At 39.4% G+C, this 576716-nt stretch overlaps 1 long non-coding RNA gene and 1 pseudogene across 1 annotated transcript; both read right to left on the bottom strand.

The window, feature by feature from the left end:
* Positions 1–457312: 457312 nt before the first annotated feature.
* Positions 457313–459410, bottom strand: LOC104673898. The gene is made up of 3 exons (XR_749573.2): positions 459205–459410; positions 458932–459000; positions 457313–457817 (listed from the first exon to the last, which is right to left on the bottom strand). It is a non-coding gene; the product is annotated as an uncharacterized LOC104673898 (long non-coding RNA).
* Positions 459411–546337: 86927 nt separating this feature from the next.
* On the bottom strand, positions 546338–553879 carry LOC104673899 (annotated as a pseudogene).
* Positions 553880–576716: the final 22837 nt, after the last annotated feature.

The raw sequence follows: 576716 nt of genomic DNA, 5'->3' as shown, positions 1-576716 counted from the left end.
TTTTAACTCCTTTCTTAGCCTATTTCTTGAATTTTTTAGTGACGGCCTTAGAGTTTCCAACATGCATTTTTAAGTAGTCTAAATCCAACTTAAAATAACACTATTCCTCTTCATGTGTAGTTCAGCTGTCTATAATAGAGTGTTCCCAGTTCCTCTCTCTCATTTCTTATGACATTGCTGTCATTTATTTCACTTATCCATACGCTATAATCACCCAATTTACTGTTATTATCATTACTTAAGAATGGAATAAACTGCAGACTTCTATTCCTATAAAACTAATATATTGGTCAGATGCCTTTTACAAGTACGGATTCACACACAAAAATTCCTGGAGCTGTGACAAATCCATTTTATCAGAAATAAAAATGCTATTTACTTTTCCAAGAAATCATCTCAAGATGCTAATATAGCATCCTTTATAGACTGATTTTTGGCCCTTCTTTGGGTAGAATTTCCTTTTATGAATCCAAAGACAACTATTTGCCAAGCACCCAGCTATCACACCCATGGAGTCAAGAGCATGAGAGGTAAAAACAAAAAAAGACAGTGTGGACTGAAAATAAGTCACTGGGATGTCCACTGAATCTCACAGCAGGCACAGCACAAAGACAAATGATGATAGACCTAGAGGATTTTGTAACCCACCCTTTCTGGCGCATTCCTCAACATCAGAGACACCCCCCTGCCATCTCTCCAAATGCTTCCTTAATGCCGCCAAAGAAATAGGAGCCTGTCTAGGAGCCTCCATCCAGTTCCTCATGCACCCACCATATGCTGGGCCTTCCAAATAAACAAGAAGTTAAGAAGTTCCAAGTTCATTAGGAAGTCATCATTGCATTGATAATCACATGAAGAGTTCAGTGGTGCAGAAGCAATGCCACATATAGTACAAGTGATCTCTTCTATTAGAAATGAACCCCCAGGTTCTCTTTCGTTATGATCCAGTAACAGAAAAGAAAATGATGTAAAGAAACAGCTTCCCTCTTACTGTTCATGTGTACTCCTTGTTACATAAACAGTATTTATGTTATGTTGTGGGGGTGAGAGAGAGAGGGGGAGGAGTTGAAATAGTATTATGCGGAAGGCCACATCCTTGTGTGCAGGTACTAAGTCAATTGGAATATTGATCATCTGAAAAATCAAGGATGCCTTTTAGACAAAAATGTCCAGGCATTAAAACAAAGCTGTTTTCCTAATTTTTCAGCTCCTAAACTGGCTGCGCATCATCTGGAGAGTTGCATAAAAGCCCTCATTCTAGAGGTTCAGGATTTAGTGAACAAATCTTTTACATTATCCTCATCTACATTATTAATGAAACTGTAAGTTCCACACATTTCAGTCCTGTTCCTGTGAACTTTATTCTCTTGCACATGAAAAAATCTCAACCACCAAGTGTCTGTTTGGTTCATTCTGCTACATACTAGTTTCCCAGGGTTTGAAAACAGAAGACCTGCTCCTTATTTCCCTTTGATTGTGTAATTAATCTGCAATAAATGAAGCCTCCAAGTGTTCTATGGCGCTTCAATTTCCCATTCCCCTCTGACATTTGGAGGGAAAATGGAACACACAGCAAGACCTTTGAACAAGAAGTAATGGCCGTTAAATTGAAACACGATGCAAGGTTTTCTTAACCATGAGTTCATAATACGTGTGTTCATGGACAATGATGTGCTTGTTGCCTGCAGCAAAACCAGATGCTCTGTTTTCAGTTGATCAGTGTTGCTAGGAGGTAGTAATACAGTGACTGAATTCAAGAAAGAGAATTAAAGGAGCAGTGTCATAATTCTATTTCCAGATGTCCCACGATAAGGATGATGAGTTAAAATGCAGTGTGCTTTAGACTCCATTCAGTGGAATCTAGCATAAAGTTATCAAAAGAATAATCATATTTGAAAAGTGAAACTTGGGATCGGATCCCAACTTTGCTACTTCCCAGCTATGTGTCCTTAGGCAAGAAGAGTAACAATCACTGTGACCCTTAAAACACTTAAAAGTATAGGGACACTGCCCAGTACCTGCTCAATAGACATTGTTTATTGAAGGAACATGTAAAGTGGACATCATACTATTATATTTAAATCATATTTATGTTTATTTATATTTAAATATCATATTTATGTTCTGTATATAGAGGTTGTATTCATTTCCCAAGGTTTCCATAGCAAAATACCAGACTGGGTAGCTAAGCTTCAGAAATTTATTTCTCACAGTTTCAGTGTCTGGAAGTCCGAGATCAAGGGGCCAGCAGGGTTTGGTTTCTCCTGAGACCTCTTTCCCTTGCTTGTAGATGGCTGTCTTCTTGCTGTATCCTCAAATGGCCTTTCCTCTATGGACAAACATCCCCGGTGTCTCTCTCTCCCTTTATAAGGACACCAATCATACTGAAATTGGATTACAGTCCTGCCCGTATGACCTCCTTTAACCTTAATTACACCCTTAAAGGCCTTATCTCCAAATATGATCACACTGAGGGTTAAAGCTACAATATATGAAAGTTGGGAGTACATATACAGTCCATAACAGCGGTATTATAAATAGTATTTCATATACTATTACAAATACCACTTCAAAATGTAAAAACTAAAATACTTTTTATATCTTTCTGAGAAAGTCACTGGAAAATATCAAATCTAGTATGTCTTTGAATAATAGTAAATCATTGTTCTCTCCCACCCAATCTCTATGTCTACAAAGTAAATATCATTTTAAGGTCCTAAGATATGTAGATATTAGCTTCTCTGATTAGCTGTGACCGAGACCTGTTCTAGAAATAGGTACATTGACTAGATATCTTTTCCTTGGAGCTAGGGTCCTAATTATTCCCTTTTTAAATGTCTTTCCACTAAAGTAAGAATTGAAGGGAAGAAAAATAACCCATGATAAATTCAGATATTGGGAAAATGTTCACAGGACTTTTAAAAACAACTTTTATAGTGACTCTTGTGATGTGGCGATTCTTCTATGTCTCATTCACTGCTAAAATTAACTGTCCCATACTCCACAAATGGGGAGGATAACTGTGCTACCTACAACAGGTGTATAATTAACATGAAGTTGTTTCTGATATAGATAGAAATATCCACATAACCCCATTCTCTCCCCTATCTAGTCAACTGCTTTTATATTTGCTGAAGTAAGCATCCTCCAGTATCATTTGTATCATTCCGTTCCTTCTTACAAAAAAAAAAAAAAAAAAAAAAATGTAAGAACCTCTTATGGTTCCCTCTTATTTTTACTACTCATTTTTTTCACAAATTCCTCAGAATGGCCTTTGAAATGTTTCCCCAAACGTTTCCACCCAGATCATCAGCATCATTTTTTATTCTCCGCCCCCACCCTGCCAAAACCTCCCACTACTAGGAGAGGGTAGATTTTCAGGCATTCTTTGCAAAGCACAAAGCCGTGGGTGCAAACGTGCATTAGGACAGAGTCCTGCTTGCTCAGAGACTTTGTCTTTTCACCTTTGATTTCCTCAGTGTACCCAGGACAGGGCCTACTAAACAAAAGATAAGTAATAAAGAGATGTATGCCTCCTTGTTTCTTTCCACCTACTTAAAATCTGATTTTAAGTTTTCCCCTTCTAGATCTTTGAAAACAAACACCCTTGACTCTGATTACCCTTTGATTATGTGTTCCTATACTTTAGTTAGACCGCAGTAGCAAGCATATACTGATAAGTTGCTTTGAGGATGTATTTCATTAAAATGCGATTTAATAGGATTGCCCCATGTCACCAGAAGGTAGAATAAGGCTTTATGCATAGTTCATTCAATGTGTTTTTCATCAACAAAGCTAAATCAGTATTTCACTCATTTTACAGCCCATATCACCTCTTATTTGTGAATATACAAACAGAGCTAGTAGATGCAGCAATTTCTCATTAAACAATGTTTTTCAGTGCTTACTTTGTGGCAGGAATTGAGTTGAAGACCATACATACATGATTTTCCATAATCCCCATAAAAACGTTTGAAGGAAATTGAGGTTAAACCAGCTCACCCACTAACCCAAGGTCACACAGTAAGTCACGAAATCAGGATTCAAATGCATCCCAGAGTCGCACATTAATTCCCCTATGCTTTGGCATCTTTAAAATTAGATTGTCTACTTATTCCTATGCCAAGGGAAAGATCTTGCAAGATGTTTCTCCTTCACACACACTACAAGGAAAGAAATAGATACACAGAGATACACTTACATTCTTTCTCCCTAAACACAGATAACTTTGAAGGAGAAAGAAAATCCTATTTAATTAAGTCAACTTGGTTGGGTCTAAATTGGAAGAGATGCAAAGAGGTCATGTAGGTAAGTCTCCTGGTTAACAAATAAAAACATACCTTAAACATCCAAGATTAATTACTGATCATCTTTATACCATCAGGAGAGCCACTGAAATACTGACAAACAGAGCTTCATATCCTTTAATGGGTCAGTATGGAACTGCCATGGGATTTTAGCAATTTTTCCAGAATTCTCTAGCATTTCTTCAATTAAAGAAAACATGTAGGTATGTGGAGCTTTTTACTGTTTGGGTCTCTTTATTAAATCCACCTAAATATTTTTCAAGACATTAATTACAGATTGCTTCAGTCTTTGCCCTGGTGAGAGGAAAAGATTAAAAACTGCAAGAGGAGATAATTTCAAAAAGACACAAAGTTTATTCTTCAAGAAGATTCAGAGAATGAAAGGAAATGTTTTTTAAATACATCTGAAACTAAGAGGCTTTCATATGCCTGAGTTTTGATTGAAGTCTGGTTGGATGTGATTACAGGGAACACTTGATTCCACAGATGAGTTTTAATCCTGTTGGCAGAGGGAGAAAGGGGCATCTATTTGCTAGCTGATTTTGTATGTAGATCATCTCACTGTGTTTTGATTCAAAGGATACAGCATAAAATATTTCCTGTTTTGAATGAGTTGAAGTTGGAGAGAAAGAGAATATATTCTGAGTTTTGAGACCCTTTAGCTCCAGGAGATACCTAGCTGCTGAAAAACCGAAATTGTATTGCAAGGAGTAGAAATAACTCTTTACAGATTGTGTGTGTGTGTTGGTTTTATTGAATTTTTGTCTGTGTGAGGGTTGACTACAAAAGTCTCCATTGTCCAGGCGTGGTGGCTCACGCCTGTAATCCCAGCACTTTGGGAGGCCAAGGCAGGGAGGATCACGAGGTCAGGAGATCGAGACCATCCTGGCTAACAGGGTGAAACCCTGTCTCTACTAAAAATACAAAAAAAAAAAAAATAGCCAAGTGTGGTGGTGGGCACCTGTAGTCCCAGCTACTTGGGAGGCCGAGGCAGGAGAAAGGCATGAACCCGGGATGCGGAGCTTGCAGTGAGCCAAGATCGCACCACTGTACTCCAGCCTGGGTGACTTAGCAAGACTCCGTCTCAGAAAAAAAAACAAAAAACAAAAAAAAAGTCTCCATCAGGCCACATCCAAAGATCAGGACTATAGTTGAGGAAAATTTGGCACACAAAGCTCAGGCAAGAGGTGCTACAAGGGTAGGAGAAATTGGTATGTCCATTCTCCACAAAATGCCAACTCAACGCTTTGGGTAGTACAAGTTTGGAAAGGAAAATTAAAAAATCAGGGATAAACAAAAAAGATATCAGTGACTTCTGCCACGTGACTTTGCAGTCCCTCCCACTTAATGCTGCACTGAACCTCCTCATTCCTTGTCTTTGGGATTTGCCTGTGACTTGCTTTGGCCAATGGAATGTCAGCAGTGGTACACAAGCAGAAGCTGGAAATGTTCTTGCTGGGCTGGGTTTTCACTCTTGTACTTCTGCTCCCACCACAAAAACAACATACCTCAAGTGGCTTACTAGACCCAGAAGGATGAGTGACACAGGAGCAGATCTGACCCGAATCCATGTCCTGGAGCAGAGTCCAGCCAAGACCAGTGGAGATCAGCAGAATTACTCACTGTACACAAGCGTTTGAGTGAGAATAAATGAGGGTGGTTTAAGCCACTGACTTTTGGAGTGATTTGCTACACAGAATTTTGCGGGATAATGAACCAATACAGGCTTTTAACCTGTTTTTGTTCAAAGACTTCTTTGAGAATATGATAAAAGCTGTGGACTTGGTTCTTAGTAAAATCATATGCATAAATTTAAGATTTTGTATGCAATGTCAGAGGATTCCTTGACCCCCTACATTATCCATGGAGACCTGATTATTAAGAACACTTGCTTTTTCATATGTCTAATTAGTGTTGCCTGAGCAAACTGGTAGTTAAACTTAGAATAATATACAAAGGAGAAAAATAAATGTGTCTGTTTTTTTTGCAAATGATATCTAACCATTTCTTTCAGCATGTTCTCTTTTCTTTCAGCACCCATATTCAATCTATGAGCAAATATTATTAGTAACACTTCTAAAGCATATTTTTTTTTTTTTTTTTTTTGAGACAGAGTCTTGCTCTGTCACCCAGGCTGGAGTGCAGTTGCCGGATCTCAGCTTACTGCAAGCTCCTCCTCCCGGGTTTACGCCATTCTCCTGCCTCAGCCTCCCGAGTAGCTGGGACTACAGGCGCCCGCCACCTCGCCCGGCTAATTTTTTTGTATTTTTTAGTAGAGACGGGGTTTCACCGTGTTAGCCAGGATGGTCTCGATCTCCTGACCTCGTGATCCGCCCGTCTCGGCCTCCCAAAGTGCTGGGATTACAGGCTTGAGCCACCACGCTGGGCCTCTAAAGCATATTTTTAAACTGTCCACTTCTCTCACTCCCAGCATTACCACTCTAGTCTAAACAACCACTATCTCTCGCCAGGATGATTGCAGTACCTTTCTAACTGGTCTCTTTCCCTCCTCTATGACCCCTCTGCAAAATATTCTTCATCCAACAGTCAAAGTTGTTTTCAAAAATTTCCTTTGGCAAGATATTGTTACTCCAAATTAAAGGACAGTATGTGCCTAGGTCAAGAAATCACCTTAAAACTTAGTTAAGAGATGAACTTATATTAAGCTCAGCACATGCAATGGAGAAAAAGGGCATGATGCTCTTGAAATAGGCAACCATCTCTTCATTCACATACCTAGAATAGTTTATATAAAAAAGGAGATATTTAGTTAGTAAAGCATCTTATAGGATGGTAAGCAGAATGATTAATGAATCCACTTATGTGCATAAGCAAAAAAAAAAAATTAACATTACAAATCAAGAGGAAATTCAGAATAATTTTGTCAAATGGATGTGGAACCTAATATTAATTAGGCAAAACCACTGATGTGTTTCTAGTTGAGCAAACACAAACAAGACATGACACATATCTGGGGTTCTCACCAAATTTTCAAGGCTTGTTTACTGGGAAAAAAATTAGAAAATAAGTTTTATAGCATATTTATGTATGTTTCTGATTACTGAGGCTATATCCATGGGCATGGTTCACAAAATACTGCCAGGAGTGGCGGCTCACACCTGTAATCCCAGCACTTTGGGAGGCCAAGGCAGGTGAATCATGAGGTCAGGAGTTCGAGACCAGCCTGACCAACATGGTGAAACCCTGTCTCTACTAAAAATACAAAAATTAGCTGCGCATGGTGACGCGCACCTGTAACCCCAGGTACTCAGGAGGCTGAGGCAGGAGAATTGCTTGGACCCAGGAGACTGAGGTTGCAGTGAGCCGAGACTGTGCCACTCCACTCCAGCCTGGGTGACAGAGCGAGATGCTATCTCAGAAAGAAAAAAAATAAAAATAAAAATAAATATGAAAGCAATAAAAAATAAATTAGCCTGACACCTGCAAGTCTCATTCTCTTAGGAGGGGAGCCCTAATAAGAGTTCCTTTTTCTGTTGGCTTTTCCATCTTTTGCAAATTACAGGAGGCAACAAGACCATCTGGACTGAACTGTGGAAAAAGTATTGGTAATATGAAAATCACAGGAATTTGGGGACATAGTGGGTCACCATGAAATTTTGGAAGTTAAATCATTCAACCAATAAACAAATGAAAGATAATGATATTATCAGATACTTAATATAGACTTTAGAATAGCAAATTTTATATATATATATATTCCTAGGGTCAGAAACTCTCAAGAAGAAAATCACTCATAAAGATGAAAGAATGTGTCAAATGAACATCTGGCACACAGTTCTTATGGGTACATAGGGAACTTTCTGATTATCCCAGATCTAGATAAATAGTACTTCTAGTGATAACCAAAGTAAGTACCACTCATACAAATCAGAAAATATCATGAATTTTCCTTGAGTCTTTCACTTTTCTCCTCATAGCATATTCAGTCTTTCTCATATTCTTATAGCTTTATGCCAATCTTTTTCACACCATTAATAATGAGACCAGCCTATCATCTTTTACAAAGCTTTCAAATATATGAGTTTATTTAAAATGCTATAAGATAGTTAATACTTCTAACTCATATTTATTTTATACTTGTATTTATTTATTTATTTTAAATTTACATAAAGAATGTAAGAAAGAAGTACTGATTATCTACTTGAGGAAGATAGTGTAATGATAGCAGACAATATTTTTAAAATTCAACAAATGCTCATTATACACCACTTTGTGTCAAGCACGTTGTTAGGCCTTGGGGATATAGCAGTTACAGAAACAATTGCAGTGTGTCACTATATAGTAAGAGAGTTATTTTGATTTTGGTGGTCAAGGCAGACTTTTCTGGAAAGTGATGTTTAAATTACTGCCTTAAAGGAAAGAGAAACAAATCCCATGATCAAAAAAAAAGTATGATTGGCAAGTCTAAAGCCTATGGAAGTAGACTTGGACATGCTTCAGAAAGAGTTTAAGACCACAGAGAGTTTAAGACCATAGCTGGAACATAATGAGTAAGAAGTAGAAATTAATGAAATGAAGTCAGAGAGGTAGGCAGGGCTGGTTCCTACAGAATTGTCTAGGGTAAGAAATTTGGATTTGATTTCCAGGGCAATAGGAAGTCACTAGGTGATATAGTTTGGATGTTTATCCTCCCCAAATTGCACATTGAAATGTGATCTATAATGGTGGAGATGAGGCCTGGTGGGAGGTATCTGGGTCATAAAGACAGATCCCTCATGGATGGCTTGGTGCCTTTCTCATGATAATAGGTGAGTTCTCACTCTGTTAGTTCATGCAAGAGCTGGTTGGTTAAAGGAGCCTGTCACCTCCTCCCTACTCTCTCTTGCTCCCTCCTGCCATGTGATATACTGGCTCCCTCTTTGCTTTCCATCATGATGTTAAGCTTCCTAAGACTTCACCAGTAGCCAAGCAGACGCAGGTGCCATGCTTGAACAGCCTGCAGAACCATGAGCCAAATGAACCTCTTTTCTTTGTAAATTACTCAGTCTCAGGTATTCATTTATATCAATACAAAACAGACTAGCAAAGTAGGTAGATTTTAGGCAAGGACATAAGTGACATACATCATTTGCATTTTGGAAAGATCACTTTTCTGCTGTGAAAAATTGGTGATAGAAAGGCAAAAAGGGTGGGGCAAGGAGACCCATAATGAGATCACTAAAATAAATCAGAAGAAAGATGAAGATGGATTAAATTATCTTGGAAGCAATAACAATGAGGGATGTCAACAGATTTTCAGGATGAATTCAATTTTGGGATGTGAGAGAAAGAAAAAACTTAAGAATGATGCCAACATTTTTGGTTGAGAACCTGAGAGGACGATGGCACCAGTGACATTCAAAATGGATCCTTTCCTTTCTTCCTTCCCTCCTTCCATCATAGGTCTCTATGTTGGGGAGCAGTGGTAGTGATGGTAGCAAGGAGGTAGGAACTCAGAAGAGGCTATCAGAAGCCATTCACCTGGACGGGAATAGGGTGAGGAGGCCATCCATTTGGGCAGGGGTAGAGAATAGTAACAGTCTGACCCACAATGTCAAAGACTGAGCAAGATGATGAGCCCAAAGAGACTGTAAATGGTGTCCACCTAAGAGTGAGCAAACCATCACTCAGTGTAGCGTATAGGAGCTCAAGTGACTTGGGAAGGGTATCTAAAGAAAAGGACAGAAGCAGTGATGAGAGATTGATTACACAGAGGGGATTGATGCGATAAGTAAATATACTGAAGTTAATATGAGGAAGGTTTATTACTTTCAGAGAAGAGAGTTGCAAGTAAGGAAAGAAGAAAACTAGAATGAATCATGTGATATTATATTACAATTGAAGGTACAGGTATAAATTCATGGTTTCAATATAGATAGATATAAACAGATATAAATGTGTACATATGAAATGTATATGTGAACATATGTACACACGTATATGTGAACATATATACATATAAATATATGTATATATTTATAAATAATATATGTATACATTATAAATATATTTGTATATGCAAATATACATACACACATACATGTATATGTATATACCTACATAGGATATGAAATGTGTGTGTTTATACTCTTTAGTTCTGTTTGCCAAGAAGGCTGGCACCAGTGTTAACCCAATAGCCATGAGCACCACTAGTGCTCACATCCTGGTTTCTAAATACCTTCCTCCACTAAATGCAAACAGAACTCCATGGAGAAATGGATGAGCTCAAAGCTAAAGAAACGAAAGAAAAAGATAAGCCTGGAGCGTCTTGTGTCAGAAAGTAAGGAAATACTGAATAATGATGGGTATATGTCAAAAGGACATGTCAAAAGGACACAGAAGTCAACAAAAAGGAGCCCAAACTGGTCAGACTTGGGACTATTAAAGTATCAGAATGAATAATAATAATCTTAAATGATAACCAATTAAATATAATGGGAACCCATAGGTTCAACCTGATATAAATAAGTAAGTTAACCAATGGAAAGAAGAGTAATAATTTATTTACAACAGGGTACCAACTAATAAATGTTGAAGGAGTAAGAATTATAAAATTGTCATCTGGCAACCATTATAGTAATTAATAATTTAGACAAAAAACATCAATAGATGTCATGACTTGTGGGTGAAATTTGAATGCAGATGAAATAGCTATATAGCCATACCCTACCTTCTAAAAATACTTTCTAATACAATGGAAAATGAGACACTTTAGAGTAGAGGAAACTGGAAAATGACACCTTAATTAAGTAATCAAAGTTAACATCACTAGTAACTAGACAAATTAAAACTAAGTGCCACCTGATATAATGGAATAAAAAGGTCACACTGATACTTATGCCAGAATTGCACATCAATGTAATTACAAGAAAGCATAAGAAAACTCTAAATCAAGAAACATAGAAAGTAACTGGCTTGTAATCTATAAAAACATCAATAAACATACGTGTGCATGTGTCTTTGTAGTAGAATAATTTATAATCCTTTGGGTATATACCCAGTAGTGGGATGGCTGGGTCATATGGTACATCTAGTTCTAGATCCTTGAGGAATCGCCATACTGTTTTCCATAATGGTTGAACTAGTTTACAATCCCACCAACAGTGTAAAAGTGTTCCTATTTCTCCACATCCTGTCCAACAACTGTTGTTTCCTGATTTTTTAATGATTGCCATTCTAACTGGTGTGAGATGGTATCTCATTGTGGTTTTGATTTGCATTTCTCTGATGGTGAGTGATGATGAGCATTTTTTCATGTGTCTGTTGGCTGTATGAATGTCTTCTTTTGAGAAATGTCTGTTCATATCCTTTGCCCACTTTTTGATGGGGTTGTTTGTTTTTTTCTTGTATATTTGTTTGAGTTCTTTGTAGATTATGGATATTAGCCTTTTGTCAGATGAGTAGACAATAGCAAAGACTTGGAATCAACCCAAATGTCCATCTGTGACAGACTGGATTAAGAAAATGTGGCACATATACAACATGGAATACTATGCAGCCATAAAAAAGGATGAGTTTGCGTCCTTTGTAGGGACATGGATGCAGCTGGAAACCATCATTCTTAGCAAACTATCACAAGAAGAGAAAACCAAACACCGCATGTTCTCACTCATAGGTGGGAACTGAACAATGAGATCACTTGGACTTGGGAAGGGGAACATCACACACTGGGGCCTATCATGGGGAGGGGGGAGGGGGGAAGGATTGCATTGGGGAGTTATACATGATATAAATGATGAATTGATGGGTGCTGACGAGTTGATGGGTGCAGCACACCAACATGGCACAAATATACATATGTAACAAACCTGCACGTTATGCACATGTACCCTAGAACTTAAAGTATAATAAAAAAGGCCGGGCGCGGTGGCTCAAGCCTGTAATCCCAGCACTTTGGGAGGCCGAGACGGGTGGATCGCGAGGTCAGGAGATCGAGACCAACCTAGCTAACACGGCGAAACCCCGTCTCTACTAAAAAATACAAAAAACTAGCCGGGCGAGTTGGCGGGCGCCTGTAGTCCCAGCTACTTGGGAGGCTGAGGCAGGAGAATGGCGTAAACCCGGGAGGCGGAGCTTGCAGTGAGCTGAGATCCGGCCACTGCACTCCAGCCTGGGTCACAGAGCGAGACTCCGTCTCAAAAAAAAAAAAAAAAAAAAAAAAAAAAAAAAAAAAGTATAATAAAAAAATGAAAAAATAAAAATAAAATAAATAAAATAAAATGGATCAGCAAATAAGTTAAAAAAAAAATGATTGCATCATGCTTCTCTTCATAGAGTTTCTCTTCATTCTAGACTATGCAGTGGGCTAGGATATTTATATGAAAATCCACTATCAAAGCTCTGGATTCACTGAGTGGCATGTCTGTCATCATAATATCCTGTCTATAATGCATGTATCTATCAGACTTCTTCCCTGATTGATATTACCAATTGTTCTTTCCCATTAAAAACTGGGACTTCGATTTTCAAAAAAAAAAAAAAAAAAAAACATCAAGATTGTAAAAGCCAATGAAAAACTTAAAAAATTTTTCACATTGAAAGATGTTGATGAACTATGACAAATAAATTTAACACATGACTTTGGATTGGACCCTTTTGCTATAAAGGATAATATTGATAATAATTCTTCTTTAAATGTTTGGTAGAATGGACCAGTGAAGCCATCTGGTCCTAGGCTTTGATGGGAGATATTTTTGATTGCTGAATCAATAAACTTACTTGTAATTGGTCTGTTCAGATTTTCTATTTCTTCATGACTTGCTCTTGGTAAGTTGTATGTTTTTAGGAATTTATACATTTCTTGTAGGTTATCCAATTTATATGTATATAATTGTTAATAATAGTCTCTTATGATTCTTTGTGTAGTTAAATCAGGTGTAGTGTTTCCTCTTTCACTTCTAAATTTGAATGTTCTCTCTTTTTTCAATCTAACATCACTTTTGTTTATCTTTTCAAAAAACAAGCTCATAGTTTTGTTGATTTTTATTGTTTTTCTAATATCTATTTCATTTATTTTTTATCTGATCTTTGTTATTTCCTTTCTTCTGACTACTTTTGGGTTTAGTTTGTTCTTGTTTCTCTAGTTTCTTCAGGTATAAATTCATGTTATATATTTGAGTATTTTTTCTTTTTATAGGCATTTATTGCTGTAAATTTCCATCTTAGAACTGCTTTGTTGCATCCCATAAGTTTTTGTATGTTGTATTTCCATTTTTGCTTGTCTCAAGGTATTTTTTATTTTGCTTTTGATTTTTTTCTGTGACTCAGTTGTTCAGGAGAATCTTGTTTAATTTTTACATATTTATGAATTTTTTTTAGTTAACCTCCTGCTATTGATTTCTGGTTTTATACTACTGTTTACAGAAAAGATACTTGATACCAATCCTTATCAAACTTTTTCAAAGAATTGAAGATAAGGACACACTTCCAAACTCATTTTATGAAGCTAGCATTACCCTAATACTGAAGTCAAATAAGGGCACTAAAGAAAAAGAAAATTACAGACCAATAGCCCCTATAAATGCAGATGAACATGGAATTTCCTCAGCAAAATACTATCAAACCAAATTCAAAGCACATGAAAAGAATTATATACTATAATCAAGTAGGATTTATACCTGGAATACAAGGAGAGTTCAGTAAACAAAAGTCTATAAAATACACCACATATACACAATGAAGGGTACAAATCATATGATCATCTCAATAGATGCAGAAAAAAATATATTTGATAAAACGTGACATCCTTTTATGATAAAAACTCTCAACAAATTGGGTATAGAATGAATGTACCTCAATGTAATAAAGGCCACATATGACAAGCCCACAGCCAATATCACACTCAACAGTGAAAAGCTGAAAGCATTACCTGTAAGATCAGAATGTAGACAAGGATGTTCACTCTTGCCACTTCTATACAACTTCTATTCAGCCCAAGCCACAGCAATTAGACAAGAGGAAGAAATAAAAGGCATCTGAGTCAGAAATGATGATGTTAAAGTGTTTCCACAGATAACAACCTTATATATTGAAAACTCTAAAGATTCTACCAAAAAACTGTTAGAACTAAAAGAATTCAATAAAGTTGCAGAACACAAAATCAGCATACAAAATCAGTGGCATTTCCATACTCTAACAACAAATTATTCAAAAAAGAAATTAAGAAAACAATCCCATTTACAATAGCATCAAAAAGAGTAAAATATTCAGGAATAAATTTAACCAAGGAGGTAAAAGATTGATATGCTGAAAAACATAACATATTGATGAAAGAAATGAAAGGACACACAAATAAATGAAATGGACTGGATGGGAAGAATAGTTAAAATGTCCATATTACACAACAGCAACAGATTCAATGCAATCATTATCAAAATTCCAAAAACACTTTTTACAGAAATAGAAAACACAATTCTAAAATTTACATGGAACCATAGAAGACCCCAAATGATCAGCACAATCTTGGGCAAAAAGAACAAAGCTGGAAGCATCACACTTTTAATTTCACATTATAAAAACCTATTGTAATCAAAACAGCATGGTACTGAAATAAAAACAGATATATAGACCACTGGAATAGAATAGAGACCCCATAAATTAATCCACACATATGGTCTACTAATGTTCTATAAAGTTACCAAGAATACACAATGGAGAAAGGATAGGCTCTTCAATAAGTGATGCTGGGAAAACTTGACATCTACATGAAACAATAATAAAATTGAGTCCTTATCTCACACTATACATATAAATCAACTTAAAATAGATTAAAGCCTTAAATATAAGGCTTGAAGCTATAAAATATTTAGAAGAAAAACATAGGAAAAGCCCTTGACATTGGTGTTTGCAATGATTTTTTTGGGTGTGATCTCAAAAGCACAGGCAACAAAAGAAAAATACACAAGTAGGACCACATCAAGTTGAAAAGCTTCTGCATATCAAAGGAACAAATTCAAAAAAATGAAAAGGCAATCTATGAAATGTATTAACCCCAATAGGGGTTAATATTCAAAACATATAAGGAACACCTACTCCATATACATACATACATAAACTAGAAAATGGTCTAAGAAACTAGTCATTTCTCAAAAGAAAACATACAAATGGCCAATAGATATAAGAATGTACTCAACATCACTAGTCATCAGGGAAATGAAAAATCAAAACCACATTATATATTACTTCACACCTGTTAGAATGGCTATTACCAAAAAGACAAAAAGATAAGAGGTGTTGGTGAGGATGTGGAGAAAAGGTAACCCTGTTGGTGAGCATGTAAACTGGCATAGCCATTGATTTGGTTTGGCTGTGTCCCCACCCAAATCTCATCTTGAATTGTAATTCCCACAATTCCCATGTGTCATGAAAGGAACCTGGTGGGAGGTCATTGAATCATGGTGGTCAGTCTTTCTCATGCTATTCTTACAATAGTGAATATGTCTTATGAGATCTGATGGTCTTAAAAAGAGGAGTTTCCCTGCACAAGCTCTCTTTTTGCCTGCCACCATCCATGTAAGATGTTACTTGCTCCTCCTTGCCTTCCGCCATGATTGTGAGGCCTACTCAGCCATGTGGAACTGTAAGTCCATTAAACCTCTTTTTCTTCCCAGTCCTGGGTATGTCTTTATCAGCAGCATATAAAAGGATTACTACAGCCATTATGGAGAACAGCATGGAGGATACTAAAAAAATTAAAACAGAACTACTATATGATGCAGTAATCCTACTTCTAGGTATATATTCAAAGGAAATGAAATTAGTGTCTCAAAGAGATACCTATGGTCTCATGTTGACTGCATTATTCAAATAGCAAAGATATGGAAACAAACTAAGTGCCCATCTACAGATGAATGCATAAAGAAAACATACATTGGAGAAAGGGCGCCCTACGCAATAAATGGTGTTGGAAAAACTGGATAGCCACATGCAAAAGAGTGAAACTTGATATCTATCTCTCATCATCTACAAAAATCAACTCAAGATGGATGAGACTTAAATCTAAGACTCAAAATCATAAAAATTCTAGAAGAAAACCTAGGAAAACCAGTTCTGGACATTGGCTTAGGCAAAGAATTTATGGCTAAGACCCCAAAAGCAAATGTAACAAAGACAAAAATAAATAACCAGGACTTAATTAAACTAATAAACCTTCCACACAGCAAAACAAATAATCATCAGGGTAAACAGACAACACACAGATCGAGAGAAAATATTTGCAAACTATGCATCTGACAAAGGACAAACATCCAGAATTTACCAGGAAGTTAAAAAAAAAAAGAGCAAGGAAAAAAAATCCCATCAAAAAGTGGGCAAGAAAGGATGTTTCTCAAAAGAAGATATACAAATGGCCAATAAATATATGAAAAAATGCTCAACATCTCTAAGCATCACAGAAATTCACATTAAAACCACAATGAGATACCACCTTACCCCAGCCAGAATGGCCATTATTAAAAAGTCAAAAAACAATAGCTATTGGCATGGATTTGGTAGAAAGGGAATGCTTATACACTGCTGGTCAGAATGTAAATTAGTACAACTCTATAGAAACCAGTATATTAGATGTCTCGAATAAAAGTAGATCTACCATTCAATCCACCAATCCCGCTACTGGGTATCTACCCAAAAGAAAAGAAGTTATTACATTAAAAAACACCTACAAACATGTTTATCCCAGCACAATTCACAATTACAAATTACAAAGTGAGTGGATAAAGAAAATGTGGCACATATACACTATGAAATACCTAGCTGTAAAAAAGAATGAAATAATATCTTCTGCAGTGATCTGGATGGAGCTGGAGGCTATTCTAAGTAACTCGGGAATGGAAAACTAAATACCGTATAAATTCACTTATAAGTGGGTGCTAAGCTATGGGTATGCAAAGACATACAGAGTGGTATAATAGATGCTGGAGACTCAGAAGAGGGGAGGGTGGGAGATAAGGGCTGAAAAAGTATATTCTAGGTACAACATACACTACTCGGGTGATGGGTGCACTGAAATCTTAGACTTTACCACTATGCGATTCATCTATGTAATCAAAAACCACTTGTACCCCAAAAGTTATTGAAATAAAAAAGATTAAGAAAGTAGGCAAAATGCATGATGAATTATTCATAAAACAAGAAATTCATATGGCTGATAAATATAGATTAGCCATAATGGGTCACACACACATGCATACACACACATGCATACACACACACACACATGCACACACTGTGATACTCAAACACATGAGTAATCAGTGAAATAAAAATCAAGAGCACAAAAAGGAAATGTAGAATATATATGTGCAATGAAACATTAGTCAGTCTTAGAAAAGGAGATCCTGTCATTTGCAACAACATGAATGAACCTAGAGGAAATTAAGTTAAACAAATAAGACATACAGAGAAAGAGAAATACCATATGATCTCATTCATACATGGGATGTAAAAAAGTTGAACTAATCAAAACAGAGAGTAAAATATTGTCTACCAGGATCTTGGGGATAGGAAAATTGGTGAGACGTTGGTCGAAGGGTAAAAACTTCCAGTTATAAAATGAGTAAGTTCTGGATATCTAATGTATAGCATGGTGACTATAGTTAATAAAAATGTATTTATACTTAAAATTTGCTGAGAGTAGATTGTAAGTGTTCTCACCACAGGGGAAATAAGGGTAACTATGTGAGGTGATGGGTATGTTAATTAGCTTGATTGGGGTAATCATTTCACAATGTATACATATTTCAAATCATTACTTTGTACACTTTAAATATATACAGTTTTTCTTGTCAATCATACCTTAATAATCCTGGGGCAGGGGGGGAAAACATTATTTGGATAATTGGAAAAACTTTAATCAGGTCTGTGGATTTGGTGCTACTAATTATCCATGTTAGTTTCCTGATTTTGATAATTTCATTGGTGTTACATTAACAATGTCTTTGCTAGTAAGGATTACACATTAAAGTGTACAAGGGTGTTGAGGCATCATGGGAGCAACTTCCTTTCAAATGGTTCAGTAAAAAAATTTCTTTGAACTATTCTTGAAACCTTCATGAAGGTTTCAAACTATTTTTAAAAGCAGCAGAATTATTGTAATTTTATTATTATTTCCATTTTGTTAGGTTTTTTAAAATAGTTTATTTGTTTTCTGGTAAAGACGCTGGTCTGTCTTTAAACTGAATTGAGAAATAGAAGCTAAAATAGATTAAATGGTAGTAAAATTCACTGTGCCAGAATAAATTAGACAATCGAATGCTGATAAAAACATACATTTGCAGTCACTCTCTGAAATCTCTGGAAATTCACAGAGAATTGGAGAGACGCCAGAAAATTATAGGTGGGGAGGTCTCCTTCCCCCCATTCCATGCCCTGTACAAATTTGACAACTACCAACCTATAAGCTTGATATTTATCTCAAGCAATGTTTTGGAACAGGTTTTTAAGGATCCTGGCTGAGGCATTTAGAAATGACTGTAGTGCCACTTGAACTAACTAAAAATAAGTCACGCTTCCCTTTCCTCTTTTCTTCTCTAGGCAGGTGGTTTTAGGTTGACAGATCATGGTACCGTTACAGTTTTTATACTCATCAAGGACATGAATTATGTCTTATCATGTACTGTCAGATTAATACTCTTCAAAGATATGGGGGTGCTCGACAACAATTATTAAGAGGAGGAGAGGGAGAACAGAAAGGAGGTAAGGAAGGAAAGAAGGAAGGAGGCAGAGAAAGAAAGAAGGAAGGGAGGAAGTTAAAAAGGAAGGGAGGGAGGGAGGTGGCAAGGAAGGAAAAAAGGAAGGAAGGATTAAAGGAAAGAAGAAAGGAGGCAAGGAAGGAAGGAAGAAAAAAGGAAGTAGGCAAGGAACAAAAGAAGGAAAGACGAGAGAGGGTGAGAGGAAAGAAAAAAGGAGAAAGGAAAGGAAGCTAAGAAGGAAGCAAGGAAGTAAAGGAAAAAGGGAGGGAGGAAGCAAGGAAGGAAAGAAGGAATGAATGAAAAAGGAAATGAAGGAAGGAGGCAGGCAGGTAGGCATGGGATATGTGGATTTTTTTTTAAGTATTTGGTAGTCTCTTTAGCTGAATCAATAAATGACCATACAGCCATACTTAAAACCCTTCATTCAGGAAGTAACACCATCCTGTTCAAAAGTTAGCATTTGTGTCATCCATTTCCTTCAAGGTCCTTTCGTTAGTCCAATTCTCCTGTAAGCTACCATATCTTCTCTATCAAATATGTTCAAATCATAGTCTACTGCCCACTTCTACTAACCCTTCCACTAGTACTCTTTAGTATATGGGACTCTGCCATGAGCTTCATTCCTCTACAAAAATTGCTCTCTCACTGGACACCAATAACACTCTAATTTCCAAATGCAAAAGCATTCTTTGAACCCAATCCCATTTTACAAAATGATAAAACACCCTTCCAAGATAATTTCTAACTAAACTGCTATGATTTTTAGCTCTTTCCATTGTATGTATGCTCATATTTAAGGTAGATTTCTTTATAGCATGGAGAAGCTATTATTAATAGTGTTTGTGCCAATTTTTAAACTCAGAGCAATTTAGCTTTTGAAAGAGATTTTAAAATACATTCTGCATGTGGCATATGATTTAAAAGACTCTCAAAAGGGGAATAATAAAAGGCGATGAGATAAAGATATATGAAATAATGAAAATGATATATAAAAACTAATAGTGTGATCCGATTAACCTTGTCCTGTAATACAAGACTATGACAGCATTTGGATCAAAGGAAAATGATCTTTACATAATGTAAAATTAATCTATGGAACTCTGAAACAAGAGATATTATTGAGGTAAATTGTTCAGCAAGTTTAAAGTGGGAGTGAGTCACCTTTTAGATAGGAAGAAATTGCTGAGTCCATTCCAGAGGCTGAGATTTTTTAAATAGTCTCAGTTCCCATGATGGAAGGTAGAGATAATCACCATCTAATGGTGTTGTAATCTACTATAGCTAGAGCTCTCAGCATACAAAATAAAAATTCTTTGTTCAGATACAGTCCAATTGGGTGTCCATATGTCTGTGAATATGCATGTACAGTAAAACAAAAACACAACAGGACCCTATTGAGAAGAAACAAAAAATTAAAAGTAAACCTGAAATGACTAAAATGATATTATCTAATATTTTATTGAAGGAAATGTGCCTGATCATTTGAATCACATCCTTTCTATAAAACTATGTTGAATAAAATATCAGTATAATGCAGTTCTAACTCTTTTTTAATGATTAATTACATAATACTTGCTATCACTAGAGTTATTTAGTAGGAAATATCTTATTAATTAGATTACCACCTTGGAAAAGTCTAGAGTCTAAGCACCCAGTTTAAGCTGTGTTTTTAATTACTTATAAGACTTCAGGCACTGGATAAAATGGAAATAATAATAACTTTGAGCCCAGACAGACTTGAGTTTGAATTGCCAGACTAGAGTATCTCCACCAGTTGTATAACTATTAATATTTATTTAAATTATGACCCTTCTTTTTGTACCTATAAAAGGGGGAATTCACATGAATGTGATAGGGACTAAACACTTAGTTTACATTGTGGCATGCAATAAATATAATTTCTTCTTTCTTCATTAACTAGCCAAGAGTTTTAGTTTCCATGACTATAAAATGAAGATAATTATTGGCCAACCAAGATTGCATATATGGAAACATTTCACAAACTGAAAATTAATCACAAAAATCATGGTATTATGCTGTCTTTATTACTCATTATTGACCCTTGTACAGAGATGTTAATGGTAGATGAATAGATAAGACCCCAAGGACTAAATAAAGCATTTGTAATTTTCTTTCTTATTGATCTATTTATAAATCTCTTATTTATGAGGACTATATCTGTAGGATGAACAAAATGTTAAATGCATTGCCATTTATTAGTCATATGACATTATAGCAGGTCACTTGAAGGACACATTTGTCTTAGGCAACATGCTAGGTGTGTTATAAATATTTCATTTAAATCTCATAACAATTCAAATATGCATTATTGCTTATTTAGCCTCATTCTTCCTGGGTCATTGTAAGAATCAGAGCTAATGTACATAAATCACTGAACACAATACATGATAAGCATTCTATAAACCCTATGGTTATTATTAGTATTATGGCACCATGGAGAAAAGTGATTCATTACTTTTAGAGATGTGAAAGCTAGAACCCAAAGAGGTTGAACATTTGTATGTAGTGACAAGACCAGTTAGGCTCATATGCTGTCTAATGGCCCTTTTAGAATCAGATCATATATATTATTTAGTTGTTTGGAAACCATCCCCAAAGACTAGCAAACCTGATTCTGCCTGAAGATTAATCAATACCTGTTAAAACTTTTTCTTTTTATCATTATCTACAACCATGAGACCTTAGGAAAAAGAAAAAAAAAAAGTCAAGTTCTAGAGTAGACTCCAGGACTGGATTTTCCTTTAGCATTTCTGGTTTAAAACGATGTGTCGGCCGGGCGCCGTGGCTCAAGCCTGTAATCCCCGCACTTTGGGAGGCCGAGACGGGCGGATCACGAGGTCAGGAGATCGAGACCTCGTGGTTAACACGGTGAAACCCCGTCTCTACTAAAAATACAAAAACTAGCCGGGCGAGGTGGCGGGCGCCTGTAGTCCCAGCTACTCGGGAGGCTGAGGCAGGAGAATGGCGGGAACCCGGGAGGCGGAGCTTGCAGTGCGCCGAGATCACGCCACAGCACTCCAGCCTGGGCGACACAGCGAGACTCCGTCTCAAAAAAAAAAAAAAAAAAAACAAAAAAAAAAACGATGTGTCCAGAGAAACCTCCGGAATGGAAGCAAGAGATAGCCTTACTGTGTTCCACGATGTGTTGCCAATTTATCAGCACCACCATTACTCCAGGGCATTTCCCAGAATCCCCTTCCTATATGCTTTTATGTCAAAGTTTGCCAGTAAGAGGAACAGGAGGTTTGGAAAGCAGAAATGGAGCAGAAGCCATTAATCTGAGGTCATGAGGGTCAGTCTGGTTGCCTTCCCTAGACTTGGCAGCGGACTGGGCCTCCCCAGAAGCTCCCCATTTTGCAGTCACAGCAGCTTAGCAGAACTTGCCATGTGCTCCCTCTTTGTAGTAGACTCAAATTGTTTCTCAAGCTTCCTTGAAAGTTCCCCTGATGCCACCTATGCCAATACTTTGGGGTGAAGTGGTTAGTGACAGTTTCTTCATTCTTCTAGTTATAGTCTTCATGCCTAGCTTCTCCCACATTTGCATATGTGTTTATGCCAATATTAAACTTTGATTTATACGACATTTGCAGTGGCTCTGTTTTCCTCACCAAACCAGACTGCTTCAGGCTATCCTTTAGGAGCACATTTTTAATTAAGCCACTTTAGCTTCTCTTTCTGTCCTCATCATTCCTATAGTGATATGTCACTCTGTTCTTTCAAAATATGAAGGGACTTCTGTCCTTTTCATAAGTAAATTATATATTACTTCATACATCAGTTATTCAGAGTCAGCTATAAGTAAGAGACTTTCATTCATTCAATAAATATCTACTAAGCTGCTACTCTTTACCAAGGATTGGAAAAAACTATGATGAAATATGGCCCTACTCTCATGGAACTTAAAGTTCAGCAGAAAAAAAAATTGATATGAATTAAATATTTAGGCAAGAAAATGTAAAATTTCCACTCTGACAAATGCTAGGAAGAAATTCGCTGTGCTCTGTCAGTCTATACAGGAAGTTTCTACTCACTCAGGGACTCCGGGGATTTTACTAAGTGTATGATGCAAATGGAAGGGTAAGAAGTCCTTAGCTAGACAATAGAGGAGGAAAGGGTATTTCTTGAGGAGAGTACAGAAAGAGTAATGTACTTGAAAGGAGAGTCAGGAGGGTAAGAATGTTAACTGGGAAGAACTGAAAAGCATGAGGCTAGAGTGAGCAAGCTGAATGCTGTGAGGTAGGGTGCACCCATACTACGCAGGTCAGTGTAAGCCATGTTCACTTTTTTTACATCCTAAAAGCAATGAAAAGTCACTGACCATTTTTAGAGAGGATATTTACATATTTTAAAAATCCTTTAACAAATAATAAGGACTGGATTGGAGAAGGGCAGCATAAAGGGAGAGGGAACTTTAGGAAACTATTGTAATAGCTAAGTATAAGGAAATAATCATTCCTTTTACAGTGGGAAGACTCAGAAATAATGAGTAGCTAGAGTGATAGTCGCTCATGCAGTTAAAATGAAGCAAAGATGATGAAATCAACAGGCATGCAGGAGGTGAAATCCACATGATATGATACTGTCTTGAGTAAGGGAGAGAAAGGGGCTAAAGATTCACCCCAGGTTTCTGGATTGTACAACTGGATAGACAGTGGTGCCATTCACTAAATAAGGCATAGCAGTAGAGGACCAGGTTTCAAGGGCAACCACAGACTCATTGTGGATATTTCAAGTTTGAAGTACCTTTGAGATATCCAAGGAAAGTCAAATTTGACAAGTGGATATCTGTGCAATGGGGCTGAAAAATGCATACTATGTAAATCAGAGGTACCCAATTTGTATTTCATTTTTCTAAAATATCTCATCAAGTGTTTAGTCTCAATTCCAACTGGCCAGATCACAGATTAATTGAACGTCTTGATCATCTGATATGTGAAGTAAAAGGGGAAGTCACTCATGATAAGATTCAACCTGATGGTCTCATGCAAAAAGTTATTATAATCCAGAATATTTTTTCTGAAAATAATGGGACTACCAGCAAAATCTTAAACCCCAAAGTTGTCAAAATAAACAAATAATAGGCAAGAGGCAAGTGTCACCTCAGGAGACAGTGAATTATGTGGTTAGCAAATCTCTGATAGCATGGGATTTCACCCGGTTCCCCAGACCAGGAAATAGGAAGACCACCTTGGAGTCAGATCCTGAGGGAGGGCATAGGACAGGATGAGAACTTCATCAGGGGAGAAGGTGAGATGAGATTCTTATTCCTAGACTCTTATTTCTAGTCTAGTTTCTAGGATTCTAGTCTCAAGGGCTAGAAGAGACAAATATATAAGAAAGTGCCAGAGCATGTTGACTATACTCACTGAAAATAAAGAAAACTTGGAAAGAAAGTAGTGAAAAGTTGTCTCAAAAAATTAGTTGATTTTAAAAGCTTCTGCAAATATTTATTTTTAGATGAGATGTGAATTTTATTTATCTGCACTGGTATATGTTGCTCAAGAAAGATATTTTTTGAAGGACTGAAACAGACATGTATTTGTTCTCCAGAATATAAGTATGATCTCACCTAGGTAGGAATTATGTCATGGGATATGTAGTTGAAATTCTGAATTCTTTTCACATAAGACCTTTTCAATGGGACTTACTTGATATTTAAATTTTATTTTATTTTATTTTATTTTATTTTATTTTATTTTATTTATTTATTTTTGAGATGGAGTCTAGCTCTGTCGCCCAGGCTGGAGTGCAGTGGCGTGATCTCGGCTCACTGCAAGCTCCGCCTCCCGGGTTTACGCCATTCTCCTGCCTCAGCCTCCCGAGTAGCTGGGACTACAGGCGCCCGCCATCTCGCCCGGCTAGTTTTTTGAAATTTTTTTTAGTAGAGACGGGGTTTCACCGTGTAGACCAGGATGGTCTCGATCCCTTGACCTCGTGATCCAACCGTCTCGGCCTCCCAAAGTGCTGGAATTACAGGCTTGAGCCACCGTGCCCGGCCGATATTTAAATTTTAAAGCAGGGTCGATGAAAAGCAGTAATAACAATGGACTCTCCATCTTCCATGGAAAATTATCCATCCATTTTTCTAATCCCCTCTTTACCTCCACAACAAAACAGCAAATACACACATGCCACCACCACTCTCTCAGGATGATACTGGGTCAAGTTTTAATTCAATTGGTCATTATCAACAAAGGATATTGTTTGGCTCTGTCCATACACTTATAACGAATAGATAAATATTTTGACTCAATGCATCTTCACTTTAAAAGTCAAATTAAAAACTTCAATATATCATATGTTTCTGTTTCTCAGAGTATTCTCAGTTTGACTGGAGCCAGAGAGAATGATATGAGATTGAATTTAGATGTGCTATTGTTTATTTATTCATTCACTCTGTTTTTGCTGATAGTCTATTATGTTCCTGGTGTGGAATAAGCAATTTGGAGAGGAAAGGGAAGATGGGGAGGGGAATACAGAACTTCCTCCTTATTCTAATCACAAGTTCAAAAGGAAAAAGAAGACAAACAGGATATACTTTTAACAAGTGTTTCATAGCCTCTAATTTATATGCTAAAGTAACAATGAGTTTAAAAGGAATAGAATAATTTAAGCTCTCCCTTGACACATCAAGTTCTTCAAAACGGCCACCTTAAGTGAACGGATGCATATATGTAAGGAAATCATTTTTGTTTTTCTCATCAGCCTTATAAGGAAATTACATTATTCAATGTTTGACTTAAAATCACAGTTTCCCAGAACCTATTGACAATTTTAAATGTCAATAGAACTTACTGTAGAGACAAAAAACTATGAGTCCATTAGAGGGTGAACTCATGCTAGTTGTGGAGTGTGGATGTAGGCTTCCTGAAGGGACACTGAAAGGTAAGTAGGCAGTGAGAGAGGCACCACAAACAATGTAAGAAGACAAGGAAAGGCAGTGAGGTACAACAAAGAGGATGTGTAGAGAAAGTCCTTTGAAATGAAGTTAAAAAACTCTCACCTAATCCAGTAAATACTTAAGTCACTTCAAGTTTAATCAGTAAGAGAGAAGATGTTGTTCCTGTCTTTTGTTCACTTATCCCAAACCTGGTTCTTTGGAGCACAAATTAACAGTTGGACTATTTTCTTTCTTCTCTCCTTCCTTCCTTCCTTCCTTCCTTCCTTCCTTCCTTCCTTCCTTCCTTCCTTCCTTCCTTCCTTCCTTCCTTCCTTCCTTCCTCCCTCCCTCCCTCCCTCTCTCCCTCCTTTCTTTCTTTCTTTCTTTTCTTTCTTTCTTTCTTTCTTTCTTTGTTTTTTTGAGATGGAGTCTCGCTCTGTCATCCAGGTTGGAGTATAGTGGCGTGATCGTGGCTTACTGCAACCTCTGCCTCAACCCTCTGCTATTTCTTACTCTCACCTCTAGGTCTTTGCACATTGTACTCTTCCCCTTTTTGCATAGCCACATTCTATTAATTTATCCCTCTCTTGAACACAACTCTGGGGAACCAGCCCTAACTCTAAACTAGATTAAGTTTCTCTCTTTTGTCCTGTCCCTCCCCAGTCATGAAACAACCTACATTCTATTCTAATTGCTCATCAACTTGTTGGTGTTCCCCACTAGGTTACGGATGGTTTAAGAACAAGGACTCTGTAGTAGGCTGAATAATTACCTTTACCCATCTGTGTCCTCATCCTTGGAACCTATGAATATGTTACCTTACATATTAAAAGAAACTTGAAGGTGAGATTATGTTAAGGATATTGAGATTGGAAGATGATCCTGGAATCTTGTAAGTGCAATATAACTAAAGGAGTAAATAAGAGGGGGCCAAGATGATCATAGTTAAAGAGAGAAGATGTAATGATGAAAGCAGAAGTATAGAGGAGAGGAGATGCTAAGCTCCTAGTTTTGTAAATGGAGGAAAAGGTCATGAGTCAAAGAATGCAGGCAACCTCTAGAAGTTGGAAAAGGCAAACAGACTCTCCCTTAGGGCCTCCATAAGGAAGGAACACAGTCCTGGCAACACCTTGATTTTAGCCCAGGGAAACTTACTTTGAACTTCTGACCTCCAGAACTATCAAATAATAATTTTTTTTTATTGCTTTAACCCATCAAGTTTATGGTAATTTGTTACTGCAGCAATACAAAGAATATTTCTTGTTGTACCATCATTGATAGTTTGCATAAGATTTCTTTCTTGTATTATTCTTTTTCATTTATCCCAAATGTCTATTCTAATATAGTTGATGTTTACACTTTTATTTGTATGGGTTCTTGTAAAAACATTTATTAATGTTTTCTCTGCATGCATTTTTTACATAGTGTTATGCTATAAATCTTAGTTTGCGTCTTACTTTTTAAGTAAGTAAAGATGATACTTTACTTTTAAAGTATAGTACAGCATTTTTAAGATATACCTGTGTTGCTACACAAGCCTGTTCTGTTGCTTCTGAATGATACGTAGTGCTTCTTGATGGAACCTACTCAATTGCACCTATTTATTTCTCAGGTGACAAATAACCAACTCACTCGGATTGCTTCCAAATCCTTGCAAACAATGCTGCAATAAATAATCCCCATGCATGTTCCCTTACCAGTCTTATAAGAATGTGTTTGAATGTATACCCAGAAGATGATTTGCTGGATCATAAAGCACAATGTATACATAATCACACCAAATACTGCTAAGCTTCTACCCCGAAAACCTATCAACATCAGCTCTCACTTCCATCAGCTATCTATCAGGGTGGCTATAGCTCCACAGGATAGAGGTGGGACCAAGGAGTAAATGACTCAGGTGTGCAATAGCAGAGGTAGCAATTGGGACTTCTGTCATTAAGACCTAATCATACCCCTAAAACTAAGGGTTTCCTGGCTAGATGAGAGCTCCATTCCCCCAAAGGGAATCTGTGACAAAAATAAATAAACACAAAGGAGCAAGTAAAAAACTACCTAACACAAAAAAGATGGTTTCACTTTTTTTTGCTCCCTGAATTTACAGTTTCTGCCTTCACTCTCTCCTTCCTCTGTCAGGAGCAAAAGAGTCTCAGGTGCCCAGGTGAGGGGTAGGAAGGAGGAGTGAAAGGGAGAAACCCATAGAGAGCGCTCTGTCCACTCTGGTCTTCTCTACCCTCAAATGATGCTTCTCTGAGCACCTCCTGGTCCCTTTGGCAGCCTGGGATAGTGTTTGGGTTTTGAAAGTATCCTCCCCCAAGGCAGAACTCAATCTGTAGGACTGAAAGCAACATGGAGTCCCTCTCATGCTGTGATGTCTGTTTATTCCAGCACCATACTGGGAAGGTCGAAAAATTGCTTACTACTTCTAGGCCTCCTTGGAAGCAAGAGGCTGGGGCTACCCTTCCGGATGTGCCTTCATGAGAGCTACATCAGATGGCATGCATCTTGAAAGATTTCAAAACTCAAAGCCAGGGAGTCCCGATGCAAAGGACCTGCCACAGTGAGATCCACGTGAAGGCCAGGAGCATTGGTCACCAACAGCTCACTCAAAATTGCCATCCTGAGCTTATAACCCACCACTTTCCTTAATGTGACAACAAAAGGGTTGCAGGGCATGGAGAGAGAGCTATTAGGTCATTCACAGGGGAATTCCTGGACTGAATTCCACTGTTAGTGCCTAAATCATGCAGAACTTGTAGAAAAATGGTGTTGCAGGCCAGGGAAGCATCTTGTGCTCTCCTGTCTCAGAGGAATGTTGAAAGAAACTTGGGGAGGTCCTTCTGGCACAAACTCCATGCCACCCACCTCATCGTCTTCTCTATGTGAAGAGAGATGCAGACAGAGGTACAGATCCTGCCAGGAAAAAGTTCCCAAGTAGGCAAGTGGGCCAAGCCATATAGTATCTTCTCTAGAAAGCTCTACCTCTCTTCTCCTCTATGAGACCTGTGATGATGATAATGATGATGACGATGATAAAAATAATAACATCTAGCATCTGTATCCTTCACCACAGAATTATCCCCCCTGCAACATAATTAAATAGGACCCCCCAAATTTGTCACTTTTCTAACCTACTGCTTGCAGCAGAGCCAAGATTTGAACCCACAACTCTTTGACCCTGGAAATTGCTCTCTTAACAAGTATTAGACTACCCTCTCTCCTATATACTCTTATAGTGTTATTCTTTGCTCTGAATTGTTTTTATTTATTTATATTAGTCTGAGAGCAGGGATGATGTTTTACTCATTTTTGCATCCCTCCCAAGTCCCACAGTGCCAAACACAAAATCATATCAAATGCTTATAGATGACTTATGATATTCCAGTAACTATTCAAAGAAATTCACATGGATTAAATCATCCAGTTCGCTCAATGATTCTATGATGTAGGCACTAAAATTTGTCCCATTTTGTGAATAAGAAAATTGGGACACACAAAAGTTAATCAACTGGTGCAGGTAGTTTAATAATAAGTGGTGGTCCTGGGAACTCTGGGTTCAGAATTTTTCCTTTTAAACCATATATTAATCTGCAGAGGCAAGCAAATTATTTCACCAAAATTTAGATTATTTGATAATTATTAAAGAAGGGTTTTTTTTTTTTTTTTAGGAAAAATCCTGATTTCTACACTTGTCAAATGATTACCCTCCCTCTAGATCAACCCTCCTTCAATACATCATAACTCATCATAAACTTAGTTTTCTGAAATGAAAAGTCATGATATTTTCCTTTCATAAAATCCTTTAATGGTTCCTCACTGCATTTTGTCTAAAAATCCATACTTTTTTTTTTTTTTTTTTTTTGAGACGGAGTCTTGCTTTGTCGCCCAGGCTGGAGTGCAGTGGTGTGATCTTGGCTCACTGCAACCTCCACCTCCCGGGTTCATGCCATTCTCCTGCCTCAGCCTCCCGAGCAGCTGGGACTACAGATGCCCACCACCACGCCTGGCTAATTTATTTTTGTATTTTTAGTAGAGATGGGGTTTCACTGCGTTAGCCAAGATGGTCTCGATCTCCTGACCTCGTGATCCATCTGCCTCGGCCTCCCAAAGTGCTGGGATTACAGGCATGAGCCACCATGCCCGGCCAAATCCATACTTCTTAGCTTTGCATGCAAAGTCTTTCATCTAATGGTCTACAACTTTTCCACTTTATAAGGACTTCAATTTGGTGCTACTCTGTTACTGAGCCTGCCTCTCCAGCAGTTACCAAACTGCTTGCAGTTCCCCAGGTCAAACTACATTTTTATACCTCTACTCTTTCTCACAAGTGGACTTTATGCCTAGACACAACCCTAGTCCTCTCAGCTCCTGCCCAGAATCAGTCCCAACATTTCTATTCCAGGAAGCCTTATTTGACCATGCCCCAAGGCCTGAGGTTCAGCTTATTTGTTCTCCTTGCATACTGAGTGAGTCTGTCACCCACACATCACATGTCTAATTCACCTCCATGTCCTCATAAGCTAGCACAGCATTGTGTGGCACATAGCAAGGGCTCAGTACAAGTGTAGGTGGAGGATCCTGCTTCACAAATGGTGTGGAAACAATGGCCGCTAACTGTGGCTTCAACTCATGCCCCTGCATACGCAGAGAAGCAAAAAATCTCATCTCTCCCAAGGCAGCATTCCTCTCCCTTTAGTGTCCCAGATTATCCCATCTTAAAAAGACCAATTAAGTTTTCTTTTGCCTGCCTTACAGAGCCACAGCTCAGCGGTACCTCCTTGTGACTAGCATGTCCCACAACTACAGAAAATTGCTTGGGAAAGAGCCATTATCTTATCACTCTGAGCTGCCTGTCTCATCTGAAGCAATGAAATTGAGGCCATATCTCCCACCTTAGACCCTGCTACTTATCTACCTCTCCACCAAGAACGCAGATTTTCTTCAAAGTATGAGAAAAAAACGTCCTCCCTTGTGATACTCAGGCAAGTCTGATCCACACCAAAACTGGCCCAGTTTCTAGTATCCCGACTCTTGAACTGTCTTCTCTATCCATGTCTTAAGAGCACAAATTTGCCATTAAAAGGTGAAGAAAGAGGCCCGGCACAGTGGCTCATGCCTGTAATCCCAGCACTTTGGGAGACCAAGGCAGGTGGATCACTTGAGGTCAGGAGTTAGAGACCAGCCTGGCCAACATGGTGAAACCTGCCTCTACAGGGGGGGAATTAACTGGGTATGGTGTTGTGCACCTGTAATCCCAGCTACTTGGGAGGCTCAGGCAGGAGAATTGCTTGAACCTGAAAGTCGGATGTTGCAGTGAGCCGAGATTGCGCCACTGCACTCCAGGCTGGGTGACAGAGGAAGACATCTGTCTCAAAAAAACAAAAACAAACAAAACGAACAACAACAACAGAGGCAGCTTTACACAGATCACTCCTCAGAAGCTGAACAGCTTAACACAATTGTCTTCCATTAGTCAACCTCAAATGCCTGACTCAAGTATTAATGCTATGCTAGATTTGGGAGACCTGGAACATAGAATCCTGAAAGTGTGCATATAGTAAGAACATTTAAGATCTATTCCCTTGGCCAGGAATGGTGCTCATGCCTGCAGTCCCAGCACTTTGGGAGGCTGAGGTGTATGGATCACTTGAGATGAGGAGTTCAAGACCAGCCTGCCCAACATGGTGAAACCTCACCTCTACTAAAATTACAGAACGAATAAGCTGGGTGTGGTGGCACATGCTTGTAATCCCAGCTACTCAGGAGGCAGAGGTGGGAGGATTGTTTGATCCTGGGAGGCAGAGGTTGCAGTGAGTGGAGATCACACCACTGCTCTCCAGCCTGGCTGACAGAGTGAGTAAGATTCCGCTAAAAAAAAAAAGCAAACAAAGATAGGGAAGACCAGGAGTATGATTTTGTCAAAGACATGGACTTACTCTTCCCACTTCTCTGTCAATAGATTCAGTGCAGGAGCCCCTTTATTTGCCTACTTGCCCCCACGCATTCATCTTGTATCACGATTTTATAATAGAAGACTTGGGGCCAATTCCTGTCCCAGATATTTGGTCCTCCCCAAGAGGTTCCAGTAACTTCTCATCTTAAAGATTTAAGATCTCCATTCTTTCTCTTAACTCCTTATGCAGATGGGTTCATATATCTTAAATAACCTTCACCACATAGCAATAGTTTTTCTCCCTCACACACAAATATATTTTTTTAAGTAAGGGAAAAATCCAACAGATCCTAGCAACAAACCCTACAGAAAAAGGGAGCCAGATGGACAGAAAGAACACCAATTAAAACCTCCCCAACCACTCATGTACCCACTGCACATCCAAGAAAGGCTTCTTTGCCCAATTCTATGATTTGAATGTTCCTTACAACACTCATACTGCAACTTAATCCCCAATATGACAGGACTGACAGGTGGAGCCTTTAAGAGGTAATTGGATCATGAGGACTTTGCCCTCAGGAATTTATTAATCCATTCATGGATTGATGGATTTATGCATAATCATGAGAGGAGAACTGGTGGCCTTATGGGAAGAGGAGGAGACCTGAGCTAGCACAGTAACAGGGTCAACCTCCCTCACCATGTGATACCCAGTGCCACCTTGGGACTCTGCAGAGAGTCCTCACCAGCAAGGAGGCTCTCACCAAATGCAGCCCCTAAACCAGAGACTTCTCAGCCTAAAAAAACTGTATGAAATAAATTCCCTTTTTAAAATAAATTACTCAGTTTCAGATATTCTATCATAAGCAACAGAAAATGGACTAAGACACTCCATAGCCAAATCTGAGCAGGAGAATTAAGAGTTGATCCAGGCTTCCATCCTCTGCATCCAGCCAGCCTTAACAGTATTGAGCTAAAGGTGTTCTCTCTAGGTTCTCATAGCCCATTTATTGTTTCATTTTAGCGACTCATTGACATTTCTATTTCTTATTAATCAGCTTTAACATATTTAACAAATTGTCCTGGTAGCAAAATTGCCAATCCTCTGGATTTATAGAACTCATCTCACTTCCTAAATATCACATTTGGCAGAACATGTGTCATTTTCTATAAATATTGAATAATCAATAATTGCTGCCAGAAATCCTGTATTTGTTCAAATCCCAGGCAAGATAAATGATGAATAGAAATACTATTCTCTTTTTAAATTCAGAAATAAGGCAGATCTGATTGCTTATTCTTTTGATGTTTCTACAATGTGCCTTGCTTCAATAATCACAGACTCAGGCTTCCTCCTTTACTCTTCCTTCTGCTACATTTTTATTATTTTACATCTATCTCTAAGTGAACATTTGGACTTAGCACACCATCCTCATCATGCAGAGGTGAGAGACACAAGCCTACATAGAATTGAGTTGGGAAAAAGAGTGGAGTCAAGTGATACAGTTCTCTTACAGTGATGCCTTCACAAAATTTTAACGTAATAGATAGTGTGACAATTTTCAGTCTGGTAGTCTCTAATTTTTTAACATGGACTAACAAGAGTACAAAATTTTGAGCTTCTCTCTCTCTTCTGTGTGTCTGTTTGTGTGTGTGTGTGTATTTTATATATGTTACATGCAGTCACTAAATACCCTCATGATGTACAGTAAATATTATAAAAGTTTATTCTCAAAATATTGTATAAAGAAAATTAGAAATAATACAAGCCAAAATATATTTTTCTGTTTTCTCGTTTGCTTTTCTTGCAAACTACTTGCCGAACAAGACACTTTGAGGACTATTATTTTAAATCTTCTTTTGTAAAAAGCGAGAAACATTTTCTGTAAATGGCCAGATCATAAGGCTTTTAGATTTGCAGGCTATATAGTCTTTATCATATGTAATCAACTCTCCCATTGTAACATGAAAGCACAGACAGTACATAAATGAGCAAGTCTGATGGTGTTCCAATAAAACTTTACACACAAAAAACAGGAAGCAGGCCAGATATGACTGCTGGCTGGCCAGAGTTTGCAGAGCCCTGATTTAGAAGATGATGAAAAGATGCTCAAATAAGTAGTACAAAGGCAATCCCATGAGAGATGTAGAAAAACTAGTTAAAGCTGCCATTTTTTTCTGTGTTTATTCTCCCCAAAATGAACCTTAAAATGCCCTTTTCTTTCTCAAATCCTAAACCTGTTGCCCCAGATTTAGAATTTGGATCTGAAAAAGAGAGAATGAGACCAGCGCATATCCACACAAACAGCAGAAAAAGGATCCTAACATCATTTGAGTGCCTGAATTCAGCTATCTCTAGAATCAATAAAATTATTGATTTGTTTTCTAAAGCCCCTACATTCACTCTTAGTTTTTGTTAGTTTTGGTTAAATTTTTGTCACTTGTAGCCAATAATGAGGATATATCCTGATTAAAAATGCATTATTTTATTTAATCCTAACACAACTCTATGAGAGAAATTCTTTTTCATTTTAGTGTGCAGAGAAGCAAGTTGCCAAAGTGCATACTTCTTGGAGGCAGTAGGGCCCGGTTGTGAGTTCCGATGGGACTGACCCCAGATATGCAGTAAGTTCAGCTGGCCCTCTGATACTTGACAGTTTCTCCTGCAAACCCATAACTCTGGGTACAGCCCTCACCAAAGAATAAATACACAGAATCAGTTCCAGAAGCTACCACTTGTGTCACTGAGTTAAATTCCTATTTAACTAAGAGAAAATGGGTATCGACCACAGTTGGCTTGATTGCAAATGTCAGGCTCTTTGAATTATTAGGAACAGCAATGAAAAACTGATTATATTTAAAACATCCTGTGAAAAGTTTTACAATTGCACATTAAGAAATGGTGTTAAGTAAATAAGAACTAATTGTTCTCAGCTGCACTGGTAATAGCCCTGTCTACCTTCCCAGTACAATGCATGTTCATTTCATTTGAACAGGAAAAGTAAATAAAAAGTCCCAGGTCTCATTCACATTCAATCACTATAATTCTAAGCCTAAGGTTATCCTCCCAAGGGAGGAAACCAAGGCAACAATGAATGCTTTCCCCATTAGTTCAAACTGTCCAGAAATCTCTACCAGACTATTACTATGCTTACATTTAAAAAAAAAAAAAAAAAAAAAAAAAAATCACAGGGAAAGAATACCACACACCATGCAATAGATGTGCATCCAAAAGTTTGAGGATGAATTTGAAGGGGGAATTGAACTACTGTAAGATCCTAACCCTATTTTAAGAGTTGGAAAACAAACCAAAGAATGTCAAAGTAAATACACCCTCTGCCTTTACCTGCCTTCAGCATCAATTGGCACCAATTTGACTCAGAGCACTGTTCAGAACAAAAGTTAACCTAATCCTATCAGCCTCCCCACCTCACATTTCGTAAGGAGTCAGAATAGGATGTGCTGGTCAGCTCCCCACATCTGCTCTCCTCTTCATACTGTGATTCCTCTCCTCTTGTATCAGTCAAAATAGGCTAGATTATGCTGCAGTGATGAACCATGACAAATGTTTAGTAGCTTAGAAACACAAAGATTTCTTTTTCATTCAGGCACAATGTCCATCATGGGGTCTACATGTAGGATGAGTAACTTTGCCTTGAACTTTCCCAGTTTTTGCATGGTAAGCCTCAGCAACCTAGGACAGTTGTTCACGTTATCCATCAGAGCACTGTGTCCCACACTGTACCACATCATTGGGCAGCATATGTTTAGTTGGACCTTTACTTTAAGTCAACCCAATCTACATGGGTATGATTCCCATAGTCTTATTTGATTCTTGCCCCAATACTGAGTTTTAATTGTTCATTTCTGTTCCCATTTTCTCAATCATGCGTTTCTCTATTTGCAGATGGGAAGTAGTATACTCTTCCAACCTTGAAGTACTTTATATTTTGTAATTTCATTTCCTTTCATTCCTGCTTTCAGGCCTGCCTTTTGCTCCTAAATATAGCCATCTGCATCCAACACAAAAACACCAATACTTGGTTTTCTGATTTTTTACCTTAGACCTACACACTCATCAGTACATGGTCTGCCTCCCAAGCCACCTCACATGACAATTCTATTGAATACTTTAGCACAGAATAACATAGATTGTTATTTTTCCAGCCTTTGAGGCAGTTTCTTACTACTTGCCACACAGTCTCTAAGCAAATGCCACATATTTTATATCTTTTTATGGCAGCACAATTTCAAGGCACTAATTTCTATATCATTTAGGACAAGCCAAGTTATGCTGAAGTAACAAGTAAGCCCAAACCTTCTGTGGCCTAAAGAAAAATAAAGGTTTTATGTCTGCTCCCATTTCATGCCTATTATAGGTCAGCAGAGGGGCCCTGGTCTAGGACCTCAGGTTGATGTTCATTATTTAAAATGTTACTAGTTACCAAAATAAAAGAAAAATAAGTAGGGCAAATTATGTATTTTTTTTTTTTTTTTTTTTTTTGAGACACAGTTTCACTCTGTTGTCCAGGCTAGAGTGCAGTAGCATCATCTTGGCTCACTGCACACTCCACCACTTGGGCTCATAGGATCCTACCACCTCAGCCTGCTAAGTAGCTGGAACTACAGGTGCACGCCACCATGCCCGGCTACTGTTTTGTATTATTAGTAGAGATGAGGTTTCACCATGTTTCTCAGATTGGTCTTTAACTCCTGGACTCAAGCGATTCATCTGCCTCCCAAAATGCTAGTTCAGTGGCTACAGGCGTGAGTCACCACATGTGGCCTCCCAGCTACAGGCATCAGCCACTGCACCTGGCCACTGAATTAACGTATAAAGCATCCATCTAGAACTGACAGATATCATCACTTCTGTTCACTTTCATATTGGTCAGAGCAAGCCACATGGCCCCCTTAAATCCCAGGAACATGAAGGTACAGTCATGTCCTGTGTCCTGGAGGAGAGGGAGCTGGAATGTTTATGGGCAGTCCTAACGACTACCAGCTCCATTCCATCGCAAGCTCAGTATCCATTCTGACATTCCTAATGCACCCTCTAAAACTCTTTTTCAATTGTTAAGAAACATATCTTACCCCAGAATATCCTCTCCACTCTCTACTTCCTGACTTAACTAATATCTCTTTCTCTCTCCTAGATAGTGAACCTCTGCAAACTTTCCCTTTCCATTCCTTTTTACCCTTTTTTTTTTTTTTTTTTTTTTTGAGATGGAGTTGCACTCTATCACCCAGGGTGGAGTGCAGTGGCACAATCTCAGTTCACTGCAGCCACTGCCCCCTAGCTTCATGTGATTCTCGTGCCTCAGCCTCCCAAGTAGCTGGGACTACAGGTGCCTGCCACCACGCTCGGCTAATTTTTGTATTTTAGTACAGACAGGATTTCACTATGTTGGCTAGGCTGGTCTTGAACTCCTGGCCTCAAGTGATCTACCTCCTTCGGCCTCCCAAAGTGCTGGGATTACAGGCTTGAGCCACCAAGCCTGGCCCCTCCTTTCTTTTTTACACACACACTCACTTATTTCTCTTCTCAGGGTCAGCAGGTAGAGTCAGAATATTTTTTGTTCCATGATATCTTACCTGCAGACCATTACTCTTCCATTCTTGTGTTAGAAAAAAAAAGTCTTAATTTGAGGTTCTTAAATGTTGTCATATTCCTCTTGGTCACTGCTCTTTATTCCTAGCTTCTCTGTTCACTGAATTTCTTAACTCTAGTGACCTTCATCTAGTTTCTAATTCAACCCCACGGCTGCACTCTAGTCCTTATATTCACCTGAAAACTGTGCTCTTTACCTTTGAAATCTTAAGCTTCTACTTTCTGGCACCAACCTCTTGTTCTTTCATTTCTGATTGAGACCACCAGTATTGTCACTCTCAGTTCCTTTTCCACTCAGTTGTTAGAGTAATTCGAATGCAAAATTGACTATCTCTCTCTTCAATAGCTTACTTGCTGATATGGTTTGGCTGTGTCCCCACCCAAATCTCAAATTGAAGCTCCCCAAATTCCCACATGTCCTAGGAGGGACCAGGTGGAAGGTAACTGAATCATGAGGGTGGGTCTTCCCCCATACTGTTCTCAAGGTAGTGAATAAGTCTAACAAGATCTGATGATTTTATAAGGGGTTTCCTCTTTCACTTGGTTCTCATTATCTCTTGTCTGCCACCATGTAAGATGTGCCTTTTGCCTTCTGCCATGATTGTGAGGCCTCCCAAGCCATGTGGAACTGTGAGACCATTAAGCTTATTTTTCTTTATAAATTACCCAGTCTCCAGTATGTCTTTATCGGCAGCATGAAAATAGCCTGATACACTTGCCTGAAAGCCTTCAGAGGTTTTCTATAGCACAGTGGCTCTAAAACTTGGCTATGCATTAGAGTAACTTGAGGAACTTTTAAAAAATTCTGGTGCCAGGCCACATCTCAGATCAATTAATAAGAATTTTTTTTTTTTTGAGTGTCAAGCACCAGTATTTTTTAAAGCTTCTAAGTGATTCCAATAGGCAGTCAAGGATGAGATACATCAACCTAAAAGATAAAGTCCAACCATGAAAGGTAAGGTAATTCATAAATTCGTAGGGTTTTTTTTTTCTCCAAATGTCTTCTAACCATTTGTAGTAGAGTAATCAATGTTTCTTGTTTTCCTGAGCTTCACCCTAGGATGTTGGATTATAGTGTCTCTAAGTACATTCAAAAAATCTGATTTTAACTAACTCTCCAGGGTGATTCTGTAGCACCCTGAAAGTTGACAATCACTTTCTGACTTGCACATTACCTTGGTTGCAAAGAAATATCACTTTTGATATGTCCCGATGAATATAAATTATGGTTAGATAAACTCATCAGAAAGAAGTTTGACCCATCGAGAGTGTGGGAAAAATGAAGGAAGCTAGTAGACAGATACCATGAGAGATCAAGAAGATCAAGATAAAAGAGATCAGCAAAGCCATTCCAGATTCTGGTGTCTCAAATACCGGATGTCCCTCCATGAACCCTCCCTTTTCTTAAAATAGCCAATGTGTCTATGTTAATGTTGCAACAACAAAATACCCATGATTGAGTAATGTCTATAGAACAGAAATTTATTTCTGACAGTCCTGGATGCTGAGAAGTCCAGGATCAAATTGCTAGCAGGTTCAGTGTCTAGTGAGGGCTGCTTCACTGATGTCATTTTCTTCCCGTGGCATCTCACATGGCTGAAGGTGGAGGTACTGGACTTAGTACCTGGGTGACAAAATAATCTGTACAACAAACCCCAATGACATGAGTTTACCTATAAAACAAACTTGCACATGTACCCTTGCACCTAAAATAAAAGTTTAAAAAAAACACAAAAATCAGTATTATTTCTATATGCTGACAGGGAACAATCTGAAAAAGAAATCAAGAAAGTAATACCATTTATAATAGCTACAAACACAATACCTAAGAATTAACTTAACCAAAGAGGTGAAATCTTTCTACAATGAAAGCTAAAGCATTGTTGAAAGAAATTGAAAAGGACACAAAACAATGGAAAGATATTCCATGTTCATGGATTGGAAGAATCTAATTGTTAAAATGTCCATACTACCCAAAACACTCTACAGGCTCAGTGCAATGTCTATCAAAATACCAATGACTTTCTTTACAGAAATAGAAAAATAATCCTAACATTTATATGGAACAAAAAAAGAACTAGTATAGACAAAGCTATCCTAAGCAAAAAGAACAAAACTGGAGGAATCACATTATCTAACTTCAAATTATACAACAGAGCTATAGTAACCAAATCAGCAAGGTTTTGGCATGAAAACAGACATATAGACCTGCAGAACACGATAGAGAACCCAGAAACAAACCCATACATCTATAGTGAACTCATTTTTGACAAAGGTGCCAGAAACATACATTGGAAAAAGGACAGCCTCTTCAATACATGGTCCTGGGGAAACTGGATATCCACAGAAGAATAAAACTAGATCCCCTATATCTTACCATATACAAAAAACAAATCAAAATGGATTAAAAACTTAAATCTAAGACCTCAACCTATGACACTACTACATGAAAACATTGGGCAAAATCTCCAGGACATTGGAGTGTACAAAGGTTTCTTGAGTAATACCCCACAAACACAAGCAACCAAAGCAAAAATGGACAAATGAGAGCATATCAAGTTAAAAGCCTTCTGCACAGCAAAGAAAACAATCAACAGAGTGAAGAGACAACCCACAGAATGAAAGAAAATATTTGCAACCTATCCATCTGAAAAAGGATTAATAACCAGATATGTAAGGAGCTCAAACAACTCTATAGAAAAAAAGTCTAATAATCCAAAAAAAAAAAAGGACAAAAGATCTGAACAGACATTTCTCAAAAGAAGACACACAAATAGAAATCAGGCACATGAAAATGTGCTCAACATCACTGATCATCAGAAAAATGCAAATCAAAACGACAATAAAATATCACATCATCCAAGTTAAAATGGCTTATGTCCAAAAGACAGGCAATGACAATTACTGAGAGGAGGTGGAGAAAAGGGAACCCTCATACACTGTGGGTGGGAATGTAAATTAGTACAACCACTATGGAGAACAGTTTGGAGATTCCTTTATAAACCAAAAATAGAGCTACCATATGATCCAGCAATCCCATTGCTAGGGATATACTCAAAAGAAAGGAAATCGGTATGTCAAAGAGATATCTGCACTCCCACGTTTGTTGCAGGACCATTCACAATAGCCAAGATTTGGAAGCAACTTAAATGTCCATCAACAGATGAACGGATACAGAAAATGTGGTCACATACACAATGGAGTACTATTCAGCCATGAAAAAAAGAATGAGATCCTGTCATTTGCAACAACATTCATGGAACTGGAGGTTATTCTGTTAAGTGAAATAAACCAGGCACAGAAAGACAAACTTTGCATGTTCTCACTTATTTGTGGGAGCTAAAAATTAAAACAATTGAACTCATGGAACTAGAGAAAAAAATGATGGTTACTGGAGGCTGAGAAGGGCAGTGGGGAGATAGACAGGAAGGAGAGATGGTTAATGGGTACAAAAAAAATGGAAAGAATGAGTAATATCAGTATTTGAAAGCCTGAAAGGGTGACTATAGTAAAAAATAATTTAATTGTACATTTTAATGTAGCTAAAAGTATATTTGGATTGTTTATAACAGAAAACGCAAAAGCTTGAGGTGATGAGTACCTCATTTACCCTGATACGACTATCATGCATTATATGCTCTGTAACTAGTCATGTACCCCATAAATATAGACCCACAAAATTTAAAAATACATTTAAGATCTGAACTCTGTGTCCTCACATGGCAGAAGAGCGTAAGAGAGCGAACCAGTCCCACAAGTTCTTTTTACAAAGGCCTTAATGCATTCATGAGGATGGAACCCTCATAATTTAGTCACCTCTCACAAAAGCCCACCTCTGAACACCACAATAATGGGGATTAAGTTTCAACATGAATTTTGGAGGGGCCACCATCATTCAAACCATAGCTGTAAATCTATTCCTCGAGTCACAGATCACAAATTGCCAAATGAATACATTCTCCATTTTTATTACTTTTTTACCTGTAACGCTCTGTCTACCTAAAATGAACATTTATTCGTTGAATGAATCATTTAATTATGGTGCCCCAAAATTCTCAGTGAAACAATTTCTGGATACCTCTGTATCACTAAGATAATCATTATATCAGTGTCATATTCTTCAACTTAGCACAAACCTGAAGTCTCCATTTATCCCTGCTAGAAGTGTTCTGCTGTCTTTTCACTCTCAAAATATCCTCCATGTGCCAACCAAATACTAATGGGTACCACATATCTTGCTCAACGAAGTCAAATCACTTCTCACCCAGTAGTGCCTACAACCCAGTTAATAAAAGCCAGTTGTTAAATATTCAGAAATTTTGCAAACGTGTTATCAAACAATTGTTAACTTGAAATCAGCCACTGTAGGAGTATTTATATCATTGAAGTTGGTAAATGCCACAAATCAAGGTCTTTTGAGGGGCTGGAGAGAATAAAACCAGCTTATCAGTAAAAACACTGCCCCCACATAAATTATTATTTATGTAGTCATTTAGAGCTTACTTAGTCATTTAGATTTCATAATGTTATTAGGAATTCAAATGTAATAATGAAGTCTTTCAAGTTCATTATTACGTCTGAATTCCTAATAACATTACGAAGTATTGTTTTTACCATTTTACATAATGAAAACTGAACCTTAAAGTGTAAACCTTGACTATTGTAACTGAGATTCTTAAAAAAAGATGTACAAAAAACTAGCCGGGCGAGGTGGCGGGCGCCTGTAGTCCCAGCTACTCGGGAGGCTGAGGCAGGAGAATGGTGTAAACCCAGGAGGCGGAGCTTGCAGTGAGCCGAGATCCGGCCACTGCACTCCAGCCTGGGCGGCAGAGGGAGACTCCGTCTCAAAAAAAAAAAAAAAAAAAAAAAAAAAAGATGTGACTTCTAGTCCATGCCTCTTTCCAAAGCAGTATCTTATTTAATAAGGTTAATAAATTCTAAATCTAAGGCAAAAAGTATAAATTATTTGCCTGATTCATTTATTCTTGTCTTTTATTCATCAGAAAATACTTATTAAGTGATTAGTGTTTGAGAATCCATGCCAGGCACTAGGAGGATTACAAAGATAAATAAGACAGTTTCTGTCCTCAAGGACCTCCTGGTCTATTGAGAAAGACAGACATCCTAACAGAAAAATCACAATACAGAGTGATATAAAGAGCCCTGGGTCCCAGGTCCACATATATTCATTGTGGCTTGGAAAGAAGTCATATGTCAGCAAATGAATCATGATCCTGACAGTAATAAAGTTTTTTTTCATTTTAGGACAACAAGGAATAAAACTTTTAAAACTTCACAGCCTCATTCATCTCCATATATGTAGCTGATGATATGACAATTCTGCAAAACATATTCTTACCTAAATAAAGTGCCCAAAGATCACAGACAGGAAAAGAACACACATTTCCCCATCTCAGATATACATCCAAGCAATGCAAACATATTATCATCAGTTTCCTTACATCTGCCAGGAGGCAATATGTCAAATAAATAATTTAGACCAGCTGAGGCACCACAAGAAAACAAGGCCATCAATCATCTCGGCTGCATTATTGATTGCCAATACCAAGATACTTGCTAAGACAAACGACTCAGCTATTATACTAGTGAGGTTTTAGCCTACCCTGACTACATAAATCAAATGAACTGTTTGTTGTTTTAAGATGTACAAATGTATGTATAATTATTTCTCCTCATTTGTGTAATCTATCTAAGGTGGCTCCTCATATGCAAAATCTAGATACATTATTTGCCCACTTACACAATTTTTCCCTTTCTCTTTAGGTGTTACACATATCTGTTGCATCCATCTAATGGAGAACTACCTCTGCTTATGCCTATTCCTGTAAGACATAGCTATTGGTTTAGACTTAAAAGAGAAAAATACAATAGCTTTAATCAAATTAATTTATTTCAGGTAAATCAAGTTGTACTAGAATAAACACAAAGCAACTGGAATCAGAAGGCATACGTTCAAAGGTACCCTATTAATTGAGTGAATGTGAACTTCAATTTTCTTATCTGAGTCTTGATTTCCTTTATAAAGTGGGGATAACATTACCTGACCTGCCTACTTCATGAGGTTGTTGTGAGAATAACAAAAATAATGAAAATTTGAAAACTGGAGAGAGATATAAAGAATCTGTTTTAACATAAACATGTTCTTTCATGAATTAATTTGAAGGGTAGATGCATTTATTTGAAATTCCAAGTAGAAATAAATAGAACACTCAATTTAGGATAATTCCAGTGACGTTAATTTACCAAGGAACTAATGACAAAGGTGTGGGTGGAAACAGAGAAACCATAAGGGATAGTGCAGGAACCTGAGGCTATCAGCATTATGACTGTGAGTAACCTATGCCTGAAAACATGCAAATTGGAGGAGATAAACTAAAGAACCCAAATGGCAGAATCACAAAGATCAGACTACCTTGGGAAGAGCAATGACCTTCATTCACAGAGACAGCCAATCATACATGACCTCGAAGTAAGAATTAGAGGTATGTATTCTGATTTCTCCCTGTTGGTCATACTCTACCAGCAACCAGGAGACACAGGAGCTTGTCTTTGTAACTCACACAGGCCAGGCTCCTGGGGCAAGAGTGAGGTGACAAGGGAAGAGAGTGCATCTGGAGGGATGAGGGAAGATATTCAGCACAGAGAAAACAATCTTCTACTGCTCAGGATATCAACCCCAAAGCCATATTATATTTTTCCTTTCTAAAGCTACACTTCAACTTATGAAATCATGTCAACTTTCCCTCTACTGCTTCTCTCAGATTTATCTCCTATATGCCAATCCATTGCCTTTGTTCATGAACATATTAGGCAAGAATCTTTTGGGAGCAAGTGGCAGAGACCAGCTCAAACTGGCTTAAGCAATACAATGAATTTACTAGCTCATAAACTGAAAACTCCATGGAAATTATGTCTCCAGCCATGATTGGATTCAGGAGTTGAATCTTTTCATTAAAATTATGTCTTTCTCTCCTCTCTGTGTTGTCTTCTTTCTCAGCTATGCTTTCCTCTGCTAGTGTCCTTCTTGGGAAGTCTCTCTTCCCATGTGGGATTCAAGTTGCTCTAATACAAAAAATACGTTTGAAGCTAAAAAAAAAAAAAAGGCACAGAAGAAAGTATCTCTTTTTCAGCAAAAGTTCCAAGGTTGAGTCTCATTAAACTGATCTAGATCACCTCTTTGAGTCAACTACTATGACCAAAAAGATGAAATTGTTGAGCAGACCTGGGGCAAGAATCTTCCCTAAGGACCAGTAGGAGAGGTATCAGACGTACCCAAGTCAAAGGAAAATTGATTGCTACTATGGCATTCTCATTTCTATATCAGACCTTCTTTCTTCACATCTGTCTCTGAGCTTCAGCAGCATTAGAGGCTACTGTGTCTTGAAACATTTTGACTCTGACAAACTCAACTACTCTGGTTGACACACACACACACACACACACACACACACACACACACACGCATAGTAAAATATGCCCAGTATTTCTTTCAAAAGATAAATGAGAGGTTATGAGGTATTTGTGGAACAATGCATGCCACTTTAACAGGTACTTGAAGGAACCTCAAAAATTTTTTGTACTAATCCTGACTATCCCAGACATAACTCACTTTCTGTCTTCTTGCAACCCACTCCAACCTTTAAGAGAAAAATAATAGAATTTTCCCCTGCATCTCATGTACAGAAATGACTGTCCAGTCCCTATCTCAGCTTTGATTCCAGCAGGCACTTAGAGCATTGAAGACGGGATGGAAGCTGGAGAGCAGATGTGAAGAGATGTCTTGCCATCTAGATCACTTTTCAAAGTATTCTTGCAAACCAAGGCAATGCTCTTTCCATGAGAAATTCTAGGAATAAAACAGCTGAGAAATCATGTCAACTTTATTTCTGCCATGCTTCTCATACCCTTCTCCTAAAACCCATGTTCACTGCCTTTGTTCATGCCTGGAATAATTTCTAAGGAGAAATAAAAAATTGGCATGCTTTTGTGAGTTGACCATTACTAAGTAGATACTTTTTTCTAAGTACTATTCTTTCTACATAGGACAAAAGGGAAGGAAATAGAATTCTCTTTCCCAAAATTATAATAGACAAAATAAACTGTTTTCATCACTCTAGGGCAGTGTTTACCAAATTTCAAATACATCCATTCTTCCAATTTTTTACATATTTGCATAACACTTCTAATTTTTATGTAATGTATTAATAGATTTATTTTTATATTTAAATGTGTACTTTGGTCTTGCGTTAAATGAAGTCTGTGAATAGACCCCGAAATTAATTTTCTTCTAACACATTAAAATAACCACTTTGATTAAAATGTTGTCCATGTACCACCTTAGTTTTCTTTTTAGTATACATCCTACTCCTTGGAAAAGATTTTTCTAAGTCAGTGGATAATGGGTAAAGCTGTCATTACTGAGGTATATAGATGTTTAAACTTCTATAAGCCATCTACACTACCTATAAACAAATGTATACAAGAGTAGACGGATGCAGAAACCAACATACTTCCCGGGAATTAAAATGGGAGCCAAGAATAAAACTGTAAGTCTACTTGGCTTTAAATGGAATCACACTATTTGTAACCATCCAGGGTCAGAGAACAGATGTAAGAAGAACCCAAGTTCTCTTTTTTTCTGATTTTATTTTGTTTCATTTTTACAGTAAAGAGGAAACAGAATGAGCTTTAGACTTAGACCAGCCTGACTTTGAATCCCACTTACTGTCTTTATGATTTTGAGCAAGTTGCTTTACTTCTCTGATCCTTGGTTTCTACTTAGAAAAAAAAAAATGAGAATAATGCCAATGATCTCTGGATTGTTGTGCGGTATGCAAAGTTTACGGGACAAAGTCAATGCATAGTATTACCAATCACCGGATGGCTTTAGCAATTATGAGCTTAGTCTTCTACTATGGAAAACTGAGCCCAGGAGCAGCAGCAAGAGCCTCTTTATTCCTATTACATAAGATTTTCCTTTTCTTTCACAGAGTCTTGAGATCCAAAGATAGGTGATGGAATCACAAAGCAGCTCATGGTAAACTAATCACTCAGAATGAACGATTCTTTAGAAATGGCAAAAATCGGACATCTACTCCAGGCGTCACAAATTGGCTGATAGATTCATGTTAAATAGGTAATGCTTCTTTCCTACTCCTGTTTAGTTTGTTTGTTTCCACATAAAGAGGAAATTTGACCATGAAAAAACTCCTGGCATCAATCTATGTCTGAATCAGTCTTCTCTAGAAGTAAAGCCACTTAATCTGATTAATGAGTTGGGGAAAAGTATCTGGACACATATAAACTTTCATCTTCCTCTTCTCCGTGACATCAAGTGTCACCCATCCGAAGCAGAATGTCAATGTTTTTGCTAGTTTCACAGGGTCCATCTCTACCTGTGACTAGGTCAGATATCTGAGTGATTCTGTAATTCAGTATTAGGAAGTTCACTTGTCTCTCACCCACACACTGCATAACAGTATTTCAGTCAATGGCAGACCACACATACAAGCAGTGTCCCCATAAGATTATGCCATATTTATACTGTGCCCTTTGTATGTTTAAATATACAAATATTTACCATTGTGTTAAAATTGCCTACAGTATTCAGTGCAGTAACATGCTGTACAGGTTTGTAGCTTAGGAGCAATAGGCTGTACCATATGACCTAGGTGTGTAGTAGACTGTACCATGCAGGTTTGTATAAGTACACTCTATGATGTTCACACAATGATGCAACCACCTACTGATGCATTTCTCAGAGTGTTTCCCTGTTGTTAAGCAGCACATGACTGTAGTTATTAACCACTCTCCATTATCAGTGTTATGAATAATACAGGTGATAATTTAAGGCAGTTTCTCATCTGCCTTACTCTTTTGTTTTAATTCTCAACTGATATAGACTAGAAAAAGGGATGTTATTTTGAGAACATTCTCAAACTTCAACAAAATGTTTTCACAAACAGGACTTCATTATCACAATACTTACTGCATCAAAGCTATTTCTGAGTTCCTAATTAGAGTGATTCTCCCAAAACAGGCACCACAGTTTTTGAACAGAATAACTCAGTGCCTGCCACATTTATGAGGGTATTTACCATGGCAGCTATGCTGAGTTCAGCTAACTAAGTCCAAGATCCAGAAGCATGTGGTTGGTTTCATTTCTGATCTCTAAGGAATCGAAAATATCTTCTATTTCAACAGAACTCCTGACCTCCAAACCTCTTGTATTTCCTGGGGTGGAATACAAATGTATAATTTTTGTATCAAAAATATATTAAAGATTGTGAATGCCTTATTTCCATAAGGCATTCCAAAAGTTCCATTTTTAAACTTTTGTTTAAAAAATACTTTTACATTTATGTTCATTTTGCTTTCAATTTACTTTCAACTTTTTATCTCTTTCTTATCTTTATTATATTCTGCAAGGTTATCTTAAATGAAAAAAATACACATGAAAGAGGCAGTCTTGAAAAAGGTCATATAGACCACAGCACACTTAAAACTGAAATTCAGTTTACCCAATTCCCTGCCTTCAAGTTGCTCCTAACTTACTAACAGAGACAAAAAGGTAAACAAAATGACCCAAATTGTGACACCTACCTCATAATGGCCACCTTGGGAGTCTACATAGAGGGACTGGTGATCCTCTCTTAGGAAGCTAGAGGAGACTTGCTGGAGGGGAGTGAAGAGATAGACTTTAAGGCATGAATATTTCAAGCACAGAAACAGCATGTTTCAAGAGGGAAGAGAACACGATTGTTCAGGGAACTGCAAATTGTTCAGAATGGCTGGGGTGCAAATTGCTAGCATAGAGCAGGAAGAGATAAGCCTGGGAAAGGAAGCAAAGACCAAACAAGGCAGGCTTTGCAGAGTCTGACAATATGGTCTTCACTAAGAAAATAATGCAACAATCCCATCTGTCATCAAACCAAACCAAGTAAGACAGGTCAATGCCTCTTTACCTCTTAAACCCAAAACACAAGGAAAGACAACTCAAATACAGTCCCAAAACAGTCAAGGCTGTAGCACCATGACAAGGTTACCTCCAGTTTACCTGGAAAGGGCATTTCAGTTTAAATGATAATTCCCATAAACCTAAAAAGATTTTCCCAAGACCATTCAGTGTTCATAGAACTGCTTTTCCAAGCAATCTACACACTCATATTGGTCACTGTCTCTCAAGACTGACTGATAAATGGCTTTGTGCTTTCAGCTAGCTGTGCTTGTATGTTCTAGTGGAATCTGACTGTCAGATAATTTGGTATTCAGGACAACTTAAAAGTTTTCCTTTTTCTTCCAGGAGACAATCAACTTGTCATAAAGCATTACATTTTTCAATGTATGCACATTTCATTCTCGCAAACATACATTTGGAGCTAGGTGCCTCCCTTCACCAACACACACACACACACACACCATTGTTAAGTGGATACATATATCAGAATGGCACATCCAGAATATGCAACAGTAATAATTCCTTATATTTTCATAGTTGCCTTTTATTTATAATTCATACACAGCTGCACCCAAAAAGAATGTGAGACAGCTATAGCACTCTATAATTTATAAAGCATTCCATCTTATGAAAATCTCATGGGGTAGGAAGAATGAGGATTAATATTTGTGTCAGGAAAAAAAAGGAAACTCAGGCTGTAAAAGATAAGGTGACTTCCTAAAGCCCATATCCAGATCTCTGAAAGCCTTAAGCTATGCCTTTCAATTGCATTAGACCATCTCCTCTAACAACCTGTATACCCACCAGCTCTCTTTAAGGACATACTGAGAAATAAATAAGCAAAAAATAATCACAAGTATGAGAACATGCCTCAACCACTCTGCACTCACTCTCCACATCACCACTCAGACTTTCAACTCTGCACTCACTCTCCACATCAACACTCAGACTTTCAAGTGTTAAGAATCATTGCTAATATTTATTGAGTACCTAGGACATGCATAACTCTATTATAAGTGGTTTACCTTTGTTACCCCACAAGAGGCCTCTGAGGTAGCTAATATTATTTCCATTCTAATGATGAGAAAGGTGGGGTACAGAAATGTTAAATAATTTTCCCCCAAAGACATGGCAAGTTGGCTTTGGAGTCAGGGTTCATACTCAGACAGTCTTAATCAAGGGGTCACATGTTTAACTACTATACTATTCTTGTTCTTTGTACCAGAAACTTCTTCAGAGTAGATGTATCACAAGCAATGGGTTTTGTCCTAAAAGACTTATTGTGTGTGTATATGTGTGTGTGTGTGTATTGTGTTGTGTCTTCCTCTTTTCCCATATGCCTCAAGGAACCAATGATTCTTTCATCCAGATGATCCAGGCAGTCTTCTCAGGGTGTATATAAACACCCTAAGATCTACACGCAAGTAGAGTTCCTAAAGAAGTTCTCATTTCCCCGAATGCAAACTTCTGTCCCTGCCATGACCATTCAGACTGGTGCCACTACCTAGAGGGGACAATTTGACTTGGCCCATAAGTTATTTTACAAAATGAGAACATGTCTGAAAATTTGCTACTCAGGTACAAAGGTCACCTATATAATAGTCCAAAAATGTATTGCCAGAGATATAATGAATCATCATGCTACTTCGCATTGGTATATCTGTACTATGATCGCCACTACCAAGGCAGCGTACTGATGTACCCCCGAAATCCTTAGTTTTTACCCATCACCATCAGGCACATGTGCTATTATCTATACCTGAATCATCACTGTACCTTACAACATTTCTGATTCTTCTAAACTGGAACCTCTGGCAACTGTTACCCAACTTTATCCAAGGGTTCCCAACTAGGTGAGGGATTGAGTAGTCAGTAGAGCTGCCAGTGAGAGGAAAGATTATGAGAGTAGAATAGAAAGAAAAGGGCTGAGGTTCTTGGACACTAATTGATAGTTAAAAAGAATTCAGGGAGAGAAAAAAGTTCTATTTTAATAATATTTATATTTGTATATTATTTATATCAGATAATCATAATCACTAACAAACAAATCAAAACTAACCATCACTAAACTGTTTTGTAGAATGATTAAAGTTTTGTTTTGTTTCATTTTGTTTTTATAATTGACTAAATATGGTGGAGATTGCCAGTTACCTACCCGAATCCATTCTCTCGTCTCCCTGACTGACTGAACCCAAATTTTGTCAGGAGTCTAGATAGATTTAAAAGGGGGTGGGGGGAAAGAAGAAGAAACTACATTTCCCAGACTGTCTTGCAGATAGCAATGGCCATGTGACAGAATTCTGGCCAATAAGATACAAGCAGAGGTTGTTGGGGAGATTTTTAAACTCTTCAAAACATGTCCAGCTGCCTTAGTGAGTGTCTATTTCCAGTGCCCGAAACCTTTTTCTTATGTGAAATTCAGATATAAAACCAGCACAAATCATCTATCTTGAGACTGAAGGGACAGATAAGAGACAGTACTCTGAGGACAGACAGGAACTGCCATAACACTAATGAGTACCAAACCTATTTTATGCTAGACAAATAAAATTCCTAGTATTTCAAATCATTATTTTTCAAGTCCACTGCTCACAGTTGAATGAAATTCATAACTGATGTACCATGCTATGCTAACCTGTGCAAATGTCAACATAAGTACACAAATTCATTCCAGAGGGAGATCAAAAACCCCAACAGGGATTTTGTTGAGATAAATGTCATCATTATTTGAGCTATGCCAGATCCCTTGTAGGATTTACCACTTTTATTTTCTATTTTGATTAAAATATTATGATTTTTATCACATTGTCAGAGAACAAATACAACCATGAATAATAATTTATAAAATAGCCATGCATTGCTTAATGATGGGGATACATTCTGATAAACGACCATTAGGCAATTTTGTTGCTGCGTCAACATCACAGAAATGTACTTACACAAACCTAGATGGTATAGCCTATTGCTCTTAGATTACAAACCTGTATAGCATGTTACTATATTGAATATTGTAGGCAATTACAAAACAATGGTAAATATTTCTGTATATAAACATATCTAAACATGAAAAAGGTACAGTAAAAATATATTACATGTCTGGCATGGTGGTGTGTGCCTGTAGTCCCTGCTATTGGGGAGTCTGAGGCAGAAGGCTTGTTTGAGTCCAGGAGTTAGAGAACAGCCTGGGCAACAAACCAGTTTGGACCCTGTATCCAAAAAGGAAAAAAATATATATTTTTAAAAGAAAATACAGTATAAAAGATTAAAAAATATGCATCTTTATAGGGCACTTACAATGAATGAAGCTTGCAGGACGGAAGTTGCTCTGGGTGAGTCAGTGAGTGAATAGTGAGTGAATGTGAAGGCCTAGGGCATTAGTGTACACTATTAGATACTTTATAAACACTGTTCATTTAGGATACACTGAACTTATTAAAAATATTTTTCTTCAATAATAAATTAACCTTAGCTTATGGGTAACATTTTTACTGTGTAAACTGTTTAATTTTTTGAAACTTTTTAACAGCTTTATAATAACATTTAGCTTTAAACAAGAATATATTGTGTGGTTGTACCAAAATATTTTTGTTCTTTACATTCTTATTCTATCAACTTTTTTCTAGTTTTAAAATTATTTATTTTTACTTTTTAGAATTTTTGTTAAAAACTAAGACGCAAATACACATATTAGCCTAGATCTACACATGGTCAGGATCATCAATATCGTTATCTTCCACCCCTACAGCTTTTCACTAGGCAATAAGAGTTTTCAGCTCCATTCTAATTTTATGGGACCACTTTATCATCAATGTGGTCTGTTATTGACAGCAATGTCACTATGTGACACATGACTATATATATCCATAATGGTTCCCAGATATTTTTTAAAATTCTAGCATGTGTTGGGTAGTCATAATTTCTTCCTCTAGACACACAAGGTTGTAGACTAGAGAGGCACATGCACTTTTGTCTCTCTTTCCCAAGCCACATGCTCCACTGAGACTACATTTATACCCCATGGATAATCTGTGGGTCTAAGCAATCAAGTCCCTACGTGGTTTGAATATCTCCATGGGATCAGCCAACCAAGACAGAGACCTTCTACAGATAAGCCATCTTGGTACTAATTACTTTCCCTGAGACATAGCCAAGTGATAGGAATCAAATATCACCAATTCACAGCCTATTCCCTGATTCCTACATATAATGTTCTATTTAGGTTAAAACAAGAACACATTGGTCAGTCAAGATAGCTTAGTCTTATAGCAAGGATATATGATGGCTATGGGTTCAGATTATCAATGTCAGATTCAATCTCATGACTTTTTTGTTAAAAAGAAATTCCTTTCTACTTGCATGGAGCATATCCTCATTTAACTGGCACAAAAGTACTCAAAACATGAATTGATATTTAGAAATGTTAGTGCTTACACAACAAACCCAAACCATGTACCTAATGCATTTTTCATGTAATACCTAGAGAGAAAGACAAGAGTAATTAAAGAAAACTGGAAGAATCAGACGGTTCTCTAGAAGATATTAATAATAAAATAAAATACAAGTTTTTATATTTAAATATTTAGAAACCACTGACAGTATTTTAAACAATATTGAAAGTTCACCAAGTATCAGGCATTGTGCTAAGTGATTTGTGTATACCATCTCATTTATTTTTTTTCTATTTATGAGGAAGGTAATATTTTAGAACTTCTCCTATTTTAAAGACAAAGTGCTTGAAGCTCAGAAAAGTAATTTGTTCAAAGTCACACAACTGTTAAATGGTAGAGCAAAAATTCTAGCCAACTTAGGCTTTCTGATCCCTCAGTGAGATTAAGTATTCCACTCTATTGCCTCTCAGGAAGCAAAAGGAAATTAGAAAATAAGGTAAATGCTGGTTACTTAAAAAAAAAAAAACTGATTTTAATAACAAACATAAGCTAAAATTTCAGCTACCTGCAATATAAATTTAGGCTGAGTGCAGAATAGTGGAAAGAAGTAAAAGTAGGCTACTTTTTGCCTTATTTGCTACAACTATATATAAATAAACTGTAAACTTCATTAGCAAAATATAAGCTTACAGGTAGATAAAATATACATGAATGTAAATTAAAATTTAAAAGCAATCATTGGTAGGCTAAAATAATTAATAACTTTGAAGCCAGTAATACAGGAAAATCAAACAAAGCAAATCGTATCAATTTAACAAGTTTTTTTTTTTAGTAAAATCATAAACCAGATGTGGTAGATTGTATTTTCCAAAGGTAATCACACTTTTATATAAACTTCCTATATGTTCTTCTTAAACTGTGTTGTTGACACATTTAAATTGAGGGATGAGGTCTATGTTCCCTGACTCTGAACCTGCACAGAACTATACAAATGCCTCAACTAATAGCATTTGGTTGATATCGTGTACATGACTTCTGAGTCCAGGTTATAAAACAAAAATAGTTTCTACTTGGCTCTCCTCTTAGTATGCTGGTCCTTTGAACGCAGTCACCGTATTGTAAGGAATCCCAAGCCACACAGAGAGACCATGTGGAGACCATGATTGAGACAAACAGCCCCAGCTAGATCCTTAGTCAACATTAGCGTCGGCTACCTGACTAATGAGTGAATGAGCTTTCTTTTTTTTTAATTTTTATTTTTATTATACTTTATGTTCAAGGGTACATGTGCACAACTGATTCCAGCTTTCGGCCTTTGGGTCTTCCGGCTGAGAACTAAAACATCATAGAACAAAGAAAAGCTTTTCTCTGCCCAATCTGAACTCCTGATATATAGAAAATATGAGACACAGTCAAGGGAATATTGTTGTTCTAAACCACCAAGTTTGGAAGTAATTAGATATACAGCAACAGTTTATTAATAAAGCAGAGAAAATTGAAAAATAAAAAATTAGATGACAAAAACAAATCCAAACATATCAGGAATCACGATGAAATTAAAAGGATTAAAATCACCTATTAAGAGGATTTTAAAAACGATCGGTGCAGGAATTTTGAAATGAAGGGATCGCAAACATAAAAAAATGTTAAAACAGGTAATTAACTACCCCCCAAATACTTCTTTAGCAATACAAATAGGAGTCAACATTGAATTAAGGCAAAAAAAGTATTAAAAGATGCACAGAGAAATATTTCATATTAATAAAAGAACAATTATACAAGTTATGAGGCATAAATATGTATTGTACCAATGCAGTTTTGAAAAGTATAAAATGAAATTTTACATGTAAAATCATAGATAAAATCTGGATATCTACAAACCAGTCATAATTGTGGTTATGTTTGTGACAAAGAGCAGGGGACTAGGTTTGATTATATCAAGTAAGTCTAAATGAGTCATGCTCTGCACCCACCCACCCACCCACCCACACACACACACACACACACACACACACACACATGCACAACTGTGATGACAGGTAGAAATGCAAACAAGTTGCAATACATCACATTGGAAAACCTCATATCCCTACTTCAGTAAATTGTTAACTAAGTATATAAAAATACTTTGAGTTAACTGACCTGTACTTCTAGTATTACTTTTATTCCAGCAATATTCCAACAAGATAATTTCAAAATAAATACAAAGAAGAATATACTGACACAGAGGAATACACTGACATAATACTAAAAGATATGTTGTCCTTGCATGACAAGCAATTAGGTATTCAAAAAATACTTAGAATTATACCACGTGCCAAGCACTGTATTAGGTACTAAGGTTACAAAAGTGAATCCGACAGATGACTTCTACCCTCGGCTTACTGTTTAGTAGAAGAGATAGACTGTGAACAGAGAAGCCCATAATGACTACAAACTTTCAAATTATGTGAGGACTGTGAAGGAAAATAGCAAAATATTTTTTAGACATTAAACCTGAGGCAGCACAGGAAAGTGATCCCTGAGAGGGGGAAATAAATAAGTTTATTGCCAGCTTATTGCCTTGAGAGAGTTTTCAGGCCTCAAGGGGAAAACCAGGTAAGGGCCCCGTGATTCTACTGAGATGAGGATAGAGAGTTGGGAGATTGAAGAGGCCAAAAAAGCTAGAGTTCATGGAGCAGAGCACCAGGGAGGAGAGAACTGCACATGGAGAGAGCTTCAGAGACTTGCAGAAGGCTCCCCTCAAGTCTTCATCTGAGCACTAACCAGCACATACATTTGAGGAAGTTACTCAGGGCCAGCTAAAGAAACACCCAAACAGAACTAAAGACATGATTATCTCAATACATGTAGAAAAAGCTTTTGATAAAATTCAACATCCATTCATGTTAAAAATTCTCAATAAATTAGATATTGAAGGAACATGCCTTAAAATAATAAGAGCCATATATGACATCCCCCACAGGCAACATCGTACTGAATGGACAAAAGTTGGAATCATTCCCCTTGAAATCCAGCACAAGGCAAGAATCTCCTCTCTCACCAGTTCTATTCAGCATAGTACTGGAAGTCCTGACCAGGGCAACAGGCAAAAGAAAGAAAGAAAGGGCATCCAAATAGCAAGAGAGGAAGTCAAACTATTCCTGTTTGCTGACAACATAATCCTATAGCTAGAAAACCCATCATCAGAGTCCAAAACCTTCTTAAGCTGATAAACAACTTAGCAAAGTCTCAGGATACAAAATCATTGTGCAAAATCAGTAACATTCCTGTACACCAACAACTGAGAGCTGAAAGCCAAATCAGGAATATACTCCCATTCACAGTTGTACAAAAAAGAATAAAATACATGGGAATACAGCTAACTACGGAGGTGAAAGATCTCTACAAGGAGAACTACAAAACACTGCTCAAAGAAATCACAGATGATACAAATGGAAAAGCATTCCATGCTCGTGAATAGGAAGAATCAATATTGTTAAAATGACCATACGGCGCAAAGGAATTTATAGAGTCAATGTTATTCCTATCAAACTACCAATGACATCTTCCCAGAATTAGAAAAACCTATATTAAAATTCACATGGAACCAAAAAAAGAGCCTGAATGGCCATGACAATTTTAAGGAAAAAGAAGAAACCTGGAGGCATCACGCTACCTGACTCAAAACTATACTGGCTCCAGTAACCAAAATAGCATGGTACTGGTACAAAAACAGACACATGGACCAGTGGAACAGAATAGAGAACCCAGAAATAAGACCACACACCTACAACTATCTGATCTTCGACAAACCTGACAAAAACAAGTAATGAGAGATGATTCTCTACTCAATAAATGGTGCTGGGATAACTGGCTAGCCATATGCAGAAGACTGAAACTGGACCCCATCCTTATACCACATGCAAACATTAACAAAAGATAGATTAAAGATTTAAATGTAAAACACAAAACCTATAAAAACCCTGAAAGATAACCTACCGAGGCAATACCATCTAGGACACAGGCACAGAGAGATTTCATAACAAAGAGACCAAAAGCAACTGTAACAAAAGCAAAAATTGACAAATGAGATCTAATTAAACTAAAGAACTTCTTCACAGCAAAAGAAACCATCAGCAAAGGAAACAGACAATCTACAGAATGGGAGAAAATTTTTCAAACTATACATCTGACAAAGGTCTATATCCAGCATCTACAAAAAACTTAAACAAATTTACAGGAAGAGAAAAGCAAACAACCCTATTAAAAAGTGGGCAAAGGACATGAGCAAATGCTTTTCAAAAGAACACATACATGTGTCCAACAATCATATGAAAAAACCCTCAATATCAGTGATTATTAGAGAAATGCGAATCAAAGCCACAATGAGTTACCATCTCATACCAGTCAAAATGGCTATTACTAAAAGGTCAAAAAACAACAGATGCTGGTGAGGTTGTAGGGAAAAAGGATCACTTATACACTGCTGGTGAAAGACAATGTGGTCATTCATGAAAGTCCTAAGGACAGAAATACAGTTCAACCCAGCAATCCCATTACTGGATTCATGCCCAAAGGAATATAAATCATTCTATTATAAAGACACATGCACACATGTGTTCATTGCAGCACTACTCACAATAGCAAAGACATGGAATCAACCTAAATGCTCATCAATGATAGACTGAATAAAGAAAACATGGTACATATATACCACAGAATGCTATGCAGCCATAAAAAGGAACTAGATCATGTCCTTTGCAGGGACATGGATGGAGCTGGAGGCCATTATTCTTAGCAAACTAACACAGGAACAGAAAATCAAATACCACATATTCTCATAAATGGGAGATAAATGATGAGAACACATGAACACAAAGATGGGAACAGACACTCTGGGGCTTTTCGGAGGGATGAGAGAACAAGGAGGGAGAGGATCAGGAAAAATAACTAATGGATAGTAGGCTTAATACCTGGGTGATGAAATAATTTGTATAACAAACTCCCATGACACAAGTTTACCTATGTAACAAACCTGCACTTGTACCCCTGAACTTAAAATAAAAGTTAAAAATATGTATATAACAGAAGAAATATTTCAATAAAAATTCTGCCTCAAAAAAAGAAACACCTAAAAGAGGCAGAGGCTGCCAACTCTACAGGACACACAGATCCAGAAATACTTTTAGTTCTCATAAGCCATAAAGTTAAAAAAAACAATTGTAACCAACCAGGCATGGAGTAGAGTATTCAAAAGGGTATTAGCTCAGTAATGAAACAAAATTAGCTCTAGAACAAAGGCTGCACTGCTCTGGTCCTGCCTCGCAAAACTTAACAGAAAGTCTTCAAGGGACCAAACTATTTTATGGTCAATTAACTACACCTCAGAACAAAATTCAGGAATATTTGTATGAATACAAAAGTATCCAGCACTTAACAAGGTAATATTCACTATGCCCATCATCCAATCAAAAAAATTAACAGGCATACAAACGAGCAGGAAAATATAGCCCATAATTAGAGAGCAAAACAGCACCTTTACATTACTATAATTTTTTTTAAAAACCTGTACATTATTCCCCCAAAAAAATGTTTCATAAATGATAGAAAAATAAAAATAATTTATAGATATGAAAGCTAAAAAGTCCATCACCAGGAGACCTGTACTATAAAAATATGATTTTTAAAGTCCTGAAGCAGAAAGAAAATGTCACCAAAAACCTATGTCAAATGAAGGCTTGAAGAGCACTGAAACTGGTAAAAATGTGGTTAAATATTAACAAAATTTTTTATATATATAAAAGCTCTATAAATTACCAAATTAAAGGAAAATAATAATGTATAAAGGGTTTATAACATATGTAGATATAAAATGCATGACAAATGTCACACAAAGACTGGGAGGAAGAAATGAAAGTACAGTTTATAAGGTTCTTATGGTATATATAAATTGCTATATTACTTGAAAGTACATTGTGGTAAGTTAAAGATATATATCATAAACTCAAAAGCAACACCTAAATAAACTAACAAAGGATAAAATGGGTAATACAAAATTTAATTAATTCAAAAGAAAGCAGAAAAATAATGGAAAAAAAGAACAAAGAACAGATGGGGGAAATAAAAGCAAATAAGTAATACAGTGACTTAAGTTCAACCATATCAATAATCACATTAAATGTAAGTGGTCTAAACATCTTAATTAAAGAATAGAGATTGTCAGATTAGATTTTTTTAAGAAAGAGCAAACTATGCTTTCTGCAAGGAACAAACATGTTAGAAGAAAAAAGGTGGAAAAAGATAAACCATGCTAATACTAATAAAAAGAATATAATCAAATATAAAGAGTTTCATTTCATAATGATAAAGAGGCCAATTCATTGAGAAGACATAGCAATCCTAAAGGTTTATGCCTCTGATAACAGAGCTTCAACGTTCATGATGCAAAAACAGATAGAACTCTAAGGAGAAACAGTCAAATCCATAATTATAGTGGGAGATTTCAATACTCTTCTCAATTATTGATAGAATATGTAGGCAGCAAATCATTAAAGATGCAAAAGATTTGAATAATACTATCAAACAACTTGACCTAACTGGCATTTACAGAACACTCTAACAACTAAAAACACATAATTTTCGATGCACACATAACATTTACCATGATCAACTGTATTCTGAATTGTAAAATAAGTCAATCTGAAATAATTTAAATCATACAAAGTATGTTCTTGAACTATATAGTACAATTAAATTAAAAATCTGAAACAAAAATACATTTAGAAAACTCCAATTTTTATAAACAAAAGAGCAGATTTCTAAATAACCCACCAAGGATACATCAAAAGGGATTCTATACTAGAGGGAGTATGCTAGCATCTACATATGCTTTTTGATTGCATTTCTATAATGACAAATGATACTGACCATCTTTTCATGTTCTTGTTTGCCACCTGTATATCTTCTTTGATGAATTCTAGATATAACTCCTACAACAGACATATGTTTACAGATATTAAAAACTTTGCTCTTCAAAATATGTTGTTCCAAAAATGAAAAGGACTGGTACATAAAATATGAAAAATTCTTACAACTCAATAAGAAGAAGCTATTGAACATATACTTTGTCAAAGTGATTAGTGCAAAAATACCATTCCAGGTCAGGGAATTATCGTGTGCCAATACCATGAGATAAGAAAGATCTTGATATATGTACCACATTTTCATTATCCAGTCTATCATTGATGGGCATTTTCGTTGGTTCCAAGTCTTTGCTATTGTGAGGAGTGCCGCAATAAACATATGTGTGCGTGTGTCTTTCGATTAGAATGCCTAGTAATGGGATCACTGGGTCACGTGGTATTTTTGGTTCTAGATCCTTGAGGAATCGCCACACTGTCTTCCACAATGGTTGAACTAATTTACACTCCCAACAGTGTAAAAGTGTTTCCATTTCTCCACATCCTCTCCAGCATCTGTTGTTTGTTGACTTTTTAATGATTGCCATTCTAACTGGCATGAGATGGTATCTCATTGCACTTTTGATTTGCATTTCTCCAATGACCAGTGATGATGAGCTTTTTTTCATACTATGGAATACTATGCAGCCATAAAAAGGATGAGTTCATGTCCTTTGCAGGGGCATAGATGAAGCTGGAAACCATCATTCTCAGCAAACTAACACAGGAACAGAAAACCAAACACTGCATGTTCTCACTCATAAGTGGAAGCTGAACAATGAGAACACATGGACACAGGGAGGGGAACATCATGCAGTGGGGCCTGTTACGGGGTGAGGGCCCAGGGGAGGGATAGCATTAGGAGAAATAGCTAATGTAGGTGACAGGTTGATGGGTACAGCAACTCACCATGACATGTGTATACCTGTGTAACAAAACTGCACGTTCTGCACATGTACCCCCAGAACTTAAAGTATAATTAAAAAAAAAAAAAAAAAAGAGCTTGGCCAGGTGCAATGGCTCATGCCTGTAATCCCAACACTTTGGGAGGCCGAGGTGGGTGGACCACGAGGTCAAGAGATCGAGAACATCCTGGCTAACATGGTGAAACCCCATCTGTACTGAAAATACAAAAAATTAGCTGGGCATGGTGGTGGGTGCCTGTAGTCCCAGCTACTTGGGAGGCTGAAGCAGGAGAATGGCATGAACCCAGGAGGCAGAGCTTGCAGTGAACTGAGATGGGGCCACTGCACTCCAGCCTGGGCGACAGAGCGAGACTCCGTCTCAGGAAAAAAAAAAAAAAAATAAATAAATAAAGCTTGATATGTTTCTGGAACTGAAAAAGGCTTGTGTCACTGGAGCGTTTATACAGGAGGTAGGTGACATGATATTAAGTTGAGGTAGGCAGAGGACAGGATCATACAAGACCTTGAAACCACTGTAAGGGGTCTGCTAGCTGTACAAACTTGGGCAACTTTCTTAAATTCTTTGTGTCTTTATTTTCAAAGACTAATAACACTACCAAACAACTTGGCTGAACTGGCATTTACAGAACACTCCATCTAACAACTGAAAACATAAAATGAGAATGTAGAAATAGAATATGATTTAATTCATAAGGTAGTTGGGAGGAATAAAATGAGTTAGGAAATGTAAAGTGTTTACGGCAGTCCCTGGCACATATTAAAGGATTTCCTCTATTACTCCCACTGCAATATATAATACCCTATATCGCCTATGATATAATGGGCCGAAGTTTAGATACCTAAGCATTGTTACAAATTAAATTATCTTTTTCTATTATTAATGACACTAAACTCTTAGCTATCTCTGTAAAATGCTAACAGCAGCAACCAAATCATCCAATGAAGCAGAGAGAAAAATAACAGTCATGGCATTGTTTTTCCTTCCCCATAAGACATGAAGAGTCCTGTCTGTGCTTTGGGGCATTTCCAGTTGTCATATAGATTATTTTTGTCATTCTAAAAAAATTATATACATACAGATTATTGTCATTATAAAAAAATTTTATACATATATCTTGGACATCTACTTTTCCATTACGAGATTCCTGAACCATTTTTGTAGCCCATTACATTGCTTTTTAAAATATTATTTAATTTTAATTATTAAAATTATTTATTAAAATTATTCTAAAATGTTATAAAATAACTATTATTAGGATATATTAGGAAAATAAAAATTACTTTAATGTAGTAATATCAGCATAATCACAATTATGCTGATTATGATTTAAAAATCTAGATTTTTAAGAATAGAAATTTATAAAATAAAGCTCCTGTGCACCCTTGCCTGGTTTCATTCTTCTCTTCCCCAGGTCCCATTGTCAACCATTATTGTGAATTTCGCCTTTATTCCAAGTAATGTTCTGTTGTTTCTCCTGTATAGGTATGCATCCACAAACAACACTTAGAACTATATCGTGGGTTTTAACTTTGTACAATCAGCGTTGTTCCATAGGTCTTTGTGGTGGCCATGGGGTCACTGGCTCTAGTGAGCATAATTGTCTGTCTGACATAGTTGCTATTCTCTGGCTTCACCCCTGCCTTGTGCTATGATTCTCCCAGGCTGCTCCTAGTCGATAACTAAGGACAAAAGGTTACTAAAGAAGGCCCATCCTACAACATATAGGATTCCTTTCATGAGTAAATTTGGTTCCGGAACTATCAGTCTGGCTTCCCCACAGAGGTTAGCCCTGCATCATATTCTGCGAGATCTCCTCACCTTCTCTTCTCTTCCCCTCACAGGCATTTCATTGCCCCCGCCCCCCAATAAATCTCTTGCACATCTACTCTTGTCTTGGTGCCTGCATTATAGAAGACCAGAACTAACACAGTATTTCTTTTTTCTTTTTGCAATTTGCTTTTTTCACTTAGCTTTATGTTTTTGTGATTTGTTTATACGGATATATTTATCTCTAGTTCATTAATTTTAGCTACTCTAAAGGATTCTGTTGTATGAATATACTGGAATTGATTTATCCTTTCTCCTTTTAATGGACATTTATGTTATCTCCAATGTTTTCACCATTACAAGCCATGCTTCAATGAACACTTTAATACACAGGTCACAGGGCAGGCATGCCTTTACCAGCTATTGTCAATTGCTCTCCCAAGTCATTGTATCAAATCACACTTCTCCCAGCCCTGTATGAGAATGCCCATGGTTCCACTTCCTTGCAACACTTGAAACTATTAAATTTCATTTTGTCTGTCTCACTGGTACTAAATAATACCTCATTGTAGTTATAATTTGCATTTTCCTGATTATTATTGATATTAAGCATTTTTCATTCTGGCTGGTCTCTTAAGTGTTCTCTTCAGTGATGTGCCTGATCATATTCTTTGCTGTAAACTGTATTGTTTGTATTTATCCTCTTGTTTTAAGGAGTTCTCTGGGTATGCTACACAATAACCTAATATCTTCTTTTGTTTCAAAACTCTTCTCTCATTCTATGACACATACTTTCTAACTCTCTTAGTGGTATCTTTTGATGCAAAGAGATTTAAACATTTACTGTAGTTTATTAATAATTTCATTTATAGCATTGGTTTTCATTTGCTAAAGAAATACTTCTGTATACCAAAGTCATGCTGATATTATGCAATATTGTCTTTTAAAAACAGTTTTGTTTTGTTTTTTATGTAGATTTTTTAAAAATTTTAAGTTCTGGGGTACATGTGCAGGATGTGCAGGTTTTTGTAGAGGTAAACGTGTGCCATGGTGGTTTGCTGCACCTATGAACCCATGACTTAGATCTTAAGCCCGGCATGCATTCATTATTTTAATCCAAATAGAATTGATCATAGAACACATCATAGGAAATGGTTCCAGTTTCACTTTTTTTCATCAGGGTGACTAATTGTTCCCAAACCATTTCTTCAGTAATCCCTCCTTTCGCCTTTGATCTGCACCATTACGTCTTTAATATGTCCAGTTTCCATATGTATATGTCTTTGTACAAGCTTCTTACTGTACAGTTGTGTTCTATATTTTTATCTCTGTATTAATAACACATTCTTAAATATAAAAACATAATGAATCTTGATATCTCATAAGTGAGGTCGCCCATTTTGATTTTCTTTTTCAAAATTGACCTGGCCATTCTTGGTCACTTGTTCTTCCCTATAAACCTTAGAATCAGCTTGTCAAGATCCTATTGAGACCTTAAATGAAAATTATATGAATTTGTTGATTGATTTTTAGAAAATGAGGATATTTATGGTTTTAAATTTCCATTATAATCATACCTTTTTTATTACAATTAGTCTCTTCTTTTAGTTTTTAGTAAAGATTTATAATTTTCTCCATAAAATATAATACAATTTTATTTAGAGGTTGTTGTAAATAACTTTTATATTATGTTTGCTGTTTGTGGCTAATATAAAAAGTATTAAAGATTTTTTCATACTCATCTTATATCCAGTCACTGTATTGAACTCTTATTAATCCTATTACCTCTTCCTCAGCTTCTCTTGCATTTTATAAGAAACAACAATAGAATATGAAAAATCATAACAATTTTGTTTCTTTTCATCAATACTTACAGCTTTTATAGCATTTTTGTGTCTTATTATACAGATTGGAGCCTAACATACCAAAAAATAAATTTTGATAGATACAACATTGGTTTATCCCAGTCTTTAGAAGAAACACATCTAACATTTTCCCATTAAGCATCATATTTGCTCTCTGTTTCTGTTACATGTCTTCAGTTTAGGAAGTTCCTGTTACTGGCCGGGCGCGGTGGCTCAAGCCTGTAATCCCAGCACTTTGGGAGGCCGAGAGGGGCGGATCACGAGGTCAGGAGATCAAGACCATCCTGGCTAACACGGTGAAACCCCGTCTCTACTAAAAATACAAAAACTAGCCGGGTGAGGTGGCGGGCGCCTGTAGTCCCAGCTACTCGGGAGGCTGAGGCAGGAGAATGGCATAAACCCGGGAGGTGGAGCTTGCAGTGAGCTGAGATCCGGCCACCGTACTCCAGCCCGGGTGACAGAGCGAGACTCGGCCTCAAAAAAAAAAAAAAAAAAGAAAGAAAAGAAAAAGGAAGTTCCTGTTACTATTGCTAGTTTTCTAGGAGGTTTAGGGTCATTTTTATTGTTTGACTTGTTTGTCTACATCTAATATGTTTTGTCTCTGTTATCTATTAATGTGATAAATTGCATTAACAAATTTTCTAATACATTCTTGAAATAAACCCAAATGGTTTATACTGCATACTTTTCTTAAACATGTCTAGGTTCAGCTTGCTTTTTTAAAAAAGACTATTCAATCCTGACTTATTAGTGAGATTGATCTCGAATTTTTTTTCTCCTATCTGATTTAAATACCAAGACTATACTTGATGGTTAAAACAAACTGGAAGATCTTCTTTTTTCTGTTCTCCAGAATAGTTTGCATAAAGTTGGAATTAGCTGTTTTTGAAATATTTTCTGAAATGTTTTATACAACTCCACCTGTAAAAAGCCATCTGGGGGCCGGGCGCGGTGGCTCACGCCTGTAATCCCAGCACTTTGGGAGGCTGAGGCAGGCAGATCACAAGGTCAGAAGATCGAGACCATCCTGGCTAACATGGTGAAACCCTGTCTCTACTAGAAATGCAAAAAATTAGCCGGGCGTGGTGGCGGGCGCCTGTAGTCCCAGTTACTCGGGAGGCTGAGGCAGGAGAATGGCGTGAACCTGGGGGACGGAGCTTGCAGTGAGCCGAGATCGCGCCACTGCACTCCAGCCTGGGCCACAGAGCAAGACTCCATCTCAAAAAAATAAAAAAATTTAAAAAAGCCATCTGGGCAATATTATTTTGCCCTTTTTATTTTTAGACAGCCTTTTAACCATTCTTTTAATTTATTATGTGTGTGTGTGTGTGTGTGTGTGTGTGTGTGTGTGTGTATCTCCAAGTTTTCTATTTCTTTTTGAGCATTAGCAAGGTATAGCTTTCCAGGAAATTGTTCATTTGCTTACATTCAAATGTATTGTTATAGTTTTTTAATAGACTGTTATTTTTCAATCAGTGCTACATCTGTAGTATGTCCAATTTTTTGTTTCTAATATTTTTATGTGAGCTTTCTCCCTTTTGTTCTCCATAATCTTGTCTAAAATGTATCTATTTTATTATACTTTTCAAATAACCCAATTTTGGCCTTGATTTTCTCTGTTGTGCACTGTTTCCTTAGTCACTAATATCTGCTATTGTATTCATTACTCCCTTCCACACTATTTTTTTTTTCTTTTTTTCTCTTTTTTTTTTTTTTTTTTTTTTTGGTTTTTTGTTTTTTTGTTTTTTGATTTTTTTTAAGACAGAGTCTCACTCTATTGCCCAGGCTGGAGGGCAATAGCACAGTCTCGGCTCACTGCAACCTCTGCCTCCCAGATTCACACGATTCTCCTGCCCCAACCTCCCAAGTAGCTGGGTTTACAGGCACCCGCCACCATGCCCACTCCCAGACGGCTAATTTTTTGTATTTTTAGTAGAGACCGGTTTTCACTATGTTGGCCAGGCTGGTCTCAAACTCCTGACTTCGTGATCCGCCCACCTTGGCCTCCCAAAGTGTTGGGATTACAGGCGTGAGCCACCGCACCTGGCCTATTTTTCTTTTTCTAACTTTGAGTTGTAAACTTAGCTTTGTAATTTTTGGTCTTTGTTGTTTCCCAATATAATCAATCACTGAAGACTTACTGTATTGATATAGCTGTTTGATTTGTGTTATTTTCATTTATAGTCAAATTTTATGTATTTTCTGATGTCCATATGCTGTATTCCCTGATCCATGAACTGTTTACAGTAATTAAGTTTTTAAACCTATATTTATAATATGTATATGTATATATAACATATATGTATATACATATTGTTAAGAACATATACATCCTTTTGATTAATATTTGGTGTGTCTTTTTTCCACTCTTTCATTTCCAAATTTTTCCCATTTTAATACTAATATTTGGGGTCTGTCTCTTATAAGCCACAAATTGTTCCATTTTGGTTTTAATTCAACACAGCAAACTGCATTAACTGGAAGCTTTGGACCATTTACAATTATTTTCTCTATATTTTGATTTATTTCTATCATTGGATTTTGTATTTCTTATTTATCTTTTGTTTTCTGCAATTAGTTTTACCTTCTTTCCCATTTTGTCATTTTTATTTATCATCTGGTTATACTCCAATAGTTAAAATGATGCTGTGGCTTCGGAAAGAGTGAAATAGGAAGTTATTGTTCAATGGGCATAAAGCTTCAGATATGCCAGAAGAACAAGTTCCACAGATCTGCTATACAATGTAGTGCCTATAGTTAACTATACTGTATTATACAACGAAAATTTTTGCTGCAAGGTCAGATCTCACATTACATGTTCTTACCACAAAAGAGGGGAGGGCACAAGGAAACTTTTGAAGGTGATGGATATGTTTATTAATTGTTGTAATGTTTCATAGATATATATAATATATGTCCAAACTCATCAAATTGTATACAGTATGTGAAGTTTTGTATATCAATTACACCTCAATAAAGCTTTTTTCCTCAAAAAAAAAAAAAAAAAAAAAAAAGATGCTGTAGAAATTTTCTCCTAGCATTTCACATTTTTTAAACAGGAATTTTTTAAAACGTTTAAAGAACTACACATACCCCTTTCCCTTATATTCTGATGTATTCCCAGGAAGCATTTTCACTCTGGGGGATCATTGTTTTAAAACATACAAAGTTCAACCCATCTCAATTTTTTTTCTTTACTTTTATCCTACACCTTCTTTTCCAGAATCCAATGCACCTAACATTTGTGCAGTGACTCCTAAGGACCAGGACATAATGCATTATCTCCATTAACCATGTATCACTTGTGAGAAACCGGCGCAGGCAGCTTCAGTAGCTTGCCCAAGTTCAAGCAGATATTAAGGGTTGTAACTAGGATTTGGAGCCACATCTGTCTAAGCTAATCCTAATTGACACCCTTGTATTTCTGCTTTCTCTATAATTCTCAAAAATAAATATGGGTAGAGCAAGTCCTGTTATGAACTTACCTCAATGTTTGCAATATCATCGAGAGAGCTGCATAGGCAGAAAGGAGAAGAAAAATCAGCACAATCAGAAAATTGATGAGATGCTGCATAAGCCCTTCAAAACAAAAAAACAAATCTGAGCTGATCATTGGAGAATGTATAGATATTAGATTTGCCCTTTTGCTACTTTTAAACAAGACTGAGGAACTCAATGATGAGACACACCCAGACTTTAAGGAAGGCAACAATAAGTTTGAAATGGAGACTGACGCAAACTATTCTAGATGCTGAGCAGCTGTGCTCACTAATCAGGGTATTATTGTGCCCAGATTTCACCAGTGCCATCTCATTGCAAATTCTCCATATGGGTTTGGTCCCCTATTAGCCCCATTGTCCTGAATGCAATGTGTTGACCTGCATATGTTCTATTATGTTTGATTTCATTTTTTCCTTGGTTATGTGAAATCCAATTAGAGCTACATTTCATGGCATGGACAAAATGCTAGAGAGTAGAAATATAAAACATTTTCAAAGCCCCTAGTTTACTATTTCCTCTATGTCAGTCAGAGCAACCACTGCCAACAACCATTTTACTCCACTTCATCATACCTACTGCATCATCCTATGGGGGACTCACTTCCATAATTCAGGCTATGCAAGTCCTATATCCTCAATACCAGGGCTTGGGGACATTAGCCCTGACTCTCAGGTCTGGATGTGGTTGTAGATTTTCCCTGGATATGCTCTTCGAGTGTCTGCTAGATAATTAGCAGTTCAAAAAGGTGCACAGTTGGCCAGACACAGTGGCTCATGCCTGTAATCCCAGCACTTTGGGAGGCCAAGGCGGGCAGATCATGAGCTCAGGAGATCAAGACCAGCCTGGCCAACATGGTGAAAACCCCGTCTCTACTAAAAATACAAAAATTAGCTGGGTGTGGTGGCGCGTGCCTATAATCCCAGCTACTCAGGAGGCTGAGGCACGAGAATCACTTGAACCCCAGGGGGCAGAGGTTGCAGTGAGCCGAGATCATGCCACAGCCCTCCAGTCTGGCTACAGAGTGAGACTCTACCTCCAAAAAAAAGTGCGCAGTCTCAGCTTTCCCTGCTACCCCTTTTAGCATTAAGTGCTGGAAGATGGGTCAATGGGTCTACTAAGGGGCAAGACCAGAGGTACCTCTCTGCTCAGAAAAATACCCACAGAAGAAGAAATGATGTTAATGCATGGGAAAAGATAAAATGGCAATATTGGGAAAAAGAAAACTAAAGTTGGTTGGTTGGTTTTCCCTCCTTCCTTCGAGAAATCATCGTACGACTACATTATTGAACCCAGATGAGTCTTCAAATTTTGTATCAAGACAGATTGAAGTGGTGAGGTCTGAACATAATGCTGCAATTTTCCAGGCTTCATGAGCATGAGGAAGAGGACATAAAGTCTGGTAAATTCCCAATATCCACTTTCAATGACAGCAACTTGCTCAATGCTCTACATTCTGCTATTAATCAAAATCTGTACGGCAAAATTTCATGCTGTAAGACTTGTAGCAACTCGACCATAGTAGATGAAACAACTTTAAATATTTATCTAGGGCTTTGTGGTGGTCACACACACAAAAAATTTAACCAAGGGTCCCATATCATAATATTTTCAGTGCTTTTTGGCATACAGAAACATGGACAGAAGACACAGAAACAACCCTTAAGGAACTAATACTTAGCTGTAGCCATGCAATACAAAATTATACTCTCTGTCATCAACATACAAGTGATCTCTTTACAAATTTTTTCTCATTCAAGTTGTACACATTGTTGAGAAATGTAATTAAAAGTGAAATTTTCTCCAACCCAGTAAAACTCTATACCAAGTAGGGAAAGGAAAACAAATTCTTTCTGAATAAGCTTAAACTAGAATGTGATACCCATCACAGGAAATTGGCTGAAAGATTGCAAAAACAGGAAATCTCACCCCTTTATATAGTCAAGTAGGTATAACCCATTAAATACCTGTTCTTGAGATAAGTAATCACTAGTCCTCAGGTAAGACTTGACAATACCACCTGTCACACACAGTTATCTTACATTCACTTGGTAGTTAGAATGACCATCTGCATTAGCTAATTGGCTTTGTCAAAAGGAAATATAAACGTCTCATAGGTTTGTAACAAGAGGTAGTTTTGAAACTTGAAGTGAGGCATCAGCTAAAGTTAGGCTCCTACCCTTCCACAGAAACTTGGAGATAGGGGAACTACCTTCCTTGATGATTACATTTTGAAGAGATGGATCCTGGGGCCTTGAGAAAGACATTCCCGGGTTGTAAGCTTGGAGGAGAGGCTTATTTAACTTTTTTAAAGATTGCCATACGTTTCAAAAAGAAGGAAAAAGAATTTAAGGTTACAAATTTTCTAAAGTAATTATAAAAGGCCAGTGAGTGAGTCTCTTCCCCTTTTTTCAACAGGGGAAATTCTTAATTTGCATTTGCCCACAGGTATATATCCAGTACTGCTGTTGTGACAACCTCAGCGAGAGCCCGCGTGAGCTCTCACAAAGGAAGGCAATGTCAAGGTTTCCACTAGGCTAGTGTTCTTGGTGTCTGTCTGTGGTCTGGGTACTCTGAATTCTTCATGCTCTCGAAATACTGTGTCTCAGCAAGAATTCAGTGTTTTATTTCAGTTTATTCTGTTTTTAAAAAATTCTGCAGATGCAGCTCCTATACTCTAAGAATGCTCTGGCCAGTTTGTTCTAATTTGCAGTTTCTAATCAACTAGCAAGATAACAAGAACTGCTATTACAGCTCTGAAAAGCTTCATCTACTTCAGAGAAGTTTATATTTTGTGAGCATAATGACAAATCTAACATTTACCTACCATATATAATTAAGCATGCATGCATATTATGGATAATGCCAGCTTAATATTGAACATAGTTTTCATTAATAAAACACAACAGTACTTACATTAATTATAATGGTAATCTAAAGATCACTAATAAGAACTTTCCACCTGTAAGTGTGTGTACATGTGAAGAGGGGGTATTTGAAACTGATTATATTTGTAGATTACAATAGAAAGAACACAATAGGATTGAAAAGGTAAGATGATCTTGCTAACAAAGTGCAGATTTGAGGGGGTACATCTTTACGTTTTAGTCCCAGCTTGACCACAGATTAGCTATGGTATCTTACCTAGGTCATTTACATACCCACACCCCAAATGCATACACACACGTGTTCCATGAGGCTTGGTTTCTTTTTTTGTCAAAGGCGAAAAAAAAAAAAACAAAAAACAAAAAACAAAAAAAAAAAACACTCTACCTGTTTGATAAGTTTACTAAAAGATAAAATAAACTCAAAATTACAACATTGTTTAGGAAAAAAATAAAAGTACTACACAGTGTAATTATTTGCTATCATTATATAATGAACTATTATGAACAAGTGCTCAATTTTATAGGATTTCATAGCTAGTATTTAGCTGGGATTTGGTAAAAGGGGTGATCAGGGCAGGCACCAAGATGGGTACCAAGTACCACATGTATTGATAAGACTAAAATATTGAGGGACAGCATTATGATTTAGGTGACCCTACTTGAACATTGCAAGATAATTTGCCTCCAGGTAGATAGAGAATAGAAAGAAAAAGAAGTTCCCCAGTGGCAAGACAGCAAGTGCTAAAGAGAAGATCATTTGTGTGGTTTGTAGAGAAAGGAACTTAAGGACCAGCTATCGTTGAGTATCACCCAAGTCTCAAAAATGCAAATGATCTTCTGGGCACAAGTAGCCCTTGACAGGACTTGGCTACTTGTGATCACCAATGATCTGGGTGACTGGATTACAGCTCCAAGCCTGAGTATCCAGAGGCCTAGTTGTCTAAACTCCAGGAGCAGAAATAAAACTAAAGAGCAGAAGGCCAATATGGGCCTTCAAGTAATAAAACAGGGAATTCGAAATTACTGACCAGAAGTCAGGACTCTGTGTATCATGTCATATTCCTAAATCCATGTTACTTTACCACATGTGTTTTTCTTGCCTCCTTCCAAGGATCATTAGTAAATCATTTAAAAGAAAATCGTATCTTTGGAGAAGCAAGAAAGAGGCTCTATGATGTCTAAGTCTGTCTACAGTCAGGCTTGCAGAAGAGAAGCCCAAGGAAGACAGGAGGGGAGGGGAGCAAAGATGATTGTTGAGGGTTTGTGACAAGATTTAAAAAGGAAAAGCATAGAAGCCATCCCAGAACTGAGAAATGGCCAAGGAAGCTTAATAGTGGAGGGCCTTGGTGATATCTGTGCTAGTAGAGGGGGCAGAGTGTCAATGAATCAAGTATGGAAGCTATGTGTAAACATTACCCTCCTTTAATGATTCCTAGACCCACATTCTATCTGGAGAGAAGTTAATACATATAGTTACTAAACTCATTGTGAACCAGTACCTGGTCTTCTATATTCATTACCACTCTTCTTTACAACAACCCTAAAAAGCAGTTATTATCCCTAATTTACAGATGAGGGCAATTGGAAAACCAAAGATTCAAAGCAACTAATGCAGTATAAATTTATATCCTATGCCTGGTACTTTTTCGAATGCTTTACTTGCACAACTCACTTCTTGCTCACAATGAGCCTGTGAAGGAGGTTTTATTATTCTTATTGTTTATATAAGGAAACTGAGGCACAAAGTTTTTAAGTCAAAGCTGGTATTCCAAAGAAGATATGCCTGCATCCCTTTTCCCATATGACACTACCACTAAAAGAAAACAAATTAATGCTAATCGACATGAATAAAAGTTCCTAATTCTAGAAACTAGACTATAATTGATAAGTTCTACCTATAAGAAAACTTGCAAATTCCCTCTGCACTCTATGTGTCTACCCTTCTCTCCCATGATGCTGCCCCTACCCCCTGCCACGCACCCACCCACATGCCCATCCACATACACCCGGTACACCAGGGCTGAGACTTGGTCCCCTCTCACAATGTGTCATTATCATGGCTGTCATGAAAGTTGATAATTTTTCACTGAATCCTGATGAAAGTTCCACTCTTATCCTAATTGTGCAATCTTCAGTTTTTGACAGGAACCGAAAATGGTCCATAATGAATCTGTTCAAATGACAAAGATTATAATGGAAATAGACAGTGGCACAAAATTAATTTGTTCCTGTAACAGAGACAATGACAGCAACAAAGCTGGATGCAGAGCTATTTGGCTCTCACTGAAGAAACTACAGTCATCCCTCTATTCATGAGGCATATGTTCCAAAACCCCCAGTGGTTACCTGAAACTGCCAATAGTACTAAACTCTATGAATGCTATGTATTTTTCGATAAGTCAGACCTTGTTTTACTGTTCTTTATGCTATTGCACTTCACAGATAATACATTTTTTTACAAATTGAAGTTTTGTGGTAACCCTGCATCCAGCAAGTCTATTGGCACCATTTTTCCAACAGCATGTATTCACTTCATATCTCTGTCTCACATTTTAGAAATACTTGTAATATTTCTAACTTTTTCATCATTATTGTATCTGTCATGGTACTCTGTGATCAATGATCTTTGATGTTGCAATATAGGGGGGGCACCATAAACTACTCACATATAAGATTATGAAATTAATTGATAAACAGTGTGTGTGTTCTGACTGTTCCACTAATAAGCTCTTTCCCAGTCTCTCTCCCTCTCTTCAGGCCTTCCTTAACTCCTGAAACACAAAATATTGAAATTAGGCCAATTAATAGTCCACAATGGCCTCTAAGAGACCAAGTAAAAGGAAAAGTTACACGTCTCTCACATTAAATCCAAAGTTAAAAATAATGAAGCTTAGTGAGGAAGGCATGTTGAAAGCTGAGATAGGCTGAAGGCCAGGCCTCTTGTGCCAAATGGTAACCAAGTTGTGAATGCAAAGAAAAGGTTCTTGAAAGAAATTAAAAGTGCTACTCCAGTGAATACATGAATGATAAGAAAGTGAAACAGTCTTATTGCTGAGATGGAGAAAGTTCTAGTAATCTGGATAGAAGATCAAAGAAGCCACAACATTCCCTTCAGCAAAATCCTAATCCAGAGCAAGGCCCTAACTCTCTTCAGTTCTATGAGGGCTGAGAGGTGAGGAAGCTGCAGAAGAAAAGTGTGATGCCAGCAGAAATTGTTTCATGAAGTCAAAGGAAAGAAGTTGTCTGTGTAACATAAAAGTGTCAGGTGAAACAGCAAGTGTTGATGTAGAACCTGCAGAAAATTGTTCAGAAGATCTAGCTAAGATTATTAATGAAGGTGGCTATACTAAACAACAGATTTTGTTTGTTTTCTTAAGTTCCAGAGTACATGTGCAGAAAGTGCGGGTTTGTTACATAAGTAAATGTGCACCACGGTGGTTTGCTGCACCTATCAACTCATCACCTAGGTGTTAAGCCCTGCACGCATTAGCTATTTTTTCTGATGCTCTTCCTCCCCACACCCCCCAACAGGTGTGTGTTGTTCCCCTCCCTGTGTCCATGTGTTCTCACTGTTCAGCTCCCACTTATGAGTGAGAACATGCGGTGTTTGGTTTTCAGTTCCTGTGTTAGTTTGCTGAGGATGATGGTTCCCAGCTTCATCCATGTCCCTGAATGATCTCATTCATTTTTATGATCTCATTCATTTTTATGGCTACATAGTATTGTACCACATTTTCTTTATCCAGTCTATTATTGATAGGCACTTGAGTTGATTCCATGTCTTTGCTATTGTGAATAGTGTTGCAGTAAACACATGTGTGCATGTATCTTCAAAACAGAATGATTTATATTCCCTTGGGTATATACCCGGTAATAGGGTTGCTGGGTCAAATGGTATTTCTGATTCTAGACGCTTGAGGAATCACCACACTGCCTTCCACAATGGTTGAACTAATTTACATTCCCACCAACAGTGTAAAAGTGTTTCTATTTCTCCACAGCATTGCCACCATCTGTTGTTTCTTGACTTTTTAACAATCACCATTCTGACTGGCATGAGATGGTATCTCATTGTGGTTCCGATTTGCATTTCTCTAATGATCAGTGATGTCGAGCTTTTTTTCATGTTTGTTGTCTGCATAAATATCTTCTTCTGAGAAGTATCTGTTCATGTCCTTTGCCCAGTTTTTGATGGGGCTGTTTTTGTCCTGTAAATTTGGTTAAGTTTCTTGTAAATTCTGGATGGTAGATCTTTCTCAGATGGGCAGACTGTAAAATTTTTCTCCCATTCTGTAGGTTTCTTGTTCACTCTAATGATAGTTTCTTTTGCTGTGCAGAAACTCCTTCGTTTAATTAGATACCATTTGTCAATTTTTGCTTTTGTTGCAGGTGCTTTTGTCAATTTCATCATAAAATCTTTGCCCATGCCTATGTCCTGAATGGTATTGCCTAGAGTTTCTTCCAGGGATTTTATGGTTTTAGGTTTTACATTTAAGTTTTTTAATCTAGCTTGAGTTAATTTTCGCATAAGGTGTAAGGAAGGGGTCCAGTTTCTGTTTTCTGCATATGGCTAACCAGTTTTCCCAGCACTATTTATTAAATAGGAAATCCTTTCCCCTTCCTTGTTTTTGTCAGGTTTGTCAAAGATCAGATGGTTGTAGTTGTGTGGCCTTATTTCTGAGATCTCTATTCTGTTCCATTGGTCTACTTGTCTGTTCTGATACCGGTACCATGCTGTTTTGGTTACTGTAGCTTTGTAGTATAGTTTGAAGATAGGTAGTGTGATGCCTCCAGCTTTGTTCTTTTTGGTTAGGATTTTCTTGGCTATATGGGCTCTTTTTTGGTTCCATATGAATTTTAAAGTAGTTTTTTTTTTTTCTAATTTTGTGAAGAATGCCAATGGTAGTTTAACGAGAATAGCATTGAACCTATAAATTACTTTTAGCAGTATGGCCATTTTCACAATATTGATTCTTCCTATCCATGATGATAAAATGTTTTGCCATTTGTTTGTGTCCTCTCTGATTTCCTTGAGCAGTGGTTTATAGTTCTCCTTGAAGAAGTCCCACACATCCCTTCTTAGCTGTATGCCTAGGCATTTTATTCTCTTTGCAGCAATTGTGAATGGAAGTTCATTCATGATTTGGCTCTCTCCTTGTCTATTATTGGTGTATAGGAACGCTTGTGATTTTTGCACATCAATTTTGTATCTGAGGGAGCTTTCAGGCTGAGACGATGGGGTTTTCTAGATATAGGATTATGTTGTCTGCAAAAAGAGACAGTGTGACTTCCTCTCTTCCTATTTGAGTACCCTTTATTTCTTTCTCTTACCTGATTGCTCTGGCCAGAACTTCCAATACTATGTTGAACAGGAGTGGTGAGAGAGGGCATCCTTGTCTTATGCCAGTTTTTCAAAGGGAATACTTCCAGTTTCTGCCCAGTCAGTATGATATTGTTTGTCCATTTGTCATAAATGACTCTTATTATTTTGAGATATGTTCTATCAATACCTAGTTTACTGAGAGCTTTTAACATGAAGGGATGTTAAATTTTATCAAAAGACTTTTCTGCATCTATTAATTATGTGGTTTTTGTCATTAGTTCTGTTTATGTGATGGATTATGTTTATTGATTTCTGTTATGTTGAACCAGCCTTGCATCCCAGGGATGAAGCTGATGTGACTGTGGTGGATAAGCTTTTTGATGTGCTGCTGGATTCGGTTTGCCAGTATTTTATTGAGTTTAACATCAATGTTAATTAGGGATATTGGTCTGAAGTTTTCTTTTTTGCTTAAACAACAGATTTTTAATGGAAACGAAGCACTCCTATTGGAAGAAGATGCCATCTAAGACTTTCATAGCCAGAGAGGAGAAGTCAATCCCTGTCTTCAAAGATTCAGAGGATAGTCTAACTCTCTCATCAGATGTCAGTGCAGCTTGTGACTCTAAGTTGAAGCCAGTGCTCATTTACCATTCTGAAAATCCTAAGACCTTTAAGAATTATGCTAAATCCACTCTGTGATCTATAGATAGGGCAACAAAGCCTGAATGACAGCACATTGCTTACAGCACAGTTTATTGAATATTTTAAGCCCAATATTGAATCATTACTGCTCATTGGCAATGCACCTAGTCACCTAAGAGCTCTGATGAAGATGTACAAGGAGATTAATGTTGTTCTCATGCCTGTTAACACAGCATCTATTCTGCAAATCATGGATCAAAGAGTATTTCAAATTTTATGTCTTATTATTTAATAAACACATTTCCTAAGGCTACACCTGCCATAAGTAGTGATTCCTCTGATAAATCTGAGCAAAGTAAATTGGAAGCCTTCTGAAAAAGATTAACCATTTTAGATGCCATTAAGAACATTTGTGATTCATGGGAAAAGGTCAAAATACTAATATTAACAGTAGCTTGGAAGATGTTAATTCCAACCCTCATGGGTTATTTTGAGGGGATCAAGACTACAGTGAAGGAAGTCACTGCAGATGTGGTGAAATAGCAAGATAACTAGAATTAGAAGTGAACCCTGAAGATATGACTGAATTGCTGCAATCTCATGATAAAATTTGAATGAATGAGGGCTTGTTTCTTATGGGTGAGCAAAGAAAGTGCTTTCTTGAGAGGGAATTTACTCCTGGTGACGATGCTGTGAACAGTGTTAGAATGACAACAAAATATTTAAAACTTAACATAACTTAGTTGCTAAAGCAGTGGCAGAGTTTGAAAGGATTGACTCTAATTTTGAAACAAGTTCTTCTGTGGATAAAATGCTATCAAACAGCACTACATGCTACAGAGAAATCTTCTGTGAAAGGAAGTTTTCTGTGGCAAAATTCACTGTTGTCTTATTTTAAGAAATTGCCACAGCCATATCATCCTTCAGCAAACAGCACCCCGGTCAGGCAGCAGTCATCAAGATGGAGGAAAGCCCCTCCAGCAGCCAAAAGACAGGACTTGCTGAAGGCTCAGATGATGGTTAGCATTTTTAGCAAAAAAAATCTTTTTAATTAAAGTATCCCCTTTTAAAATGTAATGCTACTGCACACTTAATAAAGTATATGGCAAACATAACTTTTACATGCATTGGGAAACCAAAGAAAAAATCTGTGAGTGGTTTTATTGCAATATTCACTTTATTGCAGTGATTAGGAACAGAACTGGCAATATCTGCAAGGTATGTTTGCACATACATACCTATGATATAGTTTGATTTATAAATTAGCTATAGGAAGAGATTAACAACAACAACAATAAAATAGAACAGTTATAATAATATACTGTAATAAAAGTTATGTGAATATGGCCGGGCGCGGTGGCTCAAGCCTGTAATCCCAGCACTTTGGGAGGCCGAGGCGGGCGGATCACGAGGTCAGGAGATCGAGACCATCCTGGCTAACATGGTGAAACCTCGTCTCTACTAAAAAATACAAAAAACTAGCCGGGCGCGTTGGTGGGCGCCTGTAGTCCCAGCTACTTGGGAGGCTGAGGCAGGAGAATGGCGTGAACCCGGGAGGCGGAGCTTGCAGTGAGCTGAGATCCGGCCACTGCACTCCAGCCTGGGTGACAGAGCGAGACTCCGTCTCAAAAAAAAAAAAAAAAAAAAAAAAAAAAAAGTTATGTGAATATGGTCTTTCTCTCTCAAAATACCTTATTGTACTGCACAGTACCCATGCTTCTTCTTGAGATAATATGAGATGATAAAATGCCTACGTGATGAGATGAAATGATGTGAATGACGCAAGCATCATGACATAGCATTGGGCTACTACTGACCTTCTGATGGCACATCAAGAGAAGGAGCATCTCCTTCAGGTGATCCTGGATCCTGGAGTCATAACAATGTCAATGATTGGATGTCACGAGCAGTGACAATGACTAATGAATGGATAGCATCTACAGCATGGAGATGCTAGACGAGGGGATGATTCAGGTCCTCGGTGGGACAGAGCAGGATGGGGAGAGATTTCATCTCGCTGCTCAAAATGGCATACACAATTTAAAACTCATGAATTGTTTATTTTTGGAATTTTCTATTTAATATTTTCTGACTGCAATTGATGGCAGGTAACTGAAACCTCAGAAAGGGAAACCACAGATAAGAGGGAGACTACAGCAAACACAGGTGTTTTGGAAAAGAGAGGTCTACTCTTACAGTGACACAATACCCTTCCTTTATCCAACAAATCTTGGGGATATAGGTGGAACCATCAACAAAGTCCAATGTGAAAGATGACAAATATACAAGCAAAGTTTGGATATAATTACACAGTGAAGGAAAGAAGCTGGACTCTTATTCAACCTGCCTCTTAAGAGAGTTATTCTGAAGGTTCATTTGCTGTCACAGGGTCACAGAAACCAGGTCTTATCTTCTCAGAATAAGAGCACATCAGCTGGGAGCGGTGGCTCACGCCTGTAAGCCCAACACTTTGGGAGGCTGAGGCGGGTGGATCACAAGGTCAGAAGTTCAAGACCAGCCTGGCCAAGATGGTGAAATGCCATCTCTACTAAAAATACAAAAAAATTAGCTGGGCATGGTGGTGGGCCCCTGTAATCCCAGCTACTTGGGAGGCTGAGGCAGAGAATGACTTGAACCCGGGAGGCAGAGGTTGCAGTGAGCAGAGATCGTGCCACTGCACTTCAGCTGGGACACAGAGCAAGACTCTGTCTCAAAAAAAAAAAAAAAAAAGAACACATCACTCATTCAGATAAAGACCATATTCCTGGTAACTTTCTCATCCTAGGCTTATTAGAGCAATTGCTTTATCCTAGATGAGACAGCATTTTAATAATGATTGAATTAATTTTATATAGAATGGGCAAGTATTGTTCCAAAAGGAAAGGAGAAAGCAAATTTCAGTTTCCAAATGTTGACACAAAGGACAGTCATGTCTCCCATTTAATTAAACTTTTAAACAGATACTTAAAATATTCTGACCAGCAACTCCAGCATCTTTGCATTCTGCTATCAGCGGGTATATTTTCACAGTTGCCCTGCCTAAGCTTTGATTCAGGCTGAAGATTTCTAGTGTTCTGTTTTCTTGTCATTTAATGTTTGCTTTACTAACTACATTGTCTTCTTCAGCATCCTGTTATTTGCTGAGCTCTTAAACCTACTTTGTCTTAAATTAACCCCCAACCATCTGAGAAAACATAGCATGTCCTTAAAATGCAAAGCCACGGCCGAGGCAGGCGGATCACGAGGTCAGGAGATTGAGACCATCTTGGCTTACACGGTGAAACCCCGTCTCTGCTACAAACACAAAAAAATCAGCCGGGCGTGGTGGCAGGCACCTGTAGTCCCAGCTACTTGGGAGGCTGAGGCAGGAGAATGACGTGAACCCTGGAGGCAGAGCTTGCAGCGAGCCGAGATCGCACCACTGCACTCTAGTCTGGGCTACAGAGCAAGACTCAGTCTCAAAAAAAAAAAAAAAAAAAAAAAATTGCTAAGCCACAGTAAAGAGTGCAGCAGTTCTGATGGTAGGCAGGTGGCTGGGAAAGCCAGCAATGACAAAGAATAGGAAAACCAGTTTGGATAAAAATAAGAGAAAGTAACACCTAAGCCCTTTACCTAATCATCAGACTCACTGCAACATCTCCTAGGGGCTGTTTATTCTGTTCTGTCAGTTCCCTTGTTCTTTTCTGAAACATCCTGACTTTCTTCTGAAGTTTACAACCAGCTTACAATGTCAGTAGTGTCCCCATCTTACACGGGAGAAATCAGGCTCAGGAAAGCAGCTTTTCCAGGTCATACAGTCAGTGAAGGGAATGATCTAGGGTTTCAGCCCAGGATAGATGATCCTAAAGAGGCAGGTCTGTTTTACTCCACCACACCCTAAAGATGCAGGTCTGTTTTACTCTACCAAACTGCCTCCCAAATTAAAATAAAAAATCTAATATTTCTTCAAGTGATGGAAGATGTTCAACTCCATGATCAAGACGTTTTGTGGCAAAAGGTCACTTTTGGTACTAAACCAGCAAGAATGAAAGCCCCAGCTAAGTCCATCTGGATTATCTCATTCTGTCTATGCTAGTTCCTTCTCTTTGAGATAAATACAGATAAATAAATATATGGATTCAGATATAGATATGGATATACAGACAGAGCCATACAATGTATTAGAGAATATTAAATTTCAGCTTTTTTTCCTTTTAAACCGTCTTTAGTAACTTATCTTTGATATAATGGATAAAAGCAGAAATGACATATTTGTCAATATCCTCTAAAAGAATTATTATGGGGAAAACACACAGCTTTTGTTTACAAAGAAGTGAAGTATGAGCAGTAATCTCCTGTCCCTCTGAACCCAGGCAATTAACGTTTCATGGACTTTTACCTGATTGATTCTAAGCAAAGCAGTTCCCATAACTCTAGAATTACTTTGCAAAATCGCTCCCTGTGACCTCAGTGCTATTGTCAGTCACCCACAAATTCTTCCTCCAGTATCTCTCCTTTTGACTCTCCACATCACAAAGCCTTGAAATTGTTTTAATGTTCAGCTGTCATTGTGACTTTGGAAACCAAGTTATTTCCTTTGTATAAATGAAAGTCAAATGTATCTGAAATAGACAAGATGATAATAGTGTGTAGCTTCAAACTATATGTATTGTGTGATGAGAAGTAAAGCTTTGATTTTTATCTGGGCTGTAACAGTAAGGAACGGAGAGTGTTCACACTATGAATGAAGCAACACCTATTTAGACTTCATTTCTATTAAAAAAAATTAAGATATCTTCTGTAGGCCACACATTAGTGTGTGTGTAATAGTCAAGCAAGTTACCAAGCTGCTGTCACAGAAATGACATGCCAGAGTGGGCACAAGAAGTAATCATGGAGTGATGGTATGTGGTTAGCACTAAGAAGAAACTTTGTTAGTCCCTAGATTTCTTTCCACTGGCCAAAAGCCAAGACAGTCTGCCATGATATAATCCTCCCCTCTTTACCTTCTTTCTACTCACCATTTGCCCTTACAGTCCCAGACCTTCCAAAGCAGCTGTAGCAAGAAGGCTCAATGAACTAGAGGAAGGTTGTACCCTTTGAGGTCCAGTATCACATAGGATGGGAAAAGAAGCAAGTAGGGCTAGTTAATAAATAATTCATACTTTTAAAATTCAAACTTTGAATAATTACACAGAGACAAAGAACCATCTGCAACCAGATTAACTACCCTATTAGAAAGAAAATGATCAAGTCCAGTGAGAATTGTCACTAACCAACAGTAAGATGCAAAACAGGGACAAATAAAAGGACTCCTAGGATCAGGCTGATACAGGAAAAGGATTTAATTTGGAAGTAGGACAAGGAGTTTCTCCTCAGCTACAGCTGAGAGAGGACTTCATCAGAACACAGCAGTTCAATGCAAAATCATATTTGTGGTCATAGAGTAATTATACAGGTGTTTCTATTTATTCTTAACTAACTTTAAACAGTAAATTCTATAATACAGTAATGTTAAGAATAGTTTGGGCAAGCATGAGAATCTTCCCCCAGGGTGAGGTCAACCTTAACCTTAGTATCTTTGCCACAAGGGTATAGCTACTTCTGAGTTCCACTGAGTCACATCCTCCTGCTAAATTGTAAATACAAATTCCTCACACCCACTAAAACCCTATAAAACAACTACTGTCTTTACCTCTAATTGCCTAATACTTTTCCTAAGAAACCAGAGAATAAGATGCAAGTAAACAAAAACAAGGAATTCTGATTAGACCTTGATCAAATAAAACCTCAATGAATATTCTTAAGAAAAGTGACAAGAGGCAGGGTGCGGTGTCTCGCGCCTGTAATTCCAACACTTTGGGAGGCCAAGGCGGGTGGATCACTTGAGGTCAGGAGTTTGAGATCAGCCTATCCAGCATGGCAAAACCCCATCTCTACTAAAAAAAAGTACAAAACTTAGCCAGGTGTGGTGGCATGCACCTGACTAAGTAGCACCAGCTACTCAGGAGGCTGAGGCAGGAGAATCGCTTGAACCCGGGAGGCGGAGGTTGCAGTGAGCCAAGATTGCACCACTGTACTCCAGCCTAGGCAACAAGAGCAAGGACTCCTTCTCAGAAAGAAAAGAAAAGAAAAGAAAAGAAAAGAAAAGAAAAGAAAAGAAAAGAAAAGAAAAGAAAAGAAAAGAAAAGAAAAGAAAAGAAAAGAGAAAAGAAAAGAAAAAGAAAAAGAAAGGTGACCAAATAAACCCAATTTATATTGACAAGCAAAATCCTGCTATCCAGAGGGGATAGATAAGGTCACCAGTAACGCTGTAAGCCAGTGCCTTAATACAAATCTGCTCTACTTGGAGTGTATTACTCTAGAATCTAGCTCAATGTCTAGAATTCAAAAGATTCTCTATTAATATTTGTTGTATAAATTAAAAATAGCTAATTTTATCTGACCTAAATTCTCTGAAAAATGTTGAGCAGCTAGGAGTTTTGTAACATTTTATTTAGTAATTAGCTGTATTTTTTTAAAGCCTTTCTACTGAATCTCAATAGATTAAAAAAGTGGAGGCTGTAAGGAATAAACAGACTGAGAACCCATTCCCTAAGCCATGTCTTGCTCTTAGGGTACATCCAAAGAACACAAGGATTCCAGGGACAATGATCTTATAGATCCCCCTTCTTAGTTCTCACATTCCATGTTTCTGTGACATCCACTACAAGACAGAATGCTAACCTGGTACCTAGAAAAAAATCCCCTTGCCTTATGCAGGAAAAATATACTTTGAGTTGAAGCCTGGGAAAAAATGGTATTCTTCAACCTGATACTCTTCTCACTCACTCCCACCTGACTTCCTTGGCCTATAAGACAAATACCTGTCCAGTATCAGTCTTATGACAAATTCAGCAAAGCTGCAGTATCATCAGTTGGATTCCTGTGGGTGTGTAATTGCTCAAAGGTGATTTAGGGTCCAAGATATTGATAATGGTTGCAATCAAACTTTAATTTCAGATGAAGATTCCAACATGTAGCCAAAGCTAAGCTCAAAGAATAAAATTAACTTATGAAGAAAAGGTCCACTTTGGGAGGCCGAGGCGGGCGGATCACGAGGTCAGGAGATTAAGACCATCCTGGCTAATATGGTGAAAACCCGTCCGTACTAAAAATACAAAAAAAAAAAAAGTAGCCAGGCATAGTGGTAGGCACCTGTAGTCCCAGTTACTTGGGAGTCTGAGGCAGGAGAATGACACGAACCCAGGAGGTGGAGCTTGCAGTGAGCAGAGATTGCGCCACTGCACTCCAGCCTGGGCGACAGAGCAAGACTCCCTCTCAAAAAAACAAAAAACAAAAAACAAAACAAACAAACAAAAAACAGGAAAAAAAAAAGAAAGAAAAGAAAAGGTCAAAGCAGAGAACTTGGAGCTAAGATATACATGTAGTATGGCTGAGAGTAGAGGCTGCGGGGAGAGAGAAACATGAAATGTACAAGTAGAGGAAAAGAATAAGTCCTTCTTCATTTGGAGACTGGGATCTGATTTCTAGAAAAGATGTAGACGCTTGAGATCCTAAGACTCAACAAAATCTCTATAGCTTGCATCTAAATAATAATATTAATAATAGCTAATAATTATTGACCCCTTGCTAAGTGCTAAGCACAGTCTTGAGTGCCTAATTCTACTATCACAGCAACCATATGAGCTCAGCACATTTTGTTACCTCTATTTTATGAAGAAAAAGTAAGCTCAGACTGGTTAAGAATTAAGCTCAAGGTCATACAGCTAATTAGTAGTAAAACCAGTATTGAAACTCAGGCCTGTCTAACGTGTGTGCTCACTCACAAAACTCCTCCACCCTGGTTCTCTCTGGAATCTAATTTGGGTAACAAAGATGACCTGCAGAATGTTAGTGTCTCTGTTCCTGACACCAAACCCCCTGAAATCAGGGAACTCTGCCCCTTTTTGCCTCCAATCTTCTGTCAGAAACAGGTACAACAGCTTCTCAAAAGCCTGGAAAGTCAATTCCTGTTCTATGGTCTCTCATTAATTGTCTGCTTTCTCTGTTTTGTCAAGCAGAGAACCACCAGGATTTTCTATTAATAAGGATTTAAAATGTTGTAAATGCTATATCACTTAGATGCTCATCCAGAAAATAAAAAATATCAACGCAGCATAATCGTAGCACAGAGTAGAACAGGAAAAAAATGCAACTTGGGTTGAACTCTTAGCTCTGACATGTAAGCTGGACAGCTTGGGAAAATGACCTAAATACTTTAAAACTCAGTCTTTTTATCTCAATAGAGGGACAGTATTGCTAGCCTGTGTACATTAGGAGAGTCAAATAAGATCAAGTGAGCCTGTGTCTAAGGTATAGTGAATACCAATGAATAAGAGCGTCATTCTTGAAGTTGGTAGTTCATTGACACTAGCATTCAGACCTAAAAATAGCTTTCCTCAGTTCAACACTCAGATTTGTTACTCTCTGAAAGGGAACAACTTTATTAACCTCCCCATACCTTGGTTTCTGAACTATAAAATAGGCATAATAGCAGCAATACCACATAGGGTTGTCGGGATGGTTACATGCAGTAATACAATTACTATCACTAAATAATAATAATTATAATAACATGTTGAGAGCATACTATGTTTAAGACATTAGGCTTTTTAGGTATAATTTATATATATATTATAAACATATGGTAAATACTTTTAATTATTTTTTAACATTATCATTGTTTACTCTTCTGGATTTCTGTCTTAGAAATCAATCATTTCAAAACCCAAACTTAAGAGAAATTTTCGATAGGGATACAGAGGCATCTTATAGAAGGGAAGGAAGCACATCTGAGACACACAAAAAAACCACTATCTGAAAAGCTGTCAGATACCAAAGTTTCTTTCTTTTTCATTTCCCTCCTCCACCCCTCTATAGCCTTCTGGTTTCTCCTTCTTGGTGTGTGTCTACTTCATTTATCTCTGTCTCTGCAGACTCATCATTCTTAGCTAGATCACTGGCACAGATCAACACAAAATGTTATCTCAGTTCAAGGGTCTCTATGTGAGTACTTGTTCAACTCCCACAGCTACTTATTCAATTGGTCTGTGCTCTAATTCCATATTTAAAGAGAGGAAGATTGTCGTATTGGCTCATCTTTGAGCAAGCATGAATATCTGGTTCAATCAACTCTGACAAGAAGGATGATATCGCATGGGACCCTGGGCTACATTCCAGGGCAGCAAAAGGTCAGGGTCTCTTACCAGAGGGCAACAAGGGTGACCAGGGCTCAGACCATTAAAGACAGGTTATGGGAGGCACTTAATCCAATCTGAGGCCAGTCAGCGCTAACTTCTGTGCTCTGGATGGAGCCTCCAAGGCATGCTTTCCAAGAAACCTCCCTTAGGCAGGACTGAAACCTAAAAGGGCATAATCCCAAAGCTTCTTGAAATGACCATGAGGATTCTAACAATAAACACAATAGAAGAAGCTGAAAATAAAATACAATCTGATGTCATCTGAGCTCTGAATCAAACCAAGACTGACAGCAGAGCTACCCTAAACTTTTCAATGTTGTGAACCAATAAATACTGAAAGTGATTTAAATTGTATATTCTCTAAACCCGGAAAGAGCCCAAATGGATAGAGCTGAATTCAGTCAGATGAACAGTGACTTTTCATTTGTGCAAAATTTATAAAAAGAAAACATGATCCAATGATGATTTCTCTTTAGCCAGTTTTGACATACTAGACCCTGTCTCTGCCACTCACCCACTGGAGGAAACTCTGGAGTAAATGCATGCGATAAATGAAGACAGATTCTATGTACGCATTTGGTCTGAGGCACACAGAAGATGTTAAGAAAATCCTAATGCTACAATATACAAAGCTGAAAAAGGACAGATTAGCAAAAGTTTATAAGGGTCTGATGTCTTAGAAGAGAATCATGCGAGTTGAGTCTACCATGAAGAGACTCATAGATTGAATCCAACAGTAAGTGAAGAACATATACTAGGTTTTCCAGGTAAAACAACCGACTGAACTCAAGCAATAATCTCTGCTCACTCCTGAAATATCATTAAAACAACAATAAAAAGATATTTAAGAGGCATAAACCTATAAGAACACATAAAATGAAAGAAGAGACAACAGCAATACAATTTCGTAATGCAGAAGCTGAAAAGCCAATGGGTGATAGAAAACTGATTTCTCCCACAGTGGGGATTTAGCCCACAGCAGGAAAACAAGAAAGGTATTTTGTACCTCAGAATCCTCCACAAAGGCTCAGAAATTAGCAGCACTAGGTATCCTTGGACACGGGGATAAAAACGGAGCTAACAAAAGGAAGGTTTGGTTGAAAATATGTTTAAACATCAATTATATCCCAAGATCTCCTCTCCCATCTCAACACAAAATTAAGGTTTATTCTCTGAAAATATTAAATTACGTGGTGTCGAGGCTCAGAGTCCTTAGGTGTGGTAAAGTCAGGACTACCACAGTGAAATGGGAGTAAGAAAGAGTAAAAGCATTCATACTGAATTTCGTGACCCCAGCTTTTTTTCTGCATCTGCCTCTTCTATAATTCTGGAAGCCAGTCATATCCCCACGAAACAGAAGACTAGAATATCATTTGCTGAGGAATGTGTCCAGCCCAAAAGAAAAGAACTAGAAATACGGAAATAGGAAGCTACTCCAAAAAATACTTCAGACAAATAGCCCCATATTGAAATCCAGATTTGACAAACCTCACTTATACATATAGAGCTATCTAATTAATTTCTGAATGTCCTACTTAAAAAATTCTTTTTAGAGACAGGATCTCTCTTTGTTGCTCAGGTGGAAGTGCAGTAATTCCATCACAGTTCACTATAACCTCACACTTCTGGGCTCAAATTATCCTCCCACCTCAGCTTCCCAAAATACTGGGATTCCACCTGTGAGCCACTGTGCCCTGCCACGTCCTACTCTTCAATATAAGCAGACAGTGGATGATCACTGACTTAATGGAATGACCCTAAAATAACCAATCAAAATAGACAGGAGGAAAAAAAAAGAACTCTAAAGAAGACTAAGTAATGAGGGAAGGGGGGACCAGACAAACTACTAAACAAAACCCTAGCATTTAACTCATGAGTCTATAAGGGCAGATATTGCATTGATAAATCAAGAAATGGGTGATATAAAATGCAAGAACATTTAAAAATAAAGTCTTTTTAAATAAAAATAATATAGCTGAATTGCAAACAACTCAATGGAATAATTGGAAAATAAAAAAGAAGCAAGAAGATAAGGAAATGGAAAATAGGAGAAAAAATATGTTAAAAACTAGAGAACCCATTCAATAGGTTCAATTTCAGAATAATAGATGTTCCAGAAAGAAGCAAAAAGAGAAAGAGATGGATTGTTAAATAAAATTTCCCAGAACTAGGGGCACTAAGTCGACAGAGTAAATGGGCTATTATGTGACCAACATAGTAAATGAAAATATACCCATTCTCAGACATAGTATCATCAAGTTTCAGAACACTGGGAATAAAGAAGACATCCTGACATCTTCCAGAGGAGAGAGAAGAAAGCTTTCCTATGAAGAGTCAACAATTAGAATGACATTGGACTTTCCAACAGAAACACTGGGAGCTAAAAGAAAGAATGAAGTAATTCTTCAAACTCAAGAAAAAATAATTTCCAACTTAGAATTACATATCTAGCCATATTATTAACTAAATGTGGATATTATGAGGATATTTCTGGACACACACATTCTCAAAAATGTGCTTTCTGTGCTCCATTCTTCAGGAAATTACTGGAGGCCACACTTCACCAAACTGAGAAAGTAAACCAGCAAAAGGAATATGTGGAATTAACAGAAGAGGGCAGATCCCAATGTGACAGCTGGGGAGCAGATTGGTCTGAAGGTCTGCGAAAAAAACCTTTCCAGAAATAAGACTAAAACTAATTCTCCATGTATTTGAACATATTCAGAGGAGATTCTCTCCATGGGAGAAGTGTATGGGATGAGTTAACTACACAGTCATAGAAAACGACTGGATGAAACAAGGTAACCAAAAAAGACAATTACTAAGTTCAAGGAAAAAAAAAAGTTAAGTAGGAAAGGAAAATAAATCATGTATATGTCTCAACTGTAAATTTAATTTACATATTCATAGCACTGTTGTATTAGTCTGTTCTCACACTGCTAATAAAGACATACCTGAGACTGGGTAATTTATTTTTTAAAAAATAGAGGTTTAATTGACTCAGAGTTCCACACGGCTGGAGAGGCCTCACAATCATGATGGAAGGTGAATGAAGAGCAGGCAAGAGAGCTTGTGCAGGGAATTCCCATTTATATAACCATCAGATCTCCTGACACTTATTCACTACCATGAGAACAGTATGGGAGAAACTGCCCCCATGATTCAATTATCTCCACCTGGCCCCACCCTTGACACGTGGGATTATTACAACTCAAGGTGAGATTTGGGTGGGGACACAGCCAAACCATATCAACTGTAAATACTGAATAGTGATGGTTCAATATAAACACTGAAGAGCACAATTTTGATAGTACATATTAAGGAGGATGCAGAGATAAGAGATGTGCATGTACCTGTCATGTGGCAATGGTCAAAGAGAGTTAAACCCATAGACTATACCTAAAAGCAGAATATCAAGAAATTGCAATAAAATAAGTTATTTAAAAATATGAAAGTGCTAAAAGAATCAGCTAAAACAGTTGAAATTGGTTGCCTCTGGGGAATAGGAAATGAAAGATGGGCTTAAAGGATTATTGTTTTTAATAACAAGAATAGTAAAACTATTTGCCTCTTTAAGCCATGGGCATGTACGATTCTGACTTTTCAAAGAATGCAAACAAATATAAAAACCAAGGGAGACAAAAGAGATCAGAGTTGAACCACGAAGGTTTGTCTTTGTATTCCTAGTTTCTTTCTCATAATGTATACTCATCCGATTTTCATTCAACAATAATTTATTGAGCATTCTTTTTTCCCTTGATGGTAGCACCAGTGTTTAAGAGCCCAAGCTCTGGAATGAGACTATCTGATTACATTTGCCTACCCATGTACCAAATCAAGAAAGCATGAGCCTAGATGCGTGTCAAGTGACAAAGTCAACACAACGTTCGGGAGGATCACTAGTCAAGACCACACTAGTACAGACGGAGATAAATAGTTAAGAGTTTTATTCAATAAATATTTACTTTACCCCCAATAAGTCTCCCCCTCTTCTTCGCTCTGCCTCTTCCTCCTTATCATCACCATCATGGCCAAAGAAAGAAAAAAAAAAAGAAGGATTAGGCAATTACTCTATGCCAGATACTGTATCAAAAGCTTTACAGAAATAATGCCATTTAATCACACAATAACCTCATAATAAGAGCTTTATTACCTTCATGTCACAGATGAGGATACTGAGGCATAGAAAAGTTAACCAGTACAATATCACACATCTAGTAGGTAACAAGCTAGCATCCATATCGAGTAATCAGATAGTCTCATTCCAGAGCCTGGGCTCTTAAACACTGGCTCTACCATCGAGAGAAAAAAGAATGCTCAATAAATTACTGTTGAATGAAAATTGGATGAGTATATATTATGAGACAGACACTGGGAATACAAAGACAAAAAATAAATACAGTCTCTGAAATCAGGAAGGCTGCAGTCTAACAGTTTAAAAGCAGAACTCTGAGGCCAAGTATGTTCAATGTGAAGTTACCTGACAGGTTTTTTTTCAAGTCGCCACCACAGATCTCACTGTTAGCCATGCCACATCTGTTTGTAGTCATTGTATTCACAATTTGTGCCCTGTCAGAGAGGTCATCCATTCTTTCATTTTGCAAGTAGGAAAACTGAGAACCACATGGATTTTGTAACTTCCCGAAGAGCAAACAAAGCCAAAACCAACATCAGAATTAAGTCCCTTGACTCCCACTGTGGTGCTCATTTTTACTAAGTCACTAAACACTGAATAGTGATGGTCAGAAAACCTTAAATAATAAGCTATTACTAAGAACTAACTCGTTCTTACTAAGTCAGAGGTGCTTAAGTAACAAGTCCCAGTAATTCACATTTACCCACTACCCACAGAGCTGGTAGCATCATTATTAGCCACTAACCATGGAGACTTACTGTAAAAGAACAGGAGAAATGGATTTGAGCAGGTTGACAATCCAAGGACATTTTTATAAATGATGAAAACCTTTAAAGTAATGGAGGCCATGTTTATTCTGCTGCTCAAGTTGATTGTAGGAATCTATAAATATATATTTAATTTCACCCATCTCTGCCAGGAACCATAATGCAAATTTTAATCAGCATTTTCCCTAACATTTGAAAGGCAATTATAAAATCATATTAACATTCATCTTATACAACTTCTTTAAAAGGCTCGATTGTTTAACGTTGCTGTTAAATCATTAAGCAAGCACACTATGTGATATCATAAACAGAGCTGGTCTGAATTCACTATTTGCTTATCTAAAACATTTTCCCAGAGTTGGATGAAAGAAATTACCTAATTAGCATACAAGAGCCACACACAATTCTCTGATTGATCTGTCATCTTGCAAAGAATATGATCTCACTACACAGGTCAAGTCAGTCATCAAATACCGTGAATGAAACCAAATTATCTTTATCAAATATAATTTTTATTTAAACTCTTAAGACATTTTCAGCAGTATAATAAGAGAAGTAACAACATATGTGGAAAGAGTCAAAGAAATGACCTTTCACTACAGTAACTAGTAGTTACATTACAGAACTCTATAAATAAAATGCTAGAAGGCATCTTCACTGCAGACTCTGCCAAAATTTAAGAAGGGATTTCATGTTGCTTTCTCTTTGCCCGTTATTATAAATGGTTTCTTTCAGGATCTCGTTGGCCTTCCAAAGAGGAAGCTATACCTAAAGACTAGATTCCTGATTCTTTCCAGGCATCCAGGCTAAAATCACTGGAGTCATTTTTATCTTTAATCTACCCCCTCTATCCCTTTGACATTCATGATTGATTTAATCTGTCAGCTCTCTTCCTTTCTGTGCTCCACTACCATTTCCTTAGTGCAGGTCTTCATCACTCCTCATTTAGTATAACTTGATCGTGTCCTAACTTGTCTTCCTCTAAGCATGTGTTACCTGAAAATTCATGTTTTATATTAAAGCCACGAGTAAGGTTCCAATGCTTCCCTGAAGTCCAAATTTTTTAGGCTTGCATTCAGTGCCAGTCTCTCATTTGCCCACTTCCACCAAGCTTTCTTCCCATTAAATCCTCTATTGCAATGAAGGCAAATTATATGGTGAATAGTTGGTGCTGTTTATTTCCTACAAAATCTCCAATGCCTAACACAATATCTTAGTACTTAAATATTCAGTAAATATTTGTTGAATGTGGCCTCCTCTCCCCTTACATTAAAGAAGCTATTGCACAATTACACTCGGCGTTGAAAGCTCTGGACTCCAATTATGCTGATCGGTATCAGCTATACTGAGAAAAAAAAAATGTAGTGAATTAAGATCAACTCTGTTTATGATATCACACAGTGCATTTGCTTAATGATTTAAGAGCCATGCTAAACAACTGAGCTTTCTAAAGAACTCGTGTAAGATGAATGCTAATATAGCCTTATAATTGCCTTTCAAATGTTAGGGAAAATGCTGATTAAAGTTTGCATTATGGTTCTTGGAAGAGATAGATGGAAATTAAATATATATTCATAAATATTTTAATTTCATAAACCACATCCTAGCAATCAATTTGAGGAGCAGAATAAATATGGCCTCCATTACATTAAAGGTTTTCATCATTTATTTAAAAATGTTTTTGGAATGTCACCTGCTCAAATCCATTTCTCCCGTAATCTTTCAAAATTCTGTTCAAGCCATGCTTCCTCTGAGAAGTATTGCCGACACCCCTAGTCAATATTACTGTCTCATTTGTTTGCACATAACTTTGCTTATCTCTTTAATACTGTACTTTTTATTATGGGTAAAATATATAAAACACAAAATTTCTCATTTTCACCATTTAAGTGGCATTAAATACATTCATATTGTACAATCATTACCACCAGCCCTTTCCAGAACTTCTTCATCATATCAAACTGAAACACTGTACCCCTTAAACAATAACTTCCCATTTGTCCCTCTCCCAGCCCTTACTGCCTACCACTCCTTCTGTCTCTATGAATTTGACCACAATGGATACCTCATATAATTGAATCATACAATATTTGTCCTTTGTGTCTGGCTTATTTCAATTGAATCATACAATATTCGTCCTTTGTGTCTGGCTTATTTCACTCAGCATAATGTTGTTAAGGTTCATCCATGTTGTAGCAAGTTAGGTTTCATTCGTTTTGCAGCTAATACTCCATTGTATGTATGCACCATATTTAATTTATCCATTCATCCCTCAATGACATTGGGGATATTTCTACTTTTCAGTTATTGGAAATAATGCTGCTATGAACATGAGTATAAAAATATCTGTTTGAGTTCTTGTTTTCCATACTTTTAGGTATATATTGCTGTATAACATGGAAATTTTATGTTTAATTTTTTGAGGAACCACCATTCTGTTTTCTACAGTAACTACACCATTTCACATTTCCACCAGCAGTAAACAAGTGTTACAATTTTTCCCTATCCTCACCACCACTTTTTAATTTCTGTTTCTTGTCTGTTCATTTTTTATATAACCATTCTAGTGGGTGTGAAGTGGATCTCATTATGGTTTTTATTTGCATGTTCCTAAAAATTAGTGACATAGAGCATCTTTTCATATGTTTATTGTCTGTCTGTACATCTTTTTGGGAGAAATTTCTACTGAAGTCCTTTGCTCACTTTTAAACAAAGTCATTTTTCTTGTTGTTGAGTTGTAAGGTTCTTTATACAGTCTGAATATTAACCCCTTATCAGATATATGATTTTCAAATATTTTCTTCCATTCTGTGCGTTACCTTTTAACCCTGTTCATGTCCTTGGAAGCACAAAATTTTTAATTTTGATGAGATCCCATTTATCTGTTTTTTCTTTTCTTTCCTGAGCTTTAAGTGTCATATCCAAGAAATCATTGCCAGATCCAGTGTCATAAGGATTGTCGCCCATGTTTTTCCTCCAAGAGTTGTATAGCTTTAGCATTTATATTTAGGAGTTTGATTCATTTTGAGTTTATTTTTGCATACGGCAAAAGATAAGGCTACAAGTTCATTCTTTTGCATATGGATAACCAGTTTTTTCAGTGCCATTTGTTGAAAAGACTGACCTTTTCCCCCCACTGAATGAGCTTAGCACCCTGTTGAAAATCATTTGACCACATATGTGAGGGCTTATTTCCGGGTTCTTTATTCTATTCAGTTGGTCTATATGTCTCTCTTTGCACCAATTCCACACTACTTTTATTACTGTAGCTTTGTACTAAGTTTGGAAGTCAAGAAGTATGAATCCTCCAAATTTTTTTTTTTTTTCAAGATTGTTCTGGCTATTCAGGAGTCTTTTGAGATTCCATATGAATTTTAGGATAGATTTTTCTATTTCTGTAAAAAATATGTCATTGTAATTTTGATAGGGAGGAATCTACATATCTCTTTGGAGGGGAATAATTTATATCTTTTTGTTTAATACTTTAAGTTCTGGGGTACATGTGCACAACGTGCAGGTTTGTTACATATGTATACTTGTGCTGTGTTGGTGTGCTGCACCCATTAACTCATCAGCACCCATCAACTCGTCATTTACATCAGGTATAACTCCCAATGCCATCCCTCCCCCCTCCCACCTCCCCATAATAGGCCCCGGTGTGTGATGTTCCCCTTCCCGTGTCCAAGTGATCTCATTGTTCAATTCCCACCTATGAGTGAGAACATGCAGTGTTCGGTTTTCTGTTCTTGTGATAGTTTGCTGAGAATGATGGTTTCCAGCTGCATCCGTGTCCCTACAAAGGACACGAACTCATCCTTTTTTACAATATAAAGTTTTCTAATCCATAAACACAGAATGCCTTTCAATGCATTTGTGTCTTCTTTAAATTCTTTCAGCAATGTTTATTTTATTTTGGGTGTATAAGCCCTTTCCCTCCTTGGCTAAATTTATTCCTAAATATTTTTAAAACTTTATTGTAAATGAAATTTTCTTAATTTCCTTTTCAGACTGTTCATTGTTAGTACAGAGAAATGCAACTGATTTTTGTGTGTTGATTTTAAATCCTGAAACTTTGCTGAATTCATTAAGTTGTCTTGGAATCTTTAGGGTAATACTGCACTTATAATTTATTCTCTCTTATATTATAGTTTCGTTACTGTGTCTTCCTTTCTCTTCCAGATTTTAAGTTACTTGAGGGTACAAGTCATCTTTCTTTATAGCACCTACCCTACTGTTTTGTGTATAAATGACATGAATAACTATAATGTATTTTAAAATAATACCTACAATGCTGAGTTATGTTACTCTAGCAATTTCCCCAGTGAGACAGCAGAGTTTTAGAGAACTTGATTGAGATCACACATCTAGGAAGTAGAGAAGCCAGAATTCTATGGAGGAATTATTAGGCAAGGAGAACCTTTGGGAGTTGGAAGAATAGAAGGAGGTAGAGAAGATGGCAAATCAGGACTAGATACATTTCCACGAAGTCTTAGAAGAGAAAAGGCTAGCTAACCAACCCCCCTCTTCAGTCCCCAGCCCCCAACCCCCAAGATTAGAAATGTGCGATTCTGAGTTGGGAACAGGAGAGGAATCTGAGATATGTTTAGAGGTTCTGATAGTACAAAATCAATTCCTCTTACTATATTGTGCCGTGCCTAGGCATAAAGTATTTATGAGTGGAGTAAAGTTTGCATCACCTTGTGCATTGAAGCAGGATCTGAGAAACACTCCCCACATGCTATGTCAAACTAAGTGGTGAAGAAAAGTTTCTCAAAACTTCTATAATATCAAGAATTTAAGTTACTCTGCCCCTATGGAGTCCTGCAAATTATGAGTCAATACATACAAATCCATAATGTGTCTGACTTTGAGGCCTGTTTTCACTTCATCATACAGACTTAAGACTCATTATTCCCTGTAAATATATCCTTCCCATCCATTGAGATATGTTATCCTCAAGACATTTCCAACATGACCAGAATCAACTGTACTGAATCATGTATTACTGAACCTTGCAAAACTATTTTAGCATTCTCCCAAAAGTATTTCTCTTTTTTTTTCTGTCTGCCTACTTTTTCTTGCCCATTTAACAGCAACTTCAAAGAAAATATACTAAGTAAAAACACACATTTTATAGCACCCTGATACTACTGGTGTTTAATAAATACTAAATAATAAGCCTATAATTGCTAAATGTGGGCAATAGCTGCTACTATGGCTTATAGATCTTCTCTATGAAAAGATTCAATTATATTTGTACAATTCTGGGATGACACTGCTGATTTTTTGCAGTTATGAAATGAATAATCACAGAAGAAAATTAACTGATGATAACATATTCTGAAGAACACTTGACTATTGCCTGGTCTTGTTTTTGTCTAGATTCAAAATCACATTAGCAATGTATATACTTTCCTTTTGTTCATTTTCAAGGTAATGTTTTCCTTCAAACATTTGCTTGGAATGGATAGGCGTGAGTGTGTGTGTGTGTGTGTGTGTGTGTGTGTGTGTATGTGTGTGTACATTACATGTATGGCCATGCCCATGTGAAGATGCAGACAAAAAGGAATGAAATAGTTGATCTGTTTCCTAATATACTCTAAAATAGTTGCTGTTTGTGATCCTAAAGGCACAGATAAAATGAATTTCAGTAAATATCACATGTCCCATTATATTTATCAATGACAGGAGTCCCTTACATCCAAAACCAGACCCTCAACAGTAAGACTTAGGAAAACAAAATTCTATTATAACTTGTGACAAAACCATTTTAATATTCTGCAAGCTTTGTAAGTTTCATAAGTTTCTCCTTCTCTCAAACTACTTTCTTATCTTTGATATTTTTAAAATCCTGACATTTTAAAGATAACTTTGCATAAGCATTTTACTCATTTTCCTATAAAAATGATTCTTTCTTGTCATGAAAATTGCCAAGGGAGAATTTACAAAGTAATTTTACATACAAAAAAAAAGTTCTTGATTTTCAGGACAGAAACTGGATTTGTACTGTGTCTTGTCAATCCTGGAAGTCCCAAAACAACTTCAGAAAGACTGAGCTCTCTATGTTGCTGTTTACATTAATACCAGATTCATTAACTAAATTTGGGTTGCCAAAGTATGAAATAGTAAGAATGTGGCATGATTTTTCAAATCCTGGTGGAGGATGTGGCTGTGTCTTTAGAAGGCTCTGCTGAGTCTCTGCCCTGGAAATCATGGAACCCTAACAAGGGAGTTTGGCAGAAACTGATATCTCAGAGACTCCCTGTACTTGTTTCAACAGAGTGGCACTCTCACTTCAAATAATAGAAAAGGACAGCACAGAAGCGCTGAGGCGACTGCCAGGTGTTCTGCAGGACTCTGTTTGAGCTCTTCCTTCCTTTGGATTCTAGCTTCAGAGGGATTAATGCAGTTCCCTGGTGTTAGGGAAACTTTGTTTCATTGCACTAAAGTCGACAGGGGAGCAGAGGAGGGAACGTGAAGACTGTGACAACAGAGGAGGAGGATCACTGGTCCACAGTGGAGCAGTTGACAGAGCCGTGTGCCAGTTCTTAGCTGCCTCAACCTTTATCTCAGAAACCACAACTCTCAGATTAGATGGCGGTGGATCTCTTCTGGCCTGTTTGATCTCCTCTGCTTTATGGCTCTCCTCTGGTTTGTGTTTCTGGTTCGTTCTCCTTGATTGGCAACCATAGACCAAGGATGGTCACTCAAAATTGAAAACAGAAAAAGTAGAAAAATAGGAGAGCTTAGTTCATTTGTAGATAGTCCTGCTGAGGCTAAAGTTATGAACTGGATTCTCAAATTAGGCCAATCAACAGTATTTTAATATACAAGGACACCAACGTTGTATATCACAGAATCTGGCAAAGAATGAGTGGTGGGGAGAGAGAGAAATGAACTAAATGGATTACTGAAAAATTTACCCTCTTCTTTTGAAAACAGGCATCTGTTAATCTTAGGGGTGGCAGGTGATCTCATTAACTCATACTTGAACTGAATAACAGACTAAAAATCAATCCACATGACCAACAGGGGAAAGAGATAGGACTGGCATAAATGTCAAAAGATAAAAAGTATCTTTTTGTTCACAGTAAAATAACTTTGAGCAATTAAAAGTGCCCTTGACATCATCAAAGCAAAATGTTCACTCATTGTTTTCATATGTTATTCTGCTCTCCAAGTCTGTTTTTCTTTTTCCTTTTTTAACTTTCTAAAACCATGGGGCCTTTTGTCTAAAAAACATGTTCAATTCAGAATAAATCCATGAATCAAGAGAGTGTGAGCCTGTGAGAGATACCACGTCCTGCTTAGGACAGGCTACCCTGCCTCCTGGAGCTCCTGCCCTCAAATTGTGGAATATCCATGGCAGTGATGACACACAGCTGATGACCTCATATGGACATGGCCAGATGGAAAAAAATTTACCCGGAGGTTGAATTGGGACAAAGACCCAGCAGAACTTTGCTAGCCCCAGCTCTGCCCTCAGCTGGCCAGGTATTCTCCAGTCTAAATCTCAAAATCCTCATTTTTAAAATGGGTAATGGTGGTCTAGTTGGTTTCCACATTCTACGTATCTATACTGAAGACCCATAGAACTTCCAAAGCAACATTATTATTGATAATTTCAACCAAATCCTAACCTATCATTTTTTTTAAAAAAACAACATAAAATTCTGGGAAGACAAAGGACAACACTAAACTGACACAAACCTCTTCTATTCCAGGATCCCTTCTGTACAAGAGATTTGAAATCATTGTTCTGATATACGAAATTCAATGTCAAGAATACATCTGCCTTTGCACTCTGTCTGTCAAATTTAAAAGGTTTTAATGCATTTGTATTGGATTCTCTGCTCCTATGCCCCTTGGTGCAGTTACAATTGGGGTATTGATTGAGGCTTTCTGAAAATGAAAAGGAAGAAAAGAGACTTTTGTTCTCCCACTCCGCAGCCATAAGTCCTGCCTTCACATTCAACCCCCAAGCTTTTCCTCTGCCCATGGTCCAAGTACAGATAAGGCATTTCCATCAAAGTAGAAAACTCATTTTTTTCTTGGCCCTAGATTTCTGAAAAATAAAATGTTATTTTCAAAAATGAAGGCAACATATACCCTGATAGGCTTGTTCTGATTCAAGACTGAAAGCATGCCTAACAAATGCAGGGACTTGGTGTGATTTAGTGTAATGCCAGCAGCAGAAACACAACTGTAAATTATTCTTTTCCAACCTGCTCTCTGAGGCTCAAATTGCTGTTTTGCTGTCTGCATCTTTAATGATGGTTGATGCATCCCCTGGGAAGGAAAGTACTGATCTTCTCTATCTTGATTTAGCAGCTGAGATGATTTTATATATATATATATATATATATATATATATATATATATATATATATACACATAGCTTCTAGCAGTTAGCAAAGTCAATGAAGGCAAAAGGGAAGGAGAGTGAGAAAGAAAAACTTGGATTCAGTTTCCCACAAGTGGCAAATAATTTTCATATAAAAACACCTCTTTCAGTCATTATTTAATCTGCTTTGGATTTAAACAATAAAGAATTCTGACAGTTATGACAGGGTTTTGGGTTTTGGTTTTTAGACCCAAGCAGTTCTATGGTTTTTGTATGAGACTTTGGATAGTGTCTAATGCTTGACCTTTCAAATCACAAATGAGTCACCTAATCTATCAAGGTCACACATCCTGGTAAATAAGCAGAGGTGGAAGTCAAGAAAGTCTTCCAGGGTAAGGTATATGAGAAGTGAAGAATGGGTGGAAATTACTCAGAGAAGGAGAAGCACTTGTTGTACTCTCTTCTTCTACAGAGATGTAGAGACGCTAAATATCATGGATCTTTCATAAATGAAGATACAGGACATTGCTAATCACATCTGTAGGTGAGAAAAGCTTGCAGAAAGAGAAAGCGTGTTTTACAAAGGAATTCTCCATCAAATGTCTGCCAAATGTTGAGCTAATGGACCAAATCTTATAATAAAATTTAATAAGGATAGATGTATCCTATGTGTGTGTTCAAAGAATATTTTTTAAATACTCTTCTATAGGGTAGGGTAAACATAGATTAACAGTAACACATATTCTAGGAGGTAATAAATATTACTACATCAATAGATAAAGAACTTTCTAAGGTGAGCATCCTGCTTTCTCGGCTCTACTCTAATCAGATCATTCTCGGAATGACATGTTGTGTTCACTTCCTCATGAGACAATTTAAAGAGCATCCAGAGAAACTGAAACATAATCAAAGAAAAATGTTGTAAACTTGAAATGATAAAGTGAAATAAAACATGGTGGTGGTGCTGCAAATACATATACACAGACTGTCTTAGCCAAGCACTTTCCTATTCCATGCCCACTCTATTTCCAGGGGTAGCAAATAGGTTTTAACTTGTTGCATGACAAGTATGGTCCGTTGGTTGTTATTTCCTAGAGTGATGTGATCAAGAGTCCTGAGATTGTATGCAAACTAGACCAACAAATCAATTAGCAATGATTGCCACAGCCATTGGGGTAGGAGCAGTGGCCCCTAGCCTAGATGTCGGCCATTTCTGCCTTGTCAGCTACATTCCTGGGCCAGTAGAAACCCAATTTTTGGCTTTGGGCTCACCTTCCCCTCAGCCAAACATTGGCCTCTTCACAAGAACTCTGGTAAATCCTTCTGGAAGGTAGCCAGGCCAAAATGAGACCATAAACCCACGTTAACAAGTGAGACTGTAGGTGAATATTAAACCCTGTTGATCTCCTTCAGTGCCCTTCAAATGAATTAGAAGAAGCATGTCTGAGCTGGTGCCATATGTAAATTGTCTTTCTGAAGACAGCAGGCACTGAATTCTAATAAGTCTTCCTGGTCCTTGTGAATGTACCCAATGAAATCCAGCTTTAAAATATAAGGAATGTAAGCTTTTTAAAAAGATAGGCAAGAAAAGGTCAGTCCTTTCATAGTCCCTATGGTGCCCCTTTCTCTCAGACTGTTTCTCCTGAGTATTTGACTAACAGATATCCACAAAGTCCAATCTTGGTGAGGCACTGGCGGGAAACATCATGGAATGGCACTGCGACTGTGGGGTCCTAAAGGAAAGTGAATATTAAGGAGACTCAGCTATTGCTTAAAAAAAAAAAAAGAAAAAAAAAATCACAATTAGGCCTGTTTGGCATTTTGGAGTGAGTCGGAAAGCCAGGCTTTGAGTCCTGGTTTTGCCAGATAAGATCCTAAGGTCAAATTATTTAATCCTATTAGAAACTGAAACACAGAGAGACTAATATCACTGTCACTTATATAATAGGGTTGCTTTAGGGATTAAATGATGAATCTCCTTAAATTATTTTTGCTTTGTTTTAAAGTAATAAATGATAATTGTGAAAATGTATTTTTTTTTTGAGACAAGAGTCTCGCTCTGTCACCAGGTTGCAGTTCAGCGGCACGATCTCAGCTCACTGCAACCTCCGCCTCCCGGGTTCAAGTGATTCTGTCTCAGCCTCCTAAGTAGCTGGGAATACAAGTGCATGCCACCATACCCACCTACTTTTTTGTATTTTTAGTAGAGATAGGGTTTCATCATGTTGGCCAGGATGGTCTCGATCTCTTGACCTTGTGATTCGCCCACCTCGGCCTCCCAAAGTGCTGGGATTACAGGCGTGAGCCACCCTGCCTGGCCAAAAATGTATTTTTAAAAAAGAGGTATATAAAGAGAGAGAAAAAGTAGGTCACTTATAATCCTATGACTTAGAAATCACTGCCATGACCATTTTAGTCCATAACACTAATAAGAGTAGAAGCACATAGTATACACACACACACACAGAGACACACAGACACACAGACACACACACACACACACAGAGGCTACAAGGAACCAGAAGACTTTATTTTGCTCCAGAGCCCAGGGATAAGCAGAACCCAAAGTGGCTGAATGGCAAGAAATATCAATAGTGCTTTGTTTCACCTGAAATTCTACTATGTAAGTAAAAACATTATATATGAATTCATATATTTTATGAGACATTCAAATGCATTTTAAAGCATTTTGAGATGGAGTCTCACTCTGCCTCCCAGTCTAGAGTGCAGTTGCATAATCATAGCTCACTGCAGCCTAGAACTCCTGGGCTCCAGCAATCCTCCTGCCTCTGCCTCCCAAAGCACTAGGATTACAGGTATGAGCCAACACTCCTAGCCTTTAAGCACTTTTTAATGTTAGCAAATGCACCATGTAACAGTGAGATGATATTTTTATTGATGATCCTTAGCCCTGATGAGAGGACACACAGATAGGAGGACATTATTGGACTATGGAAAGAATTGCTCTTATGCTACCAGCAATCACAAAAGTGGTACATGCCCAAATGTATTATTATTTATAATGTATAATGTATAAAATTCATTATTACTGGATGGATCTTGGACCCATACTACCAGCTGGTCTTCTATTTAGCTTATCACATGCTGTGTCACATGTTGTATACTCTAGGTAATTTAAATCACCTTCGAACATCTGCCTCTACTCCAGAGTCACACACTGATTTGGACTTCCTGGATCTTAGTACACAGAGAGTAAAAGGAGTACACAAAATGAAACTAAATAATGTCCGGTATGGCCTGAAAAGAATGAGCCTAAAAGACTCATTCCCTATCCCGTCCTACTGAAGAAAATAGTCAACTACCCAACTACAGCAGATTCAGGGAAGAGGGAGCCACCTTCATGTTTTAGATAAAACCCTTTTGTTTCTCCACTTAAAGCTTTTCTCTGGAAACTTTTGTTCAATCGTGTGTCCTTGAGAATGCCATCCTACTCCTTTACACACTGGTAACTTGCTCATCTTTGAATGGCAAGGTATCAGGGTGGGGAGCGGATTGGAAATGATGTCTGAAACTCCCTCTAGAGGTTAATTAGGTCGGCAACATTCTTGTTACCTGATTCTCTATTGCTGCAACCTACTTCAGTCCACAGATAACTTCCTTGAGAGTAGAGTCACATTGTCTGACTGTCAAATAGGATCAATTGACCAATGAACTTATAATCATCCACAAGGAGTTACCTAATTAGGAATAAGAAATTAAGTTCAGTATTGTTCCTTGGCACTAACCCTGACACTACTTCAATAATAATAAAGTCTTAAAAATCAAAGACAGGACTGACCATTTACATTATATGAGCATTTACCCAACACAACTGGCATTTACCAATAAGTGAGCATTTACCCAGCACAATATCTACACACAATTGCCATCAATTTATGAAAATGTGTTTTAAATGGCAAATTATAAAATTAGTGAAGTTGGGAGAGTTGTTTCTTACATAGAATTGAGGCACTACAGTCACTACATTAGACATAAAATCCACATAGGTAAAAGTGCTCTTGAAAAATCCCATAAACTGTTCATAAATTATAATAAATATTTTTGTATATAATCGTATGAATTTCTTTCATCAGATTTTCTAACTCTATGAATACATTGGTTTTTGTTTGTTTGCTTTATTTTTTGTGACCCTCAAAAATGTCAACAACTGGTCACATGAATACTGTTTCTCATGCCTTTGAAAAATCAAATCATTTTTCCATATAATTAACTCTTTTTCATCTGTTAGCCTGCAACATGTGCACATTGAATTGAATGATGTATGGAACCACCAATCCTGTTTAACTTGGCATTAAATCAATAAAGGCTTTTAAGTGGAACTGTGTGAATTTTAACTGCAACGATAGACTGAAGGGAAAAGATATTTGGGGGTTTAGCCCGTAGACAAGTACGGACTCATCCTCTCATTTAGCACTCTAAAGGAAAATGACAGGAAAGTGACCTGAATAATAACACAAATATTTACTTTTTATTCAGTTTCTACTGTTAGCCAACCACTACATCAGGCCCTCACACGAACCTTTCAAGAATAGGTATTAATATCTTCATTTTTAGATGAGTTTATAGAAATTAACTAGTTTTGCTCAAGGCTTTAAAGCAAATAAATTGTAGACCACAATTTGAGCACAGAAGGCTAAAGTTCAAGCTCTTTCCATCTGTCTAAAGAAAATCTTCCCTTTGAAAATGAAATTTGAGTTTCCCATATCTGATAAATAACTCTTACGTTTTCACCAAATGTGGCACTTGTCTCAGAGAGTAAGTCATCATATGATTTATCCCAGAACATGACCCCATTTATAAAGAAGTATTTCTCCTCTTTGTTGGCACTTTCGGCACAGCTGAACTCATTGTGAAAACACTAAATCTGCAGGCTTTCCTTGCCCAGAATAATCATTCTTCAGGCTGGGAAGCACTCCTTGGTAAAGATCTAAGCAGTGGTTCTGAGAGTGTGATCACCAGCCAAACAGCATCAGTAGCAACAGGGAACGTATTAGAAGTGCAAATTCTAGGGTCCAGCTACAGACCTGCCAAATCAGAAATTCTGGGGATAGGGCCCAGCAATCTGTTACTTAACAAGCCCTTTCTTTATGTGGTTCTGTCCCACAGTCAACTTTGAGAAGAACCTACCGTGTGTGTGGCACTCCTACAAGTCTCTCAGATCCTGAGACATCCTTCTGTATGTTCCACGCAGAGAGTATTTATGAAGCTGCTAAATGCAACTGATGGCAAAAGTGCCAAGTCTAAATTTGTTTTGCCTGTTTCTTCTTTCCTTAAACAGAGGATTTTAATTCTATCAAAAGAATGCAAAACAAAGTATCCGTGCTTTACTCTAGGAGGATTGAGGAGATGGATGGAGTTGTGGGTATCTGTGAACACAGACACGGGCACTCATGCACATGCATGAACACCCAGATGCACAAGCATGAAGGGAACTCTGTCTAGGTTCCAGGCAGACCTGAAAGTTCCAAGAATCCTCACGCAGGGTTGGGAGCCCAAGGGCAGCACTCAACTTCAGAAATATAGTGATATGTTACTGGAATAAAAACAGACACATAGACAAATGAGACAGAATAGAAAGCCCAGAAATAAATCTAAATATATATGGTCAACTAATTTTTGGCAAGGGCACCAAGAAGACAGAATAGGCAAAGGATAGGTCTTAAAAATTTAATCCTGGAAAAGCTGGCATTACATTCAAAAGAAGGAAATTAGGACATTATCTTACAACATACACAAAAATCAACTCAAAACGGATGAAAGCCTGAAACGTAAGACTTCAAACCATAAAACTTCTAGAAGAAAACATAGGGGGAAAGGGTTCTTGACATTAGCCTTGGCAACGATTTTTTTATTATCACACCAAAAGTTCATGTTAATAAAGTAAGTAAGTAAATAAATAAATAAATAAATAAAACTTCATAAAGCTAAAGAGCTTATGTACCAGCAAAGGAAACAACTGACAAAATGAAAGACAACCTACAGTCTGGGAAAAATGTTTGCAAACCATATATTCACGAAGGCGCTAATATTCAAAATTTATAAAGAACTCATACAACTCAATAGCAAAAAAAATATAACCCAGTTAAAAAATGGGCAAAAGACCTATTTCTCAAAAGATGATATAAAGTTGGCCAGCAAGTACATGAAAAGATGCTCAACATCACTAATCATCAGAGAAATGCACATCAGAACTACAGTATCACCTCACACCTGTTGGAATGGTTGTTAACAAAAAGACAAGAAACAACAAATGTTGGCAAGGGTGTGCAAAAAGGGGAACTCTTGTACACTGTTAATGGGAATGTAGATTGGTGCAACCATTATGGAAAACAGTATGGAGGTTCCTAAAGAAATTAAAAACAGAGGTACCATATGACTCAGGGATTCCTTTTCTGGCTATATACCCAAAGGAAATGAAATCACCACCTCTTGAAGATAACTGCTGTCCCATGGTCATTGCACCATTCACAAGAGCCAAGATACGGAAACAACCTAAGTGTCCATTGATAGACAAATTGATAAAGAAACTATGCCTCTGCCTTAAAAAAGGAGACTTTCCTGACATTTGTCACAACATAGATGAACTGGAGGACATTATACTAAGTAAAATAAACCAGACACAGCAAGAAAACATTGCATGATCTCACTTTTATGTGGAATCAAAAAAAATAAAGTCAAGTTCGTCTCTATCAAGAGATAGAGAATAAAACAGTAGTTACACAGTGTCTTAGTTGATTTTCTGTTGCTTTTCACAGAATACCTGAAACTTAGTAATTTACGAAGAAAATGAATTTATTTCTTACAATTATGGAGGTTAAGAAGTCCAAGGTTAAGGGTTCACATATGGTGAAGGCCTTCTTGCTGGTGGGGACTCTCCGCAAAGTCCCCAGGCATCACAAGGCAAGGGAGCTGAGTATGCTAACTCAGGTCTCTCTTCCTCTTCTTATGAAGCCACCAGTCTCACTCCCATGATAATCCATTAATCCATTAACCCATTAGTTCATTAATTAATGAATGGATTATGAGGGCAGAGCCCTCAGATCCAATCATCTCTTAAAGCCCCACCTCTAAATACTGACACACTGGGGATTAAGTTTCAACCTATGTTTCAGAGGAGACAAATACTCAAACCATAGCACCAGGGACAGGATGGGGTGAGTGAAGAAAATGGGAGATGTAGGTCAAAAGATACAAAGTAGTAGATACATAGGATGAACAAATATAGCGATCTAATGTACAGCTTGAGGACAGTTAATGATAGTGTATTTGTAGTTAATGATAACATATTCAGGATTTTTGTTAAATGAGTAGATTGCAGTTGTGCTTGCCACAAAAAATGGGTAGCTGTGTGAGATGATTAATATAATTTATATGTCAATTTCATTCCCTATAGTAACCATTTTTGCTACTATATGTATCCCATAACATCATGTTGTGCACTTTAAATATACATAACACAATGTATTAAAAAACAAATATGGTGAAATTACCTCAGTGTGTCTTGGTATAGACTAGAAGGAGTATTGAACTTGGGCTATCAGCTTTCTGTGTGATCTCAGACAAGTAAATATCCTCTCTCACTCTCAGTATCCTCATCCATAAAATGAGAATGTGAACATTTATCAGGTGCTTCCCACATGCCTTAGCATTGTACTAAACGTTTTATATTCTCATTTTTAATACTGACTACAACCCTCTGAGGTATTATAATCTCATTTCACAAGTTTGAAGTTCAAAAAGCCCAAGTGAATTGCTTAAGATAACATAACAATTTAGTGATGGAAAAGGATTTGATCCTAGTGCATGACTTCAAATCCCAGGCTTTTCACCGTAAGAGTTCTTCCAAATTTTCTTCTACTTCTATCATTCTCTCATCTGAGGACTTAAATATACCCTCCCCTTTGGACCTGAAATTTTGGTCTTTTTAGTTAACATGGATAATTTTGAGTTGCATATATAGCTGAGTAGGTCCACACATTAAGATTAAAAATTTTCTAGGGATTTAAAAGGCATGAAAAAAAGGATGTCTTTTATAAGGATATTTTGAGTAAATTTAAATACATGTAATACTAATTCCAAACCCTTTACAGATTTGAGGTTACCTTGTTAGGTTAGACATATAAAAATATATAACTTTATTTTTTCATAAAATTACCGTGTTTGGAATATCCAGAAATGAGTTAGCCTGAAGAGAGAAGAAAGTAATAAAACGGGAAATGTTGATGTTTTGTTGTTCTCTTACTTAGCCCAAAAAAATAGAAAAATTTCCAAAATTTTTCAATGTAAATTCCCTGAAGCCAGGAATTACTATGACTTCCTTATCTTGTGTCACTACTATCTGTGAGGATCAATAAAAGATTGTTGAATAATATAAGGGAAGGAATGAATATAGAAATTGGGCAATCTCCCCCTTCTGACACTTTAGTAACATCTTTAAAATTAATTTTCTCACTAGTATTATTTTCCATTGATATCAATACAGGAAAATATATTGGGAAATATTAAGGTAAAAGAGGTAATTTTGGAGCCTAAGTTTTAAGTGGCACCATACTGTATTATAGCTGAGAAGCACAGTAAATTGTATGAGGTGTGGGTACCCTGGGACAGGAGGAGGATGGATCAGAAGACAGTAAGATTGACAGAATCTAACTCAACCTCAGACCAGGCTGCCTGCCAACTGATTCTGCTGTAAACAATGAAGAGTTTTCCCTACCAGTAGGCATATAACCAAAAAGTCATATAATGAAGAAAGCTAGGCCCTGAACAAACTGGGTTAGGGACCATATCCAACCATGTATTCCCAGCACCTAATGTAGTCCCAGGCACAGAGCTGACACTGAGTAAATGCTTGTGCTTAATCATCATCATTATACCTACCACTTAGTAAACATCCCACTATGTGCTGGCTGATTTAAATACATTGCTTTCACCTTATAAATTTTCAAGCCATGCTGTTTATCCATACAATTGCTTCCAAAGGATTTTCTTGAGGACAAAAGAATAGAATCTGACTGTTAAGTTACATTAAAATAAAACTACATTCTGCAGTGTGTTTATAGTTTTATAGTTAGAAAAATAACACCCAGCATCACACTGGTAACATAAATAATATCCATTCATAATTATATACTATAACCCTGGAAATTCCAGCTTAATCCCAATAAAATATCAACAAATATTTGGCGCCAGCAGCAGCATCAGTAGTCATCATTTTAGCCAGTTATTTAAAGGTTGAGCAAGTTGATACAAATGACACCACAACCCCAATTAAGTTTGAGATCCTTTATTTGCACAAAATATAGGTGGTTTTAACAAAAAAAAAAAAAAAGAAAAGAAACTCTGCTTTTGTGTGAAAGATTATCAAACATGACAGCACAAGCTGAGACCTACATCAAAATGAAATTGACACCATGCACCTGAGAGCAGCTAGGCTCTCACCCAGGCCCAGGGAACAAGGCTTTGCTCCAATGGCAAAGATGAAGACAGAGGCATGAAGATAGAGGCAGTCAGTCACGTTGGTGAAAACTGGCAGAGGGCCATTTTTATCACCCCATCTCAACAACTGAGGAAACTGAGATTTTCAGGTGGGTAATGATTTGCTCAAAGGTACACAGTTCATACATAAGGCAGACAGGGTTGAACCTAAAATCAAGAAACATTCTGACCCACAACTCCTAGAAAGGCAATTCCAGGCTCCAAGGTCCAGAAAAGAAACTGTTAGCAAAGTGCTAACAAATGCAGGTGCAGAGTTCAGGGATAGTAGAGGAAGGCAGTGGCACGAATCAAAATATCATGAACATGAGAGAAAAAGCTCCATCATCAAGTGATGCCTATTTGTTTGCTTACATTCCCTTCCCTCCTCTTTTGCTGCTCAACATCTCTCCAACTCATCTCATCCTCACTGACATTGCCCCTACATGCACCTGGATATGAACTCTGGAAGTTAAAAACAGGACCTATTAATGGTACAAAAAGCTCAATGTGCAGAGAGATCCAGCTAGTCCAGTACTCACTGTCTATTCAGAGCTAAACAATAGGCTCTGTTGATGTCCATTTCCAGCAATATAGTTCTTGACCCTTTCACTAAAATTGCAATTAGCAGGAAAAAAAATCCCACCAATGGTAATGGCTGTTATGATTAGTTTTATTAATTATCAACTGCCAGAAAGGATGTTGGGGGAATAGAGTACTCTGGTGCATCTACTAGGGTCAATATAGACAAATAGCAACCCCCTTCCTTGAGGCCTCCAGGGTGACAATCATGATGAGTCTGCAGCCTAATTATTCCCTCAACCAATATTTGTATTCATTATGCAAAATCATTGTTCTCACCTGCCTTTGGTGACCTCAAATAATAAGGGAACAAAAGAGTTGAAAATCAATTACCCAGATGCTCCTCCATCAAATATGACCCAATATTGGATTATTTGCTGGCTATATTGTTTCTAGCTTATCTACAAAGCTGACAGGGTAGGCTTTAGCCTGCATGTCAGTCACAGGAACAAAGAGGGTAAAAGTCAGAGGCCGTATGGTCTAAGAAGATTGTTCTCAGCCCTGGCTGCAAAGTAGAGAAAGAGAGGGGGAGGGACATTGAGCACTGAAGAAGGAAGAAGGGAGGCAGAGAGGGAGAAAAGAATTTATTTTCTAGGCTCCTGATTCCAGATCGGGCCAGTGCATTTGGTATTTCTTAAGAGAATCCCGGGTGATTCTAATATAACGCCAGGATTGAGAACAACTGAAAGGGAATAACCAGAGTATTAAAAACCAAGAAAATGTGATGGCATGACTTGGGGTTCATTATTTATCAATAACTTAACCTCTCTAAGAATGATGTTGTGTAATATATAAATAATGTATTATTTACAATATATATATCTGCAGTAAAAGGTGACAAGTCATAAGCACCACTAAAGAAATAAATTGAATCTTGGAAGACCTCAGTGTATGGAATAAATTTCACTGCTACCTGGGGGCAAAGAGTGACCAGGGGGAGGCTTTTAGAGGGATGTGTCAATTTCAGCTATGAATAAGAATATTCATATGAATAGTAAACCCAATTGAAATGATTGTAAATTTCAAAGGTTACAAATATAAATATCAAAAATCCAATTTTGTTTATATTTTTCTTACCACTGAACTTAGTTTCTATCTCAAACATCTGTTTTTCTACCTAGTAATAGCAATTTTATCTAGTGATTTCCAGCTGCACTCAGTCTGTTCTGAGTCAATGTCCTCAAATTAGGTTTGAGATTAGGCAGTTCAGGGTTTTTAGCCCTGTCAGGGCTGCGTTGGGGCAGGGGGTTTATGGAGCATTGGACAGTGGTAGGGTGAGTAGCATGCCCATGGCCATCCCTTGACCCCCATGGTCTTCTGCCACCCCTGTTGCAGCAAGTGCTGATGTCAACAGTCCTGCTAGGACCTCAGTTATCAGGTCCCTGCTGGAGGTCACTCTGATTCTTTCCTATTGAGGCTCCTTAAGGCTGCTAGCTGTCTCTAGGCTGCTTTCTTGCCCCTGCCCCATGGAAACATTCGGATGCTCCCTCATTCCACTCTGGGACATGATAAAGACTCACAGTGCTGCCCTAGTCCCTCTCATTCCTGCACATAGCACATTACCCTTTCCACAAATGGCTGCCCCTGATCTCTGAGAGTAGACAAATTCTGGATTCTTTTTTCATTTTCCTAGGCTTCTCCCAAGGATTGAGTGCAGGTTCTCTCTGTCTACAAATTCTCTCCCCAAACTTGCTGAAGTTTCTGTCAATCCCTTCCCCATAACTGGAGATGCTGGCAGTGGGGAGGAAACAGGGACTCCCCTCAAGCCTTAGCTGTGGTCACATTTATGTTGAATGCCCTCCTCCCAGTTCCAGCCCTTATCTACCTTCTAGGGATAAAGCAGTCTTCTTATCAGTTAGCTCAAAATCTGCTACTTAGGGCATAAACTGTAGATTTTGATGCTTAATAAACAAAAACAAAAGGAAATAATCAATGACAACAAAAACTAGGTTCTGACAATACAGAAAGACACACACTTCATTTTCAAATATTTATTGTCTCTGCCCTGGGCTTTAAAATCAGTTTTTAAATTCAAAGACAAGCATTAACTCACTTCCTCTCTGCATTAAGCATTAATCCTACCCACAGGACAAGAGTGGGTATGGGGGGTAGGTGAGTGTTATAAGGTGTTTCCTCATTTATTAAAAAAAAAAAGGCAAAAGGAGTTAATATCATATTTAAAATATTATCCACTATGCAACAAAAATCAAGGAGTCAAAAGGAGAAAAAAAATGATCTAATATTTAGAAGTTTCCTCTGGTTCATATCCTTGGCTCAACATTAATATAATCCACTTACTCAACAAAATATGATGGTGAGATGGGAAAACTGCTTTTTTATGTTGAGTATCGATCAAGCTGCATTTACCTACACCCCCTCTGATACTCATTCCAACATCCCTGATATTAGAATATTGAGTTATGCAAAGATCTCTCTAAGTCCTGATGTCCCCAGTGACTATTCCTGAAGACATTTCTATCTCTCTTATTTAAAGGCTTGTCTTTCATGATTAAATAATCAGCTCATGGGTAGCAACGAGTGCCTTTCCCCTGAGATGTTGTAAAATAGTTTCATGCATTGGTTAGGAGGCCAGGATAATTTTGTTCAGGGGTAGAAAAGAACACCACATGCTTGAGCTATGACAGAACAAGTGCTTGCTAATTTTCTGTTTGGGGATTTTCAGTTTTCCACTTGAGTTGCTGCCACCAAAATGAGAATTTTTACATTTTGAATATGCCATAATGTATGCAGGAGATATTCATTAATGACTCCAGCTAAAGCCAACTGTAAAATTAGCCAAACATCTTTTGGTCCAAAAGTGAATGCTCAAAACAATTGCTAATTGAGCTGTTTGGATCTTCAGTTTTCCTTTTCAGGCACAGAAGCTCTCAGTAAAATAGATCCACAGGAAATTGCAGGCATTTATCAGGCATACAGTCTAACATAAGACTTTCCATGTTGTCTTGCTTCAGAACCAGTATTAAATGCCAACGAGGAGGACTTGGGAGATGTGGCATACAAAAGGGAAGAAGCAAAAACCTGCCAGGCATAGTAAAGAAACCCACACCTGCCCACGCTATATGCCTCTTCAACTCAAACCATTTCCATCTGGGAGGCATTCATTTGTCCGTTCAAAACTAAAAGAGAAAAGAAAAGAAAAATAGGAGATGTAACCCACAAGGGGAATCCCAACCCATTTGCTGAAGTCAGGACTTTTCAGCTCTATCAAATCACTTTTCTACTGCTTAAAAACGTTGGTTTAAAAAAGGGTCCACAGTATAAACCATGTGGGCCATGATATTCCCCTCCTATGATCTGAAACCTAATTATGTCATACTTTTTCACTGGGTCCAGACCTGCCCCACAAGGCTGAAAAGTGTTTGTAATCAAACAGAATTATTACAACAAATTAAAGATGCAATAATTTGCCATCCTGGATGTATGGATATAACAATGCACTGTGAATTGGAACTAAATTCAAGACCCTACTGCCATTAACTGTTTTGAACTCTTCACCTGTGTCTCTATATTAACTCAGTTTAAAAGAGAGGAGAGAGGAACTTCTGTTCCTGAGATAATGGAGTGACAATTTGGGGACTTGCCTTTCCACCATAATAACCATCAAACTGAAAAAACTATAGGAGACAACTGCTTTCAGGAGTTGAACAACAGGCAGACAAGTATTGTAATCATTCAGAGAAAGGAAATGCAAGAAGTAAACCATATTTCTCCTTGTTGTTTTGGGAATAGTTTCAGAACCAGGGTACAGGGGGTAAAATCAAAGTAGAGCATAGACTTTTCACTGATAATGAGGAAGTTTGGGTAAGATTAAATGCCTGTAATTTGGGAGGAAATAAATTCAGACAGCATGAAGCTGAACAAAAGAGGCCCACAGGTCTGTGTGGGGGTTCTCATCAAATTCTTATCTCTGAATGTGGCTATAATGCAATTACCATCTGTTTTCAGGTTGCACCCAAATACTGAGCCATCCCATCCATATAACAAACTCAAGGTATTTCTTCTTTCTTCAACTGGAATCATGAGACCCCTCCATATAATCATACATGTGAAGAAACAGTGGTGCATTAGTACAAATTACACGTGTCCCTTTGGTCCTGCTCAAGCTACTGGATTTACCATTTCCGTCTTAGGAGTGAACGTGGCTAGGCCTTTCTGAATTATGGCCTGGTATGTCCAACAGAACCAAACTTAATTCCACACATGGGTCACTTAGTGCCCCAAGGTCTAGTGTTACTTGTCTCTCAGGAAGCTGTTCTTCAAAAGGCATATAATTCTTTGTTGAGAATGACATCACCTTTCCTCCGCTCTGCCAGAGGCCCACATTGTATCTCTCTTACAGGGTCCTGCCATAAATTTCACGCTGAATCTTTGATTACCACCAACACTTTCAAGACCATGGGGTATGCTGGATCTAATGGCCCAAGCAGTATAGCTGCTTGTACTGCAGCCTGGGTCTGTGGTGTTCTTTCTTTCTTGCTCTGGGCACTACTCAGAGCTTAAGATGGCAGGACACGGTGGTTCATGCCTGTAATCCCAGCACTTTAGGAGGCCACGGCAGATGGATCACCCAAGGTCAGGAGTTTGAGACCAGCCTGCCCAACACAGCCATACCCCATCTCTAGTAAAAATATAAAAATTAGCTGGGTGTGGTGATGAGCACCTATAATCCCAGCTACTCAGGAAGCTGAGGCAGAAAAATTGCTTGAACCTGGGAGGTGGAGGTTGCAGTGACCTGAGATCACCCCACTGCACTCCAGCCTTGGTGAAAGAGCAAGACTCCATCTCAAAAACAAACAAACAAAAAAAGCTTGAAACCTTCCATATTACCCATTATAAGGGCTGGAGCTGCATTCCTAGGTTTGGAATCTATTGTCTTCAGAAGTCAAAAAGGCCCCTTTGTGGCAGGGGATACAAAGCATAACAATGATCCTTTTACATTGGAAGAGATATTCTAGCACCTCCTGAAACTCTAAAAACTTCGTTACATTGGCAGGTCCCTGAATCTTCACAGCATTTATCCCCTAACCTCTGCAGAAGACAGCCATCACTGAACTTAGTCTTGGGCACTTCACACTAATGCACTCCTAATGGTCTTCTTGAATGGTGGATCCTCAGGCGCCTCCTTAGGTCATAATTCTTTTCTCATCTTCTGGCCTCACATTATGTAACAATTGCAGCATTGCTAATTTCCTCAACCCCTTTATTCCTTCCTCTACCTTTTTCTAGGACAATTCAGATATTTTCACTGCACTGGTCATTCGCAATTTCTTTTTCCAGGCTCGAGACTGCCATCCTAGCAGTGGACTTGCCTGTTCATTCCCTGAGGTCCTTGTATAAGTGTTGAAGTCTGTGTCCTAAGAGCATGCCCTGAGTCAATACATTTAAATGTATCCAGTTTCAAGCTCTGGCTTCTTTAGTCAAACATCCTAAATATCTAATACTAAGGGTATCCTCCTGGCTTCTGCAAGTACACACAAGCTAATTCTTACAACTCTTTCAAAGCATGGTTATTTTTCTTCCCTTGCCAGCCACAACACATCTCCACTCATGTTATGCTGTGATATATCTCTAGTTACCAACATGTCTGCCATGAAAGTAGGTGGGGGCAACTCCTGTAAATGTATGTGACTCTAACAATTCAATAATAATGAGACAGATAACCCAATTTCTAAAAGAAGGAAAGAGATTTGATCACTAACAAATGAAAATTACACAAACACTAATAATACATGAAAAGATGTCAAACATTATTAGTCATCAGGGAACTTAAAATTTAAACCATAATGAGACAGATATCATGTCACAACCACTGAAAAGCTAAAATTGGGAAGACTGACAATACCAAATGTTGATAAGGATTTAGAGCAACTGGAGTTCTCATACATTGTTGGTGGAAGTATATAGTTATGCAACAACACTGGAAAACAATTTTACAGATTTTTTTAATAAAAACACAGCAACCTGTTACCTAGCAATTCCACTTAAAAGTATACCCACAAAATATCTTGTACAAGAAAATAGCAGCTTTATTCATAGTAGTAAAAACTGGGCCAGGTGCGGTGGCTCAAGCCTGTAATCCCAGCACTTTGGGAGGCCGAGACGGGCGGATCATGAGGTCAGGAGATCGAGACCATCCTGGCTAATACGGTGAAACCCTGTCTCTACTTAAAAATACAAAAAAAAGAAAAAAACTAGCCAGGCGACAAGGCGGGCGCCTGTAGTCCCAGCTACTCAGGAGGCTGAGGCAGGAGAATGGTGTAAACCCAAGAGGCGGAGCTTGCAGTGAGCTGAGATCCGGCCACTGCACTCCAGCCTGGGTGGCAGAGCAAGACTCTGTCTCAAAAAAAAAAAAAAAAAAAAAAAAACAAAACTGGCATCAGCCCAAATAGCCATCAAGAAGAAAATAGTCATATATTTATAAAATTAAATATACCCAACAATAAAAATTACTGATATGTTACATGATAAAAATTAATCAAAAACATAGAGTGAAAAACCACATGCAAAAGTTTACATATAAGATTATTTAATTTTTATGAAAATTAAGAACAGATAACACCAACCTTTTAATGATGAGAAAAATCAGAACAATGAGAAAAATCAGAACAATGATTACCTTTAAGGGAGTCAGATTAACTGTAAGAGAATACGAGAGAACTTTCTTGTTGGAAATATTTGTTATCTTTGGATGGGAGTTGCTGGGATGTATATATTTGCTTTTGTTTTATGTATTTGTAATATGCATTTGTTTTAAAATGTATGTAACTGTATAGATGTATACATTTGTTATGTACACTTAAGGTATTTTGCATATGCACTTAAGATTCTACTTTTCACTATGTGAACATTTTATTTCAATAAAATTGAAGAGAGGAGAGTTTTTTTTTTTTTTTTTTTTTTTGAGACGGAGTCTCGCTCTGATGCCCGGGCTGGAGTGCAGTGGCCAGATCTCAGCTCACTGCAAGCTCCGCCTCCCGGGTTCACGCCATTCTCCTGCCTCAGCCTCCCGGGTAGCTGGGACTACAGGCGCCGCCACGTCGCCCGGCTAGTTTTTTGTAGTTTTTAGTAGAGACGGGGTTTCACCGTGTTAGCCAGGATGGTCTCGATCTCCTGACCTTGTGATCCGCCCGTCTCGGCCTCCCAAAGTGCTGGGATTACAGGCTTGAGCCACCGCGCCCGGCCTGAGAGGAGAGTTTTTGTATGTTTTTTGCCTTTCTATATTACATACTTTTGATGTAGGAATTAGCAGGGCTGTAGATATGAAAGATTTTACTTATTTGGAGTAAAATGAAGTTTGTTTTGCCTTTCTTTATAATTATCAAGTATAAGCAGTCAGGTTCAAGTCTACCTCATTCATTTATTCTGACTTCCTATAATTAATCTTTTTTGTACTACTATATAATATGGTTTGGCTATGTCCCCACCCAAATCTCAGCTTGAATCATAGTTCCCATAATCCCCATGTGTCATAGGAGGGAGCAGGTGAAAGGCAATTGAATCGCAGGGGCGGTTACCCCATGCTACGGTTCTCATGATAGTGAGTGAGTGCTCATGAGATCTAATGGTTTTCTAAAGGGCTTTTCCCTCTTTGCTCTACACTTCTCCTTCCTACCACCATGTGAAGAAGGACGTGTTTGCTTCCCCTGCACCATGACTGTAAGTTTCCTGAGGCCTCCCTAGCCATGCTGAACTGTGAAGTCTATTATATCTCTTTGCTTTACAAATTACCCATTCTTTGCTATGTCTTTATTAGCAGCATGAGAATGGACTAACACAGTATATGTCAAGTAGTATACAAAAATAATAGTTGATACTGATACATCATGGCTTATCATGTATTACATAGGCAGAATTGTAAATGTTTCACAGAGAGTAACTTATTCAATCTTCATGAATGACATAATAATTATTATTGTCCCCAATTTAGATAGGAGAAAACCAAGGCAAAGAAGGTAGGTAAATTAGTTGATTTTGCATAATCCATAACTGTGAGAATTCAACCCAAGTTCTATCCTCTTAATCATTATACTATGTTCCTCTAAAAGATGCATGGCAAATGGACTTGGGAATATTAAAGTATCTAGATTGCAAGATTCCTTTAGAGATTACAAAAGTTTTAATTATTTAAGAAGACATAACTTTCACTGTCTTTTCTCATATTTCCATAAGTCAGTCTCATATTTCCATGATGTCTTTTCTCAAATTTCCTTGTTCCTCTAGAGCTGGAATACACAAGTTTCTATAAGTGGCCAGGGATTATAAGACTACTACTTAACAACATCAATTGGCTCTGAGTGAGCAGCATGGAAAGAAATACAGTAGATTGGAAAGCAGAAGAGTAGAGATCTAATCTTGTCTTTGACTAGGTCTGATTTTCTGAGTAAAACCCAAAACTGCTGGGTTTGAACTTTCCAAAAATTATCTCCAAGATATGCCTAAATCTAACATTTTATAGCTTGAAGATATTCTTCTCTAGATAGTTCCAATACAACTAATCTACTATCACTCCATATTCCTGCAACTATGAAGAGTTTTAAAGACAAATGTCAACTATTTCAATTATTTCAATATGTGGTGACACCAAAGCAAAATTTTAAAAAGTACAGATACAGTGAGAGTTTCTTAAGCTCGAATTTCCAAATATTAAAAGATTTGTATATTCAATAACATAGTATTGAGGAAAATAGTTTACCTCAGAAAACAAATACATTAGAGGTAGATTAAAAGCTAAACTTAAAAATAAAGGTTCAAACTCAAATGCCCATAAGGAGTAGAACATTAAATATAGGCCTGTGACATCAGCCTGGCATAAAAACAAGTAGGTGCTCAGATGCTTATATTATACTTGAGCATAAGTAGTTACTTGCATGGTTGCATTGCCTTTTCAAGTATTTTGTATCATAATACGCCATAGCAAAATCTGTTTAGTGAACCCTGAAATGAAGTATGAAAGCATTAGAATAAAATATAGAAAATGCATATACAGGTATTTATGCAGCTCTTTATATTTATATGGGTGTACACACACAGGCACACACACACACTTGCCCACTCACAAAACCTTAAGGTAGGATGGGCTATTTTAAACAGTAGACAAAACAGAATGTCAGAAAAAGAATTATTAATGAACTTGAATCTCAACATTTAAAATCTCCAAACACAAAAGATTATGAACAGAATTAAATGGTAAGTGATAAATGAGGAAATATTTACAGTATTTATAACAAGCCAAGGATTAACATCCAGAATATATAAATAACTTCAAAAATCAATAAGCAAAAGACAAACATAAGAGGAAAGGATGTGCAAATTCTACAAATAACTCAGAAGAACTGAAAATAGCAAATAAATTTATTGAAAAGACAAAGAATCCCATTAGTACTCAGGGAAATGTAAATTAAAACTATAATGGGGGAGCATTTTTAACCAAAAAAGATTGGCAAAAATTATACCAGTTGATAATAACAAGTGTCAGAGAATGGATAAGGAAGTGTTTACCTTCATACTTTGCTGTTGAAAATATAAACTTGACTCAGCATTTGTTGGAGTACATTTTGGCAATATTATTTAAAAATTATATAAACATGCCAGTTATTCCACTTCTAGTATCTACGAAAGAAAGGAGGGAGGAAGGGAAGAACAGAGAGAATGAGGGAGGAAGAAAAGAAACAAAACCAGATATGTATAAAAGGAAATACACGCTAAGACAGTCATTGCAGCATTGAAAATAGCAATTATTAGTATAAAATCTGTGTGACTGGTACAATTCTAAACACTTTATGTTATTAACTTCAATGCAAAAATGGCTCATTTTTTTACATCAAGAAACTGACAGTGGTAAGTAATTTGCCCAAAGTAACTCAGCCAGTAAGTAATGGAACTGGCAGCATTGTACTGTACTGTACTGTACTGTACTGTACTGTATTGTACAGATAAGGTCTCACTCTGTTGCCCAGGCCAGAGCACAGTGGCACAATCATGGCTTACTGTAGCCTTGAACTCCAAGGCTCAAACCATCCTCCCAAGTGGTTGGGACTACAGGCATGTGACACCATGCTCAGCTACTTTTTAAATTTTTTGTAGAGACAAGGTCTCACTAAATTGCCCAGACTGGTCTTGAGCTCATGCGCTCAAGCGATCCTTCTGCCTCAGCCTCCCGAAGTGCTGGGATTACGCACACAAGCCACTGTGCCTTGTGCGGGCTCTATTCTTAACAGCTACACAAAGCTGCCTCTGAATGTCCATAATAGGAAAATACCAGAAAGAGTCTAAATATCACCAATAGATGTGTACTTAAATTATAGAACACATATACTGTGGAGTAGGGAAATTTTAAATGTATTAAGTGAAATTATGATTTATAAAATAAAGTGATAAAGTATGACATATTTGTAGGTAGAAATCTCACAAAATTAAATTATATATTTCTACAGACATACACACATATACATACATACATATGCGGGAGCAGAATATCCTAAAGGTATGTAACAAAATGATAACAGTAGCTGTCTTGGGAAAGAAGACGGAGCTTTCTGATGATGTTCAAAAATAACTTTCATGTATCTATATTGCTTGAATCTCTTTTTACCAAAATGTGTTCACAAATTCCAAATTTATTTAAAACATGTTTAAAAACTTATTATCTATTTGGATGAGTTATCTGAGCAGGTTTCAGGATTTCCCGTACTGATCTTTAATGAAATTCTTGACTGAAATTTATATTTTAAAAAAAGCTTCACTTCACTAAACCACTTACAATACATCGTCTCTCACATATATTCTAAACAACTCCAGCATTCTGATGCACCGAAAACATGTTACAGGGACAAGGAACCAGCAGCATTGATAATCCAGGAGTGCTGCATGCCAGGCTAAGGGTGTTTTCTGGAAAGTTAATACTGTATCCAGTATCACCTCTGGATAGTACAGGTCCAATCATTCTTTGCAGAAACACACAGGATCAAAATTTTGGCTTCTTATCTTGGCAACACCCAAATCCAAATTTGGTCAACCTCACCTACAAAAACAGAGGCCCAGGGCTCTGAACTGACAGAAAAAAAGGACTTAGTGTTTTGGGAAGGCATTATTATAACACTTAGGGCATATTCATGAGGGTCATTAGGAAAAAGCAAAAGGACAAGATCCTATTTCTCCACAAATCAAACAAAAAGCCCTAACTAAGAGAAAACACAGACAACTGGCAAAGAGAACATCTGAATCATTCGCATCATCTCATTCATTGAAGTTTCATATTGACAATTACTATTTTACACAAAATGAGTTGCAGGACAGAGTTTGTCCAGTTTGTTTGTCAGATTTTCTTCTAGAACTTTATGTATCAACTCCTAAACTAAAAATAGAATAAAAAATATGCATAAATATGTTGAGTAGCTCCAGTTTATTGAGTATCTTGCATATGTCAATATTGTAATAATCACATTGACAAGCAAATTTCAAATCTTTGAATTCTTACAACTTGATAAAATAGTAACTTTGTCTTAATTTGACAAAGAAACTTAACTTACTAGGACCTATTAATCAAAAATAATCTGTCGATTACTCATCTTTTAGGCATTATATTGAACATTCACAAAGGTATTTGCAGTAAGCATGAATTTCACTTCACAGTACTACAGTGAAAATTGTTCCGTGTCTTTATTTCTTTTATATTAATTAGATTTGCTTTACTAGAGGAACATTCCATTTCAGTTGGGGGACAAAGGAGGAATGATGGAATCCTTCACTTGTCTCATCAAATATGAGAATCTGGAGGTGCTTATATTGAACAGACTCTGGAGAAATCCCTGTGGTCCTCAACTGACAGCAGCCACTGATTGTGTACTTGCGTGCGTATGCTTGCACAGTTCCTTGATGGTGGTAGTATCTGTGCTCGTGCTTCAAACTTCAACACAGAAATCATTGTCAAAGCCAAGGAGCTGAAAGCCATGATGCCATCCTCTCTAGCTGTGCCACAGAGCTCACTTGATGAGCACAGCTATTGCCCTGGGGCACTGCAGGAATGCAGGAATAATTTCTCACCCCTCTCCTTCTCAAAGAACCTACCAATTTGTAACTTTCCCTGGTTTCAGAAGAAGCTCCTTAAACCAACTCTGGTCAGTATCTCTGCCTTTCATATCTGCTGTTTCTCTTAACTCTTGACTTCACTAACTAAAAAATAGAAAGGTTCTTCTAACCTCCTAAAGCATCAGCTCTGGCTACATTTGGTGGTTAACAAGGGGGAACCACTCAGATATTTGCAGGCTGAACTGTCCTCCAGTATCCAATACTGAGTTAAACTCTAAGTCCAAGCTAGAAAGGACTTGAGACTTTATAAAGCATAACTTCCTCCTCAAAGCATGAACCACTTTATATTAATGCCAATTTAAAAAAATCCTCAGCCTTCCCTGTAAGAGGATTTTCAAATAAGGCTTCTAATGAATCAGTTAGTATCATGGGAGGCTCCTTTTCGTACTGAGTATAGAAAACTCCACGGTTATTCTTGAACATGAAAACCTCACTGTGTGCCTTTGCCGTGTTCCTGAAAAGTAGCACGCCTACCTATCACCCGCTTACCACCTGCTCACAAATCTAAAAAAGGAAAAGGAAAAAACAAGGCATAAGGCAAAGGAGTGTCAAGTGACAAGACAATTTCAGCACAAAAGCGTTCTGAGTAAAATTACTAAATGTTTTTTTCTCTAGCAAAGTCTAACCTTAAAACCCATTCTCAGTAACTCCCTAAGACAACGATGAAAACAGATGCTCTCCCTGGCTGTTGCTGTCTTACATTTGCATACTCACTATCTTTCTTCCAGTACTTTAAGAATCATTTCCAAAACTGTTACCCACTTTAGTATATTTTAACGGACGCAACTGGTCACATTTTCATCACTTTTTGGGCACATTAGAGAATGTACAACATCACACATTATAGATTATCTTAGAAATGTGTTCAAGTTCTAGCAAAAAAGTAAAGAAGAAAGCATTTGCTGAGTGATGCTAAGCTCCAACATGATGTTGACTTTTCAACTGGAGGTCCCAGGCCATGTAACTGGATCAGTGGGTAGATTCTGAGTTATGGTTTTATTTTTTCACTATTTGGGAAAAGGGCCCTTGTATTAGTCTGTTCTCATGCTGCTAATAAAGACATATCTGAGACTGGGTAATTTATAAAGGAAAGAGGTTTAATTGAATCACAGTTCCACATAACTGGGGAGGCCTCACAATCATGGAAGAAGGCAAAGGAGAAGCAAAGGGATGTCTTACAAGGTGGCAAGCAAGAGTGTGTGTGCAGGGGAACTCCCCTTTAAAAGAGCATCAGATTTCATGAGACTTATTCACTACCACAAGAACATTATGGGGGAAACCGCCCCAGTGGTTCAATTATCTCCACCGGGCCCTGCCCTTGACATGTGGGGATTACTACAACTCGAAACGAGATTTGGGTGGGGACACAGCCAAACCATATCAGCCATTATTTTAGGATTATATTGCAAAAAATATTAAAAGATATTTGATAAGCTGAAGATAATTATATGCAAACTTTGTGTTAAATTAAGTAATATTATAAATATGCTATGGAAATTATGTAAGGGAATGTCTTAGAAATATTATTACATTTCTTGTAAATACTTTTACATTACCAAGAATTCATCTTTGATATGAGTAAATTCTCCCTATTTTAGTCCATTGTATGTTTTGCTGCTTCACAGATCAGAGTTTGCTGACATGCTTCTCACCGGGGCAACTGAGTGCAATGTGGGAAACTAGTTTTCTAAAACCTTTAACCAGGGGAGGACTTGAGGATAGGTTTGTGTTTCTGAGAGCTTAAAGCTCACAGGGGAGGTGAATGTCATCTACAAGTGGCATTTAGAACTCACCTACCTGATTAGGGATGCTTTTATTACTACAGGTTGAATATCCCTCATCCAAAATGCTTGAGACCAGAAGTGTTTCAGATTTCAGATGTTTTCAGATTTTGGACTACTCGCCAGTTGAATATATCAAATTTGAATATCCAAAGTTTGAAATGCTCCAATGAGTATTTTCTTTGAATGTCATGTCAGCACTCAAAAAGTTTTGGACTTTGGGGCATTTTCAGAAATGGGATGCTCCTTACTGTTTACAGAAACAAAAATCAGTTCCCCACTTTCTTGGTGCTTCAAAGAAAATAGCTCTGGTCCTTCTCTTTGTAAAGTGTTTCCAGGTGAAAACTACCTGGACAACTTAAAGTATAATTAAAAAAAAAAAAAAGGGAAAGAAAGAAAACTACCTAGACAAACACAGCTATTGCCCTGGGGCAATAAATTAAATTAAATATATTTACTTTGAGTCAATACATATTTATGTTTCCCCTACTATAGGTAAGATATTCCACAGTGGAATTAGCATTCTTCAGTGCATTAGGCAGACATAGTAGCTGTCATCACTAGAGTGAGAAAGAGAAAACAAAAATATATCTAAGTTAAGTTACAAAGAGTTTTTTTTTTAAAACACGTAAAGGTCTTGGGTTCCTTGGGGGCACAAAGATTAATATGACACAGGGCATACCATCAAAGGATTCAGACACCAGGGAGGGAGGCAGATTTGTAAACAGGTAATTATCATACAACACTGTGTTGTAATAAGTACTTAACTGCCTCATTGAAACCTACAACTTTAATTACTTGAGCTAACGGGCCAAGGACTCTTACTGTTGTGGAATGGAAATGACAATGTATGATCTACAGCTTCCTCAGTGCTGACTTCTCACCCACTCCTGATCAGCCAGTTTCTCTTTTCTAAACGACACGTCTCATGTCACATGTGGGCAAAAAAGCTTTTGTTGAGAGAAGTCAGGAAGTTGATGATTTGTTTTGGTGTGTTGTGGGTTTTTTGTTTTGCTTTGTTTTATTTTTACAGTAGAAAGAGTCATTAATGTGCCACTCTAAAGACAGAAAATAATAGATCTATTTCTTCTAATGGAGAGACAGTGTACAGTTTAAAGATGGTGTATTAGCTTCCAGCTTATGATACACAGGAACTATTTGGGTAGAGAACTCAGCACACCAGTCCAGAGCCAGCTCCATAAACCTTAGCAGCACTTTCCCCCATTTTTTGACTAAATAGAAAGTTACTGTACAGTTACAGCCCTGCTATATATGATGTTAATAAATGTGCCACACTGACTGTCTGCTCTTTTAAGTAACTCTGCTAACCTGGACACATTATCTGAGATTTATATTGCTGCATAAAGTCTGAGGGGAACACAGGAAAATGGCTCTATAGATAGAATTAAACCGGCTAGCTCTCTACATTTCAGACATGGCAGGAGAAGAGGTGTTCAGGGGCACTTATAGAGCACAAGAGAGGGCAAAAATAGCAAAAAGGAAAGCTTTTGAGAACAATTTCTGCAGTTTTGCCAATGTGACTGATTCCGAATGAGGCTTTGGTCGTAAAATTCCTTTCTTGTCTTGATGAAGAAAACAGTCTCTGGTAAAACTTAGTGTATTACACCCTTTTCCAAGTCTAACACCTATTTTGAACTTCCAGTTAGTAAACTGAAACCTAGTATTAAGTCATTTAATATGTATTACATGAATGAATAACAACTCAACTGTAAATCCCTGGAAGTCAGAGAATGTGTCTAGACTCACTGCTCTATCTTTTACATCCATAAGGGTGCCCAGTAGATAACAAGTGTGCAATATTTATTTTATGAACAGATTATATAAATAACAATATCACCTACTACTCACTGGTACTGTATAGACCATAATCCAACCCTACATCTGATCCTGAAAGATGACAGACTCAATATTTCATTGCTATTTCACAAGGAAAGAGATCAAGGTAAAAATAAGGGAGTTGATCTGGATAAATCTAAATAGTAAATCATTAAACTAGGGAGAAACAGATGTCTGAGATTCAACAATGGAAATAAACAGGCTGGTGGCAGGCATATTTGAGAGTGAGATGGCCATGAGGAGCTGGCCTTACTTCAGCTGCATGGGAAAAGCCAAGAACTTTGAAACTGCACAATGTCCTTCCAACTTACAGCCTGAAGCCATATCATGTAAACAGAAGTTAGCGATGTTGGACCATCTTCAAACTATATTCCCTGTAGTGGAAGCCACAATGGGTGCTTATCTTCCAAAGGTTTACTCTGTCCCATTCTGCACATCTGATGCTGCTGCTTTCATGATACCACAATCTCCTCACCACAGTCCCCATATGTCCCCAGTGTTGTTTTTAAAACTTATAATGCAATGGAAAAAAGACCCATATGCAAAGGGTACTCATAATTTTAAAATCTAGTCAAATATGGCTATCAATATTATCAATGCCTTTCACAGCTTAAAATATATGACGAATGCTAACTCAAATTTAAAGCTGTTCATCTTACTCTCCCACGTTTTTTCTTACTAATTGCCCACAAAATTAGCCCTTGGAGTTTGCAAACACTTGTGATAAAATCTATTTCTGTTGCTCTCTTCAGTCTCAACAAGTACCTCTGTTCACTTCTAATGTCCTTATGGCTTTTTCCCCCACTTCACATCTTCCTCTTATTGCTATTCTAGTTTTCAGGACACCTTCCCTAAAGCAGACTAAGTAGACTCAGCTCAAGAGGCTGACTTTATTGCAAACTTCAAAACCTTTCTTTATGATACATTCTAGCATCTTGAATCAGTCAGTTTTTGTTGTATAAAATACCATCCCAAAACATAGTTGTTTAAACAATCATTATTTAATTTCTTATGATTATCTGGGTTGGCAATTTGGGCTGGACTAAACTGCAATAACTCATCTCTGCTCCATATATCAGCTGGGTTCACTGAAACATCTAAGCACCTCAACTGGAAAGCTGGGATGGCTGGGACATCTGGACACTATCTCTGCATACTGTCTCCTTGTTCATCTGGGTAGCTCAAGCTTATATACACATGATCACAGAAAGATGTTCTGTACAAGAATGGGTGCTGCAAAACCTCATTTATTTGGGGTTGGAAATTGTACAACATTCTTTCTGTCACATTTTATTAGTTAAAAGAAGCCCCAGGACAGCCCAGATTCAAAGGTTGAAAAAAGTGGACAACCTCTTGATGGAATCAGATGCAAATAGTTGGTGGCCAGTTTTTCAGTTTATACTAAAATCAAAATATTATACACTTCAATTTTCAAAAAAAAACACCCACAAGTTTTAAGGACAATAAAAATAAAAATAAAATTTACCAAATAATTGTGATAATTTCTTAAATGCCAGTGCCAGGCATTAGACATTTTACATAACACACAGTATTGCATTCTCACCCAATGAAAGACATAAGGAGTTGGCAAATTACAGCCTGTTGACCAAATCCAGCTTGCTGCCTGCACCTGCCTTTGTACAGCTTATGAGCTAATAATGGTTTTTATACTTTTAAAAGGTTGGGAGAAGAAATTTAAAAAGAGTAAGATTTCATGACACATGAAAATTATATGAAATTCAAGTTCCAGTGTCCATAAATAAAGTATAATTGGAACACAGTCATGCTCAATTGTTTACATATTATCTATATCTGCTTTCAAATTACAACAGCAGAATTTAGTAGTTGCAATACAGACCATATGATCTGAAAAGCCTAATATATTTATCCTCTGGTCCTTTGGAGAAAGTTTTCTGACCTCTGGAATAGATGTTATTACTATCTTCCTGATATTAATTAGGAAACTAAGACTTTTAAAATGTAAGTAAGTACACAGTTATGTTCATAGTAGCACTATTAGTAGCTAAAATGCAGAGGCAACCCAAGTATCCATCAACAGGTTAACTGATAACCAAAATGTTGTATATACATACAATGAAATATTATTCAGCCTTAAAAAGGAACAAAATTCTGATACCTGCTATAATATGAATGAGCCTTGAGGACATTACGCTAAGTGAAATAAGCAAGCCACAAAAACACAAATATTGTATGATTCCACTACACCAGGTACTTGGAGTAGCCAAAATCATAGAGACAGAAGTAGAATGGTGGTTGCCAGGGACTGGAGAGAGGAAAGAATGGGGAGTTATTGTTTGATGGGTTTTATAAGTTGAAAAGAGTTTTGGTGATGGATGGTAGTGATGGTGGTGATGGGAGCACAACATTAGGAATGCCCTGAACTGTACAGCTTAAAATGGTTAAAATGTTAACTTTATGTTACGTGTATTTTACCACAATTAAAAAATGAAAGAAAAATAATCTAAAGCAATTTTTGAATTTTCATTGAAGTCATTAACACTGGAATGGTTAACCAAAAAAAGAGAAAAATAAAATAAAATAAATCAAGTAACTTGCTTAAGTGTTAAGAGGCCAGAACCAGAATTTGAACTCAGATTTACATGGCTCTAAATTTCACACTGCTCTCCCAGAAAGACATCTCCCATTATAACACAGTACATACCTGTGTCATAATGCCTAATCTTTATGACAGCTGTGTGAGGAACCCCACTTTATAGATAAAGAACTAAAAAAAAGAGTTATGGAATAATTTGACAAATTCTATATGACTAGTAAGTGGCACAGCTAAGATGCAAAATCAGGTATCCCAGACTTCAAAGCCAGAGCCCCTGTAAAAAAGAACATTTGCCGTGGAGAAACCTGACAGACGCCACCTTATCAAGTGCCAAAATTAATATCACCAAAAACAGGGAAATGGACCTTGTGAGCCTTCTGATGTCAGGCACAGAGGAGATAATGTCATCCATGGAGTATGACAGTCAAAATTGCTCAGCCACAATTAACTCATAAGGAAGCAATTAGACACACTCAAATAGAAAGACATTCTGCCCACGACCAGCCTTGTCTCTCCAAAAATGTCATAAACATGAAAGATAACAACACACTAGGGAACTGCTTTTAATTGAAGGAAACGAAAGAGACATGAAGAATAAATACCATGTATGATCCTTGATCGGATCCTGGGTCAGAGGGAAAATATAAAAGATAATATCGAGACAATTTGAGACATTTTAATACAGATTGTGTATTAGAAATAGTTCTCTATCACTGGCAGATTTCCTGAATATGATTATTATATGATGGTTATATAGGAGAATGTCTTTTCTCTTAGGATATAGTTGCTGAAGCATTTACGGACAAAGTATCAAGATGTCTGTAACTTACTCTAAAAGGTTTTAGCACACACACAAGTAATTGTGCAGTGTATGTGTGTGTTGCAGGTGAAGAAAAGGAGGAAGACAGGCAGAATGAAACAGAAAGAAAGGGGGGGAGGAAGGGAGGAAGGAAAGAAAGAAAATGGTAACAATTGGTGAATCTAGGTTAAGGGAATGTGGTGTACTAATCTTGCAGATTTTCTGGCCTCACAGTTCGGCTCTTATCACCATACCACTTACGCTTTTAAACACAGAAAAAAATCCCAATTCATTCTTTTCACTTTCCTCATAGGGCTTCCTAGGCTCTCCAACACAAACACAGGTTTTGTGTACTTCTGAAACTGAGGGGATGTACCTTTGGACATTAGACGACCAGGAAGTCATCAAAGGACTTCAGTTCATGCCTTACAGGAAACTTTGACACTTCGAGGAGGTTAAAGTTCCCATTCAACTTGTCATACTGTGCTATTTTAAAGCCTTTAAGTACAATGACCCTTTTTTCCACAAGCAATTTCCCAAAGGCATCTGTGTTTGGAACACACATAGACAGGCGGCTCTAAGTACCCATTAGTCTTCAAACCTGAAATGCTCCCCAAAATGAGTTACAGTGAGAAACATGTACTACATCAAATGAAAAATAGCAAAATACATCAAGAGTTCAAAAGGCAAGAGTTGAACAAGATGATCCCATTTCATGCTACATTAATACGTCACTCTAATTTTATATAAGAATGAGCCTTCATACGTCCCATCTAGAATTCTGAAATATGTAGGTATCCAAGCAAGTAAATCTTTTTGTAAATGGGGGGAGGTTCATTATGCCTGCAGTTTAGGAACATGCCCAGAGTTTTGAGAAAGACAGCCAGAAAGAGAAACCTACTACCCATCTCAATGGACGGAAATGGATGTAGGATATAGGGGAAAGAGAGTCATGATGGAGACTATCACTCAGCTTATCACAAATGCCCTGGTTCACATCATTGTGTACCATTGTCCTGTATGAGTTATCATTTGCTGTTTGATTATCACATACTAACATTGTATGTCACCCAACAATAGAAAAGAAACTTGCTCACAACTTCGGTCCCCCAAACTTAAGTTTGCCATAAAGTCCAGTCATAAAGTAGATTCTCCCACTGCTGGGTGTTAAAAGCATAACTCTCTCTAGAAAAGAAAAAATAGAGAATTTAACTTAAATATCATAGCTGGAAGGACTCGGTTAAATGTGACTCAGTCATATGTTGCCATTCAAGGCAAACCTATAATTTTTTAGATTACCTAGTCATTCACACAGGCATGAAAATCAGTTATTCCTCCATTGATTTCTACTGTTATTGCCTAGAAAACTCAGGATATGACTTTTCGTCCTCATCATCATCATCGGCAGTACCACCACGGGCCAGCAGCCCTGATATTCCTCCATTTGACAGATTTAATGAAACAGTGGAACATATTGATGTTTCTTTCAACCATCAATTTTTCTAGCTATTGAATTTCACCCTTTTTCTGTCTTCCCACTTCTTCCAATTGTTAAGGTCATTTTCAATTTCAATCCTGTTTCTAAGGCATTACCCAACACATCCAACTTGCTGTCAATGGGATATTTAATAAGCAAGCTCATTCCACTATCCGAGGCATTAATGAAATTTCTAAGTTCCACAATAGAACTTCTCTCAAAGTGTCTTCTCTCCCTACTTTCAAGTCACAATGACCCGTTGACAAATACTCTCAATTGAGCCAGCTGCGTACTTAACAGTAATATGAGCTAAATCCTATTTTCGCAGTTTCTTGATGACTATGACAACTGGGACTGAATTTTAAAAGCTTCTGAAGGCATAACGAAGGGCTGAAACACATCCATTTGCCCTTATCTGACAAAATAAAGAATAGCAACTCTATCATATAGTATACCTAATCTTTCAGATTTTTTTTCAGTTATTTCCAAGGTCCTTGAATCTTCAGGTGTTTCCTGAATCACCAATTTGAACATGTTGCTGAGCAGTATGAATTTGGAGCCAAATGCATCTGGGGCTAAATCCTACCTCTGCCACTATGTGGGAATTTGGGGAAACAAAAAGAAAAGAAAAGAAAAACTTTTTTCCTTATTTTCTCCCTAAGCCTCAATGTCCTCATCTGAAAAATCGTCATAATCCTTCTTAGCTTTTAGCATTGTTTCAAGAATTAGCAACATGCCTTTACCTGAGTAGAAATTCAGTAAAAAGCTGGCCTTCTTCCCCTTCTGTCTCACTTAAAAGGTTGTCTCTACATCATAAAATCTCACTGCAATTAACCAGCAGCTTCAGGTGCCTGCATAATCAATGTGTGTGAGATGTGAAGTATAACTGTCTACTCTACTAGATTTCGTATGTGTGGATCCCTTCTGATTTCTTACACCATGGGGTTGGGGGTGAGGGCAGTGCCAGACAGTGATTCAGGCACGTCTTGGGGTCAATCAGAGTGAACCTGTCTAAGGCACTTGTTAATTACAGGGCCTCAGAAAATTGTCTTAAATGTGCTAAGTTTGTTTTCCCTTTTAAAAGAATAAATTCTAATAGCACCTAGTTCCTAGTCTTCTTTTAGGAGATTTTTTTAAGGGTTACCCAAGACTTGGAGCACTTAGCACAGTCATTGGCTCACGGTAGCTTTCACCAAACGATTGTTACATTATGATAACATAATGCTGCTAAAATCTTACCCATAAGTAATAAACCCTTATGTGTCTGTTAGAATTCTTTCCACTTCCCAATTTCTCTCTGATTAACTAGTACACTTAATGCCAATGTGGACCAGACCTGTTTTATTCAATTTTGAAAATCCTTATCCTAGAACAAACAGTACATGTCACATAGTAAATGCTCAATAAAAAAATTTTGTTCAAATGATAAATGAATGAATACCTTCTTAATTTCATGCCAGTAAAATTTGAATAAGTTACAAGACATCTGTTTCTTAATCGTACCCACCTGATTAACATGACCATAACCTCTGCCTCCTTAAGTAAGGCTTTCTAATTTTCTAAAGTACATTAGAGTTTGGCATAAAAAGATTTTGAGGTTGCCTCTCTAAATGTCAACAACATTATTTATTTTCCAAAAATTTTTGACTTCTCACACCCATTAAAAGGGTTTATTTTCAAAAATAAGTCCAAACAATTCTAAAATGATGTTATGATGGCCTTATAGAACCATGGTTCTCAACTCTCATCCAAATTCTTCAATTGGCAGAGGAGAATGATTGACTTTCCCTGAGGAATCAAAGCTCATAGATGAATTACTCCCTCCCACATGTACCAAATGTCTTTGAAGTGTCATGTTTTATCCCAAGGACAAAATCAGATGCACAAAGATATAGTCACAAGGCTACTCATCACATTGTTTTCAATAATTATGAAAAATGAGAACAATCTAAGTGAATATAAGAATATAGTACCTACATAAATTATAGTTTATCCTAATTATAAAATTCTGTGTGGCCATTAGAAACTATTTCAACAGGATATTAAACATAATATTATATATTAAAAACATAATAAAGTATATGGAAACATTATCAAAATATATTGCTAAATGGAAACCTGGTAATGACTTCTAGTTAATCACCACTAAAATGACCATCTAGTTCACTTTAAATCAAATACCTATAGAGGCAAAGATAACAGGAAAGGATACGAAATTGTGGAAGATAGTAAGTGAGTATGTGATAACTATCTTGTCACCCAAATGAATCTAAAATTTAACCTGGCCCTAGAGAAGCCCTAGAAGTAGAAGATGCATGTTACAAAGCCTCAGAGATGCTCAAGGAGTAGAAACACCTCCTAATTCTGAAAGAGAGTACATAGAAAGCAAGATTGACTAAATGTGCTTATTTTTAAAAGGTCACTCGAACCCTACTAGCAAGGTGATAGTCTTCGACCAATCATGTAGAAGCCTAAGGGTTTATCCTTTGGAGAGGCTGATTTAAATACCCTGTACTTGGAGTTATCAGGCACACATACATAAAGTTAGAGTACCATACTAAAAACTAGATTAAGTGCAATTTTAAACACTGAAACATAAGATTCCTGATCCCGCACTTCCTCTCTCACCTCCAAAAATGCTAGATAAAGTCTCAAGTTCTTTCCAGCCTGATCTTTGGCTTCACTCAGCATTACTTTCTTTAAAATTCTTTTGCTAGGCAAATTTCAAGTTTAAATAAGATATCCAAGGTAATGTTTAACCTACTAAAGAAAATACATATTACAATCGCTTAACAAAACTCTTTACAAACAACTTTGATAAACTTTGCCAAGGCCTATAGCTTTGTTGGTGCTGATTCTTCAGAAAGTCTACCTGAAAATACCATACTTGATATTAATTTTTAATTATACATTTAAGCTGCAAAATAGCAATTTTTAGATTACAAAGTATAATTCACTCTTTTCATTAAACCTCATTTGTCTTTTCCCAGTTGGTTTGCATGAAGGTCATTGTATTAGGAGAATCTACCTTAGTGGTTCTCATTCTGGGAATAGTGAGGGAGGAGATACTCAACCTCTACCTCAATCCGCTTCCCAGTTCCCAGTCAAGGTGTGAATCAGGAATCCAAAGAGGCATTTTAAAATTATACATATGCAGCCCTGCCTACAAAAACACAAAACCATTCTACAGTCTCCTCCTACTGAATCACCACACATCCTTACATGTAGGTAATGGGCATGTTAATTAGGGTGGAGGAGAAAATAGGGTAAGAACTATGTCACTATACAATATAGACATCTGACCAAATTGAACAATTCTAGCAAATCTGAGTTTTAGACAGCACTGAGGAGATGCCTTCTAAAGCCCTTTTCCATTTGATAATTTCTATTTTATACTATAATTATTTAGTAGAAACAGTGCCTGCTCTCCTCTACAAAAATTGGCGTATCACCCAGGTGCGGCCAATCACTGCTCTGGTACAATGTGCATGTATAGGACCCAGCCAATCAGAGTGTTTCCCTGGCATTTTTCAAAATTAAGCAAGTATGAAAGTACCTTTTCCAATTTGGTCACAAAACTATAAGTACATGAGAGCAAAGCATCCAGAGAACATGCCCATCACTCAAGAGGTAAATCAAGCTAAGAAAATAAAGCTTGTCCACAGAGAAGAATGGAGATTAAGGGGGGAAAGAGAGAATCCTAAAAGTATTTAGGTCTCTAATGACAGGCAACCCTAAAAAATCTCCCTTTGCCTTAAAGTAGTTTTGAATTGGATTTGGTTGGATTTTGCTATTTCCAACAAGAGAGTCTTCCAAATTCCAATTCTATTCTAACTTGTAAACTCTAGAAGGGTAAAAACAAGGCTTGAAAAGACATTATATATGAAATATAGCATCTGAATAGTGGTGGTGGTAGTGGCAATGATGAAGATGATAATAAGTAAATTCTATTTAATACTTACTACATTCCAGCCACTGCTTTGGGATCATCATGGTACCATGACATACGGGCTGTAATAGCATCTCCATTATATAGTTGAGTAAACTGAGGCACGTAGGCAACTTGCCCAAGATTGTGTGGCTAAAGAGTCACACAACCAGAATTTGAACCTAAGTACTCACTTCAGAGCCCACACTCTAAACTACCACAACATTCTTCCTCATGATGACAAGTCATCCAGCTTGATCCTCTAAATCAAAGCACAGAAACAAAAATTGCTCTCAACTTTGAGAATGTTTGACCTTCTGAACATTCCAATTGCTTTCACATTTCACATCTCAGTCAATAGAGCCCCACTTCACAACCAGGATTTACATGTGAGTTTCTTGGAAAATACCCTGGGGAAACAGCTCCATCTGTAAGTAAATGGAACATGATGAATGATGACAGTCTAATGGGAAGTGCCTTACAGAGGCTGAAAACCCTGAACGATTTCTGCTTGACTTGTGGTTTGACCTAAAGCAAATCACACCACCCTTGACCTCTCTGGGCTCTGTTTCTTTCTGATTTAATACATGGCAATTTTCAGTGTTCTCTCACAATAGGTGGAGGGCATTCTTAAGGCAATGTATAAAATGCTTCATGTTTCTTAGATGATATTAACTATAGAAGTTTAAGAGGTTGTAATCTAACTACAATAATAATAGCTCAAATCTATTGAGTGCTTTCCACGTGTCAGCAGTCTGAAAAATGTATGCATCAGCTTGTTTAAGGCTCAGAGCAACCTTATATTGCAAATGCTAGTATTATTTTCCTTCAACAGACAATGAACAATATTTGGGTAATTAAATTACTTGCAGACATTTACATAGTATGATGGTTAATTTTATGGGTCAATTTGGCTAGGCTATGGTGCTGAGATATTTGCTTAAACACCAGGATAGATCTTGATATGAAGGTAATTTTTAGATGATTTTACCATTTATATCAGTAAGCTATGAGTAAAGCAGATGACCTTCCATAATGTGGGTGGGCTTCAACCAATCAGTTGAAAGCTTCCAGAGAGAAAAAGACTGAGACTCCCTGAGGAAGAGCAACAAAGTTTCCAAACTGCCTTCAAACTTGAGCTACAATATCAACTTTTTCCTGGGCCTATGACCTTCTGGCCTGCCCTGCAGAATTCAGACTTGCCAATCCCCAAATCACAAGAACCAATTCCCAAATGAGAGACAGAGAGAGAGATGTTGATGTACATATACATCCTATTAATTCTGTTTCTCTGAAGAACTCTGATGAGTACACATATTAACTGGTAAAGTTTGCGTCTGAAATAAGACAAACTGATTCCAAACTCACCCCAAGCTTTTTTTAACTTATAAAATGTTCCTTAGCCATTCCCATTTGTTTTTACAGAGGTATAACTCTGATATCTCTGAAAACCAGCAGTGCCATTAAACCAAAATGAACAAAATGAGAGGCATTGTGTCATTTTCTTCTAGGAATCTATTTATCTCACTGCAGTCTAGATTTAATTAAGCCCAATCAAATGTCTTTGGAAAGAAATCAAAGAAAAAGGCAATGCTTCCAAACTCATTTTTAAGGCCAATACTACCTCGATAACAAAGTCAGACCAGGACAGTACAAGGAAATAAAAATACCGGCCAATATTCCTAACAAAAACTCATGTAAAAATCCTCAACAAAATACTAGTCAACTGAATTCAACAACAATTCACCATGATCAAGTGGAATTAATCCCAGAGATAAAAGGATGCATCAACATACGGAAATCTATAAATCTGATACACCACATTAAAAGAATAAAGGACAAAAGCCATATGATTATCTCAGTTAATGTAGAAAAATAATGTGACAAAAATTCAACATCCTTTTATGATAAAAATTCTCAGCAAATTAAGTATAGAAGGAATGTACCTCAACACACTAAAGGCCATGGATGAGATAGCCACAGCTAATGTTACACTTGACGATAAAAATTGAAAGTTTTTTTCTCCGAGCTCAGCAACTATACAAAGATGCCCACTTTTACCACTTCTATTTAGTATAGTATTGGAAGTCCTAGCCAGAGCAAAAGCAAGAGAAAAAAATAAAAGGCATCTTCCAAATTGGAAATGAAGGAGTTAAATTGCCCCTGTTTCCAGATGACATAATCTTATATAGAAATAACCCTAAAGATTCCAGCAAAAAACTGTTAGAACTCAATAAATGAATTCAGTAAAGCTGCAAGATATAAAATCAATATACAAAAGTCAGTAGAGTTTCTGAACAGTAACAACAAACTGCCCAAAAAAGAAATCAAGAAAACAATCCCATTTACGATAGCCATGAAAAATTACTTATAAATAAATTTAACCAAGGAGATAAAAGATCTGTTGTGCACTGAACACTATAGAAGATTGACAAAAGAAACGGAAGAGGACACACAAAAAATGGAAAGCTATCCCACATTCATGGATTAGAATAATTAATATTGTTAAAATGTTCAAAATACCCAAGGCAATCTACAGATTCAATGTAACTCCTATCAAAATTCCAAAGACCTCTTTTACAGAAATAAAAAAAATCCTGAAATATATATATGGAACCACAAAATACCCCATATAGCCAAACCCATCTTGAGCATTAAGAACAAAGCTGAAGAAAAATGAAGCTAGACTCCTATTTCTCACCATGTACAAAAATCTTCCCTATACACTCTTCCCTATGCAGACAATTAAGAATACTGCCCTAGCATTTCAAGGCTACTTTAGAATTTAATTGTGGATATATGCCTCTTGTGCTGAGCAAAGGAGCAGGTCTAGTAGGAAGTAGGGTATAAAGTGGAAAGAATAAACTTTGAAATTAGAAAGATTTGTGTTCACATTCTTAGTTTACCACAGACTCACTTTATAACCCTGAACAAACTGCTGTAAATCTCTGAACCTCACTTTTCCCACCTGTAAAATGGAGATAACTGTGCCTATCTTGAAGTATCAAGATACTTGACAAGTGAAGTCAAGGAACCTACAAAATAAAAGCACGCAGAAGATACTCAAGAAGTTAGAGCTTTTATCATTATCAGCACTACCCACTTAAAATTTAAAGCTCTACGTCTATTTCCTAAGCTCACTTATAATCAGACTGTTGTTGTTTCACTATATTTTATTGACATTGTTGTGATATGGGGTGAAGGCTAAGTCCCCAATTATTCCATCTTATATCTGACTTGGCAGCATGTCACATAGAGTACTTTAAAAACACACACACACACATACACACAAACCCTGAGCTCCCTTTAGAGACCACAATAAAAGAAGGTTAAGGGTGGAATCAGAAAATCAATTTAGTTTCCATCCAGGCAGGCTTTTTGCTATAATGTTTCTTAAACAACATAATGGCTCTGTGGAGCTGATGACAGAGGGTAACAGAAGAAACAACCCAGTTTTGGTGCAAGTTTATCTGTCATTGCTAAGCTGGCATCCAAAGGATAGTATCCTTTCCACTAGAAGCAAAACTTGCAGAAAAGTTTTGTCAACTGGAAAAATTGAGATATGCTCTGAGCTCCTATGTGCCAAGCTCTGGGTTATATATCGTGCCTGCTGTGTATACTTTAATTCTGTAAATAAACTTTGTTTTTTTCTTTTTCACTGTAAAATTAATTCATGCTTCTTATAAATGGCCAGAAAAATCACAAGTCGACAGAAGAAAAAAAAGTTATTTTTAGCCTCCGGAATATAAGATGACTGTTGTCAACATCTTAATATTTTTTCTAGTCTTTAATCTACTAATTAGAGCATTGGTGAAACAGTGATTATATATCACATTATATATTCAATCCTGTAATACCCTCAACCAGAGGTTGGCAAACTATGGCCTGCAGGCCAAATCTGGAACACTGCCTCTTCTTGTAAATAAAAATGTATTGGGGGAGCAAGATGGCCGAATAGGAACAGATCCAGTCTCCAACTCCCAGCGCGAGCGACACAGAAGACCGGTGATTTCTGCATTTTCAACTGAGGTACTGGGGTCATCTCACTAGGGAGTGCCGGACAATCGGTGCTGGTCAGCTGCTGCAGCCTGACCAGCGAGAGCTGAAGCAGGGCGAGGCATCGCCTCACCTGGAAGCGCAAGGGGGAAGAGGATCCGTTTTCCTAGCCAGGGGAACTGAGACACACAACACCTGGAAAATCGGGTAACTCCCACCCCAATACTGCGCTGTAAGCATACAGGCACACCAGGAGAATATATCCCAATCCTGGCTGGGAGGGTCCCACGCCCACGAAGCCTCCCTCACTGCTAACACAGCAGTCTGCCGCGATCTATCCACAAGGCAGCAGCGAGGCTGGGGGAGGGGCGCCCACCATTGCTGAGGCTTAACTAGGTAAACAAAGCCTCTGGGAAGCTCGAACTGGGTGGAGCTCACAGCAGCTCAAGGAAGCCTGCCTGTCTCTGTAGTCTCCACCTCTGGGGACAGCGCACAGCTGAAGACCAACAGGGGAAGTAGCGGGAGCCGGTGCAGACGCGAACGACTCTGTCTGACAGCTTTGGGGAGAGCCGTGGATCTCCCAACGCGGAGGTTGAGATCTGAGAACGGACAGACTGCCTGCTCAGGTGTGTCCCTGACCCCTGAGTAGCCTAGCTGGGAGAAATCCCCCACTAGGGGCAGTCTGACACCCCACACCTCACAGGGTGGAGTACACCCCTGAGAGGAAACTTCCAAAGGAAGAATCAGACAGGTACACTCGCTGTTCAGCAATATTCTATCTTCGGCAACCTCTGCTGCTGATACCCAGGCAAACAGGGTCTGAAGTGGACCTCAAGCAATCTCCAACAGACCAACAGACAGTCCTTCTGACTGTCAGAAGGAAAACTATCAAACAGGAAGGACACCTATACCAAAACCCCATCAGTATGTCACCACCATCAAAGACCAGAGACAGATAAAACCACAAAGATGGGGAAGAAGCAGGGCAGAAAAGCTGGAAATTCAAAAAATAAGAGCGCATCTCCCCCTGCGAAGGAGCGCAGCCCATCGCCAGCAACGGATCAAAGCTGGTCAGAGAATGACTTGGACGAGAGGAGAGAAGAAGGCTTCAGTCCATCAAACTTATCAGAGCTAAAGGAGGAATTACGTACCCAGCGCAAAGAAACTAAAAATCTTGAAAAAAGAGTGGAAGAATTGACAGCTAGACTAATTAATGCAGAGAAGATCATAAACGAAATGACAGAGATGAAAACCATGACACGAGAAATACGTGACAAATGCACAAGCTTCAGTAACCGACTCGATCAACTGGAAGAAAGAGTATCAGCGATTGAAGATCAAATGAATGAAATGAAGCGAGAAGAGAAACCAAAAGAAAAAAGAAGAAAAAGAAATGAGCAAAGCCTGCAAGAAGTATGGGATTACGTAAAAAGACCAAATCTACGTCTGATTGGGGTGCCTGAAAGTGAGGGGGAAAATGGAACCAAGTTGGAAAACACTCTTCAGGATATCATCCAGGAGAACTTCCCCAACCTAGTAGGGCAGGCCAACATTCAAATTCAGGAAATACAGAGAACGCCACAAAGACACTCCTCCAGAAGAGCAACTCCAAGACACATCATTGCCAGATTCACCAAAGTTGAAATGAAGGAAAAAATCTTAAGGGCAGCCAGAGAGAAAGGTCGGGTTACCCACAAAGGGAAGCCCATCAGACTAACAGCAGATCTCTCGGCAGAAACTCTACAAGCCAGAAGAGAGTGGGGGCCAATATTCAACGTTCTTAAAGAAAAGAATTTTAAACCCAGAATTTCATATCCAGCCAAACTAAGTTTCATAAGTGAAGGAGAAATAAAATCCTTTACAGATAAGCAAATGCTTAGAGATTTTGTCACCACCAGGCCTGCCTTACAAGAGACCCTGAAGGAAGCCCTAAACATGGAAAGGAACAACCGGTACCAGCCATCACAAAAACATGCCAAAATGTAAAGACCATCGAGGCTAGGAAGAAACTGCATCGACTAACGAGCAAAATAACCAGTTAATATCATAATGGCAGGATCAAGTTCACACATAACAATATTAACCTTAAATGTTAATGGACTAAATACTCCAATTAAAAGACACAGACTGGCAAACTGGATAAAGAGTCAAGACCCATCAGTCTGCTGTATTCAGGAGACCCATCTCACATGCAGAGACATACATAGGCTCAAAATAAAGGGATGGAGGAAGATCTACCAAGCAAATGGAGAACAAAAAAAAGCAGGGGTTGCAATCCTTGTCTCTGATAAAACAGACTTTAAACCATCAAAGATCAAAAGAGACAAAGAAGGCCATTACATAATGGTAAAGGGATCAATTCAACAGGAAGAGCTAACTCTCCTGAATATATATGCACCCAATACAGGAGCACCCAGATTCATAAAGCAAGTCCTTAGAGACTTACAAAGAGACTTAGACTCCCATACAATAATAATGGGAGACTTCAACACTCCGCTGTCAACATTAGACAGATCAACGAGACAGAAAGTTAACAAGGATATCCAGGAATTGAACTCATCTCTGCACCAAGCGGACCTAATAGACATCTATAGAACTCTCCACCCCAAATCAACAGAATATACATTCTTCTCAGCACCACATCGCACTTATTCCAAAATTGACCACATAATTGGAAGTAAAGCACTCCTCAGCAAATGTAAAAGAACAGAAATTATAACAAACTGTCTCTCAGACCACAGTGCAATCAAACTAGAACTCAGGACTAAGAAACTCAATCAAAACCGCTCAACTACGTGGAAACTGAACAACCTGCTCCTGAATGACTACTGGGTACATAACGAAATGAAAGCGGAAATAAAGATGTTCTTTGAAACCAATGAGAACAAAGATACAACATACCAGAATCTCTGGGACACATTTAAAGCAGTGTGTAGAGGGAAATTTATAGCACTAAATGCCCACAAGAGAAAGCAGGAAAGATCTAAAATTGACACTCTAACATCACAATTAAAAGAACTAGAGAGGCAAGAGCAATCACATTCAAAAGCTAGCAGAAGGCAAGAAATAACTAAGATCAGAGCAGAACTGAAGGAGATAGAGACACAAAAAACCCTCCAAAAAATCAATGAATCCAGGAGTTGGTTTTTTGAAAAGATCAACAAAATTGACAGACCGCTAGCAAGGCTAATAAAGAAGAAAAGAGAGAGGAATCAAATAGATGCAATAAAAAATGATAAAGGGGATATCACCACTGACCCCACAGAAATACAAACTACCATCAGAGAATACTATAAACGCCTCTACGCAAATCAACTAGAAAATCTAGAAGAAATGGATAAATTCCTGGACACTTACACTCTCCCAAGGCTAAACCAGGAAGAAGTTGAATCCCTGAATAGACCAATAGTAGGCTCTGAAATTGAGGCAACAATTAATAGCCTACCCACCAAAAAAAGTCCAGGACCAGATGGATTCACAGCTGAATTCTACCAGAGGTACAAGGAGGAGCTGGTACCATTCCTTCTGAAACTATTCCAATCAATAGAAAAAGAGGGAATCCTCCCTAACTCATTTTATGAGGCCAACATCATCCTGATACCAAAGCCTGGCAGAGACACATCAAAAAAAGAGAATTTTAGACCAATATCCCTGATGAACATTGATGCAAAAATTCTCAATAAAATACTGGCAAACCGGATTCAGCAGCACATCAAAAAGCTTATCCACCATGATCAAGTGGGCTTCATCCCTGGGATGCAAGGCTGGTTCAACATTCGCAAATCAATAAACGTAATCCAGCATATAAACAGAACCAAAGACAAGAACCACATGATTGTCTCAATAGATGCAGAAAAGGCTTTTGACAAAATTCAACAGCCCTTCATGCTAAAAACGCTCAATAAATTCGGTATTGATGGAACGTACCTCAAAATAATAAGAGCTATTTATGACAAACCCACAGCTAATATCATACTGAATGGGCAAAAACTGGAAAAATTCCCTTTGAAAACTGGCACAAGACAGGGATGCCCTCTCTCACCACTCCTATTCAACATAGTCTTGGAAGTTCTGGCTAGGGCAATCAGGCAAGAGAAAGAAATCAAGGGTATCCAGTTAGGAAAAGAAGAAGTCAAATTGTCCCTGTTTGCAGATGACATGATTGTATATTTAGAAAACCCCATCGTCTCAGCCCAAAATCTCCTTAAGCTGATAAGCAACTTCAGCAAAGTCTCAGGATACAAAATTAATGTGCAAAAATCACAAGCATTCTTATACACCAGTAACAGACAAGCAGAGAGCCAAATCAGGAATGAACTTCCATTCACAATTGCTTCAAAGAGAATAAAATACCTAGGAATCCAACTTACAAGGGATGTAAAGGACCTCTTCAAGGAGAACTACAAACCACTGCTCAGCGAAATAAAAGAGGACACAAACAAATGGAAGAACATACCATGCTCATGGATAGGAAGAATCAATATCGTGAAAATGGCCATACTCCCCAAGGTTATTTATAGATTCAATGCCATCCCCATCAAGCTACCAATGAGTTTCTTCACAGAATTGGAAAAAACTGCTTTAAAGTTCATATGGAACCAAAAAAGGGCCCGCATTGCCAAGACAATCCTAAGTCAAAAGGACAAAGCTGGAGGCGTCACGCTACCTGACTTCAAACTATACTACAAGGCTACAGTAACCAAAACAGCATGGTACTGGTACCAAAACAGAGATATAGATCAATGGAACAGAACAGAGTCCTCAGAAATAATACCACACATCTACAGCCATCTGATCTTTGACAAACCTGAGAGAAACAAGAAATGGGGAAAGGATTCCCTATTTAATAAATGGTGCTGGGAAAATTGGCTAGCCATAAGTAGAAAGCTGAAACTGGATCCTTTCCTTACCCCTTATACGAAGATTAATTCAAGATGGATTAGAGACTTAAATGTTAGACCTAATACCATAAAAACCCTAGAAGAAAATCTAGGTAGTACCATTCAGGACATAGGCATGGGCAAGGACTTCATGTCTAAAACACCAAAAGCAATGGCAGCAAAAGCAAAAATTGACAAATGGGATCTAATTAAACTAAAGAGCTTTTGCACAGCAAAAGAAACTACCATCAGAGTGAACAGGCAACCTACAGAATGGGAGAAAATTTTTGCAACCTACTCATCTGACAAAGGGCTAATATCCAGAATCTACAAAGAACTCAAACAAATATACGAGAAAAAAACAAACAACCCCATCAAAAAGTGGGGAAAGGATATGAACAGACATTTCTCAAAAGAAGATATTCATACAGCCAACAGACACATGAAAAAATGCTCATCATCACTGGCCATCAGAGAAATGCAAATCAAAACCACAATGAGATACCATCTCACACCAGTTAGAATGGCAATCATTAAGAAGTCAGGAAACAACAGGTGTTGGAGAGGATGTGGAGAAACAGGAACACTTTTACACTGTTGGTGGGATTGTAAACTAGTTCAACCATTATGGAAAACAGTATGGCAATTCCTCAAGGATCTAGAACTAGATGTACCATATGACCCAGCCATCCCACTACTGGGTATATACCCAAAGGATTATAAATTATTCTACTACAAAGACACATGTACACGTATGTTTATTGCGGCACTATTCACAATAGCAAAGACTTGGAATCAACCCAAATGTCCATCTGTGACAGACTGGATTAAGAAAATGTGGCACATATACACCATGGAATACTATGCAGCCATAAAAAAGGATGAGTTTGCGTCCTTTGTAGGGACATGGATGCAGCTGGAAACCATCATTCTTAGCAAACTATCACAAGAAGAGAAAACCAAACACCGCATGTTCTCACTCATAGGTGGGAACTGAACAATGAGATCACTTGGACTCGGGAAGGGGAACATCACGCACTGGGGCCTATCATGGGGAGGGGGGAGGGGGGAGGAGGGAGGGCTTGCATTGGGGAGTTATACAAGATATAAATGATGAATTGATGGGTGCTGACGAGTTGATGGGTGCAGCACACCAACATGGCATAAGTATACATATGTAACAAACCTGCACGTTATGCACATGTACCCTAGAACTTAAAGTATAATAAAAAAAAAAAAAAAAAAAAAATGTATTGGGAAACAGTTGTGCTTGTTCAGTTACGTATTGTTCAATTACATATTGTCTACGGTTGCTTTCGCATGACAGTGGCAGAGCTGAGTAACTGACTTGGAGAACCATGTAACAGACTATATGGTTGACAAAGCCTAAAATAGTTACTGTCAAGTCCTTTACAGAAAAAGTTTTCCAACCCCTGCCCTAAGCAAATGGCAACTGAACATACTGACTGCAGGTGCAGGATTCCCACCTTCCCCCTATTCCCTATATACCTAAATCCTAACTACCTTTCAAGACCCGACACAATCACCACTGTGTCAGGGGAGCTTCCCTTTCTATTCCCAACTGGAAGCCAACTCTTCCTCTTCTAAAGTCCCACAGCTGTCCATCCCTATTCTTCTTAACACCTTCTCCATTTTTAAAATCTATGAATTTCTATAAAGCAGCTTTTCTCACATCACTGAGCTCAGTGTCTAGCACTGGGACACATAACTGAGTAGATATTTGCTGAAAAAAATAAGATATTTTAATATATATTAACATATGGTTCCCACCCTCAAAGAATGTACAGCCTGGTCCAGAGACATAGCATCCAACCCCATTTTAAAAATTAAGTATGGCTTCCATTCAAGAATTGCTAAGAGAAGGAAGCTGTGGATTGGACTGGTACAATCAGGAAAGGCTTCTTGAAAGAGTAGGGAATGCAAGGGCCTTAAAGGGGAATTTTGATGTGGGCAGAGAAAGAACAAGTGGAAGGCAGTGATAAAGACAGGGGAGAAGAGAGTGTGCAGCTTTGACTAACACGGTGAAGAATAATCTCAACAGAATAGAAGGTGAGCTCAGGCAAGAGAGAGAAACAGTGCAGAGAGACTGAGAATGGCCACAAAAATGTAGGACCTTGACAAGCAACAATATAATCACTAAAATGGAGCCTGGGCTGAGTTCCCAAAACAGCAATGACCAACCAGCATATGCCTTAGTTGACGAGTCTGTTTAGAATTCTATGGTGGAACATTATCACTTGGCTTCTGCATCACCCTGTGTCTTAATGAATGTCATTCGTAAAATATTTGAATGAGGCTGGTCCCCAGCTCAGAAATACATAGGAAGGTGAATACAAACACACTTGCCCTGTGGTCTCCCACAGGACTTTGTACATAATCTTCTTCACAGCACAAATCAAGCACTGTTGTAACTGTCTCCGTTTACATGTTCGCATTCCCCACTAGGCATGAACTTCTCCAGGATATCCTAGTCATGGATTGTTTAATTGTAAGAGAAAAAAAGCCCACTCAAGTTAGCTTAAGTGAAGAGAAATGTATTTTTAGGTTGCAGCAGCACCCTCTAGACCACATCTGGGTGGAGTACAGCCCATACTCACCAGACTGAGAAGTCTTCGGTCTCTGTTCCTGGAGCTTTCTGCATTTTCATATCTGCCAAGCTCTGTACCTCTCCTCCTCCCTTTCCTCTGAAACGCAGCTTCCTTCCCAAGGAAAGCCATAGTTCTGGGTCCTACAATTCACATTTTCTCAAATTCAACCTCCCTATGTCTTGTAAGTTGCTTAACTTCTAGTGACATATGATGCATCTGAGAAAAATGAGTTGCGACTATGAGTTAACTCAGGTAGAAAAGCATAGCACTCAGACTTGAGAATGTGTCTCTATATTAGAGGAAAATCTGAGAAGTCACAGTGGGACTTTCTTTAAGCAATGCTCTATCACCAGTGCTATCAATGGTACAGAGGATTATGCAGCAGAGAAAAAGTGATTCCAAACAGCTGGACTTTGAACACGAAATTTTAAAAACACCTTAATAATTCATTTTACTTATATTGTCCTACTGATAAGAAATAGGAAAATGCAAAAGCATGATACATGAGAGAAAAGTAACAATCAAAATAGCCTAAAAGAGGTCTTTCAGTAAACATAAAATAAAAATTCCAAAAGATGGAAAGGTATCATGTTATAGTAGAAGTGGCAGATTTTGTATTTCTGAGTGATGGACTTACAAGTGACAGTGTCTTTTATTGAATGAAGTATCATATTTGCTGCTTCTCTATGATTCCAGGTTACAGAAGGTTTTGGGTTGCCAGGTCTTCAAGCTACATCTCTAAATGACATTGAAGTGCAGGTTCAATTTGTCTGAGTATGTCAATCTCTATGTTTTAGTTTCACATTCCCAGGAAAGAGAGCATATGTGTTTCAATTTCAGTCAGATGTCTATAGCAACTGAACAATCTAGATAGAAGGGGAATACGGTTCCAACATGGTGTAGGGGCTTCGGTATAAAAAGTTAAGATCATGATTCTTTTTAGTATCCATCTCCACAGAGCAATTCCATATAGAACTCAGTACTTGTCAAATGAATTTTATGGCAATGAGCTCTCCAGCATGTTGACTGTCAAGCTGGTATCTAAAAGTAAAAGAGTACAAACAATTGGAAAGTAGGGGTGGCTTTTGAGGAGTACAGAAGAGTTTCTGCTCTCAGCTTAAAGTATATTTTTTCATAACTAGAGGCGGAGAGTTTTATTATAACCGTGTCTACTACAATCACAGAAGACATTCAACATTTGAATAAAAAAATCCCTTAGCATTTCCTATGTTATACGCACCTATATAATGGCTATATGGATTCTCAGCAAATGAGAATGTATCAAAATCATCTGTAGAGCTTGTTAAAAACAGTTTCAGAGAGTCAATTCCCCAAGTGAATTAATCACTGAAGGTGGGGTCAGAGAAAGTGTATTTTTAAAACTCCTTAGCTATTTCTGATGTGCTCTCCTGGTTAGTAACCAATGAGTGAGGATGTATGCATACAAATATAATTTATTTTGGCAAGGTAAGAAGTCTCTGTGGCATTCAAACCACACTTTACGTGATTGCACACAGAGACTGAAGCTTCTGGGTAAGTAGCTCATTTGTTCTGACACTAAAGTCAGCATCATAGATTAGAAGAGGAAAACTTGACCAGGTGTGGTGGCTTACATCTGTAATCCCAGCACTTTGGGAGGCCGAGGCAGGTGGATCACTGAGGTCAGAAACTCGAGACCAGCCTGACCAACATGGAGAAACCCCGTCCCTACTAAAAATAGAAAATTAGCCGGGCGTGGTGGTGCATGCCTGTAATCCCAACTACTCGGGAGGTTGAGGCAGAAGAATCGCTTGAACCCGTGAGGCAGAGGTTGCAGTGAGCTGAGATCACACCACTGCACTCCAGCCTGGGCAACAAGAGTGAAACTCTGTCTCAAAAAAAGAAGAGAAAAACTTAAGAAGACAAAGTAGAGACACAGTTAGTAGGCCAAAAGAAGAGGAAAGAACTGAATCTTGAATCTGGACCAGAAGCAAATATGGTACACCACGATGACCCACGTGATGGAGAATTTACATACCAGAACCAGGCTCTTCTTTTACTGGTGTTATTACTAATATTATTATTATTATTAGGTAAATTACTAGTGTCTTTTTTTGTAAGTTATCTTTTAACAGAACATCTTTAGGTTGTTTCACAGACTCAGTTCTCAACTGACTTTTTTTTTTTTTTTTTTTTGAGACAAAGTCTCATTCTGTTGTCCAGGCTGGAGTACAGTGTCACGATTTTGGCTATTCTGCTATACTGCAACTTCGGTCTCCTGGACTCAAGCGATTCTTGTGCCTCAGCCTCCCACGTACCTGGGATTACAGGCGCGTGCCACCATGCCGGGCTGATTTTTGTATTTTCGATAAAGACAGGGTTTCAGCATGTTGCCCAGGCTAGTCTTGAACTCCTGACCCCAAGTGATCCACTCTCCTGCCCACCTCAGCCTCCCAAAGTGCTGGGATTACAGGCATGAGCCACCACACCTGGCAAATTTTTGGTTTTATTTAATAGAGCCATGAGTTCAAATAACTACTCTGCCAGATGTAATTTGTTGATTCTCCATAAACATTCCTTCCTCTATGCCATAGAGGTTGAAAATTTGGAAACTACATTACTCAGAATTGTGTGCAAGTAGAGTTGTAGGAAGTTTCTGCCAAAGAGGGATCTGCCTGTGAAAATCAGAACAAGGAAGAGAAGATGGAGTCAGTCCCTTCTGACAGTAGATGCAGACAATCCTGAGGGTGTCAGATGTGTATTTTGCTGGAGGCTTCCAGGGGTCCTCCTGAGGATCACCCACTTACCTGCAATTTTTGTACTTTAGGATTCCTGAAAGCCTGGAATGGCCTTGCTGACTTTTGCTCCCTAGCATTTTTTTTAAAGAAATAGGGTCTCACTATGTTGCCCAGTCTGGACTCCAATTCCTGGGCTCCAGTGATCCTTCTCCCTCAGCCTTCCAAGTTGTTGGGATGGGGCTACAGATGTGCACCACTGCATCCAGCTCTCTAGTCTTTTTAGTGGTAGTGTAACCTTCTAATTCCCTTTATTAAATAGTTTTCTATTCAAAAGACTTAATGTGGCTTCTGTTGTTCTGACTGGATTCTGACTGTCACACCCTTCTAAATAGTGGTTTTTAAATTTCATTGTACATAAAAGTAACTTGGAGAACTATGTAAAAATTCAGATTCAGTAGTTCTGGAATAAGCCCAGAAAGCCGTGTTTTTATCAAGAATTCCAGGGGCCTGCATCTACCTTGAGAGAAATTGCTTTCATATACAGGTGAGGACTTCTGAGCCCCATGGACTCAACCACTCTTATTGAAGAATATTTGATGACCAGATCAATCATTTCAGTCAAGCAGCACCCTTTGCTACCTAGTTTATTCCACATAGGAAGGGTGCTGCTTGCCTGGAATGATTGATCTGGTCCTCAAATAAAACAAGTTTATTCCGATATGCAAGTGTGTTCATTATAGTCTTAAAATTGCTCACTCAGTTGGGCGCGGTGGCTCATGCCTGTAATCCCAGCACTTTGGGAGACCAAGATGGGTGGATCACTTGAGGTCAGGAGTTTGAGACCAGCCTGGCCAACATGGCAAAACCCGTCTCTATAAAAATACAAAAATTAGCCAGGCAGGCTGGCAGGTACCTATAGTACCAGCTACTTGGGAGGCTGAGGCAGGAGAATTGCCTGAACCCAGGAGGCGGAGGTTGCAGTCAGCCAAGATCGCACAGCTGTACTCCAGCTTAGGCAACAAGAGCGAAACTCTGTCTCAAAAAAAAAAAAAAAAAATGCTCACTCGCTAGAAACAGATAATCTCCGGGAAATCACTTATCTATGAGGTGCACTAGAGTTTAAAGAGGAAGAGGACAGGATTGGACCTGGGGCCAAGTCCTATCTCTGCCATTTACTGATACATGACATTAAGCAGATCACTTCACCTAACTGAGCTTCAACTTACTTATCTGTAAATGCCTCCCTCAGAGAGCTGATCCTCACAGACATAATGGTATTAATGTCTACCTTCACCATTTACACCCTGAAGTCCATAAAGGCAGGAACTCTATCTGATATATTGTTCTCTCGTCACTCACCCTATGTTCAACACATAATTATTGAGCACGCGATACATGACAGGCTCTACACTAGATCTAAACAAGGACAAACGTGCTTAACCTAACATTTAGAAGAGTCAATGCCCACAACATTTTGTTCAGCAGCAGCAGCAGCAGCTAAGGTAAGTGTCTTGCTTGTAAATGGCAGGTATATTAGCAAATCATAAAGGGCAAACAAGAGCAGGTTAAAAGTAATACTTCATACAATAATAGTGGCAGCCTATTATAGCAAAGGAGCAGAAGTGAATGATGGGAAAGAAGTAGTTAAATCCTCACATTTGAGCTGACCTACCTGGTCTTTTACTGCTCAGCAGAAGCTGTGCAGAGAACACAGTCCTTGGAGCAAGACTGGCAGAAAGTGATCTCACTGCCACTCAACGGTAGGGAGCCTTTCTAATTTGGAGTTTTCATTTGTCATTTTCAATTTTGTGAGATGTTTCCGAGATCAGACTTCTAGCACCTGTGGGGTAAAACCCTGAACACCCATTATCTTCCCAGCATGAAACACAGCAGCTGTTTATACCCCTTCTGGTCCCCAGGGTGAACAGTTGTTGTAGTTGGTAACAGGCATTTGATCTCACTTGAGCTGCACAGATGCAGGAGGACAGAAGAAACCTTCACATCTCCCTGCATGTGTGAGCAGACACCAAGGGAGATGGCAGAGAGCTTCACTTTGTACCTTCATACATTTAAAGTGACCAGACTGGACCCTGGGAAATAGTTGAGCATAATTCATCTCTGACAACCCAGACATCCCTACACTCATTCTCATACAATCCATTGCAGTATGTTTCCCCAGCATACAAACACCCAGCATGATCTTATTCCTGACTCACAGAGTTCTACATTTCCTGTTCAATTACTTTTCAATCTTTTCAGTTTTACAAATATACAATATACATTGAATACTAAATTCCAGGGAACTGTTGAGCACCTTGCATGCATCATCCTATTAACTCTTCACCAGAACATTATGAGGTAGATGGAGATGAAAACCTAACACTCACAGAAAGAAAGAAAACTGCATCCTTTGCTCTATCTGACTTCAGAGCACATACTCTTCACCACTCTACTATACTACCTGCTCATATGTATCTGTGAAAAGGAAAATGTTACATTGAGGCAGAGCAGCTGTTGGCAAACATTTTCTGTAAAGATTCAGATAGTAAATATTTTAGACTTTGCTCAGTGTAAAGTCTATGTGGTGACTACCCAGTTCTGCTGTTGTGGAGTGAAAGCAGCCACAGGCAATAGATAAACAAGTGGGTATGACTGTGTTCCAATACAACCTTATTTACAAAAACACACAGTGGGATAAATTTAGCCTGTGGATTATAGTTGCCAGTCATTGAGTTACAGGAATGTGAAACCAAAGAAATAAAGGCAATCAGACTCAGCATAAAGGTGAACTTGCCTCAGTTGTTTCTGTGAGAAAAGCTCCAGAGGACACCATGTCTGCAACTCTTCTCTAGCCACTGCCTACTCAACCCCTCGCCTACTTTCCTGGGCAGGGCATGACTGAAGCGAGCCTCCTGAAGTTCCTGTGCATCCATCATTGAGAAAAAGGGGGAATACACATACGTCAGTTTCTCTCATTTTCAGGTCTCTGTGTCAAAATGAGAGGTGACAATGTGCTAGCAGCCCTCACTCTCAGCACCTCCTCGGCCTCGGAGTCCACTCTGGCAGCGCTTGAGGAGCCCTTCAGCCCACCACAGCACTGTGGGAGCCCCTCTCTGGGCTGGCCGAGGCCGCAGCCAGCTCCCTCTGCTTGAGAGGAGGTGTGGAGGAAGAGACGCCAGTGGGAACCCGGGCTGCGTGCGGTGCTCACAGTCCAGCAGGATTTCAGGCTGGCGCAGTCGCGGGCACAGACTCTGCGGGCCCACCACTCAGAGCCGCTGTCGGGCACTGCTGGCCCAGGGCAGTGAGGGGCTTAGCACCCGGGCCAGCAGCTGCAGTGGGTGCGCTGGGTCCTCCAGCAGTGCCGGCCCTCCGGCCCTACCTTAGAGTTCTCACAGGGCCTCAGCTGCCTCCCTGTCGGGCAGGGCTCGGGACCTGCAGCCTGCCATGCCCGAACAACTCCCCTTACACCCCACGAGATGGGTTCCTGTGCTGCCCAAGCCTCCCCCACTAGCGACTAGTGCCGCCCCTGCCGGGTGCTCCCTGCCGAGTGCTCCGCAGCACTCAGTCTCCTCTACCACCCAGGTGCCAGGGCATGGGACTGAGGGGCAGCTCTGCCTGCAGCCCCCTTTGGGATCCACTGGGTGAGCCGGCTGCGCTCCTGAGTCTGTTGGGGACTTGGAGAGCTTTCATGTCTGACTGAGGGATTGTAGCTACACCAATCAGCACTCTGTGTCTAGCTCAGGGTTTGTAAATATACCAATCAGTACTCTGTATCTAGCTAACCTAGTGGGGACCTGGAGAACTTTTCTGTCTAGCAATCTGTGTCTAGCTAAAGGATTGTAAATGCACCAATCAGCACTCTGTGCCTAGCTCAAGGTTTGTAAACACACCAATCAGCACTCTGTGTCTAGCTCAAGGTTTGTAAACTCACCAATCATGCTCTGTGTCTAGCTAACCTAGTGGGCACTTGGAAAACTTTTCTGTCTGGCACTCTGTGTCTAGCTCAGGGATTTTGTAAATGCACCAATCAGCACTCTGTCAAAACGGACCAATCAGCTCTCAGTAAAATGGGTTCCAATCAGCAGGATGTGGGTGGGGCCAGATAGGGGAATAAAAGCAGTCTTCCCAAGCCAGCCAGCAGCAACAGGCACCAGTTCCCTTCCGCACTGTGGGAGCTTTGTTCTTTTGCTCTTTGCAATAAATTTTGTTGCTGCTCACTCTTTGGGTCCATGCCGCCTTTATGAACTGTAACACTCACCGCAACGGTCTGCAGCTTTACTCCTGAAGCCAGCGAGACTAAGCACCCACCGGGAAGAATGAACAACTCCAAATGCACTGCATTTAAGAGCTGTAACACTGACCACAAAGGTCTGCAGCTTCACTCCTGTCAGCGAGACCATGAACCCACCAGAAGGAAGAAACTGCAGACACATCTGAACATCTGAAGGAACAAACTCCGCACTACCATCTTTAAGAACTGTAACACTCACCGCGAGGGTCTGCGGCTTCATTCTTGAAGTCAGCGAGACCAAGAACCCACCATTTCTGGACACAATAACACAGTGCCCCACACACTGCCATTCATTACTCTTCTTGTGCAATGCACTCTGTGCTTTTCACCTTGTGAACCCAAGTCAGGCTACCCTTCTCTCTGTGTCCCTCCTTTCTGTATCACTTGAAGAAAGGCTAGAGAAACTAAATATAAAACAAGACAGGAAGAACAACTGAAACATTAAAACATGGTCTACTGGTAAAAGTAATAATATTTAGTAAATGTGTATATATGCCATTTACCACTTACGCATAATGACCATGAAGCACAATAACAATTATGAATATTGATTAGGAGATAAGAACTTTGTTGTAAGTTGTATCTGATTACAACAATAAGCAGTGTTCAGGCTCTCAGCTTACACAGTTGGTTGCACATGAAGCATAAGTGTGCCTGCTCACAATTAAGTATCATGATACAGAGCATCAGTCGCCATCTCTAGCTTTTTCTTGCATATTTCAGATAACCCATTTAATGTCTACATTAATAAAAGAGCAAATCTTCTGGCTATAAGGCAACACATAGTATTATGAGTGGAACACTAGACTTGGAGTTAGAATATTAATTGCAAACTATTTATCAACATGTCAGGCACAGTACTAAGCAGATTGTGTAAATTATCTCATACAGATTGTGTAAGTTATCTCATATTAACCTCAGCAACCTCATGATGTTAGTGCTATTCTTATCTCCATATTGCTCATGAAGAAACTGAGGCTTGCCTTCAGAATAAATCTTTTTTTCTCTGTTGCATCTGTGGCAGAGTACAGTTTTGTTGTCACGTCTCCACAAGAAAAATTATTATACCTTCAGGAACCAACAAACAATTTTTAAAATTTCCATGCCTTGGTTTCTAAGATCAGGGCCCTACATAAACCACATAGGGCTTCCTCTGGGACCATCAGATCACCTCTAATTCTGATGTCAACCAAGTATGAGAAAGCTGAATGATCAGAGTGGGTCAGCATGCTAAACACTGATACTCTCTTTCAAGGCCGTGGGAACAAGAAAGAAAGCAGTCAGAAGCAAAGGATTAGATGCACACGTGGCAAGATGAGTGGATCTTAAAAGCAGCATGTTAATTTAAAAAAACCAAGAAGGCTGAAATATTTGACATCACACTGTTTGCATAATTTAAAAGTACATGCATATGAAACAGCAATGCGCATTTTGAAAGGCGTACACATAATACAAAAAATGAATTAAACAAGAATGATTGCTATAGTGAATGGTGGGGAATGGGAGGAGGGAATAGAGACAAACACAAATAAATAAATAAATAAAACAGCAGAGGTCTTGCCAGGAATAATGAGAATCATGTACCAAGAACTGAGAAGTGTCATTATTCAATCCACTGAAACTAAAGTCCAAGAAAAAAAAGGAAAGAAAGAAGAAGAAATACTCTCTGTCCAAAGGATAGCCAAACAATAAAATGATGATGATGAAGGGATCCATGCAGAAAAGGTAGGGATAGATCTGGTCTGAATCAGCTGCATTCCCAAAACAATACATTCTAGACTTCTAGAAAATAAAGGATGTCTGTAACGTAGCCTCGACAAAACAAGGGCACAGCCATCGGCAATGCAAAATTACTCTTATTGAGCAATGATCCTGGCCCAGCAATATTTTCTCAGGGATAAACCGACAGCTCAGTAATAGATTGAAAAGACATAGCCATTAATATATCCACTGTACTAATCCATTTCTTAAATTAACATTGTATAAAATTAAATGTCACACAAACAAGATATACTTGTTCATTAAATATAGTTGAAGAGAAGGAAAGGGTAGTGATCTCTGAAGTTAAATGGGTGTCCTTAATTAGGCCAGACATATTGAGAATCTTTGTGGCACTGGATAATGCAAATGGGGGTAAAATTGTGTCATGTCCCAGCCAGATATGAAAAAAAAAGGTTAGATCATGGCATAAGAGGAGTCTTTGCTTCCTCTCAATTTTCCAAACATCACATGTTTGATCATCTCTAGATGAGTCACAAGCTGTATTAAAAGCCAAAGACGACTTAATGTAGAAGAGAGAGAGAAAGAAAGGGAGAGGGAATTTTGAGGGAATCCGTCTATTTTTAAATGTATGTGCGACAGCCTACTCTCCAAGTGAAGAACCCTACTATTGCTGTTACCACGTACAACTCACAACTGGGAACATCAGTGTGATAACAACAGTTTCATAAGAACTGCTCAAATACACAAGAGATACACCCACATCTGATGGACTCCCTGCATGAAAATTCTGACTAGGTGTTAATACTGACAATTGCAAGAATGACGCTGGATTTCTAGAAACTAAAACCCAAATGCCTATAATACCTATTATTCCAGTAACTGGTGCAAGACTTGATTTCTGATCACCATCATCTCTTCTATCCATGAGACCAAGGTGAAGAGCAGTATGTCAGTATGGTGTGGCACAGGAGTAAATAATACCACTTTAAGGAAAGACAGACCTAGAGTTGCATTCTAACTTTGCCGCTTTACCTGTGGTGTGATCTTGGGCAAATTATTTATCTTCTCTAACCCTTGATTCCTTTATGTGAAAAGTGGGAGAAATAATAGGACTGCTTAGAGTGTACATACAAACATTTAGCACAGATTGTTAGACACAGTGAAGTACTTAGTAAATATTAGTTATTATTAAAATTAACCTGCAAGTAGACCTTAAAGGATTCAGCCAAATATCTCATCTATTGATAATTTACTGCACACCACACACAGTGCTAGGCACTGAAGATACAAAGGTGGGCACACCACAGATCCTATCTTTAAGTTTCTTAGCTCTTTGCATTACTCTACTAAAACCAACCAGTAACTCTATTACATTCTAAATTCTCACTAGTAAGAAATCAATGTGCTTAAAAGAAGAGACTTGTTTTCTGTTCCAGACTCCACAATACCAATTTGCTAGCGAGGAAAGCATATGCATGGAAATGAGAAAAGCAGAAAGCAGTTAAAAATAAAGGGGGCACAATTATTTTAAGAAAGCAAGAGTTTGTAATTCTCAAGTTATCACTGATTGAGTGCTTACTCTACACCAGGCATCAACTTTGCACTGAATCTTCCTTTTCACCCTATAATATGGATATTACTTGATCCACGTTTCTGAGAAAAGTAGGACAACTGAGACTTTTGGCATTTGAGAATATGCCCAAAGACATATAGGAAATACCTGGTAGAACAAGGATTTAAACCTCTGATTCAAGAGACAGAACCCCTGATTTAAACCCCTGATTCCAGGGACAAAATCCCTTATTTATACAGTAAGGTACTATAGGATACTTATAATTTTGGAGTTGGCAAGAAGTTAGATATGATCTAATCCAAACTCCTCATGATATAGGAGTAAACAGAACAAAGAAATGCAAAGTGACATGCCCAGTATCACCCAACTATTTAATCCCAGGACCAGTATTCAAACCTGGCCTCCCTGATTTCCAGTCAGTGCTCTTTCGTTATGCTGCCGTTGGGCCCCAGTCCTTAATCAAGTCTAAGGAAGCATGGTAAATAGGCCTGTAGGATGAGAACAGATATTCAACTCAAGTTTCCACCCAGAAGAGACTCTCTGTATTACCAAAGCTCAAGTTTTGCATGGAACTGAACAATTGCATTTCAATGCCCCAAATGAAGCAAATGAAAGAAAGAAAAGGCAGGGCTGATATGCCTTCTCAGAATAGATCATCAGGCCAGCCCTCATAATTTTAGAGCACTCATTTCTCTATTTGCTCTTTCTACACTCAGTACCCTTCAAAAGGCATTTGATGGAAAGATGAGTTATAGGATCCCTGATGCCCTGTACTCTTCCTTGCCAGCCACAGTAGTGGACACCAGGGTAACAAACGCAAATGCTTTTATGAGACAGGCAGGTGACACAAATGAGTGATGTGGACTGGGTGCAAGACAATAAAATATGGTGAGAGCTGTGCCATATTAAAGTGTCTGTGCGTTTCATATCCCATAAAGAGATAAGCTGTTGTCCAGTTGTGTGTTTCACATCATGTAAAGAGATAAACTGCTATTCAGTTCTTGCCCATTATTCCCATGGGGACACACAGCCTATGTTGCCGAATTTTCTAGTATTTGAAGAAACCATGTAAACATGTAATTTTACGTAAAATTTTTCCAAATTTTCAAACATATTGTCAGGCTAAATCTAGCTTGTATGTTACCAACTTTTGACTCTGGTGAATGGATTCTGAGGTTTCATACCTTCCAAAAGTGAGACTTTCTCGGTCCTCCCAGATAACATGTTTCTCCTGTGGATTTTGTGTGTGTGTGTATTTTTTATATGTATTTCTAAATGTCTCCCCTGTTAGATATAAGCTCCTTGAAAATAGAGTTATTTTTTTAATTTCAAGTTTCTGGTACACAGTTGGTGAAGACAATTTAAAGAGACAAAAAAAAGATAATCTTCCCTGAAAGAGGAAACTATTTATGTTCATTAAACCAGTCAACAAATATTTCTTGAATACTTTTCATCATAGCCAGAAACTGTGTCAGCTGCTTAGGACTGTGACAGTAAAAAATGATGATACATTCTGAAATTCCCCAGATCTTTTAAGGCTAGGAGAGGTTTTCTAGCCTGTACAGCAGTTACTTGTACATCTTCTATTATTTAGCAGTTTTTCAGTATTCACAGCTTTGGAAAAAAATATTGGTTTATCTGTGTTTGTTAAAGATACATATATTAATAAACACTCTCAGTTCATAGCAGCAACAGAATACTCAAACTACTAAGAAGGAAATAAGAGAGACAGAAAGAGTTGAAGAAGAGAAAAAGAAGAGAAAAAGGAAAGAAGAGAAGAAAAGAAGGGAGGGAGGGAGAGAGGGAGAGAAAGAGAGACAGAGAAAGAGAGAAAGAGAGAAAAAAGGAAAGGAAGAGTGAGGGAGGGAGGGAAGAAAGAAGGGCAGGGAGGGAAGGAGAGAGAAAGAGAAGGAAGGAAGGAAGGAAGGAAAGAGGGAGGGAGGGAGGGGAGGGAGGGAAGGGAAGGGAGGGAGGGAGGGAAAGGAAAGGAAGAAAGGGAAAGAGAGAGAAAGAGAAAAGAGAGAAGAGGAGGGGAGGGGAGCAGAGGGGAGCAGAAGGGAGGGAAGGGAGGGAGGGAAGGAATCAAAGAAAGTGTTGATATAACCAAAAGATGTGGGGATAGAACTTGTGGTTTCAAGCACAGCAAGACTCATGGACTCAAGTACAGTACACCATCAGGGATCAATTCTTAGGCTTTAGCCATGTATACAAGTATTAAGATCACTAGCAGTCAAGACTCACACCCTAACAGTAAGCAACATCAGGTGAAAAAAGAGTATCTCCAACAGCACTGGTGGAAAAGCCCAAGGAAGATTCTTCTTGATCCAGGTTGGTCACGTAAACCATCCATGAACCAAAAATCATAGAAAAGAAGGATTCTGTTAACATAATAGAAAAGAGAGAAGTAAAAACAGGGGATGTGCCTTGTTAGGAATAAACCAAAAGATATCAAAGCAAAATGGCATTGTCTTTCTGACTACCCATAGGAAACGGATCTGAACCAGAAGCAATTTGGCTTAAGTCAAAAATTTTGCTGTGTTAAATCAGCAAGAAGGAAATACAGATTATTTTTGTTTACTCAGTATGTAATGGTCATATTTGATTCCAACATAGTATCAAGTTCTACTTTTAATTCTAACATATAATCTCTCAAAGATGCTTAATTTTAGGATGCTTAAAATCAATGGCAGAGTTTGGTGGTGGTGTTCAGTAGTCAGATACATTTGAGGAACTTTGGGTTACACCAAATTAGATAGATTTCTCAACTGAAGAACTTTGTAGAGACTGAATTATGCTAATGTGCATCATGAATATCCAAATGTGGTGACTGACGTATGCTTTAGGTCCTGAATTAATTTGACCATGGAACACTTTGGTTCACAGAGAATCCTGTAGGCCTGGGGTTCTATGAAAGACATAAACCTCTGACCCCCAATGAGATGGAAATAATCAGTTTTCTCTGTGCATTTAAAACCTGCTGCTTGGTGGTATGAAAACAACATAGATTTTCACATTAGTGCTGTGTTTGAATCTCACTTTATTACCTTTATCCTAGATCAAATTACTTAAACCTCTCTGAAACTCAGTGTTTTCATATATATACATATAATTACAAGTTTAAGATAACTTGGCAAAAGAGTCTAGGAAAATACCCAGTTCACAGATCATACCATTTGTTTCTAATTTCATTTCTTAAAATTTTAATTAATAATAATTGATTGTATTCATGGAATATGATGAAATGTTTTGATATATGTATACATTGTGGAATGATTAAATCATGCTAATTAACACATTCATCATCTCACCTACTTATGCTTTTGTGGTGACAGCATTTAAAATCTAGTCTTTTAGCAATTTTGAAATATATATTATTATTAACTGTGGTCAACATGTTATGTAATAGATCACTAAAACCTATTTGTCCTCATGAAACTTTGGATCCTTTGGCCAACATCTCCCCTTTCCCTGTCTCCCCACGCCCCTAACCTCGAGTACCCATCATTCTACGAGTTAAATTTTTTAAAATTCCACATATGAGTAAGATCATGCACTCTGTGCCTGGCTTATTTTACTTAGTATGATATCCAGGTTCATCTATGTTGTTGACCTAGAACTGATGCAAACTTTAATTTAGGAAACAATGGTAATCCTGCAATTAGCACTATGTTCCTGTTTCCCAGTGTTTTCTTTTTTCAGTGACAGGGTCTCTGTCACCCAGGCTGGAGTGCATGGCATAATCATAGTTCCCTGAAGCCTTGACCTTTTGGGTTCACAGGATCCTCCCTCCTCAGACTCCAAAGTGCTGGGATTACAGGTGTGAGCCACCATGCCTAGCCCTACTTCCCAGTATTAATGCAAGTCTTAGTCAGAAGAGCCTACTGATACACATTCAGATAAAGGTTAGAGGAGAGAAAAGGCGAAATGCCTTTAGTGAATTAAAGTAGTCCGAACTAATTTTTTTTAAAAAAGCATCTGAGCCTGGTATAACATAGTGAGGCCAAGGTCAGGAGCTGGTCTCAGACCCAGGTTTGGATGATCTGTATTACCTCATGCAAGTTACTTAAGTCCTATAAGTCCCCATTTCCTGGAATATAAAATGGGGATAATTATGCCACTTCAGGTGGTGGTTGTGAAGTTAATGCACATAATTCATTTATTTACTGAACTTGATATATGATAATCACTCAATATCCATATCAGTCAAGACTAGTTGTATCTGGATACCATATAAATCAATCCCAAAACTGCAGCAGCTGGATACAAATATGACTTATTTCTTTGTCATACTACATGCCTGTATCAGGTCAGCAGGAGAGCTATGCTCACCATTGTCACTCAGCCACACAGGCTGACGGAACAAATGCCATCTCAAATGTTGCCACCCATCATAGCAAAGGGAAAGAGCTCTCTGGCAGGTCTCCAATCAACAACTAAGTGACAGGCCTGGAAATGACGTATGACACTAGAGCGTCCCACTCAATGACCAGGACTAATCATATGGCGTCGCTCAACCACAGAGGGGTCAGGAAGCGCAACCCTCATTGCATCCAGAAGGAGAAGACATGGAAGTGTTTGCTGAATGGCACCCTTACCCACATGCTAGCTTCTATGACCCGAGCTTGCACTCAATAGGCACCTCATGAGTATTTGATGATTTGCTTAAAATGGCCAGCAGAGGAGGAAGACCAACCTTATGCAATCATAGTCAGCGGAATCAAAAAGACCCACTACAAAGAGAAAACTATAAAAGCAACAGCAACAGTAGCAGTGAGCCTGGATACAGTATGGCAAAAAATAGGCATGTTAAAAGCTATTGAATCTCAGTTTTGTTACCTTTATTCCAGGTCAAAACTTCTCTGAACCACAGTTTCTTCCTCTATAAAAAAAAAATGAGATATCATGGATTATAATATTGTATGTCAAAGAGTCTAGGATAATATCCAGCTTACAGAACATACTTGTTAATGCTAGTTTTGTTTCATTCATTTCATTAAACTGACCTAGGCAAAATATAAATTTCTACCAAATGTAGCAAACTCCTTCACAAAGTCTGCACAAAACTCCAATAGTGCCTTCTCTGATTCTGAAGATCCTATTTCCTTGATAACAGTATATTTAGACAACTTAAAAAAAAAGAAAAAGGAATGATATCTGCAATTCACAATAAATCTTCAACTAAATTATTCATGCTATTTTTCTATAAACAGTGCAACCAGTCAACCATGACGTTTAAATTGGGAAATCAATTTTCCTGCAAAAATATTTCAGGTTATATGGAGTTGTCTTGGAGAATCTGATGACTGCAATGATGAACTGTTTTATATCATTCACATAAAGAGAGCATTACAGAAGGACTAATACAGAAACAGTCCTGAATTCAAGGACAGGAGGACATGAAGAAATTGGCTGGCTTCTGTTGGGAAGGGTCCCCAAATTTCTTTCACTCCTCCACAGTTATTCCCCAACCCCAACGGAATATGCTAGGAAAATAACAGAACTGCTGCAGAAATGTGCTCAAATATATAAATTAAAATTAATTCAAGTCACAGATTCCTACTGATCTCACAGTGTTAACATTTTTAGAAATTTATCTGTCATAAATTCATCTTCAAGGAAGTCATTACTCAAAACTAAGCTGAAAAGAAATGAACCAAATTGTAGTCATTTTTTAAAAATTGTTATTATTTTGGCAGAGACTAATGATTGTTTGTTCAACTTCTATTCTCCTCTCTTTCCTTCTAACAGAATAAGAAATTGTATTCTGTCCTCTTCCCAGCAACGTGTGGTCATAAGCTTCAGGGGCAGCTGACTCCATCTTTAGTTGTAAACGGTGAAACTCCTTTGGTCAAAGTCAAACCTGCTTAATTACAATCAGTGTAGGAATGAGGATGCGACATAATTCTGGCCAAGATATGAGAATTCCACTACTGACCTTCTAAAGCATCCCCAGAAGAGGAACTGTTATTCTTTTTTTTTTTTTTTTTTTTTTTTTTTTTTTTGGTGGAGGGTGGGGGGTGGGGACAGGGTATTGCTCTGTCACACAGGCTGGAGTGCAGTGGTGGAATCATGATTCACTGCAGCCTCTAACTTCTGGGCTCAAGTGATTCCCACACTTCAGCCTCTCAAGTAGCTGGGACTACAAGCGTGTGCCACCACACCTGGCCTTTTTTTTTTTTTTTTTTTTTTTTTTTTGAGAGGCATGGTCTCACTATGTTGATCAGACCTCAAGCAATCCTCTCACCTTGGCCTCCCAAATTCCCAAAGTGCTGGAATTACAGGCCAGAGCTACCATTCCCAGCCAATTTCGAAGAGTCGGTCCCTTTTTTCCTACAGATGTTGTCCTAACTCTGCACCTGGAACTCCTGCAACAACCTTGCTTCCAGCGTGAGAATGAAGACAGTGCTAAGGATGGTAAAAAAAGAGAGATGACAAGAGCCTAATTCTTGAGGACATCCTTGAATCACAGCATCAACCAACTCTGTCATCTGTCCTACCTCTGGACATCCTGGTATGAGATTACTGTGTTTCCTAATTGTTTAGGCCAATTTGAGTTGAGCATTCTGATTACTGCAGGACAGAGCCTCCCAACACAAAGGTCTCAAAGAGAAAAACAAGAGCATGGTGGACACTACTATAAATGATCTGATGTCTGTTCTCCCTTTCTACCTTACTAACATTACTATTCATTTTGTTTAAAGTAGATCAATTATAGATACACAGTCATTTTAGACAATAAAATATATATATAGATGTCCATTCTTTGGCCTCATGAGATGCTACTGTCTTATCAAAAAAATTTTAAAAGGAAAGGTGTCTCTCAGTGCCCTTTGTCCTTTGCTGTTTCTCTCTTTCTGCCTGATATGTAGATTAAATGCCCACACGTAGTACATTCAGTGTGCTCAGGGTGGCAGAGCTCTAAACCGAAAGGAATCTGAATTCTTGATGCCATCCCTGACCAGCTATGCTGTTCCTAAAAGCCCTCCTTCCAGACTTTCTTGGCAAATAAGGAAAAGAAACTCCTATTTAGGTAAGCCCCTTGATACGGTTTGGCTGTATCCCCACTCAAATTTCATTTTGAATTGTAGTTCCCACAATTCCCACATGTTATGGAAGGGACCTTGTGGGAGCTAATTGAATCATGGGGGTGGGTCTTTTGCATGATCTTCTCACGATAGTGAATAAGTCTCACAAGATCTGATGGTTTTTTAAAGGGGAATTTCCTTACAAAAATTCTCTTGTCTGTCACCATGTGAGACATGCCTTTCACCTTCCGCCATGATTGTGAGGCCTCCCTAGCCACATGGAACTATAAGTGGGTGAAACCTCTTTCTTTTGTAAATTGCCAGGTCTCACATATGTCTTTACCAGCAGTGTGAAAACAGACTAATACACCCTTATAGATGAATTTCACTTATGCAGCCAATGTAACCAGTTATTTATCAGCAAATAATCAAAAAAAGAAAGATTGGGAAGGAGTACACTTAATAAAAATGGGGGTTCTGGAAACAGATCACCTAGGTCTGAAAAATCGGACCTGCCTTTTTGAGTGGTAGGAGCTTGGATCAGCTACTTATTTTCTCTAGGCCTTGGTTTTCTAATGCATAAAATTAGCATAATAATAAAAATAAATCTACTACAAAAATATGTTAAGAGGATTTAATGAGACAATCCACATGGGAAAAAAAATGAGCCTGTAACTCAACACATTACTCATTCAAGAAATATTGAATGCATCACCATGTACTACATCCTGTTCTAGGTACAAGGACTAGAACAGCAGACAAAATAAAGAAAAATCCCACCCCCATGGAGCATACATTCTACTGAGGGAAAATAGATAATAAACAACACAAGAACGAAAAATATGGAGCATGTTAGGTAGAGATAACAGCTATTAAAATTAGTAAGTCATGGGGAAGAGAAGAAAGAGTAGATGGGGGGAGATTCGTAATTTTAAATCAAGTAGGTGATTTTAAAATGATCCTTGTGAGAACCTGAAGGAGATAAAGGAGGGAGTCATGTGACCTCCATTGTGAACCCCATGCACGTGAAATGGGAGAAAGGTATTTTAGGCAAAGAGAAAAACCAGTGCAAAAACCTCAAGCAAGGGCATTCCTGATGGATTCTAATAAGAGCAAGAGAAACAATGTGTCAGGAGCAGAGCAAGCAGTAGGTATTTTGACAATTTGTTTGAAATAATTTATTCACCCTGAGAAGCTAGTCTAGAGGCTTCAGATTCCAAACCATTTCCATGCCATCAGAATACAAAAAGAATATGAAAGTAACAAAAATGTCAAAGTGAAAATTCACCCATTTTCCATTTCTCTCCACAGCCACTACAGGATACTGGTGTAATGCCAAACGATTGGCTCTGTCTTGGTCAGCTCAGGATGCCATCACGAAACATCATAGGCTGGGTGGCTTAAACAGCAGAAATATAGATTTCACAGTTCTGAGGCTGGGAAATTGAAGGTCAGGGTGCCAGCTGATTCGGTTTCTGGTGAGGGCTTTCTTCCTGGTTTGCGGGCGGCCATATTTCCTCTATGTCTTCACATGGCCTTTCCTTGGTGTGCACACATGGAGCGCTCTCTCTCTCTCATACACATACACACACACACACACACACACTCTCTCTCTCTCTTCTTATAAAACCACCAGTCTTATCAGATTAAGACTCCACCCTTATGCCTTATTTCACCTTAATTATCTCCTAAAAGCCCTGTCTCCAAAAACAGTCATATCGGGGGTCAGGACTTCAACATACAAATTTGGTGGGGACACAATTCAGTTCATCATAGGCTATCCTGAATTTTCTCTTGAATTGACTTACCCATCACTCCAATTGACCAAAATAAGCAGATGTTTAGAGATACATATATCCAGCTCTGAAACTTTTGGCCCAAAGTTTATTGCCACGTGGATCCTCCATACACCTGAGTTCCACAGAAATTAGGGAAATTTTTCTGGGATGAACTATGGCAGGGCTAACAGAGGAGAAGAGTGATAGCCAGCACTGCAGAATTCATTGTGAGCCCACTCTTATGGCTGTAGGGAAAGGGGTTCTGTCCTCCAAAACAATATGACTCCTTAGATAGGCCTTATAAGAGAAGTGCTCATTGTTCTTGGTTTAAAGGAAGAAGCTGCCTCTAACTACATAGTAGGAGCTCTAACATAGGAAATAATTATACTGATAAGTTACTATGTTAATACAACTTCCATTGAAACTATTTTGAAAGAGACTATGGCACAGTGGTTGAAGGCATGGAATCAAGCTGCGTAAATTGAAAATCCAGATTCACCACTCACTAGTGAGCAAGTCACCTCACCTGTCTGGGTCTTAGCCTCCAGTTACTAGAGCAATAATAGTACATCTAAATCATGGAGGTGTTATGAAGATTAAATGACATTAATGAATACAAAGCATTTAGAACTATGCCTGGCATAGAGTAACTACTCAGTTAATGCTGGCTGGTAGTAATAATTTACTAGGACAAGACAATTATTATTTAAGTATAGAATCCGTCATATGTTTTAGTCTGCTGCTATAGAGCCAAACTTGTTAAGGGTTACTTCTGTCATACAATGTAGTAGGCAGAATAATGGCCCCCAAAGATGTCCATGTCATAATTCTCAGAACCTGTGAAAATGTTACCTTACATGGCAAAAGTGATTTTGAGATATGATTATTCTATATTATGTGAGTGTATCCAATCTATTTACATGAATTCTTAAAAGGAGTGTATTAGTCCATTTTCATACTGCTATAAAGAACTATCTGAGACTGTAATTTATAATGAAAAAAGATTTAATTGACTCACAGTTCCACACGGCGGAGGAGGTATCAGGAAACTTACAATCATAGCAGAAGGCAAAGGAGGAGCAAGCACCTTCTTCACAAGGCAGCAGGAGAGAGAGAGAAAAGGGGGAACTGCCACACTTTTAAACCATCAGATCTCATGAGAACTCACTCACTATCATGAGAACAGCATGAGGGAAACCAGCTCCATGATCCAATCACTTCGCACCAAGTCCCTCCCTCAACACATGGGGATTGCAATTCAAGATGAGATTTGGGAGGGGACACAGAGCTGAACCATATAAGGTAGAAAACCCTTTCTCTGGCTATAATCAGAGAAAGATAGAACAGTGAAGATGGGTCAGATAAATGCAATGTGAGGACTCAATTCACCGTTGCTGACTCTGAAGACAGAGGAAGAAAGCAAACAGCAAAGGAATGCGAGCAGTCTATAGAAGTTGGGAAAGATGAGGAAACAGACTTTTTCCCTAGGGCCTATAGAAACTGAGGCAGCCCTGCCAACACCTTGATTTTAGCCCCATAATATCTATAGCAAACTTCTGACTATGGTAAGATAATGAAGTTGTACTGTTTGAAGCCACTAATTTTGTGGTAATTTGATATGCAGTGACAGAAAACTCATATACGTTATAAATTAATTCATTTTAATATGGGCTTTAGTCATACATAGATAATGGAGAAAGAACACTGCAATCACACTACAACCTACTGTCAAATACAGATAAGTGGAAAGCCTCCAGAACTAGAAGTGGATGAAACAATCAAAATCCATTGAAAATTTGTCCAACTATGAAACATATCTCAGAACTTGATTTTAAGCCAACTGGCTAAACTAATACAAAATTTCTGGCTCATGTAATGTAGAGTTTCAAGAAAGGGCAGCCTTCAAAACTGTTGGCTCCATAGTTTATCAATGTTGGCAGTGGCCTTGTTCTTCAGTCTCTTTACTCTGCCTTTTGCACTCAGTCTCAGTTCCAGGCTGGCTTTCCTTGTGGTGGAAAAGTGGCTGTTACCGTCAAAGGTTTCATATTCTCACACCACAATAACCAGAAAGAGAAAACCCTGGCCTCTGACAGATCCTTCAGATCTGCTCTCACCTCTTATTGGCTCATTCTGTGTTACAAATCTATTCCTAAATCAACTGCTTTAGGCAAAGGAATGCTATGTGCCTACTGGCATAGACTGAACTAGCTGAACCAGACACTACATGAAGGGAGATGGGAATATCTTGATCAGATTAAAACTATCAGGTCTTATTTCTGGAACAGAAAGGCAGTGTCTGTCCTTTCCAAATTATATTGATGCTACACAACAACGGCAGGTAGAAGGGGTGTTGGAAAGATACTAGCCCAGAATTCTATCCAGCCTTGAAGTTATTACTAGGATTTGCAAGGCATGAGGCCTAATGTGATAGAAAAGGAGGAACATAGAGTCATAGCTAAGGTAACAGAGTCAAGGGAAGCAAATAGAAAATAAGAGAAGATACACAAGATGAAAAATTGAAGGAACAATAATAAATGCTTTGGACAATCTTAGCAACACCTTCCTAGTGCTTTTGAAACTTGAGTAGTGAAGAGACCACATTTAATATAAAAAATAAAACTTAGATAATGAAAAGACCATATATAAAGTAATTAAAGGCATAGGCTCTAGACCCTGAAACCCTGGTTCCAAATCTCATCTCTATTTTCTACTGGTCCTTGGGCAAATTAATCCCTCTACATCTTCATTTCTTTATCGGAGGACAATAATGATCCCAACTTCCTGGGGTAATCTCTGAGGGCTAAATGAGTTAACGTATCTAAAACCATTGGAGCAGTGTTGGGCTTAGTATAAGAACTATCTAAATAGTTAAATAAAACAATGTTATTCGAATGCAAACAACATATGCTAGGTGAAATATTTTATGTTTGTATCTCTCATAAATCTTTAAAATCGAGACCCATCCAGGTAATAAATAGAGATCACCTAGGTAATAAATAGAGAAGGTGGGTTGACAACCCAGGCTGCCTGGTGCCCACTACACCATGCTGCTGCTGCTATGGCTGTTGCTTGAGTAACCAAGATATAGCTACGCATTAAATTTAAACTACAAACCAACAAATTCAAATTATCAACATCAATTTAATGTGATGGATAATGTGCTTTTAAATAAACTAAACCAGTGCTCACAAAAGCAGTTTAGATTGTTCCAGAGTTAATTATTTTGACTCTAGCAGCTTTTCTTAAACTTTATAAATCATGTAATTGTTTATTCCTTATGCCACTTTTTTATTCAAACCCCTGCATGGACTGTCGTTATAAAGTAGTCACATGTATGACGTTTACCTCTCTTCTTTATCAACATAAAGACCAACTTAAAAGTGGTCTTTAATGTCAGCACAAAAATGCAAATGGGGATTCTGGAAGGGTTATATAAGTGGTCTTGAATATGCCTATATGCTCTTTTTGGATTACCAAATTAAAAGATACAAAATTAAACAATTCTTGAAAAGAAGCCATGGGCCCCCAAGAATATATCTTCATCCATCAGTTTGAGACATACAGCTCTATCCTAGCATCTACCTTCTACTCCCCTTTCTTGCTCTACAGGTAATTTGTTTCTCTTCCTGCAAACCTCACTCACTCCTCCTTTCTGCCCTTGGCCTCCCACTTAACCCTTATCCCCAAGGAGGGTTAATGATGGGATCTGTAAAGGCTAAGGATATTCAATAGACCCCTGACCAGGCGCCAGGCTCTCTCCCTTGAGTGTGTGTGTGTGTGTGTGTTATATTATTTATCATTCACAACATTTAAAAAGTTATTTAGGTCAAAGCCATCCTCCTACTCTTCCCTAGCTCGCCACCAACCCTAAACACCTTGAATGGATGGCTACACTAATTCTGCTCTAGGCAGAGAGACAAAATTCTTCCCTCATTGACATGACCTTCCTTTAAGTAGCTTTCTCCAGGAAGGGCTGCCTCCTTCATGGAAGGGGTAATGAGTGAGGACCCAGGAAAAGCCTATCTCTAGCCAAAATGAAAGAAACTTCCTTATGATCCAACATCAGGAGACCACATGGAAGATGGAACAAAAGCATCAAATGTTGCCAGAAAAAATGTGCATTTTTCGGGCTTTGATCTTTGCTGAGCACCTCCCCAGGGCATGACTAAGGCAGGACGGGACTCAGATGTCCAAGAACCTTGACCCCTCAATAACTACCATGAAAATATATTCTTTTAGAAACCTCAGGAACACAGGGAATATAGCTGCCCTTGAGCTCTACTTTTAGCCGCACAGTGGAGAGCTTCTTATCCAAGTGAGCCACGTCTCTATCACACACAACCAACCTGGGGACTCTTCTGTGGTACCTGTCCCACATAGAGCTCACTCAGTAACCCTGCAGCTGGGACAGCTCAAGCAAAATCGGCTCTTCCAGTCAGAGTGAAACCAGTGACGCATCTGACAGGGAACAGAAACAAAATAGATGAACTGTTACAGAGGCGTCACTCATACCATTTTCTCCCTTCTATGAGTTTATGCCCTCTCTCCACTAATAATGATTAACATGAATTAACCACCTAGTCTCTAGCAGGCTTTCTTCTCAACCTTTTATGTTTAATTTCCACCAAAAGCCTACAAGATTCTTTTTTTTTTTTTTTTTTTTTGAGACGGAGTCTCACTCTGTCGCCCAGGCTGGAGTGCAGTGGTGCAATCTCGGCTCACTGCAAGCTCCACCTCCTGGGTTCACGCCATTCTCCTGCCTCAGCCTCCCAAGTAGCTGGGACTACAGGCGCCCGCCACCACGCCAGGCTAACTTTCTGTATTTTTAGTACAGACAGGGTTTCACCATGTTAGCCAGGGTGGTCTCGATCTCCTGACCTCATGATCTGGCCGCCTCAGCCTCCCAAAGTGATGGGATTACAGGCGTGAGTCACTGTGCCTGGCCAAGTTTTTTTATTATTATTACAAGGTGTTTTTATTATCCCCACTTTGGGGTGGGGGCTGGGAAGACATTAGGCACAAAAGGGTTCAGTAATAGACTGAAGACCACCCAGGTAATAAATAGAGAAGGTGGGTTGACAACCCAGGCTGCCTAGTGCCCACTACTCCATGCTGCTGCTGCTATGGCTGCTGCTTGAGCAACCAAGCATTCCTTGGATGTTTTGTCCTTGTGCTTCACATTTCATTCATTACATAGCAAAAAGCCTGTCAGCCTGAGAATAGGAAGAGGGAGGAAAACTCACCCTGACAGAAGGGAACTACTAGGGTCTGAATATCTGTGTCTCCCCCAAAATTAATATTTTGAAATCTAATCATCAATATGATGATATTAGGAAATAAGGTCTTTGGGAGGTGATTAGGCCGTGGGGAAAGAGCCCTCATGAATGGGATTAGTGCCCTTTTAAAAGAGGCCCAAGAGGGACACTTGATGCTCCCACCCTGTGAGGACACAGCGTGAAGGAGCCACCTATGGCTCTAAGAAGCAAGCCCTAACCAGACACTCAATTGGCCTAGATCTTGGATTTCCCAGCCTTGAGAACTGTAAGAAATAACTTTCTAATGTTTATAAGCCACCTGGTCTATGGTATTTCGCTATAGCGGCCAGAACAGACCAATGTCAGAAATAGTAAGAAAAGAAAAAATGGAGAGAGGAAGACAGGAAGGAGAGGGTTATGTATTTTCAGTCATTTTTCTGAAGCAAAGCCATGTTTTCAGAGAAAAGAAAAGGTCCCTCTGTTGTAGATCTGAATTCTTGTCATGCTAATAAATGGGCCATCGAAGCAGCTGGCTGCACTCTTATCACTGCCATGGGAGTTATTTACGCTAATCCTTTCCCTTGTAGCCTGGCTGGACAAGGATGAAAATCCCCAGCATTGGGTATTAAAAGAGACAGAGGAAGCACACAAGCCAATTTACGGGGTTTCACTTGACCAGTTTTCTTCATTTGAGTCCTATTAGCTCTGATAATGTATCCTCACTATTAATCGGCCAGGGAGAGCAAGGTAACATCCTCGTGTGTGAATGTGGGTGGGCACACATCAGCCTTCAGTGCCTCTGGGAGTCCCAGCTTTCCAGCAAAAAGCCAAGGAAAGGCGAAAGAATATCTAAATGATCCTTGCAGGTCTCGGGAAGCATTTGAGGGCCCAAGTCAGTGCATACTCTAGGGAAAATATCAGGAAAGTACAATGCAGTAGAAGCTCTCTGTGGCTCTGCTGCTTTCTTGCTGCTCTTTAAGCAAAGCATTTAACATCACCTAGCCTCAGTTTCCTCAACTTCAAAATAGGAGAACTTACACACTCTGCAAAGGAGTTGTAAGAATAATGAGATATGGATATGATAATCTTAGTGCTGTGCCTGTCACAGAGGAAGCACTTAACAATAATAATAACGACCTATTGTTTCTAACTCCCTGCTTCCTAAACAGTCCTATTCCATTTTAAGATGAAGCTTCAAAGGAGCAGCAATATGGAAGCATCTGAATCCCTTCCTTTGACCTTTCAACCTCAAGCTCAGTAGTTCTCTTCAGCTGCTCAAAGTTCTCTTCTCCTGATTCCCTCTTTTCACAAAAATTTATGTCTCCTGAGATGAGAGTGAGAGTGGCCCATCCCATAAGCAAAAAACTAGGTCAGTGATGTGTCTTTCCAAAAATTCAACAATGTTTTCTTCTCTTTCATATTTGTGACCTTGAATGTCATCTCTCGGCCTTCTATCTCCCAATCCTCCCCCGAGGCTTCCTCCAGTCCAGGATAATAAAAAAGCACAACCTGGCTATATTAATACAAACTCATTTACTTTCCATCCCAAAGAGCTCATATTCTTGCTGGAGGCTTCCCATTTACAACTTCAGGGATGAACCAAGAGCCCTTGAAATGGAAACTTTGCTGGCTCTGAAACAGGGTTGTTCTATTAGTCATGCCAGGATCTCAAGGGGGAGAGCCAGAACAAACCGAAGATTCAGAGAGAGAAGGAACAAGCAGGAGTGGTAGAGTCAGAGAGGAAAGGAGACTTCATCAAAGAAAAACACTGCTAACAAACATGCCAAGATCATTGATAGGGTTTGGTTGTGTCTCCACCCAAACCTCATCTTGAATTGTAGCTCCCATAATTCCCATGTGTCATGGGAAAACGCATGTGTTCTAAGACTCTCCAACTCTCTCCTTTGCATTTTTCGTGAATCTAAATCCTAAATGGTTATTTAATAAGCAGAACATATGAAACTCTGCTGGGGAAAAGGCACAAAGGATTAAGATTATGTAGAATAGTCCTAAGGAAAACTAGAATGAAAAATACATGGTACAGGAAGGTATATTTAGTTTACTGAAATATGTAGAAGACTGAAGAATCCAGAGTTCTCCAACATAGATATTTCCAAATATAAGCTGGAGAACCACTTATTCAGATGGAAGTGTTCAGCAGATAGTTGGATAAACTGATCCAATGTTCAGGCGAGAAAGGTCTTAGCTCTTAACTGGACATAGCATTGTGAAGCCACCTACCACAGGATCTATCCAAAGATAGGTCACCCCAGAAAAGTACATAGAGTCAGATACAAAGGCAGAGGATCAAACACTATAAATGCCAATATTTAAGGGCCAAGTGGAAAAAGAAGTGAACAGAAAGAAGATGTTTCAATGAAAATAATTAAAAACTACTGAGTATTTATTGTCTTTGACCTTTAGATAATTCATTTATTCACTCATTCAATCAATCTTTATATTGTGCTTACCATGACCCAGGCATTGTGCTATGTGGGAACACAATGAAAAACAAGACAACCCAGGCTCTAACTGCATGGAGGTTACTTTCTAGGAAATAATTTAGAAAGAAACAAGTAATTAAATACATTTGTTAAGAGACCTTTTGAAGAATTATAGAGACAAAAGACAGAAACCAGATTTAAAGATATACAACAAGCTTAGCTATTAGGAAAGAAGAGCGACCAGAAAATAGAAGGGATATAGGTTTAAAGTTCTGGAAAGCTTATAAGCATCACAAGGCAGTGGGGGACTTCCAAGTTTGAGATTCAATTATTCTCTCGTCAATTCCGGGGCTTCTCCAAATCTAGCCAATAGCACAAGTCATGTCTACACTAACTATGGTGGAAGCAGCTGCCTGAGCAGATTGACTGTCCTTTTGTGTCTTCAGAGACCATCAGCCCAGGCTTTCCCCCTACGGTGCCTGTACAGCATATGTTCTCTTCCGCAGAGTGAGAATATCTGCATTAGCCTAAGTACATACAGCAGGCCCTTTAATTAATGCTCAATACACTTCCCACATTAGCAAATATCACTGTGTTCCCTATGGAACTCTAAGACATCTGGTAGACTTGTGTCTCCCTCAAGATCCTGCTTGTTTATCTCCTAGTCAAAAGGTGCAAGTCACATACTCTTAACTTTGCCAAAAGACACAGTAAGCCCTAACCTCAAATACTCTTATAGTCTTCAACCTCTCACTTTGTTGACTGGATTGACTCTGGGAGTTAAATAATCTAATTCCTGCTTCTCTGCCCTATTGTCTTTATGACTTTCAAATACTAGGATAGGATTTTTGAAGTCACACTCAGAGGGACTGTAAATGTAAATGCCAGTTTTTTAAAATATATATATATGTGTGTGTGTATATATATATGTGTATATAAATTTTGTGCGTGTGTGTGTATATATGTGTGTGTGTGTGTGTATATATATATATATTCCAAAATGAAAGAAAATGTATCATCATTGCTTTCATTGGTTGCCCTTAGGCTCTGCATTATGATTTGAGTTTAACACTTTTCTTCACTACTCTCATACATACAATCCTAAGGCAAGATCCTCTTATGTTGCAACACATAAGGAGTTCATTTTTAGCCTGACTTTATGTCTTATTTCTTATATCTCACTTGCCAAAATGTACGCCACTCTACATCCCTTTACTTCAGTAATCCATTTCCCAGATATCTTTGTAATGCTATATTTCTTCAGTTCAGCAACCCAGCTATGGAAGTCTGCTGGACCCCAATATGCCATGATGCACAGTTCAGTTATGCAATTTAAGTTCTATGGCAACTGAAGAATACTTGAGTGCTCAAAACTGAGATAGAATTTTTCAAAACAGAAGATAGTTTACTGTATAAAAGGCAAAAAAATGACAGAGGAAAATTTGTGATCTTTCCTCAATATAAAAGAAACTGTATTTACCTACACAACCCCCAAAGCATCTAAAAGGATCCATTCAGTTAGCCGAAGGTAGGTGACCATACATCTTCATTTTCCCAAGATAATGCTAGTTAACATCTGTTGTTCAAGTATGTCAGTGCTCCAATTTAGCATCCCCTTTCACTCTCAAATGTCTTCTAATTTGAATAGTAAATTACTTGGTCATCTCAGACAAAAAGTATCAAAAATCTTACAACCAGCTAAATGCTTGAAATTGTTTTCAAACTTTTTAACCAGCTTTAAAATCATGTAACTATTGTTGCAAAGGAACAGTTCTCCAGAATGTGAGTTAATGGAAGCCCGCACTTCTGAGAAAGAAATGTGAAAATTTCAAGTATCAATAGTGCATTCAGAGACAAACAAGCATAAAGAAGCCAACCGCCTTTTGATGCTGGGACTGGGAAACATTAGAAATAAGAGCTGAGAGGCCAGACATGGTGGCTCACGCCTGTAATCCCAGCACTTTGGGAGGCCAAGGAGGGTGGATCACGAGGTCAGGAAATCAAGACCATCCTGGCCAAAATGATGAAGCCTTGTCTCTACTAAAAATACAAAAATTAGCTGGATACGGTGGTGTGCACCTGTAGTCTCAACTACTCAGGAGGTGGAGGCAGGAGAATCACTTGAACCCAGGAAGTAGAGGATGCAGTGAGCCGAGATTGCACCACTGCACTCCAGCCTGGGCAACAGAGTGAGACTCTGTCTCAAAAAAAAAAAAAAAAAAAAAAAAAAAAAAAGCTGAGATGTATTCTGAGCTTTCAGTCCACATTATCAAAGTAAATCAAGGCTGTAAAGATTTTATTAGACTCTAAAGGACACATTAAGGTCTAGTGAAGAGAATTCTAGTTTTTTTTTTTTAAGTATTATTATTGATTTCAATCTTTTAGGAGTCTTAGGATTATTAAAGGCACTGGATCAAATATCATAAGAAGTGAGTTAAAACAAATGTGTCTAGATTTCACCATTTTGCAGATTCTGATTAGCCTGAACCAGACTGTAACACTCAAGCTTATACTCCTCACTGAACAGATATTCCAGTAAACTATACAAACCAGAGTGAGAAGTGCTGAATCCCAGCATTTGGTAAAATCTTGAGTCAGGTTTGAATTGTCGTTTTGTGCATTTTAATTTATGGCTATGTACTTGTCTTCTGTTTTATTAGCATCCTTGCTGTTTCACTCCAGTCTTTGCTCATACTTACAGCTCTGAATCTTTAAGCAGCATCTATTTGCTCTTTACTTCCTCCTTTCAAACTTTCACAAAACTGCACACAGGCTTCCTCTTCTCTCCCTCAGACTCTACACTGTGGTTTCTGGATACTGCCTTAATCCATTATCCTTTGTTAACAGTCTTCCAAGGGCCTTTTTGAGATTTTGTTCTTAGCCAAGCCAATTTTATTCAAATTTGCATGTAAAATTTCATGAAAGGCTACATCAAATGCTTAGTGAATGACCAAATATACATTCTAGAGTCATGAATAATTTAATGCCCTTCTTTATTTACTGGTTAACTCATTTTTTTTTCAAGCCTTTTTCCTTAATGCTGTAGGGTGTATGTGAAATTTTTCTTCTTCTATTTTAAACTCCTTAAAATCTTCTGCTGGTAATAGATCACAGAACTTGATATGACCACAGGCCTTGCTCTGCTTTTCTCTTTAAAGGATTCAAATGAAAGTGAACAGAATTTTTTGGAAATCATCTTGAGTGCAACTGAAGGAAATAGAGATAACTGGCCTGTCCAAAAGATGCATAAGTGAAAACACATCTGTTTACAGGTATCTGAAAGATTACCAAACTATAGCATTGGGAAGCAAAATCAGGACCAAAGAATAAGAATTATAGTGGCAGAATGAACCTCAACAGAATGTATCCCATGGTTCAGCAAACAGTTATTGGGAGCCTTGTACGTATAAAGCACTATTGCAAAGAAGAATTAAAGTCCCTACTCTCAAGTCCTTTACAACCTATTATAGTCATACAATGTATGAGAATAAATAGTTTGATGGAGGCTCTAAGTCTCTAGGTAAACTCCAGCCATATCCACTATGTTCCAAGATGTAGAACATCAGAAGCAGGTATATTATGCTGGGTACATGAATTTGAGGCAGCACCATTGGATTTCCTAGCCTGTGTGTAACAAGCAAGTGATACAGAAATAGCCCACTGAGGAAATATAGAGGTGCTGAACAGGCAGGCAAAATATCAAAGGCTAGGCTGTAACAAAAATTTCAAAGTGAATAGTCACTGTAAATGGAGGCACATGGCCACAACCGTGGACCCCATTGGCATGTACCAGCACAATGTCTCAAAGACCAGACAATATCAGTGGGAGACCAGAACAACCACTACATAGTCAACATCAGCAGGAATGTGGGACATCTAATAAATATCAGACCGTCTTTCCCCACCAATTCCACAGGATGACATAAACCTCCTCTTAATTTCCAGATACCAACTTGGAGAGAAGTTAAAAAAAAAAAAAAAAAAAAAAAAGTAGAGGAAATCTGAAAGAGTGACCACATAGCCAGAAATCCAAAAGGCACTGTTTAAACTGGAAGAGATTCAATTACCATCACTAGTTGGTATATTTCTGATTCCCCTGCCCCAGCTATCTAGTAACTCTAAAGCCCTCCAAACCTCTACACACATGTAAACACATGTATCCCTCGTCTACCTAGTGAGATAGGATTTACAAGGAAGATTTGATTTGTTTTAGAAAATCAAGAAAAGTAAATGTTCTTGTATATCTAAGCAGTAATGTGTGCAGATTTTTGACCCCACTACAAATTCATGAGCATATATTCATACATATGAAGCCAAATAGTTAATAAATCATCTAAAAAGATTTTTAAAAGAAAATAAAAGTAAGGCCCTCATTAAGCAGGGACAACTAGAGGCCCTGCATAAGTTCACATTGTTTATTTCTATTCTCTACAATGATTACTTTCTCAAACAGGATTATTAGCCTGTGTTTAATGCCGTATTTTAATCTCCTTCACGTTCTTGAGTTTTAATATGTTTTCTTCGTACTCTGTATTGTTATTGATTCGCATTCTGAAGAAGGTGATTACTCTTAACATTGCTGTACTCATTGAACGCAAGAACCTATTTTATATGAACTATGAATTTCAGCAGCACAATCATTGAAAGAAAATGTTTCTCTTTTTTCCACACAGTCTCTTCTTCCCCGTCCTGATGGGTCACACCTCTTTACAAATCTCAATGCAGGTTCCTCTTCGTTTTAAGACATTCTTGTGCTTCTTTGTAAAAACCATAGAGTGCAGACCACTGTTTTCTGTATATGAGCTTGGTGCTGCTGGTGTTATTATTCTTCTTCCATGATATCATAAGAAATTATTACCAACAAAGGAATGTTACTCAACATACATAATAGCTACATGGATTTGTCTAGTCAGGTACCCTACAGCAAATCATTAAATCTCTAAAATAAAGGACTATGAAAAACTATTACCAAAATCTGTCCTAGGTAACTGTTGTTTCATTTTCCAAGGAGAAAAATGAAGAGAAAAAATTAGCTAGCCTCTCTCAATTTATCAGTTGGTATTCTGGGTGATTAAAATAGGGGACAAGTTGGCAGAGCTGTTAGAAAGAAGGCTGTCACATGCAAAAGGGCTGTAGGGAAGGGAAAGGTGTCACTGTGGCTAAACGATGCCTAAATGAAGAACCTGGAGCTCAGGGAGGGATGAAATTAAAGCACGGAAATGATAGCTCCTTCTGAATTTACCACACGTTGATTTCTAGTTTCTCTGAATTCTCTCAGCTTTTTCCAAATATCACAGAGAAAAGTGACGATAGTCAGAATGAATTACCAAAAATCCTACCAAGTTCCTCTTTAACAGGATGTGGAATTGGTTATAGTTGTTACTTTGATTTCCAACAGGAGACCACGGTATTTCTACTACTAAGGGTTAAACTACTAAGTAAGGCAGGAGATTTTGAATCCAGCCAGCACACACACAATCAATCCTGGCTATGTTTCTTTTCTTACACTGGATACTGAAAGGTTATTAAGTTTCTCTGAAAAGCTGTATCAAACACCAAACAAAACCCTGAAAGATGGCAAGATTGAAAAGAGGTGCTGAAAGCAGACAGTCAATGCCTGGAGTCCAAAGTCTTTGTTTGCACAGTTGCTTCTTTTCATCATCTCTCAGATCATCAGTTGCTTAAGGGCTGTGAAAGGTGTCTGAAAGACAGCCTACTTCTAAAGTTAGGCAAAGTCTGGGACGTGAATATATGGGAATGCTATCAGATAGCTTACGCTCACCCAAAACCTTTTAGGGGAATTTTAAAAACACACACACACACATTTGAAGAGGTAAAACACAACCATTCACAGAGATCGAAACCAATGTCTAAAAGATGTCTTCTTTCTAGTTGAGAAATGAAAAATGCAATTTCAGGAAAAACATTCTCATTTCTTTTCTTCTGTCTAAACTTTATACCATTCAAATCAATAAAAGCTAAGGAAGAGATTGAGGGGAAAGTATCAGATTTGAAAATTCCTGACTTCTTAGATCTCTTCATAGTTAACATCAAGCTTCTATATATCAGAGCTCAAAACAAGGTTTTTATTACAAGAAATTTGCATCTGCTCAATAAAATTCAATTGGAAGAGACTTTTGCTTCCATCCATGAAGGAGCAACAGGAAACAGAATTATCTTTCTACCTTTGAAAACTTTTTTAAAGTAGACAAAACATATGAGACAATTTTTACACATTGAACAATAGGTAGGGTAGATCATTGATCCCTGATAAAAGGAAAACAAATGAGGTGAAACCAACTATTCAACTCTTGTTCAAGTTTACTGCCTGGCAGTAATAAAGCCTGGAAAGCTTCCTGAGTTCAGTTTAGAATTCAAGGGGGATAAAGTGGTGTATAATCAGAGAAAAGAGAGTTGCAGAGAGAGACAGAGAGAGAGAGAGAACTCTGGAGATTTGCAGAGGGTTTCTTCTGAGTCTTCATCTGACTAATGATCAGCAACTACATGTATGAAAACTACCCAAGGCATGGGGAAGAATCATCAGAAGGACGAGATGGAATAGTTTTTGGAGCTCATACAAGGCCAAAAATAGTATTCATCCACACAAGCCAGAGTGAAGACTTCTAACACACGGAATATCAAGCACATATTCCAGAGTCCTCAGAAGAGTATTACTTCAATATGTGGCCAAATTAGCCTTGAATGAACAGCCTCACAGTTTAAAAGCAAGCCTTACAAGGATCAAATTGCTTTCAAGTAACTTAATTGGTGCATTCCATAACAAAGTTCCTAACATACTTAAGAACATATAGATGGATCTGGAGGCCATTATCCTTAGCAAACTAACAGAGGAACAGAAAACCAAATACCCACATATTTTCACTTATAAGTGGGAGATAAATGAGAACTCATGGACACTTAGAGGAAAACCACAGACACTGACTGGGTGATTTTGGAGGGTGGAAGGTGGGAGGAGGGAGAGAATCAGGAAAAATAACTAGTGGGTACTAGGCTAATACCTGGGTGATGAAATAATCTGCACAACAAACCCCCATGACAGAAGTTGACCTATGTAAAAAAACCCGCACATGTATCCCTGAACTTAAAGTTAAAAAAAAAAAAGAAAATAAAAGAACTCCATTATATAACAAGGTCAAATTTACAATGTATGGTATCTAATCAATTGCCAGGTATGCAACAAGCAGTAAAACATTAGCCATAATGAGGAGAACAACAAATCAATACAAACACACCCATAAAAGACTTATAAATAACAATGACAATAAAACAGCTATTAAAAATATATCTTAAGTGTTCTTAAAGGTTGAGCAAAGTGTGAACATCCTGAGGAGGAACATGACACATATTTCAAAACCAATCTTCTAGAAATAAAAATTCAATATCTTACATAAACAATACACATGATAGGATTAATAGCATTTAGACAATATAGAAGAATGATTAGTGCACTTGAAGACCTGGCAATAGAAACTGTCTGAAATGAAACACAGAGGGGGAAAACACTGAAAATAAATGAACAGAGAATCAGTGAGCTGTACAAAGAGGTAAAAGCAGACTAAAATACATGCAATCAAAACCCAAAGGGAAAGAAGAAGGAGGAAAAAACAGAAAAAAAATGTTGAAGAAATAATATACCAAAAAATTCATAATTTAATGAAAATTACAAATCCAAGATCCAAGAAGCTCAATAAACCTCAGTAGTAAAAAAAAAAAAAATGAAGAAACTTACACTAAGACCTATCATAACCAAATTGCTGTAAATTAGTGATAAAAAGAAAATCTTAAAAGCACCCAGAGGCAAAAAAGACACATTAGGTATGGAGGAACAGAGATAAAAATGGCAGACTTCTTATCAGAAACAATGCAATCTAAAGGACAATGGAGCAGCTGCTTTAAAGTACTGAGGTAGGGTCTGACCCTTCTGCGAGTCATCAGTTTCCAGAAGAAGTGAGAACACCAAGAAAAGGAAAAGCCTCCAGTCAACAAGTGGAATGTAATGGACTGTTTTAATGAAGTAGTAATGAGTTTGGGTCTTTCTACAACTCACTTAGCTGCAGAGCCCTAATTGCATGGCACTTCTGCCCAAGTAATGTAATGATGAATTCTGTTGTTGACTTTTAATAAGAAAACTGTCAATTAACAAAGAATCTTTCAATAATCAAAACAAAATGAAGATTTTTTCAAACATGACAAAAGCATTAAAAAGTATCATTAACAGACCATCACTGTAAGAAATGTTAAAGGAGGTCCTTTATGCAGAAAAAAAATGATACTAAATGAAAATATGGATCTACACAAAGTAATGAAGAACACTGGAAATACTAAATATGTAGGCAAATGCAGGACTTGTTTTCTCTTTTTTTTTTTAGTTGATTGAAATGCAGATGGGTAATTTTATTGTACCAGTTAACTAATACACTATAAGTGTGTCAGCTCCTGCTAAGTAATAAATCACATCAAAACTTAATGGTGTAAAGCAACTATTTATTATTTCTATTGGATACAGGTCATCTAGATAATCAATTCTATCGTAAGCCATTCTTGACTGATCTTGATGGGCTCACTCATGTATATGCAGTTCGTTGGTAAGTCAGTTTAGGCCTAGCTAACCTAGGATTGCTTCAGCTCAGGTGGCTTAGCTTTGCTCCATGAGGTCTTCCCTCTCCTAGCAGGCTAACCTGGGCTTATTCTCATGACAAAGGAGAGGTCTACAACTGGGTAATCCCAGTCATGCAAAAGGTAAAATAAAGGCACATTTACTTGTAAAGCTTCTGCTTGTGTGACATTTGCTAGTATCTTATGGGCTAAACCAAATCACACAACCAGCCTCAGAGTCAGAGTGGAAAGGTTCTACAAAACTTTTTAAATTGCAGGGCAAAAGTATGGATATAGGGAAGCCATTATTTGGTGATGTAGATGTAATCAATCTAGCATGCACATCTACTTTGGTGACAGTGAGTTAATGTACTTACAGAAATAATCCATGCATATATACACACACTACATAATCTACATACAGGTAACCTCAGAGTTTACTCTGCTTATTTTTTAAACCTCTTCATTATCATCAGTATAATCTCAGTACTATGGGTAGCAAAGGGTTAAGAATGTTGGTAGAAAGATCAAGAATAGGTGTACAGAGAAAGGAAAAGAAATGCATTACAAGAAACTGTAAGAAGTTTGCAATAGATTATCCCGAGGATAATCTAGAGTACTGAGAAATGCAACAAGCCAGGCAGAGAGTGAGGTAGCCACCAATGGGGAAGAGAGAGACAGGAAAAGAGATACAAGACATCATAATCAAGAAGAACCTGATAATGAAGTCAAAATGTGCTATGGCCAAAAAGTTTTGTTGTTTTTTGTTTTTGTTTCCTATTATTTTGAGATGGAGTCTCATCGCGACACCCAGGCTGGAGTGCAATGGTGCAATCTCAGCTCACTGCAACCTCTGCTTCCTGGGTTCAAGCAATTCTCCTGCCTCAGCCTCCTTAGTAGCTGGGACTACAGGCACACACCACCACACCCGGCTAATTTTTGTATTTTTAGTAGAGACAGGGTTTCACCATATTGGCCAGGCTGGTTCCGAACTCCTGACCTCAAGTGATCTGCCCACCTCTGGCCTCCCAATGTGCTGGGATTACAGGCGTGAGCCAGCGCACCCAGCCCTACAAAGTTTATTTTATCCTGAGTTCTCAACCTGAAACAAATTAGTAGACTTGCTAATTGAATACACTGGGGAAAAGTGCAAATTAACATTTGTGGAATGATTAATACTACTTAAGAAAGAATTGAGTTTTTACACTGATAAATGATCCCCAAAATAGGGTCTGAGATGTCTGCTAGTCATCAGTTTCCCAAAGAAGTGAGAACACAATGAAAAGGAAAAGCCTCCAGTCAACAACTGGAATGTAATGGAACGTTTTCATGAAGTAGTAATGAGTCTGGTTCTTTCTACAACTCACTTAGCTATAGAGCCCTAATTGCATGGCACTTCTGCCCAAGTAATGTAACAATGAATTCTGTTGTTGACTTTTAATAAGAAATATATTTAATTGTATTAAATATAATTATACTATAGATATGCTTGAGTGGTACACACAATGATATTCATTATTATGTTTAACAGAAAATATATTCAATTTTCTAGTGAACTGACCTCATACAAATTGAAATTGGCAACTTAAAATATTTTTTAAAAACTAAAGTATATTTGGGATGCTATTTTTATGTTAAGTAACATGGTCTTCATGAAGAAAATGCTATTCATATTCTTTCAATCAGTTTGTTCTGGTATTAAATATAGGAATTCCAAGACATAATAGAGAAGCAGAAAAAATATGGAATAAGAAAAGAAAGAAGGAAGGGAGGGAAGAAGGTTGCAGAACACATACACATTATAATCTCCTTTGGGGTGTATGTAACTAATTTTTTGAAGGGCACTGAATGATAACATAAAACTGTTAACAATTAATTCTGGAAAACAGAAACGAAAGTGTTAAAACAAAAATTGGGAGTCCAAACCTATTCTGGGGTCTCGTACTATTCTATTCAAGTATCTTGAATCCAAGTCAAAACCAAATGCACAAAGAAATTAGTCATTAATGAATCTAGTGATATTACTGACCAACATCATTAACTATTAATTATGGATTTTCATACATCACTTACATCTACAGACAGAAGAAACCTTTTTAAAAAGATGCTTATATATAAATAACATGTCTTCATTTTGAAAAACACATTTTTAAAAACAGGCAATATGGTTCACTTAAGAAGTTGGCCAACTACAATTGACCATGGGTCAAATCCAACCTACTGCTTGTTTTTGTAAATAAAGTTTTATTGGAACACAGCTATAGCCATACATTTGTGTGTTATCTATGACTGCTTTCACACTGTGATGACAGAGTTAAGTTGTTGTAACAGAAACTATACAAACCATCAAGCCTAAAATATTTACAATCTATCCCTTCACAGAAAAAGGTTGTCAACTCCTGATTTAGTGGGAAGACTGCAGCTTTGAAGTTAAACAAACCTGGATGCTAATTTTACTCTTGCAACCTGTGTCTCTGAGCTTCAATTTATCCATCTTCGCTATAAGAGAGGAAGGTAGGAATAATAATATATTCCTTGTAAGGAGTTGAGAGGATGATGGGAAAAGTACCTGGCACCAGAGAAAAGCAAGAAAATGTAGCAAACAAATATATAAATAGGGATACAACAAAAGAAACAGCTGAAAGAGAAAAATGTTTGCCTCTGGGTTATGTGAATTGGAAGTCTAACAGGAGGCATTTTTCATTATTTGCCCATAAAACTATTGGACTTTTAATTGTTTATTTGACTTAAAAATTCTCTTATTTAAAAGACCATTTCTATTAAAAAATGTTAAAGTGTATCATTTGTGTAGCAACCAATAAATACAATATTGAAACAACACATGTGTATGGAGACTTGATATATGATAAAAGTGTCCCTGTAAATCTCTGAAGTCATCATTAATATTTTAGTTAACAAAATTAAGAATATAGTTTTACTAAATAAAATTTTTTAAAAAGAAAATAATACAGTCACCGCCTATCTTATACTATATAAAAAGGTAGATTCCAAATGAAGTAAGGTCCTAAACATGAAAAGAAAGCTACAAAGCTACGAGGAAAAAGAATTTTAAATATCTTTGTGACTTAAGGGTTAAAAAATATTTCTTAAGCAAGACCCACCAAAATTGATGGATTTGATTACACAATAAGTCATTTATAGGATTTTTCAAAACAAACAATCAAAATGATAATTTTTATTTTACTAATAAAAACAAAAAACTGATAAATTAATAACTAGAATACACAAGGAATTGTTGCAAATCAACAAGAATACAGGAATCCCAGATTTTACAATAAATAAAATATATTAATAGGTTATTAATATAAAGGGGAAGTCCAAATAACTAACACATATAAAAAGAGATATAAAAACTCACCAGTGATATAAAAAAAAAACAAGCCGCTTCGACTTTATAACCATTAGAATGTTAAAAAAAAAAAAATAGAAAGGTTGATAATGCAAGTGTTGGTATGATTGAGGGGAAACAGGCCACCTCATACATTGCTGGAGAAAATGTACATTGCTAAAGTCATTTTGGAGGACAGGTTGGCAATGCTTGATGAAAATAACTATGCCTAAATCCTAACACCTACTCCTGGGTAGTAGCCCAGAGAAATTCTAGTACACATCAATATGCGACAAAAACAAGGACCTGCTTTACAGCAGTGTTGATGGAACTGGAGAGTTGAAGGCAATCTAGATGTTTGCATCACCAGGGAAATGAACAAACAGAAAATGGTGGATGTATACTAAGGAATACTACACAACAGGGTAACAATGTAGTGTTCATTTCAGGAAACAAAATCTATGGTAAAACTTTTACATAAACTTTTTAAATATGCAGAAAGAAAACACCATTTATCTCAATAGGCTGACAAGTAAAAAGACAATCGAGTAAGGACCTATTGGAAAAAAGAAGTATGAATATCAGTAATAAAGGGGGAGGGATGAAATACCAAATGAGAAAAGAGTCTGGCATGGACTGATAATGATAGTGAGACAGGAGCTGAGTAACCAAATTCCCCCTAACTCTCTGCATGTAGGATTCAGTCAGAAAAAAAGGGAGAGGATACAAAAACTAGTCGGGCGAGGTGGCGGGCGCCTGTAGTCCCAGCTACTCGGGAGGCTGAGGCAGGAGAATGGCGTGAACCCGGGAGGCGGAGCTTGCAGTGAGCTGAGATCTGGCCACTGCACTCCAGTCCGGGCGACAGAGCGAGACTCCGCCTCAAAAAAAAAAAAAAAAAAAAGAAAAAGAAAAAAAGGGAGAGGACACCTGGAACACAGCAGAAGCTTGAGAAATGTCTGATTGGTTTTGTATATTCTATAATTTCATATAAAGTGAATTGTGTAGTATGCACTCATACTTCACTTCTTTTACTCAGCATAATATTTTAATATTTATCCATGATATTGCATGTATCAGCAGTTTGTTCCTTTTTATTTATGATAGGTGTTCCACGACATAGATACACCACAATTTGTTTATCCTTTCTTCTGTTGATAGGCACGTAGGTTTGTTCCAGTTTGAGGTTTTAATGAATGAAGCTACTATTAACATTATTGGTCAAGGTCTTTTTGAATATACAATCAGTCCTCTGTCAGTAGGTTCCTCTGTATCCATGGGTTCCCCATCAGTGAATTCAAATAACTGTGGATTAAAAATATTTTTAAAATTGCATCTGTACTGTACATGGACAGACTTTTTTTCTTATTATTCCCTAAACAATACAGTATAATGACTATTTACATAGCATTTACATTGTATTAGTTATAAGTAATCTAGAGATTAAAGTATATGAGAAGATGTGAATGGGTTATATGCAAATACTATGTCATTTTCTATCAGGGACTTGAGCATCTGCAGATTTTGGCATCCGAGGGAGGTCCTGAAACCAATCCCTTATGGACACCAAGGGATGACTGTATATGCTTTCATTTCTCTTCAGTAAATACCTAAAAGTGGAATTTATGGGCCATAGAGAGGGCATTTGTTTATGAGAAATTGCCAGATTGTTTAACAAGGTAATTGTACCATTTTACACTCTCATTAGCAATGTGTGAGAGTTCCTGTTGCTCCATATTCTCAGCAATATTTAGCATGGTTAGTCTTTTTAACTTTAGCCACTGAGGTGGTGGTATTTAGTGGCATCTCATTGTTCTTTCAAGTTGAATTCCCCTAATAATTTATTTGCATTTTCCTGGTGAAAAATTTTGTTGAATACTTCATGTACTTAGTGGCCATCTGTTAATCTTACTTTGTGCATTTCCTGTGCAAGTCTTTTGTCTATGCTTTGATACCTGCCTTTTTATTAATGACTTATACAATGTGTTTATATGAGTACAAATAATTTATCACATATATGTATTGTAAATGTTTTCCAAATTATTGTTCTTCTCTTCCTTCTGATGAGCAAAAGCTTTTAATGTTGATGAAATCTTTTTGTCATTCTTTTTTCTTTTATGGTTTTTTTGGTTTTATGGTTTACAATTTCATTCATAAGGCCTTCTGTTTAAGAAATCTTTGCCAATCCTGAGATTACAAATTTTTTTTTATATTTTATTCTAGAAGCTTTATAGTTTTAGCTTTTAAACTTAGATTGATAATCCATCTCATATTAATTTTTTTGTATGGAAGGAGGTATAGGTTAAGAAACAACTTTTATATGTAGACTGTTATTCTGGTAGCATTTATTGGAAAGACCTTCACTTCTTAGTTTAGTTGTTTGGCAATTTGATTGAAATTAATCAGTCATATAAGGGTAGATCCACTGCTGATTCTCTAGTCTGTTTCATTGATATTTTTGTTTATCTTCATTTCAGTAATACATGCTCTTGATTATTGTAACTTTATAATAAGTCTTGAAATTAGGAAATGTATATATCTTGTTTTTCAAGAAATAGCATGTAGAGGCTTACCAGAACAAAATCCTGCTAGGATTTATATCAGATTGGGAAGAATTGACTTTATGAAAATTGAAGCTTCCAATCCATGATATGATGTCTCCTCATTTATTTAGCTTTTCTTTAATTTCATTCAGCAATTTGTTGCAGTTTTCAGTGTAGAGGTTTTTAACATATTTTATTAAATTTATTCTTTATTTGTTATGCTTTTGAGATAATGTTAATATTTTGTCTAATTTTTCCATTGTTCATGATAGCATATAGAAATATATCCAATTAACGTATATAGATCATGAATCCTGAAAACTTGCTAAATTCATTAATTTTAATAGCTATTTTTACAATTCCTTAAGATTTTCTAAACACATCAAATAATCTGTTATTTCTTTTCCAATATAGATGATCTTTTTTGGCTCATCTTCATGTATGTAATGCTAGGTATAGTAACAATGTTTTATAGAACTCAGGAGAGAGAAGACACCTGTATTTGTTTTTTATCATAAGGGGGGAATCTGAGACTTAACTCATTTAAAGTTTGCTAATGTATTCTAAGGGTTTCTGCATCTATTTGTTGAAGGATATTGACCCATAATATTATTCTCTTATAATATTGTTGTATGCTTCAGTATATCAGTGTTATACTACCCTCACAAAACAAGTTTGTGGAAGATTGATATTATTTCTTCTTTAAATATTTATAAAACTATCTAGACTTAAAATTTCTTTATGGAAATATTTTGAATTATAACTGTAACAACTTTACTCCAATTTTCTATTTCTCTTTGTGTCAATTTTAGTAATTTACAATTTTCAAGGGATTTGGCTACTTTGTTTCTATTGTTGAATATATTGGCATAAAGCTGGTGGTGTTATTCTTCTGTTATTTATTATCCACCTGCTCTTTAACGCCTGGGTGACAGAGCAAGACTCAGTCTCAAAAACAAACAAACACAAAAACAAACAAACACAAAAACAAAACTCTACTCCCTTTGCAAATTACAAGTTCAGTATACAATAAATCCGTATTAACTATTGTCATCATTGTGTATATTAACCTTCTAGAGTATACTTATGCTGCATAACTGAAACTTTGTATTCCTCAACTAACATGATACACTTGTCTTTATTTACTTCTTACAATTTTTGTGTTTAATTTGAAGTTTCATAGGGAGAAAGTTTTTTATCATTTATTAACATTTCTTTCTTTCTACTATAAGCATTTAGAACTATAAATTCCCACTCTTAAAAATTGTTATTTGCAACACAAATTTTGATATAGTGTTTAATTCTCATTCAGCTAAAAACATTTTCTCATTTTTCTTGCTTCTTTGATCCATGAGTTTTTTAAAAGTGAATCTTTCATTTCCAAATATCTAGGGATTTTCCAGATATCTAATATTAATTGACATAATTACTCAGCGTCCATTCAGTTGTAGTTAGATACCATACTCTGAATTATTTTAATCACTTTGAATCTATTTAAACTCATTTTATGGTTCAGCATATGATCATTTTGGTGAATGTTTCCTGTGAATTTGAAAATAATGTGTATTCTGCAATTGTCAGGTATATTGAATGAATTTCTAGTGCTAGTCAAGTCCTCTTACTCTACCACTTACTAAGAGAGATATATTGAAGTCTGAAACTGTAATTCTGAAATCCTCTATTCCTCCTTTCATTTCCCTGTTTAATTTAATGTATTTTGAAACACTGTGATTAGGTCCATACACATTTGGATTGTTTTGTCTGAAAAAGTTCACCATTTTATGATTAATATTCCTCTTTATCTCTGGTAATAATCTTTACACCGAGGGAATATATAATATGTATATAGCCACTCCAGCTTTCCTATTTTTAGTATTTACGTAGTATAACTTTTTTCATCCTTTTAAACAATGTGTATCTTTGCATTTAATATGCATTTCTTGAATACAGCATACGGTTGGTTTTTACTTCTTTAATCAGTCTGAAAATCTCTGCTTTCTTAGATGAAGTGATTTTTATTTAATATCATTATTTATACGGTGATTTTATATCTAACATCCTGGGTGTGGTTTTTCTGTCCTGATTATTCCTTTTTCATTATTTCTATCCTTCCTGTCTTTCTTTTGTTAAGCAGTATTTTAGCTACGTATTTTGTCTTTGTTTTGTTAGCTATAACTTAGGGGCTTTTTTAGTGGTTTTGTTAGAGTTTAAAATATATTTCTTTAATATATCACATTCAACCTTCAAATAATATCATACCACTTCAGTTACAATAATTTCACGAAGTATACATCTATTGTCGACGCTTCCATTCTTTCTGTTTTTCCTTTTTTTTAATTATACGTTAATTAATAGGTTCTGGGGTACATGTGCACAATGTGCAGGTTTGTTACATAGGTATACATGTACCATGTTGGTTTGCTTTTATGTTTTATTTCTGCACATATTATAAGCATGCACAATTTATAACCATAAATACATTTTTATTATTTCATTTTATAGTGAAATATCATTTAAATTAATTTCAAAATAAGATACAAATATTTAATTTACCTATCCACTTACCATTTCCATTGCTATTATTTCCTTTATATAGGTCTTAATTTCCATCTGGTATTACTTACCTTCCACCTGAAGGACCTCCTTTAACATATCACGTAGTGCGGATCTGCCAGTGGCAAATTCTTTTAACTCTTGTTTTTCTGAAAATGTCTTTTGTTAGCTTCCTTCATATTTGAAGAAATTTTCTCTACTTTAAAATTCTAAGTTATATATTTTTCTCCTTCAGTACTTTAAAGTTATGATTTCATTGTCTTTTGCCTTGTATTTTTTTTTTTTTTTTTGATAAGTAGATAGAAACATTCTTATTACTGTTCCCCTGTATATAATGTGCTATTTTTGTCTGGCTGATTTTAATACTTTCTTTTTATCAATTTTGTAGCAGTTTGATTATAATGTGCTTTGATGTGGTTTTGAGTTCATCCTGCATGCTGTTTTTTTGAAATTCAGAAATATGTGTTCCATATTTTTTTTTGGTTGTGGATTTTTTTTCAACCCCGATATCTATCTATAGATAGGACCAGGTGATATAGTTTGACGAGTCACTGAAACTCTGTTTATTTAGATTCAGCTTTACATCTTTGGGCATCAGTTTCCATAGTTTATTTTGTCCCTTTCCACTAATTTACTAATATTTCATTCTGCAGTGAATAATCTGCTGTTAATCCTATCTAATACTTTCTTTCAGATATTACATTTTTCTTCTCTATACTAAATAGGATCATTGAGATTCTTTTCATGTCTTCCATTTCTAGACCCTCTAGACTCATTAGGACACTTTTTATATATTTTATTACTCTGTTGAAATTATTTTTCCTAATTATAGGAATATATATTTACCTTTATACACTTGAATATATTTATAACTATTTTAGAGTCCTTTTCTGATAATTCTACTATACCTATAATTAGATGATCAGTTTCTATTAAATTATTTTCCCCTGGTTATAGGATATATTTTTCTGCCTCTTCACATCTCTCATATATTTGGGTTGTATTATGGATATAATGGATGCTATGTTGTTGACTGAATGTTGCTGTATTCCTGAATAAAAAACTGAGTTTATTCCAGCAGGCACTACATTTCCTTGTTGACTACTTGGTTGTTTTGAGTCTTATTTTGTGATATATCAGAGTGGTTCTAGAGTAACATTTTCTCTAAAGCTAAACAGTGCTACTTCTGGAGCACGGCCCCTCTAGGTTCTCTACTGAATCTCTAGAGTGTTCAACAAGGTTTTTCCACTCTGAGTGGCTCGAACTTGAATGCCTGTCAACACTGCGAAAGCTCAGATCAGCTCACAGCTCCCTGGTTGTTGTTCATCCTTTAGTAGCTGTTCTTTGCTGAGTTATATGGAATCCCACTCTGCACATGTACGGATTAGTATTTGGCCAACGAACCAAGTGTTCTCCTATGCAAATTTCTGACCCTCCTTTCCCATATAACTCTCTCCTGCCCAGTACCCCCTCACCTCACAAATTCTAATTGCCTTATTACCCCCAAACTCTAAACTCTGAATACTCAGTTCATTGGGACCCCTGGGTTCTAGTTGAGCTTTTCCTTCCTGCACTGGAGTTTGAAGAGCATTTCCACACAGAAATCCACTGCCTTGTATATATGATATAAATGTCTTACCTATGGCACGACTACCATATTCTCTATCATTTTACATGAAATGTCCAAGGCCAGCCTAATACAACTTGTTTGCTTTTTCCTGTGCTCATGTAAAAGCTCTGCCAGATGCTCATCATCACATTTTGTCTTTTAAGCACTTTATATTGTAGATAGCCCATTTTATCTTTTTTACATTTGGAATTCTCACCATAGTGTTCAGACTGCAATTGGTTTTAGGAAAAGGAGATGAGCTAGAAACAAGCCTTCCGGTAGGTAATTAATCACATATAATCAGCATTTATAGCCATTCACAGAAGGTGAGAGAGTCAAGTGGAGAAAGAAGTGACTTCACCATCTTTTCGGGGTTATTACAAATTCTGCTAAGGTTACACTCATTAAAATTGCTATTAACTTTCCTTCCCCCTTCAGGATAGTTAATTAATTCTTCTTTATATTTTAAGATTATAGCAATTAAGGGGAAAAAATAAGAGTTAATACATCCATACTTGGGGCAACCTGATTTCTTTAGGAAATTGTTAAAAGAGCCTGAAAGAAAAAGGTCATATGAAAATGTAGTAAGTTATTCTGCACCCCCAGCTTAAAAGGCAAATATCTGCAGTCAGTGGATATTTTATACCCACCTCACCAATTTGGCCTCAATTCTTCATCTGTTTTGTTTTCCTAAATAGTGTTTTTCACTCAAGGCTCAGGTTTTATGAAACCTATTTTATGCAACTTCAAGTAAACTCTTTAAGGAAATAAATATAAAATTACAAATATAAAATTACTAAGACCTTCCCAGGACCTAGCAAGGGACCAGTGAAAGTGGTAAATCTGGTCTTGTTGATACTACTCTCCAGCAAATTGCATTTTTAAATCTTTTAAAATATATGCAATGACATTTTGTACTCTGTTTTATCTTTAGTAATTTTATATTTTCTGTGATTAGTTCATCCTTCATCTTCTCCATACATTTTCTATAATATCTATGTAATCTGAGTGAATGCCTAATCTTTGAGAATAAAATTGCTAATATTTTTAAAGCAACGTGCTGGGCAATCTTCTAATTTCTTTGTGTGTATGAAGTCATTTAATACTGCAAATATTTTGTAAAGTAGATACCATACTATGTTTTCTATGTTTTATAGCTAGGAGCACTGACACATAAAGAGGCTCACAACCAGTCAAGATGGCAGAGTCTGTCTGTGAACCAGAAGCAGGCTCCAAAACATGGGCTGCTAAGCATTATGCTCTTTTGTTTCTCTTTGATTTATGGATGTAGAGTGTTAGGAGGATACACATGATTTTCAGCAGTTATCTTAAGTGTGTGTGGGGCTAAAAACACCTGGTCAAATGCTAGTATTGGTTGATACTGAAATTAGGAGCCTATGTAGTCAAGAATGAGAAGCCAGAGGACAAAACTGAATATTTTACTTATTTCCCCATCACCATCCTACTGCTATTATCAGATATGTGTTGGTATGGCGATGGGAAGAGGCTGAACTCAAAGGAATAGCAAAAGATCTGGCAGGGAAAGGTTGCTTTGAATATGTCATTGTGAATGTTTACTTTGTTCAGCTTCATTTGAGATGTCCCATAATCTATATCCAGGACACAGCAAACATCACTTATCATGTCAAAAACTTTCCTTAGATTGAGCAAAATTATCTCTGTCTTTACAACATTATTCTAGTGATTCTAATAAAGCCAGAACTACTGAGGAGGGTGAAAAAAAGTATGAAGTATCAATGAAACAAACAGGCCGGCCACGGTGGCTCATGCATGTAATCCCAGCACTTTGGGAGGCTGAGGCAGGTAGATTAACTGAGGTCAGGAGTTCGAGAACAGCCTGGCCAACATGACGAAACCCTATCTCTACTAAAAATACAAAAATGAGCCGGGGGTGGTGGTGCACACCTTTAGTCCCAGCTACTCGGGAAACTGAGACAGGAGACTCGCTTGAACCCGGGAGGCAGAGGTTGCAGTGAGCGGAGATTGCACCACTGTACTCCAGCCTGGGTGACAGAACAAGACTGTCTCAAAAAAAATTAAATAAATAATTTAAAAAATAAAATACAATAAAACAAACAGCTGCAGATGATCAGAACCCTGTTTAATTTACTTAGTCAAGAAATACTAATTGCAGTTATATGAAGGGTACTATATATAAAAATAAATACCTAGATATAATTCTGAAGATTCAGATGCAATGCATTTGAGGTGAGCCCAAACATTTATATTTTTAAAATTCTTCATTGTGACTTTGATGTCTAGCCAGGGTGGAGAGCTGCCTTAGATGAAGGAGAGAAGTGCTATGGCATAGACAGTAGAGGGTTATGGGAGCACAGAGAGGAACGCCCAATCTAGTGTGTGGGTCGGTGAGAAGCGATGACTTTTCTGGTAGACACTGAATTAAAGCCGAGACTCGAAGGATGAAGAGGGTTAAGTAGCTAAGATGAAACACAGTAAAGAAAATATCATATTTAAAACCCTCAGGCCTACATAAGAATATCTGGCAGAGGACAATCATGAATGGAGCTTTGATTCACTGTGAGGCATGGGGAGGGTTTATGGTGGCTAAAGGAGATCTCCTATGGTGAAGTTCAGCAGAAGGGGTCCCAAACTCATGCTTGAACCCTCTTACACCTTTGGGCAACAAAAAAATGCAGTGGTTTCTAGTGATTCTAACCAGAAAAATGAATAAGTTATATCTAATCTCCTCCTGGGGAACTTCTCCCTTGGACTACCCACCTATAGCATGCTACATCCCTCAGAAAAACAAAGGTTTCCCAACTGTTATGTCTCATAGAGTTGTTAATGGAAACTCGCCTAACTTTCTTCAGAAGAGATTAGCAACAAACCACGAAAAAAAAAAAAAAAAGGAAAAACTATGTTTCTCACTTAACACAAAGTTGTTTTCAATAATTTCTATTAACTCATGCTGTTTCCTCACTTACTTAGTTCACATTCCTTGTATCATACTCATGTCTGTGTGGAAAGTCATTTTGTGGGCAGAAAAATTCATTTTAAAAATAAGTTTTAATTATACAAATAATACATGAATATATTATTTGGATAAATGATTAAAACATTACACATATGTTTTCTTTAACTTATATGCCCATCTTGATTCCTTCCTCAGATGTAAGCACCATTATCAATTTACTGGGAGTCTTTCCAGACTCTTTTTATATGAATTTATAGAAACCATATACCATTAACTTATGGGTTTTTAAATGTATAGAAATATACATAAATAATCTCATCCTGGATTTCTGCCTTTTTCACACAATAATTTTTTCTAGGAGATTAAGCAATGCCTTCTGTAAAATAGAAGTCTGATAAATAAATAAATAATGAATGAATAATTTCAAAGATGAATGATTTCAGGCCCCTCAGTGGAACAGACCTAAATTTGAATCTTAGCTCAACAACTTACTCATAATTTGACTTTGGTCAAATCACAACTTCCTTTAAGCCATTTATTTATCTTTAAAATGGAGATGATACTACTTATTTCACAGGATTATTGTAGTGAAATACCTAGAATAGCATCTGTCCTAGAAAAAAATAATGTTGACTGTATCTTCACCTGATCTTCATTCACTCTTAATGCTTGCTATAGCACTCTTCTCCTTCTAATCCAATGGATGGTTGATGGTTGATATGGTTTGGCTCTGTCCCCACCAAAATCTCATCTCAGATCATAATCCAAACTGTAATCCCCACATGTGGAGGGAGGGACCTGGTGGGAGGTGATGGGATCATGGGGGTGGTTTTCCCCATGCTATTCTCGTCATAGTGAGAGCATTCTCACGAGAGCTGATGGTTTTAAAGTGTGACACTTCCTTGTTTCTCTCCTCTACTACTGCCTTGTGAAGAGATGACTGCCTCCCCGTCACCTTCCGCCATGATTGTAAGGTTCCTGATGCCTCCCCAGACATGTTGAACTGTGGGTCAATTAAACCTCTTTCCTTTACAAATTACCCAGTCCCAGGTGATATCTTTATAGCAGTGAGAAAATGGACTAATACAACGGTCTACAAGCAAAATCTTCCAAATACCTCCTGGAAATGTCCACCTGGATGTTCCCATCAGTGTGTCCAAAATCATAATATCCCATCTCAAACCAGCTTCTTTTCCTAAGAACCTACATCTGCTTGCTAGGTAGCATGGTTTCATCTTTGCGCCTTGATGGTTTATTCCACATCCTGACCTGTTCCAGCCACTTCTATGGTTCAGATCCTCCTTGTAGCTTTCCTGGATCAAGATCCTTACCTTGTAATTAACCTCTCAGTCTTCAGCACCTTATACACTAGCTCCGTTCTTCATTAGCACTAATTACCAGTAACCCTTTCTGTCATCCAAGATAAGAGTCAGCATCTTGAATTTGGCATTTGGGGCTTTGCACAGTTGGTGTTTCCAAATGTTTTTCACATTTCCCATATACCAGTAGCTCCAACAAAATCAGCTGCTCTCTGTGGACTGTTTCCATGCATTTTCTAATCTCTGTATCTTTGTTTATGTTGCTCCCAATGTATCAAATATCCTTTCTCCCATCCTCATCTCTAAGCATTGAGTTCCACCAAGACAAAATATAATACGGTGAATTTAAACACAATATTTGGAGCCAAACACACATGAGTTTAAATCCTAACTCTGTCCCTAATTAAGTATATAATATCTTTTTAATTTATCTTTTCTTCACTTAAACAGGAAAAATAATAGAAACTATTTCATAGGATTCTAACAACAAATTAAGATAATACATGAAGGAGCTGAGGAAATGTTGGTCAAAGAAACCACTAAATTTCAGTTGGACAGGAAGAATAAGGGCTCACTCTTCTTATTTTACAAAATGGTGATTATAGTTAATAAAAATGTAATGCATTCTTGAAAATTACTAAAAGAGTAGATTTCAAGTGTTCTCACCACAAAAATAAATGAAAAGTAAGTGAGGTAACGCGTATCCTGGCTAGCTTGATTTAGTCACTCCACATGTATACATATTTCAAAACATGCTATACACAATAAATATATACAGTTTTTGTCAATTAAGATAAATAAATAAAAATAATCCTACGCATATCTTTACTCCTTCATATTGCCTTAGATTCTTCCTATGAACAAAGCTAGGCACATTAGTCCCCACACAAATCACCAACATGGCCAGTGCAAGGCCCCATTAAGGATACAAAGATGGACTGCTGAGAGAGATGGATCCCCTCCAGTCCCCAGGCAGGAGGGTTTGCCTAAGACAAAAGAGAAAGAGAGAGAGAAAAAGAGGGGGGCGGGGAGGAAGAGAAGGAGAGAGGGAGAGAAAGAGAGAGAGAGAGAGTATATAAAATTAGACAGAAAACTGGCGCTAGGTAATTAACTGTCACTATCAATGCTATTTAATGTCTACTTCAAACAGTATTCCTTCCATGAGGTCCTCCCTAATCCTACAAGATATGTTATTTCTGAACAGCAGCACCATTTCAATTGTGCCCCCTTTAAGGTTTATAACTTTGTATATTACTGGGTAATTACATTTTCATCAAGCATAATTTTTGAACCCAAAACTGCAATGGGTTTTCCAAAGGATTTGTGAGTCTGTTTTAATTATATAAGAAAGTATCAGAGAAGTAGTTTAGATGTGATGAATACATGTTTCTAAAATGTCTTGATTTTTTAAAGAAATATGGCACAGATCGGTTGAAATCAGAACTCTTTTAAAACCTCAAACCACAAGGTCACTCCACACATACGAACTGTAACCTCACTGGGGATAATATCCAGCTTTCCTTTTGAGCTCAGCCTGTAATGCTCAACATAGGACATTCAAAAAACTTATATGAATGAAACCCTACTCATTAAAAATGAATGAAGTAAATAGTAACACCCATCACTAGATTTTAAATCAGATGTTCTTTCCTATGCTAATTGTGTCTCTTCAAGTCCCCTATTTAATTGGTCAGAAAATGATGTTACATAGATAATGTTCACAAATGAGGACAATACAGAGGTTTATGATACTGTGATTTGGAGAAGAAATTTATTTTCACAAACATTCTCTGATGATATATCTCTGTAAGCTTCAGGGTCCCAATGACCCTTTAAATTAATGCTGATTGCACATATAGCTCCAAATCTGATAACTATGTGGAGGAGTATTTTAAAGGAATGATTGGTAAGGCCTTTTATCATCAAAATAATCAAATAATCTTTATTTGACTAGGTAAAATTTAACTTTTGTATGCTGAAGGGTTTTTTTTTTTTTTGTTTCAAGAAAATTAGGCAAAAACCGTAACAGAATTTTAAATGTTACTTTGACTCTCTTTACTCTCCTTCCTGTGCTTTCATGATCACTCAATGGAAAGCAATACTCAACATGGTCTGTTGCAGATAAATATGTTCTGCAACAGTTCGTTTCACGAAATTTGGAGCCAGAAAGAAAGCCTGTCTCCTGGAACAGAGAACAGAAAGCAGTAAGATTATTTGTGTGGTGGTAGAAATAGTCCTGAAAATTTGTTCCATGAGCTTATCAGAGGATAATAATTATTAGTAGTTAATAGTAACAGTAAATCACATATAAGACACATAACACATGTGATATATAATTTATATATATAATCTATATGTACCTGTATGATTTCAGTATGCTCACCTACACTACTGTAAGAGTGAGCTCTGTTTTTATTACTCATATTACTTAATTTATATTATGTAATTCAATATGAAAGTATGTAAGCCAAAGCCTATAAGCTATTACATGTTTTTCTTTTTCCTTCCTTTTTTTTTTTTTTTTTTTTTTTTTTTTTTTGAGACGGAGTTTTGCTCTTGTTGCCTAGGCTGGAGTGCAATGGTATGATCTTGGCTCATCACAACCTCTGCCTCCCGGGTTTCAAATGATTCTCCTGCCTCAGTCTCCCGAGTAGCTGGGATTACAGGCATGTGCCATCACACCCGGCTAATTTTGTATTGGTTTTGTTTTTGTTTTTGTTTTTGTTTTATTAGAGACAGGGTTTCTCCATGTTGGTCAGGCTGGTCTCCCAGCCTCAGGTGATCTGCCCGCCTCAGCCTCCCAAAGTGCTGGGATTACAGGCATCAGCCACTGTGCCTGGCCTACTACTATATGTTTTTCTAAATAAATGCTTCAAAATAGAAATCGTGGGAAATGGGATTTCTACCTTTAAGACTTTGAACTAGATTTCAACAAAGCCTTCAGAGGTTAATAAAGGACTGTTAGTAATTACCCTTATTTTGTCAGGCCCCACCTTCTATGAGGGTAAGAAGCTTGGCAGAAACTACAAATTGGGTATTAAAAAAAAGATTCTGCTGATTAAACCAAACAAAAACAACCATGCTGGGAAGTGTAGTGCCTAAGGGCTGATCATTCGAATCTGCTTTTGATACTCAGAAGACAGTGAACACAGTAGAGGACAAAAACAGTTAGGACCCCTTCTGAAACTCAGGTTTGTAAAAAATAACAATAATTCCAGAAAGTTTTCTTTGCTAGGAGACTTAGAAATGACAAAACAAAACCCAAAGGGGTATTTAATTCCAGGAATATCTGAGCTGTAGATAAGCTCAAGAGCTAAATACCTATATTATGACTAAAGAAAAAAATCACAGTTCAATATTTAGAGCAGAAAATGTGTATATTAAGTGTTGATAAAATGGAAGATTCATGTGAAAAATACCAAATTGTGCTTCAGTTGTTATATTTCCATGAAAATTGTTCTAAATTGTATATAAAGATTTCATATGTCAGAGATTAGTTCATTGTTATGCTTCTTTAAAGATAATTGGGCGGGCGGAGCAAGATGGCAGAATAGGAACAGCTCCAGTCTCCAACTCCCAGAGTGAGTGACACAGAAGACCGGTGATTTCTGCATTTTCAACTGAGGTACTGGGGTCATCTCACTGGGGAGTGCCGGACAATCGGTGCTGGTCAGCTGCTGCAGCCCAACCAGTGAGAGCTGAAGCAGGGCGAGGCATCGCCTCACCTGGGAAGCGCAAGGGGGAAGGGAATCCCTTTTCCTAGCCAGGGGAACTGAGACACACAACACCTGGAAAATCGGGTAATTCCCACCCCAATACTGCACTTTAAGCAAACGGGCACACCAGGAGATTATACCCACACCTGGCCGGGAGGGTCCCACAGCCACGGAGCCTCCCTCATTGCTAGCAAAGCAGTCTGCGATCTAACCACAAGGCAGCAGTGAGGCTGGGGGAGGGGCGCCCACCATTGCTGAGGCTTAAGTAGGTAAACAAAGCCACTGGGAAGCTCGAACTGGGTGGAGCTCACAGCAGCTCAAGGAAACCTGCCTGTCTCTGTAGACTCCACCTCTGGGGACAGGGCACAGCTAAATAACAACAGGGGAAGCAGCAGAGATCTGTGCAGACGCGAACAACTCTGTCTGACAGCTTTGAAGAGAGCAGTGGATCTCCCAACACGGAGGTTGAGATCTGAGAACGGACAGACTGCCTGCTCAAGTGGGTCACTGACCAATGAGTAGCCTCACTGGGAGACATCCCCCACTAGGAGCAGTCTGACACCCCACACCTCACAGGGTGGAGTACACCCCTGAGAGGAAGCTTCCAAAGTAAGAATCAGACAGGTACACTCACGGTTCAGCAATATTCTATCTTCTGCAAACTTTGCTGCTGATACTCAGGCAAACAGGGTCTGGAGTGGACCTCAAGCAATCTCCAACAGACCTACAGCTGAGGGTCCTGACTATTAGAAGGAAAACTATCAAACAGGAAGAACACCTATACCAAAACCCCATCAGTACGTCACCATCATCAAAGACCAGAGGCAGACAAAACCAGAAAGATGGGGAAGAAGCAGGGCAGAAAAGCTGGAAATTCAAAAAACAAGAGTGCATCTCATCCTGCAAAGGAGCGCAGCTCATCACCAGCAACGGATCAAAGCTGGTCAGAGAATGACTTTGACGAGATGAGAGAAGAAGGCTTCAGTCCATCAAACTTCTCAGAGCCAAAGGAGGAATTACGTACCCAGCTCAAAGAAACTAAAAATCTTGAAAAAAGAGTGGAAGAATTGATAGCTAGAATAATTAATGCAGAGAAGGTCATAAATGAAATGACAGAGATGAAAACCATGACACGAGAAATACGTGACACATCCACAAGCTTCAGTAACTGACTCGATCAACTGGAAGAAAGAGTATCAGCGATTGAGGATCAAATGAATGAAATGAAGCAAGAAGAGAAACCAAAAGAAAAAAGAAGAAAAAGAAATGAACAAAGCCTGCAAGAAGTATGGGATTATGTAAAAAGACCAAATCTACGTCTGATTGGGGTGCCTGAAAGTGAGGGGGAAAATGGAACCAAGTTGGAAAACACTCTTCAGGATATCATCCAGGAGAACTTCCCCAACCTAGTAGGGCAGGCCAACATTCAAATTCAGGAAATACAGAGAACGCCACAAAGATACACCTCGAGAAGGGCAACTCCAAGACACATAATTGCCAGACTCACCAAAGCTGAAATGAGGGAAATAATCTTAAGGACAGCCAGAGAGAAAGGTCGGGTTCCCCACAAAGGGAAGCCCATCAGACTAACAGCAGACCTGTCAGCAGAAACTCTACAAGCCAGAAGAGAGTGGGGGCCAATATTCAACATTCTTAAAGAAAAGAATTTTAAACCCAGAATTTCATATCCAGCCAAACTAAGTTTCATCAGTGAAGGAGAAATAAAATCCTTTACAGACAAGCAAATGCTTAGAGATTTTGTCACCACCAGGCCTGCCTTACAAGAGACCCTGAAGGAAGCCCTAAACATGGAAAGGAACAACCGGTACCAGCCATTGCAAAAACATGCCAAAATGTAAAAACCATTGAGGCTAGGAAGAAACTGCATCAACTAACGAGCAAAATAACCAGTTAATATCATAATGGCAGGAGCAAGTTCACACATAACAATATCAACCTTAAATGTTAATGGACTAAATGCTCCAATTAAGAGACACAGACTGGCAAACTGGATCAAGAGTCAAGACCCATCAGTCTGCTGTATTCAGGAGACCAATCTCACATGCAGAGACATACATACGCTCAAAATAAAGGGATGGAGGAAGATCTACCAAGCAAATGGAGAACAAAAAAAAAGCAGGGGTTGCAATCCTAGTCTCTGATAAAACAGACTTTAAACCATCAAAGATCAAAAGAGACAAAGAAGGCCATTACATAATGGTAAAGGGATCAATTCAACAGGAAGAGCTAACTATCCTAAATATATATGCACCCAATACAGGAGCACCCAGATTCATAAAGCAAGTCCTTAGAGACTTACAAAGAGACTTAGACTCCCATACAATAATAATGGGAGACTTCAACACTCCACTGTCAACATTAGACAGATCAACGAGACAGAAAGTTAACAAGGATATCCAGGAATTGAACTCATCTCTGCACCAAGCGGACCTAATAGACATCTATAGAACTCTCCACCCCAAATCAACAGAATATACATTCTTCTCAGCACCACATCGCACTTATTCCAAAATTAACCACATAATTGGAAGTAAAGCACTCCTTAGCAAATATAAAAGAACAGAAATTATAACAAACTGTCTCTCAGACCACAGTGCAATCAAACTAGAACTCAGGACTAAGAAACTCAATCAAAACCGCTCAACTACATGGAAACTGAACAACCTGCTCCTGAATGACTACTGGGTACATAATGAAGGCAGAAATAAAGATGTTCTTTGAAACCAATGAGAACAAAGATACAACACACCAGAATCTCTGGGACACATTTAAAGCAGTGTGTAGAAGGAAATTTATAGCACTAAATGCCCACAAGAGAAAGCTGGAAAGATCTAAAATTGACACTCTAACATCACAATTAAAAGAACTGGAGAAGCAAGAGCAAACACATTCAAAAGCTAGCAGAAGGCAAGAAATGACTAAGATCAGAGCAGACCTGAAGGAGATAGAGACACAAAAAACCCTCCAAAAAATCAATGAATCCAGGAGTTGGTTTTTTGAAAAAATCAACAAAATTGACAGACTGCTAGCAAGACTAATAAAGAAGAAAAGACAGAAGAATCAAATAGACGCAATAAAAAATGATAAAGGGGATATCACCACCGACCCCACAGAAATACAAACTACCATCAGAGAATACTATAAACACCTCTATGCAAATAAACTAGAAAATGTAGAAGAAATGGATAATTTCCTGGACACTTACACTCTTCCAAGACTAAACCAGGAAGAAGTTGAATCCCTGAATAGACCAATAGCAGGCTCTGAAATTGAGGCAACTATTAATAGCCTACCCACCAAAAAAAGTCCAGGACCAGATGGATTCACAGCTGAATTCTACCAGAGGTACAAGGAGGAGCTGGTACCATTCCTTCTGAAACTATTCCAATCAATTGAAAAAGAGGGAATCCTCCCTAACTCATTTCATGAAGCCAACATCATCCTGATACCAAAGCCTGGCAGAGACACAACAAAAAAAGAAAATTTTAGACCAATATCCCTGATGAACATCGATGCAAAAATCCTCAATAAAATACTGGCAAACCGGATTCAGCAGCACATCAAAAAGCTTATCCACCATGATCAAGTGGGCTTCATCCCTGGGATGCAAGGCTGGTTCAACATTCGCTAATCAATAAACGTAATCCAGCATAAAAACAGAACCAAAGACAAGAACCACTAATGATTATCTCAATAGATGCAGAAAAGGCTTTTGACAAAATTCAACAGCCCTTCATGCTAAAAACGCTCAATAAATTCGGTATTCATGGAACGTACCTCAAAATAATAAGAGCTATTTATGACAAACCCACAGCCAATATCATACTGAATGGGAAAAAACTGGAAAAAATTCCCTTTGAAAACTGGCACAAGACAGGGATGCCCTCTCTCACCACTCCTATTCAACATAGTGTTGGAAGTTCTGGCTAGGGCAATCAGGCAAGAGAAAGAAATCAAGGCTTTCCAGTTAGGAAAAGAAGAAGTCAAATTGTCCCTGTTTGTAGATGACATGATTGTATATTTAGAAAACCCCATCGTCTCAGCCCAAAATCTCCTTAAGCTGATAAGCAACTTCAGCAAAGTCTCAGGATACAAAATTAATGTGCAAAAATCACAAGCATTCTTATACACCAGTAACAGACAAACAGAGAGCCAAATCATGAATGAACTTCCATTCACAATTGCTTCAAAGAGAATAAAATACCTAGGAATCCAACTTACAAGGGATGTAAAGGACCTCTTCAAGGAGAACTACAAACCACTGCTCAGTGAAATAAAAGAGGACACTAACAAATGGAAGAACATACCATGCTCATGGATAGGAAGAATCAATATCGTGAAAATGGCCATACTGCCCAAGGTCATTTATAGATTCAATGCCATCCCCATCAAGCTACCAAGGAGTTTCTTCACAGAATTGGAAAAAACGGCTTTAAAGTTCATATGGAACCAAAAAAGAGCCTGCATTGCCAAGACAATCCTAACTCATAAGAACAAAGCTGGAGGCATCACGCTACCTGACTTCAAACTATACTACAAGGCTACAGTAACCAAAACAGCATGGTACTGGTACCAAAACAGAGATATAGACCAATGGAACAGAACAGAGCCCTCAGAAATAATACCACACATCTACAGCCATCTGATCTTTGACAAACCTGAGAGAAACAAGAAATGGGGAAAGGATTCCCTATTTAATAAATGGCGCTGGGAAAATTGGCTAGCCATAAGTAGAAAGCTGAAACTGGATCCTTTCCTTACTCCTTATACGAAAATTAATTCAAGATGGATTAGAGACTTAAATGTTAGACCTAATACCATAAAAACCCTAGAAGAAAACCTAGGTAGTACCATTCAGGACATAGGCATGGGCAAGGACTTCATGTCTAAAACACCAAAAGCAACGGCAGCAAAAGCCAAAATTGACAAATGGGATCTCATTAAACTAAAGAGCTTCTGCACAGCAAAAGAAACTACCATCAGAGTGAACAGGCAACCTACAGAATGGGAGAAAATTTTTGCAACCTACTCATCTGACAAAGGGCTAATATCCAGAATCTACAAAGAACTCAAACAAATTTACAAGAAAAAAACCAAACAACCCCATCAAAAAGTGGGCAAAGGATATGAACAGACATTTCTCAAAAGAAGACATTCATACAGCCAACAGACACATGAAAAAATGCTCATCATCACTCGCCATCAGAGAAATGCAAATCAAAACCACAATGAGATACCATCTCACACCAGTTAGATTGGCAATCATTAAAAAGTCAGGAAACAACAGGGGTTGGAGAGGATGTGGAGAAATAGGAACACTTTTACACTGTTGGTGGGATTGTAAACTAGTTCAACCATTATGGAAAACAGTATGGAGATTCCTCAAGGATCTAGAACTAGATGTACCATATGACCCAGCCATCCCACTACTGGGTATATACCCAAAGGATTATAAATCATGCTGCTATAAAGACACATGCAAACGTATGTTCATTGCAGCACTATTCACAATAGCAAAGACTTGGAATCAACCCAAATGTCCATCAGTGACAGACTGGATTAAGAAAATGTGGCACATATACACCATGGAATATTATGCAGCCAGTAAAAAGGATGAGTTTGCGTCCTTTGTAGGGACATGGATGCAACTGGAAACCATCATTCTTAGCAAACTATCACAAGAACAGAAAACCAAACACCGCATGTTCTCACTCATAGGTGGGAACTGAACAATGAGATCACTTGGACTCGGGAAGGGGAACATCACACATCGGGGCCTATCATGGGGAGGGGGGAGGGGGGAGGGATTGCATTGGGAGTTATACCTGATATAAATGACGAATTGATGGGTGCTGACGAGTTGATGGGTGCAGCACACCAACATGGCACAAGTATACATATGTAACAAACCTGCACGTTATGCACATGTACCCTAGAACTTAAAATATAATAAAAAAATAAAAATAAATAAATAAATAAATAAAAGATAATTGAATTTTCATAGGAAAAGCATTTTTTCAGTTAAAAATAACTTGAAAATTACCTAGTTTAACCCTCTAATTTTACAAATGAGAAAATGGATTTTTTTTCATTTTATAAATATGCAGATTTTTCTGGCATATGTGAATGTCTTATCAAAGGTCACCCTGCTAGATAGGGTAGTGCTGAGCTCCAAGTTTAGGTAGCAAAAGATTTAGCATTAAGTGCTTTTATATATAGACTTAAAGCATCAAGGTTTGAATCCTATCTGTACCAGTCATTAGCTATATGATGTTGGGCAAGGTCTCAATTTCCCCATATAAGAACAATAATTGGGTTTACCTGATAACATTAAAGTAATCATCATGAAAGTGACATATATGCTCTACAGAAAGATACTTATAATGCCTCATATATAATAAGTATCCAGTGAATGTTATATAAATATTATTTTGTGTTGAAATCCAAAACTCCATCAAGCCTAAATAGGATGCTCACCATCTAGATCAGTGTTTCCTAACACAACTTCATATAAGAATATCCCAGAGAGCTTTTTAGAAGCATGGACTCGCTGATCTTATCCCATTTATAATTTATCAAAAACTCAGGGAAGCATCCTGGGATATTGGATATTTTTAATAAGTTCTCCTAAAGGATTCTGATATCGTGCAGTTGGTATTGGACACACGAATTCACATTTGGGAACCACTGGCATGACTACAGAGATGTGATCCAAGACCATCTTTCGACCTAAAGAGATATTCAAATAAACGCCCAAATGAAAAGCCTAGTGGCTTAGAAAGCCTAGAAAGAAACAATAAAGTCATACAAAATAACCCATTAGGCCAAAGGAAGCAGTAAATGTCATAGCTGTCATCAAAACAGCATAGAAGAGTATCCAGAAATTCTTACTGTTAAACTTCGTGCCTACAAACATCACTACTGTTTTATAGCTCTAGATTTAGCCCCCTAAAGTTCTGCCAGGAACAAGGAGACATTCCCTCCAGAGTCTTGGGATGGAACCTAGTATAAACCATTATTTGATTCTTGTTCTGATCATAGACACTCTCTCTAGAAATTAAAAATAGACAATACAAAGGAAAATAGGGAATCCTAGCTGTTGCAGTTCTCAAACAGCTCAGAGTCCTAAGTTAGTAATTAACAGTTTTGAAAAGACAGCGGCAATGCAAACAATCTTTCTGAGCTCTAGCTAAGTGGAAACCCTGTTCATGAAGAACTGAACATGAAAGATATATTGAGAGGAGAGACATAGATCTCTGTAATTAACATAAAGAAAAATAATGAGTACCCTGGAATGATGAGGCTCAAAAATGGAGAAGGTGTGGCTAGAAGACCATGATCAGACATGCCCAAAAATATTACCTTACTACCCGCCCTAAAGTCCACCAAAAATCTGATAAGGAGGCACTGGAAGCTAACCACAGATTTGTAACAAGAAACATATGGCTATTATGTTAACTTTCAGCAAATTTTATGTAGTCTACTGTGATGAATTAGTCCCAGGTTTCCTAATGATATTTTTGTGGTATTTATTCAGGTCTGCTTTAAAAGAACTGCAGCAGTTATTGTCAGGGAATGAACCGGAATTAGGAGGGCCCAAATGCTATCCCGTCACTACACTGATATGACAAATGGGTTGACGAGGAAAGGAGCACCTGGGGGTGCTCCTTATTAAGTTGTTCCTGACTTAATAAATATGTCCTCATATGACACCTTGGCCCGACCTCTTTCAGGCTCTTATTTGATCATAAAAAAGACTTATAAACAAAATTCATATGTTGTGTCAAGGTTATTCTGACCCATTTGTCAAATATCCGGAAGTGTGATGAAACAGAATTTTATGGCTATGCTATTGATATGGACAGGAGACAGGGAAATATGGGGTAGAAGAGGGCAGCCCTCCAGCAAAACACCCACTCCCAGGTCTGGAAACCCAGAAGCCTAAATGAGATCAGGCATTCCTGTTTTCCCTCTGTTGCCAAATGTTGCCTTTTGACCGTCCACACCCCCCATTCTGTACCCATATAAACCCCAAACCCCAGGCTCCATGAGCAGACAAGCAGACAAGAGGACAAACAGAAAGCAGAAGAACAGCAGAATGTTCTTTGCCTCAGAAGAAGAGAAGAAGCATCTGTAGACTGAGAAGAGATCGGCTGCTGGATGGTCAAACCCCAGGGGAAGGTCATCTTTCCACTCCATCACCCTTCCGGCTCTGGTGGGACAATGAAATGGCACTGAAGCAAATGACAAGAAACCTTGAATCTATTTTTTCTTTTCTTTTTTTTTTTTTTTTTTTTTTTTTTTTTTTTTTTTTTGAGATTGAGTCTCGCTCTGTTGCCCAGGCTGGAGTGTAATGGTGCGATCTCAGCTCACCGCAAGCTCCGCTTCCTGGGTTCACGCCATTCTCCTGCCTCACCTTCCCGAGTAGCTGGGACTACAGGCACCGGCCACCATGCCCCCGGCTAATTATTTTGAATTTTTAGTAGAGACGGGTTTTCACCGTGTTAGCCAGGATGGTCTTGATCTCCTGACCTCCTGATCCACCCGCCTCGGCCTCCCAAAGTGCTGGGATTACAGGCACAAGCCACCGTGCACGGCCCCCTAGAATCTACTTTTAATTCTCCTATAATTTTCTGGGTGACCTTGTAATTCACACTACAGCTTTTAATCTATTAAACTAGGAGATTGAAATACATCATCTTTGGGATTTATACTAGCTCTGACAATCTATAACAAACTGATGCAAATTAATGCTCAACTAATTAAAAACAGTTTAACAAAAGAGTTAGTAATCCAAAAGTTTACTGTAACAGAGAAGATAATATAAATAAGGGATATTGGCCAATAGAGAGTTGTGGGGACTATGGCAAACTAGAGATAGCTACTACCGAATGTTGCCTAATTCTGGCCAGGTGGAAGTATGGACCCTGTGTTGTAAAACTGTCTTGATATTTTTGAGAGAAAATGTAAATACAGATAATCTTAATATACCAGTATAAATTAAAGAAACCTAACTTGTAGGTAAAAACATTCCCGTAAGAAATACTCCAGGTGCACATGCTTTCAATGGGGGAATTGTACTGCATTTTTTTTTTTTTAAAAAAAAGCATTAATCATACACAAACTCTTCCAGAATATTGAAGAGACTAGAATGCTTTTGGCATTAACCTTATAACTAAACTCAGCTCCCAAAAAGTACAAAGCAAAAAACACATAAAGATCAATATTCCTCTTGAACAATACTACAAAAATTCTAAACAAAATATTAGCAAATCAAATTCAAAACATATAAAACTCATAATACCAAGTGAGGTTTACTCCAGGAATGAAAGATTTATTTAACATTTGAAACTCTGTTATTATACTTTACCATAGGAGCAACCTTAAAAAATCAAATTATCTTAGAATATACAGAAAAAGCATCTGTCAAAATTCAATGTTCATTCTTGAAAAAATCTCAGTAAACATAAATTAAGAGAATTTTCTGAATCTAATAAAGGGTGCCTATGAACACCTACAGCTAACTTCATATTTAATGGAGAAAGACTGGCTGTTTTTCTGCTAAGATTAGGAAGAAGACAAGTATGTCTACTCTCACCACATCAATTAATTGAACTGTAATTACTAGCCATTGCAGTAAGAAAAAAAAAAAAAATCCTGTTTGAAAAGCAGGATAGTCTACACTTACAAACAACATGATTATCTATATAGAAAACCCAATGGAGTTTACACCAACAAAAGTTCTTAGAACTAGTAATTTAGTTTAGCAAGTCTGCCAAATATAAAACCAATATACAAAAATAAATTGTATTTCTATATAGTAGTCATGAACAATCAGAAATTGAAGTTGAAAAAGTAATAACATTTACGAGACCTAAAAAATGTAAAAATAAATAGGAATAAATCTGAAGAAATCTTTGCAAGACCTGTAGCAAAACATTGCTGAGAAAAAAATTTAAAGACCAAAATAAATGGAGAGATATAATGTGTTCATGGACTAGAAGATGCCATCGTTTCTGATGTCAGTTTTCCCCAAATTTATCTATAGGTTCAATGAAGCCCCAATGAAAACTGCCAACTTGCATTATGGTAGAATTCGACAGTCTGATTTTAAAATTAATATAGAAATGCAAAAGACTCTGAATATCCAAAACAACTTTGAAAAGTAAGAACAAAGTTAAAGTGTTAGTGCTACCTGATATTAAGACTTACTATAAAGCTACGATAATCCACACAGTGTGGTATTTGTATAAAGATAATATATCAGTGAATCAGGATAGAGTCCAGAAATAGAACCAAACATATATGGACTATTGTTCAATGGTGTATAGATTATTCAGTAAAAGGATAGTCTTTTCAACAAACTGTTCTTTAATCATTAGATATCAATATGCAAAAAAGTAAATATTAATCCATGCCTCACATTATATATTAACTCAAAATGGATCTTAGAACTAAATTAAAACTTATAGCTATAAAACTTCTGGAATAAAACACAATAGGAAATATTTGGGTTAGGCAAAGGAGTTACTGTACAAAACACCAAAAGAACAATCTATTTTAAATGCTAAAAAATTGAACTTAGTATAAATAAAAATCATCTGCTCTTTGAAAGATACTTGTTTTAAAAGTGACCAAAACAAGCCAAAGATTGGGATAAAATATTTGCAAATCATTTATCTGATAAAGGATTTGAGTTCAGAATATAACAGAAAACTCAATAATGAGAAAACAAACTAATTTTTCTAATGGGCAAAAGATTTGAAGAGATGCTTATCAAAGAAAATAGATAGAAAGCAAATAAATTGATGAAGTGATAACCAATACTTAAAATCATTAAGCATTAAGGAAATGCAAATTAAAAACACAACAACAAAAAAACACATGCAACTTTTATATTTAAATTAAAAACTCTTCCAAGCCAAGGTTTGGTGAGGATGTGGAGGAACTTAAAACTCATAAACTGCTTGTGAAAATGTAAAATACTACACCCACTTTGAAAAAATACTTCGGCAATTTCTTAAAATGTTGAACATACATCTACCTTATGATGTAGCTAGTTCACTCCCACATAGTTGCTAGAAATCATATGTTCAGACTTCACAAATGTTCAGAGCAGCTTTATATTGGAATAGCCAAAAATTGGAAATAACCCAAATATTCATGAACATGCAAATAAACAAAACTAGCAATATCTTTATACAAATACTACTCACAACAAAAAGGAATAAACTATTGATACAGGAAATAACCAGATAAATATAAAAATAACTATGCTAAGTGAAATAAACAAGATGAAAACAGTAAAAACTACATTATACACCCATATAAAATTCCAGAAAATACAAACTAATCTATACTGGCATAAAGTAGATCTACAGTGGCATGTGAATGTTGAGAAGGTCAGGAATAAATAGAACAGAGGGTTTACAAAGCTTTATCAGGAATCTTTGGTGTGACAGATATGTTCGTTATGTTGATTGCGGTCATGGGTGTGTGTATGTCAAAACTTACCAAATTAAATATATGTAATTTATTGTATGTCATTTATACCTCAATAAAGCTGTTTTCTTTTTTTTGTTTGTTTCTAATCACCTTTGAGAATTCATAAGCAAAAGCAGCCTTCATGTGAGTTGTTTGCTCGAAATCACACTACAAATATTTTTTTTTGTTTTTGTTTTTTGCTTGACCAAAAACATGTTATCAAGAGCTATTGATCTTATTTCCTTTTTAAATGTACACAGGGAGTGTGGCATGCCTTTTCCCCTCCTGAGTATATCCCTCCCTGGGTTCTTTTTCTTTTTTTTTTTATTATTATACTTTAAGTTCTAGGATACATGTGCATAACATGCAGGTTTGTTACATATGTATACTTGTGCCATGTTGGTGTGCTGCACCCATCAACTCATCAGCACCCATCAACTCGTCATTTACATCAGGTATAACTCCCAATGCAATCTCTCCCCCCTCCCCATAATAGGCCCCAGTGTGTGATGTTCCCCTTCCTGAGTCCAAGTGATCTCATTGTTCAGTTCCCACCTATGAGTGAGAACATGCGGTGTTTGGTTTTCTGTTCTTGTGATAGTTTGCTGAGAATGATGGTTTCCAGCTGCATCCATGACCCTACAAAGGACACAAACTCATCTTTTTTTATGGCTGCATAGTATTCCATGGTGTATATGTGCCACATTTTCTTAATCCAGTCTGTCACTGATGGACATTTGGGTTGATTCCAAGTCTTTGCTATTGTGAATAGTGTTGCAATGAACATACGTGTGCATGTGTCTTTACAGCAGCATGATTTTAAACAACTCCATCAAAAAGTGGGCAAAGGATATGAACAGACATTTCTCAAAAGAAGACATGCATACAGCCAACAGACACATGAAAAAATGCTCGTCATCACTGGCCATCAGAGAAATGCAAATCACAGTGAGATACCATCTCACACCAGTTAGAATGGCAATCATTAAAAAGTCAGGAAACAACAGGTGCTGGAGAGGATGTGGAGAAATAGGAACACTTTTACACTGTTGGTGGGATTGTAAACTAGTTCAACCATCATGGAAAACAGTATGGCAATTCCTCAAGGATCTAAAATTAGAAGTACCATATGACCTAGCCATCCCATTACTGGGTATATACCCAAAGGATTATAAATCACACTACAAATTTTAAAAATAGCACAAAATAGGCTGGTAGAAATTAATCTAACTATAACTCATCACATATCTATAAAAGGTTTAAATTTACAAAAGACAAAGATAGACTACAAAAACTTGTCTAAAAATGAAACCACAAAGAGAAAACAGCAAAAGGCACACCAATTCAATATTAGCCAAAAGAAAGCTGGCGTAATTATATTAATGTGATATAAATTATACTACAAGTCAAACAAAATTCTGAAGCATTGGTAGATTAATTATAATGTAATAATGTATTATAAACATAAAAACTAGAGAGAGTAGGAGGAAATTTTTGGAGGTGATGAATATGTTTATGGCATAGATTGTACTAATGGTTTCATAGGTGCATGCTCATCTTCAAGCTTATCAAATTGTAAATATGTACGACTTTTTTATGTCAAACATATCTCAATAAAATAGTGTAAATTAAAATAATAAAAATTCAATTTGACAGAAATATATAAAAGTTTCAAACTAATAAATGCATAGTATTCTCTCAAAATACATAAAATAAAATTTGCATAATTTATAAGAAATTTGTAAATGATTAGCACTCTAGGTCCTGAATTGTAAGAAACTTCAAATCAATAGCACAAGGAATTCTGGAAACCATAAAAACACCTGGAAATTAAACAATATGCTCCTGAATGAGCAGTGGGTCAACGAAGAAATTAAGAAGGTAATTGAAAATTTTCTTGAAACAAATGATAATGGAATCACAACATACCAAAACCTATAGGATACAGCAAAAGCAATACTGAAAGAAGTTTATAGCTGTAAGTGCCTACATCAAAAAAAGGAAAACTTCAAATAAACAACCTAATGATGCATCTTAAAGAACTAGAAAAGCAAGAGAAAACAAAATCCAAAATTAGTGGAAGAAAAGAAATAATAAAGATCAGAGTGGAAATAAATGAACTGATACAAAGAAAGCAATACAAAAAGTCAATGAATGAAAAGTTGGTTTTTTGAAAAGATAAACAAATTGGCAAAGTTCTAGCCAGACTAAGGAAAAAAAAAGATGCAAATAAAATCAGAGATGAAAAAGGAGACATTATAACCGATATCACAGAAATTCAAAGGATCATTAGAGGCTACTATGAGCAATTATATGCCAATAAATTGGAAAACCTAGGAAAAAAATGGATAAATTCCTAGACAAATACAACCTACTAGCATTCGACCATGAAGAAATTCAAAATCTGAACAGATCAGTGACAAGTAATAAAATAGAAGCCATAATGAAAAGTCTCCCAGCAAAGAAAAGTCCAGGACCTGGCATTAAAGATGGTTTCACTGCTAAAATGTACCAAACATTTAAAGAAGAACTAATACCAATCCTACTCAAACTATTTCAAAAAATAGAAAAGGAAGAAATACTTTCCAACTCACTCTGTGAGGATAGTATTACCATGATACCAAAACCAAACAAAGATACATCAAAAAAAGAAAACTACAGGCCAATATCCCTGATGAACATTGATGCAAAAATCCTCAACAAAATACCAACAAACGGAATTCAATAACACATTTACAAGGTAATTCACTATAACCAAGTGGGATTTATTCCAGGGATGAAAGGATGGTTCAACATATGCAAATTAATCAATGTAATACAGCATATGAACAGGATGAAGGACAAGCACCATATGATAATTTCAATTAATGTTAAAAAAGCAGTTGATAAAATTCAACATCTGTTCATGATAACAACCCTTAAAAAAAATGGCTATAGAAGGAACATACCTCAACACAACAAAAGTCATATATGACAAGCCCACCTCTAGTATCATACTGAATGGGGAAAAAACTGAAAGCCTTTCCTTTAAGATCTGGAACATGACAACGATGCCTACTGTCACCGCTTTTAATCCACACAGTACTGGAAGTCCTAGCTAGAAGAATCAGACAAGAGAAAGAAGGGCATCCAAATTGAAAAGGCAGAAGTCAAATTATCCTTGTTTGCAGATGATATAATCTTAGATTTGGAAAAACCTAAATACTCCATCAAAAATTATTAGAACTGATAAACAGATTCAGTAAAGTTGTAAGATACAAAATCAACATACAAAAGTCAGTAGAATGTCTATATGCCAACAACAATCTGAAAAAGAAAAACCATTTACAATAGCTACAAACAGAATTGAATACCTATAAATTAGCTTTACTGAAGAAATGAAAGATCTCTACAATAAAAGCCATAAAACATTGATGAAAGAAATTGAAGAGGCCACAGAAAATGGAAATGTTCATGGATCAGAAGAATCATTATTGTTAACATGTCCATATTACCCAAAGCAATCCACAGACTTAATATAATCCCTATCAAAATACCAATGACATTCTTCAGAGAAATACAAAGAAAAATGATCTTAACATTTATATGGAACCACAAAACACCCAGAATAGACAAAGCTATCCTGAGCAAAAAGAACAAAACTGGAGGAATCACATTCCTTGACTTCAAATTACAGTACTGAGCTAGAGTAACCAAAGCAGCATATCAGCACCAGCATAAAAACAGACCCACAGAACAATGGGACAGAGAATATAGAACCCAGAATCAAATCCATACATCTACAGTGAATTCATTTTTGACAAAAATGTCAAGGACATTCAATGAGGAAAGGACAGTCTCTTCAATATTTGGTGCTGGGAAAACTGTATATCCAGATGCAGAAGAATGAAACTAGATGCCTCTCTCTCATAATGTACAAAATTCAAATCAAAATGGATTAAACACTTAAAAAGACCTCAAACTATGAGACTACTTCAAGAAAACATTGAGGAAATTCTCCAGGACATTGGGCTGGGCAAACATTTATTGATAATATCTCAAAAGCACAGGCAACCCAAACAAAACTAGACAAGTAGGATCACAGCAAGTTAAAAAGCCTCTGCACAGCAAAGGAAACAATCAACAAAGTGCAGATACAACCCACAGAATAGGAAATATTTGCAAACTACCTATCTGACAAGAGATTAATAACCAGAATATATAAGTAGCTGAAACAACTCTACAGGAAGCAATCTAATAATCCGATTTAAACATGGGCAAAAGATCTGAATACACATTTCTCAAAGAAGACATACAAATAGAAAACAGTCATATGAAAAGGTGCTCAACATAACTGATTATCAGAGAAATGCAAATCAAAACTACAATGAGATATCATCTCACCCCCATTAAAATGGCTTTTATCCAAAAGACAGGCAATAACAAATGCTGGTGAGGATGTGGAGAAAAGGAAACCCTCATACACTGATCGTGGGAATGTAAATTAGTACAACCACTATGGAGAACAGTTTAGAGAACATTTCCTCAAAAAGCTACAAATAGAGCTATCATATGATCCAGCAATTCCAATGCTAGGTATACACCCAAGAGAAAGGAAATTAGTATGTCAAAGAGAGATCTGCACACCTATGTTTATTGCAGCTCTATTCACAGTAGCTAAGATTTGGAAACAATCTAAGTGTCCATCGACAGATGAATAAAGATAGAAAATGTGGCACATATACCTAATGAAGTACTACTCAGCCATTGAAAAGAAGTGGATCCTGTTATTTGCAAAAACATGGATGAAGCTGGAGGTCATTATGTTAAGTGAAACAAGCCAAGCACAGAAAGACAAACTTTGCATGTTCTCACTTATTTGTAGAATCTAAAAATTAAAACAACTGAACTCATGGAGATAGAGAATAAAATGATGGTTACCAGAGGCTGGAAAGCATATTAGGGGTATAGAGGGGGAGTGGAGATGGTTAATGGGTACAAAAAGTAGAATGAGTGAATAAGATCTAGTATTTAATACCCCAACAGGGTAACTATTGTCAAAAATAATTTAATTGTACTTTTAAAAATAACTAGAAGAGTATAATTGGGTTGTTTGTAATACAAAGAAAGGATAAATGCTGGATATAATGGATACACCATTTCCTGTCTTGTGACTATTACACATTGTATGCCTGTATCAAAATATCTTATGTACCCCATAAATATATACAGCTACTATGTACCCACAAAAATTTTAAAAAGAAACTTACAAATCCACCATTAATATGAGAAAATGTCAACCTACTTCTCTCAATAATTTATAAGGCAAGCCAACAGAGAGCTTGATAATAGACAGTAGATAGATGAGAGAATAATGTATTCAATCACAAAATGCACAATTTTACAAAGAACTTTTAAAAGTTTGTTTAGATTACTATGTATTAGGCCATAAAGCAAGTTCAAACAACCAACCAAAAATGACTATAATGCAGACTATATTTTCTTAAGTCATTTTAACTAAACCAAAAGTTAATGTCACAATAACTTCATAAAATTATCAAATAAAATTATAAAATATAAAACAACACATTTTAGAAATAACTTACAGGTCAAAAATAAACATTAGGACATACTTATAACTGAACAATAATAGAATACTTTGCATCAAACGTGAAGAATATCATTATAATGATATACAAAGAGAAATACTTTAAATTCTTAGAAAAAAAGACTAAAAGTTAATTAGCTTAAGATGTTAGATAACAGAACAAGAACTTACACCAAAAAAATGAAGAAAGGAACTGATAAAACGAGCATAATCTAATTAAATTTAAAAAAGCAAAAGAAAAAAACTCAAGATCAAGAAAAAAGTGAGTACAAGTGAGATATATTAAGAATAAAAAGGTCTACAAGGGAGCTAAACAAAGCCAAACCATGTGCTCAAGTCTTACCAGGAAAACTACAGCCACCAATAACCTGGCGTGTTGGCAGCCTCAGGATTTTTGAAGCTATCCTCACCCCCTTATTTCATTTTGGTTTCTTCCAATCTAATAACTCAGTTTTTCCCCTCTGGCCTTCAAGCTATCAAGCTCCAGATGCTCCTCAGTGAGGATACCGTCCTCTCAATATTCAACAATCACCCTTTACAGGGGACCTCTAGACTGACCATCAGTGGGACATGACAGAGACAAAATCCTGCCCCTGTCTCCCTTGAGCCTGGCTGGATACTGCTTTCACTAACTCATGGAAACAACTCAACCCTGACAGCTAGCAAGTAACCAAGACCCACACAGCTGCCACCACCACCCCTCTGTCAGCAGGAGGCAGTTACAGAAGACTGACCTTCATTCATTTTCTTCCAAAGATTTGGGGTTCTGGACTCTTGAGTGGGAAAATGTTATGGTGGGTAGCTAGTCAGGCACGAGCAGGACAGGAGAGGGCCTCCCCACAACACATACACCAGAGTGTTGGGCAAGCATCAGGTGATGGTCGGGCGGTTGTTAACTAGTTCGCTAAAGTAATCATTGGTCACAGCTGGCGCCGGGAAAGGCTGTCTCTAATAGACAGAAAACACCTGAAACTGATAAGCAGCTTCTCAATAAGATCCCAGAAGTATGCCAGCATATAAAAACCCCAAGTCAAGAGGTCAAGCTGAGAACTTGGTTTCTCAAATCATCTGTTTGGCCCTCTTCCAAGTTGTACTTTCCTACTTTTCTTTCCTTTCCCTCCTTTCCTTACTGTTCTGAAGATTTTTAATAAACTTTCACTACTGTTCTGAAAAAAAGAAAGAATAAAAAGGTCTAGTATTATAAATATGACATGGCTGAGTTTTTTTAAAGAACTATTATAAAAATATGCTAGCAAAATAAAAATTTTAGAGAAATGACCTGAAACTGACTCAAGGAGAAATTTAAAAAATGTATTACTTATTGCACTATGTTAATGAAATCAGTACCTACACAAACACACACTCAAATACCTGGCCTATGAGCATTTAGAGGTAAGTTCTACCAAAATACAAAGAATAGATCATTTTGATCTATACAAACTTCTTCAGAGCAGGATGGAAAGGGGAAACATTCCTGAATCCATTTTATGAGCTTAGTATGTAAAATATTAATACCAAATCTGATAAGGTAGTACAAGAAAAAGAAAAACATAGGAAATCTAACTTATGATATAATCCTAAGCACTATCAGCAAACCAAATGAGCAATGCATTTAAATATATCACGTCCAATATGAATGTAACCCAGAAATGCAAAAATGCTAAGCAACTGAAAATCTAACCTAATTCACTGTGTTACAAACATTAAAGATGAGAAGCCATATTATAGTCTTAATAGAAACAGCAAGAGCATTTGCCAAAAAACCAACACTCGTTCATGATTAAAGGAGCAAACAAAATAACGAACAAACAAAAAGCTCTTCCCAAATTAGTAATAGAAGAGAATTTCCTGTATTTAGTAAAGGATGTCTTACAAAAATGCACAGCAAATATCGTAATGGTAAAACTTTAGATTTCTTTTAAATATTGAGAAGCAGTAAACATGTCCACTAACATTGCTTCTATTAATCATTGTACTTGATGTTCTGGCCAGTATAATACAAAAAGAAGTATATCTCACTTCAGCTACTGATAATTGTTTTGCTTGCTTTATAGTAAAATTCATAAGCAGAACTGCACAAAGGGTCTTCAAAAAGTTTATGGAAATGCATGCTATGAAAAAACTACACATGAAGTTCAAAAATTTTTTGCATGAAAATAAACTTGTCCTAACTTGTTTTAACATGTCTGAACAAGATCCAGTTTGAGGCACTAAGAAAAATAAGATAATAGCGTGAAAAGAGCCCGAGTGAGAGCAACAGGAGCTCTGCTAAAATTGAAGCAAGAACATCAAATTATAATGAAGCTTGGGTGGAAGAATGCTGCAATAATTAATGCTTTATGAAAAGTTTATGGGGAGCAATGCCCCAAAGAAATCAGCAGTTTACAAATGGATAACTCGTTTTAAGAAAGGATGAGATCATCCTTAAGATAAAGCCCACAGTGTCAGACCATCCACATCAATTTGTTAGAAAAAACATTCCTCTTGTCTCTGCCCCAGCTGAAGAGGACCGGCAATTAATAGCACAAACAGTAGCTAGCACCACAGACATCTCAGCTAATTCAGCTTACACAATTCTGACTGAAAAATTAAAGTTGAGCAAAATTTCTCACATCATGAGTGTCAAAACTATTGAAATATGATCAGTTTCAGACAAGAGCAGAGCTTTCAATGGAAAATTTAAATAAATCAGACGAAGATCCTGAGACATTTTCTTAAAGAATTGTAACAGGGGATGAAATATGGCTTTGCCAGTACAGTCCTGAAGACACACCACAATCAAACGAGAGATGGAAGTGGTCTAGTCCAAGCAAAAGTGGACTCATCAAAAGCAAAGGTCATAGCGAGAGTATTTTGGAATGTTCAAGGCATTTTATTTGTTGACTTTCTGGAAGGCCAAAGAATTCTAACATCTGTTTATTATGAGAGCGCTTTGAGAGTGCCAAAACTTTAGTGGAAAAAACAACTGGGAAAGCTTCACCAGAGTCCTTCTTTCCCAACAACAATGCTCCTACTCATTCCTCTTGTCAATCAAGAGCAATTTTGTGAGAGTTTCAGTGGGAAATCATTGGAATCCACCTTACAGTCCTGATTCAGCTCCTTTTAACATCCTTTGTTTCCTAATCTTAAAAAGTCTTTAAAGGCCACCCATTTTTTCTTCAGTTAATAATGTAAAAAAGACTGCATTGTCATGGTTAAATCCTCAAGACCTCCCCAGTTCTTTACAAATGGACTAAATGGCTCGTATCATTGCTTTCAAAAATGTCTTGAACTTGATAGGGTTTATGTTAAGAAATAAAGTTTATCTTTTTTGTTTTCATCTTTATTTTATTATTATTATTATTATTATTATTGTTATTATTATTTGGTGCACCTCCACTGCCTTACAGGGTCTTGAGACACTGTGTGAGATGAGGGAGATATTGATTTTTACATTTTTCTTTGTAGAGGTGGGTCCCTGTCCTCCAAGAGTACTTATATCTTTCTGTTCTATTTTTTCACAAACATTCTGATGTCCCCTTACATATGTACTCCCTATTTCCAGTTCCTCTTCTCATATTTTCTTTAAGTGATCTGTTAGTGGTACACAGTTGATGTGGCTTTCTCTCATTGTTCTTAAATTGGAGATAGAGATAAAAAATTAGGGAGCTGTCAGTAATTAATCAAGTACTGACCATTCTGGGTTGATTTTCACAGAAGTGATTGTTGGACTTTGTTGCAAATGGTGGTCCAACTTTCTACAAATATGACTTGTAGAGAGTACGATGGCTTCCTGGGCTTTCAATCAACAGTGGTTTGGTTTTTCTAGACTGATTGCTGTAGATTGTGAGTCCAAGTTCTATTTTTATATATGGTACAGTCATTGGCCATTTGCATATTCAGTCTCTCACCTAGCACCTACTCTAATCACAACTTTATCCCCATCACTCCCCTGAAAATCATTCTTGTCGAGGTCACCAATGACTAATTTTGCTAAACCCATTTGTCGATTCTTATCCTCATTTTATCTGCTCCATCAACAACATTTGCCAATTGAGTCCTCCTTCTTCCTGGAAATATTTTCTTCACCTGACTTCCAGAATGCCATACTTGTACTTGATTTTCCTTCTTCCTTACCATCTATTTTGTTCACTTTTGTAGCCCAAGGTTTTTTTTTTAACAATGTTGGCTTGAATAATAGCTGGTGCTCAATACATATTTGCATAATATTTTTTAAATTTCTTCAAAATCTTAGAGATCCCTCCAACTAGTCCCCAACTCAGTGTTTAGAAATGATGAATATGAAGCCTAGAAAGGTATAATCTCTCATATTAATTTATATAATGGATTAGTTAACAATTACAACTCGGGTATTCTGTCTCCCAATCCAATACCCCTTCCAGATTTAACAGGTTATCTCTGATGTTTCTATTTCAATTTCTCCTCATCTTAGGGTCAGTTGAAATATATCTTACTAAGGTGGGAACTTTTTTAAATTGTATAAATAGCCAAAAAGTCACCCCTCATTTTAAGGGAAAAAAATGTACCACCACCAACAAAAACATAACATCTGTGTTTCTAATTCTAAGCATTTTATTAATCAGTATTTCACAGTGGAAAATGCATACATTAGTTAATCATGTTCATTTGAATTCAACTTTTTAAATATATAAACTCTTTAATGAAATGGATCATGTCTTACTCACCCTTGCAGTTCTTAACACATATGCCTGTACCCAGCACATAGTAGATGCTCAATAAATGTCAGATGAATTAGTGAACAAATGAATTAGTAGGTGAGTGGTCTCTCTAGATTAAAAGGCATGGTGAAGATTAAGTTTCTCTAATTAGAATTTAATTCCACTGTGGGAACCAGTTTCTGAATTTGCTATAACAGAAGCTGAGAATTTGGTCTGTTCTCCTGTTCTGATCACTTAGACAACTTTTGACAAATCCATGTACTGCTCCTGGCCTTTGCTTTTGCATTTAAATAGTGGTCTGAATGTGCTTCTTAGGCATCATGATTTTATTCAAGCAGTATTTTTCAAGTCCTTGCAAATCCTGAAGCGACAGAGGGCACATTCACCAAGAACTATTATTTTATAATGACTTAGAAGAAAAGGATTCTTCAAATCAGTTTGCAAAACAGCCACTTCAGTGACTTCCTATCTTTGACCCAGTTTTCTAAATCAGTTAATAATAATTATTCCCTATAAATCAGACCCCCTTGAAGTTTTTTTCTTCTTTACAGTTGCGGCAAGCTGGCTGCTTTTCCCTCATTACATTTTATGTCTTTGTTTTGTTTGCACAGTCCCCTTTCTTCCTACCATTGTAATTCTCACTGTGTCATGAGATGCTAAATTTATGGATGAAAAAATGGTTTCTAGCAGCTCTTAATAAAAAATATATCCTAATTACAGAAAAAGGAATTCAAAATCAAAACACTCCACTCTTTGCAAGGACTGATCTACTTGCAAACTCTGACAAACCACCTGTGAAAATGGCAAATTGCCCTGAAGAGAGCTCTATTTCCCATTTCCTGGACATTCAGAGATCTATGTGCAACAACACTCAATAAAATAGAATTCTGTCCTCTATTAGGGAGAAAAGTTATTCTATACATATGGTTAGCATCTGGAGTAGGGGAAAAAAAATAAGTAGCATGATAGGGAAGTTACAGCAAACTTCTCAGAGACTGATGATCTTTTCTAAATCTGAGCCCTAAGATATAGCCCTCAAGCCTCAGAGAAAAACACAAGGATGAAAGAAAGGAAACTAATCATTGATTTTCATGATGCAATATTTAAGCAAGCATTATCAAGAGAATCCACTGTCAGATACCCAATAGGTATTAAATAAATGTTTGCTGAGTGAATTGCACACCAGATCAGAGAGTGTCAAACTTTGAAGAAACTTGAGAAATAACCTACAGTTAATGAAGGTTCAGAAATATTAAATAGATTGCCTAAGATCATGAAGTGAACTAGTGGAGGAGGTAAGACTAGGATCCAAGTCTCTCATCTCCTCACTCAGTCTTCTTTTCCCCAAGGGAGTCAATATAGGTATTTATTTCTGATATGGTTTGGCTGTGTCCCCACCCAAATCTCATCTTGAATTGTAGTTCCCATAATCCCTACGTGTCCTGGCAGGAGGTAATCGAATCATGGGGCAGTTACCACCATGCTGCTATTCTCAATGATGAGTGAGTTCTCACGAGATTTGATGGTTTTATAAGGGGCTTTTCCTTCTTTGCTCAGCATTCACTTATCTTTCCTGCCTCCATTTGAAGAAGGACATATTTGCTTCCCCTTCTGCCATGACTGTAAGTTTCCTGAGGCCTCTCCTGCATAACTGTGAGTCAGTTAAACCTCTTTCCTTTATAAATTACCCAGTCTCGGGTATTTCTTCATAGCAGCATGAGAACAGACTAATACAATTTCCAACCACCTTCCCTTTCCATCTTCCAGTAAGCAAGAGCCACTGGCCAATATACTTACCTGCTTCTTCAGAATTTATTCTCCCTTTAGTTGGTTTTACCCATAAGCACACCTAAAAACAACAAGGGATTCACAAAAGTCATCTGAGCCAGGAATCCTCTCCATGTTTCTTTTTTACGGTGTCATACCAGTGAAAAAATCACAACCTCTGTGTTTCTTCTTTTAGCATTGTTTTTCAAATAAACTATCATATAAATACCACACATCAGGTACATATTAGGAGGGTAACATGGAAATATACTCAGAAAAAGATTATTTATATAAACAGTTCTCTGAGAGATTAAATATCAATTAAACATTTGTAAAAACTGATTTCTGGTCCAATTTATCCTCCTTCATTTGCACTATAGCTGTATATTGTGCATATTATATTATTGCACTTATCACTTTGTGCTAAAATATATTTACATTTATATATATGAAATATATATATATTTCACATACATACATACAAACACACACACACACATATCCTCTACTCCAAGAAGGCTGAGAGTACTTCAAAAGCAGCACATCAAAAGATTCAATAATAAATTATGTTTGATTACAGAGACTGGCATAAAGATAAGACATCATTGACACATATCTGTTGGGTGTACAACTTTCTAAGGGACTTTGCCAAAGGTCAGTCTTTAAGGACAACCAAGGGAAAGACCAAATCACTTGTGCTAATTTCTCAATTTCAGTCCAGTAACTACAATCACACCCAAAGATTGCCTATGTGTCCTCCCCCATTTAAGCCATTTCTGGTGGCTGCACCCAATTGGCAAATCAGAACATGCCATGATGGGAAGCTAATAAGTTATTATTTTTTAACTTATTTAAAAAAGATCATATTTTGGGTTCCAAAATCCCCAATATCTATTTATAATATTGTGATGCTTATTTAAAAAAAAAAAACTAAATGGATTTTTTTTAGAAAAGTGTTTTTACTAACCTACCATGAAACCTGAAAAGGATAACATGAGAATTAAATTGATAATATATTAATATCAGACAATTGTTTTAGGGGACTAGAAGAAAATTATAGAGAAAGATTCTCTAGCAGTGGTCCCATTAATAAATGAACAAAGTTATGAAACTTATCAGCAGTCATTGAATTATTGAGCCCCAGGCCCATCTGCTCCAGTTTTATGAGTCAAAAATCAAAATTGTGTGAACTGGTAAATACTTAATCTTCACAAACATCTGACTCAAATTAAGGAAATCATCCAAAACACCAAATGCAGCTCAGCACATCATAAAACCATTAAAACAGAAACCTTATACCAAGGAAGCACCAGACACACCAGGATCTTGTGCAAATGGAATAATAACAGCCAGATGGAACAATAAACTCTGATACTAGGCAGCATGAACCTTGGCACAGTGAATATATGTCATGTGGAAAGTCAAGAGGGGGTCTTCATGGAACCGTCAAAATGAGCCACAGAAAATTCATCCTGAACCAAGAGAGAAAGAAAGGCCTTGGACTTTAAGAAGTCAAAATGACCAGATGATATGTGTATAACAGAAATACCAGAGATATTGAAGTGAGACAGAACTAGGTACTAAAAATAAGTCTACCATCTATTAATTGTGGCATTAAATTGATAGCTCTTTCGTTTTCTCTAGAAATTGAGAGTCACAGCACCCATGTCATAGGATTGGCAGGATTAAATAAAGATTCTAATCCTAGACAAATCAAAGCACACTCTCTCAGTGACCCAACCTGTAAAATGTTGTTGGTTTGAGTAAACACTTTGATAACTCCTGAATAGTATCATCACATGACAAGTTTTCACCATTAATGCGATAATTTGTACAAAACCACTAGATTCTCATCTTCTATCTAAGTTATTCATTGTACTGGATTTCAAAGTAGTTACCAATGACATAGACAGTGCCATGTATTAACATTATTCTTCCTGGACACACAGGCAGAAGTTCCCAAGCCTCCTGTACAATTAGGTTGAGATCATGGGACTGGGTTCTGGCCAATTAGATGTAGGTAAAAAGGGTAAGCTACTTCTAGGACCTCCCTTAACATCCCTTATGGAAAGGGTTATATACTTTTCAGTCATTTATTGTCCACTGTGCTATGTTACATTATTTTCCATCCCTTAGTGATATTTTTTGCATATTCTATAACTTTCTGGTTATTTTCAATTATTAAAACACAGTCCAATCTAGTTTAAAACTTCAGTATTCAAAGCTCTCCCCACCTCCTTTCCCAGCACACACTAGAAAGGTGTCCCTGACTTTCCAGAGCAGAGAAAGAGCATGAAAATAACTGAGCCTCACCCTCCTCTAGGTAGGGGCTCTAATGTTGGAGTCCATGAGGAAGCAGAGAAATGCAGAGTCTTTTTCATTGACTGTCCACATGTCATTGTGAGAATGAGCCTGGCCTCACTCTGGTTCATTCAGGTTCTATTTGTGTTTATAGCTTCCTTTTATTGTTAGTCTTCACATCAGCACATGATTGTGTTGGGGTCAATGCTAATCTCTCTGGCTCTCCCCAAAGACCTGATCAACAGAGCACCTGTTTCTCTCACAAGCCTTGTCTGCTGTACAAGCTTCCTCTTCCTTCTATGGGTTGGGTGAGCTTTTGCTTTGCCTAGTGGCCATTTGGACAGCCCTCAGCTGCCACACCTTCTCTACCATCTGAGCCCCCTTCTGGGGAGCCCCAGGAACTATTAGGTCTATAATATGTTGTGGAAGTTGCTTCATACTTCTCTCAGGTGCGCCTTGCTATAGCCCTTTCAAGACTGTGTTACGCACAAAATGGGTGAGTTCAATCACTTCATAGATGACAGTCCAATGACCAAAGCCAAGGAAGATTCAACAAAGGAATTTTATTCCTTGCAACAAGTAAGGAGGACACAAGGGATAATTCTCCAAAGTGGTGCCTCCCTGAACACAAGGTTTTCATTAGGCTGATTAACTGAGTCGTTATATGTAGAGGTGGAGTAAAGGCAGCACAGGCACTGTTGCCCATCATGACTCTATATATGTCGGCATGTACAGAAAATTGTGAATAAGTTCCTTCCTGGGCAGGGTTTTTAGTATCGTAATGAGAAGAGTTTGCCAAAGTTCATCTCCAGCTCAGTTATCTCTGGATCCAACCAGTTTTGTTGTTTTTCTGGGGCTGAGCTTCTTCCTGGAACTTTTTGAAACAAGAACTCAAGGTGCAACAGTTACAAGTGGGTACCCAAAAACGCAGGGTGATTCTCCGCGAGCTGTTTCACTTCTTTTTTCTGCACTCCAAGAGGAAAGGGGGAAAAGGCTTCCGTCTAAGAACAGAATTCCCATCAAAGGTCATCCACATGAGGATTAGGCCTCACTCCAGTCCCTTTCTCACTTAGACTTGAGTGTGGGTGTGGGGATGCAGTCTCTAGTGGAGAGGGGACCATTTCTTCCAAACTCTCAAACTCCTTCAGGGAAGTATCTGGCCTGATGACAGGCAGTTCCCTGTGACTCATCTCCAAAGGTGGGGCACTTAAAGCCTTCTGTTTTGAGCTTTCACCTTAGCCCAGTTTTGATACAACAGCAAGAATCCATTATCTCAGGGCCTCAATATTAAGTCATATGCAGCACTCTTGAAATTCAGGGGAAAAGTACACAAGGTTTTTATTTAATACGTTTCTTACCGCCTTTGCTCTGTCAATTCACTAAGAAGGAAACAGTACATTTTGTGACTTAGAGATCATCAGAGATGGTACTTCTCTGCAATTTGAAGATGGAGAACATTGAATTCAATTTCGTACTACATAGTGTATACCATTTCACGTTACCTGTAACACCAGGATACATTTTACCTTTTTCTGGCAGGAGATTAAGCCTTGCTAGTAGCCCATTCTGATTCTTGGAAGAAGTTATATTCACTTCCTTCCTGCTCAGAAATGAGAATGAAATTGCTTTTGATGAATTAAAGCAGCAATGAACCCCCAGCCTGTTCCTGGACAACCCAGGGTATACTCCGTCATTCCTTGATTGCTGCAGAGATTCCCACTCTGCAGAGTCCATTGAGAAGATCAGATCCTCTTGTCCATGTTTCACATGTCATTAGAGGGGTGGGTGGTGCCAGAGGCCTTCTGCACCATAGTTCAGAAGGGAGGCAGCAGAATGCATAAACCAAACCTGGTCTGGACAGAAGAGAGATGGTAATATTGAAAACATGTAGAGCCTGGGAGATTTTCCCATTTATCTTTACCTGACGGAAGATGGTCTGCTGCTAAGTGAAGGATGGGCCCACACTAATGAAGCTGTCTGCAGTACTGAGAGCTGTTTGGTCATGGCACATGGCTCAGAAATAGTGCAACTGCCAAGGTGTCAGAAGCCATCAATTGTCCCAGACTCACTTGCTGGGATTAGAGTCACAGAACATAGGGCTAAAACATCATTACTCTCCCAGATGAATCCACACTTACCTCTTTATCATCGGGATCCCCACACCAAACATTCTCATTGATCAAGTCCTGTTATTTCTCCACGTACACAGTCATGGAACATAGAGTAGCATCATCATTCTTCCTCACAACTCACATCCACCAAGGAGTTATTTCCTTCTCTTCCACATGAATTACGGTCCAGCAAACCCAGATCGTTTCCTTCTATGTGTCCTGAATACAGAGTAAGGGGCAAGGGAAGTCCAGGTAACCCTGTGTTGAGCTGAGCAGTTCTCTTCATAATTTCTGCCACTTGGTCAAAAGGTCCTTGATGTGCATCCACATCCACAAAGTACTCTCCAGCTAAGCTATGCAAATCAGGAAACTTCTGTGATGACAGACCTTCTGTTCTCAGTTTAAACTCTTCCAGCTAAGTGAAGTGGTGACTACCCAAAGTTGTCATTTCACTGATGGAAAGACCTAATTGCTACATATTTCTTATGAATAGTGGCAATGACCCAGAATCTGCTTCCTTATAACTTTCACTTACTGGCCTGCAAAACATAAGCTGAACTGTCCTTTACTATAACAGGCATTCAAGAATTAAAAAAAAAAAAAAATGACTTGACTCCTACATGAGGATATTTCTCCTGTCGTCTATCCCAATCTCTTCTCAATTCTCATTAGAAGATGATTAATGGGTACAAATATATGGTTTGAAAAAAGAAATAAAACATAGTGCTATGCTGGGCATGGTGGCTCACACCTGTAATCCCAGCACTTTGGAAGGCCGAGGTGGGCAGATCAACTGAGGTCAGGAGTTCAAGACCAGCCTGGCCAACATGGTGAAACCTGTCTCTACCAAAAAAAAAAAAAAAAATAGCAAAAATTAGCCAGGTATGGTGCTGTGCACCTATAATCCCAGCTACTTGGGAGGCTGATGCAGAATTGCTTGAATCTGAAAGGTGGAGGTTACAGTGAGCCGAAATCACCCCACTGCACTCCAGCCTGGGCAACAGAGCAAGACTTCATCTCAATAAAATAAATAAATAAATAATAAAATGATAAAAATAACAGTGCTGGATAGATCCATAGGGTGATTACAGTTTGCAATAATCTATTGTACATTTCAAAATAGCAACAGAAGAATAATTTCAACATTTCTAACATAAAGAAAATAAAAATATTAAAGATGATGATATCCCAAGTACACTGATTTGACCTTTACAAATTATATGAATTATTAAATTATCACATGTACCCTGAAACTATGTATACCTCTTATACATCAATAAAAATAAAATGACTAAAAAACAAAGTTTTCAGAAACATTTTCTTCCAAATTCTCTAGCACGATACTTTTTAAATATTATGTGTGGAACTATATCTAATATTTCAACCATGATCTTATCAATGAGATAGACAGTAGGATCCTTTCCTTTGTGCACTTCTTTTATTTCTATAAATAAAATTGCATTAAATATATAATACAGCAAAAGCTGATTTATATTTTGGCTCGTATTGAGCTTATCAACTAAAGTGACAGCAAGATATTTAACAAATATTGTATTTTAAATGTATCTCCCCTAGTCTATAATGCAGTTGATTTTTTAAACCTAATGAAGCATTTTATATTTATTCCCAAGCAAATTATATTTGGTTCATACTTTCAACTTGTTCCTCCCTCTTTGGATTCTAACACTTATCCAATATATTGACCTCACCTTCTGGCTTCCTGTCACTCTAAAATGTAAACAATGAGTTATATTCTCATTCAAGTTGTTACAGGACAGGGGCCCTGATCCAGGACCCAAGAGAGGGTTCTTGCATCTCGCACAAGAAAGAATTCTGGGAGAGTCCACAGTGCAAAGTGAAAGCAAGTTTATTAAGAAAGTAAAGGAATAAAAGAATGGCTGCTCCATAGACAGAGCAGCCCTGAGGGCTGCTGATTGCCCATTTTTATGGTTATTTCTTGATGATATGCTAAACAAGGGGTGGGTTATTTATTCTTTTCCTTTTCAGACCATATAGGGAAACTTTTGCAAACTGTCGCGGCACTGGCAGGAGTGTAGCAGTGAGGACAACCAGATGTCACTCTTGTGCCCATTTTGGTTTTGGTAGGTTTTGGCCAGTTCCTACACTACAACCTGTTGTATCAGGAAGGTCTTCACAACTTGTATGTTGTGCTGACCTCCTATCTCATCCTGTGACTTAGAATGCCTTAACCGTCTGGGAAAACAGCCCAGTAGCTTTCAGCCTCATTTTACCCAGCCCCTGTTTAAGATGGAGTTGCTCTAGTGCACACACCTCTGGAAAAGTCATTAATATAAAATAGTAAAATGGAGGTCAGAGCCTAGAAACACCTCTTAGAGAGACAGTTCAAAGCTGACACTGATACAATAGCCAATATTCCTGAAGTATATGTTTTACTATTTGTGAAACCCAGTATTTCCACACATTTCACCACCTTCAGTTAAACCCACTAAACCCTTGCTAGCCTCTACTGTGTGCCAGTAAATACAAACATACTAGAGCCTGTTCTCTGTCCTCAAGAGGCTCACAGTCTATTGGGGAAATGATTCTGCTGCCCTACAATACAAATGGACTTGGAGTCCAAAACAAGTTCAAAAAGAAACTCCAGAAGATATCCAGAATTGTTGAAGAAACTTCAAAAAGACAGTATGGGGTGTTTTTTTTTTCCCCCTTCTCCTTTCTCCCTTCCCCTACCACTTTTTTGAGTTAAGTCTCAAGAATGTGCAAAAGTAGATGATGACTATAGTCTTGATAGCAAGGTTGATGTAGATGGAAAAGATTGATTCTGCATAGGTCCACCCAAGTATAGGCCCATTTCACATGATTACTTCCCTCTAGGTCCTAAATGTCTTATCCTCTAGCTCTGAGGCTTATAAGAGTCATAGGCACTAAAGGGGAGGTTGTCTAGTTGGGTGAAGTATATATGTGTGAAAGGAAAATATACTGGACTCCCAACATCATTAAGCTAAAAGCAAAATTCAAGCTAGAAACTGCTCAGGGCAAACCTGCCTCCCATTCTATTCAAAGTCATTCCTCTGCTCACTGAGATAGATGCATATTCTCACTACCTCCTTTGCAAAGGCTTATCAGAAACTCAAAAGATTGCAACCGTTTGTCTCTCATGTACCTGTGACCTGGAAGAACCCTCCCTGCTTCGAGTTTTCCTGCCTTTCTGGACAGAACCAATGTACTTCCTACATATATTGATGATGTTTCATGTCTCCCTAAAATGTCTACTACAAAGCTGTGACACAACCACCTTGAGCACAAGTCATCAGGACTTCCTGAAACTGTGTCACACGTGTGTGTCCTTAACCATGGCAAAATAAACTTCTAAATTAACTAACACCTATCTCAGATTTTCTGGGTCTACATATGGCACCAATAGGCATCAACCAGACATCACCGGTTGGGCTGGGCTATCAGAGGACCATATTGCTGTTGAAAGAAAGTCACGAAGGACAATGGACAGGTCATGTAGTGATTCCACAACACAGGTGTTGTATGGCGTTCACTAGCTCTCACCCCCTCAACCCAGGCTAGTCTCTAGGAAGGAAAGCTTTATGTTTCTACATCACAGTATTTTTTCAAACCTTTTGTCTAGCCAAGAGCCCTTTTTGCTTCCCTGAAGACTTCAGACTTGAAATCCAAAGCCAACCACAGACTATTTTCTTCACTCTTTTTTGATGTGTCATCACTTACCTACAGCGATATTTGTACACAACCTAGCTGACTCAAGGAAGGCCAAGGTCGGAAAGGAAAAAAGACAATGTTGGTTATTATTTCGAAATTATTATTCTACCTCAGATGATAGGCAATCATCAGCAGAGGAGGAGAGGTAGAACATTCCAGAGAGAGTACAGCATTACAAAATGCATGAGAAAACATAGCTTATGAACAATTCGTCCAATATCTTACTAAAATTCTGATTTTTTTCCTTTGTTTTCTCTAACCTGCTTCAGAGAAAGAAAAATCTTGATTTTTTTTCAAATGAATTTCTCTAATCAAATCATTTAATGACAAAATCCAAGCAAAGGAAATTAGATTAGCCAGACTGTGATTTGCAACTCATTGTTTTCAGTAATTTCATCTTTCCTTCCAGAGTGCTCACAATCTATCTCTAAATACTTTGTTTCTGAATTTGAGGAGCGATTGATGTCTTCTTCATTGATGTGTTGTTTTCAGAATTTATCTCATTCCCCTTTTTGGAAAGTAGTGATTTTCTCATTTTAAACTTCCAGCACCTTTTTCATTCCCAGCAACTCTTTAAAAAAGTAAAATTTTAACGTATTTATCGAGCACTTGCTATGTTGCAGGCACTGTCCTAAGTGTTTACATCTATTAAAATTCAGGTTGGTAACCATGCCTTTTTGCCTTTTCCACTCTGAAGACCATTTCCTTGATGTAGGAGATGGAAGAAGAATAGATAATGAATCATTCTCTTTCCTTTAACCAGCCAACTGCACACTGTCTACCCAAGCATTGAATCCATCCCTTTCTTCTTCTTCTTTCTTTAAATATGAGATAAATAAAACTGCATTTTCTGTGGCACAGTTCACGAGCCGCACTGGACTCTCCATAGTTTTGCAAGTTTGTTTCCCTCTTTGGTATCCAAACTTAATTTACATCATTACCTGTGTGTTCCACATATGTGCTCTGTAAAATCCAAGCTATAAACTAAATGTCCATTACTAGAGGGAAATGTTAAATTAATTAAAGTTTAAATTAATTATCGTATATTCATTACACAAAATAGTTCACAACCATAACAAAGAATGAAGTTCATCTATATGTTCTGACATAGGAAAATTTCCATGATATATTGTCAAATGAGGAAAAGTCAGAAAACAATACATAGCTAAATCCTGGTTGAGATTTTTAAATCATATATTTAATAGAAGTAGTATCTTATAAACATTATATCATGAAATTTCAAGATTCCTCCTTAAAACATTGATCCCACGCAAGACTTGGGGGACTAGTCACTGAACAATGTTTCATGAAAGGAAAGATCAAACAAGGTGAGAGAAGAAATAATTCAACCTTTTCTAGACTAAGAAATTGTGGAAAGAAAAGAGCCAGAGGTCAACTGAACCAACAGCAGAAAGCACTCAGGAAATTGGCTCTAGTTTTTTCCAAGACTGAGCCTGGGAGGAAAAAAAATGTCTTCTAATAGTTGAAGGGAATGCCAAGTTCAGAGGATTCTTATCATTCTCCTCATTTTGGATTCTGTGAGGAGACTGCTGTCACTCTAGCGAGGTCAGTATAGTTAAGAGGGTGGAGTAGCATCGGGGAGTGAGGAGGAGGGATAAAAATCCTAAATCTCCCCCCTAGTCCTTGTGAAGCAAGGACACCTTCAGTGGAGGTCGGTCCCACAAGCCCGAGATGGGGTCCACTGTGATGGTGAGTCAGGTAACTCCTCAACAAAGGCTTGGCCCACAGTCGGGATGGAGGATATGGCAGAGATGCAGTGGAGAGTTCTCAATCACATGCTTCAGAGCCAAGGAGAGGCCTCCTTGAGCCAGGGAACTGCTGGGCCTGAACAGAATGAGAGACACCAGATCTCAAGTTACATGGGACACCACCTTTAGAAATCAGGTAGACAGCAACATTCAGTCAGGGAGAGGAGCTACTCCAGTGAACACATGAATTATGAGAGAGTGAAACAGCCTTATTACTGACGTGGAGAAAGTTTTAGTGGTCTGAATAGAAGATCAAACCAGCCACATTTTCTTAAGCCAAAGTCTAATCCAGGGTGATGTCCTAATTCTTCAATTCTGTGATTGATGAGAGAAGTGAGAAAGCTGCAAATAAAAGTTTGGAAGCTAGTAGAGGTTTGTTCATGAGGTTTAAGGAAAGAAGCCATCTTCATAACATAAGTGCAAGGTGAAAGCAGCGAATGCTAATGTGGAAGCTACGGCAAGCTATTCAGAAGATCTAGCTAAGATTATTAATGAAGGTGGCTCCACTAAATAAAGTATTTTCTGTTTTTGTTTTTTGTTTGTTTGTTTTTGAGATGGAGTCTCGCTCTGTCACCCAGGCTGGAGTGCAGTGGAGTGATCTTGGCTCACTGCAACCTCTGCCTCCCAGGTTGAAGTGATTCTTCTGCCTCAGCCTCCCAAGTAGCTGGGACTATAGGTGCACACCACCTGTATTTTAGTAGAGATGGGGTTTCACCGTGTTGCCCAGGCTAGTCTCGAACTCCTGACCTCAAGTGATCCACGTGCCTTGGCCTCCCAAAGTGCTGGGATTACAGGCATGAGCCACTGTGCCTGGCCACAACATCTTTTCAATGTAGACAAAGCAGCCCTATATTGAAAGAAGGTATCATCTAGGCTGCCTTCGAAGCTTCAAAGGGCAGGCTGACTCTTGTTAGGGGCTAATGCAGCTGGTTACTTTAAATTGAAACTAATGCTCATTTATCATTCTGAAGTCTTAGAGCCCTTAAGAATTATGTTAATCCACTATGCCTGTCTTCTATAAATGAATCAACAAAGGCTTGATGACAGCACATCTGTTTATAGTATGGCTTACTGAATGTTTTAAGCCTGCTGTTGAAACCTACTGCTCAGGGAAAATGATTTCTTTCAAAATATTACTGCTTATTTACTAGGCACCTAGTCACTCCAGAACTCTACGATATAAAAAGAAATTAATTTTACTTTCATGCCTGCTAACATGCATCCATTCTGCAGTCTATGGATCAAGGAATAATTTCTACCTCAAGTAGTATTATTTAAGAAATATATTTCATAATCTGTATACACCAAACCCCCATGCCATGCAAGAACATTCATTATTCGTGTGAGGAGCTCAAAATATCAACATTAACAGGTGTTTGGAAGAAGCTGGCTTCAACCTTCATGAATAACTTTGAGATCAAGACTTCCATGGAAAAAGAAACTGAAGATGTGGTGGAAAAACCAAGAGAACTAGAAGTGAAGCCTGAAGATGTGATTGAATTGTTGCAATCTTGTGATGAAACGGGGATGGATAAGGAGCTGCTTCTTATGGATGAGCAATGAAAGTAGTTTCTTGAGATGGAAACTATTCCTGGTGAAGATGCTGTGAACATTGTTGAAATGACAACAAGGTATTTAGAATATTATGTAAATTTAGTTGATAAAGCAGTGGCAGGGTTTGGGAGGATTGACTTCAATTTTTTTTTAAAGTTCTAACAAACAGCATCACATGTTACAGAGAAAGCTTTCATGAAAGGTAGAATCAATTGATGCAGCAAACTTCATTATTATCTTATTTTTAAAAATTGCCACAGCTACTCCAACCTGTTGCAACCATCACCTGGTCAGTCAGCAGCCACTCACATCGAGGCAAGACCCTATGGCAGCAAAAAGATTATGACTTGCTAAAAATGCAGATGATGGTCAGCATCTTTTAGCAATAAAATGTTTCTAATTAAGGTATGTACATGTTTAGACATAATGCTATTGCACACTTAATAGATTAAACTATTGTGTAAACATAACTTTTATATGCACTGGAAAATCAAAAAATTTATGTGACTCACTTTATTGTGACATTTGCTTTACTGCTGTGGTCTGAAATCAAACCCACAATATCTCTGAGGTATTCTGTACATGCTGCAAGATAATACATTGTTGTTTCTGTGTGTTATGTATTCTCCTTATTGGTATCAAGTTTCTGAGTATTTGTCACCTTCCTTTGCTTAAGCCACTAAATATGCAAATTAAATACATTCTTCTTTGTCTTTATAAGTGACTGTTTCCCACCCCCACTCCCCCATCCCCAGAGATCACTATTATGCTATTATGAAATCACAAACCAGAAAAAATGCACCCTATTCTTCAATAGAATCTATGCCAACAGGTGTCAACAGGTTTTCAGGTTCTACCTTCCTTTTCTTTCTTTTCTTCCTTTTCCTTCTTCTCTGTTGTCCCTTTTTGTCTCCCAAACTTGTCACCTTCTACTAGAAGAAGAGCTGAATCCATCCAAAGTCTTTGGTCTTCTCTCCAAAACTTTGCAGCCCCTAGAGATATAGACATTCCAATTCCTTCTGGTGATAGCAGACTGCCCCACAAGGGTCAGCAGCAAAAGGCCATAAGTCTGGTGAGCTTGATTACTCTTTGAAAGGTCTCCTCTGGCTTCAAAAAGTATATCCTCTCTCTTTCTCTCTCATTCATGCAAACAAACCCCTTCAAGGATAATTCTGTCTCAGTGCTGTGTTAGGAGCCACATGGAGAAAATTATTGAGAAAGCAGGCAGATCCCAACATGGGACTTCAGGAGACTTAGCATCATTCATAGAAAGTCTGAGTGTCCTCTGAAAAAGAAACTCACCTTATAAAGACAAAGCAGAATGAATTTATTGAAACATTTAGTTGCTTAAGCAAAAGAAGGTGACAAATACTCAGAAACTTGATACCAAAAAGGTATCAAGGTATATTGACCCCACTGTCAATATTAGATCAACAAGACAGAAAATTAACAAGGATATCCAGGACTTGAACTCAGCTCTGGATGAGGCGGACCTAATAGACATCTACAGAACTCTCCACCCCAAATCAACAGAATATATATTCTTCTCAGCACCACACTTCACTTATTCTAAAATTGACCACATAATTGGAAGTAAAACACTCTTCAGCAAATGCAAAAGAACAGATATCATGGCAGTCTCTCAGACCAGAGTGCAATCAAATTAGAATTAAGCTGTCAGGATTAAGAAACTCACTCAAAACTGTACAACTACATGGAAACTTAACAACCTGCTCCTGAATGACTACTGGGTAAATGACAAAATTCAGGCAGAAATACTTTTTGAAACCAATGAGAACAAAGGCACAACACCTTTTTAGCATCATGGCAAACAAGAATTGGGGTATGGATTTACAAAGTTTCGCTGGGAAATGGCACTTCCCTTTGAAGAATTTCTCTACATGTCTCATCAGTCTTGCTTTCAACCTGATCCCTCAAATCCTCTTTATCAATATTTTGACAACTTTTATTTCAACTTATAATCATTCAGTAGAAAAGGCTGTAAGTAATGAATTTGGTAAGATTACCATTTTTTTTCCTGCTTTGATACTTTAATTTATAGGATAAAATTTTAACTTGAACTGTGATTCCTGACAAAAGCAGTACCCATAAGTAAATGAAAACAATTTTGAATAGCATGTGACAGGCATGGAAAAAAGAGTTTCTATGGTATTGAGGTGGAGGGTGGAAAGCAGAGTGGGGACGTCAGGTTCTACCCGGAATTTCAAACACGTTGATACTTAGTACCATGTTTGTTTTAAGTTACAATACCAGAAGAGGAATTTGAACAAGATCATAAAAATTCCTTAATCTGCCCATCAACCAAAAAGGTGTGAACAGATTGAATAAGACAGTGTTAGATTAATATAGAAATAGCATCCTCTCCACAAACTGGCCCAGCCTACTCAGCCAGTATCAGCTCCTCCCACTATCCTATGTTACAGCTACATCAATTATGGAAATGCACAGATGTGCCATACTCTCACCCTTCTGTACTTTCACACAGGCTGTTTGTCCCTGGATATCTTTATCCACATTTTTACTTGGAAAAATATAACTCACCTTTTAAGGCCAAGATCAGCTATTACTTCATCTATTACCAAACTGTCTTCTGTGCTTCCATAGGTCTTTGTAGATATATCTCTGTATTAGTCTGTTTTCGCGGTGCTGATAAAGACATACCTCAGATTGGGAAGAAAAAGAGCTTTCTTCCCACATGGCTGGGGAGGTCTCAGAATCATGGTGGGAGGTGAAAGGCACTTCTTACATGGTGGTGGCAAGAAAAATGAGGAAGAAGCAAAAGCAGAAAACCCTGATGAGGGGGCGGAGCAAGATGGCCGAAAAGGAACAGCTCCAGTCTCCAACTCCCAGCATGAGCGACACAGAAGACCGGTGATTTCTGCATTTTCAACTGAGGTACTGGGGTCATCTCACTAGGGAGTGCCAGACAATCGGTGCTGGTCAGTTGCTGCAGCCTGACCAGCGAGAGCTGAAGCAGGGCGAGGCATCGCCTCACCTGGGAAGCGCAAGGGGGAAGGGTATCCCTTTTCCTAGCCAGGGGAACTGAGACACACAACACCTGGAAAATTGGGTAACTCCCACCCCAATACCGTGCTCTAAGCAAACGGGCACACCAGAAGAATATATCCCTCACCTGGCCGGGAGGGTCCCACGGCCACGGAGCCTCCCTCATTGTTAACACATCAGTCTGCCGCCATCTAACCGCAAGGCAGCAGCGAGGCTGGGGGAGAGGCACCCGCCATTGCTGAGGCTTAAGTAGGTAAACAAAGCCGCTGGGAAGCTCGAACTGGGTGGAACTCACAGCAGCTCAAGGAAACCTGCCTGTCTCTATAGACTCCACCTCTGGGGGCAGGGCTTAGCTAAAAAAACAACAGGGGAAACAGCAGAGGCCTGAGCAGACGCGAACCACTCTGTCTGACAGCTTTGAAGAGAGCAGTGGATCTCCCAACACGGAGGTTGAGATCTGGGAACGGACAGACTGCCTGCTCAAGTGGGTCACTGACCCCTGAGTAGCCTCACTGGGAGACATCCCCCACTAGGGGCAGTCTGACACCCCACACCTCACAGGGTGGAGTACACCCCTGAGAGGAAGCTTCCAAAGTAAGAATCAGACAGGTACACTCGCTGTTCAGCAATAGTCTATCTTCTGCAACCTCTGCTGCTGATACCCAGGCAAACAGGGTCTGGAGTGGACCTCAAGCAATCTCCAACAGACCTATAGCTGAGGGTCCTGACTGTCAGAAGGAAAACTATCAAACAGGAAGGACACCTATACCAAAACCCCATCAGTACGTCACCAACATCAAAGACCAGAGACAGATAAAACCACAAAGATGGGGAAAAAGCAGGGCGGAAAAGCTGGAAATTCAAAAAATAAGAGCGCATCTGCCCCTGCACAGGGGCGCAGCCCATCGCCAGCAACGGATCGAAGCTGGTCAGAGAATGACTTTGACGAGATGAGAGAAGAAGGCTTCAGTCCATCAAACTTCTCAGAGCTAAAGGAGGAATTACGTACCCAGCGCAAAGAAACTAAAAATCGTGAAAAAAGAGTGGAAGAATTGACAGCTAGACTAATTAATGCAGAGAAGGTCATAAACGAAATGACAGAGATGAAAACCATGACACGAGAAATACGTGACAAATGCACAAGCTTCAGTAACTGACTCGATCAACTGGAAGAAAGAGTATCAGCGATTGAGGATCAAATGAATGAAATGAAGTGAGAAGAGAAACCAAAAGAAAAAAGAAGAAAAAGAAATGAACAAAGCCTGCAAGAAGTATGGGATTATGTAAAAAGACCAAATCTACGTCTGATTGGGGTGCCTGAAAGTGAGGGGGAAAATGGAACCAAGTTGGAAAACACTCTTCAGGATATCATCCAGGAGAACTTCCCCAACCTAGTAGAGCAGGCCAACATTCAAATTCAGGAAATACACAGAACGCCACAAAGATACTCCTCCAGAAGAGCAACTCCAAGACACATAATTGCCAGATTCACCAAAGTTGAAATGAAGGAAAAAATCTTAAGGGCAGCCAGAGAGAAAGGTTGGGTTACCCACAAAGGGAAGCCCATCAGACTAACAGCAGATCTCTCGGCAGAAACTCTACAAGCCAGAAGAGAGTGGGGTCCAATATTCAACGTTCTTAAAGAAAAGAATTTTCAACCCAGAATTTCATATCCAGCCAAACTAAGTTTCATAAGTGAAGGAGAAATAAAATCCTTTACAGATAAGCAAAGGCTTAGAGATTTTGTCACCACCAGGCCTGCCTTACAAGAGACCCTGAAGGAAGCCCTAAACATGGAAAGGAACAACCAGTACCAGCCATTGCAAAAACATGCCAAAATGTAAAGACCATCGAGGCTAGGAAGAAACTGCATCAACTAACGAGCAAAATAACCAGTTAATATCATAATGGCAGGATCAAGTTCACACATAACAATATTAACCTTAAATGTTAATGGACTAAATGCTCCAATTAAAAGACACAGACTGGCAAACTGGATCAAGAGTCAAGACCCATCAGTCTGCTATATTCAGGAGACCCATCTCACATGCAGAGACATACATAGGCTCAAAATAAAGGGATGGAGGAAGATCTACCAAGCAAATGGAGAAAAAAAAAAGCAGGGGTTGCAATCCTAGTCTCTGATAAAACAGACTTTAAACCACCAAAGATCAAAAGAGACAAAGAAGGCCATTACATAATGGTAAAGGGATCAATTCAACAGGAAGAGCTAACTATCCTAAATATATATGCACCCAATACAGGAGCACCCAGATTCATAAAGCAAGTCCTTAGAGACTTACAAAGAGACTTAGACTCCCATACAATAATAATGGGAGACTTCAACACTCCACTGTCAACATTAGACAGATCAACGAGACAGAAAGTTAACAAGGATATCCAGGAATTGAACTCATCTCTGCACCAAGCGGACCTAATAGACATCTATAGAACTCTCCACCCCAAATCAACAGAATATACATTCTCCTCAGCACCACATCGCACTTATTCCAAAATTGACCACATAATTGGAAGTAAAGCACTCCTCAGCAAATGTAAAAGAACAGAAATTATAACAAACTGTCTCTCAGACCACAGTGCAATCAAACTAGAACTCAGGAATAAGAAACTCAATCAAAACTGCTCAACTACATGGAAACTGAACAACCTGCTCCTGAATGACTACTGGGTACATAACGAAATGAAAGCAGAAATAAAGATGTTCTTTGAAACCAATGAGAACAAACATACAACATACCAGAATCCCTGGGACACATTTAAAGCAGTGTGTACAGGGAAATTTATAGCACTAAATGCCCACAAGAGAAAGCAGGAAAGTTCTAAAATTGACACTCTAACATCACAATTAAAAGAACTAGAGAGGCAAGAGCAAACACATTCAAAAACTAGCAGAAGGCAAGAAATAACTAAGATCAGAGCCGAACTGAAGGAGATAGAGACACAAAAAACCCTCCAAAAAATCAATGAATCCAGGAGTTGGTTTTTTGAAAAGATCAACAAAATTGACAGACCACTAGCAAGACTAATAAAGAAGAAAAGAGAGAGAAATCAAATAGATGCAATAAAAAATGATAAAGGGGATATCACCACCGACCCCACAGAAATACAAACTACCATCAGAGAATACTATAAACACCTCTACGCAAATCAACTAGAAAATCTAGAAGAAATGGATAATTTCCTGGACACTTACACTCTCCCAAGACTAAACCAGGAAGAAGTTGAATCCCTGAATAGACCAATAGCAGGCTCTGAAATTGAGGCAACTATTAATAGCCTACCCACCAAAAAAAGTCCAGGACCAGATGGATTCACAGCTGAATTCTACCAGAGGTACAAGGAGGAGCTGGTACCATTCCTTCTGAAACTATTCCAATCAATAGAAAAAGAGGGAATCCTCCCTAACTCATTTTATGAGGCCAACATCATCCTGATACCAAAGCCTGGCAGAGACACAACAAAAAAAGAAAATTTTAGACCAATATCCCTGATGAACATCGATGCAAAAATCCTCAATAAAATACTGGCAAACCGGATTCAGGAGCACATCAAAAAGCTTATCCACCATGATCAAGTGGGCTTCATCCCTGGGATGCAAGGCTGGTTCAACATTCACAAATCAATAAACATAATCCAGCATATAAACAGAACCAAAGTCAAGAACCACATGATTATCTCAAAAGATGCAGAAAAGGCTTTTGACAAAATTCAACAGCCCTTCATGCTAAAAACGCTCAATAAATTCGGTATTGATGGAACGTACCTCAAAATAATAAGAGCTATTTATGACAAACCCACAGCTAATATCATACTGAATGGGCAAAAACTGGAAAAGTTTCCTTTGAAAACTGGTACAAGACAGGGATGCCCTCTCTCACCACTCCTATTCAACATAGTGTTGGAAGTTCTGGCTAGGGCAATCAGGCAAGAGAAAGAAATGAAGGGTATTCAGTTAGGAAAAGAAGAAGTCAAATTGTCCCTGTTTGCAGATGACATGATTGTATATTTAGAAAACCCCATCGTCTCAGCCCAAAATCTCCTTAAGCTGATAAGCAACTTCAGCAAAGTCTCAGGATACAAAATTAATGTGCAAAAATCACAAGCATTCTTATACATCAGTAACAGACAAGCAGAGATCCAAGTCAGGAATGAACTTCCATTCACAATTGCTTCAAAGAGAATAAAATACCTAGGAATCCAACTTACAAGGGATGTAAAGGACCTCTTCAAGGAGAACTACAAACCACTGCTCAGTGAAATCAAAGAGGACACAAACAAATGGAAGAACATACCATGCTCATGGATAGGAAGAATCAATATCGTGAAAATGGCCATACTGCCCAAGGTTATTTATAGATTCAATGCCATCCCCATCAAGCTACCAATGAGTTTCTTCACAGAATTGGAAAAAACTGCTTTAAAGTTCATATGGAACCAAAAAAGAGCCCGCATTGCCAAGACACTCCTAAGCCAAAAGGACAAAGCTGGAGGTGTCACGCTACCTGACTTCAAACTATACTACAAGGCTACAGTAACCAAAACAGCATGGTACTGGTACCAAAACAGAGATACAGACCAATGGAACAGAACAGAGTCCTCAGAAATAATACCACACATCTACAGCCATCTGATCTTTGACAAACCTGAGAGAAACAAGAAATGGGGAAAGGATTCCCTATTTAATAAATGGTGCTGGGAAAATTGGCTAGCCATAAGTAGAAAGCTGAAACTGGATCCTTTCCTTACTCCTTATACGAAGATTAATTCAAGGTGGATTAGAGACTTAAATGTTAGACCTAATACCATAAAAACCCTAGAAGAAAACCTAGGTAGTACCATTCAGGACATAGGCATGGGCAAGGACTTCATGTCTAAAACACCAAAAGCAACGGCAGCAAAAGCCAAAATTGACAAATGGGATCTCATTAAACTAAAGAGCTTCTGCACAGCAAAAGAAACTACCATCAGAGTGAACAGGCAACCTACAGAATGGGAGAAAATTTTTGCAATCTACTCATCTGACAAAGGGCTAATATCCAGAATCTACAAAGAACTCAAACAGCGGCCGGGCGCGGTGGCTCAAGCCTGTAATCCCAGCACTTTGGGAGGCCGAGACGGGTGGATCACGAGGTCAGGAGATCGAGACCATCCTGGCTAACACGGTGAAACCCCGTCTCTACTAAAAGATACAAAAAACTAGCCAGGCGACATGGCGGGCGCCTGTAGTCCCAGCTACTCGGGAGGCTGAGGCAGGAGAATGGCGTGAACCAAGGAGGCGGAGCTTGCAGTGAGCTGAGATCCGGCCACAGTACTCCAGCCCGGGCGACAGAGCGAGACTCCGCCTCAAAAAAAAAAAAAAAAAAAAAAAAGAACTCAAACAAATATACATGAAAAAAACAAACAACCCCATCAAAAAGTGGGCAAAGGATATGAACAGACATTTCTCAAAAGAAGACATTCATACAGCCAACAGACACATGAAAAAATGCTCATCATCACTCACCATCAGAGAAATGCAAATCAAAACCACAATGAGATACCATCTCACACCAGTTAGAATGGCAATCATTAAAAAATCAGGAAACAACAGGGGTTGGAGAGGATGTGGAGAAATAGGAACACTTTTACACTGTTGGTGGGATTGTAAACTAGTTCAACCATTATGGAAAACAGTATGGCAATTCCTCAAGGATCTAGAACTAGATGTACCATATGACCCAGCCATCCCACTACTGGGTATATACCCAAAGGATTATAAATCATGCTGCTATAAAGACACATGCACACGTATGTTTATTGCGGCACTATTCACAATAGCAAAGACTTGGAATCAACCCAAATGTCCATCTGTGACAGACTGGATTAAGAAAATGTGGCACATATACACCATGGAATATTATGCAGCCATAAAAAAAGGATGAGTTTGCATCCTTTGTAGGGACATGGATGCAGCTGGAAACCATCATTCTTAGCAAACTATCACAAGAAGAGAAAACCAAACACCGCATGTTCTCACTCATAAGTGGGAACTGAACAGTGAGATCACTTGGACTCGGGAAGGGGAACATCACACACTGGGGCCTATCATGGGCGGGGGGGGGAGGGATTGCATTGGGGAGTTATACATGATATAAATGATGAATTGATGGGTGCTGACGAGTTGATGGGTGCAGCACACCAACGTGGCACAAATATACATATGTAACAAACCTGCACGTTATGCACATGTACCCTAGAACTTAAAGTATAATAAAAAAAAAAAAAAGAAAAGAAAACCCTGATAAATCCATTAGATCCCGTGAGACTCATTCACTATCATGAGAATAGCATGGGAAAGACCGGCCCCCGTGATTCAAGTATCTCCCCCTGGATCCCTCCCATAACACGTGGGAATTCTGGGAGATACAATTCAAGTTGAGATTTGGGTGGGGACACAGTCAAACTGTATCAATCTCTGATAGCATTCACCACATAATGTTACATGCACTCAACTACTCATTGCAGGCCTCTAGATTCAATAGCTATACCCAGGTGGCACACAAACAGACACAATCAAGCATTATTTTGTCTGGATACTTAAAAACCACTTAAAGGCATTGATAAGCAGCCAAATCTTAACACAAGATTTCTGGGAGTATAGCATCATACATATAAACTCTGGCTATTTCCTGAAGAAAGAATTGACATTTGGTTACCTGTTAGAGATGCTCAAATGTGAAGACAACATCTTATTTATTTTGTACACTCATCACTGGACCTGGTGCTTTGCATACAGAAGGTAGTAGGTGAGTGTGGGGGTGAATGAACTTCAGGAGATGAAATAATGATGTGAGAACTGTGGTCTCACAGTTCCAAATAAGTTCCAAATCGGTCAGATCGATTGTTGGCATGCCTTTGGGTCATTACATAATAACTAAAAATACTTTTCTGAAGTTTTACAAGATAGAATACGATTCAAAAATCACATGACATTCCCCAGAAGAAAACTGGTACTCACAGAGCAATGAACTTTTTAGACCCACTTGTGTAGAGATAAAGACTCCCAAGCTCCCAAAAGAAATAATCATTGCTCTCATAACCTTTTGGGATAGAATTTGATCTATTGAAACTGAACCAAGAGCTGCTAGCTTCTGAGTGTGTAGATATAAGTAATTCCCAGTAATGCCATTATATTGTCCCTTAAAGTAGATGACCAAGACAGAGCTTGAGTTATTATGTAGGCAGCAGGAAATAGTGAAATTCATAGTATTTTTTATCTTCAGTGATACTGATGATAATAATAATAATGAGCACGTCCTCAGTTCCATTTCAGAGAAAGGCAAATGGCTTTCCAGAGAACTCTCTAAAGAATTAGGAGGTTGATGCAGAAAAATGAAGTATGATACTATCTGAATGATAGTTAAGGAAATATTACTTAGCACAAAGGCACTAGGAATGAGACCAATTTCCTAGGGTCTTGTTTTCTTCTGCAGGTTATTGTTGCTCCCTTTTCTCAGAAAATCTTTAAGCTCTGTCTAAGAATATCCATGCTTTTAAATCCCCCACCTTTAAGTTACTCCCTGGTCTCCTCCATCTCGCCTTCACTCAGGAGAAAGAAGAGAAATAAATCAGCTTTGTACCTAGACTTGGTGAACATCTCCATTCAAAAGAAACAGGCAGGTGGATCATGAGGTCAGGAGTTCACCAACCAGCCTGGCCAAGCTGGTGAAACCATGTCTCTACTACAAATACAAAAATTAGATGGGAATGGTGGTGTACACCTGTAATCCCAGCTACTTTAGAGGCTGAGGCAGGAGAATTGCTTAAACCTGGTGGGCAGAGGTTGCAGTGAGCCGAGATCATGCCACTGCATTTCAGCCTGGACAAGACAGCAAGACTCTGTCTCAGCAAAAAAAAAAAAAAAAAAGAAGAAGAAGAAAGAAAGAAAAGAAAAAAGAAACAGCTCAGCTTGACTATTGTCCTTCCCCTTAAACCACAGAATCATTTGCTTTCTAAGACCTAAACTATGATTTGAATAATGTTCCATGAGTATACGGTAAAAATTTTAATTGTCTTTCCAAGAAGGATGTGATGGTGCTTGTGCTGGCTTCCTTTTGTCTCCAAACATTAGTTATCTTCTCTACTTCTTGCTGTTAGTCACAACTTTCTCTCCAGAACTATGAAAAGAAGCTAAATTATCTATCAGGAATCACCAGTTCTAGTTCAAACAATCTGACAAACTATTATGGCTAGTAAACCATTAAATATTTTAATAGCACTTTCAAATTTTATAAAGCCACCACTTCATTTTTTTAACTTGTATTTTAGGTTCTGGGGTGAAAGTTTATTACATAAGTAAACTCATGTTATGGGGTGTATTAGTCCGTTTTCATGCTGCTGTAAAGAATAACTGAGACTGGGTAATTCATAAGCAAAAGAAGTTTGACTCAAAGTTCTACATGTCTGGGGAGGCCTCAGGAAACTTACAATCATGGTGGAAGGTAAAGGGAAAGCAGGCAACTTCTTCACAAGGTGACAGGAGAGAGGAGAGAGCAGGAAACACCACCACTTATAAAACCATCAGATCTCATGAGAACTCACTCACTATCACGAGAACAGCATGGGGGAAACCATCCCCATGACCCAATTACCTCCCACCAGGTCCCACCCTGGACACATGGTGATTACAATTTGAATTACAATTAGAGATGAGATTTGGGTGGGGACACAGAGTCAAACCATATCACAGGGGTTCCTTATACAGATTATTTCATCACCCAGGAAATTAAACCCTGTACCTGATAGTTATCTCTTCTGCTCCTCTCCCTCCTCCAACCATCCACCCTCAAGCAGACCCCAGTTTCTGTTGTTTCCTTCTTTGTGTTCATAAGTTCTCATTATCAAGCTCCCACTTATAAGTGAGAACACACAGTATTTGATTTTCTGTTTCTGTGTTAGTTTGCTGAGGATAATAGCCTCCAACTCAATCCATGTCCCCACAAAAGACATGATCTCATTCTTTTTTATGGCTGTGTGGTATTCCATGGTATATACGTACCAGATTTTCTTTATCAAATCTGTCACTGATAGGCATTTACCTTGATTCCATGGCTTTGCTATTGTGAATAGTGCTGCATGAACATTTGCATGAATGTGTCTTTCTGGTAGAATGATGTATATTCCTCTGGGTATATACCCATTAACGGGATTACTGGGTCGAATGGTAGTTCTGCTTTTTAGCTCTTTGAAGAAATGCCATGCTGCTACCCACAATGGTTGAACTAATTTACATTCCCAACCAACAGTGTATAAGTGTTTCCTTTTCTCTGCAACCTCGCCAGCATCTGTTATTTTTTGCCTTTTTAATAATGGCCTTTCTGACCGGTGTGAGATAGTATCTCATTGTGGTTCTGATTTGCATTTTCTCTACTGATCAGTGATATTGAGTTTTTTTCATATGTTTATTGGCCCCATATATGTCTTCTGAAAAGTGTTCATATCCTTTGCCTACTTCTTAATGGGGTTGTTTTTCTCTTATAAATTTGCTTAAGTTCCTTATATTAATAGATGCTGGATATTAGACCTTTGTCCAATGCATAATTTGCAAATATTTTCCCCCATTCTGTAGGTTGTCTGCTTACTCTGTTGATAGTTTCTTTTGCAGTGCAGAAGCTCTTAAGTTTAATTCAATTCCACTTGTCAATTTTTGCTCTTTTTGTGATAGATTGCTTTCGATGTCTTTGTTGAAATTTTTACCTGTTTCTATGTCCAGGATAGTATTGCCTTGGTTGTCTTCCAGGATTTTTATAGTCCTGGGTTTTACATTTCAGTCTTTAATCCATCTTGAGTTGATTTTGGGATATGGTGTAAGAAAGAGGTCCAGCTTCATTTATGGTTAGCAGTTATCCCAGCACCATTTATAAACTAGGGAGTCTTTTCCCCATTGCTTGTTTTTGTTAGCTTTGTCAGAGATCAGGTGGTCATAGGTGTGTGGCCTTATTTCTGGGTTCTCTATTCTGTTTCATTGGTCTGTGTGCCTGTTTTTGTACCAGTATCATGATGCATTAGCTACTGTAGCCCTGTAGTATAGTTTGAAGTCAGGTAACACGATGCCTCCAGCTTCGTTCTTTTTGCTTAGGATTTCCTTGGCTATTTGGGCTGCTTTTTGGTTCTATGTGAATTTTAAAATAGTTTTTTCTAGTCCTGTAAAAGATGTCATTGGTAATTTAATAGGAATGGCATTGAATCTGTAAATTGCTTTGGATAGTATGCCCATTTTAATGATATTGATTCTCCCTACCCATGAGCATGGAATGTTTTTCCATTTGTTAGTGTCATCTCTAATTTCTTTTAGCAGTGTTTTGTAATTCTCATCGTAGAAATCTATAACCTTCCTGGTTAGCTGTATTCCTAGGTATTTTATTCTTTTTGTGGCAATTCTGAATGGGATTGCCTTTTGGATTTGACTCCAGTTTTGGCTATTATTGGTATATAGGAATGCTAGTGATTTTTGTACATTGATTTTGTATCCTGAGACTTTGCTGAAGTTTTTTATCAGCTGAAGAAGCTTTTGGGTCAAGACTATGGGGTTTTCTAGATATAGAATCATGTCATCTACAAATAGAGACAGTTTCACTTCCTGTCTTCCTATCTGAATGGGCTTTATTTCTTTCTCTTCCCTGATTGCTCTGGCTAGGACTTCAATGCTCTGTTGAACAGGAGTGGTGATGGCATTCTTGTCTTGACACCACTTAATTTGATCCCCCCAGCATCCTTAAGAGACAATATGGGGGTGGTTGCCATCTAGGAAATGAAGAAATGTAACAAGAGGTTATGTATGTGGAAGAAGCTTAAAATTCTGAGGATTTTAATGTCATTGAGATAAGCAGCAGTTGTTGCCCTTACAGGGTAGACGTCCAAGGTCATCCTATACTAGGCTGTTGCCCCTCTTTTTTGTTTCCTATGGTGTTGTTATCAATTTAATATGTTTCTCATTCTTTCATGATATATTACCATCTTCATAGTGAATCCGATTTTTTTTATCATCCCAATATTTGGTACGTAGGCCTACATATTGGTATTAGATGTAGATGTGGGGGAAGAACTTATGATTTAAAAGCCAAGAATCCAGATGGAAGCCTTCAAATATTAATTGATCTATGTGTATCAACATCCAAGAATCACCAAATGAGAACATTCAGAGAAACACTTTCAAGCAGGAATAATGATTGAATCTGAAAATTTCCTCTGCCTGGCTCTCATTAGAACTGTGTTTTAGGAGATGAGGGTTGTGATGGGGATCCGAAAGACTGGACATGTCACAATATTGTGACATGAAAGTGAGCCTTAACCTTCATCTATGTTGACATTCCAAATGCCAACAAGTATTAGAAATTTTGCTATGGAAGTCACGTTCGGCTTTTGAGTATTACACACTGCTTCCAGAACCCAGGAAGGCCAGGTCATAGGGGAATGGTACTGGTATCAAAGCTATTTACCTAATTCACAGAGATTGTTTCAGTCATAGTTGGTACTTGAACCTCGATCTTTTGACCCCAATATTTTTCTGCTTAGTTTCTCTGAGTCTCTGATTTCCCATCTGCTAAATGGAAGGTTGAAGTAGACGCTATCTAAGATTGTTAATAGCTCTAATTGTATGATTTATTTTCCTTTTAGCAGTATCCCAACCTAGCTCAGATCCGTCCCTTATCACTGCAAACACTAACATTCCCTTCCAAATCACTCCTGCTCTCTTCCAATACAAGATGAATTAAACAGGAACCAAATTTCCCTGCTCAGGACTTAATGACAGCTTAAAACTGAAAGTCTCAGTGAGAAATCACATGCACTAGTCCTATTGTGGGTGAAAGATCATTATGTTTGTTTACTTGGGGCCAGACAAGACTCTCTTTAAAGTTTAATTACCAAAGAATCAGACAACTTATTCTATATATTGAATGCCAGAGTTAACATGTCATTTGTTTTGCCATTGTTCAAACTTAATTTATTTTCTACCCTTCTTTTTTCCTTTCCAGTGCCACCCTGGTGACTTATCTCACACTATTTGAAAAATCTACATACTTCTCAAGCAAGGTCAGAAAGCTGGTCGGAGACTTCTGGTCACCATTGGGTCAAGCATGTGTTGCTTTAGAGAATTACTAATGGCATCTGAAGAAGGAGAAAAGAATAAGTAATAACTTGACCATTGATTTCAAGGGAAAGGAAAGACAAAAAGAAAGTCAAACTAGAGTAATCAGGAACTAACAGTGCATCTTGAGAATGCAGTAACTTTAAGAAACATTTGCAACAGGGAGAGTTTACCTGGACACATAGGAGAGGCATGTGCTGTACTACAGAATGGGTGATGGTTTCTGGAAAGAGGTTAAGGACATGCCACTGTTCCTGATCCACAACCCAGGCTAGTTTGCTTCCTTCCACAGGCTCCATCCAGCTACAAGACTCTAACACTAACTCCAACCCTAACTCTCTTCCTATTTGCTTAACTTCCGAGAATGTAAACACTTTCAGGTGATCCCAGGTGCCTTCATTCCCCTGTCCCCCACAGCACATGCATCCATGTCCCTTTACAATCTTTAGCCCTAAGCTCCCATCACAGAAGTTACCAGCCATTCACATTAGTCACAGTCTATATTTGCTGAGTTCATAGTCAGAATCTCTACCTGCCGGGATTCCAAACCAAACACACACACACACACACACGCATATCTTAATTCACTAGCAAAAGTTAATGGCCATGAATTTTGTCTTGGTAATTAATGCCATTACTTGAAAAGAGTATCAACAGGAACAAAACTGCTCCATGCTTCCTTTGTAAGGAGCTTATTAAATTAATTTGGAGGAGGAGCAAGGGCCCAGGGGTAGCATTCTCCATATAAAAAATATGCTCAGAAGCTGGCAAGGGGGATGCTTGCCAAGGACAAGGCACAGCAGCCATGGAAATGTACCACTCAGATCTCCTTTCAAGAACCTTCTGTGAAAAGTGCAATTAACTGACAGACCCCAGCCGCAGTGCCTTTGTGATCTGCTGAAGGGTTTGGACCACAGACATGCCCTCCCTAAGCGCAGTGGGTTTCTAGAACCTGGCAATTTCTGCTCATCACAGAATACTTCTAAAAAGTAATCACTGCCTACAGTTCCCTTTTGGACTGAGACTTTCTCAGAGTTGCACTGAAGTCTGAGGATCTTCCAACCCAGTGTTCCTCTCCCCACTTCATTCACAGCTGTCAGAACTGCATCATGGTCTGAGGACTTTCTGACTTTTTCTACACCCTCTTCTCATTTATCTTTCTGGGCTTGACCTCCTTTTGTATTTTTAATTCTTTCTGTCTCTGTATCTGCTTCCTGTAGGTCTCAAACTATCATGCAAGAAAGTGGTGACTCTCTACAATAAGAAGAAAACTAGAAAGGCTAACAGGAGTGTGTTAGGCCATTCTCGCCTTGCTTTAAAGAAATATCTGAGATTGGGTAATTTATAAAGAAAAGAAGTTTAATTCGCTCATGGTTCTGCAGGCTATATGTACAAGAAGCATGGTGCTGATATCTGTTCAGATTCTGGGAAGGCCTCAGGGAGCTCTTACTCATGGCAGAAGGTGAAGCAGAAGCAGACACTTCACATAGTGAGAACGGGAGCAAGAGAGGGAAAGAGAGTGGGAGGAAGGAGGTGCCACATGTGTTTAAATGACCAGATCTCATGACTCCCTCTTAAGGACAGCACCAAGCCATGAGGGATCTGCCCCCATGTTCCAATCACGTCCCACCAGGCCCCCCTTGCAACACTGGGGACTACAATTCAACATGAGATTTAGGCAGGGACAAATATCCAAATTCTATCAAGAGGAAAGGCTCATTTACCATTTTATCCTCAGTGCCCAGGGGTATGAATAGAACATTTGTGGGCACAAGCTCAGGTGTAGAATCATGTGTGGAGGCCGCAATGGCATCCATTGAGACATGAGTTCCCATCTGGTCTCCAGTGGTCAAGCCACCCAGGTCACAGAGTCATCCATGTAGTGACCTTAAGGCCTCTTCATCAGTTACTTTCAGGTCCGTTTTAGAAGGGGGTGAACAATGTTGCATAAGGTTGGATGTCTTCCCACTATACTGGGGTCATGGTAAAGCCTACACAGCAGTTTCATGCCCTCTCTGTCTACACACTACGCCACTGCTTATTCTCTTCTACTGATCCCCATATTTCTGTGCATGGAGACTTTCTGTAAGACTTGTCATAACTTTTCAGTTGTACATATTTAAAAGAAAAAAAATCAATCAGGGCAGGGCACGGTGGCTCACGCCTGTAATCCCAGCACTTTGGGAGGCCAAGGTGGGCAGATCACCCAAGATCAGAAGTCAAAACCAGCTTGGTCAACATGGTGAAACCCTATCTCTACTAAAAATACAAAAATTAGCAGGGCGTGGTGGTGCATGCCTGTAATCCCAGCAACTTGAGAGACTGAGGCAGGAGAATCGCTTGAACCCCAGAGGCGGGGATTGCAGTGAGCCAAGATTGTGCCATTGCACTCCAGCCTGGGCGACAAGAGTGAAATTCTGTCTCAAAGAAAAAAAAAAAATCAATCAAGAAAACAAATAAAAATCCATGCATTATGCCCATCTCCTATCAAATTATCAAACCTATGTAATATTTATACAGCTGACACTGTGCTATCATTCAGGTTTCAGCTCAGATGTGACTTTCTGAGAGAGACCTTCCATAGATATCTAATCTGATTTGTACCCGTGTATCCCATGACCTTCTTTATTTCTTTTTTTGTTTGTTTGTTTTGTTTTTTGGAGATGGAGTCTCGCTCTGCACCCAGTCTGGAGTGCAATAGTGCAATCTCAGCTCACTGCAAGCTCTGCCTCCTGGGTTCAAGCAATTCTCCCTCCCTCAGCTTCTCAGGTAGCTGAGATTACAGGCACCCACAACCACGCCTGGCTAATTTTTGTATTTTTAGTAGAGACAGGGTTTTGCCATGTTGGTCAGGCTGCTCTCTAACTCCTGACCTCAGGTGATCCGCCTGCCTCGGCCTCCCAAAATGCTGGGATAACAGGCGTGAGCCACCATGCCGGCCCATCTTTATTTCTTAATAGAACCTAGCATGAACTGAAAAATTCTTAATTTATTTGTTTATTTATTTAGTATTTCATTCTTGCTCTTGAAAGTACACTTCAAGGAGCCAAGATGTTGACTGTCTTGCTCACTCTGTGTTCTCAGATCCTACAACCATGCCAGGCATAAACTTGAATGAATGACAGAAATGGCCCATGTTTCCATGGAGCAAATAATCTAGTAAGGCAAAAATATAATAAGTAATTGCAGAATCTTTTACAGCCTCATTTGGAGAATCAGAATTCCAACTCAGAAAGCTATACTTTTTTTTTTCTTTTTTTTTTTTTTTTTGAGACGTAGTCTTGCACTGTTCAGGCTGGAGTATAGTGGTGTGATCTCAGCTCACTGCAAACTCTGCCTCCTGGGTTCACGCTATTCCCCTGCCTCAACCTCCCAAGTAGCTGGGTCTACAGGCACCCACCACCACGCCCAGATAATTTTTTGTACTTTTAGTAGAGACGGGGTTTCACCGTGTTAGCCAGGATGGTCTTGATCTCCTGACCTCGCGATCCGCCCTCCGCAACCTCCCAAAGTGCTGGGATTACAGGTGTGAGCCACCGCGCCCGGCCAGAAAGCTGTACTTTTCCCATAGCCTTGTCCTACATTCACTATTCCATTTGGCTAAGGAAAAGTCCAGATGTAAGCAATCATGCCACTTTCATCCCAGAGGATATTGGTTTTGGTACTAATCTAAGTTCATAGTCTTAAAATTTGTTTGATCACTTATTTTTATCAGTAATCAGTTTTTGAAGAACCTTGCCAATACATGTTTATTTATTTACAAATGATGTATGTGCCACAGTGATAACATATTACGTACATTTTAAAATATAAACAAAAAACAAAATGTAAACATATAAGATAAAAAATAGAAATTCTGTTTTCTGTTCTCCTCTTTGCATCATCTTGTGTACCCTCTGTGATATGTACAACTCATTTTGAACATCACTAAATAAAGAAATTTTTACCTAGAGATAAGAGGTTGTTGGGAATGAAAAGTGGGAAAGGGTCTAAATCCAAGGGCAGTACAAGAGAATTCTGTGGCACAGTAGTAGCAGCAAAAAGAATCTACCCAAATGTTAAAACTAGTACAACTATACAAACCAAAACTAATGATTACAATATGTAAAGTTTTAAAACTTTATGAAAACAAACAAACAAAAAAGAAATTAAAGAGCAGTTATACATTGGGCATTTTATTTTCTGACCACAAAAAAAAACTCTATTTTAGTGGCCGGGGGCCGTGGCTCAAGCCTGTAATCCCAGCACTTTGGGAGGCCGAGACGGGCGGATCACGAGGTCAGGAGATCGAGACCATCCTGGCTAACACGGTGAAACCCCGTCTCTGCTAAAAAAAAAAATACAAAAAACTAGCCGGGCAAGGTGGTGGGCACCTGTATTCCCAGCTACTCAGGAGGCTGAGGCAGGAGAATGGCGTGAACCTGGGAGGCGGAGCTTGCAGTGAGCTGAGATCCGGCCACTGCACTCCAGCCTGGGCAACAGAGCGAGACTCCGTCTCAAAAAAAAAAAAAAAAAAAAAAAATTCTATTTTAAAATAAAAAACCTCATTTCCATCCTAGCTCTGCTTTTCCCTCCAGAAATAGATCAGAATCACATAAAATCACAGACAATAATGTGCCTTTACAAGCACCTCATTGATCCTTGAACCTTATAGCTGACTGTGGCAGATGGCTGCCACAATATCCTCCACTCCACATGCTATCCTCTGCAATGTGACCTTGCCACCTACTCATCAGTGGTGAAGTTCCTCTTCCCTTGAACCTGCTCTGGCCTAATGTCTCCCTTATAACTGATAACATACATGAACTCACAGGCAACGTCAGAAAACGTCATCCAGTTTCTGGCCAAGTCTCTCAGAGCATTTTCTCTCAGAACCCAGTTTCTATACTGAGAGAAGCCCAAATCACACAGAGCTACACAGACTGGCTCTCTGTCCAGTTGACAGGCCTAGACAAGGCCAGTTTTGAGTCATTCCATCCCAAGTGGGAATTCCAAAGAGTTCCAGCTTCCAACTGCTGGAGTCACCCTCGGGTATTTCAGTCTTCCCAGCTTGAAGCCCCAGACAGTGTGGAGCCAAGATAAGCCAGACCCATTGTACCCTGTCTGAATTTCAGACCTAAGGATTCCAGGAGCCTCATAAAACGGTTGTTGTTGTAAGCTGCTAAATTTTGGGATGGTTTAATAGACGGATACTTCTTGTCTCCTACTCATTATCCATCCTGCCCTTCTTCCTTGCCAATAGAATCCTGATTTTGTTTAGAGAGCTCTGTTAAAAATACTAAATAGCCTAGCTTTCCTTGCAGCAAAGTATGACCAATTAACACAATCGTAAGTAAGAGGAAGTAAGTAGAAGTTGCCAGTTGGAGCTTCTAAAAATAAAAAATAAATTAAAGCTTTTTTAGGAGACAGAGGAGATGGCTACTTTCTATGGCCTTTTGTCTTTTTTTTTTTCTTTCTGTATCTTTCCTGCCTCACTTGCAGTTTTGATGCCCAGAAGGGAAGGGGCCATCTTGCCACGGGGAGGTTGAAAACCAGTCTAGAAATGGTGGTGTGAAGTGATGGAAATACACTGATTTCATCATGACCTTATGGAGCCATCACACCAGGCTGAACTGTCCACCTTGAACTGCCTGTTACATAAGATGTCCTCCACGTTTATGCAACCTTTGGTTAGCATGTTCTGCCACATGCTGCCAAACATAACCTCAAAAAGACGGCCCAGCAAGTAACAGAACCTACATAGATTTTGTTGGGCAGGATCTGGTTTCATGGGGTTTCAAAGGGTCCCATATTTCGTTTAATGCTCTGCTATCCTTGTCTTGAAATTTCTAATAATTTGATATTTGAATTTATGGTAGTATAAGTGAAGTCCAGTGAGACAATGGAGCATGCATATGAGCAAGGGAAATAGAGATAATGAGTGTGTCTGTTTTCTTTGCCTCTCATTTGTATATAATGTTCACAATGCCCCCATGAGCACGGGATTCCAATGGATCCATAATGCACGGACGTTCAGGGAGACATGCACGATAAGGTAAATGTAAGACTGGATAAGTGGGATGAGAGGGAGGCAATGAAAGCTCCAAAAGGCCACTCTTTCTATTCAAACCAGAATTTGCTTTTAATGCGGAAAGAAGACAATGCATTTTGAGAAAACTCAATGACCCAGGAGCTCTATTATTTCATTTCTTATTCATGTTACCTTCCTGTAATAGCTTACCACTTATGTTTATGCTGAAAATGGTGACACAGAAAGCTATAGATTGAATTGTGTCCCTCCCAAAAGTCCTGCGTTGAAATCCTAACCTCTAATGTGACTGTATCTGAAGACAGGGTCTTTAAGAGGTAATTAAGGTTAAATGAGGCCAGGGACTAGGAAAGGGGTGGAGGGGAAGTGCGTCATTAACAGGACTGTGATCTGTTAAGAAGAGAACACAGTAACAAGAGGAAGCCAGAAATCTCTCTCTCTTTCTCACCACCATGTAAGGACACAGTGAGAAGGTGGCTGTTTTGCAAGCCAGGAAGAGAGCCGACATCAGAACCCTACTATGCTGGCACCCAATCTCAGACTTACAGCCTCCAGAACTGTGAGAAAATCAATTTCTGTTGTTTAAGCTGTCCAGTCCATGATATTTGGTTATGACAACTTGAGATAGTTAACACATAGAATGAAAAGGAAATATAGGGCAACTGATAGGTCCTTTTCCTTCAGTCCTTCCTTACTCATCAGGAAGCCAAAAGGACAGTACTCACAGATGTAGAAGTAAATTAAAAACAGTTGAATTGCTATTGTTCTGCATTTCTACTGTTATGGTAAGAAGGAAACACAAAAATATATACAAGCAATGAAATCCAAATGGTGTCATTATAGAGACTCCACATAAATAATTAAATTTTCCTATATTTGCATTTACAACCAGCATTGCATGTCATGACAAAGACTATGCAAGAAAGACAAAAGCCTTGCATTTTAGTATTTTTAACAGCACTTTCCCCCACTTTTTCTGTTTTTTTTTTTTCTTTTTTTTTTCAAGACAGAGTCTTGCTCTGTTGCCCAAACTAGAGTGTAGTGATGTGATCTCAGCTCACTGCAACCTCCGCCTCCTGGGTTCAAATGATTCTCATGTCTCTGCCTCCCCGTTGGCTGGGATTACAGGTGTGCACCACCACACCCAGGTAATTTTTTTTTTTTTTTTTTTTTTTTTTTTTTTGACATGGAGTCTCATTCTGTCTCCAGGTTGGAGTGCAGTGGCATGATCTCGGCTCACTGCAGTCTCTGCCTCCTGGGTTCAAGCAATTCTTTGCCTCAACCTCCTGAGTAGCTGGGATTACAGGCTCCCACCATCACTCTCAGCTAATTTTTTGTATTTTCAGTAGAGATGGGGTTTCACCATCTTGGCCAGCATGGTCTCAAACTCCTGACCTCAGGTGTTCCACCTGCCTCAGCCTCCTAAAGTGCTGGGATTACAGGTGTGAGCCACCATGCCTGGCCTCCCCCACTTTTTGAATGAGGGTGTCCTACAAACAATGTAGCCATCCCTTTGGCTGGGGAGAGGTTTAACGGGTCCTTGAGATTTGAGAGCCCAAATTTTGCTGACTAAAAAGCCAACGATCCTTGCTATGAAATGGCAAACCATTTGGTCAAACTTCTAATGGCTACACTTTGGGCTGCAGACCAGTTGTCAAACCAGGTCTTCTGTTGTATGGAAAATGGTAAGGAAAAAAAAATCACAATGCTAGGGCTTTCTAGGCTTATCTAGAAAACAAAATTAGACAGGGATTGGGTTCTGCTACTTTATTTGAGAAGTAGAATCCCAGTACAGAGAGAAGGAAAAGCAAAGTAAGAGAAGCTTAGGAAGGAATACTCAAGGTACTCAATTTCCATGGCAGTGACTAGAGCATGAACAGTCACAGATACATTGCTGGTATCTAGGTAAGTACATCTACTAAGCAACGGGGACTTCCCCAGTCAGGATGTATGATGAAATTGTGGCTCAGAAGAATCAGTTGGATGCAGGAAAGAGAGGGAATATATGTGCCTTTCTCCCCACTGCCTCCTGGGACAAAGTTCACCTCATGAAAAGTTCCCTCCCCATTTTCCTGGATCTATCATATCCTCTAGCAGACACCCAGGAAGCCGAATCTCACACCCTACAGTTTGGCATTTCAAGCCAATACAAAGTGTCAAGAGAAGTCAGAGACTCTTGGCTTGTGACTGATTGGCCGCCATGGGGGTAGTTGATATTGAGCTAGCCACTAAGGGTCTGGGACGTCAGAGAAGACACATCTGAGATGGTACATAAGGTGTGTCGTATACAGTGGCAGTGTGCAGACTCCTTCTTACCACTTTCAGCAGTGTCTGAACGAGATAGATAAAATTTGTCTGATTATATTAACATTACAAAGAGAGAGAGAAGAAAATGCCAATTGTTAAGGGAAAGACTCTCTGTCAGTGTGTAAGTCCATCCTGCATTACTGTAAAGGAATACCTGACACTAGGTGATTTATAAGGAAAGTAGGTTTATTTGGCTCACAGTTCTGCAGATTGTACAAGCCTAATGTCAGCATCTGCTCAGCTTCTCGTGGAGACCTCAGGGAGCTTACAATAATGGCAGAAAGTGAAGGGGAACCAGCGTGTCACATAGAGAGAGAGGGAGCAAAAGAGAGAGGAGGAGTTTCCAAGGTCTTTTAAACAACCAGCTCTTGTGTGAACTCACTGCTGCAGAGAGGGATTCATGAGGGATGCACCCCCATGACCCAAACACCTCCCGCCAGGCTCCCCCTCCAACACTGGGGGTTACATTTCAATGAGATTTGGAGGGGGCTGCACTCCAGCCTGGGCAACAGAGCAAGACTCATATAAAAAAAAAAAAAAAAAAAGGCCAGCTCTTCAATAACCTCAAAGTAAAACTGATTAAAGAGGCAGCCACAAAGCTGCAAGCCTTTCCCAAACACCAAACACCTTCCATTAAAAATTATCTGCCAGGGAGAGTAGACTAACCTAGTGCCAATGAGATTAGGAGGTTCTCCTGCCACTGAAGCCCACTATTCAGAATTGCCTCAAAACAGAAGCAGTGAAGTGAAGAGCCAGGAAGGTGTACAAAGAGCAAGCAGTAAAAGGGAAAGATCTTCAGGTTTAAAATCAACATCTAAACAAGATGTGTGCTGGCATCACTCTCACAGATAATAAATAGGCTGGATGCCTGCCCAGAATTTTGAGAGGAATTTTGCCCAGAATAACTCCAGGCCCAGCCACCAATGATCTAAGATTTTCAAGCCCTAAGAACTCCAGGCTCTTGACTTCCACCAACAAGAAGCAGGTTGTGGAATCAGGGCCATCCCACAGGGTTACATCCTTCTCAATGCCCTCCTTATATTCAGCCTTGGGGAATAATATACAAGAACTACAGGCCCAGAGAGCAGAGCCAGGGCTGCCAGTCAGCTACCAAGGCATGGAGTCCACCGCTAGGGCAAGAAGGTGTCTTTCTTACTGCCAAGAAGATTTGATGATTGTTCTGGACTGATGTGTCTCTAATTCACCTCTGTTCTGAATTGTACTTTCATTGCTGTTATCCTCTTCCTCCTCCACCACTGTATATTGGCATGTGTAGGAGGCAGACAAAAAAAAAAAAAATACTAAATTTATTCATTATGGGAGCTCAAGAACCTGACAAATACTTGGTGACTTTGAGCCAAATCCTATAATTGAATGAGACTTTGGGGATGTCAACCTATGCCTGAAAAGAAGGGTAGGTATCAATGTTGCTTACATTCATGCTTGTTGCTTACAAGGGCAGACTGGGACAAGCACCAATCACTGCCTCTGCATTATCCTCTCTCCTGTTCTTCTTTCATTATAGAAATCTATTTTGCATGAAGAATCAATGTGTCCAGTTAAAATATTCAGTCTCCCAGATTGAAATGATCCTGTGTCACTCTCCTGGCCACTGAAAGAGTAATATTTTTTGTTTTGTTTTGTTTTAAAGGATGGGGTCATTTGAAATGTTGAGACAGAGTCTACTGATTTTTCCCTCTGTTTTCCTACTCCCTTTTCCCTGTCTGGAATGTGAATGTGTTGCCTAGAAGACAGAGGAGCTATCTCATGATCTTGAAAATGAAAACCACACCAGAGATATGGCAGAATGTTTATGGCAGAGAGGGAAAGTTTAAATATTCTCACCACAAAAAAAGATAAGTGTGTGAGGTAATAAATATGTGCATTACTTTGATTTAGCCATTCTACAATGTATACATATATCAAAAATGTTGTATTATATATATTATATATAGATATAATGTTGTATTATACATATATACACACACACGTACAATTTTTACTTGTCAAAAACAATTTTAAGAGGAAAGCAAAAAAGAGAGAGAATGGACTTTCACAACTTTATGTATCAACTGAATTAAGTATTTTTTATAAGAAGGAGAAATGAACTCCTTGAGATAAAACTGCTGGTATTTGGGGTTGCTATGATGCACAGCCAACAGCAAACCCTATTTAATGTAGATCCCGAAGTGGAAAAGCATGACCAATAAAGCTTTTGCCAACAACTACAGACAATCACTCCATGGTGAAGTGCAGCAAAGCAGGAAATAAAGGAATAAAAATTTCTTGCCAATTGTTCAGAACAAATCAGAAGACTCCAGGCTGGTGGCTAGATGGGTTCTTCCTTTTGCCAAGTTGATACTCTGTACATTTGAGTGCCTGAGGCAAACACCATGTCTATATTTATGTGTAGGAGATTCCTGAAGGCCAAAGCAACTTGCAATATGTAAACACGGTATATATTTCATGCAGACCCAATATCTTTGTTGCATACGGTTTGGTGGGGAAAAATCAGCTATGGAATGAAAGAAATTAATATTTGAGTATTGATAACATCACATTTCTTTTTTTTTTGAGGCCTTGCTCTGTTGCCCAGGCTGGAGTGCAGTGGCATGATCTTGGCTCATTACAGCCTCCACCTCCCAGGTTCAAGCAATTCTCATGCCTCAGCCTCCTGAGTAGCTGGGATTATAGATGTGCACCATCACGCCTGGTTAATTTTGGTATTTTTAGTAGAGACAAGGTTTCACCATGTTGGCTGGACGGTCTCAAACTCCTGGTCTCATGTGATCCACCTACCTCGGCCTCCCAAAGTGCTGGGATTACAGGCATGAGCCGCTGCACCCAGGCAGCTATATAATCTTGATGAGTTTTAATACCATCTAAAAGTTAGAATAAGATAACTCATGTTGATGCTTAAATAATTTTATAGCATGAAAACAAAGTTAGGATATATCCAAGCACATGAATACTGAGAGACATGATTCATTGGTGCCACCAAACTAACAATTTACCCTACAAATAAATGATGCTCATAAAGACATTTGAGACAATTCAAGTTGTAGCAGCCCTCGTTCTTTCAACTTTAATAGCTTCACCTTCTGCAGCAATAGAGACCACCACGATAAAATAGTAATTCTCTAACAATTTTCTTTAGATTCTTTCAACATCAAGTACCCCCTTGTATCTCATTCTACATCATAGTGAAGCTACTTGCATTCATATCTTATCCCATTAACTAGATTATGAGCATCTCAAGAAAGAAGAAATTCTCATACTCAGTTTTTTAGTTTTCTACTCCTACTCCCTGTTAGTAGCAAGAGCTCTATAAGAATGTTCCTAGGATTGATCTCAAAGAAGCTTAAAGTCTATAAATGTCTTAAGGCCTATTGGAGAAACAAGTACAAGGAAACAAAGATGATGTTCATTCAGGAGTTCCAGCTTTTGAACTTGTTCAGTCATCATCACAGCCACTACCTGTTGAACACTATCTCCTCACAAAGCACTCTAGGTGAAGTATCACTAATCCTTTCAGAAAACTGCAAGCTAAAGATAACATCTCCATTTTAGATGGAAAAATTGAAGCTCGAAGAGGTTATGTGATTTGCCACTGGCCACAAAATTATTAAATTACAGATACTGATGATTAAAATCCAGGTTTGTACCATTGCAAAACCCGTTTTCTTATTACTTCTTCACACTGAGTGCCTGTACTACAAATTTCCAGAAAATGCAACTCCGTGCTCAGGACAGACTTCATGAGCATGTATCCTACATAGGGCCCTACTCATAGAAAGGCCCAGGCATGGTCTAATGCTCCACTGTCACTGGTTTGAAATCCGTAATAAGTTACAGACAAGAGGCTCTGCCTTTTCATGTTGCACTGGTCTCCACAAATTGTGTAGCTGGTCCTGTTGGCGCTCATATGAGAAGCATTTTGCCAGGTTGCACTTAACCTTTTGTAAACTAAGTTTCTTTTTCTCAAACGTGGTGGCTGCAAGTAGAATGCGTGCACACTGTGGGTTTTTCTACTTAAAAACATCTCTCCCCAGTATTTACCCCCAAAATATTACCTCAACACATGCATTCCCTTAAGTTCACAAAAAAATTCCCCTCACAAAGTTGTATACATCCCATGATCTCACATCACTCACCTTGAATACCCTTTTTATTTCTTTACTCCAAGCCAAATCATTTCCAAAACACTCTTTTAATTCCCCTTAATACCATTGCAAGGGCATGCTTTAATAAAACCCCCAAATCTATACTAGTAAGGAGATAAATTATTGGGTAATTATTCACAACACAAAGAATTATTCACCATGGACTCCTTTAAATGTACACTGAGAGCTCATTCCTTGTTTATGAGACATTAACCACTTGAGAGGTTATGATGTGGAGAGACAAACTGGAGGACTGGCTACTCCAAAGCTGAAGTCGGGGTTGTGGGGCTTAAACCACTGATTTAGGATAACAGATAGCAGGGAAAGTGGGCCAGATAAAGGAATCCAGTGAGAAGAGAGTCCACGATAACAATACAACTTACAACATCACCACAAAGGTGTATTTGAGGCTCAATTCAAGGTGGATACTAAGGCTTAAAAATCGGTGTAGAATTAGGCTGTTACGTCCAGAAGGAAATGTTAAGAATATGTAGTGGGATGATCTGTGATGATTTGAAGCTTAGCTTAACTGACTAACCAATGGGAACTTTGGCCTGAACTACCATATGAACAATCGGATCTCTACACATCTCCGCCTGAGTATTCTGTGCTGTGATCCCGCTCAGGCTGGATTCATCATCTTCTGATGATGAGAGGGTGGTATGCCCCAATGATAGGTGAATCTTCAGATTCTAGAGCATCAGCCTTTATCTTCATTGTACTCTGAGTGGCCTTAAGGGCCAGTCCCTGATTCAAAAGTATATGAGACAACTTGGTCCAGGGACATTGGTTTTGAATGGCACATGACATGGTGTAGTTCTCCCAAATCCAGTGTCATGATACAGGGCACATATAGTTCAGTACCTATGCCAGGGACAACTGTACTTGGGGAAAGATGGCCTAGAGTAATAAATCCCTCCATACCCATACAGACACCAAACTAGAATCTTCCAAGACATACTAAAGTAAAAGAGAACAGGGATATCTATCTACATGTAAATTCGATAACACCTGCTTACAATCTCCTGTAGGTGTTCTATTTAGTTAGAATAAAATGCATCCTCCTCATCATGCCCCATCACTCCTGGCCCAGCCTCTCCAGCCTCATCTCTTCCCACTATCCCTTATTCCTCACCCTGGCCAACTCTGCTCTAGTCACATTGATCATCTTGCTGTTTCTTGAATAGATAGAGCTTGGATCCATTGTGTAGCATTTGCACTTGCTATTCCAGCTGAGTATCCTCTCAGACCCCAGATTTTTGCACAGCTGACTCTTTCATATCATTTGGAGCTCATATTAGATTGATCTCTTAAATGGGGGGGGCTCCCTGAAAAGATATTGCTTATTTATTTGTACATTTATTGTTTATTATCCATCTACCCCCTCTAAAATCTAAGCTCCACAAGAACAGGAACTGTACTTGTACTGTTCACTGCTAAATCCCCATTTTCTAGGATAGTGCCCTGGCACATACAAGCAATGAACACATATTTGTTTCGTGAATAAGTACATGAGTATACTATCAATATTTAGTTGCAACCTGTAGTCTAAGTGTTGAAAGTTGATGGACAAAGCAGGAGCATGGCATTGTTAAAACTAAGTAGGGGTGAGATAAAATGGGCCTGAAAGAAGAATGCAGAGAAACAGAAGAATTGCACTCTTCGCAAAGACAGGATGAAGAAATCTTCAATCAACCAGTGCACTGTGAGGAGCTGCTGGACTGGAAAGGCTTATCCCTGGGGACCTCAGTAGAATTTGGTAGGTACACACTGTGGAGGCCTATGCTGCAGTTGGAAGGATTAGACTAGATGCATACATAGCCACATGGATGGATCTTAACAACATAATATCGATTAAAAAAAAAAAAAGTAACAGAATGACATAGTATACAATGCCATTGACATAAGTTAAAAATACAAAAATATAAAGCAAGAATGTACATTTTGCAAGATAACATACAAAAGCACATATATTAAAAACATTTCTCTACCAGCCAGGAAGGACGTTGGTGTTGAGGTTGGCATATCTGTCAAGGACAGTACTACCATAGCTTCCAGTGCTTTGATGAAACCTCAGATATGTAGCCTTCTGGCCAAGTGTCTATGATTTCATACTGTTGGAACATTTGCTGTATTCCCAGGCTTACAGCTTTCTATAAGTTTTGTGTAGCTGAACCAAGAATAAAGGCATATGCAGATTTCTACAGAAATTATGATTCTGTTAAAGATCTTGAGGAGATGAAGAAGGCTGGTATCTTTCAGGATGCAATGTGATTTTGGAATATAAAGAATTTATTTGGGTTGACTTACTTAGAAGTTTGTCACTGGCCTGTATTCCTGAACTATAAAACCTGAATATGGGGTCAGGGGCAAGGGAAGGGAGAGCATTAGGATATATACCTAATGCATGCAGGGCTTAAAACCTAGGTGATGGGTTGATAGGTGCAGCAAACTGCCATGGCACATATATACCTATGTAACAAACGTGCACGTTCTGCACATGTATCCCAGAACGTAAAGTAAAATATATTTAAAAAAAAAAAAAAACAAAAAAACAGAATATGTAGGCTAAGAAACACTTTCTCTTGACAAATAAACAACAAATAAAAGAATAAATAAGCATTAATATCAAATAAACATTAGAATCTGTGATGAGGGAATTAAAATGAGGATGGGCAAAAGGGATAAAAGAAATTAATGAATTAAATAAAAATGAGAAAGGGCTTGTGCAGACCAATGGCAATGATTTTCCTTAAAGTGACAATCATATTTAATCCAACCCTCTGTACTTGAAATACGAAATAAAAGATGAATTTTCTCTTCTGATTCAGGCCACTTTATGTAGGGCACTGAAATTCATGCAGAGGAGTTTGAACTTGCTGAAGTACATAAACGTCTCTGAACTTTTCCTAATTGAGAGCGACTTTAGATTTCTCCAGCCCAAACCTAAAGATGTATTAAAGATTAAAGCTACTGACTTGGAGAGTGGGAGAAAGGGGACCCAAAAGAGATTCAATGGCTGAAAGGGTCATGGTCTGCCCCCATAGATAATCCTAATAAGCCACAGGAAAGAGAATGGAGAAGATTGAAGTACCAAAAAATTGAGGGCCCCACCATATTCAAAATGGAGTCATTTCAACCAGGTTAGAGGCCACAGAGGTAAAGTAACATGTATTAAAAGCCAGTTATTTGCCAGGCTTAAGCGTGGTGTTAGATTTATAACAATCATTCACTCATTCAACCAGTATCTACTGAACACATGTTAAGTGTCACGCTTTTTCAAGTCACTGGGGGCACAGAAGTGAACAATCTGGCTCATTTTGATGGCTTATATGAAGTGAAAGTAGACACACAATAAACAAACAAATTGATTAAAGAAGAAAAAAATCAGAGATAATTGCTATGCAAATAATTTTTTGTTTGTTTTCTCTTCTTTGCTATGCAAAGAATTTAAGCTGAGTGACGGGAGAAAAGGTAACTGGATGACTTTAGGAAGCTAGAGCAGCACAATTATTAAATAACAGCTTCTGGTATTTGCTTAGATTCACATCTCAGCTCCATCCCTGCTTAGTTGGTACCTTGTGCAAGTTACTGAACTTTCTCACGCCTCTGTTTCTTCATCTGTAAAATGGGGATAATAATTTAACTACTCTCATAGTGTTGATGTGAAGATGGAATGAACTGATACACATGCAATGCTAAAGAACAGTTTGGGGCATGTAAGTATTTAGTAATAAATGTTAATAACAATAATGATGACAATGGGGATGATGATGGTGAAAGGGTGGTGATGGTGGTAGTGTAATGACAGTGGTGATGATGATGCTGTAATTGTGATGATGACGACGGTGACGGTGATGACGCTGGTGCTGATGGTGATGAATATGACAGTGATGATGATGACGGGGTGGTGGTGAATTAAGCTAAGACACGTTTGACAAGAAAGTAGCATACAAAAATTTGGAGGAAGAGCACTCCATGTAGAGGGAACAGCAGATACAAAGGCCTGGATAAACTAAAAGAAATTCAGCATGTTAAAGGAAGGAAGAAAAGAGTTGAGTGTTCAGATGATAATGAGTAAAAGGGAGAATGGTGGGTGATCATGTCAGAATTAGGCAAGGGCCAAATTACAGATAATACATAATCAAAGATAAGGAGTTGGGATTTCATGCAAAGTTCGGTGAGAAACCACTGGAGGGTTATAAGCAAAAAAAGTGACATAATTCTTATAACAACCTTATGAAAGAGTCAATGTAGTCTCCGTTTCACCAGTGAGATAACAGAAGCTCAATGTGATTCAGAAATTAACCAGTGTCACACAGCTCTCGACTGGTAGAAAGAAAATGTAAACCCAAGTCTATCAGGCGCTAGTCCTCCACCCCACCAAGCATCACACTTTATACTAAGAGGATTCCTGAGTAGTTCTCTTCCTGCTACAACTGGCTTCCCATTAGTGGAAACCACAGTCTGCAAACATTTGGCTAAAATCAGCACGGTAGACATTTAGCTTTCTGTACTTTACTCTACTTTACTCTCCTTGAGTGTCTACAGAGGAAAACCAGACTCAGCAGGATAGGCATTCATGCATATGAATTGGAGAACACATCAAACTGTCCTTCTCTGAGGATGCCAAACTTCCAGCAACATCACATGTACATTGATACAACTGGTTCTTACAAACTGCCACCCAGCTCCTAGGACCTGGCAGACTTACCTTTTTAATTCACATGTTTGATTACTTAGGGGGGAGTTTCTCCACTCCTAGTGTTTTCTGCCAACTTCAAGTGAGAGGATAAGGAGAAGAAAAAAGAGAAAGAAATAGAGAGGAGGGTAGGAAATGTTACCAGAGTGATTAGGTGAGCCTGTTAACTCCCCACCTAAACTGGGCATTCGAAAGAACATGTTGTTCTGTTTTGATTTTGTTTTAGTTTTAGCTTTGTTTTTTGCTTTAGCACTATAAATAACTATTATCAGAGACTCCAGTGCAAAGGCTGAGAACTGGCACCAGCTCTATAATGTTATTATGCAGCAGACAGCAGAATGTTTTTACGCATTTCACTCTATAAACCCATTTTAACTTTCCAGCAATAAATGGACAATTAAATTAATAAAGCAGTTATTGATAATATAGCAAGTTGTTTGTTGTGTCAAATAATGTGCTAAGAACTTTGCATGCATTATCTCATTTAATCTCACATGCTGTAAAGTGCAAGAAAATGGAAAGTGCTGAGGGAATACTGGTAGGGCCCTGAATTTGCTGGTGGGAGCTGAATCGTTTCCTATCCTACCTCAGAAAGCATGTGCTAGATCATTTGTGGCCTTAAGAAACTCTGCTTTCCTTGTTAGGTTAGATACTGTTGGGTATTCACAGATTGAGTCTTTCCCTTCAGTGAATCTCAGTCATAGAGTTACACATTAAAGCCAAAATGACCCAACTGATCTAAGGAAAGACCCAGTAATGTAGACATCGTAGACACATAATCTTTCTCTGCACCACTTTCTAAGTAGTTCTCACTGATCACTGATCAATCTCAAGCCTATACTTGGCATCAGAACTCTTCTCAACACACCTACTGGTCAACCACTACAATTAGGTAATTCACTTCTTAATATATTTTTTATCTAGTATTTACATCATCACCTGACCACTAGGAATACAGAGATGAGTACTACATTAGCTTCTGGATTCCTTCTCTATTTTTATTGAGAATTTTCTATGACTGCTCATACACCCACTTTCACTGCGGTATTCTATCTCATTTGACAAGTATCTTTTACCCAGAAACAATTTCATGAGTTGCGTGTTCTCTTTCTCTAGAGTATTAGATGATTGGGTCCACACTGCACAGAGAAGCCATGACCTGATTGGGTATCCTACCACAATTTATCTACAAAGCTCTCCATTTTGACTAGATACCTGTGGTGGATTTGATCATTGTTCCTACTTCTCTACACTTTTCATATACTAGAATTTTACATCTGCCTACATTTTCCAGTTCATTTCATAATGCCTCCAAGTGTGAACAGAGTAGACTATGCTGTTTTATTGATGATGTGGCTGGTCATGAGACTTGCTTTAGCCAATGGAATTAGGAGACATGATACAAACACAGTTTTAAATGTCTTGCCTGTTTTGCCTTGCCCTATAGTACTCCTGTGATTTGCCATAGAGGAGCCTGAATTGCAGAGCTGCTAGTCCAAGGGAAAAGGAAAAACATACGGAACTGGTCTGAACCCTTCTCACAACTTGGAGCCAGGTTCAGTCAATTCCCAACTAAGTTAGCAAAGTCACAGCTGACCTGCAAACCCGTGAACAGGAAAATAAACGTTTGTTGTAAGCCACTGAGATTTTGATATTGTTTGTTTCACAGTAAAAACTGAACGACACAGAACTCTCATTTTCTTACAACCCTTCACATTCCTTTTCTTTCCATTTTTAGGCAGGAGCTCTTACTTTCATCACCAAACAACAGTTTCATCTCTTTGTAAGAGGTGAGTATATGTGTAAGAGCTGTGTATATGAGACCACCATCAACATACAAAAAAACCAGTCTGAGATGTGGACCCTGACCTGTCCACTACACAGTGATATACACTAGTGAGCAATAACACTCACTAGCTAGTAATACACACATTTCCTAATATGAGTAACTCAAATCAGAAAATCAAATATTATTACACACTACAAACTTTCTGGTCAGGCAGTCAACAGTCAACTTATTTTATCAATCAGAGTTAAATCAGGCAAAGAATAATCATTATAGCTATTTAAAATAGGAAGAGCTTTACCATAGACAAATAGAGATTTGCATGACCACTGGAGTTCCAGCTGCAGGAGCAAAGGGCAGAAACACTGTTCTTAAGAAATCCAGAAGTGCAGAGATCACAGGAAAGTCACTACCAGAAGTCTCGGCTACATACAGCCACCAGAGTAGGTGATTCTTAAGAGGGTGCTCTAAAGTCATGGGTGAAACATCACCTTTGCCATCACTAATGCTCACACATTTGCTAATAAATGTCATCAGAGGAACAGAGGCTTCTAGCTTTTTTTTAACCTTCCATATTTTACATAAGAACCTCTCATTGATGATATCTACTAGATTCTGTAGACAAGGGAGTCCAGGCTTCAGGTTTACACCTTCTAATACAGGGAAGAGTTTAGAAGGGAAAGGATGAGACCTAGCATAAACAAATAATATCTGTCATACTTAGTAATACCCTACCCTAGTTTGGGCTCTGTATCAAAGCCTAGAGACTCAGGGCTAAACAAGCCAGGTGCAGGCCCTACCTTCATAGAACACACAGTCCTAGGGCAATTTTGCTCAAAAGCAATTGAAACCTGGTAAATATCAAGGATAATTACAATATAATGTGGTATTCACAGAGCATTAAGGAAATAGAGAGGAGGTAATTCCTACCTACCTAATGGGATAGGCAAGGGGAGAACAGAAAATTTTCTCCTTCAGCCACATTCACACACACATACAAGCACGCACACACAAGCCCACACCTGGAAAAACATTGTTCATCTGACAGACAGAAGTTACCATGTATCTCTGAGGACAAGGATGCAGAAGGGGAGAAGTAAAGGGAGTTCCAGAGAGTTTGGAGTTTGTTACCATAAAAGCCCTTGTTGTTAGAACTAGCTGCCCCAAATCTAAAGCTTATTATTGAGAGCAACATCCAGCATCAATTTTATTTTTTAAAAACTTTGAGGTTATCACAGTATACCACAGGAGCCTGGGAGGGAGCCAACTTCTGAGCTTTCAGTTTAAAGACACCTGCTTTCTGAAATGTATTAATGCAACCCGGGCAGTCCCATGCTAACCCACTGTGCAGGTACTTTAAATTAAGCGTGTGTGTGTGTGTGTGTGTGTGTGTGTGCATGTATGTCTGTCTGTGTGTAGCATGAAGGGTTTTCCCTCATCCCTTTTCAATTTTTTCCTATTCTCATGATTTACTTTCAAGCCCTAACACTTTCAAGAAGTCCTAGGGTGCTATATGTTAATAAAAGCATTTCCAATTCGACAGTGGTTGGATAGGCAGTAAATTAATTGGAAATTGTACAAAACCAAGCTTTAAGAAAATCCCTGCCAATTCTACTATTGTGATTTCCTTGCCAAACAGGATTGTTAAGTTTTAAGCACAGTTCAGATATTACAGAGTCACAAGAATTCAGTTTCATTTAACTATGTCTTTCCTAATTAACCCCTCACACTCCACCCCAGAAGTGCAGCAGCCACCCTGGCTGGAATGGAGGATATAAGGCTTGCATTTTCCAGGGAGTCTGCATGTACATATGGTTAGACAGATTCATACCTAGCCGGGCACAGGGTGTACACCTGTAGTCCTAGCTACTCAGGAGGCTGACGCAGGAGGACCGCTTGAGCCCAGGGGTTCAAGTTCAGCTTGGGCAACATAGCAGGATCTTGTCTCTCAAGAGAAAAAAAAAAAAAAAAGCCTGTGTCAGGCCGGGTGTGGTGGCTCGCCTGTAATCCCTTTGGGAGGGACTGACTGCTCACTATAAACTTTGGGAGGCTGAGGCGGGCGGATCACGAGGTCAGGAGATTGAGACCATCCTGGCTAACACAGTAAAAGCCCATCTCTATTAAAAATACAAAAAAATTGGCTGGGGGAGGCTGAGGCAGGAGAATGGCACGAATTCGGGAGGCAGAGCTTGCAGTGAGCTGAGATCACGCCACTGCACTCCAGCCTGGGCAACACAGCAAGACTCTGTCTAAAACAAAAAAAGAAAAAAGAAAAAACAATGACTGTGTCAAATCAATTTACCTGAGCTTTCATATGAACAAAGGAAAGCAAATTTAACACTTACTATGACAAAAATTCAACTCAGATTGCCTTAAGCAAAAGAGGAAATTCATGATCTTCTGTTACAAAGAAGCCCAGAGATTTCTTGCTTTAGGCATGTCTGGATCCAGGACTCACACAGTGTCAGCGAGAATCTGTCTCTCAGCTCTGCTTCCTCCTGTGTTGGTTTGTCATAAAGCAAGGGCAAGTCAGAAGCTCCAGGCTTTCAGTCTAACAGATCAGTACCACCAGGGAAAGAGAATGCCTTCTTCCAGTAGTTCCAGCTGAACTCCTAGGACCCGGGCTCTAACTTGAGTTGCAATCTGTTCCTGACTCAACTGTATATAAGGGAATGAATGGAGTACTCTGGCCAGGCCTAGGTCACTTGAGCCTCACCCGAGTCAGCCTCCCCAGAACTACATAGACAGAGGGATTCACATACATACTCCCCAAAAGGTATCTGCTACATTTCTTTAAAATGATAGTGGCCAACCATGCACCCCATAAATATGTATAATTATTTTGTACCCTTTAAAATTTTTTAAATAATAGTAGTTAACTACTATTTAATAGTTAATTATGTCACAGATGCTGTGCTGAGTACCAGGAAAAGTATTATCTAACTTAGTCTTCATGTTCATCCTACAAAGTAGATATTATAATTATTCCTATTTTAATGATAAGCAAAGACCTTGATTCCTTCCCCCAGAGTATCCCCTTCTTTCAGGCTGTCATTGCTGTCTTCCACATCTAGATCATATCTATTTCAGCAAAGAAACAGTAACACCTCAGTAAAAACTCAGTTTGATAAATCAGCTCTCTCAAGACAATGTGCACCTTAACTGCCCCTCAAGCAGGGCAATGCAGCATGTTTTCCTCTGTTAAAGGAATTCTCAGCATCAGCAGGGCCAGCATTTGGAAAGTGGCTATGGTGAGGAGACAGTCCCTGAGATCCCACAGTGCAGAGTTTTGCCTCCCTAAAAAGGCAGGACCTGGCCGGCTGTAATGGCTCACGCCTGTAATCCCAGCACTCTGGGAGGCCGAGGTAGGCAAATCACGAAGTCATGAGATGGAGACCATCCTGGCGAACACGGTGAAACTCCGTCTCTGTTAAATATACAAAAAAATTAGCCGGGTGTGGTCGTGGGCGCCTGTAGACCCAGCTACTTGGGAGGCTGAGGCAGGAGAATGGCATGAACCTGGGGGGCGGAGTTTGCATCCAGCCAAGATCACGCCACTGTACTCCAGCCTGGGCAATACAGCAAGACTCCGTCTCAAAAAAAAGGTAGGACCTGTGTTTTCAATCAATGATTTTAAAAAGCAAGTCTTTTTTTAAAAGACTGTTTAAAAAGATTATCTGACTAGATCAAAATTTAAAATGTCAGGAAGGGATCCAGTTTCGGCTTTCTACATATGGCTAGCCAGTTTCTACAGCACCATTTATTAAACAGGGAATCCTTTCCCCATTTCTTGTTTTTGTCAGGTTTGTCAAAGATCAGATGGTTGTAGATGTGTGGTATTATTTCTGAGGGCTCTGTTCTGTTCCATTGGTCAATATCTCTGTTTTGGTACCAGTATCATGCTGTTTTGGTTACTGTAGCTTTGTAGTATGGTTTGAAGTCAGGTAGCATGATGCCTCCAGCTTTGTTCTTTGGGCTTAGGATTGTGTTGGCAATGAGGGCTCTTTTTTTGTTCCATATGAACTTTAAACTAGTTTTTTCCAATTCTGTGAAGAAAGTCTTTGGCAGCTTGATGGGGATGGCATTGAATTTATAAATTACCTTGGGCAGTATGGCCATTTTCATGATACCAATTCTTCCTCTCCATGAGCATGGAATGTTCTTCCATGTGTTTGTGTCCTCTTTTATTTCGCTGAGCAGTGGTTGGTAGTTCTCCTTGAAGAGGTCCTTCACATCCCTTGTAAGTTGGATTCCTAGGTACTTTATTCTCTTTGAAGCAATTGTGAATGGCAGTTCACTCATGATTTGGCTCTCCATTTGTCTGTTATATAGCAATGCTTGTGATTTTTGCACATTGATTTTGTATCCTGAGACTTTGCTGAAGTTGCTTATCAGCTTAAGGAGATTTTGGGCTGAGACGATGGGGTTTTCTAAATATACAATCATGTCATCTGCAAACAGGGACAATTTGACTTCCTCTTTTCCTAATTGAATACCCTTCATTTCTTTCTCCTGCCTGATTGCCCTGGCCAGAACTTCCAACACTATGTTGAATAGGAGTGGTGAGAGAGGGCATCCCGGTCATGTGCCAGTTTTCAAAGGTAATGCTTGCAGTTTTTACCCATTCAATATGACATTGGCTGTGGGTTTGTCATAAATAGCTCTTATTATTTTGAGATACGTCCCATCGATACCTAATTTATTGAGAGTTTTTAGCATGAAGGGCTGTTGAATTTTGTCAAAGGCCTTTTCTGACAAAACACAAAATAAACAAAGTTTAAAGGTATATATAAACTAAAAAAAGTACATATATAAATATATACATAACAGGAGGTAAATGTCTACAGTATACACAGAACTCTTATAGATTAACCATACAAGCAAATGATAGAAAAATGGGCAAAAATGCAAACAAAATTCATGAAATAGGAACTATGAATTATTAATAAAAATATAAAAACATATATAGTTTTACTGTAACCAAGGAAATGCAAATTGAAACAATGACAAAATGCTGTTCTTACTTATTAGATTAGCCAAAAGCGTTAAGGTGTGATAAAATCAAGTATTAGTGAGGATATGGGGAAATGGGTACTGTCACACATTGCAGGTGGGATCATAAATTTTTACAGTCACATCAGGTAGCAATTTAGCAGTACCAATTAGAATTTAAAATGCTCATATCTACATCCAAAAAAAAAGGTGTATAAAAATATTTATTATAGCATTGTCAGTAATTCAAAATATTAGACACAGTTTATTACCTATTGGTAGGAAAATGGTTAAACTATGCCATGTCTAAATTTTGGAATCATATACAGTAGTTTTTAACAATAAAGAATAGCCATAAAGGGGGACATAGAATCAGCACTAAGACACATTTTGAATAAAAAACGTAAGTTGCATAATATGTACTCTCCAATACTATTCATTGCATGCACCCATGAACACTCGCAATGGTGTTACCTACTTAGTAAGAATGCACAGATTATTATTGATTGCAGTGATACAGTTATAGATAGAGATGTTGTTTGAGTATAAATGCAGCAAGATGGGTCTAGAATAATACACGTCAAGCCAGAAGGATATATGGGAAGGGATTAGGGACAGTGGATGAAGTCAATTTTTGCCATATCTATTAAGGTATTCATTTTTATAAAGATATTTTATCAATGTTTTATTTATAAAATTAGAATACATATTTAAATTTTTCTAGATGGTTAAAAATCATATACATGGTATTTAATTCTGCAAATATGTGTTGAGTCTCTTAAGTATTATATAATATGTAGACACACGGGTGAAAAAGTCACTGGTTCAATTTCTTTCATTCATTCAATCTTTTTTTTTTTTTTAGTAAAAGTATTACACCTTGCATTCTAACATAGGAGAAGATAAAAAACAAATAATTACATAATGTGATAGTTGATGATAAATAAGAAGACAAATAAAGATAGGGAAATCTAATTGTCCATCCCTTATGCCAAACAGACCTATCTTTCTATGCAGGTTTTGGAGACAGCTGCCCTTCCTACGGGGAAACATAAAAGGAGGTTAGTAGGACAAACCCACCGCTGTAGTTGATCTTTGGGTTAAAATTAATATGCAACTTCTCCCTCCTCCATTCTCCATCAGATACTCCTCATGCTCAGTTATGAACTCAGCAAGTCTTGATGACGTCCTAAAAGTGGAATTTCTGAGTCAATAGATAAATGTGTAATTTTGCTAACTATTGCCAAATTCCCCTCCTTAGTACTACACAGACTAAAATCCCAGCAGTGAGTGAAAGAGTCTCTTTCCCCATAACTTTCCTGAAAGAGTTTGTGGTCAATAACGGTATCTCTTAGCACAGTTTTGATCTAAACTTATCTTATTATGGGTGAGACTGAGCATCTTCTATATGGCTAAAATCCATTTGCAATTTTCCTATGATCTTTCTGTTCATATCCTTATCCCACTTTTCAATAGCAGTGTTGGTATTTTTATTCTCTATTTTTATGTTTTTGTTTGTTTGTTTTACCCTTGGCAAATCATGATTTCTCTATTTTTAGAAGCTCTTTTTATATTAGAGACATTAATCCCTTATTATAAAAGTTGCAAATACTTTTCAAAACTGATATTTTAGCAGAAATATGAAGAAACTGAGTGAATAAAGCATGCAGCTTTGTAAAAAGGAGTATTTGTGTTCTGTTAAGAGGTTTATGGGGCTGCAGCAGGGTCATTACTGGAAAGAATAGGTTATGGATCATGTACAACACTGTTAGCAATTGGGTATTAAGTTTGAAATTCAAGAAAAAGGTGACAGCCAAAGATTTAAAAAATCAAAAACTGTCAACATATAGATGGTGTTTAAAGTGATGGAGCTACAATTTGCTCAAGGGATAGAGGAATGTGCAATATAATTCTGTAGCAGCAAATGTTATACATATAAAAATATTTTCCATGATGAGTGACACCTGCCCTACATCTACAATCTAAATCACAGATTTTGATACTACCACCTGCACCTTATACAGCAATGAACACCTCTGTCATGCTGTAGTCATATAACATATCTGACAGCTAAATGAAAGATTCACTGGGTGTTATCGCAATTACTTCTTTTGAAAAAAAATAAGAAAGACAGGTATACTAGCAAGAGATGGTGCCATATAGAGTAACATGCCAAACATTATAACATTATATTTTCTTCCAGGAATACTTCACAATGAAGGGTTAATTAGACCCTTTCTGGAAATGAGAGAAATAGGAAAGAAAATCTATGAAGCATCATGTGGCTCAGGAACCCCTACATATTTGATTGTCAGCTATATTCTCTTTATATGTAAGTGTCTGTAGCATCTGTTTTCACTGCTGAGATGTGAGATGGCCAGTGTGCATGTCTGATTGGGGGTAGAAGAGACCCACTGGCAAAGAGACAGAGCCAGGTTGCTGAAGTCATAGAACCAGCTTCTCCTGACATCTGGAGTTGGTAATTAAACCTCTCTCAAATGGACAGTTGTTTACATCACTCTAATGATCAAGTCTATCTCTAGGAAAACACTGCATATTTTCAATAAGCATTATAAATATTATATGGCATCTTTGAATGTATCATTTCTGGGTAATGCCACTACCATCCAAATGAGAGCAATGAGGAGGTCAGGGAAGTATGCGGTAAAAAAAGAAACTGCACTGGGAAAGTCAAGAATCGTAGATTCTAATCTTAACTCTGCCATGACTCAGCATGGATGTAGGCAAGTTAGATAAAACATCTTCATAACTGAACTGTACTGAATAAGAAGAGAGAAAGAAGAAACATTTATAAGATAGCTAGTTCCACTCTCTCGATGTCTTAGTTCATTTTCTGCTTCTAACACAATAGCACAGACTGGGCAATTTCTTAAAAAAAAAAAAAAAAAAAAAAAAACACAGAAACTCAATTGGTTCACAGTTCTGGAGACTGAGAAGTTCAAGAGCATAACAATGGAATCTGGTGAGAGTCATCCCATGTTGGAAGGGCAGAAGGGCAAGAGATCTCACAAGACAGAGAAAATGGGGACTGAACTTATTTTCTTATCAGGAGCCCACTCCCACAATAAGTAACCCACTCCTGAGATACTGACATAATTCATTCATGAGGGTAAAACCCTCATAACTTGATAATCTTTTAAGGAGCCTAAAACACTGTTCCGTTGAGAATTAAATTTCCAACACATGAGCTTTGAAGTACATATTCAAACCATAGCATTCTGCTTCTGGTCTCCAAAATTCATGCCCTTCTTAAATGCAAAATACATTTATTCCACACCAATAGCACCACAAGTCTTAACTCATTTCAGCATCAACTCAGAAGTCCAAAGTCCAGATTCTCATCTGAATCAAATATGAGTTGGACTGACGGCAGAATTCACTCTGAGGCAAATTTCCTTCAGCTGTGAGCTTGTGAAACCATAGCAAGTTATCTATGTCCAAAATACAATGGTAAAACAGGTGTAAGACAGTCCCAGGCCAAAATACAGAAATAGGCAAGAAAAAAAAGGTAACCAATCCCAAGTAAGTCCAAATTCCAACAGAGAAAACAACATTAAGTATTAAACCTGGAGAATAATCTTACTTTACTCCATGTCTTGCTTCCTGTATACACTAGGGAAGGAGTTGGGCCCTTGAATTCACAGGCAACCCTACCCCTATGGCCTTACTGAGCTGAATGCACACAGCACTCCCAGGCTGGCATTGCATATCGGTAGCTCTATAGGGCTGGGGTCTCTGAGGTGGTCTTGCTCCCACAGCTCTACTAGCCACTACCCTATAGTGGGAGCTTTCTGCAGTGACTCCACCATAGGCAGGTTTCTTCCCAAGCTTTCAGGCAGTTCCTGGCATCTTTTGAAAACTAAGTGAAAGAAATCATGCCTCCACAGTTCTTGCATTCTCTGCATTTGCAGAATGAGCACTGCCTGGACACTAACTAGGCTGACAGGTTATACCTTTCAGAGTGGTGGCCCAAGCCACACCTGGGACAACTTAAGCCATGGCTAGGGTAGCTGAGGAGTGCTGTTCTGGAAAGCAAGGAGCAGAGAACTGAGGCAGCTCTGGGTAGCAAACTCGTAGAGGATGCCCTGGGTCTATTCCCTGAAACCATGCTGCCCTCCTGAGGCTCAGGGCCTGTGATAGAAGGGACAGCTTGGAAGATCTTTGAAATGCCTTTAGGGGTCTTTCTCACATTGCTTTGATGAATAATACCTGGTTCCCTCCTCTTCATCGTAGTCTTTTTATCAAATGGTCACTTGGCCACATTCTTATTATTCTCTCCCAAACATGCTTTTTTCCACTTTACATGACTAGGCTTCAAATTTTTCAAATAATTCCATTCTGCTTCCCTTTCAATTATAAGTTCTGTCTTCAAGTCATCTCTCTCTTCTCATATCTCACTGCATGCGGTTAAATAAAAGTAGCCACACAGCAGCCTGAACACTTTGTCGATTAGCTATTTCTTCTGCCAGATATCTTAGTTTCTTGCTCAAAGTTTTGGCATTCTATAAAGTTCTAGAACAAGGATACAATTCTGCCAAGTCCTGCTACTTTATAGCAAGGATGGCTTTTACTCCAGCTTCCAATAACTTGTTCCTCATTTCTATCTAAGACCTCATCAGAGGGTCTTTACTATGCATGTTTTTACCAACACTCTGGTCATGACTACTTAAATAATCTCTAAGCAGATTTAGACTTTCCTTACAGTTATTACCTGAGCCCTCATCAGAATCACCCTTAATGCTCCATTCATGGTAATACAGGCTTTTTCTAGCCTGATGCTCCAAATTGTTCTAGCCTCTACCCATTACACAATTCCAAAGCCGCTTCCACATTTTCAGGTATTTGTGATAGCAACAACCCTACTTCTTGGGACCAATTTTCTGCCATTGTCTTCTGCTGCTATCACAAAATGCCCAAACTGGGTAATTTATAAAGAACAGAGGTTTATTTGGCTCACAGCTTTGGGAAGCTGGGAAGTCCAAGAGCATGGCACTGCCATCTGATGAAGATCATCTCTGGCACCTGCTGAGGGTCCTCAATGGTAGAAGGGTAGCCAGCTTACAAGACAGAGAGAAAATGGGGGGCAAAGTTATCCTTTTATCGGGAGCCCACTTTTACAATAACAGCATTAATCTATTTATGTGTGCAGAGTCTTAATGACCTAATCACCTCTTAAAGGCCCCACCTCTCCACACCATTTGCATTGGGCTTTAAGTTTCCAACACATGAACTCTGAAGGACACATTCAAACCATAGAATTCTCTTTAAGGAATCAGCCTCTTGCTAAGAACACACATCTGGTACATTTTCTACCATGAGAAAAAGAAAAGAAAAACTCATGCCTGCCTAAGTGCCCTGCAATGCTGGTGACTGGGCAAATAATTCTGTTGTATGTTGAAATGAGGTGTTAGCAAGGTGAGGTGCCTGCATATCTGCAAGTGTATGTGATAACATGGCATATCTGGAAAAAGGGATAGCTTTCTCTACTTTTGGAGAAAAAAGAAAGGGGTGATATTTATTCACTTCTTTCCCAAACTCCAACAATGTTCAGGCATGATAACATAAACATCCTTGTCAAAATGCAAGCATTTATCCTGAAGAACTGACATTAATACATTAATATCCACATACTCATTAGCTCTGAAGAATCTCAGGGTAGGTATCTGTCTCCTGAAGGAAAATATAGACTCATAAAATCCACACTGAGAGCCAACTCAAGAACACAACCCCATTCACAATAGTCACAAAAAGAAAAAATACATAGAAATACAGATAACCAGAGAGATGAAGGATCTCTACAATGAGAATTACAAAAGACTGCTTAAAGAAATTGGAGATGACACAAACAAATGGAAAAAATATTCCAAGCTCATGGATAGGAAGAATTTATATTGTTAAAATGCCAATACTGCCCAAAGCAAATTACAGATTCATTGTTACTCCTATCAAACTACCAATGAAATTCTTCACAGAATTAGAAAAAAACTATTTTAAAATGTATATGGAACCAAGAAAGAGCTCAAATAGCCAAGGCTATCCTAAGAAAAAAGAATAAAGCTCTATAGAGACATTACCCAACTTCAAGCTATTTATAGTTCACCACGGTACTAGTACAAAAACAGACAAATAGACCAACAGAACAGAACAGAGAACCCAGAAATAATGCCACACATCTACAACCATCTGGTCTTCGACAAAATTGACAAAAACAAGCAATGGGGAAAGGACTGCCTATTCAATAAATGATGATAGAATAACTGGCTAGCCATATGCAGAAGATTGAAACTAGAGCCCATCCTTAAACCACACACAAGCATCAACTCAAAATGAATTAAAGACTTAAATGTAAAACTGAAAACTATAAAAATCCTGGACGATAACCTAGGAAATACCATTCTTGGCATAGGACCTGGCAAAGGTTTCATAAAGAAAATAACAAAAGCAATTGCAACAAAAACAAAATTTGGCAAGTGGGATCTAATTAAACTAAAGATCTTCTGCACAGAAAAAAAAAACTATCAATAGAGTAAACAGACAACCTACTGGAATTGGAGAAAATATTTGCAAACTATGCATTCAACAAAGGTCTAATATCCAGACCTATAAGGAACTTAAACAAATTACAAGCAAAACACAAAGAATCCTACTAAAAAGTAGGCAAGGAACATGAACAGACACTTTTCAAAAGAAGGCACACATGCAGTCAACAAGCATATGAAAAAAATGTTCAACATCACTAATCATTAGAGAAATTCAAATCAAAATCATAATGAGATACCATCTCACACCAGTCAGAATGGCTATTAGTAAAAGGTCAAAATATAACAGATGCTGGCGAGGCTGTAGAGAAAAGAGAATCTTCATACACAGCTGGTAGGAATGTAAATTCGTTCAATCATTGTGGAAAGCAGTTTTGCAATTTCTCAAAAAAACAGAATTACTATTTGGCCCAGCAATCCCATTATTGTGTATATGCCCAAAGGAATATAAATTGTTCTGTCATAAAGACACATGCACACATATGTTCATCACAGCACTATTGAGAATAGCAAAGACATGGAATCAACCTAAATGCCCATCAACAGTAGACTGGATTTTAAAAATGCAGTATATATACACCATGCAATACTATGCAGCCATAAAAGAATGAGGTCATGTCATTTGCAGCAACATGGATGGAGCTGGAAGCCATTATCCTTAGAAAACTAACACAGGAACAGAAAACCAAATACTACATGTTCTCTTTATAAGTGGGTACTAAATATTAAGTACACATGGACACAAAGAAGGGAATAACAGACAGGGCCTACCTGAAAGTGGAGGAAGAGAGGAAGATGAAGATTGAAAAGCTAACTATTGGGTACTATGCTGATTAGCTGAGTGACAAAATAATCTGTACACCAAACCCCCAAGACATACAATTTACCTACGCAAGAAACCTGCACAGGTACCTGATCCTAAAAGTTATTATTAACTTTTAAGTTAATAATAAATAAATACATATATTTCATACGGCAATTAAAAAAAAAAGGGATATGAGCCAGGTTAACTTTCATGGGTAGGTGAAAAGGAGCTGAAACAAGAAATCTAAAGGCAGACCTGGAATACTAACTATACCAGGCGACCCTGGGGACCTTGAAAATATTTTTCTTCAAAATCATACCCAATTCAACACTTTTTTCTAGAAAGATTTTCTCCCCTGGGAATTTACACAATCTTGTTTGTGATCTGAGTGCTTTACTGGGCTGTGTGAACGCTGAGCACATTATTTCACCTTTCTAACCTTGGGTTTCCTCATCTATAATACAGCAACAGAGTCTAATGGACCTAGATGGCCATCCAGTTCTACGACTTACTAGTACCACCTATTTGTCCCCACTGATGCTGGGCACCATAGTAATATAAATAACTTCACACTGTTTAGGGTCTCCTCGTACTCTGTGAACAAGTGTGTCTCAAGAAGTAAAGTAAGGAAACTGAGGTACAGAGAGTTTGAGTCATTTGCTCAAAATCACACAGCTAATAAGAAAGGAAGTCAGGATTTACACCCAACTATTCTGATTTAAGAACCTTCTTCTTAACCACTTCCTGGTGTTTCACTGCCTTCAGTGCATTTTAAGAAGGACTAAGTCCAGTCAGCAGGTTCAAAGAGGAAAGGGAAGAGTACTAGTTCCTAACTTCTATGCTAGGTTATTATACCAGGGGCAGAAGGACTTCAGAGTCCAAGCATTTAACCCCAAGAAGGCGCTGAGTAAATAAACCTTGTTCACTTTCATAGATTTGTTCAAAGAACTTTTAAATCTATAGAGTATCTTACAGTCAGCAGCTATTAATACACATGCACCCAGCAAAGAATTTGTAACACAGGTAAGCAGGACATAAGGCCTCTTGAAAGGGAGGCGGGAAATGTGAGAAAGAATTTGTTTGACATTGACAAAGGTAGTGTTTGATTAGTTTCTTGTAGCTGCTATAACAAATGACCACAAACTGGATGGCTTAAAACAACAGATACATGTTGTCTCTGGAGCCCCAAATCAAGGCATCTGCAGGGCCATTTTCCCTCTAGGAATTCCAGGGGAGAATGTGTTCTTTCCCTCCTCCTGCAACAGGTACTTAGTATTCCTCAACTTGAGACTATATCACTTCAATCTCTCCCTTGGTGGTCACACTGCTTCATCCTCTTCTGTCTCTTCTCTTCTCCCTTATAAGAATCCTTGTGATGGCATTTAGGAATCCAGGATGATCTCATGCCCCAAAATTCCTTTTTTCAAACAAAATAACAAATAACATTCACAGGTTCCCGGTATTTGACATGCACATCTTTGGCAGGGAGTATTTTGTGGTCTACCATAGGCAGTAATGACTCCCTGTTGCAGGCGTCCCCTGCTTTATAAAGCCCCAAATTTCAAACATATACAAAACGATGTTTGCCAGATGAAAGCAGTCAGTGCCAGGATCCCATAAAAGAAAAAATTAAAATCCCTTTGCTGCCACTGGGATGGTTCAACTTTCCAAATCTCATATTTCACACTTTTTCAGAAATTGGTCAAGTCTATGAAAAAGGTGCCCTGTTACATGGCTTGCATACTCGCCATGAACAGTCCACTCCTCTGCTGGGCTAAACCCAGGCTACGGACTTCAGGCAGCCCATCCTTCCAAAAGGCTGAGACTTGGAGGCACGAGCTGTCCCTGTGTAAGCAGACTTCCAAGAATGCTTACGGGAACTAAGCATGATACCAATTTGCAGCCTCTCAAATGTGCTGCTGATCTCTGGTTGCCTTTGATCAGGAGAAATGGCAGCATTTTGTCAGTGTTCAAAAGCCAGTCTACCCTGACCTTTTTCTATAATCAAGTCTGCTGTGGACATCATAAAAAGAATATGTGCAAGGTCAGGCTCTGACAACATGCAGAAAGCAAATCCCAAGGCTAGTGGCAGCCAGTCTGAGCAGATATCAGAAGCAATACACCAGCCCAAAGGCACCTACCAGACAGCAGTTAAGCCCTTTGACAAGCCCAATTCCAAATAGAAACTGGAAGAGGGAGGTGGGAACAGGATCTTCTCTTGAGGGGAAAAGGAACTAAGTACAGTAGCAGATGGAACATGGCCTTACACTAATCCAGGCTCCATAATTAAATTCCGGAACCACACCAGCAAAGGAAGACAGTATTCAAAAATAGCAGGTGCCTCCTGGAGATCTTTTGCCAGAGAGGCTTTGTAAGGCATCAGGCTTATAGCCTAAGGTATGAAATCATTGGTGACGCTCAGTATCCAGCTAGATCTACAGAGAAGACCAGACTGAGCTGGTGCTGCTTTTATATCCCTTGGAGAAATACTGGCTCCTAAGTAGATTTGCCTCTGGGGTCCTTCAGCTGTGCATAGACTTTGTTGATGAATAGTTAGTCACAGACACAGAGCAGTCCTGGCAGCAAAAACTGGCTGCCCAACTGCCTGCATCAATGCATATCATGGCCATTGTGCATCTCAAAGTTGAACTAGAGAGATGATTTCAAAGACAATGCTCATTAATGTAGCCTAGCCAGTCCTTCAGCATTGTATAGAGCGACTAATTTTAGGGCTGGACTCTGGAGTCTAATGGACCTAGATGGCCATCCAGTTCTACGACTTACTAGTATGTGATCTTAGGCAAGCTCCTAAGCCTCTCTATACTATGGGACTTTTTCATCTGTGAATAGAGAATGTATTTCCTAAATCAAAGCAGTATTGTGAAGAAAAAATGACACTGTAATAAGGCAATCAGTTCATAGCATGGCACATGTTAAAAGTCCTCAATAAAAATTAAATAAATAATAAGATAATGATGATCACATGGATGGAATAATGGAAGTGGCTGTCAGGAGCAAACACCGAAGGCCATCATGCATAGAAATTCCCAAAAAGGGAAGGAGGGCCAGTAGCATTCAGTTATCTGTTTTATTGTTTTTATTTTGTTCCCCCAAGTCTGAAGGATGCTTTCCCCTTTCATCTGGTCTTGGCAAGCAAGGAGAATGAACAAAGACCACATAACTCTCCCACAGTGCAAGCTGAAACTCTCAGGAAGAACAGTCAGCAGCAGGATGCTGTGCCTGGTCCCATCCTCTCAGCAGCCCACAGATGTGCTAGGATCAGGCACAGCTGGACACATCATCAGCTCTGCTCCAGGAAGACCCACCATTCCCTGCTGCTTTACCTTTTTGTAGGGTTTTCATGTAGGCAGCCTTCTAAGTCTAGAAAATCGGTAAGAGCTTAGGCACCGGCTGCTCAGGGGAGTTGCACAACCGTGAGTGTTAGAAACATCAGCTGATAGCACCTGGACAGCTTGTGTGAAATCGAGCAACAGCCCCTCCCTCTGAGGGAAGGGGACCACCCTTCCCAGCTGCCTTATTTCCAGACTTGTGAGAGCCATCTGGTTCATCTAGTGAGCAGTTCTGCCTATATTCCCAAAGTCCTTCTTCGAGCTAATTAAATAAACACTGTCTTATCAAGCACTTAGTCTGGTCTGTGTAGAGATGAAGCTTTTCATAAAGGTTAGAAGTGTGCTGAGCTTTGGAATCCAGTAGTCATAGACTCAAACCATAGCATCACCATTCATTAGCTCTGTGACTGTGGGCAAGTCAGAAAGCTTCTCTGTGTCTCAGTTTCCACATCTCTAAAAGAGAAATAAAAATTATACCTATAATTATAGAATTACTTTGAGGATTCATTGAGATAAGATACAAGAAAGACAACACAAGTTTGGCACATGGTAGCACAAATACACAGTAGCTAAACTGAGTTGGGCTCTATGCTGAATTTTAAACGTTCTAGGCCAGATCTCCTCAACTCAAGTTTATGCCTAGAATTTTATGACATATCTAGGTAGGGGAAAAAAAATCTCTCCATATCACTTCCTTCCAAACCACAAAATATTTACAGTTGAAATTGAAGACGAAGGGCCCACCTCAACTTTTCCCCTCTACTTAAAAAGCTTGGCTAGAGTTGATAACATCTTATTATGGAGATTGCCTGTTATTGTAACTGCTGTAGTTTCTCTGGTTTCCATTCTATATTCCATCCTTTGGAATTCTATCCTATATTTCCTTAATCTTGTTCTGATCTTCCTATTTTCCCAGTACTTCTCACCTAAACCATTTCTGGAATACCTTTTATTCAGTCATTTATGCTTTTAACAAAGCTTTACTCATCCAAACCCAACATGACTGCACCAATCTAAGCCTGGAGATGAGCAAGATATCTGGGGATCCTGCACTGTGTCAAGGTAGGTAGACATTTAAATAAGCAAATCAATTCATGGGTAAAGGTAATGATAGTAGCTCAAAGCAGGTTCAGATAACCTGGTCTTGAGTGAATGGATGAGGCTGACTGAGGAAATCTTCTAAGAGAAAGTGACATTTAAGCCAAACCAAAAGAATGACCAGGAAATACTCAGGGGAAGAAAAGAGGAAAAAGTGTTTCAATCAAAGACAATTCAACCATCATTCTTGACCTACGCTTCTGGCACAGCTAGGGTGACTACAGCTCAGCAAGAACTATTCATCACTGCCATTGATCCTCCCTACCCACTAGAAAACTCTGAAATTTTAGAGCCCACATCTTGTTAAAATCTCTTCCCCTCTCAAGAACTAAAGCTTCTCCAGCACAACCTCAATTCACTCCAAGAAAGTGAGAAAAAGAAAAATAGGTTGCATTCAGAAAAACGCAAAAGCTCTCCATCTGTGAACCATAGAGGACACTTGTTGATCAGATTGCCAGAGAAAGCCAACAGAAAGGCAGAGCCACCTTCCTTCCTCCCTTTCAAGAGTGGAGCTCAAAACTGCCTTCACGTCTAAACACAGATGACCTGGTTGACAAGGTCATGCCATTTCTTTACCTGTCAAACGAATGGACTTTCTCAGTTTCCACTGTGGATGAAAATACAATATTTCTGTTTGCAATTTCAATTTCACAGATGACTGGCATCTGCAGGGACAGAGAATTCTAATAAAATTGCAGAAGCATTTAATACAATGACTGGCAGATGGGAAAAGGGTTTGTGGCAACTCCATTTTTCTGATTATGTTAACAAAGCATGGCATGTGGTTTTCTAATGCACTGACATTGTTTCATTTACAGTTTAAATCTGATGACTACAAACAGTGATTAGAACTTTTGGGGGGCAGTGCCATTTACCACTTGAATGGTTTAATAATATATAGATCGTTTTATTTTTTTCCAATCAGACAATTAGTATTCCAGCTTCTGCTCTTAATAAATTTACACGGCACAATTTCAAAAAATGATGAGTGCAAAAACAAGAAAAAATATCTGAGTGCACCATTGAGTCAATACATTATGTACACTGGATTTGGAAATTAAGCAAAAGTAAAGGACTTTTTTAACCATAATAGAAGCCCTTTAAATAAAAAGTAGGCCCAATAGGGCACTATAAAACTAAAAGCCATTGTTGACGAAACAGGATGAGGCAATTGCAGGGAAAGTTGCTACTCAACAGCTTAAAGAAAAAACATGTTAAAAGCACAGTCCATCTATCAACACTCCTTAAATGGTCCCTTCAAAGAGAAGATTTAAGGTAATCATGAAGCCAGACGTGTATGCAATTTGCTTGCAGCCTTGCCCTGTGATGCTGGCCAAGTTTCTTGGGCTTAAGTTTCAACAGTGATCAATTTAAAAGTGTTGAACTAGTTCCCAAGTGTTGGTGCTTGGACTAGAGGCTGGATGGCTGCATAAGTATCAGGTACAGAATTTTTGTTGTTGATGATGTTATGTTGTTCCTGCGATTCCTGCACTCTAACCACCAAATAGTAGGGTTCGGTGGGGCTGGAATAAGGCCAGAGGACTAGGTTTGGGAGCCATGGGCCTAACTTACTTCCAGCTCTAAAGTATAATCACACAAATGTATAAGGAGAAACCCAAGACACAAACTTGCATTTGACTAAAAATGGCAAATATCTAAGATGGAGAGAGAGAGAGAAAGAGTACATGTGGAGAAACAGAGATATGGGGTCTTGCTCTGTTGCCTCAGCTGGAGTACAATGGTATCATCTTAGCTCTCTGCAGCCTCAAACTCGTGGGCTCATGGGATCCTCCCATCTCAGTCTCCTGAGTAGCTCAGACTACAGGTGTATGCCACTACACCCAGCTAGATTTTTTTCTATTTTTTGTAGAGATGGGCTCTGGCTATGTTGACCAGGCTGGTCTCAAACTTTTGCCCTCAAGTGATCCTCCTGCCTCAGACTTCTAAAATGTTGAGATTACAGGCATGAGCCACTGCACCCAGGCATTAAGTATATTTTTAACTAACTGACTCTGTAGATATATGTAGATGTTGTGGGACAAGACATAGTTTGAGGTACTCAAGAAATAGTTTGAGACTGCTTTATTTAAGATGAGTTTGGTAATCCCTTATGTCTTCAGACCCAATTGTGCAGCTGCAGGGAGCCTGGGTGAGCCACTGGCAAGCTAAGCTGAGTAGAGAGGAAAAATCAAATTAAAACGCAAGAACTACTGGAGCAAGAGAGCAAGGACAGAAAGCAGCTCATGTGGAGCAAAGTCTGCTTTTCTCAGAGCCAAGACAATAACTGGAAACTACAGCAGGCTCTGCAGATAAATAAAATGTACTTGGAGGAAAACAGTGCTTTCTCCTGCACCAAAAACACAGACTTTTCCTATGGATATTGAGGAAACTTGCACCAGGAGGTCCTCAAACCCTGCTCTTCCAGATACAAATTTTTCAGTCTATAAAAAATCCTAAACATGCAAATACTCTCAAGAGTAAGAAATAGCATCTTAAGCTATATAATTTATCATCTAAACTCTTCATCTTGAGAACTAGGTAAGAGAAGAAACCCGAAGGAAAGAGCTTCAGACAGACAAAGAGAGAAACCTCATGAGAGGTAACCAGGAGAAGATAACCATAGAGGGCTGAACAGCAAGAGAGGCACCAAGTTCCACTCCACAATATTTCCTGGAAACAACCTTGCCAATCCATGAAATTAAAAAAATGTCATTCTGTGCCTTCCCACTTCTCAGAATGCTTGCAAGGTTACAGTTGATGTTGTCATAATGCATCCCAGTAGTATGAAGAAATTAGCTGCATAGATCCACTATGATCACCTCTCACCTGGGGCACTTTGGATGCCAGGTTTAGCTGATGATTGTCAGGAGAACACTTAAAGAATGTCATTTCCGTCGTTTTATTATCTGACCCGCTGCCAGTTGAGTCTTACCAGCCTGTTTGTAGTCTCATTAGTTGCCATGGATGCATCTCCTTATCTAAATGACATTTCAGTCAACATCTGCCCTACCACCACCCCTAGAGAGGAGTGTGAGCTCCCCAAGGAGAATTCTGGAAACATCCCAGCCTGTTTCATTATTATTACTATTATTAGTATAATTACTTCATTATGTAGTTTTTAGCTCATACGACATCAACCTCTCCTGTTATTCATATAATAGGATCAATGAATAATTAAATTAGATCTCAGAAAAATCTACAGCTTGATACCACCAAATCATGCACATAAATACAGAGCACAAGCACGTGGCTAACTTTTCAAATCTATACCCTGTGTATCACATTAGTTCAGCAGAACAAACATGAGCCAAGTACCTTCTCATATAAGGCACTGTGCTAGACCCATTCTGTGGCCACATTTAATCTTCACACCATATGGCAGGACGGGATTATCCCTGTTACACGGGTAAGAAAATGGAGTCTCAGAGTGGTCAAGTGTAATGGAAATAACCACCTACATAAGCCCTTCTTATGGGCCAGGCCTGTTGTAAGAGTTGTACCTGCATCAACTCATTTAATCCTCAAAATAACCTATGAAGTAGGTTTAATTATTCTCATGTTACATATGAGCAGACTGAGGCACAGAGATTATATATACAACTCTTCAGTTTCAAACAGCTAGCACCAACACCAAGAATCACAGCCAGGCAATTTGGCCCCTGTGTACTTGACTCTACCCTGTTTCATTCTCAAATGGTATTAGGTTATAAAGATAGCAGTTAATAGAGATGAACTCTAACTCAGCCACACTCCAGGCAGGGTACTGAATCTGTATATGTTCTCACATATTTCACCTAAAGGCACTTGCTTTTAGTACAGATCAGAATCTAAATTCTCTCACGCACAGACCTGGACCCAAGGAATTGTTTAAACTAAGTACTTAGAGCACAGATGCTTATTAACCAACTGACAACCAATTTAAGCCTTCGTATTACAGTCCTTTCTAAGCTGTACATTTAAAAAGATAAGTACATTATAAAACCTCATTCCCACTCACCTGGGGGTTTCCAGGCACCAGTCCTTAGGACATAAATGTTGGACCAGAGTTAGCTAGCAGGAGACTACCATGGGGTAGGGGAATGGAAGAGAAGGAAAGAGAAAGAACAGGGAGGAAATAGCAAAAGAGAAGAAAAGGAAAGACATTTATTGAGGGCCCACCATGTTCTAGGAATTCTACTAGACCATCTACATATGTTATTGCACTTTACCCCCATAATAATCTATGAGGTATGTAATAATACCCTGAAGATTATCTTCTTCATGTGCAAAATAAATCAAAATTAAACTAGTCTCTACCCAACATCAAAGCCTAATCTCTTTCCATTATTCTCATGCTATCTCCCTAAGGTCAGCTCTTCAATGTCAATTCCATTGGCCAAAAAAGATTTGATCCATCTCTCTTATCTCCATGTTCACATCTATAAAATAGAGATAATAACAGTTTTTCTTTAGAGTTACTCTGAAGATTAAATAAGGTAGCCCTTGTAAAGCACTTAGAAGTGTGCATGGCACAGAGTAACCACTCAATTGTCAGTGCTCTTAATGGATGATGTAGCAATGATCAAGAGAAGAAAGACGGCCGGGCGCGGTGGCTCAAGCCTGTAATCCCAGCACTTTGGGAGGCTGAGACGGGCGGATCACAAGGTCAGAAGATCGAGACCACCCTGGCTAACACGGGGAAACCCCGTCTCTACTAAAAAGTACAAAAAACTAGCCGGGCGAGGTGGTGGCGCCTGTAGTCCCAGCTACTCGGGAGGCTGAGGCAGGAGAATGGCGGGAACCCGGGAGGCGGAGCTTGCAGTGAGCCGAGATCCAGCCACTGCACTCCAGCCTGGGTGACAGAGCAAGACTCCGTCTCAAAAAAAAAAAAAAAAAAAAAAAAGAGAAGAAAGACATGCCAGGTTCTGTGCTAGGTGCAAGTGTTAAGAAATTATACCACTCTGGCAAAACATACCTTAGGCCAGTTCAGCTTACAGCCCTCCCTGAGCATCTCAAAGACCAGCAGGAGACATTCTAGACCAGTGCTTTTCAAGCTGCAATGTGCACACGAATCACCAGGGCATCTTCAAAAATGCAGATTCTCACTCAGTGGTTCTAGGCAGGGACCTGAGATTCTCCATTTCTAACAAACTCCTAGGTGATGCTCTGGCCCAGTACACCTCACTTTAAGTGACTAGGGCCTAAGGAACTGCTTTCCTCCTATTTCCCAGCCTCTAAATTCTCCCCCTCTAAAGTGCCTGAGATAATGAAAACAGTCCAGGGAAAATAAATCATCTTCAACAACCAAATGTCAAATAAATCAAATCCTCAAGCACTGAGGGCATAAAAGCTATTGAAGGCAGCTTTCTGGGGCTCCTGGGACTGGGAACCCTTTCTGCACACTCTCCTGGCAGCCAGCTAATCAACAGGAGGAGGGAATGCCTTCATTTTCCTCTCCCTACCTTTGAATCAAAAGGAGTAAAATGAATCTGATAAAGCCTGTGTGGCCCCAGGTCCAATTTGAAGGCTTAGCCCTTCTGTAATCTATTTAAACTCCCAAATGAATATAAAGAAGAGGGAGGGCTACCTTACTCACGTATGTCAGAATACTTTTGGAATCTTTCTCCTTTCACTGTGCTCCTTCTCATTGTCCTCCCTCTAGCTGTATTTCCCCCACCAGCAACATTCCAATTTAAGCCACAGGGCTATAAAGACAAATGCCACAAAGTTCATCTGTTATTGGGTGACCACAGGAAGTGCCAGAGATTCTGAGAAGCAATTGAAATTGAACCATGTAACAGCCAACCTGACCCTCTTCACTCAAGCCCCTCAGGATCCTGGGTGTAACATCGATTAAGACAAATTAACATAAAGGAAGTTGGACTGGAAGAAACACGATTTGTTTCAAGAAATACCACCGGCACCATTTTGTGATTCAGGCCATTGAGAAATGTTTCAAGTCTGACTCTGAGGAAAGCTTTTACAAATATTTTATGAGCTTCAAAATTATAAGAAGTCACCAACCCCCTTCTTTCCACTGCTACCATTTTCCAAGCACAACATCACAAGGTGAGTGGAGCGAAGAGAGCAAGTGCAAGAGCTTGCTTCATTCACTCACTGGCCTAGGCAGTCAGGAATCCCATCTTGTCTTGGTCCTGTAAGGGCTTTATAATCCTTGTCCATCCAGGTATAATGAAGAGGCCAGGTCACACTAGAAACTAAACATGGGATTTTGCCCACTTTTCACGCATCAAGCCTCTTTTGAAGGTTGTGCTCTAAACGATCTCATTCAAAGCATAAGGAGAACATGCATTGGTGAAGAACATGGGCTCTGCAATCAGACTTCTTGGGCTCTGGCACGTACTATCAGTGAGATGGTGGATAAATCTTAGTTTCTCTTAGCTTTCCTTTACTTACTCATAAATTGACGTGAATAAAAGCACCAACTTATAAGGTTACTGTGACAACAAAATAACACACAAAGCACAATGCCTAGCATATGTAAAAACTATTATCTTGCCTTGCAGCACTTACAAGGTATGAATGAAAAAGAAAGCAAAATTTGCAAGTTTCTGCCCCCTGTAACTATATTGCTAGCTCATATTAGAACACTGAATGCTTCATAATATAATTCAACACCAGAGATAAATGTTTCTTTACTCTCTGGACCTCCGCATCCCTATCTGTAAAATGAGGTGGTTGTATTAAATCGCTTACCTCTCAATTCCAACAGGAGCTATGTAGAAATTGTTGAGCAATTCCCCAGGGATGCAAGCAAATCCCCAAAGACCCCCTCCTTGAGGCTGAGATGGGGGCTGAGATTAAATTACAGCTGCACAAACAGCAACTTCATCACATGACGTTTACCTAGCACTGTCCGTGTGTCTTTCATTCCTTCACCTTTGTGTTAGGTGTATCTATGTACCAGACCCTAATGGAGGCACTGAGATGGCCAGGATGCTAAGGTAAGTGAGATGTGGCCCCTAGAACCAAGAAACTCATAGACCAGTAACAGAATAAAGTCAGTATAAAGACTAAAGGTGTAGGGCAGTGGGAATATTCGTTTTACTACTAGTGACAGAAAGACTCTCTGTGGTAACCTTCAGGGTATCTCCCATGGACTCCAAGACTTAAGTAAAGAATAGCAACCACTGTAACTCCTATCACTAGAGTGGTCCCTGCTATTATAAGTGCTTAAATGTGTACTCTATGCCAAGTCCATATCAACTACATTGAATCCTCTACATTAGTCCCCTGAATTAGGTATCATTATCTTCAATGGGCCACGAACATCAGCCATCTTTCTGCTATGGCTTCTGTTAACAGCAAACAGACCACTCACAGATGTTTTTTTAGCCTAAGAGCCTACACTTACCCCATATGAACCCTTCGTGACTGCAGCTGTTTAGAACACAAACAAGAACTTGATCTCGGGCAGTCAATTTATGGACTGCTTAAGAAAAAGGGTCAACTGGACCAATTAAATTATCTAGGCTTTCTCTCCCAGGCTACAGATTAGAATCAACTTTTTAGATATATAGTACTCAGGCTTCACCTCAGGCCAGTTAAATCAAACTGAGGGGAGGTGAGCTGGAATACATATTTTGTAAAGCTCTCTTGTTGGCTCTAACATGAAGCCAAGGTTGAACATCACAGCTTTAGAGCAGTGGTTCTCCCCAGGTGGGGTCGCCAAAGTAGCAGTATCAGCATCTCTTGGGCACTTGTTAGAAATACAGATTCTTGGCCTCCACTCCAGACCTACCAGATCAGAAATGCGTGTGGTTGTACTTAGCAATCTGCATTTGAACAAACCCTCCAGATGACGCTGACAGACACTGAGGTTTGAGCACCATGGCTTTAGAACCTCACTACTCAAAATGTTGTTTATCAACCAGCAGTATTGGAATCACCTGCAAACTTGCTAGAAGCACAGAATATTCTGTCCCAACCTAGAGTTAGCAAGTGAGTATCAGCATTTTCACAAGATCTCCAGATGACTGGTGAAAATTAAAAATCCTACACCCTCCAACTGACTGAATGAACCCCTTTCTTGGCCAAGGGAATCCCAGAGAAACCGTAAACCCTGAGTTCCCTGCCATGAAAAGACAGGAAATCAGACACACCTCATTATACTCTGCCCTTTAGTTGTTTACACACAACTGACAAGTATTAATATTATACTAGAGATTATAAGACTGACAGAACAGACTGTTTGTGGCAATAAGATACCAAATTACAAACAGCACCTAGGGCCATGCCAGGCAATGTTTAAGTCACACACCCCTACACTTAAAGAGTAAGCTATGTTCTAACTGTCACAGGGTTTTCATTTTCCTCCAGCAGTTAAACTAGCATTGGCCTTGAGACAAACAATATTGAGACAATTGCAGCTCACCCACCATCAGACCTTGACTAACTGTTACCCTTCCCTGTTCCACGAGCCATAACTACAGCTTTTTTGCACAAGAGATTGATTTCAGTAACTTTCTCCTGATACGAGACCATCAACCATAGTCTTGTTCTGGCTGGTTTACAGAGAATGCTTACTGGATGCCTTCATGTCCTTGCTTCACCTTTTGATGTACAGGGCCTTATTGTAATGCATTTAAATGTTAAGTCTCCACCCCAAAGTGAACATGGGTCATATGTAACATTCAGATTTATTCAGTAGGCATGCTTCAGGACCCCCTTCATGAATATTCACAGCTCCTCCTATAACCTGCTGAATATGTATACTTGGTCAACTAATTTAGCATAGATCCCTGTTTCACCCTCCCCTCCCTTGAAAGCTCTGCCAGAAGCTACATTTCCCAGCCTGTCAGGATGGCCACCCTGTAAGCTATAACTTTGTATAAGAAATAACATCTTCTTTCCAAAGTTATAGATCTCATGATTCTTCAGTTGACACTGTTATGTGCATTAAAGTTTGAGATACAAGGAAAAAAATTAAATGAGTTTCAATGGAAGAAGATAAAAATAGTCAAAATAAGAAGCAATGACTCTCAACTAAGGAGTTGTACTCTACATGAAAAAAATTTATCAGAACAACCTGAGGGGTTCTCTCAACCTATTTGTACAGACATGCAGAGATTTCAGTGGGGAAGAATCGCTGCCACTGATGAGAATATGTTGCGTTCCTCAGTGTGGTAGATGAAAATTAGGTTTATAAAACAGAAATTGAAAGAGGCTGGGAGGGAAAGCATGATGGGCATGGCAATGTGAAGATAATAGAACAGCAGAGGAAGATGGGTATAAAAAGAAACTACATAGACAAGCAGAAAGAGGCTAACCCCATGAGGGAGAGAGAGCAAAGAAGAAGTAAATGATCACTAGAACTGTGTCTCCCACCTTGCCAGTTTGGGTTCCAGTTCAGCAGTACCCTCACAATAAATAGCTTTTCTTGAGATGATTTGAAAGGGTCTTGATATGGTGTGGCTGTGTCCCCACCCAAACCTCATCTTGAACTGTAGCTTCCATAACTCCCACATGTCATGGGAGGGCCCTAGTGGGAGGTAATTGAATCATGGGGGCGGGTCTTTCCTGTGCTGTTCTCGTGATGGTGAGTAAGTCTCAACAGATCTGATGGTTTTATACATGGTAGTTCCCTGCACAGTCTCTCTTTCCTGTCACCATGTAAGATGTGACTGCTCCTCTTTTGCCTTCCACTATGACGGTGAGGCCTCCCCAGCCATGTGGAACTGTGAGTCAATTAAACCTTTCCTTTATAAATTACCCAGTCTTGGGTATGTCTTTATTAGTAGCACGAGAACAGACTAACATCGGTCTCTATCTCTGTAACTACAAGCATTCATTTTGTGCAGTGGCCACCCAAGAGTGTTCACTATGGGAGGGACAAACACAAAAAATCAAAAAGGAGGAAGCAGGCTTCACCAGGCAGCCACAGTCCCACTCAGACTCCCAGGTGCTAAGGAAGATTTTGTCCAGAGCCAGTTTGCCTCCTGAGATTGACTTCATGCCTCCAAACCAAATAAATGCCTGGAAGAGAGGAAGATCAACAGCAAGCGCTGGCTGGATAGTGGGGAATGTACACATTTCTCCCACGCAGAAATTTGAGGCTTCAGCAGGTAGGCTTTCACGTGTCCACATACCTCACCTCACCCTGGCAACATGTCTACTCTAATTGCACCTCATGTTTTGCCAAGGTGAGATGAGGAGGGTTTGAGGCACGAGGGGAAAGAATACAAAAAGACAAGAAAGCCATTCAAATAAAATAAAGCCCCCAAGACCATCTTCTCAGTATCCAAGGAAGTGGATGTGCCAAAATTATGGGGAAAATATATACACATACACAAACACATACACACACACACACACACACACACACACATTTGATTAAAAAAAGCAGCCTTCCCCCACCTTTACTGAAAATAAAGATCCCTATAAATACATGATTCATACTGTCTAGTGGAGAATATTCCTCAGCAAAAATGTAAGCTACAAAATATTAATAAAAGAGATACATTTATAAGCAGTATAGCTACATGTTGCAATGCCATGGGCACTGGACTAGTATAATTGTTGTACTCAAACCATGAAATAAAAAATTATCAAATGAAGACGGGCTACCTGTATTCATTTACACTTCAACAAAGAACTTACCAGGCCAATTGAAAATCACTGTGCTCCCAAGAATGAATAGTTGTCAACCTGTCTTCCACCTTAATCTACTCAACAGGTGGTACACACCTGTGAGACATGTCCTTGCATAGTTCTCCAGAGACAAGAGGAAATTGTTTCCATTTCTCTCTCATTCAAAGAAATCACAATGAAACATAAGTGAGGACGAAGAATATTATAATATGAATAACCTTGAGTATGCTGTGAATTATTTTTAATTAAACAATTTACAACTTTGAAACGTTAATAACAATAACAATATGCTTTTCATGTAGTTGTTCAACAAATATTTATGGAGCACCCACAATGCACCAGATACCATGCTAAGTAAGGGCTAAAGTGGAAGCATGAACAGGTTCTCTATTTCCTATGTTTGGGAGACAGACAGCTATGCAAAAACTAGAAAAAAAGGGGCAAATTACAAAGTAATACACACAATATGATCTCATTTAAGTAAAAATACACAAGCTAAAACATTACCATATATGCATATATAAACTACACACAAAAAAGTTTTGGTAATACATTCACTAAATCAGTGGTAAGCCAACCTTGTCCTGCAAAGGGCTAGATAGTAAATATTTTCAGCTTTGTGGGCCATACACTTGCTATCACAACTACTTGATTCTGTGGTTATAGTATGAAAGCAACCATAGAGTTCATATGTAAACAAAAGGGTATAACTGTGTTCCAATAAAACTTTATTTACAAAAATGGATTTGGTCCTCGGGTTGTAGTGTGCCAACCTCTGCTCTAAATTATTAAAAGTAAGTTATTTTAAAAGAGTACAACTTGAGAGAGAGATGAGTTTAAAAGAGAGTTCTCATTTTTACCCTCACAATCTCTTATGTCATTTGAATTAAATATCCACCTCTGAATCCTCAGTCCTGAGCACAGTGCCTGGCACATGGCAATCACTAATAAAGACTTGTTTAATAAAACATATATCTGGATGAGTTCAATTACTCATCATACTTAAAAATCAGTGTGATTCAACAAAAAAAAAAAACCTCATTATTCCAGTCCCTGTGCCTGACTTGATTTAAATATTAGAAGGACACATTTGTGCACTCAAGGATTCCAAATCCTTGGTGGAGGCCGACTCATAAAGATATCCCATTGGAACCAGTGTATCAAATACAATTGACCACCCACAAGGTGAACAGGCAACCTACAGAATGGGAGAAAATTTTTGTAATCTACCCATTCAACAAAGGTCTAATATCAAGAATCTACAAGGAACTTAAACAAATTTACAAGAAAAATAACAAACAACCCCATCAAAAAGTGGGCAAAGGATATGAATAGACACTTCTCAAAGGAAGACATATATGTGGCCAACAAACAGAAAAAAAGCTCATCATCACTGGTCATTAGAGAAATGCAAAGCAAAACCACAGTGAGATACCATCTCACACCAGTCAGAATGGCGATTATTAAAAAGTCGGGAAACAACAGTGATGTCCTTTGCAGGGACATGTATGAAGCTGGAAGCCATTATTCTCAGCCAACTAACACAGGAACAGAAAACCAGATACTGCACGTTCTCACTCGTAAGTGAGTGTTGAACAATGGGAACACATGGACACAGGGAGGAGAACATCACACACCAGAGCCTGTTGAGGGGTGGGGAGCAACAGGAGGGAGAGCATTAGGACAAATATTTAATGCATGTGGGGCTTAAAACCTAGATGATGGGTTGATAAGTGCAGCAAACCACCATGGTACATGTATACCTATGTAACAAACCTACATGTTCTGCACATGTATCCCAGAACTTAAAGTAAACACACACACACACACACACAACAAATAAAATTGCAGTAAACTACAAACAACAACAACAAATAGTGTGATTTCAACTTAAAAAACCAGGCACGAAGTGGAATAAATATAGTGCTAGGGAAGTATGGGACACTCTGGGAATACCTAAAAGGGGCACAACCCTAAACTGAAAGAATCAAGGGTAGGTTCCAAAGGAAGTGGAATCCAAGCTAACAAAAACCCGCCATTGTGTATAGTGGTATCAAAATGGAGAGCAATTATGACCTGCAAGTGCACAAGCAGCACAAAAAGAGCCAGTCCACCTACCCAGCATTTAAGTACTCAATCAGTTCAAGAGGAAGGCTCAGAAGTGTCTGGGTTCAAGCTGCATCCCAGTAAGGCAGCTCCTGAGCTCTGTAAACCATCCTCCCTGACGTCAAACTAGGCCACACTAGGACAAATGGCAGAGGAAGAATCTGACTTCCCAATGAGTGCAATCCCATCCAAATTCAGTCATGGAAGGGGCAAAATGGAGAGACCCTCATCCTTCCTGCTGAAACGGAGTTTTGACAAACTGAAAAATTACAGGTTTGAGCACTTCCCTAGAAACTATGTCTGTGGACAACTACTTCTCCTAGGCAAACAAAGTGTTAGTCACTTCTCTTGAGAGAGCAGCCTGTGAACAAAGAGAAGACAAACGTGCTACTCTTTCCTGGAAGCCCACACCACACCCGACTCCTAAACTGCTGTCACTCAGACAATTCCCTAAAGGGAGAGGTTAAATTATACTTCTATAATTTTCAATTGCCTTCCAAAGAAATTACAAATGAAACCTAGCTTTGTCATTGATGTTTATTTTTAAAAGACCAAAATAGGTGGGTTAATTTATTAAGTAAAAATAGACCACAATGTTTCAAGTAGAGCATCCTCTTTGTATTTAATAGCTACATTTAACCAAAACCTTCATTTTCACATGCAAAAATCTTTCACCTTTTGTTAGTTCTTATTGTCTATCCTAGCTCAGGAAGAAAAAAACAATGTCATTTTCCTTCGAGGGTTTGTGTGTGGATCTTTGGCTCCACTAGCTGGTAGTAATTTAAACATAAACGAAAGCAAAGTGGTGCTGGGGAGAAACGCGGCTGGGGATGGAGAGGTATCCAGAAGCATGCTGCTGTGTGACAAGATCCCTGTTTCAAAAGCTTGAGTGCATGTGCTTAAGAAAAACTGCATGTTGGGTTACTGTTTAGGGACTTTACAACTGGTGCTGTGATTGGCTTAAGCCCTCATCTGGAGTTTATATGTCTCTTGTCCTAATCCCTAGTGAGTTCCATGAAGAGTCCAACACTCTCCAGTATTGGGGAGAAGAGTCATTTTCCGTCAACAGAATGACCCCATGGGTCATTCTCCACAACCCTCACTTCCCCTAATGCCCTTTCCTAGCTGTTCCCTGTGGCATCTCAGGACCATTCATGTCTTCAGACAGCCTCTACATCCTTTTGCTATCTAATAACAATAGCTTATCTGTCTCTTGCCATCATATCTAGAGGGTAGCTCCTGGCAGTCAAGGTTCATTCTGAGTCCTCTAGTGACCGCTAAAGTGATCCAAAGCCCTCTTAAGGATTTGGGGGGAGGCTTTAGAGCTGTATCTGGGAAGAAAAACTGTTAAACTTTTTTTTTAACTCCGAGATGTCTTCCTTGATCTTGAGACATGCCAAGGATGAGAGGAGCAGCAGGTGCAGGGACAGAAACAAGGAAGAGATGAGGATGCACACAGCCCTAATCTCCTGAGAGTACCACTCCCTGGAAAGCATAGAACTACCATTCCCTCAGCTCAAAATGTGTCTTGTTCTAGGTCTTAAATTTTTTCTCAAGAATTGCCTCCATGGGCATCAGATAACACAAATTGAGTACTAAAATGGTTTTATTTATTCATGCCCCCAGTGATTTTTCTGCATATCCAGGGATATTGCCATAGCGGGTGGAGGGCACTACAGATTCACAATAGTGAATTTTCTCCTTGGAATTTGCAAAGGTTTAACATATATGCTTGCCTTGAGGACAAAACAATGACTTTGATTTCAGTCGCTCCCAACTGATACCACAGAATCCAGAACAGTGAAGGCACTCTTTGAAAACTTGATGAATACATAAATGAATGAGTGTGTGAATGATAATTGCAGTAATTCAGAGTTAGACTACCCTGTGTCTTTATAAAGAGAGGACATTTGAAGAGACATAGACAAAGTGAATGTCATGTGAATGTGAAGGTGGTCATCTACAAGGCAAGGAGGAAGGCCCTCACAGCCCTCAAAACAAACCAACCCTGCCAACATCTTGATCTTAGACATCCAGGCTCCAGAATTGAGAGACAAATTTCTGTTGTTTAAGCCATGCAGTCTGTGGCACTTTATTATGGCAGCCCTAGAAAACAAACAGATGTCCCCAACTTTTCCTCTTCAGGCTGTGTCTATAGAGTTTATTGACACACTGAAATTCTTAACCAAGAAGTAATGTAGTGACTGAGGATAGGGCCAAGAGTCTCTCCATCTAGGCTCCAAACTTGCTTTCACCACTTGCTAGGTGTATGACTTGGGTCAAGTTACTCACCCCTGTGCCTCAATTTTTGCATCCCTAAATGGAGACTCTAACAGAATAATATCTCAAAGTCTAGTTGTAGGGATTAAGTGAGATAATTCAGCACAACATCTGGCACACAGTAAGAGCTTAATCAATATTAGTTGTTGCTTGTGGTGGTAATGGCGGTTAATAGTGGTAGTAATTGCTATGTTGGCATTGTGAAATGCAGTCTATTAAAAGGAGAACAGGGTTTCAATACAAACAGACCTGGGTTCAAACTCCAGTTCCATTTCTTACTAGCATTGTGACTTTCAATAATTCACTTTACCTCTCTAACCCTCAGTAAATTGGAGATCATCTGTAAACAGAAGTAATCTGCCCTAGAGTTACAATATAAATTAAGAGGGAAAATGAATTTAAAGCATTTAGCACTGTTCCTGGCTTAGAGTGACGCCTCAATAAATGTCCATTTTTAAAAGGAGATGATATGATTCCCCATCTCACTCCCACTTGGTTCAACCACAGTCTTTCTCCAAGCCTCAAAAGCAAACATCATTTTGCAGGAAAAAAGATTGAAATCATGTCCTTCAAAGCAATGTAGATTCAAAGCAATGTAGAAGGTCATAATCCTAAACAAATTAACACAGGAACAGAAAGTCAACCACTGCATTTCTCACTTGTAAGTGAGAGCTAAACATGGAGCACACTTTGACATCAATATGGGACAACAGACGCTGTGGACTACTGGAGGGTGGAGGGAGTGAGGAGTGGGTTAAAAACTACATACTGACCCGGGCACAGTGGCTCACACCTGTAATCCCAGCACTTTGGGAGGCTGAGGCGGGTGGATCACTTGAGGTCAGGAGTTCGAGACCAGCCTGGCCAACATGATGAAACCCCATCTCTACTAAAAATACAAAAATTAGCTGGGTGTGGTGGTTCACACCTGTAATCCCAGCTACTCAGGAGGCTGAGGCTGAGAATTTCTTGAACCCAGGAGGTGGAGGTTGCAGCGAGCCAAGATCGCACTACTGCATTCCAGCCTGTGCAACAAAGCAAGACTGTCAAAAAAAAAAAAAAAAAAAAAAAAAAAAAAAAAACTACGTATTGAGTACTGTGGTTGCTACCTGGGTGACAAGATCTATACTCCAAACCTCAGCATCACTCATTATCCTCATGTAACAAACCTGCACATGTACCCCTGTATCTAAAATAAAGTTGAAATTTTTTTAAAAAGACTGAAAAGCAGCTTAGCAATAGCTGTTCTTTTTTATCAACTAACCCTAGAGTGGGCAATACTATTAAAATACATTAGTGTCTCCCTACTAGAAAGCAGGCTCAATCCAAGAGTGCAGTTCATTTCCAAGCACACATGTTCTCCAGCCAAAATGAGCCATGCATCCCTCATAGGCTCTTTGAATGGCATTTCAAGGTCACTTCTCAGGATAGGAAATTGTCCCTCTGCAGTCACAGAGCTGACATTTTCTTTCTTTTACCTGCAAGGCCCCTTAAGTCTTCTGAGCAAAAACTTTTTGCCTTCAAAGATTGTGCTGCAGATAGGAGCTACTGACTGCTGCATGCCTGGGGCTCAGGAAAGCATTTTCTCTATTCCAAATGATTCATAAAACACCCCTGTTTTTTAAACATATGCATAAAGAAGCTAAAGAGGTTTCACAAAAAAATAAAAACACATTTTCCATCTTTCAAACCATTCAAAAAACTTGAAAATCTTCTCAAGTATTTTATCGATGATTTTCAACATTTGTCATTACTCTCCACATAAATGCAAATAGAAGCATTCAAACACATCTGAGGAAAATGTACAAGGAAGTACACTTAACAATTCTTCCATAATACTCACCATCCTTATATCCTGAAATCATTTTTCAAACAGTAACTAAGCATTCCTAATCATATCCTTTAAGACTATCATTATAAATGCTCTCGCCAAAACTTAGGAAGGGCGCTTCTCTCTTTCCCTGATGGAAGAGGAAGCCGAAGTGTAATGTTTACTTTATAGTTTCCTTGACGCTCTATAAGCAGTGTCTGCCATTCAGTTCCTCTCCCCACCAAGTTCCTAAGCACTTGACTGTCACCCATGAGACTTTCCTTAATTTTTATGCATTCCTTAAATTTTATGCATTCAGCTTGCATAAAAGTACTTGGAGAGAGAGTACACTCCAGCAACAAAATATCTCTCTCAAGAACTTACACCTGAAGAGAGAATATGGGAAACAAAAAGTTATTTCTTAATGTCAAGATGATGGCCCCTAGGCATGAGGCTGCGGAACAAGTTATAGCAGGAAATAGGCCATGTAAACACAAATACCACCCAGAGCAAGCCAACGAGCTCCATGGGGCTCTGCAAGGTTCCATCCCAGGTGCCTGGCACAAGGTGGGCCCACAGATCTATAAATATTTTGTAAATACCTGATACATAGTGAATATCTTTGGTGTAAGGTATAGCATTTTAATCTGTTTTGTATCTCACACATACTCACCATGATATCGTATATACAATTGTTCACATGCTGGTCGCCAGTACTATTAAGTACTTATATTCAGTGCTCTAAGTCAGACACTACAATATGCGTGATCTCATTTAATAATCACAACAAAGTTATTGGGCAAAGTATTATACCCAATTTTCAAAAAGAAAGAGGAACTTGGGGAGATTAAATCAGTTCTCCTGAGTCACACAGAAGTGAACAGCAAAAAGTAAATTCAAACTCAGGTGTGTCTCAGTCCAATCTCCATAATATTTTCTCTACCATGCAATTTTCTCATGGGTGTTAGTAACGTGTGCATGCACACACACACAGCTGCACAGTCAAATTAGCAGGATTTTTTTTTTTACTGTAGGTCTTCTCAGAGTCTTTGCTATGCTAATGTAAATTGTAAATCTCCAAGAAGACACGGAGAGTAAGTGGCATTCTGCAAACTAATTTTAGAGAATCCTTTGTTCATGGAGCATCTCATGGAACTGTTGTCCCATAGAACAGATTTTAATAAATAGTTTGCTAATAAATATCCAATGAATCAGAAATGTGTGGTCTTAGGTCTCAGAGAAGAGGACCAGTTATCTGGAAGAGGGCATACAATGTGGGACATCTTCCTCTCTACCAGGTTAATAAGCCCCCAAATCCCTTAACCCTTCATAGAAATTGAATAGCAGGAATTTCATTCTGTGAAAATTACCTAGTGAAATTCAAAAGTTATCATAAAATAAATGAGGTGCCAGTTTCCCTGGGCCATTAATATGCTCAATGACAGCTCAATCTTAAAACTTCAGGAATCCACTGGAGTGTAGAGATAGAAGAGAATACCATGTCACCCAGTGGAATATTTTCTAATTATTCTCCCTTCTCCTATTTCAAATATATCCCTTTTGAGATCGCTTGAGGTTCCATATTCTTTCTTTCTCTCTTGGTCCAGAATTTTATATTTAATCAGATCTCCAAGATGGCAAAATAGGAGGATGGCCTTCATATTTAATAAAAGTTGGAGACTGGAGTTAGGCTAAGCACAGAGACTTCTAAAATCAACATTCCAGATTTCTAATCCTAGAAGTTACCCTGATTACTTTCTCTCTTTGTCAACTCATCTCATAGCCCTTTCAGTCTTATTTTTGTTTCTGTCCTTTTTGCTTTCTTTTTTTTTTTTTTTTTTTTTTTTTTTTTTTTTTGAGATGGAGTCTCGCTCTGTCACACAGGCTAGAGTGCAGTGGCGTGATCTTGGCTCACTGCAACCTCTGCTTCCTGGACTCAAGTAATTCTCCTGCTCAGCCTCCTGAGTAGCTGGGATTACAGGTGTGTGCCACCACACCCAGATAATTTTTGTATTTTTAGTAGAGACAGGGTTTCACTATGTTGCTCAGGCTGGTCTCGAACTCCCAACCTCAGGTGATCTGCCTGCCTAGGCCTCCCCCAAAGTGCTGAGATTACAGGCGTGAGCCACCATGCCCAGCCATTTATTTTCATTCTTTTTTTTTTTTTTTTTTTTGAGACAGAGTCTTACTCTGTCACACAGGCTGGAGTACAGTGGCGCCATCTCGGCTCACTGTACTCCACCTCCCAGGTTCACGCCATTTTCCTGCTTCAACCTCCCAAGTAGCTGGGACTACAGGCACCCGCCACCACAGCCAGCCCTTTTTGCATTTTTAGTAGAGACAGGGTTTCACCATGTTAGCCAGGATGATCTCTATCTCCTGACCTCATGATCCGCCTGCCTCAGCTTCCCAAAGTGCTGGGATTACAGGCGTGAGCCACCACACCAGACCCATTTATTTTCTTAAATGTGACCCAAGACAGGCCTCAAACAAAATTTTTATGTCATGATGGATGCCCCTCCCCCTTTCCCTCCCTGCCCAACAAGACCAGATTTTCTACTGCAGAGGCTATGCCCAAGGATTTATCATGTCTGCCGCACATATTCATTCATTCATTCTTCATTCACTCAGTAAATAGTGTCTGGCACATAAAAGAGCACTGAGGTTGCAAAATGAAAAAGACATTTTGCCTATGTTGAAGATGTTTACAACTTAGTTGCATACTACATTCAAAGAGAGAGACTACTCTGGAAGTAAAACAGAAAGATACTTATATCAGCCTAAGGGGACACAGAAGTCTTCCTGGAATAAAGATACAAAGATATGGAGTTCTTGGGGTATAGTTGTTCATTCATTCTACAATATTATTGAGTGCTGGAGACTATTCTAAACATTACAGCAGACTGTGTCTCTCTTTTCTCATGAGGTTTACATTCCAGCAGAAGAAGAGAGATTTTTTTAAAAGGATATTTAAAAAAGAAAATGTCAAGTAATAATAAATGCTTTGTTGAAAAGAAAGAGAGTAATACGACAGAAAGTAGTTGGTGATATATTTTAGGCTGGATGATAGAGAAAATCCTCTCTGAGGGGGTGACATCCAGCTGTGACTTGAAAGACCAGGAAGAGGCAAGCCAGCCAAGATCCAGGACAGTGGTTTCCAAGCAGAGGGAACAGCTAGCGCAATCCCCCAAGGAGGGAAGACGGTTGGGCTGTTCTTGAATCAGAAAGAAGGTCCATGAAGCAGACACTTAAGGAACAAAAAGGGGCGGGAGGTGGGGTGGGAACACATCACACAAAGCCTTTCAGGGATGCCAAGGGAAGGGGATTCAAGTTTGTTTTAGATGTCACGCAGGCTTCTCAGATGGTTACTGGTAGCAACAATATTTGCTATTCAGGAAATAGATTGCAGGAAGGTAGGAGCTCACCTTTCCTTCCATTGGCTTACATTGGTATTTCAGATTTTTCAGTTCTCAGCCCCATGCCACACCTCTGATGGCAGAGGAAGGCCTTTCGCTTTAATTCCTTATGTTCCCTTTCCATCTAACCCAACCTTGAGTTGGTGACTTCCTTGAATTCTAAGAGATACTTTTTCTCACACATGGCCCATGGCAAATAGTTTTTTAAAGTTTCCTTTATGGCCCCTTGAACAATTTTTCTCAAAATCTTCATTTTGCCATTTCTCTAGATCCCTCCCTTCCCTCTTGCACACCTAGAGTTGCTAGCCCTCCCAGAAAGCACCAAACTCACAATTGCATTTTCAACTCTGTATTCTCAGCATAAATCCCAAAGCATCTGAAACAGAACTACATTTAGTGATCCTCAGCTAGATTGGAGATTATTTCTCTTCACATGTGATCTGGAAGGGAAAGGGTCACATTGCTGATCTTGCCTCTTGCTTTCTTCCTCCACCACCCAAAATTAAGAATTACACTTACTGCCCCAATTTTTACCCTTTCATTGATATCCCTTCAGTGATTAAATTCAGCTTCAGTGATATTAAAATGAGGTTATTCAAAGTTTCTTATTCATTCATTCAAAGCAAAAAAGGAAATTATCAAAAAGCCATTGACCCTCAGGTAGTTAAGAAAGACATAGACTCTGCCCTCAGGAGCTATGAAGGATAGTGAAGACCACAAAGACAGCATGATGGCACACAGACAGCAAAAGGGCCCGTGGGAAAGGTGTTCCCAATAAAAGAAATATTCTTCACTCAAAAGAATTTTGAAAATGCGCCTCATAAGTCTTGGTGACACACAGACACGCTTTCAAAACAAGACCTATAAATTTATCTATAAGTACCTTTTTTCTTTAATTATAACAATTTTTCTTATTAAAAAGACTATACATGTTATTTATAAAAGAATCAGAAAATACTGCTGATCAGTAAGAAGGAAATAAAAATACCCCAGTTTCTAATACCCCCAAATAACCGCTGGTAACACCTTACATTATAACTTGATAGATCATTGATAGATAGAAAATGTATAGATGATAGATAGATGATTGATTGATAAGCAGATGATAAACACACCTATGTGAGGTTAATTTGTCAATGAAAATGGGGTCATGATCCACATGTTATCTTGTTACCTAAATTTTTCACTTTATATATAGCAGACATCTTTTCATGTCAATAAATGTTTACCCACAAAATATTTTAATATTTTATTTGCTATTGCTGGAATTTTTTTCAGAACCTTCCTTCTTTGTGCACCACATCTGCTGCTCTGTGCTTACTCTCTCCACTTCGCCCCTAACGCTGAAACATTAAATGAACATTTTGCATAAGAGACATTCCTCTGGTATGTTCTGAACTACCCAGGTACAGTGAAGAGTCCCAGAAATACTTGGCTCCTCCTTCAGCTTCACCTAATTGTGCATCATTGGGCAAGTTTCATTCTTTCTCTGGGTCTTAGGTTCCATTATAAAGCTAAATATAAATGGTGTTCAGATTATTTACACCACTATTCCTTCCTAATACTGTAGATAAACTACAATATGACTGTACCATTCAATGATAAAGTACACAGTTTTTCTGTTCCATCTGGCCCAGTGAGCATGAGTACTTACCAATTAAGACACAAATTGCTAGAAAATTCCAGACTAAAACAGTAAAAGTTGAATTGTTCCTCAAACGATTCCATCTTCAGATGCAGGGGCAGAAGGTAAAGAAGGGAAACAGGAAAAAAGATCCAGAGCCCGTACTATTACTGCTTATGATCAATAGCCAGCCCTACCTTATAATTGAAGGACTGTGTACAATTTGGAGACGTATGGCCACAAGACTAAACAAAATAGCAAAACCATCACTGGAACCCCTGAAGACTCATGGGTTTCACATCTGGACAAATGACCACATTAAGATTTTACCCAAAGCAGAACAGAAGACGATGTCTCTGATTGCTAAAGCGAAACATTTTTAAATTGGCCTTGACCAGCTGCTTGATATTATCATCTGAAACAAGAAGTGTTTAGGGAAGGAATGGGACAGAACTTCCTCACAACAAAGAGATTATTTCAGGATTGTTGTGTAATAGCAAAACGGGGAAGAAGGAAGGAAACGCAAAACAAAAGAAAATAAGAGACCAGATAAATAAACCATTACCTTCATACAATGGGCTACTAAAAAACTTCAAAATAATGATTTTGCTGTGTATTTACAAATCTTATGCATTTTTCAGAATCTATGGTTGAGGTGGATATGACAAACAATAAATCAGTATGTGTAGTGTGAATGTTTTAAAAAGAAAAAGTATATATTTACACCTATGTCACAAGATTAATATCCAGATAGTGTGATATGAAGCACTTTTTATTATATATATTTCAAATTTTTATTTATGTGTCAAATAAATCATGGAAATTTTTAATTTTTAAAGTGCAGCTATATCCTGTCGCATCACCTTCTTCTAGCAGTGTTTTCCCAGGGACAAGACTTTTTTTCTTTTCTGTTCACCTGAGGCAGGTATAAATTGTTTGACTTCTAGCGCTAGCTCTTCTATGAGTACCTTTTATCATTTCCACTCTTAACTTGCTTTTCTCTTTTCTGGTCATGTCTTTTTATTTTTTTGAGACAGAGTCTGCTTCTGTCACCCAGGCTGGAGTGCAGTGGTACAATCACAACTGACTGCAGCCTCTACCTACTGAGCTCAATCAATCCTCCCACCTCAGTCTCCCAAGTATCTGGGACTGTAGGCACATGCCACCATGTCCAGCTAATTCTTTGTATTCTTTGTAGAGATGGTTTTTCACTATGTTGCACAGGCTGGTCTTGTACTCCCAGGCTCAAGCAATCAGCCCACCTCAGCCTCCCAAAGTGCTGGGATTACAGGCGTGAACCACCAAGTCTGGCCTCTGTTCTGGTCTTTTCTTATGTCTTTCTCCAAGTCTCTGAGTTTGAAGAAGCCTTGGATTTTATGTATTCCAACCTCTAACTCTGTATCAGTTAAGATGTACATCAGTTAAGAAGCAAAAAAATCTCAAGTCAACTGTCTAGAGCAGGAGTCAGCAAACTACCACCCAAGAACCAAATACTGCCCACTGCCTGTTTTTCTAAATAAAGTTTTATTGAAACACAACCATTCTCATTTGTCTATGTGTTTTCTTTAGCTGCTTTCATGCTACAATAACAGAGCTGGCTTACATATCCTAAAGTATTTACTATACGGCCCTTTACAGAAAAAGTTTGCCAACCTCTAATCTAAACCAAAAATAAAGAAAAATTAGTTCTCAAAGTCAGAAGCCCAAAGATGGGCAACCTCCAGAACTGTTTGATGTAGCAGATCAATAATGTCATCAAGGACTGGTTCTTTCTAAATACCCACTATGCCGTCAGTTTCATTCCCAAGCTAATGGCCCTCATACTTGCGAAATGGCTACCGTGGTTCCTAATATCATACTCTGTCCTATACAATGTTCAACAGAAGATACCATTGCGGGCCGGGCGCGGTAGCTCAAGCCTGTAATCCCAGCACTCTGGGAGGCCGAGACGGGCGGATCACGAGGTCAGGAGATCGAGACCATCCTGGCTAATACAGTGAAACCCTGTCTCTACTTAAAAATACAAAAAACTAGCCAGGCGACGAGGCAGGCGCCTGTAGTCCCAGCTACTCGGGAGGCTGAGGCAGGAGAATGGTGTAAACCCGGGAGGCGGAGCTTGCAGTGAGCTGAGATCCGGCTACTGCACTCCAGCCTGGGTGGCAGAGCAAGACTCCGTCTCAAACAAAAAAAAAAAAAAAAAAAAACAAAAAAAAAAAAAAAAAAAAAAGATACCATTGCTTCTCTTCTGCATTTTATTCCCTCTGAGGAAAAAGCATCTTTCACTCACACCTCACTGGTCACAACTTTATCAGCTGCCAACACATGTTCATCCCTACCCCAATATTTCTTAACAGAATGGGATTTCTTATTACTTAGACTAATCTAGTTTACAAATCAGCTAGAGCTACAGACATGTGCTCTGATAGATGGTGTATCTAAGAGACCGGAACTGGGTTTAGTTTAGTAACATAGTACCCAAATAATAGTGACCTACACAGAAAGTGAGGCCCATCAGAAGTCCAGAAGAAATTCAGGACTCGTGCATAAGCTTAAATATACAATGGCCAAGAGCTATGTCTGCAATTCTCTTGGCCTTTCCCTGATCATCTATCACAAGATATCTGGGGCAGCTCTAGCCATCATGTCCACAACTGATGTAAGAAGGAAACGGGAGGAAAAAAATGAGCAAGTTAAATGACCCTACTCCTGTTTTAAGAGGTTTTCTAGAGTCCCACATTGTAATTGACTCTTTTATCTCATTTGCTAGCATTATGTCACGTGATCACTCCTATCTACAAGAGAAGCTGAGAAGTACAGCTGGGCACTTTTACTTCCCACAATCAAATTATACTTGCGTAAGTAAATAAAAATTAATAATTGTGTAGGAGTAGTTGCAAAGAAGTTTCTCCCAGAGGTAATCCTTGAACAAAATAGGATTTTTGGGCAAAAAGAAAGGGATAATGAGGATTAGGTAAATAATTCACAATATTTACTACATATCTAGTGAGGAAAGACCTCTATGGTATCTCTAATAAATAATATTATTTTACCGTCTGTCCATCTCACGTTGTCCAATCTAGACAAGGAAAGAAACTGTAAACACAGCTCTTGCTTCCATTTATTTGAATACAGAATATCCCAACTGCACTGGGGATTAATGTCCCCTTGTATTCTGCACCCCTTTGCTTAATAATACTGCAAAGTAATGAGAAAGAAAGAAAAAAAAAAACCCTGACCGTGTCCTTTTCCTTTGCATTCCTCATTTGATCCACCTCCTGAGCATACTATTCATTAATTCACATTTGGGATGAAAGGTGATACAGAAACACTAGGGTCACAAACACAAACTGAAAATATTTTCTTTACAGCACAGAGCCAATTTTATCCCTGAATTTCTATCCATGTCGTTGGAAATAATGTCTAAAAATCATTTCGATTTCATACATTCCATCTGAAAAGTTAGTGTTGAGATGGCTTTTTAAATATTTAATAATTGCTTGAGACATTTCCCTTTATTATAATTCTATGGTCAGAATCCCCTGGCTCTTTCATCAATCCCAGGGTCTGGAACAAACAGAGGCAGTTAATTTCCAGGCAAATGTTAAATCATGTGACTTCTATTCCAATTTCCTGAAGGTCAAATGAAGCACTCAATTCAAAGGGGTGTGCTCATTCCTCCCTTCCCCTTCACCAGCCATTCTTCTTTCACTGCCCATCTGCCCCCCTCCTCCACACACACACACCCTCCCAATCAAATCAAGCCAGGTTTCTCTTAATCATCATCAGGGAGACAAAAAGGTATAGCTTTGGAGCATCAAGCCACAATTTCACACCCCATTTGCACAAGAACTCAGAAGGCCACTAATGTGCTGTTTGCTTTTTAGCAAGCATCTCTGCAGTCATCACTGAAATGCATTTTGGCATGCCTTCCAGGGCATGGGAGCTATTTATGAGAGCTTGTCTTGAAGTGCCTACATGCAACATCAGGATGTTCGCTGCTATCTGCAAACTGGACCTGGCCCGGAGACATCTGGGATTGGACCAAGAGAACTTTGAAATGTGAGAAAGGTGAAAGTAGATGTCACTTTTCATGTATTTCAACACTTTCTGCCCCTCCACCAATTCAGTCCTATTTGCCAGGCACTTGTAGGACTCACCTTTCACCAACCCTCTTCTACACCACTTGACAGTATAACATAGCCTGCTTTAACCCATGGCAATGACCCAAGTCACATCCAGCTTTTCTTTGCATGCTCGAGGCATTGGCTGAGGATAAAAATTGTCCCTGGCTTTCTCCCTTTCCTGCCATACAACACCTAGATCAGGAAGCATTCTTTCCAAACACACGTCATGTGAAACATGCAAAGCATCAAGAGAAACTGAGGCAAAATGATGACTTTTGTCTCAAAATCTGCTCCCATCATCACTATAATGCCAGCACTTTCTGCTAGGTTCTAAGCTCTTGCTGTTTTCCAAATCTCCAAGAGGTAATTTATAAGCAGGTTTGTTTTCATTCAATCCTCTAATTACTGAATCCCAGCTATACTACAGGCACCAAGAATAAGGGAGAATTCCTTCTCTGGGCGAAGCTTATAATCTACCAAGGTCACTACACACACACACACCCATATATCACTAAGCACATACACACACACATATGTATGTCACTGTATTAATCAAGGTTCTCCAGAGGAACAAAGCTAATGGAAAAAAAAAAAAAAATATATATATATATATATATGTAAAGGAGAGTTTATTAAGTATTGACTCACATGATCACAAGGTCCCACAATAGGCTGTCTGCAGGCTGAGGAGCAAGAAAAGTCAGTCCGAGTTCCAAAACTGAAGAACTTGGAATCCTATGTTCGAGGGCAGGAAGCATCCAGCACAAGAGAAAGATGTAGGCCAGGAGGCTAGGCCCGTCTCTCTTTTCACATTTTTCTGTCTGCTTATATCTAGCCTTGCTGACAGGTGATTAGACTGTGCCCACCCAGATTAAGGATGGGTCTGCCTTTCCCAGTCCACTGACTCAAATGTGAATCTCCTTTGGCAACACCCTCACAGACACACCCAGGAACAATACTTTGCATCCTTCAATCCAATCAAGTTGATACCCAGTATTAACCATTACAGCCACTAACACACACACACACACACACACACACACACACACACACACACACGTGTTTGCTTAGGGACATAGATATATACACTGTGCTGGAATGGTGGCGTGCACACATGCATATACAGGAGCACAGAGAAGGGACACTTCACAGAAGTAGAGAAATTAGAGCTGATTTCTGGGGTAGAAGATATATTATTAGCTGAATCTTCAAAGATATGTAAGAATTCATCAGGTGAAAAAGAAGAAAGAAGGCAGAGGAAATGACAGGAGCAAAGGCACAGAAGCAAGATATCTAAGGGGAGATGGGAACAGGCAGTTTTGTACTACAAGAGTGAACATATGAGGCTAGGAATGAAATGAGATGAAGCAAGACATCCAAACCAGGACAAGGTCATGGGAGGCCTTGTATGCCATGCCAAGCAACATAGATTTTATTCCATGCAGGGGAGCAGTTGAAGGGGTTTCAGCAGGGGAGCTATAGGATGAGATTTATGCTATGTGCAGGTCACTATGGTTCCTGAGCAGAGGATGAATTTAAGAGGGAAAAGGCAGAAGCAGGTGGCAGTTAGGAAGCTGTGGCAGCAAAGCAGAAAGGCAGTTATGAGGGTGATCATCATGGAGACGAAGGAAGGGGATGGATTCAAGAAAATATGTGGGAGGGAAAAACTGGCAGTATTTAGTGACTACTCAGATCTATGAAGTAAAAAAGAGGTAGAAGATTAAGATGACTCCCAGGTTTGTGACTTCAGTGACTATGGATATAAATACAGAAGAAAAAGTTGGCGTAAGGAGGTAAATGGATACTGTGCTCTGTCTTACACACATTGCATCTGTGAAGATGTCTATGGGAAGATGCTCAGTGGGTATGTCCAGAACTGGTATCTGGAATCTATAACTGAGGGATGAGGTCAGGTCAGGAGACAGAGATGTGTGCATTATTAGCCTATAGGAGTTACTAAAACCACAGGGTAATATGGGAGTCACTTTATCAAAATGTGTTTCACAAGAGTAGCAGTAGAACCTCTAAGGGAGGGATGAGAACTACCATTGTTGGAGGGGAAAGCACCATAAGAGCAGCCCATGAAGAACAGAGCAGAGAAACAGAGCAAAGGAAGAGAATCAGGTGAGAACTGTAGAAGCCAGGGAGGCTGAGAGTTTCAGGAAGAATGGATTTGTGGAAAAACAAAGCAAACTGAATATATGTATTTATCTCTTTCTTCTCAAGAACAAAACAAAGCATCACAAAAATAGTTTAAGTTATAAATGCATAGAGAGACTAGAATAGGAGATACCCACAGATTAGATATGTCAACAAAGTTTTGGAAATTGTTAAGGAGATGGGCAAATGTCACTAACTTAGCAAACTGGAGGAAATTAAAACGTGTTTACAAAAAGTTCGGGGTGAGGGTGGAAGAATACAGAAAACATTCTACTTATATAGCATGCTTAGGAACTGGAGAGCAAGTACCTTCAAAGCTCCAAGTATGATTGGGCTGAAAATTGAAAGATAGTTAAAGTTTTTATAAAGAAGAGTAAAAATAACCAGCCACAGTGGCTTATGCCTATAATCCCAGCACTTGGATAGGCTGAAGCACGAAGACTGCTTGAGGCCAGGAGTTTGGGATCAGCCTGGAGAATATAATGAGAATCCCATGTCTACAAAAATATGTATACATATTTATTTAAAAATTAGCTGGGTGTGGTGGCATGCACCTGTAGTCCTACCTACTTGGGAGACTAGCAGGAGGATCACATGAGCCCAGGAGTTTGAGGTTATAGTGAGCTATGATCACACCACTGCACTGTAGCCTAAGTGACAAAGTGAAACCCTGTTTCTAAAACAGAAGGAAGAAAGAAGAAGGAAGAAGAAGAAGAAGAAGAAGGAAGAAGAGGAAGAAGGAGGAGGAGGAGGAGACTGATTCCCCCTGCCCCCAGCTGGCAACTTTCCTGCCCCATTCCAGCTGAAGATTGAACTTTTAACCTCTGGAGAAGTTGAACCAGAGAGATTTTTGTCTGAGGGTCACCATGTCCAAATAACAGTAGGAGCAAGAAATCTCAGTGAAAAGAGAATGGGTCAGTAGAACTTGTATTGAGTAGTGAGATTCACATCTTCCTCTCCTCCCTGGCTCCCCAAATGCTGGTAGCTCTCCTTACCTCCACTCTCAAAAACGCATTTCCCATATCTCAAGCAGGAGGTGAAAGATGCTTCCTGTCTGGGAAAACTGACCTGCATAAGAGAAAATAATTATACATACTGACAATTGGAGATGCACCAATAAAATGCCAAGTCATAAACTTATTATTAGCCTTCACTGAAATTCTGCCAAACACGAGAACTCCCAATCACTTCCACTTTCCATAATTGGAATGTTCCACTAATGGATATCACACATTCAAGGAAAGCACCTAATATGAAAACACAAGTACAAACAAACAATTTTTTTAAAAAGAGATCTTGGAGGAAACAGGGGCAATGCAAAAAAGCTTCTAAAAGATATAATTAATATCTTCAAAAGACAAAAGAAGATACTGTACCCATGATGTACAAATAATATTTCAAAAGAGAAAAATAATAAAACAGAAATGTTGATTGAAAATAGTATGCATGATCTCAAAAATTTTTTAATGTATTTAATAGATAAGATTAGAAGATGAAATAAAAAGTTTCTCAGAGAGTAGAAAAACAAACAAAAATGCAAAACATTCCAGACGTAGAGAATTAAGGAAACACAAGAGAGATTACATCAAGGAAATAATGCAAGAAAACTTTCAGTGTTGAAAGACATGTGTTTCCAAATAAGACGGTCCGACAAGTGCCAGCACAGAGGATAAAGAATAATTAAAGTACATCATTGTGAAATTTCATTATAACAAAAGAGATCCTAAAAATTTCCATAAAGACAAAACGCATCACCCATTTATTCGTTTATTCCACAAATATTTATTGAAGTCCTACTATGAACAGAACTTCTTCATAAGGTGGCTTAAGATTGCAGATCTGAAGGAAATTTGACAACGAGCTTTATGGGTATAAAGAGACATTAGGCAGCAAGACAGCAAGTGCAAAGTCCCTGAGGTGCAAGTGTTCTTGGCATGTCTGATGTGCAGCACCATAGTCAATATGGTCAGAATAGGATGAGTGAGAAGAGTGAGAAGGGGTAAGTTCAGATAACTAAGAGAGACCAAATCCAGCAGCACCTTAGCACTTTGAATTTTACTCTAAGTGGGTCAGGTAGTTTTAAACGTTTTTGAGCAAAGAACTTATATAATTTGACACATTTTTAAAAACCTACTCTTTCTGCAGTATTGAGAATAGGCTAGGGTAGCAAGAGTCAAAGCAGAGACCTATTAGGAGGCCACTGGGATAATCCACATGAAAAAGCACAGTACCATGCAGCCAATAGAGACTGTAAAGATAGTGAGAAGTAACTGATTCTAGAAAGTAAACTTGAAGAAAGTAAACCTGAAGTAAACCTAGAAAGTAAACCTGAAAGTAAACCTAGAAAAGTAAACCTAGAAAATAAATCTGAAAGTAAACCGACAAAGTAAAACTGAAGAAAATACTTAGGAAGTACCTAGAAAATAAAGAACCTAGAAAGTAAAGAAAGTAAAGGAAGACAGTGAAGGAAGGAAAGGAAAGAAGCAAGGAAAGAATGAAGGAAGGAAGGAAGGAAGGAAGGAAGGAAGGAAGGAAGGAAGGAAGGAAGGAAGGGAGGGAGGGAGGGAGGGAGGGAGGGAGGGAGGGAGGGAGGGAGGGAGGGAGGGAAAGAAAGTGAGAGAGAGAAAGAGAGAAAGAGAGAAAAGAAAAGAAAAGAAAAAGAGAGAGAGAAAGAGAGAAAGAGAGAAAGGAAGAAAGGAAGAAAGGAAGGAAGGAAGGAAGGAAGGAAGGAAGGAAGGAAGGAAGGAAGGAAGGAAGGAAGGAAGGAAGGAAGGAAGGAAGGAAGGAAGGGAGGAAAGAAGGTAAAGGAAGAAAGTAAAGAAAGTACCCCGAAAGTAAAGAACCTAGAAAGCAAAGTACCTAGAAAGTAAAGAAAGTACCTAGAAAATAAACCTGAAAGTAAACCTAGAAAATAAACCTGAAAGTAAACCCAGAAAAGTAAACCTAGAAAGTAAACCTGAAGAAAGCACTTAGAAAGTACCTAGAAAGTATGATTTCTTTTATATTCATATAAGTCTTGAGGTGTTGCCAAAAGCATTCACATCTTTCAGGTTTGTAGAGTCTCTCTCATGTATGAATTAGCTTATGTCTGTTAAGAATTGAGGATCTATTAGAGGCTTTCCCACATTCTTCACATGTGTATGGTTTCTCTACAGTGTAAGTTGTCTTATATGCAGTAAGCCTTAAGGACTGGTTAAAGGCTTTGCCACATTCCACACAATTGTAGGAATTCTCTCCAGTATGAATTATGTGAATGTTTAGTAATGATTGAGGAACAGCGAAAAGGCTAGCCACATTCTTCATATTTGCTTGATTGTAGGTAAAATAACTCATACTGGAGAAAACTGCTAGAATAAACAATGTGGCAAAACATTAAAAAAAAAAAAAAAGAAAGAAAGAAAGTACCTAGAAAGTAAAGAAAGTACCTAGAAAGCAAAGAACCTAGAAAGTAAATAAAGGAAGAAAGTAAAGAAAGGAAGGGAAGGGAAGGGAAGGGAAGGAAAGGGAAGGAAGAGAGAGAGATGGAAGGAGAGGAAGGAAGGAGGAAGGAAGGAAGGAAGGAAGGAAGGAAGGAAGGAAGGAAGGAAGGAAGGAAGGAAGGAAGGAAGGAAGGAAGGAAGGAAGCGAGGGAGGGAGGGAGGAAGAGAGAGAGAGAGAAAGGAAGGAAGGAGAGAGAGAAAGAAAAAGAAAGAAAGAAAGAGAGAGAAAGGAAGGAAGAAGAGAGAAAGAAAAAGAAGAAAGAAAGAAAGAAAAAGAAAGTACCTAGAAAGTAAAGAACCTAGAATGTAAATACCTAGAAAGTAAAGTATCTAAAAAGTAAAGAAAGTACCTAGAAAGTAAACCTGAAAATAAACCTAGAAAGTAAACCTGAAAGTAAACCCAGAAATGTAAACCTGAAAGTAAACCTAGAAAGTAAACCTGAAGAAACTACTTAGAAAGCACCTAGAAAGTAAAGAAAGTACCTAGAAAGCAAAGAACCTAGAAAGTAAAGAAAGTAAAGAAGGGAAGGGAAGGAAGGGAAGGGAAGGGAAGGGAAGGGAAGGGAAGGGAAGGGAAGGGAAGGGAAGGGAGGAAGGAGGGAGGGAGGGAGGGATGGAGGAAGGAAGGAAGGAAGGAGGAAGGAAGGAAGGAAGGAAGGAAGGAAGGAAGGAAGGAAGGAAGGAAGGAAGGAAGGAAGGAAGGAAGGAAGGAAGGAGAAAGAAAAAAAAGAAAAGAAAAGGAAGGAAGGGGAAGGGAAGGAAAGGAAGAATATAAAGAAAGAAGGTAAAGGAAGAAGGTAAAGAAAGTACCTAGAAAGTAAACCTCAAAGTAAACCTAGAAAGTAAACCTGAAGAAAGTAAACCTGAAGTAAACCTAGAAAACTAAACCTGAAAGTAAACCTAGAAAGTAAACCTGAAAGTAAAGCTAGAAAGTAAATCTGAAGAAAGCACTCTAGAAAGTAAACCAGCTACTTCTTAGAAGTAGCTGGATTCTAGAAAGTAAACCAGCTACTTCTTAGAAGTAGCTGGATTCTAGAAAGTAAATCCTGAAGTAGCTGGATTCTTGAAAGTAAACCTGATAATATTTGTGTATGGTTTAGATATAGATTATGAGAGAAAAAGAATAATCAAGAATGACTCTAAGCTTTTTGGCCTGAACAACTAATACAACTATCATTTACAATGTAGAAAACTGTGGGTAGAGAAGATCTTGAATAACATTTTAGAAGTGTTAATTTAGAGATATCTCTATTTGACATCCTTTGGAGATGTCCAAAAGGGATTGGATAATACAATGCTAGATTTCGGGGAAAGGACTGGGCTGTATATATCACTTGGAGAGTGGTATTAGTTAAGAGTAATGATGGCTGCTGTAAGAGATAAATCCCAAACTCTCAGTGGCTTCACAAAATAGAACATTATTTCTCACTCATGAAATCAAAACAAATGTATATTCCTAGTTGGTGGGTGGTCTTCCTTATGGTTATTCAATGGCCCAGGCTTCTTCCATATGTGGCTCTGCTCTCTGTCTCAGAGTCCTCTGCATTCAGTCATAAGGTAGGGGAAAGAGATAGATAATCATATGAGAGAAGTTTTTTATGGGCCAGATCAAGAAAAGATACAAGCCACTTCCATTTGAATAGCCACATCTCATTGCAAGAAAGACTGAGGTAGGTGGTCTAGCCATGTGCTTGGGAAGAAGACATGGGTTTAGTGAACAACTTTCTGGTCTCTGCTACAGACAACCCTCCTATTTATTGCCTATGAATTAGGCAAACACCTATTTCACTTCCTTCTATGTATAAAACACACAGACACACCTTGTCCCAGAGAGATGCAACCTTAAGTCCCATCCAGCAGTTTCAAGTTGGATTCCCTGGATCCAGCTCCAATCCAGATACTTCCAGTGTGTGTTGCCCTCACCCTTGGATCTGGATGTGGCTCCTTAAAATTTATCCATCTATAAACCAAAAAAAAAAAAAAAAGTTAACAGGCCTTCCCCTCACCCACAGTCAATATTTACTAGATGAATAGGGAACAAGAAAACCCCATTACACCTCTCAATCAAAAGGGGAAAAAATAGAAGCAATGTTGCATTCACTGAGATCCTGCTGGCTGAGCACAATGAACACCCCTTCCCTGGAGGCGAGCAAATTCCTTCATCATGCTCTGATTATGCTCTCTGGGAAGAAATCTCTTGTCCATTATTCTCGGTAGCAACACCCAGTGTGGCTGCTGTGGAGTAAACTCTCCTTTGTAGCTGCTCAGCTTTCTCAGCACACTTCCTGCTGATGCAATTTTGAGATCCCAAGTGTTAAGGCTTGAATAATCACAGGCTTTTAAGTCTAGGCTTACAGTTCCTTGACAGTACAACTTCCTCATGTCTTACTAGACTGCAAGTCTATATACTCCCTGTCGGTGCCCTTGTCAGTTACTAACAACAAGTTCTTTCCTGAATATAATTCTCAAGCTGATGATAACCTATAACTTGGCTTCCTTGCCCTGTGCTTCTCGCTGTTAAGCAAACAAAAACCATCTTGAAACTGCTACCAGCAGCAAATCCATATGAGTCTGCAGCAACTCCATTTTTGCCTCCTCAGAGGAAAGAATTCAGCTAAGGGGCATAAGGCAAAGTGAGAGACCGAGGCAAGTTGTAGAACAGGAACAAAAGGAGTAAAGCACACTTGGAACAGGAGCAAGTAGGCAACTTGAGAGATACAAGTGCACTGTTTGACCTTTGATTTAGGGTTTTATACATTGGCATGGTTCTGAGGCTTCTGTTTCTTCTCCCTTGATTTCTTCCTTGGGGTAGCTTGTCCACATGCTCAGTGGCCTGCCAGTACTTGGGAGGGGCCACATGCACAGTGTGTTTACTGAAGTTGCTTACATGCTCATTTGAAGCATTTTTCCCTTACAAGTGTTCCTGGAGGAAGGCTATATGCCAGTTAAACTCTGCCATCTTCCCTCCTAGTGCATATGCTTGAGCCCACTTGCCCAACTCCAGAGATCTTACTCAGAAGCTGCTGATCACCAGCGTCAGGTGTTTTCTATCTATTAAGAGCCTGCCTTTCCCTGGCACCAGGTATGGCCAATTAGAGACAGTTTAACGACTCGACACTCACTTGTTGGTCGCCTGACATTCCTGGGGTATGGCGGGGCTTCTCCTATCCTGTTCGTGTCTCCCTAGCTGCCCACTCTAACAAAACCAGCTGGGATAATAGGCCTGGGGAGGAAAGTTGTATTCTTAATCTAATCTTTGCATCAGGGCTCAATCATAATGGGTCTGTGCTCCTCAAAGCCTTGTTTAGTCTCATCTCTTACCTTTCCGGATTCAGAAACAGTTGGTTCTTCCAGTTGAATTTCTGTATTCTTTCTATGCCTTTCATTCTGCTTATATACCACCTGATTCTTCTGATTCTTTCTGAAGCTCATCTTTTTCCTTTAGTACCTTGCCAAACACAGCCAAGCAACCAACATACACTACTATATTTTTACTTTCTAACTCCTTCCCTAGAGGCACAAGTTTACCAGCAACAAGTTTGTCTCCCAAGTTATCACAGAAAATGTTTTAACCCCCCATACCTCTCTGCCTTTTCATCCTACTGTTCTCACTACCTACTCCCTTCCAGAAACACTGATCTCTGGTGTTCCTTAAATAAACATGGATTGCTCCAAAAAAAAAAAAAAAAAAAAAAAGGAATTAAAGAAAATGTTTTAGCCAGATATTTTCAACTTCATTACACAGAAACCATCATTTCTGCCTCTGACATTAGCTACCTTGCTTCCTGACACCCAACCAATAAGAAGTGTCATGTATTTTAGATTTCTGTTACAACAATAACCACTGCAAATACAAATTTCTGTCTTAGTTAACGCCATATTCCCAAATCACAGTGACTCATCACAAAGTCCAAACTAATATTCTTGATGGGTGAGTAACCTTTCACCTGATTATTCTTAGGAGATATTTATGGCTAGGCCTGGAATGGCAGATGTCACTTCTCACATTTCTTTGCCTAGAATTCAGTCAAATGGCTAAATGCAGTGAAGGCTAGGAAGTGCAGTCTGGTTGTGACTCCCGGACAAAGAGAAACTGGTTCACTGAGCAACTATCTAATCTCTGACATAGGAATGACAGCATAAAAAATGGATATTTGAAACCAGAAGACCTGATAAGGTCATGAAAGAATGAGTATAGATAAAGAAGGCATCTGAGGACTAAGCCCTGGGCCGCTCCAAAATTTAAAGGTCAGGAATGTAAGGAGAAAAGTTCAAATCAGAAAAAAGAGACAAAGATGAATTAGGAGGAAAATGAAACACGTATGGACTCTCAGAAGCAAAATGAGGACAGTGTTTCAAGGGAAATACAGATCAACATTTGCCAAACGCTGTTGATAGGTCAGATAAGATGAAGAATGAGAATGGAGCATTGAATTTGACAGCACAGAAGTCACCACTGCTCTTGACAAAAGCAGTTTCCCGAGTGTGAGGGAGATAAAAGCCTGGATGAGCAGAGACTGGAGACAGTGAGCATGGCTAATTCTTTTGGAGAATTTTGTGGTAAAGGAGAAGACATTAAAGGGGTGGTACCTGGATTAGGATATGTGGTCAAGTGAGGGTATGTTTTCATTGTTGCTTATTAGTTTTGTTTGTCGTTTTATTAAGATGGAAACGATTACAGTATTTTTAAATGTTGATGGGAATGACTGATGAGAAAGACGGAACATTATGGTGTGGAAAAGAGAAGGAACAGTTGCTTGCATGACATTCTGGGGAAGTTAAGGTCATGAGACCTAGTGTGTAAGAGAAGGAGCTGTTCTTACACAGGAACAGCGACCATTTGCAGAAGCAGAAGGGAAGGTAGAGTGTGTGATACAGGGACTTCTGGTGTCTGATCCAGCATATAAAGAGCTTGAAAGTCATCACTCCTATTATCACAACAAGATAAAAACTGAATAAACTGGAAATTAACAATTCTTTTTAGATCTTTCAGAGAACTGAGGTCACAGGGCAAACTGCTAGCCCCAAAATTAAAGAGACAGACAGGCAGATACAGAGAATCACAGCAGCCAGTAGCAGAAACCATCACTGGAGCCAGTAAAATGGTAGGAAAACTTAAACAATAATTGATGAAATGTGGAAACTTAAGCATGAACAAGCTTGAAAGTTAACTCTAAAGGGGTCTCTTCTTAAGGGGCTCCACCCATTCATGTTGTTTACCTCCAGGATCCCTATCAGGTTCTCATAGTGAAGATCAGAGAAAAATCCCCTTGTACTTCTGGCAATGAAAGGGAAGAAGTAATTAGTTTGAAATAGACTAAGAATACTCTGTTCTCCTTAATAATAATTTCTCTCAAGGAAAACTATATTACCAGAGCCTAAATGACCTCAGAGAATGGAAATACCCAACACTCACCCCACCCCCGCAATCTTTCCTGTATCTCTTAAGGGGGAGAAGAGACTGAAAAGCACTTGTGGGGGTGGAGCAAGATGGCCGAATAGGAACAGCTCCAGTCTCCAACTCCCAGAGTGAGCGACACAGAAGACCGGTGATTTCTGCATTTTCAACTGAGGTACTGGGGTCATCTCACTGGGGAGTGCCGGACAATTGGTGCTGGTCAGCTGCTGCAGCCCGACCAGCGAGAGCTGAAGCAGGGCAAGGCATTGCCTCACCTGGGAAGCGCAAGGGGGAAGGGAATCCCTTTTCCTAGCCAGGGGAACTGAGACACACAACACCTGGAAAATCGCGTAATTCCCACCCCAATACTGCGCTTTAAGCAAACGGGCACACCAGGAGATTATACCCACACCTGGCCGGGAGGGTCCCACGGCCACGGAGCCTCCCTCATTGCTTGCACAGCAGTCTGCGATCTAACCGCAAGGCAGCAGCGAGGCTGGGGGAGGGGCGCCCGCCATTGCTGAGGCTTAAGTAGGTAAACAAAGCCTCTGGGAAGCTCGAAAGGGGTGGAGTTCACAGCAGCTCAAGGAAACCTGCCTGTCTCTGTAGACTCCACCTCTGGGGACAGGGCTCAGCTAAACAACAAAAGGGGAAGCAGCAGAACCCTGTGCAGACGCGAACTACTCTGTCTGACAGCTTTGAAGAGAGCAGTGGATCTCCCAACACGGAGGTTGAGATCTGAGAACGGACAGACTGCCTGCTCAAGTGGGTCCCTGACCCCTGCTGAGTAGCCTAACTGGGAGACATCCCCCACTAGGGGCAGTCTGACACACCACACCTCACAGGGTGGAGTACACCCCTGAGAGGAAGCTTCCAAAGTAAGAATCAGACAGGTACACTCGCTGTTCAGCAATATTCTATCTTCTGCAACCTCTGCTGCTGATACCCAGGCAAAGAGGTTCTGGAGTGGACCTCAAGCAATCTCCAACAGACCTACAGCTGAGGGTCCTGACTATTAGAAGGAAAACTATCAAACAGGAAGAACACCTATACCAATACCCCATCAGTACGTCACCATCATCAAAGACCAGAGGCAGATAAAACCACGAAAATGGGGAAGAAGCAGGGCAGAAAAGCTGGAAATTCAAGAAATAAGAGCGCATCTCCCCCTGCAAAGGAGCGCAGCTCATCGCCAGCAATGGATCAAAGCTGGTCAGAGAATGACTTTGACGAAATGAGAGAAGAAGTTTTCAGTCCATCAAACTTCTCACAGCTAAAGGAGGAATTACGTACCCAGCGCAAAGAAACTAAAAATCTTGAAAAAAGAGTGGAAGAATTGATAGCTAGAATAATTAATGCAGAGAAGGTCATAAATGAAATGACAGAGATGAAAACCATGACACGAGAAATACGTGACACATCCACAAGCTTCAGTAACCGACTCGATCAACTGGAAGAAAGAGTATCAGCGATTGAGGATCAAATGAATGAAATGAAGCAAGAAGAGAAACCAAAAGAAAAAAGAAGAAAAAAAATTAACAAAGCCTGCAAGAAGTATGGGATTATGTAAAAAGACCAAATCTACGTTTGATTGGGGTGCCTGAAAGTGAGGGGGAAAATGGAACCAAGTTGGAAAACACTCTTCAGGATATCATCCAGGAGAACTTCCCCAACCTAGTAGGGCAGGACAACATTCAAATTCAGGAAATACAGAGAACGCCACAAAGATACTCCTCCAGAAGAGCAACTCCAAGACACATCATTGCCAGATTCACCAAAGTTGAAATGAAGGAAAAAATCTTAAGGGCAGCCAGAGAGAAAGGTCGGGTTATCCACAAAGGGAAGCCCATCAGACTAACAGCAGACCTCTCGGCAGAAACTCTACAAGCCAGAAGAGAGTGGGGGCCAATATTCAACGTTCTTAAAGAAAAGAATTTTCAACCCAGAATTTCATATCCAGCCAAACTAAGTTTCATCAGTGAAGGAGAAATAAAAAGCTTTACAGATAAACAAATGCTTAGAGATTTTGTCACCACCAGGCCTGCCTTACAAGAGACCCTGAAGGAAGCCCTAAACATGGAAAGGAACAACCGGTACCAGCCATTGCAAAAACATGCCAAAATGTAAAGACCATCGAGGCTAGGAAGAAACTGCATCAACTAACGAGCAAAATAACCAGTTAATATCATAATGGCAGGATCAAGTTCACACATAACAATATTAACCTTAAATGTTAATGGACTAAATGCTCCAATTAAAAGACACAGACTGGCAAACTGGATAGAGTCAAGACCCATCAGTCTGCTGTATTCAGGAGACCCATCTCACATGCAGAGACATACATAGGCTCAAAATAAAGGGATGGAGGAAGATCCACCAAGCAAATGGAGAACAAAAAAAAGCAGGGGTTGCAATCCTAGTCTCTGATAAAATAGACTTTAAACCATCAAAGATCAAAAGAGACAAAGAAGGCCATTACATAATGGTAAAGGGATCAATTCAACAGGAAGAGCTAACTATCCTAAATATATATGCACCCAATACAGGAGCACCCAGATTCATAAAGCAAGTCCTTAGAGACTTACAAAGAGACTTAGACTCCCATACAATAATAATGGGAGACTTCAACACTCCACTGTCAACATTAGACAGATCAACGAGACAGAAAGTTAACAAGGACATACAGGAATTGAACTCAACTCTGCACCAAGCGGACCTAATAGACATCTATAGAACTCTCCACCCCAAATCAACAGAATATACATTCTTCTCAGCACCACGTCGCACTTATTCCAAAATTGACCACATAATTGGAAGTAAAGCACTCCTTAGCAAATGTAAAAGAACAGAAATTATAACAAACTGTCTCTCAGACCACAGTGCAATCAAACTAGAACTCAGGACTAAGAAACTCAATCAAAACCGCTCAACTACATGGAAACTGAACAACCTGCTCCTGAATGACTACTGGGTACATAACAAAATGAAGGCAGAAATAAAGATGTTCTTTGAAACCAGTGAGAACAAAGATACAACATACCAGAATCTCTGGGATACATTTAAAGCAGTGTGTAGAAGGAAATTTATAGCACTAAATGCTCACAAGAGAAAGCTGGAAAGATCTAAAATTGACACTCTAACATCACAATTAAAAGAACTGGAGAAGCAAGAGCAAACACATTCAAAAGCTAGCAGAAGGCAAGAAATAACTAAGATCAGAGCCGAACTGAAGGAGATAGAGACACAAAAAACCCTCCAAAAAATCCATGAATCCAGGAGTTGGTTTTTTGAAAAAATCAACAAAATTGACAGACCGCTAGCAAGACTAATAAAGAAGAAAAGAGAGAAGAATCAAATAGACACAATAAAAAATGATAAAGGGGATATCACCACTGACCCCACAGAAATACAAACTACCATCAGAGAATACTATAAACACCTCTACGCAAATAAACTAGACAATCTAGAAGAAATGGATAATTTCCTGGACACTTACACTCTTCCAAGACTAAACCAGGAAGAAGTTGAATCCCTGAATAGACCAATAGTAGGCTCTGAAATTGAGGCAATAATTAATAGCCTACCAACCAAAAAAAGTCCAGGACCACATGGATTCACAGCTGAATTCTACCAGAGGTACAAGGCGGAGCTGGTACCATTCCTTCTGAAACTATTCCAATCAATAGAAAAAGAGGGAATCCTCCCTAACTCATTTTATGAGGCCAACATCATCCTGATACCAAAGCCTGGCAGAGACACAACAAAAAAAGAGAATTTTAGACCAATATCCCTGATGAACATCGATGCAAAAATTCTCAATAAAATACTGGCAAACCGGATTCAGCAGCACATCAAAAAGCTTATCCACCATGACCAAGTGGGCTTCATCCCTGGGATGCAAGGCTGGTTCAACATTCACAAATCAATAAACGTAATCCAGCATATAAACAGAACCAAAGACAACCCCATGATTATCTCAATAGATGCAGAAAAGACTTTTGACAAAATTCAACAGCCCTTCATGCTAAAAACGCTCAATAAATTTGGTATTGATGGAACATACCTCAAAATAATAAGAGCTATTTATGACAAACCCACAGCCAATATCATACTGAATGGGCAAAAACTGGAAAAATTCCCTTTGAAAACTGGCACAAGACAGGGATGCCCTCTCTCACCACTCCTATTCAACATAGTGTTGGAAGTTCTGGCTAGGGCAATTAGGCAAGAGAAAGAAATCAAGGGTATTCAGTTAGGAAAAGAAGAAGTCAAATTGTCCCTGTTTGCAGATGACATGATTGTATATTTAGAAAACCCCATTGTCTCAGCCCAAAATCTCCTTAAGCTGATAAGCAACTTCAGCAAAGTCTCAGGATACAAAATTAATGTGCAAAAATCACAAGCATTCTTATACACCAGTAACAGACAAACAGAGAGCCAAATCATGAATGAACTTCCATTCACAATTGCTTCAAAGAGAATAAAATACCTAGGAATCCAACTTACAAGGGATGTAAAGGACCTCTTCAAGGAGAACTACAAACCACTGCTCAGTGAAATAAAAGAGGACACTAACAAATGGAAGAACATACCATGCTCATGGATAGGAAGAATCAATATCGTGAAAATGGCCATACTGCCCAAGGTCATTTATAGATTCAATGCCATCCCCATCAAGCTACCAATGACTTTCTTCACAGAATTGGAAAAAACGGCTTTAAAGTTCATATGGAACCAAAAAAGAGCCCGCATTGCCAAGACAATCCTAAGTCATAAGAACAAAGCTGGAGGCATCACGCTACCTGACTTCAAACTATACTACAAGGCTACAGTCACCAAAACAGCATGGTACTGGTACCAAAACAGAGATATAGACCAATGGAACAGAACAGAGTCCTCAGAAATAATACCACACTTCTACAGCCATCTGATCTTTGACAAACCTGAGAGAAACAAGAAATGGGGAAAGGATTCCCTATTTAATAAATGGTGCTGGGAAAATTGGCTAGCCATAAGTAGAAAGGTGAAACTGGATCCTTTCCTTACTCCTTATACGAAAATTAATTCATGATGGATTAGAGACTTAAATGTCAGACCTAATACCATAAAAACCCTAGAAGAAAACCTAGGTCGTACCATTCAGGACATAGGCATGGGCAAGGACTTCATGTCTAAAACACCAAAAGCAACGGCAGCAAAAGCCAAAATGGACAAATGGGATCTCATTAAACTTCTGCACAGCAAAAGAAACTACCATCAGAGTGAACAGGCAACCTACAGAATGGGAGAAAATTTTTGCGAGCTACTCATCTGACAAAGGGCTAATATCCAGAATCTACAAAGAACTCAAACAAATATACAAGAAAAAAACAAACAACCCCATCAAAAAGTGGGCAAAGGATATGAACAGACATTTCTCAAAAGAAGACATGCATACAGCCAACAGACACATGAAAAAATGCTCATCATCACTGGCCATCAGAGAGATGCAAATCAAAACCACAATGAGATACCATCTCACACCAGTTAGAATGGCAATCATTAAAAAGTCCGGAAACAACAGGTGCTGGAGAGGATGTGGAGAAATAGGAACACTTTTGCACTGTTGGTGGGATTGTAAACTTGTTCAACCATTATGGAAAACAGTATGGCAATTCCTCAAGGATCTAGAACTAGATGTACCATACGACCCAGCCATCCCACTACTGGGTATATACCCAAAGGATTATAAATCATGCTGCTATAAAGACACATGCACACGCATGTTTATTGCGGCACTATTCACAATAGCAAAGACTTGGAATCAACCCAAATGTCCATCTGTGACAGACTGGATTAAGAAAATGTGGCACATATCCCCCATGGAATATTATGCAGCCATAAAAAAGGATGAGTTTGCATCCTTTGTAGGGACATGGATGCACATGGAAACCATCATTCTTAGCAAACTATCACAAGAACAGAAAACCAAACACCACATGTTCTCACTCATAGGTGGGAACTGAACAATGACATCACTTGGACTCGGGAAGGGGAACATCACACATCGGGGCCTATCATGGAGAGGGGGGAGGGGGGAGGGATTGCATTGGGAGTTATACCTGATATAAATGAAGAATTGATGGGTGCTGATGAGTTGATGGGTGCAGCACACCAACATGGCACAAGTATACATATGTAACAAACCTGCACGTTATGCACATGTACCCTAGAACTTAAAGTATAATAAAAAAAAAAAATTAAAAAAAAAAAAAAAAAGAAAAGCACTTGTGAAGGTCACAGCCTATGGGCACAGGCTCACTGAAGGACTAAGACCTATTCATAGTACTATAGAACAACTCTCCCCGCCACCCCTGCACAACTTATCACATCAATAAGGTGCCTGGATAATAACAGGGCAATACAATGGAAAGAACTGCACGTCTCAGACCTTATTTAAGAGTAACTTTCTATGGAAACCCAAAGACACGAGAAAGAATAAAACAATGACACTAGAAGGCATTTTGCCTACGACTCCTATAGCTATAGCCCACAGTAAATTTTATATCCACAGTAACTTCTATCCAGATAAACAAAATTTCACACTAAACTCTGATTTACCTCAGTTTATTTCACTCAGTATATCATGTCCATATTTCAACCAAAAATTACAAGGCATACTAAAAGACAAAAACACAGTCTGAAGAGACAGAACCAAACTCAGATATTGCAGAGATTTTGGAATTATCAGATTGGCAATTTAAAACAACTGTGATTAATATGCTAATGGCTATAATGGAAAAAGTGGACAATGTGCAAGAACAGAGAAGTAATTTAAACAGAGATAAAAACTCTAAGAAAGAATCTAAAGAAAATGCTAGAAATTAAAACCACTGTCACAGAAATGAAGAGTGCCTTGGATAGGCCCATCAATGGACTAAACAGAATCAGTGAGCTTGAAAATGTCAATAGAAACTTTCAAAACTGAAAAGCAAGAGAAAAAAGGAATGAAAAAGATGGAATGGAATGCCAAGAACTGTGAGACAATTACAAAAATAATAACACATGCATAGTGTGAATATCATAAAAGAAAGGAACAGATGCAGAGTTTAGTCAAAGTGATAGAGTGATGGAGTAAAGCCACTTTTAAATTTTTCTTCCTTTTTTTTATCAGGGACATAGGAAGCGAGGTCATCAGCTGAGAATAAGGACAGAAGAGGAGGTTTAGATATCTGAGGAGAGAATAGGGGAAATAGCGAGGGAGGGAAATGGGGAGAGAGAAAGAGAAAGAGAGAGGGAGGGAGTGGGGGTATGTGGGGTTGTTCAGAGCTGTCTTAGAGAATATATGTCACACCAAAATAATCCAAGATCAGAATGGCATGAGCATTCACAAAATAAACACTGTAATGCTTTAGAATTCTTTGAAGAAGTTATTTACAGCACAGATTTTTATATCCAGCCAAATTAAGAATCCATCACAAATAAATAAAATATCTCTGATGCATTCCTTCTCAGAAACTTTCTGGAAAATGTGCTCCAACAAAATGAAGAAGTAGTACAAGAAAGAGAAAAATACAAGATCCAGGGATGGGGGGCTGGAACAAGGCCCCAATGGGAAAGAAAACACATGGTCATTCTGGGGACCTGTACAGAGTTGCACAGCTTTAAGGGGAGTTGGGAGAATGGCAAGAGATGAGGCAAGAGACCAAGGCAGGTGCCAAATTTTGAAGGATTTCCTATGTCAAGCAAAAGAAATCAGATTTTTCCCTGAGACCAACAGGGTACCACTGAAGGGTTTCAGCCACAGGAAGCTCCTGATTAGATCTGTGTTTCAGAGCACTCATTCTGGCTATAGTGTGAAGAGTGAATCAGAGGCATAAAATTGTGCAGATAGGAGCAGTTTTGAGGCTGTTATGTGGACATGGCATCTGAACTAAGAATGTCCGTAAGGAAGGAAAGCAGGAAATTGGTTTGAGTGGTGTTAAGAAACAATAATCAACTTTAAATCTCTATCTAAATAAAAAAAAATAGCTGACATTGTTTTCTGAGTGGTTGCCATGTGCTGGGCCCAGTTTCAAGTGCCTTCTGGATATTAATGTGGTTGTCATTCACAGCAACTATCTGAGAGCAGATGAGGACACTGAAGTGCATGGTAAAAGTAAAAGCTTCTAAATCAGTCTGAAGCATTTGATCCAGAGTGCATGTGCATAACCACTTCCCATATGACCATGGTTTCAATAAAAATGTGTCTGGAAATGCAGAGGGCCAGGCCAGAATCCCAGTGTGGCCACTGAGACCCTGTGCCCGACGAAGCCCTGATCAGTCAGTAATCCCAGCCCACTCTCTCGGGTCAAATTAACTGTAGCACACAGCAGTTAGATGATGAGACAAAGGAAAAACAGGAGGTTGCAAAGAGGAGAAAGAAGACTGACCATGATGAGATGTGGAGAAGGCCAAAGGTTTGGTCTAACAGGTGGAGAGATCCCACTGGAATTAAATCCTGCTCCAGACCTGATACAGGAGAAAAGTTAGCCACGTGGGAAGATGGTCTCAATGTGTTGGCAAGTAAAAATGCATAGTTTACAAGGGAAGAGGTGAGTGTGATCTCATTTTTGTAAGAGAGAAAAAGGTGGGGAGTACTAATAGTGATTATCTCTGCACCAGGAATACATTTTTTTTTTTTTTTTTTTTTTTTTGAGAGGGAGTCTCGCACTGTCACCTGGGCTGGAGTGCAATGGTGCAATCTTAGCTCACTGCAACCTCTGCCTCCCAGGTTCACATGATTCTCCTGCCTCAGCCTCCCGAGTAACTGGGATTACAGGCACACACCACCACACACGGCTAATTTTTTGTATTTTTAGTAGAGACAGGGTTTCACTGTGTTGGCCAGACTGGTCTTGAACTCCTGACCTCGTGATCCACCTGTCTCAGCCCCCCAAAGTGCTGGGATTACAGGCATGAGCCACCGTGCCCAGCTTGGGAGTACATTTTTAAATGTGTCTTCCTTTTATTCTTTTTATAAAAGAATGTGACATTTTGATGAATATGTTATTTTTAAAAAGGGAAGATAATCTAAAGACTGGCTGAAGGTCTAGGAAAGAAAAACTGAGGCAGCCACTGAAGTCCTAGGGATAAGCGGAAGAATGCCCTGGGGGTGAACAGCTGACATCAGCAAGGATGACAGTAGGGTGTTGCAATTAAATCACAGGAGAATCAAGAGAGAGAAAAGAGTGAAGACCCAGGAACATATTATCAATAAAGACTGTACCAACTCAGCCACATGCAACAGGGGGATCAAAGGGAGGAATTTCCGCCTAAGAATTCATCAGGGGAGAAACTGGTTTGCTGATAATACAAAATTGGGGAGAAAAATTCAAGGACAAAGTCTGAGATGTAAAGAAGCTAGTTCTTAAGGGAATGGTGGTTGCAGAAGACACACTGGAAAAGATAAGACATGCCAAAACAGGTGTGAAGACCTGTGTGTTAGTCCATTCTCACACTGCTATAAAGAACTCCCTGAGACTGGATAATTTATAAAGAAAAGAGGTTTAGTTGACTCATAGTTCTGCACAGTGTACAGGAGGCATGGCTGGGGAGGCTTCAAGAAACTTACAATCATGGTAGAAGGCAAATGGGAAGCTAGCCCAATTTTTATATGGTGGCAGGAGAAAGAGAGTGAAGGGGGAAGTGCTGCACACTTTCAAACAACCATATCTTGTGAGAACTCTATCAAGAGAACGGCAAGGGGGGAAGTCCACCCCCATCATTCAATCACCTCCCACCAGGCCCCTCCTTCAACATGTGGGGATTACAATTCGACATGCAGCTTGGGAGGGAACACAGAACGAACCCGTAACAACCTGGATTCAGATAAAAGCAAAACAAAACACCAAATTGACATCTCTACCTGGAAAAATAAAATTTACACTGGTGACTGACATGGCAAATTTCCAAAACTCTCTTCACTAAAAACTATGCATTCTTTATCTCCTTCTGAAGGTCATGTTTCTCCCAAGTGCCAATTAGTTTATTAACAAATATGCTCAACATGGGTGTCCTCTTGTCCCCTCTCAAATGTAAATTTTAGCAATCCAATCTCTGAATAGTTTCTGCAGTGATGCTTTGAGACAACTTATGGAGCTAGCATTGAGGGGTTATGTCTGTCTTAGAAACTGCCTTGAAAGAAAGGAGGAGATGGAAAGAAGACAGGCACAAATTAAGGGGCAACACCACAACTTAAAATATATTGAAGTATAATATTTATTGTAATTTTTAAAATAATACTAAAAATCAACATTTGGCTCAGAATTTTGCTCCTTCTAATAAGTCCAAAAACCCATGAGTGCACATTTAGTGTATTTCTCTGCCTTCAAGAATAACTGTAACTGTTCAACATCAGAGCAAAAAGAACTTGATATACAGCAGGACCGACTGCTCTGCTCTGGAGGTAAGAAGTTCAGGGTCATATTCTCTCTTCTGTCATTAAGCATACACATCAGGCACATTATCATCAAATTGTACCGATCTTCTTTTTCTTCTTCTTCTTCTTCTTCTTCTCCTCCTTCTCCTTCTCCTTCTTCTTCCTCTTCCTCCTCCTCCTCTCCTCTCCTGTCCTTTCTTCCTCTTCCTCTTCCTCTTCTTCTTCTTCTTCTTCAACATTGTCATCATAATCATCATCGCTAACACCTAGCATGTACCATGTATCAGGGACTTTGTTGACATTAACTCATTTAATCTTCAAAAGAGTCCTATGCGATTTGTACTATTATTTCCTTATTACAGATACAACAATTAATGCACAGAAATTAATCAACTTATCTAAAAACATGTTGCTGATAAGTGTCAGAGCCAGTATTCAGACTCAGGAAGTCTGGTTCAGAGTCCAGGCTCTTAGCCATCACACGATAAGAACAGGTATAATAAACATCTACCCACCTATAGGATGTAAATTCCATCTTGTATGCAAAGAGTTTTTCATCAAAATGATAATTCAAACTCAAGGATAGCATTAAACCTCACTACCACCATTTAGGCTCAAAAGGCAAGAGTGCATCTCCTATTCTAACTAGTCAGAAGTGATTCCAAATTTATGAAACTTGCAGGTGGAGGCAATGCAAGGGAAATTACATTTAGCAACAGAATAGTTATTTGTATACGCAGGCTTCAAAGTATTTTGGACAAACCATAACTTTTGCTGAAATTGACAATACAATAATTTTGAAAAGAATGTATGGTCCTCATGCACTAATAACAATTGCATAGGTGCTATTTTTAATGTATTTCTCCAGCTGCCTTATTGTAAAAGACCCTGAGCCAGTGAAAAAGCTGTTTACTGCCTTTTGTTTTTCTTTCTGCATATGATAAGAGAATAGTATCTAGCTCCCAACAGTGCCCAAAAGGAAGAAGAAAGCAAGGAATCTCTGTAATGAAGTGTAAGAAGCTAACTCCTTCTTCCACCAACCTGTGTTTCTTTAGGTTATTTCCCTGGCTGGTAGTTTCCCAAAGCTGGAGAGTCAACTTTTGTCTGGGCCTCAGTAATTTGGTATTTGAACATGTTTGTTGTATGATGCCTTATTGGAGTCATCTTACTACAATCTACTCCATACACCAGGTCTATCCTGAGGTACAGTAACTCAGGAAAACAGAGTTTCTATTAGAAATACATTACAAAATCCAGTTGTGCTGTCACATATTATCTTCTCGGCATTACAACCAATGTTTAGATAATTACTAAGTTATATGTGAATTCAGCTCCATCCAACACTTGAGTGAATGATGTATAGATTCTAAAGCTATTAAGGAGAGCAAATGTAAAGCCTCTGTGAAGATTATGCTTGAGGGAGTATTTTTATCAATGCTTAAATGGGAGAAATTTAATTTTACTACTAGCATCACCTTTCGCAGACCTCAACAAAGTTTTCTTGAAATCTCTAATGGCATTTCCAGGGACCAAAGAGCTGTTCAGTGTCACTGGGGAGATGTGCAAGGTGGACAGAAGAGAGGGCGCCACCAGAGCAACTGCTATGAAAGAAACACCACAGTAGTAGCAATGACATATTTTTGTGTCCTAAATTAACAGCAAACTAACTCTAGAGGTGATGCAGTAGCCTCAAAATGAGACTAGGAAATGAGCAGGTCAAATGTTACACTAGTACAACCCCCAAATGTCATAATATCCCAACAAGAAAAGGACAGAAAAAAAAACAAATTTACACCTCCAAGCATGTAATTTTCTCTGCTCAAAATACAAACATGACCTTATTAATCCAAATCAAACCAACAACTTGTGACATTTTTCTCATTTGAAAGATTAATATTCAAGCAAGCAACTTAGTTTCTAACCCCGAGTTCAAAAATTTATGAATTCACCCTTGCAGGGTTCAAGAACCCTGGGTCCTCTGAGGCAGGAAACATAATGCAGGATAGTTTTGGATTCATGAGTCACCTTACCACATTATAAACTCTCCAAGAATGGTTGGTCAAACCTAACTTCTGTCAGATTCACACCCAGATACAAAGGTGCATAAACTTGGGAGCTATCCAACATGCAAGTACTGATTCAGTTCTCCATCTTTTATTTGTCTTATTCTACATAATATGAATAGCTCGTTTGTATAAACACTTGGTTCCTACTATGTGTTGAATGCTACATGATCTCTGGAAATACCCAGAAAAATGTTGTCTTTATTCAGTCATATATTCTCATTAGGTCTTCCTGGCATGCATTTGAGATTATAAAGACAAAGTTCATAAACCCAGCTAAATCTCAATTCTATAATGCTGAACTCTTTAATTGAGTGTCCTAGCTCAAGAAAATAACTGGTTATAGACCATCCTAATTACACCATCATTGGTACAGCAATCTTCATAAATATCAAGAAAATGATACACAGTTAACTTTTAATTATCCACACTAATGAAGGGGAACAGTGGCATGGTTAATCCAAAATAGTTTACAAACCAATAATAATTTCTATTAGGATTTGGAATTCATTATGTGACTTTCTTCCCAGAAGATTTACCTTCTGATTATATTTTTCATGATGAATATTCAAGCAAGAAACTTAATTTCTATCTTAGAATTTTAAAATTTATAAACTTCTGCCTCCATCCCAGGCTTGAAGAACTGAAATGTAATGTCTTTTACTAAAGTTGATGACACTACCATAACTTTGTATAATCCCATCCTGAACTTTCCATGGATGATGAGTTATAATTAAGTCCTAATGCCAAGCTTTCCCAGGAAAGAAAGGCATAAGGATTCAGCTCACAATTTCTAAGCTCTTCCTCTCTCATCCTTTTAACTCATCCTATTTAACTCAGCATTACTCATCCATGAGTATCTGTATTACTCAGCTGTTCCTGTAATAACACTGAGTAACAAACTACCTTGAAACCCAATGACTTTAAAAAACAAGCATTCATTTCTTCCTCGCAGATCTTCAAATTGGCCGAACTCAGATCAAACTCATGATTTGGCTCAAGCCTCCTCCAGGTGCATCCCTATTTGCCTTAGACTAGTGGCCCCAGTGAAACACAGGAGCATAAGAAGACAAGATGACATGAAAAGCAATTTTTGCACATTGAAGGCCTCTGCTTATATCATGTCTGTTCACATTCCAGTGGCTAGGGAAGTCACATTGCCAAGCTCAAAGTCAGGAGGGCACAAGAAGTATACTCCATATCAAGGAGAAAAAAATGAAGATAAATTTTTACTGAAAACAACCTAATATATCATTTAACATTCATTAGGCTCTCTGGTAGATTTCGGAAATACTAGAATTAATAAGTCACAATTTCTGACCTCAAGGAACTCATATTTGGGGTGGGCAGATGGTACTAAAAAGATAATGCTTAAAACCACTAAATAAGGAGACACCCAGGATATTATGTGAGTAGGAAGTGGCAAATCAGAGAATCTAATACAATACTTCTTGAGCTTAGGGAATCATGAAAGGCTTTACATTTCAGTGTCTGAGGTGGGTCTTGAAGATAAATATGAGTTTCCAGGGAAAAATATAAGCAGAAAAAAGATGCAGAAGTATGGGAGTAAATGGTCTCTTCAATAAATGACAGGGCATACAGTGTGACTAAAGCCTAGTATATGTGACAGTGGCTGAGGACACATTTTATTTGACAGTTCTTTGAGTAAGTCAGCCCTGGATTAGAAAAGTAATATTTGGACAATGGAGAAAATAGTCTAATATTATTGAGTGCACCTAAGGGTTACAGACCTTTGGGTTTATTCATCCCAGAACCATTAGAAGCAAGGAAGTAGCTATTAATTTTCATTCGCAGAGATGCAGAAATAGGGACTCACCAAGAAGAAGTGACTTGTCCAAGGTCGCATGACTAGTAAATGAGGCTTGAAATCCAGTTCCAGCTCTGGTCTTCTCCACTAGGCTCTATTGGAAGAATTCTGGGAGTTCTGGCTACTTCATTAGTCCTGTGAGTTAAGTTCAGTCTATAAAAAGTATAGCCTTCTAGGCTATACTAACAAGTTCAGAATTTAAGAATGGCATTGAGGTAGGTTTCAAATAGGGGAACAAGAGACATTACCGGAACTTGACTTTGAAAAGACATCCAGTGGCAAAGTGGAGAGGAGATTGGAGAGATGGAGAAGTACTAGAGGCAGGTAAGGGTATATGGCAATAGTTCAGGTATACAATCAGGCCTTGAACCACGACAGCACCAGAAGCAAGGAAGGAAAGAAAGTTGACTTGCAAAACATTTTGGATGGGCAATCAGAAAAAAATTTGATTAAAAAAAATAGATGAGAAGAGGAAGGAGTCTTGAATTCCTCTGTTTTTCAAGCTTATGCAACTACTTAAAAGGTTAAGCAGTTTCCTCTTTTGCTTTCCAGACCACTCTACACTACAGTTTCTCCTTTCCATATCTCCCCCAGAAACAATGAATTCTGCCTCCTAGCCTATTTGAAAGCCAGAGGGCAGCAGAACAGAAGAGTGGTTGAGGCAAAGGAAGAGTCATTTGATGAGAAAAGATTGATATATTCCTTTCCATAATCAGTGGAACACAGGTGAATAGATTTAGCAGGTTCTTTATCGAGTGCCTTTAATCACCTAACTCAAATCAATACTCCTTTAGGGGAACATAAATTAATTCTCCAAACACACAGATAATGCCTAAGGAGAGATGCCTGTAGTGTTTACACACTCAAGCTCCACTGTCATGGGGGTTGGAGATGAAAGAAAGGCAAGTATGAACCCAGAGGCAGAATCTTCACTTGGAAATGCACAGGGTCAGGAGCAAAGTCTCCTAAGTATACTGACACTTCATGTATTTTTTTCAACATCATTTGAATTGACTCCAGTGGACAGTTACCTACAGATGATACAGCCCCCTACTGGTCACAAGCACTAGGGGCTAGGGAGGATGACTCTGCAGTTGTTCTATTCTGAGCCCTTCTCATCTTTCCATATACATCATTAGAAGTACTGAGAGAGGTTCCCAGGATGGCAGACTAGCTCCCAGAAATCCCAGGCTACTTTCAATAGAGCCTAGTGAAAAAGGCCAGTGCTGGAACTGTATTTCAAGTCTCATTTACTAGTCTTGTGACTTTGGGCATGTCACTTCCCCTTGGTGTGTCCCCATTTCTACATCTGTACAAATGGAAATTAATAGCTACTTCCCTGCTTAAAATGGTTCTGGCATAGATAAACTCAAAGGTCTGCAACCTAAGGTGCACTCAGTAATATTATAATATTTTCTCCCTTTATCCCTGCTAAGCCAGGGCTGATTTACTCAAAGAACTGTCAAATAAAACTGCTCACGACACTTTCCCAAGTGGAAAATCTGCAGAAACAATATGTGGCTTGCGCAGTAAGAACTAGCATATTACCTACTTCCTGTCTTCAATCTTCCTCCTGCTATTTTCTCTCACTGGAAGAGCCAGACCAAAATTCCGAACATTAACCATCCATGCTGAGAGCAAGGCCAAGGGTTAACACAGCCCTTTTTAAATGCTCCCAGTTGTTGTTCTAAATAATGGTAGCCATTGTCAATATTAATGATAAATATATTCAACCAAACTGGTATGTATGTGTCTTGCTTAAACGTGAGGTGAAGAGGTCAAAGCATGAAGGATGCGACTATGTTTCTTTCTTCAGAATGACCTCAGGGCAATTTCTAAGAGATTCAACCAACAAGGGAAACAGACATACAGCTTCTTCTTGCTTCTGGCCCCTTTCTCCAGATTGGACATCATTTCTGCAGCCTATAATCATCCCCCACGTGGAGAATTAATATGCAAATTTCCTAATTATATGGCCAAGAATTTTACAGGTCTTGCCTGGAGTGATAAATTATTTCCCAGGTCTCTGCCTTCCTCAGTAGGGGGTCTGGCAACCTCAACTTCAGGATAGTCATAGAAACCATTAGTGTCACTAAATTAACCAGCCCTCGGAATTAGCCAAGAGAAAGTGTATATTGATCTGACTTAGCGATGTGAGAAGAGAAGCGCTTTCTTTTATGATTAACCTTTCAAAGTCCTCTTAAGCTACGCATACTCTCAGCCGATGGAAAGATTACTGAAAAATAATTAAAATGTCCCCAGAACCACAGAGTCTTTGTGCCATTATTTCCTTAAAATAATAAAATTACTTATACATTCAACTGTAAGCGTCCTTTAGAGTTACTCGTGGCAAAGATAACTATAAGAATATAGAAATGTAAAATAATGGCTTCTATGTCTTAGGAAATTCATTTAATAGACAAAAATTATGATTATTATCTTTTTTACATCGTGCTAAGGTTAATAAAATGCTTTTTATATATGATATTTTATTAAAATGTTCACAACTATGAGAGATGGGTAGTACCTTTATACCCAATTTACAGGTATGTATACTAAGACAAAGAGAATGAGGCAGGGCATGTTGGCTCCTGCCTGTAATCCCAGCACTTTGGGAGGCTGAGGTGGGCAGATTGCTTGTGCCCAGGAGTTCGAGACCAGCCTGGGTAACATGGCAAAACCCAGTCTCCACCAAAACTACAAAAAATTAGCAGGCGTGGTGGTGCATGCCTGTAATCCCAGCTACTCAGGAGGATAACCTGAGCCTGGGAGGTGGAGGTTGCAGTGAGCCGAGATGGTACCACTGCACTCCAGCCTGGATGACAGACTGAGACTGCTCTCTCAAAAACAAAAGAAAAGATAACTAAAACAATTTACTCATCTTACACCTTAGAGACACCTTATACACACACGCACATACACACACACGGAACCAGTGTATAGTGTCTTTAATATCTGATAAATTCACAAAGCCTCAGTATCCTCATCCAAAAATGGGAGCATTAAAACCCGTCTCAAATGAAATGAGCTCCTGCCTATCAGCACTTGCCAGGGCCTGTCATAAGGATGCATTCTTTAAGTGACAGCTGAACACTTGAGCAGCATTACTCACCTGGAAAGCAGCCTCATAGAAACTATGCAATTTTTCTTTCCAATGAAGTTATTGATTCCCTTTAAGGAGACTCTCAGTAGGATAAATGACCCTTCATTATTTCCCTGGCATACTCGTGGCACTTTGGGGGTTTCAAACAAATTTGACTTACCACATCTGTGAGACCCAAAGGTCCAGAGACATTGCTTCATAATGGCAGAAAATTATCACATCGATAAAAATTGACCATTGTTCACATACTGAATTCCTCCAAAGAAGAGCCTTCTGAAGCATTCTGGAATAGAGAAGGCAGGGCTGATTAGGATCAACTATCTTTAGGCAGAAAGGCCTTGAGTGCATACCAAGCCATCTGTAGCCAGAGAATAAACCACAGTGGAAAGAAGTAACTTATTTTCTGTCTCTAGTCATCAATTCCTGACATCAGTTCTGAAAGCTGGCCTTAAAATCCATACTTAGTTATTTCACTTTTCTTTTAAGATACTTTAGTAGCTCCCCAATTTCCATAACCTAAAATCTGCCCTTACTTACCTGCCTGCAACCTCATATCTTGCCAATCTCCCCATGCATCCCCACCTATACTCCTGCCCCACCAAATCTCACTGTCAACTCATCACATCCCTCTTGGACTCAAGATATTTTATACATCACCTTTTTGAAACAACTATTTTACTGTCAGCCATCTTGACTACATCTCAACAGACTTTGATATCCCATTTCCATCCCCACTTTACTTTCCACAAGATGATTCTAGTTTTTCCTCATCTTCTAACCGTGTCAAATCAATAACCAAACCAGAAAAAGATATTTTAGTGATCAATTTTTCCATGCCCTGGTTTAGATCATAACCAATTTCCCATCAATTCTGACATCAATGGGGCTTGCTATTCCACTTTACAAGGACAGCAAGTTCTGCATTTGAGAATGCCTGCAGTGTTTGAGATCCCTCATTCAAACCATCCTTCTACTTTACATCACTTTGAAAACAGTGTAAGTATGAAGAGAAGCTAAGCATGAACTGAGAATCCTGATCAAGATGAAAAGAATGATCCGACTGATTGGTTTCACCATCATAAGGAGGGATTCCTCTGGCTATGTGTTGCATTCATTTCTTGGCACATCAAGAGGCAACCTAAGACAGTGTTAATAACACGAGCTCAGGGGACAAACTGCCTGGGTGTGAGTTGTGGCTCTGCCACTTATTAAATGTGTGACCTGGGGTACATTATTTCACTTCTTTGTGTCCATTTTCTCCTTCATAAAGTGAAGGTGAGAATAATACCTAACTCATAAAGCTGTTGAGAGGATCGAGCCAATACTTATGAATGCACACACATACACAGAAAAGGACCTGGCACATATAAACACTAAATAAATGTTTGTTAAATCAAATAAATACAACATTGTATGGTTATATTGCTGGTAGCAGAAAATGTCCCACAACAGCTCTCAAAATCTGAAACTTTGGAGGTTACTTTGTTAGGGTAACAAAGTAGGTATCATCCACTATTTCCAAAAAGCATTCCAATTTCTTCTTTGTACCAGAAATGGAAAGAAGCACCACCAACCTTTGCCAAATATTACTGACAAAGGTCAGAAATATTTTTCTCAGGGAGAAAAACTACACAAAGGCTGACAATTCTGAAGTGTCAAAACACTGGCATCAAAATATCCTGCTTTATCCAGTTACACTCCATTTCCCAGAGAGCAAGTTTGAACCAGGAAACATTGGCATCACCATGGACCATCCTTTGATAACTGGGGCTTAAATGCCTCTTTCATCATAAATGATCTCTTATTTATGAGGGAATTACTAACCACTATCAACAGTAAAAAACCACACAGAAAAACCACAAGGCTGTATCATAGAGAATTTTAAAATAGTTACCTATGAGAATAAAAGAAAGGAGGCTAACAAAGTCTGCTACTTCATAAATTTACACTGAGATATGCAAGAGGCAAAGGGCTTCTAGTTCTGGCCAAGACTTGCTGGACATAGGAGGCAGGATAAACTGACCACTTGCCTGGAATGATACAGGGGAAGAGAATGCACAGGCTTCCTTATTTGAAACCCAATGATCTAATACCTATTGTCTATGAGAAGTTGGATAATATATTTGCTTTATCTGAGCCTCAGTTTTATCAACAGTAAAATGGAGATAAGGCCTTACTGAGCTGGATTTGTTGGCGTATGACTGCAGGGCCTTTACATGATGCCTGGAACACAGAAGACACCCAATTCTCTACTCCACCTTCCTATACAACATAAGTAATAAATCATTTCCCAAATCTGTGGTGGGAAATTACATCAGTTATGTGGTGGTTATCATCAAATAGAAATTACATATATTCAATGTCTTTACTATGCTACATGCATCCTCAAGTTTTTCACAACACGTATGAGTAAAGGTTCTTATTGCAAATTGCAGAAACTGATTTTTAAGCACTTGGGAATTTATTGGAAGAGTTTCAGGAATTCAGAAAATGAATCTATGGAAGGCTCTAAGATCAAGGCCTAAAAACCAGGCAGGATCTAGGAATGCTGCAGAGCTTGGGAGCAGGATTGCCCAGCAAGAGTTACACAACAGATACAAGCTGGTACACCGGATAGATCTGCCACCAAGCTGAATCTGAACTCCAAATCTCCCTTCTCTGTAGGCCCCTGATTCAGGGCTTGATGTACAGGATTTAACAGTGTTGCAGAACTTTCTCTTTAGTCCAGCTAAAACTAGATTCTTGTCACATGACTGGGAAAGATTAGGCTCACGGACACATAGAAGGGTGAGGAGCAGAATTTATTGGGCAAAAAGGAAAAAGGAAAAATCTCAGCAAAGTGAGATGGAGTCCTGCTAACAGGCCCTCCACTCACAGATTGAATCCCAGGTCGCCACACAGAACTAAAGAAGCCAAACTCTTCCCCTGTGCAAACATCATGAACTTCTCGAGGCTCCACCCAGTTCTCCCAGTGTGTAGATGGGCACTATTCAGACAGAATCAGCTGGGAAAGGGCAGGCTTCATCTAGGACCAACAGTCCAGTTCTTCAGCCTTCAGGCTGTTTTAGGCCAAGGTGGGGTTTGCCAGGGACCCTTGGCTGTCTCCTGTCTCTATCTATAGCACTTGGAGCACATGCCTACATATGACTGTCTCAGGGCACGCTTTGAAGAAGAATGTGGTCTCCTTTGCTTTCAACGAGACAGAGAGGACAGTAAGAAGCAATCTCAGCAATAAGCCTCCTATCAATACAATGGACAATTTCCTAGAGGAATAGGGAGGTACTAATAGGCAGATATGTCTAGATGATAATAGATAATCAAAAGGTGACAAAACATACAAAACATAATGAGAAGAAAAGAAGATGAATGGCCTGCATAGTTCTCCCCCATTTTGAAACAGGCTCCAATGTACCGCCAATGTAATTCATTCAACAAGTACTTATTGGAATTACAATGTACCTCCAATGTAATTCATTCAACAAGTACTTATTGGCCATAATTTTCATTCACTGAGATACAATGGTCAAAGGTTTATGGATTATTTCTGCCCTCAAAGAGATAAATAAAAATAGGTAATTTTCATAGGTATTAAATGCAAGTAAGCACATGTCGGGGCACCTAATCCAGTCTTGGAAGAGAGATAGATAGGCAAGATGAGCTTGAAGTTGAAACACAAAGTAAAAAATAATAATAATAAATCTATCCCTCTGCTTAACATAAATACTTCTGTGTGTACCTCTTACTTCCTATACACAGATAGAATGAGGTCTATCCTTTGATCCTGGTCTAATTTAACCCCAGACAGATACCCACCCCAACTCCAGGTCAACAAGAGTTAAACTAGCTGGCTTCACCTCCATTTTAAGGTGAGGAACTAGGTACAGCCCTAAGATAAATTCTGAATAAAGCTATCGATTACTCTTTTTCATTTCTTTTTCTTCATTGCAACCTCTCATAGTCCAACTATTCTGCTAGATACTTTAAAATCCCAAACTTTCACTGGCCTGGCAACCACAAGATGCTCCAAATGTCCATCACTGGTACTTTAAAGTAAGAAAACAAAATTGGCCTCTGAGATTTATATTATAAAATCAAGCCTTCATGGAAGTAGTTCTAAACCTGTATTAGTCCATTTGCACATTGTTATAAAGATAATACCTGAGACTGGGTAATTTATAAACAAAAGAGGTTTAATTAAATTGCAGTTTCATAGGGTTGGAGAAGCCTTAGGAAACTTACAACCATGGTGGAAGGTGAAGGGGAAGCAAGGTATTTTCCTCCAAGGCAGCAGAAGAGAGAGAAAACAAAGAGGAAACTCCCTCATTATCAGAAGAACAGCATGGGGGAACTGCTGCCATGATCCAATCACCTCCCACCAGGTCCCTCCCTCAACATGTGGGGATTACTGTTTGAGGTGAGATTTGGGTGAGGACACACAGCCAAACCATATCAGAACCTAAAAGCGTCCTCCTAAACAGAAATGTGTAAATAAGTAGCTGAATCATTTTCTAAATTCGGGCACACAAATGGAGCTCTCTGCAAGATTTCTTCCCATTCACTCCTCTGAACCTACTCTCTACCTTTCTGTACTCTACCCTATACCATGAAAGGTCAACCTGAATGAACTGTAGGTAACAACAAGCTCCCTTGGCTTTTGGTGAATCAACTGACAGGAGATTAGAGGCCAGCAGGAGATTGTGGTCATGATATTTATTACCCTGGCTTTTCTATCTGCCGCACTTGCTGTATTTTCACTGAAGGTCACAGGGCTTGCTCACCAGTCCTCTTCAGGTTCTGATAACCCCTCCCTCCACCTGCTTCTTCAGTTTTTTTTTTTTTTTTTTTTGAAACGGAGTCTTGCTCTGTCGCCCATGCTGGAGTGCAGTGGCCGGATCTCAGCTCACTGCAAGCTCCGTCTCCCGGGTTTACGCCATTCTCCTGCCTCAGCCTCCCGAGTACAGGACTACAGGCGCCCGCCACCTCGCCCGGCTAGTTTCTTTTTGTATTTTTTAGTAGAGACGGGGTTTCACCATGTTAGCCAGGATGGTCTCGATCTCCTGACCTCGTGATCCACCCGTCTTGGCCTTCCTAAGTGCTGGGATTACAGACTTGAGCCACCGTGCCTGGCCGCTTCTTCAGTTTTAAGAGTAGTTACAGATCCTCAGCTGCTAGCCTTCAGTGAGCTGCAATATCATTTGTCAATTTCTCTAAAACAAGGTTAGTCAACTTCATTGATATTGACATTTTGGGATAATTGTTGTGGAAGGCTGTGCTGTGCATTATAGAATGTTTAGCAGTATCATTGGCCTCTACTCACTAGATGCCAGTAGTACCCCACACCATAGTTGTGGCAACCAAAAATGTCTCCAGATATTTCCAAATGTTTCCTGGAGGACAAAATCACTCCCACTTAAGAACTACTAATATAAACTTTTCTATGCTTCTATAAATAGTCCCTTCACGAAAATTTTCTTGAATAATATAAGTATACTATTTCTTTCCTACCTAGACCCATGACTGACACAAGGAGTCTGTTGGAAAAATTGGGCAAAATTACAACATTAAAGTTTACTTGATCCACTGCAATGTAAATTCCATAAGAGAAGGACATTGTGTGTCTTACCACTAAATCCCCTCTACCAAGAAGTGTTGGACACAAGTAAATGCTCAATGAATATTTCTTAAGTAAATGAATTTAAACTATATTATCAAAAATAATTTTATTTGTAAAGAGATAGAAAAGTTTCCACAGAAAATAAGAAGGCACAGACAAAAAGGTTAAACAATATAGACATTCTGTAAGTACAATGCAGAGTTGAAGCCTTGGCCAATGGCTTAAAGTACTCTGAACCCCCTGTTAAGGCACCTCCCATTGCAAGACAGTCCCTCAACATAGGTTACCTGTGGGACTATTAGTAAAATCATGCCAATTTCTTGTACTTGGATTTCAAACTCATCTAAAAAACCTAAAATATAAACTCCATGAGAGCTGAGCTACAACCTGTTCAGTATACCATTGTATACCCCCTGCCTTACTCAGCGTCTAATGAATATTTGTCAAGTGAGTGAATCGATGAATGGGCCATCTCATTATGATATGGCTTTCAAGGGCCTTGGCTACAAGGGAAAAGAAAGATGTAGTCTCATGACCATCAAAGCCATCAAAAATATTACTTTTTCATGTGTATTGGCAAATTGAAATTCTAGGACTTAATTGACTTGTATGCCTTAGAGTTACATTAACCATCCCCAAACAGACTGGCCACTCCTGACTCAAAGAATAGTCAGTAGACCAGAAAAGGTCCCAATTCCAATTTTAGAATATAGAAACTTAATTGAGGTTCTGAGTGAATGGGTTATTTGAAAGCATACACTAGAAAAAAAATTAGAAATTGATTCCATTAACACATGATTGTAAAAGTGCATGTATTAGTTATCTATTGCTACATGACAAATTACCCCCAAAACTTAGTGGCTAAGACAACACACATTTATTATTTCACAGTTTACATGGATGAAGAACCTGGACACAGCATAGCTGATCCTCCACTTCAGGATCTCTCATAGGCGGCAGTGCCAGCTAAGTTGTGGTAATCTCAAGGTTCAACTGGGGAAAGATCAGCTTCCAAAATTATTCACATGGCAGCTAGCAGAGTTCAATAACTCAGGAGCTGTTAGCCAAACGCCCCTCCTTAGTTCCTTGCCATGCAGGTTTCTCCAACATGGCGACTAGCTTCACTAAAGCATGCAAGATGAGAAGGCAATAGAGAGTGCATGCTGGTAGGCTGGGCGCGGTGGCTCACGCCTCCAATCCCAGCACTTTGGGAGGCCAAGGAGGGCGGATCACGAGATCAGGAGATGGAGACCATCCTGGCTAACGTGGTGAAACCCCATTTCTACTAAAAATACAAAAAATCAGCCAGGCGTGGTGGCGGGCGCCTGTAGTCCCAGGTACTCGGGAGGCTGAGGTAGGAGAATGGCGTGAACCCAGGAGGCGGAGCTTGCGGTGAGCCGAGATCGCGCCACTGCACTCCAGCCTGGGCGCCAGAACAAGACAAAGAGAGTGTATGCTGGTAAAATGAAATCTTTTGTAACCTACTCACGTAAATGATATCACATCACCTTTGCCATAGTCTGTACTTAAAACAAGTCACTATATGCAGACCACACTCAAAAGGAGGAAATGATACAAAGGAATGAGTACCAGAAGTCTACCTACCAGAACACAAATTACCAAAAAAGAAAAGATCCCTTGCAGAGATCCAAGAAAGTGGAGTTTAAGGTCATGGGCTATCTTACTTGGAAAATCAGAAGAAGAACCTCATAAAAGTGCTAGGGGTGTGGAAATCCAATGGCATCTAGAATATTGGAGCAAAGGCATTCAGAATCTCAAAGCATCAGAGAAGAAAGGGAGCCAGAACTCCTTCGAACCAGAACTCCTTCAATACCTGCTAGTTGGCCCATATTTTAACTCTTCATTTCATCCTCACTTCACTATTATAAGATGGATGTTTTTAAACAGATAAGGAAATTGAAGACCAATAAAATTAAGTTTCTGTTCTGAAATTACAGGGCTAGTAAATAGTAGTTTTGATTAACAATATAGACATTAGACAGAAATGAACTAGAGTCTAGACCCCACCACTTATTTGCCATGTGATATTTTGTAAGTTACTTGTTTGTATTGTCCACTGCTGAATCCCAAGTGTCTAGCAGGTGCTTCAGTAAATGTTTCTGTGAATTAATTAATCTGGCTCATTTATATATATATAATGGTACCTACTTCAAGAGTTATTGCAAGAATTACATTAAATTATCTAAACACTTCAGCACAATGCCTAGCTCTTGGTAGGAGGTCAAAAAATGATAATTAGTATTATTATACTGCTTGTCCTGATTCCAATCTTAAAACCTCAAACACTGCATCTAGTCTAACTACAATGTTGCCTATATGGTACCATAAACCTCCAGCTTCCTAGTGCTCACATCATCTAGTCTCTGCTGGTAAAACCCTTAGGCCAAGTCTTTTCTTTTAATTAATAGACTTTATTCCTTAGAGTAGTTTAGGCTTACAGAAAAAATGAACAGAAAGTACAGAATGATTTCATATACTCCTCACACCCGCAGACTAACAGTTCCCCCTATTATTGACATCATTGGTTTAGTACACTTGTTGTCATTGATGAACGGAGCTTAATTGATACATTATTATTAACTAATGTCCTTAGTTTACATCAGGGTTTATTCTTTGTGTTGTATAATACTATGAGTTTTGCCTAATGCATAATGCCATGCATCCACCATTAGAGTATCATACAGAATAGTTTTGCTGCCTTAAAAATCTGTGCTCCATGTATGCATCCCTCCCCACTTCCCCTGAAGATAGAAGCTATGGGGATAGTAAAAATGATCAGCAGTTTCCTCGGATTTAGGCCGAGTCTTAATTGCTAGATTATTAACACAGACATTGTCTGTTCTAGGAAAACTAGTCCCCACCCTTCCTGCATAGACACCACATGAGCACATATCCTCTCCAGGAAAACTATCCCCACCCCTTCCCATATACACACATTATGGCTCCATATCTCCTGCACAACAAAAACTGGGCTCTAGCTCTGCCTACATAGACAACACATTGTTCCCACATCCTCTACACCAGGAAAACTGGTCTTTCTTCCTTCCTACAGGGACATCATTTGGTACCCACATTCTCTGCTCTAGGACAACTGGGCACCATGTTTTCCTAAATAAATACCATATGATTTCCATGTTTGCATCATTGCTGACATGAGTTCCTTATTTGGTTAAATAGATTTTTTAAAAAATCTGAATTCAAGTCCTAGGAAATCCCTTACTCTCTCTGAGATTTGGATGCAACAGCCATGCAGTGTAAGTCTTAGCAAAATGACCCAGTGAAACATAGTGAACAATTAGAGTGTCCTTGTAGGAAGCCAGCCTCTGCCTCACTAGTGTCTTGCCCTGGGCTGTACAAGAGCTTAACCTCCAGAATAACACTGCCATCTTTTTGCTTTATTTGGCCTTATTGTTTCTCCATTTGGGAGCCAAATTATAGCCTCATAAAACAGCAGGAGTGCTAGGGAAATTGCTTAAATACAGTAACTATTAAAACCTCAAACTGCTGTGCTAATTAAATTGCCTTATTGCTACAAATTTTGTAATACGAGGCAAGTAAAAGCGCCAGTCTCCCTCCTTGGCAAAAGGAAACAACCCTTTCTAGAAATTATCACATTTGATTCCAAGGCAGACCTCAGCCCAGGGGAAGAGTGTATGCTCAGATCAGCTGGCTGGATTTCCCTCTTCTCCAGAAAGGTTTCTTCCACTCAGTTAGCTAAAGTTACGTGGTGCTGGTGGATAACAATAGAAAAGCAAACAAGAGCCACCCAATTAGGGTTGACTGGAAACTGGATCCACGAGCTCAGCTGAGAAGCTCAAAAGACTCTGTGCAAGCAACTGGTTAGTAATCACTGAGCACCTGGTGTCTACCATGTACAATGTTAAGTCCCCTGTTCATGGAGAAAGGACACTGGTGTCCAGCCCTTGCATATACCTCCTTGAGAAAGAAAGAACAAATGAAAGAGATAATTAATGTAAATTTATATATCCATTAGATTAATAGCACAGGCTCCGGGGCCAGATTGCCCAATCGAAACCCTGATCTACCACTTCCTAGCTACATGACATTCAGCAAGTTCCTTAACCTCTCCGCCTTGGGGGTCCTCATCTGTAAGGCAAGGCTAACACTAGTAGGTTTTTAAGAAAGTTGAGTGAAGATTAAATGAGCTGATATGTAAGAATTGCTTAGCACAGGGCCTAGCATAATCTATCTGTGCTAAATTTGGGGAGTATCATTACAATTATTGTTACTATCACTGAACAGTGTAAAAAATTCTAAACAAGAGATTGGAGTTTTAGTCTTGGCTCTACCTCTAATCTGAGGCCATTTTCCTTCTGTATCTTTAAACTTATTTATTTGTAAACTACGAGAGTTGAATTATCTCTAAAATTCCTTCAAGCACTAAAATATTATAAACCATCAGCGTTGTACTTGGTATGTGTGGTATATTCAAGTGCCATGTGGCACAGAGCAGATTAAGGGAGGGGACACTGATCCAAGTATTTACAGAGCACCTAATAGGTAATAGGCATGCTCTAGGCACCAAGTAACAGCAGGTACAGCAAAAGAAGGACAGCAAGTTGAGTCCAAGTACATTAAGACATAGCCCCCAGCTGTGCAGACCGGGCACAGGCCTTCCATTCACCTTTCACTGATTCTCAGAGTCCAGAACACATGCAAAGTACATCAGTCAGGGTCACTACAGGAAAACAACAGCACATCAAATGAAGATAATTAAAGGTGGATTTGCTAAATGAACTTTTTTACAAAGGGGAGGGGAGTGTATAGGAAAATTTTAAAGGCCCCCCCATTTTAAAATGTACCTGGGATTCTGTTTTTATTAAGGTATGTTGAGGCCAACAGAAAAAGAGGCATTTGCCATTGAAAAGATGGTTTATTATTCACAGTCCCCAAGAGTAGCAGGCATACCACACCACAGGGCAGGGGGCCACATGAGGAAGCACTAGGGTCAATCAGGAGGCACTGAGAGTTGGAAGAAAACATGGACAAGAGCCTTTATTGTGATTTCCTCAGGAAAAAAAAATGGGAAGGGCAGAGTAAGCAGGCTAAGCAGGTTTAGGGTTAGCTGGTTTGAATAACTTCGGTGGGCTCTAAGCTACAGGAGTTGTCCCTAATTGTCTGGTCCCTTGCCCTGGGATCACTTATGGTGGGGGATTGTGACCCTGACTCCAAGACCCCAATAAAAACAGGTTGGGGGGGGGGGGTACAGACTCTGTATTGGTTGCTTTACATACTAACACATGCACCTAGGTAAGCTCCTTACTATCTCAAAGAATTAGCTAACTCTGGGAGGGCAGTTCCTTCCCCTCCCTGGATCCACAAGGCTCCAAGATATCAAAGCATCATAAAGCCAAGTAAGTAAAAAATACTAATAATACATGCCCAGAGGTCTTAAGAGACAAGAAGAAAGTAGTTACCATAACTCCAAAACACAGAAGCACATGGAAAGGGCCACCAAAACAGAGAAGCACATGGAGACTTGTGACCCAGTCAAAAAATGTGGTCAGCCCATGGTGACCTGACACAAAGGAAGCGAGCAAGGGAAATAAATGCCCAACTTGTCTCCCCAACACCCTCCAGTATATTTCTAGGGCTCCTCATTGGCAGAACCCAACTAGAAGCCAGAGGGCAAGGGAGACTATTGATGTGGTCCATGCAGGTTCACCTGCCCAGGCAGAGAGCAAGATATAGAAGAGTGGGAAGCGGAACAGAATTAGCAAACACAAGACATCAGCACACACAGGAAGAGCTGACATCCATGTCAGTGCTGGAATAACACCAGAAGCTGGAGCTGTTTCTGTTTCAGGGAGAATCTGCAAATAGCCTACTAAAAAAACAGATACTGGGTTCAGTGTTGCCTAGAGGTGGAGCAGGCAAAGATGAAAGGAGAAATTTATTTCCTCATTCCAACTCTTAGCCTTTTCCTTCATCTTAGCACAAATGTTGGACACCACGGGGAGAGGCAGGTATGATTTTATTCATTTCCTCATGACAGGAACCTTCTGTGAATGCATCTTTCAGGTGCTCCGGAATATGTAAAGGCCTATTGTGTTCCAAGAACTGCTGACCTCACCTCTGTTGCCAGGAAACCTGCTGCAAACTCTAGAATCTGAGCACTGACATCATTGCTGTCCCAAGATGATCCAGGAGGAAACAAGGGACTGATGCTGATGCCCATGGTCAGAATAGAGTGAGCAGCACTGATGTGAGCCATGAGAGGCCAGCTCTGCTCCTGCAGCTTACACAAATGCCTACTGGATACACGCATAGCATGTTGCTAAGGCACAGTGAATGACACCGTTCAATAATCATTAACAGAGCCTACTTTGTGCTCAGCTCTGTGAATGTAAGCCTGTACCACACGTGGCTCCTGCCTGTCAAGGAATTCATAATATATTAAGAGGAAACACGAATGCACCAATAACCATGTGATATATAAAATTAATCACAGAGTTCCATGCCTAGGCCTCTGCTGGGGGTAGGAGGAAAGGCAGGAAGGAGCTAATCGGTCTATGCCATGAGGTACAAATTTTCTTGAGGGAAGGCAAAAGAATCTTACTCTTTGTATATATAAAGCACAGGTAGACACAAGGTACATAAACAGATATGGTATATAATATATCTGTGGCATTAAAATTTCCTGGGGAGGGAGACAATTAAGAAAGAAAATATCTTTAAAGCTCCTTAAGAGTGTAATAATAACAGAAAAGTTAAGGAACACTGAACGTAGTGTGTAGGAGCATGTAGCCTCAAGTCAGACTGAATTCTAGCCCCATCCCTTATAAATTTGTGACTTTAGACTTTCTTAGCTTATGCAGCCTCTCTGTACCTGTTTCATCATCTGCAAACTGGAGATAACAATAGTACTATCTTCTAATTAATTAAATGAGATAATGCATATTAAGTTCCTAGATTATCTGACACATTATAAGTGTCCAATAAATGTATGCCATTGTTATCAACACATTCAACAAATAATCTGCACCTACCAATATAAGAAGATATAAAACCCAGCCCTGGCCCTTAAGAGGCATTATAAGAAGTGATCAAGCACAGAGAATAAGAGTTTCAACTTTGCAGCCGACTGGAGTTTGAACTCAGGATTTATTGTATGGCAACAAATTAATTAACTTCAGTTAAATAATTTTAAAGGAGTCTCGGGTGCTCCTTTTGCGCAGTGGGCGGGAATAATACCTATAGTATTTATTGAATGCCTACTACGGGCCAGGTAGGAGGTGCTAGGAATAGAGCACTGAAAAAAAAAAAAAAAAAAAAAAAAAAAAAAAAAAAAAAAAAAGTCTCGTTCCTATAGGAGCTTACATTCTAATAGAGATGGATAATAAATACACAAACTAATGAATATGTCATAGAATGTTAGAGAGTGATTGATGTCAATACATAAGATAAAATAGAGTTGGTTTTAGAATAGCTGACAGGGAGTGCTATTAGACAGAGTTGCCAGGAAGCATTCTTTAAGAAGGTGGCATTTAAGCACTTAAGCACAGACACGAATGAAGTGAAGAAATAACCCTTTCAAAGATCTGGGGAAATACTGCTTCAGGAAAAAAAAAACATTAAATGCAAACACCCCGAGACAGGAACATAACCAGCCTATGTGAGGCTGACGTTGCTGGAGAACCATAAACAAGGGGAATGTGGTGGGAGATGGAGCCAGAAAGCAGGCCAAGGGACTGGATTTTCATCTTAAGTATGACAAGGGTTGGGAAGAGGGGAAGAGTGAGATCTGATTAATGTTTTAGGAGGATTTCTCTGGCTGCTGTGTGAAGAATAGATGTAAGGGCAAGAAAGAAGGCAATGAACATGGTTAGGAGGCTACTGATGTAGGTAAAGCACTTAGTACTGTGCTCGAAAAAACAAATACTTTCAATAAATAAGACCTTTAGAAATCTGCTTGAAGGCAAACGGCAATAAGAAATTCCCCTGTGACTCTAATTTCTTGATGCTCATATCAGGGCTAAATCCAGGGCCAAATAAATTCGGTGAGACACTGGTCTTACCGAATGCAGTGTCTCATAAGCAGCATCTTATCCAATGCAGAAAAGTTCTAAAATCTAACCACTACCAGTTTCCCAAACTCCCTTGTTCAGGCAAGACTTTTCTAAACCTGTGGCAAAGATGCTTATGCCCGAGTAGTCTATGCCAATTTTTAACAAACAATCATCTATATCAAAATGGTACCAACTTAAAATGACTTTACTAGATCAAGAAAATATTTGGGTGTTCAAAGAGTTGTGCTTCTCACTAAATTTTAAGCATAAATCAATTTCATAGCTCAATTCCTGGAATACATGGCAGGTAATCACATACCTGCAGAAAAATAAATGAATGAATAGATAAATAATCCCAAAACAAACTATACAGTGGAGACAGGAAGCCTAAAGCAAGGCTATTAACGTTTATCTTATAATTAATAAAAATACAAAGTCTATTCTTCATTTTTTTTTCCTGAAATACAGTTCAAAGTGGTATCAGTAGGTATAAAACCAACATCTAGTTATACATCTTTAAAATGAATTTTGACCAATTACAGCTTCTTGAGTGGGGAGAATTATCCAGAACCAAAGATCAATGTCTAGGTTACAGTAGATGGCCAATAAATATTTGCCAATTTAGTTGAAAAACATATGAATGAAACTGTTTTAAAAGATGCTTGTGTAATCTTCCTCAAGTTCCAGTAAATTAAACTCCATTCTATTCCTTACATATAGAAAAGTCAGTGACTTCTGCTTACCTTAAAACCATTTTAGGAATGTGATGGGCAAATTTTAAAAAAGGTTCCTTTTTCACCCTAGCTATACCTTGTTCATCAGGAGTAAATTCCAAAAAGTTAATCTTGACTATATCAGCAAGTTAAGAGATGCAACAATGCTCAGTAGAAAAACCTCCTGGAGTCATGCCTATTACTCTTAATAATTCAGTCAATTTCAGACATCTATTCTCATCACAGAGGAAGGAACAAGGATTGATGAGAAAGCACATCTTATCCATAAAGCTACAGACTGGAATGGAAAGGTCTTTTCAGATACATCTGTCTGTAAGAGACATACCCTTTCCCACTTCCTCATCTGAAACTGGATTAATCACCCAGGATTACATAAATGAAGAGTTCCAGAACATCAAGGTATTTCCAATCGACATACCCTACTTCATCCCCCTGGCTCTGCCCTTCACTATCACTCGTCTGAAGGCAAGAACAGAATGCCCTCCCCAGTCTCCATCCGGTGGAAAATGAAAAAAAATCTGACTTTCACCCCATATCATTTTCATCTTTCATCTTAATTATCACTACCAAAAGTACAGAAATCATTATCTTTACGATGATGAACCTCCAATGAGCATTTCCCATATAAATTTCATACTATAAAGGAGGTTGTAATGGATAATGCAAATTGCTAATAGCCTTTTTTTCCTGAGCTGAAAAATTGAGGTGCTTAACAAAATGAAATTAAATCTCAGCCATTTTCAAACAAGTCAAGAACTTTAATTACTTGATAGGAAAAGAGAAGGAGAGACAAGCTAAAATTTTTTAATGGCCATAAGTATATAGTAGTTTCCCTTTCCACCACACTGCTCAAGTTATCCCCCTAGATAGCTAAATGCTTGTCTTGTTGTGCTCAATGGGTTTTAAACTATTGTGAAAATTGTTCAGTGTAATTTTTTTTCATTAGTAGGGCTATTTAGTAAGTTGGAAACTTACTCCAAATAAACATTCTATTTGCTCTATAGCATTTTAATTGGTTCCCATCCAACATGCTTCCACACAAAAACAGATCTTGTAGTGATACTGTCTCCTTTCTAATTAAAGCATGTTGCTTTGAACAATAATATAAGATACTATGATTTACTGAAATAGAATCCTAGAATTGTCCAGTCAGAGTAAGCTGGATTAAGTGTTAGCCAACATGACCATGGTTGAACATTCATGTTCTGAAGCCATACAGACAAGTTCAAAGCCTGATTCACTGCTCACTACCTCTGTCAGTTAATCTCCGTGAAGTGAGATGAACCTCTGAGTGCAAGGATTAAATGATATAAAGTATATAAAGCATCTAGAACAATGGTTGGAAAATAAGTGCTCAATTAACAGTAGGGAGAAAAGTAACCTCAATTCTGACTTTACAACTTGTGGGTAAACTATTCATTCAAAAAATATGCGTTGGGCATCCTATATGTAATAGACAATGTTCTAGATACATGAGACATATCAGAAAAGAAAACAGGCCCAAAAAACTGCCTGAGGAGATAAACTATCAATAATAAACAGGTAAACCATGTAGTAATTACCTCAAAAAGGACCAAAAAAAGAGCCAAGTAAGGGAGATTGGAGGTGGGTGGGTGGAGACGGTTTGCTAACTGCAATTTTAAATGAGTGTGTAAACAGGTTAGATTCTAGATTTTGCAGGTAGAACCAAAAAGATTTACTGAAAGACTGGATGAGGAGTGTGAGAGAAAGAGGAGTCAAGATTGACTCCAAAGTTTTGGCCCAATTAACTGCAGGAATACAGTTGACTGACAAGGATAAAGATGAGAAAGACTGAAAGTAGTGTCACTTGTACGGTGAGAGAGAGAGAATGTGTGTGTGTGTGTGTGTGTGTGTGTGTGTGTGTGTGTGTGTGTGTGTGTGTGTGTTATGGTGACCAACAGTTTTACACAAGTCTTTCCTAGGTTTATCACTGAAAGTCCCATGGCCTGCAGAACTCCCCAGCCCCAGGCAAACTGGGACAGTGGATCACTCTAGCAAAGAGTGGATCCAATGTTCAATTTGGGACATGCTAGCTTTAAAATGTCTTCTTGGCATCTCAAGCACACATGTCAAGTAAACAGATGAATATATGAATCTGTAGTTTAAGAGTAATGAGAAATAAATTTGAACATTGCCTATCAAGTAAATAAATTTAAATGGTATTTAAAACTATGAGATTAGGTGATATCACAGTAGGATTTTATAGTCAGTAAAAAGTAGTCAGCAATAGAGTTTCATTCGTCTCATGCTGAATGCCAAAACCTAGGAATATAGATTATAGTTCAAGCCCTTTAGGCAGCCACAGTACCATGGCAGACAGCCAGCCAATTAATTACAAAGAGTTTTAAGTGTACACGTTCAGTGATAACCCCTTCAGGACAAGATGGTATCACAGGTCTCTGGAGGATGACTAGGAGCTTTCCAAGAAGATGAGGCAGTAGAAAGAGTATTCAGAGACGAGATGGTAAGGAGAGAGTATTCAGAGAAGTATAGTATGTATGATAATACAGAAAAGTGAAACAGCATGGCAGGTGTATTAGTCCATATTCACGCTGCTGATAAAGGCATACCTGAGACTGGGAAGAAAAGAGATTTAATTGGACTTATAGTTCTACATGGCTGGGGAGACCTCAGAATCATGGAAGAAGGCGAAAGGCACTTCTTACTTGGTGGCAGCAAGAGAAAATGAGGTAGAAGAAAAAGCTGAAACCCCTGATAAACCCATCAGATCTCCTGAGACTTATTTACCATCATGAGAATAACACAAAAATCCAGCAAGGCAGTCAAATTTTAAAGCTCCAAAATGATCTCCTTTGACTTCAGGTCTCACATCCAGGTCACACTGATGCAAGAGGTAGGTTCCCATGGTCATGGAAAGCTCTGCCCCTATGGCTTTGCAGGGTATGGCCTCCCTCCTGGCTGCTTTCATGAGCTAGCGTTGAGTGTCTGTGCTTTTCCAGGCACACAGTGCAAGCTGTTGGTGGATCTACCATTCTGGGGTCTGGAGGATAGTGGCCCTCTTCTCACAACTCCACTAGGCAGTGTCCCAGTAGGGACTCTGTGTGGGGGCTCTGACCCCATATGTCCCTTCTGCACCACCCTAGCAGAGGTTCTCCATGAGGGCCCTGTCCCTGCAGCAAACTTCCCTGGGCATCCAGGCATTTCCATATGTCTTCTGAAATTTAGGTAGAGGTTCCCAAACCTCAATTCTTGACTTCTGTGCTCCCACAGGCTCAACACCATGTGGAAGCTACCAAGGCTTGGGGATTCCAACCTCTGAACCCACAGCCTGAGCTGTATGTTGGCCCCTTTTAGCCACAGCTGCAATGGCTGGGACACAGGGCATTAAGTCCCTAGGCTACACACAGCATGGGGACCCTGGGCCTGGCCCATGAAACCACTTTATCCTCCTGAGCCTCCAAGCCTGGGATGGGAGGGGTTGCCGTGAATGTCTCTGACATGGCCTGGAGACATCTTCCCCATAGTCTTGGGGCTTAACATTAGGCTCCTTCCTACTTATGCAAATTTCTGCAGCTGGCTTGAATTTCTCCCCAGAAAATGTTTTGTTTTGTTTTCTTTTTCTATTGCATGGTCAGGCTGCAAATTTTCCAAACTTTAATGCTCTGATTCCCTTATTAAACTGAATGCCTTTAGTAGCAATTAAGTCACATCTTGAATGCTTTGCTGCTTAGAAATTTCTTCTGCAAGATACTCTAAACCATCTCTCTCAAGTTCAAAGTTCCACAAATTTCTAGGGCAGGGGCAAAATGCCACCAGTCTCTTTGCTAAAACATAACAAGAGTCACTTTTGCTCAGTTCTCAACAAGTTCCTCATCACCACCTGAGATCACCTTAGCCTGGATTTTATTGTGCTTATAGCTGTCAGTATTTTGGGAAAAGCCATTCAACAAGTCTCTAGGAAGTTCCAAACTTTCCCACATTTTCCTGTCTTCTGAACCCTACAAACTGTTCCAACCTCTGCCTCTTACCCAGTTCCAAAGTCACTTCTACATTTTCGAGTATCCTTACAGCAACACCCACTCTACTGGTACCAATTTACTGTATTAGTCCCTTTTCCTGCTGCTGAGAAAGACATACCTGAGATGGGGAAGAAAACGAGGTTTAATTGGACTTACAGTTCCACATGGCTGGGGAGACCTCATAATCATGGCAGAGGCAAAAGGCACTTCTTACATGGTGGCAGCAAGAGAAAATGAGGAAGAAGCAAAAGCAGAAACCCCTGATAAAACCATCAGATCTCCTGAGACTTATTCACTATCACAAGAATGGCACAGGAAAGACTGACCCCCATGATTCGATCACCTCCCTCTGGGTCCCTCCCACAACATGTGGGAATTCTGAGAGATACAATTCAAGTCGAGATTTGTGGGTGGGAACACAGTCAAACCATATCAGCAGGTTTTAGAAAACTCCAAGTAGTGCGATGGTTCAGGCGGATGAAATGAAAGGATGAACATATTAAGAAATGAAGTAAAAATGCCCCATTTATCACTAATGGGCAGGCATTTGAATTTTAGCAAAACCAAAAGTAGTACAGAAGCACAAATTGTGTTGAGCATAAACCATGGCAGTTTCAAAGACTCGCTATAAACAAATGCAGCATCCTGGTTTTGTTCATGTTTAAGCTCCACAATTCATTAGAAATATAAATGTGGGAAGTGGTTTTCCCTATTTTTAATTCCCTCATCCTAAAAGAGAGATGAATAATCATGGCAGTTCAAAGACTCACTATAAACAAATGCAGCATCCTGGTTTTGTTCATGTTTAAGCTCCACAATTCATTAGAAATATAAATGTGAGAAGTGGTTTTCCCTATTTTTAATTCCCTCATCCTAAAAGAGAGATGAATAATCATGAAATATCTGGTCAAGTTTTAAATGTTAAATAACCTGATAGATTTACAAGGATAACAATTCTCTTTGTAACTGATGACTTTACCATTTTGAGCAATGGTTAAAATCAACCATGCCCAACAGACAAAGGAGAATCATACTACAAGTGTATTTGTGGCAGAAAGGGCAACCAGAGGCCCACATGAGTTTTGTCAACCACAGTTAATTAACATATATCTATATACCATTTTAAAACTAGAAAAGAATGTATAAATTATGATTTAGTGGTTTTTAAACTTTTGAGCAACAGAACCCTTTTGTCCTGAAGAATTCAGCACATAATCTCAATTTGTACATTTAATAAAGGTGTAACTGTTCTGAGTAATTCCTGAGTCAGGGGAAGGTAAAATAGTTCTTTCTGTTCAACCTCATGGCCATCCTTTCTGGCCACTAAGAAACATCCTGGAGCCCTAGAGATCCACAGAACAGTGTTAAGACAACTGTTGTAGATAATCAAATTCAATCCCCTCATAAGTGAGAAGACCAAGGGCCGACAGAAGGATGTTATTTATCCAAAGTCACACAGTTAATCAACTCCCCTTGGGTCTAACTTCTGCTGCACCATATTGTCTCCCCATAGTGCCATTTTCAGCTCTCTTCTACAGTCATTTCCAGTGTCATGTGGTCGTTTTAATGCCAAAAAATATGCATTGAGTACCTGTTACTTCTAATAACCAGTTAGTAATACTTGCACACATATAAATACTTGTGTATATTTAACTTTTTAAATACATATGGGCACACTGCCATTTTATCTTCCTCCCTTATAAAACAGAGAAAGGGAGATTTTTCAAACCAGAATCTCTGCTCATCATCACAGCTACATAAAAACATCATAGGATGGAATTGCTGGATATTTACCTAACATTTTATTAAAGCAATTACTGTGCAGATGTAAGAGCAGTGATATAAGATGATGCTGAGGAGCATGGGCTCTGAGGCAGATCTCCTTGTTTCTAAACCCAGCTTCATAAGATATTGGACAAGTTACATAAACTTTCAGTGTCTCAGTTTCCTCATGTGTATAATTGAACTGATAATAATGGTGACTCCCTCCTGGGGATTCAATTAGTTAATGCATTTAAGTTTAGGACATTTCCTGGTACATATAAGTCCTTTAAAACTATTTTTTTTCTGAAACTCCAATTTATAAGAGTTTATACATTTGTCAGGGTTTTCATTTTTAACTTTTATTTATAGTTCAGAGGTATATGTGCAGGTTTGTTACACAGGTAAATCTGTGTCATGGGGATTTGTTATACAGATTATTTCATCACCCAGGTGTTAAGCTTAGTAGCCATTACTTATTTTTTCTGATTCTCTACCTCCTCCCACCCTCCACCCTCCAAAAGGCCCCAGTGTGCATTGTTCCCCTATATATGTTCACATGCTTTCATCATTCAGCTCCCGCTTATAAGTGAGAACATGCAGTATTTGGTTTCTGTACCTCTGTTAGTTTGCTAAGGTTAATGGCCTCCAGCTCCATCTATGTCCTTGCAAAGGACATTATCTCATTATTTTTTATGGCTGCATATGTTCCATGTGTATATGTACCACATTTTCTTTATCCAGTCTATCACTGATGGGCATTTAGGATGATTCCATGTCTTTACTATTGTGAGTAGTGCTGCAATAAATACGTACATGCATTTGTCTTTAGAATAGAATGATTTATATTCCTTTGGATATACACCCAATAATGGGATTGCTGGGTCAAATGGCATTTCTGTCTTTAGGTATTTGCATCACTGATCATTAGAGAAAAGCAAATCAAAACCACAATGAGATGTCATCTAACACCAGCTAGAATGGCTATTATTAAACAGTCAAAAAAATAACAGATGCTGGTGAGGTTGTGGAGAAAAAAGGAGCACTTACACACTGTTGGTGGGAGTATGAATTAGTTCAGCCATTATGGAAGACAGTATGATGATTCCTCAAAGACCTAAAACTATTATTTATCTTTAAAATCTTCAGCAGAAGCTAACCCATTGAAGAATCAGCTTCATTAAAAGTCGTGATTCTCTCTACCAAGCACATCCCACCGTTGCTTAGACCAATAACAATTTGAAAACAATAAGAAAAACCTCTCTGGCTAATCCTAATTGTCATGTGGGAACAAAGTAAACTCTATTAGATGTCTTACCAACCTTAAATCACTCTTACTTATGACTATGCGCCCAATTCTCTACCATCTACCTCCAAAATAAACATACTCTCATGCTGTTAGAATTCCTAGTTGTACTTAGTGAAAAGTCCCTCTTCTCCAATGTGGAGTTCCTAAGAGTTAACGAAAGGCCAAACATCAAAATTCTCATTCAGTGAAAACAGGCTCCTGTTATGACTCCATTTCTCATCTTCCTACTCTTCCTCCAATCCAAGCCTTGACACAGGTTTTCCGGGCTGGGGGGTGGCGGGGGAGGCAAAGAAAGCATAGGGGAAGAAGAGTCTGTTATGCTGCATTTTAGGAAATCTACTTCCCAAAATAGCAAGATGTGAGAGTGGAAAATTAGCAGGAACACAATAGAACAAGACTGAACTAAATTACACTTCATTCAGTGTTCCACAGAGCCAGAGCCTATTCATTCATAGTCATTAAATGCTATCAATATTCTACAATGGAACCATCAGTTGCTATACGTCTGACATAAACAACAAATACACCAAGTACAAATTAAGAGACATACTCAGTTTTCAGACACTGGCTTGAAACTCCTGCTGACCATCCTGTGGAGAGTTAATGTCACCTGGGAAGCAGTCACCAAACAGCATTATGAGTATCATTTTTAGACCAGTTTTTAGATCTGTCTAAAAACCCTCTTCCCAAAATCCAACTCACAAGTCCTTTTTTTTCTCTCTTTAAACAACTGATTAAAAGTTGCATTCTGTTTGAGCTAATATCAGTTCAAATGCTTTCTTACGTGTAAACATCAATCACCAAAGAATTTGTCCTCCTTGAGGGTTTCAAAATAAATCCAAAGAATCCTAGGGCTTCCAACTAAAGATGGAGGACTGATCATGTAAACCACGTACCTTTACCTCTGGTCTCTTTCAAAACTCTCAAAATGATAGTAAAGGAATCAGAAAATTCCTTTCATAATGATAAAGAAAATAAGAAAGTAATGGCAGTGAAGATTGCATACTGCAATAAATTTCTGGAAGCAGAAAGAGTAAGAGGCAGAAGAAAGAGAAAGAGGACAAAATCACAGCTTACATGCATGCAGAAGGAAAAGTAGTTGTTAAAAGAGCTGATTTTTCACTGAACTCCAGAGAGGCTCAAGGTTTAGAGTCACCACATACAACTAACATTATCAGAGAGTCACAGGTCTAAAAACAGGAAGACTGGCTAAATATCAGCATTTCGAAAAGTCAGTGTCCCTGCTGTACACACACACACAGACACACATGCATCCTTACAAAGATGAGTTTCCATATTGAAAGGGGACACTTAGAGCCTAGCATAGTAAATAAAAAAACATTTACATCATGGCTCACCAGTGTGAAATTTCAGAATCTTAGGTATGAAGAGATGGCCCTGCAAGTCTTCAGAGAGAAATGTGTCACCTCCAGAGGAGTGAGAATCAGGAAAACATCAGATTTCCCAATATAACATGCCACTAGATGACAAGACATACTGAAGACTCTCAAGTTAAAATACTGGATCAAAAATTGATTTTATGTGCAGTAAAACAATTTAAGTATATAAGTACAGAAAGAATTATATGAACACGTAATAATTAAGGGAATACTGTTCTTATGAGCCTTTCCTGAGGAATCTTTTATGAACCAAGATTTGGGCATTGCAATTATTAGGAAGAAATGGTCATAAGGCCTAAAGGTAAGCACAAATATACATTTACATGTAAAACTAAGATTAAATGATACGACAGTATAACGAATGTATACTCTTTTTTCATTTTTGAGACGGAGTCTCGCTCTGTCGCCCAGGCTGTAGTGCAGTGACGTAATCTCGGCTCACTGCAAGCTCCGCCTCCTGGGTTCACACCATTCTCCTGCCTCAGCTGGCACTACAGGCGCCCGAATGTATACTCCTAACAATGTAAGTAAAGTCAAAATCTCACAAAGAATGAGGACAATATTTTAAACGTAGATTAAGGCCAGGTGCAGTGGCTCACGCCTATAATCCCAGCACTTTGGGAGGCCGAGGCAGGCGGATCACGAGGTCAGGAGATCCAGACCATCCTGGCTAACACGGTGAAACCTCGTCTCTACTAAGATTACAAAAAGATTAGCCTGGCGCGGTGGCGGGCGCTCCCGGAGCTACCGGCTCCGGCTGAGGCAGGAGAATGGCATGAACCTGGGAGGCGGAGCTTGCAGTGAGCCGAGATCCTGCCGCTGCACTCCAGCCTGGGTGACAGAGTGAGCTTCCATCTCAAAAGAAAAAAAAAAAAAAAAAATGGATTAAGCTCACTGATTGTCTTATAAATATTAATCGGCAATGAAGAACACTTCTTCAAATCAGTGCTTGATATAAAGGGGGAGTGGGAAGGAAAGGTTACTTAGCTAATTTTAATATCTCTCATAGTTGTGCACCAATAAAAGATAGACCAAGAAAAAGGGAACTAAGAGTATTTTAGAAAAGTATTAATATAGAAATTGCCATTAGAACAAAAATGCAAACCTCCCAAAATAAAGAAAAAAAAAAACCAAAAAGAGAGTAAGGGAAATAAATTATGTAATGAAACACTTTATATAATATGTGTGTGTGCTTATATATATCTGTATTAAAAATAAAAAAGCAACATTTTTTAAAAGATTACTTATAGAGAAGTAATAGGTTGGAAGAGACGGAATTTGAAGTTGTAATTCTTGAAATATGCCTTGTATTGTATATGAGACTCTGGAACAGTGTCAACATTTTATATAATTATTAAAAAATTAAATAAGCATTTTCTAAAATTAAAAAATTAAATTAAACAAATGAACCTAACTGTATATACAGTTAGTAGTATAACCACCAAAGAAGAATAATTTCAAGTGACTTTAAATCATAGTAAGTTGTTTGTGCATTCCTAGTGGAATTTACAGACATTTTAAATTTTAAATTTTATAATGTAAAACATGTACATTATCATATTATTAGTGGTAGTGTTGGTACTGTTTTTCTGAGACTGTCTTGTGTGTAGTGTGGGATAAAGCAAGCTAGTTATCATATTGATGTCTCCAAGCACCAGGATTTTCATCATAGATGAAAGTATACAAATGTAAGATTGGTGAAATCAAGTAAAAACCTTATAATCCTAAATTCAGATGGAAAAAAAAATCAGTATAAGCCTATGAAATGTTTTTTTTTTTTCTCTAGAAGTTAAAAATATATATTCCCTAGGCCTCTGTAAAGGCCTAGAAGCAATAACCCAGTGACGATTACTCCTAGTGTCCACACTGTGATCTCCAGAAAACCAGGGATCCCAAAAAGAAAGGGATCTTTGAAAAAAAGGCTGTATCCAGATCTGGAGCATAAAATTTCCATCTTGTCATTGGAAACTATCAAAATAAAAGAGTGATTTTAAAAGACTAAGGAATGAAACTGAATAAGCTTCCATTGCTATAGACAAGACCAATAGAATATCAACAAAGATAATAACTTTAATTCTTTTAAATACATAATATACATTTAAATGTAGGAGAGCATAATTGTACACCAAAAGTTTCATGGGTTACCTCTGGAGAATGTTAGAGAACCAATTCATTATTTTTAAAAACTGGTAAAGAAAAAGAAAAAGAAGCAAGCAGTTGTGCTGCCTTTCCTATTTAAGTCTAAGGAAGTTGTGCAGTTGGAGAATAGAACCAAGGTATAAAAGAAGCAAGATGACCAAGTCAAAAATCCAACAAAGCTGATAAACAGAATCTATGATACAGCGATCAGCTCAGGTCTTTACCTGTGTTAGTATTGGAAGTCCCACATCCCAGGAAACCCCGCAGTCCCAGAAAAACCAGGACAGTTGGTCACACTACCTATGGAAACACAAGACCAAATGCTCACACAAGGAGCAAAAGGTAGGTTATAACAAAACTAACTTACCACTTACTTGAAAGCCCAATATCTACCATTGTAGGTGTTACTTTGTTCATTTTAAAGGACTTACTGGTACTGAATTATAACTGGTATATGGTGAACTCTTTCAATTCATAATTAACAATAGATTCTAATTACAGAGAATCTATCTTCTGACAGGCGTCATATAAGCACTTTACAAGAAATTAGTCATTGATTCCTCATGCTAATCATAGGATATAGGTGGCATTTTTATTTCCATTTACAGGTGAGAGAACTGAGGTTCCCATATATTACCTTATTTTCCCAAAGTGGCCCAGCTCCTAAGTGGCAGAGCCTACGTTAGAACCTAGGTCTGTCTGACTCCAAAATCTGTCACTATACCATATTTTCTCTTGCTTACTCTCTCTACCAAATATTCCAATAATCAATAATCAGAATTAAACTGAATATCTTAAAGCCCTTCATCCTCTCCAAGTTCAAGAAATGTTTTAGATAGACTCAAATACAGAATATAACTGAAAAGTATTATTCTCCAAGCTACCAAATCTAGGCCTAGACCAGCCAATATCAATTCAACTTTGCTTTACGGAAGAATCAAAGCATGAGTCTTTATGGCCTATAAATCTGATTGATGTTCATCTTAAAAGCCCAAAAGATTCTATGGGAGAGTACCAAAGTTTTATTATCCACACAGATAAATAACCATGGAATTTCAAACTTCTGGACCGGGAACAGAAAAAGCAACCTGACAAGTGAGAATCAGGGGCAACGTATGTAATGGATCCTCCCAACTCACTCATTAAGATGTCTTAATGGTGACTGGCAAGTTTCTACCATTATGGAGGCAGAAAGGTGAACAAGATCCCTTTCAAGTTTCTGACTGCTAGCCAAAGATCCAGTTTCTAAAATATAGCATTTACTGGAATCATTAAGATTCACCCATCACAAAACTAAATAGATACCATCTGCAGAGAGGCAAATCAAACTCTGAGCCCTAGAGGCTCTGCTACTACCAGAGTTACAGCTATAGATACAATCACAGAGAATAGGGTCATGAGAAGTTATTAGGGAGACCAACAGTCTCAAGATCACATCCTAGCTCTTCCACTTACTAATAGCAATTACAATTATTACTATTGCTAACATTTATTAATTGTTTTACGTGTGTCAAGCACTGTAACAAGCATTTGACATATGCTCTCAGAAAGGTCACACAGGTAGTGCGTGATTCTAACTTAGGTCCATTTAACTTTAGAATCTAGTAGCAATGCCTTCTTACAGACGCCTGAGATCTCCCAGCACTTCCAGAGATGCTGGGTTCCTTCTTCTTTACCCTTCTTTCCCTTCTCCACAGCCCTTCACTCTCATCCAATGTCCTTACTAGATGTGGGAATTTGGGAAATTGCTATGGAGTCTCAACTTCTTCATCTTTAAACTGCGGATAAAAGTTGCACTTGCTTGGTTAGATTGTTGAGATAATTACATGAAATCATGACCCACAAAGGGCTTATCTTATGGTAGGATTTTAACAAGTGTTAGCTCCATTGTATATAACTGTGGCAGGTAGTAATGTGAAACTCAATAATTATAAAGCCCATCCCTTGCCTTGACAATGTTTACAATCTATTTCAAGTCAGCCTTAATGGGAAGCCAGCATTTAATCCTTATTAGGCAAACCGTGACATCTACATTAGGGCAAAATTCTGGGCTACATGACATGCTAATTACATCCAATGCCTTCAGGTCTTTAGCTTGGTAATGCTCTCCCTTGATCAGCATTTTACCTCTGAAGGAAAATACCTTCCAAAATCTTACCCTAAGATTTAGTCTCAACCAACAGAAATGCACCCTACTTCCTGTTAACACCGCCAAGTCTGCCACGCATCTTCCTGGAACAAAGAAGACCCTGATAGGGCTTTAAAATGCTTATGGCAGAAGCTCACCAAAGAGACCTTCATCTCCTAAGGGAGGAACATATCAGCCACACATAATGTGATCATGGAGAATGAAAACATGTGACTTTTCTCTACCTTGGTTTGCTTACCTAAAAAATGAGGCAGTTGAGTGAGCTGATTCCTGGGTTCTTCCCCAGTTTCAAAGAAACTCTAAAACAATATACAAAGGGGACAACGTTTCTTTTTCAACTGAGGATCTTTTTCCTTCTAATTTTCCAAACCCTTTGATGCTACTTATCATGATTCCCAGTGTCACTGACAAACACCTGATGTCACCATCTGCTAGGGCAGAAATTTTGAAGTGCAGCGTGTTCCCCATTCATTGTGAACAGAGGGTCACCATCCATTTGTTATCAATAACGGTTGAAATGCTAAAATCTCCTAATGCTTTTTTTCATAAATTTGAACATGATTATAACAATTAAAATATTATCACTCTTTTACTGCTAGCTTTCTGACATATTTAGCTGAGTAGGAGAAAGGTAGAATTTTGATATTCCCGTTGGAAATAGTTTGCGTGAAGGTCAGTCAACGTTGTTGTAATGGCAGAAAATTAGGTTGAGAATTAATGATCTGTTCTGTGTCCGGAACGTTGAGAAAAAAGTGAAAAATATTTTTTCCTGAGCCAGGACATCAAGATATTTGTCCAGGGAAGTCTATTGTATCACCATGTGCTCTTCTAACACATTAATTCAAATTACCGCATAATAACTAACTACGTATTGAGGCTATGGTTCTCTGTTTCAAGTATTATTCTCACACTTTCTTTCCTCTTAAACCCATTATACTTCTGAGTGTTCCTCAGCAACCACCAGTTAAAGATCATTTACTTATTATATTCATGTCACATATAATTAGAAAAGAGACTCTTCTCCTGCTTCTAGCATTCTAAAAACAAAGATAAATAATTTTTCAATTCCCACAAAAAGTATCATCACTGAAACACATCTCCATTCATTCATTCATTTATCCACCCAAATCGTTATTAAGCATCTACCATTTGTCTAGCCCTCCATGTGGGCACTTAGAAGGCCATGCGGGTGAATCTACTGAAGATTCTGCCCTTTGGGAGTTTATAACCCAATCTTAAAAATACAGCAGATTCATCAATAACAAATTATGCGCCACAGGAAAAAGCTGTAAAGGACAATGGTTAAAACTTCCAATTTTGGAGTCGGCTTGAAGTCAAATCCTGGCTCTGGCACTTGACAGCTTTGTTACTGAGCAGGGAGGGGAGGGTGTTAACAATTGTCATTCCTGGAAAATAATGGATTGACATGGTTGAACATGGGGTTGTGAAAGTTAGAGTTGTGTGACTGTTGTGGTGAGTGTTGTGGTTTATAAAAAAGGAGCATATAAAAAGTGCGGCCAAATTCCAATCAAGGAGGGATTCGTTCCAACCAAGATTATCAAGCAAGGCCTTGTGGAGAAGGTGGCCTTCCAAGTTGGCCTAAAAGTACACGTAATTATGAACACATAAAGAAAGACCAGAGAAAGGGCCTTGTAGGCAAAAGAAACACCACAAATAAAAGCAAAGAAACAGGAAAGCAAGATGTATGTTCCAGAAACACAAGCAATTCAATATGACAAAAAGAGACAGAAATAAAGTTGGAATAAAAGATGCAGGTTAGATTGTAGAAAATTTTAAACTTCCAACAAGCTAAGGAAGTTAGACTTTAATTAGCATGGAGAGTCACAAGAATCCTGGGAGTACCCCTTAAGGGAAGGTAATCTTTGCAAGAAAAGCATAGGTCCCATAGAGTGATAGTTTAATAAATTTCTATTACTATTATCACAGAAAAATCAATAACACTACAATATATTCCATGCTGGAATCATGCCTGCTACCTGTCAACAGAACATAGCGAAGTGGGTTCTGGAAACTAGAAACATAAGTTGAGGGAAAATGTGTTTATCGACATTTAGTTTAAATGATTGCCGCTTCAAGGGCTGGACTAAGAGAGAAGGCAAGCTTAAAGGAAAATGGCAAAGTGGTAATATGCCTCAGATCATTTTAAGGAAGTACAGAAATGTCTCGAATGATTAAGACACAATATTGAGTTATCTAAAGCAGGCCCTTCAAGGATTTAGAAATTGAAAGAGATTCATGAAATCAATCCGGAGGTCACTAAGCCAAGGTTTCTCATGAGCAGGTGCCTACCTTTTCACACTGCAGCTAATTAAGTACAAATGCTCATAAGGTAAAAATCAAAGAACCTTAGACTTCATAAAGCACTTCAGTTATATTAGACTCTCATTTTAGCTTCTAGCTAGACTAACCGGGGCTTTTTCAGCTGAAAGTGACAGAAACTTAACTCAAACTAGTTTAAACAAGACAAATTGACTCACATAGTTGCAATTCTTAGGAATTCAGATATAGACAATTCCAGGCATTCAAATAATGTCCTTATGACCCACTTTTGCCATCACTCAGCTCTGCTTTCCTTCATTCTCAGGTACAGCCTCTTCATAAGAAGATAAGAATGGCCACAACAATTCCAGCTTGTATGACCTTTATAACCTATAATCTTCCAAAATTAAAATAGCATGTCTCTGTTAGTGTCACATATTCAGTTTCATTGAAGTGCTCTGATCCTATTGTATTTTCCATTTGCTTCTAAATTGAAATCCATAAGATGACACAGATGAGTACCTTTTCCCAAGAAAAAGTATTTTTCACTTTTTTCTCAACATTCCTGACACAGAACAGATCATTAATTTCCAACCTAATTTTCTGGCATTACAACAACATTGACTGACCTTCATGCAAACCATTTCCAATGGGAATATCAAAATTCCATCTTTCTCCTACTCAGCTAAATATGTCAGAAAGCTAGCAGTAATCATGCTTAAAACATGTGACCAACCCTTGGATAAATTACTATGGTCAGTCAGAAAGAGATCGGCCTGTCTACTTTTTTCGTTAAAGGTAACACCAGCTGCTTTATTATACTAACCCTGAAATCAAAGCGATTTAACATAAAATATGTTTATTTCTTGATCAAGCAGGAGTTCAAAATTAATGGTCCTAACTGGCAGAGGGGAGTTCTGTTCCACGTAATCATTCAGGGTCTGTGTATGTACTTTAGACATATTGGAAAAGTAAAATATTTTTGAACAAAGAAATGAATATCTGCATCTTTGTTTTATAAATGAAGAATGTGACAGTGAAAGTCCACTGCTATCTTGTTCAAAAGATCAGAGTTCTAGACCCAGAATAGCAACTTACTCACTATATATCCTTGTATACCATTCCATCTGACCTAGGACTCCCATCTTTATTTGTAAAATGAAGGCATCATGCCATGTTACTCTCCTACTCCAAATGTTTATGTTTTAAATATCTATATAGTACATGTAGATACAGTACTCAGTATCTCTTATAAAAATGAACTTATCTCTATAAAATACAGATGATTAAGACACATTATGATATAGCGGGTTAGAGGGAGTAAAGAAAGCTGTGGGAGTATGATCATAGCCTGTTTGGATACCACAAACAGAGTAGATGTTGCTCTCACAAGATAGAAATAATGTTCCTTCCACCCACATACTGACATATGGACATGGACGGGTATGGTGTTGTGATGGGAGAGTGAGAAGTTATTGTGATTTTAAAGCTTATATAATCTCATGAAAGCCTTGTTCTTTGAATAAAGCTTCAATTAGGAAATTGTATATAAGATCTCCTAACAACCTATCTGCCAAAAGTCTCTTATTTATCCCATGAGTCCAGTGGATTCTAATTACTGGTAAAAACCAGAAGGACTCCTAAGCCTGTAGATTCTACTACATAGCACAGATTAAGCACCAATAAAAAGAAGGAAGGAAGGAAGGAAGGAAGGAAGGAAGGAAGGAAGGAAGGAAGGAAGGAAGGAAGGAGGGAGGGAGGGAGGGAGGGAGGGAGGGAGGGAGGGAGGGAGGGAGGGAGGGAGGGAGGGAGGGAGGGAGGGAAGAGAAGAAGAAGAAGGGATAAGGGAAGAGGGGAAGGGGAGAAGAAGAAAGAGGGTAAATTTAAGATTTATAGTGGTTGAACAGGCTTGTTTCAGTGCTTAACACACACACACACACACACACACACACACACACACACACGACTACCCATTAGCCCTTTGCTATAATTCTGAAGCATTCCCTTATGTCCAAGAAACTGCTTTCAGCAATCTTCCCCATAAGGGATGTAAGGTGTTCGTTGTAGGAGATAAAAAGGCCCATTAACTATAATCTTGTCTGCCAGCACCTATTTTACCCAGCTGACATTCCCATGTGAGTTTATTATGAAGGCCCGTCAGTAGGCAAATGCTTTACTTATTATAATCACCTCTGTAACACTTAAATACCAGTCAGGGCAGATTAAATGCTATAACAAACAACTCTAAAATGTCAGTGGTTTAACATGATAATAGGCAGTTTCTCATATAGTCTAATATGGTTTAGCTGTAGAGAAATGGGTCATTCAAGGACTCAAGCTCCTTTCATCATGGGGCTATCCCAACCCAAATATTATGTGATGTTTAAATACAAATGCCACTGGTAAGTCTCTCCCAGTCCTATTTCAAATTTTCAGCGAGGAAATCCCAGTGAGTACCTTCATTTTTAAGTCATTCTACACATATCATAAATCATTGACTATTCTCTAGATCCCGCCACCCCAAGATTTTCCCACACCTTGTTGAATCCACTGTAGCCAAGGGGTGAGGCCCTGTGGCTTACTACCCAGTATTTGAGACCCAAAGAACCAAATCACTACCCTCTCCAAGTACTAGCCAACTGAAATCAGCACAAGGGAAAAAATCAGCATCACATTAGTGTCTGCTTCATTACTTATACCCCTACACTGGAAATCAAGGCAGAGATTCCCGTTTCTACCTCTACTCTGCTCTGAACTTATCCACCCAATTACACACAGAGAGTCTAGAACATAGAACATCAAGGCCTAAGTAGAAGCAGACTCTTATCACATGTAGACCACAAAGAGAAGACTACAGTTTAACCCCTTAAGGGCAATGTTCCCAAGAAACAGCAACAGGACAAAGTCTAGTTCAGGAATCTCTTGGAGGCCACACTGGTAATTTGGAACAATCTTATTTGCCATTTGCCTTCCCAATGAGAGGGTCAAGTAAAGAAGTAAATAAAATGAAATAAAGATTCCTCTCCAGTCCTTCAGAGAGAGTGGACATGCTGGCATATGTTCTGTCTTCTGTGATAAGAGTTAGAAATACGGGGTAAGAAAACAAAATGGCTCCCCTCTACTGATTCACCATGGACTGCAGGTGGGAGCTTCCTGGCCTTTGTTCCTATGAGCTTCCAACACCCACAGAGAAATAAAAGTCTTGCCTTCCAAAGAGACTCAGAGTAGGGCCAGACAGAGTGTAGGAGGTTGCTCAGTGATATTTAAAATTATATAATAAGAATCCTATTGTATTTTCCATTTGTGTCTAAATTGAAATCCATAAGATGACACAGATGAAATCCAGATGAATTTCAACACCAAAAGAATATTACTCAGAAGAAAGCAAGAAATCAGCATGGTCAATTGTGCATTCCCAATAGAAAGCCCCTGGGGAGGTGTTCAGAGTCTCTCCCTCTGCTGCTGTACTGGCAGAATAAAAGCCATTTCTCGATGGGCGAGGAGAAAATATGTTTTGTCCCTTTGCCCTGTCTTGGGCCAGCTACAGGGCTCAGCACTAGAGCTCAATCTATTCCCTACTTCAAAAACAAATTCCTTCTCTACTTATGGTTTGAATAATTTGTTTCCGCATTTTCCCACAGTGGCAATATCATTTGTTCTAAGTATGTTCTTGATGCACAGGGTTCTGCCTGAACAGATCACCCCATGTCCATAGAAGAGCAAGATAAAGACACACACATATTAAGGGACAGAATTATCCTCAAGTAATTTGAAGTACATTCTAGTGCACAGACCAAGAGGCAATAAACACCTCAAAATCATATGCTAAAAAGAGCAAGTGTGGGCCTTAGACAATGTGGGGAAAGATGATGAAATGAATCGTCCATTCTTTAATTTTCTCATTCATTTCAGTAACATTTATTGAATGCCAATATGTGTCTATAGGTATTGTAAGATATTGTAAAATGTTCATGCACACACTAGGAATCATTTATAGATTGAATAATATATGCAACTTGCATATGCATAAATATTGCTCAAAAGTAAATATGTAATGGAGATAAGCACCCACTCCTTTGCTGGCTCCTCATTATCTCTCCTACCTTTCTAAATCATAGTTCTGCAGGTCTCAGACCTCTTCTCTAAGTATGGCTATTTCTTGGATGATGTCACTTAATCTCATGGTCTTAGAAGCCATTAGTTTCAGACAGCTCCCACATTTACATCTCTAGCAAAGACCTCCTTGCTAAACTTGAACCTAGAATATTCCAGTCCCTGATTGACACCAACATATCAATGTCTATCAGCTAAATATGCTTAAACCTAAGCTTCTTATCTTTGTCCAAGCACTTTCCTTCCATAGCCCTTCTCATTTAACTAACAGCAACTCCATCCTTCAAGGCACTAATCCCAAAAGTTTGAATCACCTTTACTGTTTCTCTCTTAGGTAACCTCAAGTAACCAGTCAGCAAATTTTGCCAGTTTTACCTTTAAAATACTGTGTAAAATCCAACCACCTCCTACCACTATCACCATCAAAACATCCCTAGGCCAAGTCACCTTCAACTCTCACCTGGATTACTGTAACTGCCTCCCAATTTATCTTCCTGGTTCTGCCTTTGAACCTTTAGCATCTATTCTTCAGACAGTAATCAAAGACATCCTTTAGAAACATGACTCAGATCAGCTCACTGTTCTGTTGCAAACCATTCAGTGGCTTCCTATTTCACTCAGAATAAGACCAAACTTCCTTGACCCTGAGGACCCATAAGGCACTCCATGATATGAACTACAGCCAGTCACCCCCCATTCCACCCCCGATTCCACCCCTACCCATTTACTTTGCTACAGCCATACTGGACTCTGCTCCTCCTTGAAACAGCTAACTAGACTTTGGTCTCAGGGTCTTCACACTTGATGTTCCTCTTCCTGGAACACTCTTCCCTAAATTATCAATGTGGCTCACTTCGTTGTGACATGTCATTTTATATGTAACCCTCTATAGGAAGCAATTACTCCCACTTAAGACTCCTTATTCGGTTACCATGCTTTATTTTTTCCTTTTTGATAATTTCACTATCTTAACATAAAAAGATGCTTTTGTTTATTTTACTCCATAAAAATACAAACTTCATTTCATTCATTGGTATGTACTTGACACCTAGAACAATCTCTGGCACACAGCCATTTCTCAATAAGGAAAACGTATGTAGCATTTAGGTATGGATGAATTGTCTTAAAATCTGATAGCAGAATTTCTCTTAGGAAGAGAACTGACCTTGTCAGAAAAATACCTTGCAAAGTCTTTAGGATTGAAGTTAAAGTCTTGGGAGTGTGGGTGTGAGCAAGAGCTAAGGAAACAAAGAAGAAAACCATAAGATAATAAGAGGCATTTGTTTTTCGTTCTTTTTTTTTTTTTTTTTTTTTTTTTTTTAAGAGATGGAGTCTCGCTGTGTCACCCGGGCTGGAGTGCAGTGGCCGGATCTCAGCTCACTGCAAGCTCCGCCTCCTGGGTTCACGCCATTCTCCTGCCTCAGACTCCCGAGTAGCTGGGACTACAGGCGGCCGCCACCTCGCCCGGCTAGTTTTTTGTATTTTTTAGTAGAGACGGGGTTTCACCATGTTAGCCAGGATGGTCTTGACCTCCTGACCTCGTGATCCGCCCGTCTCGGCCTCCCAAAGTGCTGGGATTACAGGCTTGAGCCACCGCGCCTGGCCCCTGTTTTTCGTTCTTGAGAGAATTAAGAGGTAAAAGAAGGGACGGATAAGATAGAGGGGAGCTAGGGAAATCATGTGAACATGAAGACCAAGGGAAGTACAGTGGCCAGTGAGGGAGAAAAAAACCCTATGAAGAGAAAAATCAAATGCATTATAAACAGAGTACCCAATTCTTCTTGAAGTCCTTTGGTTAAATCTCCCATGCTTCCTCAATGTATAAGTCTGTTAAACATATACATTGCTTGATGTAAGGAGTTTTATGTAGAATATAAAAAACTAACAGAACTTTCTGGGTCAATACAGGGCAAAAGAGAGACAACATGAAGGGCACACAATAATCCATAAGCTAAAACAGCAGAAATTCAGAACCAGATATGCCCATGCAAACATAAATACCCCTTCACATACAACCCTGTAAAACAAGGAAAAAGAGGGAATCAAGGCGGTCTGCTCTGCTAGGATTGACTGAGAACCTGGAGAGGCTGCCCAATATAGGTTAAGGGTAAGTGACTGACCCCAAGTGGTCCATATTCTCACTGCAGAATCTTACAGCCTAGCCAAAGGAAAGTCCCTAGAGCATTGTAGACCCCAGACTAACATAGAGAGGAAGCTCCCCAGAGACTGCACAAAGGCATTGCTCTAGAGAGTGAACTCAGCTGGGTCTCACATCTCCCCCAAGTCCTAAGCAGCTACAACAAGGCAGCATATTGACAGCCGAGCCCCGACAAGTCTGCAACCTGCCCAGGAGCTCAACAACCCCACACCTCTGAAGACCCATTCCCCTCCCAGCCATACCTGTCTGTAGCTGGCTGCTGCCTCCAAGGCTGAAGCACAAGACATTGGCAAAAAGCTCCATTGCCCCCAGCAGTACAGCTGGGGGTGCTCCTCTACCAAAAGTGGACCTGGGAGAAGATGAAGTTCTGATCATTTCTCTGGGTTTAGCACCCAGCCACACCTACCCAAGGGCCACCTCTATCCCATTGGATAGAATTAGACACGTGACTGATTTGAACCAATCACTGGCAAAGGAAAGGATAGCATCCTTAGATAGTTAGGCCCATCCTTGCGGTAGTGTCAGCTTTCTATGAGACATACGACTATATGAGGAAAGGATAGTTTCCATTAGGATAGAATGGATATGGAGAAAATTGAACTGGCGTAGTAACTAACAGTGTCCATCTCAATGTCTTAATGATAATTGCCTGGCTCGAGCCAAATATTTCATCACTGAATTCCCAGCACATTGAATTGTGCCTGGAGCACAGTGGGTACACAATAAATATGTGTTGAGTTAATGAATGGTTTTGAATGTTCTCAGCCAGAACACATTCAGCATTTAGCATTAGTATATAGAGTATATGAGAAAAAATATATATAAGTAAACTGTAAAAAAGAAAAAAAAAAAAAAAAAAAAAAAAAAAAAGCAGGAAACCATGTAGCCAAGAGTTTTGGAACACTGCTGATTCTGTGTAACGTATTCTGTTAAGTAAAGGCCATTCATTAAATGTGTAACTACATATAATTGAACCTTATATCTTTTTAAGACGCTTGAATTAAATTAATTCCCAGATTTAAAACATGTGCCAGTTAGCATATTAAAACTTACAGTCTTCTTCAGTATAGATGAAGTAAACACTCCCAATGGCTTAAAATTTTACTTTCACTACTCTCTCTAGCTTAACATGCTACATTTATATTTAATTATAAATATCCCCAGAAGAGGCAGTGCTCTCATCTGTTATCTTCCTTAATATCATTATAGATGAAGATTAATAGCATGACAATTGTTCAAAGATTCAGTTCTCTTGTTCCCTAGATGAGACAAAAGTGAAATCCATCCAGAATCCTCCCCCTGTGTCTCAGGGAGGCATAATTTTCTGGCATATCTCACAGCTGCTCTCTTCTTCCTATTGCCCTGTAGCCTATCTACTCCCAGTCAACATGATGGCAGACCCATCATGATGGCTGAGAGCTAAAAGGTAGTCCAGAGAATCTAGATGCTACCCAATGACTCCTGAGCTGCTGCTTTTACCAGTGTTGCTCTCATATTCAGGTTGAAACTCCATCTACTGAACTACTCCATTGAGTAGGTTAAGGGAACTGGGCAGTTGCTGTGAGAAGCACAATCAAACACTAGAATCTCAGGTCTGGAGCCATCACTTCTAAATATAAATCCATGGCATGTCTCCAAGCTTTGCATTCTGTAGCTGTAAATAACAGGTACATACAGCTACATATCCTGGAGATACAAATATAGTCATATCACTTTTAGTAGCTTTATTAGTCGTAAAAATTACCCAAGCTCTTGAGTATTCTTATTCCCATAAATTATCCAAGAAACTCAAGGGATTTGGAGACCCATAAAAAGGGGCTTTCTTACCCTGGAGTAGGAAAAATGGCATCTGATCTGCCAATAGTTCCGCTATCATTTCTCTGTTGGATCTGGTTCTTTACCAAAGTTGCTATGGATCTGCTTCTGTGATATTTCACTGCTCCAGATCCCAGAACAGTGGCAGTGATTCTTTGAGAGAGGTGAGTCCCAGTCCTTTAGAGCCAGGCACAGCCAACAATGCCCCAAAGTTGGACTTTCTGCCAGTTATAGATCTAGGGACCTACACTTGCAGTTGTCTATGACAACCACTTTCCAGGGCGCTATCTGGTCCCAGGAACACGATCACTCTCAGTTTTTTGTCCTCCTCCTCTTACACCCAGAACCATCCACCATTTTCTTTCCAGACTAGGTAACCAGGCCACATTCCCATTGATGGAAAAAAAAAGTCTGATTACAGCCTCTTCCTTCAGAATATGGTGGGTGGGGGGAGTTTTCTACTCTTCTAGGAGTAGCCGCCCAAGGACTTGAGAAGGACAAATCCCGCCATTCTAAGAAAAGCTAGCTTCAGTGGCCCTAAACACATTTAACCTTCTGAGGGATATTCTTAAGGGAACATCCCTTAGAAGGTCAAATGTGTTTAGGGCCACTGAAGCTAGAATTTCAGGTGATTTTAATGTGACCACACCTATCCTTCTGAATGAAGGGGAATTTCCCTTCTGTGATTCCAAGATGATTTTCTTAGAACCCAGAGAAAAGGAAAAAAAACAAAATCTCTAATGGAGCACACTACTGCATGTCCATCTTTGTTACGGAAAGGATCAAATATGATAATGTGCAAGTATTTAACTAACCACAGCACACTATACTAACATTAGTTGTAGTCATAAAAGTTGGTGAAACAGTCTAGCATACTGGAAAGAACATAAACCACAGGATAAAGCAGACTAGGAAAGTACCCCAGCTCTGCCACTTACTATCTGTGCAACTCTGTGCATGTTACTTATCCTCTCTGAGTATTCATTTGTAAAGCATATTCATTTGTGAAATATGTAAGAACATATAACATTCTATATAATACTATATTAATAATATCCTATTAGAGTTGTGATACCAATCAAGATAACATAAGTGAAATATCTGTATTAGCCCTAGGCACAGAGTAGTAAGTTCTCAATAAATTGTAGCTCTCATTCCATATTTGTAGCTCTTAGTCCATTTCTACTGCAGTGAAAACAATACCTTAGACTCAGTAACTTATAAATAATAGAAACTTATTTATCACAGTTCTGGAGTCTGAGAAGTTCAAGATCAAGGAACCAGCAGATTCCACATCTAGTGAGGGTTTATGCCTTCTTGCTGCATCCTCACATGGTGGAAGGGGCAAAGGGGACAAACAGCTCCCTCACACCTGTTTTATAAGGCCATTAATTCCATTCATGAGGGGTCTGCCTTCATGATTCAATCACCTCCCAAAGGCCCCACCTCTTAATACTATCATTTCAACATGAGTTTTGGAGGACACAAACATTGAAACTATAGCAAGCTTTAAACTATAACTAATGCTTATTGAATAAAGGTATAAGGAAACACACTTATATGTATTAGTTCATTTAATATTTATCTGTGTCACAGTTATTATAATGCCCATTTTTAGATCAGGCAGTTAAGGCCTAAATACAGTGGTATGTTGTGAGAATTATACAACTAGAAGGCAACTGTATTAGTCAGGATTCTCTAGAGAGACAGAACTAGTAGGAGAGATTGTAAATAAAGGGGAGTGTATTAAGGAGTATTGACTCACATGATCGTAAGATGAGGTCCTAGAGTAGGCCATCTGTAAGCTGAGGAGCAAGGAAGCCAGTCCAAGTCCCAGAGCTAAAGAACTTGGAGTCTGATGTTCGAGGGCAGGAAGCATCCAGCACAGGAGAAAAATGGAAGCCAGACTAAACCAGTCTAGTCTTTCCATACGCTTCTGCCTGCTTTTATTCTGGCCGCACTGGCAGCTGATTAGCTGGTGCCCACCCAGATTGAGGTTGAGTCCGCCTTTCCCAGTCCACCGACTCAAATATTAATCTGCATTGGCAACAACCTCACAGACCCAGGAGCAATACATTGCATCCTTCAATCCATTCAAGTTGACACTCAATATTAACCATCACAGCAACCAAGGAATCATTTGTATACAACTCTGTATGCTAGCTACATAACAAAGCCCCCATACTCAGTGACTTACAACAGCATTTATTTGCATGCTCAGGTATCTGCAGGCCAATTGTGATTTATCTGATCTAGGCTATTCTAGTCTGGGTCGCTTTGCTTCAGGTGGCAGATTGCAGATCTGCCTCACATGTATTACTCTAAATCTCAAGTTACCCAGGCCATGGCCTTCCTGTGGTACATAACCAATGCACACAGGAACAGGCCCAAACACCCAAGCATATTTCAAGCTGCTGCTCCCAATACTTCAGCTAACATCCCCAAGTAGGCCACGTAGCAAAGCCCAATATGAGTGTGGAAAGGAAGCATACTACTCTAAAGTGAAATGAGAGAAAAATATTTGTGGAACAATAATTTAAATTGTCACACCTTGTCTCACCAACTGCAAAATCTGAGCTCTTATTTATTGTCTCACAAGGCTTCTCTACTCTTCTAGGAGAGTACCTCTCTAACCCCAAAAAATCATTATTAAACCTCTTTTTCACTATTAATCTGCATAGGATTGTAGGTTGTTCCTCTTACTTATTGTCTATAGGTCACCCGGCTTAGATCTTCCAAACAGCTGAAAGAGCCCAGCTGGAGGGTAAATGTAAAGTTGATAGCCCATCATTCCACACTCATCTCAAAGGCCAGGCTTTGCAGCCCCAATAAGCAACCTGCTGGGCCTACAAATTTGCCACGCTTCGCTCTGTTAAAATTTTATTGGACACAGTATGGTAACTCAATTAATAGTGAGAATGACACTAGCAAGTGTCACCAGAATTGCAACCAATTATTTTTTCCTGAAAATCTTTTTAAATCACGAGCTGACCAAGCTCATCAGGAGCCATGTCCCTCCACAGGGCATATTTAGTCTATCCCTGCCTTCCCCATTAGTTTCCATTGCCAGGGTCCCACAACTCTGTCACCAGCTATAAGCCTCTCTCTTCTTCCAACAGCAATGCAGCCTCTTCCCAAAGGAGCTAATTGAAAACACAAATCAGGCTGTTTGGCAGGATTCTGTGCTGTTGGTAGATTTTTTTAATTTGTTTTTTTCCCCATGAATCAAAAATTTGCTGACTTTATTCTTTCTTCTTCCTCACAGTAGTCCTAATTTAGAAAGCATAGACACAGAAACAAGTCCCAAAGCCAGCCTGAATTACCACCTTAAAAAATGTATGAGGATGGATTCAAAGCCAACCAGCACCTGCCCTGAAAAAGCTGTAGGCACCTGGCCTTCCAAGGTGTCCTGGACCCCACCTGTCCCACTGGACCTGCCATTTCCAGCCCAGACTTGGAACTTCTCTGGCGAACAACAGCCAAAAATCAAAGGAAGACTAATTGTATCCATAATCAGTTGGCTTGCCAATCTATGACCTTCAGAAAATAAAAAGTCTATTATATACAATGTCCAATCTTGGAAAGTCGAATGATTGGGAATTGTCACACTGCTATTTACATTCTTTTTCCAATCTTTTTAAGTTAAAGTCCAGATGGGCATGGATGATGATCTTTATTAAATACACATATTTTTCAAGGTTAAAGAGTTCCATGTCATTAGAAAAGAGAAGATAAACATACTTCAGAGGTTTTCCCCAAAAGAAAGTTTCCATCTGGTCTCTTAGGTTTGGATTATGAAGATTATCAATGGAAGGACAGTCATCTGAATGGATGGAGGTATACTTGTTGAAGCACTGCAGGATCTCCTATCCCCAATCTCTGCAATTTTTGTCCCAACTGAACTGGTACAGATATAACAAGCTTTCCCTTGTTTCTGGGCATAGCAGACTAAGATTGTCTTTAAGTCAGACTCCCTGTATCCCTACAGCTATCTTTGAGGTTAACATTGAAATAAAACTTTTAGGCTCAGCCCAGTCTTAAAGTGACAATACCAATGGTAACACATCTTCCTAAAAGCTTTAATTCCACCTGGTCATTGGGCCATCCATAGGGTACACCCAAGCCAGAGTCTCAGGCGAAAAACACACTAAGCAATCTACCTTGGTTCCAAATTTGCCATTGATAGCTTCCCCCATGAAGTCAATTTGTTGGGCTCAGACTGCTGAAGCAAGTGCTTTTTTATTCCTTCTATGTCTTCAACATAGTCTTCTCACAACTGATTTTTTTTTCTTCTTACTGGGATCTACTGTTTTCGCAGATACTCATAGTAACTATCAGTTCTGAATCCAAGAATGAAAACATCCACAGGAGTAAAGAAGCCACTGGTAGTACAAATGAATATGGGCACTAGCCTAGCATTCTTCCCAGGCAGAAAATGTACAAATATACATGCATTATCACTTCCATCACTGCCTTTTGAAATTTATCTCCAGTGAGACAAGAAAGCTCTCTGAACTCCAAAGGAATGGTTGTCACTTCTGACACCACACTGACAACCGACATCTGATTAGACCTCACCTGTGACAAGGTTTACACGTATGGGATCTTGGAAGAAGTTCTGAATGCAGGCATTAGCCAAATTCCATTATCTTTAGCTTTTTCCAAAATGAAGCTATCTCGGAAGTCTATCCAATATACGGAGAGTGGTCTCAAAGAGATTTATCTCCACGTTTTTCTGAAACTTTAAATTGACACCATTACTTGGCTCCTTCAAATTTTTTTGTAGACCCATAATCTACCTGGTGTCCAGGGCATCAATCAAGTTAAGCCAAGACCATATACCTCATTGAATGATTTGGATACTGGTTTAGACTCATGATGACCCCAAGCAAACTTCCTATATCCTACTGGCTTGAGCTTATTGTGGCCTCAAGCAGCTTCCTGTATCATTTCTTTGGAGCAGTTTCACTATGCACTGGCTGCCAATTTGAGTGAGTCCTGGGAGACAGAACATACTTACAGGCAACATGTTACATGAAGCAGATGTATTACTTATAGATAAGCAGCAAGAAACAAAAGAAACTTAAAATCTATGTGAGCAGGTCCCCATGGCTCAAGAAAGCTGCTCAGGGCAGGTGGAGTCTCAACTGCACATGCCCCACTTGCAACACAGCCAAGGCACCTGGAAAAGCAGCCCACCCTGGTTAGATATCTCAGGGCCAAAAGGACTCACTGGGCAAAGTTCTGAAGGATATCCTGCTTCCACGGGGAGGAAGAACAAAGCTAGGGCTTACCTGGGCAGTTTCTGCCTAACTCAAGATGATACATTCCCTAGGAGCGACAGGAACAAGGCCCAGGCTTTTTTCAGCAGTTCCTCCCTATCTCAGCTTTCTAGGGTTACTTTCAAAAACTATAGGCAAAAAAAGGCAGGAGAACTGGATCCATCCAAGGCCACAAAGACAATTATCCTACACTTTCCATGCGATGGAAGGCATTTATCACAGGTTTCTGGCACTCATTCAGAGGAGTTTATTCTTTCTACATTTTGGCTTCCACTGATGCCAACTTGCTAGGGCCTTTGCTTTTCTGGAAAGGCTTCTGCTAGTCCTCAATTACTGCTCCCACCAGCTAAGGACCTTTCTCAAAATACTATCTTCCTTGTGACCTTGTCTCCATTTTTCCTCCTCCTTCTTGCTAACATCCTACATTCCATACTTCAGGAAGCAGAAACGCTCTCGAGGGATCTAGGCTAAAATCTCAGAGAAATCTTTCAAGTAATCATCTGTTTTGTGGGGAGCCTTGAAGCAGGAGGACTTTGGGGCTTCAGTCTAGAGATTTCTGATTCCATTTTCTGCTCTTCTGATAATGTGCCAGTAAGAGCTCTCCCATGGTCTTTTATATCGACGTAGGAAAAGAGTTCATACCCAGTCAGAAAGACTAAGAGGAAAGGAATTCCATTTTAATGAAACCACGACGGTAACTTCCATTTCCTTCTATATAACCACAGCCTCCACCCTCCAATATAAACACAGCCTCCACCTTCTGCTGCTGTAAGAATCACTGACCTGAAAATCAGGAGGTGACAGGCAAGTGTCCATGGCAGTGGCGCCGGGGGCAGAAGAAGTTCTGCTTCCGGCTTCGCAGCTGCAGCTCCAGAGGCGCCTCTCGCAAGCCACCCTGACTGCAGCACTGAGTCTGCGCCTTGCAGTTCCGCTTGGCCAATTCTTAAACAGGAGCGAATAGCCATTGGGCATGTCCAAGACCTGTGGTTTAATAGCACTGGTTGGCACTTGCTGTTTCGAGACTATTTTCACAACGGACTAATGAAAAATAGCATTTCATAGGGAGCCAGAGGGCCTTCCTTCGCACATTGATGTCTGAAGGAAGCCCCCCAGGAGCTTTCCTGCAGTGGTTGTCAAACTTCAGAGTGCCTGAGAATCCCCCTGAAAGATTATTAAAACACAGGTCACTCGTCCCCACTCCCAGAAATTCTGAATTAGTAGATCTAGGGTAGAGAGGAGACTTTGCTTTTCCAGCAAGTTCCCCCAGCATCAGGTGATACTGATGCTGATGCTGCTGGATCCACAGACCACTCTTTAAGAACCACTGCTCTGATGCCAGGCAGTTCAGGGGGCCACAGGTTTGAGGAGCCCAAAGATAGCAAGACATGGGACCATCTTTTAACTCTTTCAACCAAAACAAGAACTCTTTTTGTGTTTTACAAAAACCTGCATGAGATTTCATTTGGCTACGGTTCCTGAAGTAAAAATGATTTGACAACCACTTCTCTAGGTGGTGTCAACACTTGGGATTGTGCAAACTAAAGACAGAGAAGGAGTAACTTACCTCAAGAAAATCAGAGGCAAGAAAACATTCATTAACTCAGCAAAAGTTGAAGAGTTATGAAAAGCTAAAAGGTTATGCATGTTGCTGAGGTGGAAAAACCAGAGGCCTACTCTGGGACTCACATCTGTATGATAAGATAAACATGCAAATGATAGGTTAGTGAGGTAATGGATATGTAAATTAGTTTTATGTAATCTTTCTATAATGATCAAAACACCATATTGCACCCCATAAATGCATATAATTATTATTTGTCAGTTAAATAAATAAATAACAAATGAGTACAACTAATGTTACATAGTTGCTGTGACAGAGACCTCTTTATGAAAAACAGAAATAGTTAGCATGTGGCTCACATACTATCCTTCCACTATCTATTCCAGAAAAGGTTTTACTAATTGATCATAATATTCCTCCCAAGAGGTCCCAGATGTGACCTCAGAATCCTTCTCAACACATTACTGTAACACTGAACCACAACTGATTAAAGGTAGCATTCAAATTGAAATTTGTGTGCTATCGTTGAGCCAAGTTCTGGTGAGAATATTTTGCAATTCCATCTGTATAAGTTTAGGAAATAATTCATAAAGAAGATGGTACTTGACAGAATCTTGAAAGCTAAATACATGATACATAGGTGTCAAAGAGAGTGAAGAAGGGAGGAGGTGGTGATGGAGTATTCCAGCATATGTAAAGAATAAAATTCATTACAAAGATTAACAAGTGAAGGGTAAGTTGGCCAGCAGTTGTAGACCATGGCTTCATAGATATTTTATGTGAAAGAAAAGAGAGTTTATTAAAGGTACCTAGAAGTGTGTGCGGGGAGGGTCAAAGGACAATTTTTTAAAACCTGACTAGATTATGTTTCTGGGCTGTGGAGAAGGATGTAGAGAGAAAGGGTGAAAAAAATAGGCAAGAAAAGAGAATGTAATGAACAAGCCCTCAGAGGAAACCTAAGGCCAGTATTCTCTCCCAGTATTGCTTTCAGGTTAATGAACAAGCCCTCAGAGGAAACCTAAGGCCAGTATTCTCTCCCAGCATTGCTTTCAGGTTAATGAACAAGCCCTCAGAGGAAACCTAAGGCCAGTATTCTCTCCCAGCATTGCTTTCAGGTTGTCTGATCCCCACTCCTAGTAGGGTGGCTGTGGTGGAATCGTGCATAGCCTGACGTCTAGTGCACAGGCACAGAGGGGAAATGCCAAACATCAAGTCAGAGGGAGACCAAGCTTGAACCACAGAAGCATACTAAGAAGAGCTTAGGGTGGGAGGGCCAGGGGACTAGGGAAGTCAAAAATGAAAAGCTTCTTCTCTGAGATGGCAAAAAGGCAGTGGTCTGGAGGAATTCCAGAAGGAAAAAAGAAAAGAAAAGGAGAGGAGAGGAGAGGAGAGGAGAGGAGAGGAGAGGAGAGGAGAGGAGAGGAGAGGTAGAGGAAGGAAGGAGAGGAAAGGAAAGGAAAGGAAAGGAAAGGAAAGGAAAGGAAAGGAAAGGAAAGGAAAGGAAAAGGAAAGGAAAGGAAAGGAAAGGAAAGGAAAGGAAAGGAAAGGAAAGGAAAGGAAAGGAAAGGAAAGGAAAGGAAAGGAAAGGAAAGGAAAGGTCACATGTCCATTGGGACTCTGCCCTCAACAAAGGTCTGGATGGGGAAACCAACATCTCAAAGATGAATGAAACAGACAGACTTATAGTAAACAGGCTATGTTTTAAGATCATAACCAATTCTCTTTTTTTTTTTTTTTTTTTGTAACTTTGCAGTACTTTATTAATGATAGGAGGTTTGAATACTCTCAATCTTCATTTTCAAATTTCCATGCCCATTCCCAAGAATTTAGACTTCCACATGAGCTTAAGGAAGTTCCTTGAACCTCCACCACCACCTTACATTTAAAATGGCTTTTGAGTATGATACACCTAAAGAATAAATTCAATAGGTAAATATTAACATCTTTTTTTAACTTTTATTTTAATTTTAACTTTCATTTAGCTTTTTAAACTTTTATTTTAAAATCGGGGGTACATGTTCAGATTTGCTACAAAGGTACATTGTATAATGCATATAGAGAAGAGCATTTTATAATAAGAGTCATTTATGACAAATCCAGCCAATATCATACTGAATGTGCAAAAGCTGGAAGCATTCCTCTTGAAAACCAGCACAAGACAAGGATACCGTATCTCACCACTTCTATTCAACATAGTATTGGAAGTTCTGGCCAGGGCAGTCAGGAAAGAGAAAAAAATAAAGGGTATTCAAATAGGAAGAGAGGATGTCAAATTGTCTCTATTTGCAGATGACATTCTAGAAACCCCATCATCTCAGCCCAAAAGCTTCTTAAGCTGACAAGCAAATTCATCAGAGTCTCAGGATACAAAGTCAATGTACAAAAATCACAAGCATTTCTATACACCAACAACAGACAAGTGGAGAGCCAAATCATGAGTGAACTCCCATTTACAATTGCTACAAAGACAATAAAATACCTAGGAATAAAGCTAACAAGGGAAGTGAAGGGCTCTTCAAGGAGAACTACAAACCACTGCTCAAGGAAATCAATCAGACCGAACATAGGCAAATGGAAAAACATTCCGTACTCTTGGACAGGAAGAATCAATATTGTGAAAATAGCCATACTGCCCAAAGTAATTTATGGATTCAATGCTATTCCTATTAAGCTACCATTGACATTCTTCACAGAATTAGAAAAGAAACTATTTTAAAATTCATATGGAACCAAAAAGCAGCTTGAATAGCCAAGGCAATCCTAAGCAAAAAGAACAAAGCTGGAGGCATAATGCTACCCAACTTCAAACTATACTATAAGGCTACAGTAACCAAAACAGCATGATACTGGTACAAAAACAGACACATAGACCAATGGGACAGAATACAGAATTCAGAAATAAAACTGCACATCTACAACCATCTGATCTTCAATAAACCTGACAAAAACAAGCAAAGGGGAAATTACTTCCTATTTAATAAATGGTGCTAGGAGAACTGGCTAGCCATATGCAGAAAATTGAAACTGGGCCCTTTCCTTATACTTTATATAAATATTAACTCAAGATGGATTTAAAGATGTAAATGTAAAGCCCAAAACTACAAAAACCCTAAAAGAAAATCTACACAATACCATAGGCATGCCTATTCAGGATATAGGTACAGGCAAAGATTTCATGACAAAAACGTCAAAAGCAATGCCAAAATTGACAAATGGGATCTAATTAAACTAAAGAGCTTCTGCACAGCAAAAGAAACTATCTTCAGGGTAAACAGACAACCTACAGAATTGAAGAAAATCTTTGCAATCTATTCATCTCACAAAGGTCTTAATATCCAGAGTCTGCAATGAACTTAAACAAATTTACAAGAAAAAAACAAACAAGCCAATTAAAAAGTGGGCAAAGGACATGAACAGACACTTCTCAAAAGAAGACATTTATGCGCCAACAAACGTGAAAAAAAGCTCAACATCACTGATCATTAGAGAAATGCAAATCAAAACCACAATGAGATAACATCCTACACCAGTCAGAATAGCAATTATTACAAAGTCAAGAAACAACGGTTGCTGGCGAGACTACAGGGAAATAGGAATGCTTTTACACTGTTGATGGGAATGAAAATTACTTCAACCATTGTGGAAGACAGTGTGGTGATTCCTCAGCAACCTAGAACCAGAAATACCATTTGACCCAGCAATCCCATTACTGGATATATACCCAAAGGAACATGACCAATTCTTAAGAAAATCTTTTACTCAATCATTGATGAAAAAGTGCTGTAATTTTTTTCTATAGTGAGAAATAATAAGCAAAATGTTCCAGGCAGTGTGCTAAATGCTTTAAATACATCATATCCCTTAATTTAATCCTTGTAATGCCTATGAGATATTTTCATCTTACACATGAAAAAACTTAAGTTGATAGAAGTCAAAGGACTTCACAAGCTTGTGTGTGACAGAGTTGGCTTTTTAACCCAAACCTGGTAGCTCCCAGGGTTCAGGCTTCTATTAACTCTACCCTATGTACTCTTTTGAAGAACATCTCTGACCCCACAAAAACACTTGCCTAGTTTTCACTGAACAGACTTTTTTAATTTTTTCTAATCATCCTTCAAGGCCCATTTGCTTCTCTCTGGGAAGCCTTCACCTGCATCCCTGGGCTCAGTTAGTGGTACCCTGCTCTGCCTTCCTCTATGATCCCATAAAGCTTTCTACTTATCTCTCCCAGAGCTCTCACTATGTTTGATAGTAGCCACCTGTGAGTTTGTCTGTACTATTGGGTTGAAGCAAAGCACAGAAGAAAGGATGTGGACTTTGAAGTTAAGGAGAACTAGTTCAAATTTCAGTTCTTCCTCTTGTTAGTTCTATAAACATGGGCAAATTACTTAACTTCTACCTCATTTGTAAAATCAAGATAATGGCAACAATGATTGTGAATATTTTAATGAAATAAGATTATGTTAAGTTCTAAAACATGGTGATGCTAATTAGATGGTAGAAATTATTATGACTTTCTGTAACTGTGAAGTGAATGAATTGCAATTTTATCTTGATTCACCCCATTGGTTCTATATTTCTGAAAACTTAAGATGGCAACCTGTGTTTACAACATAAATTTCAAGGAAATTATTTAAACACCTCATTTAAGAAAAACAAGTTTTTCATACATATATGTTTATAAACAATGAAGGTATTTATGTAAATATCCTTATAGTCATCAAAATGGATCCCAAAAGATCTCAGCTTCCCAATAGCTGGTTTAATTTGAATTACTATAAGACTTTAAAAATAATAAAAGTACAATTCCTTTAAATGGCTGACTGTCACACAAGTCCTAGTGAAGAGACCACCAAACAGGCTTTGTGTGAGCAATAAGACTTTTTAATCACCTGAGTGCAGGCCGACTGAGTCTGAAAAAGGAGTCAGCAAAGGGAGATAGGGGTGAGGCAGTTTTATAGGATTTGGGTAGGTAGTGGAAAATTACAGTCAAAGGGGGTTGTTCTCTGGCAGGCAGGGGCAGGGGTCACAAGGTGCTTGGTGGGGGAGCTTCTGAGACTCATTGACCAGGAGAAGGAATTTCACAAGGTAATGTCATCAGTTAAGGCAGGAACTGGCCATTTTCACTTCTTTTGTGGTTCTTCAGTTGCCTCAGGCCACCCGGATGTACATGTGCAGGCTTGGGCTCAGAGACCTCACACTGACATGATTTTACTAAATTAGATTCCAACCTCTTTCTTCCAGTTAATCTCAATGAGTCAAGTTTTATTATGTTTACATTTCAGGTGCAAGGGTAAAGTAAATAAGTCAAAAATCTCAAATACAAATGTTTCAGACAGCCATAGCAAAAGGCTTTTGCAGATTAATTGGAGGACAAGAGGGCTTCCAAAGGAGGCTGAAAACAATTTTCTATTGATAGTTAAGTATGTCATAATCTGAGGGTATATGCAAAGCAAGACTAGCCATATTGACTGAGAGTTACATGGGGCTTCATTATATTACTTCTCTATATAGACTAGAGATGTTGGACATTTTCCATGATAAAAAATATTTTAAAAGTAAAAGATATATAATTACCATCATCATCATCATCATTTGTCAAATGTACTGGGCATTTTCCATCTCTTTTAATTCATAAAAGTGCCACTTCCTTCTGCAGAGAAGCGAACTGAAGATTAAAGAGATTACAGAAATTTCCCAAATTCACACTCCTAATAAGTGGCAGATTTCAAGATTCAAAGTTTTAACCAGTCCAAGATACTCAGAAGGAGAAAGCGGGAGAAACGGCACCCTACTGGGAAAGGAAATGTTTCCTTTTTCTATGTGAAAACTGCAAGCAGCCCTCAGATAAAGAACCCCAAGGTGAAAGCAGATGTGACAACTGGAGGCACTGTGTGTGGCCTGTGGACTCCTGGGGAGGGAAGCAAGTAGAGCAGACCATAGCACTGATGGAGGAATGGAGCTGGCAGAAGTGAAGAAACAGCAGCTCTACTGGGATCTATCAGAAAGGTAGATGGATCCAAAAATATGTTGAATCAGAATATGCTGTGTGCAAAAACTGGAGAAGGAATAAATAACCTACCCTGAGGGGGATTCATCCAGATGTTTCCTCTCCAAGAAAAAGTGTGAGGTGAGTATTTTCGTTTGAGTTTGAGGAAATTCAGGCAGCATAACCAAGATAAGCACATACCCCAAGATTTCATGAGCAGAACACAGTCTCCATGTGAGTTGAGGAAGGAAGTGGGCATTCAAAACCCGATTTTGAATTCAACCAGGAATTCCCAATGATAATATGAGATGCACATACTTAGTGCTTTTTGTCAACCTCAAACGAATATTTATTGAGCAAATATTATGTTTGGCACTGTGCTACATGCTGAAATACAACAAAGAAAACACATTCAGTTCTCTAAGCCAATAGAGGAAACAGACAAGTCAAACAACAAATAAATAAAATAATTTAAAAGGTCTGAGTGTCACTGTATTGGTTTTCCAGGGCTGCCATAATAAAATGTCACAGACTGGATGGCTTAAACAATTTATTTTCTCACAATTCTGGAGGCCGGAAGTCCAAGATCAAAGTGTCAGCAAATTTGTTTTTTCCTAAGACCTGTCTCCTTCATTTAGAGATGCCACCTTCTCACTGCATCCTCACATGGCTGTCCCTTTATCTATATGTTGTCTGTTTCCTGATCTTCTCTTCTGATAAGGACAGCAGTCACACTGGATTAGGGAGCACGCATATGATCTTATTTTACCATAATTACCTCTTTAAAGGCCCTATCTCCAAATACATTCTGAGGTACTGCACGTTAGAACTTCAACATATGAATTTAAGGTGGGAGGGGAAAATTCAACCTCTAACAGCCATGAAGTTAAAAAACAGGATGCTGGTCCCATCCTTTCAGGGAAGTCTTACCTATTCAACCTGACGAAGTTAGACTAATAAGCCATCATAGTACGCGACACCTCCTCCTTTTGCACAGTTGTAATTGTCACAATGGCAATTTACATTACTTTGTGTGATCACTTGCTTGCGGTCTTCTTCCCTCTCCTCACTGTAAGCTACAAGAGGATAAGAATCTCTTCTGTTTTTCCCTTTCGCTGTATCTGACCACTTAGCAGTTAACTGTGCCTAATATATAGCAGGTGAGGTATCTGCACATGTATTTTTTAAAAGGACGAATGAATAAGCATCAAGATTGAGAACAATGTTGCGGTGTGAGGTAGCATCTAAATTGATACCTGAAGGATGGGATGATGAGCTAGACATGAAATAAATGGGAAAAAGACAACTCCAACTACAGTATGTGTGAAAGGTTTGCAAAAAGATATAATCTGACATGTTACAAAATATATGTATTACATAGTGCCATGTAATAATTGAACTTAATATGGCATCAAGATAAGACTGTCTTGTGTTTCAGATATTCATGGATATGCTGGGAAAATGTGGAAGAAAGGCCTAGCAGTATCCTATGAAGCTAATTACTTTGGGGAATTCAAATAAAGATGAACCAACAAGAAAACAGCAGAGACCAATAATCCCTAATTGTCCCCAAATCTCAAACTAGGAAAGTATCTTTCTCAACCAGAAGTAATCCTCCTCCAACTCCCAGGTTGCAAAGAGTAGCAACTGTCAATCTGCAGAAATTCAGCTACCACATATACCCTATGAATATAGTAAGACTTTATTATGATTTTGCAGCTAAATTGTATATGATCTTGAACTCAATATATTGTTACTATACATGGACATTTTAAAGCACTGAATCTGTTGAAGGAATTCAAAGATCACCCCACTGGTTTTGAAACTCTTGCAGCAGAATAACTCTCTGCGTGTGCACAGAACTTTGAAAGACTGCTAACACAAGGCTTTAAGAGCTTTTATGGAGGCTACAGTTGGTTAGATAAGCAATAAACATATTTAAGCTTTTGCTCTTGAGTTACACATTATGGAAAATACATAAATGTATATATCTTTGATGAAACACACATATGATGAACTGTACACCCGGGAAAAAAACAAAATTTAATGGTCAAAATATCCCATATTTGAGTCTGTCAACCTGAAATAAAAAAAAAATCAGAATCCAGCTTTAAAGAGTTCATTCAACTACAAAGCTGAGAAGAGCCATCCAGGTAACACAGATTCCAAAGGAATTAGATCAGTGCTCCAATGCTGAAAAGTTAAGGTCTCGCTTATACAGGCAAAAAAAAATGTAACAGGATTACATTTTCCATAGGAGGCTGGTTTATGAGTTATAGCAATTAGATTAGGTACAGCTTGTTTTCTTTTAATTTTCCAATTAAAGAAACTATATTCAACATTTATCCTAGACAATGTGATAGTCATGAGGCCTTTGTGTAAGAGAATTAAGAGGGAAGTTAATCTATCGTGAATATCAACAGTGAAAAGAGAATGGGTCTAGGTCTTCTCTTGTGCCCTTTAGTCTTTTACATTTTACAAAACAATGTAGGTAAAGAAAAGGCTAATCTGTAATCAGAGAACAAAGATAACAGCTGCCTGGGTTACAGTTGCCTGTCACGTGACTCGGGTCCCATGATCACATTCCTTTAAGGCTCAAAGTAATTTAAACTTCTGACAGCTTTGATTTTTAATTACTTTTTTTTTTTAACAAGTCAACCTTGCCAATAGCCAACAGTGTGACCTTGGCTGCCACATCACCATGACATATTCATTGTGTGTCTAACTCCTTCACTAGATTATAATTCCCTAAGGGCAGAAGACGTTTTATTTCCTTTTCATCTTTACCAGTTCCTTCTGTAACAAGCACTCACCAAATAGATGTTGTGTGGCTGGATGGAATAAATAACAGCACCTGTAATAGATAAGATAGGCATTATCTTGCTTACCAACGCAGTAAGTTAACTAAAATAAAACACATTTCAAACAATTACAAGGTGGATATCTGATTAGTCTGTTTTCACACGACTGATAAAGACATACCCCAGACTGGGCAATTTACAAAAGAAAGAGGTTTAGTGGACTTACAGTTGCATGTGGCTGGGGAGGCCTCATAATCATGGCAGAAGGTAAAAGGCATGTCTCATGTGGTGGCAGATAAGGGAAGAGAACTTGTGCAGGGAAACTCCCCTTTTTAAAACTATCAGATCTGATGAGACGGATTCATTATCACAGGAACAGCATGGGAAAGACCTGCCCCTATGATTCAATTACCTCCCACCGCCTCCCTCCCACAACAGGTGGGAATTCAAGATGAGATTTGGGTGGGGACACAGCTAAACCATATCACTAATCAAGATGAAATTATACAGTATTAATAATAAATTCAGCAGAGGGGAGAGAATAAGGCAAACCAACTTGTCTCCAAATTTAGTCAAAGATGTATTTGAGAGTTAGTGAAAATTTGACTCACTTAAAAATACTTCTAATGGGGAAGGGTGTATAAATTGTATGGCAAGGAGCCAGTAAAAGGAAGTGGTTCTGTGGTCCTTGGATTTTCTTCCCCGGGGTTCATCCCCTTCCTACTCCTTAAATTCTTCAGCGTAGATTTATATCCATGTTCTGCTGTAAAAGGAAGCAGTATTTTCCCCTTTTTAACTTCTTGTTTAATCTAATATTTTTACTTTGTTCTGTTTTCTGATTGCTAATATCTTCCCTTATTTTCTTAAGTATATCTACCATGTTTATGTTAAATTCTCTTTTCATCTGTTCTAACCCTTTGCTCCAGATGGGAAACGTTAACCAGTTTTGTATCATCTCTCTTTTGAGGAAATTGTACTTCTCTGGTGTCTAGTTATTTTCGGCTTATGAGCTCAGGTTCTCCTAGGGGTTCAGCCAGCATGTCTTGCCATGTGTACTGAAAAAGGTTCAAAGATCAGGCCCTATCTTTGTCCATACCATAAAGAATAAGGAGAGACAAGAGTAAGTCCCAGGACAGAGAATCTTGACATCCACAGAGCCATCACTCCTGTTTGCCAACCCCTACCCAGGCAACTCCTCTTGCCAGGCTTTCACTTTTAAACCCCTATTTAGGAAGAAGCAGTGTGGGGAGGAGGCATATCCCTAGTTTGCAATATCCTAGTCCATGGGTCTACGGGAAGTGCAGGAGTGAATGCCTAGGAATAGTCAGTCCATACCTCCTTCCATCAACCTCAGCAAGGTGGTCACTAACACTAGTAGCCTAGCACTAGAAGAATTAGGCACTGATTGTCCTAAGGCAGTGGGAGAAAGAGGCAAGAGCTAAATGCCTTAAAGATTTCCTCTAGCCACAGCCACTCACCTTCGACACTCACCATCCAAAATAGCCTTCAGTCCCCCAGGGCTTCTTGTGTTCATTCCTAGCACCCTGGATTCTCACTTCTATAGCTTCTTTAAGGTTGATTTTTGGAATTGGGTGCCAGTAGCCCATACCAGTTTGCTTGTTTTTAAGACCTTGTTTTTAAGCCTATCCCCTCAATGGATTTCTTTTTTTTTTTTTTTTATGGTGGAGTCTCACTCTGTTGTCCAGGCTAGAATGCAATGGCGTGCAACCTCCACCTCCTGGGTTCAAGCAATTCTCCTGTCTCAGTCTCCCGAGTAACTGAGACTACAGGCACACACCATGATGCCCGGCTAATCTTTTTGTATTTTTAGTAGAGACAGAGTTTCACCATATTGGTCAGGCTGATCTCGAACTCCTGACCTCAGGTGATCTGCCCGCTTGGTCTCCCAAAGTGCTGAGATTACAGGCATGAGCCACCCACCATGCCTGGCCCAATGGATTTCTTTTAAAAGATCTCTGGCTTGCTTTCAGGTATTGTTTGGATAAACAGAGGCAAGGTGTTGCACTTCCGGGTTCTTCATCACCAACTTTTCCCGCGTGCGCGAAAATGCAGCCAGCGCCCGGGAAGGTGCAGACCAACCGGGCATGCGCCAGGTGACGTCAATCCAAAGAGACCAAGATTTACCTGGTCGCACCTGCAGAACGCCCCCCGACACGCCTGTGCCCCACCTATTGCCCTCCCACTCCTAGAAAAGCCGCTCCCGGCAGATGCCCCGTGCGAACTTCCTTAGTCCCCACTCCTGTCGGGACTGCAGGAACTTTGTCCGAGAGCTTCACTGGGTGACTCTCTTGGCCTCCTTTGCCAGAGGCCGACAGACCTCTCCCTACCCACCTTCTTCCCTGAAGCTAGGTGACCAAAAATAAATTTGCAGTTTTGCTCCTACCCTTGCCTACTTGCTGGTTCTTTTGTGCCCGCTCCAGTGGTCTTAGAAAAACAAATCAGTTGGTGCCAAAGACCCGGGAGGAGACCCCTCCTCAGGCCTCTAAGGGTTGAGAAACCTCCTCCTGCTCCCACGCTGCACACGGACCAGGACCTGAGACCCGCGTCCTTCACTCTCACGGCCTCTCTGGGGTAAGTGCCCTTGTCTCCTCTTTACCTCCCTCGGCCAAAAATCCTGCGCAGGTCTGAGGCCCACTTTTTTTTTTTTTTTTTTTTTTGAGACGGAGTCTCGCTGTGTCGCCCAGGCTGGAGTGCAGTGGCGCGATCTCGGCTCACTGCAAGCTCCGCCTCCTGGGTTCCCACCATTCTCCCGCCTCAGCCTCCGAGTAGCTGGGACTACAGGCGCCCGCCACCGCGCCCGGCTAGTTTTTTTTTTTTTTGTATTTTTAGTAGAGACAGGGTTTCACCGTGTTAGCCAGGAGGGTCTCAATCTCCTGACCTCGTGATCCACCCGCCTCGGCCTCCCAAAGTGCTGGGATTACAGGCTTGAGCCACCGCACCCAGCCCTGAGGCCCACTTTTGACCCACCAAGTGGCTCAGGAGACCCGTTCAGGATGGAGACGTCCGCCTGACGGTAATCTCCACCTTGGCTCCAAGAGCCTCCAGTCTGTCTCTGGTGGTTCCAAAGGACGCTTTGAAGCCAGGCAGAGATCCACTTCCATTTCCATTGTGTCCATTGTGTAAGTAAAGAGGAAACAAATGGGAAACCCCCAGTCCAAATTTCCAAAGAGCACCCCCTTAGGGTGCCTCCTAGCCAATTTAAAAACCTTACAGCTCGAACAAGACCTTAGGAGGAAGCGGTTAATTTTCCTTTCCACTGTGGTGTGATCGACCTCAGCAATTTCTGCCAGCGGCTAGGCAAGTGGTCCGAAATTAATTACATACAAGGCTTTTGGGCCTTACGCTCTTGTCCCGACCTGTGTAGCCGGTGCTCTTTGCCCCAAGTTATGCTAACCAAGGACGCCAGCTCACAGGAACCCGAAAAAGAGGAGTCTTCATTCCTTTCTGTTCAGCCGGAGGACCTAGAGTTTCCCTCACTTCTGCCCTACACTTCTCCTCCTCCCTACGTCCAGACTCCTCCTTCCTCTTCCTTATCTACTAGTAATCCACTCGGTCCCGTGCCTCCTTCGGGGCCCCCAACTGGCTGTCTTGAGTCTCCTGTCTCTGCCCACACCCGCTCTAAGTGCCCTGCTGATGCCTCCACTCCTGCCCCACACCCTCCTACAGTGTTAGCACCTTTGCGAGAGGTAGCTGGGGCAGAGGGGGTAGTCAGAGTACATGTCCCTTTTTCACTGGCCGGTCTTTCCAAAATTGAGAAGCGTTTAGGTGATTTCTCAGCTAATCCTACCATATACATAAAGGAATTTAGATACCTTTGTCAGGCCTATGACTTAACTTGGCATGACCTCCAGGTTATCCTAACCTCTACCCTAAACCCTGAGGAGCAAGAGTGCATCCTAGCGGCCGCCAGGCAGCACCCCAACCAACTACATTTAACTGACGCCGTCATTCCACTAGGGGAGCAAGCAGTCCCCTCGGCAGACCCAGACTGGGACTACCAAGTAGGCCAGCCTGGGCGCCGTAGGCGAGACATAATGGTCCAGTGTTTGTTGGCTGGTATGCAAGCAGCCTCAAACAAAACTGTAAATTTTAACAAATTAAAAGAAATTATTCAAAATCCAGAAGAAAATACAGCCGCATTCTTAAATAGGCTGACCGAGGTTCTAACCCAATATACCCAGTTAGATCCAGCCTCCCCCACAGGGGCCGCCATTTTGGCATCTTATTTCATTTCTCAAATAGCTCCTGACATTCGTAAAAAACTTCAAAAGGTAGAGGATGGTCCTGAGACACCAATTCAAGACCTAGTTAAATTAGCCTTTAACGTCTATAACTCCAGAGAGGAGAAGGCTGAGGCAGGCTCGCCTCAAACTGAAGGCACAGCTCCTAGCAGCGGCTTTACAGCCCAGTCGTAACCCCAGGCCAGACAGCACACACCCCGCAGACTCCAAGGCTACAAAAGGAGCCTGCTATAAGTGCAGCAAGGCAGGACACTATGCCAACAGGTGTCCGCAAGGTCCCTGATCCCCAACGCAGCCTTGCTATAAGTGCAAGGCATCAGGACATTGGGCCAGTGAATGTCCTAACCCTCGTCCACCAGCAACCCCCTGCCCTGCTTGCCAGCAGGGAGGACACTGGAAGTCTGATTGCCCCACCCTGAGAACAGGTGCCACGTCTCCACGTGACCCCCTTTCCCAGGATCCTGGAAGCTCCTTCCAGCTCCTACATCTGGACGACGACAACTGAAGGTGCCGAGACTCAGGGACCCCCATCACCCTCGCCGAGCCGCGGGTAACTCTCCTGGTAGCGGGTAAGACAATTAATTTTTTAATAGATAGCGGGACTACCTGTTCTGTTTTGCCATCCTTCTCTGGACCTAGCCTTCCATCCAATATCTCTGTAGTAGGAGTAGATGGAAAGCCATCCACTCCACGAAAAACTCCACTCCTTAATTGCTGCCTGGCTAACAACTACTTTGTGCACTCGTTCCTCATTCCCAACTAAAAAAGGCCCCTACCAAAAGCAATCAGTAGAAATCAGTTTGGCTTTCCCCCACTCGCCTCAAACTTACTAACTTTTCTTAACTATCTCATACTTCCCAACCTTGCCGGGATCTTCCTTCTGGGTTTTGCCATATTCCAACAAATGCTTCCATTCCTCATTCCTATACTAATACTGTGCCTTATTTTATTCTTCATCCATACGTCCAAATACCAACCATAGGCCCCGACCTTAACGACGCCCCTTAACAGCAGGAAGTAGCCAGACAGACCATGGCGCCCCTTATCACTATTATCAATAAAAGGTTGGACTGTTTGGATAAACGGAGGCAAGATGGCGCACTTCCAGGTTCTTCATCACCAACTTTTCCCGTGCGCGCGAAAATGCAGCCGGCGCCCGGGAAGGTGCAGACCAACCGGGCATGCGCCAGGTGACGTCAATCCAAAGAGACCAAGATTTACCTGGTCGCACCTGCGGAATGCCCCCCGACACGCCCGTGCCCCGCCTATTGCCCTCCCACTCCTAGAAAAGCCGCTCCCGGCAGACGCCCGGCGCAAACTTCCTTAGTCCCCACTCCTGTCGGGACTGCAGGAACTTCGTCCGAGAGCTTCACCGGGCGACTCTCTTGGCCTCCTTTGCCAGAGGCCGACAGACCTCTCCCTACCCACCTTCTTCCCTGAAGCTAGGTGACCAAAAATAAATTTGCAGTTTTGCTCCTACCCTTGCCTACTTGCTGGTTCTTTTGTGCCCGCTCTGGTGGTCTTAGAAAAACAAATCAGGGGCCGGGCGCGGTGGCTCAAGCCTGTAATTCCAGCACTTTGGGAGGCCGAGACGGGTGGATCATGAGGTCAGGAGATCGAGACCATCCTGGCTAACACGGTGAAACCCCGTCTCTACTAAAAAAATACCAAAAAAAAGCTAGCCGGGCGAGGTGGCAGGCGCCTGTAGTCCCAGCTACTCAGGAGGCTGAGGCAGGAGAATGGAGTGAACCTGGGAGGCGGAGCTTGCAGTGAGCTGAGATCCGGCCACTGCACTCCAGTCTGGGCGACAGAGCCAGACTCCGTCTCAAAAAAAAAAAAAAAAAAGAAAGAAAATAAAGAAAACAAATCAGGTATCATTAGCCAATAAGTAAATTGTGACATTGTTTGAAAATCAGTGATATGTTTGAGTATCAAAGATTTCTGATGTGCCTAGCAATTCTACTTTTAGAAATGCATCCTAAAGAAATAAGCTGATAGGTACACAAAAGTGTTTAAGGTCATCCACTGCAGTGTTACTGCTAATAGGGACAATTTGGAAATAACTGAGTGATCATCAGCAGAAGATTGGATAAATAAAGTCTGCCATACAAATGCAACACAATGCTGCATAGCCATGAAAATGATGATATGGATTATATGGGCAGAGAAGTTATACCCTGTGATTGTTAGCTTACATTTCTAATATAATTCCATTTATGCAAAATAAAAGAGAGAGGGAGAAAGAGGTCTGTAGCATAGACAGCAAAATGTTGTCAGTGATTATCTCTAGATATTGGGGTTTAAAATTATTCTTGCTTTTGTTCATTATAATTTTCTGTATTACTTGATATGTGAACATCCATTTTAATAATCCTTATGATTGGAAAGAAATATAATTTTTTTAGTTTTGAAAATTAAAAAATAATGAATATCCCCTCAATCATGAAGCCAAAGACTAAACTTCCCTAATGATTTAAGCCCCATTTGTAGAGTGTGGGGGGTTTCAGAATAATCTGCTGCTGACCTCCAGTAATAATTTGCTTATTTTATGACTTAATAACCACTGTAACCCAAGGGTACAATGAAATAAAAGTGCTAATTCGGTGGAGCTGAAGGAAGACAAATTACCCTGGGGAGAGGGTTTCCCCTGAGCTTAGTCACTTGTAACCCATGGTGGGACCACCAGGGAAAAGAGAGCCGCTGCAAACTGATGAATTGTTCATAGTCTTATCTGCTTGGAGGGGTTCACTGAAGCATTGTTTATGCTGCTATTTCCTACATATCTAGGCTGACTAATCAGACAATGTTAGGCTGGGGATAAAGGGTAACACGGAATGTAAATGTTATCAAGCCCAGGTGTTGAAAGCAAGAACCAAAAATAAGTCAAATATCTTGCTGATGCTCCATGGCATTATGACCTTGTAATTCTTGGCTTAAAGTCTGGATCCTTAATGCAAATGAGCTAATGGTCTCCCCTGGAGCAAAATAGCTTCCGGTCTTGGTGAGAAATGAATAAACAGCTGTAGTGTCCTGAGGCATCAGGAAAGGATCAACACTTGGGTCAAATGCAATGGTTGAAGCTTCCAAGGGTGAGAGGAAAATGAATCCAGGTCAGCAGGATATGGGGGCAACTCAGTGTTTGTTTATTACTGCTGTAAAAATACTTTTACACTTGCTGGAAATTTCAGTAAATCAGATTTTTTCCCCACTCTTCAAAGAGGGGAGGCTGAGAGTAAGTTACCAAGTTACTTCACAATGCAGCTTCCCCATTCTATAACGAGGCTCGAAGGAGCTGCCATAGCTTGACAAGTGGACTGAATGACCACTAAAGGAAAAGTCTTCATGCTGATTATTTCAGAGTCAATTTAGTGACGAGAAGGTAAAAGGGAACTTAGATTTATTCTCTACTTTGTGCCAGGGACTACACTGGGCATTCTGTATGTGTAATCACATATTTCTCACAAAACTGTGTAAGATAGGGAAATTATCCCAAGTTGCAGATAAGGAAAAATAGCAAAGAGTAATTATTTTGGCAAAGGTTCAAAGCCAATTAAGAGGTTCATCACCTGGTTCAATACTCAGATTGGTTTGGCTTTAGGAACAGAATAAATGCTCTTTACATTCTCTTACCACATTGGCTCCCAAACTCCTCTCTTTGGCCCAAATAGCTATAAATTAAAAGTTCTTTAGTATAACCCTCTCTCAAGTTTTACTTTAATAACCTGGTTGGGTTTGGTTGCTATGCACATCAAGGCTTCTATTGTGGACTGCAAACGTCCTAGTTCTCTACCCAACATCTATTCTTTTTCTTCCTTTTTCCTGATTAAATCTCCTTAGAGCCCATGTACTTTGGGAAAGACTGACTTCACTCCAGCTCCAAGACTAAACCCCAATTTACTCATGCCAATCAGCACATCCTATTATCCTGGGCAGAATATTGGATTAGGGAGGGCATATGACCTAAACAAGTCTTTTAAGGTGAAATTTCAAGATGCTTGCTTGGAATGCTGGAATGGAGGCCTTGTGTGCAGATAAATGCAAAGCCTAGAATTGCTGCAGCCTTTTCACTATGAAGTGGAGGCTCAGTTTTGGAGAAAGCCGATATAATATAGGGCAGAATGAAAAAAGAAAAAGAAATAAAGTGGTCCTAAAGACAGCATTAAATTGCTGGATCAACCAAAAGTGTCTGGGACTTCCAGCTGTGCATATCAATAAAGTAACATTATTATTTAAGCCTGCGTGAGTCCTGATTTGTTTCCTAATTGACATAAAATTTTGTATCCCAAGTAGAGTATTGGAATAATAAAACTATAAATTTAGAGTTGGCTTCATAGCTATCAGAAGCTGGCAAGCTGATGATCCTTGTTGTCTGGTTATAAAACAGCTGTTGATACTATAGCTTATTAATAAAATGATCATTTAGTTTATTATCCAAACTAGAACACATTTGAGAATAAAACAGAATGACATTAATAATTATGTCAGGAATGGTACACTAATCAGATTAGTTCACTTTTGTCTTTTAACCCTTAGAGCCTAGTGATACATTTACAATACATTGCTGTAATTTATTCAGGATCTGCTCTTTTAACATCCTCCTCAAGAGTATATGGTACAGTCATCCCTCAATATCCATGGGAAATTGGTTCCAGGATCACCCATCCCGATAAGAAAATTCATGAATGTTCAAGTCCCTTGTAAAATGTCATGGAATGTGCATATCATCTATGCACATCCTCCCGTATAGTTTAGATCATCTCTAGATTACCTATAATACCTAATAGAATGTAAATGCAATGTAAATAGTTGTTGTACTATATTGTTTTATTTGTATTCTCTTTTTATTGTTGTATTTTTATTGTTTTTCTCTAATATTTTCAATCTCCGACTGGTCAAACCCATGGATGCGGAACCCACAGCTATGGAGGGTTGACTGTATATCTTTGTAGTGAAAGTAGAAGTCCATAACAGTCCTTCAGGGTTAGACTGAAGTTGCCTGTCGGGAAAAGGCAGGCCAGGAGAAGGGAAATTACCTATCAATGTAAATAATAAGCAGAGACAGGTTCTTTAAAAGAAAGTGATATTTATTCAGAAATAGCGCATTGCAATTGGAATACAGGTGCCATAGTAAACTACGTGTGTATTCAGGGAGGTAGACGGAAAACAAAGAGTTTTAAGGTAAAAATAAAGAGGATTGCATAATTGTTTTGAAATTATTATCCTTGGCTAAAAGGATCAATAACAAGGGTGACGCCTATCTGAGGTTGCACAAGCAGTTGCTGGGCAGATGTCTTTGCACAAGTATTTTTTGTGTAACTTTGCAGTGGCCTTTATGCAAGATTGTGATTTTTGCAGTCTTTTGTGATAGTTTTGCTATTAGTCATACAAGTGTGAGAACCCTCTCTTCATAGCCTTCCCTGGCTGTATTTGTCAGGGTTTGTTTTTTGTTTTGTTCTGTTTTGTTTTATTTTGTTTTTAACACAAGCGACTCCAGTTTGATTCTGACAAAAGTCAAAAGGACTTTTATGATTTGGCGTATGTGAAAGTTTGCTGAGCTAAGGAGGCTGACTTTATCATGAAAGTAATGGGAAACCACTCCAAGAGTTGAAGGAAAGTAGTAATCTATCAATATTTCATATTGTTAAAAATCTCTCCTTACAATGAGCACAATAGATAAGAGACGAAGAAGCCACATGTAGGCTATAGCTCTAAGAATAATGAGTGTTTTTAACACAGGCAGTGGCAATGCAACTGGGGACAAGGGTACAAATTTAAGAGACTGAAAAGCAAGAAGGAAGTTGATAAATTCACCTGAAGCCAACCCTCATATAACACATCAGCCTAAAATTCTTACTATCAAACAAGCATTTCAAAATTGATATGACAGTTTCAGCCCATTTTAAGACAGTTTCAGCTCATTTTAAGAAAGTTCCTATTTTTAGGTCTCTTTTTCTTCTGCATTTTTCAAGGAACTTTTATCAACTTATCTGAAGATATTTTCACATTTAGATCATAAGGCTCTTAAGTGTTTAAGGAATGCAGTGCATTTTACATACAAAACATTTTGTTTAGTCCCCTTTGTATATTATTTTTATTCCTTTGGTGTTCTTTTCCAGTCATGCCTACCACTGAGGTTTTCAAGGAGTTTTGTTCCATTAGTCTAAGGGCACATCTGTCTAAGTTTCATTTTTCTAATAAGTGTTTATCACATTTGTAAAATTCCATATTTGACTGTCTTCATTTTTCCCTTTTGAGGACTCTTTATTCTTTCTTGCTGGATTCTGTATGTGTGTGTTTTGTGCCTTCTATGCACTAAATGGATTTATTAAGCAAATTAGGTCGTATCTAATATTTCCCCATGTTTAGCTAAGTATGACCTTTCGTATTATGGCAATCAAAAGATACAATGGATATATAAAGAGCATCTTTAGCTCCAATGAATTTCATTTTCTAAAAAATATTGCTGGATCATAAAACCCTAAAGAAAATCCACTGTCAATATTCCATATTATAAAGAACTGCTTGCTGGTAATTGGAAGCATCTTTGTGGTATAAGTTTAGTGTGGCAAGGCTAGTTTAATGAGTCTAGGACTTGAAGTCAGAAAGACTTAAATTTGAATATTAGCCATGACTCTTCAAGCTGTATGCCCATGGCCAAGTTATTTGACCTCTCTGGGTCCCAATTTCAAAGTTCCACAGAGCTCTAGGACAGTGGTACAATGCCTCCAACGTCTTCGCTAATACATAACAAAAGTAGCCTTTGCTTCAGTTCCCGATAAGTTTCTCATCTCTATCTGAGACCACCTTAGCCTAGACATCATTGTTCATAGCACTATCAGCATTTTCGTCACAGCAAATGAACAAGTCTCTAGGAAGTTCCTAAACTTTCTCTCATCTTCCTGTCTTCTTTTCAGCCCTCTACTCTCTTCCAACCTCTTCCCATTTCCCAGTTCCAAAGTCACTTCCACATTTTCAGGTATCTTTATAGCAATACCCCACTCTTGGTACCAATTTTCTGTATTAGTCTGTTTTCACATTGCTATAAAGAACTACCTGAGACTGGGTAATTTATAAAGAAAAGAGGTTTAATTGGCTCAAGGTTCCACAGGCTGCACAGGAAGCATGGCAGCCCCTTGAAAGTTACTGTCATGACGGAAGGCAAAGGGGAAGGAGGCACATCCTATATGGCTGGAGCAGGAGGAATAGAGTGGAGGGGGAAGTGCTATACACTTTTAAACAACCAGATCTCCTGAGAACTCACTCACTATCATGAGAACAGTAAGGGGACATCCAACCCATGATACAATCACCTCCCACCAAGCTCCTCCTCCAACACTGGGGATTACAATTCAACATGAGAGTTGGGCAGGGACACAAATCCAAATCATATCAGTGTGTTGATAGGGATTGCATTGAATATGTAGATCGATTTTGTTAATATGGTAATTTTCACAATATTAATTCTTCTAATTCATGAACATAGAATGTCTTCTTATTTGTCTGTGTGTATATCCTTTTCAATTTTTTCATCAGTGTTTAATAGTTTTTCTTGCAGAGATCCTTTATATCTTTGGTTAAGTTTATTCCTAGGTATTTTAAAATTTGTTATAATATTATAAATGGGATTGTTTTCTTGAATTCTTTTTCTCTTAGTTTGTTGTTGGCATATAGAAATGCAACTAATTTTTGTATGTTGATTTTGTATCCTGCAACTTTGCTGAATTTGTTTATCAGGTCTGAGTTTTTAGTGGAAATTCTAAGGTTTCCATATGTAAGATTATGCCGTTGGCAAACAGGGACAATTTTACTTCAAGACCCAAAATTTGGTCTCAAATTTATTTCTTTCTCGTTTTATAACCTACATTTACATAAGCAGTTCATAATATCTGTCAATGTCAAGGACTCAAGTTCTTTCTGTGTTTTTCCTCCACATTTCCTAGGATAACACCATCATCTTTAAGTTTCAAGATGGCACACTTTGATGGCCTTATTTCAGCACAAGAGTTAAAGGAGAAGGGGGTGGGGCATGCTCTTTCCCTTCAAGGGATGATCCAGAATTTATGTATGTCACTTCCATTCATATTCCATTAGTCAGAACTTAGCTATGTGAACATTTACTCGAAGAAAGGATGGAAAATATTGTTTTATTTCGGGTGGCAATGTGCCCAGCTAAATCTTGAGGTTCTGTTATTAGGGAAATTTATTAAGGACAGAAATAAGATACAACTAGCATTCTCTGTCAAAACAGCAGTTTAGATTGGTAGTACAAGACATAAGCCTGGAAGGCTGAAAGCCTAGGTTTAAGCCCTGAAATAACAATTATGTAGCTGGATTAACTATCAATTAGCAGGGTGATCTTGGCAATGATATTCAGCTCACTAAGCTGCAGTTTCCTCATAACAGAGTACCTATTTCATTGGATTATTGAAAGGATTAAAAGTGCTAACCCAAATAATCTCAGCATAGTTCTTGACACTCAATAATTACTCAGTAATGTAAGCTATTATTATCAGTAATTAGGAACATCTGTTCCTCATTAGAGCTCCTTCTAGGAATGATACTAAACAGCTTGAGGGCAAGGACAGTGTCCTGAATTTTCTCTTGGAGAATGGGTGAGTGTATTTTGCATGTAAGGTCTTTGGGGGAATGAAAAGATGTTTTTACAAATATGTCTTCCCCAAGAGACTGTTTCTAAGCGATCTCAATATCCCCAGGTGTTAAGTGTTGAAGGAAATGTGCCAAGTTTTATAAAGCAAACACGCTGCTCTGCGCACTGGCTGCTTTAAAATGCCCCTTGATAAGATGTATGAATTCCTGAGCATCCCATAATCAGAATCTCCAGGAGTATGACAAACAGTGTTATTTTTAATAAGCTCTCTGAGTTAATGCTGTTATTCCATAAGGTGTTTGAATCATTGCTGAATAACAATACTAATAAGAGTATTTGTTGTTATTAATAATGGCAGCTATTTTTATTAAGGCTTACTGTGTATGTGCACTTGCCTAAGTACTTTATACATGTTAACGTATTTTATCCTCACAATAACCTTATGAATTTTTGCTATTGTTATCTTCATTTTACTGAGTAAGAAATGGAAACACAAAAAAAGTACATAACTCACCCCCATCACAGAGTGAGTAAGTAGTTGGGCCAGGATTTGAACCCTGTCTTGCTCAGAGTGTGCACACTTAACCACACTATTCTGCTTGCAGTGGAAGGAAAGTGGTGAGTGGAACTGGATGCCACTGGAGAACAGCCAGAGCTCCGTTACAGCCTAAAGCCTCAAGAAGCTCCCCATGAGGTGTCCCACATGTGCAACCTTGCTTACTTACAGAAGCACCTAAGACACACCACTAAAAGCTGGAATAAATAGCCTCAAAAAGAGCATAACTATGTAACTGATGTTTTTCCTAATGTGACAAAATGAGCTGTGCTTGATCTAGGGCTGTTAAATACCCAAAGTAGATAGAAACTACATTGAGTTATGCTTGGCACTTTCTGGCGATAAAGTTAATTTTGTGTTCACTGGAACACATGTCCAGCTGGACTTCTAGGCTGTGCCAGGCTCCTCAGGGACAGGGTGAGAGGCAATGATGCAGGGATGATGCAAAGCCTTACTCAGAAAATCATGAAGGTTTTCAAGGGCTAGGTTACCATGGCCATGAGGGCTTCTCACTACTGAAACTGCCCAGTGCCCAGGCAGTTCCATGGACTGTGCTGGCTCCTTTTCCAAGGAAATCTCATGCACTTGAAACTGCCAAGCTCTGTGCTGCCCAGAGCATTCTGTAAGCTGGTGAAACAGGCAGCCTCCATATTTGTAAGCAGTTTTCAGAATGTCCTGTCATTTGTCTGTCTACATATCTCTCCTTCTCACCAGACTGAGTGACCTGGCAGAGAATAAGGGTGGTGACTGCAAAACTGGCTGAAAATACCTCTTCTGTCATTGAGAGGTGGACTCTAAATCTCCACCTTTGAATCTGGGTTGACCACATGATTTTCTTTGGCTAACAGGGAGGGAGGAAGGGGGCAAGCAGTGAGTTGAGATTGTGCCACTGTACTCCAGCCTGGGCAACAGAGCAAGACTCTGTAAAAAAAGAAAAGAGAAGAGAAGAAAAGAAAAGAAAAGAGAGGAGAAGAGAGGGAGGGAGGGAGAAAAGAAGGAAGGGAGGGAGGGAGGGAGGGAGGGAGGGAAGGAAGGAAGGAAGGAAGGAAGGAAGGAAGGAAGGAAGGAAGGAAGGAAGGAAGGAAGGAAGGAAGGAAGGAAAGAAAAGTGATGGTACATGGATCTTGCCTTCTTGCTGTGCTTAGAACCCTGAGATCTAAGGGAACAAGCCCAGAGTAGCAGCTAGAAGATGAGAAGCTGATAGAGAAGAACCAGGGCACTCCTGCCAATGCCCAATCAGTGTTCACACATGTAATTGAGGCCATCCTAGACCATCCAGTTCCCAGTGACCCCAGACCACAGATGCATGACAGGACACAGTAGAGATCAGCTGCTATGCCCAGAGCAGAAAAACCTCCCAGCTGGGACACAAGATTATGAGCTAGATAAAATTATACTATTTTAGGTCTCTAAGTTTTGGAATGATTTGCTACCCAACAATTACTAACTGACTAATAAGGTAAATTATTGAAAGGAGATGCTTTGAAATCAACCATGCCTAAGTTCAAATCGCAGCTTTTTCTCTTACTAGATGTGTGCCTCTAGACAACTAAATTAACTCCCCTAACTCCCAGTTTCTTTATCTGTAAAATTAGGAAAAATAAACGTAGCTATTGCCTGTTTTTTAAGGAAAAATAAGATTTGTATGAACCACTGGTTTGCTATATGGTAGTTATTTTTCTACTGCTATTACTATTATTGTTATTGCTATTGGAACCTTGTGGAATTGAACTGAGCTATGGGCTAGAACAGGGCGATTAGGCTTGCCAGGTTCCAGAGATAAAGAAACGAATCTAACAAGGTATTGGCTTGAGCCAAGAGTCAACAAATATCTATGATATGAATTACATTATATAGCAAATAACCACTGTCTAAAGACTTCTATGATTGCAAAGGGTTTGTTATCCCTGGAAAATATCACTAAGATCCCTCCAGTTCTCAGGTTTTAGAGAGCGGGGAGAGGGCAGGAAGTGGCAGCAAACAAATGGAAATGGGAGCATCCCATCGCCACAGAATAGGATCAAGGATTCCTAGAACTGGGTGGGGAGGTGGAGGTGACTTTGAATACAGAGATTCACCACACTGGCCTTCAGACTCCTTCTGAAATAGAAACAAGAACCATATATCCGAGAGCAGTCTGACATAATGAGAACAACACAAATTCTGGAGTCAGGAAGACCAGTTTAAATCCCCTTGAGCTGACTCATGTATCAGTTGAGACTATAGAACCCAACAGGATTTATATGTAGGTTCATAGGATGGTTGTGAGAATTTGACATAACACAAATGCAAAATGTTTCACCTAGTACCTGCTACATGGTAGGTGATCAACTGTCACAGTGTTTTCCCCATGTCTTCCATATTCATAAAGCCACTTTTGCTGCTCACCTCCTGACAGAGCCAGCCTCCTACAACCTGGGGATGCAGCGAAGTCTGAAGGCCAGCCTCCTGACTACGAATACTATTTTTGGCTTTGTGACCTTGCACCAATCCCTTGGCCTCTCTGTTTATCAGTTTCTCACTGGTGAAATGAGGATAATGTTTTGTGTCCCTGATGCAGTTCTCAAGGATAACGGGATGATTCATTCAATTTTAAAACCTAACTCAGAGCTTGATGACGCTGAGTGGAAAATAAATAAAACACAAAAGGAAAGTCAAATGACTAATACTTAAAGTCCCAAGTCACTAATGCATAGTCGGTGACATTTTCATCACTTTTAATTCTTTTTTCTCTTTCCCTTTTCTTTGTCCTAGACCCTCTCATGGAGAGATGCATTTCTTATGCTGGTTTTGCTGCCTCTCTCTTCTCCCCTTCTTCCCACGCCAAGCCTGCAGTTTCTCAACAGGGACAAAAAGCCAGCACTGGAATCAGGCCTAGGGAAATAGCACAATAATAGTTAACCAAGAACTTACTCTATGCTAGGCACTCTGCTATATATTTATACATGTTATCTCATCTAATTCTAACAATTTAATGAAGGAGATATGATTTTAATCTCGGAAAGGTTCAACAATTTTTCAGGGTGACACAGCTAATAGTAATAGCAGAGTTGGGATTTAGATCCAAGCCAGCTGACTTCAAAGCTCACTAGTTTATCTTTTAGAATACAATATGTATTCAATATCAGTATGATGTAGTGATTGAGACCATAGTTTCCTTTTTTTTTTTTTTTTTTTAAGTATTATTCCTCTGTTTTTAACAATGGGGACTTAGGATTGAGACCACAGATTTTAAAGTCAGATGCCTGGTTACAGAATGACTGAGTAATTGCTTAGTAATATCTAAAATATAAGATACATATTGGATTATACTGTGCATTATATACATGCGTGTATGTGTGTGTGTCTGGTGTATGTAGTAGCTTAAGCATTTACCATAGGCCAGGTCTGCACTTACTATTCACAACAACCCCATGAGGAAGGTGATAGTATTATCCCCATTTTATTCACAGGGAAAGTGAGATACAGAGAGCGTAAGAAACTTGTCCAAGTTTGCACAGCTAGTAGACGGCAGAGCCAAGATTCAAACTTAGGCAATCTTGTTCTGAGGTCTCTACCCTTGACCACTACACCTTGTAGCCTCCAGGAGGCACAAAGCTCCCACTTCCAGCCTAGCTCCTCACCATGCCCATGCCCTTGTGAACTGTTGTTCTTTCCACTTCCCCAGCCTTGATGCCCACCGAAGTCGAGAAGGCACAAATCAAGCTCTCCCCAGAACTCTCACCACACTCCACTCTGGCCCAGTGGCAGCCTCGTGTGGGCCTAAGAGTTCCTTCAGCTCAGCAAGCATCCTGCTAGACTAGAGGAGAAATGTGAGAGCAACAAAGCTCTTCCTGTGCCAACACCCCAAGTCTCTATAAGTAATGCTCTTAGGGCTCCTTCTTTTGACTTGAGATGCATGGGTCGGGAGAGGAAGTGCTTTCTACTCTGCAAATTTCCTTCTATAGAAGACACTGCGGCAGCTCCTGCACCTAAGTCTCCTTGGGATCCTTTTTATCACCTCATTCCCCAGATTCTGCAATGCTTTGCTGTTGATCTCACTAGTGACCTACAGATGATTGAGCACTAATAGCTGAGAGCAGGCCCCATGTGGTGGTACCTTTGTCTTCAGGCAGAACAAAACCCGGAGGTGTCATTTACACACCAGAGCCCCAGGGACTTCACCTTGCTTGAGTCTTCCTCTTCCTTGTCCATTATCCCACTCCCTTGCCGGTTTCTCTTGGGAGCACTTTCTTAATAAATTACTTAGAAATTATTTGGGCTGGGAGGGTCTGCTTCTCAGAGAATCTAATTGGTATGGTTTGGCTGTGTTCCCATCCAAATCTTATCTTGAATTGTCACTCCCATAATTCCCATATGTTGTGGGAGGGACCTGGTAGAAGATAATTGAATCATGGAGGGAGAGGTTTCCCCCATGCTGTTCTCATGGTAGTGAATAAGTCTCATGAGAGCTGATGGTTTCATAAGGGGTTTCTCCTTTCGCTTGGCTCTCATTATCTCTTGCCTGCTGCCATATAAGACATGCCTTTCACCTCCCACCATGATTGTGAGGCCTCCCCAGCCATGTGAAACTGTGAGTCCCTTAAATCTCTTTTCTTTATATATTACCCAGTCTCAGCTATGTTTTTATTAGCAGCATGAGAACAGACTAATACTCTAACCTAAGAGATAAGTTTTGTTTTGCTTTGTCTTAAGAATGTCTAGGCTTTTCTTAAATGAACTTGTGAAGAGGAATGGGCATTGGTGGTCATCTCGTAGCATGTCTTGCACAAATGGTATTGATAACTTTCTTTATAGAGGATGTAAGCATTACCAACCAGTGTCCTCAGCTTGTGAGCCTCCACTGCAGCTCCAGAAGGAGAAGAACATTTTCCATTTAATATTCTGTTATGTGATTTTTTCCCCTCAGTATTGTCCAGACTCTGTCATAAAAATGAACCTCTTTTTTTCCTCCCTTTTATGCCTGTTTTGGAGTGGAGCTTTCTCCTCAGCTCTGACATATTCACTGGGGCTCCTATGCCTCAGCTGCCACAGAGATGTGTTTGCCTCCATTTGGAGAACCGATAGGCAGAGACAATGCTTATAAAACAAAAATCAAAACCAAGATACCTGGTTGCCACCCAGGAGCCTGACAGTGTCACAGGAAGGCTTTTTCCACCACTGTCTGTAGCCAGCTTCAATCATGCTGACAGAGTATACTTCAGGTCACCCCACTTCTTTCCTAGGTTCATCTCCCAGAGGCCAAAAAAGGCCATCTCTCTGAGGTAAGTCATTTCCCAGGAGGCCATAGTATTGCTCCCCAGCCTTCAAGGCATGGCACACACATAGTAAAGGAATGAGACTGCTAAGGGCTTGGAGATAACTTCCCAGAGCTCCTTCTGCCCAGCCCACTCCAAGGTGTATGTGAGGGGAGGGGTGGATCAATATTTCAGCAAGCCTTAACCCAATCTCAGTGCCCTGTCTAGGAAGCTCAAGTCTAGGAAATGAGGATAGGAGAGAAAAGCACTTTGGGGTTCAAATATGCTCTGAGCACGACAAACATTGTGTCACCCCTCTTACTTTATGTCAGTGTCATAAGTGCCCATACAAGTAGCACAGAGTGTTGCTTAAAGAAAAATCAGTGTACAGCATCATGCAGTGGATACGAACAAGTTGGAAGTCACATAGATCTGAGTTTGAAACCCCATACTGCGGTTGTACCTTAGGCAAGTTTGTATCTTAGACCAGTTATGTAAACTGTTAATTCCACATCTGGAAAATTGACCTTTTGCCTTCGATGATTGCTTTGAAGATCAATGAAATAATGTATGCAAAAGAATTTCCAAAAAGAAGACAGTAGAATCGTGATTGCCAGAGGCTGGGTGGGGAATGGGGAGATGGGGGTCAAAGGACACAAAATTTCAGTTTTACACGATGACTAAATTCTGGAGATCTAATGTACAGTATGGTGACTATGAATAATACCAATGTAATGTATATTTCAAATCTGCTGAGGAAGTAAATATTGTATATTCTTACCACACACACACACAAAAACCCTACGATGGTAACTATGTGAAGTGATGGATATGCAAATTAGGTTGATTGTGGTAATCATGTCACAATGCATACATACATCAAAACATTAGACTATGCATCTTACATTTACACAATTTTAATTTTTATACCTCAGTAAAGCTGGTGGTTAAAAAAAAAATCCACAATGTGTTTTCCTACAGTCAATTTAGACAAGCTAGAACTACATTTCCCAGAATCCCCTGCCCTGAGGGGTCCTGGGTTAGGGTTGGTCACAAAGAATTTTGCATGAGATCAGGAAGGCGGAAGTGAAGTAGTAGCCACTGGGCTCCGAAGGTCGGCATAGGGTGTCAGGCACCGCTGCAGCTCACCCATGTGGTAGCTGGTCTGTTGGCACCCATGTTAGTTGTTGCTTGGGCTTTGTCTTCAACTTCTTTGCGTCCCAGGGCAGAGCACGTTACAGCCTTTCTGTAAGTTACTCACATCTCCAAGATGGTGGAGGTGGAAAAACTGACAAGATTACAGTTTGTCCTCCCTCTCCTACAATTTACAGCCAGTTCTTTCTAACCATCCACTCTGCTGACTTACGGTGACCAGGCCATGACCAGCAACAGAGGCAACAACCTGTCATGGGCTGCCTTCTTAGCTCCCACAAGTAAGTACAGCCTAATTCCACTGAGAAACCCTGGATGGCATATGACTCATAGAGGATCTGATAAGCCATGCCTGGAGTATAGTAAATGCTCACCAAAGGAAACATTGGCTTAATTTAAGCGTAGACAGTGAAGAATACTGTCTTTTGCCAGTCGAAGCTCCACCTAAAACAAATTGCTTACTTCTTCCGAAACTCGGTTTCCTCATCTGGCAAGTGGTGATACAGGCTAATTATCCCTTATCCAAACTGCTTGGGACCAGAAGTGTTTGGGATTTCTGATTTTTTTTTTCTAATTTAGGAATATTTGCATTAAACTTATCAGTTAAGCATCCGTAATTAGAAAATTTGAAATCAGAAATGCTCCAATGAGCATTTGCCATGAGCATTATGTTGGCGCTCATAAAATTTCAGATTTTGTAGCACTTTGGATTTCAGATTTCCTGATTAAGGATGCTATGATCTATTTCTTAGGATTGTGGAAATGGTTAAATGAGATCAAGCATGCAAACACAGTACTTGACATTACAAGCATTAGGGAGAAAACCTTTATTTCTCATTCTAATTCTTGGGTTTAGCATTTGGAAATCCATCATCAATAGATACAAGCTTTATTCTTCAAACTGTCTTTGTCAGTAATGAAATATTTTCATCCTGTATCTGTTTTATGCTATTTTCAATTGGATTAGAACTTAGCCATGAAAGAGGGATGCTGCTTAATAGACCCCTTCAAAGACCACCACTGCTTAACTGTTAGTACTCAATAAATGAGAATAATAACCTTTGCTTTTGCAAGTGTTTCATAGAAGTCCTTTCATCAGCATTATCTCATGTCCCCTTGCAATAAGGCTATGACCCAGACAGCATTAAATAGTGGGGTGCTACAGACATCACACCACAACTCAAAGGACCTAGTTTTCCAACCTGGCTCTGTCAACAAGCATTGATCTGTGAGCCACTGTTTCCTCATTTACAAAGGGAAAGAATTGAATCCATCATAAAGGCCTTCAAGCCGCAGCAGACCACAAGCCTCTTATTATTTTCATTTTGCATGTGGGAATTGTGGGGGCAGGGAGCAGGGGGCAGGGGGTGGGGAGATGTTCCAAGAGACTGAATGGCTTGATTCAGTAATTTCTTAAGTGTGGTTCCTGGGCCAGCAGCAGCAGCATCACCTGGAACTTAGAAATGCAAATTATCAAGTTCCACTTTAGACCCATAGAATCAGAAATTCTAGAGATAAGACCTAGAGATCAGTGTCTCAACAAGTTTTCCAAGTCATTCCCATGCTTGCTTAATTTTGAGAACCACTGGCTTAATCAACATTGCAACAGAAAGAAAGCAACTGAGCCAGGACTTAAATTCAGACCTATGACTCCTTTCTCATTGCCTCATGGTTCTGGAAAGAAAGACCTGGTAAGAACAAATGCATTTGAAGACAAAGCAAGTAAAAAAGAGCAGAACTAAATTCTAAGTAATATGCTAAAAATCTCAGAGTTCTTCAACTGAAAGCCTTTGATCCTTGACCCTAGACTGGGCTGAAACTGACTTTTATGCCCTCTCTGACACAGTCATTGGAACTTTTAACTGGAATCTTCCATTTGGCTAGAACAATTGTCAGATGACAACAAAGGAGTTTGCAAGTTATAGTGCAACAGGGAAAGGGAGAGCATTGACTGTAAAAAATTGACATCTGGTTTTTTCAGTTTTATTTCTTTGAGCATGTACACATATGTGTTCAAAAATGCATACCCAAGATAAATTTATGTATGCTCTAGGTGTCTTTTGCTTCCATCTTTTTCTTTTTATCCTCTTTTCCCTTGATTCCTACCTCTTTTCTTCTTTCTTAGTCCCACTCAGACAATGCATGTTAATAACTAGTATTTGTCCTATATTTTTCTCCGTGCTCATGTACTCAAATACAGTTACGCACATTCTCTTTCACACACATACCTTGTTTTACTCATACTTCATGGAAATTTTTCCACATCAAGAGACATAGTGCAGCTTTCATAAATGCTTCTAAAAAGCTATATAATACTTAATGATGTGAACTTACAATAATTTATATGTCCAGTCCCCAAAGAGTAGGCATTCACTTAGTTTCTAATTTTTTACCACCCAAAAATGTTGTAATAAGTAACCTTGTGTATATGTGCTTCTATGGTAGTGATTTTAGTGTACTGGACAGATTTCTGAGGGTAGAATATTAGGCTCAAAGCCTCTATGTATTTTTAAGTTAATAGATGTTACATGGCTCTTCAAAAGGGCCATGACAATTTACATTTTCAGCACAATATGTAGGAGTACCCATTTCTCGCACCCCTAGATCAGTCTTTTTCATTTTTTTCTTGTCTGAATATTGGGAAGTGATATCTCATTGCTATTTTAATTTGCATTTTCCTAACTACTATTAGAAATTGACTTTCTTTTCATGTGTCTGTTGGACATTTGGACTTGTAGTCCATGTCTGTGCATGCATTCATGCTCTTTTTCCTTTGGGTCTTTTGTCCCATTACTGTCCGTTTTTGAGAAGACTAAATAAATTAGAATATTAATTATCTGTCATTCATCAGCATAACAATTATTTTTTGAAAGCTGTCATTTGTCTGTTGATTTTGTGCTATTTACTATAGCTATTTGCATGTAGTCAAAAAGCTTAACATGTCACTGATTCTATACATATAACCACCTAAATTTTTTATGAAATTTCTGTTATTTTGTTTTTTTTCTTGGATTGAAACACTTTACAGGGTTTTAACTTTTGTGAATGGATCTTTATCTTTCTTTACCTTTTGAAGTGGTTATTAATAAAACCACAAATAGCTACTTATATTTGTATATTCATCCAACTACTTACTAAATTCCCTTACCAATTCTAATGGTTTTGCAATAAGTCTATTAAATTATCTGGGTACATATTATATAGTCAGAAAATGAGAAAATATCTTTTTATTTTCCAGTATTTTATGTTACTTAGTGTTCTTTTCTTCTTGCATTTACTAATTGCATTGAAATTATTCAACGTTCCAAGAAAATATTGAACAATAACAATGATGGACAGCACTCTCTATTCCTGATTTTAATGGAAAATGTCTAATGACTGCTTATCTAATTCTTTTTAAATCTATTAATAGAAGGATATACTTCTATAATTTTCTTGCTAGATTTCTTCTATTGAATAGCATTTGCATTTCTAGAAAATCACTTTTCTTGATAATAGAATGCATTGTTATAGATGTGTCACCATTCCATTTTCTAATGTTTTAGAATTTTTAAATTTATAATTGAAAGTAAAATTGTACACAGTTCTCTTTCCTGTACTATTTTTTAATCAGGTTTTGGTATTAAATTTTTTTTGTATTCATAAAATGGAGAATTTTGTTTTTTTCAATGGCCTGTAATTGTTTAAATAATATAAAAAGTACCTGTCTTTAAAAATTTTTAATGAAACTCATCAGTGAAATCTACTATTCTGGTGGCCTTTTCAACAGTAGATTTTTAAAATTATCTTTCCATTTTTGTTTCTGATAATTGGTCTATAAAGTTTTTCACCTCTTCGAGAATAAGTCATATTTTGTTAGAAAATTATCTACCTCCTCTAGGTCAGAGGCTAACAAATGTTTTCTATAACAGGACAGATATTTTAAGCTTTGAGGAGCACATAGTCTATAACAACTGTTTAATTCTACCATTGTGATACAAAGGCAGCCATAGACAATGTATAAATGGATGGGTGTGGCTGTGTATCAATGAAACTTTCTTTATAGATGCTGATCTCTGAATTTTATATGATTTTCACATTTCTAGGTAGGGTAGAATATTAGGCTCAAAGCCTCTATGTATTTTTAAGTTAATAGATGTTACATGACTCTTCAAAAGGCCATAACAATTTACAAAATATTATCTTTTAATTACTTTTCAGCTCTTTAAAATTGTGAAAACCATTCTTAACTTGTGAGTCGTACTGAAACAAGCAATGGGCCAGACTTGCCCATGGGTCTTTCTTACAAACCCCTGCACTAAATTTTCAGAATGTTCCTATATAGTAGATGTAGAATGTATGCTCATAATTCTTAATCTTATAATTTAAAATACAATGCTATTATTTTAATTTCTTCAATATTTGTAACCATGTTACTTTTACTAATCTCTAATCTTTTATTTTTGTTTCTTATTCCATTTTCCGTAATCAGGCTTCTTAGGGATTTAACTGGTTATTTTTATAGAACCAATCTTTTAATTTAATCTTTAGCCTTTTTGATTTATATTTATCTCAACTTTGTCTTTAATTATTTCCTTCTTCCAAGCCATTTGGTTCATGTTATTGGCCTCTTTATCAATGTAAAGATGAGCACCATATTCTTTCTTAACTAATAAAAGCAGTTAGAGCTAAGATTGTTCCTCTAAATACAGTTTTCACTTATCTTTAGTATGGGTCAAATTATGTCCCCCAACATATTTAAGTCCTAATCTCTGGTACCTGTGAATGTAACCTCATTTGGAAATAGTGTCTTTGCAGATGTAATCAAGATCAGATCATACTGAGTTAGGGTGAGCCCTAATCCACCCTAACTGGTGGTGATGACTGGTGTCCTTGTAAGAGAAAAGGTGAAGAGACACAAACACAGATAAAGAGGGAAGATGGCCACATGAAGAAGGGGGTGGAAATTGAAGTTATGCTGTCACAAGCCAAGGAATGCCTGCGGCTACCATAAGCTAGAATAGATAAAGAGGGATCCTTCTCTAGAGTATTAGGAGGGAGGCTGGCCCTCCCTAGACCCTAATATTGGACTTCTAGCCTCTAAAACTGTGAGAGAAGAAATCTCTATTGTTTTAAGTCATCCAGTTTGTGGTACTTTGTTATGTTAGCCCTGGGAAATGAATACAGAGACCCCTTACAATCACATATTAAGTCATCTCTCTCTTTTATATTGCCTTCTAAAAGAGCCACAAGTTCTCATTTATTTGACCCAATAGTTATCTAAGAATATGCTGCTTAATACTGTAAGTAATTAAGATTTGGGAGAGTCATCTTTTTATTCTTTTTTAAATACTATTATTTTAGGTTCAGGGGTACATGTGCAAGTTTGTTATACAGGTAACTTGCATGTCATGGGGGTTTGCCCTACAGATTATTTTGTCACCCAGGTAATAAGCATAGTACCCGATAGATAGTTTTTTGATCCTCACCCTCCTCCCTTCCTCTACCCTCAAGTAGTTCCTGATGTCTGTTTTTCCCTTCTTTGTGTCCAAATGTACCCAATGTTTCGCTCTCACTTATAAATGAGAACATGCAGAGTTTGGTTTTCTGTTCCTGCGTTAGCTTGCTTAGGATAATGGTCTCCAGCTGCATCCATGTTGCAGCAAAGGAAATGATCTCATTCTTTGTTATGGCTGCATAGTATTCCATGGTGTATATATACCACATTTTCTTTATCCAGTCTACCATTGATGGGCATTTAGGTTGATTCCATGTCTTTGCTATTGTGAATAGTGCTTCACTGAACACACACATGAATGTGTCTTTATGGTAGAATAATTTCTATTCCTTTGGGTCTATACCCAGTAATGGGATTGCTGGGTTGAACGGTACCTCTGTTTTTTCTTTGAGAAATCTCCAAACTACTTTCCACAATGGCTGAACTAATTTACATTCCTGTCAGCCATTCCTTTTTCTCTGCAGCCTTGCCAGCATTTGTTATGTTTTGACTTTTTAAATAATAGCCATTCTGACAGGTGTAAGATGCCATCTATTGTGGTATTGATTTGCATTTATTCTTTTTCAATATATTAAATGATTATTAAAGAAGGTGGACTATAAAATCTCAGCATGTTTGATTTGTAAATTTTTTTGTCTCCAAATTTACGATTGATTTTTGTAAATATACCACAATACCACAAAGACATACACATATAATTACTTGTATACATAAATCTACTGTGTTAATAAATGTTTATGCTCTTAAGTAACTTTTTTTTTTTTTTTTTTTTTGAGACAGAGTCTCGCTCTGTCACCCAGGCTGGAGTGCAGTGGCGCGATCTCAGCTTACTGTAAGCTCTGCCTCCCAGGTTCACACCATTCTCCTGCCTCAGCCTCCCAAGTAGCTGGGACTACAAGCACCCACCACCACGCCCGGCTAATTTTTTTTGTATTTTTAGTACAGACAGGGTTTCACCGTGTTAGCCAGGATGGTCTTGATCTCCTGACCTCGTGATCCACCCACCTTGGCCTCCCAAAGTGCTGGGATTACAGGCAGGAGCCACTGCACCCAGCCTTAAGTAACTTTTATCTAACATACCTATATAATTCTGAAAGAGAAGTACTGAAGTCTTCCATTGTCATTGAATGTTTAGCAAATTTTCCTGACATTTCTTAGCATTTCTTCTTTACATGTTCAGTGCCTTTGGTTTGATATATATAAAAATTTATAACTTATATTTTCTTTATAAATCACATATTTTTTCATGACATACAGCATCTATTTTCATGTTGGGTTTCATGACTGTGTCCTCTAAACCTTTTATATTTTTCCTCTGTTTTTCATTTCTTTACATCTGTATTCAGTCCTTTGAGAGAAATATCTTCAAATTGCTCTTTCATGCCAGTAATTTCTGTCTTCACAGTGGTCATCTTTGCCCTTATTTATCTACAGATGTTGAAAGTGGTTTTTTTAGCTCCAGAAAGTTCTCTCAAGCTGCACTTGGGTCTCTTTAAGTGCACTTCTTATTTTTCTGTCCACATTGTCATCTGTCACCTTCAAAAGCTCCGTCTGTGGCTGTGTTCTGTGTGCTCTGCTGGACCTTGCTATCTCTGCTTTGGTCTTAACTCTTACTTTTCTTGATCACTGAGATCAGGTATTGTTGTTGGAATATCCTACCAGGTAGCAGTCTACAAGTGAAGAAAGACAAATTAGTCCTCTTCAGGAAGCATCTTTGTTCCTCAGGGGATGACTAAACTCTTATTTTTGGCTACTCCCTGGCGTCCCAGGTATCGTGGAGACCTTTTACTCACACACAGAAGACCATCAAACTTCTTTTCAGAGTCCATAAATCTCTTTGGATCAACCTCTTCCCAGCATCCCCATTTTATAATCCCTTTCTCAAGGCTCTCTGTCACTGGTATCCAGACATTCATCCACCCACAGCTCAGAAAGCACTGCACCAGTTCTCCCCTGTAAGACTCCCACAGAACCCACGACTTCATTTCTGCTTAGCAACCTTTAGCCCCAACTAATCATCTCAGAAAAGGAAGATATATTGGAATGTGTTGATACAGAATGGAAAACAGAGTTAGGTTCATGTCACCATCTTTCCAGACCCCCCCTCTAACATCAACTCTAGATGTTAGAGCTGATCTAACATCGTCATCTACCCTCATCAGATGTAACATCATCAGATCTAACATCATCATCTACCCTCATCAGATCTAACACGATCAGATCTAACATCGTCATCTACCCTCATATCCAAATCACCCTGTTTCCTCCACCACAAGTCAGCACGTCCCACTGAAAAGATCATCAGCTCAGAGTCAGGGATCCACATTCAAATCTTACCGTTATGAGTATAAACTTATGCATGCTATGTAATCAGCATTTCTGACCCTCAATTCCTCATTGATGAAATGATACTAATTGTGGAGAGCAAATAAAATATGTAAAATCTTTTCCCAGTGTGTAGCACATGACAGATTTTACAGAAATATTAGTATTTTTCCATTTAATTTGATTTTCAGGCTGTAATGGTTGGCCAGCGTGACCCCCTCTTGGTTTGACATTTCAGCAACAACTGTTCTCAGTCACAATTCTTTTTTTTTTTTTTTTTTTTGAGACTGAGTCTTGCTATGTCACCCAGGCTGGAGTGCCGTGGCCGGATCTCCGCTCACTGCAAGCTCCGCCTCCCGGGTTTACACCATTCTCCTGCCTCAGCCTCCCAAGTAGCTGGGACTACAGGTGCCCGCCACCACCCCCGGCTAGTTTTTTGTACTTTTTTTTAGTAGAGACAGGGTTTCACCGGGTTAGCCAGGATGGTCTCGATCTCCTGACTTCGTGAGCCGCCCGTCTCAGCCTCCCAAAGTGCTGGGATTAGAGGCTTGAGCCACCGCGCCCGGCTAGTCACAATTCTTTATACTTGTTCTTATGCAATTCATCATCTGGAAGTATCCAGGTTAATGGTCAATGTTTTGGGCATCTTGGTGTCCCAATGCCTTCCTGAGGGGAGCAACCATGCTTCACAGATTATGAAAACCGCGTGTTGCAAAGAGGGAATCACCACTGACCTCAGGCATACAGTTAGAGGCCAAACTGGATGGGAATGTTCAGAAATCAGTTCTGACAATAAAGCTAAAGGCGTTACGAACATAATTATCCTTTTAAAGGTTATCATGTAATTGAATCTCTAATTTTGCTTAAATGTAAATTAATTCGTTCCACTGAGATCTCCAAGAAAAAGCTATATCCCCAGAGCTCTGCGGGAAAAGCCAAAAGAATTCTTAATTGCAACAAATTACATAAAGAGATTTTTACCTTATGAAAGGGGAAAATGTATGGCAAGCCTTTGTAAAATAATTAAAGTGAAAGATATCAAAAACCTCTTAATACAGGCCCTAAAATATATGCAATGAAGAATAATGTTGGTGTCCATATTTTTGGCATACCCATCTCCGTATATACATATAGAAACAGTTCTCTCTCTTTTACCCACCCCCACCTTGTACCTTTTACAATGGGCAATAGAAATATTTTAGTTTGTATCTGAAAAGTTTTGGCAGACAGATCTGTAGGTTGCCCCAGCAACCTGAGAATTCATTACTGCTTCCATTTTACAGAGATTAATTGAGTTGCTTAATATCTTTCAGTTAGTAAATAATGAATCCAAGACTGAAAGGAGGCTTTCTGATTCCCAGTCCCCTCTTCTGTAGGAATGGAGGGCATGGGCAAACAAAGCCCTTTAAAGAAATTTCAGTTGTTAAAAAAAAAAAAAAAAAAAAAAAAAAAAAAAAAAAAGTGGGCAGAGAGGAAAATCTGAAAAATATGTTTCTCAAAGGTCCAAAAACAGACAAAACTGAATTTAAATCACACCTTCAAGAACCAATGACACTTCAAACAAAAAAGTATTAACTGAGCTCTTAGTATGTGAAAGATACTATGCTGGTGACAATTAAAAATGGGAAAATTGGATTAATAAGTAGCCCTTTCCCTTAAAGTGTTTGCAATCTTGAATAGGGAAGACAAGTTTTTTGTTTTTTTTTTTAAATTGACTTGCCCTGCTACCATTGACCTTGAGAAGAACTGTGAGTGGAGCTAAGTAGGAGAGGATTCCAAAGAAGCAGGCAATAGGGACCCAGGTGGACAAGGAGAGAAATAAACTAATTTAGAAAATCTACTATTTGTGTACTAAAACCCACTTCCCTCTTGACCTCCACCTTAAACACACATACATTTATTATATGTTTTGCTGCTAAAACTGAATGTAAGAAGCAATTATGTAGGGAAGTCATTTCCTGATGTCACTAATATCATCTTGAGAGAGCAGCTGGAGGATGTTCCAGACAATGCAGCTGAGCACCTGGCTTTCCCTTGCCCAGGTGTAGCTTTTGATGGTTGGAACATAACTTTAACCCCATCAAGACTTTTCCCTGTGTTTTCATTAAACTGGGTCACTTGTGATCCTTCAAATGCTCCGTGCAAATCGCCAATTGAACTTCTGCACCCAACAATGAAAACACTACAGAGAGAAATTATGTAGAAGGAGAAATTTTTAGATTTCCTTCATTTTCTTAGAACATAATTCACATTGTTGGGGGGTATTTTTACAAAGGGATATTTTTAAAAGCAGGACAAATAGGGGTATTTTTAAAAGCAGGAAATAAACATGAAAGATGCTGGGAGGCATCATTTTGAAGAAGATAACTAACATACATTCACAGAGAGGAAAGAAAATAAAAGAAAGCGGTATTGGTCCTAACAATAAATCCGGGGCCCCTTGTGAATACACACTGAGTGTTAATGTATAAAGTGCTGAGAACAGGTAATACATCCATGGAATGTATAAAATGCTGAGAACAGGTAATACATCCATGGAATACTACTCAGCAATAAAAATGACAGAACTGTGGTGATGGATATGTTAAGAGGATGGACATGCTAATTAGCTTGATTGTGATAATCATTTCACAAAGTCGCCAAACATCATATTATACACCTTAAATTCAAACAATTTAAATTTTTCAATTATACCTCAACAAAGCTGGAGGGAAGAAACAGTAGGAACAATTGATGCATACAACAAAGGGTGTTATATTAGATCTTTAGAGAATTATGCTGGTTGAAAAAACCCAACCTCCAAAGGTTGCATACTGCATGATTCCATTCACATAAACTGCTTGAAATTACAAATTTATAGAAATGGAGAACAGATAAGCAACAGTTTCCAGGGGCAAAGGAGCGTATGGAGGCAGGAGAAAAGTGTGTGCAGCTGCAAAAGGCCAACATAAGGGATCCCCAGGGTAACAGAAATATTCTGTATCTTGACTGTATCACTGTCGACATCTTGGTTGTGATATTGTACTGTAGTTTTGCAAGATGTTATCATTGGGGGAAACTGGGTAAAGGGTATACAAGGTCTCTCTGTATTGTTTCTCACAACTGCATGTGAATCTACAATGATCTTAAAATAAAAAGTTTAACCTAAAAAAATCAAAGGTAAAGTCTCAGAAAAATAGCTAGCTGGTAGCACCAAAAGTGGTTGACTCTTAGAAGTGGATGTCAAAGGTAAAGAAGAATTGAGAAAAGGATTGTTCATTTTCACTAAAAAGCCTTGTAGAATCACATAATGTTGAGTCATGTGATAAAAATTAATTTTAAAAAATGCTGAGAGATTCTATTGTGATGAAATAGGCTAACATGGAATAGACTTGTTCTTTTTAAAATACTTTATTGAGGTATAATTAAAATACTAGAAGCTGTACATATTTAATGTATACAACTTGATAAATTTGGAGACAAAGTATACACTCATTGAAACCATCAGCACAACCTATGCCATAAACATATCCATCACCACCAGAATTTCCTCGCACCTTATTGTTATTATTATTTGTAATAAGAACATTTAAGATTTACCCCCTTAGCATTTTAAAGTATTTTTAAGTATATAGTACAGTTACTGTTAACTATTGTTAACTATATAACTATGATAACTGTATATATACTGTATATATGCACTGTATATATACACTGTATATATATAATTGTATATATACTGTATATATATGCTGTATATATATATACTGTATATATACAGTTATAATATAGTTTAACTATAGGCTCCATGCTGTACAGTAGATCTCTAGAAGTATTCATCCTGCAAAACTGTAATTTTGTTTGCTTTGAACAATACATCCCAGTTCCCCCTTCCCCAAGCCAGCCCCTGGTCATTGCCAGTCTACTCTCTGCTTCTATGACTTGGACTATGTCTGATTCCCTGTATAAGTGATATCATGTAGTATTTATCCTTCTGTGTCTGATTTATTACACTTAGCATAATGCACTCCAGGTTCATCCATGTTGTCTGAAATGGCAGGAAAAAAATTAACATTTATTGAGCACTTGCTATTTGTTAACCACTGTGTGCAGCATTTTAAATGCACATCCCCATCCAATCCTCAGGAAAATCAATAAAGTAAGTGCTCTTTCCCACCATTTTATCCCTGTACACCTGAAGCTCACTTCGCTTGAGAGATTTAAAATCACAGTAAGAAGCATGGCTCAGCCAGGCATTTATACTTGAGAGTCAATATGCTTAATGATGCTCTTCGGGGAGGGAAATACTAACTGCCAAAGCCTGTTGGTCCCCAGGCCTACTCCTGAGTAAAACAAAGAACTTGGAGTGGGGGCCAAACTGGCCTTTGAAGCAGACAGACCTGAGTTTGAGACCAAGTTCCACATATCATAGCTGTGTGACCTTGGACGTGTCACTTAACCCGTCTAAGCCTCTGCTTCCTCATCTATAATGTAGGAGTAATAGAACTACCCACGTCACAGTGTTGTTGGCAGAATTTAACAAGATAATGTACATTTAGTGCTTAGCACAGTGCCTGAGAAACAGTTCTCAATAAGGGATAACTGTTATTACTAGGATCATTATGATTATCATAAGTTTTGACATTGTTATTCCTCATAACAGGTTTCAAGTAACACTTTCTCCAATTCACATCCAGAAGCTGTTGAACTTTCCTTGAAGATGACTCTGAATTTCATGTTTGCTCTCAGATAAAAGAGCAGAAAGGTTTTTACAAATGACATTAGTCGGAAAACCACCTAGGATTCTGTGATTACTGAGCTTCTCTCTTTCAGTATCCAAGAGAATCAGAAGGAAAAAGTTTGTCTGGCTAAGTAGCTCCTGCTCCTGGTTTTTGCCTTGTTTTGTTTTTGTTGTTGTATTGATTTTTTATGAAATATATCATGCAGAAAAGGCAAAGACCATTATAACACTCAAGTTTCCATCTCCCAGGTCTAATCAATATGAACATCTTTCCATATTTGCTTTATATCCTTCTGTGAATAAATAAAACATTGCAAATACAGATGAAGGCGCCTCTCATTCCCATACATCTCACTCTTCTCCCTCTGTCCTTCTCACATCCTCTCTCCTTCTTTCCCAAGTGCCGACTTTCCAAGGCAGTTTTGAATGGATGTAGGTTTGCAAGCTAGAGCTCAGGCAGCTCACTTCCTAGTCCTGTGGGCAGACACCACATATACGACCATCACCAGGAAGTTTTTGTTCTGAGCTTCTGCCCAATGTTAAGTATGAAAGATGATTCCAACACTATTCTCCCAATAAGGGCTTACCATAAAAGTGCAGGGGCAGACATTGAGGTAAACATATGCCGTGATTCCCCTTTGGAGAGCCCCCTGGCCACGTGATTTGAATAGGGCTAACCCCACTCTCTGTCTCCAAACCCTGGCCAGTGAGTTTACTGAATCCCCCTAGCTACAACCACTGCTTCAGTGACGTGAACGGGAACAATTAAAACCAGCCCCAGAATTTTTACTGAAGTTAGAGGAGGGAGGTGCTGCCTAACCTCTGGAGTCGTTCAGTGAGAGGATATAAACCTAGTGCTGGAGGGAGCACCATAAATATAGCACCTGCCTGAGATCAAGGCAGCACACAGAGAAAGCATTGCTGAGTGATACCGTTGAGTCTCTGGATCCATTGATCCCAATGTTAGGTCTGTCACTGAAATTCCCACTTACAGGGACAATATATTCCACCGTTGTGCTTAAATTTGTTTGAATTAAAGTTCTGTCCTGAATAATATTAAACAAAACAACTAATGAACAAGACCAACAAGACCTAACAGCAACACTTACTGTCAGCCTGCATTCTTCTCTAAGTTTTTACCTTCTCTGAGTTTTACCTGTGAAAACTCATTTAATCCTGACAAGAACCCTCTAAAATGTAGATTCTATTATGATCTGCAGTTTATAGCTGAGGAAACTGAGCACAGAGAGAAATAATTTGCTCAAAAACATTGAAGTAATAAATAATGAAGCTGAGATTCAAATCCAGGACATCTGACCTGGAGACTAAATTGTTAACTACTACTGTATAATTCAGAAAGTGAATGTTTATAAAGAATTTATGATAAAAGATAAAATGTGAGCTATTGTTATCAAGGAAAATACATTTCATAAAGAATATTGTGTCTTTAACTGGACTTCAAAGGATGGGAAGCACAAATGGTAAATATAGAAAGTGAAGAAGAATTCCTCGGTGGGGGAGATGACTTGAGCAAAGGCAAGAAATGAACACAAGATCACTGTATTTAAAGGGGACAAGTAAAAGACCTCATATTGATTTTTTTCATCCTAGGAAAATAGAGAAACTGTATATAAGATTTAATGTGTAGCATGATACCCTAAATTTATCATTATTCTTTCAGGAACACTGGGAAGATAATGAGTTTAACCAACTCCCTGATGTATTAGTCCATTCTTACACGGCTTTAAAGAACTGCCTGAGACTGGGTAACTTATGAAGAAAAGAGGTTTAATTGACTCATAGTTCCACAGGCTGTACAGGAACCCTGGCTAGGCGGCCTCAGGAAACTTACAATCATGGCAGAAGGTGAAGGGGAAGCAAGCACTTCTTACTATGGCAGATCAGGAGAGAAGGAGAACGAAGGGGGAAGTGTCACACACTTTCAAACAACCAGATCTCCTGAGAACTCACTGACTATCATAAGAACAGCAAGAGGAAGTCTACCCTCATTATGCAATCACCTCCCATCAGGTCCCTCCCCCAACATGTGGAGATTACAATTTGAGATGAGATTTGGGTGAGGACGTAAAGCCCAACATATCACCTGAGTACATTGATTTGAAGTCACTAGCAAGGAAAACCAAGTCATCTCCTTCTCCCAGCCTCTGTAACCACCTCAGAGCCTCAAGGTGCATATTTGAGGATCCAACTAAAGATTAAGAGCTTTAGAATCAAATGAGTTGGGTTCAAAACCCATCTCTGCAATTTATTAGTTATTTGATGTTGAACAAGCTATTTCATATATCTGATGCTGTTTTCTCATCTGTAAGATGGAGTTAAGAATCTAGAGATTCTCATGGCATTGCTTCACAATTTAAATGAGATCAGGTATATTTGTGCTTAGCAGAGTGCATGGCAGAAAGTAAATTCCCAATATGGTCAACACTATCAGTAATAGTATTAATGTCAAAATCAAGTGAAAATGAAGGTGCATCCTGTTCCTAGATGTAGCAAAGATTCAGGACATTTGGCTGGGTCCTCTAAGCTATTTGTCTTTGCCCTAGAGGTGGGAAGAAGAGCCACTGAGGCCAATAGAAACCATCTATTGCTTTCCCTTTTCAAGGCAGCCAGAATAATTTTTCAACCACTGAAATTATAAAGAAGATGCTCAATCTACTGATAATTTGATTTTAATTAGAACCTCCATCCACAATGCTGGAATTGCAGGGGAAAAAAAGAAGCAGAAATGAAACAGCAATTAACCTTTGGTTCTGAGCTTATTTGTTCCTAACCAACATGGGTCAGTTGCCATAGAGATTATACCTACGTTATCTGCAGATGTGACCAAAGCTGCCTGGAGCCTCTGAACTGACCTGCTCTCAGTGTGGCTTTGGGATAATTAAAGATCTACTAAAAAAAAGAATTGAAAGTTAATCTGAAACTCTAGTCCAAAGCAGACTTGAATGGAAGTAGAAGAAAAGGCAAGGAAGACAAGGAGGATGTGGAGTCAGGAAAAAAAAAAAAAAGTTAAAGACACAAATTACTTTCCCTACTTTGAAAAAAAATTGATCTCTTTCATTCACAACTTTCCAGAGTCTGACTGTCTATGGCTTTAGGAGAGACTTATAGAATGAGGAGGAAATGAGGGGGCATGAAGAATTTGTCACTTCTATTAGAAAGGGATCTCTTAGCTTTGGATGGTGGCCAGCCCACCTTAGCCAGGGAGGCTAAACTAGGAATGGGGTTAGCAATTGTGAGCTTGAAATTCTAGTCTCTAGAAAAGTGGGTGGGCATGAAGCAATGGAGAAAAGTCACTGGTGGCATGAGGATGTCTTGGGCCAGGTCACACCAGCAATAGCAGGACATCTAGTGTGAACGAACCAGCAAGCCGCTCAGTCACTGGAATCTTCCCTCCCTGCAGGAAATCCATTCCCCATTTGCCCAGTGGATCCCTTTGCAGCCAGATAGAGCTTGGTCTACATCTGTCTCCATTCCCCAGCTATATTCTGGCCCCTTTCTTTCTTTTTGACCCAACACTTACAAAATCAAGGTCAGATGGATAATTAAGTTATATCTCCTTCCAAATCTAAGGGCTGTTAATTACCCAGGACAGTGCTAATCACTATTAGGGAACAAAATAGCATCTGACTTAAGTGGATTCTAATTAAAACTTTAGTATTATCTCCTAAAGCAGTGACTTTGAAAGTTTTTTTCTTTCATACAAGATCCTTCTAGGAAGCACTGTCCTGGGGATCCTTCATAAAAGCCCCCTCCTCAGTGAAGCCTTCCCTGTCCACCCTGTCTACAGTAGCCCCCACCATTCTTGATCACATCATCCTGTCATGAATAATGTTTTCATAGAACTTATAACTTACTGGAATAATCATGTTCATTTTGCTATTGTTTTCCTTCATAAGAGCAGGAGAACTTGTTACCTTGTTTATAATTGTATATTCAGTGCCTAGAACAGTGCCTCGACAATCACATACTCAACAGGCATTTGTTGACTAAATAAATGACTGTTCCCCCAGGCCTGTCCAGTTTATGTGCAACTTACAACCAACTATCATTCCACCCTATCTTTCTCACTACAGAAAGTATTTCAGAATGTGTAAGAATGACAGAATTATTGAACTATTCCTTCTTTCAACAAATATTTATCAAGTGTTTACTACATGCCATATACTATGTATATTAATCCATTCTCATGCTGCTAATAAAGACATACCCAAGACTGGGTAATTTATAAATTATAATTTATAAAGGAAGAGGTTTAATTGACTCATGGTTCCACGGGGCTGGAGAGGCCTCAGGAAACTTACAGTCATAGCAGAAGGGGAAACAAACACATCCTTCTTCACATGGTAGCAGCAAGGAGAAGTGCAGAGTGAAGGGGGAGAAAGCCCCTTCTAAAACCATCAGATCTCCTGAGAACTTACTCGCTATCATGAGAACAGCATGAGGTAACTGCCCCCATGATTCAATTACCTCCACCAGGAGATTATGAGAACTACAAGATGATACATGGGTGGGGACACAGGAAAACCATATCACTATGCTAGGTGCTGGCAATTAAAAAGACAAGGCCCCTGCCTTATGGAGGTTCCATCATGAAAGTGGAAAAATAGCTGCTGTACATTGATATACAAATAAAAAGTAAGATTTAGTCATTAATGGTGGTGTTCATTGCAATGGAGGGAATCAATGGGGTGATGTGACAGGAAGTAGTGGGGTTGGGAGGGCAAGTGTGTCAGGGGAAGTCACTTCAGTTCAGGGTCAGGGAAGGGCTCTCCCATGAGGTAACATTTGAGAGCCTGTCTTGCAACAAGAAAGGAATTCTACGCAGAGGGAACAGAAGATGCAAACTCTATGAGGTTGGAAAGAGCTCAGCACTTTCAAGAACTCAAGGGTAGTGGTCCAGCGGGAGAGAAAGAGGTGTCAATGAAGAGGTACATTTATTTGATGCAGGGCCTTAAGGATGGGGAAGGAGTTTGTATTTTATGTTGGGCACAATGAGAAGGTACCAGCATATTTAAGCATGAGCATGGCATGGTCTGATTTACATGTTAAGAAAATTACTCTGGCTGCTGGGTGGAGAATGAAAGGAGTTAGGAATAGATGTGAAAGGGCAGCAAGTGGCAATTGCAGTTATCCAAGCAGAGATGATGGCTGCTGCCTTGCCCTTGGCTGGTTGCAAAAGCAAAGAGGAAAAACAGAGATAACCTCATCTTACTCTAATATATATTTTTATTAAATGTTTTAATAAATTATTTACAAATTCATGTACTTCATTATAATAACAAAGCATTATTATATTGATTAGAACATACAAGCATGTTGTGACCTAATGGCTGGAAATTGTTCTTCTGGAGAAATTAACACTGGTTTGGCAGGTGAGAAGAGGCGTAGGAAGCCCAAGGCTTATATACTTATACTGAGGTCCTGTAAGTATGACTGCTCTACCACTCCCTTCTGGCCTGTGATTGAATTTGTTACCTCTCATCACCACACATCAACCTTAGCCCTGACCTCAGCAATGTCACTTTGACCATGTCCCTTCAGGGCATAGTCTATGGCTACTGGGTTAGTTAGTAACCTGACCCTGCCATCTGCACTCCAGAGTGATCAATATTACCATACAGCGCTTGTTGCAGGACACTCGCTGGTTACCCACTGACTGAGATCCCAATCGCACTGATAAACAGAGGTGGGGATGTACAAAAATTTACCTCAAAGCCATCTGCCTCCTAGGATTGTCCAATCCAGCGATTCTCAATCTAGTTGGATAGTTGGAATCACCGGTAGCATTTTTTAAGTTGCAAATAAGAATCTCTGGGTATAGAGTTCAGAGATGATTGTGCTTTTAAATCTCCCCAAGTGATGCTAATGGGCAGCTAAGTTTGAGAACCACATTTTCTAACCCAACTGTCTTATCTATCACAGTCTAAGACCCTGTGGGACTTCCTCTTTCTCAATCCTCACCCCTATGTTAGGCTTTGACAAAGAAATACATTCCAGCAGATTATAACAGCTACCGTTTAGTTGGTTCTCACCAGCTTCCAGGCAAGATGATCAGTACCCTGCCAATGCTATCTCATTTCATCCTCATAGCCACCTTCTGAAGCAGCAGCATCAAGAAGGCTGAGAAAATGCTGGCTCAGAGAAGTTATGCGAGATGCCCAAAGTCACATAGCTCATCAGACCAGTCAGACTCCATACCAAGGTCTTATGATTCTTCATCACTAAGCAACTGTAACACTGTCGCTTAGAGAAATCAAAGTTTCAATCCCTGTCTTGCACCCTACTGGCTGTGTAATTTTGGTGAATTATTTAGCCTATCCAAATCCCAAGTCCCTCCTGTAAACAGCTTGTTGTCCACTCCAGCCCTTTTCTCCCCCATATTTTTTCATTAAGTCTCATTAGTTCTCAAAAGCATTGCATCTCCATGCTACCTGCTTTGTTCTCTGTGTGCCACACGCATCTCACCACGGATTCCTTCAAATCTTGGCCAAGGACCCTCCAGCACCTAGCACAGAGCTTGACCCAAAGTAAGAAGTCAGTGTCCATTGAACTGAACAGGATGGCCTCCCACTGGGATGACATAATTTGGGAATTTGGGTTGTGCTCAGGCATTCAGCAAAACCCTCCACAAGAGCCACATTGGCCCTTACAGAGCTTTCCTATCAGGTGACCAGGGATACTCAATGGAAAACTGCAAAGGGCAGTCTGTGTGATCCCAGGCACTCATTTAGGAGAATTAATTAGACTTGCGTAACTTTGCATATATTCAAGGCAAAAATTTATGATATATTTATTCAAGGCAAAAAAGATGCAGATGTGAAATACCAAAGATAAAAGCATTTTCTCATAACATATAGTGCAAGTGTTAGAGAACAATGCAATTCTACAACTCTCCTTTCTATCACAGGCGAAGTTGGGTCTTCCAAATTATCAAAAGGTGACCCTTATCAGCATAAAAAGGAGAGTAAACTTAGGTCAGAATTGAAGATCAAAAATCAAGAAACAATCAGCCTTCCTTGTTGCCACTTCTACCCTTAGATTAGAACCAGAAGGCTACAGAAGAGAAGGATAAGGAACTAACTTTTGTTCTCTAAATCACTTGCAAAGGACCAAGAGAATTTGTGCAGTTGAGGACCTCTGCATTAGAGAAAAATCAATCACCCCTTCAATCCCAGAATAGATTTTTCTTTAAAAGATCTTTGTGAGGTGGCAACTGCTTAATATAAGATGATGATGATGACGATGATTCTTTCATAGTACCAGTTCTTGCCTTCATTCATTTATTCATTCAAAAAAACACTTACTGAGCATCCACTGAGTAATCTTATCCTCTTCATTGTGCTGCTGGGCTTGAACGGAGAACCCGATGAGACTCCTGTCTATAGAGAATTTCAAAAAGAGACAAAAAAAAAAAAAAACTTTAATTGAACTTGAGCAGCTTCATTGTTTGAGCTCAGTTCTTTATCTGAAAAATGGAGAATAAAATACCAATTTTCCATGGTTAGTGTAATAGAATATAATAGCCTCAGTGTGATACCTGTTACATAGTAGGGACTCAATAAAAAACAGTCATTATCACAATTATTCTTGCTATAAGGGAATTTAATGAAGGTACTATGAAATCACAAAGGAGAGAACACTTACCGCTGTGGAACTATTCAATGAGGGAATAAAGGCATCATGTCACCAAGCCAATACTGTACTTCAGAGATTTACAGAATCACTGCTTATATACCACTTAGCAACTTCTGAATGCCTATTAACTTGTCATTTGAAGACCTCAACTCAGGGGTCTGTGTCTCTTTCTGTCCACAGTGACATCTGATGTTTAGGTCTTCACTTTCTTTGACAGACCTAGAATCTGCTAAGGAGAAAAATAGAGGGAAATTGAGAGTACATAACCATTAAAATTAATTGCTCACAAACATTAGAAATCAGACACCCATTGCAGTCATAAAATATGGATAAGGATTTGCTGAAAGTCATTTATATTAAATTACTTTTATAATAATATTTAACTTTTAAGTTTTAAATATTTAGTGCTTCTCTTCTTGTTGTTTGCAAGGAAACTTGCAGCTGTTTCACAGCTGAAGAACTCCATATCCATTATAGTTTGAGGCCCACAGGACTGGACATCAAACTAGCAGCTCTGAGAGTTGAGACCAGCATGTGTGTCAGTGACTTGATATTAGCCAACTCTTATTCATTCAACAAAAATTAACTGAAACTTTTGGCATTCCAGATTCCGGGATATAAAGATATATAAAGCATGACCCAAGAACCCAAAAAACTACCAAGAAAAGACAGAAAGGAAAAAATCAGTTGTTACAAAATGTTGCCTACATTTCCCCCACATTCATTCCCAAATTATTTAATAGCTTTAGAAATGCATCTTGCTCTTTCCCACCTCCATGTCTGTGCCTGTGCTAGTCCCCCTGCCTTAAATGGAAACCCTCTGCCTTGCCATCTCCCAGTTCTCTTTATGGATTTAGCTTTAATTGTAACCAGGGTCATCACTTCCAAGAGGCTTTTCCAGGAACTACTTGCAGTGTAATTTAGACATCAAACATTTAATCCACTCTGTGCATACTTAATCCACCCTTTAGACACTAACTCTTAATTCACTCTGTGCATACTTCAGTCATAATACCCATCACACTTCCCTGCACTTGTTGATTGACTTCTCAGTCTCCTCTGCCAGCCTGTGAGATACTTGTGTCTACTGCATGATTATATTCCTATGTCTTTTGCAGTACCTGACACAGCATAGATGTTCAATTAACTTTTGGAAGTCAATAAAGTAATTGCATAATTAATTAATTTGATATAAGTGTTAAAGTAGATGGGTTTACTTAGTATAATACAACTGTATGGAGGGATACAACCAACTTCTTGTGGGGAATGAGGAAGAGGGATGCTGTCAGGAAATACTTAGAAATGATCATAACATTTGAGCAAATTTCTGGAAAAACTGTGATATGGTTTGGTTCTGTGTCCTCACCCAAATCTCACCTTGAATTGTAGTAATCCCTATGTGTCAAGGATGGGACCAGGTGGAAATAATTGGATCATGGGGGTGATTTCCCCCATGCTGTTCTCATGATAATGAGTGAGTCTTGTGAGATCTGACTGTTTCAGAATCTGGCATTTCCCCTGTTGGCACTCATTCTCTCTCCTGCCGCCCTGTGAAGAGGTGCCTCTCACCAAGATTGTAAGTTACCTGAGGCCTTCCCAGCCAGGCGGAACTGTGAGTCAATTAAACCTCTTTTCTTTATAAATTACCCATTCTTGGGTATTTCTTCATAGTGGCATGAGAATGGACTAATACAAACCAGATATCTTATAATTATGTACATTAAAAACTGAAATTACTGAATTATCATTGTGCCCTCAAAAACATGCTTCAGATATTTTCACATCTAATTAGCATTGTATGGCCTCTGATCCTCTCCTATTGCATCATCCATCACACCGCCATCATCACATCCACTGAAAACATCGTGCACACCACAGAACAAGCAGGAACAAAGGAAAGAAGAGGTCTTTTTCCTTCTTCTCCTACCAAGCTTAGATGGTATAAAGTGCCCAACCTTTAGCTCTTCTGCTAATGTATTCAAAAAGAATTCCAGTCAGATGCCAGACTAAAACCTAAGTTACCTACCAGCAAAGTCTTCATCAAACCCAATCCTATTATTGCAACCCATATATTCATTAAAACCATCACCTTCCGGGTAAACCTGTCAATCTACCAGAGTAACAACAGGAGTCACAGAGAACCAACTGCTTCCTGACTTCATTTCAATACCTCAGAAAGTTTTTCAAAAGACAGAGTCAGACAAAGTCCTGGGATCCTCTAGACCTAAACTAAATTGTGATTATGACCTAGTATAACCTCGGTTCCAGCCACTGCCAAAGGTGATGATTCCCTAAACAGGAATAGAAATCTCACTGTTACTATCGCTGGGAAAGTCTTCTTATGTAGGAAAACATAGGCTGATCTCTGAACAGGAACTTCAGGTGCTTGTTCTGTAACTTGGAATACATTAAGCTTTGCTGTGCCCTGGAACCTCCATTAAACACACCCAAGGGAGGACACCCACCGCTTGCAGGCCTAAGGAAATGATTTGCTTCCAACTGCAAATCCCTTCGACCTACTTCCAACCTGTAGTTGGAACATCCCTGCTAGATCCTTTTGAATTGTTAAGATAAGAGTTAGCATTCGGTATTATTTGGGTAACCTAATATCATAAAAGAAAAAAAAAACAGATCCAAAAATATATGGTGGCTAAACAAAATAGAAATTTACATGTTGTTTACAAACCAGTAAAGGCAGATGAAAGAATTGTGAGATGGGGGCAAGGAGTTGTTTTCCTGTTCCACACAGCACTGACAAAGAATCTTCCATCTTTGACATGTGGTTTCTATACTGCAAGGAAACTGTCTCGTCACAACCAGCTACAAGGAGAGAAGCACCTGGAGTGATGTGTATCACTTCTATTTATCTTGCATTCTACAGAACTCAGTCACATGGCCACATCAAACTTCAAGAAAGGTTGGAAAATGTGATCTAGCAGTGTGCCCGAGAAGAAGAAAGGAGCAAGGATTTTGGTAAGCAGCAGCTATTGATGGAAAATAATTTGCATTTTTTAAGAGCATTCATGCAACAATCACCCTATAATAGGCAGTAACAAACCTAAGGAAGCAAGTGCAAGAGCATAGGTAGACCTATCTTTAATCCTCTCTGAGTCTCAGATTTCTCCTCAATGAAACAGAGAGAAAAATCGATGTAGGAATAAATGAGCCAATGGGGTCAAACACCTATCACAATGCCTGGCGCATAGGTGCTCAACAAATGTGGTGGTGCTGGTGGTAATTTGCAATTATTCACTATTCCTGGGTAAGATATTGTTTTCATTTTCAGTATGTAAAACAAGTAAGTGCCAAGTTCCAATCTTTGCTGGAGCAATTAGCCACCAATTCAGTTCACACTCTCCTTCCCACACCTCTACTTTTGCCCCTAGAGCTACCACTCTGCCTGCATGGGAAGTCTTAACCCTTGATGAGGGACCAATGTCCACTCCATATCCCAAGAACATTCCAGGTCAGTCTTTAACTGCAGCCGTGATAAATCACTAGGATTGGTCTGCCTGTCACAGCACATAAAATACAAACCATCAAATGCTGATGAAATAATATCCACCACTGAGTGCACAAAAGTGTGTGGCTGGAAGGATGTCTGATTGCCTAGCAAGTTCATTTGTTCCTTGCTTTAAAGTGATCAATCATTTACTCAAATTTCAGTGAAATGGCCTGAAATGTGGAAGATAAAACAGCCCAGAGCTCGGGCACAGTAGATTGGAAACAAGTCTCAGCAGTGGTCATGAGCAGGCAGCCACATCAGAAACAGCAAAGCCCCAGGGGCCCTGGGCTTCTCAGCTGGGAGCAGAAGGGGCTCTTCATGTGATTGAGTCTCAGTAGGAACCTGCTGCTTTAGCTCGAACTAAGCTGCAGCTTCCATCACTTGCTGTGGCACTTAGAGCACTTGCAAGGTACTCCCTGGAGTCCCACTCTCAACTTCTGGAGCACCTGCTCCTCCGGTTCATTTCCGGTAGCCCTCCTACAGCAACTGCCAATAAATATGAGGGGACTTCAAAAAGTTCATAGAATAATGGAATTAAAAGATGCAAATAAAAAAAATATAAACTTTGTTTCCCAACATAAGCTCCATCAAAGTTAAGACACTTTAGTAAGCCATGATACCAGCCATTGAGTTCATCCCTAAAGAACCAAGGGTCCTAGGAATTTAATGATGTCACTGCAGTTCCTTTTACATTAAAAACTGAAGAAAAATGGTGCTCTTTACAGATTTTTTTAAGATTAGGACACAAAAATAAATCAGAAGGAGCCAAATCGTGACTGTCAGGTGGATGCCTAATGAAATTCTTCTTATTGAAACTCTTAAAAAATGGTCCTTGGGGGGCGGAGCAAGATGGCCGAATAGGAACAGCTCCAGTCTCCAACTCCCAGCGCAAGCGACACAGAAGACTGGTGATTTCTGCATTTTCAACTGAGGTACTGGGGTCGTCTCACTAGGGAGTGCCGGACAATCGGTGCTGGTCAGCTGCTGCAGCCTGACCAGCGAGAGCTGAAGCAGGGCGAGGCATCGCCTCACCTGGAAGCGCAAGGGGGAAGGGGATCCGTTTTCCTAGCCAGGGGAACTGAGACACACAACACCTGGAAAATCGGGTAACTCCCACCCCAATACTGCGCTTTAAGCAAACGGGCACACCAGGAGATTATACCCACACCTGGCCAGGAGGGTGCCACGGCCATGGAGCCTCCCTCATTGCTTGCACAGCAGTCTGCGATCTAACCGCAAGGCAGCAGCGAGGCTGGGGGAGGGGTGCCCGCCATTGCTGAGGCTTAAGTAGGTAAACAAAGCTGCTGGGAAGCTCGAACTGGGTGGAGCTCACAGCAGCTCAAGGAAACCTGCCTGTCTCTGTAGACTCCACCTCTGGGGACAGCGCACAGCTGAAGACCAACAGGGGAAGTAGCGGGAGCCGGTGCAGACGCGAACGACTCTGTCTGACAGCTTTGGGGAGAGCCGTGGATCTCCCAACGCGGAGGTTGAGATCTGAGAACGGACAGACTGCCTGCTCAGGTGTGTCTCTGACCCCTGAGTAGCCTAGCTGGGAGAAATCCCCCACTAGGGGCAGTCTGACACCCCACACCGCACAGGGTGGAGTACACCCCTGAGAGGAAACTTCCAAAGGAAGAATCAGACAGGTACACTCGCTGTTCAGCAATATTCTATCTTCGGCAACCTCTGCTGCTGTTACCCAGGCAAACAGGGTCTGGAGTGGACCTCAAGCAATCTCCAACAGACCAACAGACAGTCCTTCTGTCAGAAGGAAAACTATCAAACAGGAAGGACACCTATACCAAAACCCCATCAGTACGTCACCACCATCAAAGACCAGAGACAGATAAAACCACAAAGATGGGGAAGAAGCAGGGCAGAAAAGCTGGAAATTCAAAAAATAAGAGCGCATCTCCCCCTGCGAAGGAGCGCAGCCCATCGCCAGCAACGGATCAAAGCTGGTCAGAGAATGACTTGTACGAGAGGAGAGAAGAAGGCTTCAGTCCATCAAACTTATCAGAGCTAAAGGAGGAATTACGTACCCAGCGCAAAGAAACTAAAAATCTTGAAAAAAGAGTGGAAGAATTGACAGCTAGACTGATTAATGCAGAGAAGTTCATAAACGAAATGACAGAGATGAAAACCATGACACGAGAAATACGTGACAAATGCAAAAGCTTCAGTAACCGACTCGATCAACTGGAAGAAAGAGTATCAGCGATTGAAGATCAAATGAATGAAATGAAGCGAGAAGAGAAACCAAAAGAAAAAAGAAGAAAAAGAAATGAGCAAAGCCTGCAAGAAGTATGGGATTACGTAAAAAGACCAAATCTACGTCTGATTGGGGTGCCTGAAAGTGAGGGGGAAAATGGAACCAAGTTGGAAAACACTCTTCAGGATATCATCCAGGAGAACTTCCCCAACCTAGTAGGGCAGGACAACATTCAAATTCAGGAAATACAGAGAACGCCACAAAGATACTCCTCCAGAAGAGCAACTCCAAGACACATCATTGCCAGATTCACCAAAGTTGAAATGAAGGAAAAAATCTTAAGGGCAGCCAGAGAGAAAGGTCGGGTAACCCACAAAGGGAAGCCCATCAGAATAACAGCAGATCTCTCGGCAGAAACTCTACAAGCCAGAAGAGAGTGGGGGCCAATATTCAACGTTCTTAAAGAAAATAATTTTAAACCTAGAATTTCATATCCAGCCAAACTAAGTTTCATAAGTGAAGGAGAAATAAAATCCTTTACAGATAAGCAAATGCTTAGAGATTTTGTCACCACCAGGCCTGCCTTACAAGAGACCCTGAAGGAAGCCCTAAACATGGAAACGAACAACCGGTACCAGCCATCACAAAAACATGCCAAAATGTAAAGACCATCGAGGCTAGGAAGAAACTGCATCGACTAACGAGCAAAATAACCAGTTAATATCATAATGGCAGGATCAAGTTCACACATAACAATATTAACCTTAAATGTAAATGGACTAAATGCTCCAATTAAAAGACACAGACTGGCAAACTGGATAAAGAGTCAAGACCCATCAGTCTGCTGTATTCAGGAGACCCATCTCACATGCAGAGACATACATAGGCTCAAAATAAAGGGATGGAGGAAGATCTACCAAGCAAATGGAGAACAAAAAAAAGCAGGGGTTGCAATCCTTGTCTCTGATAAAACAGACTTTAAACCATCAAAGATCAAAAGAGACAAAGAAGGCCATTACATAATGGTAAAGGGATCAATTCAACAGGAAGAGCTAACTCTCCTAAATATATATGCACCCAATACAGGAGCACCCAGATTCATAAAGCAAGTCCTTAGAGACTTACAAAGAGACTTAGACTCCCATACAATAATAATGGGAGACTTCAACACTCCGCTGTCAACATTAGACAGATCAACGAGACAGAAAGTTAACAAGGATATCCAGGAATTGAACTCATCTCTGCACCAAGCGGACCTAAGAGACATCTATAGAACTCTCCACCCCAAATCAACAGAATATACATTCTTCTCAGCACCACATCGCACTTATTCCAAAATTGACCACATAATTGGAAGTAAAGCACTCCTCAGCAAATGTAAAAGAACAGAAATTATAACAAACTGTCTCTCAGACCACAGTGCAATCAAACTAGAACTCAGGACTAAGAAACTCAATCAAAACCACTCAACTACATGGAAACTGAACAACCTGCTCCTGAATGACTACTGGGTACATAACGAAATGAAAGCGGAAATAAAGATGTTCTTTGAAACCAATGAGAACAAAGATACAACATACCAGAATCTCTGGGACACATTTAAAGCAGTGTGTAGAGGGAAATTTATAGCACTAAATGCCCACAAGAGAAAGCAGGAAAGATCTAAAATTGACACTCTAACATCACAATTAAAAGAACTAGAGAGGCAAGAGCAAACACATTCAAAAGCTAGCAGAAGGCAAGAAATAACTAAGATCAGAGCCGAACTGAAGGAGATAGAGACACAAAAAACCCTCCAAAAAATCAATGAATCCAGGAGTTGGTTTTTTGAAAAGATCAACAAAATTGACAGACCGCTAGCAAGGCTAATAAAGAAGAAAAGAGAGAGGAATCAAATAGATGCAATAAAAAATGATAAAGGGGATATCACCACTGACCCCACAGAAATACAAACTACCATCAGAGAATACTATAAACGCCTCTACGCAAATCAACTAGAAAATCTAGAAGAAATGGATAAATTCCTGGACACTTACACTCTCCCAAGGCTAAACCAGGAAGAAGTTGAATCCCTGAATAGACCAATAGTAGGCTCTGAAATTGAGGCAACAATTAATAGCCTACCCACCAAAAAAAGTCCAGGACCAGATGGATTCACAGCTGAATTCTACCAGACGTACAAGAAGGAGCTGGTACCATTCCTTCTGAAACTATTCCAATCAATAGAAAAAGAGGGAATCCTCCCTAACTCATTTTATGAGGCCAACATCATCCTGATACCAAAGCCTGGCAGAGACACATCAAAAAAAGAGAATTTTAGACCAATATCCCTGATGAACATTGATGCAAAAATTCTCAATAAAATACTGGCAAACCGGATTCAGCAGCACATCAAAAAGCTTATCCACCATGATCAAGTGGGCTTCATCCCTGGGATGCAAGGCTGGTTCAACATTCGCAAATCAATAAACGTAATCCAGCATATAAACAGAACCAAAGACAAGAACCACATGATTGTCTCAATAGATGCAGAAAAGGCTTTTGACAAAATTCAACAGCCCTTCATGCTAAAAACGCTCAATAAATTCGGTATTGATGGAACGTACCTCAAAATAATAAGAGCTATTTATGACAAACCCACAGCTAATATCATACTGAATGGGCAAAAACTGGAAAAATTCCCTTTGAAAACGGGCACAAGACAGGGATGCCCTCTCTCACCACTCCTATTCAACATAGTGTTGGAAGTTCTGGCTAGGGCAATCAGGCAAGAGAAAGAAATCAAGGGTATCCAGTTAGGAAAAGAAGAAGTCAAATTGTCCCTGTTTGCAGATGACATGATTGTATATTTAGAAAACCCCATCGTCTCAGCCCAAAATCTCCTTAAGCTGATAAGCAACTTCAGCAAAGTCTCAGGATACAAAATTAATGTGCAAAAATCACAAGCATTCTTATACACCAGTAACAGACAAGCAGAGAGCCAAATCAGGAATGAACTTCCATTCACAATTGCTTCAAAGAGAATAAAATACCTAGGAATCCAGCTTACAAGGGATGTAAAGGACCTCTTCAAGGAGAACTACAAACCACTGCTCAGTGAAATAAAAGAGGACACAAACAAATGGAAGAACATACCATGCTCATGGATAGGAAGAATCAATATCGTGAAAATGGCCATACTCCCCAAGGTTATTTATAGATTCAATGCCATCCCCATCAAGCTACCAATGAGTTTCTTCACAGAATTGGAAAAAACTGCTTTAAAGTTCATATGGAACCAAAAAAGAGCCCGCATTGCCAAGACAATCCTAAGTCAAAAGGACAAAGCTGGAGGCGTCACGCTACCTGACTTCAAACTATACTACAAGGCTACAGTAACCAAAACAGCATGGTACTGGTACCAAAACAGAGCTATAGACCAATGGAACAGAACAGAGTCCTCAGAAATAATACCACACATCTACAGCCATCTGATCTTTGACAAACCTGAGAGAAACAAGAAATGGGGAAAGGATTCCCTATTTAATAAATGGTGCTGGGAAAATTGGCTAGCCATAAGTAGAAAGCTGAAACTGGATCCTTTCCTTACCCCTTATACGAAGATTAATTCAAGATGGATTAGAGACTTAAATGTTAGACCTAATACCATAAAAACCCTAGAAGAAAATCTAGGTAGTACCATTCAGGACATAGGCATGGGTAAGGACTTCATGTCTAAAACACCAAAAGCAACGGCAGCAAAAGCAAAAATTGACAAATGGGATCTAATTAAAGTAAAGAGCTTTTGCACAGCAAAAGAAACTACCATCAGAGTGAACAGGCAACCTACAGAATGGGAGAAAATTTTTGCAACCTATTCATCTGACAAAGGGCTAATATCCAGAATCTACAAAGAACTCAAACAAATATAAGAGAAAAAAACAAACAACCCCATCAAAAAGTGGGGAAAGGATATGAACAGACATTTCTCAAAAGAAGATATTCATACAGCCAACAGACACATGAAAAAATGCTCATCATCACTCGCCATCAGAGAAATGCAAATCAAAACCACAATGAGATACCATCTCACACCAGTTAGAATGGCAATCATTAAGAAGTCAGGAAACAACAGGTGTTGGAGAGGATGTGGAGAAATAGGAACACTTTTACACTGTTGGTGGGATTGTAAACTAGTTCAACCATTATGGAAAACAGTATGGCAATTCCTCAAGGATCTAGAACTAGATGTACCATATGACCCAGCCATCCCACTACTGGGTATATACCCAAAGGATTATAAATTACTCTACTACAAAGACACATGTACACGTATGTTTATTGCGGCACTATTCACAATAGCAAAGACTTGGAATCAACCCAAATGTCCATCTGTGACAGACTGGATTGAGAAAATGTGGTACATATACACCATGGAATACTATGCAGCCATAAAAAAGGATGAGTTTGCGTCCTTTGTAGGGACATGGATGCAGCTGGAAACCATCATTCTTAGCAAACTATCACAAGAACAGAAAACCAAACACCGCATGTTCTCACTCATAGGTGGGAACTGAACAATGAGATCACTTGGACTCGGGAAGGGGAACATCACGCACAGGGGCCTATCATGGGGAGGGGGGAGGGGGGAGGAGGGAGGGCTTGCATTGGGGAGTTATACAAGATATAAATGATGAATTGATGGGTGCTGACGAGTTGATGGGTGCAGCACACCAACATGGCATAAGTATACATATGTAACAAACCTGCACGTTATGCACATGTACCCTAGAACTTAAAGTATAAAAAAAAAAAAAAAAAAAAATGGTCCTTGTTTAATGAGAGGAATGAGCAGGAGCATTGTCATGGTGGAGAAGGACTGTCTAGTAAAATTTTCTTGGGCATTTTTATGCTAAAGATTTGCCTTTCTCAAAACACTCTCATAATAAGCAGATGTTATCATTTTGGCACTCCTGAGAGTTAACAAGCTAAATGCCTTGAGTATCCCAAAAACCTGTTGCAATGACCTTCCCTCTTGATTGGTTCACTTTTGCTGTGACTGGACCACTTCCACCTCTTGGTAGCCATTGCTTTGATTGTGCCTTGTCTGTGGAATCATACTGGTAAAGTCATGTTTCATCTCCTGTTCCAATTCTTCCAAGAAATGCTTCAGTATCTTTATCCCACTTACTCAGAATTTACATTGAAAGCTCTGCTTTTCTCTGCAGCTACTCTGGGCGCAATGATTTTGGCATTCATTGAGTGGAAAGTTTGTTAAGCTTTAGTTTTTCAGGCAGAATTGAGTAAGTAGAACCAATTGAGATATCTGTGATGTTGGCTAGTGTTTCTGTTATTAATCATTGGTCCTCTCATTTAGGGCATAAGCCAGATTAATTTTTTCCTCACAAGTTGATCTGCGGCTGCGGGTTTCATTGTCAACATCATCTTGCCTCTTCTTAAAATGAGTTATCTGCTTGAAAACTGTTGATTTCTTTGGGGCATTGCCCCCCTAAACTTTTTGTAAAGCATCAATTATTTCACCATGTTTCCACCCAAGCTCCACCATAAATTTGATGTTTGTTCTTGATTCAATTTTATCAGAATTCATGGTTTTCTGATAGGGGCTCTTTTCAAAGTGATATCTTAGCACTTTTGGTGCCTCAAACTAGGTCCTGTCTACACATGTTATAACAAGTTAGTATGAGTTTATTTTGGTGCAAAAAACCTGAAATCCAATAGTAGTTATTTTATAATATGCATGTTATAAGAAATTGTTGAAGTCTCCTTGTATTAATTAAAAGTCTCCTTGTAAAAATTAAAAGATTTTTAGCCATTCAGATCCTTTCACACAGAAATTTCATCTTCAGTAGTCACTCCTAAAAAAAATTATCCTGGATGGTAAAAAACATATGAAAAAAAGCTCAACATCACTGATCATCAGAGAAATGCAAATCAAAACCACAATGAGATATCATCTTACACCAGTCAGAATGGTGATTTCTAAAAAGTCAAGAAACAACAGAGGCTGGTGTGGTTGCAGAGAAATAGGAGTGCTTTTACGCTGTTGGTGTGAAAGTAAATTACTTCAACCATTGTGGAAGACAGTATGGTGATTCCTCAAAGATCTAGAACCAGAAATACCATTTGGCCCAGCAATCCCATTACTGGGTATATACCCAAAGGAATATAAATAATTCTATTACAAAGATACATGCCCATGGATGTTCATTGCAGCACTGTTCACAATAGCAAAGACATAGAATCAACCCAGATGCCCATCAGTGATAGACTGGATAAAGAAAAAGTGGTACATATATACCATGGAATACTATGAACCCATAAAAAGGAATGAGATCATGTCTTTTGCAGGGACATGATGGAGCTGGAAGCCATTATCCTCAACAAACTGATGCAGAAACAGAAAATCAAACACCACATGTTCTCACTTGTAAGTGGGAGCTGAACAATAAGCACACATAGACACAGGGAGGGGAACAACATACACTCGGGCCTGTCAGGGGGTGGAGTGGTAGGAGGGAGAGCATTAGCAATAATAGCTAATACATGCTGGACTTAATATGTAGGTGATGGGTTGATAGGTGCAGCAAACCATCATGGCACACGTTTACCTATGTAACAAACTTGCACATCCTGCACATGTACCCTGGAACTTAAAATAAAAACTAAAATTAATTTTTAAAAATTATCCTGTCTGGGCATGGTGGCTCATGCCTGTAATCCCGGCACTCTGGGAGGCTGAGGCAGGAGGATTGCTTGAGGCCAGGAGTTTGAGACCAGCCTAGGCAACATAGCAAGACCCTTTCTCTACAAAAACTAAAAAGTAGCCAGGCACTATTCACAATAGCAAAGACTTGGAACCAACCCAAATGTCCATCAGTGACAGCCTGGATTAAGAAAATGTGGCACATATACATCATGGAATACTATGCAGCCGTAAAAAAAGGATGAGTTCATGTCCTTCGTAGGGACATGGATGCAGCTGGAAACCATCATTCTCAGCAAACTATCGCAAGAACAGAAAACCAAACACTGCATGTTCTCACTCATAGGTGGGAATTGAACAATGAGATCACTTGGACACAGGAAGGGGAACATCACACACCGGGGCCTGTTATGGAGTGGGGGGAGGGGGGAGGGATAGCATTAGGAGCTATATCTAATGTAAATGACGAGTTAATGGGTGCAGCACACCAACATGGCACATGTGTACATATGTAACAAAGCTGCACGTTGTGCACATGTACCCTAGAACTTAAAGTATAATAAAAAAGAAAAAAAAGTAGCTAGGCATGTTGGCACATGCCTGTAGTCCCAACTACTCTGGAGACTGAGGTGGGAGAATCCCTTGAGCCCAGAAGTTCAAGGTTGCAGTGAGCTATGATCACACCACTGCTGTACTCCAGCCTGAATGACAGAATGGGACCCTGTCTCAGAAATGAATAAAATAAAATAATCCTTAGTATGGAAATAGCCTTATGCACAAAGGTGTTCACCAGCAATGCTATAATAACAAAACAGTAAAAGCAACTCATACAATTGGAATTCCATTGCAGTCCAGTGGTAAGAAAATTGCTTCAGTTAGAGTATGAAACATCAACACATTGAAATACATGTTTACCATGAATTTGTGATAAATGGAAATGTGTTTACTGTTATGTTAAGTGAGAAGAGGAAGAAACAACAGCACTATGAGTACAGCTCAGCTTTTAAAGAAGGAACAAAACTATGGTTATATAAGATATTATCACTGGGGGAAGTTAGATGAAAGGTACACAAAACTCTGTATTATTTTCATAATTTCTTGTAGACCTTAAACTATTTCCAAATAAAAAGTTATTTTTACAAACCAGAAACAGTTGTGCACTGGGAGGCAATACAGTATAGTAGCTAAGAACATATGATGAAACAAAGTAAGTGCAGGTGGTCAATTATGGAAGAGATTTTAAACCATCCGTTCTTTTTGTTTAATGTCAGCTCATAATAAAACTCCCATAAGAATCCTTTCTAACAATCTCCTGTCCATGCAGTTGACCATTTTATTACTAGAGTCTTCTTAGCAGAATAGACCAGAAACCCCGGGTGATACAGAAAGTTGTTTCCTTGTAACTATAATTATCAGAACAATAATGACATTTATTAAGCATTTACCACTGTGTGCCAGGCACAAGGGTAGGTGTTTTATAAATAGTAATCCTCACCACAACTTCTAAAGGCAAGTACCATTAAATCCATTTTAAAGATGAAAAAATGAAATTAAGAGAAGTCCAGTGACTTGTCTAATAGTCATAACTGGTGAGCAATTTAGGTGGAGTTTAAACTAGAGCTATGCAAGGTCTAATCCCAGACTTTTTCCAGAACAAATTCTTTATCAATTATTTACTTCTTTAAAAATTTATTTATCTGATTGTTATGGTCTGAATGTGTCCTCCAAAATTCATGTGTTAAAAACTTAGTCCCTAGTGCAAGCGTGTTTGGAGATAGGGCTTGGGAGGTATTCAGGTCATGAGGGCTTTGTCCTCATAAATGAATTGATACCACTATAAAAAGTGTTTTCAGGTGTAGGTTTGCTTTCTCTTGCCCTTCTGCCTTCCTCCATGTGAGGACACAGCAAGAAAACCCTCACCAGATGCCAATGCCTTGATCTTGGGCTTCCCAGCCTCTACAACTGTGAGGAAATAAATTTCTGCTCTTTGTGAATTATCTAGTCTGAGGTATTCTGTTATAAGAGCACAAAACGGACTAAGACACTAATGTAACAGCAAATGCCCTTCTGGGGCTTTAGTTGCTCAACTGTGAAATTGAGCTGCTGGATTGAGTTTCCCCAACTCTAAGACACAAGGATTCCCCAGGAGCTCTAGCTCTCCTTTGAGACACTTCCCCCACCAGGCAATGGTCTGCTAGCTCAGAGATGCTCAACCACTCAGGGAACTCTTAATCCCAAGACTAGGAGCTCACACCTGGACATTTGGATTTACTTTGTCTGGGATGGGCTTAGTCATAGGTACTGTGGCAAGGGTTGAGAACCACTGTCCTAACTTGACAACCTTTCTCTTCTTCCAGTCTCCACTCATCCTACAGCTCCTCCATGATACTCCATGACACTCCCAACCCTGCCCTTCCAAATTATGCTTATCAATGGAACGTGAATGATCTTTATATGATCATTCTGATATGACTGTGCGACTCTCCTGTATGCACAACTTTAGTAGCTTCCCAGGGTATACCCACTGGGATTCTTAAGATGGCACACAGGCCCTTACCTGGCCTGACCCCAGGGCTCTGCATCCCCAGCATCCTCTGCAGCCATTTCAGACAGCACCCCACACAGATTACCCAACATGCCCCAACCACGTCAAGCACTGTCGTACAACTAAGGCCAGATTCACCCTGCATTTACCTGGAAGGCTCTCCCATCCTGTTATCTACTTTGTCCATTCACCCAGCTTTTCAAATCCATTGCCCCTCCTCCCCTGCTCCCACCTTCACAACTCACTGCATCTTCCTAGAACTCTTCTGTAGTTCCCTCAGGCAGAGCTAAGAATTCTGTCGTCTATGTTCCTATATGTCTATCAGGCAGCTTAATATATCTATTAAGTCCTCACCACAGTGAATCATTGCAACCACACATAGTGCTCACCTCTCCTCTGAGACTCTGAGCTCCTTGAGAGCCGTGCAGTGTTCACTCCAGCATCCCGAGAGTGCAATGTGTGTATAAAATACCCTTCAATATGTGTCAAATAACTGAATGAATGAATAAACAGACATAATAACAAGCATATACTGTGCTCATGGGTCACTGAGAAAGGTTCGAATAATTTTCAAACGGCTTCTTCCTCAGACCAACAATGTCTCCTGATTGACAGGCACTACCGTGGAAATCAAACAGGGCAGAGTGGCAGGGAGAAGTGGCAGAAAAGTAGACAGAACCAGGACCTCTCCTCACAGTTTAAACCAGACTTAAGCTGGCAGCCCACACACCAAGCAAGTACACAGAGGTTTCCTTTGGCCCAGAAAGTGCTTTAAAATTCCGCTTCTACACTTACACTTGCTGTGTCAGAGGCTCAGGCAACACTCAACCTGCATTCCCACCAGGCTTCAATGACTGCAGTGGGGTAGCTGCTCTCGCATTTCGAGAAAGCACCTGTGTTCTCCACTGTGCCACAGTCCCTGGAAGTCTCTGTTGTTTTCCCCCAGCTCATCTCTCCCAGTATGTTTGCTGTCTGGCCCCTGCAGGCATTTGAGTTTGCAACCCTGGGTTTAAACAGATTGCTTGGCTTAAGGAGTTAAAACACCTGTGTGTGCTCATTCTTTGCACCAAAGAATAACAGGAAGGATTTCTGCAGCTCCATTTCTCTCTAGGCTAGAAAGTTTAATAAAACCTAGCTGCTGCTGCCTGGCTTTAGGGCTGAGAATGCCAGGGGCCATGACTGGGAAAGGAGAACAAAGTCGGGGGAGGAGGAGGCAAGGCGTAGCACAAAGAGGCTATCTGGAAGTGTGACCCTCTGCTCTGCCAGGCTGAGATAAGCTCCTCCGCAGGACTGCTAAAGGGAAGGTGAGGACGGAGCCGGACACTCAGCAAGGGGAAGCCTTCAGGAAGGAATTCCTCAGCAAGTCTGCTAGACAAGCCACTGTCTCATGAAGCTTTAGCTCCACTCACTGTCTCATGAAGCTTTAGCTCCACTCACTGGCTGGCTATAAATTAAGCTTCAGGAAGCCAGCATAGCTCAGCAAAGCTTCCAGGCAGCCCTAAGGCACTGCTTAGAAGAGGAACTTTTCCTCAAACTCCACCTCTTAGAGGGTTTCCGTAGGCCTGGCCATTTATGGGTTGTGTGACCCTGGACCTCAGTGTACTTGGCCAGGCGCGGTGGCTCAAGCCTGTAATCCCAGCACTTTGGGAGGCCGAGACGGGCGGATCACGAAGTCAGGAGATGGAGACCATCCTGGCTAACACGGTGAAACCCCGTCTCTACTAAAAATACAAAAAAAAAAAAAAAAAAAACTAGCCGGGCGAGGTGGCGGGCGCCTGTAGTCCCAGCTACTCGGGAGGCTGAGACAGGAGAATGGCGGGAACACAGGAGGCGGAGCTTGCAGTGAGCTGAGATCCGGCCACTGCACTCCAGCCTGGGCAACAGAGCAAGACTCCATCTCAAAAAAACAAAAAAGAAAACAAGGAGTATGAACTAGATTTATCTCTAGTGTACTTTCTAGGTGTTTCTTTCTTTGTTTTTAAACAAGGTCTGACTCTGTCACCCAGGCTAGAGTGCAGCGGCATGATCACAGCTCACTGCAGCCTCAACCTCCTGGGTTCAAGTGATCCTCCTGCCTCATCCCCCCCAAGTAGCTGGGACCACAGGCATGCACCACCACTCCGGGCTAATTTTTTTTATTCTTTGTAAAGATGGGGTTGCAATGTTTCCCAGGCTAGTCTCGAACTCCTAGGCTCCTAAGAATTTTAACATTTGAGTTTTCTTCCAACAAAGAGGTGATTCCCACATAGAGGAAAATATAACTTTATATAAACATATATAAACCCTGCTTTCCACTTTAATTAAGCCATAAATTCCTGCAGGCAGCTAGAGATGTGAAGAGGCAAGTGAGAAGAGGAAATGGGCATAAGACTCTCAGCAGCTTGGAAATAAACAGGGATGACTGAAGTGACCCTGCAGCTCCAAAGGTGGCTATTCATTAGCCTCCTCCTGTCCTTAGACTCAGCTGGAGCATTGCATCCACTGGCTCCCAGGTTGCAGGGGATGTCAGCAGCTCCAGCTCGCCTGATTGAAGGAGGCCATGTGGCTTTCCCTGGACTCCCTGCTTAGACTGTGATTCCCTGTAGGGCCTGGATCCATTGACCTCTTCTTCTCCCACCCTACCCAGCACTCTTCTTCATGAGTTTATTTTCTCCTATCTTTTTTCCCTCCACTTTTCATTAAAATTTTTTTGATTAAGTACCTCCTATGGGCCGGATATTTTTCTAGAGTCTGGGAACACCTCAATGAGCAGACAGGTTCTTAGTTCTCATAGATCTTTCATTCTAGAGAGAAAGCTGACCGATTAAAAAAAATAATACAGCAGGCGGTGAGGGGTGCTATAAAGAAGGATGAGCAGGGTAAGTGGTTGGGAAAATGTGGGACTTTGTCCTCTAGAAGCCAGTGAAAGCTTCTCTGTTAAGGTGACATTTGACAGAGATTTGAAGACACTGAAGGAGTGAGCCATTTGGGTCTCTAGGGAAAGAGCATTCTTCCCCAGGCAGAGAAGAGCAAGTGCACAGGCCATGATGAAGTGAGCTTGGCCAGAATGAGAGGACACCAAGGGCGGCCTACAGTGCATGCAGGTCTTAAGAGATGAGGTTCCCGGTGCCCTTTGACTGCTCCAGAGATCCTGTGCTCACAACACAAAGCCCCAATCATCCTAAAATATATCTATGCTATAGAAATTTGTCCCAAAATTTCCTTTCATCATGATTTACCTTCTGGTATCCCACCCATGAAAGTAGAAATTTCCTGCTTTCTCCTAATAATTACTAATCTGTCTTCTCCCCTAAAATGTAAGGCCAAGGAGAACAGAGACTTGGCCTATTCATTCACTGCTCTGTGTTCAGCTCCTATTTCAGTACTGAAAACCAAGTAGGCCCTCAATAAGTTTTTATTTTGAATTTATTTATTTATTTATTTTTATTATTATGTTTATCTTTTTGAGATGGAATCTCTCTCTGCTGCCCAGGCTGGAGTGCAGTGGTGCGATCTCGGCTCACTGCAACCTCCACTTCCTGGGTTCAAGCATTTCCGGCTGATTTTTGTATTTTTAGTAGAGACAGGGTTTCACCATGTTGGCCAGGCTGATCCCAAGCTCCTGACCCCAAATGATCCGTCCACCTTGGCCTCCCAAAGTGCTGGGATTACAGAAATGAGCCACCGCCCCTGGCCAACCCTCAATAAATATTTATTCTCTAGATGAAAGGGGGAACCTAGCTATGTTACATGGTAATGAGGCAGCTGACTTTCTTGGAAGCAGAAGACCTAATTCTAGATTTGGTGACACAAAAGCAATAAAGGAAGGACCTCTGTAAATCACTCATGTCTCTGAGCCTCAGCTCTCAAAGTGTTGGATTAGAACTAGGGATGGCAAAATTCTGCTACAGGCACAACCACTCACCCTCTTCCATGCCCACTAGACTCTCTAATGAACTGTAGCTGTCTGTCTCTAGAAAAAACTTCAGAATTCTTCCCACCCAATGCTCTTAGCAGCCACAACCAAAGGGTCAGAGGTGACGCTTACAATGAACCCAATTTGCCACCCCTCAATTAGATGTTTAATATTCCTTTCCACTTGCCAGGCGTGGTGGCTCACACCTGTAATCCCAGCACTTTGGGAGGTCAAGGCGGGCAGATCACAAGGTTGGGAGATGGAGACCATCCTAGCTAACACGGTAAAATCCCATCTCTACTAAAAGTACAAAAAATTAGCCGGGCGTGGTGGTGGGTGCCAGTAGTCCCAGCTACTCAAGAGGCTGAGCCAGGAGAATGGCATGAACCCGGGAGGCGGAGCTTGCAGCGAGCGGAGATTGAGCCACTGCACTCCAACCTGGGCGACAGAGTGAGACTCCGTCTCAAAAAAAAAAAAAAAAAAAAAAAAGAAAAAAAAAAAAAGATTCCTTTCCTCTTTAATATCCTATGATTCAAATCTAAGCAAGCTTGTTTGGCCACATGGAGGTACATGTTCCTGCAAAATCAATCCCAAGAAATCCTACTGCTCATAGGCAAGCAGGTAACCCCTGCTTCCATAGCAGAGACAGTCACTAATAACACTTGCTTCAACTGGGACAAATATTTTTCCCCCAGAAGCTAATTCAAGGCTACCTTTTTCAGGCTCTTTCGAAGGCTGCTAGAGTTGGTCCCTTGAGTAAGCTGAGTGTTGTGGTGCCCCTCAGTTCCCATGCCATAGAAGCTTGAACCTCGTTCATTAATACACTAGCCCTAAGGTTTAAAACCAGTCTGGCCTGGCTTGGAGACTTTAAATCACTCTCTATCTTCTGGCCAATAAGAATGAGCTTCTAGGCCAGGCATGGCGGCTCATGCCTGTAATCCCAGCACTTTGGGAGGCTGAGGCTGGCGAATCACTTAAGGTCAGGAGTTGAGGTCAGGACCAGCCGAGCCAAGCCCATATCTACAAAAAATATAAAAATTAGCCACACATGGTAGCGCACGCCTGTAATCCCAGCTACTGAGGGGGCCTGAGGCCCAGGAATCGCTTGAACCCGGGAGGCAGAGGTCGCAGTGAGCGGAGATTGCACCACTGCACTCCAGCTGGGCGACAGAGTGAGACTCCGTTTCGAATTAAAAAAAAAAAAAAAGAAGAAGAAGAAGAAGAAGAGTGAGTTTCTGAGGTCCCTGATATGGTTATGGTCTTCTGGCCCTTGAGCCCTTCAGCCTCGTCCCTCCTCAGGCATTCATTCCTGACCTGTCCCTCATGCCTTTCTGTGTCTGCTGTCTAAGCTTTCTTGCTCCCCATGCCTGATGGGATTTGAATGCTCCTTTTCCTACAGTGTGCACTCACCCCTGCACATGTTCTCTTTCAGCCACTCCAGGTACAAATCCAGTAAAATCCACCCTGAAGTCAGGAACACTCCCCACCAGCAGACCCATGAGATGGGCATTTCTGCTGGGGAAGAAAAATACACTAATATCCAAATATAGAAGAGGACCACGAAAGATGCCCAAACCCCTATGGAGAAATGTGGCATTGTCTCAACTTCCTTCCAAAACCACGAAAAGGAGTTTTTTAAATGACATAATCCCATACTGGACAAAGAAAATTGGAAAAGTATAAGCAGAGGAAAAAAGCCGACAACATTTTAAAAAGCTGAAAGTGGATAAGCAGTGACTGTGCTAGTTAGCCAGAGAATATGAGCTAAAAGAGAACTTTATTACATGGACCCTATAATAGGAGACTTACAAACACCGTGGAGAATGTCTCCAAATGTGTGTTCTTAAAAGTTGCAGAAACCTTGTTCAGGTACTTGTCATCAAAATAACTTCCCTTTCAACCCAAACATCTTGATGTCACCGTCACTGACTACAATCTCCTTCTGACTCCCTATCTCACAATGATGGTGCCCTGGGGTAACTGGAGTGCTTTAAACCCCTTTAAACTCCAGTGGCCCACTACCTAATAAATAAATACACCAAATAAATACACGATGGAGCTGAAAATGGTGTGCTGGGTATGCAAGCACTGCTCAAGATAACTCTCCAGTCCTCCAACCCTCTACTCCAATCATCATCCTAAGTCCCTCACTCTCCCATACAAATTCTGGAGTGACCACTGGGGTCTCAGCCACTGGTTCTTCTTAATATTCCTCCTCAAGTTAGCATCACGGCCCCCTTTAAAAGTCATCCCCATGCCTACTCTGAACAATCATTTCATCTGGGCCAGGGGTCTGGCTGTCAATAGAAGTGGAGGATATACCAGTAATATTTATTTTTATGGAGGCTTTTCTGGAGTTATATCTAAGATAGTGCAGGTCAGAGACATGCCTGCAAGGATTTGCTTTAGTAGAGACAGAGTTTAGGAAAGCTAGAGGCCTGGAAAGTTAATACATCCATTAGACAGTCTTTCTGCTGAGTGCTTGGCTTCTAGTTAGAGAGTCTGAAATGGCCCCTGAGGGCACTGCTGAGTATATAGGAAGCCATGCACATTTTGCTCCAGATATCTAAATTCAGAACTTATATTTGTACAGGGTAAAGTCTTGACTCCAACTTGTCCTGAATTGCCCTGAGTTTATGTTGCATGATGTAATAAAAAGACCCAGAGCTTTGAATTTGTGGATATGGGTTTGAAGCCCAAATCTACCAGTTTACCTGCGTGATCTTGCTTAATCATTCTGGACCTTGATTTCCTCAGCTGCAAAATAGAGGCAATAATAATACCAACCTTGCATGGTTGTATCTAGGATTTTAAATAATATAAGTAAATTTTTTCAGTGCAATGCTAATTACACAGGAACTCCTGAGGAAGTGATGGATATTCTTTTTCTTCTCACTTAGGCAAAGGCCCATTTCACTTCCATGTGGAAGTGAGTGTTCCACAAGAATACTCAAGATAGGGTAAGAATTTTCCTGTAAAAATACCTTAAAATCATCTGACATGTTTGAATAAGTTTTTTATTTAATTGAAGCCTCACAGTTCTGGGTTCTACAATGGAGAAAAGGAAAAAACAAAAAAAAAAAACGGATTTAAGAGCAGGAGTTACCATCAACCACCTTCTCAAAAAAACAGTCTCCAATTCCTAAAGAGATGAGTTCTTCATGGGGCCAACCAGGATTGTGCTCCGACTGAAGGGATCAACCTGTGTTTCTCAGCTTCATAGAAAAATCCCAAACAATTAATTCAGAATTGCTTGAAATGGGGAATATTTTTAAGAGTTCTCCAGTGACCCTAGTGTACAGCCAGAATGAAATGCCACCCTCTTTTTTAAAAATGACCTATTGGATGGAGTATAAGGATTTTACTCATTTAAATATTTGAAATCTCTTCCAAACACAATCACCTAAGTCTCAGCATAGTTGCTGCTAAATCGCTTTCTGAGAAGCGGACCACAGTCCAATGCAAGAGCCTGTAGGCCAAAGTCATGAAGTTCTGACAGGAAGTCATCTGCCTAAGCAGATGAGTAACCTGAGGCACCTGAGTGTGTTGAGGCCAAAAGGAGATAACATCAAGCCCAAAAGAAGAGGCAGGTCTGCAGTTGAAGAAGCAGGTAATTTGAAGTTTCAAAAAGGAGATAAGGCAGAAGCAGAGAGAAAATTTGGAAGTAGGGCAGAGGCCAGTTTGACCACAGGACATGAAGATGCATAATGAGGTAGCCACAGAGTGACTCTTGTGGGCAGCACACACACCACATTACATGCAGCCTGGGCCAGGCGCGGGGGCTCATACCTGTAATCCCAGCACTTTGGGAGGCCAAGGCAAGTGGATCACTTGCACCAGGAGTTCGAGACCAGCCTAGGCAACATGGTGAGACCCCCATATCTACAAAAGAATACAAAACATTAGCCAGGCATGGTGGCACGGGCCTCTAGTCTCAACTAATCAGGAGGCTGAGGTGAGAGAATTGCTTGTGCTGGGGCGGTCAAGGCTGCAATGAACTGTGATCATGCCACCGTACTCCAGCCTGGGTGACAGAGTAAAGCTGGAGTGCAGTCTAAAAAAAAAAAAAAAAAAAAAAAAAAAACTGCAGCCTGCACCACTCCTACTAGTAGGCTTGCTCTGATAGCAGCACTTCAAGCAGGTGATAACACTATGAAGTTTATTTTTAATTGCTAGGTGTGGTGGTTGTCCTTCTTCAGAGTAGAAATGCACTTTCTTACTCACTTTGAAGTGAGATGTGGACCTGTGATTTGATCTGGCCAAGAAAATGTGACCACAAATGACCTGGACACTTCCAATGGGAGCTTTATTTAAAAGCCAGTGCACAATTTATCACTGATCCTTTTCCTGCTTCAGTCATCATGGAAGCCCAGGTCAGGATGGAACTCCCACCAGCCTGGATTGCTGATTAAGGATGCTCCATGTTAGAGCAAAAAAAAATAAGTTGTTGTGTTAAACCACAGAAATTTGGAGGTGGTTTCTTATTGCAACATAACTAGTCTCCATTGACTGATACTCCATGGCTTGAGATTACTAATGGGATTTTTCTAGCTCAGAGTTTCTCAATTTTGGTAGGATTGATGTTTGGGGTTAATGCTTTCTTGTGGGGACTGTCCTGTGCATTGCAGGATGTTGAGTGGCCTCCCTAGCCTCTACCCACTAGACACCAGCAGCACCCTACCCCAAGTTGTGACCATCAAAAATCCCTCGACAGTATGATTCCACTTCTGTGAAGTACCTAGAGTCGTCAAAATCATGGAGACAGAAAGTCAAATGATGGTTGTCAGGGGCTAGGAGAAGAGGGAAATGGGGAGTTAGTGTTTCATGGGTACAGAGTTTCAGTTTTGCAAAATGAAAAGAGTTCTACGGATGGATAGTAGTGATGGTTGCACACCAATATGAATGTGCTTAGTGCCACTGAACTATACACATGATATGGTTCAAATGGCTAATTTTATGTTAGGTGCTTTGCCACAATTTTTGAAAATGGAAAAAAAAAATGTCTCCAGACATTGCCAATGTACCCTGGAAAGCAAAATCACCCCTGGTTGAGAACTCGTGTTCTAGCTGTAGCACAACACATTGAATTGTATAATATGTGTAAAAACATGGGCCTAGGGCTCAGCCCTGCTTTTTGCTATTAAGGATTAGAATCTCATCTCTCCTAAAATATTTTTTATCTACTCAGATTTTAGGCCAGGATCAATAGGACAATTGAGCAGTTTGATCTAGAAAAAGCCCCTGTCTATGGACCCAAAACTGGTGTGATATAAATACACCCTCTGAAAACTCTCACACTGTTTTAAGCTTTCCATCTGATAAACAGAGTACAGTAGAGATTCCATTTGGGATAATTTTTCCTGAAACCTACTTGTTTTTCATGCTGGTTCTATGGTTAAGGGGCCTGGTCTTAAAATGTGTTGAAGCAAAAGAGTGGGAAGAGCTGAGGGAGACATTAGAGAGTTTCCAGATGACAGAATTGCAAGTCTGCTGGGCAGTCCTCTGCTGAGGAAGAGGTAGCTTACACTTTGAATGCATCTTGAGGCGTATTCTACACACCTGAGGAATAAATTAAGGCTAACACGGGGGCCTAAATGGTGACTGGCTCCGCTCTTGATGAATTGAATTCCACGCTGGGACTGAGGTAGCAAGGGGCTTCTTACATCCACCTCCACCACCACCACCACCACCACCACCACCACCCTGCCTAAGTCACCTCGGAGAATTTTCTTTCTATCTCAGTATTGGGCCTACATTCTAATGCTTCAGCCCTTTTCCATAATGACCCCTCCAGATTGCCACACTCTAGAACCACTAGATAGAGGGCAGCATTACTGCTGTGTGGACTCTTCATCTCAAAGTAAGGGGCCGGCTCACATGATTGCAGGGTTCATCTCTCTGGCCTTCTAAAACATTCTCCAAGTTGAGGCTGAAACTGCCCCACCAAAGCCTCATAACAGGAATGAACAGATTATCCTCCTCTTCTTGGTTCCCATGGCTAGAATTCCTTAACTAATCCTCTCCCCACAAAGTAGGGCTGATTTCAGAAGCTGTTATTTCAGCTGCTCGCTCCACCATCTGCTCTTGATTTGCTTGGTGAACACCTCCAGGGTGCTCAGAGCTGCCCTGTCACACTTCGCCCCACTCAGCTTCTGGCCCCCCACCGTCAAACACATCTGCATCTGCACACCCCTCCCACACCCCAGTTCTGCCCACAGTTGATCCTTCCATCTGCGCTCCAGGCCCCAGCCCCTTGGGAGCTTGTGCTATCGATTACTTGCACTTAGTTCAGAATCTTTAGCCTCTCCATGTCCATGGCTCTTTCATTTATTCAATGTAGTAACATGTTTAAACCTCTCCTAGGAAAAAAAAAAAAAAAAAAAAAAAAAAAAAGTCCTACATTTAACCCTATCTCCCTCTCTAGCTTAAAGTAATCTGTAATCTTGCTTACCATTTATTTACTCCATGTCCCAGTTTGAACAGTATTCACACACCCCCAAAAATTCATGTTCTTCCTAGGAATCTTAGAATGTGACTTTATTTGGAAATAGGGTTGTTGTAGATGTAATTAGTTAGGAGTGAACCCTTAATCTACTATGACTGGTATCCTTAGAAGAAGAGGAGAGGGAATGCAGATGCACACACAGAGAGGAGGCCATGGGATGATGGGGGTGGAAACTGGGCTGATGCATCTACAAGCCAAGGAATGTCAGGGCTTGCAGAAAACCCCAGAAGTGAATGGAAAGGTGTGTAACAGATTCTTCCTAGCATCTTCAGAGAGAGCATGGTGCTGCCAACACCTTGTTTTGAACTTCTAGCCTCCAAAACTGTAAGAGAATAAATTTATGTTTTTGTTTTTGTTTTTTTTTTTTTTTTTGAGACAGAGTCTCGCCGTGTCACCCAGGCTGGAGTGCACCCAGGCTGGAGTCCAGTGGCATGGTCTCATTGCAAGCTCCACCTCCTGGGTTCATGCCATTCTCCTGCCTCAGCCTCCCGAGTAGCTGGGACTACAGGCACCCGCCTCCACGCCTGGCTAATTTTTTGTATTTTTTTAGTAGAGACGGGGTTTTGCCATGTTAGCCAGGATGGTCTCGATCTCCTGACCTCGTGATCTGCCTGCCTTTCCTCCCACCCCCATGCTAATGATTCCCCAAGCCCTCTGGCCCAGGCTTCTCTCCTGAGATCTACTTTTGAGTTCCCCACTGCCTCCTGGACATTTCCACCTAGAACTTGTACAAGCACCTCAAAAACTACATGGCTAAAATGGAAGTCATGGTCTAGAAGCCTCCTTCCCAAACAAACCTGCTTTTCCTCCTGTAACTGGCATGTCTATGAGAGGCTTCATGTTCACACAGGGGCATAAACCAGACACCTGTCATCTTCTTGAGCTTCTCCTCTGCACCCTTCACCATAGTCACTGAGGCCAAAGGTCTCTGCCCATAACGGTTCAGGGAATGCATCCTCTGCATCCCTGCTGCAGCTGCTTTAGCTCAACCTCTTACTATCTCTTGTGACTAATGGAGACATCCACTACATCCGACTTTGATGCTGCTCTGGGAGCACTTTCTTATACCACCTTGTTTTAAGTCACTCCCCTGCTTCAAATGCTTCAGGGGTTCCTGGTCGCCTGCAGGATTATGTCCTTAGCATTCCTCCACTTGGAATAACAAGGCCTTATAGCATCTGGCTCTCAGGAGTTTAGAGTGAAGGGACTCTGCATTCAGCTCCAGAACCTACCACATGCTTGCTCTGTGGCCCTGGGCAACGTACTTACTCTCTCTGGGCCTCAGATTCCTCACCTGAAAATGGGGATAATAGTAGTGCCTACCTCATAGGGCTGTTGTAATGATTAAATGAGCGAGTATGTTCAGAGTACCTGGAACTGTGTCCAACATGTGGTAAGTGGGCACTAAATATTAACTGCTGTTCTATAATTATTACCTTTCTCCACTCATTTCCATACAGCTTCCCATGTACGTTGTTTTCCAGCCAATCAGAACACTCTTCCATCTTGGAATTAAAAAAAAAAAAAAAAATCCTATCTGTGTTCTCCTGGCTCTTCGCCTTGACACATACTGTCTGGAATACTTTTCCCACCACCTCTCATCCCACGGCCGCTGTGAACATACTTCAACTCATCTTCTCCACCCTAAGTTCCCTCCCCGGCCGTCAGACATGCTCTTCATTGAGCCTTCGTAAGGCTCTTGTGCTCACCTCTATTGGAGCACAGCTCACACTGCATTATAAAGGACCGTCTCCTGTATCTCTGTCCATCTTTCAGAGTTTGCCTTATTGATCTTTGTGATGTAAGCATGTGGCACTCAGCTGGATAAAGAAAGCAGGCTCAATAAAGGCTTTAGAACTAAGTAAAGAATTGTATAAAGGCATAAAATAGAGATGCGATACAAATATGTCCTAGGCTGCCTGGGATAGTCCTGGTGTAGGCCATGGTCCTGACATAATTACTAACAACACCTTCTTTCACTGTCAAAAGTATCTCCTTTGGACAATACATTATAAGGTCACTCTAGGTATTAGAGCTGTGATTCTCACCCTATCAGGCCCAATTTTCTCTTTGTTTAACAGCTATTTTAGAATATCCTATGCACTATCTTTAAATGGAATTGATAAGCAGTAGAAACTGCCAATAACAGAATTTCCAAAAAATCAATACAATACCCTAAGTAGAATGCTAAATGGAAAATGAAGGAGTTTTTTTTTTTTTTTTTTTTTTTTTTTTGAGACGGAGTCTGGCTCTGTTGCCCAGGCTGGAGTGCGGTGGCCGGATCTCAGCTCACTGCAAGCTCCACCTCCCAGGTTCACGCCATTCTCCAGCCTCCACCTCCCAAGTAGCTGGGACTACAGGCGCCCGCCTCGTCGCCCAGCTAGTTTTTTGTATTCTTTAGTAGAGACGGGGTTTCACCATATTAGCCAGGATGGTCTCGATCTCCTGACCTTGTGATCCGCCCGTCTCGGCCTCCCAAAGTGCTGGGATTACAGGCTTGAGCCACCGCGCCCGGCCGGAGATTTTTTTTAAAGTAGCTTAAACTAAAATTATTTGTGCAGTATTTTGACATATAAATGCATAGGTGAGTGACTTACACTTCTAACCAAGATGGAGTAACAGAGACCAAAATTACCTTCTGACCTAAAACAACAAAAATACTGGACAAAATATACGAAACTATGGCCCTCAAGTGACAAAGGGCATCAATCACTGGAATCAAGCAACAAAGGGCAGTGATCCTCAAGAGATGAGAAACAAAGGAGGCCAGCCCCACAGTTGACCTCCTCATTACCTTATAAAAGTTTCCAGGCCATAGCACAGGAAGGAAGAATGCAGATGGAGCTCAGAGATCTTCCTGAGTTGAGAAGACAGAACTGTAAGTCTGGGAAGGCCAACGTGGCTAGAATTCATAGGGCAGAATGTTGAGGAGGAGAAGGCTGTACAGAGACAGAGTTCTGGAAATCTGAAGAGAATACTTATCCTCCTTGACTATTTAACAGAGTAGTGATCAGAGTATGCAGGTAAGAAACCTGCCTGAGAGGCCGAGCACAGTGGCTCACACCTGTAATCCCAGCACTTTGGGAGGCTGAGGTGGGTGGATCACAAGGTCAGGAGATCGAGACCATCCTGGCCAACATGGTGAAACCCCATCTCTACTAAAAATACAAAAATTAGCTGGGCATGGTGACAGGCACCTGTAGTCCCAGCTATTCAGGAGGCTGAGGCAGGAGAATCGCTTGAACCCGGGAGGGGGAGGTTGCAGTCAGCCAAGATCGTGCACTCTAGCCTGAGCAACAGAGCAAGATTCCTTCTAAAAGAAAAGAAAAAAAAAAACTGCCTGAGAATAGAAAAAGAATTATTCATAAAGATTAAAGCGATTAGAGGATTCTGAACACTCACAGGGTGCCAGAAACAGTACCAGTTAACATTAGTCAGAATAGAAAATCTCGTAATTCATGAAGATAGAGTACTTAGACGGATTCTGCCTCAGTAGTAAGCAAAACAACCCTAGACCAAATACTATTCTTATCACTTATCAAAGCTTGCGGGCAAGGTCTGGAAGGCTCAAACTTTTCCAAGTAACTTAACTGTATGACAGAACAAAGCTCAGGAATATTTATAGAAATACAAAAACATGCAATAAGGTAAAATTGGTGATCTCTGTCATCTAATCAAAAATCATCATGGATGTGAAGAGGCAAAAAATATGACACATAATGAGGATAAAAATCAATGATAGAATTAATAGATAGGATAATAAAATTAGCAGATAAGTACACTTGAAGCATTAATGTAACTGTATTTCATATGTTCCATAACCTAGAGTAAAGACTGGGCCTTTAAACTATGGAAGATATAGGGAAAAAAACAAATTGAATTTCTAGAAATGAACATTATGGTGTGTGAGATGAAACATACACTGGATGCAATTCACAGCAGATTAGAAATTGCAGAATAATGGCTGGGCGCCGGTGGCTCACGCCTATAATCCCAGCACTTTGGGAGGCTGAGGCAGGCAGATCACGAGGTCAGAAGATGGAGACCATCCTGGCTAACACAGTGAATCCCCGTCTCTACTAAAAGTACAAAAAATTATCCGGACATGGTGGCATGCGCCTATAGTCCCAGCTACTTGAGAGGCTGAGGCAGGAGAATGGTGTAAACCCAGGAGGCAGAGCTTGCAGTAAGCCGAGATCGCACCACTGCAACTCCCAGCCTGGGTGACAGAGCGAGACTCCATCTCAAAAAAAAGAAAGAAAAAGAAAAGAAAAGAAAAGAAAGAGAAGATAGAGAGAAGAGAGAGAAGAGAGAGAAGAGAGAGAGAAGAGAGAGAGAGAGAGAGATAGAAAGAAAGAAAAGAAAGAAAGAAAGAAAAAGAAGAAAAGAAGAAAGAAAGAAAGAACGATAGAGGGAAAGGACGTTGGGAGGGATCAGGGAGGTTCGGTAGGGGGAGGGCGAGGAGGAGGTGACGGAGGACGGAAGACCGAAGGAAGTACGACGTCATTAACAGAAAAGGCCAAAGGAACATAAATGCAGAATAAAATACAAGTGAATTTTAAAACATAGCAATAGAAATTATCCAAAATAAAACACAGGGAGAAAAAATACTAAAAAAAAAAAAAAAATAGTAGAACATCATCAAGCTGTGGACACCTTTAAGCCACCTAATATAAGTGTATTTGGAATTCCTGGGAGGAGGAGGGACAGAAAAAATGCTTAAAGAAATAAAGGTTGAAAATTGTTCAAATGCGCAGGCAAAACTAACCTGCAAGATGAAGAAGCAGTCAGATGTTTACATTTAAACACATAAATCACTATGGAATTGACAGCTACAGATGCAGACCACTGCAAGAGATGTTATTTGGGTGACTCAAATTTGAATACTATATGTGCTTTTCTTTCTTGTTTGGGACTGCCTGATGTATTCCAGGATGTTCATCATCCCTAGACCTTACCTAATAAATGTAGTAATACCCCCCAATCGCTGTGACTGCCTCCCCTCAAAAAAATACTCTCTGGAGTGCAGTGCCACTTCTTTGAGAATGATTGATCTGGAATAGACCAAGGATCCAAAAACTATGGCCTGCTTTTATATGGTCTGTAAGCTAAAATTAGTTTTACATTTTTTAAAAGTTGTAAAGGAGGAGGAAGAAGGGGAAGAAGAAAAGGCGGAGAAGAAAATAAAGCAGGAAGAGGAGGAGGAAAAGTGGAAGCAAAGAAGTAGAAGAAATAGTAGTACTAGAAGAAGGAAGGAGGGAGGGGAAGGGTGGGAGAGGTGGAAAGAAGCAACAGAGACTTTATGTGGTCCATAAATTCTAAAGTAAGATTTTGTTGATCACAGGCATAGATTCCAGGGGGAAAGGGGATATCATTCCTTTTTCTTTTTCTTTTTCTGTCTTTTTTTCTTTTTTTTTTTTTTTTTTTTTTTTTTTTTGAGAGAGAGAGAGAGACAGAAGGTCTCACTCTGTTGCCCAGGCTGGAATGCAGTGATGTGATGATAGTTTACTGCAACCTCAAACTCTTGGGCTCAAGTCATCCTCCTTCCTCAGTCTTCCAAGTAGCTAGAACTGCAGGTCCATGCCACCATGCCCAGTTAACTTTTTTGCTCTGTTTGTCCAGGCTGGTCGCAAACTCCTGGGCTCAAGCAGTCCTCCAGCCTTGGCCTCCCAAGGTGCTGGGATTACAGGCAGGAGCCACTGACCCCTTTCTTCAAGGTGTCTGTAACCTAAGGGGGAATGTATCTGTTAGAATTCAATCAGAGAAGCAGAACTATGCATGATATGCAATAAGGAATTTATTATGCCAATTAGACTTTATGCAGTTGTGGGAGCTGATAAAGAAGTCTATGGAAGGCTGATGCCTTTGTGTCTGGTGGTGGCCAGAAGTCAGTACAGGTCAACAGGGCCATCAGTCAGGAAGAAAAGCTGCACATAACCTGGGAGAAAGCAAGGACAAACTGGAACCCATGAGAACCTAGTAGAACCCACAAAGACAAACTAAAACCCATGTCTGTCACCACCTCCAATTTCTTTGGTGGTGATGATCAGAATAAGATGTCACCCTCTGCCACAGAGTTGCACATGTGCCTACCTGGGACTCTGGGAGCTGAAAGATGGGATCAGGTAGAGCTATAGGAACAAGGGTTCTGGCTGTGGACCACATCTGCAAGATGGGATGCAGCTCTGCAGCAACCTGTGCCAGGACATTGACCTTCGGAACATCACAGTTGCTGCTTTGCATCTGCCTTCCAATTCTTGAGCAAATTTCTCCTTTGGCCAATCTTAATTCAGAGCCATACAGGGAAAGAGATTCTGGGAAACCTAGTTCTGGCTTAACTTTTGAGGTAATACAAAGTCCCTGCAGGAAGAAAAGGCTAGCAATTGTAAACTAATAGGAAATAATACAAAATGAAACAATAATATAAAACGATTGACATCTGGGAGAGTTCTGGATTAAAATGCTACAGAAGTGTGCAGGAAAATGTGATCAGTGAGATGGCAAAGACCAGGGAGCTGTCTTGGGGCCAGTGGGATGTGAACAGGGCCGGGAAGGGAGCGTAGGATCTGGCCAGAGATGGAGTAGGGTGGGTACTGAAGGCTGATGAAACAACTCGGGGAGGCCAGGGCCAGCAAGGCTTGGGCTAGGACAGTGAGGAGATTGGCTAGACCAGAGAACAAGGCTGGAGGCAGAATTTCAAAGGCTGTGCTATGAAAAACATTGTTGCCCCTGACGTTTCTGGGCCCCATTGTGAAAGGGACGCTTGAAGAGGATGAAGCCAGTGCATGGACTGCTTAGAGGCCAGCAGTTTGAAGGCTGTGCTCCAAGGAGGTGAAGGTAGAAATGAATACATACTGAATGCCTACAATGAGTCAGGCTGTGCTGAGGTTTATTGGTTTTTGTTTTTTGAATCTGAGGAAATGGAAAATGAAAGAAATTTCGCCTTTAGGTGCTGGGCACCAACAGGTTCAGGGGACTGAATGAACAGAGAGGGCAAAAGCAGGGCATGTCCATGCTAGAGCTGAGAAGAGGCAAAGAGGAGGGGTTTCTCCAGGGGCAGTGCAGTGGAGAGCCAGCTACATGGCCAGAAAGGCTGTGCATGGTGCCAGCAGCCGCATGGCCAAAGGTTCGCCACACACGGAAATGGGGTTATTCTGGATTGGGGAAGGGACACTGGCAGGGGCATTCAATATATGACCCCACTCTCACTTTGCCTGTTTCCTTGTCTTTCTTCTTCCACCTCTGAGACCCCAGCAGTCTAGAAGAGAACACTACTCACTTCTGAGCACCCACTATAGTTAGGCTCATGGACAGATACAGGTTGAAGTTTATACCATTTCAGATACCCTTTTTAGAAAGAAAGCTACGAATATCTGAATACAAAGTAGATTTGGTGCCCTGAAGGAGATGGTTTCTGGCACATGCTTCTGTGGCCAGGTGTTTTCCATATGCCATCCCAGACCATAGGAATTGTGCTCTAATTCTGACTCTAGCGCCTACTAGCTGATGGAAAAATACCTCTCAGGGCCTCAGTTTTCACCTCTACAAAATCTATCCTTATGTAAAGAATTGTCATTAGTAAGGCAAAGAGGCTCACACAGGGCTGCACTGAGGCTTGGATTTAAGTTTCCAATCTTAACAGACAGACCATCCACCTGGAGACACAACATTTCATCATCTCTGCATTCCAAAAGAGGACTACTGCTACGAAGCAAACAAGAGTGTGAAGCCACCAAGGCTGTGGCCCTCGACCTTTCTTTGCATGAGGCCACCTGGAAAGCTTTAAAAATATAACAGTGACAAAACCCCTCCCCAGAGGTTCTGATTTCACTGTTCTGGGTGTAATGCCCAGGCATTGGCACTTTTTTTTAACTCTCCAGGTGATTTTAATGTGCAGTCAGAGTTGAAATCCACTGCACTAAAGGATTGTTTTCCCAGTACCTCGCTTCCTTCTGACCCACCTCTGTGCCAGCTCGTTCAAATGGGGCCCATCAGTGGATATGTAAATGAGTACAGCTGCTGTAGAAAACAGTGTGGAGGATTCACAAAAAAAAAAAAGAAAAGAAAAAAGAAAAGAAAAAAAAAGCAAAGCAAAACAAAACTACCATATGATCCAGCCACACCACTACTGAGTATTTATCCAGAGGAAAGGAAATCAATATATTGAAGAAATATCTGCACCCCATGTCCCCATGTTTATTCCAGCAATATTCACAATACCCAAGATATGGAATCAATCTAAGTGTCCATCAACAGATGAATAGATAAAGAAAATGTGGTATGTGTACACAATGGAATACTGCTCAGCCATAAAAAAACAATGAAATCCTTTCATTCACAGAAACATGGATGGGCCTGAAGGATATTATGTGAAATGAAATAAGTCTGGCATAGAAAAATATATACCACATGATATGGTTTGGCTGTGTCCCCACCAAAATCTCATCTTGAACTTTAGCTCCCATAATTTCCACGTGTTGCAGAAGGGAACCAGTGGGAGATAACTGAATCATGGGAGCAGTTCCCCCATTCTGTTCTCCTGGTATTGAATAAGTCTCACAAGATCTGATGGTTTTATAAGGGGTTTCTCCTTTTGCTTGGCTCTCATTCTCTCTTGCTTGCTGCCATGTAAGACATGCCTTTCACCTTCCACCATGATTGTGAGGCCTCCCCAGCCACATGCAACTGTGAGTCCATTAAACCTCTTTTTCTTTACAAATTATCCTGTCTCGGGTATGTCTTTATCAGCAGTGTGAAAACAGACTACTGCACCACATGTTCTCACTCATAAGTGGGAGCTAAAAAGAAAATTGAGCTCACAGAAGTACAGACTAGAATTGTAGTTATTAGAGAATGCAAAGGGTGGGGCAAGGGGAGGATAGGGAGATGTTGGTTAACAGATACAAATTTAAAGCTAGATGGGAGGAATGAGCTCTAATGTTCTGCAGCACAGTAGGGTGACTATAGTTAACAAACAATAACTCAGTGTATCATTTCAAAAATCTGGAAGAGAGGATTCTGATTTCACAACACAAAGAAATAATGTTTGAGATTATGGATATGCTAATTATCCAGATTTGATCATTATACATCGTATGCATGTTTCAAAATTCACTTTTATCCCATAAATATTATTACGTGTCAACTAAAAATAAAAGGAGAAAAATGGGGTCCATCTGAGAGGACAGCAATGAGAGTGACAACCTCAAAAACAATATTCCAACATTTTTAGGGTATGTTACAGTCACAGAGCATTTGCACAGACCCAGCCTCATTTGGTTTTCACAAGAAGGCTAAGAGGCAGACACTACTTCTATGATCCTCCTTTTGTAGTTGAGAAAAGAGAGGCTCAGAGGCAGGACTGAAATCCAGAAGATCATGCCCATAAGCCAGCAGCACAGATGTCTCAGGGTTATGAAGGAGAATACTATAAGGTATTAAAAAGAGCATCAGAAGGAGTCAGAAGACCTGAGTTTCTAGTGCTGGCAGTTTGGTCTTAGACAAGTCATATGCTATCTCTGTGAAGCACTTGGCACATTTATAACCTGAGGGGTCTGACGCCTTGAGCTCTAAACTCCCTTTGACAGGCTGGAGTCTAGGCCTGGGTTAGTCACTGAAGTGTGACTTTCAAAACATTAACTTCTCTGAGCCTCAAATTCTAATTCCCCACCTGTCAAATCAAGAGAGGACAATAAATTTTGAAAAGCAAGATCAGAGACTGTAGTGAAAGCCATATGCTCCCTCTCCCTATGATTTTGTCAGCCAATAAAACACCTCTTAGGTGTAATTGGCAGAATCTGTTGCTCTCTACAGTTTCATTGGCTTCTCCTCACAGGAGCAAGAATGATTCATCCAGCAGGTGAAAAAGTAAGAGGCAAACATTCAGTCATCCACCGCTCTTTATTCTGGAGGGGTGAAATTCTACAGCTCTCTTGCCTTGAGGGCCTTCCTCTCCCTGGCTCCATGCATGCACCTGGTATGAGGCAGCCACATTTCTCTACTCAGCTGGCCATAGATGTTACCCTTCCCAAATGCAGATCCCAACATCCGGCTTCAGCAGGGGTTTCAGGGGAGTATGAGGAAGGGCATTTGGGTATACATCCAAGACATGAGATCCAATCCAAGCAATAATCTTGAAATTGTAATCCCTATTATTTATATATATATATATATTTTTTTTTTTTCTCAAATGATCCAGGATTCAAATGAAAGAGACTGATAAACCGCTAAAATCCCAAATTAAAATTTTCCTCGTATATCTCCAAAGAGTTTTTCTAAGGATTCAAAAAGATAATGAATAAGAAGTCTTTGCTTCCCCATCCCATCTCCAGAAAAAAAGGTGAATTTCTTAGAAGCCGAGCCAACCAAGCTCCAAGGCAAAATGAAGAATACCATTTATTCTGGGGATTCTCTTAGAAAGGCAACCTCATGTTTTAATCATGAGTTTCAGTAATTGCTTAATTAGCATGGCATTTTTACCTCCCTGGCCTAATGCTGAGCCTCAGAATTCTAATGGAAATTTTCCTTCAGGCGAATTCACTCCTTTCAAGAAGATGCTCAAGATGGTTTTGTTGTTCAGTTTGTTTTTTGGTAAAGGGAGAGGAAAGTAAAAGAGAACCCATCAAACATGGAAATCAAAGCCAGAGTGAAGCTTTGAACTGTAAGGCACAAGGCAAGAGGAAGGGTAGCATAGCAGTTAAAGAATATCAGCTTTGGAACCAAGCAGGCTGAACCTGAATCCTCGCTCTACACTGACTGTGTGGCTCTGGGCAATTTGTTCAATTTTCCAGGGGGGCTCTGTTTTCTCAGCCACAAAATGAAGATAACAGTAGTATCTCTTTTCTCCAGTGGTTGGGAAGACTCTATAAGATACTATGGATTCAGCATCAAGTGAAGTGTCTAGAACATGTTACCCATTCATTTAGCTACTGTTTGAATTTTCAATTAGCCACTTACTAATAGTTGGGTAATATGTCTATCCTTTCTGAGCTTCAATTTCCTTTCTGAAAAACAGAAAAAATAAAATGTCTACCTTGAATGGTTGTCATAAGAACTGGAAAAAGACCAACATTGTATCTAGCACTTAGAAGGTACTTCACAAAGAAAACTGTTATTTAAGTGATCATAAAACTTTAAGGAAATTTAGTATGTCTTCATCAGGAAACATTTTAGAATGGGCTTTTTAAAATCATCTGCCGGACAACAAGCTGTTCAAGAGAAGAAACTGTGTCTCTTTTTATCTTTACACTCCCAGTGCCTGATACATTAGACAGCAAAATTTTATCTGGGTGAACTAGACAAAATCCCTAGCCCATTCCTCAATCTTGACTTTATGGGTCAACTTTTCCAAATTTTCAGCCGGTCAAGAATCACTCTTTAAAATAGTGTTTCTTAAGCTCCTGTATAACTGTGATGATTAATTTTACATGTCAGCTAGACTATGCCACAGGGTGCTCAGGTTAAACATTATTTTCTGGGTGTGTTCGTGAGAGTGTCTCTGGCTAACACTAGCATATGATATGAATTGGGAGATTCAATAAAATAGATTGCCCTCCCCAATGTGGCTGCGCATTTATCCAATTCATTGAAGACCTGAATAGAACAAAAAGAAGGAAGGACAAAAATTCACCCGTTTTGCTTCTTGTCTGCCTGTTTAAGCTGGGCCATTGGTCTTCTCCTACCCATGGACTGGGATCTATGTGATAGACCCTCCTAGTTCTCAGGCCTTCAGACTCAGACTGGAATTACACCACTGACTATGCTGACTATCCTGTAGCTTGTAGATGGCAGATTATGGGACTTCTCAGCCTCATGTGAGCAAATTCCTCATGATAAATCCGTGTGTGTGTGTGTGTGTGTGTGTGTGTGTACTCTAAAAGTGATTAAAGATAAGATGGTTTCATCTTGCAATATGTGGACAAGGAAAAAAGCCCAGACCTTTCATTAAGCTCACAGTGTACCCTCTGCCCACAGCTCCCTCCTGCCTCCCTTTTTCTGTCCTATATCTGCTCCTTCCTTCATCCTTCAACCTCAAAAGATTCTTTCCTGGTCACTCTATGAGCTCGTGCATGCTCACTGTCCTCAGGACTCACAAAACCATGGAATGCCAAAGTCATATGAGTATTATAAAGGTCATCCAAAGGAAACTACCCATCAGAGATACAATAATGCTCTCTACAAACACCCCTTCTAAGTGCTCATCCAGATTGGCTTACACACAGCACATGACAAGAAATTCACCCCTCTATTAAGCCTTCCAACTTATTGCTGGTCAGCTCTGTTAGAAACTTACATTTAACCCACACCTATCTCTCTGTAGCTTCTACCCAGTTCTTGTTTGTAACTTTGCCTTTTGCAGGCTCACAGTATGAGCTGACTCTCCTTTCAATATCACAAATCCTCAGCTTAACTTATTGTGCATGTATATCCTATCCCCACAACCAGATTAAAAGCCTCTAGCAAGCAGTCTCCATGTTTCATGTTCTTTGTGCCCAACAGGTGCTTAATAAATACACACCTAATAAATGCTGGAAACACTTCTTCGCTATGTTGGCTATTTTCTCTTAGTCTAGACTCATCCCACTGGGGTGCCCATAAACAATTTCTTCCTCTGTTCGGGTGCTTAACAGCCGACTCACGTAACGCTGAGTAAATGGAAAGAGAAAAGGAAGGAGGAAGAAACATTTTTTTAAATTTCATCTTCAGGTGCACCAGGAGGCAATTTTCTTTTGCAGGCACATTATTTGCAACCCTGACAGTCACACATCAAAGTAAGGAAAACTCTAAGTGTTGTCCATTTCCCTCCCAATATGCATGGGAGATCACATTACGTCCTGTAGAGCTGTGAACAAATGGGAAGAAGTAGAATATATCCCTAATTGCTGTTTGCTTGGATTATTTTGAAAGTGGTCAGAGGGCTTTCTACTTTGCTGAGCGCTTTATACAATACATTTGAATGTTCACTGCATATTTAAATATTTGGTTCATAGTCAAGTGTTTGACAGCTGGTTGAGTTTTTTTAAAAACCAAAGAAGATAAAGGGCCCCACACTTCCTGTAGAGTATTGAAGAAGGAATTGTTTGACTAATTTAATACTGTCTAAGGCAAAGAAATGCAAAATTCGCCAGACTTATAAAATATTCTGTTTTTTTATATAAGAGGGATAAGCATTTTGTTTGTTTTGTATGAGGGTTGGGGAAGTAATGTGACTGGAGACTGTATTCATTAAAATTATGCAAATAACAGACATCCGATCATATCACTTTGGAAGAGAATATTAAAATGACAGTTTTCCTATTGTCTCGGTTTGAACTAAAGCCCCAGATTAAAGAAAAAAACGCCAGCTACAACTACACTAGAAAGCAAGGTCCTAGGTATGCAAAGAATATAATCCAAAACAAATCTTAGGTATGCAAATCTTAACCCAATAGTCTCAATCAGCCAATTGAGGAGTGATTAGGAAACCTTCGGTGGATTCTGGGGCATTTCCAAGTGTGGAGGAGCTTCAGGAAAAATACTTGGAAAGCTTGGAACTTGTGAGAAAACAAAGATGGTAAACTGAAGCATGCCTTAAAAAAAAATCCAAATACAAGAGTCTGGCCAGCCTAATGGCAGAGTGAAGAGTGGAGTGAAGAGTGAGGCTGTTTTGGAAAGAGTTGTACTCTTGAAGTTTGGTGAGAGAGGGAGCATGCCTCTTCCTACAGTTTGCCTGATGCCTCCACCAGCCCTAGGCTTCCTTCAAATGGGGTTTCATCCAGAATAACCACTTGAGGTGTGTATTAGAGTTCTCTAGAGGGACAAAACTAATAGGAGATATATATATATATTCATTAATTATTAAGTAACACAATCGAAAAGTCCCACAACAGGCCGTCTGCAAGCTGAGGAGCAAGGAGAGCCAGTACAAGTCCCAAAACTGAAGAACTTGGAGTCCAATGTTAGAGGACAGGAAGCATCCAGCACAGGAGAAAGATGCAGGCTGGGAGGCTAGGCCAGTCTAGTCTTTTCAGGTTTTTTTTTTTTTTTTTTTTTTTTTTTTTTTTTTTTTTTTTTATTGCCTGCTTCATATTCTAGCCATGCTGATAGCTGATTAGATGGTGCCCACCCAGATTAAGGGTGGGTCTGCCTTTCCTAGCCCACTGACTCAAACATTAATCTCCTTTGACAACACCCTCACAGACACACCCAGGATCAATACTTTCCATCCTTTAATCCAATCAGGTTGATACTCAATATTAACCATCACAAAGTAGAAGGTTAGATCAGCAGAAAGGGGCTAACCACAAACTGTAGAAGTCAGAGTTTGAAGGCAGGGGTTGATCATTGGTGCCCAGTCACAGTAGCACTGCTGGCAAAAAAGAAACTGGAGGTGCATCAGAGAAATATTTCTGGAGAAGGACAGCCCCATCCTTTCCTGGCCTCCAACCCTGGAGGAGCCAGAGATAGCACAGTTAGTGGGCAAGGGAGAGGAGAAAAGCAATATGAAGAAGTAGATGACCATGCTCCTTCCTTGATGCAATTTCAAAGCCTGCCTCGGGCCTGGGCTAAGGGAAGAAAAGAATTTCATAATCAAATGGAAACGTTAAGCTGATATTAGACTGAACTAGACATTTATAACAAAAAAAAAAAAAAGATAGGCCCTTTATATCCAAGATGGATGAGAAGGGCGATGCTACCTAACCAAATCTCATTTGGAATCTTTGAAAAAATGACTCAATGGAGCACGTTAAACAGAAACTGGTGAGAAAGAAAAGTTGCTTTCTGCTCATGACCACCACCAAGTTCAGCTGGGAAAATGTGGTAGTTACAAGTGTCTTGCTCTAAAACACAAATACATAAAATTTAAATTAAAAACTACATGATTGTTTTTAAGGTAACAAAATCCTCACATGGCATGTGCTTGCATTTCTAGTCCCTGCCAATCTTTTGAACTCCATCTCAAGCTAAACCCCACCTAAACCCACACAATAACTCCAGCCACGTAGATTTCTGGAGCTTCTCAAGATATAAGCCACTTATCACCTTAAGCACACACTTTTCCCTTTGCCTCTGAATTGCTTGCCCCTCTTATCCTCACATGGCTAATTCTTCCTTATTCTTGGAGTGCTTAGGTTGTAGGCAACAGAAACTAGCAGAAACAAGCAGAAAGTGAATTCATTGGAAGGGTAGAAGGTAGCTCACACAAACAAATACTAAAGAAACAATTCATTTAAAACACAGCTGGAAAAGAACAAAAGCCAAGGGAGCCCAAGGAATTAAGATGGAAGGAAATGATGGGCAAGCTCTTCCAGATGGTGAATCATCCTCAGCTGTTTTCATTTTGCTTGTTCACAGGAGAAGAGTCAGTGCTAGGCTGGGACACAGGCTCACCCCTGACTAGGAGAGGGCTCAATACTTGCATACAATGCAGAAGCAAAAATTCCTCCCAAGAAAATCAGGACACAATTACTACAATAATGGTAGGCAGGCAAACAACTGAAATCCACTCCACTTAAGAATGACTTTGAATGTTTCTTCCTTTGCCAGTTAATAGCCAGCAACCTTTGGGCAGATTGCTTACAGTATCTCTGCCTCAGTTTTACATCTCAAAATAGTAAAAGTACCCACCTCATAGGATAGCTGTGAAGATTAAATTAGTAAGCACATATAACCCACTGAACACAACTATTGCACATAGGAAGTATTATCTTTTCTTATCTTTTTGTAAAATTTTCTATGATCACCTTGCCAGGTGAGTCTGTTATATTGTCTTATCCCATCTTATATTTCTCCTTTGAACACTCAGCGTAAGTGAACTTCAGACTCATTTGTGTAAAGGTGTCTATCCCACTAGGCTGTGCATTTATATATGTATTTGTATAATTCTTAACTGTGTATGTCTCATTGACTCTATAAGGGCAGAGGAAATATTCATCTTTTCCAACTTGTACATATTCCCAGTGCATAGGTCATAGCAGAGTACCGTAGACTGATAATGGCCCCCAAAGATATTCAGGTCCTAATTCCCGGAGCCTGGTAACATCACCTTAAATGAGAAAAAGGACTCTGAAGATACGATTAAGTTAAAGATCTTGCGATGGGGAGGTTATCCTGGATTGTCTGAGCAGACCCTAAATGTAATCATAAATGTCTTTATAAGAAGGAAGTAGAAGGAGATTTGATACAGGAGAAGAGAAGGCAATGTGATATCAAAAGCAGGAAGTTGGAATAATGTGAGAAAGGAGTCACAGGCCAAGGAATGCAGGCAGCTTCCAGTAGCTAGAAAAAGGCGAGGAAGCCAATTCTCCCCTAGAGCCTCCAAGAAGGAACCAGCCCTGCTGGCACCTTGATGTTAGCCCAGTTAAACTGATACTGGACTTTTGACCTCCAGAGCTATACAGGAATAAATCTGTGTTGTTTTAAGCTACTAAGCTTGTGGTAATTTATTACAACAGCCATAAGGAACTAATACATAGGCATGTAAGAAATATTTGCTGAATAAATATATGAGACTTTGAAAATGGCAAAAAGAGGACAAGCACAATGGCTCATGCCTGTAATCCCAGCACTTTGAGAGGCCAAGGTGGCAGATAGCTTGAGCTCAGGAGTTTGAGACCAGCCTGGAAAACATGACGAAACCCTGTCTCTACCAAAAATACAAAAAATTAACTGGGCATGGTGGCATGCACCTGTGGTTCCAGCTACTTGGGAAGCTGAGGTGGGAGGAATCCCTGAGCCTGGAAGGTTCAAGTGAGCTGCTATCACACCACTGCCCTCCAATCTGGGTGACAGAGTGAGACCCCATCTCAAATAATAAAATAAAGAATAGCAAAACGAGTAGAAATCAAAACCAGCATGGAAGCTGAAGTATGAGAAGTCATCGTGACATACATAACTCTAAGCAATTTATTTTGGTCCACACCTCTCAAATGTCATGATAGGTGTATCAGTTAAACACTGCACATCCCTGTGTTAGTCAAAGTTCTTAGTTGCAAGCTGAAGGAGTTACCACTGGCTGATTTAAGCAGGCAAAAGGAGTTTATTGAAAATATTGTGGCTATTTCAGACTCACCAGGATAACTGAAGTACTAGTTTCAAGCCTAGTCATGCACCTGTGCATTGCAACATGACAGCCCTGTAGAAGTCATGCAGTCAGAAGAAACATACTAAACATGGTGCACAATTGGTCTGGGGAAGACACCATTGGCACTGCACCAAACACAGCATTGCATCACAAGCCCAGCTGGCACCAAGTACTGGCTGCCACCATCATTACTGCAGTTTCTGATCTCCCTGCAGCACTGCAACTGGAGAGTTCCTCAAGAGTCCTAAACTACAAGGAAGTCTAGGAAAATAAGGACTGGATATTTTTAATGTTTGTAACAGGAGGCATCTCAAGCACCTAACAAGAGGCAAAATGAGGGCAAGGGAGATTCCCTATCGAAAAAAAGGTTCAGGTGATGAGGAACCATAAAGGACAGATAAATGCATGCTACCATTCCATATCCAAAGCTTACAGTAAAGTTATTTTCAAATGTCGGACTTCATCATGAATTCACAAAATTAGAGTGTGTACTCATGTATCTAATGACCTTCTGTGTCCAATCACTTTTAAACTCAAATGAAAACAGGTAACAGAATATTGAAGCTATTGAGATTAAATATGTCCTCTTCAATTTCTAAATTAAATGAAAACATCTTAAGGAATTTTTAATGACAAATTGCCTTACTCAGATTGCCAAATGACATGAGCAACCAAGAAAACCTTGGTGTCATTTCTCCATCACACTGTCCTATCAGACTGAATTAAAGCCATATTAACTACCTGTCAAAATGGTAAAAGATAATCTTATTTGGAAGCAATCAAATAACTAGAGTTTGGGTAGATATTAGATGTCACTATAATAAAGGAAGTGTGGAAATCCTAGACCTCGGCCTATCAAAGTCTGCTACTTAAAATAGCCAGTCAACTAATATTTTGCCTTTTTCCATATCAGACAATGTGCTAATCACTGGGACTATTTTTTTCATTCTTAAGAAGGAATTCCTGAAGGAATATATATTCTACAGAGGGTTGAAAGGATAGAGACGTGTAAAAAATGCTTATAATAATTATAAGATATAGCAGGTGCCCTAACAGATGTGTTTTGTGTTGAATTGTATTCCCCCTAAGATTCACGTGCTGAAATTCTAACTCCCGGTACTTCCGAATGTGACCTTATTTGGAAGTAGGACCAGAATAGAACAAAAAGAAGGAAGGACAAAAATTCACCCGTTTTGCTTCTTGTCTGCCTGTTTAAGAGTTGGCCTCTAATCCAGTTGACTGGCATCCTTATAAAAAGAACGTCATGTGAAGAGACAGGCATGCACATGGGAAGAATGCTATGTGAAGGTTTGAGTAATACTGCAACAACCCAAGAAACTTCCAGAAGTTAGGACACAGGCCTAGAACAGACGCTTCCCCATCATCTTTAGAGGGATCGTGGCCCTGCCAGTACCTGATCTTGGACTGCTAGAACTGTGAGACAATAAATTCCCATTGTTTTAAATCACTCAGTGTGTGGTACTTGTTAATGGTAACCTTAGAAAACTGATACAAGATGTATGGGTCAAGTGTTCTGTGACCACATGGGAAGGACCGATTCATTATGGCTGAGGATGTGAAGAAAGTGACCTCAGAGAAGGTGCCATCAGTGGCATATATGGAAAAGTGAAAAGTATTTCAAATGGCAGGGAAAATATAGGTTAAGAAAGGAGCGTTATATTAGTCTGTTCTCACATTGCTATAGAGATACTACCTGAGACTGGGTAATTTATGAAGGAAAGACGTTTAATTGATTCACAGCTCTACATGGCTTGGGAGGCCTCAGGAAACTTACAATCATGGTGGAAGGTGGAAGGAGAAGGGGAAGCAAGGCTCATCTTACATGGCAGCAGGTGAGAGAGAAGAGCACAGGGGGAGCTGCCAAACAATTTTTTAAACCATCAGTTCTTGTCAGAACATCTTCACTATCATGAGAACAGCATGGGGGAAACCATGCCCATGATCCAATCACCTCCCACCAGGTCCCTCTCTCAACATATGGTAATTACAATTTGAGATGAGTTTTGGGTGGGGACACAGAACCAAACCATATCAAGTGTCTTTTCTCCTTTCTAAAGGAGAGTCTTTTCTCTTCACTTTCACAACTCACAGGAGGACATGGGTTAAAAAGATACTTATCGGGTATTAAGTTCACTACCTGGGTGATGAGATCCATACCCTAAGCCTCAGCATCACACAACATACCCATGTAACACAAACCTGGATATTCACTCCCTGAGTGTAAAATAAAATTTGAAATTATTTTTTAAAAAAGACACTCCTTCAGAACAAAATAAATATACAAAAGAATGAAAAGGAATTCCTCAGAAAAATTTTAGAGAACCAACTTAAGACTAATTATGGATATCATCTATTCTTCTCTGTGAACTAAAAGCCTAGTATTACAGTGCAGGGCCCATAATATTTGATAAACAAATACATGAATAAATGGCACAGAAGCCAAAATATACTTTTAAGTGGGATTGGAATAGACATGAACAAATATGAAGGCATATTCTATGTATTAAGTCTAGAATATCAGTAAAGAGCAAAATGAAATTTAAAAATTCGCTAGTTCAATTTTCTTGAGGGAAGAATTTTTGTAAATAAAAATAAATCCCAAGCATTTAAAATCTCGAGGCATAACTCATCCTACCACCCTCAACAAATAAGCAACAGTGATATAATAATCACTAAGAAAGGACCACATGCAATGCAAAATGTTGATTTAGTGCAACTTTAATAATTACAAATTAGGCATTCTTGCTATGAGACTAGAGTCTCACACCAAATCATGAAGAACATTTTTGTAATTTGGAAAAGTTATAGCTAATGGAGTTGAGTTCCCAAAACACATTCTGTCTAAGTTACAGAATGCCTAGCACAAATGTCTACAGATGGCCCATTCATTGATTTCACAAATATTTATTGAGAGAAGCTCTACGTTGGGCATTGACCACGACAACAGATAGCTTTCCTGAAAATATTTCAAAGTAAGAAAGATAAATTAATTATGTGCTAAATGGAAACACTGATGCATTTAGACAACTATGTAACTACTGAATTCATTTTTTTAAATTAAAGAGTTAGTTCATACCCAAATTAATCTATAAATCCAAAGCACTGCTAATCAAAATCTCACCATTTATTTTTTGTAAAATGGATATGCCAATTCTAAAATTCACACACAAGAGTAAAGGGCCAAGTATAGTGAAGATAAGTTTGAAATAAAGTAGGGACAAAAATGGGAGACTTGCCTTACTAAATATTAAAATACATAAAGCCATAGTTACTAGGGCCGGGCATGGTGGCTCATGCCTGTGATCCCAGCACTTTGGGAGGCTGAGGTGGGTGGATCACGAGGTCAGGAGTTCAAGACCAGCCTGACCAACATGGTGAAACCCCATCTCTACTAAAAATACAAAAATCAGTCAGGCATGGTGGCACGCACCTGTAATCCCAGCTATGCAGGAGGCTGAGGCAGAAGAATCACTTGAACCCGGGAGGCAGAGGTTGCAGTAAACCGAGATCACACCACTATACTTAAGCCTGGGCGACAGAGCAAGACTCCATCTCAAGAAAAAAAAGAAGAAGAAGAAGAAGAAGAAGCCATAGTTATTAAGGAAGTGCAGTTTTGCTTAATAAAGAACCAATATACCAATGCAACAGAATAAAGATGCCAGAAACAGCTGTGCAATAAGGAAATTTGACATAAAATAAAACTGGTATTTCTAATTCCTAGGGAAAGGATAGACTATTCAACAAATTGTGTTGGAAATTTTGATTTTCCATATAAAATATATCCCTTTATCAGACAATATGCAAATTTTTATAAGTTCCAGGATGGATGAAAGACCAAAATATAGAAAGAAAAATTTTACAACTATTAAGGGAAAAAATATAGAAAAATATCTTTATGACTTTAGGGAAGGATTTCTTAGATAACATAAATCTGACCTCACCAAAATCAAAATTTCTGCAAGACCAATGCCATAGTACACAAAATTAAAAGCCAACCAACAGATTGGAAAGAGGTCTTTGCAACAAGTTTGACAGATAATTGATTATACGAAAAGATACTGTTAAGAAAATCAAGGCCTGCCTGAGAAAAAACAGGTTCGAGAACCGCACATTCTGGATGAGAAACCTCCAGCTATCCGAATTGGTCATTCTCTTCAGAACTTGCAGAGAGGTGCATTTCAACAGAGCTGGCTCTGCCATCACCCCCAAACCTCTATTAGGTTGCCTTTTGTTGGTAAATAGAGACGGTGTCCCTCCTTTCTGCTCTCTCTGAGGGAAGACATATTAGTCAATGTTCTCTAGAAGGACAGAACTAATAGGATAGATACATATGTAAAGGGAGGTTTGTTAAGTAGTATTAACTCACATGATCACAAGGTCCCACAATAGGCCATCTGCAAGCTGAGGAGCAAGGAAGACAGTCCAAGTCCCAAAGCTGAAGAACTTGGAGTCCAGCATTCGAGGGCAGGATGCATCCAGCATGGGAAAAAGATGTAGGCTGGGAGGCTAGGCCAGCCTAGCCTTTTCATGTTTTTCTGCCCACTTTATATCCTGGCTGTGCCGGCAGCTGATTGGATGGTGCCCACCCAGATTAAAGGTGGGTCTACCTTTCCCAGCCCACTGACTCAAATGTTAATCTCCTTTGGCAACACCCTCACAGACACACTTAGCATCAATACTTTGCATCCTTCCATCCAATCAAGTAGACACTCAGTATGAACCATCACAGAAGGGAAAGAGGAGTTACCACTCTCTCAAAACCTAGGGAGCAAGGACTCAAGACAATGATTAGTAATGCTGAAAGATGCCTGTAAGAAGATCGTATTGATATTTTAATTCCTGGTAGGATATTTACTTGACCACTAAACTTACCAATCTGCTTTGTTACACTCTTCGAGTGGGAAAAGGAAGGCCTGAGAGAGAGGGTGTAATGGGAGACAGGAGGGCAAGAAGAAGGCCAGGATTCCTGCATCTCCATCTTGAGTTTAGATTTCCAAGAGGACTCAGATTTGGGGTAACGGTCTTGATGGTGACAGTTACATCATGAGGCAAAGAGGCACATACATTAAAGAAATGATCTGTGATAGCAGCTGCCAACTGAGAGTCAGTGGAAGACATATTCAATCATGCAAGGAGCATCCAATGCCTTCTAAAGCTGCTTGGGAGTGAGGCCATCATCAGCTCAACCCACTGGAGCTATTCCGTGCCCTATGGAGCCCATAGACATCAACCTCAAATGCCATTTAGAGCCCAACAGGAAAAAAAAGAAAAAACTAAACCTCAACACCTAAGGAGCAGTAGAACAGGGCAGAATCTGCCTCATTTATCACTCCCACGTGCCCCAACATCCCACGGTGTGTGAAATTAGGCAATGTCTTGCACATACACGCCTCTCCAAATTCCTAGAGCTGCAAGTCTCATCTATTTAGAAGGAAAATATGGGAAATTTTTAAATCAAATAGGAGATTTAGACTTTAAAATACACACAGATAAACCTCAGAAAATGCAACAAGTTTGTTCTAATAATGGAGTGTGGCTGAAAAGTAATAAAGATGCCAAGATACTGTCCCAATGGAAAAGGAGCTTTCAATACAGTACAATTGGTACCAGTTAACAGAGAAAAAGCAAAACCATTTGAGTTTATATCTTGATGAGCTGAAATTCCTCACTAAAACACTAGTACTTGGTGTCTGTGATAGTTGAGGAATATTTATAATTAATACAAAAAAAAACCTACAAGAAAAATGGGTGTTTTGATTAACTAAACTTAGTTGCTTCAAGCAATTATCATTTCTTTACTTTTGATTCTGTAGTTTTGGCAGAGCCCAGTGGGGACAGCTTGTGTGTGCCCCATGTGACATTTGCTGTGGCTGAAATGTCCAATGTGGCTTCTTCACTCATATGTCTGGCACTTTAGCTAGGATGGCTGGAACAGGAGGGAGGCTGGAAGGATGTCTTTCTCTGTCTTTCTCTCTCTTCTCATAGCCTCTCCACATGGCTAGCTTGTACTTCCTCACAGCATGGCAGTCTCCGAGTACTTGGATCTCTTACATAGAAACTGGCTTGCTCTAAAGAGCCAAAGTAAAGCTTGCCTTGCTTTCTTAGGCCCAGACTGGCACAGTGTCAATTCTGACACATTCTGTTAGTTATTCTAGAGAAATGTGTCCACATTGTGCCAAGACACAAAGATGTTCATCACATTATTGTTTGTGATATCAAAACAAACATTTGGAAACAACCCAAATGTCTAATTATTAGGGTTTAGATGCATAAAATGTGTTAAATTTTTATAATGCAGCAAGAGAAAATGAACAAACTGGATCATGATTTATCAGCATGAAAGCATCTAAAATAATGTTGAGTGAGAAAAGAGAGTTGAAAAATGACACACTATGAAACAAACTATTTAATTTTTAAAAATGTAAGCTAGGACTACATTCTTTTGTATGTATATATTGTGAAAGTATTAAATCACACCAAAATCAAGACAGTAAATGCCTCCAGGAAGGGAAGTGGAAGTATTCTGAGAAATGGACAAAGTAGAATTCAACTTTATTTGTAAAATTTAAATTATTTTATATTTTAAAACTGATGTGAATATGATGAAATTTTCTTCTTTATTGATAGCTCCTTTCCTATACTGCCTCTGAAATTTTCTGAACTTTAAACCCTCTTCGAAATTAAAATTTTAAAAGATAAGAAGTCACTTGTCTTACAATTGCTAATCTAGGTGGGGGGCTCAAGATAGTTTAGTTTGGGAACTGTCAACATCTATGAAGGGTCTGAGATGTTTACCCTACATATAAGTTAACCAGATAGACTGCCACAACTCTCATGTATGCGTGTGTGACTTCCAGGTCAGAAACAAAAGACTTTATTACTCAATGGCAACAGCAGTGGCCAGGGTGTCAGCGCTATGCCAGCTTCCCAATATCAGGGCATTACAAAGAGGGTCGTATTACAGAAGAGGAACACTGAGTTTATGGAACCTAAATCTTTTCTAATGGATGGTAAGACTGCTTGGTCTATTCTCTGGACACTATCTTCCAAGGCCTTAAGCCAATCTGCCATTGCTCCAGAGGCAGACACCCTATCTATCTTCCAAGGGTGGTTGCAATATAAGCATCCTTGGAAATATAGCCCAAGACAAAGGGAGCCAATTCCTTGCTCATAAAGTCTTCAGAAATTCAAGGGACCAATGGAGAATTATCTCCTTACAGAAATTTTTCAAAATGTGAAGATTTACCCTGCTGTAATAGCAATAACATAGGACTAATTATTAGTCCCATGAAATGTGCTATCCCTTACCTAAGTCTGAAGAGAAACATATATCTTGTATACAACTTGTATCTTGTATAAGTTGAACCATTCTAATAATTAGTCCTATGATATTGCTGTTATAGTGTTAAAGACTTATATTTAAAGATTTTACATTTAACATAGAACACTGCTTATTCTAACTACAAACCTCTACAAGCTAAAACCATAAAATCAGAAGAATGAAATTTTAATACAAGCCAGATCAGTAAGATACTAATGATTATGATAAAAGCCTAGCTTGTAACAAAATAATACAACAGCATTGCACCTCAAGTACAATGTTTTTTAAAACAGTAAGTGTCATTTTAAAATTTTATCAGGAAAGAAAAAAACAACTACATAAGACCAGAATATTTAAAGGTATTCTAACTCATAAATACACTATACTATAAACAAGGTTCCATGGCATAAAATAAAATGAGCTATAGACATGCTTTAAAATTAACTTCAGTACACATTACGATGCATAATAGCCACTGAGATCTTTAAACAATTCATAATGTATGTTTTACTTCTCTATGTTAATAAGAATAAATTCAAAATACCATACAACAATTTTTAAAGGCCTACATGAAATTACAAGAAAGCCAATCTGAATTTTGGAGTGAGGAAAATGATAATGGATAGTAATATAAAACTATTCAGTCTACAAAACACATAAAGCACTTTTTACATGCAAAATATTAAAATGCTGATTCTTAAACAACTTAGAAGCAAAATATAATTTGGACATATACAATGTCCCTGTCTAACTACTAAGGACTTCTTAGTACAGAGTGGGAGCTCATTGAAGTCTGATTATTGTCATGCCCAAGCCCAGAACAGAAAGTTCAGGCAATAGAGAAAGAGGGAAATCACAAGCTTTTTTTTTTTTAAATTCTTCTTCTTCTTCTTCTTCTTTTTAATTTCTACTTTTATTTTAGATACAGAGGATACATGTACAGGTTTGCTACATGGGTATATTGCAGTCAGGTAGTGAGCATAGTACCCAATAGGTAGTTTTCCAACCCACTCCCTACTCCTTTCCGTCTAGTAGACTACGGCGTCTATTGTTCCCATGTTTATATCCATATGTGCTCAATGTTTAGCTCCCACTTAGAAGTGAGAACATGTGGTATTTGACTTTCTGTTCCTGCATTAATTTGCTTAGGAGTATAGCCTCCAGCTCCATCCATGTTGCTGCAAAGGACATGATTTCATTTTTTCTTTCATGTCTGTGTAGTACTCCATGATGTCTATGTAACACATTTTTTTCCCTAGTTGTTTTTTCATTTGGTTTTGTTGTTGTTTTTATTTTTTTTAACTTTTATTTTAATTTCAGGGGTACATGTGCAGATTTGTTATATCAGTAACCTGCATGTCACAGGAGTTTGGTGTACAGATTATTTCATCACCCAGGTAATAAGCATAGTACCGATAGATAGTTTTTCATCCTCACCCTCCACCCTCAAGTAGGCCTCAGTGTCTGTTGTTGCCTTCTTTGTGTCCATATGTACTCAACATTTAGCTCCCACTGATAAGTGAGGACATGGGGCATTCAGTTTTCTGTTCCTGCTTTAGTTCACTTAGGATAATGGCCTCCAGCTGCATCCATGTTGCTGCAAAAAACATAACCTCATTCTTTTTATGGCAGTGTAGTGTTCTATGGTGTATATGCATCACATTTTCTTTATCCAGTCTACCATTGATGGGCATTTAGGTTGATTCCATGTCTTTGTTTTTGTGAATAGTGCTTCAGTGAACATATGCATGTATGTGTCTTTACTGTAGAACAATTTATATTCCTTTGAGTATATACCCAATAGAGGGATTTCTGGGTCAAATAGTAATTCTGTTTTAAGTTAAAATAACACGTTTTGAAGTCCAACTTTTCCAGATTTAAATCCCAGCCCCACTACTTTATAGCTCTATGACCCTGAGCAAGTCATAACTTATATAACCCTCAGTTTCCTCACCTGCAAAATGAAGAGGATAATATCTAAATTGTATCTGAAATGGCTAGCACTGCGTCTGGCGTGTAGTAGGCCTCAATATTAGTTCTTTAAGTTCTGAAATATTTCTACTTCATATTTAGTCATCCTAATAAGTAAGTGAAACAATACAGATCAGTGTGGCTTTGAATTTCAGTCTATTACATGCCAGTAGTATTATCTCACGAATATGGTTTATTCAAAGAGGGGCATGGTTGATTGAACTCTGTAGGAAAGAAACAAAAAAACATGAAACATGGTATTCCTTACCTAACTTTGAAGAGAAATGCCTATCTTGCATAGGTTGAACCATTCTATCAAACAAATAGAAAGAAAACGTTGCAATACATTTTCCATAAAAAGTAAGAGAAACCCAGGACATGGCTTTGTTAATAGGAAAAACTCCAGGCCAGAAGTTAACACAGGGGACCTTTAGTTCCACTTATTCTTCTAACCAGCTATGTAGCCTTAGGAAAATCATATACTTTCTGCCCTCTGGCCCTCGGTTTGCCTGCTAAAGGGAGTTTCATTTATTCCAATATTTATGGAGATTGTAGTGTCAGGCTTACATATTTTTTGAAAGAAAGTCAGGCACAATCCCTGCCTGTAACTGGCACTATTAGTTTCCTGCCCTATAGTCATGCCTTCTGCCCCAAAGTCTTCCTAGATAAAAAAAAGAAAGAAGAAGAAGAAGAAGAAGGAAGAAAGAAGAAGAAGAAGAAGAAGAAGAAGAAGAGAAGAAGAAGAGAAGATAGAGAAGAGAGGAGGAGAGAAGGAGAGAGGAGGAGGAGGAGGAGGAGGGAGAGGAGGGGAGGAGGCATACGAGTCGGCGTATCGTCTTCCGTCTGGCTAACGCGCCTCCTTCATCCCCCGAAGAGAAACTCGCAAAGAACAAGCAGCCGCCTAGACCCTCCTACTCCGACCGATGAAGAAGAAGAAGAAGAAGAAGGAGAAATATTTTGTTCAGGCTTCAATGTGCCCAGCTCCAAAAGGTAAGTCATGATTGCTCTAAATCAGTCATGACGATTTCATTCTCTTTTGCCAAATAGTCTCTTTTTCAGCCCCCTTTGCAACTAGAAATGGCTACATGGCCCAGCTCTGGTTAATAAGGCATGAGGGAACATCTAGTAGGCTTCTGGAACAAATTTTCTTCACTAATAGAAGGAGATCCTTTTCCCACATCATAGCCTGTTTACTGCTTGGGATGCTAGGAACGCAGTGCCTAGAACTCTGGTAGCCGTCTTGTGACCATGAAATTACAAACACAAGGAAGGCGAATCAACCCACCTAGGGTGATGGAAAAGTCTTAGTCTTTAATAGTATCCTTGAGCCACTGAAAATTACCCGAGAACATTTTACTGCATAATACATTTGTCATTATGAGTTAAGCTACTGCTATCTAGGTATTGATGTGTTGGGTATTATAGTGATAATCACAGCAAACTTTTTTTTTTCCAAGACAGAGTTTTGCTGTGTCACCTAGGCTGGAGTGCAGTGGCACCATCTTGGCTCACTGTGACCTCTGCCCCCGGGTTCAAGAGATTCTCCTGCTTCAGCCTCCCATGTAGCTGGGATTATAGGCACCCGCCACCACACCCGGCTAATTTTTGTGTTTTTAGTACAGACGGGGTTTTGCCATGTTGGTCAGGCTGGTCACAAACTCCTGACCTCAGGTGATCCACCTGCCTTGGCCTCCCAAAGTGCTAGGATTACAGGCATGAGCCACTGCGCCAGGCCACAGCAAATTTTATTGACTGTTTACTTTGGCCTAGGCATTATTCTAAGGTCTCTGCATCTATCAATTTATTTAAACTTCCAAACAGTCCCACGTGGTCAGTTCTATAATTATCCCCATTTTACAGTGGAAGAAAGTGATACAGAGGCAGCAAAAGTTGCAGATAGTAAAATAGTTGGTGTCTGAATCCAGGCAGTCTTATACAAGAATCTACAGGCTCAATCACCACACTATAAGACATTCTGCAAAGCTGTTAAAAATTATTTATCTCAACCTAACAAAAACAAGAAATGCGGGAAGGATTCCCTATTTAATAAATGCTGCTAGGAAAACTGGCTAGCCATATGTAGAAAACTGAAACTGGATCCCTTCCTTGCACCTTTTACAAAAATTAATTCAAGATGGATTAAACACTTAAACGTTAGACCTAAAACCATAAGAACCCTAGAAGAAAACCTAGGCAATACCATTCAGGACCTAGGCATGGGCAAGGACTTCATGACTAAAACACCAAAAGCAATGACAACAAAAGCTAAAATAGACAAATGGGATCTAATTAAACTAAAGAGCTTCTGCACAGCAAAAGAAACTACCATCAGAGTGAACAGGCAATCTTCAGAATGGGAGAAAATTTTTGCAACCTACGCATCTGACAAAGGGCTAATATCCAGAATCTACAAAGAACTCAAATTTACAAGAAAAAAAAAAAAACCATCAAAAAGTGGGCAAAGGATATGAACAGACACTTTTCAAAAGAAACATTTATGCAGCCAACAGACACATTAAAAAAATGCTCACCCTCACTGGCCATCAGAGAAATGCAAATCAAAACCACAATGAGATACCATCTCACTCCAGTTAGAATGGCAATCATTAAAAAGTTAGGAAACAACAGATGCTGGAGAGGATGTGGAGAAATAGGAATGCTTTTACACTGTTGGTGGTAGTGTAAATTAGTTCAGCCATTGTGGAAGATAGTGTGGCAATTCCTCAAGGATCTAGAACTAGAATTACCATTTGACCCAGCAATCCCATTACGGGGTATATACCCGAAGGATTATAAACCATGCTACTATAAAGACACATGCACACATATGTTTATTGTGACACTATTCACAATAGCAAAGACTTGGAACCAACCCAAAAGTCCATCAATGACAGACTGGATTAAGAAAATGTGGCACGTATACACCACAGAATACTATGCAGCCATTAAAAAGGATGAGTTCACGTCCTTTGCAGGGACATGGATGAAGCTGGAAACCATAATTCTCAGTAAACCATCGCAAGGACAGAAAGCCAAACAGTGCATGTTCTCACTCATAGGTGGGAACTGAACAATGAGATCACTTGGACACAGGGCAGGAAACATCATACACCGGGCCTGTTGGGGGTGGGGGGCTGGGGGAGAGATAGCATTAGGAGAAATACCTAATGTAAACGGTGAGTTGATGGGTGCAGCAAACCAACATGGCACATGTATACATATGTAACAAACTTGCATGTTGTGCTCATGTACCCTAGAACTTAAAGTAAAATAAATAAATAAATAAATTTAGGTACAAAAATGGGAAATGGATTCTTAAGAAAATAATTAAATCAAAACTAAAGAGGATAAAAAAATAAATTATTTGTCTCACTTATTTAAAAAAAAGAATAAGAATTAACTTCTGATTATAAGAGTATTCAAGTCCTTTAAGGGATGGTTAACATCAGGGCATCATGGACTCATTGTGTGCCGATAAAATTATTTTGGATAAAACTGTAAAGGATGAGTCATTCTACTTTTTATTAAAGAAGAAATAATCCACATTCCACGCACTTTATGAGGGAGCAATTAACTACAAGAGAACTAAGTTAATGAGTGTAAACCATGTGCCCTATTCTCCCATGCAATTATCTGTGCAAAGTTTGTATCCTCTTGTAAAAGTCACTGACATCTAGGACCATCATACATAGCTGCACAAACTATCTACTATACAGCCCTGGGGGACACCCCTGGAGTTGTACAGTGTGGCAGCCCTGCTGACATTGTCCTTGTGCACTCTTGCTTTCTTGCTATGGTCCTCATACTTTACTGATACTTTTAAAATAATTGAAGTGCTCAGCCAAGTGACTTGGAAGCAAGATAAAAGCTGAACATAGCATACACAACGTATGTGCATGCACACACACACGTGCACATGCAAACTCCCACACACAGGTCCACATGACCACAGTGGCACACTGATTTTATCAAAGCATTTTCCCACTTCCTAATGCTGGCTATCTGTATAAGAAATGGACCAAAGGCTATCTTCAGTGACACTACCATCTGAACTCAACCCCAAGCACAGCCATTGACTTTATCCAGAATCTCAAGACTATTCTACTTTCTTAGCCAGTCAGGACAAGTTTAGAAAGCTTCTCAAGAATATAACCACACAAATTAGTAAGAGCTTTGGATCAGTCTTGTAGCCAATAGATGTAGTATCTCAACTGCCAAGTATTTTGTTATTTTATTAAATGTTTACTCTGTATCAGGTATTGTGCTGAGTAATTTACATTTGTTATTTCATTAAATCTTTTCTACATAAGTAATCTGTGCACATTATACAAATGGAAAATTTGAAGCTCAAATAAGCTAGCAAGTTGCAGCATATACTGTTGGTTTCCTATCCATTCTTTCTTCCTAACCGAGCACCAATTTTGTTCAGGTATCCACCCTGCATCAAAAGATTAAGTGTGATACTCATCCCAAGCTCTTAGAGTAGATCCTTTTTAGTCTAAGTTAATCATAGTAATCTTGTTTTCCCATTATGATTGATTTATAAATGGACATATTAGCCTATTCTGGTCAGTGAAAAGTGAGAAGTTTGCTGTGGCCTTTTTTGAAAAGTTGTACCACTCCTACAGAAGAGATACGGAAAGAAACTAATCTCTCTTCTTTTCCTGGAGACTTTCTTGCCTGGATGTGGTACCTAGAACTGCTGCTGCCATCTTTCTGCCAACTTGAATATTAAACTAACTTGCTGAAAAAAGCAAACGAATACAAAAGGAATCAGAGAGTCAGAGCCCTAGCATATTAGACATAGGAAATACTTATTTTCAGTATTTCTTGATGTGTGAGAAAATAAACAATCTTATCTTTAAATGTAACCAGAGTTGAGTTTTCTATTAAGTGTGTTTTTATTAAGTGTTGGACAAAATAAGTGGTAGACCTGGGATTTGAACACAGGTCTGTCTATTGCCAGTACTGGAGCCCTTAACCATAATACACTTTCTGTAGAGAGTGCTGAATGCCTCTATATGAATAAAGCACAGGCGCAGCATTGCCTCACATCCCTCCCAACACACACACACACACACACACACACACACACACACACCCCTTTGTCCAAGTCTGTGAAATTCAGCCTTTCACCTATTTACCCCATCCAGCACTCATCTTACTAACTACTTGAGCTTATTCAGAAATTTGCCCATTTGGTGGAGACAGAAATTTGGTCTAGCTTTTGATAACCAAGCCCAATTCAAGATTCAAGCCCCATCTAAACTCAGTCACTGGAAAGGCCATTTCTTAGAACCATCACCGCCAATACTGCCACCAATGACTGAAAAAAAGATTACAAATATACTTACATTGTTAAACATGTGTAGATGATATGTAGCATGTATCTGCTACCATTGTTTAAAGAACCTGAAATTCCATACTTTGTTTCAACCTGGATGATCCAGAGTTTTGCTCAAATAAAATGTTTTCCTTCATTGCTATATGCTTTCTTTAGAGAGCCCAAATATCAGACCTTAGAGCTTTTGTCATTTGAAACAATGTTAGGAAACCCAATACCAAAAAAAAGAAAAAAAAGAAAAAAAAAACCTTAGATTTACAACTTGTCATCAAGATCACCAACTTCCTTCTGGAACATTAAGACAGTATCCACTGCTATTCAAAGAAGGAAAAAAAACGAATATTAATTGTGTATCTATGCCAGGTTCTGTGCTAAACTTACTATATTGTCTCACATCACACTCAAAATAACCCTACGATATAGGAATTTCTGTTTCCTCAGTTGAAAAATGAACAAATGAAAGTAAGTTTATGTAATTGCCTTTAGGCAATACAGCTAGTAAAATATAGAGCCAGAATTAGAAACCTCTGCAAAGGAAAAGGCCATCCACAGGTACTCTGAACTATCCTGGCCTGCTTTTCTAATTAAATGAGTACACTTATTGGATCTTAGCTTAAGCCTTTGATGTAATTTTTGCCAAAGATGGTGTCTGTGTTCTCCCTGCCAGACATATTGCCCAGTGCATTGGTGAGGGGGAAGCATAAAAAGAAATTAGATATGACTATTGTAAAATATTTAATAATAGTCATGACTGCAGAGAAAGAAGTAATCTGAGACATTTTCTACCTTAAAAGAAAGTGTGGGTCAGGAAATTGCTAAGGTTAAACTAAGTCTAGGGCTCATCATAATTCAGCACCATGGGCAGCGAAAGAGGGGCAATAAAACTGAAATATGAGACAGACAAGAGATAAAAGGAGAAGAAAGAAAATGCTTAACTCCCAGGTTCCTCCAAAGGAATTTCAAACTGTCCAGGGTTTTATTCACCCTTTCATTCAGCGCTATTTATCTTCCTTATGTCATCCAAACTCCTTCCTGCAGAAAAGTCATTCCCCCTCATATCTGACATTGCAAACTACTTCCTCTAAGAGGCCCAAACCAGTTTGTTTAACTTCTGCAGTGGCTTTACTGGCACAGGTGTCAACCATTTCTCTAAGAAGTACTTTGAGGAGCATGCGGTGGGGGATAATTGCTGTCTTCTGGTAAAGGTCAAGCAGCATCTAAGACCAGGAAGAATGTGGTACTAGATTCATCTGCATGACAGTATGCAAGGAAACATTATTTTCATTTTACTAATACCACAGGGAGTATTTTAAACATGCAAAGTGGAGACTCTGATAAAATACCAATTGTGACTCTACATTCTTCATTAAACTATAGAAACAGCCCCAGATTGGTCATCAGATCTGAGGGAACAAAAATGGGGTAAAATAGGAGTATATTGTGATGACAGGCAGTGATGGGGGTTGCCCAGGAATCTATATTGAAGACAAAGATGAAACTTTCTGGAATAGAATAGTGTATCATATGAAGTCACTAAGTGATTTGTAAGTACATTCAACCTATTGTCAAGCCAAACTTCACATTTATAGTATACTTAGACTAGTTGTAGAGTTTCTCTAGTGCTCACATGCCAACAGATCCTCATTTCCACTCTGACCAGACCCACTCAGTGACCTCCTTTGGATCATCCTGCGTTGTGCTTATACTATTCTTTCAAAAAGTAAACATTAATGGGCAAAGATGTCACAACTTTCACATTCCTAGCAAGCTTGTGAAAAACTTCAAATCAAAGTTCCATATTTTAAAAAAATTGGGATAAACCTATGTTTGTATTATGATAGGAAAAGAAAACTATTGTTGTATTCTTTTCTAAGGAAAAGTTTTCCTCTGTCTGAGAAAGTTGTTCTCCTCAGTGGAATAGAAATGTATGCCTAAAGCCTTATAGAGCTAATAGAATATCTACTTAAGCTATCTGATCATCCAAACCAGCCACAGATGTAGTTATCCATAGGGTGACAGATATGAGATGATACACATCCTTAGGCTCAGAGTTAAATTCCAAGCTGATTTATGAATGTTGGGAGAGCCTAAATTCAACAGATTGTACTAAAAGAGTAACTTCCCATAGTGGTATACTAACTGGTATTACTGAAAAAGTTTCAAAAGTCAACTAAGTTCAGAAAATCCTGGGAACAATTTTTTACTGAAGCACTCCTCAAGAGACCTTAACCTGTTCATATGCATTGTGGATTTCCAAGAGTGGTCATATATTACACAGATTTTTCCAAAGTCTTTGCTACCATGAGGTTCATAAGGGCAAATTTCTCGATTTCCCAGCCTAGTTTCTTGGGAAGTTAGCATACACGATCCAAAGAGAATATTGCCATCTTGAAGCTTGCACTTAACCACAGATGTAATCCCCAGATGATAACAGGTATCTTAACTGTCAAAAGAAAAACATAAGACAAGGAAGCTGAGTCCTTTAATACCTATAATTTCTGTGACTGATAATGTTTGTTGGTGTGTCAAGTGGAGATAGTATAATATTTGAACAGAAGATGATTTAACTGAGAGAACAGACTCAAAGACTGTGACTGTAATGTGAAATTGTATGAGGTTGACTAAAACATGCAAGCAACGATGGTCCTTCATACAGATGAGGAACTGTGATTCCTTTTTTGTAAAACTCTCTAGAATAAAGACCTCTTCATAGAGACATTGCTGCATACAGTCCAAGAATCAGAGGATATTATTTATCATAAAGTTACTTTTATGCAAATTATTCTTTTCTGGAGGCAGAATAAAAAGCAATCATGTCTTAGGGTCCTACTTTTCTTTCTTAAAGTCTTAAAATTATACTTCAAAATTGAAGTTATAAAGTTATAACTCTGGCTGACACACTACCCTATGTGAATCGCCAACTTTGCAGCAATTTAGTATCATTATTATCAGAAAATAACTGTATTTAGATAGTCATATTCAAATTACTTGTTTTTGTAAAATTAATTAATAGTGAAATCAAACAATATATATCTATGTATATCATTCCTATAAATATTTATCTGTTACACATACACACTAGTAGCATAAGAGGAGATAATTAAATTTTTCCCTAAAAGCCAATTTGGAACAAGTCATGCAACAGATACAAATTTTCTACTAATCTAAAATAGACATTAAATTAGTCTTCAATGATAATTTCTTGTCGAAATGGATCAGTTCTAACTTAGCTTCCTTCTAATGCCCCTTCTCTCTACTACACTGAAATTTCTCTGGAAGAGATGGTAATTCTGCCACAATTTGCCAAATAAATTTTGAACACTTGAGCACTTTGTTAATAAAATGATGCAGTAAGGCATCTAATGCCTTCAGGCCTAGAATAGACTTTGGGAGAACAGCCCATGATCTCATTCCCATTAAGTCCAAGATGAAATGGTTAGGGGGCAGAAAATGAGTCAATGGAGCCTGAGGTCTCTTCCATTATGAACCTCATGGTAGCAAAGACATATGGATCTCATCACTTTTCACTCTGCAAACATAATTAGTGTCTGACATTAATTTCTTCTTGTTGGAAAGAAACACCAAGTTTCACTTTTGTTTTAATAACAGTTATGCCTCCCTGGAGATTGAGTCTTCTGTCAAGTCTAAAAGCAGCCAAAATGCAGAGTTTTACAGTCATACTCTCCATAATTTCTGCAGACCTAGATCTCTAAATCTGAAATTGTAACCTACCCTGGGAGACCACTCTTAATTCCCAACAGCTTGGTTACTACATACTGTACTTGTTGTTTAGCAGCACCTAGTAGAGTGCCTACCACACAGCAAGTACTGAATATATATTGGTGAAATGAAGGACAACACCAGAATTGGGTGTAATTTTTTTTTTCTAAAACAAAAAAACCAGATACATGTGCAGAACGTGCAGGTTTGTTACATAGGTATACGTGTACTGTGGTGGTTTGCTGCACCCATTGACCCATCCTCTTAAGTTCCCTCCCCTCATCCCTCACTGCCCCAACAGACCCTGTATGTGTTGCTCCCTTCTCTGTGTCTATGTGTTCTCAATGTTCTACTCCCACTTATGAGTGAGAACATGCGGTGTTCAGTTTTCTGTCCCTGTATTAGTTTGCTGAAGATAATGGCTTCCAGCTTCATCCATGTGCCTGCAAAGAATGTGACTTCATTCCTTTTTATGGGTGCATAGTACTCCATGGTGTATATGAACCACATTTTCTTTATCCAATCTATCATTGATGAGCATTTGGGTTGGTTCCATGTCTTTGCTATTATAAATAGTGCTGCAATAAACATACATATGTATGTGTGTTTATTGTAGAATGATTTACATTTCTTTGGATATATACCCAGCAATGGGATTGCTGGGCAAATAGTATTTCTGGTTCTAGATCCTTGAGGAATTGCCATACTGTCTTCCACAATGGTGAAGTAATTTACATTCCCACCAACAGTTTAAAAGCATTCCTATTTCTCCACGGCCTCACCAGCATCTATTGTTTCCTGTCTTAATAATTGCCATTCTGACTGGCATGAGATGGTATCTCGTTGTGGTTTTGATTTGCATTTCTCTGATAATCAGTAATGTAATGTTGAGCTTTTTTTCATGTTTCTTGGCCACATATTTATGTCTCCTTTTGAGAAGCATCTGTTCATATTCTTTGCCCACTTTTTGATGGGGTTGTTTGTTTTTTTCTTGTAAATATGTTTAAGTTCCTTGTAAATTCTGGATATTTGACCTTTGTCAGATGGGCAGATTGCAAAAGTTTTCTCCCATTTTGTAGGCTGCCTGTTCACTCTGAAGATAGTTTCTTTTGCTGTGCAGAAGCTCTTTAGTTTAGTTAGATCCCGTTTGTCAACTTTGGTTTTTGTTGCAATTGCTTTTGGTGTTTTTGTCATGAAGATTTGCCTATGTCTAGGTCCTGAGTGGTATTGCCTAGGTTTTCTTCTAGGGTTTTTATGATTTTGATTTTACATTTAAGTCATTAATCCATCTCGAGTTAGTTTTTGTATACAGTATAAGGAAGGGGTACAGTTTCAGTTTTCTGCATATGGCTAGCCAGTTTTCCCAGCACCATTTACTGAATAGGAGATCCTTTCCCCATTGCTTGTTTTTGTCAGGTTTGTCGAAGATCAGATGGTTGTAAATGTGTGGTGTTATTTCTGAGGTCTCTGTTCTGCTCCATTGGTCTGTATATTTTGGTGCCAGTACCATGCTGTTTTGGATACTGTAGTCTTGTAGTATAGTTTGATGTCAGGTAGCATTATTCCTCCAGCTTTGTTCTTTTTGCTTAGGATTGTCTTGGCTGTATGGGGTCTTCTTTGATTCCATGTGAAATTTAAAATAGTTTTTTTCTAATTCTGTGGAGAACATCCATGGCAGTTTGATGGGAATAGCATCTAATCTATAAATTACTTTGGGAAGTATGTCCATTTTCATGCTATTGATTCTTCCTATCCATGAGGATGGAATGTTTTCCATTTGTTTGTGTCCTCTCTTGTTTCCTTGAGCAGAGGTTTGTAGTTTTCCTTGAAGAGGTCCTTCCCATCCCTTGTTAGCTGTATTCCTAAGTATTTTATTTTCTTTGTAGCAATTGTGAATTGAAGTTCATTCATGATTTGCCTCTCTGCTTGCCTGTTGTTAGTGTAAAGGAATGCTTGTGATTTTTGCACACTGATTTTGTATCCTGAGACTTTGCTGAAGTTGCTTATCATTTCAAGAGGTTCTGGGGCTGAGATGATGGGGTTTTCTAAATATAAAATTATGTCATTTGCAAACAGAGACAACTTGACTTCCTCTCTTACTATTAGAATACCCTTTATTTCTTTCTCTTGCCTGATTGCCTGGCCAGAACTTCCAATACTATGTTGAATAGGAGTGGTGAGAGAGGGCATACTTGTCTTGTGCTGGTTTTCAAAGGGAATGCTTCCAGCTTTTGCCCATTCAACATGATATTGGCTGTGGGTTTGTCATAAATAGCTCTTATTATTTTGAGATATGTTCCATCAATGCCTAGCTTATTGGGAGTTTTTAACATGAAGGGATGTTGAATTTTATCAAAGGGTTTTTCTGTGTCTATTGAGATAATAATGTGTTTTTTGTCATTGGTTCTGTTTATTTGTTGAATTATGTGTATTGATTTGCATATGTTGAACCAGCCATGCATCCCAGGGATGACGTGAACTTGATTGTGGTGGGTAAGTTTTTTGATGTGCTGCTGGATTCGGTTTGCCAGTATTTTAGTGAAGATTTTCACATCAATGTCCATCAGAAATATTGGCCTGAAGTTTTATTTTTTGTTGTTGTGTCTCTGCCAGTCAGTATCAGGATGATTCTGGCTTCATAAAATGAGTTAGGGAGGAGTCCCTTGTTTCTAGTCGTTTGGAATAGTTTTAGAAGGAATGGAACCAGCTCCGCTTTGTATTTCTGGTAGAATTCAGCTGTGAATCTGTCTGGTCCTGGGCTTTTTTTGGTTGATATGCTATTAAATATTGCCTCAATTTCAGAGCTTGTTATTGGTCTATTCAGGGATTTGGCTTCTTCCTGGCTTAGTCTTGGTAGGGTGTATGCATTCAGGAATTTATCCACTTCTAGATTTTTAGTTTATTTTGCGAAGAGGCATTTATAGTATTCTTTGGTCATAGTATATATTTCTGTGGGGTCAGTGGTGATATCCCCTTTATCATTTTTTATGGTGTCTATTTGATTCTTCTCTTTCTTCTTCTTTATTAGTCTAGCTAGTGGTCTATTTTATTAATTTTTTCAAAAAATCAGCTCCTGGACTCATTAATTTTTGGGAGGGTTTTTCATATCTCTATCTTCTTCAGTTCTTCTCTAATCTTAGTTATTTTTTTGTCTTCAGCTAGCTTTTGGATTAGTTTATTCTTACATCTCTAGCTCTTTTAATTGTGATGTTAGGGTGTCATTTGAGATCTTTCTAGCTTTCTGATTTGGGCATTTAGTGCCATAAATTTCCCTCTTACCACTGCTTTAGCTGTATCCCAGAGATTCAGGTACATTGTCTCTTTGTTTTCATTGGTTTCAAAGAACTTCTTGATTTCTTCCTTAATTTCATTATTTACTCAGGAGTCATTCAGGAGCAGGTTGTTCAATTTCCATGAAATTTTGTGGTTTTGAGTGAGTTTCTTAAACTTGAGTTCTAATTTTATTGCACTGTGGTCTGAGAGACTGTTATGATTTCAGTTCTTTTGCATTTACTGAGGAGCATTTTACTTCCAATTGTGTGGCCAATTTTAGAATAAATGCCATGTGACACTGAGAAGAATGTGTACTCTCTTGATTCAGGGTAGAGACTTCTGTAGATGTCTACTAGGTCCACTTGATCCAGAGCTGAGTTCAAGTCCTGAATATCTTTGTTAATTTTCTGTCTCGTTGATGTGTCTCATACTGACAGTGGGGTGTTAAAGTCTCCCACTGTTATTGTGTGGTCTCTTTGTAGGTCTCTAAGAACTTGTTATGTGAATCTGGGCGATCCTGTATGGGGTGCATATATATTTAGAATAGTTAGCTCTTCTTTTTAATTGTTCCCCTTCCCATTATGTAAAGCCCTTCTCTTTTTTGATCTTTGTTGGTTTAAAGTCTGTTTTGTCAGAGACAAGGATTCCAACCCCTGCTTTTTCTTCTTCTTCTTCTTTTCATTTTCTTGGTTTATTTTGAGCCTCTGTGTATCTTTGCATGTAAAATGGGTCTCCTGAATACAGCACACCTGCAGTCTTGACTCCTTATCCAATTTGCCAGTCGGTGTCTTTTAATTGGAATATTTAGCCCACTTACATTTAAGGTTTAGTATTTTTATGTGTGAATTTGATCTGTCATTATAGTGTTATTTGGTTATTTTGCACACCAGATGACACGATTTCTTCATAGTGCCATTGATCTTAATATTTTGGTGTGTTTTTGCAGTGGCTGCTACCTGCTTTTCGTCTCCATATTTAGTGCTTCTTTTAGGAGCTCTCGCTGGGCAGGCCTGGTAGCAATGAAATCCCTCAGCATTTGCTTGCCTAGAAAGAATTTCATTTCTCCTTTGCTTATGAAATTTAGTTTGGCTGGGTATGAAATTGTGGGTTGAAAATTCTTTTCTTTAAGAATGTTGGATATTGGCCCCCAGTCTCTTCTGGCTTGTAGAGTTTCTAGTGAGAGATCTGCTGTTAGTCTGATGGGCGTCCTTTGTAGGTGACCTGGCCTTTCTCTCTGGTTGCCCGTAACAGTTTTTCTTTCATTTCGACCTGGGAGAATCTGATGATTATGTGTCTTGGGGTTGATCTTCTCATGGAGTATCTTAATGGTGTTCTCTGTATTTCCTGAATTTGCATGTTGACCTGTCTTGCTAGGTTGGGGAAGTTCTCCTGGATAATATCCTGAAGTGTGTTTTCCAGGTCATTTCCATTCTCCCTGTCTCCTTCTGGTACTCCAATAAATCATAGGTTCAGTCTTTTTATGAAGTCCCATATTTCTTGGAAGCTCTGTTCATTTCTTTTCATTATTTTTTCTCTATTTCTGTATGCATTTCTTATTTCAGTAAGGTAGACTTCAAACTCTAATATCCTTTCTTCCACTTGTCGATTCGGCTGTTGATACTTGTGTATGCTTCATGAAGATCTCGTGCTGTGTTTTTCAGCTCCATCAGGTCATTTCTGTTTCTCTCTAAACTGGTTATTCTAGTTAGTAATTCCTCCAACCTTTTATCAAGATTCTTAGCTTCTTTGCATTGGGTTAGAACATGCTGTTTTAGCTCAGCATAGTTTTTTATTATCCATCTTCTGAAAGCTATTTCTGTAAATTCCTCCATCTGATCCTCCATCCAGTTCTGCACCCTTGATGGAGATACGTTGCAATTAATTGGAGGAGAAGAAGTACTTTGGCCTTTGGGTTTTCAGCATTTTTTTGTTGATTCTTCTTCATCTTCGTGAGTTTGTCTTGTTTCAGTCTTTTGAGGCTGCTGACCTTTGGATGCAGTTTTTACTGGGGCCTTTTTTGTTGCTGATGCTGTTGTGGTCACTTTCTGCTTGTTTGTTTTTCTTTCAATAGTCAGGTCCCTCTTCTGCAGGGCTGCTGCAGTTTGCTGGGGGTTCGCTTCAGACCCTATTTATCTGATTCGCTCCTGGCCTGGAGATGTCACTCAAGCAGGCTGGAGAACAGCAAAGATGGATGCCTACTCCTTCTTCTGGGACCTCTGACCTCAAGGGGCACCAACCTGATACCAGTAGGATGGCTCCTGCAAAGGGTGTCTGACAACCCCTGTTGGAGGGTCTCACCCAGTTGGGTGGCACGGGGAGCAGGTCCCATTTAATGAAGCACTTTGTCCCTTGGTGGAGAGGGTGTGCTTTGCTGGGGGGAAACCCTCTCATCTGGGTTGCCCGGATTCCTCAGAACTACGAGGAGAAGAGGCCAAGTCTGCTGGTCCAGAGAGACTGCTGCCACCCTTCCCCCTAAGGCCTCAGACCCAGGGAGATCCGAATTCTGTCCCTGAGCCTCTGGCTGGAGTTATTGGAGATCCTGCAGGGAAGCCCCGCCCAGTGAGTAAGGATGGGTCAGCTTTAGGCCATAGAGACTCTGGCCATAGAGACTGCCACAACCAATGTGTTAGGCTGTGGGGACAAGTCCTGGAAACAAGCCTTCTAGCCTCCCTGGCTCCAGAAGGGGAAAAGCACAGCCTGGAGCTATAGAACTGTGTGCCACCCTTACCCCGCCCAGGGAGCTTAGCCTGTTCCACAGTTGGGAGTCCCAGTGCTGGCTGCTGTCCCTCCCCCAAGGAGCTCCAAAGGTTTAGACAGCAGGCAGCCGCAGTCGGTGCTGGTCGCCCCTCCCATCCGGAGTTCGGTAGACTTAAGCAGATTCCAGCTAAGAGGCTGTAAGAATCTGCACATGCCAGAGTTGGGACTCTAGGCCTCGGTGGCATGGGTTCGCGAGTGGCATCTTCCGATCCGTGGGTTGCACAGTTCTGTGGAAAAAATACAGTCTCCCTGTCTGGGTAGCACACTCACTCACCACCTCCCTTGGCTAGGGGGAGTGGGTTCCCCTTCCCCGTGTGGCTCTCAGGTGGGCCGCCGAACCACACTGTTCTTCTTTCTCTCCATGAGTCACACCAGCCTTCTAGTCAACTTTGATGAGACAACCTGCATACCTTGGTAGTTGGCGAAGGATTCACACGCTTAATTTTTTTTTTTTTTTCCGATAGAAAGCTGCTGCTTTCAGTCAGCCATCTTCAGGGGTAGTTTTATCAAGACTGACTAGAATGGTGACAACATTGCCCTCATTCCTTCTTCCATTTATGCATTTAAAAAGTACTTATTTCATGCCCAATGATCTCAGCACTTTGGGAGGCTGAGGTGGGCGGATCACCTGAGGTCAGGAGTTCGAGACCAACCTGACCAACATGGTGAAACCCTGTCTGTACTAAAAATACAAAAATTAGCTGGGCGTGGTGGTGGGTGCCTATAATCCCAGCTACTCAGGAGGCTGAGGCAGGAGAATTGCTTGAACCTGGGAGGCAGAGGTTGCAGTGAGCCGAGATTGTGCCATTGCACTACAGCCTGGGTGACAGAGCAAGACTATGTCTCAAAAAAAAAAAAAAAAGAAAGAAAGAAAACTTATTAATCATGGCACCTCACTAGGCACTAGAAAATAGAGCACTCAGAAAAACCTACTCCTGCCATCCTGCAGTTCTCAAAGAACTTAAACAAGACCAATGTGTCTGGATTGCCAAGAGTGGGGAGAAGTACCAGAGGCCATATTATTGCACTGCCTCATAGGCCATGTTACAACCCTGGGTACTTTTTTTCTGAGGATAAAGGAAATCCATTAAATCACTTGAAATAGGAGAAAGAATATGATATAATTTGTATTTTTCAAAGGTCCCTCTGACTCACTGTGAAAAAATGGATTGTGGGAGGCTAAAAAAGATACAAGATTTCAGTCATTACTAGATTTTTTCCACAGAATATAAGCTTAAAAAAAAAAATCTGTGTCATAACTAGCATGCTCCTAGCAAGTTCACTGGGTGATTTCATGGGCACCAAGATAATCCCCTTGCCTGGAAAACCTCCTATACTGTGGTGTCTGTAATCGTATTACACAAAAAGGCCTTTCATTCTATAATTCAAGGAAAAGTTTCCAATTCAAACATTCCTGGAAGGGCTGGTTTGATAAAGGAGAGAGAAGAGAATTGAGGCAGCACTAATACGCCACAGGTGAAAAAGAAGGTGAATAAAGTTATTAAAACACACTTCTACTACCTCCTGGTTTTACCTAAGACCTACCCTTGTGCCTTTACTCATATTTATTTATCTATCTTAGAAGAAAGTTGCACCGAGAGTGGTCTAAGAACCAAAATCGAGCACCTTAACATGCCGAAACCCCCAACACTTCAAAGGGTCAGAATATGTTTTCTCTGATTCCATTTCTGTTTGCTTCCTTTGTGAGTTAAGACACTTTCACTGTCTCTGAAATTACATTGTTCTAAACACAGTAAAATGTATCTCTACATGAAGGGAAAATTAATAACCAACTTTCATGTAAGTTAATTTCCTATTTTTCCTTTTCAGTGTTTCTATTACATCCATAAAATTAATGTAGAGAGCTCTGGAAAGGATAATTAAATAAATTAGTTTTTACCCAGTAAGTATGTAGCCTACAAAATAATTTCTCTTTAGTAGCTTGTGAATTACACTGGTCTATTCACTATGTGTTTGGAGTACTACTAATAATCTCTCTTACAAATCTTTAACTACAAAAACATCTTCTCAATACAGGATGATCTGTTTGATATAGGCTCAATTAAACCCAGAATTTGCTTTAAATGAGGTACAGGTACTTCAGGCAACTGATCATTTGATTTTTGTTATAATTCAGCAAGTGGCCTATGTTCTCAGCAAAAGAACCAGACTGCTTAAGTACCATGGATAGTGCCTGGTTTCCACCCCCTACCCACCCCCCCCGCCCCCGACATCCCTCAATCCCTACCTTTGGGTTGTCTAGTATATGTATCTGCAACTTTCTTGGTCTTCACAATTTCTGGCAATAAATACACAAATTCAATGCCAAGTGTAAGAATAATGTTTATGTGTGAGCGAGCAGTTAAGAATCAAGAAAGTACCTGATTTGCCTTTTTAAACAAAAAATATAACTTTATCAGAAAAGAGACCAAAAATTGAGTCAGGCATGTTAAAGATGAGAACCTATTCAAATTTTCTTCCTCCGTCTACTGTCATACTATCCTAAAATTCATGCATATTTCTTAGGATTTCAACTCATCTCAACAGATACTTATTAAGTGACTATGGCTAATGTAAAAGGATCTCTTTTAACTCTGTTAAACTAAATCAGAGTTTGAAATATTTTTATGTCACCATAAAACCCATCAGGTTCTAGGTCTTAGGATCTTTGTCAAGAATTCTAAGATCGTTCTCATCTTAGTTCACGCAATGCAAAAATATCGCTTCAAAAATTATTTTTAAAAAATCTAAAGATTATTTTCTCAAAATGAGTATCTGTGATATTATTATATTAACTAGAATAAGCCAATATAAAAAGATGATATTTCTTCATTCTAAAAGCAGGAAAGAAATGCAGGCCTAAAATCCCTTATCAGAAATTCTTGGAGTCATATATGGTTCAGAATTTAGGAATTTTTACATTTTAGAAAGATACTAAATTGTACACTATGTAGCACCCCTTGTAGAGGCTGAGACAACATAAATAATCAAACACTAGTATTCACACAGAATTAATATTAATATTCACACAGAATGGAAAAAGACTATAAATAGCTTCACATGTGAATGTCATTTGGCTCTGTGTCCCCACCCAAATCTCACCTTGAATTGGAGTTGCCATAATCCCCATCTGTTGTGGGAGAGACCTGGTGGGAGGTAATTTAATCATAGGGGCAGTTACCCTCATGCTGTTCTCATGATAGTGAGTGAGTTATCACGAGATTTGATGGTTTTATAAGGGGCTTTTCCTGCTTTTGCTCAGCACTCCTCCTTCCTTCTGCCATGTGAAGAAGGACTTGTTTGCTTCCCCTTCCACCATGACTGTAAGTTTCTTGACGTCTCCCCAGTTATGCTGAATTGTGAATCAATTAAATCTCTTTCCTTTATAAATTACCCAGTCTCAAGTATGTCTTTATTAGCAGTGTGAAAACGAACTAATACAACATGATTAGGAAAAAATTTCCTGCCAAATGAAATCAAATCAGACAGTTCAGGTTTTGCCATCCAAAGGGTTTCAAGAATACAACTTTCACCACTTTCAGATTTCACAATTTTGAAAAGTAAATTGTGGACCTAGATTTATTGAGTAGTAGGCATTACACATGCATTAAAATTTAATATTTGTAATAAACCTCTGAGGAATGTTTTATTAGTTCCATTTTATAGATATGAATATGTGGACTCAGAGAAATTAATTAACATGGCTAAGGTCACACATCAGTAAGAGGAGTAACTGAGAATCAAAGGAAATCTTTCTGCCTTCACCACCAGTGTTCTTCCTACTGTACCATGCCTCCTCAAAGAAGATCCACCATGACAAGTAGGTGGACAGTCATTACTTCTGTCTACATTCCATTCAGACTTACAGATTAGATAAATGCAATATTATTCTTATGAGCCACAGTCAAACTGTAACTGGAGATTTCTTAAATTTCTCTAAATATGTTTGTGGCAAGAAGCTGTATTTTGTTTTATTCCACCTCAGGCATGAGAAATAGGTTCCAGTCTCTAATATCATGACCTGTTGATGCCTTTGCTAAAAATCAGCTTTCTTTCTGATTTCAGTTTCTTCTGAGTATTATCCTCCAATCATCAACTGATGAAGATGCCAAAACTTTACTGTCTACAACTGGCAGGAAATGAATTTGCTATATTTCCTGAAATATATCCAATTTTACCATCTCCTTCCTTCAAAAATTTTTCAAAACATGATCCCGCTGGCTGTATGCATGTCTTCTTTTGGGAAATGTCTGTTCACATCCTTTGTCCACTTTTTGATGGGGTTGTTTGTTTTTTTTCTTGTAAATTTGTTTGAGTTTTTTGTAGGCTCTGGATATTAACCCTTTGTCAGATGAGTAGATTGCAAAAATTTTCTCCCATTCTGTAGGTTGCCTATTCACTCTGATGGTAGTTTCTTCTGCTGTGCAGAAGCTCTTTAGTTTAATTAGATCCCATTTGTCAATTTTGGCTTCTGTTGCTGTTGCTTTTGGTGTTTTAGACATGAAGTCCTTGCCCATGCCTATGTCCTGAATGGTATTACCTATGTTTTCTTCTAGGGTTTTTATGGTATTAGGTGTAACATTTAAGTCTCTAATCCATCTTGAATTAATTTTGTATAAGGAGTAAGGAAAGGATCCAGTTTCAGCTTTCTACTTACGGCTAGCCAATTTTCCCAGCAACATTTATTAAATAGGGAATCCTTTCCCCATTTCTTGTTTTTCTCAGATTTGTCAAAGATCAGATGGCTGTAGATGTGTGGTATTATTTCTGAGGACTCTGTTCTGTTCCATTGGTCTATATCTCTGTTTTGGTACCAGTACCATGCTGTTTTGGTTACTGTAGCCTTGTAGTATAGTCTGAAGTCAGGTAGTGTGATGCCTCCAGCTTTGTTCTTTTGACTTAGGATTGTCTTGGCAATGCAGGCTCTTTTTTGGTTCCATATGAACTTTAAAGCAGTTTTTTCCAATTCTGTGAAGAAACTCATTGGTAGCTTGATGGAGGATGGCATTGAATCTATAAATAACCTTGGGCAGTATGGCCATTTTCACGATATTGATTCTTCCTATCCATGAGCATGGTATGTTCTTCCATTTGTTTGTGTCCTCTTTTATTTCACTGAGCAGTGGTTTGTAATTCTCCTTGAAGAGGTCCCTTACATCCCTTGTAAGTTGGATTCCTAGGTATTTTATTCTCTTTGAAGGAATTGTGAATGGAAGTTCATTCATGATTTGGCTCTCTGTTTGTCTGTTACTGGTGTATAAGAATGCTTGTGATTTTTGCACATTAATTTTGTATCCTGAGACTTTGCTGAAGTTGCTTATTCAGCTTAAGGAGATTTTGGGCTGAGATGATGGGGTTTTCTAAATATACAATCATGTCATCTGCAAACATGGACAATTTGACTTCTTCTTTTCCTAACTGAATACCCTTGATTTCTTTCTCTTGCCTGATTGCCCTAGCCAGAACTTCCAACACTATGTTGAATAGGAGTGGTGAGAGAGGGCATCCCTGTCTCGTCATCACTGGCCATCAGAGAAATGCAAATCAAAACCACAATGAGATACCATCTCACACCAGTTAGAATGGCAATCATTAAAAAGTCAGGAAACAACAGGTGCTAGAGAGGATGTGGAGAAATAGGAACACTTTTACACTGTTGGTGGGATTGTAAACTAGTTCAACCATTGTGGAAAACAGTATGGCGATTCCTCAAGGATCTAGAACTAGAAATACCATATGATCCAGCCATCCCATTACTGGGTATATACCCAAAGGAATATAAATCATGCTGCTATAAAGACACATGCACATGTATATTTATTGCAGCACTATTCACAATAGCAAAGACTTGGAATCAACCCAAATGTCCATAAGTGATAGACTGGATTAAGAAAATATGGCACATATACACCATGGAATACTATGCAGCCATACAAAAGGATGGGTTTGTGTCCTTTGTAGGGACATGGATGCAGCTGGAAACCATCATTCTCAGCAAACTATCGCAAGAACAGAAAACCAAATACCGCATGTTCTCACTCATAGGTGGGAATTGAACAATGAGATCACTTGGACTCGGGAAGGGGAACATCACACACCGGGGCCTATTATGGGGAGGGGGAGGAGGGAGGGATGGTACTGGGAGTTATACCTGATGTAAATGACAAGTTGATGGGTGCTGACGAGTTGATGGGTGCAGCACACCAACATGGCACAGGTATACATATGTAACAAACCTGCACGTTGTGCATATGTACCCTAGAACTTAAAGTATAATAATAATAATAATATATATATATATATATAAAACATGATCCCAGGGACTAAAATTTCTCCTACTGTTGTGAGTGATGGAGGGTTTTAAGTAATGAAATGAAAAAGTCACTAGTTATTGGCTAGTGTAATTCATAATGTACAAAGCAAGGGTCTGAGGCCCTGATTCACATTTTCTGTCACTTCATAGGGGTTTCATTGCATTTAATTATGACTGAAAACAAACAGAAGTAAACCAATATTTACAAAGTAAACTAAATGTGATAATGTATTCATCCATCACTGCCTTAAAGTATAATTCTCAAAAACAATTCCAATTAGCAGAAGTAGACTTTGGAGAACTACAAGTAAAGAGGGAGGTGACCTGAGACACTCCCAGTCAAGCAATGCTAACAATTTATCAATATGCATAGACATGACTTCACAGATCACTAGACAATCTTTCAAAGCAGCCAATGTATCATGTATGGACATCAATACCATTAGCATTACTGGCTTTTCCAGTTACATTTTTAATCTGGAGAATGTTACTATCCCCAAATTGGCTGCTTATTTGGCCAAGAGAAGTTCCATACTGTTCATGTATGTTAAAGACAAATGAAACTGTGCAAAACCAAACAAGTGCCCTGAACTAAGATGTGCCAGTATGTTAAATAACAATGTATTTGACCCTGTGGGTGAGTCAGCCAAAGGAGGCCAACATAGGGAAATGGTTTTGTAAAAAATAGTGGCTAAGAATATAGTTTCTGGGAAAGGCTGAGCCTTGACTCTGCCACTGATCAAATCAGCATGACCTTGGACAACTTATCTACTATGTCAAAATCTTCTATATTGGACATGTATTACTTTCATGGGAAGAAAATAATTAAATTTGTTAACTGAAAAAAGCTGCCCTTACCATCTAAAACTGAGTTATGCTTCATACACATGTATAGGGCATCTAGAGGTCAGGAAAAATGATCAAACCAATATATGGGAGAAAATTGTGTCAGAGAAAGAGCATGAGCTAGCACTGTCCCTTATAAATCTGTCATTACTATGAGTTTCAGTTTCCTCATACTTCCTCATTAGAATATCTACCTATCAGAATTGCTAAGAGATTTGTACTCTTTAAAAATCCAGCCTTGTGCCAAGTGCATTGTACACATTCAAAAAATAATAGCTATAATTTCTATGATACATATGATGCCTCTACATTTTCTTTAAACCCTAAACTAAATAAGTTCATAAAGATTGTTAAGGGAAATGTTTTCTTTTTATGCTAGCTATGAGTTTATTTTCTGAACACATTAAATCCCCAACTCTCTCCTCCTGTAGGGAGCACAGTCTGTTGACTTTGGATCCAATTGAATTGAAACAGCCTGTATCCAGGTGATATCCAGGATGTCTCCTCAGGAGGAATCCAGACACCGAGGAAAGCCCAATCTGGTGCTGGGGAATAACTTGGCAGGCACAGGAATATACAGGGAGAGAAAGAGCTGCAGACAAAAGTGTCCAACTAAAGGGAAAAGCCACTGAAGGAATAGGAACCAGAATCAGGTGATGATGATGATGATGATGACAACGACAATGATGACAAAGAAGATGGTGATGAGAAAACTGAATCACAGAGCAGTTAAGGGAATTGGTTATGTTCATACAGCAGGTAAGGGATAGAATTTAAATTTAAATTTGAATCTTAGAAATCTGGCTCCAAAGCTTTTGCTCTTAACCCAAAAACAATGAGCTGTACACAATTCCCAGTCCACAAAAAAGTGGAAGGGCAGCCTACTTCACCTCTGTGAGAGCAGATCCAGAAACCTGCCTCATGTCTACCACTCAGAGCTTGGCATTCACACTCAACCACTATTTTTTACTCCAAACCAGGTTTTCTGACTGCTTAAAGCAACCAGCCCTGTTTGTGATGATGTGAGTAAATAAATCCCTGTGGACTCTCTCTCTCTTCTCTTGCTCTCTTGCTCTCTCTCTCTCTCTCTCTCTCTGTCTGTCTCCTCTCTCTCTCTCTGCTTAATAATGTTCAAATGCCTCCTGTCATCCTATCATGCTCCTGGGAGCCTTTGACTTTTTACAACAGATCCATTCATTGGCTGTCATCTGCCAGAGAGCAGACTCTTCATCTTTGTAAGTAATGACTCAAAACTTCTATCCTGGATTGGCCTTTCCCACTGGTAGTGTTGGCAGTGTCTTCCATGGCATGATACACAGGACTCCAAGAAAGTCTTTGCAACAAAATTGTCTTCCTAGTTATCATCTGAAATGCCGTTATTAACATTTTATTTCTTTAACATTTTCTTCTCCCTGCTACCCCAACAAAGATAATAGATACATTGCCCCATATATCTGCACAGCTCTCTTCTTTACTTTCTTCTGATCTTTGCTGAAATGTCAGCAATTCCTTCCATGATGGCCCTACTGAAATTTCAACTCCACCACCATCCCTCCTCTTTCCAGCTTTATAGTTTTTCATAGAATTACCACCATCTGACACATATGTCCCTTATTTCTATATTTATTTATTTTACCTCCATTCAAACTTGAATGTAAATTCCATGAAAGCAGATATTTTATGTATAGAATTTTGTCCACAGCTGTAATCTTTGAACTAGAACAGTGCCTAGGGCATAGCAAGTGTTTGCTGAATGAGTAAATTAATCAGCAATCAATGAATAAATGAATGAATTGTATGGTAGTCCCCCCTTATCCGTGGGACACATGTTTGAAAACCCCCAGTGGATGCCTGAAACCATAGGTAGTACCAAATCCTATAAAAACTGGCTTTCTTTTTTCTATCCATACATACCCGTGATGAAGTTTAATTTATAAATGAGACCCACAAAGAGATTAACAACAACAATCATAAAATGTAACAATTATAGCAATGTGTCAGCATCAGTACCTTGCACTTTGGGGGCATTATGAGGTCAAATAAGGGTGACAAACACAAGCACTGCAATACCATGACAGTCGATCTGAAAACTGAGCTGGCTACTCATTGAGTAAAGGGTGGGGAGTGTAGGCTGTGTGAACACGCTGGACAAGGGGATGATTCACATCCTAGGTGGAGCAGAAAGACTGGGTGAGACCCTGGGTGCCCAGAATGCTACACAATTTAAAATTCATTGATTGTTTACTTCTGGCATCTTTCGTTTCATATTGTCAGACCACAGTTGATTGTGGGTAACTGAAACCTCAAAAAGCAAAACTGTGGATAAGGAGGGACTACTGTATAGTCTGTGTAAATTGGTTCTCAGGATTGTTTTCTTTAACAGAGATAATCAGGCAGGATAAGAGACTGGAAATCTGGGAGAAGTGTTGTGAAAAATAATGTGGAAAGTGGAAAAGATAACTAAAAAGCCCTACTCACATTGTATTCATCCATTCTCATGCTGCTTATAAAGATATACCCAAGACTGGGCAATTTATAAAGGAAAGAGATTTAATTGAGTCAGAGTTCCACATAGCTGGGGAGGCCTCACAATCATGGTGTAAGGCGAATGAGAAGCAAAGTCACGTCTTACATGGCATCAGGCAAGAGAATGTGTGCAGGAGAACTCCCCTTTATAAAACCATGAGATCTCATGAGACTTATTCCCTATCACAAGGACAGCACAAGAAAGACCCGCCCCCATGATTCAATCACCTCCCACTGGGTGTCTCCCATGACATGTGGGAATTGTGGGAGTTACAATTCAAGATTAGATTTGGGTGAGGACACAGCCAAACCATATCACACATCTTTGGGGGACATTTTTCCAATATTCCATAGTATCACCTTAAAAATTACTTTTTAAAAGTCAGGGAAAATATAAGATTTCATGATGCTAATTATATTTTAATTGTCCCCCATTGAATGTAGTTTCTAGTGACTATATTTTTACATTTCTTCCTTCAATGAGGCATGTATTAATTATTATATTTCCCCACCACTTTCTATACATTTGTATGTGTGATCATGGATGTGTCCCTTTGCTCATTTCAGCTTGCATTTTTATTTCTTTTATTTCTTTCTTCTACTTTTCTGTATCTTCCTCACAACCTCTGAAGCCAAAGCAATTCATCCAGACTCAAAATTAAAAAGGCTCCACAGGGACCATAAACAGCAGGACCTGTAAATAAAAGTTTGTCTATTCTCTCTTATGGACTATTGAGAAGAGAGTTTGTCAGAAGCAGAAAAATTCTTTAATCTAAGACATTATTTTCGGCAAAGCTGTCACTGTTTTGAAATTATTAGGCCCAAAGTTAAATGTAAAAACACTGAATACTTTCCATGGTTTTATATAAATGAATATTATCTAGGTCAACTTTTATGTTTTAATAGTATAATTAATACATCTCCTTTGTGTGTGTTTTTTTAAGTTTTCCATGCTATTTAATGTGACTTTATTACACCTTGAAGCCATGTGTTCCCTAGAGTGTTCCAGGCTCCAGACTGGGCCCTCTGCTCCTTTCTGTTTATAATAGGGGGAGTCCCAGTGCACTAGAAAACATCTATATGCTGATAATTTTCTAACATTTCTCTCTAGTCTTTATCTCTCCCCTGAGTGCCAGACTCGTAGATCCACTTGCTCCCTGGATATCTCCACTCAAATATATAATACACAACTCAAACATAACAGGTCCAAAATGGAACTTTTGATTTCTACCCAGAATTAAACCGTTTAGCAAGTGCATTAAACACAACATTTCTACGAGCCTTTCATAGACCAGTGCATGTTGCTAATTTCCAACAGCTTCCCAGACTTGAGAAGGTGCTGTTCTGGAACACCCTTTGGAAATACTGTTCTGGAACCAAAGAGCTTTGAAATAAAACCTATGATTTTCAGCTAGAACAGAGCTAATGGAGTGAAGCACCCTGCTCTGGAGCAAAGGCACTCCTAGAAGCATCAGGGTACAGAGAAAGGCTGGACTGTCTGATTCGCCGGAGAAGCTATGATGTAACTGACTTCAACTCACAATAACAATAATAATAATAAAGAGATGTATTAGGAAGAGAAAAGTGGAGTCTGACCTGATGCCTTCATTTGAGAAAATCACCAAGGACTTGCAAGATCATCCAGACCCAATTCTGGGTCAAGAGAGAAGAGGAGCCAGGCGCAGTGGCACATGCCTGTAATCCCAGCACTTTGGGAGGCCAAGGTGGGCAGATCATGAGGTCAGGAGATCCAGACCATCCTTGCCAACATGGTGAAACTGCATCTCTACTAAAAAGAAAAAAAAATTAACTGGGTGTGGTGGCACATGCCTATAATCCCAGCTACTCAGGAAGCTGAGGCAGGAGAATCACTTCAACCAGGGAGTCTGAGGTTGCAGTGAGCCGAGATCATGCCACTGCACTCCAGTCTGATGACAAAGCGAGATTCCATCTCCAAAAAAAAAACCAAAAAGAGAGAGAGACAGAGAGAGAGAAGAGGTTGTCAGTCTGGCCACAGTCTATGTCTGAGAGTTTTTAAAAGACACTGACACTGGCCAACCTTTTAATGATGTACATTCTTCCAGTTTAGCATTCAGTTTTAATATATGTAATTCTCAAACTGCATCCTTTCAAGATTGGCAGAGAAGCTTTTTTTCTGAATCTCTCCACCCACCTCATGCCCCCTACTACGTCAGTGCCTTTCCCCTAGGTCTGTGCAATGTCTACCGTTCCAATCCCATGTGAGTTTTTAAAAGATGACTTCTATCTCATAGCTATGTCATGAAATCATAAAGATGAGGAGATGAGGGGATAAATTGCCCTGTTTCTTCCAGGAAAAAGTAAGTGCATTCCTACAAAATGATGGTGGCAGTGACTCAGCAGTCAGAGGCCATTATCATACTAAGAATTCTATTGTAGTAGAAAAAGAACCGGCTCTGGAGTCAGGCTGACTTTAGTTTCCATTCTGGTTTAGCAACACAGTGATTCTGTGCTCTTCTGAGTTAATTAACTGCTAAGAGCTTTAGTTACCTCATCAATGAAACAAGGACCACCAAACCCAACTTGAAGGGTCACGGTGAGAATTATTTATTTTTGTATTTATGCATTTAATGCACCTAGGCAGTGCCTGTCTCATAGGAGGCCCTTATTATTAGAAGATTAACTCTTCAACCCCACAGTACAATTTTAAAGCATTACCATTTTAATATTTACTACATTTTAGGTCCTGCAGGAAGCTGCTTCCAGAAAGGAGAGGAGAAGATTTATAATCTGAATAGATTAGAGTTTCATAAAGCACAATGAAGCATGCAACAGGCTCTATAAAAAACCATAAATAAGGCACCATGCATGCATTATGCCGTCAACTGTTGATTATTCTGTAAGGAAGGAAAGCAGATGGGGGCAGTCCAAAAGAGTAAGTAATCAAAAAAAAAAGCAACTGCTAGATTTGTCTTGACATTTACATTGAACTCAGATGTATGTGATGTGATGTTCAGGGAAAGATTTTTAATGTGTTTTCCATAAGAAATCCCGACTTCGTACAATCAGCCCGGTCACAGCACTTTCCTACATTTTCTCCTATATAGGCACTAGGCAGCTCCTTAAGCAGGCTGATCCAAAAAAAAAAGCAGTGAGAGCCAAGATTTCACTCACTCTAACCTCCCCAGCCATAGAGATAGCTCCATTCCTTGGATATATCTGCCTGCACAATAAGCACAAATGGAATGAATATGGAAATACCAACAGAGCAAGTGATTGGGAATCACCACAGATAAAGCAAAACATATGTAATTAGATGATAGATATTTGGGTGTACTGTCCTTTGGCAGTAGTTTATAATATTAGTTTGGGGATGACAGAAAACCAGCAGCAGAGATGATGTTACTGTGATGTAGGTACTAAAGAGAACATCCATACGAACCCAGCCCCATTGAGCACTTGTGTTGAACTTGGCATTGGTAATTAGAGACAGAGAAGGCACTTCAGTCCCATGGAGACGGTCAAACTATAGGCCTATATTTTGAAACTCCTTAAAAATGCAATCTAGTGTTTTCCTCAATTCTACAGAGAGTAAGCCTCCATTGGCTTAAAAAGCTATCACAAGTGAGCAAAAGTCTCCTCCAGGCCAAAAGAAAACAAAACAAAACAAAAACACCTACATATATAGACACAGCGAGGTTTTCATTGTTTGAAAAAAAAAAAAAATGGTCTCTCATTCATGCCCCTCCTGGTATCCAAATCACTAGTGATGTGACTAAGCAGATTCTCCCACAAAGAGGTGGAGTTGATTTCTTCACCCCTCCAATCAGGATTGGCCTTGGGGCTTGCTTGCTTAAGAGAATGTGGCCATAGGGAATGTGTGTGAGTTTCTGAGCATGGGCCTTAAGAAACCTTGCAGCTTCCACATGCATACTCCCTCAGAATCTTGCCCAGTGGCCATAGGAACAAGTCTGGGCTAACCAGCTGTTGGATGACCTCCCATATGGAACAGAGATAAGCTATCTCCACTGAAGCCAACCAAACCAACCAGCTGCAAGACTGCCTGGCAGTTGAGAGAAGATGAATAAATGAATCCAATGCAGACTAGAAAAGCCAATTAGCCAAACCCAGCTCACATTTCTAACCAACAGAATTATAAGGTAAATAAATGGTTACTTCTTAAGCCACTATGTTTTGGGGTGATGTGTTACACAGCAAATCTAACTAATATACCATTCCAAGAAGAGATGTTTGAAAAACAAGCTTCAACATGTAACATGGATGATCCTGGGTGTGGGAGGAGGATTTCTGGGTGAAGGATGACTACTGAGATTAGAGCAAAGAAATTCTGAAGGTGAGGTGAGGCTCATCACCTCATGAACTTTCACATAGCATTTTACTTCAGCATGTAGTAAACAGCAGAAGGGGCCAAATTTCTATGGTTTCCATACATTTGTTAAATAGCTACAATGAACAACTCATTGTGATTTTACCAAGAGATAAAGGCCAAATTCTGTGATCTCCAGCAAAATGGTTTCTTACTGTTCAACAATGCTTCACACACGTTAGAACTTGCCCAAAGACAAACCTGACTGAAGGCCTCTGAGTCTCTCATATTGAGACAACGTTCCCCTTTTTTTAGATTTAATGGCAACAATTTCTGGGAAATATCTCAGGGCCCAGAATCGCCTTTGGGAATTGGTCTGAAAAGACTCAACTCCATTCATCTTTACTTAAATCTTCTTCTGTGGATTCCCCCAAGAGAGTGAAATTTAGTTTGACAACAGTAGTGCTTCACAAGGCCATTTGTTAAGGCAATTTATTTCAGTCGTTTAAGTTACAATTTCAAAAGAACTATCATAAGCCTTCACAACCATTTATAGGCGACAGACCACACAAATTACAGCACATTGTCCCTGTTCCTTTAAAAAGCAAATTACTCTGGACCCATAGAGAATGCTGGGTTTAATGTTCAGTAACAGGACCTGGGCGTAAACTAGACCAGCTGACATCTGCAAAGTAGGCACCAGTTAGGCTGGGAGGAAAGAGAAGAAATTCACTTAGATTTAGAAGCCCTTTTTGTGGAGGGGGAAAAGGAAAGTTTGCGGTAAAGTTTTAAATGTAGCAAATTCTCAAGAGAAGCTGCTTAGGGAGTACAAAAAGAACACGGGAACAAGTAGGATGAGGTATATAATTATTGGAACAAAAGTCAGTTCAGACAGAAGCTCTGGGTTGACCTTTACTCCTCTATAAAATTAAAAAAAGAGAGGAAAAATGGGTAACTAGAGGAAGAGGTAAAACTCTTACTCTTTTAGTTTTCAATACATAATGCCATATCCCCTTCCTCTTACCCACGCCTGTATTTAGGGCTTTGCCCCCCTCTCTCTGATGCTTACTCTTCAAAGGCAATAAACTGACAAAAGCTGTCATTTCCAAGTACCTGTTACCGCCCAGCCCACTCTAATCCTGGCCCTTCCAGGACAGGAAGAGCTGGGGCTAATGGCTCTTGTATAAAAGCAGTTTGATGGAAGGAAAGAAACAACAAGGGAGCTCTGCAGTCAATATCAGGCTCTCTGAGACAGGAGGACAATGAGCATTTGACCTTTCGGGTGTGTGGCTGCCTCACCGCTAATGTCTCATCTGAACACCGGGTCTCACCTGCTCTCTCAATGTATCATAAGAGCTCTCTGTTCAGGCAGACAGAATAAAAATAGTCATCTCCTCTTGACAGCATTCTTCACTACCTTGTGGTCTTTTTCAGTGTTCTCCCTGCCTCTGTTCCTCTTGTTCTCGAGATTTTAATTCTTAGGGCCTGAATGGAGAAATTGCAATTTTATGGAAATACACACACACACACACACACACACACACACGCAGCAATAAAACACATGCCATGGCCAGTCAGTTTGGTTGGTTAGCTCTACAGTTACATCCTAGGAAAAAATGAAGCCAAAAGATAAAGAGTGATTCCCCAGACAGGCAGCCAAACACCATCATCCCAACATCTACCTTGGGAGCGTTAAGGTAGGAAGCTCAGTATTGATCCAACCCAACAGTGATAAAATGAGTCAACCATCATAGCCAAGGACTGCAGGTCAAGAGTGCCATTATCTTAAACAAAGAACTGCTCATTACAAAGCATCATATCTCTTTTCCCCATTCAGAAATCATACCCTTCTCCACCCATGAGGAAATGGTAAGACTTTACCCAATTGGAATGCTGGTTTCCTTCTTCTCATTACTTTCTAAAAATCACCTCTAGAAGACTTGAGAACATGTGACTACAAAGAACAAACCTTCAAAATAGCCAAAGAGGTACTGACCTCACTTACAAGTTTTTCTGAAGCCAACATAAAAGACCTATGAAAACAGATGTCCTTAGAGACATTCCTTCAGCAGTAATATCAAAGAAACTGCCTCAGCTCCCTTCCTTCCAAAGTGAGCCACATGGGCACGGCAACTGAACTCAATGCCTAGGTGCATGGATGTGAATGTGTTTTTGAGATGAAATGCTGCCAATATGATAGACCTTTTTTCAAAAGTCCACAGTTGGATATCCATTGACTACTTGTCAAAGTTTCCTCATGGTGATTTCACATTGCAAAAGTCAGCAGCCATTTTCTTAGGTACTACTCCATGGTTGTTGCATACTGCCAGACCTGCCAGCTACCATCTCATTATCTAACAGCTCCCATTATGTAGCACTTACTGTATACCTGGTACTACACAAAAGACTTCACTTACAGTAGCTCATTTAATTCACAAGTATATATATTTGTATATAGCATATATAATTGTCCACTTTTGACAGATCATAAAAGAGCTTAGAGAAGATGAGTGACTTGCCTAAGGTTGTAAAAAATAATAATAACAGAGATCAGGACTCAAAACTTTGTCTCACTGGCTCCAGAGCCCAAGTTCTTAATGACTATCCTCTATTATCCTTTAGTTAACTCTTTCACCTGATGATGGAATCTACCATATCCTGGAAGGCTTCCTGAATTCATTGCCTGCCTCTATCTAGACTGACTATAGTCATCCCAGGCAATCAATCACTTGCCAAAATGTATAAACTCTTCCTGCTCAAGGTCCCATGAGCTATTCTGACCTCAAAGTCTGGGAACAGCATTCAAATATATTCTATCTTCCTAATGCCCAGCACTCTCCTATGAGACTGCTACCAACAGGCACTTCAATTAAAGTGTGGGTAATTCAGTGGTCAGGGGTGCCTGTCTGGAGTTAGTCACGTCTGGATTACAATAGTAGCTCCATTATTTACTACCAGTGTGGCTTTGGGCAAGTTCCCTCACATATTTCAGTTTCCTCATATGTAAAAGAAGAAAACTCCCATTGCCCCACCTCCTATATGACAATTTGGATAATTAAACAGCATAGATGAAGTGCTAGTTGGCACAGCACCTGACACTCTATTAAAGGCTTAGAAGATGGAACTCAGGTATGTTGATATTGGGGATATGGGTCACCATTTTTATAAACAGCAAATCATATGTGCAGGAAAAAAAATTGGTTTGTTTTATTGGATATTAAGTAGTCTCACCTCAGGTGATCCCATGCCATTGGTGATTGGAGGATAGTGGAGTGGAGGAGACTTTCTCCTCTCTGCTCTCTCCCCTCTAATCTCTACCAGAAAAGCTTCTCCTTCTTCCTGCTGGTAAGAATTACCTGCACCTCGTACCTTCTTTCATCCCTATTTGTAAACATTGCTGTTCCAGGCAGCACATGCTCTCTTCTCTCCTGTGACTCTAACCCTCGTGGCTTAACCTAAATGACAGGCAGGGTGTAGGAAGAGAAGTTGATTTATTAATAAGGTCATCAAGTTGAAAGAATACTTCACAAATAACCTCCTTCATTTAAGAAATTGTATACTTAAAAAGCAATGAGATCCATTTCATATCTACCAGATTTGCAAAATTAGAAAGTCGTGGTAACGCCAGCCTTATGGAGCGCCTGTAGTCAGCTACTTGGGAGGCTGAGGCAGGAGAATGGCGTGAACCTGGGAGGCAGAGCTTGCAGTGAGCCAAGATCGTGCCATTGCACTCCAGCCCGGACAACAGAGCAAGACTCCGTCTCAGAAAAAAAAAAAAAAAAAAGCAAAGTTTCAGGAAACATAGGGCTGCAAATAAAGTAGCACATACAGTCATTTGAATCATTAATCTATACATACCATGTAGTTTAATATACTAACAATTGAAGTCTAGTAAAGGCAAAATTCTGGAATATTGTTCCAGTTTGCACAACTCTAGGGAAGTGTTCCAGGACTCTAAATGTAGTCAGAGTAGAATGAACACTGAACTAAGTGCTCAAGAAACAATATTCTTTTCTCCAGATCTACCATTAACTTTTGTATGACCTTGATTAAACTGCCTTAGCTTTTGGAATCTTTGCTTAGGACAGAGGAATAATAATAATTCATGCACCACATACTGTACAAGGTTGTTGTACAGATAAAGGAGTATTGTGTGCAAAAGCTAAGTATATCGTAAAATACTAAGCCAATTTGAGTTATTCATTATTAGTATGCTTAGAATCTTTCTTTGCCTGAGTTGCGCCCTGAAAAAGAACCTGATGCAAATGTTTAAAAGTGTGCATAATTAATCTGGAAACATTATCCCTGAAAGCAGGAATTAGTGAAGGACAGAGGAATTGAAATAGGAAAGAAAGGAAGGTCAACACAAGGATGTGCTCCTGAGATGGTCACTACTAGGGGATCCTGGTTCCTTGAATCCCCTTGATTCCCACTACTATAGTGCATCTCTGAGCCACCCACTGGGGAAATAAAGAAGGAGCATTTTATCTATCAGTTTCGCTCTCCCATTGGCCATGGGTGATACCACGGGGCATTGGCTCTTTTGCATTTGGGGGTTGTGGCTATTCCCATAGATGGCCAACATCATGAAGTCAGATAGATCCATGGCAAGAAGTAAGAGAGGAGCAGTTGGATTGCCACTACTTTAAGCTGGTCTAAGCCTCAAGCTGCCAAAGTGGTTGGAATAAAGGGCCTGAGATCATTTGAAGTGGTTACTATGCAAGAGATGTCCAGCAGAGCCCTTCTGAGAGATCATAACCTCTATTATCCCTTTAACAAAGGGAAGCATGGAGTTATTACAATTTGAAGGCAGAGTTCCAAATCATTTTTATTTCTTATCTTGCAATCAAACAGATAGTAACCTGCATCTTATATTTTCCAGCACATCTAGAATGCAGAAAAACCTAAACCTTTTTTTACCTCTGTTTGGTAAACCTCACTCCTTCCTATTCCCACTGCCTTACCCTAAAGCTACAAGATGTAACTTTAATGTAAAATCCACAATTCAAAGATTTTTCAAGAGAGCTCAAACTGGCTGTGTGTATGTGTGTGTGTGTAATGACGTTTAAAAGAATACATAACTGGAAGGCTTGATGGCTGCCTGGGCACAATCTCTTGTCTTCCCAACTGTGGTGGGAAGGTAATTCCACCATTTTGAACTGCCACACTGATGCAGTCAGCCCTGCTCTGTAATCAGATAAGCAATGTACAAATTAGCCATGGGATGGCTTTCTTAGCCACATTTGAGAAAAAACCTCAATGGACACTGTTTCACAAAGGAAAAGGAAATGCCACATGCCTTTGGTGTCAGATACACAAGGATTTCATTCCTCACTGTGGCACATGTCGTTGAGTGATCTTAATCCCTCTAAACCTACACTCTCTCATCTGTAAAAAGAGAGTGTTGAAACCTATGTCACGGAGTCATCGTGAAGATTCAGAATTAAAGATGATATGCATTTCCACCTAAAAGGATGCCTAGAAAATATGAGGCATTCAATAAATAGCTGCTATTATCATTATCACCATCATCATCATCAATAACACTATTAGTGTTATTAACCTATAAATTTGTGATCATCTTACAGAAAATGCAAGCTAATGTTTCCAGCTCAAAATATGAGATAAGTGGCAAGCCAGAGAGAAAAGTCAGATCCACCAGAGATCCTCCACCTCAGTACCACTGTCTCATGTCTGTTAAAGTAGATTGTTTTTCACCAACACCTGAACTCCTTTTGTGTAATTGAGGAATCTACCACCATATGAGAGAGGGTAGATCTATCCACCAGCTTTAGAAAGTAATCATTCTAGGCTTAGCCAATCAGATCTTTCTATCTAGAGCTTCAAAGCTGGTGTGAGTAGCACCAGAATTACCTTCTTCCAGTGTCCAGTGGGAACAGTGGAAGGGACAGCATCCAGTGTCCAGCAGTGGACAAGGGACAGGCCAAAGGATAGTGCAAGGGACAGCATTCGTGTCCAAAGAAAGTGGCCAGGTGCCCAGGGTTGCACCAACACATCCTTGACGGACTTTTCATGTGACATGACCTTGGCTATGATTCCAGTTATGCAGTTTCCTTTGCTTCCCATCTATGTTTTAAAACTTGTTGACCCAGGCTTCTCATCAGTTTTGTGAGCCACTTGATATCTTCCCAATATTTTTCTCTTTAAGTTAGTCAGAGTTTGTTTTCTTTTGCTTGCAGCTAAAAACCCCAGCTGGTCACTGGCTAACTGAAGCAGAAAGAGGATTTACTGTGAGGGTGTCAGGTGGCTCACAGAATCAAACCAACAGCTACGAACCAGACTCAGAAGGTCCAGGAGCCAGGAACTCCAGAGGACAGGAGCTGATGAAAAGCTCTGGTAGGGCAGAACTACAAGGGTAAATGAGCTAACACCTGAATTGTCCATCTTTGCTTAAAGGCTCAAATTCGGCTGGACATGGTGGCTCACGCCTGTAATCCCAGCACTTTGTGAGGCCAAGGCAGGCGGATCATGAGGTCAAGGGATCGAGACCATCCTGGCCAACATAGTGAAACCCTGTCTCTACTAAAAAAAACAAAACAAAACAAAACAAAAAAATTTAGCTGGGCATGGTAGCACATACCAGTGGTCCCAGCTGCTTGGGAGGCTGAGACAGGAGAATCGCTTGAACCCAGTAGGCTGAGGTTAAAGTGAGCTGAGATCATGCCACTGCACTCCAGCCTCAAAACAGAGCAAGACTCCATCTCAAAAAATAAAAAAAAAAGACTCAAATTCACCTAAGAGGGTTCAGTGAGCCAACTTGGATCACATGCCTACCACTTAGCTAAGAGTCACAGGCACTTTGATGGAAAATCCTGTCAAACCAGCATAAATGACAAACAACTAATGCCCCCCAAAAAAGCAAGCATTATCAAGGAAGTAAAAATAGATGCAGAGTGACAAATAAATAAGTAGTTTTTTAATCCAGCAAATGTCCACAATACTGATTCAGGTATGTCTGCCACAGGTTCAGGAGAGGATAGTGGGTCCATTCCCCCTCTAAACAGTGCATCCCATGATTCTTCACCACATTCTCTTTATACTGTGTTCTTCATTCCTGTCTCCTCCCTCCAAACCCTCCTGTCCTTCAAATCCAGTCACATTCCACATCACCCATGAAGTCACCCTATGGTGTCTCCACTTCATCCATCCCTGCCCTTCCTCTGAACTTGGAAAGCATATTATCTATAAAATAGTACAGGTTTTCTTCTGTAAGATTCTTGTCTTGTCTTTTCATATCAAGTGTAAGCTCCTTCAAGGAAAGGTAACTTCATGTACCCCCACAGCACATAGAACTGTTTCCTGAGTATCAGTCATTTACGAACTATCTTATGAATTTCTGCCATAGTTCAGTCTCATCTCTGTGATTTTCTTTAAACTTACTGTATTTTAGTTGTGTATTTTAGTTGCATTCTAATAAATTACCATTGAAAATTACGAGTTTAATATAGTTATACATCTTTCCAATACGGTCTATACCCTGTTAATAAATAATGTTCAATCTTGCAATATGTTGAGAGAGAGAGAAAGATTAAAAACTACATATCTTGAAAGATTGACCAAGTACTTTGCCAAGCACCCAAACTTGCAAATTGGAAACAGGTGAATAAACGAGTGAGTCAATCAATCAGTCACCCCTGAGATTGACTCACTGACTCTCTAATAAGAACCCAGCTGACAGATACTGGGTCTCAGGTTGACTTCTGTAATTCCTTCCTGAGCTAATTAGTGCTCATTAAATCAATCAATCAGTCAATCAATTCAATGCCTATATCTGGATCAAGCTAAAAGCAAAGAATGGAACTGGCTTCTGAAATTCCTCACTTCGTCACACAGACAAAGTGTGTTCTGAAAGTAAGGCACATTTGTAACCCCCAGACAACAGTTTAAGAGCACGTTCTTTGGCTGTATGTACAGTTGCATAAACATCCTTCCCCTCATGGTCCATTAGCTTCTAGGAAATGAGCGAAGGATCTGGCAACTGTCTTTCACTTGATCTTTGCTTCCCTCAAATGAAGGAAAGTGCTTTTAGGCTGAGCTCTAATGGAATTGGAATCCATCTCTGCTTTGCTTATTTTAGTTAACATTCCTTAACCCTCCCAAATCCAACCACTGCCTGAGCTCTGGGCTGAGCATTTATATGAGAGGAGGGGAGTGGCAATAAAGAACAAAGAGGGCATTTGGATTTATTTCTTCCTGCACAATGCATTCCGTGTCTTGTATTCCCCGAGTCTCAGTGCTAAATTTAAATGGCCCATTTTTTTTCTTTTGCTCACAATATATCTTTAGTTAGAGCCAGACCCAAAAGCTATATGTTTTGGAAGAGTGGAAATATCGTAACTGTTGGAGTCAGAAAAACCCTGAATTTTAATGTACATTTTGTCATTTACTTTTTGTGGGAACTTCAGTAAATGAACTTGTGTATGCTTCAATTTTTGTTCCATGAAAGAAGCATAGCCAGATACAGTCACCCAGCCTCTTCCAATATGAAAACCCCATATGAAATATGGGGATTTTCCTTCTTTATTTTAGTGTCATTAGTAGTGACTGAGCCTGTTCAAGAGAGAAAGACAACCCACTCCTTCCCCCAACTCTTCCCCATCCTCCCTAGGAAGAAATAAATATTTTCCACTAGGGGAGATGAGAAAAGTCCTAGGCTTTTTTGTTGTTGTTGTTGTTGTTGTTGTTGTTGTTGCATAGTGAGGGTTTCCTCCCAGGTTCTAACAATTTAAGATGTTCACAATTGTGCATAAAATTGGAAGAGAGAGACTATGTGTGTGTTTTTCAGTTGGAGAATAGTGAAGACTTGGAGGGAGATAAGGGAGGAAACACAGTGGATCTGATATGGTTTTCTGTAGTTTGACCTGATACTGGAGAGTTTTTCAATAAGCATTTCCTCCATTCCCAGTGCACACCCCAATGCGTATGCTGCAAAGGTGCAAAGGGTGTGGTCTGTGAGCCTAGGAACAATGTTGAACAAAAGTCTTTGCCAGGCAACTGCCTTGCTTTTCCTCAACAGAGAACTTCTCAATATAGGCATGCAAGTCCTACTATTAAAACCAGTCTCTAAGTAGAAGAAACTTTGTACCATCTGTGGCAGCCCCTTGCGTGGTGACCACCCAATAAGAATGATGATGACTGTTTCTACAAAAATTTAATCTGTTGGTGTCCAGACATCCTATGCAGGTAGGTGGCTCCCCACCGAGCCCTAATACAGGCATACCTCATTTTATTGTGCTCTACTTTATTGTGCTTTGCAGATATCACATTTTTTGCAAATTGAATGTCTGTGACAACCCTGTGTCAAGCAAGTCTACTGGCAATTTTCCAACAGTATGTGCTCACTTCATATCTCTGTGTCACATTTGGGCAATTTTCACAATATTTCAAACTGTTTCATTATTATTATATGGTTTTATCTGTTATGGTGCTCTGTAATCACTGATCTTTGATGTTACTATTGTAATTGTTTTGGGGCATCACACACTACACCCCGGTAAGATGGCAAACATAATCAAAAAGTATAAGTGGGCTAACTGTTCCATCGACCGACTGTTCCCCTGTTTCTCACTCTCCTCAGCCTCCCAATTCTTGAGACACAATAATATTAAAATTAGGCCAGTTAATAACCCTATGATGCCATCTAAGTGATCGAGGGAAAGGAAGAGTTGCATGTCTCTCACTTTAAATCAAAAGCTAGAAATGGTTGAGCTTAGTGACGAAGGCATGTTGAACCCAAGATTGGACAAAAGGTAGGCCTCTTGCGCCAAACAGTTAGCCAAGTCATGAATGCAAAGGAAATTAAAAGTGCTACTCTAGTGACCACACAAAAGACAAGAAAGCAAAATAGTCCTATTGCTGATACGGAGAAAGTTTTAATGGTCTGGATAGAGCAAATCACCTTCAACAGTCCCTTAAGACAAAGACTAATCCAGGCCAGGCCCTAACTCTCTTCAATTCTGTAAAGGCTGAGAGAGGTGAAGAAGCTGCAGAAGAAAAGTTTGAGGCTAGCAGAGGTTGGTTCATGAGGTTTAAGGAAAGAAGCCATCTCTATAAAACAAAAGTGCAAGGTCCAAAGCAGCGAGTGATGATGCAGAAGCTGCAGCAAGTTATGCAGAAGATCTAGCAAATGTCATTGATGAAAGTGGCTCCATTCAATGATATATTTTTAATATAGATAAAACAGCCTTCTATCAGAAGAAGATGCCATTTAGGACTTTCATAGCTAGTGAGAAGTCAATGCCTGGCTTCAAAACTTCAAAGACAGGCTGACTCCTTTGTTAGGGGCTAATGCAGCTGGTGACTTTAAGTTGAAGTCAATGCTTATTTATCATTCCAGCAATCCTAGAGACCTTAAGAATGATACTAAGTCTACTCTGCCTGTGCTCTATAAATGCAATAACAAAGCCTGGATAACAGCACATCTGTTTACAGTATGGTTTACAAATATTTTAATTCCACTGTTGAGACCCACTGCTCAGGAAAAAAAGATTCATTTCAAAATATTACTGCTAATTGACAATGCATTAGTCACCCAAGAGCTCTGATGAAGATGTACAAGAATATTAATGTTGCTTTCATGCCTGCTAACACAACATGCATTCTGTAGCCCATGGATAAAGGAGTCATTTTGATTTTCAAGTCTTACTATTTAAGAAATACATTTCCTAAGGCTACATCTCCCATAGATAGTGAGTCCTCTGATGGATCTGGGCAAAGTAATTGAAAATCTTCAGGAAAGAGTTCACCATTCTAGATGCCTTAAAAACATTCACAACTTATGGTTGGAGGTCAAAATATCAACATTAACAAGAGTTTGGAAGAAGTTAATTTCAATCTTCGTAGATGACTTTGAGAGGTTCAAGATTTCAGTGGAGGAAGTAACTGCAGATACAGAGGAAATACCAAGAAAACTAAAACTAGAAGTGGAGACTGAAGATACGATTGAATTGCTGCAATCTCAGGATCCAACTTTAATGGATGAGGAGTTGCTTCTTGTGGAAGAGCAAAGAAAGTGGTTTCTTGAGATAGAATCTACTCCTGGTGAAGATGCTGTGAACACTGTTGAAGGGACAACAAAGGATTTGGAATATTATATAAACTTAGTTAATGAAGCGTCAGCAGGGTTTGAGAGGTTTGACTTCAATTTTGAAAGAAGTTCTACCGTGGGGAAAATGCTATCAAACAGCATGGCATGCTACAGAGAAATCCTTTGTGAAAGGAAGCATCAATTGATATAGCAGACTTCACTGTTGTCTTATTTTAAGAAATTACCACAGCCACCCCAAACTTCAGCAACAACCACCCTGATCAGTCAGCAGCCATCAACCTCAAGGCATAATCCTCCACCAGCAAAAAGATTAGGACTTGCCGAAGGAAGGCTTAGATGATCATTAGCATTGTTTAGCAACAAAGCATTTTTTAACCTTTTATTGGTACATAATAGTTGTGCATATTTATCAGGCACATGTGATATTTTGATATATGCATACAATGGTGAAATGATCAAATCGGGGTGTTTAGGATATTCATCATCTCAAATATTTAACATTTTTTGTGTGTTGGGAACATTTCAAATCTTCCCTTATAGCTGTTTTGAAATATACAGTAAATTATTGCTAACTATAGTCACCCTACTGTGGTAGAATGTATTCCATCTATCTAACTGTATGTTTGTGCCCATTTACCAACCTTTCTTCATTCCCCCATCCCCTTCCTAGCCCTCTGGTAATATCGTTCTACTCTCTGCCTTCATGAGATCACTATTTTAAGCTTCCACAAATGAATAAGAATATGCAATATTTGTCTTTCTCTGCCTGGCCTAGTCCACTTAACATAATGACTTCCAGTTTCATCCATGTTGCTGCAAATGATAGGATCTCATTCTTTTTATGACTGAATAGTATCTCATTGTGTATGCATACATCTCATTTTCTTTATCCATTCATCCTTTGATGAACACTTAGATTGATTTCATATCTTGGCTGTTATGAATAGTGCTGCAATAATGTGGCATTAACCTCATGTAGCATAATGTTTACTAATCATTCCCATAACTCAGGCAAGTTTTCCTTCTAGAATAGTTGGCTGCAAGGTAATACCTCCAAGATATTGTGGATACGGTTCCAGACCACTGCAATAAAGTGAGTATTGCAATGAAGCAAGTAACACAAATTTTTTGTTTTCCCAGTGCATGTAAAAGTTACGTTTACACTATACTGCAGTCTAGTATAGACTACATGGGGGTGGAGGGTATGTCTTTGAAAGATTTATTTATTTTCCTTTGCATAAATATCCTGTAATGGGATTGCTGGACTGCATAGTGGATCTCTCTTTTTTTTTTAGATTTTGAGAAATCTCCATACATTTTTGCATAATAGTTCTACTAATTTACATCTCCACCAACAGTGTATAAGAGTTCCTATTTCTCCACATACTCATCAGTATTTGTTATTTTTGTCTTTTTAATAATAGCAATTCTGAGGTAAAATAATATCTCATCTGGCTTGGATCTTCATTCCTCTGATAACTAGTGTTTTGAGTGTTTTTTCATATATCTGTCGGTCATTTGTATGTCTTCTTTTGAGAAATGTCTATTCAGATCCTTTGCCCGCTTCTTAATGAGAGCAAAGTATTTCCTAATTAAGGTGTATGCATTGGGTTTTTTAGACATAATGCTATTAAAAACTTAATAGACTACAGTACAGTGTAAACATAACTTTTACATGCACTGGGAAAACAAAAAAATTGTATGACTCTCTTCATTGCAATATTCACTTTATTGCTGTGGTCTGGAACTGAATACACAATATTCACTGAGGTGATCACTGTACAGCCAACTATTCTATAAGGAAAACTTGCCTGAGTTATGGGAATGGTTAGTAAACATTATGCTACATGAGGTTAATGCCAAGTGTCTCACAGGGTCTTTTAAGATTTAAATAAGCCGGCCAGGGGAGGTGGCTCACGCCTGTAATCCCAGCACTTTGGGAGGCAGAGGCAGGCAGATCACGAGGTCAGAACATAGAGACCATCCTGGCTAACGCAGTGAAACCCCGTCTCTACTGAAAATACGAAAAATTAGCCGGGCGTGGTGGCGGGCACCTGTAGTCCCAGCTACTCGGGAGGCTGAGGCAGGAGAATGGCGTGAACCCGGGAGGCGGAGCTTGCAGTGAACTGAGATCACGCCACTGCACTCCAGCCTGGGCGACAGAGCAAGACTCCGTCTCAAAAAAAAAAAAAAAAAAAAAAAGGATTTACATAAGTCAATGAATAAAGAGTACTGCATCTGTTTGCTTGCTCATCTTCTTCCTTTTACTTGCACATCGATCCTACCCTGAATATTGCCATGACCAAGGAAACTATTTAATTCAACAGACCTATACCCCAATATTAAGTGATGCCCTCTGTAAGTAAATCAATACATGTTTCTCTTTTAATTGAAGAAAAGCCAACCATAGTTATCCCAGGAGTGAAATTTTAATGTGGTTTGTTTACAAAATTGAAAGTAAAATATGCCCAAAGCATCTTTTTTTCATTTTTGATCATTTTATTAGGAAATATTAGCAACATTTGAAACTGTGTTGATGTTAGTACTGAGAGCATATTTAAGAAGGAAAAAGGGAACTATGTTTAAATATTCATTGAAATCTGCCTAACCTACCCTTGACTTTCTTCACTTTCATGAGGTTGAGGGAAGGGTAGGAGTTTCAGAGATGGCTCAAAAAAGAACAACTGCACCACAGACTCTGGAAATTTCTGAACTTAATATTTGAGGGCAATATAGAAGGTCTAGAATATGAAGTAACTCTTAAGGCCATGCAGCAAGAATCTGAATCATGGGTCACAAAGCTAGTGTCCTGGAGCAGGTCACTTAGTGGGTGGGTTTAATTGATCGTCTAGCCTTTCAAGGATATCATGTCTACTCTGTATTCAGTGACTTTCATGGAGTTATAAAAGAAAATTCTTGCTTGGTGACAAGAAAGCCAACTTCTAGTTCTGATACTGGAAGTAGAGAGGTATAAGAAAGCAATGGCTTATTCAGAAAACATGACTTGTGGATACATTAAAGAATAGAGAGTGCATAGGGATAGCTGGTATCAGTGGCAAACCAGAACTTCAGGTATGCTGGAAATGTGATTGTAAACTTAACTTCTATTTCAGTCCCCCATTCCAACTAGTGATAAAAATTTAATCTTATAATATTTTCAGTATATTGGGTTAAGTAAAAATGTATTATTAAAATTAGTTTCACCCATCTCTTTTTATATTTTTAGTGTGGCTGTTAGAAAATTTTAAGTTACATATGTGGCTCATATTATATCTCTGTTGGACAGTTCTGGTCTATGTTATTTAGAATACTTTATTGCTAAAGTACTCAAATGAATTATTCAGTGGACTGTAAAAACTAGTGAGCTGTAAGATGTTCTAGTTGATGTCAATTTTTTTTTTTTTTTTTTTTTTTTAATATACAGCGTCTAGTTCAGTCACCCGGGTTGGAATGCAGTGGTTTGATCATAGCTCACTAATCCTAGGCTCAAGCAATCCTCCTGCCTCATCCTCCCCAGTAACTTGGATCACAGGCATGCACCACCACACTCAGCTATTTTTTTAAATATTTTGCATAGATGAGGTCTCACTATATTGTCCAGGCTGGTCTGGAACTTCTGGGCCCAAGCAATCCTCCTGCCTTAACCTTCCAAAGTACTGGGATTACAGATGTGAGTCACAATGCCTAGCATATGTCAAAGTTTAAAAATCAAAATAGGCTGGCTGCAGTGGCTCACACCTGTAATCTCAGCACTTTGGGAGGCCAAGGCAGGCAGATTACTTGAGGCCAGGAGTTTGAAACTAGTCTGGCCAACAGAGAAAACCCTGTCTCTACTAAAAATACAAAAAAATTAACCAGGCATGGTGGCACACATCTGTAATCCCAGCTACTCAGGAGGCTGAGACATGAGAATCATTTGAACCCAAGAGGCGGAGGTTGCAGTGAGGTGAGATTGCACTACTGCACTCTAGCCTAGGAGACAGAGCAAAACTTTGTCTCAAAAAATAAAAAAATAATAAAAATAAATTTAAAAACTTAATCTCAACTAGTTTGGCTATGTGCCCCCAAACCCTATCCACCTATGATACACACATCCTCTTTTCTAGAGATTATGTGTAAGTTCCAGAAGATGTTCATGGTGACAAAGCTTTGGAGAAAGAGGACAACTAGTTTTTGCTTGTCATACAGTCATGCAAGTATGCATTGTAACCATCAATCATTCCATGTGATGCTCAGCCCTTAACCTGGTGGGTCATTGCTAGGTTATAACCATTTGATGGCCCCTTCATGTATGTCTCTTTGTGTTACACCTATGCCATGGCCAATGTCATAGGAAATATTCCCATGGGATATGAGTACGTTGTACGGCTAGCTAAAGCCCAGCTACCTTCTAGACAAACTATACAAATATTTGCTCCCATGACATGCTGAAGTCTTGCCAACTTTTATAGTTCTACCCAGAAAAGTTGTTACAATAAGTTGCATGATTGGTCCAATTATTTGTATCTTCCTCTACCCATACCTTTTGCCATATGACTTTGCACTTCCTCCCACTAAAGGGATAGATTCTATTTCTCTATTTCCTGACTTTGAATTTTGCCTCATGACTTGCCTTGGCTAATCAAATGAGATTAAAGAAACAGTGTGCCAGCTCCATGCATAGGCCTTGAGAGGCTTTGCATGTTTCCATTCACTTTCTTGCACCTCCACTACACCCAAGAGAAGAATATGCCCAGGCTATCTCACTGGTCTGAGGATGAAAAACATGTGGAGCAGAGCCAAGCTTCTCTAGTGAGTCCAAGCTAAATCATCTGATCACCCGCCAACACAGAGACATGTGAACAAGCCCAGCTGAACTAAGCAGAGTTCAAACCAAGCTCAAACCAATCAATTTCAGCCAGCCCCATCCAATCCACAGATGCAGGAGTTAAGTAAATGCTCATTGTTTGGCATGCTTTGTATGTAACAGTAATTAACCAGTATAACACCAGAGTTCCTACTTCCTGAGAAAAGCTCAAACTTATCTACTGGATTTTTTTTTTCCCCAGAGATAAGCAAATGGTAGACAAGATGTAAAGCCCAAAGAGATGTCATTTTCTACATTTTCCTCTTTCCTCTTCAATTCTCCTCCTTTCTTCATCCAGGTTGTAGCTAAAAGCTTTGCCCTCACTCATTATTCAGTCTCTTTGAGACACAGATTATTGTTTTAACTGCATTCTATTGTGTCAGCCCTTCTATAAGACAGTAAGCATGAAATTCCTTATTTGAATGAATGAAGGCTAAAAGTATAAGGAATGGGAGGTGAAGGCATATTGGGCTTCTGAAAGGATGGTCCCTCTTTCATACCAGGTACATTTGGAGGGTGTATCATCAAAAGAAGTTTCCCCCTCTGCCCTGAGGCAGAGTAGGAAATAGCAGAGATTTATCTCAAGGGTACTGGAGGGATCCTCAGTCCACAAATGTCTTCCCTGCTTGCCCGTATTTGAAATCCAAAATTCCTCATTTCGACTTTTGTCCTTTTGCATATCTATTTTGTTCTTCAACATTCCCAGATGATGATAATATCCCAAGTTTTTAGCAGAGAATAATTCCCCCTTGAGTAATAGAAACAGCATCATCTGAGATCAAAAGGCTCCATCCTGGGTCTGCCACTGGCCAGCTGGTCAATGTGCTAAAGTCAGTCCATCTTTTGGTGTCAGATTCCCTGTCTATAAAATAAAAGGTCTGGACTGCTGCTCTTTATGACCCTAAAATCTCAGAGTCCTAAAACACTGTGCCCTATAATACAACTGAGAAATTGTTCTAGAGAAAAGAAGATAAGATAGATTGAAAAGAGGATGGGGAAGGAGTGAGTGTGGGGATACAAAAAGGCAGGGTTCACGCAGGGTGTCGTTAAAAGGGAGGCTAGAGGGCCCCACATTCAAGCTTTTCCTGTTTTCTTATTTTATCTCCAACTGCTTCACCTCTCCCCACTCCATCCCCTTGTCTCCAGCTGCAAAGACAGGTGTGCAACCCAGGGACCCAGATGGATGAGTTTACACATGACACCTATTATGATGGCAGCTCCAACTTCCCTCCCTGCACCTTTTTACCCCACCCAGACCACTCTCCATCCTTTGTGGCCTGTATAGCATCTTCATAGGCTCCAGTACTAAAACCCAGGAAATTATTAAAGCCCAGGTCTGGCAATTCCACTGAACTTGACAGCTCGTAAGGAAGATTCATTCTAAATACATTCTGATCAGCTCTGGCACCTTCCCCGGGCATGAAAGATAGGAGCTAGTCACACAAGGAAGAGAAAAATCTGGCTCTGTCATATCAGCCGCCTCGGCCTACCTCTAAGGCTATCAGGGACTCCTACTGGGTTTCTTTGGTATACAACCCTCAGAGGAGGAGCTGGAATTGTAAATCCTGGTAGCCAGTCCTCTCACCTTGCAACATCTCTTCTTTAAAAGATACTTTTGAAGAGTTGTGTGTACTTACATATGGCTTGCTTATTTCTTGTAAGTCATTGACTAATTTTCTGTCAGGTCTTAGTCACTTCTTAAATTGATGTTTTAGCACTATTTTTCCTTTGAGGGTGGTGTGTCTTGATTTGATTTCTTAGAATCTATGTATTATAAATGACTGTAAGCTTCTTCACATCAAATGTAAAGAGCAGAAGTCAAGAAGATAAACAAAGCCAATCAATTTTTAAGGCCACCTATCCAGTGGTGTTCTAATTGGTATATAGTAAGGCACTTGATTTTTGTTTAATGAGTGAATGAATGAACAAACCCTCACTACAAGTAAGATCCTAACTAGAAGTTTGTATTGATCAGTTGCTGTTGCATTACAAACAATCACAAACACCATAGTATCATATGATATTCAATGTTTATTATTAATGTATGTCTGGCTATGCCTCAAGTGTCTCATTCTGGGGATGAGGCTGGAGGAGCGGCAGCTACCTAAACACGTTCTTCTTGGGGTTGAGTTCAGAAGCTCCCTGCGGGGTGAGTAGAAAGAGCAACACCTCTTCAAGGCTGGCACCTTGTCAATTCAAGCCACATTCCATTGGCCAAAGCAGATTGTACAGCCAAGTTGAACATCAATGTGTGGGAAAGTCTTCTTCTCCCATGGAGGACCTAGGGGGAAGGGAATGAAAATGTGCCCCAAAATAACCTAATCTATCAAATACTCCAAATATAAAATAGAAGCGACTGCAGCTGCCCTGGTTGATGGTTGAGACAAGCCAGCCCAGAATTATCCCCTAAATCTTTCTCTCTCTTGCCTCCTGTGGTGGTTCCTGGGCTACTTCATCAGAAACGAGGGCTCCAAAGGACACAACTTTACAATAAAAGCAAGTACTTATATTTTCCCTGGATATGATACTGCAAGTACCAGGTGCACAAGTGGGGAGTGAATTCTAGGCTGAGATAACATAATAAACAAAAGATGTTTTTAAAACATTTTCTCCCTAGCTCTAAGTACCATTCTTAGGACATTGTAGGTAGGTGATAATTGATGTTTCCAAAAAGGTGAATAAAAATCAGAGTGAAAACATAAATTTAACAGTCACTTGGCTAAAGAGTGTATAAAAATTTCAGCTAGTTTTACGGTTTAAATTTATCACAAACACGATTGGTACTTATAAAGTATACATATAAAGTTAAAGAGAGCTTGTGTGCTTCTTGGAGCCCTGCCACGGCCGTGTGAACAAGTTCAGGCCAGGCTGCTGGAAAATGAAAGACCAAGTGGCAGAGTGTCTAACCAAGGCCACTCTAGACCAGCAACTATAGTTGGTTTACTTCCAAACGTGTAAGAAAGCAATGCCAAGATCTACAGAGCTGCCTACCTGGCCCACAGCTAACCATGGATGCATCAGTATATCCGGTTGAGACCAAAGGAACTATTCAGCTGACTCATAGACCCATGAGCAGTAATAAATGCATACTGTTTTAAGCCACTGGGTTTGGGTGGTTTGTTACCTTAGCAATAGACAGTGGATGCAGCTATAGCTGTTTTCTTACTATCTTTATGTAGGTGCTGGAATTGGTTATAAAGAAAGACAAAGGAAGTGATAAGAATATAAAACGAAGTTAAACTGGAAGTTTTAATTGAGATAATGAGATAGGATAGCCCTCAGCTACCAAAAGAGGCTGTGATATATGCCAATGAGTAAATACTTCAAATTAGGGGTCCTAGAAACTCCTTAGATATCACCAGATTGAGGGCATAAAAGAGTACCGAATAGAGATGGAGAAATATTTTTGTAAGAATTATTTTCTTAGAGCATGTTCTCCAAGGGCTATAGTGGATTGCCTGCTTCTGTCCTCCAATACAGTGTGAGGGACTTGAATTGGACCATTTGGAGGCTTGACACATTGAAGACATGGTAGATTGGTGTCCACCTCAGTCTTACTCAGGAAATTCAAAGCACAAGAGATGAATTGGTGAGTGCTATAGTATTGTAGCCTGAAAACTTGCTGTATTTTGTGATTGGCATATACTCTTAATTTATACTCTGGAAGCAGATACTAGATTCTTGGAATAGCAGAGGGAGTAAGCAACTACTGAAATAGAATATATTTGCCTTGGTCAATGGTTCTCAGCCATGGGGAATTTCACCTCTCAGGAGACATATAGCCTATGATTGGAGACATTTTTCGTTGTTCCAACTTGGGGAGGTTCTACTAGCATCTAGTGGGTGTGGGGCAAGGATGCTGCTAAACATTTTCCAGTGCATTGAACAACTCTCCACAACAAAGAATTATCCGGCCCCAAATATTGATAGCACCAAGGTGGAGAAAACTGGCTTAGGTAAATGTGATGTTTGGGATCACCAAAGAATGCACAAAAAGGTCCCATGAGAGAGTCAGCTTTCAACACCTGCCAGGCTGAGAGAGCACAGAGCCATCCTGGGTGCATGCCAATCATAGAGGGATATTCCTAACCTCTTTACCTCTTCTAGCTGCCCTCCTCCTACCCTTTATTTTCTAACCCTTTAGCACCATGGTGGTGGAACAAAAAAAAAAATGTAACTACAGTAGCAAGAAGGGAAGGAGGCGTAGTGGTATACGCCTGTAATCCCAGCTACTTGAGTAGCTGAGGCAGGATAATCCCTTGAGTCCAGGAGTTTGAGACCAGCCTGGGCAACATAGCAAGACCCCTTTTCAAAAAGAAGGAAAAAACACCAAGATTTAGCTGCCTGGATGGCCTTGAGGCAATCTTCTGTGATGCTTTTGGGCATTGGGGAAATGAATAAAAACAAAAAAAGAAAGGAAGATGGAAGTGTAGTGTGTAGAAGGGGATAAGGAAGAAAACACCCTTATCCATGAAAAGTGACTAGTTTGTAACAGGCCCCAGCTGGAAAAGGAGAGATTGATTGTGAAATTGGTTTTGGAATTTGAAATACTCTACAAGACTGATCATTAGAATTATTCAGTTGAGACTGTGTTTATGGCTTAACGTAACCCTAGGTCTCCCTAGAGTGAACAGAAATGTTTTGGAATTTACTTGAAATTTTATCTAGAGCCTTCAAAGGGATATTGAGATGAAATAAAGTTGCTGATTGCACCCCCTGGGTCCTGCTTGTTTTATATACTCATTACCTTAACAGTTGCTGAATAGCCACTATGAAAGCTGGGAGCTGTCATATATATCATCTCACTTAATCATCAGAATTGAGGAACGCATGTATTTTTCTCTTAGTATTTGAAGAGGCACCATTATTCTTACTTTACAGGGAGAAAACCAAGGCTTAGAGACGTGAAGTAACTTGACCAGATGGCACTTCAGGGAAGGGCTGGATAGTGGTGCTGCTAGTGGGGAAGTACAGGAGGTGGTTTCAGTGATACTCGTTTTGTTAAAGCACATTCATTTTCAGAATCCTGGAATCCTACAGATAGGCATTTAATAATATATCACACTCTTATGTCAGTGTGATCAGCTAAGAGAGACAGAGACAGTAAGAGTTTTTAATGTGCTGCACATCATCAGGCTCCAAAAAATTATTTACAGCCAATATTTTCAAGGTATGGGCAAGTGGAGAGAGGAATCCAGGGCTAAGTCCTGCTCCTTAATGACCCAAATTAATCTCTCTGCAGCCAGTTGAGTTAGTCGGACAGATGTGTGTCCTCTTTCCCTGTGGGCTGACTGAAGACTTCTTCATAGCACTTTATATAAACCTATGTTACATTCCCTGTCACATTGTTTTATTATAATAATTTTTTAATTTTCTTTTGGCTAGGTAGGCAAGACTCCTTAGTTCTGAGACTGTTTTCCCTTTATTCACTTTTTATCTTGTTGCACCGAATACATAGTAGATACTAAATGAGCACAGAATAATTTATTGAGCTAAAATCCTGGTCTTTGTCCAGACCCCGTGGCTCACACCTGTAATCCCTGCACTTTGGGAGGCAGAGGCAGATCACCTCAGGTCAGGAGCTTGAGACCAGCCTGGCCAATATGGCGAAACCCGTCTCTACTAAAAATACAGAAATTAGCCAGACATGGTGGCTCATACCTGTAATCCCAGCTACTTTAGGAAGCTGAGGCAGGAGAATCACTTGAACCCGGGAGGTGGAGGTTGCAGTGAGCGGAGATCACACCACTGCACTCCAGCCTGGATGACAGAGTGACTCCGTCTCAAAAAAATAGTAATAAAATAATAAAATCCCTGTCTTCAAGGAGCTTACACTGTACATGGAGAAGCGTGTAAAAAGGCTGTTGTAAAATAGTACAAATGGCATAATTTCTGTTTAGAGATACATATATGTTAGTATAGAGACCAAAAATAATATCTGAAAGATTCTGCACTAAATGGTTAACAGTGGTTACCTTTGTGAAGTCAAATTACAGAAACTTTCTCTTTCTGTAGAACATATTTCTAGAAGGGTTTATAATATGTAGAATTATTTTAGCTATTTGATATTTAGTCAGAAAATATAAGGTACACATAAGAGAAATGAAATACTGTATATAATACAAAGTTATATGTGACTAGTTTTAAAATGTCAGCATGCAGCAAGCATGCTAGAATTCAGGTGGAACTCGAGATGATGAAACTCCAGACGATAGAACTGCAGACGACAGAACTCCAGAAGATGGAACTCCAGATGATGGAACTCCAGAAGATAAAACTCCAGATGATGGAACTCCAGACAATGAACTGGGGTGATCAGGGAAGCCTCCAGGAGGAGGGCTTTGAAACTTACACATTATTCAGGGTTTTGAAATAGACTTTCAAAAAGCATCCAAGTCCTGATCCTTCCGTTTAATCTCAGGATCTTGTTATTGCTTCTAGAAAAGCCAGCGCCATCTGTTTTTGGAAGCTGGCATCCATACCCGGCTGCTAATTTGGAATCCTAAACCACTTTAAAAATTAATGGCTTTATAAAAGGTCTGCAACTGCCTCTTAAGAGTTTAATATCATATTTATAAACTCAGTCTGTATTGAGTTCCAGCATATTGCAAATAATTTACAGTGTTGTCCTGCACAGAGCATAACTAATGTGGATCCACAGCTGTGCAGATAACTTTTCCTATCAACAGATGATAAACTCTAAGTGGCCCCATTTGGATGTGGGAGAAGAGTCCAGATTTTTAAACCTGCATTGGTGCCACTGGGAGGGAATTGCTATAGCAATGGCTTCCCTTACCTGGAAATCATCTCAATAGTAATAAATACAGCCAGCTTTTTTCTGTTATTTATTATACCTAGGAAGAGTGAACCAGTCATGAAGTATTAATATATCACCTGCTGGTCAGCTTGCAGAAACTTTTTCTTGAGCAGCTGATAGTTTGGGAAGTGGATTGGCCAGCTAAGGGGCCCTGAAGTCAAAAGGCAAGGTCTGGAATGGCAGAAGGGGTGAAGTAAAGTTTGGACTGGGGTCAGTTACTATATAAGGATTACACATATTTGTGCCTTAACATCTCTTTAGTAATTTCTTGGTGCATTTCAGGATCCTAGAAACCAGGTCTGCTCTCTGCAGGTATGAAGTTCTTGCCTCTGAGGTCCTGGTTTCTGTGCAATATTCAGTCAACCTGCATATCAATAGTTCTAGTTATAGTGACTCCATGGACAGATTTGGGGGAAAGGACCAACGGTATACACATTGCCACTTCTACCATTTTCTATTGGCTAAAGCAAAGTAAAAGCCAAGTCGGAATTCAAGGATCAGTAAAACAGACTCTATTTCTTGGTGGGAAGAGCCCCCACATCACACTGCCAAGAGTACAGACACAGAAAGATGTGAAGAATTGGACCCACTTTGTAATCAATCTACCACACTGGGTGTGATGGAGAATTCTAGCTGTCCATCAAAATCCACTCTCCCTTCTTCCATAGCAAAAGAAATGCAGCCAGCCATGTAGATTACATTGCACAGCCTCTTTTGCAACTCAGTGTGACCTAGGTGACTAAGTTCTTATCGTGGACTAACTTTTCACTAATGGAATGTGAGCAGAAGTGACATATGTCACTTAAGATTTCTGAGAATGTCTTCTGGGAGGCTATATTCCATCCTTTTGTCAGCTGGAATCTTGATGTAGCAACAAACCTAGCATCATTTTATTTATGCAGCTGATGACGATGTCCCTGGAGATAGAGGAGTAACAACTTACAAGAAACTTGGGTTCCCAAATGACCAAGAGAAGCAGAGCTTTTTTCCTGACCTGAATTGCTCATGTCAGAAGTAATACGCAAAAGATAAATATACTTTTGTTCTTTAAACTACTCGGTTACAGCCTACCCTCACCTAACAAATACACGAGGGCAACTAAAGGTGCAGTCACCATTCATTTAGAAAAGAAGGTCAACGAATACTTCACTGTGGTATTTTCTGGAAAGAATCAAAGTCAGTCCTAATCCCTTCTTCCTCGCCCCTACATGGCCCACAGCCTCAGAGGGAAAAATAAAGCAATGATCTGACTACTTGTTAAGAGGATTTCAGTTAGGAAGGTGGGGAGGAGAGATATCACTCTCTGTAAACACTTTGTAAATATACTCATTCATACTAGTGTTTTTCTCATCTGATGAACCCACATCATAAATCTTTAACCTTTGCCTGAAGTACTTCTGACCATAATTGTTGGGGCTTCCTGTCACAGGGGCATTGAAATTCTGACTTCACAAGCTCCTTGAAGGAGGATGGGCCACCACCTATATTTCCCTCCCAGCTGGTATATCTCTGAAAATATTGAAGAATGGTGGAAACTGACTTGAAGAGTGATCAGAGCTTCCAAATTAAGAGGCACATCATTATTGAACCTTAGGGTAGCCTGCAACTAAACAGAAGGACCCCATGGCTTCTCTACATTACAATCTTCAAAGAATTTCTTCTCTCTTTTAAAATTAAATCTAAAACCTCTGACAGGAGCTATTAATACAAGGCCCTGAATGATCTAACCATTTGTGGCTGCACAGCCTCATCTCATCCACGTGTCCTGATTGCTTCCTGCCTCTGCTCCTACTGGCATGGGCATTCCTGTTTCTCTGTTGCATTTAGTGTCCTGCACTCCTCTCTGCCTGGACAGTTTTCTCCAAATTCTCTGCCTAAGTCCTATCTATGTTTCTGATCAAAGCTACAATGTCAGTTCCTCTGGGAAGTTTTTCCTCACCCCTCAGACCAGGATAGAGCCCTCTTTCTGCCTTCTGATAGGACCTTTCTTAGCACTGCAACAATTATACTTAACTAAGTATTTCTTTCAAGTTGAATAGTAGACTCGCAATCCCCTGAGGACAGGAACCATGTCTCCTTTCCTTACTGCTACATACCGGCACCTGACATAGTTTAGTAGGCAGCCCTCAAAAAATACTGAACGAGCTCAGGCATGTAATCCCAGCACTTTGGGAGCTCAAGGTGGGCAGATCATGAGGTCAGGAGATCGAGACTGTCCTATCTAACCTGGTGAAACCCCGTCTCCACTACAAAAAAAAATACAAAATATTAGCTGGGCGTGGTGGAAGGCGCCTGTAATCCTAGCTACTCAGGGGGCTGAGGCAGGGGAATTGCTTGAACTCCGGGAGGCGGAGGTTACAGTGAGCCAAGATTGCACCACTGCACTCCTGCCCAGATGACAGAGTGAGACTCCGTCTCAAAAACAAACAAACAAAAACAAATGAATAAACATATAGATAAGCTAATGAAGGGGAAGTGTCAGAAAGAGAAAGAAAAAGAGAGACAAGCAGACACAGGAAAAGAAGAAACAGAGAAAGTCAGTTTGCTACCTGATAGAATGGTTCCCAGGCTAATGAGATGCTGGAGACACACCCTCCACCCCGGATCCCAGGAGAGCTGCACAGCATCTCTCCTCCATGTCCCACTAGCTGTTTCAGATGTTAGCCAACTCATTTCATTCTCCTTGGAGAGATGCATCTGTGAGGAATTGGAACGCACCTTACTGCACATTCCCTTGTAATAGCAAACATGGTGAATTGAATCAGCGGCCTGGGCTTAGGGACAAATTGCATTTGGAAATTGTATTTATGTATCAAAAAACTAATTACCACCAAGTTCCACTTCAGTAGTACTTGATGATTTCGTTATTGGACCTAATTGTACTTCTATTCAGGATAAGAGTTTACTGTCCTTTAATTGATCATGGAAATTGAAGATACAAAAATGTGAATGGATACAAGACCTCTTTCTTTTGCTGATTTCTGGCCCATGGAAAACAAAATAGCCTCTCACCACTTTCAGGCGAAACATATAAATATTTATCCATCTTGAGCAATCTTTTGGGATCTGCTAGCCTCAAAAGATTTGGTATAATACTTTGTACCCGCTTTCAGAAATTTACCTAAATGGCACAGGCTTTCAAATCGAAGGTGCGCACTTTCACAAAACTACAAATGCGTTGTTCCTACAAACATCCAGCGTTCTTCCTCTGAGATAAGAAGTGAGGCAATGAAAGACACACTTCTTCATGACCATTTGATGAGGGAATTGCTGCCACTGTCCACAGTCTCAGTGCAGCTCTGTCTGCAGCTAGGATAGGAAAACTCATGGACTCACCCGGCAGGAGAGTCGCAGTGGGACATCTCATCCACTCACCGAAACTGGGAGTAGCAGGGTCTCCCATCACATTAAGCCACATCTTAATGAAGTAAAACACTGGATTATCCCTGGTAACGTTTCTGACTTGTCACTTTATAGAGGCAGCAAAAGAGGGCAGCTGGTGTAGCAAACGAAGCAAAAGAAACCTGAACTCCCAAAATCTAACAAGAAGATCCCCAACACCACCTACACCCAGAAAGAAGGAACCCCTTTGTCTGCCTTAATAATAGGTTTTGATTTCTTTTTCTTTTTCTTTTTCTTTTCAAAAAACTTAGTCATGCAGGGCTCTGGGGGTATTTTTAAAGTGGTGACCTTCCTGCCACCTCCATCAAAGGAAAAAAGGTTTGCTGGCTGGCTGGCTTGTGTGCTTCCCTCTTATGACCAAACCCCCAGTTCCCTTGCCTCTCAAATCTTTCTGTCTTTCTAGTGCCTATGTGACTCGTGTCTCCTTAGCCTGAGGTCTATGCAGTTGGTCAGTTGGAGAATGAGAGTTTGTAACCTGCAGTGTACAGAATCCAAGGGCCAACAGGCAACTAGGGCATGCTTCTCTTTAGGAGATGATGTTTTGGCAAGGCTCTTGTTCCAGTCTGGTTGTGAATAGGTTTCATTTCCTGGTTCCGTCACATCTTCCTCTCCTCAGAGCAACTAGGATACTCTCTAATTCTCTCTGTGTCTCTTTGCCTCAGTCTTCATTGTATTTCTATTCTCTCTCTCTCTCTTCCTCCCTCCACTTCCCCTCATTTTGTCTCTTTCTCTTTTTCTTTCTCGGTCTGTGTATCTGTCATCTGTCTTTGTCTCTCTCTGTGTCTCTATTTCTCTATCTATAGATCTATACACCTATCTATCTCCCTCTCTCTTCACGTCTCTTTATCATTGGAAAAGCAAAGCCCAGATCCTACCACCTGTTCAGGCTGAGTTGCCTCTCCACCGCCTCCCTGACATATCCACAACTTAATGCTTTCTGGCGCCTTCCCTCCCTTTTCCTCAGAGATCTCCCACACTGGCCCATCTTGCTCCTGGGCAGATACCAACCCTACTCCATGCATTTTTCCTTCTCATGCTCCACAGCTTTCCAGTTTTTCATAGTAGTGCTCCTGACAGCCTTGATGAGTTCCTGCTGAAGGCTTTTCTGCATTCCTCCTGCCTTCTTCCCTCCTCTTTCTCTACAATCGCTCCAATATTTCTTTCTCTAACCTGCCTCACTAAGTAACCCATCTGGGCACTCAGTGCTCATTGTTTCTCAAGAATCCTGATCAAACCATAAAGCAGTATTAACTTATTCCAGTGCAAATCACATGTGTGCGTTTCTAAACTTCGTTTTTGACAGGATTGCTCAATTGCTTCTGACTCACTCAGACAAGGAAATTCTTAAAGCCACACCCATTTGAAAATGAGAGATATTGCTCCTTAAGCTGATAAGCAACTTCAGCAAAGTCTCAGACACAAAATCAATGTGCAAAAATCCTATATGTATAAGCATTCCTATACACCAATAACAGACAAACAGAGAGCCAAATCATGAGTGAACTCTCATTCACAATTGCTACAAAGAGAATAAAATACCTAGGAATTCAACTTACAAGGGATGTGAAGGACCTCTTCAAGGAGAACTACAAACCACTGCTCAATGAAATAAAAGAGCACACAAAAAATGGAAGAACATTCTGTACTCATGGGTAGGAAGAATCGATACTGTGAAAATGGCCATAATGCCCAAGGTAATTTATAGATTCAATGCCATCCCCATCAAGCTACCAATGACTTTCTTCACAGAATTGGAAAAAGCTACTTTAAAGTTCATATGAAACCAAAAAAGAGCCTGCATTGCCAAGACAATCCTAAGTCAAAAGAACAAAGCTGGAGGCATCATGCTACCTGACTTCAAACTATACTACAAGGCTACAGTAACCAAAACAGCATGGTACTGGTACCAAAACAGAGCTATAGACCAATGGAACAGAACAGAGTCCTCAGAAATAATACCACACATCTACAGCCATCTGATCTTTGACAAATCTGAGAAAAACAAGAAATGGGGAGAGGATTCCCTATTTAATAAATAGTGCTGGGAGAACTGGCTAGCCATATGTAGAAAGCTGAAACTAGATCCTTTCCTTACACCTTATACAAAAATTAATTCAAGATGGATTAAAGACTTAAATGTTAGACCTAAAACTAAATCCAGTCAGTTCATGAACTATGGTGCAATCAAGGTTTATTTTACACCATACAGGATGAAAAGCAGCGGGAGGTGGGTGGAGGCAGGTGAGAGGGAGCCCTTTCTGGGAAAGGTGCGTTCTCCTTTCTACACCATTTGCTTCACTGAGCTATACTTAAAATTGTTACACAGAAGCATATATTTAGGGTGAAAAAAAAAGGTCCAAATGCAAGAGGATTTCCAAACATGGGGAAAAAATGCTCCTACCTAACACACTGAAGAGTTTTAGTTGATACTGCCCACCCCCACTCCTTCCTCTCACTGGGCCTATGAATGCAAAGCAAAATATTTTAGGGCACTCATTGGTATTTACCCAAAGAAGTTAAAGACTTTTGTCCACACACAAATGTGCACACAAATATTTACAGCAGCTTTATTTACAATTGCCCAAACTTGGAAGCAACCAAGGTGTCCTTCAAAGGGTGAGTGGATAAACAAACTCTGGTACATTCTAACAGTGAAATATTACTCAGTGCTAAAAAGAAATGAGCTATCAAGCCATAAAAAGACATGGAAGAAATGTAAATGTATACTACTAAGTGAAAAAAGGCAATATGAAAAGGTTATACACCGTATGATTCCAACTACATGACATTCTGGAAAGGGCAAAATTATGGAGACTATAAAAAGATCAGTGGTTGACAACCAAAGCAAAAAATTGACAATTAGGATTACATTAAGATAAAATGCTTCTGCACAGCAAAGGAAACAATCAACAAAGTGAAGAGACAACCCACAGAATTGGAGAAGATACTACCAACTATCCATCTGACAAGGGATTAATAATCAGAATATATAAGGAGTACAACCAACTCAATAGCAAAAAAATAATAATAATTCCATTTAAAAATGGGCAAAAGATCTGAACAGACACTTCTCAAAGAAGACATGAATGACCAATAGGTATATGAAAAATGTTCAACATCAATTATCATCAGAGAAATGTAAATCAAAACCACAATGAGATACCATCTCACTCCAGTCAAAATGGCATGTATAAAAAGACAAAAATAAAGCTGAGCATGGTGGCTCATGCCTCTAATCCCAGCACTTTGGGAGGCTGAGGTGGGTGGATCTCTTAAGGCCAGGAGTTCAAGACCAGTCTAGCCAACATGGTGAAACCCCATTTCTACCAAAAATGCAAAAATTAGCCCAGCATGGTGGTGGGCACCTGTGATCCCAGCTACTGGGGAGACTGAGGCACAACAATAGAATCACTTGAACTGGGGAGGTGGAGATTGCAGTGAGCCGAGATTGTGCCACTGTACTTTGGCCTGGGTGACAGAGTAAGACTCTGTCTCAAAAAAAAAAAAAAAAAAAAAAAAACGACAAAAGTAACAAATGCTGACGAGGATGTGCAGAAAGGGAAACCCTCATACGCTGTTGGTGGGAATGTAAATTAATATAGCCACTATGAACAACAGTATAAAAGTTCCTCAAAAAACTAAAACTAGAATTACCATAAGACCCAGAAATGCCACTACTGGGCATATATTCAAAAGAAAGGCAATCAATATGTCAAAGAGATATCTGTACTCCCATGTTTATTGCAACACTATTCACAATAGCCACAATACGGAATCATCCTAAGTGCCCATCCACAGATAAATGGATAAAGAAAATGTGGTATGTATGTACTATGGAATATTATTCAGCCATAAAAAAAGAATGAAATCCTGTCATTTGCAGCAACACGGATGGAAATGAAGTCTATTATTTTAAACAAAATAAGCCAGACACAGAAAGACAAATATTGCATGTTCTCAATACTGTGTGGGAGCTAAAAAAGTGGATCTCATAAAGATAGAGAGTAGACTGGTGGTTACCGGAGGCCAAGAAGGGGATGGGGGAGAAGAAAGTGAAGAGGGGGACAAGAATAAGGTATTTATTGCCACTGATCTGTGCACTTAAAGATGGTAACGATAGTAAATTATACATCTATATTTTACATCAATTAAAAAAAATTTAAGATTAATGGTTGCCTTGAGAACACACGGACACAAAGAGGGGAACAACACACACCAGGGCCGGTTGCGGGTGTGGAGTGAGGGGAAGGAACTTAGAGGACAGGTCAATGGGTGCAGCAAAACACCACGGCACACGTATACCTATGTAACAAACCTGCGCGTTCTGCACATGTTTCCTGATTTTGTTTTGTTTTGTTTTAAGAAGAAAATAAAGTTTAAAAAAAAATAAAAGGATCAGTGGTTGCTAGGGTTTAGAGGAGAGAGAGATGAATAGGTGATGAGCACAAAGACATTTTAGGGTGGTGAAACTATTCTGCATGAAACTATTATGGTAAATATATGCATGTCTTCATAAACTTGCCCAATCCTGTAGAATGTACGACACCAAGAGTAGGCCAGAATGTAAACTATGGACTTTGGGTGAATATGATGTGTCAATGTAGATCCGTCGATTTTAACAAATGTACCACTCTAGTGGGGGATGTTGATAACGGGAGAGGCTATGCGTGTTGCGGACAGGGAGTATATGGGAAATCTCTGTGCCATCCTCTCAATTTTACTTTGTACCTAAAACTGCTCTTTTTAAAAAGTCTTTAAATATGAACAAATAGGAGGTCACTCAGAATGATGTGCAAGTCAAAAAGTCCCATATAGTCTGACTAGAAACTGTTGGGTTCAGTAAATGCCTACAGATGGAATCCTGGAATATCACTATGCTTTATAACATTTATATTTAGTGTGTTTTGAGTTCATTTAATTTGAGTGTGTTTTTGCTTTAAAAAGTCATCATACCGGCCTGGCAAAGTGACTCACACCTGTAATCGCAGTACTTTGGGAGCCCGAGGTAGGAGGATCACTTGAGTCCAGGAGTTTGAGACCAGCCTGGGCAACTTAGTGAGACCCCATCTCTACAAAACTAATGAATAAGCAAACAAAAGTAGCCTGCCATGGTGCCATGCACCTGTAGTCCCAGGTACTCAGGAGGCAGAGGTGCAAAGATGGCTTGAGCCCAGGAGTTTGAGACTGCAATGAGCCAAAATCACACCACTGCACTCTAGCCTGTGTAACAGAGAGTGAGACCCTGACTCTAAAAAAAAAAAAAAAAGGAAGAAGAAGAAGAAGTCATTGTAACAAAAAACGGGAATCTATTTAAAAAGTGAAATAACTTTTCTGGAGCTGTTGTGACAAATTGGCCTTAGCTGAATGGTTGTCATGCAAGATGAGTCTGTTGACCAGCCGCTGAAGAGGGAATCTACAATAGTCAGGGGCAGAGTGGGGAATACAAGGGAAAATAGGTAATGAGAAATGCACAGCGCCAAGCTACCAATTATCTGAAAAGGAGACCCCTCCCAACTAAAAAGCAGGGCCCCTTGTGTCCCTGCTTCATAAGGCAGGGAGAATATCACTGGCTCCAGAAAGCTGAGTATGAAACCACAAAACAGAAAATAACATCTTCTGCCCATGAGAGGCCTCTCTGTCAGCCACACTTGGCTGTTAAATTTAACCCACCTGTGAACATATCCTGTGGCCCTAATCCCACCCAGTTATCTATCAAATGCAAACTGTCAGTCATCAGGAAGACTAGATAAGAAAGTGTGAACAACAGTGGAATTCTGTGTCCACTGGAATTAACAGCATTGCATAAGACACAACAAGCTGCATTACTGTTTTAAAGTCAAATCCCAGAAATGAGACCTCTGCTAGCCTGCATGGTGCCTTTGGGTAATTTTGAGAAAGGTGCTCAGTCTGGGAAAGTTCACTCACATGTAGCACCAAGACCAGATTCAGAGCTTAACAAATGAAGCAAACCTTCCATTTCAGCCCTCGTTCACCTCTTATTAGTCTGAGTGTTTTTGTGCAGTGCACAAAATACACATCTTTATGCAGCAGCCCCAGCAGAAAACTATACAATGGAAGAATGGAAAACCCAGTCTGCAGACTACTTATTTCAAGGAACATTCAATAGTCACTTATATTTAAATTCCAACACACAGAGGATTCTAGAGTCAAGAGATCAGGATCATATACATGGTGAAACCATAACGGAATATATAATCCTGAGCAAATCACTTCTCTTCTTTGTCTGACCTCAATTTTCTCACCTGCAAATAGAGGAAACTGAACTTGCTGACCTCTGAAGATACTTCCAGCTCCAGTCTTCAGGTCTCTTAGATGAACTGGCACAAAAATGTGGAGGGTACCATTGTTTGCAATGACAGCAGGTTTTTAACAGGATAAAGAAAAAAATCCTCACCACCACCCAGATGTTCATCAATAACGGATGGAAGTAAGAATAGTACATTTATGCACTGTAATAAATTTGTAATATTTTTAAAATAAACCATATAAATCTATAGTTAATGATGTAGAACAATGCCTGATATGTAGTATTAATTTTTTTAAAAAACAAGCGATGGAAATATATAAAGAATATGATTTAGACACACAAACATACACACACACACACACTTATTTTTTATTTAAGATGATCGTATAGGGTAAACACAAGAAACACTTCACAGTTGCTACTTTTAAAGGGTATGATGGAGGGGTGAGGGGCAAGAAGGGAGTCTTTCACTTTTATTTTACATCCTCTGTGACCCTTTATTTTAGGTTTATCTAAATTTATCTTAAAAATCATTAAATGTTTCTTACAAAAGAGGCTTACACTCTGCACACTGCTCTGAGTAGATGCCAGGGACATGTTGGCCCACTGCTACTTTTCCTCCCTGTCTCATCCCTTAAATGTTACATCGGCTACAAAGTAAGGTGTTCACAAAAATTACATGGGGGAACCTTTTTTAAAACCAGGGAACATTTTTTTAAACCAGTAACAATGAACACAAAATAAAATCCGCTCATTCTACTGCTGTTTCAAAATTTCAACATTAGTTTTTACAAGCCCTTCCCTACACCCCCAACCCTGTTTGTGAGGAACTAAAACATTGTATCTGATGAACAGCAAAGGTTTCACTACACCTCAAATGCTAAATACCTGTGAAGCAGAGGCATGATGTCTTTTTAAACAGAAGCAGATTAAAAAAAAAAAAAATGATGCAGGACTCCTTCAGTCCTTCACTAGTATTAGTTAACACTTTCCAGAAAACTGCTTCATACTGTCTGCCGCAAATACTGTGCATTCTATATCTGGTCCTATGTTCCTAAATGATAATAATCTAATAGTCACCTCCTTCCAAAGGTTCATCAATTTTAATTGAAGCCCCAACTCATGATGGATTTCTTTGATTCACTGACAACCTTTGCCAATAATAGATCCAACCAAATCTTTGGGAATAGTTCCTTGTGTAGTAATAATAGGTCCACGATATGAGCCACAATCCCCTGCATAGGAATAACTATATCTGGAGCCACTCTGTGGCTCATAAGCCATGTGCCATTCTGATGCGCTCTATGTATCTATTGCAGAGTCCCAAGTTGCATCAGCACTGAAGCCAGCCATGCCATGTAACCATCTCCAGGTCTTCCTCTTCTGTCATAGGCCCTTATGTCTCCTACCCTCAGTGGTGGTAGCGAAGAAAGACGAAGATTCTCAGCTTTGCTACTACCCCAGGCACCTTGTCCAAAAGAAGGAGGAGGTGGTCCTCAACAAGGACTCATGTCATAATAATCTCTTCTAGATAGTGACAGGGAATGCCCACACTGACTGGTAGACATTCTGTCAAAAGCACCTCTTCCCTGCCTGGGAAACCCCACCAGGCATCCAAGGTGGCCATCAGACATCATTCTAAAACCACCATAATGTAATGATGTTACATCATGTAATGTAATAGGTTACACCATGAAAACTGGGATTATAAGGCTGTGCACGTCCTCTGTAGGAGACTCAGACACAAGATCAAGGATGATTTTATGCACTCTACAACTCCATAGTTTTTCTCCAATAAGAAAAACTCTGTCAGTGGATTGAGGACAGCATTCCTGGAAAAGCTTGATTGTTGTTTGAGTGTTCTCTTTTTTTTTTTTTTTTACTTTATTTTTTTTTTATTTTATATTTTTTTTTTATTATACTTTAAGTTCTAGGGTACATGTGCATAACGTGCAGGTTTGTTACATATGTATACTTGTGCCATGTTGGTGTGCTGCACCCATCAACTCGTCAGCACCCATCAATTCGTCATTTATATCAGGCATAACTCCCAATGCAATCCCTCCCCCCTCCCTCCTCCCCATGATAGGCCCCAGTGTGTGATGATCCCCTTCCCGAGTCCAAGTGATCTCATTGTTCAGTTCCCACCTATGAGTGAGAACATGCGGTGTTTGGTTTTCTGTTCTTGTAATAGTTTGCTAAGAATGATGGTTTCCAGCTGCATCCATGTCCCTACAAAGGACACAAACTCATCCTTTTTTATGGCTGCGTAATATTCCATGGTGTATATGTGCCACATTTTCTTAATCCAGTCTGTCACAGATGGACATTTGGGTTGATTCCAAGTCTTTGCTATTGTGAATAGTGCCACAATAAACATACGTGTGCATGTGTCTTTATAGCAGCATGATTTATAATCCTTTGGGTATATACCCAGTAGTGGGATGGCTGGTGGCTGGGTTATATGGTACATCTAGTTCTAGATCCTTGAGGAATTGCCATACTGTTTTCCATAATGGTTGAACTAGTTTACAATCCCACCAACAGTGTAAAAGTGTTCCTATTTCTCCACATCCTCTCCAGCACCTGTTGTTTCCTGACTTTTTAATGATTGCCATTCTAACTGGTGTGAGATGGTATCTCATTGTGGTTTTGATTTGCATTTCTCTGATTGCGAGTGATGATGAACATTTTTTCATGTGTCTGTTGGCTGTATGAATGTCTTCTTTTAAGAAATGTCTGTTCATATCCTTTGCCCACTTTTTGATGGGGTTGTTTGTTTTTTTCTTGTAAATTTGTTTGAGTTCTTTCTCGGTTCTGGATATTAGCCCTTTGTCAGATGAGTAGATTGCAAAAATTTTCTCCCATTCTGTAGGTTGCCTGTTCACTTTGATGGTAGTTTCTTTTGCTGTGCAGAAGCTCTTTAGTTTAATTAGATCCCATTTGTCAATTTTGGCTTTTGCTGCCATTGCTTTTGGTGTTTTAGACATGAAGTCCTTGCCCATGCCTATGTCCTGAATGGTATTACCTAGGTTTTCTTCTAGGGTTTTTATGGTATTAGGTCTGACATTTAAGTCTCTAATCCATCATGAATTAATTTTCGTATAAGGAGTAAGGAAAGGATCCAGTTTCAGCTTTTACTTATGGCTAGCCAATTTTCCCAGCACCATTTATTAAATAGGGAATCCTTTCCCCATTTCCTGTTCCTCTCAGGTTTGTCAAAGATCAGATGGCTGTAGATGTGTGGTATTATTTCTGAGGACTCTGTTCTGTTCCATTGGTCTATATCTCTGTTTTGGTACCAGTACCATGCTGTTTTGGTTACTGTAGCCTTGTAGTATAGTTTGAAGTCAGGTAGCGTGATGCCTCCAGCTTTGTTCTTGCGACTTAGGATTGTCTTGGCAATGCGGGCTCTTTTTTGGTTCCATATGAACTTTAAAGCAGTTTTTTCCAATTCTGTGAAGAAACTCATTGGTAGCTTGATGGGGATGGCATTGAATCTATAAATTACCTTGGGCAGTATGGCCATTTTCACGATATTGATTCTTCCTATCCATGAGCATGGTATGTTCTTCCATTTGTTTGTGTCCTCTTTTATTTCACTGAGCAGTGGTTTGTAGTTCTCCTTAAAGAGGTCCTTTACATCCCTTGTAAGTTGGATTCCTAGGTATTTTATTCTCTTTGAAGCAATTGTGAATGGAAGTTCATTCGTAATTTGGCTCTCTGTTTGTCTGTTACTGGTGTATAAGAATGCTTGTGATTTTTGCACATTAATTTTGTATCCTGAGACTTTGCTGAAGTTGCTTATCAGCTTAAGGAGATTTTGGGCTGAGACCATGGGGTTTTCTAAATATACAATCATGTCATCTGCAAACAGGGACAATTTGACTTCTTCTTTTCCTAACTGGATACCCTTTATTTCTTTCTCTTGCCTGATTGCCCTAGCCAGAACTTCCAACACTATGTTGAATAGGAGTGGTGAGAGAGGGCATCCCTGTCTTGTGCCAGTTTTCAAAGGGAATTTTTCCAGTTTTTGCCCATTCAGTATGATATTAGCTGTGGGTTTGTCATAAATAGCTCTTGTTAGTTTGAGGTACGTTCCATCAATACCGAATTTATTGAGCGTTTTTAGCATGAAGGGCTGTTGAATTTTGTCAAAAGTCTTTTCTGCATCTATTGAGATAATTACGTGGTTCTTGTCTTTCGTTCTGTTTATATGCTGGATTACGTTTATTGATTTGCAAATGTTGAACCAGCCTTGCATCCCAGGGATGAAGCCCACTTGATCATGGTGGATAAGCTTTTTGATGTGCTGCTGAATCCGATTTGCCAGTATTTTATTGAGGATTTTTGCATCGATGTTCATCAAGGATATTGGTCTAAAATTTTCTTTTTTGTTGTGTCTCTGCCAGTCTTTGGTATCAGGATGATGTTGGCCTCATAAAATGAGTTAGGGAGGATTCCCTCTTTTTCTATTGATTGGAATAGTTTCAGAAGGAATGGTACCAGCTCCTCCTTGTACCTCTGGTAGAATTCAGCTGTGAATCCATCTCGTCCTGGAATTTTTTTGGTTGGTAGGCTATTAATTATTGCCTCAATTTCAGAGCCTGCTATTGGTCTATTCAGGGATTCAACTTCTTCCTGGTTTAGTCTTGGAAGAGTGTAAGTGTCCAGGAAATTATCCATTTCTTCTAGATTTTCTAGTTGATTTGCGTAGAGGTGTTTATAGTATTCTCTGATGGTAGTTTGTATTTCTGTGGGGTCGGTGGTGATATCCCCTTTATCATTTTTTATTGTGTCTATTTGATTCTTCTCTCTTTTCTTCTTTATTAGTCTTGCTAGCGGTCTGTCAATTTTGTTGATTTTTTCAAAAAACCAACTCCTGGATTCATTGATTTTTTGGAGGGTTTTTTGTGTCTCTATCTCCTTCAGTTCGGCTCTGATCTTAGTTATTTCTTGCCTTCTGCTAGCTTTTGAATGTGTTTGCTCTTGCTTCTCCAGTTCTTTTAATTGTGATGTTAGAGTGTCAATTTTAGATCTTTCCTGCTTTCTCTTGTGGGCATTTAGTGCTATAAATTTCCCTCTACACACTGCTTTAAATGTGTCCCAGAGATTCTGGTATGTTGTATCTTTGTTCTCATTGGTTTCAAAGAACATCTTTATTTCTGCCTTCATTTCGTTATGTACCCAGTAGTCATTCAGGAGCAGGTTGTTCAGTTTCCACGTAGTTGAGCGGTTTTGATTGAGTTTCTTAGTCCTGAGTTCTAGTTTGATTGCACTGTGGTCTGAGAGACAGTTTGTTATAATTTCTGTTCTTTTACATTTGCTGAGGAGTGTTTTACTTCCAATTATATGGTCAATTTTGGAATAAGTGCGATGTGGTGCTGAGAAGAATGTACATTCTGTTGATTTGGGGTGGAGAGTTCTATAGATGTCTATTAGGTCCGCTTGGTGCAGAGATGAGTTCAATTCCTGGATATCCTTGTTAACTTTCTGTCTCGTTGATCTGTTTAATGGCGACAGTGGAGTGTTGAAGTCTCCCATTATTATTGTATGGGAATCTAAGTCTCTTTGTAAGTCTCTAAGGACTTGCTTTATGAATTTGGGTGCTCCTGTATTGGGTGCATATATATTTAGGATAGTTAGCTCTTCCTGTTGAATTGATCCCTTTACCATTATGTAATGGCCTTCTTTGTCTCTTTTGATCTTTGATGGTTTAAAGTCTATTTTATCAGAGACTAGGATTGCAACCCCTGCTTTTTTTTGTTCTCCATTTGCTTGGTAGATCTTCCTCCATCCCTTTATTTTGAGCCTATGTATGTCTCTGCATGTGAGATGGGTCTCCTGAATACAGCAGACTGATGGGTCTTGACTCTTGATCCAGTTTGCCAGTCTGTGTCTTTTAATTGGAGCATTTAGTCCATTTACATTTAAGGTTAATATTGTTATGTGTGAACTTGATCCTGCCATTATGATATTAACTGGTTATTTTGCTCATTAGTTGATGCAGTTTCTTCCTAGCCTCGATGGTCTTTACATTTTGGCATGTTTTTGCAATGGCTGGTACCGATTGTTCCTTTCCATATTCAGTGCTTCCTTCAGGGTCTCTTGTAAGGCAGGCCTGGTGGTGACAAAATCTCTAAGCATTTGCTTATCTGTAAAGGATTTTATTTCTCCTTCACTGATGAAACTTAGTTTGGCTGGATATGAAATTCTGGGTTGAAAATTCTTTTCTTTAAGAATGTTGAATATTGGCCCCCACTCTCTTCTGGCTTGTAGAGTTTCTGCTGAGAGGTCTGCTGTTAGTCTGATGGGCTTCCCTTTGTGGGTAACCCGACCTTTCTCTCTGGCTGCCCTTAAGATTTTTTCCTTCATTTCAACTTTGGTGAATCTGGCAATTATGTGTCTTGGAGTTGCTCTTCTCGAGGAGTATCTTTGTGGTGTTCTCTGTATTTCCTGAATTTGAATGTTGGCCTGCCCTACTAGGTTGGGGAAGTTCTCCTGGATGATATCCTGAAGAGTGTTTTCCAACTTGGTTCCATTTTCCCCCTCACTTTCAGGCACCCCAATCAGACGTAGATTTGGTCTTTTTACATAATCCCATACTTCTTGCAGGCTTTGTTCATTTCTTTTTCGTCTTTCTTCTTTTGGTTTCTCTTCTCGCTTCATTTCATTCATTTGATCCTCAATCGCTGATACTCTTTCTTCCAGTTGATCGAGTCGGTTACTGAAGCTTGTGGATTTGTCACGTATTTCTCGTGTCATGGTTTTCATCTCTGTCATTTCATTTATGACCTTCTCTGCATTAATTAGTCTAGCTGTCAATTCTTCCACTCTTTTTTCAAGATTTTTAGTTTCTTTGCGCTGGGTACGTAATTCCTCCTTTAGCTCTGAGAAGTTTGATGGACTGAAGCCTTCTTCTCTCATCTCATCAAAGTCATTCTCTGACCAGCTTTGATCCGTTGCTGGCGATGAGCTGTGCTCCTTTGCAGGGGGAGATGCGCTCTTATTTTTTGAATTTCCAGCTTTTCTGCCCTGCTTTTTCCCCATCTTTGTGGTTTTATCTGCCTCTGGTCTTTGATGATGGTGATGTACTGATGGGGTTTTGGTATAGGTGTTCTTCCTGTCTGATAGTTTTCCTTCTAATAGTCAGGACCCTCAGCTGTAGGTCTGTTGGAGATTGCTTGAGGTCCACTCCAGACCCTGTTTGCCTGGGTATCAGCAGCAGAGGTTGCAGAAGATAGAATATCGCTGAACAGTGAGTGTACCTGTCTGATTCTTACTTTGTAAGCTTCCTCTCAGGGGTGTACTCCACCCTGTGAGGTATGGGGTGTCAGACTGCCCCTAGTGGTGGATGTCTCCCAGTTAGGCTACTCAGGGGTCAGGGACCCACTTGAGCAGGCAGTCTGTCCGTTCTCAGATCTCAACCTCTGTGTTGGGAGATCCACTGCTCTCTTCAAAGCTGTCAGACAGAGTCGTTTGCGTCTGCACAGGGTTCTGCTGCTTTTTTTGTTTTTGTTGTTTAGCTGTGCCCTGTCCCCAGAGGTGGAGTCTACAGAGACAGGCAGGTTTCCTTGAGCTGCTGTGAGCTCCACCCAGTTCGAGCTTCCCAGCAGCTTTGTTTACCTACTTAAGCCTCAGCAATGGCGGGCACCCCTCCCCCAGCCTCGCTGCTGCCTTGCGGTTAGATCGCAGACTGCTGTGCAAGCAATGAGGGAGGCTCCATGGCCGTGGCACCCTCCTGGCCAGGTGTGGGTATAATCTCCTGGTGTGCCCGTTTGCTTAAAGCGCAGTATTGGGGTGGGAGTTACCCGATTTTCCAGGTGTTGTGTGTCTCAGTTCCCCTGGTTAGGAAAAGGGATTCCCTTCCCCCTTGCGCTTCCCAGGTGAGGCGATGCCTCGCCCTGCTTCAGCTCTCGCTGGTCAGGCTGCAGCAGCTGACCAGCACCGATTGTCCAGCACTCCCTAGTGACATGACCCCAGTACCTCAGTTGAAAATGCAGAAATCACCGGTCTTCTGTGTCGCTCGCGCTGGGAGTTGGAGACTGGAGCTGTTCCTATTCGGCCATCTTGCTCCGAGTGTTCTCTTGAAGCTCTTTGATTTTAGCATCTTTGACCTCAGTAATTCCTCCTGCCAGGCTCTGATGAGTCAACAGCCTCAACTCACAATCAAAGTTGCTTCCTTTATAATGGTGGTACTCTTCCAAGGTAGGGATGATTTTCTTCCGAATTTCTCCAATTGTGTCAGTATCAGCACTGATACTCAGCATGCACTTGGGGCCACTGCCCTCTGGGGCTAGAACCCTGGCACTGTAGTCTGTACAGAAAGCCTTAATATTCTTACCTCCCTTTCCAATCACTGTCCAAGCATTCTTGCTCTGAAACACAACACATAATTCAGCCATCAGTGTTTCTAGATCTTTTAAATGCTTGTCCCTCTTGCATATCTTCTGCAAGGCATTTACCAAATTCACTATTGGTTTCAGTGTTAGGGAACATTTTCTCTAGCTGTTCAGTTTCCATTTCTTAAATCGGCGTGAAATGGACACATCAATCTATAGGCAAGTGGGACAAACGTGGGACACAGGCAAGATGCCGAGGTCAGTGCAACAGAGAAACAGGATAATGACTCCTCTGTGACTTTCTGAATTTTATCATAAGCATTAATCACATTGGGGATAAAAGTAGACAATAAAATGTTTTAAGTTAGGTAGTCAACAATTAAGATCAAAATATACAGGAGGGATTGCTAACTCTGAAAACTTTGTTCCGTTATTTAGATATTTGCTTATTCCAGGGTCTGCAGCATTGCCAGAAGCACATCCAGTGTGGTCATTTTTATGACTCAGTTTCCTAAAATGCTCTCGCCTCCAGGTTCCAGCTCAGTGCCATCCTCCTCACCTTCTCCCTATGGAAGATGAGGCACCTCACGGTATCTTGATTTTCCCTCTCTTTGAAATAGCTTGAGGGTTTCTCCAAAATAACGACTCGCTCTTCTAGATATTAATTAAGAAGGCCAGTTGCAGTTTCACTTAAAATCATAAGGTCCAAACTGAAAAGCCTAACTTCTCTAACTCCACAGAGAGCAATAAAATCCTCTCTGCGGAGACTTAATATAAGCAAAGAAAATTCATCTGGAAAGGTGAGGCCCGTCAGTCAGCAGGAAGCTACAAATCCCGCAGCTGGTACAACTCGGTTATTGACCTCCATTGTAATCGTATCTGTTTTCTGCTGAGAATGAACTAAATTCCATCAGGCTGGGCTCTCAGGGTCTCTGTTCTCAGTTCAGGATGCAGTGACCTGTGCTGATGTCTCCTAGGGTAAATCTATGTTTTCATCATCTCCTCTATCCTGCTTTCCCTATCTCTTAAATGGGAGATGCCTATCCTTACCACTGCTGCTTTTAGAATTGAGAAGAAATCAATCAGGAATGACCAAAACACAATGTGTCTATAAAATACAACAAAATAATCACAGCTATTAATATGTTTAAAATCCACCAGGGCCTTCAAATCACTTGGGAAAGCATTTTATATGTGAATATAAATTATACCATCTGCTGCTCTCCCCTAATGTTTAAATCAGATCACTGCCAAATCCAAGCATCAAAGAAAGAAGAAAACTGAGACCATTTTTTTGGTTTTCTCATACCTTTGAGCCTCTTCACCTCATTGCACCTCCCTTTGTCCTTTAAGATGTAGGTTTTCCCCAAGGATATTCATTGAGATCAAACTCACAAGTGACTGGCTTAAAAAAAAAGTAAATGTATAACCTCCAACACAGACACCCACACAAACTAATCCTTGAAAGCACCCTCCCAATGTTGAAAAGAATGGGATTTGGATTGAAAAGAATGAGATTTGTGGGGGTAAAAAAAAGAATTTTTGAAAAGCAACCAAACTAGGCTGGGCTCAGCGGCTCATGCCTGTAATCCCAGAACTTTGGGAGGTCGAGGCGGGTGGATTACATGAGGTTGGGAGTTGAGACCAGCCTGGCCAACATGGTGAAAATTCGTCTCCAATGAAAAAACACAAAAATTAGCCAGGCACGGTGGTGCACGCCTGTAGTCCAAGCTACTTGGGAGGCTAAGGCTGGAGGATCACTTGAACCTGGGAGGAAGAGGTTGCAGTGAGCTGAGATTGTGCCACTGCACTCCAGCCTGGGTGACAGAGTAAGACCCTGTCTCAATAAATAAGTAAGTAAATAAATAAATAAATAAAGTCCTGGTTGTCAGAGGGCTCACCAACTGTAAGAGATGCTTTCCTTACCATTTGACCCAGCCATCCCATTACTGGGTATATACCCAAAGGATTATAAATCATGCTGCTATAAAGACACATGCATGCATATATTTATTGCAGAACTATTCACAATAGCAAAGACTTGGAACCAACTCAAATGTCCATCAATGACAGACTGGATTAAGAAAATGTGGCACATATACACCATGGAATACTATGCAGCCATAAAAAAGGATGAGTTCATGTCCTTTGTAGGGACATGGATGCAGCTGGAAACCATCATTCTCAGCAAACTATCGCAAGAACAGAAAACCAAACACCACATGTTCTCACTCATAGGTGGGAATTGAACAATGAGATCACTTGGACACAGGAGGGGGAACATCACACACCGGGGCCTGTCGCAGGGTGGAGGGAGCGGGGAGGGATAGCATTAGAAGCTATACCTGATGTAAATGACGAGTTAATGGGTGCAGCACACCAACATGGCACATATATACATATGTAACAAACCTGCACATTGTGCACATATACCCTAGAACTTAAAGGATAATAAAAAATAAAAAATAAAGAGATGCTTTCCTCTCAATTCCTTTCTTGCTCAGGGAAATACTAAGATACACCTAGATTGGGGATGTTAACATCTCATCAGCTTCCAGGTCACAAACACAGCTGAATCACGCACACAAGGGAGGATCAGAAAGCAAGAAAAGATTTCCTGAGGAATACAGAGGCCAGCCCTAAAATGCAAAACCACATTACACCAATTATTCCTGATCCAGGCTGAGGTGTCTGGGTACAGTGGATAATTAGAGGCTGCCCCAGTCTTTGCACCGACATCACTGGTGCTATTTAATGTAATTACATTACAGTAAAATGATGAATTTTCCCATAATTGGTAGTTACAACATAATTGTGTCTACACAGAATATTAACACCCTAATTGCTGGAGCCTTCCATTCACGTCAATGAATGTTTCCGTTCTCTCTGGGCCATAAAGTGAGAGAACTGAATTTTCTGGTATAGCCCCTCACATTCATCCTCTTTTGTTCATACATTGATCCCCTTAGATCTTTTAAGGAATCCCACTTTTACCCCCTCAAGGACACAATTTCTTTTTCTCCTCTTACTTTCCACCTTCCTTCCCTGGTAAAACGAGCTCTGCCAACCAGAAAGCATGGGACAGATTCATTTCATTGACAAGTGCAGTATTCTAGTGAGTGCTAGGCTCAGAGAAAGGCAGGTCTGTGCACATCCTGGCTTGCCTGCTTTATTTCTGTGTGACCTTGGCAAGTTGTTTAACCTTGCCAAGTCTTAGTTTCCTCATTTGTAAAGTGAAGATTATACCATCCACTTCATGGTGCTAATGTAGCATGTAAAATAAGCACTTAAGGCCAGACGCAGTGGCCCATGCCTGCAACCCCACCACTTAGAGAGGCCACGGTGGGAGGATCACTTGAGTCCAGGAGTTCGAGATCAACCTGGGTAACATGGTGCAACCCCATGTCTACAAAATATATATTTTTAAATTATCCATGCATGGTGGCACACACCTGCAGTCTCAGCTACTCAAGAGGCTGAGACAGAAAGAACTCTTAGGCATGGGAATTCAAGGTTGCAGTGAGCTATGACTATGCCACTGTGCTCCAGCCTGGGTGACAGCAAGTCCCTGTCTCTACAAATAAATAAAATAGGGATTTAAGTAATGTTAGTTGAATTTGAGAGGATCTTACTAATAAAAATTATAGGATATTGTTCCCAGGGTTATTTCTATTTTTAAAGGGACTATGGATACTTTGAATTAAATCAACCAACATCATTATTCAACAGGTAGGTAAAGTATTTAAGGAAGTAGAAAAGGTTCTTCCAAAACTCATTGTCATACATAATAATGTCTGGCCACTTAAGACACAGAATAGCATGATGATTTAATGCAATACCCAAAATCCAGAGGGCCCAGGTCTAGATCCCAGTCTGCCACTTTCGGTCTGTGTGGCATTGGGCCAGCAAATTTACCTATCTGTGTTATCATCTCCACCTACAAAAGCAAAATGTTGTTAATTGTACTAAACTCCCAGAGCTGTTATGAGGATCAAGTAAGTTGAAATATGTAAAGCCAGCTCCTCCTACCACCCCCAGCCAACCAAACACTTTCTAAGGATCGAGACTGTGTATGTGTGATTAAGTCCTCTTCAATGGTAGGAGCTGTAAGGCGTAAAACTTAGCACTGTTGATAGTAATTATTCCCCTCCATATGAAAAATAGAACAAAAGGAAAAAGAGGAAAACAGCAGTCTTCAGTGAGAAAGAATGCAGGAGACACAATGGAAAACAAAGAAAGAGCTGGGGATATTCCAGAGCTTCTTCTAGTTTGTCCTGCATCCCAGATTTCTATAATTTAGTTATCCAACCTCCCTTAGAGTCTATGAGCGGATAAATTCTCCTTTCTGACAAATTGTATTTTCGTATCTTGCAACCAAAAGAGTTCTGACTGATATGCCCCTCAATTTTAGGGAGCAACATACTGACATCCTTGAAAACTGTAAGTAGGCCGAGCGTGGTGGCTCATGCCTGTAATCCCAGCACTTTGGGAGGCCAAGGCAAGTGGATCACCTGAGGTCAGGAGTTGGAGACCAGCCTGGCTAACATGGTGAAACCCCGTCTCTACTAAAAATACAAAAATTAGCTGGGCGTGGTGGCAGGCACCTGTAATCCCAGCTACTTGGGAGGCTGAGGTGAGAGAATTGCTTGAACTTGGGAGTCGGAGGTTGCAGTGAGCCAAGATTGCACCATTGCACTCCAGTCTGGGAAACAAGAGTGAAACGCCATCCCAAAACAAAAGAAAAATGTAAGTAGATGAGCATTGACATCTTCACCAAAAACCTTCTCAACTGCTTTTACAACAGGAAAAAAGAGAAGGGCTGTGTGTATAGTGAATATCGCAGGGAACAGGAACAGTCCTCCTAGGCTTTGCACTAGACACCTTTCTCTACCACTCCCTTGTTAGACACTTGAGCAGGTCCTTTAGCTGCTTTAAATCAGAATTTCCGCATTTTTTTTTAAATAAAAGGATTGGATTACAAGACTTCTAGGACCCCTTCAAGCCTGAAAATCCTAGCTTTCAATTTCATTTCTCAAAGTCAATTAATTACATCTGAGCTGTCAAGATTCATTGGTATTTGTCTAGTAGGAGTTTGTTTTCAAAACTCCTTCCCATTCTCCTTTTTTTCAGTCTGGAAGCTTGTGTTAGCATTTGAGCCAGTCTCATCGTTTCTTCAATTAAATCCAACACTTCTTGGAAACTGGCTGGAAGGCTACAGCCTGGATGGCAGAGAAGGGATTAACAAGAGTCGCTCATTAGCACGATACGGCTAATGAAGAAACAGTGTGTGGTGATCGCTTCTCTGGAGAGGAGTTTAACCTTGGGAAGGATTTCACTAGTGGCAGCTGAGGACACTGATGCCTTTGAGAAGGGGTTGCAGAAATTAGCCTAGGGTTGCACTCACCAAGAGAGAGAGAGCCTTAAGTAAAGGCACTTGGAATTTGTTCAGGCCAATCTGTAGGGAGCAGATGTCACCAGGAGCTGGGGGCTGGGATGTGAGCCAAGGTCGAAGAAGGAGTCAGGAAAACCCTAGTGACAGATCAGTGGAGCCAGCGGCCATGCCTGTTATAGAATGAAATGCTGGCTTCCAACGTTTGCAGCCAGCTTTGCTGTATCTGAGAAGAGTTGGAAGGAAGACGAAAAGATGAAACACGCCTGCCAAGCAGATAGCAGTCTTGCCTGCCACGTCTGAAATGGCATGTTTAATCACAGTGGCACACTTTCTCTTGCCTACTAATGACAGAAGGAAGTTCCTAATGAAGTTATTGCTCTGCTGACTGAATTAATGATTTCCAGTTACAGGGCTTGTAAACACGCCGTGTTACACGTGCACGTGTTAATTGAGGCTGCACTTTAGAGACACTGACTCCACAGATAACTCATCACAGATAGCAAAGTACCAGAGAAAGCAGGGCTAACCAAGGAGAACGGGCTGTGGTTGCTTGGAACACTCAGGGCCTGATGAGTATTTGTGAATTAGGGAAAGGGGAAAGGGAGAGAAGAGGATGACACCTATCTAAAGATGAGAAAGAGGGCACCAGAGAACAGATAAAGCCATCCGTACCCCTGACCTGTGTCTCTGCTATCCCCTATATCCAACTTCATACCCCACTCCTACAGCACTCATTCTTCACACCTTCAGCCTACTCATCTCAAATCCCAAATTTAGACGTTGCACTGAATATTTTTGCCCAATGGTGAGCCTCATAATATGGCCAAATATGCTGGAGAAAGAAAGAGAAAAAAAATTGTTTTTTTCTTTTCCAAATGTGTTTTTTAAAGCCATCAGAAGGGCATACATCTTTTAAGGTGACAAGCTCACCTGTGACCCCATGGGGTCCACAGCAAGGAGGACACACAGAAGCCAATCTCGGAGGCACAGGCTGCGTCCCACTTCCTGTGGCTGCCGCTGTTGCCATCTGCATCTGAGTCAGTCGGGGACTGAGAGCACAGCAGGCTGGTGAGCGAGAGGCTGCCAAATTACAGAGCAAGGAGCACTTAGGGTGGTGGGAGGGGGAGGAAAGGAGGAAGCTAACTAATAGCTTGCAAACGTGTCTTCTAAAAAGCGTGTTAACCAAACAAGCTGCCATCCCTTAATCCCTCCCACTCCTGCCTGAATGTACACTAATTGAAAATTAAGTTTTCAATTTGAAGCCATTTTCTAATTCTGTCTCATTCAGGAGCAGTTAGAGTCCCGGTGTTTTGCTGAATTCCCAACGTGCTTTTCATGAGCTCCCTCAGAAAGCCAACAAAAGAGCCTTGTCAACATGTTCCTGACAGCAGCAGGAAAAAAGGTTTGTGTAGAAGGAGAGGGTCATCTTGGGAGTCAAAGAAAGCAAGGCCAGACCAGGGTAAAGATCCTGCAGATCTTGAATGAATGTAGAAGACATTTATTTCCTCCTTCCTTTTCCCATCTCCTCTTTCCCCAGTTGAACCGTAGTTACAGCCTGGTCAGGAGGGAATCCTCTCACTCGTCACTGTCCTGTGCCCAGTGCATTTGGAAAGTCCTCACCAATAACACCAGAAGCTCCTTGTGGGCAGGCACTCTGTCTTATACAGACAGGCTTTGATTTCCAGGGGTGACTACAGTGAATGAACTTACTTAAAAGGAAAGGAAAACGTCATAGAAAATAGAGAAAACCAGGTTTACTGGGGCTCTATATTAAAACCTGAAGTGGGCTGGGCATGGTGGCCCATGCCTGTAACCCTAGCACTTTGGGAGGCCAAGGTGGGCAGATTCCTTGAGGCCAGGAGTTCGAGACCAGCCTGGGCATCAAAGTAAGACCCCTATCTAGAAAAAGAAAAGAAGAAAACAAAGAGAGAGAGAGAGAAGGAAAAAGGAAGGAAGAAAGGGGGAAGGGAGGAAGGGAGGAGAGAAAGGAGGGAGGGAGGGAGGGAGGGAGGAAGGATCAATCCAAGCATGGTGCACGTGCCTGTGCTCCCAGCTACTTGGGAAGCCCGAGCATGGGAGGTCAAGGCTGGAATGAGCCGTGATCGTGCCACTGCACTCCAGCCTGAGTGACAGCAAGACCTTGTCTCAAAAAATAGTAATAAAATATAAAATAAAAAAAATAAAACCAGAAGTGAAAAGTTATAAAAATTGATTTATTTTAAACTTATAAATAACAAGTTGTAGGTCATTACTATTCCAGAATAAAGAATAAATCATGCATTGATTCCTTTGGCATAATTTTTCACAAAATTGTCTGATTGCACAATAGGGCATTCTTTATTTCATGTTTAACATTCTCAGTGAGAGCAAATAAGAGAGTCATTTTTGAAAAATATTTAAAGGCTTCCTCATTTTGCCCAAGAGACTCCCTTAAGCTTTTGATATTCTAATTATTTTCTCTCAAAGAAGTTCAGGCATCCTTATCCTTATCCGCTTCCATTTATAAGGGTTCTTCTGATTCCTGTTTTGCCAATGGTTCAGACCATCCTCCAATATCAATTCCCTTGACTTCATGAAATCCTACATCTTTTGCAATATTTTCAGTTTCACTTTGCAATTGATTGCAATTGAATTTGCATTTCATTTGTTAGATATTCACCTTTCATCAATCATCAAGAGCCTGACACCCACTCACAAAGACCCTGGGTCATGGAAGGGGATAGAGGCTAGGGCTGATCAGGGAAGGATGTGTGCCAGAGAATTGTTGGAAATGGTGAGTTCGTTAGTGGGTATTGTCATTTGCAAAGCTTTTCCTATGCAACTTCATAGAACCCCTGTGATTTGTTGAGTAACTCAGATATCTGTCACAGGTTGCTACCAAGTCATGAGTTTGAAATAATCTAATTCTAATTAATGGATTCCTGGGAAGGGGAAAGAAGGACACTTTGTTTGGGAATTTAATTAATGAAGTATTTCCAAACATCATGATAAATTATGACAAATGATACGACCACTACCCCCTTCTTAATATTTGTGATGAACAAGAATCTCATATGCTTTGATTTAAATGTAGGTCTGAAAAGGTAAATCTTAGTATGAATTGGAATTTGGGTGGCATAAACTTGAGTGAAAGTTAGAGAAATGAATCTCAGGAACAGAAAGAAATGGGCAAATAATACTCATGAATTTGCCCGGGGCTTGGGGAATGGAGGAGGAGGGCGGTAGGTTAAAGTAAGGAAGCGTCAGATGGCAAATAGAAGTAAAACAATTTGAGGAAACTTTAAGCCCAAGATAGAGAAGAAAAGGGAAGGACAGATTCAAGGAGTTTAAACGTCAGTTCTTATTTCTGGGAAGGGCCTAGAACACCAGCTATCAGAAGTGCTATTCGCTAGACAAAATCAATGACTCATGATTTCGGGGCTTTTAGAGAATGTAGTTTCAACAAACGACTTGAGTAGTTACACTTGATTCTCCCCCAGATGACTGTGATTCAAAGTCTGGCTCAGCTGTGCGGCCACAGGAAGTAACCTAACTTCTCTGAGCTTCTGCTCCTCACTAATAAAACAGGGATGTCACTCTTTATTTCAGGTATTGTTGAAGGTTAAAACTGATGTCTTTGTTATTATTACATATACTATGGACAATTTGGCACATACTAGTCATTTGCTAAGAGGCAGTTATGATGATGATGATGATGATTGATGATGATGATGATGACAGGGACAGGGCTAAGGTGTAGCAAGCCAACCTGAGTTCAGATTCAGATAGAGTGGAACTGTGTTAGGCTGAGGCAACAACATTTACTAATCCCAGATGCTGTCATAAAGCAGACATTGTCCTCCATACAAAGGACTGAGGAGCAAGCACTAAGAAGTGGGCTGCCGAAGTGAAGTGCAGAGGAACCTGTAGCAGTCAGAAGCTAAGGGAAAGTGAAGAGAAATGCTTCAGGCCTGCATACACTGTCAAGGGTGGCCAGTGGTGATGAAGGGACAGCTTCCCCTGGATGTGCCTGGACAGTCTCAGTCCAGGAACCAGTCAATGTGTACAGGGAAAACTTTTCATTCTTGGCATTGTAAGATAAATGGCAGAAAATATATACATATAATTGCAGTACCAAATCATGGGGAAGGCAGGGAGACTGGGAAGTAAATTCCTGGCTCCCTGATATGGTTTGGCTGTGTCCCTACTCAAATTTCATCTTGAATTGTAGTTTCCATAATCCTCACATGTCATGGGAGTGACCCAGTGGGAGGTAATTTAATCATGGGGGCAGTTACCTCCATGCTGTTCTTATGATAGTGAGTGAGTTCTCATGAGATCTGACGGTTTTATAAGGGGTTTTGCCCCCTTTTGCTCATTCTTTTTCTCCTTGCTGCCACCATGTGAAGAAGGACGTTTGCTTCCCCTTCTGCCATGACTGTAAGTTTCCTGAGGCCTCCCAGCCATGTTGAACTGTAAGTCAATTAAACCTCTTTCCTTTAAAAATGACCCAGTCTCAGGTATGTCTTTATTAGCAGAGTGAGAACAGACTAATACACTCCCTGAACATGTTCATGGTAACAGCAATCTAATACTTTCATCCAGGGCACTTGGCTCAGGTTGGATGCCCTGGAAGTAGAGCCTGAGGCAGGAATTCAGATGCACTTGACTTATTGAGGCTGTGCTCTCAGGAGAGCTCAAGCAAGGAGAAAGAGCTAAGCAAGGATGTGGTCCCAGATAAAGTCCAGCCTTGGCCAGTACACCAGGGAGGGAAGATCAACCTCCCAGGCATCTCCAACAGGGTGGCTCCCATGGGCCACCTTTTCCAAAGAAGATCACTGGTGTGAGTTATCAGCCACGTCTAGGAACGGGTGCACCAGCTGGTAAAGGGATTTGGAAGGGGCATAAGCAATTTCTGATCTAACACTGTTTTAGATGCTTTATCTATATTAATTCATGACGCTCCTCTGAGGTTCTCCTTTGATTTACAGAGGAAGAAGCTGAAGCCCAGATACTCCAAGTAACTTGCTCTAAGTCATTCAGTGAGAGAGCCAGGATTTGTACTGCAACACTCTGGCTCCAGAACCCACACACCAGGCCACATCTATTTGTGGGATATCTCAAAAGATATGCTCCCACAATATCTCTTTTGAGATATTGTTATGGAGCAAAGCATGGTGGCTCTTGCCTGTAATCCCAGCACTTTGGGAGGCACAAGGCAGAAGAATTGCTTGAGGCCGGGAGTTGAGAGATATTGTTATGAGTTGAATGGTGTCTCCCACAAATAAATGTTGAAGTCTTAATGCCAAGTACCTCAGAATGTGACCAATTGTATTTAGAAATAGGTTGTAATTAACTAAGTTAAGATGAGGTCATACCAGAACAGGGTGAGCCCTTATACCATCACGGCTGGTGTCCTTCCCTGTAAGAAGAAAAAGCATCCCTGGGCCCTGCATCAGGAAGTTCCTGAGGCTGTTGTCGCCAAAGGGCCTGTGCTGGGTTTCAGTTGGCTGGGGAGGAGGCTGCTCTTCTGAACAAATAAAGGAGCAGGATGTTTACAAACAGGGTCCAAGTGGCGTAGAGAGTGGTGTGTACAGGATGGCGGCTTCCCATAAGTCCATGTGGCACCCACCTAGGTGCAGGGTGGGGGCCACGGGAGGAGGAAGAGCAGAGCAGGACTGAGCCAGTGAGCAAAGGCCTGGGAGTAGAAAGTAAAGAGAGGAGGAAAGAGGGTGAAAAGAAATGCAGTGTCCAGGGAGAAGCCCAAAGGCAGGCCAGAGGAAAAGATCAGAAATCACGGGAGAGGTGGAGTCAAGCTGAGAGGAAAGGTGACCTGGGAGAAGGAGACAGGAAAGTGTAAGCCCAGGGAAGGGCAGTGGGGATGAGAGCAATAAGAACCATGAGGAAGCCCAGGGAGAAGAATAGAAAGCAGAGAAACCCACAGGAGAGAAAAGGGTTGAGGAAATGGGAGGGAGGTGAGCGCATGGCATTGCCACCTTCTGCCACAGGTACACTGGTGACTGCTTCCATATAGAGGTCACATGTCGCAAAGGGCACACCGAGACCGTGGTGACCCAGGTGAAGGAAGTGGGGCTATCACAGACTTCAGAACTGTCCTGTAGCTATGACCCCAGTATGTATTATAAGGTACACATGGATTGTGTAACCTTTCTATGTAAGTAAAATGCACACAGACAGTCCTTGACTTATGATGCTTCAACTTAAGACTTCTCAACACTGAGATGGGTCTTTTGGGAGGTAACCCCACTGTAGGTAGAGGAGCTCCTTATAAATCATGATAGGGTTACGATTTCTACTGAGAGCACCTTGCTCCAGCACTGTCCCAACATGGCAAAAGCATAAATGGAACCATTGAAAGTCGGGGACCATCTGCTGTGTTAGCAGCGTTAGGTGCATTTTTGACACATGATAGTTTTGACTGATGATGGATTTATTAGGACATAAGTCCATTGTAAGTTGAGGAGCATATATATAAGAATAAAATGGAAGAGTCACAGCCATTTCCCTCACCACGGTGACAGTGCAAAGCCTAGTGATGGGTCCTCACGTGAGGTCCTTTGTTGCGCCATCAGTGTGCCAAGAATGACCCACCTCTGGGCCTTGCAGGACTCTCCAATGTTAGGACCACCTGCTCATCACAGCCTCCTCAGGCACTTAACCTGCATCGGGTCTGCACTACCTGAGGGGAGAAATCGCCCCTATTTGTCCCACGGCCTTGCCATTTACCTAAAATGAACAACCACCGAAAGTGAGCATCATGCCACTTAAGAAAATGAGGTTATAACCAGAGACGTGCAGACAGCGCTGACACAAAGTGGCTCCCAGAACAGGCCTTGGGAAGAGCTGGAAACGCTCTGGTCCTAGTTCTTGGAGTGACATTTGACTGTTGACACTCTGTACTTCTTTTTGTTTGTTTTCAATTTTATTTTATTTCAGTAGTTTTGGGGGAACAGGTGCTTTTGGGTTACATGGATAAGTTCTTTGGTGGTGACTTCTGAGATTTTGGTGCACCCATCACCAGAGCAGTGTACACTGTACCCACTGTGTAGTCAGTCTTTTATTCTTCACCCCTCTCCCTCCCTTCCCCTGAGTCCCCAAAGTCCAATATATCATTCTTACACCTTTGTATCCTCATAGCTTAACTCCCACTTGTAAGTGAGAACATATGATATTTGGTTTCCATTCCTGAGTTACTTGACTTAGAACAATTGTCTCCAACTCCATCCAGGTTGCTGCAAATGCTAATATTTCATTCCTTATGATGGCTCCAAACTCTGTACTTCTGTTACTTGGATAAAAATGAAAAGTATATTGAAAACAAGGTACACCCTATTCTAGTATGACCTCATCTTACCTAATTACAACCTATTTTTGTACCTTTTGGGTTGAGGTAGAAAAAAAGAAAGAAAACACAAACACATAAGGGACAAACACCACATGAAGATAGAAGCAAAGACTGGAGTGAAGGCAGCTGCAAGCCAAGGAACGCCAAAGACCACCAGAAAACCACTGGAAGCTAGGAAGAGACAAGGAGGGATTTCTCCCCTACAGGTTTCAGAAGAAGAATGGCCCTGCTGATGCTTTGATTTCAGACTTCTCCAGTTCCACCAGAACTGGAGACAATAAATTTCTGTTGTTTTCAGTCACCCTTCTTGTGGCACTTGGTGACAGCTGCCCTAGAAAACTAATATAGGTAGTAGGAGAAGAGAATAAACACTGGGGAAGAAACAAGCCTGCTGTAACTACTAATTTAAAGATCACACTAATGATGTACTCAAAAGTACATTATAATCGTGGGCAAGTGTTTCACATGGACACATGCATGAGGAATTCAAACAACTCTCAGGAAGACTTTAAGCTGCAGTGTTTAAGCTCTCAGGCTCAGGGTCATACTGACCTGGGTGATCATTCTAGATTGGACATTTGTTTTAGCAGCTATGTGACCTTAAGCAAGTCCATTGACTGCTCCTCAGTGTTCTCATTTGTGAAGCGGGGACAATGGTATCCTTTCCTTAGAACCATCAAGAAGATGATGTTAAATAATACATTTGACATTTGGCATAGGGCCTAGTATACAGCAAGCACTGGATAAATGCTGGCTATTCTTTCTGTTGCTACTTTGAAATCCAGTCACTGTGGACTCCAAAAACCTGTACTCACATCTCAGCTCTCCTCTTGGATACTTACGTACCTCCAAGTCTACTTTTCTCAGCTACAAATGGGATTGAGCTAAGGGGATATTAGAAAGGTAAACCATCAAAACTGTATGTGTAGGCTGGGTGCAGTGGCTCACACCTGTAATCCCAGCACTTTGGGAGGTAAAGGCGGGTGGATCACATGAGGCTAGGAATTCGAGACCAGCCTGGCCAACATGATGAAACCCTATCTCTACTAAAAATACAAAAATTAGCCAGACACAGTGACATATGCCTGTAGTCCCAGCTACTCGGGAGGCTGAGGCAGGATGATTGCTTGAGCCTGCGAGGCAGAGGTTACAATGAGCAGAGATTGCAGCACTACACTCCAGCCTGCGAGACAGGACAAGACCCTGTCTCAAAAACAAAAAAAGACTGTATGTGTGTGTATAGATAAATAGATATTATTTATATATCTCCTTTAGGCATACAGTAATAGTGTTCTTTGTAAATAAGACACATGTTGACAATGTTAGCTTATTATTCTCCACTGGATTAAAGAGAACTAATTATAGGCTGGTAAGAAGAAATATTTTCCTCTGAGATTCTGGAGGCCAGGACTTCTCAAACTTTCCTGGCTACACAATTTACCTGGGGAGATCATTGAAATGCACCATCTGATTCAACAGGTCTGGGGTGGAGCCTGACATTTTACATTTCTAAGAAGTCCCAGATGATGTCCATGCTGTGGGCTCAGAATTTACAGGGGCATGTAGCTGCCTCCGAAAACAGCATGAGATTTACCACGGAGATGGGGTTCACCTCCTAGCCAGTAGGGCTGTGCTCCCTCTGGGATTTAGCAAGATGATGTATCCTTGTTCTGGGAACAAAATCAGAGGCCTTTTATTATAAGCATAAGTTTTGTGTCTGAGTTGGCCACCCCGGGGATAAACATCATCAGAAGAGTTCTTGGGAAGTCCCTCTGGGGTGAGGATGAATGCCTGTTTGTGCCCTGGGGGGTGCTTAATGCTTCCCAAAAGAGTCTCCTTGGTCTGAACTGTTGCAATCACTCCCAATGACCTCGTCCCACAACACAGCCAAAACCAGGGCTGAAGAGTAAAAGCTTCAAAAAGAAAAATGACGGAGGCTTATCGCCACCTACTGGATTGGGAAAGAAAAGGCTATAGTAAAAGATTTCACTGAGTCCACCTCGAAGAGAAGCACCAGAGATGCGGGGAGATTGTAGAACTGCGCAGAACCCTGGAGGTCATACATTCAACCTTATGGAGTTCAACCCGGGAGCATAAACCATCCAGGCCTGATGCCACTCCTTCCTTCAGTCGCTTTGCCACTTCCCGGGAGAAAAATAACAGTTATAATTCATTGAGGGCTTCATGTGTGCATCTAGGGGCATTATTTGTATTGCCTCACTTAAACGTTGCAACCATTCTCAAATGAAAAACTATTATTATCACCACTTTTTCGGAGGAAGAAACTGAGGCTTAGGAATTTAAGGAATTTGTTTAAGCTCACCCGGGTAGTAGGTAGGAGCCTGAATGTAAACCCGGGTCTATTAACATTTGCCTCCAAAGCCTAAACCATAAACCTAAGAGGAGGCACAGACCTGATCAGCCCTCCGCCATCTGATTGTGTGGGACTGGGTCAATCCCTCAAGTGCGGAGTCGAGCTCCCGCTTCTATTCCCTTGCACGTTCCCTCATCATCCCTAAAACATAATCTTAACCTGAGTTTTCAGAGCAACTCCAAAGTCTATGCTACTCCATGCTGACCAGCAAGTTAAAGAATTGTCAATTCTGGCCAGGAGCAGTGGCTCACACCTGTAAACCCAGTATTTTGGGAGGCCAAGGTAGGCAAATCACCTGAGGTCAGGAGTTCAAGATCAGCCTGGACAACATGGTGAAACCTCATCTCTACTAAAAATACCAAAAAACAAAATTAGGCGGCACAGTGGTGTGTGCCTGTATTTCCAGCTACTCAGGAGGCTGAGGCAGGAGAATTGCTTGAACCTGGGAAGCGAAGGCTGCAGCGAGCCAAGATTGCACCATTGCACTCCGGCGTAGGTGACAAGAGCAAAACTCCGTCTCAACAAAAAAAAAAAAAAAAAAAAAGGAAAAAAAAGAATTGTCACTTCCTTCTCCATCTTAGAATGTGTATCTCACTGTCTTAGTTTTCTTGGGCTGCTGCCACAAAGTACCACAAACTGGGTAGCTTAAAACAACAGAGACTTATCGCAGTTCTGCAGGCTGGAAGTCCGAAAGCAGGTCGGCAAGGCCAGGCTCTCTCTGCAGGCTCTGGGAAGGATCCTTCCTCAGCTTGTCCTAACTCCTGGTGTTTGCAGCCAATTTTTGGCATTCCTTGGCTTGTAGAAACTTCCCTCCAATGTCTGCCACCATCTCCACACGGACATCTTCCCGGTGTGTCTGAGTGTCGCTTCTCCTCTTTTAAGGGTACCAGTCGTGTTGGATTAAAGTGTAATCCCAATTTAGCTGGTTACATCTGCAATAACCCCTGTTCCAAACAAGTTCATATTCAGAGGTTCTAGGAAGGACACAAATTGGGAGAGGATATTATTCAACCCAGAACATCCACCCCAGTGGTTTAAAGAGTAACCTCAGAAGTCCAGCTGCCTAGGTTCAAATCTCAGCCCCAGATCTAATTAGTTGTATTATTTGGGATGAGTTACCTAACCTCCTTAAACCTCAGCTTCGCCACCCATGAAATGGGTATGACAATAATTACCTCCACCTTATAGGGTTACTATGAAGATTAAAAGAGTTGATACCTATGAAGTAACTCCCAGAACCTGGCAGTAGGGTTATTCTCTGGAGCCCAGTTACCCAGGTTTCAAATCTTGGCTTTGCTGCTCACTGACTGTGTAGTCTTGGGTAAGTTACTCAGCCTTACTAGATCACAGAGCACTCCTTTGTAAATTGAAGGATGTTGATGATGATGACAATCGCACCTACCCATGGAAAGTGGGGTGGTTGTGAAAATTTGAAGAGTTAGAGCAGTGCTTGGTAATAATAAGTAATTGATAAATGTTGCCTAACATCACCTACCTCAGAGCTCGATAGAAGGGTTAAATGACATAGTCCAGGCCAGGCACAGTGGCTCACACCTGTAATCCTAGCATTTTGGGAGACCCAGGTGGGCAGATCACTTGAGGTTAGGAGTTCGAGACCAGCCTAGCCAACATGGTGAAACCTCATCTCTATTAAAAATACAAAAAGAATTAGCCAGGGATAGTGGCACATGCCCGTAATCCTAGCTACTCAGGAGGCTGAGGTGGGAGGATCACCTGAACCTGGGAGGCAGAGGTTGCAGTGAGCCAAGATCGTGCCACTGCACTCCAGCCTGGGCAACAGAGTGAGACTCTGTCTCAAGAAAGAAAGAAAAAAAAAAGATACAATCCATTTAGACTCTGAGTCTTTCTATGTGCTTGATAAATGTTGATTATTATTATTAATTTACACAGGCTCACAGGAAGGAGAGAAGAGAAAGAGAAAGAGAAATTGCTTGAGGCTAAGGCCAGAGAGACTCCACAGGCAGGAAAATGGAAAGAGCCAGTATTCTCAATTCTCCAATTTTAACTTCAAAGTAGGAACTATAAAGGTAACTGAGTTTACACTAAGTGACCTAACTGAGCCTCCAGACTGTTAAATCCCAGAGCAATATCTCTATTCCCTTCCTTCCCACACAAGCCCAAGATCCCTGCCATCTTCCTGCCTCCTGCTCTATCCCTGGGGCTCTCTCCCCATCAGGGTTCACTGTACAGTCTCTCTAGCTCCTCCCCTTCTTCGGGACTTTGCCATCAAGCCCACAGTTCCCTTCTTGCTTTAAGGATTTGATTCCTAATCACAGCAGGAAAAATGAAATAACAAAATAGGGAGGTGGAAAATGTTCCTTAACTTAGTATTCATACCTGCCATAGTCTGTAGTCTGTTTCAGATCCCTCTCTTAGGTGATACCTACACACTTGATAGTTTCCTCCTCTCTTTCTTTCCTGAAAATGGTGCTCACTAAACCTCTGGCTATCTCAGACCCCAAGCCTTCCTATATGCAAATGAGTACTTTTGTAGTTTAGGAAGACTCATGTGGATAATTTGCATTCATTCATTTAAAACATATATATCCAGCACTGACGAAGGGCAGATACTGTGCCACGCTCTGGGGATATGATAGTGAACACTGAGCTATCTAGCACTTTGCTGTCCAATAAAGTAGCCACTAGCTACAAATTTAATTTTAAATTTAAAAGATTTAAAAATTGAATAAAGGTTAAATTTAGTTCTTCAGTTTCACTAGCACCAAGTACCCAAACACTACGTGTGACTTGACAACCATGTTGGACAATGCAGCTATAGAACGTTTCCATAAATACAGAAAGTCCTATTGGAGGGCACCAGTCTAGAGAGGGAAAGAGACACCGAGCAGATACACAAATAAAGTAACTGCTTCTCTCAGCATCTCCAGAAAGGATGTCATCAATCTTAAAGGATCTCTGACCCACTTTGGAAAAGTCATGCCCAACGCCCCTCCCAGGCTGCCTTACACCATGGCACTAACTCAGAAAGGGAGGGTAAGGGGACCCCCATTTCTCAAATGCCGCTTCCCAACCTAGACTGTGCACTCACAGCAACACTACAAGATTGGGAACTGTGACTCTGTGTTTTTACAGCCAAGGGAGCAGAGCTGAAAGCGGTTACTTTGGGGAGAAGTTTAGCCAAAGTTACACTGAGCCAGTAAAGGATGGAGCTGAGATCTGAACCTGAATTTGAGTCTGGGCTGCCTCGCAGCAGGGTAAGCCTGTGGAGAGTTCTCTTCTGTGAAGCAGAAGGTGCTCGCGGGGAGAATCTTAGGGTGGCTGCAGAATCAGCCTGGAGCCCCACTGAGTCTGAGTGGTCCGACAGTCTCATTTTTTGTCACCTTCAGAAGGTAACTCAGAGAGAGACAGAAAGAGAATGTAGTTAGGTTTGAGATTCACAGCCTGGATCCCACCACTTATTGCTGTAACGTGGCATTCGGCACAGAGCAAGCACTCATCATCATCTGTTACATACGGACTAGAGAGACGATCGAATATGAAGGTCAAAGATCTAGCGTCAGAGGACCAGGCTGAAACCTGGTTTGACTCAGAGACTAATCAGCTTTGTTACCTCGGGCAAGTTACTTACCCTCATTTGTAAATTAAGGATAACTGCCTATTTTCAAGGGTTATGGTAAGGATTAGATGAGATAATTTATGTAAGGAGCTTAGCATAGTAATCTAGTAGGTGCATAGTAACTTCTTAATAATTATTAGCTATTAATACTGTTATTACAGCGCAGAGGGAGGGAAGGAGGCAACCAAGCCCCCACTGAGGAACTGGAGTTTCAGGAATAGGCGGTGAGCGCCATCTAGTGGCCCCTACGCGCCGCAAATAGCACAACCAAAGGAACCTGACTTAATTTTTCACTTAATCTTCCTGAGTCAGATTTTCTAGCCCCCAACTCAAAGTCGTGTCTAGTCTCTAGAGGCTGATACAGGAGTAGAAGGGGCCAGGAGCGGTGCGGGGGAGTGGGGGAGGCTAAACTGAGAGGCAGATTTTGAAATCCTTCTCGGCCATCCCTAGTGAAACGCACAAAGCTGATACACTGCAGCTGTCAGAAAATGTCCTGATGCCCTCGTAGCGTTAGGGACAGTTCACAGAGTTCAGAGAAGTTAAGCTTCATCTTAGCTGCCTTTTGTTTTGCCACCGTATCATGGTCTTTTTCATCTTTGCCAGGGCACAACTTTCTCAATCCTGCAAAGCAGCATGGTGCCTGGGAAACATAACAGACCTGAGTTCAAGCCCCAACTCAGCTCTCCGCCAGCTCTGATTTTTGGGAAATTCATTTAACCTCCCTAAACCTCAAGTTCCTCATCTAGAACATGAGTCTGTACTGCCCAGTGGGAACAGCACTAACTTTGATGTCAGACAGAGCTGGGTTCGGATCCTGAGTCACAACTTGGCTTTTCTGAACTGCCAATTTCTCTTCTATCTGTCAAAATAATTAATTGGGAAGCAATGACACCAAGGCAACTCTAGCACTCTGAGTTTTGATTGGTTTTTGAGACGGAGTCTCGCTCTGTCGCCCAAGCTAGAGTGCAGTGGCACAATCTCGGCTCACTGCAAGCTCCGCCTCCCGGGTTCCTGCCATTCTCCTGCCTCAGCCTCCCGAGTAGCTGGGACTACAGGCGCCCGCCGCCACACCGGCTAATTTTTTGTATTTTTGGTAGAGACGGGGTTTCACTGTGTTAGCCAGGATGCTCTTGAACTCCTGACCTCATGATCCACCCGCCTCGGCCTCCCAAAGTGCTGGGATTACAGGCGTGAGCCACCATGCCCAGCCCCAGCACTCTGAGTTTTTCTGTAAACAAGCCAAAGCCCAACTCAGCCTGAATTGGTCAGATTCTAGGAAAACAAAACTTAAGCTTTACCAATCAGAAACTGACAACTAACTCCTAACTAGGGGCTCTGCCACTCGGAAACCAACAACTGACCTCTAACTAGGGATCTTAAACCTACTGTTCCATTTCAACCCAATATTTTCTTTGCCTGGTTTCTGCATACGCAGAACAGAAGTTTTCCCCTTGTGTCCCTTCCGCGGAGTCCGAGCCACTTGCAGTTTGGTGCTGCCTAATTCACGAATGAATGTTTGTTTAAATAACGCTGTTAAAATTTTAACGTGCCTAAGTTTATCTTTACCATATAAAAGGCAGTAAATAATTCCAACCTTGACAAGTTGTTAGGAAAATTATATGAACTAAGGGTTGTAAACCACCTGACATACAGAAGGCACTAAAAACATTATAGCTCTCTTCACTGGCTATTTCACAATTTTGTTGTGAAATGTGAGGTGTGAATGAAATTATGTGTGTGAAAGTTCTCACCACAATTTGTGGCACTTAGTAGAAGCTGTATGTTGTTAATGCTGTGGGAGGTCACCCAGATCCCCCTAAAACTTTCGGCAGAGTTTTGACAGCTAAGTCCCCCTCTGGACATTGTTCCCAGCTGAAGACAGTAGCCTTGTCCTTACCAGTTGTGGCCAACAACCAAAGACTCATCAGTTGGTGGGTTTAAAGGCCCAATTCGATTGCCTCATTTAGGTCAACTCCACAGGGTCTTTCCAGCCTCAGGGCTGCAAAGCGATGACTGAGGCCTTTGTTTCAACTAAATGACACCCAGCTTCTCCCTCTGCCCATTCCTGCTTCCTTTACCTCCCAACAGATGTTGGTCCAGAGAACACTCTCCAATCAACTTCCTTCATTCAAATCTTCTCAGAGTTTGCCTCTTAAGGAATTGCCCTGCAACGATTAAATATTAGTTCCTCGTTACACTCTCCTAAGTCCCTGCCTCTTTCTTCCCCCCCGTAAACCAAGGATATGGAACAATAATGCTTGTCTCCTGCCAGCTTCATTGAGCAAGAATAAATACAACTGGCGGAATAGGAGTACTATTGTGCTACTTATTCCCAAAATGTTTCACACAAATCAATGAGCTATAGAGGTGAGAACACTTCAGGAAATGATTAAAATGATAAAATCTAAGGAATTTGGAAACTCTATTGAGTTGACTGACAGCGAGTTAATAATTTTAACAGCCACAATGTATTGAGTACTTAGTATGTGCCAGGCACGGTGATAAATACATGAAAATTATATCATTCCATTGTTACAAAAATCCTAAAGATAAATACTATTACTACCACCACTTTATACATGAAAACTTGGAATCAGAATATTGAATTATTTGCCCAAGGTCATGCAGTCATTAAATGGATGGGAGGCAGGATTTTCTTCTAGGCAGCTGGACTCTGGAATCGGTACTCTTATCCACCAGATATGAGGCCAATTTGAAGTAGAAGGAGGTGGGGTTCTATTCCCTTGATGATTAACCCTTCATTATACAATAACTCTGATTTTTAAAGACCATTACTTAGAGTTCTTGGAATTCTAGTAGAAATTCTAGGAAATCTGAAACTTCTGGGCAACATGTAAACGGATAGGTCAGAAGCCATCATTTTACCATGACAATTGAATTTTTCTAATGGTATAACAAGATGATCAGGCTAAGAGACTTCCCTCCAACTGCCTCTTATGCAATTTTAAGTCATCCTGTTCAGACTTCATGGAGCCGTAGGGTTCTGGGGCAGGAAAAAGTCCCCATCACTCATTTGGAACTTAAGAACTGGCACCTTCTCCTCCTAGTGAAAGAAGCACTTAAACAACCACTTCTTTTTGGTTCTCTTAGACTCTTTCAACAGGGAGGCTAAAAACACAGGCTGCTGACTTTTCAATTTTCCTAGGGCCAGGCCTCACAAACAAGGGCATTTCACACCAGCGAGTCAACGTGGATGAAGTCATAGCTGTGGAATGTTCTCAGAAATGAGGATGCCTTGAATAATTAGAAGAATATGGCAGGTTATTTCCATTATCTATTGCAGCAAAATAAACTTTCCCAAAACTTAGAGGCCTAAAATAGGGTCAATAACTACAGCCTATGGACCAAATTCAGCTCGCCACTGTTTTTGAAAACAAAGCAGCCATGCCCACTTGTTTATGTGTCATCTATGACTGTATTCATGCTATAACGGCGAAACAATGGCAGAGTTTAGTAGTTGCCATACGGTGGGGGGGAGGGTGGCAGGGAAGTGCTGGGTAGAGAAGGGCGAGATCCCTGGTGAGGGATCCACCCTCGGCCTGTGCCCATGGGCCTAAGTGAGAACAGGCACTCCTGTTTTCTCACCTGAATGTTGCATTTTCCAAGACCACCCTGACCCGCCACACCCCCATCCTGTGCCCATATAAACCTGAGACCTTAGCAGGCACAAACACAGCAGCTGAATGTTGACAGGAGCAGCAGAGACCAGCAGAGCTACAACAGCAGAGCCACACGGCAGAGGAAGAGAGAAGAGGAGGATGTCTGGATGGTGAGGGGAGTTTGACCAGGGAAGTCGGAGAACTGGGTGGCTGAACTCCAGGGGAAGATTATCTACCTTGCCTCTCCATCTTCCGGCTCCCCATTTGTCTCGCTGAGAGCCACCTCCGCCACTCAAAAAAGCCTTGCACTCATGCTTCAAGCCTGCATGTGATCCACTTCTTTCAGGACACTGGGCAAGAGCTCGGGATACAAAAGGCTGTCACACTGGCCCTCTGCCTTTGCGGTAAGGTAGAGAGCGTCCATTGAGCTGATTAACACTCAAAGCTGTCTGCAGACGGCAAAGCTAAAAGAGCTTTGTAACACGGGGTTGGGTTGCGGGCACCCACCCCTAGACACTACCAGGGGGCCAAAAGCTCAAAGCACTAGCCCTGGCCTCTGCACCTGCCCACCTGCAGGCTTCCCTTAGGGATCTGAGCTGTGGGGCAACCAAACAGGTGAGTCACACCCCTGTCGCACATCCTGCTAGGGGAATTAGGGAACTCTCCCATTTCCGTTGCAACAAAAATTG

Source organism: Rhinopithecus roxellana, chromosome 15, assembly GCF_007565055.1.
Source record: "Rhinopithecus roxellana isolate Shanxi Qingling chromosome 15, ASM756505v1, whole genome shotgun sequence".
Taxonomy (NCBI): domain Eukaryota; kingdom Metazoa; phylum Chordata; class Mammalia; order Primates; family Cercopithecidae; genus Rhinopithecus; species Rhinopithecus roxellana.
Note: the sequence above shows the minus strand (reverse complement) of the source record. Positions and strands in the feature narration are given on the sequence as shown.